Source organism: Lepus europaeus, chromosome X (assembly GCF_033115175.1).
Source record: "Lepus europaeus isolate LE1 chromosome X, mLepTim1.pri, whole genome shotgun sequence".
Taxonomy (NCBI): Eukaryota; Metazoa; Chordata; class Mammalia; order Lagomorpha; family Leporidae; genus Lepus; species Lepus europaeus.
The window spans coordinates 86,151,240-86,727,955 of record NC_084850.1 but is presented as its reverse complement, the minus strand read 5'-3'; the positions used below and the strand labels follow the sequence as shown (position 1 = coordinate 86,727,955).

The 576,716-nt window shown below is 42.2% G+C and overlaps 4 protein-coding genes and 5 pseudogenes across 6 annotated transcripts; 5 read left to right on the top strand and 4 right to left on the bottom strand.

Moving 5' to 3' along the window:
- The first annotated feature begins 31,050 nt into the window (after nt 1-31,050).
- NALF2 (NALCN channel auxiliary factor 2) lies at nt 31,051-57,117 on the top strand. Its single transcript, XM_062183469.1, has 3 exons — nt 31,051-31,911; nt 56,084-56,255; nt 56,645-57,117. Exons 1-3 carry the CDS (start codon nt 31,051-31,053, stop codon nt 57,031-57,033), a joined length of 1,422 nt encoding a protein of 473 aa, XP_062039453.1. The 3' UTR covers nt 57,034-57,117.
- Nucleotides 57,118-142,900: 85,783 nt separating this feature from the next.
- LOC133753588 (cytosolic iron-sulfur assembly component 2B-like) lies at nt 142,901-143,391 on the bottom strand (annotated as a pseudogene).
- A 20,519-nt stretch (nt 143,392-163,910) lies between these two features.
- On the top strand, nt 163,911-523,138 carry EDA (ectodysplasin A). 3 transcript variants are annotated; one of them, XM_062183941.1, is made up of 8 exons: nt 163,911-164,504; nt 448,226-448,331; nt 507,252-507,275; nt 511,436-511,615; nt 513,550-513,584; nt 514,848-514,899; nt 517,459-517,547; nt 519,371-523,138. In XM_062183941.1, the coding sequence occupies exons 1-8, from the start codon at nt 164,118-164,120 to the stop codon at nt 519,620-519,622; spliced, it is 1,125 nt and encodes a 374-aa protein (XP_062039925.1). In that variant the 5' UTR covers nt 163,911-164,117; the 3' UTR covers nt 519,623-523,138. The 3 variants fall into 3 exon arrangements, with proteins under 3 accessions (XP_062039925.1, XP_062039924.1, XP_062039923.1); XM_062183940.1 differs by having other exon boundaries at nt 517,459-517,583; XM_062183939.1 differs by having other exon boundaries at nt 517,459-517,589.
- LOC133753636 (ubiquitin thioesterase OTUB1-like) lies at nt 184,017-311,684 on the top strand (annotated as a pseudogene).
- Nucleotides 280,989-281,160, bottom strand: LOC133753942 (U2 spliceosomal RNA; annotated as a pseudogene).
- LOC133753635 (forkhead box protein H1-like) lies at nt 404,764-405,907 on the bottom strand (annotated as a pseudogene).
- On the top strand, nt 461,578-462,843 carry LOC133753634 (Y-box-binding protein 1-like; annotated as a pseudogene).
- Nucleotides 523,139-525,310: 2,172 nt separating the features above from the next.
- Nucleotides 525,311-535,243, bottom strand: AWAT2 (acyl-CoA wax alcohol acyltransferase 2). Its single transcript, XM_062184410.1, has 7 exons — nt 535,159-535,243; nt 528,746-528,856; nt 528,339-528,409; nt 527,904-528,108; nt 527,500-527,674; nt 525,696-525,895; nt 525,311-525,465 (listed from the first exon to the last, which is right to left on the bottom strand). Exons 1-7 carry the CDS (start codon nt 535,241-535,243, stop codon nt 525,311-525,313), a joined length of 1,002 nt encoding a protein of 333 aa, XP_062040394.1.
- Nucleotides 535,244-554,738: 19,495 nt separating this feature from the next.
- On the top strand, nt 554,739-556,140 carry OTUD6A (OTU deubiquitinase 6A). Its single transcript, XM_062183088.1, has 2 exons — nt 554,739-554,795; nt 555,265-556,140. Exons 1-2 carry the CDS (start codon nt 554,739-554,741, stop codon nt 556,138-556,140), a joined length of 933 nt encoding a protein of 310 aa, XP_062039072.1.
- Nucleotides 556,141-576,716: the final 20,576 nt, after the last annotated feature.

Genomic DNA, 576,716 nt, shown 5'->3' with positions numbered 1-576,716 from the left:
CTGTAAATTGCTTTTGGGAGAATGGACATTTTGATGATATTGATTCTTCCAATCCATGAGCATGGAAGATTTTTCCATTTTTTTGGTATCCTCTTCTATTTCTTTCTTTAAGGTCTTGTAGTTTTCATCATAGAGATCTTTAACGTCCTTGGTTAAGGTTATTCCAAGGTATTTGATTGTTTTTGTAGCTATTGTGAATGGGATTGATCTTAGAAGTTCTTCCTCAGCCATGGCATTGCCTGTGTATACAAAGGCTGTTGATTTTTGTGCATTGATTTTATATCCTGCTACTTTGCCAAACTCTTCAATGAGTTCCAGTAGTCTCTTATTAGAGTTCTTTGGGTCCCCTAAAGAAAGAATCATATCATCTGCAAAGAGGGATAGTTTGAGTTCTTCCTTCCCAATTTGTATCCCTTTAATTTATTTTTCTTGCCTAATAGCTCTGGCTAAAACTTCCAGAACTATATTGAATAGCAGTGGTGAGAGTGGGCATCCCTGTCTGGTACCAGATCTCAGTGGAAATGCTTCCAACTTTTCCCCATTCAATAGGATGTTTGCCATGGGTTTTTCATAAATTGCTTTGATTGTATTGAGGAATGTTCCTTCCATACCCAGTTTGCTTAGAGTTTTCATCATGAAAGGGTGTTGTATTTTATCAAATGCTTTCTCTGCATCTATTGAGATAATCATACGGTTTTTCTTCTGCAGTCTGTTAATGTGGTGTATCACGTTGATTGTTTTGCGAACATTGAACCATCCCTGTATATCAGGGAGAAATCCCACTTGGTCTGGGTGGATGATCTTTCTGATGTGTTGTTGTATTCTATTGGCCAGAATTTTATTGAGGATTTTTGCATCTATGTTCATCAGGGATATTGGTCTGTAATTCTCTTTCAATGCTGCATCTTTTTCCGGCTTAGGAATTAAGGTGATGCTGGCTTCATAGAAAGAATTTGGGAGGATTCCCTCTTTTTCGATTGTTCTGAATAGTTTGAGAAGAATTGGAGTTAGTTCTTCTTTAAATGTCTGGTAGGATTCATCAGTGAATCCATCTGGTCCTGGGCTTTTCCTTGTTGGGAGGGCCTTTATTACTGTTTCAATTTCTGTGTCAGTTATTGGTCTGTTTAGGTTTTCTATGTCTTCCTGGTTCAATTTAGGTAGGTTGCATGTGTCCAGGAATCTATCCATTTCTGATATATTTCCCTGTTTGCTGGCATACAAGTCCTTGTAGTAATTTCTGATGATTCTTTTTATTTCTGTAGTGTCTGTTGTTACGTTTCCTTTTTCATCTCTGATTTTATTTATTTGGGTCTTTCCTTTTTTTTAGTTAGTTGGGCCAATGGGGTGTCAATTTTGTTTATTTTTTCAAAAAACCTGCTCCTCGTTTGGCTGATTTTTTGTAATTTTTTTTTTATTCAATCCTGTTGATTTCTTCTCTGATTTTAATTATTTCTCTTCTCCTACTAGATTTGGGTCTGGTTTGCTGCAGATGTTCTAGATCCTTGAGACGAATTGAAAGCTCATTTATTTGGTGCCTTTCCCATTTCTTGATGTAGGCACCTATTGATATAAACTTTCCTCTTAACACTGCTTTTGCTGTATCCCATAAGTTTTGGTATGTTGTGCTGTTATCCTCATTTACGTCCAGAAAATTTTTGATTTCTCTTTTAATATCTTCTATGACCCAGTGTTCATTCAGGAGCATGTTGTTCAGTCTCCATGTGTTTGCATATGCTCTAGGGATTTCTGAGTTGCTAATTTCCAACTTCATTCCTTTATGGTCTGAGAAGATGCATCGTATGATTCTAATTCTTTTGAATTTGCTGAGACTTGCTTCATGCATAGTATGTGGTCAATCCTAGAATAGGTTCCATGTACTGCTGAGAAGAATGTAAATGCTTTATGTGTAGGATGAAAAGTTCTGTAGATATCTGTTAGGTCCATTTGGGCTATAGTGTCATTTAAATCTACTGTCTCCTTGTTGATCTTCTGTCCTGTTGACCTGTCTATCTCTGAGAGTGGAGTATTGAAGTCCCCCAGTACTATTGTATTGGAGTCTAAGTCTCCCTTTAAGTCCCTTAACAAATCTTTTAAATAAACCGGTGCCCTGTAATTAGGTGCATATACACTGATAATCGTTATATCTTCCTGTTGAATTGATCCCTTAATCATTATATAGTGCCCCTCTTTGTCTCTCTTAAAAGTTTTTGAATTAAAGTTTATGTTGTCCGATATTAAGATGGCTACACCCACTCTTTTTTCAGTTCTGTTAGCATGGTATATCTTTTTCCAGCCTTTCACTTTCAGTCTGTATGCATCTTTGTTGGAAATATGTGTTTCTTGTAGGCCGCAAATAGATGGCTTTTGTTCCTTAACCCAATCAGCCAACCTGTGTCTTTTAACTGGACAGTTCAGGCCATTAACGTTCAATGTGACTATTGATAAGTAGTAAATTTGCCCTACCATTTGCCAAAGATATTTTCTAATATATGCTTTGAGCTTCCTGTGATCTTTTGCTGTGAGGTTTCCTTCCTTTACCTTCTTTCATATTGATGACTGTGCTTCTGTGTTCTTTCAATTTCTGTTTGCTATGAAAGGTCTTTATTTCACCTTCATTCACAAATGAGAGCTTTGCAGGATATAATATTCTGGGCTGGCAGTTTTTCTCTCTTAGTACCTGGGCTATGTCTCGTCATTCCCTTCTAGCTTGTAGGGTTTCTGATGAGAAGTCTGCTGTGAGTCTAATTGGAGATCCTCTGAGAGTAATCTGGCGTTTCTCTCTTGCACATTTTAGAATCTTTTCTTTATGTTTCACTGTGGTGAGTTTGATTACAACGTGTCGTGGTGAGGATCTCTTTTGGTCATGTTTACTAGGGTTTCTATGAGCTTCCTGTACTAGGATGTCTCTGTCCTTCTCCAAACCCAGGAAGTTCTCTGCAAGTATCTCACTAAAAAGGCCTTCTAATCCTTTCTCCCTCTCCATGCCTTCAGGAACTCCTAGAACCCGAATGTTACGTTTTTTAATAGTATCCTGTAGATTCCCAACAATATTTTTTAGATTTCTAATTTCCTCTTCTTTTCTTTGGTTTGACTGTATACTTTCTTGTGCTCTCTCTTCTAAGTCCGATATTCTCTCTTCTGTTTCACTGACTCTGTTTTTAAGGCTCTCTAATGTGTTTGTCATTTGATCTATTGAGTTCTTCATTTCATTTTGATTTCTCTTCACTATCACACTTTCCTGTTCTACTAGTTTCTGCATTTCATTTTGATTCCTCCTTAAGATTTCATTTTCTCGAAGGAGATTTTCTATCCTGTCCAGTAAGGAATTCTGTACCTCAAGCATTTGTTTTTGAAAACTTCAAATTGTTGTTATCATAAATTTTTTGAAATCCATATCTTGCATTTCTTCCATCTCATCATTTTCATAATCTTGGCTTGGGGTGTCTTGTTCATTTGGGGGTGCCATAATGTCTTCCTGTTTCTTGTTTCCTCGGTTTCTGTGTTTGTTGCTTGGCATTGTGGAGATATCTTTGGATTCTTCTTCCCTCGCTGTGGTGTTTTTTCTTGTTATACTCTATTAAGTGGACTGTCTGCTTTTGATGGAGCCTTAGAGGCTTGAGATAGGCGTGGCCTGAGAGCTCTGTTTGGTTCCTCAGGGTTAAGGGTGTGCCAAAAGTGACACTCCCAGGTTAGGCGTGGTAAAACTCTCTCTCTTTCTCTCTTTTTTTTGATTCAGAAGGGAAGTAATTCCACACAGCTGAGAGGAATTGAAGGTAGTTAGCAGGTGAATGATATACCCACAGGTGCCAGAGATTGAAAGCTCTTTCCCAAGGACCACACAGGGAATCTTGTTGCCCTCAGTGTGGGCTCAAATTCTCCTGCAGTCTCCCACTGGGTTGCCAAGGTTACCAAATTGTAGCGTCTCTGGAGAGTACTCACATGAATTCCGTGAGTTCTCTCCCCCACCGTCTCTTTTTTCACAGTCTCAGTTCATTAGCACCACACATTGACTAGGTCCTAATCTCCTGTTATTTCACCCCCCTCAGAGTCAGGATTTTCTGCTTTTCTGAGGGCCGGTGCAGACCTGAGGTCGCCCTGCTTATGACGTACATCCAAAATGGCGCCTGCTCTTTGTCTTGCTTGCCTTTGAGAGGTGAGTGGAGAGAGAGAAACTCATGTCCGTATCGGTCACTTTTATTTTTTTCCTCTCTCTTGTAGTTAGCCTGGTGAACTTTTCCCCACAGGGTTTCAAGCCTCGTTCCCTCTAGTCTCCTCTTTCCACTTTCCCACCGGTGTCTCGGGCTATTGAGATTTGGCTCACCTCGCGTTCCAGTGCTGGTGTGTTGATTCTGCCGCTGGTGTCCTGAACCGTGGGCTCCCATGCTCTCCACGCAGGTCCACTGTGAATCACTAGTTCTGGAAGAGTTTCCTCTGCTGTTTCTTCCCCTACTCTTCCTTGAACCTGCAGTATCTCCACTTTTATTAAACTGTCTCTTCCCAGACTATCAGTGTGCTCCCTTCCTATTCTGCCATCTTGCCCCTCTCTATTGCTTCATTTTTTTAAAGTTTATAGTTCTATTTGGGTATTACATTTCTTCTTCAGTCATTTTTCTTACGTTTTATTTGTCAGGATGTTGTCCATTTTGTTTAAAATTTCAGCTTTATTTGCATATAATAGTTCAAGGTAATTAATTATTTTAATCTCTTTTGCAGTTCTGTGCTCCTAGTTATGAACACTTTTCATTTTTTGCCTTCAATATTGATTATTTTTGTCAAAGGTTTATCTATTTTCAAAGAACTGACCTTTTCAGATGCCAATTTGAGAGTTTGTTAAGTCCTCCCTGTTATAATTCATTTGCTATTTTATTGTTTTCAATTCTTGTCTTTATTGTTTTCTTCCTTCTACTTTTTTGGTTTACTTTATTGTTCCCCTTCTTAGTTCTTCATTTGGGCACTTAATGTATAATGATCACTTTTTTAAATAGCTTTGCCTTTTTTTAAAAAAAAAGATTTATTTATTTATTTATTTATTTGAGTTACAAAAAGAGAGACAGAGAGGGAGAGAGAGAGAGAGAGAGAGAGAGGTCTTCCATCTGCTAGTTCACTCTCCAATTGGCTGCAATGGCCGGAGCTGCGCCGATCCAAAGCCAGCAGCCAGGAGCTTCTTCCAGGTCTCCCACATGGGTGCAGGGGCCCAAGGACCTGGGCCATCTTAATGCTCATACTTTTTATTTCCTAATAACAGTATTTAAGGCTATATATTTCTAAGTACAGTCTTCCCTTTCTTTACCCACAGGTTTTGATGTGAAGTATTTTTAGTAGAATTCTGTTTTAACTGTTTTCTAACTTACATATGGTTCTTTGACCTAAGAGTTAACCGACTGTGTATTTTTAAATTTCTATGTACATTTTAAGTTTCTTTTTTTGCTATTGACTTCTAAATTAACTGCATAGTGACAAAAATATGCTCTTTATATTTTAGACATTTTATAATAACATACAATTGGAATTTTTTTTTAAATCAATTTTTAATTCCAGTATTTTATTTGGTGAGTTTCATCTAATTATATTTGTTTTTTTATCACTGATACACTTTATTTATCCATATTATTTAACTTAACACTTTATCTTCACTCTTATGCTTTTTTCTCTTTCTGTCTTCTGTATAATTAAGTTTTTATTATTCAACTTTTCCTGCTACTAGTTTGTATGCTGTATGAGTGTACTTCAAAAAACTCATGGAAAGGCCGGCGCCACGGCTCACTAGGCTAATCCTCCGCCTTGCGGCGCTGGCACACCGGGTTCTAGTCCCAGTCGGGGCACCGGATTCTGTCCCGGTTGCCCCTCTTCCAGGCCAGCTCTCTGCTGTGGCCAGGGAGTGCAGTGGAGGATGGCCCAAGTCCTTGGGTCCTGCACCCCATGGGAGACCAGGATAAGCCCCTGGCTCCTGCCATCGGATCAGCGCCGTGCGCCGGCCGCAGCGCGCCAGCTGCGGTGGCCATTGGAGGGTGAACCAATGGCAAAAGGAAGACCTTTCTCTCTGTCTCTCTCTCTGTCCACTCTGCCTGTCCAAAAAAAAAAAAAAAAACTCATGGAAAAATGAAATTAAATGATAAGTTTATTTTGGTGTGAAAAAGTTTAAAATTCATGCATAGATTTTTCATGATATGCATTTGCATGAATTTTTGAAGAGCCCCCTCATAGACTTTATTTCTATTCTTTTAGCAGTTGTCTTTAAAATTCACTATACATAGTTAAATACACCAAATATAAAATTAATCGACATGTTTGTCTTCCACTCAAATGATGTGAAGATATTCTAATGCTTTAATGCCAATCATTGCCACTCCTCTTCATCTTCCTCATGATTTTTGTTCAATAATTTAGTTTTACCATTTTTTAGACTCAATTTAGTCAGCATTATATTGTTGTTATGATTTCTTATGTTTATTTAAATTTCACAAATCTCTTTGCTCGTTATTCTTTCTTTCATTCCATTATTCGTTCTGGAAATCCTTTTCAGAATATTTCTTAAGTGAAGATCTGATTTCACATTTCTGAAAATTCCTTATTTAGCTCATTTTAAAATAATAGCTTTTCAAGAGCTAATATCCTAGCTTGACAGACAGTATCTGTTGGCACCTTGACACTATTCCTCTCTTTTCTAACTTTGATCACTGCTCTTGAGATGTCTGCTCTGTGGTGCTGACATCCCATATTAGAGTGCTGGTTTGAGTCCTGGCTGCTCCACTTTCAATCCAGCTTCCTGCTAGTGTGCCTGAGAAAGTAGCAGAAGATGGACCAAGAGCTTGGGCCCCTGGTACCCATATGGGAGACCTAGATGGAGTTCCTGGTTCCTGGCTTTGGCCTGGTCCAAACCCTGGCTATTGTGGCCGTTTGGAGAGTAAACAAACCCATGCTTTAAGATCTGTCTCAATCTCTCTTCTTTCTCTGCCACAGTCCCCTTTAAATGAATCAATAAATCTTCAGGGGAGGGGAGAAGTCTTCTGTCAGTTTAATAATTACTCCTTTGAATGTAACTCATCATTTCTCTCTGGCTCCTTTTCAGATATTCTCTCTTTTTACCACATTTATGCCTATATGAGGCTTTCATTATATTTGCCCTGCCAGGGATTTGTTGTAATTCCTAAATCTAAGGATTGATACCTTTCATTAGTAAAGGAAAATTATCAGCCATTATTCTTTAAATTTTACATATTTCTCATTTGTTGCGTTCTTTTCATAGAAATACAATTAAACTCTCATGCTATCTTCTATATTTTATAGCTCCCCCCACCTCTTTCTCTCTCTCTCCTCTCCAACCTCCTGAATTCTTCAGATCTATACGATCACTAACTCTGTCTTTATTTTTATCTAATGTTAGAAATTTAAAATTTAGTATTTTTTTAATTTCAGAAAGTCTATCTGGTTCTTTCAATAATTTATCTAGACTTCCAGTTCAAGCATGGTATAGACTCATTCATTGTTACTCTGCTAACTGAATGCAACTACAAACAGTACAAGAGGTAGCCAAAGTTTTGCATGGTGGGAAGAAGATGGCCAACTAGTTAGGGACCCAAAAACTTGACGAAAGACATATCAGCAGGCCATCTGTCACCCAACTCAACAGAAGTCATTAACCCAGACTTAACAGTAACTGATCTCAATTTAGAGATGGAAGAGGGCCTGGGTAGGTTCATTTCTCTCCCAGATGGAACAAGAGTCCCAGCAGTAACCTCAGGTGAACTTGACAAGGGGGATCAACATGGATACCCTCTGATAATGAGTGGACAGAGGAAATCTCGGCTTCCACAACAGGCCCAAGGCTCTCTTCTCCCAGGGAGAGACAGTAGGACTAACCAGTATCAGTAGAGCAGGCTGCCTTAACAAGCAAACTGGAACAAGAAACTTCTTTGCCCCCCTAAGTCTGAGACTCAGAAAATCCCATTGAAACAAATTCTCGGGCTGGGGGCACTTTCAGTCTCCCCCAGACAAGAATGTTGCCACAACAGTGCCTGGCTGGGAAGCACTCTCCTTTACCACAGAACCAGAATTTCCTTCTGTGTCAAGCAGTAGGCAGCACTATTAAGCAAGGGGCAAGCCACCACATCAAATGCCTTGGCCCAGGTCCTATGTTAGGCTCTCAACATAAAAGAAATGTTATCTTAGAGCCTAACTTTAAAAGAACAAATGACCACCTCATACTTAATCTCAATTTAAAATTTCTGTTCATCAAAATATACCATGTGGCAGGTGTTTAGCCTAGTGATTAAGATGCAAACTAAGATGCCAGGGTCCCATAATGAAGTATCTCAGTTTGATTCTCAGTTCTGGCTTCTGATTCCAGCTTCCTGAGCCAGTAATCTACTTTTATGTATTTGCCCAGAAGATAGATAAAGAGACTTCTGAGAGAATGCCTGTAACTTTTTGAAGTTAAATATAGATTTTACTGTGTGACCCAGCAATTCCACTCCTAGGTATATGCCCAAGAGAAAAGAAAACATATACCCATACAAACATTTGCATTTATATTCATAGCAGCATTATTCATGCCAAAAGGCATAAACAACCTCAAGTTCATCAACTGATAAACAAAATATGGTATATCTATATGCTGGAATATTATTATTCAGCAGTAAAAGAGAATTAGTACTGATACATGCTACAACATGGATGAACCTTCAAAACATTATGCTAAGTGAAAGCAATCAGTTTCAAAACACCATGTATTATATGATTCCATTTATATGATTCCAAATATCCAGAATTGACAAATCCATAGAGACAGAAGGTAGAGTGGTGGTTGCTTAGGGCTTAGGGACACAAAAAGGGAAGTAGAGGACAGTTGAGGGGTTTCTTTTTTTTTTTTTTGACAGGCAGAGTGGACAGTGAGAGAGAGAGACAGAGAGAAAGGTCTTCCTTTTTGCCGTTGGTTCACCCTCCAATCGCCGCCGCGGTTGGCGCGCTGCGGCCGGCGCACCGCGCTGATCCGATGGCAGGAGCCAGGGGCTTATCCTGGTCTCCCATGGGGTGCAGAGCCCAAGCACTTGGGCCATCCTCCACTGCACTCCCTGGCCACAGCAGAGAGCTGGCCTGGAAGAGGGGCAACCGGGACAGGATCGGTGCCCTGACCGGGACTAGAACCCGGTGTGCCGGCGCCGCAAGGCGGAGGATTAGCCTATTGAGCCGTGGCGCCAGCCAGTTGAGGGGTTTCTTTTGGGGATAATAAAAAGGTTCTAAAATTCACTGTGGTCATGGTTGTACAATTCTGTGAGTATACAAAAAACATTGAATTATACACTTATATGAGTGAGTTGTACAATATATGAATGATCTCAATACAACTATTACCAAAAAAGACAATGACATACCTGTTTTGCAAGCATGTAAAATACAGAGAACAGTATATTACCAAAATAAAAGGTCCCAAAAGGTATGTATTGTGTTATTCTACTCATATGAAATTCTAGATGAGGAATCTATGGTGATGGAAAACATAACCAGGGTGGCTTTGAGGGGCTGACTGAAAGTGTAACTGAAGGAAGGGAACTTTCCAGGGCAATGGCAATGTTGTACAACTTGACTTACAGTGGCAGAATGAGGGTGCATATACTCATAACTCATTGAGCCTCACATAAAGGATATGTACACCTCACCATATGTAAATTTTACTTTGATTAAAAGAGGATATAGGAGACTAGAGATAGGAGAAAGGAGGAGGGGAAACTGACAAGAATAAAGAAAGAGGAGGGATTAGACTTGGGAGATATTTATAAACTAGTTTTGGCACTTGGTTGCACAGAAAAGACCAGAGAAACAAGGAACTTCAATAATAAAATGTGGAAGAGTGAGATACTGTAAAGATCTTGTCTTTAAATCCAGGTAAATACGTAAGAGGTTCCTCCAAACCCAAGCTGTGTGGGACCCCTCACAATCTTCCATGGATTCTTCACATGCAAAGGTTTTCATGAGAATTAATGAAATAATACATGTAAAGTTCCTGTAGGAATGAAATCATGACTCCCAGATTTCTAACTTAGCCCCTGTATAGGTCTTGCACTGCCTCTAGGGTGGGATAGGGGTCTTAGATAGAGAAACAAGTTGTATGAGGGATATCTAATGAAAGGAACAGAAAGTGAGGATGAGCATCAGTTTCCCAGCATGCTGAGGGCTGGATTTGGAGTCCAGGGTGAAAGTTGCTAGATCTATTCTTAGGAAATATATTCCCAAACAGATTATTTTTTATAAAATATTGTTGAAAGAATTTTTTAAAGATTTATTTATTTATTTGAAAGTCAGAGTTACACAGAGAGAGGAGAGGCAGAGAGAGAGAGAGAGAGAGAGAGAGAGAGAGAGAGAGAGGTCTCCCATTCACTGATTTACTCCCCAATTGGCCACAACAGCCAGAGCTGGGATGACTGGAAGCCAGGAGCCAGGAGCTTCCTCTGGGTCTCCCACACGGGTGCAGGGGCCCAAGGACTTGAGCCATCTTCTACTGCTTTCCCAGGCCATAGCAGAGAGCTGGATGGGAAGTAGAGCAGATGGGACTAGAACCGGCACCCATATGTAATTCTGGCACCACAGGTGGCGGCTTTACCTACTATGCCACAGCACTGGGCCCCCCAACCAGATTCTTAAGCTGGGAGATAAGATGCTGATGGTATCCTCACTCCGTCAGCTCATACTCAGGCACATATACTCTCCAAATGTCTCTTCTTATCTCTGCCTGGACCATCAAAATTGACCTTGAATTCCATTTTTTCTGGCTTGGTAGGTGGAATGATTGCTTCTCCCTCTCCCTCTCCCCCTCCCTCTCCCTCTCCCTCGAGTAAAGGGGCATCCCCTTTGGGTCTGTAAGAGATCCCTGTATCATTTGCGTCTGGCTAAGATCCTGCTCCCTCTTCTTTCCATGCCCCGATGCCCAAAGGTGTACAGAGCCCAGAGCAGGAAAGGTGGGTCTGCTGGGCTCTGGGCCACCTCTAACCTGTCAGAGCTACCAGGCAAACAGCAGGAGAAGCTGAGTCGTGTTCCTCAGGCACATTTGGGAAAGGTCATGTGCTCAGATTTTGAGATGGGAGCTTGGGGATGTTAGGGGCTTCAGACTGATGGCTTTGAGTCTGAACACCCTCTCAGAGAAATCATCCTACTTCCAGTGTTTTGTGCATCCTTCTTCCTCTATTCACTTCCCAAATCCCCGAAAGAGATCTGAGGAGTCTGGATGCAGGCCAAAGGGGGCAGCACTGCTCTCAAGTCATGGCCCAAACTTCATCATTGTTAGGACGTGACCGAGAAAGAGCCATGTTCCTGAAAGCACTGCAGAGAGTCTGAAGGTGGCTATGAGGAGCTGGGGAAAGTGGCCAGAAATTTGGAAGATGGACAGCCTTTTTTCAGAAGTCATCTCAGGTGAGGAAAAGTAACCTCAGTTACCATGGGGGGGCAGCAGAGCCCAATCTACAGAACCCTGAGCTTGGACTTGGAAACTCCTGGGTTACAAGGTTTGAGTGTGTGCAGGGAGTCATGTTCAGGGTCATGTCAATCCCAGGCCGGCATCACCTTCCTCCAGGTTAGTACAGACCCGGTCCAGTAGGTTGGTGAGAGTCCAAAGAGCAGCCAGAGAAGTCAAGGGAAAAAAAAAAAAAAAAGAACAGTGGGGCAGCCCTGGGAGCCAAAAATGCCATCATAGAGAAGTCCAAAACATGGTAGTGGAGGAGGCAGTTACGTGCATATCATTTACTACGGTCCTTACTCTGTCTGTGCACAGAAATCTCGCCCTCCCGCCCTCCCTGACACTCACAGATACATTCTTCCCCACTTTTGATCATCTAAGCTGAGCTCTCCCTGCCTGGAAGAATTTCTGCTCAGCTTCTACCCCAAAGCATCCTGTCAATGACTTTTTTCTATGTCCACCATGCTGGCCTCTCTGGCCTCTAAGGGTCACCTTTCTTACTTTTATGGCCCGTGGAATTTAGAGTATCCAGATATTATAAGGGTGCAATTCGGGGATTCTAGGAAGCATTTCCATCCTCCTCCTGGGTATACCAGAAGGGTGAGTCATCAGTGGTTTTTCTGGGGGAAAAGAGTGAGTATGGCAACCAGTGCTGACTTGATTAGTTACTAAACTCAGAAGGCATTGCCCATAGCCAGAGGCTCTCTTGAAAGACAGGCTCTCACAGCCGGAGGTCACGGAGTGGGGGTGGGGGAGGCGAGGCGAGGGGGCAGGGCAGAAGTGAGCTGAGACTTCGGATCAGAAAATGACAATGTGTGAACTGACATATCTGAGCCTCAGTCGCCATCTGCTCTTCAGACCCCATAGCTGACAGAATAAACAGAGCCATACAGGAGTTTAGATCAGCCAGTGAAAGGGCTGGAGTTTCCCTGAGGGATGTCCTGGGGAAGTTGCCTTTGCTTTTCCTCCTGAGCCCCCAGTGTCAGGTTCAGACCGACTCCAATAGGTCCCAGGACTTCCTTGCTCGCAGTCCTAGGGGCCTCAGCCTCCTTTCCTTTCCTCCTCAGAGCTGCTGTTATAGCAGTTGAGCCCTTTGGGCGAGTGTAGCTCTTCTGCTTTGGACTGGCTTGGAGGAAATGAAGTCAGCCTGGCACTTCTGCAAAGATGAATCTACAGACAACTGCCGAGACGAAACAGAACAGAGGCCACAAAAGCGACATATTGCAAATCCTAGGTTTGGTGAATTGCTATGGTGGCATATACGTAAAATGACAAAGGCTGAGGCAGGCATTGTGGTACAGCAGGTTAAGCCACTACTTGGGATGCCTGAAACCCATAACGGAGTAGCTGGTTTGAATCCTAGCTACTCCACTTCTTTTTTTTTTCCTACTAGGAAGTACTTTAATCATTGTTCTTAGAAAAAAAAACTCCCAGACACTAACAGTTCAAAACATTTCAACAAAGGTACTGGTTCAGAGGGGCTTCAGGAGCTAAGTACCAGGAAGAAATGTGGGTATCCTGCTTTATTATGGATGAACGGCACAGGTCATTAATGGGACACTTCTGCCTGCTAAGCCAATATAAACCCCAGTGGAATGGCATTTCCTTCTTCAGGCTGGCTCCCCTATCCCACAGAAACCCCGCGACAGAGCCCCACTGCGGCTAGCGGAAGCTCCAGTCTTGCTACTCCACTTCTGATCCACTTTCCTGATGATTTAATCCTGGAAGGCAGCAGGTGATGGCTCAAGAGGGAGTGTCCATGTCACTCAAGTGGGAGACCTGGACTGAATTCCTGCCTCCTGGCTTTGGCCTGGCCCAGCCCCGGCTCTCTTGCTCGCTCTCTGTCTCTGTCTGTCTCTCTCCCCCCGCCCCCGCTCTGTATTCCCCTTCTGAATGATAAACAAATAAACCTTAAAAAATAACAAAGGTTCCATGTTCCAAAGTTCCCAGGTACTCTGGCACTTGGGCTCTATCCCCTGACCTCCTCCTGAGTTGAACACTGGGTTCTGTTAGGCTTCTTCCCTCTGCTTTCCTTATTCTGAGGGAAGGGATCTCTTCCCCCACACACATTTCTCCCAACCCGTACCTAAAGCAAGGACATGCAGTCTGCCTTTCTCTACATGGGGAATCTGTGTCTCTGAGGATTGTGAACCCCAGAGAGAGGGGAGGAGCACCCCACCCACAAGCCTCTGCTATACATAGAAATCGGCCCCTCTGGGAGTTTCTTCCCAGCAGTGAACCAGACTTAATCACCTGCTACTGAATGTGTCTCTAACAACAGAGTGGAAAGACATCAAGAGAGAAGAAAAAAGGCAGTGCTTACCTTGTCCTACAAAGAACAACTCAGAATGGACTCATGCACCAGGGGTCAGGTAGGAGACATTTTAGAGCTGCCATGACATGGTATCCACACAAGAACCTTATGAACTATCTGTTCCCACCCACCCCCCCTCCTTTTTTTGCTGTGCTCAAAAGTGCTAGGCTGGGATGTTAACCCAGGCCTGCCTGGATCTGAAGTAGATGATGTGCCCACTCCCAATGTGCTACTTTCTGAAGAGAGTTGGAGGGCTCTCAGAGCCACAGACGGGGACGCCACAGGTAACTGTTACAGGCAACTGTGACACCATTAGACCACCACCAAGCCACAGGAGGAGAACTAAAGACCCTCCAGGGAACAGGACAGCCACAGAGCCAAAGTACAGCCTCCCCAGAAAGCAGTGAAGGCGTACAATGAGGGAGAGGCTAACAGAGAAAGTCACTGGGTCCATGCAGCAAAACCTGCCTTTAACTCAAAGTTTCAGGCCACACATGGGACAGTGTCTAAGGAGACTTGGACTCTAGTGCTTGGCCTAGGCCTGCTGTCTTAAGACTTGTAGGTCTGCTTCTTTAAGCTCCCTTCTACACCCAGTTGGGCAAGTGGCAGAGCATGAAGCTGACAATGACTTCGCACTGAGGTGTCCATGATGGAATTCCTTCTGTACCCCGTAGGCTTATCTTTCACCACCATCATGAGACAGCTCCCTCAGGTGCAAAGAGGCAGTGAGCTGCAGAGGGGGTGCTTTCTGGCCTTTACAGGCATTCTGCACCTGATTTCTAACCAGGATCCCTTTGGCTAAGGCCTTGCCATATCTAGGGGGCTGGCTCTGGAGGAGATCTGAAGGGCAGTGTTGGAAAGGCTCCGATCTGTCCACTACCACTACTTCTGCCTTAACAGGTGAGTCTCTTGTTGATGTATGATAAAGTATCCAGTGAAGAAGGAAACCATTTCCCCATGCAAGGAGAAACTCATAGCACTGAAGAGAGACTCCCCATGGGGGGTAGAGACTATGATCAGACTGCAACTTTGTCCCTGTGAATCTCTCCTTTCTCCCTGAAGGCCCTAGGTCTCACTATGATCTTACCCCTGCCACTCTTAACAGAATGTGAAGGTCCCTAGATTGAAGGAAAGATCTTGGGGAGGAGGGCATACTATGGTAAGGCTTTGTCTTTTTCTTCTTTCCCCTTTGGCCACATACCCTGCCCAGGTATGTGTCACTCTTACTGTTTTTTAATACTCTAGCCTGAGAGGGCCACAAAGCTCATCACTAGTTTTTCCTGGGCACAGTAGAGAAAGCAGGAAGCATCACTATCAAGAACTACTTAGAAGTGGCTAGCACTATTGCACAGCGGGTTAAAGCCCCAGCCTGCAGCACTGGCATCCCATGGGGTACCCCAGCGGCTCTGCTTCAGATCCAGCTCCTGGCTATGGCCTGGGAAAGCAGTAGAAGATGGCCAAAGTCTTTGGGCCCCTGCACCCGCATGGGAGACCTGGAAGAAGCTCCTGGCTCCTGGCTTCGGATCAGCTCAGCTCTGGCCTTTGTGGTCATTTGGGAAGTGAACCAGAGGATGGAAGACCTTTCTCTCTCTCTCTCTCTCTCTCTCTCTCTCTCTCTCTAACTCTTTCAAAATAAATAAGATGAATCTTAAAAAAGAGAACCACTTGAAGTACTTTGGGAGGTGCAGAGAGCCATACCAGAAACCCAAAACACCCAGCTTCACATCATGCCTCTCTGATGCAACCGTGGCTGAGTTTTGGGGGGGACTCATATGTTGTTTGTACCACATCTGGACTTCAAAGCAGCAGAGGCCTGATTCCATCTCTTTGTATCCCTGGTCTATACTCACAGGGAGGCACCTCTTACGTTCAACCTCAGGGAGCAAGGATTTGAGGGCTGACATTACTTCCCAGCCAGTACTATAGACACAAGAGTCCCCGGCTTCCTAGAGTCCTCTCACTCAGCCTAGATCCCTCTAAAGGAACTCATGTTTTCCAGGTGAGCCCTGGAACTCGGCTGTGACTGAAACCACTTATAATCCCCTATGTGGCGAGGCAAGTCTGTAACCCTGGCAGGCCCCCAAGTCTAACAACACTTCAGCCTTACAAGACCCTTAATATCCAAATACCAAACATTGCTTTACACACAGGGTAATGAGGAGCTGACTCTGTCACAGGTAACACTGTCATACTCTGTGCTATGAAATTTGGGGACTTGCCCCAAACAATAATTGTTATTAAGACGTTTTTACAGTTGGAGGCTCCACACAGCCTCTTGCCCCATGGGGAGTCTCTCATCAGTGTTATGGGTTTCTTGTCTCAAGGGAAATGGCTTCCTTCTACGCTGGGTCAACAAGAGACCTATTGGTGAAGATAGGGGTAATGGGAGGTATAGCTGGCCCATTGTACTGCCACTCTTGCTATGTGAAGCATGAAGAAATAGCTTGAAATTTAAGCAGGGAAGATGAACATTGGTAACAACATTTACAGTGAATCTTGGAATGAGGAGAGCTTTGGAAATTGAAGAATCTTTACAGTATAGGAATTTTTTAAAAAAAAGATTTATTGCTGGCGCTGTGGCGCAGTGGGTAAAGCCGCTGCCTGCAGTGCCAGCATCCCATATGGGCACTGGTTCGAGTCCTGGTTGCTCCATTTCTGATCCAGCTCTATGCTATGGCCTGGGAAAGCAGTAGAAGATGGCTCAAGTCCTTGGGCCCCTGCACCCATGTGGTAGAACTAGAAGAAGCTCCTGGCTCCTGGCTTCGGATCAACACAGCTCCGGCCATTGCAGCCAATTGGGGAGTGATTCAGCAGATAGAAGACCTCTCTCTCTCTCTTCCTCTCTCTCTCTCTCTGCCTCTCCTTCTCCCTGTGTGTAACTCTGACTTCCAAATAAATAAATAAATAAATTTTTTAAAAAAGATCTATTGTGTTTATTTAAAAGGCAGAGTAGCATAGAGAAAGAGACATACACATGACACACACACACAAACAGAAAGAGAGAGAGAGAGAGAGAGAGAGAGAGAGAGAGAGAAAATCTTCTACTCACTGGTTTACTCCCCAAATGACCACAACAGCCAGGGCTGGGGCAAGCTGAAGCCAGGAGCCTGGAAATCCATCCTGGTCTCTCATGTGGCTGGCAAGGACCCAAGTACTTGGGACATCTTCCACTGCCTTCCCAGATTCATTAACAGGAAGCTGGATCAGAAGCAGAGCAGTAGGGTTCTCTAACTGGAACTCTGATATAGGATGTCAGCATCACAAGTTGCAGCTTAACCTACTGTGCCACAACACCAGCTCCCCTATAGCAATCTTGAATATAGGAAAATGGATGATATTCCAAAATATGGACAGGCAGAGAAACTTCTAGGAAGAGGAGGTAATGAATAAGTTTACTTCAATGGGGCTGGGACCCTAAAGTAATTTCTTCCTGGTTTTCCCATCCCAAAGAGTATCTGAATCTTCTTCACTCAAGCTACCCTCTCTATGCACCAAAATCCTAGAATCATGACTTTGGGTGCCAAAGTCTTATAGGTCATCTAATCCATGTTGTGGCTATATCATAAGTAGTCATTCGACCTATGTTTATGTGCCTGCTCGAAGATACCTTTATTGAGGGCAGTTAATTATCTCTAGATTCAGCCATGAGGCAATGATCTTATTTCACATGTTGTAGTTTATGTTCGGTAGTAAAACACAGACATACTGGCAGATCTGGTAGGGTAAATCCATATCCCTTTGGTGGAGTGGGTATGGTCTCATTTGAAGTGCCTATTCATTAACTCATTCACTTGTTCATTCATTCACTTATTTAATAAATACTGAGAATCTATGTTCTAGGAACTGTGCATGGTGCTAGAGAAACAAAGAGGAACAAAAATAGACATGGTTCCTGTTCTGATGGAGTTTGGAGTGTAGCGGGAGAAACAGTAATTAACCAAGAAATCATACAAATAATGGTGTAACTGCAACTAAGACAGATATTGGAAAAACAAAGACAGTTCTATGAGAAATACAATGAGGGAAATTGGTACAGCCTGGAGGAACTGGTCAAGGAAATCGTCCCTGAAGAAATGATGCTGGAACTGAGATCTGAGTTTTAAGTAAGCTTAGCCAGGCAAAGTGGCTAGAGGTAAGAAGTGGAGAGAGCGTTCTGGGCCGAGGAATTAGCATGTGCAAAGGTCCTACAGCCAGCAACACATGGCATATTTGGAGCTGAAAGACATCTAGTGTGGCTGGAGCATAGAGCATGAGGGAGAAAGTGGTGTGAGCTGAGATTGGAGTGTAGGCAAGACTTTGCAGGACCTTTCAGGCCACGTTAATCATTCTTCCTTGTCAGAGTCATAGCAAATGATTAGAGAGTTTTCTTACGGAAGATGATGACAAGATCATGTTTGATTTTTTTTTGAAAACACTCCGATTTGCTATGTTGAAAATGGATTGCAAGATAGTAGCCCGAGTGTTTAGATACCTGTCCACTGTCATAGATAAAATGAGAGATGTTAGTGATGTGGATAAAGATTGTAGCTGACAGTGTAACTGCAAACATGCTGATGAAGCAAATACTTTTATAAAGTAAAATAAATAGAACTTAGTGATAGACCGGATTTAAGGAAGAGGACATACCAAGGATGACGCCTGGATTTCTGAATTACATAACTGGAGAGTTGTAGATGCCATTCACTAAAAAGGGGAACTCTTAGGGAACCAGGTTTAAAGGAGAAGATCATGGCTTATTTTTGGATGTACTGAATCTGAATTGCGTTTAAGTCATCCAAGCAGACATGTAGATAGGAGACACTTGCCAATGGCATGAATGAAACTTCCTGGGGAGAGAGTACAAGTGAGAAGAGAAGGCAGCCCTGAGGAACTCTAACATTTAAAAGCTGGTTAAAGACAAATGAGTCCCCAAAGGAGACCAATTAAGAAATTCTCAAAGAGGTAGGAGAAAAAACAAAGAAAGGAGGTGAATCGGGGGGGGGGGGTGAGACTGTCTTAATCAAGAGGATGTAGTCGATAACATCTAATGAGGAATCAAGTGAGATAAGTGCTGAAAGCATTCTTTGGGTTCAGTGACATGAAGGTCATTGGTGACCTTGGCTACAACACTTTCAGGTGACAAGGGTGGGCCTAGATGTGAAGACAGACAATTCTTTTGAGGAGTCTATTTGGAAGGAGAGAAGAGAGAATACAAACTGGAGAGCCTGTGGGAATAAGGAAGGCATTATTATAAGATCAGAGAGTGGGCCGGCGCCGTGGCTCACCTGGTTAATCTTCCACCTGCAGTGCCGGCATCCCATATGGGCGCCGGGTTCTAGTCCCGGCTGCTCCTCTTCCAGTCCAGCTCTCTGCTGTGGCCCAGGAAAGCAGTGGAGGATGGCCCAGGTGCTTGGGCCCCTGCACCCACATGGGAGACCAGGAGGAAGCACCTGGTTCCTGGCTTCACATCGGCACAGCACGCCGGCCGTAGTGGCCATTTTGGGGGTAAACGAACGGAAGGAAGACCTTTCTCTCTCTCTCTCTCTCTCTCTCTCTCATTGTCTAACACTGCCTGTCAAATAAAAAAAAAGATGAGAGAGACTATTTCACCTGCTACTGAGAATGGTCCAGTTGGGGGAAGAAAGTCGAATATATAATAGGGAAAAGGGCTACCTGGTAGTGTGAGAAGGCGAGGAAGGCGAAGGGATACCTTCTCCACTGTTACAGGAGGGAAATTCTGTGGAGGATGTAAATGAGGTAATAATTAGATATGGTGCCAGGAAGAGGAGGCCCTGTCTGATGCTTTCATTTTTTCAGTGAAATAGGTAATAAGGTTATGTTCTAAGAGTTAAACGGCGGGCATAAGAGTTGGAGTTTTGAGAAAAGACTGAAGTTGAAATCATTGTCCTTGAGTTATCAGTACTAAAGAGCAACAGGCATTTGGTGAGCAGCTAAAACATTGCTTGTAGAGGAAGGAGGGGAGGAGGGAAGGAGGGAAGGAAGGGAGGAAGGAGTGAGGGAAGGAAGGAAGGAGGGAGGAAGGAAAGTACATTATATTTTTAGAACTGTATGAACTTTATGGACTCTGTTCTCTTTGTATTAATATTATATTAACATGAGAATTGATGAGAATTGTATTGTAATAGTTATCATGCATTTGTTGTGAACCTGAGAATCTAATGTATCAATAAATTTCTTTGACAAAACAAAACAAAAGAAAAACCACAAACCAAACCAAACAAACAAAATAAACACACTGCTTGAGATGCCAGGATCCCATATTAGAGTGCCAGGGTTTGGGTCCTGGTTCTGCTTCAGATTCTAGTTTCCGGCTAAGGCACATCCTGGGAGGCAGAAGGTGATGTCTGTGGTAGTTGGCTCCCTGCCACCCATGCAGGAGACCTGGATTGAGTTCTTGGCTCCTGGCTTCAGCCTAGCCCAGCCCCAGATGTTGCAGGCATTTGGGAAGTAAACAAGCAAATGAGAGAGCTCTATCAGTTTATCTGTCAGTCTCTATCTCTCTGCCTTTTAGAGACATAAATAAGTATACTTAAAAGTATTCAGCACTAGAGGATTGTGAAACAGTGTTGAGGGTTTGATTGAAATTGGTGATTTATAGTGGAGCAGGTGCAGTTTGTTACGCTAGAGGTAGCTGGTTGAAGTAGAGTTGAAGAGACCCAGGAGGCTCAGATGATTGGCTGAATCATCAACTTGTGTAGTGGAGTACACTAGGATGATAGCAGGCCTCGTGGTGGGGAGGAGTGAAGGCAGTGAGACACAGAGCAAAGCCTACATTGAGAAAAAAGATGTATCATTTTGTTTAGCTGCCCCCAACTAATTACCATAAACTGGGTGCCTTAAGACAACAGAAGTTTATTGTCTTATAGCTCTGGAGGACCAAAGACCTAAATCAAACTGTTGACATGGTTGATTCCTTCTGAGGGCTAGGAGGGAGTCTTTTCTACAACTTTCTCCTAGTTTCCGGTGGTTGTCATCCATCCTCGGCTTGTGGCTGCATCACTCCAATCTCTGTCTCTGCTGTCACATGGCTATCTCCAATCTATGTATGTATCTGTGTATGAATTTCCTTTTCTAGGGGCCAGCATCATGGTATAGTGTTTTAAGCAGCCGCCTGCAAAGCTGGCATCCCATAGGGGCGCCAGTTCATGTCCTGGCTGCTCCACTTCTGATCCACTCCCCGCTAATGTGCCCGGGAAAGCAGCAGAGAATGACCCAAGTGCTCGGGTCCCTGTGCCTACGTGGGAGATCTGGATGAAATTCCGGGCTCCTGGTTTTGGCTTGGCCCACTCCTGGCCTATGGCTATTTGAGGAGTGAACCAGCGGATGGAAGGATGGAAGGTATCTCTCCCCCCCATTTCTGTAACTCTACCTTTCAAATAAATAAATAAATCTTTTTTATTAAAAATAGATTTACTGTTCTTATGAGGACACCAGTTACAGGTCTGGGGCCCAGGACAATCCTATTTGATCTCATCTTCACTTAATCACATGACCTCATTTTCACTTGATCACATCTACAAAGACCCTATTTCCCATTAAGATCATTTTCACAGGTACTGAAAGTTAGGATATCAATGTGTCTTTTTGGAGGACACAATTCAATTCGCTGCAGAGGATATGATCAGGAGGTCTACACATGACAGCAATGAGGAGACAGTGATATATCAAAATGATGTAAGATTCAAAAAAGCTATAGGGGGGTTGGCGCTGTGGTGTAGCGGGTAAAGCTGCTGCCTGCAGTGCCGACATCCCATATGGGTGCCGGTTCGAGACCAGGCTGCTCCACTTCCGATCCAGCTCTCTGCTATGGCCTGGGAAAGCAATAGAAGCTGGCCCAAGTCTTTGGGCCCCTGCACCCATGTGGGAAGACCCAGAGGAAGCTGCTGGCTCCTGGCTCCTGGCTTTGGATCAGCGCAGCTCCAGCCCTTGTGGCCAATTGGGGAGTGAACCAGTGGATGGAAGACCTCTCTCTCTGCCTCTGCTTCTTTCTCTGTGTAACAAATAAGTAAATAAATCTTTAAAAATATTTTTTAAAAAGAGCTATAGGTTTTGTAAGTGCAAGGAAAGGACCGGCACCGTGGCTCATTTGGCTAATCCTCCACCTGCGGTGCCGGCACCCTGGGTTCTAGTCCTGGTTGGGGCGCTGGGTTCTAGTCCTGGTTGCTCCTCTTCCAGTCCAGCTCTCTGCTCTGGCCCGGGAAGGCAGTGGAGGATGTCCCAAGTGCTTGGGCCCTGCACTGGCATGGGAGACCAGGAGGAAGCGCCTGGCTCCTGGCTTTGGATCGTCGTAGCGCGCCGGCCATAGCGGCCATTTGTGGGGTGAACCAACAGAAGGAAGACCTTTCTCTCTGTCTCTCTCTCACTGTATAACTCTGTCAAAAAAAAAAGCAAGGAAAGAAAATGTTCTTGAAGTGGTAATGGGGGGAGGCAATAAGACATCTGCCCCACATCTGTATCCTGAAGAACTGTAAAAGACAATAAGCAAGTTTCTCATAAGGAAGCAGCAAGGGAAACAGCTCTCTGGGTAGAGCTAGGCTTCTAGCTTGTATTAGGTGAAAATGGTTGAGAATGTTGATTAGGGAGCAACTAACTGGGCAAGCTTCTTGGACCTGTGAAAGCTTGAAGCAGCACAAAAAAGTTGGAGGCTTTAGCTGGGCGAAGGGAAAAACAGAACAATGTGAGAATCATTGTGAGGGTGGAGATGAGGCTTATAGCTTTAAGAGTTGACTTATGACTATTGAAGAAGTGGGGCAAGGTAGACTGAGACCGAGTATCTTTAAGGAAGTTGGCACTGAGACTAGTGGCCAGGAAACTGGCCCTCTTGGCTGGGGCTGGTGATGGTATAGTTGCAGACTCTCTGCTCACTACAATCTCTTGGGTAGTGGTGACCCAGAGGTAGCCATCTCTATACCTGTGTGGCCTAGAGTAGAACCATTCCTAGAGCGAGGCTGCTCTGTCAATTGCCTTAAGGATGAGGCTGGATTCCTTATATCAGAAACTGGAAGTGAGAGGAAAAGCTGAATGTGGTCCAAAATGTTGATATTTACTTCTCATGGTTTTCACAAAATATGCAGGAAGAATTCCTTGAGTTGAATTGTAAGTTCTAAGATCGGATCCCCCATCTCTCAGTCCCATCTGTCCCAACTACCCGCGACTGCTGAACAACCAAGAAGATGAAGATGTTATTTTGTGTTCAAATCTAGGAAATTTCCCAGAATCATTAATCTTTTTGGAGGAGGTAAGATGAACACAAACTCTGGGATCAGAATGGAACGCATGTGTTCAAATTCTGCCTCAGCCACTTGCTAATTGTGTGACCTTACGCAAGTGACCTAACCTGTCTGCACTTCCACATGTTCATATGGAAAATGGATGTAATAATAGTTCCTAGTCACAGAATTGACATGGATGTTTAAGTGACTTAATACATATAAATGCATAGAACAGTACCTGGTACATATTAAGCATTATGTAAGATTTTATTTTTATTGCTGTTGATTTTCTCTTCTATCCTCCTACGCAATCACTTGATACCACCCTGCTTGCTACAATCTCCCTGGCTCTGAATAATTCACTTCTGATATTTCCCCTGCATGGGATCATCCCTGAGTCTGTTTACCTCCAGACCAAATAAGTCCAGGGCCTTCAACTGTTCCTTATATGACATGGCTTGTGGTACCAACCTAGTGGCTCCCCTTCAGATACCTTCAATTTGGTCATTGTATCCCAACTTAAAGGGGTTGTCCAGAATGGATCACAGTGCTTCAGGTGGGATGTTACAAGTCTATAGAAGGGCAAAACCATCACTTCTCTTGTGCTGGTTCTATACTTCTATTAATGCAGTCTAAAATCTAATTACCTCTTTTGGCAGCATCATCACTCTGTTGGCTCGCATTGACATTATAATCAAATCAAGATCTTTTTCACATGTGTTGTTGTTAAATCAGGCAGGTCTCTTCTGTCTTGTAGTAAAGGAGCAAAGCTTCCTATCCCTGTAGTTTCCAGGAGAAAATCAAGTTCAGCAGTCAAAGCCCAGTATCTGAAGGATTTGGTAAAAAAGGAAAAGTGGTCCACGCAAGCATTTGGTAATTGGGGTTCATGGCAGATGCTACTGGTTGCCTGCCCAATAATGATTTACTTCTTCTTCCTCACTTACAGAATATCAACTATGTTCATAGTACCAATGTGCTCAGCTAAAAGTACTGAATTTCCCAGCTTCTTTTGCAAGTAGGAATGTCCATATGAACAGTTCCAATCCAAGAGATATAGGTGGATGCCACTAGAAATAGTGTTCAAAGACCATCTAAAGGTCCTTTGTCCTCAGCTTTCTTGTCCCTAGCATGTTACCTTTTGTCTAGAATACAGATATGAGGCCCAGAGCAGCAATAGCTGTATTGTGACTATAAGGCGAAAAACCAAGTGAATGACAGTCTTCCTTCAGGATGGTAGAGATGTAAAACAAGGGGATGATGGCATCATTGAACTGTCAAATCAGTCCTAGGGGCTGGCTCTGTGGTGTAGTGGGTTAAGCCGATGCCTGCAGTGCCAGCATCCCATATGGGCACCGGCTGCTCCACTTCCCATTCAGCCCTCTGCTATGTCCTAGGAAAGCATTAGAAGATGGCCCAAATCTTTGGGCCCTTGAACCTGTTCAGGAGACCTGGAAGAAGCTCCCAGCTCCTGGCTTTGGATCAGCACAGCTCTGGCCATTGCAGCCATCTGGGGAGTGAACCAGCAGATGGAAGACCGACCTCTCTCTCTCTCTCTCTCTGCCTCTCCTTCTCTCTCTGTGTAACTCTGACTTAAGATAAATAAATAAATCTTTTTTTTAAAAAAAGCCCTGGATTATGTATCAGGGAATTATTTTTTTAATTTTAAAGACATTTCTTATTTGTTCAAAAGACAGAGTGACAGAGAGAGACAGAGACAGACATGGAGAGAGATCTTTCATCTATCAATTCACTTCCCCAAATGGCTGCAACAGACAGGTCTTGGCCAGGCTAAAGTCAGGAGCCAGGAACTCCATCTGGGTCTCCCACATGGATGGCAGGGGCCCAAGTACTTGGATCATCTTCTGCTACCTACCTAGGTGTGTTAGCAAGAAGCTGGATCAGAAGTTGAGCAGCTAGAATTTGAACCTGCAAACTGATACCCCAGTATAAAAACCACCCCTCGAGGGAATTATTTTAAATTTATAAAAGTGAGAGACAGAGACAGAGAGAGGGAGACAAAAAGAAACAGAGAGAGAGAGCATGCTCTCAACTTCTGGCTCATTCTCCAAAATGCCTGCAATGGCTAGAGCTAGCCTGGGGCCACAGTCAGGAGCCAGGAACACAATCCAAGTCTCTCACAATGACAGGACCCCAATTACTTGAGCCGTAACTTGTTATCTCCCAGGGTCTGCATTGGCAGGGCATTAGAGTAATCAAGCCCAGGTACTCTAAAGTGGAAAGTGAGCATCTTAATGCCAGGCTATAATGCCCACTCCTTATGAAGGGATTTTTTGTCAATTGAGGCAATAGACCTCCATCTGTTTAAGCCACAATTACAGAATTGTCTACTATTTGGAGTCAAAAGCATTCCTAGCAGACATAGGGTTATAACAGAAAAACTGGGGCTGCAAATGGGAAGGCAAGTAGGACTATAGGAATCCAGGGCTGTGGCTTAACAGGCTAATCCTTCGCCTTGCGGCGCCGGCACACCGGGTTCTAGTCCCGGTTGGGGCGCCGGATTCTATCCCGGTTGCCCCTCTTCCAGGCCAGCTCTCTGCTATGGCCCGGGAAGGCAGTGGAGGATGGCCCAAGTCCTTGGGCCCTGCACCTGCATGGGAGACCAGGAGAAGCACCTGGCTCCTGGCTTCGGATCAGCAAGATGCGCCAGCCGCAGCGGCCATTGGAGGGTGAACCAACGGCAAAGGAAGACCTTTCTCTCTGTCTCTCTCTCTCACTATCCACTCTGCCTGTCAAAAAAAAAAAAAAAGGAATCCAGGAGTGGGCACTTAGAAATACAAGTGAGCAGTTAGAATCAAAAGGAGCTGTCCAGTGACTGAGACTCCCTAGGCCTTGGTCACTGGGTTAGGATTTTGGGGGGTCTGGACTCCCTCCCTTGATGGTGATTAAAAGAGCATGACTCGCTCAGGCAAGATGACTGGGGAACTAAGATACAGGACATGAGACAGAAGGCTGGAGATCAGAAGTTGGGGATGAGGTAGAGGCTCTATGAAAACTTGAGATCAGACTCAGACCAGCAGCAAAGGGATGGCTTAATGCAAGCTAGGATTATTTCAATCCTTCCTGTCTCCAGAAAGGTGCAGCCTGCAGGTAGGCTGAAAATTACTCCAACTATGGAGGGAGGAGGGGGCAGGCAGTGAGATCCAGGCAAAGCCTGGCAAGCTTCAGCTCAAGCTGCGCTTTAGCCATCCTGACACTCTTCTCACAGGTTCTTAGATCCACCCTTAATTACAGGCCTGTCTTTCCAGCTTTTGCACAAGACCTTTTAAGACCTGAGCTTAACAAAAAGCTCCCTGTATAACCACATTGGTCTCTCTAAATGACTTCCACTTTGTCTTTTTCCTAATTGTCAGCATTTCACCGAGGAAAATCTTCCCCTCCTCCTTCTGCTCCAAATTGTCTACCCTGCCTCAGCCTCCCCCAACACACACTCTGCCTGGATAGAGGACACTTTTCCCGGGCAGCTGGGTCCCTCAGGAGTGACCCACCTTTATCCTCTAGCTTTCGCCTCTGCTGACAAGGAGGCAGGTGGAGAGGAAAGGCTGGCAAGAGGGCTGGTCAGGGCTCACCAGCTGTGTGGAGCAGTGTACCACTCCATCTCCCTCTCCCCTTTGGTTATTCCGCTTCAGGGGCTGATTAGAGGCCAGTGTCTTCAGTGATCCCCCCTCCCTAATTTCGTGTGTCATCTAGAGTGAGGGAATGAGAGCCTCCTCTGCCTGCCGGTGTGCTACCACCTCTCCTTTGTGTGCAGCGGGCACTGTGTGGGTAAGTTATTGTTATATTGTGCTCCTGTGATAAATGGACCTTTGTGAGACACTTTTCACCCTGTGTGTTCTGGGGGAGAGGGAGGGAGTCTTGCCTGAGTGACTTCTCACAGAAAGCTCCAGAGGTGCTCAGAGCTGATAGCCTAGGCATGGCAGGCTGTACTTTCATTGGCACTCAAGAGTGTCAGTCACCGTGGCCCTGCCAATCAGCTCTAAACTAGGTGTCTGTAAGCGATTAGCCTTCTTTGTTAAACAGAACACTGAACCCTCCAAGGACTAAACAAAGAATGGCTCAGAAAAGACAGTTCCTAGGTGGGCAGGGGCAGTCCTGCCAGTGTCCTGAAATTCTTTGGTTTTACCCTCCTTCTTTGAACCCTGCCTCTCTATTCCTTACATCTAGACAGGGTCTAGGTCCTTTCAATTCTACCTCTTTCATTTCCTATCCCTGTGCATTTCTGCTCTCCGCCCTCACTGCTCCTGCCTTTGCTCGGTTCTCACCTTCTCTCACCAGGGCTGCTAACTAGTCTGCTAACCAGTTCCCCTGCCTCCAGGATCCCCTGTCCCTCCAACCCAGTCTCCAGGCTGCAGCCAAATCAGTCTTCTAAAAATACAAAGCTGATCGTGTCACCTCTCTGCTGCAAACATTTCAACCTCTTCTGTGGCTCCTAGTACCCTTGGGATAAAGTCCAAACTATTTAGCATGGCACTGAGGGCCCTTCATGTTTTGGCTCCTGCCAACTCCTCAGCCTCGGTTTTTGGCAGTGCTCCCACTTCACACCTAGTCACAGTGAACTGCTCTGCAGGTTTCAGAACATGCATTGCCTAGCCTTGCTCCTGGCTGTTACACATGACATTGCGTCTGCCTGGAACATCCTTCACACACCACCTTCTCTGCTATCTGTCTAGTCAGTTCCTCTGCATCCCTTGAAACTTCAACCGAACTATTTCAGCCCAAGACACGTATTTTATTCATGTCTACATCACTGATGTTGAGTACAACATTTGGAACATAACTGATCCTGAACAGATGTTTGAGAAACAAATGCACGAATGTAATGTCCCAACTCAAGTGGCTGTACCCAAAATCATCTCTATGGGAAGCTGGCAGAGCTGATGGATCCTTTCCTCCATGGGAGGGAGACCTCTCCTCAGTGTCACCCATGTTGCACTGGCTTACAATTCCTTCTTTAACATGCCTGCCTCCCTAATTTAACTGTGAGCATCTCAATGGCAGGGCTATGCTCGAGCCACCTCAGTAGCCTTCCTAGCCCCCAGCACAGTGCTCAGAACATAATGAACGCGCTTCCCAAATGGCTGAGAATTTTCTTCCTTATCTCATCTCCATTTAATTTTTCCCCCACAGACTCTCACCATCAGCATAACCAAACTGTCACACTGATGGCTTCAAGAATATACAAGCGGCTACTTGTCCCTAAAAACGTTCACCCACATTTCCACATCCCTCTTATCTGCGGTGTCTTTCCCATCCACCCATCCAAACCCTGCTACTTATTTAGTAACTAACTCCAAGTCTTTCTCTTCTAGAAACCTTTCGTGCACCCATGCACCCAGGCAGCCCATATCCAAGCACTGTAACAAATCTTTCCAATCTCTTAACCCTTGGCATCCACTCATGTTACTTAGGGAAAAAGCAAGACTCAGTACTACAGTTTAGATTTTGAATGTCCCCCCAGAGGCCCATGCATTAAAGGCCTGGTCCCCAAGCTGGTGTTATTGGTGGATGTGGAACTCTCAAGAGGTCCTTAAGTCACTGGGGTGAGCACACTGGGAGGCAGCTCTCTGGTGATTTCTTGAGTTTGGGCCCACTTATTCTCTCTGCTTTCTGGATCCCCATGTGATCCTTCCTCTGAATGTGTTCAGCCATTCCTCACAGACCTGAGCCCCAGCCTGCACCATGCCATTTGGACTTCAAACCTCTACAACTGTGAGCTATATAACCCCATTTCCCTTATGCATTCACTGCCTTGGGTACTTAAATCATCTTAGTAATGAAAAGCTAACTAATACACCCAGAAACAAAAATGCACACCCAAGCCTGTACAGCTTATTCGATGGTTGAACTACCAGCTGATTTCAAGTCTCCAGTCCATGAGTCTTCCCACAATTCAACATATATGTCTTCTCTCTTCTTACAAACTATATGTTCCTTTAAGATAGGAGTGTTTCTTCCATCCCTTCAGCTTTCCAGTGCTTTGTTGGAGTGTTAAGAGAGCTTTAGAACCAGCCTGCCAGGGTTTCGAACTATCTTGGCTGCACTGGTTACTTCGGGCAACTTAATCAGCTTCCCCATATGTAAATATTGATAACTGTAGTCCCTATCTCATAAGGTTGCTGTGAGGATAAGGTGAGCAATGCAAGTGCCGAGGGCAGTACCTTAGCATATATCATGTGCTCATTCAGGGCTCTTTCCTATATCATTATTTTTCACTGTCAAGGGTTGATTAAAAATGAGACTGTGAGAGCAACTGAGAGTCAGAAGCAGTGAGGAGAGGACGTAGACCACAGGACCAGTCCGAGATTTGGTGGAGTCCAAACAAGGTTAGCGGCACCGCGACAGGACGTTTGTATGTCCGAGTTCCTAGTGCCATGTGACTCTGTGAGGGCCCCAAGCACATGGTTCCATGCCGGCGGCGCAGCTTCCCTAACTCTCGCTCAGCTATTCTCAGCAGCCTGTAGGGGGAGCCAGGAAGCCAGGACGGGGGCTGGGGGGAGGCTGCTGGCAATCTTCCTAAGGGTAAAAACGACACCCCAGCTCTACTACCCATCTTTAGTCCACCGCCTTGCCCCCTCCAGGTCGCTCTCCAAGCTCAGTCCTCTTAGGCAGCTAAGCTGGGAGCTGTCCTTCAGCACCAGGGGCCGCCTTGGCCTCGGGCAGGACAGTGAGGGCGACAGCAGAGTTAGGGACACGGGACTGGTCCGTTCCGCAGCCGGCTCCAGCGTCTCCTAGTCACGGGGACGGGGGAGGCGACCCGGGGAGGCAGCGGAGACGGTATGGGTGATATGTCTGCTGCCTCTTGCCTCCGACAATCACCCACAGAAGTCCCTTAGCCCTCGGGAGCAGACAGGAGCGTCCCCGGGGAGGGAGGAGGGCGCCCGGGCTTGTGGGGGAGGGGGAGCGCCCGGGCCTGGGACTCAGCGTGTGGCGTGTGCACGCGGGGAGCGGGCGGATGAACGGAGGCGCTGAAGTGAATGGAGTTGGGGGTGGACTGGAAACATCCCCAAACAGCACAGGCTGCGGCTGGCGGGGGCTGGGGTGGGGTGGGGTGTGTGTGTTGGGGGGGGGGGGCAGAGTCCTGAGGCGCAGGCGCAGTCGGGGCCCCAGTCCCGTTCCCTCCTCCTCTCGGTGCCGCTTTCTCCGCCCCGCTCCCCCCAAACACACTCGCACACGGGCTCTCAAGGTGTTCTCCGCACAGCGGAAGATGGCGACAGACTGAGGGGGTATAGCCAGCGGGAGCCACGGGGCCGTGCCGCTCGGCGGCCGCCACAGCGGTGCGAACCAGAGGCGGAAGCGAGAGGCGCACTAAGTAAAGCCCGGTGTCCGCGTCCGGTGCCTGTGGCGCTGCCGGGAGCCAGGTGGCCCGCCCGAGCCGGAACTCCGGGAGCAGCGGGTGCGGAGCCGGAGCGGAGCCGGTCCGGGACCGACCCCAGCCAACGACCGGAGCGGGAGCGAAGCCCGAAGGGCCGAGCAGCGGACCGGCCCGCCGGCCTAGGAGGGAGCGAGCGAGGCGGGGAGCGGCGCGGAGCGGTCAGCGAGCGGGCGGACGGGCGGGAGGGGAGCGGAGCGGAGCGCCGCGGCGGGGCCCGCACGGCGGCGCTGAGGGGCGCAGAGCTGCGCCGAGCCGAGACGGCCGGAACGGAGTGCGAGCCCGGCGGCCGCCGGCGCGGAGTGAAGTGGCGCGGAGCCCAGGGCAGCTGAGGGGCCCGACACTATGAGGAGTGCGGCGCCGCCGCCGCAGCCGCCACCGCCCCAGTGCCCCGCACCGCCCCCCGCCGGGACGCCGGGCAGCGCCTAGCGGGCCGGGCGGCGGCGCCCGGGCTGCGAGCGAGGGAGCGCGGGAGGGGCGCGGGGACGGCACGAGAGCGCCCTGCGACTCCGGCCTGAGCGGTGCCCCGGGCCGGCCGGCCGGCCTGCCTGCCTGCCTGCCTCACCATGCATCCACCGAGGTAAAGCCTGGACGGCGCCGAGGAGCGCCGAGCGGCGCGCAGCCCGCCCGCCCGAGACGGCCGTCCGGCCTCGCTCCTGCCTACTCCCTCCAGCCCGGACCCCCCTGAAATATGTTCAGGGGCGCTTGGATGTGGCCCGGGAAAGACGCCGCCGCGCTGACTATCTGCTGCTGCTGCTGCTGCTGGGCTCCCAGGCCAAGCGACAAACCTTGCGCCGACTCCGAGCGGGCGCAGCGATGGCGACTGTCCCTGGCGTCCCTGCTCTTCTTCACCGTGCTGCTCGCTGACCATCTGTGGCTGTGCGCGGGGGCCCGGCCCCGGGCCAGGGAGCTGAGCAGCGCCATGCGGCCGCCCTGGGGGGCCGGCCGCGAGCGGCAGTCGGTGCCTCCTCGCGCGGTGCTGCCGTTGCCGCCGCCGTCGCCCGGCGAGGCCAGCGCGTCCCCGGGCACCTGCGGCCCCCGATACAGCAACCTGACCAAAGCCGCCCCCGCCGCCGGCCCCGGGCCGGTCTGCGGCGGCGTCCCAGAGCCCACGGGACTGGACGCAGCTTGCACCAAATTGGAATCTTTGCAGAGACTTTTCGAACCGACGACCCCGGCCCCCCCTCTGCGGCCCCCTGACGCCCCTTCCCGTACCCAGGCCGAGTTCCCCTCCGCCAAAAAAAACTTGCTCAAAGGCCACTTTCGGAACTTCACTCTCTCCTTTTGCGACACCTACACGGTTTGGGACTTGCTGCTGGGCATGGACCGTCCCGACAGCCTGGACTGCAGTCTGGACACCCTGCTGGGGGACCTGCTGGCCGTGGTGGCCAGCCCTGGCTCTGGGGCCTGGGAGGCATGTCGCAACTGTATCGAGGCGTACCAGCGGCTGGACCGACATGCTCAGGAAAAATATGACGAGTTCGACCTCGTGCTGCATAAATACTTACAGGCGGAAGAGTACTCAATCCGGTCGTGCACGAAAGGCTGTAAGGTAGGTCCGGCGTCTGCAGCCCCAACAAACTGCCTTGGGTGGCGGCGGTCGCGGCAGCGGTGGGGACCGCCAGAATAAAAGGAGGTCTTCCTCTGCACCCAGCCCACCACTCACCCAGTGGTTCCCACTCCAGGATCCTCCCCCAGCGCAGGGGGCCTCAGGGATTCGGGTCAGGTAACCACCTGGCCAACTTCTGTTCATTCTGCGTTTGGGGACCTTCCGCCTGGCACTTTGTGGGTGCCCTGCCTCTGCACCAGGAGGGAGGGCTCATGGGCAATGTGGGGGGGGGGGTGGCTTCCAAAGGGGTGGAAGGAGGGATTGTGTTCCCTTAGCCTTCATCCTCAGCCGGCCGGGCCCTCCTCCTTCCCTGGGCTGAAATTGGAAGTCCTGGGACTGGCTGGTGAGGGAGGAAGGCCAAAGGCGGGAGGAAGAATATTTGTTGACTTAATCCTCATCCTTTGGATCCTGCCAATGGGTGAGAGGAGGAGCACGCGCGGGGGGGCGGGGGGGAGTAGGGCCCACCACTCTGTTGACCTCATATGACCGGAGGTGGCCCGCCAGAGCCCAGGCGGGTGGAACCTAGGGGTACCTGGCCTATCCCAAGGAGGGACTGTGCTGGATTGCTCTCCCCTGACAAAAGAAGGAGCTGGGAACAGGAGCTCATCGGAGGGCCACGGAAGGTTGGTACCTTCCCAGCGCCCCAGAATGGCAGCACCCCAGAATGGCAGCCAGGCATCCAGAGGCTGGGTGAGGCAGCTGCAGACCCGCCTGCCTGTGAGAGCAGAGCCTTAGGAAACTTCCTCACCCACAGTAGCACTGTTCTGGACAGCCAGTGGCTGAGGGCTATAAACATTTGGACCTGATGCCACTGCCCCGCTCTTCTGGCCTGGCCAGGTGGCCTGCCTTTGGGAAGAAAGAGAACAGCAAGGTCAAAGGGTCAAGTGACAAGGAAACAAGGTGGGTTGGTGGCCTCACACATCCTGGAGCTAGGGACCAAAAACTGGAGAGGGAGACACTTGCCTAGGCTAGCTCATCTCCTTCCCAGGCTTTGGGGAGGGAAAGAAAGTACCCCTTTCTGCCTGGCATGACCCCCATGGACTTGTGCAAGGCTTCCATGCTCTTGGTGGGCTCCAGAGGGATTTGGGGTAGAGGGCTGAGGAGGAAAGAGGTAGCTCTTTGCTCCTGACTTCACTTTCTCCTTCTCCTTTTTCCTGTTCTCGTAACCTAGCAGTCTCCCTCCCGCCTCCCTCAGCCTCAGCTGACTCACTGCCTCACTCACACTACCAAATGAGATATTCCACTTCTTAAAGGTGTACAGGCAGATAGACACACAGACACACACATGCATGCACACGCGCATGTGCACGCACACACACACAGAGCCAAGTAGCACCACCACCGCCACCGCCACCACCTAGGGAAAGTCATACAGAGAGTGTCCCACTCTGCAGAACCATACAAGTAGCCCTCATGCCACACACACATGCACATCTCCCCACAGTGTCAGAGACACACAGGCAAAGTGGTACCATCTGAAGAAGGACCCATTGTGTCGTATCCAGATACAGATGCCTACACCCCATGGGAGCAGACGGATGTGGGGATGTGGTTCACCAGCAAACAGAGTAAAGGATAGATCCTCCAACCCCATGGGCCCAAGAGCTTTTTGTTTTCCTCTCAATCACCAACATGAATGAAAGCCACGCCACAACTTTCCCATAGGGTTTTCTCCATGTGATAGCTGGCGCCAAGCTCTGACTGATTACAGCCCCTCACATTGATTGCTTGTTTCCCAAGCAGTTGTGATATAGGAGAAAGACAACGGATCTCTCCGATTCAAGAGGCCTTATCACTTCTATGACTTGTTAACAGTGTGACCTTGGGCAAGTCGCTTCACTCCTCTTACACGTTTCATTTCCTCATTTGTCAAACAGGGACAATAATCCTTGCTCTCTTTCTGTGTCCTGGGTCTTCTGTGAGGTCTGAGTGGGAAGAGGTAGCTGATAGTATTTTGTAACAGAAATGTGAACATCTGACATTGATGTAAGGCTTGGGGTCTCCAAGCCCTCTCACGTATATTTTGAGATCACAACTGCCCAGGGAGGTCGGTAATACTAGCACCATCACTCCCATTTTCCAGACAAGGAGACTGAGGTGCAGGGAAGGGGGGAGGTCAGGCAGTTAGCCTTAAGGTCACTCAGTTATGAGAGTAGGAGTGCTGAGGCCCCAAATGGCATGTTCTGATGCTAAGCTCCTGTTTATTGTCACGGCCTTCCGTCAAGTTCCCTATGGCCCTCCCTCCTCTCCTTTGTCTCCTTGCCTCTCTCTCCTGTGAGCAAGCGAACTCCTGCCCTCTTGCTGCCGGCTGTGCTGGCAGAAGGGCAGTGCCAGCTCCATAGCTCTCTTCCGGTCTTTCCTACCTCTCCCAGTACTCTCTCTTTCTTCAACTGAGGCCCCAAGGGCTCTCCAAGCCAGCTGTATTATGGGCACTACAGGGAAAGACAGCCCTGCTCCCAGCCTGTCTCCGCAATCCTTCACGTTACCTCCCTTGTAGGCCCTCTTCGCTCCCACCCAGATTGGGATCCTTGGGAAATGATTCCCACTATCAGAGCTTCTCCTAAGGGGAGACCCAAAGTCCCAGCCCAGAATGAGGAGGCTTCCTTTACTTCAGGAAACCAAGCCTGGAGGCCCTCCCTCACCTCCAGAGCCCTACGGTGAATGGTTCGGTGACATCCTTCCTGGGCGGCCCCAGAAACCCGGCTCTTTCCTTTTGCAATGTCTGCCCCTGTTTCTGGCCACACAGAGCCCCAAGAATCATACCTGTCCTCACTGCTGCCTGTGACACCTCCCGATTTAGTACCAGCTGCAACATTTCCTTAATGTGCGACTGACTTCCTCTCTCTCAGCACAGCGATGTTAACCTAGGCAGGGCCATATGCATCCCAACCCTTGCCTCTCCCAACCCCTGGGGCCATGTCCCACCAAGCCCTTATCTCCCCATACACCCCCCAAGTCTTACTCCCCCTCTGCCCTGCCCCTTCCAAGGGTTACTAGATGACCACCTCATGCCCCACAACTTTCCATCCTCCTAGTTATGCTGTAGACTTGCTTGGTTCTAATGGCCTCTTCCCCCACCTCCACCTCTTTCTTACTCCCGATTCACAGCATTCAGACCGAGAGGAGTGATAGAGATGGGAGCAAATCCCTAGCTTCTGCTCTCGTAGCTCCTGATCCAAGAGGGGCTATGATGATTCAGGGAAGGATGATTCTCAGCATTGGTACTGGCTGCCGGATTGCATTAACTAAGGTTAGTCCCAGGCAGGATGTTGATGGTTGTGTACTACTCTGGCCTGGCCCAAACCCACCTGGCAGACTATGTGTTTGGTTGTGGGTCTCACACTGACCAAGGAAGGAGGGAGCTGGAACCCCAGTTCAATCAGAGAGAGTCAAAGGAACTGTTTCACCTGGAGAAGAGACTCGAGAGTATGGTGTCTCTGTCTCCACACCTCAGGGGAGTTGTCAGGGGTCTAAAGAGGAAGCATGTCCTACTCTGTGCCTTTGTAGGTAGAAATTTCTAGGTTCTAAACCAGCTTTTATTTATTGCCGAGTGACCTTAACCTATGGAGTCCACTCTCTGAGCCTTGTTTTTCTCATGTGTAAAATGGGCTTCCCTATCCTAACAGCCATGTGAGATCATTATTAATGAGAAGTCTGTACAACACCTAGGCCTGACACATCCGCGTTGCTGGGTTGACAGTTTTTTCTTTCCAAAGAAGAGACCAACTGCCTTAACAGGAGGTGAGCTTCTGCTCCCAGGAAATGTCTAAGCCTGATCCAAATGGACCCCTGGGGGAAATGCTGTGGAGGTGGCTCTAACACCAGATGATGGGGAGAGTCGGACCAGGCGACCTGTGTGGTCTCCTTCCGCCTCAAAGTTTAGGCCTGTGAGCAGAGTCTGCTCCCTGAACAGCAGCATTGCATAGGGAGGGCTGGGGAAGGCGGTTGAGCCTAACACCCACACACGGGAAAGGGTGGGGGGCTGCCAGAGCCAGTGCCTAGCCTTCTGCCCGTACCCGCTAGGGGCCTGCTCTTCCTCCACTCCGGCTGGCAGCTGTTTCTGCCTCACTGCCTTCCTCTCTCCTCCCACCTGCCACAGCTTTCCTGCCAAGCAGGACTCCGGGGCTAATGCTGGGTTTGGGGGTTGCTGAGAACTGGGAACTCAGGGTATTGGGCAAAGGTCAGGTGCCCCAAGTTGCCTAGTGCTCTCTGTTGTTACCCAGGCTGGCAAGAAGAGCACAGTACCCTGTAGACAGCTTTCCAGACCCAGGGCTCTTGCAGCCAGAAAGGCTGCCCTGGTCCCTATTTTGAGGGTGGAAGAAGAAGAGACAGTCAATAAGCAGCCACCTGGGAGCCATGACAAAGCCTGCCCTGGGGGAGGGGCCTCCGGAGCCACAGAAGCTCATCTCCTCATCATCAGAGAATGCCAACATGGGGTTCTCAGAAGGGGCAGGAATAGGGAATCCTGGAGCAGGGACAGACAAGAGGTTTATAGTGAGGACAAGAACATAATGAATTAAGGCTGGCAGTGGAAAGGCTGCGAATGGGAAAGCAGCCTCATGTTGCTCACACCCCTCCAGCCCCCCTCACCCCCACAACCCCCATGTTCCTTCCACATTGTAGTCCATCTCTAACACCCCTCATCCACCTACCAACCCCATAACTTCCCAATTGTCTGTTTATCACCCTAGAACCTCCCCAGACCACACTTCGCACCCCAGTGTGTAACCATATCCCTATACCTACTTCTCCGGACAGTTACCTCCCCGTCACATCAACCCTTTCCTCCCCACCCTCACCTAACAGCCAGCTCTCCTATCCCACTCCACTGCCCTTCCTTCCCATCTCCCACATCACAGTCCTCCCAGCCTTTACCCCAGTTCCCAACTCTTTTCTTTTTTTTTTTTTATTTATTTGACAGATAGAGGTTAGACAGTGAGAGAGAGAGAGACAGAGAAAGGTCTTCCTTCTGTTGGTTCACCCCCAAATGGCCACTATGGCTGGCGCTGCACTGATCCGAAGCCAGGAGCCAGGTGCTTCCTCCTGGTCTCCCATGCGGGTGCAGGGCCCAAGCACTTGGGCCATCCTCCACTGCCCTCCGGGGCCACAGCAGAGAGCTGGACTGGAAGAGGAGCAGCTGGGACTAGAACCCGGCGCCCATATGGGATGCCAGCGCTGCAGGCAGAGGATTAACCAAGTGAGTCATGGCACCGGCCCCCCCAATCCTCTTCTGACCTCTGTCCTTCACCCCTCTTGCTCTTCATGCCTCTGTACCCCCTCACCCCTTGTACCCTCCTCACAGTTGACTTCCCAGTGTCCCCCATCCCTCCTCCTCTCCCCGTTTCATTTTCCAGACCTCTCTTGTTCTGCCCCCTTTCCCTTTCCCCCTTTCTACCCTGTTCCTTCCATACTCTCCCTCTGCCTTCCCTTTTCTCCTTCCCATCCAGGGTAGACATGTGTGTGTGCGTCCATGCGTGCTTGTGTGCTTGTGTGCATGTGTGCATGTGCACGTGCATGCACACACACCGAGACACAGACACACACACACACACACCAGACACACATCCCCCAATCTTCATGGCTACTTCCCATCCTTCCCGCAGGCTGGTGCCTGACTACTATAGTCACCATAGCAACGGGAACCTCCAGGAAGGATATACTGGTATCTCCTGAAAGTGGGGGTGGGGGGATTAGAGGGAGGAAAGGGAGCCCAGCAGCCTCCCACCAGTGTCATGGCCTGGCTGGCAAAGTCTGCTGAACACAGTCCAAGTGGGGATACGGGAAGGGAAGACAGTGGGTGTGGCTGACATCCAAAGAAGGTCAAGGATCCTTGAACAAACGCAGCCCAAGCATGAGAGCGTCTAAGCCTTGAGGGTGCATGCCGGTCCCCTCGGCAAACATCAGTACCTCAGGGAAAGGGCACACCCACTCTTTGGTGTGTCGATGGGAAAGTAGGTAATGCCTCAGACTCAGGGGTGGCAGTTTGCCCTAGAACAACTTTTCCCTCGGGGCAATTCTTTTGTGCTGCCACCCCCGGCAGCTGTTTACCTGCTGTGTGCCCATGCAGACTGGGCATCAAACCTGCCCTCCTCTGCTCATCTCCTGAGCCACATGCTGATTGCACATTGCAGCTGTTTGCTGAAAGTGGGGGGTGAGGGTGAGGCTTCTGCTTCTGAGGGCTCTGGATGTACCTGAACCCTTAAAAGCACCATTATCCAATGCTAGCCTGGGAGGTCTCTGGGGAATGGGTATGTTTGGGTTCCTGTGGTTACAGGTACACAGAACTGGGTGTGTGCAGGTGACCAGGGCTGCTGGACCAGCCTTTTCTCTCTGCACATTAAGAGAGAGTTCAGAAAAACCCGAATTTTTGAGTTATTAAACCAGGTAGGTACTTAGAGGGGGAGGCAGCAAAGGCACCAACTAAGCTAAAGCTGGCTCTGGGAAGAGAAGGAGTTACTTTGGAGCGACAGGAGCTGCCATGGCCACAGCTCCAACCAGAATGGAATTTGGAGAATGGAGCCTGAACCTGAGCCACAAATCTCTGGGCCAGAAGATGAGGGCAACCAGTTCCAAAGAAGAAAGGGATGAGAAAAGGAAAGAGACAAAGAAAATGGCAAGCTTTTGAATGCCTAGGAGATGCCAGGGACTTGATATATGTTTATGAACTCATTGAATCCGGACAGTCATTCTAGCAGGCAAATACTATTGTTCCCATTTTACAAATGAGACAACTTTGGCTCAGTGAGAGGAAATGATCTACCCAGGCCACACAGCTGAAAGGTGGGAGGATCCAGACCCAGGTCTGTCTGTTCTTTTTCCAGTGCACACTTGTATAAAGAAAATGCTAATAATCTCCTCCAGCTGTCAGAGGCAGTGCCCAGCTGGCTACTGAACTGCTGGTGTCAGAAGCCGGGCTGACTGGAGAGGAACCCTGGCAGAGCCTTTTGGAAGTTTAGATTGGCTCGGATCCAGAGCAAGGACCCACAAACATCTTTTTTGTTCAACATCCCAGCCTCAGCCTTGAGATCTGGTGGCAGTCACACGTATCCTCTGGGTTGCCAACAGGAGGATGAGAGTAAGGAAGGTGTTTCTTCCCCTCCTCCTCCTTCTGGTTTTACAAAAGAGATGAGAGGAACTGGGCTCCTCTTGCCTAGAGAGAAGGTATATTGCCACTTCAGCAAACTCATGGAAAATGGAACTTAAAATATGTTTGCACCAAAATAAACTCATCTTTTAATTATATTTTCCACAATTTTTTTGAAGTACCCTTGTATCTCTGGCATCTTCTTAGCCTCAATGTGCTGGAGGAATCAACCAGGACAGGAGGAGAGAGGATATCCCAAGCAGGCCTAACGCAAGCCTGAGCCCTGCCAAGCACATGCTGGTAGAGCTGGAAGGGAAAGGGAATACCCCAGAACCTGCTGAGACCTGGGTCAGCCTTTGGCATTGGATACCTATGGTTCTTTTGGAGTTTGAAGGAAGTGCCAACCCACTATGTTCTGTGGTAGTAGTGGGTATTACCCAGTGTTTCTTGTCTTACTTAGGTTTAAGTAGCTAGCATGGTTACCTAGCTGATATGTGAACAGTGAGCATGACTGTTTATTGTTGAACTTAACTAAAGCTTCAATCCCAGCTAATTCTTCAGAATTATTATAGACTCAGAATCTTTTTTATATGTGTAAATGTTTTTACCATTTTAACCATTTTTAAGTGTACAGAGAAGGTGACATTAAGTGCACTTGCAGTGTTGTTCAGCCATCACCACTGTCCACTTCTAAGACATTTTCATCTTCCCAAACAGAAACTGCACCCAGTAGACAATAACTCCCTGCTCTTCTTTCCTTCCAGCCCCTGGTAACTACTTTTCTACTTCCTGTGTCTATGAATTACACTGTTATAGGTACTTCTCATATAAGTGAAGTCATATGCTATTTGTCCATTTGTGTCTGGCTTATTTCACTTATCTTGATATTTTGAAGATTCATCCATATTGTAGCATGTATCAGTACTTCATTTCTTTCTGTGGTTGTATGATATTACATTACATGTACACACCTCATTTTGTTCATCCAGTTATTTCTTGGTGGACATTTGAGTTGTTTACATCTTTTGGCTATTCTGAGTAATGTTGCAGAGAACATTGATGTACAAGAATGTGTCTGAGCCTCTGCTTTCACGTATTTTGGGTGTACACTCAGAAGTGGAATTGCCAGATAATGTGGTAATTCTATGTTTAATTTAAAAAAAAAATTTATGAAGCCAGCATTTGGGCACAGTGGGTTAAGCCGCCTGCAATGCCAGCATCCCATATCGGAGTGCTGGTTCGAATCCCAGCTGCTCTGCTTCCAGTCCAGCTCCCTGCTAATGCACTGGGGAAAGCAGTGGATGATGGCCCAAGTGCTTGGCACCTTTCCTCCCACGTGAGAGGCCTAGATGGAGTTCCTGGCTCCTGGCTTCATCCTGGCCCAGCCCTGGCTTTTGAAGCCATTTGGGGAGTAAATCAATGGTTGGAAAATCTCTCTTTCTCTATCTCTCCCTCTCTCTGTCACTTTGCCTTTCAAATAAATAGAGTAAATCTTTAAGTGTTGCTTGTTTAACTTATTTTAAAGGCAAAGAGATAGGTAGAGAGAGATCTCCCTGATCTACTGGCTCACTCCCCAAATGCCCTCAAAAGCCAGGGCTGGGCCAGGCTGAAGCCAGGAGCCAGGAACTCAATTCAGATCTCCCATATGGGTGGCAAGAACCTAACCACTTGAGCCATCACTCACTGCCTCTCAAGATGTACATTAGCAGGAAATTAGAATCAGAAGAAGAACTGGGACTTGAACCTAGGAATTCAAATATGGAGTTAGGCTCCTTTTAACTGCAGCATCAAACACTTGCCCCTATATTTAGTTTTTTGAGAAAGTACCATCTTGTTTCCAGCAGTGGTTGCATCATTTTACATTATATTACATTTAGCATATATATTGAGGTGCACCAGGATTCTAATTTCTCCACATCCTGGCCAGCACTTACTATTTTCTGTTTTTTTTTTTTTTAATTATAGCCATCCTGATAGGTGTGACTATACATTTTTACATACGTGAAATCATCCAGTTTTTTACCTTGCTATTTTAACTTGTTGTTACATTGAGTATACTTCCATGTAGCTAAGTATTTATAAATATCATTATTGATGAATGTACAATATTCTATCATATGAATATAATATAATTTATTTAATTGGCCTCCTATTGTTAGATATTTACATTACTTCCAACTTTTCGCTATTATAGATAATGCTGTGATGAATACCTTTGTTCATAAATTTATGGCAGATCATATTCTTTTTTACTACTAAATGCTATCACAATCATTTTTTTTTATTTCTCTACTTTGCTGAGGTTTTTAAATCACAAAATAATGCATGTTCATTGTAGCAAATCTAACAATACAGAGGTTTATAAAGAAAACATTAATAATCTTCCTATTCACTCCCCTCCAAGTCCTACTGCCCTGAGGCCACTGATGTTAACAATTTGATATATATTCTTCTACCTCTCTTTGTAGGCTTACATAAACATCTACACACAAAATGACATTTTCTTGCTTTTGCATACAAATGAGAGCATCAACATTAATTCTGCAGGATGAAGTTTTGGAAGTAGGTTTACAGAAGCAAAGAGTATTAACTTTTTAAAGGCTCTTCACATACATTACCAAATTTCTTTCAAATTACTAAATTATTCCCGTTTATATCCTCTCTAAAAGTGTGAGATTAATTTACCACATTTTTCCATACTGAGTATCATGTCTTCAAAGCTTTACTAATTTGGTAGTTGAAAAATGTTCTAACGCTGGCGTTCCATTTGCATTCCTTAGGTCAGACATTTGTTTTTCTTATTTATGGCCTATTTGTTTTTCCTCTTCTGTGAATTTTCTGTTCGCGTTTTCTTTTTAATTTTTTCTTTTTGATTTATATGTTCTCTTTTATATGTATTAATGACATTAACCTTTCTTCAATCACGTTTGTGGCAGAGTTTTTCTTCATTTGTTATTGATGTTTTAAGAGCTAAAAGGAGGGAACAGCAAAGAAGGGATCTTTACAGCACTTCATGTACTTTAGCTTATTTCATTCTTACATCTGTCTTATGAAATACATTCATACTATCTTCATTTTACAGAGGATGAGACAGGCTCAGAGAGGTTAAACGACTAGCTCAAGGTTATCCAGCTGGTAGGAATTGGAGCTGGGATTTGAATTCCGGCAGACAATGAGAGTCCGCAATCTGTGCTGGTGTAATTATGCCATAGGTAAAGCTTTGTGCCAGTTGCTTTACAGATACCATTTACAGAAACATAGGGGAGGTCCTTTTATTCTTTCCATTTTGAAGAAGGAGGAAAGCATGGATCAAGGAAGTCAAGTTTCTTGCCTAAGGTTATATAAATGACAGAGCAGACCTGGGATTGTGACTGCAGGACTGTTTGAGTTTAAAGATATTTGACCATGTCATACGTGCTGCCTCCCCAGTGGCCTTTTTCTTGGATCCAAACAGAGGCCCAGAGAGGAAAAGTGCTTGACTGGCAGTCACATTGCAATAGTGACAGAATTCCTTCTTTACAGCTGACATCCAAATCCACAGAGCTAGTTAGTGGCAGAGTCAGAATCTGAACCTGGATCTGACTAAGGCTCCATCTGACTGGACCAATGACTTCTTGGTGAAGAGCATCGATGGAGTAAGTGAGGGCGGGGGGAAGAATGAGAAATTAGGTAGAGTAAATGGCTTCCCTGAGACTTTAATGAAGGATTAGACTCCAGCATCAGATTCATCCAGAGCAAGGCTGTTCCAGAAGCCCTAATAAAACCTTTGTGCTTGTGATAGCTACCCTCTCTTCAACCAATTGCCAAAGATCAGAGCAGCAATAGTGAGCCTTGGGGTCTGGGTAGGAAGTTAGTAGGTGTGGAAGAAGCAAAGCAGTGTGTGTGTGTGTGTGTGTGTAAAGCGGATAAAGACTGCACTGACAGAGGAATGGAAATGATCATTTGTAGCCCCTATTATGTAAGTGCTCCTTCCCTCACATCTACTCAATACAGAATACCTTACTCATATAGGGAATTAACTGAGTAGATTGATTTTAGAAAAACAGCCCCCCGCCAGTAAACCTAGAAATATTTCCCCACCTTGACCTGAAATTCCATCAAAAAGAGGTTTGTTTGAGTAACAAGCTTCAATTGTGGTAGTACATTGAAGAGGCCATCCCAAGGGCAGGATGGTGTACAGGAACTTGGGCACTGAAGTTCAGGAAACATGACTTCAATTTCCAGTTTGAAATCTGTCTTCTCTTGTAGAACAGTTATTAAGACCTTGAACATATTCTTTAATATCCCTTGGAATCTCACCTTCCTCACCTTTGAAACCAAGGAGCCAGGGTCATTATGAAGCATAAATGATATAACACATGGAAATCTCTTAAGAGCACAGAGCCCACAAGATGAAAGGTGTTCAGCAAATGCTAACCACTGCTATCATTGTTGTTGCTGTTGTTGGCTGTGGATATTAGGAAAGTTATTTAAACTCTTTGACCCTCCCTGTCCTCACCTGTAAAGATGTGTCTCTACATCAAGGGATTTGGGGATTTGTTAAGTTAATAAAGGTCAGGGTCAACTGATCAGGACCGAGCCCAGCATACAGAAAGCACTTACTAAATGGTGGCTATTATTATTCTTGACTTCATTAGATGTATTTAATCCAATTGATTGTTTCATGCTCAAATGAGACTCCAACTGCTGAGGTGGGCTGCTTAGGAGTAGGAAAAGCTGATTTGGGAGCAAGAGGTGAAGTGTCTTAGGTGGAGATGGGGAATTAGGAGCCAGAAGGCAACTAGAGAGATTCTAGTGAGTGAGAATACAGATATGCTTAGATAGGGAAGGGAAGAGGCAGAGGGGGAGATGGAAGGACTCCAAAGTCCTTGATTTACCTCATCACTAGAGACCAAACACAGCCCACGGTCATCTTTGATGAGGTCTTTGTTCTCTGCAGCTGCCCATCTATCCAGCAAGGCACAGCATTTGGAGGAGGAGATATAGGGGCAGAGAGCTGCCTTCACAGTGACCCCTGCAGAAGGCTAGAGATTGCTGCCCAAGCCTGGGCACAAGACTACTTCTGTGTAGCTAACAGGTGTGCCTGGGAGACCAGAGTATGTGCAGAACAAAGGAAGATACGGTGGTCAGTGTCATACTGGCATCATTCCTGTTGTGACCTGCATAGCCATTATGCACAGAAGCTCCCAAAGCTCTCTTCTCTGCATCTCAGTTCCTCGCACTGGCTATGGGACCCCCACCCCCAGCCCCCATTAGCTCAATTGGCTTATTACGCTTGCCTGACCCATGTCTACATCCTAGACAGTCGTGATAGAGTAGATGATCCAGGGCAGGGCAGTGAAGGGCCTGGGGCCATGGGGCAGGACAGTGAGATGGAGTCCAGCAAGGTTTGTCAGGTCATGTCTTGGGGATTTTGTTTTGCTTCTTTGTGAGGTTCATGGTAGTTTATCCGCTTGTTTTTAATTTTTGGTTTTATCAAAGCAATATATTCCATAATTTTACTGATTTACAAGCTACATATCTACACACACATACACACATATATCTCTGAACCTCACTCTTTAAACACTTGAAACACTCTTGGTCATTTTTTCTAATATTTACTTCCACATTTATAAATGACATGCCAATATTGCTATTTCTTGATTTTTCTGTTTTTTTTTTTTTTTTGACAGGCAGAGTGGACAGTGAGAGAGAGACAGAGAGAAAGGTCTTCCTTTGCCATTGGCTCACCCTCCAATGGCCGCCGCGGCTGGCGCGCTGCGGCCGGCGCACCGCGCTGATCCGATGGCAGGAGCCAGGTGCCTATCCTGGTCTCCCATGGGGTGCAGGGCCCAAGCACTTGAGCCATCCTCCACTGCCCTCCGGGGCCACAGCAGAGAGCTGGCCTGGAAGAGGGGCAGCCGGGACAGAACCGGCGCCCTAACCGGGACTAGAACCCGGTGTGCCGGCGCTGCAAGGCGGAGGATTAGCCTAGTGAGCCGCGGCGCCGGCCTGATTTTTCTGTTTTAAATATCTGACCATGTGTATGCGTGTGTATAGATAGACTATACAATATATACACGTTTGTGTATATACATATATATGTCAAACATATGCATCTTGGTAGCTTGTACATATCCTTTAAGATATATTCTTTTTCTTAAAGATTGATTTATTGGGGCTGGCGTTGTGGCACAGTGGGTTAAGCTACCACCTGTGACGTTGGCACTCCCGTATCAGAGCACCAGTTGGAGGCCAGGACTGCTCCACTTCCAATCCAGCTCCCTGCTAATGTGCCTGGGAAAGCAGCAGAAGATGGCCCAAGTAATTGGGCCCCTGCCACACACATGGGAGATCTGGATGGAGTTCCAGGCTCCTGGATTTGATCTTGCCCAACTCCAGCCATTTAGGGAGTGAACCAGCAGATGGAAGACCTCTCTCTCTCTCTCTTTCTCTCTCCTCACCCCCTCAGTCACTCTGCCTTTAAAATAGATAAAATAAGCTGCTTTCTCAGGTATATTAGCAGGAAGCTGGGTGGGAAGCCAGCAGCCAGGACATGAAGTGACATTCTGATATGGGATGCCAGCATTGCAAGCAGTAGCTTAATCCACTGCACCACAACATACCTATGTATGTATTATAAATGATACATATAGATCTCAAGACTTATCACTAAAATAGTAGCCCTCTGCTCTGCCCCTGAGCCTCCTTCTTCAGAGTTAAATACTTCCAATTCTCTTAAGTTACTTCCTCTACATTTATAAGTGGCATACCAATATTTTATTTCCTGATTTTTCTGTTTGAAATATCTCTTCACTTTTTTATTTGATTAGAGGAAGGTTTAGCTCTCTTGCTACCAGTGGCACTCTGCATGTACACATGCTTCCCATCCCCATACACTCTGGATTGGCATATCTCAGTTTCTGGTTTTTAACAGTATTCCATGTTTACATTACTAGGATTATAAATGTTATTTACAGCTGAATAGTGTAGAATTCTGTAATTATATTTCTTTCCTTTGTCAACTTGTTTTCCTGGAGTTAACAATTGCCTCTTTTTTCTATTTGCTTAGTTTTCTATGACTTTTGGCGAAGACATAATCTATTTCTTCATCAGAATTCTAAATTACATGAAAACACATTCATAACCCATTATTTTCTGTTTTCTCCTTGGAACTATCCACATTGCTCCAATATGGGCTAGTTTCTGGAAGCCTGGTTTACAAGGACTTGGCAAGCACCTCCATGTGTGCTTATACCTCACTATATAAGAGTGAGCCAGGTTATGATGTGGTAACAAAACACAAAAATGGTTATTTCTTGCTCCCAGTACACATCCAAAACAGGTCAGTAGGGAGCATTTGTTCATGAAACTCATTAAAAACCCAAGGTAGTAGAGGGTCCAACTCAACACTGCAGCAGCCAAAGGGAATAGAATAGGGCGAATCATACATCAACAATGAACCTTTCTCCACAAAAGTGATCCATGTCAATTCAACTCATACTTCATTGGCCAATGTAAACCATATGTCCATACCTAACTTGTAGCCCCCTAACCCTTGATGGTTTCCAACCCTTTATCCAGACCCTCCTTCTGAGCATAGTATTGTTCAACTGCCTCCTTGACATTTCCTGTTAGCTGACCCACATATACGCATGTACCTCCAAATGAACATAACTCAAAACTGAATTCATCCCCTTCACCTCCAAATCTACACCTCCTCCTGTTTTCCCTTCCTTAATAGATGAAGCTATTATTCATCCAGCCACCAAAGCCAGAAGCCTGGAAGTCATCCCAGATCCCTTTCTGTCCCTAATTCCCCAAACCCTGTTGATTCTGCCTCCTTGATATCTTTCTCACATCCACCCCTCTTCCCCATTTCTCTTTTCTTAAGAATTATTTTTTTATTTTTTATTTATTTGACAGGTAGAGTTATAGACTGAGAGAGAGAGACAGAAAGGTCTTCCTTCCGTTGGTTCACTCCCCAAATGGCCGCCACAGCCGGCGCTGCGCCAATCTGGAGCCAGGAGCCAGGTGCTTTTTCCTGGTCTCCCATGCAGGTGCAAGGGTCCAAGCACTTGGGCCATCCTCCACTGCCCTCCCGGGCCACAGCAGAGAGCTGGACTGGAAGAGGAGCAGCCAGGACTAGAACCCGGCGCCCATATGGGATGCCAGCACCGCGGGCAGAAGATTAACCAAGTGAGCCAGGGTGCCGGCCCCTATTTATTTATTTATTTGTTTGTTTGTTTGTTTGAAAAGCACAGTTATAGAGGCAGAGGGAGAGAGAGAGGAGGAAGAAAGAAAGGTCTCTCACCCACTGGGTCACTCCCCAAATGGCCACTATGGGCAGGGCTGGGCCAGGCCAAGCCAAAGCCAGGAGTTTGGAACTCCATTGAGGTCTTCCCAAGTGTATCAGTAGGGAGCTGTATCTGAAGCAGAGCAGCCAGGACATGAACTGGTACTGGGATGGTAGTGTCACAGGTCGAGGCTTAACCCATCATGCCACACCACCAGCTCCTTCTGTTTCTTAATTCTGCTGCCACTGCCTATGTTGAGATGTTCTTCTCTCAGATTGTTGCAATAGTCTCCTGACTGATCTCCCTACCTCCAGTCTCGATGCCTATATGTCATCATCCACTTTCAGACAGAAATTGGAAAAAGTCATCACAGAGTTGTTTTAAAACCCATTAGAGGCTCTCCATTGCCTATATGTTGAAGCTCAGATCCTCCTCAGCATCCAGAGCATATTATGTTATGGCCATGACCTTCTTCTGTAGCCTCATCCCCATTGTGTCCCCCTTTGCACCCTTTCACTATGCTGAACAACTATATACAGTATCTGAACCCAGCACTATTTCACACATCTCAGCCTTTGTGCCTACTGATACCTTCACAGGCAGTACACTTATTCCCACCCTAGTACAGCTAAATGAACCTGGATTCACTTCTTCCAAGCCCCTGACTCAAGCTTATTCCACGTGGAGGTGTTTTCCTGTCCTTCAGCTCTCAAAACAGTTGATCACTCTTTTCTTCATGCTACCACTGTACCAAGTCCATGATACTTATCACAGTGACTTGTAATGATTGATTCACACAGGTCTTCCCCTACTTCTTGAAAATAGGAATCTTGTCTTACCCATCTCCAGTATCTGTAGCTCACAGCACAGTGCCAGGCACTCGGAAGATGTCCAGGTAGTATTTGCATTAACAAACGAACGAGCAGACCGGTTTCAGAGAAGTCTACTAATACCTACATGGTTAGCAAGTGGTGACCAGAAGGCAACTGTTCTGTAGGACCCCAGAAGACCTAGTAAGAGTCAGGAGTGAAGCCACAGGGAGACATCGTTGCAACTCAAAAGAAGGAAGAACTTCTCGGCCTGCTAGAGCTGTCTAAAGATACGGGCTGCCCCAGGACAGAGTGAGCTCCCTGTGACAAGGTTCACAGTCAGAAGCTGCTTAGCACTTGGCTGTGTTGTTCAAGTGGAAATTCCAGCAGCAGATTAGGGTGTTCGAGTGGTGACTGTCATGATCCTTTGCATTCTGAAGCAGTCATAAACCAAAAGAGTTTACAGAACAACCACCACCACCACCTCTGGCCAAGCCAGACCCACCCAGCTACTGTCACTTGAGGAGATCCTGCCTCCTTAATACATTTCTCACATTCACACCCTCACAGCCACTTTTTGGGAGGCCCTCTGGAGCTGTGCTGGCTCTAGGTTCTCACCTACCTCTCCAGTCACCTCCCCTGCCTTTCCTTAAGGCCAGGCCACTTTGACTCATGACTGCTCATTCTGAGAAGCAGGACAGCTGTTGCTTATTTTTTTTACAACCACTTAAGTAAAGCCCTGTCATCCACCTGGATTTACCCTTTAATGCCGGTAATCCCAGCTGGATTCTGCCAATCCCAAGGAACTACTGCTGTCCCCAGAGTTACGTTCATGATCTCCTTTCCTCTGGTTCAGGAGGCTAAGTTTGGCCTTACTCTGTTCTGATTCAACTCTCTGAAAGTCCAGTTGTGCTGATGGATGCAATGAAAAGAGGCATCAGGTTAGCAGTCAGGGCACCTTCCTTCTAACCCTGGGTCCTAGCTGCTTTCCTGCATGTGTCTGACTTGGCTAAGCCATCCTCCTTCCCTGGGCATCATTTTTCCCTGGAGGGTAGAGTGCTTACCTGCATATTATGGTGTCTGTGGAAAAGCCCAGCCCAGATGACTGCTTTGCTGCCAAACGCCATGGCTGCAGCTCCTGGCCAAGGGTCCCACGGGTGCATTAAGAAGAAAAGCAGCCATGGAGAGAAGGTCTACAGGGAGGATTTGGAAGGAGAAACAGGCCTGAGGGAGGGAAGCGCGTTTGAATACAAGAAGGAAACTGCTTACTTCCTGGTTGGCAAGAACTGAAGCTCTCTTCCCTGGAAGATTTTCTAGCCCCAAAACCAAAGAGCTCAGGAAGGCCTCCTGTTTCTAAAATTTGTGGCCCCAAGTCCCGGATTTGGAGTGCGATAGTGTGCGTTCACGCAGCACTCTGGACAAGTCAGGCACTTCTTGCCAGTGGAGAGTGAGAGATGAGAATGCCCTGGCCAGGGATGCAAGCCAAGGAGCCGGAAGGTTAGGCCCTCCAGGTCCTCTCACTCCTCCCCAAACTGGCAACTGCAGAGCCCAGGAGGAATGGGGATCCCCCTGTATCGCCCTTCCCGTTTCAGGGATGGCTCTGCAGCCCTGCTGGGAGGAGGGGTGGGAATAGCCTTCCCAGGTTCCTTTTTGGGTTAATTGGTGTTCCCTCTAGTTACTCCCTGCTTCCTCCCCCTCCCAGTTCCCATAGCAACTGGGCTGTAGCAGCCAGAACTTGATTGAGCCCAGCAGTGGCCCGACAGAGTCGGGGAAAAGAGGGCAGTGCCAGGTCAAGGCTGCCCACCTCACCCATCCCCTGCTGCTACCTCAAGAGCCTAAAATACCTCAGCTCAGAGGACAGGGACGATGGAGAATCCCGTGCTGCCAGGGCTCAAGTTTGAATATCCTGAAACCCCAAAGCAGGCGTGAATCGCTGTAGCATTCCTCCCCTCAGCCGCGCCTGGTGTCCTGCCCATGAGTTTGGAATGTTCCGTGGCTGGGAGGATTGTTCAGTGGCAAGAACCCTAGAGTCAAAGGCAGGAAGGCAGGTTTCAAGTTCCTCTCTTCCCCTCTGTCACTTTATTATGTGGACAACTTCTCCTCCCCCACCCTCCCCGTTCTGAGCCTTGATTTTCCTGTCTATAAAATGGTGCAGTAGAACTTAGCTGATGGTTCTTAACCTGGCTGTGGACAAAATTGCCTGAGGTGTTTGGTGAGACTGGATGTGTGGGTCCCACGTATGAGGATTCAGATACAGTTAATGTGGGGTGTGAAGCGAGGCAGGCCGGAGTATTTTTCAAAAGCTCTCTGAGTGGTTCCCATCTGGAGGGCAAAATGTCTGCACCGGGCTACCAACTCACTGTTATCTGGGTCTGAGGCATTTCTTCCTTTTCCCTAGATGCCCTACCTCCAGGAAGTCCCACTCCTAAGCCTGGCCTTCCTGGATCTTTCTCATCTTCATAGGTGAAAATTCCAAGGCTCCCTGTGACTACCCAAGCAACCTGGCTCCCTGCTGAGACAGGGCAAACTGCCTAGGCCTGAATAGGGAACAGGACTATAGAGGATAAGGTGGCCTTTTTGTCCACGTGGGAGCACTGAGAGTCAGACCTTTCATCTGAGAAGCACCCCAGGCCACATGTGAAGCATGTGGGTCGGCAGTGGCCTCAGCCAGCTGGCTGGGGCGCCAAGGAGTTGGATTACCTCTGAGCCCGGTGTAGCTCTTCTTCCTCCATTCCCCTCATTAGCTCCTTGCCTGTTCCTGCCTCACCACCCACAGGCCTGGTGTCCTCCCCAGGCAATCTGCTCACCCACTTGTTGCCATGGTAACTCTGGCTGGGGGTGTGGAGACTGAGAGGGGGGTCGTCTAATTAAGGAGAAAGGCCTCACTCCAAACTGTCAGGCCACCCCTCTCCCCTGTCCCCCTCACCCCCCACTGCCCCTCTCTCCTTCCCTCCATCCCCCCAGAAACAGATGAGAGGGGTGCCCAGCCTCCGTCCACTGGGGCCTCCTCACCTAGGGAGCAGGAACATTGAACTGGAAGAGGCTACAGAAAATCACCCAGATACCCCTGAGCCCACCACTGGGCACCAGAGGAAGCGATTCCACACAGTTTGAGCTGACAGTGCAGTGGCTGTGGGCTCAGGAAGCAGAGATGGGAGCGGTGGCTGTGGACAGAGACTCATCTTAGCATTCTGGAGTCCGAAAGATGGAGGGGCACCTCCGAAGTGCTGGAGCCCTTAGTTCTTGTGATTTTATTTTCTTTCTTGCCTTGTTTTCATTTGGCTTCCTTTCTTCTGCTCTTATCCCTCCTTCTTTACTGATCATTCTTTTTAAAAAGAAGATTTATTTATTTATTTGTTTGTTTGTTTATAAGTCAGAGAGGGAGAGAGATCTTCCACTGGTTCATGCTCCAAATGGTCACAATGGCCAGGACTAGGTCAGGCTGAAGCCAGGGACTAGGAAATCCATCCAGGTCTCCCACATGGGTGGGAGGGGCCCAAGTATTTGGGCCATCTTCCGCTGCCTTCACAAGTGGAGCAGCAGAGACACGAACCGGCATTCACATGGGATGCCGGCATCACAAGCAACAGCTTAACCTGCTATGCCACAACGCCAGCTCCAACCTTGCATTCTTATACTCCCATCTTTATCATCCACCCTATTCTTTCTTATCCACCCCCTGCTTGTTCTTACCTTTCTTTTTAAAATTCTAATTTGTTTGTTTTATTTATTTCTTTGAAAGGCAGAAACACAAAGGCAGACAGATCTTTCATTCACTGATTCACTCCCCAAATGCCCACAACAGCCTGGGTTGGAGCAGGCTGAAGCTCACAGCCAGGAATTCAGTCGAGATCTCCCACATGGGTGGCAAAAACCCAAATACTTGGACCATCGCCTGCTGACTCACAGGGGTGCGTATTAGCAAGAAGTTGAACCGTAAGTGGACCTAGGACTTGAACTAGAGCCCAGGGACTCTAATAAGGGATGTATGTATCCCAGGCAGGGAACTAACTGCTGCGCCAGAGTCTGCCCTACACCTGCTCTGTTTTACCCTCTTACTTCACTGACACTGTCTCTTAGCCCTTAATGCCCACTTTTACTGCCATCTTCTGCCCCTCCATCTCTCTCTTACCCTCTCTCTTAACTGTCACCTGTTCTGTTTTACGCTCAGTTCACTCCCTTCTCATTCCTTTGCACATACCTTTTATCCCAGTATTTTCATGCCTAGGAAATTATATAAAAAGACTGGACACAAATGTGAGAGAGGTGTGTGCACAATGACATCCACTAGAGCATTGATCATAGCAGTGATTTGACCTCTCCTGTAGTACAAATCATATACCCTATTTGCTAGTTAGATCTCTTCTGCCCATGAAACTGGAATTCCCGTGGGAGTGAGACATGGCCTCATTTGCTTGTTCTGTTCATTCAGTCAACAGACTTTTTCATGTATGTTGTGCTGAGTGCACAGTTACAACAAACCAATGTCTGCAAATGTGCAACTCACATTTTAGTGGGACTGACAGAAAACAAATATGCAGGCCAAGTAACATTTGTGGTGAGGAAACAATTAAGGGAAAGGGGATAATGAGGGTGGCAGGAGTGGTCAGGGAGGCCCTCTCTGAAGAGCAGCGATTTAAACTGAGTCTGGAAAGATAAGAAAGATCCAGCCATGCCAAGTGGGGAGGGGGGCTGGGGAGCATTCCAGGCCAAGAGAACAGCATTGTCAAGGCCCTGAGGTGGGAAGAAGTAGGGCATGTTCAGGGAAAAGAAAGAAATCCTCTGGAGCATGAGGAGCTTAAGGGGGTGGATAAGAAAATGAGGTTGGAGAGAGAGAGAGAGAGAGAGAGAGAGAGAGAGAGAGAGAGAGAGAGAGAAAGAAAGAAAGAAAGAGAGATGTAGGGGCTTGAAGTCTGCAGTACAAAGTTCAGGTTTTAGTCTAAATACATTGAAGGGTTTGGAGCAAGGGAGTAAGTAATGTGATCTGATTGCAATTTGAGACTTCTCTCACTCCCCTGTGGACAGTGGATTGGAAAGAGCAAGAGCAGAGGTGGTGAGGCCAGATTGGAACCTGTCATCCAGGTAAGAGATGATTGTGGCCTGTCTATAGGGTTCACCCGTGGAGCTACATTTGACGTGGCTGGCTGAAGGACTGGCTGTGGAGATACAGGGAAAGACAGGGATGAAAGCTGACATGTAGGTTTCCTGGCACTTACTCCAACAGGCAAGACTTGAGGCTGAGGGCAGATTAGAGATTTAAAAAAAAATCAAGAACTACATGTCAAAAATTAGAGCATGTTCCATTTGAGATGTCTAAGGGCTACCAGTGTCCCAACCAATGCTTTTTATTCCTTGGGGAATTGATTTGCACCACAAGCCCCTCACCACTGCCACCGCCACCGCTGCTTTGATGACAGCCAGTGTGGCACTGCGTTGCCACAGTCCTTGTTGGCAGCAGTTATTTGTAGTTTAGTGAAAGTGCTTAAAATCAGTGCAGGTGGGGCCAGCACTGTGGCATAGCGGGTAAAACCACCGCCTCCAGTGCCGGCATCCCATATGGGCACCAATTTGAATCCCAGCTGCTCCACTTCCAATCCAGCTCTCTGCTATGGACTGGGAAAGCAGTAGAAGATAGCCCAAGTCCTTGGGTCCCTTTACCCATATGGGAGACCCAGAAGAAGCTCCTGGCTTCAGATCGGCACAGCTCCACCCGTTGCAGCTTGTGGCCATTTGGGGAGTGAACCAGTGGATGGAGGACCTCTCTCTGTACCTCTGCCTCTCTCTCTGAGACTCTGCCTTTCAAATTAATTAATTTTAAATAAAAAATAAAATAAAAAATCAGTGCAGGAATTGTGACAGAGTTCCTCTTTTTTGTTTTTTTAAAGATTTATTTTATTTATTTGAAAGAGTCACACAGAGAGAGAAGGAGAGGGAGAGAGAGAGAGAGAGAGAGAGAGAGAGAGAGAGAGAGAGAGAGGTCTTCCATCCACTGGTTCACTACCCAATTGACCACAATGGCCAGAGCTGCACCGATCCGAAGCCAGGAGCCAGGAGCTTCTTCCGGGTGTCCCATGCTGGTGCAGGGGCCCAAGCACTTGGACCATCTTCTACTGCTTTTCCAGGCCATAGCAGATGGGATGTAGAGCAGCTGGAACTCGAACTGGCACCCATATGGGATGCTGGCACTTTTGGTGGTGGCTTTACCCACTACGCCACAGCGCTGGCCCTGATAGAGTTCTTCTAAGTCTTGGACCTTTGTTCAAAACCACAGATTCCCAAGCCCACCTCAGTCCTCTGGAAGCCAAACTGGAGGGGAGGCATCTGAATATTGAACAAACACCCCAGGGCCTTCTGCGGCACACTGTGAAATGTGACAACCACTGCTGTGGGGAGCAACTCTGAAGCTGTGGGGAACCCCTGAGCCCCAGGGCCGATAGTCACCTGGGCACCCTGTTTAGCACACAAGTGCTGACTTGGCAGACTGAGAGTCTGCATTTCTCACTAGCTTGTAGATGATTGAGACATTACTGGTCCAAGTGCACTTTGAGTAGCAAGGAGCTAGATCAGTGGGTCTCAACAGGAGATGATTTTTGCTCCCCTCCAGGGAACATCTGACAAGAGCTGGAAACATGTTTTGGTTGTCACAATGGGGAACTGGGGAGAATGCTATTGACTTCTAGTAGGTAGAGGCCAGGGATGCTGCCCAGAGCAGAGGACCGCCCCCACAACAAAGAATTATCCAGCCCCAAATGTCAGTAACATCACTGCCAGAAGCACTGGGTTTGATGATGGCCAGGGCATGGAGCAGGACTTGGCCGGGATGGGCTAGGAGAGGGCCAAGAGTAGAGTATACCAGTGACGTGAAACTGCAAAGCAAAGATGCCAGGTGAAATGTGGCAGAGTCCATGATGTCTGCTCCACACCAGAGGCAGAGTTATAGACTGAGAGAGGCAGAGACAGAGAGAAAGGTCTTCCATCTGCTGGTTCACTCCCAAAATGGCCTCAATGGTGGGAGCAGGGCGGTTCTGAAGCCAGGAGCTTCTTCCAGCTCTCCCACGTGGGTGCGGGGGCCCAAACACTTGGGCCATCTTTCAGTGCCTTCCTAGGCTGTTAACAAAGTGCTGGATTGGAAGAGTAGCAGCCAGGTCTTGAACTGGTGCCCACATGGGATGCCGGCATTGCATGCAGAGCCTTAACCCAGTACAGCACAAACCGACCCCTCTGTTTCTATTAAAAACAACCCCTCACATTTGCATTGCACTTTAGAGTTTCCAAAACATTTTCATATGTGCCATATTATTTGCTCCACACAACACCCTAATAAGCTAGAGCATGGATTACTCTCTCCATCTCTTTCTTGACTTTAGAAATCTAACACCATCAACCAAAGAAATATTCATGGGATTGAATGGAATTGAAATTTGCATTATTGTATATATGCATGTATGTATGTGTATATATATATACATATATATGTACAAGTGAAATGTATATATATATATATGGTGAAATATATATATGTATATATGTGTGTATGTGTGTATGTGTGTGTATATATATATATATATATATATATATATACACATATGGTGGGGCAAGTCAGGACATCTCTTTGGACCAAGTGTAAAGTGATAGGGTTGGATGGAACAGTTAGGGAGGTTCCTTCCAGCTCTCACGTAGGAGTAATTTTGTGATTTTTTTCTTTTTTTGCCAATGAGCAACTTCTTAGTTTTGGATGACTGTAGATGGAGGGAGTCCTGGCTATGACATGGGAGATCTTAGGGTAGTGTTTAGGGGCCTTGATGCAAACATTTCTTCCTGTTCACCCCTGGAGAGGATTACAGTTAGGTTAATGAAGCTGCCTGGAGAGACCACAGGACACTCTCCCCTTTGAGATGGGAAGGGACAGGCATATGAGCTGATGCTCTTTCCTCTCCCTACAGGCTGTGTACAAGGCCTGGCTGTGCTCAGAATACTTCAGCGTGACCCAGCAGGAATGCCAGCGCTGGGTGCCCTGCAAGCAATACTGCCTGGAGGTGCAGACCCGGTGCCCTTTTATCCTCCCCGACAATGAAGAAATGGTGTACGGAGGGCTCCCTGGATTTATCTGTACAGGTAAAGGCAGGGCGCTGGGAAAGGGGGAGGAGGCTGGGGACCCAGGGAAGGTGGCAGCTCTGAGGAGTGGGAGCAGGGAGGACAACAGGGCAGACACACTAGCAGCCAGCCCAATGGCTGGAGCAGTGGGACGTGAGGTCCCCAGGTTGGGACAGGCTCAAGTAGACTAGGAAAAAAAAAGTAAAGACCAGAGTGTCCAGCTCTACCCAGAACACACTCAGCCAGAGAAACTGGCTGGGTTCCTCCAGAGAGAAGGGCTGCAAAAGTAACAGTGCTGAGGGCCAGGGGGGAAGAGGCTCAGATAAAGCTTTGAAAAATCTCCTCTTCAGGTAAGGCCTAGCCACCGGCCCCCTGAGCACCCCGTCCACCCCTTCCTTATCCATTGGCAGGGTTGCTGGATACTTCACCAAAGCGGCCGGAAACCAAGTGCTGTGACGTGCAGTGGGTCTCCTGTGAGTCGGAAAAGAAGAAGTTCAAGGAGACTGAGGCCCCCAACACCCACCACCAGCAATTCCATCACTCCTATTTCCACCACTACCACCCACAGTACCACCACTACCACCCCCGCCATGACCCCCCAGGCCGCGTCAGCCACAAGCCCTCCCTGCTGACGGTCTCTGGGGGCTCGCGCCTCAGCCCCAGTAGGATCCGGCTCTGTGTCCTCGTGCTCATGCTCCTCCATACCGTGGTGTCCTTCTCCAGCAACCAGGGTGGTGGTGGGGGACTGGGGCTGGAGACACTGCCTGCCCTGGAGGAGGGCCTCCCACGGGAAGAGTGACAGCATGGAGGGAGGACAGATCTCCACCACCCACTGGCATCAGCTGCAGCCCCCCCCAGGAGGGGGGGAGAGGGGGCTCCTCCCATGGGGGATGTAGGACTAGGTGGGGGAGCGGGGGGCGGGGGGAGAAGGGGGACCACACATCCCTCCCAATCTGCCCCCCTGCCCCAAAAAGCAGCTCCAACAGAACGGCCACAGGGCCCCCCAGGGAGCTGCAAAACTCATCCAGGAGAAAAAGGCAGGAGCAGCAGGTGCCCCCTCCCAGGCCTCCATTGATTGGGGCTTAGCAAAAAAATGGGAGTGGGGAGCAGGGGCTGGAAACGTTCCACCCCTGCCGAGAGCCCTGACCCCAGGGAAGGAGGCTGCTCACCCAGCCTCAGCCCTGCAGGGAATGTTGGAGGGCACAGAGGGGAGAAGCTCTTTCCCCCCCTCCGCGTTCCTTTTGTTGCCAAGATCCTTAATTCCCTCCTGCCCATATCCCTACAGGCGTCGGCAGACAGCGCAACGGCCCTCCTGCCACATCAGCGCACCTCGGCCCACGTGGGGCCGGCACAGGGGAAGCAGCGGGCTGGCTGGGTGATGAGGTACGCCCAGTTGCAGCTAGGTTGGGGGCCCCAGTTAAGCTGTCTCCCAGCACCCTTGGCAACAGGGGGTGGGGGTGGGGTTAGGAATGGGGCCCAGAATGGGTGGCGAAAGAGAATGAAGCTCAGGAAGCGAGAGAAGAAAGGAGAGATGTGGACACGGGGCTGGGAGAGATGGCCAAGTGGGTCATGGCTGGCCTGGCATTGGGGATGTGGACTGAGCAGTGCTGAGGCGTGATCTAAGAACTGCCGGCCAAACGAGAGAGTGGTAAAAGGAGATCTCTGGGGGGAAAGAGCCCAGGAACTGAGTTGTTGGGCCTCAGAAACAGGAGGCTTGAGGGCACGTGGTTCGACTGCCGCTGTCTGAAGGGCCATATCTTACAGAAGGTGCACACACTCCCAAGGGCCGCTCTTGCCCTGGAGATCTTGGCCTTGGGGCCAAAGACCTTTCCATTTCCCATCTCCATGGGGAGGAGGGACTTAAACCCAAGTGGGTCAGGCCTGGCCTGGGTCCTCATACTCCCCCATCTTGTCCTAGCCCAGGCCTCCATGAAGGAGAATCTGGTGGCCCTGTCCCAGAGTTCTCCAGAGATGAGCCTTCCCCCATCCCCATTCCTGTCCCCATCCCCAGCCTACCAAAGAGTATTCATCCCTTCCCATCCTTGATCCCAATTGTGGAACAACCAGACTCCTTCTCACACTGTAGCAGGTCCCTTGCTCCAGTCACCCCACGCCCCTTCCTGGAGAAAAGTCCAAAGACTGGCAAGAGGGCCCTTTGCCTCGAGACAACGCACTGTCATCCCTGGGAGGAGAGACTTGAACCTATTAGCCGGGCTAGAGGGCTGGATTGGAGAAGCAGCGAGAGTCCCTTGGGCGTCACCAGCCTGGCACTGGTCCGCTGGGAGGGAGAGGCCACATTGCCTGGGACATCCAAAAGCCAATGAGAGTCAGTGAGGAAGGGAGCCGGAACTGTGTTCCTGGTACAGGCCCTTCTAGGCCCTTCTAGGATCTGATGCGAGCGAGCAAGTGAGTGAAGGTGAGGGGCAGACTTGGAGCTGCATTAGAATGAGACCAGGAAGGGGACTTGGGGAAGGGGAGAACTGGCCTTGATTGACTTAGCAATGAATGGGAGGCCTCCCTAGTGAAGAGGATGTCACGCAAGGGCCTTGGCTAGGTCCCAAATAGGGTCGGCAAGCCTGGGGAGTCCCTCCCTGCCAGTTTTCCCATTTTCTCACAACCTGCCCTCCCCACCCCCACTCCCGTGCCCTGCCCACACCCTCCCCTATTTAGGCCCTCAGCACTTCGGGCCTGGCCACATACCCCACCCCTAGAGTGCTCTTTTCAGCTGGGGAGGGGAAGAGGTGCTGGCTCCTTTCCAGACATGCTTACGTGTTAAGTGAAGGGGCAGGTGCTTGGGCTCCAGAGAGACCCTAGGTACTGCCTTCTAACTCCTGCATCCTCAGGAGGGGAAAAGGGACTGGGAAGTAAAGGGGGGACCACACGGCCCCAGGGAAATGGACCCTTGGAGACTCCCATCCTCTCGTCCCCTTCACCAAGTGCCCAGGAGACCCCTGGCTCAGACCAGCCCAAGGCCTTGCCCAGTGGCAGGGGAAAGGGGCACCACAATCCACCTCAAAGTCATTTGACTGCCCCCATCCGCCCCACCGCCCTGATCTTCCGCCACCTCTCCGGCTGCCCCTGCCCTCCATCGCAGGCAGCAGAGCCGGGCAGCTTTCTTATGCCATTTTCTACACTGTGCTTCATGAGTAGGACTTTCTTGCACTAGTTCCTATGACTGAGTCTCCAAGCTGGTTTCCTAGTAGTCCCCCGTCCCTTCCTCCCTCACCCAGCTATGATTCAGTTGTCTCTGCCCTTCCCTTCATTCCCTTATCCCTGCCTCTGTGTTTCAGTGAGAGTCTCTGTATGTGTACTGCTTTCCGTTTTGTTGCATTGTGGGGCAGAGGCCTCTCTGCTCTTGTTTAATCCCATAAAGAAATAAATGGTAAGACTTGATGATAACCCTTCCTTGCTGGCTTTGTTCTGTGGCGTTGAGCTGGCTGCCCTAGGAAACAATCTATGTATGGCTTGGAGAACGGGTAGGACCAGAGGATAATGATCCCATCCCTGGCCCTGCTCCTTGGTGGTGGGGGCACGGATAAACTCTGTAGTAGGCTGTTCTTGACAAAGAAACACAAAGCCAACTGCCTGCTGGGATCAGGCAGATAACTGTAGGGACGCGGGTGGGCAGGGCTGGGGGAAAAGGGCAGAGCACATGAAAAGGGGGCAACTCTAGCCCTGGCTGGTCTTGTTTCCAGGCCTTCTCATTCTTCAGGGAAAGTCAGGACCCGGGATGTAGACGGGAAGCCTCCCAACTCTTGATTGCTGGCTCAAGTCTAAAAGCAAACCAACCACCTACCTCCATGTGGGCTAAACGTCTGCCAGCCGCGCATGACCTGGGGAGTGCCAGTCGTGTGCCTTTGCCGCAGCCTTAGGTTCTAGCCTACCAGCCTCCTCTCTCCTCCACAACTATCCCAGGCCCATCTGCCCACCACAAGAGCAAAGGCCTCCAGATAGGGCCCTCCACCACCACCACCTCTTTCACATAAATGGGGGAAACGAGAGCATGCCTAGGGGTCCTGGCCGAGCCACTGCATTGCTTTGCTGCCAGGAAAACACACGTCCCCCAGACACCCCCGAAGAAGCATACCATGGGAGTTAGGGCCTGGTCTCCAGAGTGGATTGTGAGAGTTCAGAGTCTAGCCATCACCTTCCTTTGATAGTTTGTCCTCTCTTTTCTTTCACTCCCTCCTAAAATGCTCACAAAGTTCTGTCTTCCTCTCTCCGTAATATCTGTCAGATCCTTCCCACTTCAGCTCCCATGAAGAGGCTTCAGGCCCTCAGGAGCCTTTGCCTGGACAATTCCAGTAGCCTCACGGCTGTCTCGTCCACTTAGTCCATCTCCAGCCCCTCCTTCACCTCTCACAGCGTCAGGCATTTGGGAGGCACTTGATAGGGATCTTGGCCAAGAACTGCTTCTGTGGTTGTTTCTCAAAGGACACAGCTAATCTTTTCTAATGCAAACACATGGGGGGGGGGGTCTTTGGAAAGTTCACGGAAAATGCACAGTATGAAAAGCTCATCCATGGATTTCAATACTTTTTAAGATTAATTTATGTATTTATTTGAAAGGCAGAGCCAGCAAGTGAGAGAGCGCGAGCTCTTCCATCTGCTAGTTCATCCCCAAATGGTTGCAACAACCAGGTCTAGGTCAGACCAAGGCCAGGAACCTGAAACTCTATCCAGGTCTCCCACGTGGGTGGCTGGAGTCCAGGTACTTGGGCTGCTTTTGCAGGTGTATCAGAAAGAAGCTGGGTTGGAGGCAGAGCAGCTGGGACTCGAACAAGCTCTCTGATATAGGATGCCTGCATTGCAAGCAGCAGCTTAACCCAATATACTGCAACACCAGACATTCATTTTTTTCTTTGTACCAAGACAAACTTACCATTTAATTTTACTTTGCCTGAACTTTTTGAAATAGCCTCTTATTATAACCCTCGAAAATATCACAACAAGAAATCCGAGATCTTAGGTCGCTCTACATTGCCTGTAGAATCAAGTACAACTTGAAAGTATGGCACTCAAGATCCATCGGATCTCCCAGCATAGACACTCCCAATCACAGCCCCACTTCCCTGCTGTTCCTTCGCAGAAAGGGCTCTGCACCTTCTCCTCTTCTGCTCTTGCCCACGTTGGTTCTTCTGTCTGGAATGCGCACTCTCCATGCCCGCTTGCCACTGACATCCCTGGTTGTCACAGTCCAGCTGAAATGCCACCTCTGCTCTGAAGACATCCACATCTCCCCCACTCTCCCAAGCTGGAAGCAACCTCTCGTCTTCTGTACTTCAATTAACACTTCGTACATTAATAGTGATACTCGTTACATCCTGCGTGTGTTTGATTCACGTGCTATTGAGCAATGACTAGATGGCAAGCCCCGTGCAGAATGTAGGCAGTACAGCAGGAATCAGACATAGATGCACCAGATTACATGACCTTATATGTCAGACAGCCATAACAGTATGCTCACTATATCAGCACTTTTGTCTCACTGCATGTCCACAAGCAGGGAGTCAGCCAGGCTCTTGTGGTCTTGCATATAGGAAAGAGAGCTAAAGGATCAGAGATCCCCCTCTAACCCACTACCTACAATGGCAAGAGGGGACAAGCACTCACAGTAATGAGGGAGTGACCGGCGCAATGGCTGGTCCAAGGAAGTAGCTCTAGGAGGCACGGTCACCCTCTGACCCCTGAGCTAAGCCGGCATTCCCTGCAACTGCCTCCTCTGGGTTGCCCCCGTGTGGCCAGGCCCCAGCCCTGGTTCTCTCCATTCAGATTTCCTCCGTCCAGCCCAACCTCAGTCTGGGCAAGGAGAGAGGAAGAGAATGACTCACAGCATCAGAGTCACTTGGAGAGAGTTGGCGCTCCACCAGCAGACAGCGTGACTTAATAAGGCTAGGGTAGGAGTTCTTGCTTCAGTATAATTTAAGCAGCTCCACAAGTGACTCTAACGTGCGGCCAGGCCTCAGGTTCCCTGGGTGAAGAGAAGGCTAGGGCTACATGAAGTCCTAGTGATTGGAGGACAAGTGGTACTAGAATAAGGCCCCTTGCAAGGAATCCACTTGAAATAGGGAGCAACATTTCACAGCAGAGTGAGGAAGAAAGGGGAAAAGGTTTGCTTGGAACTTTATCTCAAGAAGTGACGTTAGAAATGTAGAGAATATTTTACTTGCCATTTAAAGCATGTACATATAGAGAATCTGTCCTAATTCTTAGGATGCACAAACAAGGAATCAAGCATTAGGGGATAATGTAATTTTCCTGCCCAAAGTGCATGAGAGTGTAATATTGACTTTTGCAGTGCAGTCGTAAATGGGGCTTCCCTCTCCCCCCCCCCCACCATGAGAGAGCTTCTTCAATTATCCCAAGGACCTCTTGTGATCCTTTGAGACTTGAATCATTCTCTCTGAAGCCTTGATCCTGTCATTAGCCAGGTCAGTTTTCTCTTCCATCAGTGCTAACGGGGCCATACCTGGCAAATCGCCCTTCACCAAGAACTTCCCACGACACAGGAGATGTTGCACTCTCTCTCTGACTTGGTGACACCTCAAATCTTTTTGACGACCTACAGGTGCACCCTGAGATTTAGTTGCACCGTGTAATACTAACAATTAACAAGAGCCGGGGTAAGATCCCAGCATGGTGAGTGCAGATAAACAGTACTGAGGTGTGAAATGGGAGGAGGGGTTTCTGTGGGATTGAAGACAGTCAATGTTTCAGACTGCTCCAACTCTGCCTTTCTACCCAACTTCACAAAGTCCCTTTTCCTTTTTGGGTTTTTAATCTGCTTGTCTCTACAATGAAGGGATGGGATGAGACGTCAGAAAGATTGCACAAAGGAACTCAAGTGAAAGGTTATATGAGGGGAATCTTCGACAAGATTATGGAAAATGTACATTATGAAAAAAAAAGCATGAATTTCGAAAAACGCTGCAGCCAAATACACCTTAGCTTTTCATTCCATTTTCCCGTGCTCTTTTCGAAGTCCCCTTATGCAGATGTAAAGGCACTGAGCCCTATTGCTAGCATAGGAGAGCAACTCCCTGACCTCCTGCACATCTTCCTTCCCACCCCCAGCACTTGTAGATTCTTCTAGGATACACGGAAGGACAAAGGGAAGGGTGCAGCAGTACAGCTAAAGAAAGTTCCAGAACTTTATGAGCCTGGCCCCAGTTTCTGCCCTACTGCCATTACCTCCTATCACATTCACCAGGGTGCAGTACAGAGATCCATGGAGCCCACACTGAACATGGGTGAGGCTAACCACTTAGGGGTGTAGGATAGTCAAACAGATCACTCAGACGTGGAATCTCTCATCAAGGAACTCCTCAGTTGGTTGGAGAGAAAAGCCATGAAGAAACTACGTCTAGAATCTGCCCATTTCTCCCAGCTTCATTGTCAGCACCTCGTCCAATGACCTGTTCGCTGCCGATGACCTGTTCGCTGGTCTCCTGGCTTCCAGTCTTGCACCTCCATTCACATCCACCAGGAGTAATCTTTTGAAATTGGAAACCAGGTCATGTCTTTGCCTTGCTAATACCCTCTCACAGTTTTTGACTGAAATAAAATCCAAAGTCCTTACCGCGGATGTCCACTTGCCCACCTCTCAACCCTCACCAAGGACCCTCCCTTCACTCTGTTCCAGCCATTTCTTTTCTTTGGATACGCTAAGAAGCTGTTTTTTTTTCTGTCTCAGAACCTTTGTACATGATATTCCTCGGCCTGAAAGGTTCTTCTCCCAGATTTTTTCAAGGTTGACTCCTCTAGGTATAGCAGTAAGCCTTCTCATGCCAGGCCCTCTTACCATACTGTCTTACTTTTTATATAATCTGGTGCTCAGCATCTATTTGAAATGATCTCACATGCGCCTTAGCTTTCTTCCCCTTTGAAGGTAAGCTCTGAGTAGACAGGAATCTTGTCTGTCACGTGCGCTAATTCCCCACTGCCTTAGTCAGCTCATTGAGTGAATGGATGTAGACATGGTAAATGTCTTGTTTGGATGGGAGTGAGTGGTATAGCATATGTGGCATGGGTGGCAAGAGTTGAGCTTGAAAAAGAGCCCAAGGTCAAAGCCTGCGAAGCTTTGAGGGTCAGGCCAGGGACTTGGGCTTTCTAGGGCGATCCATTGGGAGCTGTGGAAAATTGTTGAGCTTGAGAGGAATATTACCAGCTGACCTAGAGTAGGATTCATCTGGTGTCGTGTGACCGGTGGATTGGTGGGTGAAGTGAATGGAGGGTCTGGTTTAAGAACCCAACAACCACTAGGTGCCCTGCCTATGCACTTGCTTTGCTCCAGGCGCTCATCCTATGCCGTTTCCCACCCGGCTCCCCAACGTTTGTCAGGCCAAGGGAGAACCCAGACTGCCTTTCCCCGACACCGACCGCTGGGTGGCGCTGTGGCTCCTCTTACCCGTACTGGAGGCGCCAGGGAGGCGGAGGCGCAGCTGCCCAACTCAGCCGGGCGCGGGGGTCCATCGGCGCTGGCAGAGAGGGCTCTTCCTAGTCTGCGCCTTTCTTGCACATTGCGTGCTTCCCTCGCGTGCAGGCCGGTTGCTGCCCCACCCCACCCCTACCCCTGACTGTCGTCGCTTGCTCACCGTCTCAGACTGTCCTTGGCTTTTGGAGCAGCCAGGCCAAAGGGGACCCAGAGCCTGGGACCTGGGCAGGGCGCAGGAGGGACTGGCCCCGAGTGGCGCCCTCCCATTTCATCCCATTCAGGCCTAGGCTCCTTTCTGGACCCCAGGGAGGAGCCAGAGCTCCCGCAGGCTCCAGCTACAGCCCCTCCAAAGGCCCGAACTCAAAGGAGCTCAGGGCTGCAGGCGCAACCTTTTCATGCAGAGGGCCCCGAGCATTTAAGGGACCAAGTCACCATTTAGAAAAATAGCCCAGCATTTTCTCCTGGCTCCTGGGGCGAGAAGCCAGTCATCTGGGGCTCCTCCTTTGGCCTCTGCCATATGACAGTCTCTCACCATATGACCCAGATAGCCTATCTTCTGTTTCCCTGCACGCGTGTACACACACACACACACACACGAACTGCAAAAACGTCTGTGGAAATGGAATTTAAAAATACGTGTATTGTAGTGCAAAGACTGAAAGCCATGCATAACCAAAGATCTTCAAATAGTTCATGGAAATGTGTGTTATAAAAATTATATATATATATATATGCTATCAAATACATATACACAGTGTATCTATAGTATAAATTGTATACACACACATATACATACACATTGCATCTTAAACGGATGCCTTCATTCTCACAGCTATTGTCAGATCCTCATTCCCTCCCAGCTGGCTTCCCTGTCCCCAGCCTCCTGCCCTTGCAGCCCAGACACCCTTGCACGGGGCTAGGAACCTCCTGGAACTCTGGCCTGGCATCTAGCCCCTGTAATAGCTGCCCTGTTGCTTGGAAAATTCGAAAGCCGGCATTCTTGCCCCCCCTCCCCCACCGGGACAGCCCCATCCTCACCACCCCCAACCCACCTCAGTTGGCTGACTTGCTTCAACTCCCACCCAGAGTGAAAGACCTGCCCCCTGGTGGGTTGCCCTGAGTGGAAGAGCAATGGGAACAGGAACAGCGCCCTGCGGGAGGCGCTGTAAGACTCTGTCCCAGGCTCTGCAGGCACTTTTGAGCAACCTCAACTCCTGAGTGCATTGTCCCAAGACTGGAGAGGTGTGGAGGTTTCGTCTCCTGGAGCACTGAAGCACATTCTTATTTAGTGCTTTGCCCCTCCCTCTTCCCCTCCCCTCTCCTGCCAGCTCTCTCCCTCCCTGTTCCTTCTTTGTGGCTTCATTGCTCCCTCCTGGCTTTCCTGCTGGTACTGGAGGCTTATTTTCAACAAGCACCCACCATCCTGTCACAAAGTGGTTGATGAGATGCGTGACCAGGTTTCTCCATGATGTGAAGTCTCGTTTTCAGCAGTGGGCTTGGTTGGCTGTGTGTGTATGTGTGTTTGTGTGTGTGTTTTAAGATTTATTTATTTGAAAGGCAGAGTTACAGAAAGGCAGAGGCAGAGAGAGAGGGGTGTCTTCCATCTGCTGGTTCACACCCCAAATGGCCACAACAGCCAGAGTTGGGCCCATCTGAAGCCAGGAGCGAGGAGCCAGGAGCTTCTTTCAGGTCTCCCATGCAGGTGAGGGGCCCAGCGACTTGGGCCATCTTCTACTGCTTTCCCAGGCCATAGCAGAGAGCTGGATAGGAAGCGGAGCAGCTGGGACAGGGGATGCTGGTACTGTAGGTGACAGCTTTACCCGATGCCACAGTGCCAGCATCAGTTGGCTGTTTTGTTTTTCTAGAAGAACCCAATACGCGCAAGAGGCTCAGGAACCATAGGCACCTCTTCATAAGGAAAGCACAAAGATTCATGTTGAGCTTAGCCTTATGGAATCCAGCACACAAACCTGTAAAGGAACATAGTAAAGCATACAAGAGAACCAGAAAAACTATTGGCAAATGAAGCCCTAATAGTTGATCAAGATGCACAAGTCCTGGGCCCTTGGACTCCAGGAATCAATTGCTCAGGGTCAGTTTGGTCTCATTCATGGCCTTGGATGTGGCCTGGGTGATGAAAGCGCTAGGAATCACAGAAACGATCCTGGGAAGGGTGAGATGCCAGGAAGACGACAGCTCATTTTCTCTGGCTGCCTCTCAGGGTCCCTGGGAAATAGCAGCTTTCCTGTCCCCTAAACAAGCTCGACTGCTAAGAAAATCCTCTTCCATTTGTCCTGCCTGTGTACACGCAGTGTCCTGCTAATCCTCACCACAGCCCTGGGCAGCAGTAGAGATTATTAGTTTGGGTCTAACAGATGAAAACAGAAAAAAAAAAATAAGAAACTGAGGCTCAGGGAAATCAAATGATCCACCAACCCTAAACAAACAAACAAAATGCAGAGCAGAAGGCCAGGACTAGAAGCCAAGAATTTCAGCTCCAAGGCCAATGCCAACACCTGTCTACAGTTGCATGACCTGGTGAGGATCTAAAGCTAGGCCAGCTGGCCCCAACCTTAGACCCTCACCCTGCTCTCAGAAGCCATGAAAAAAAGGCAGTGTGATTGAAGCCAGGCCAAGGGCTTTCCCCTGGTTCCCAGGGTTGTGCTGACACCTGACCTGGGGCTGAATGATGGCAAGGAAACTCAGTTTGTTTTTGAGGTTTGCAGGCCCACCAGAGCAACAGCCAGCCTCGTGCCAGGCCATCTCTAAAACAGAAGTCTCCACCAAGAAACTTCTAGAAGTGTTTTGCTTGGAGCAGCAGTGTTGATCTATGTGGTGTTTCATTTGAGTTGGATCTCCTCAATAAGAGATTGAATAGCATAGTCATTCAGGGCACTGCCACTGGTTCTGTGTGACTGTAGGGATGTCACTTAAACTCTCTGTGCTCCAGGGGCCGGTGCTATGGTGCAGTGGGTTATCTCCCTGGCCTGAAGCGCCGGCATCCTATATGGGTGCCTGTTCGAGACCCAGCTGCTCCACTTCCAATCCAGCTCTCTGCTATGGCCTGGGAAAGCAGTAGAAAATGGCCCAAGTCCTTGGGCCCCTGCACCTGCCTGGGAGACCCAGAAGAAGCTCCTGGCTCCTGGCATTGGATCGGTGCGGCCAATTGGGGAGTGAACCATCAGATGGAAGACCTCTCTCTCTCTCTCTCTCTCTCTCTCTCTCTCTCTCTGCCTCTCCTCTCTCTGTGTAACTCTGACTTTCGAATAAATAAGTAAATAATTCTTTTTAAAAAAGTAACCTCTCTGTGCTCCATCTCGCTCATGTAAAATGAAGACAAACAATGGTCCTCTACCTCATAGAGTCACAACGCATAGTGAGTTATATTAAGGGGCTTTAAAAGGTTTGTAGAAGGGTAAGCGTTCTGTGCAGCAGCTGTGATGCCACTTGGGATGCCTGCATCCCTTTTTCAGAGCGCCTGGTTCAAGCCCTGGCTCCTCAGCTTCCTGCCAATGCACACGCTGGGAGGCAGCAGATGATGGCTCAGGTGCCAGTAGCCCCGCCGCCCCTGTGGGAGACACGGATTGAGTTCTGGGCCCCTGGCTTCAATTTTGCCCATCCCTGGCCCTTCCAGGCATTTGGAGAGTGAACCAGCAGATGGAAGATAGCTCCCTCCTCTGTCTGCCTTTCAAATAAAATGAAAATCAATAAAGTTAAAATTCAGCAATTTTTCAAAGTCTGTGGGAAAATGAAGTTCAAAGATTACTTGGATGCAAAACAATTTTGAAATCCATGCAAGGGTTTCCCCTCCCTCCCATAGTTTCCACGAACTTTGTGAAGATATTTTCTATGCATCCATTTCAAATTTTGTGGGTTTTTTGCACCAAAACAAACAGTTCCATATTCCATGATTTTTGAAGTGTTCTCATACCTAAAGTTCTTAGGACAATGCCTGACACAGAGTAAGAACTGTGTCGGTGTTGTCATCATCAACATCATCATTAATTATTATTTTTACTATTAACAAACCATGGAGAATTCACATAAAACTCAAATTTCTGGTGCCTCTTGAAATCTTCTGAAGATTTGGCAGTCCTGGGCCCCCACTGAGAGCAGGAATGGAATCTGCCCTCTTTAGGTGGAGGTGTGCTGTCTCCCGATCAGCCCTACCCCCATCCATCCCCATTGGGCCCCTGACACTGCAGCCAGGTGTCACTTGCCTCACCTGCCTCACCTCCAAGACCAGGCTGTCATCGCTGGCTGCTGCTTGGGGGGGGGCAAGTAATGTCACCAGGCAGGAATTATTAGCTAATGGGGACATCCTAAGAGACCCCTACCAAGCCACTCAGGAGCCCTTGTGTGCCTCTTCGTTGATGTTGCACAAGGATACTTAGTTGCACCAGCTTGAAAGTCAAGGAAAACAGCAAAGCTGGTACAGGCGGGCAAAATGAGGCTGGAGCACTTCAGAGCATTGTCTCTGTTAGCCTCCCAGTTGGATTTCAGATCTGGCTCAGGACTCTGTCATAAGCTATACTCACATCGCTGCCAAATTATGTACCTACAAGAATAATTATTTCAGGGCTGGCATTGTGGCACAGCGGGTAAGGCCACCACCTGCGATGCTGGCATCCCATATGAATGCCAGTTGGTGTCCTGGTTGCCCCACTTCTGATCCAGCTCCCTGCTGATGGCCTGGGAAAAACAGTGGAAGAGGACCCAACTGCTTGGTTCCCCTGCTACCTACGTGGGAGACCTGGAAGAAGCTCCTTAGTCAGCCCTGGCCATTGTGGCCATCTGAGCAATGAACCAATGGATGGAAGATCTCTCTCTGTATGTCTCTCCCTCTCTCTCTCTGTACCTCTTATTTTAAAATAAAGAAAGAAATATTTTGTTAAAAAAAGAGTACTTATTGCAGCATCAAAATATCATCAATAGGAGACTGATTAGATAAATTTTGATGCATACATGCAATGGAATATTATGCAGTCATAAAAAAGAACCCAAAGAGTAACATGTGCCTACAAGTGTATATGGTTTTCAAAAATTTTTGCACTGAATTTTTTTTTATTTTTGACAGGCAGAGTGGACAGTGAGAGAGAGAGAGACAGAGAGGAAGGTCTTCCTTTGCCATTGGTTCACCCTCCAATGGCCGCCGCGGCCGGGGCACTGTGGCTGGCGCATCATGCTGATCCAAAGCCAGGAGCCAGGTGCTTCTCCTGGTCTCCCATGCAGGTGCAGGGCCCAAGCACTTGGGCCATCCTCCACTGCCTTCCTGGGCCATAGCAGAGAGCTGGCCTGGAAGAGGGGCAACCGGGATGCAATCCGGCGCCCCAACCGGGACTCGAACCCGGTGTGCCGGTGCTGCTAGGCGGAGGATTAGCCTGTTGAGCCACGGTGCCAGCTTTGCACTGAATTTAATTTAATTTAATTTTCATGAACTTTTAAAAAAATTTTATTTGAAAGGCAGAGTGTTGGGGGTGGAAGGATGAGACAAAAAGAGAGAGAGAGAGATCTTGCATTTGCTGGGTCACTCCCAAAGTGCCACAGCATCCGGGGATGAGCCAGACTTAACCCAGGAACCAAGAATTCTATGTGGGTCTTCCACATGAGTGGCAGGGGCCCAAGTATTCAGGCCATTTTTCACCACATTTCCAGGTGGGTTACCGGGGGGCTGGACTGGAAGCAGAACAGCCAGGACTTGAACCAGTACTCTGATATGGGATGCTGGGTTCACCAACAGCACCATAACCCACTGTTGCCACAATGCTAGCCCCTCCATGAATTTTTTGAAATATCTGGTACTTTCATTTTTGTGAGGAGAGGGAATGGGAACTATAAACACACATCTGCATTTGTGTGTATTTGTACAGAATATCTCTGAGCAAGTACATGAATATCATGTAGACAAAAAAAATCTGTGGACGCATATGTCAAGAAAATGGTAACCATTGCTGCCTCTAGGGGAAGAAATTGTTATAGCTAAGAAAGGAAGACGACATAAATTTTTTTATCATACACATTGGAATTCTTTTGAGTTTTACACCATATGTGTAATTTTGAGAAAGGTCTCATTCTGATAGAGCCTCTCCAATAGCCATCCCAAGATGATCTTCTTTTTTGTTAAAGGTTTATTTATTTATATTCATTTATTTATCATTTATTATATTTATATATACTTTATTTATATTCATTTATTTATCATTTATATCATATGTATATATCACTTATTTATTTATATTCATTTATCATTTATATTACATTTATCATTTATTCATTTATATTCATTTATTTATATTGAAAGGCAGAGATACAAAGAGAGGAAAAAACAGAAAGCAAGAGAAGTCTTACATCCACTGATTCATTCCACAAATGGTCACAATGGCTGAAGCTGGACCAGGCTGAAGCCAGGAGCCAGGAGCTTCTTCTAGGTCTCCCATGTGGGTGCAGGGGCCCAAGGGCTTGGGCCCATCCTCTGCTACTTTCCCAGGCCATCAGCAGGGATGGTGGATTGGAAGAGGAGCAGCCGGGACTTGAACTGGTGTCCATATGGGATGCCGGCACTGCAGGCAGAGGCTTAGCTTTCTATGCCACAGCGCCAGCCCCTACTCTGCTCCTTTTCACCCAAGCCACCTCCTTCACTCTGGTCAACTTTGGCCCACTCAAGTACTGAAAAAGGGCTGGTTTGGCCTGCTTTGTTGGCACCCAAAAGTGAAGACATCCTAGCAATTGCAGCTGTGAAAATGAGTTTGGCAAGAGCAGTACACCCAGCCATGAGAACCTTAAACCCTTCTCCTTCTCCAAAAGTGCTTCTCCCAGTCTTGTGGGGAGGAAGCTCCAAAAGTGGGCAGAGCCATGGCATCTGGGTGTAGGGTAGCTGCCCAGCCAGGATGCACCTGCTTTACCTGCCTGAAGCCCCCCTAATTCAATTCCGCAGACTTCAAAAATCATATCCTATACAAAACTCCAGGCCAGGTGTCCATGTCCCAAGGCACCAGGGACCCCAAGTGAAGGAGACAGAGTGCTTGCCATAAGGTAGACTGAAAAAGTGGGAGTTGAAAGAAATCCAGCGAGGCAACTAAAGATGGCTTCTGCCCAGAGTGCCGTGGTACCCTCCGGCATCCCAGAAGAACTCCAGGGGTTCTGCAAATACGGCTGTGGGGGCTGATTTCAGACAGCAACTGACTGCTACAGCAGTGGCTTCCAAACCACTGGCTTGATCTAAATGACCCCATAACTTGGACTGATTCATTTCATCATGAGCTGGATGGCATGGATTTGAATTCAAGGAGCACATTTCAGGGAAGGAAAGTGCTGCTTCCGTTTACTTTACATAGGCATCTGTGTAAGCTTTCATTACAAAGGGAGAGAGTTGGGCTCTAATAGATCTGCTTCATTTGATGGAGGAGGGGACAGACCCAGAGCCAGGAGAAGCCTGACCCAACGTCACACAGCCTGCTTGCTATAAGTACAGTCTGATCAGAAGCAGGGCTTGCTCCCAAACAGTACACCTCTTAAGCATCAAAGACAAAGTCTGAATGAAGAATTGAGTTGGGGCCGTGCCGGCATAGTGGCCTAATGGGCCACTGCCTGCAACACTCACATCCCCTTTGGGTGCCCTTCGAGCACCAGCTGCTCCCTGCTATTGCACCTGGGAAAAGCATTAGAAGATGGCCCCAGCGCTTGGGTCCCTGCACCCAGGTGGGAGACCTGCAGGAGGCTCCTGGCTCCTGGCTTCTTCAGCCTGGCCCAGTGCTGCCATCTGGGGGAGTGAACCAGCAAATGGAAGCTCTCACTCTCTTTCTCCCTCTCTCTCTCTCTAACTCAGATTTTCAAAATAAATAAATATTTTTTAAAAAGCAATTGAGTTGGGTTAGGGCCTTCCTTTGCCATGGGGTCTTTGCAATGGATGGGGTCTGGAATGGATGCTCCAGGCTACTCAGGAGCTCAAGCAGCCCACCATTTTCTCCATCACGTGGCTTCCTTGTGGGGCCCACTTTCCCTAAGCCCTTGGTCTAGGCTTCTTTCTGGCAGAGGTACCACGCTGCTGCCTGCTGTGGTCTTGGCCCGGCTGGGTGGGGGTGGGGTGGGGAGTGGGTGGGGGGAACGGGGGCTTCCTGGGATTCTTTCAAACCAGGACCTGGGCCAGGAAACCCCAAAGTTAGTGCTTGTTCAACATGGCATGACTCCCAGCGGCTGGGCCTGGGCTCTCAGCCTCTGGCTCACCCTTGCTGGGGGCTCACATCCCTTGTTCCTGCTCAGCCTGAACTCTCCAGTCCAGGCAGCCACACCCTGTAACAGTCCCTTGCTGGCAGACAGCCTTCTGGGCCCTCCCCCCTGAGTCACCCCTCCCCCTGAAACCACTCCTGCCGCCTGAGACCTCCTGCCTTTTATCTCGCCCCAGAAGCCAAGCCCTCTGCTCCCTTAATTGTTCAGGGTGTTCTTTTCTGAACTCCATCCAATGGAGCTCCATAAATTGTAGATAATTGGACTGTCTCGCTCAGATTATGAGCCCCTGGGGCAGTGTCTTCTGGGTCTGGTACAGCCCCTTCCCAGAGAGGGAGGGGGTGGGGTGGAGCTCAGGGGAGCCCAGCTCTGCAGGACCTCTGGGCAGAGGACCAAAGGCAGACAGCAGGCATTTCTACTCCCGTGGGCTTTCCAGTAGGGGTCAAGGCCACCCATTGTGTGAGGGGCCACTCCATCTCTACAAAACAGCACTGGCGGCTGTTGTGTGATTTTCACTCATAATATACTTTTCCAGTGCCGGGCCAGAGAAATTCTAGGATTCTGGATGAAAGACCCTCCTTGGGAGTGGAGGGGCATGTGGTGAGTCACCACTGAAGAGCTAGGGGCTTGGTGGGGGCGACCCTCAGAGAATCCCAGGGAACTTCCGCCTCAGTGAGCTCTGCTTAATTCCACGGAATAACATCTGCCTGCCAAAGTTTATGCTGCCACCCATCTCCGAGGTGTCTAGAGAAGTGGCATTATTATTGCTGCAAGGGGAGGTGTGAGCAGGAGGGGAGGCACACCCTCTCCTCCCACCGCCTCGTGACTTCCCGTAGCCTTGATACTGCCATGGGGCAGGACACCACACCCTGGAGCAACTCTCTTTGGCCGTTCTCCCTGGATGGGGAGATGCTGTCTCCCACCACCACTGAGCTCACTTTTCACAGGCTCATCTGCTTCTTCCTCCTGCTACATTGAAAGTTCCCATCAGCATTGATCAAATCCCTTGAAGGCAGTGGAGCCCACCATCAACTCCTCAAGGCCTGCCACTCAGCCTGGCAAGAAGTAAATGTCTGTTGAGTTACATGGACGACTTGGTGAATGCAGTGATGAAGGCCTGAATTCTTCCATGCTTTTGACTGCTGCAGAATCTATCTCCTCTCAGCCCTTGTAGGTCTAATATCATAGGATTCCCTTTACGGGAAGTGAAAAGGGGAGGTCATATTGCTTACCATCTTGCCTGTGTGTATTCAAATGCTATCAAGCAAGTTTTTAAGACTTCCGGAATACAAAGCTGAAAGCTGAAGGACTGCGCTGTAGTTAAAGGAACACTCCAACTTGGAATCAGAAGACCTGTTAGGAGATGGACTCTGGCACTCATTAGCTGGAATCTACATTGCAAAGGAAGAAATGAAGCTGGCAAGACGAAGAGGCTTTCTAAGTGGCTCCAGAGAGCCTTTTGGCATCCACTGGATGGACAAACCTTTCCTGAATACCCTGTGTCTGGTTCTATCACAAGGGCTTCCCACCATTCTGCCTACTGGGTGGAAGCGATCATTCTGGAGACAAGTCTGGAGGCTGTATCAAGAGCCATGGTGAGAGACAAAGACCTCAGGAAAGGTGGTAGCTATACAGAGAAGTAGCCCCATTGGAGATCAGTTTAAGAAGTACGATTGATAGGACTTGATGTTTAGTTGGATACAAGAGCTGAAAATGAGAGAGAAAGAGAGGCAGCGAGTGCTCATTTTATTATTTTTTAAAATTTTCATTTATTTTCAATTTACTTGAAAAGCAGAGAGAAAGATCTTTTGGTTCACTCTCCAAATGTCTGCAACAGCTGGGACTAAGCCAGGCCTAAGCCAGGAGCCCAGGGGATAAAACTGCCACCTGTAACACTGACATGCCATATGGAGCCAATTCATGTCCCAGCTGCTCCACTTCCAATCCAGCTCTCTGCTAATGTCCTGGGAAAAGCAGAGGAAATGGTCCAAGTCCTTGGACCCCTGTCACCCATGTGGGAGACCTGGATGAAGATCTTGGCTCCTAGCTTTGGCCCAACCCAGCTATGGCCATTGCAGCCATCTAGGGGGTGAGCCAGCAGATGGAAAACCTTCCCCTTCCTCTCTGTCTCTCCCTCTCTCTCTCTCTTTAACTCTGACTTTCAAATAAATGAATAAATCTTGGGAAAAAATTAAGCCAGGAGCACAGAACTCAATCTGAGTCTCTCCTATGGGTGGCAGGGACCCGAGTACTTGAGCCATCATCTGCTGCCTCCCAGGGTGTGCATCAGCAGGATGCTGGATTGGAAGCAAGGCCAAGACCTTCGCCAGCCTCTCTAATATGGGATGCAGGCATCTCAAGTAGTAACCTAACTGCAACACCCAACACTCATCATGAAAGGTGACCTTAGATGAAATAAACCTAGGTTTCTCTTGTGAGATTGAATGGATAATGGTGTCACCAATAAAGATAAGGACTCGCACTACTGCCCATATATGATGCTGGCATCCCAGGCAGCAGCTTAACCTGCTGTACCACAATGCTGGTTCTTTGGCTGCTCTGCTTCTGATCCAGCTCCCTGCTAATGCACCTGAGAAAGCAGCAGAAGATGGCCCAAGTACTAGGGCCCCTGTACCCTTGTGGAAGAACCAGAAGAAGCTCCTGGCCCCTGGCTTCAGATCAACTCAGCTTGGGCTATTGCAACCATTTGGGGAGTGAACCAGTGGATGGAAGATTCTCTCTCTCTCTCTCTCCTTCTGCCTTTCAAAAAAAATCAAAATGCATCCTTTAACAAAAGACTATATGTGTTGCAGCAACAAAGACTTAGACGGAGCAGTCCATCTGGGAGATAGGAGGTGAATCATTGTAGAGGAGAGTCATGAGAACTGAGGTAGGCTTTTAAAAGGCAGAAGTAGTTAGGACAGATGGTGTGGAGAAGAATTCTAACTGCAGTTAGAGGACTGGTGGGAGCTGGGTAGCTGTGAGTTGAGTAAGTGAGAGGTGAGGGAATAGAGACAGTGAATTAGACCACTCTTTCAATAAGCTTAGCTGAGATCAAACAAATGAAGACAGTAGCTGAAGAAGACCACAAGCCCAAGAGAGAATTGTTAGAAGATGGAAGAGACTTGACATGTGTGCATGTGTGTGTGTGTGCGTGCGTGTGTGTATTCTCAGGGGAAGAAACTGGCAGAAGTTGAAGATTCAATAAAGAAGCAGACATGATGATAGGACTCAGAACCCAGAAAGAATAAATCTCCTTACATAAGGAAAGGAACGTTTCTCTCGGAGCCAAAAGAAAGAGAAAAGGACAAGGGATGCAAGCAAGCCTGTGGTTGTGGAAGAAGAGCTTGTATTCCATCGTTTCTATATAAAAGAGGGCAAAGGTATAAAGTAGTGTCTAAGGAAAATGGGAGAGAGAGGGAGAGGGAGGGAGGGGGGGAGAGAGAGGGAGATAGGGAGAGAGAGGGAGATCGAGAGGGAGAGGGTGAGAGAGGGAGAGAGGGAGAAGGAGAGAGGGAGAGGGAGAGATAGAGAGGGAGAGAGAGAGTGAGACAGAGGGAGAGGGAGGGAGAGGGAGATGAGAGAGGGAAGGAGAGGGAGAGGGAAGGAGAGACAGAGGAAGGGAGAGAGAGGGAGATGGAGAGAGAGGGAGAGAGAGAGAGAGAGAGAGATGGAGAGGTAGAGAGAGGGAGAGAGGGAGAAGAAGGGAGAGGTAGAGAGAGGGAGATGGGGGGAGGGAGGGAGAGACAGAAAGAGAGAGGGAGAGGGAGAGGGAGAGGAAGAGGGAGGGAAGGAGAGGGAGAGGGAGGGAGAGACAGAGGGAGGGAGAGACAGAGGGAGGGAGAGAGACGGAGAGAGAGAGGGAGATAGAGATGGAGAGGTAGAGAGAGGGAGAGAGGGAGAGGGAGGGAGAGGTAGAGAGAGGGAGATGGGGGAGGGAGGGAGAGGGAGAGACAGAAAGAGAGAGGGAGAGGGAGAGAGAGAGGAAGAGGGAGGGAGAGAGGGAGAGAGAGAGGGAGGGAGAGGGAGGGAGAGAGGGAGAGAGACGGAGAGAGAGGGAGAGAGAGTTGAATAGAAGTTAAAAGATTAGCAGTATTTAGGAACTAAAATTAGAAACCATGTATTTACAGTGGCACCCATCTGAGTGGCATCCAGTTTTCCCCCTAGAAGTTCTGAAAGAAGGGCAGAGGAGGGAGGTTGTCTATTAATTCAGGGTTTGGTATTTCTAAGGCAAGTGGGCCAGCTAGGCAAAAGAGCTTGGGTGTTGAAGTTAGCAATGAGAATGAGCATTTGTATGATACAGAGTGGCGGGAGAAAGAAGCAAAGATGAGGGACTTCTAATAATTTCGAAGAAAATGGTGGAGTCAATGAGATGGAAGTGGCAGCCTGAGTAGGGAAGTAACTGATGTAGTGTTACTCTTGGGATAGCAGAATTCAGAGGTAATGAGATGCTAGGTCAAGGCATGGTGATGAAGTTCATTTTCAGACATGTAGCAGACATGATAGTTCAGGATGTCAAGGAGCCACGAGACCAGGACCACAGTCCTCCATCCTGGCATGTAATGGGGGTAGCAGGAGAAGTCTTAAAAACTTGCATTGCAAAAAAAAAAAAAAAAAAAAAAAAAAAAAAAAAAAAAAACTTGCATTGCAATCCTGGCATGCTAGAATCACCTGGGGCCTTTCAAAATGTCTATACTTGGGCCACATCCTCAGCGATTCAGATTAAATTGCTATAAGTGGGTCCCAAGCACTAGTACTTTTAATTTAAATTTATTTTTTAATTAACGTATGCTATTTGTACCTACTTAAACATCAGTATGTTTAAAGACTTTGATAAGTGATAACAGGTTGAAAACCACTGGGCTAGAGCTAGGGGTGGAATCATCCACGTGGATGCTGAAATCAGTCAATGTGGCAACAGGAACTGGAATGGAGAAGGAATATAAGTGGGTTCTTCAAAAAGGTTATGAAAATGGGTTTAAAATGTAAGGTTACATTGGTACAAAAAAATTGTAACCATGCATAGTTTTTTTCTCTTTTTTTTTAAGATTTATTTATTTATTTGAAAGTCAGAGTTACACAGAGAGGAGAAGCAGAGAGAGAGAGGTCTTCCATCCTCTGGTTCACTCTCCAAGTGGCCACAACAGCTGGAGCTCCTCCGATCTGAAGCCAGGAGCCAAGAGCTTCTTCTGGGTCTCCTACGTGGGTGCAGGGGCTTTGCATTTCTTAATTCACCTTTGCTCTTGAATTTTTTTCAACTTCCTCAGCCACTGACTTCTTACAATCACCTAGTTGGTCTCAGCTTGAAAGGACCGCGTTGTGACTTGATTTCATCATACCACTTTCCATTCAAAGAATCAGAGAATCAAGAGCTGGCCTTGTGACATAGAGAGCTATACTGCTGCTCGCAACTCCCTCTTCCTGTATCTGAGTGCTGGTTCGAATCCCAGCCTCTTTGCTTCCGATGCAGCTCCCTGCTAATGTGCCTGGGAAAGCAGCAGAGTGTGGGCCCAAATGCTTGGGTCTCTGCCACCCATGTAAGAGACCGGATGGAGTTCCTGGCTTCCGGCTTCAGCCTAGAACAACCCCAGCCATTGCAGCCATTTGGAGAGAGAACCAGAGGATGAACGATTCTCTCTCTCTCGCTCGCTCTCTCGATTGGAGATTATTAATTGTACAATTATTTCCAATATTAAGGAGGGATCCCAGGGCTAAAAGAAGTCACAGCTATAAGAAGTCTCGCCATTGGGCCCCAAGCATTATTTATTAGCAGAATATCCGTGGTAGAATATTGATTTAGGCAACAGGTTGCAAGACAGTGGCCATTTCTTACGTTATCTGGGCCTAGCATAAGCTGCATTCTGAGTTGGCTAATCCACGCTCTATTGTCAAAGAAAAGGCTCATGTAATATCACCCTGTGCCCATTCCGTTCATGCTTCATTTACCCTCAGAACAGTTCGGTCTAAGGTGAACAGTACCCAGCCCTAGCCCTGGGAAGAAATAATGAAATCATAATTTGCTTGGGCCTTGGCAGGTACACATGCAAACATACCTACCCATAGCTCCCTGTAGAATTTTCCAAACCAGCCAATTCCCACTTGGACCAGACCCTAGGGCTAGACAGTCTTTCTTAAACCGAGGGGAGGAATTGTGAATGGAATTTTCATGGCCTGTGATAGGCAGAGTTCTAGGATGATCCTTCCCCCTTAATGATCATACTGTTGTAGAATCTCTCCCCCCCACCCTTGAATGTGGGTAGGACCAGTCAATACGATACACTATCACTCTTATGATTATCCTACTATATGGCAAAAGGAACCTTTCAGATGCCATTACAGTTTATAATTAGTTGACCTTGCAGCAATCAAAAAGGGGATTTTCCTGGGTGGGCCTGATTTAATCAGGTGAGCCTTTAAAACAGGCAAGAAATCTTTTCAATAAATGGTTTTTCTGTGTTTGGATACGCATAGGAAGACAGCTAAAACGTGACCTGAAGTTTGTACCTTAAACAGAAATAATTCAAAGTGGATCACAGACTTAAATATAAAATATGAAATGATGAAACTTTTAGGAGAAAAATGTTTGGAACCTAGGAATAGATTGAAGAATTCTTAGACTTTCTAAGAGAAAGCATGATCCACCAAAGAAAAAACATGACAGATTTGGCTTCATCAAAAGGAAAAACTTTTACTTTGTGAAAGATCCTGTTAGGAGGATGAAAGACAAGCTATAGACTGTGAGAAAACATTTGTAAGCCATGTGCCTGGTAAAGGAACACTTACCTAGAATATATAAAGAACTCTGAGAATTCAACAGTAAAAAGCAGATATACAATCTAATTGGAAAATAAGCAAAAGGCATGAAGAAACACTTCACTGAAGAAACTATACAGATGGCAAGTAAGCACATGAAAAGATGTTGAAGATCATTAGCCATTAGGGGATTGCTAATTAAAACCACCTATCCAAAAGGCTGAAAAGGATAGTGACAGCACCAAATGTTGGTGAGGATGCGAGAAACTGGCTCACTCATTCCTTCTGGTGGGAATGTAAAATAGTACAGCCATTCTGGAGAAAAGCATGACAGTTCTCTGTACGCAATCGAACCCAGCCATTGCACTCTTGGACATTTATTCCAGAGAAATGAAAATCCATGTTGACACAAAATCTGTAGCTGATTGTTCCTAGCAGCTTTATTTGTAATAGCCAGAACTGAAAACAACCAAAATTCCCCTCACTAGGTGGAGAGTAAAACAAACTGTGATACATCTGTACTATGTAAGACTACTCAACATTTAAAAAAAAAAAAGTGAAGGACTGTTGATACACACAAAGGCTTGGGTGGATCTCCAGGGCATTATGTTGAGTGAGGGAGGAAAAAGCTGATCTCAAAAAGGCACAGGCTGTTTCTTGTAGAACATTCTCAAAATGACAAAATGGTAGAGCTGGGTAGCAGAGAAGGCATTGCCAAGCATTCTGGATGGTAAGAAGGAAGGGATGGGGGATGTGTGACCATAATGGGACAGCACACAGGCAACCTATGAGGCTATGAAACACTTGTGAATGTTGCCAGTAGTGGTGGTTTCAGGAATCCACACACGGGATAAAATGACGTGGAATTTCACACAAATTGTGCCAACATCAATTTGCCAGATTTGATATCTATTCAGAAACAGTGGGTGAAGAATACGTAGGCTCTCTCTAAGGTCTTTGCTATTTCCTGTAATTGTACGATTATTTCCAAATAAATGAGACACACAGAGCCCCAGCAGATGCTCTATTTTTGATCTTGCAGAAGCAACCAATCGTGTTGCGAACTGCCTGTGGAATGGGCCATGTGGTAATGACCTCAAGGCCGCCTCCAGGAGCTAAGAGTGATCCCTGGGGAATAACCAGCTAGAAGAGAGGGGGCTTAAATTCTGCGATCACAAAGACCTGAATCCTGCCAGCAATCAGTGAGCTTGGAAGTGGATCCCTAGCTTTAGAGGGGGGTTGCAGCCCTGTGGCCACACTGACACCCTGAGCAGAGGAAGCAGCCAAGTTGTGCCCAGACTCCTGATGCATGGAAACCACGAGATAATAAATTTGTGTTGTTGTTTTAAAGCCATTACATTTATAGTAATTGGCTAGGCGGCAACAGATAAGGAACGAACAGCCCCCGGGGGTGAGAAGGCGTTCAACAACGAGGAGCCATCCTTCTAGGGCCCGCAGTTGGGACCTACACATTCTGACAAAAGAAAGCAGCAACATCAGAGGGAGGAGCCAGCCTCAGAGTTGAAACAGATGCTCAGTGTCTTTCCTCTCTCCTCAAAAAATGATTTTTCAGTTCAGAGTCTTGAACTGCCTCCAAACCGACCAAGCTCTGCTGGCTGCTTGACCCTGCAGTCGGCTGTCACATCCCAAATATGCTGTTCACAATCACAAATGAATTGCACATTGATGGCACTATGCACTTGCTCGGCTTCTTGCTGCACATTTCCAGCTGTAGCTAATTCCCTTTGCAACTTGCTTGGCCTCGCCTGGGGAGGTGGCCTTGCATCCAGGGCCCCAGCTGCTTCAGCAGCCCTACTCGGTTCACAGGCAGCTGCGTCAAGCCAGCCTAAGTATCAGAAACCGGCCCTTCCTCCATTTCTTCTAGGTCCCAGAATCTGGGCCAGCAGGGCACCCAGGCTGGCAGTGAAGGCCAGAAAGGTCAAAGACAGACAATAGAACTGCACGCAAGTAGGCTGAGAGTGCTCGCTTGCTCTCTCTCCCCTTCCTTCCTTCCTTCCTTCCTTCCTTCCTTCCTTCCTTCCTTCCTTCCTTCCTTCCTTCTTGAGAGAGACAGAAGGGGGAGAGAGCTAGCTCCCATCCTCTTATTCACTCCCCCAAAATGCCCACAATGGCCAGGGTTAGGCCAGGCTGAAGCTGGGAGCCAGGAATTCCATCCAGGTCTTCCACATGGGTGGCAGGGGTCCAATTACTTTGAGCTATCCCTGTTGCCTCCCAGGGTTTGTATTAGTAGGGAGCTACAGTCAGGAGTAGAGCCAGGTCTCAAACCCAGACACTCTGATGTGGGATGTGGGCATTTTAAATGGCATCCTAACGCCTACCCTGGGAGCTTTCTTTTCAATCTCAGTTGTTGCTGCTGTTTATCACGGCCACTCTATTAGCCTGCTCAGGCTGCCATAACAAAACACTACATACCGCATGGCTTAAATAACAGAAATTAAGTTTCTCACAGTTGTGGAGGCTGGGGAGTTCAAGATCAAGGTGCCAGATGATTTGGTTCCTGATGAAAGCTTTTTCTGGCTCATAGACTCCTACGTTCTCACTGTCCTCAGAGAGAGAAAGGAAGAGCACTCTGATGTCTCTTTCCCTTCTATATCAGATCCAGGCCCCATGCTTATGATTTCATTTAACTGTTGTTACCAGCTAACAGGCAGCACCTCCAAATACAGTCACCTTGAGGATTAGGCATTCAACATATGGATTTGGGGAAGACACAACATTTGGTCCCCAGCATTCACCCTCTGCTGTGCTGCCAGCACTCCCATATTCCATCCTAGCACATGCAGACAGCATGGTGGCAGGTGGGAGCAAGAGCCACCTGCTCATGCCCTCATAAGCTTGACGGTCTCACTTCCAGTCTTGGAAGGCGGCACAGCCTGGTGGGAAGAGCATGAACTTTGGTTCAGGTACATGTTTCCTCTTACTGGTTGTGAGACCCTGGTTAAGTCATTGAACCTCCATAAACCTCTGTCTCCTTACCTGCCAGTTGGACATATTAGTACATATTTCTCAGCAGTGTGGTGGGAATTTAATGAAATGATGCCCGTGGAAACACCTGTCAGTACCCTGCATGTCATAGGTTTGCACTAAAGGGTAAGTGCCCTTCCGCACTGGCTCTCTCAGCCCCTTCCCCATCTCAGTCACCATCAGCAGATTCAGTGCATGCTTGGGTTACTGTGCACACTGATCTTCACTCTGGGCAGAACACAGCAAAACTCCACATCCTTGACTTGGAGGCTGCGTTAGGCAGAATTTCTAAGACTGGCCCCAGAATTCTACAACTCAATTCCTGGAACCTATAAATGTGGATCTCTCTCTCTCTCTCTCTCTCTCTCTCTCTCTCTCTCTCTCTCATGTGTTCTGTGTTAAATTGCCCTGTTGACCTTACAAAAAAGGGAGAGTCAGTGGAAAATCATTCAATCTTTAAAAGGGAAGAAACCCAGAACCAAGTTACAACATAGATAAACCTTCAAACCATTCTGCTAAGTGTGCAATAAACCAGTTATAAAAACAAATACTGGGGCTGGTGCTGTGGCGTAGTGGGTAAAGCCATTGCCTGCAGTGCCGGCATCCCATATAGGTGCCCATTCAAGTCCTAGCTGCTCTACTTCTGATCCAGCTCTCTGCTATGGCCTGGGAAAGCAGTAGAAGATGGCCCAAGTCCTTGGGACCCTGCCCCTACGTGGGAGACCTGGAAGAAGCTCCTGGCTCCTGGCTTCGGATTGGAACAGCTCTGGCCATTGCAGCCAATTGGGGAGTGAACCATCAGATGGAAGACCTCTCTCTCTCTCTCTCTCTCTCTCTCTTGCTCTCTCTCGCTCTCTGTCGCTATCACTCTCAGTGTGTGTGTGTGTGTGTGTAACTCTGACTTTCAAGTAAATAAATAAATCTTTAAAAAAAAAACAAATACTGTATGATTCCACTTACATGAGTTACCTAGAGTAGCCAAATTCACAGACAGAAAGTGGAATAGTGTGTTCAGGGGCTGAGGGGAGGTGGCATGGGGAGCTCCTGCTTAATGGGTGCAGAGATTGCATTTGGAAGGATGAGAAGGTTCTGGACATGGTTGGTGGAGATGGGTGCACAGCAATGTGAATGTACTTACTGCCACTGAATTTTACACTTTAAAATTATCACTCATTTTATTACAACTTTAAAAATGAGAGAGTTCAGCATTGTAGCGCAGTGGGTTAAGCGGCCACTTGTGATGTTAACATCTCATGTCGGAATGCCAGTTTGAGTCCCAGCTGCTCCACTTCTGATCCAGCTTCCTGCTAATGTGCCTGGGAAAGCAGCAGAAGATGACCCAAGTGCTTGGGCCCCCGCACACATGTGGGAGACCAGGGTGGAGTTCCAGGCTCCTGGCTTTGGCCTGGCTCAGATCAGGCTCTTGTGGCCATTTGGGGAATAAAACAAAGGATAGAAGATTCATATTCTCTCTCTCTCTTTCTCTCTCTCTCTCTCTCTCTCCCTCTCTCCCTCCCTTCCTCCCTTCCTCCCTCTCTCTTTCTCCTTATTTCTATTGTTCTGCCTTTCGAATAAATAAAACTTTTTTTAAAAAAAGGAGAATGTCCAGATGGATTTAATTTAATCACTTGAACCCTTAAAAGTAGTGAACTTTCTCCATCTAATATAGACAAGGAAGACAGAAGTGAAAGGCAGAAAAAATTTGAAGGGCTTTGAGACCCTGTTGCAAGGTTGAAGATGGAGGAAGGTTTGTAAGAAGAAACACAAGTGACTTCTCAGAGCAGTGAGCAACATCTAGCTGAAAGGAAGCCGATCCTGCCAATAACCTAAATGGAGTTGGAAGTGGATTCTTACTCAGAGGGCAGATAAGAGGCCAGATCAGCCCAAAACCTTGGTCTTGGTCTTATGGGACCCTGAAGACAGAACCTGCTGAATCCACCCAGACTTCCGATCTGCAGAACTGTGAACTAATAAATAGTGTTGTTTTGAGCTAAGTTCGTGTTAATGCATCACAATGATCTCAGCAAGTTAATACACACACTGGGAATCATTTAACTGTACACTTTGATTTTTTAAAGGTTTATTTTATTTATTTGAAAGACGGAGTTACAGAGAGAGGTGAAGACAGAAAGAAAGGTCTTCCATCCGCTGGTTCATTCCCCAGATGGCCGCAATGGCTGGAGCTGCGCTGATCTGAAGCCAGGAGCCAGGAGCTTCTTCCCGGTCTCCCACGTGGGTGCAGGGGCCCAAACACTTGAGCCATCTTCCCCTGCTTTCCCAGGCCAAAACAGAGAGCTGGATTGGAAGAGGAGCAGCTGGGATTTGAACCAGCATCCATATGGGATGCCAGCACTGCAGGAGGAAGCTGAGCCTACTGCACCTTAGCCATGGCCCCAGTCACTTGGATATTTCTACATCCATGAATTGAACAGATTGCCTCATATATGTGACAGGGTGCTGGGTCTGGAAGATGTAGTAACAGAGCATACCTAGACGTGTGGAAAGTCCAGGCAGATCCAGGGACTGGATCCCTTCCCTCCAGCCAAAACTGGAGGCTGTGGCCTGTGTGGGCAGCCTGACCTGGCATGCAGAGTATTGGGACCTGTTAGCAGGTGGCACTGTTAGCACATCCTAGCATATGACTGTGTGGTACCCTGCCCTAGTGACTGTGTCAGGAGTGGCAGAGAGGGGACAGTGACAGAAAGGGACAAGCTGGGAAGATTTCTCTGAGGCCCTGAGCTTGGGTACTGCAAACCTGCTCCAGAACATGTAGCTACTCTCTAGGGGTGCTTGCAAGGAGGATTGGGCAAGGCTCTCAAATAGATTGGGGCAGGCTGAGGCCCCAACAACTTAAATGGGAAAGATCTGCTTGGATTCCCGGAAGAACCAGGGGCAGGAGTGGAGGTGAAGCGAGTGTTACCTGGAGTCATTTTCAAGGTTCCAAATGGGGATTTGGAGAGGCCCGTGGTGGCGAATGTGCTTGGAGGGTGTTGGGAGTGTGGTTGGGGATGATGAGAGTTTGGCAAGAGATGGAAGAAGTATACAGAAGAGATGGGCAAGAGCCCAGGCTCAGGAAGCCAGAAGACTTGGAATGGGACCATGGATGGAGAGAGGCCAGGGGGAAGCGGGCAACAATAAAGGGAGAGGCCCCAGCCTGGACCAGCTCAGCAACTGAACGGCTGGGTAGAGTCCAGACTTTGGAGACCCAATTCCCCCTTCCAGGCCTTCCTGGGCACAGCCGGGGCCTAGGCTTTGGGGAAGCACCAGGGGTGGGACCCAGGACAGCTCAGCTCTTGAGCCCCTTAGCAGCTCCTCCTGACTCACTGGCAATCTGTTTCTCTGTTTATCTGCAAGATCGGTTGCTGCTTCAGCGCAGGGGGAGCATGGCCCCGGGGTTCTGAGTTCATCCCCCGTATGGGACAGGTTGCCGGCTCCCTGCCCCATTTGGCTGACTCTCCTCTGCCCTCTCTGTCCCTTGGGCCCCTGCCTGGTGGACAAGGAAGTTTGGGGTTGGGAGGGAGCCTGGTCCTCCAAGGCTGGCCAGGGAAGCAGAGGGCTCCAGCTCCTTACAGGCCCAGACATCTGGGGTGGGGGCAGGGTGGGTCTGGGCAAGAACTCAGGCTCCATAGGAACCCGGAGAAAATCAAATAGAAATCCTGCCCAGGGAAATCTGCCATTGTCCAACACGCGCTTCCCTTTACTACATGTGGCAATGTGTGGTGCTGGTGGTTGTGCTTACTCAGACTGCAGCAGCTGCAGAGGGAGAGGCCCAAAAGAGGGGCAAGGAGACTGGACTGGGGTGGCAGGGGAGGGAGAAGGTGAAGGCAGTGTTGGCAGGGAAGGCCAAGGCCAAGGCCAAGGGAGGGGAAAGAGGTGAAGGACAGGCAGTCGGGGCATAAGAGAGCAAGTCCTGCAGAATGCAGGATTGTGTGTGAATGGATAGGAGAAGGGGAGGGCCAGCACCTGCCAGGGGGTCGAGCTTGACTGGAGTGTATGTGGTGTATGAGCTTGACTGGTGTATGTGAGAGATGCAAGGCCAGGGAGGGAGGGCACGCGAGAGCAACCCTTTTTACTGTTGATGGATATTGTCTGTTCCCATAACTCAGCATGGGAAGTATTTTTTTTTCTACTGCCAGACTGGAGAGATGAAATTCTGGAAGGTCAGCCCCAAGGATAGAAGAGGGGTACCTGAATGAATCATCCGAGAAACCCTGGGGAAGTAGGTGGAATTCAGAACCCGAACTGGGACGGGCCTGATGAATCATTGAGCTGGAGACCTGTCAATCCTCTCGACTCTGCCAATGAACCGAGACCTGGAGGTGTCCCTCAGAGAAGACACTGGAAATCAGCTGTAACAGGGCAGTGGGGAGGAGGAAGGGGGGAGCGAGGTTTGAAGCCGAAAGAAACAGGGAGTCTACTACTGCCCTGTGGAGGGGGCTGACCTGAGTCACAGAACTAGAAAGGCTCTGCTGATCATCTGATCCAACCACTTTATTTTCTACTCAAGGAACTAGAGCTCAGGGAAGGGAAGGTCACTCTGTGACCTTGGACAAAGGCTTCAGAAAAAAGGCTTCAGAAAGAGGCCTTCCAGACTACTAGAGAGAAGTGTCTCCCGTATCAGCCCATACCATATCTGCAAATACCTAGCAAACATAGTGCCACTTCCCAGTCCGGTGGCCCTGGTGAAATCAATACTGATGCCATTTCAAAGTCCTTCTTAATAGAGTATACTAGGCAACCTCCACTGATGGCTCAGCATTTGACACAGGAAATGAAAACTATGTGTATTTCAGACCTAGAATAACAGCTGTCTGTCACAGATGGGTAGAACAACAGATGCTCCTCCACTTACAATGTGGTTATGTCCTGATAAACCCATGGAGAGCTGAAAATATCCTAAGTCAGAAGATGTACTGACTACATCTAATCTATAGCATACTACTAGTCTGGAAAGAGATCAAAATGCAAAGTATTCTTCCTATTTTTTTAAAGATTTATTTATTTATTTATTTGAAAGTCAGAGATAGAGAAAGAAGGAGAGGCAGAGAGAGAGAGAGAGAGAGAGAGAGAGAGAGAGAGAGAAGGTCTTCCATCCACTGGTTCACTCCCCAATTGGCCGCAACTGCTGGAGCTGCACCAATCCGAAGCCAGGAACCAGGAGCTTCTTCCGGGTCTCCTACATGGGTGCAGGGGCCCAAGCACTTGAGCCATCTTCTACTGCTTTCCCAGGCCATAACAGAGAGCTGGATTGGAAGTGAAGCAGCCGGGACTTGAACCGGGACCCATATGGGATGCCGGCACTGCATGTGGTGGCTTTACCCACTACCCCACAGCACCAGCCCCAGTATGCTTCCCATTGAATGCATGTCATGTTCACGCCACCATCAAGTCAAAAAATCCTAAGGCATTGTTAAGTCAGCAGCTATTTGCTCATGTAGTGTCTAATCACTTAGATGCCATTATCTAAGGCTCTTTTGAGTATAAACAACAGAAGGAAGAGTGATCCTCAGTAAGGGAAAGAACCAGGACCACTCGGAAAACCTGAACGGTAGAAGTTGGTGGCCCCTCCTGCTTATTGTGCTACTACTCAATGAGATTCAGCTGCAATGGCTGGCTGCCACACTTTGCGGATCCCCATGCCGGTTCGAAAATCCCTAGAGAGTGAAGTTGATGGGGCCATCCTGGAACAGTAAGTGATAGAGATGGGATAGGGTCAGATTAATATGGGACACATCTGACCACTAGATCTGTGAATCAGGCCATTCCCACTGAGTGCCATTTAAGATGATTTCAGCAACAATTACTAGAGTGTACAGCCAGAAGTGACTCTCGCTGTGAGGTAAATGTATGGTCTTATCAATAAGATGGCCAGGATAAGGGAGTCCTGGGATTGGTTATTTATGCATCATCAAAGACTAAATTTAGCTCCATGTATTGCAAACAAGAGCGAGGGACTAGCTACCAGATACAGAGTCAGGAGAGGCTGCCACAGGTGTGTTGTTGTGAGCAGATCACCACTGGAAGAGGTACCGGCCAGGTAGATTCCAGGAAAACCCAAGAGCCTGAGAGAAACAAGGTAGGGTAAAGGTTGGATTTTCACAGACAAGGGCCACAGAGGCCTGCAAGGTGAGTTTTAGAAACTCCTTCTACTCCTGGCTCCTGGCTTCGGATCAGTGCAGCTCCAGCTGTTGCGGCCATTTGGGGAGTGAACCAGCGGAAGGAAGACCTCTCTCTCTCTGAGTGCCTCTGCCTCTCTGTAACTCTTCCTTTCAAATAAATAAATAAATAAATAAATCACTTAAAAAAATAAACACCTTCTAGGTTCCCTGAAGTGCAAGACTTGCATTGTTGGGGGCTAGGTGGGGAGGTGCTTTTCTTACTCAAGGGATTAAGAATGAAGATGGTTCTCTTAGGAGACAGGAGAGCTCTAAGGAGGAACTGGTGTCTGGCACAGTGGTTAAGACATTGCTTGGGACACCCATGTCCCATCTCAGATACCTGGGTTTGAATCCTGGCTCTATTACAACTTTATGTGTACCATGGGAGGCAGTAGGTGATGGTTCAAGTCGTTGGGTCCTTGCCACCCACATGGGAGACTTGGATGGAATTCCAGGCTCCTGGCTTCATCCTGGCCCTAGCTACTGTGGGCATTTGGGAAGTGAACCAGCAGATGGAAAAAAATCTCTCTCACTTTCATTCTCGCTCTTGCTCTTGCTCTCTCCCTCTCTCACATATCTATATCTCTGCCTTTCAAATAACTCAACGAATGATTTTTTTAAAAAATTTTTTATAGTTTCTTTCTTTAAAGATTTATTTATTTAAAAGCCAGGGTTAAACAGAGAGAGGAGAGTCAGAGAAAGAGAGGTCTTCTATCCACTGGTTCACTTCCCAATTGGCCGCAATGGCTGGAGCTGCACTGATCCAAAGCCACGAGCCAGGAGCTTCTTTCAGGTCTCCCACATGGGTGCAGGGGCCCAAGGACTTGGACCATCTTCTACTGCTTTCCCAGGCCATAGAAGAGCGCTGGATAGGAAGTGGAGCAGCCGGGTCTTGAACTGGCACCCATATGGGTTGCCGGTGCTTCAGGCCAGGGCGTTAACCTGCTGAGCCACAGCGCCAGCCCCAATAAATAATTTTTTTAGAAGAGGAAAAAGAAAAGCTCTTAGGACAAGTGTAGCATTTTCCAGGACCAGGACATAATCTGGCAATGTTCCCCACCTCCCCTTGCCCTCCTCCTGCTGCAAAACAGATTCTAGAAAGGACAGAGAATCCCACCAGCCCTTACGGTGGCACCAACCCAAACTTTCCAGGCAATGAGTCTGACTAGCATGGTTGAGCATCCAACTCAGACAGGACTGAGGCCAAGAAAAGGAATGGGGATTGAGTGCCCTGTAATCTGTGCCAGCCAAGTCCATCAGTGGAAAGATCTGAGATCCATTAGGGAAAAGAATCTGTCTTCTGTAAACTCACTTATTTCTAGAGCTTTCTAATTTAAAAAAAAAGTTTGTGTTCCTCTCAGCTCCTGAGAAAAGTTCTTTTTGAAAATTCCCGTCTCGTTGATTCATGTGAAAGGCATTTGGCCACAGAAGGGTCAAACCAGTGAGGAAGATGATCAGACTCCCAGAGGGGAAGAATGAGGTGGTTATGATGCACCCAATTGAAGTCTGGAGTCAAGAATATGGAGCTGAGTTAGAGAGAGATGTGGCACTTCTACAAGGTTTAAAGACTCCCTGAGGAGCTGGCTCTGTGGCATAGTGGGTAGTCGCTGCCTGCAGTGCCGGCATCCCCTATGGGCACTTGTTCAAGTCCTGGCTGCTCCACTTCCAATCCAGCTCTCTGCTATGGCCTGGGAAAGCAGTAGAAGATGGCCCAAGTCCTTGGGCACCTGGGTCCATGTGGGAGACCCGGAGGAAGCTCTTGGCTCCTGGCTTCAGATCGGCACAGCTCCAGCCATTCGACCAGTTGGGGAGTGAACCATCGGATGGAAGACCTCTCTCTCTCTCTCTCTTTCCCTCTCTCTCTCTCCCTCCTCCCCCTCCTTCTCTCCATCCCTCCCTCCATCTTCTCTCAAATTAAAAAAGGCCAAGGGGCAGGCACTGTGGTGCAGTGGGTTAAAGCCCTGGACTGCAGTGCCAGAATCCCATATGGGCACTGGTTCGAGTCCCGGCTGCTCCACTTCACATCCAGCTCTCTGCTGTGGCCTGGGAAAGAAGTAGAAGATGGCCCAAGTCCTTGGGCTCCTGCACCCACGTGGGATACCCAGAAGAAGCTCCTGGCTCCTGGCTTCAGATAGGCACAGCTCCGGCCGTTGCAGCCAATTGGGAAGTGAAACAGTGGATGGAAGACCTCTCTCTCTCTCTCTCTCTCTCTCTCTAATTCTGCCTTTCAAATAAATTTAAAAAAAAAACTTTTTTTTTAAAAAAAAAAGCTATATTAAAGAAAAAAGAAAGTCATTTCTCATGATAGCAGTAATATTTAGGATGATTTGGTTAGATGAAGGACTACTTTTTTTTAAAAAAAGTGCTTATTTGAAAGAGTGTTACAGAGAGGGGGAGTCCTCCATCCATTGATTCATTCCCTAAATGACTGCTATGGCTAGGGCTGGGTAAGTCTGAAACCAGGAGCCAGGAGCTTCCTCCGGGTCTCCCACATGGATGCAGGGGCCCAAGCTCTTGGACCATCTTCCACTGCTTATCCAGGCACATTAGCAGGGAGCTGGATGGGAAGTGGAGCAGCCAGGACTTGAACCTGCAACCATATAGGGTGCCAGTGTCACAGGCAGCCACTCCACCTGCTATGTCACAACACCGTCCCCAAGATACTATTACTTTTGAACCCTAATTGGAGCAGTGACAATGGGGCTGAAGAGGAAGAGATGGGGTGGAGACTTACTAAGAAGACAGAAACTTTAGGATTTAGCAATGAATTGGATGTGGGTCATGAAGAAAGGGGAGGCATTTAGTATTTGGTGTTTGGGCAACTGGGTAAATTATTGTAACACACCCAGGGAAAGGCAACACAGGAGGAAGAGGAAACATGGTACTGGGCAGGGAGTTGCTGATGAATTCCCTCTCAAACTCTTAGGCTAAAGAGCCTGGGAGATGACCCAAGTCAAAATATTCGCAGGCAGCTCTGAAGGAAATTTGAGCTACAAATGGAAATTTAGAAAATATATCAGTGGTAGTTAAGAAGAAAAGAGGGGAGCCAGCGCTGTGGTGTAGCAGGTAAAGCCGCTGCCTGCAGTGCCGGCATCCCATATGGGTGCCGGTTCAAGGCCCGGCTCTCTGCTATGGCCTGGAAAAGCAGTGGAAGATGGCCCAAGTTCTTGGGCCCCTGCACCCTTGTGGGAGACCCGGGAGAAGTTCCTGGGTCCTGGCTTCGGATCAGTGCAGCTCTGGCTATTGTGGCCAACTGAGGAGTGAACCAGTGGATGGAAGGACCCCCCCCCCGCGCGCCTCTCCTTCTTTTTTTTTTTTTTTGACAGGTAGAGTGGACAGTGAGAGAGAGAGACAGAGAGAAAGGTCTTCCTTTGCCGTTGGTTCACCCTCCAATGGCCGCCGCGGCCTGCGTGCTGCGGCTGGCGCACCGCGCTGATCCGAAGGCAGGAGCCAGGTGCTTTTCCTGGTCTCCCATGGGGTGCAGGGCCCAAGCACTTGGGCCATCCTCCACTGCACTCCCTGGCCATAGCAGAGAGCTGGCCTGGAAGAGGGGCAACCGGGACAGAATCTGGCGCCCCAACCGGGACTAGAACCCGGTGTGCCAGTGCCACAAGGCGGAGGATTACCCTATTGAACCGCAGCGCCAGCCCTGCCTCTCCTTCTTTCTCTGTGTAACTCTTACTTCCAAATAAAATAAATAAATCTTAAAAAAAAAAAGAAGAAGAAGCAAAGAGGAACAGCAACATTTAAAAGGCGAACAGATGTACTTTGGATGATGGTCTCACAGTTCTTCCAAAGGTTACACATAAAGTTAATGTTTGATTCAGCAGTTCTGCTCCTAAGTATATACACTCAAGACCAATGAAAACGCAGGCCTACACAAAAACTTGCACATGAGTGTAAGTATAAGAACACTTCATGATATCCCAAAACCAGAAATAACCCGTATGTCCAGCAATGGATGAATGAACAAAATAATGGTATATCCATACAATGGAATATTATTCAGCCCCAAAAAGGAATGGAATGCTTACACATAGTACAATATGAATGAATCTTGTCAAATTACGCTAGTGAAAGAAGCCAGGCACAAAAAGCCGCATCAAGGCTCTCCGTTCTGTGTTGAGATGGCCACCTTGCCTCTCAGGTGCACTCCCTTCACTAAGCTTCAGCTGCACGCTTACTGCTACTCTCTGTCTCTCTGATGAAATTCTTTACTTGTGCAGCCATCTGTGGTAACAGTAACAGCCTGGAAGTAAGGCTAGACATGTCGAGAGTCTCCCTCACAAATATTTACAAGATAACTCAAGATATTTTACTCTCAGGGGGTCAGTATTGTGGCACAGCAGCGAAAGCTGAAGCCTGAGATGCCAGCATCTTATATGGGTGCCGTTTCATGTCCCAGATTCTCCACTTCTAACCAAGCTCCCTGCTAATGCATCTGGGAAAGCACTGGAGGATGGCTCAAGTGCTTAGATCCCTTGCACCCATGTGGGAGACCCAGAAGAAACTCTTGGCTCCTGTCTTTGGTCTGGCCCAGCCCTGACTGTTATGACCATTTGGGGGAGTGTACCAGTAGATAGAAGATGTCTCTCTCTCCCTCTTCCTCCCCCACCCCCAAATCTGCCTTTCAAAAAAGTAACTATTTTTAAAGTATTTTATTCTCAGGGTGGACGTTGGACAACCTAACTAACTCTACTAACTCTACTATATTTAATGTTAATAATTAATGATGAGTGTGAATGTTAAGGATTAGGTGAAGGTTAAACAAAGCCATGTCTGAGGAAGAAAAAGCCATATAAAGTTTAATCCTATTTATAGGAAGTGACTGGTCTTAGTACTAGGCTGAGCTCAGGCTCACGTCTGATTCTTCTGTTCATGTGCCCTGATGCCTGGACTGAATGAATGGTCAGATGAATGGAGGACTGAATGCAAAGAGATGTATTGAACATGATGGATGGTTTAGGAAAGCATCCAAAGGAAGAAAAAGGCCCTGTGTGTGAGGATGCTTATTGTAGCATTATCTATAATAGTGAAAAATTGGAAATACTTAAGTAAATGATGGTGCCTCCACCCAGTGGAATATTATGTGGCCATTAAAATGATAATTATGAAGACACTGTAGCAATAGAGCAAATGATTATACTACTAAGCAACACAAGTAGAATATGAAATTGCCTTTATGCTATGATTACAAGTGTGTAAAAATGATCTATGCCTATGGCCAAGCCCTGGAGAGGAAGCATACAAAATGAAAACAGATGACTCACTGCAGTGGCAGCACTGTCAGTGCATTAGGTTTCCCTTTCTTTGTATTTATGTTGGTGCTGTTTATGCCATTACAAAGGAAAGAGTAATGTTGATAAGTGAGAAACAAAGTGAACCATGACCTTGAACATTGGACAGAGGATGTGGGTGTTATGGCACAGTGAGTCCATCTGCCACTTTGGAAATGCACATGCCCTACCAGAGTGCAAGTTGGAATCCCAGCTGCTCTGCTTCTGATCCTGCTCTCTGCTAATGCACCTGGAAAAGCAACAAAAGATGGTCCAAGGGCTTGGGTCTCTGCCGCCCATGTGGGAGACCCGGATGGATTTTCAGGCTCCTGGCTTTAGCCTGGCCTAGCCCTGGCTGTTGTGGGTATTCGGGGAGTGAACCAGGATGGAAGACGTCTCTCTCTTTCTCTCTTTGCCTTTCAAGTAAATGGGGGAAAAAAAGAGAGTAAACTGGACAGAGAACGTTGGTGCCAGAGATGACGATCCCACAAAATGGTCTTGCTGAGGTAAAAGAAGGCTGAGCCTGGGGATGTTGGCACGGAAAAGAAGCGGTGAGTTCGGGAGATGTATGTAGCTATCATCTGTGTGCTCCTGCTTCTGCCAATCTATGACCTCAGCAAGTTACACCTGTGCTGCAATTGAGAGTGCAAAGACTTTGAAATCAGAAGACCAAGTTTCTACTACTTACTGTATGTATTGGTCAGCTTTCTGTTACTACAACCAAATACCAGAGAAAACCAACTTATAAAGAGAAAAGAGGGCTGGTACTGTGGCATAGCCGGTGTAGCCACTGCCTGCAGTGCCAGCATCCCATATGGGCACTGGTTCAAGTCCTGGCTGCTCCACTTCCGATGCAGCTCTCTGCTGTGGCCTGGGAAAGCAGCAGAGGATGGCCCAGATCCTTGGGCCCCGGCTCTCATGTGGAAACCCGGAGGAAGCTCCTGGCTCCTGGCTTCAGATCAGCGCAGCTCCGGCCATTGCAGCCAATTGGGGAGTGAGCCATCAGATGGAAGACCTCTCTCTGCCTCCGCCTCTGTAACTCTACCTTTCAAGTAAATAAATAAATAAATCTGAGAAAGAGAGAGAGAGAGAGAGAGAGAGAGAGAGAGAGAGAGAGAGAGAGAGAGAAGAGTTATTTTGGCTCATGGTTTTAGAGGTTCACAGTGCAAGTTTGGGTGGATCCCATCAGTTCAGCTGGCTGATATGGCTGGATGATAATGGCACAGCATGTGCAGAACCAAGATCACATGATGAGCCAGGAAGCAGAGCCAATGGTTGGGCCTGACTCAGACTTTATAACCATTCCTCTTGTGAGAGTTACTTTCCAAAGCCATGCCACAGTGCCCTAAGGTTTGCCCACTAGGCCCACCTCCTAAGCACCATACTTGGATTACATTTCCACACACTCAGCGCCATTCAACCATGACTTTGGGATTTAAACATCCACATGAGTTCATGGACTATATCCTTGTTGAACCATGGGTCATCTGCGTGATCTTTTGGACAAATTTATTACCTTGTCTGCATCTCAGCGTGATAATGTGTTAGTTAGGGTTAACAATTATTACCTCAGAGTTGTTGTGAAGATTAGGGATTGTGAATGAGACCCCTTTGTAAATGACAAAGCTTGTAGAGCAAGGGAGAGTTATTAGTATTGTTATCACCATCACTATAGTTATTTTTATATCCCCCTACATGACCTGAAACTCCATCCATGAAATAGTTATTTCAATAACAAATAAACACCTCTGAAAGAATTCAAAGAAAGTCCTATCAGTCATTCAAGAGTCAGTATAGCCTAGTCCAATGGTCCTCAACTCTGGCTGGTATTAGAATCATTTAGGGGTTTTCTTTTAAAAATTTATTAACCAGCTCTCACTTTTAATCAATAAAAGCAGACTCTCTGGAGCTCCCAATTTGCAACTGGGTTTCATATCCAGTGACAAAAGAGGCCCAGAAACCAACCAACTCTGGCATCAAATTCTAGATCAAATTTTGTAACCTCCATTGACTAAGTATGCGACCTTGGAGTGTACTTATATAATATCACAAAGTCTCATTTCTCTTCGAGATGGAAATAGCCATGGTACCTACATCACAGGGTTGAGGTAAGGATTAAATAAGTTACTACGTGTAGACTACTTTAGCACAATGCCTGGCACACAGCAAGCACTGTGAGGTATTAGCTATTTTGGCATTTACAGACTCTGTTGTAGTCCTAGTCTGAGGGGGATATCCTGACATCAGTGGGCAGAACACAAGGTGTGGCATGGAGTCTGCCTTATTGCCACTCTTGCTTGGACTCTCCAATTATGGTCTCCCAGTAATTGGCCTCTTTTCCCAAATATTTTAACACCTGGGACTTGGTTTCCTTGACACAGGACTTTCACAGCTGGCCCTCACTGAAAATTGACTTGCTCTTAGTATAGCACAGGCTCATTGTTGTCTTTATCAATATCCAGGCCTACCATGTACTGTACACCAGTCTCTATTGCTGCTGGAACCTTGGCTCCAAGACCTGTCAATTGGGCCAGACCTTACCTAGCCACTTTCACTTCAGCCTTGTCCAGTCAAGTCCTACCCAACACAAACCTTGCTTTGGAAGCATTTCTGAAAAGAAAACCGCCCAAATTTTCAGTCCCTGTCTTTCTGGAACAAGAGACAAAAAATAAAACAAGTGATGTGAGATTTCTTACCTAATGGGAGGTGAAAAGGGAGAGAAAGGGGCCAGGCATTTGTCTTCATGGACTATCACCTATGTTGGTGATAGCACCTGCAAAAGCTAATACCTGACTTTGTCTCAGACCCTGAATAGTATTCGTTTCACAAGGCTGCCATGACAAAGTACCACAACTTGGGTGGCTTAACCCGACAGAACTTTATTCTTTCACAGTGCTGGGGCCAGAAGTCTGCCATCACTCACTGGGATGAAACCAAGGTGTCAGCTGCGCTGTGCTTCCTCCAAAGGCTCTAAGGGAGACACTGCTTCTGGTATCTTCCAGCTTCCAGTGGCTGCTGGCATTTCTTGGCTTGTGGTCACATCACTCCCTCTTTTTGTCTCCATGGTCGCATGGCCTCATCTTTTCTGTGTCAAATCTTCTGCTCTCTTATAAGGACACTTGTCATTGCATTTAGGGTCCAGGTAGACTATTCTATGTAAGTTCCCCATCTCAAGATCCTTAATTTGAATCACATCAGCAATGTCCTTTTTCTGGCATACAAAATAGCATTTCCAGGTGCAGAGGATTCTGACAGGGATAACTTTTCAGGGACCATTTTTTCAGCCCACCACACACCCCAAGGTGTTTGCTCCTTTGGTTCCCACTGGGCCCTTTGCCTTGTCTTCTGGCACCTGAGAAATGAGGCCATTCAAGCTCCCTGGCTTTCATTTGTTCCCTTCTGTCTATGTTTATGGTCTGTTCGCTGTCTGTCCTTCCTTTGAATGGCTGTTGCAGGGCCCTAAGCACCAGTGGCCTGAGCGTTTTAGCATTCTTCAGAGAGATTCCCTATCTTTGTCGATTTGGGCCTCCCTGGGGGCAGACCTTGGAGAGGCTGAGTGGTCTGTTTCTCTGGAGATACTGATGGTTCCTGGCCTGGAGCTAATTGCCCCAGCTTGAGTCCCATGCCCTATCTTTTCCATTCAGCTGCTTCCTGTTAGGATCCACTGCTTAGGTATGCTTAGGTATAGCCCACTCTGTGCGATGCACTAAGGCTACTGTGCTGCAAGCAAAAAAAAATATGGGAGCATGAGGGTAATACCAGAGGAGACAGAAAAGCACAATTCCAAGTCAGCAAACTGACTTGGGCCCTGAGTGCAATGACAAGTGTCCTTATAAGAGAGCAGGAGATTTGGCACATGGAGAAGACAGCATACTGAGTTTGAGTCCCAAATCCTAAGATGCTATGAGCCCTCAGAGGAGAGGGCCCTGACCAGGCCGGGAGCTGTGCGTGGGTGCTCAGGAATGCTTAAACAGCTTCTGCTAGAATAGCTGCCTCCCTTGTCTTAATTGCCCCCACCCAAAGATGTCACAGGGCATAGAAGGGGGTATCGCACTTCATGCACGTGGATCAGAGTCCTGACATTCTCATTTGCTTGTCACATGACTTTGCCAGGTTCCTTCACCTTCTGAGCCTCAGTTTCCTCTTCTGCTGAAATCTAGGGGGAGGTACTATAGTCCTATGAGTAAGTTGATGTAAGACTCTGAATAGTCTATGAGAAGGGCCTTATAAAATATGAGACACCATAACCTATTCTAGTTGTTATTCTTAGCTCACCACTCCATTTTTTCCCTACTTGCCCACTCTCCAGCTTCCTGCAGGCTATTTCATGCTAATCTTTTGTTTTAGCTAATTCAATCCTGATTCCTTCATTGTTTCCTGACTCATTTCTTGCTTTACACACACCAGGGAACAATTTGTTTCTCACCTATTGTTCTGCTTCCAGTCATCTCTTGCCAGTTATACATTAACATTTGCAAACAACCGCATTTATAGAGAAGCATTATTTCCAATGGTTTTTTTTTAAAAATCAACTTTCCAAATTTACGCCCAGTCTAGACAAAGCTTCTCTATAGAGTTCCAACCATTCATGTGGTTGACAGATATACCAGGATATTTCAAAAAGTTCATGGAAAATGATATTAAAAGGAAAATTTAGGGGCCATCATTGTGGCATTGCAGGATAAGCCACCACCTGCAATGCTGGCATCCCCTATGGGTGCCGGTTCATGTCCTGGCTGTTCCACTTCTGATTCAGGTCTTTGCTAATACACCTGGGAAAGCAGCAGAGAGTGGCTCAAGTTACTATGGTCCCTACCACCCACATGGGAGACCTGGATGGAGTTCTAGGCTCCTGACTTCAGGCTGGCCCATGCTGGCCATTGCAGCCATTTGGGGAGTAAACCAGGGAATGGAAGATCTCTGTCTCTTTGTCTCTCTCTGTAATTCTGCTTCCAAGTACATAAAAAATAAAATATAAATTTTTAAAAAACTACTCCTAGGGGGGAAAAAGGTAAGTTTAAGGGCAGGCATTTAGCCTAGCAGTTAAGATGCCAGTTAAGACATCTGTACCCTATGTCAGAGTACTTGGGGTTGATACCTGTCTCTAGCCCCTGATTCCAGCTTCCTGCTAATGCAGACCTTGGGAGGCAGTGGCGATGGCACAAGTCATTCAATTCCTGCCACTCATGTGAGAGATCTGAATTGAGCTGCCAGCTCCTAGTTTCAGCCTGGCCCAGTCCGGATCACTGTGGGCATCTGAGGAGTAAAATCAGTGGATGTCAACACTTTCTCTGTCTCTCTGCCTCTCAAATAAATGAACATGTACTCTTTAAAAAATTTGTACTTTTTATAATATGTATCTTCCATGAATTTCCTCCAAGGCCTCTTGTATACAGAGCACGTCCTACGTACGAGGTCTTGCTTTAAGCACTAGGTATTCAAGGGAAAATAAGAGTCCTGGTCTATGGCTTCAGAGAGGTCACCAGTTAGTAGAAGAGTCAGATAAGTAGCCAAATGATTTGAGTTTAGTGCGAAGGGACTGTTGGAAAACAGCTCAGAGTTTGTGGAGGTGAAGCAAGGGGCTCAGGACTCGGACTTGGGGGGGTGGGCGAAGTCAGGAAAGGCCTCACAGAGGCATTATATCTAAGCCATGCATAAGGAAGGAGTCAAAGTTAGGTGAGACTGAGGCAAAGTTCTCCAAGCAGAGGGCATGACACCTATTCTGGAGGAACTGAAAGCAGTTTAGTATGGCAGGAACATGGAGTATGAGGAGGGGGCTGGTGGGTGTTGGGTCATGGAGGGGAAGGCAGGTGAGAGAAGCAGCAGCATAACTGTACAGGTGCATATTATAAGCCACGTGCTTACTTCACTCCCAGGGAAATGGGAAGCCGTTGAAGAGCACTCAAAAAGTACATATCATATCTGCATTTAAAAATTCTTCTCAGGGCCGGCACTGTGGCACAGAGGATTAAAGCCGTGGCCTGAAGCACCGCCATCCCACGTGGATGCCGATTCTAGCCCCAGCTGCTCCTCTTCTGATCCAGTTCTCTGCTATGGCCTGGGAAAGCAGTGGAAGGTGGCCCAAGTCCTTGGGCCCCTGCAACTGTTACCGGAGAAATTGCAGGGTTCTTGTCTTGGCGCAAGAAAGAATTCAGGCGTGAGACAGAGAGTAGTGGGAGGTAAAAGTAGCAAAGTTTATTAGGGTAGGGACATCCGTAAAAACGGATGGGCACCTCTCCAGACAGGACCTGAGAGAGAGTGCCCAGTCTACATTTAGGCTGGGGTTTTTAAAGAAGTGGGTCTTTGTCTTCACATGCTTCCACCTGGAAAGAAAGACTTAATGGATGTAAATGTTAAGAAGCTTCTTCCTGTGGAAGGTCTGAAACAAAGGACTTTATGGATGCAAATGTTGTCAGACAGGAGAAAGGCAGCAGGGTGTTTGAGATGCAGATACTGGGCTGCACCTGGGAGATTGTGGAAGATTTGTCAGGCAGGAAGCAGGAGGGGTGAGGGCCTCCACCTGGCAGGTTATCAGGTAGAAGGGGGCAGGGCAGGCAGGATGCGAATACCAGGCTGCCCCTGAAACATTGTTAGGATGACTTTGAGATGCAGATACATATAGATGTCTTCTCTTTAGGCCTGTCACACACACATAAGCTCCTAACTGACTTCCTACCTAACACAACCATGTGGGAGACCCTGAGGAGGCTCCTGGCTCCTGGCTTCGGATCGGCACAGCTCTAGCCATTGTGGTCAATTGGGGAGTGAACCAATGGATGGAAGACCTCTCTCTCTCTCTACCGCTACCTCTACCTCTACCTCTACCTCTACCTCTCCTCTCTGTGTAACTCTTTCAAATAAATATAAAATAAATCTTTAAAAAAATAAAGTGTTTGCAAAACATCCAAACGGGTATGTAATTATGCAGCGCTGAAGACCAGGTGAGTGAAATGTGTGAGTGTCAACTGAATAGGGCTGGTCATTGAAACCACAAGGATGGACAGGATGGCCCAAGTTTAGTATACAAAAAAGGAAGGAAAGGGACTGCAGATTCTTGAGAAACTCTAGTTTTTAAGGGTTGAGGTAAGGAATAGGAGAACAGAGTCTGCCTTTTGATAAACACAAGAGAAACATTGATGAATGAATGAAAGGAGATTGAGAAAGTTAGACCAGAGGTATTTAACCCTCTTTGGGATGGGGACAAAGGAGAGACAAGCTTTAGAGAAAAGGTTAGGCTTGAGCTAGATAGTGGATGACTAGGCGTTTACCAGGAAGGCAAGAAAAGAAACTAAATCTTTTTTTTATTGTATTTTTATTTATTTATTTGAGAGGTAGAGTTACAGACAGTGAGAGGGAGAGACAGAGAGAAAGGTCTTCCTTCTGCTGGTTCACTCCCCAGATAGCCACAGCGGCCAGAGTTGTGCGGATCCGAAGCCAGGAATCATGTGCTTCTTCCTGGTCTCCCATGCAGATGCAAGGGCCCAAGCACTTGGGCCATCTTCTACCAGGCCACAGCAGAGAGCTGGATAGGAAGTGGAGCAGCTGGGACATGAACTGGCACCCATATGGGATGCTGGTGCCACAGGCAGAGGATTAACTTACTGCACCACAGCACCGGCCCCAAAAATTCATCTCAAGAAGAAAAAAAAAAAGCGGGCTCAAGGATTCAAAAATGTAAGAAGTCATGGCCTCTTGTTAGTCTTAGGAGAATGGCTACTTCCTGCTGAGAGGGTACAGTTAGGGGGGTGGTTCCTCTCCCTCACACTGCTAGAATTGGGATTTCAATAACAGTGGCTGGAATTGGATGCATGTTAGCAGAAAGATGTTGTTGATATGGATTCAAGTGAGATATTCAGCAACTGAAAGAGGCATGGCCTGAGATAAACAAGAAGAAAACTAGTTACAAGGGAGTGAGGAGGGATGTAAGCCAAGGTAGCCAGGAGGACTTTTGGAACCAGTTGTTTCAAGAGCCAGTCATCCACGGTTGCATTCTGGATGCTCTGTCAGCTTGCAAGCAGCATCATGAACAAGACCAGTTTGGTTCACATAAAAGCAACATTTTTTTCTCTAAAGATGAACAGAGACCCTCTTTTTCTGCTGTTAACAGGTCTAACTTTTCTTGATTTTGTAAGGTTATTGCTACCAAGGAATCAATGTGGTCTTTTTTAAAAAAAAAAAAAGATTTGTTTATTTGAAAGGCAAAGTTACAGATGGGGAGAGAGAGAAAGAGAGAGAGAGAGAAAGAGAGAGAGAGAGAGAATCTTCCATCTGCTGATTCATTCCCCAAATGCCTGCAATAGCTGGAGCCGGGCCAATCTGAAGCCAAGAGCCAGGAGCTTCTTCTGGGTCTCCCAGGTGGATGCAGGGGCCCAAGCACTTGTGCTGTCTTCTGTTGCTTTACCCAGGCGTATTAGCAGGGAGCTGGATCAGAAGTGGATCACTCGGATCTCAAGCCTGAGCCCATATAGGACACCACTGTTGCAGGTGGTGGCTTTGCCCACGGCACCACAACGTCAGCCTCTCAACTTGGTCTTGAAACTTAATGAGATCTTGAGATTGGTTTTTTTTTTTTTAAGATGGTTAAGTGGGGTATTAGGGTGGCAGCTCTTTAGTGGCAAATATTTGTAGTTAAAGAAAATGATATAAATTAACATTGGGAGACAGGTAAGAGTGCACACTGTGGCCTAGTTAGTGGGGAGGCAGAGGTAGAAGGGGACCTCCTGTTTTCGTAAGCAAGTTGTTAGATGGAGGGAAAACGAATGTTGAAGTGCATCAGTGTCTCCTGTTGTTCCTGGTTCCTTCTCCCAGACACGGAGAGTGCTTGCTAATGTAGCACCTGTGAGAGGTCACAGAGGCGTTGGCAGTATTAACTTGGCTCGCTCCAGGTGTGTTTATTTTCATAAAGAATAAAATGTTTGTGGGTCTCTCTGAGGAAAAGTGAGAAGGTGAGATTGAGAGTACATCGCAAGGGTTGCGCAGCAAGAAAATCCTGCCTGGGGACTGGACAGGAGGGAGGCAGCATGGAAATCATCTTTGGGTATTAGAGCTCAGGATAAGTAGAGCAGCCTAACCAGGGACAAAGGCACTTAGGAATATACTCAATAAGGTCACCCCGGAGGAAACCCACAGGAAAGGGAAAAGTCCTTATTTGGCTTGGGCACAGGGGTGGGGGCTTGAAGAGAGGTCAGAACAAGATTATGTCAAGGTTTTGTGAGCAGTTGTCCCTTCAGAGTCTTCTGGAATAGCAGAGATGTGGGTATCGCCGTTCGTGATCACCACCTCTTCAGAGCCTCACCCCAGTTGTAATCTTCCTGATTTGGGGTGAGTTTTAACCTGTAATGTCAACAAGGGCCCTGGGCTGTCCCCCTCAATAGGGTGAGCAAAGAGCTTCTTTAGTGAATGGCTGACAGGATTTGTAATTCTGATCTGGGGTTCCTGCGACTCTCCCAGGCAGTTTCACTTCCGGTGGCCAGGTTTCAGCCAGAGTGGGCAGGGCTTCTTTGGAAGCCAGCCTCTGTTGTTCCATGCCCTGGCTTTTTGCATCCAAACCAGATGCTCTCTGGGGATGGACTGTCCTTGTTGGGTCTCCTTGATGGCAGATCACCACGTGAAACAGCTGTTAATCCTTTCAGATAGGATCAAACGTGTCAGTTTGTACCATCTATCTATTTTTTCTTTTTTAAAAAGATTTATTTTATTCATTTGAAAGGCAGAACTAGAAAAACAGAGGGAAAGGCAGAGAGAGAGAGGGAGAGAGAGAGAGGGGGGAGAGAGAGAGAGAGAGAGAGAGAGAGAGAGAGAGAGAGAGAGAGAATGAGAACCTCCCATCCACTGGTTCATTGCCCAAATGGCTGCAATGGCCAGGGCTGGGCCAAACCAAAGCCAGGAGCTGCCTTGGGTCTCTAATATAGGTGCAGGGGCCTAAGCACTTGGGCCATGTTCCACTGCTCTCCCAGGCACATCAGCAGGGAACTGGATCAGAAGTGGAGCAACCGGGTCTCGAATCAGTGCCCCCATGGATGCCAGCATTGCATGTAGCAGCTTTACCCACTATGCTACAAACTGGCCCCTCTGTTTATTACGGTAATGTTTTTTACTCTCAGGGCTGAGGATTGAATTTCTAAGCAGAAAAAGTGGACAAAAAGTGTCTGTGTAACTTTTTTTTTAAAACTGACTTTGGCTGCCTAAAGAGAGGGTAGGGCAGCATTGCTAGCAAGGATGAAAATGTGGTTGGGAAGCTGTAGCCAGTTCCTTGTCCCAGTGCTGACCCGGCTGCAGTCAGAAGCTGGGGATGAGGGAGAGAGCATCCCCATTACCTCTCACCATCATGCAATCAACATAACATCCAGGACAAGCTTTGTCTGGTATACAGCCATGAGGGATGGGTCCACTCTGTAACTGTGTCCCATTAATAAGTTTGGCATCACTTTATAAGCTAACAATGTATTTTATGTGACTTAGATTAACTTGGTTATTATCTCTCCCATTTGAGGGCCTCATCTTTGGAGAGTTCCTGGGATCCAGCTGGAAGCTAACGTTTTAGAGCTTTAAAAGTATTGTCACGGCAAAAGTTAAACCTGAACTTTTTAACCAAAGCTGTGGGCCAGACCTAATCAACATTCACGCCTTTAAGACTCAGATTATTAAAGCAAATAAACCCAATAAAGGCAACAGAAAACTTGAAACTTCCCTGAGGTGCATAAAATTTTGCAATCTAGGTCAGTTTCAAAAACACAGAAAAACGTTGATTGAAAAGGACTAGCGGGGCTGGCACCCTGGCATAGTGGGTAAAGGCGCCACCTGTAGTGCCGGCATTCCATATGGGCACCGGTTTAAGTCCCGGCTGCTCCACTTCTGATCCAGCTCTCTGCTAAGCACTGGGAAAGCAGTAGAACATGGCCCAAGTCCTTGGGCCCTTGCATCCACGTGGGAGACCTGGAAGAAGCTCCTGGCTCCTGGCTTCGGATTGGCGCATCTCCAGGCATTTTGGGGAGTGAAGCAGCAGATGGAAGACCTCTATCTCTCTCGCTGCCTCTCCTTCTCTCTCTGTGTAGCTCTGACTTTCAAATAAATAAATATTTAAAAAAGAAAAAAGAAAGGAAAGGACTAGCAAGGAACATAGAGGTAGAGAATTGAGTAATTCTGCTAACCTGTCTTTTAAGACAGAAGAATTAACTTTAAAATAATTTCTTCCAATGGCACCCATCCTTATCTTGCACAGCACTCAACTTCTACAAACCTTCTACAACATGCTTATTCCTACTGTCTTTTTTTTAAAGATTTATTTATTTGAAAGGCAGAGTTACAGAGGCAGAGGCAAAGAGAGAGAGAGAGAGATCCTCCATCTGCCGGTTAACTCACCAAATGGCCACAATGGCCAGAGCTGTGCCAATGGGAAGCCAGGAGCCTCCTCTGGGTCTCCCATGCAGGTGCAGGGGCCCAACGACTTGGGCCATCCTCTACTGCCCTCCCAGGCCACAAGCAGAGAGCTGGAATGGAAACGGAACAGCTGGGACTCGAACCGGCCTCCATGTGGGATGCCAGCACTGCAGGCAGCAGCCTTACCCACTAGCCGCAGCACTGGCCCCTTTCTACTCTGTTTTAACCTAGCTACCTTGGCCTCTCCCTGGCCTGCTCTTTCAGTCAGAGTCTCTTTGCCACACTCACAAAAGAAGGATATATTACAAGAGAACTAGACCAACTTGCTCTCTCTCAAACTCTTGACATAGGCCCTCCTGATCTTGGCTTCCTGATCTGCAGAAGGTTTGTTCACTACCCCCTCTCCTTTGGGGGTTGGGGTGGGGAACGTGGCATCTGTTCAGCAGCCAAAGCCTAGCACCTGGTCCCAGTCAGCCCTCCCTACTAAATAAAGGATGCCACATGTCTCAGTTTCCCTACTCTTTGGCCACCATTTTGAAAAGCCACGGACAAGAATTGGTCATAACAGGGTTTGTTTTAAATTGGACTCTCTGCAGGGCCATGTTTTCCAATCTCCCTCATAACTTTTCACATTTTCTCAGTTGCTAAATTATAGAAGTTTCTGTGTCCACCTATTTAAGATTCCTCTGCTTTCCAATGACAATATGTGCCTTGTTAAACTACAGAGCTCTCAGATCAATTGCCACTGATATAAAGTATAAAGGTCTATAAAACCCTGCTAAACTTATTAAGATGCTATAAACTGTTGTTATTGTAATCATGACTAGATCAAATCTTTTGTCATCAACAATGTGATTCTCAAAAATATTTAACAAAGCGTTGCTGGTTCTATGCTTAAATGTCTTGTCTTCTAGGTTAAATATTATTGTGAGACTCCTAGGGTTCTCAACACTTTGGTACAGTAATTTGACTTCTCCAACGTTTAAAACCTGCTTTAGGGGCCAGTGCTGTGGCATAGCACTTAAAACCGCTGCCTGCTGTGCCGGCATCCCATGTGGGTGCTGTTTCAAGTTCCGGCTTTTCCACTTCCAATCCAGCTCTCTGTTATGGCCTGGGAAAGCAGTAGAAGATGGCCAAGTCCTTGGACCCCTGCCCCTATGTGGGAGACCCAGAGGGGGCTCTTGGGTCCTGGCTTTGGATCAGCCCAGCAGCCATTTGGAGAGTGAACCAGTGAATGGAAGATCTCTCTCTCTCTCTCTCTCTCTCTTACTGCCTCTGCCTCTCTGTACTCTGCCTTTCAAACAAATAAATAGATCTTTGAAAAAAACAGGCAACATTATTTTTTTTAAAAGAGAGAGAGTAGGCAAGCCTCTGTCTCCATGAAATATTGGCAAAGACAATTTGGCTGCCGCTAGACAAGACAGGGAAAAGGAAAGAAGAATGCTAGGCGTGGAACATTCTTCAAGGCGAAGTTGCTCAGGACATCACTAGTGTTCTTGTGTTTTCTTGGCTGGTTCTGTTAAGTATATTGTGGGAGATGGCGGAAACAGAGGTTTTTTCTTCGTGTAAGAATTTGAATGTGAGACAAGTAGTAGCAGTACGTGAGGTAGCAAGGTGTAATGGGGTATGACATCCGTCAGAGCATATGGGCACCTCTCTGGGTGAGCATCCTCAGAATCTCTGCTCCACCTTAAAATGGGAGAAAAGCCAATCTCTTAACCCTTGGAGTTAGAAAAGCTCAGGTCAGGCCAGAAGGGAGAGTTCATCAGGCTGGGGAGAGACCCTGACCTAGCACTGGGATTTCCAGAGTGAGTATTAAATGTGTCAGGGCCTCCTGCTGGAACTCAAAACACACACACACACACACACACACCCCTCACCTCACTTCCCAAGTTTTCCACCAGTGTGGCATATCAAAGAAGCAATGGAGAGGTGAAGGTTCTCCACGGACTAATCACCTCAAATTTGCCTTCTCCTGGGCTTTGGCACCAAAATGTTGGATTTTAGGATTTTAGAGTTTGAAGAAGGCAAGGAGGCAGCCAGTTAAAGTAGAAAAGGCTTTATTTGGGGGGGGGGCGGAATGGGGCATGATAAAGAGTGGGGAGAAGGGGTTAAGCTCACCCGGACAGAGGATAGGGTCTTTGGAGGCAAGCTTCATTCTATCTGAGCAGAGTCCATTCTTAAGCTGCTTGTTGGGGGAGGAGCAGAAGGCTACATGGACTCTGATAAGATGGGTAGGGGGTGTGCAGAAAGGCTCCTTGACAAAGTTTACAATGCATTGTCTTCGCAGTTTAGAATTTCCAGGTGAGGGACTTTTGCATCTAGTTTCATTGGGCCCCAGGGGTTTTAGACCCCGATGGCCTACCAGGCTCTAACAGCCTCTGCACACAAATTCCTCCAGACTCCACCTGTACTTTTTCCTTTATGATCTGGATATGTATCCTTAATAAATCTAAATATCTTTAAGAAATTCATGAAACATATCTTAGCCATGAGTACCAAGCAAACCCAAAAGTCATGATGGACTCAGAGAAGACTTTCTGATTTACTGTGCAGACAATGTTCTTCTCCTTCTAGACTTGTAGTCATGGCTATCTCCATAATCAAGTTAGCCTCCCTTCAGGATGGTAAATACCTTATCCACTGCACTCTAACTGAATGGTAGAGTTAGCTTGCAGTGACTATTGAGTAGCCTGAGGCTGCACAAGGACTCAGGGGGTAGAGTGTTGTGATTGATTAGCAATGTCTGCCATAGGTGAGGGAAATGAAGTCATAGCACATGTGCCATATGTTTTCCATGCTGGCCTAGGTTTTTCCCTTTCACTTTCCTTTCTCCCTCACCATCTGAACCCTTGGGAGTGAGGATGAGAATTGCTCAGCTATTAACGAATGGGCAACTTTCCATTCCTGAAGGATATGGTCTTCACCAGAGAATGAACATTGGCTGAGAACTTATCCACTAATCAAGATTGCTCCTAGGGGTTCCATACAGAGAACACGATGATCCATTCAGCCACAGGCTTCATTGTGTTGAACCATTAGAGGAAGTCCAAATTTGAGGCTCTGTGTGAAAATAATGCGTTGTCAATGTCCAGATTTAATTCTAATCCACTGTCATGTAATAAGGGTCTGTTTACTGTGATTCGGTTTTATTTTTCAATCTTAGTTTATGCTGTGTTTACAGGCCCAGTGAGCACAAAAAAAAAAAAAAGAGCTGTTTGCTTTTACAAAGACTTGTAAATTATACAAGCATAGTCAGCTCAGTCTGGCACATTTTTTTCACATGGTAACCACTTAAAGCTTGTCTGTGTCTCCCCTCTTTCGACTCTGCAGCCTCCCCCCATCTTTCTATTCTCACATGAACCTCTGGATAGGTTCTACTTCTCACTGTAGGACTTTTCTGGGTATTGTGTGCTGAAGATCTTGTTATATTGTAGACTTGCAGTGAATGATGAAAACGGTTCCCCTGAACCACCCATCATAGATTCCAGGGACCAGTCCAGGGGATTCAAGGGTGGCAATCATTCCTGTCCAGCAAATTGACTATGAACTAGGTAATGGCTGTCGACAAATGCCAGAACTGGAAGTGCGAACCTTTTCAAGGCCTGGGAAATCTGAAACAGCAGAGTGAGGTTTTTAGCAGCTACTGCTTGGACGTGGGGAGGCAGAGTTGAGAGAGACATCCAGAGGATCCCATGAGAAAGCGACAGGTGGGGTGCAGGGCCAGGTGGAGTGAAAGGAAGATCAGGTGCAACTTTCAAATCCCATCCCCTCCTCAGTGTGCCTCTGTTAGCTGGATGCAAAGAGAGCTATTATGGATTGGAGTGTGTTGTGCATACGAAAGGTATGACAGCGGGAGAAATGGAGAGAACCACTGGCCTAAACAGAGTATCTGTTTCAAGGTAGAGGAACTAGGGACTCAGTAAAGACAGTTTCTCACTGCTTTTACAGGGATTGTGGTATTCAAAATTGTAGCATAGAAACCTGACTCTGTGCTGTCACTATTTTCTATAATTGTTTTCTGTTTTCCCTTAGCATTAACTAAAATTCCATTATAGAATGTAAACAATGTTAAGAAAAAAACAGAAAATGAGAGTGTTTTCTCCAGTGTGGGCCCGGGTTTTAAAGGAAAAGCAGGAAAGCCCAGAGGGTTGGGCATCATGCATTCATTTATTTCTTCATTCAATAAAACAGTTGAACATTCAATGTGGTAGGAATTTTGCTTTGTGGTAAAGATTCAAAGAGGAATAAGTCACATCAAGAAATTTAGAGTCTAATAGAGGGAGACATTCATGTACACAAGCAGGTGCATAAATACTTTTTAAAAAAGATTTATTTATTTATTTATTTGAAAGGCAGAGTTAGAGAGATCGAGAGAGCTTTCATCTGCTGATTCACCCCTCAAATGACCTTGGCAGCTGGGTGGGACTGGGCCAGGCTGAAGCTTGCTGCCAGAACCTCTATCCAAGTCTCTCTTTTCGGTGCCAGCACTTGAGCCATCATCTACTTCTGTTGCTTCTCAGGCACATTAATAGGGAGCTAGATCGGCAGTGGAGCAGCTGTGACTAGAATAAGCACTCTGATATGTGGTGTGAGTGTCCCAAGTGGCAGCTTGACCCACTGCACCGTGATGCCTGTCCCCAAAGAAACGTTTTTTCACATTGAGTCTAAAAAAATTTTTTGTACTACAGCTAATAAACCGTAAATAGTTTTTTAAAAAATTGTGGGGCTGAAACAGTATTTTTACACCTTGTGTTTCTGTGTGGGTGCAAACTGATGAAATCTTTACTTAGTATATACTGAATCGATCTTCTGTATATAAAGATAATTGAAAATGAAAAAAAAACTTGGTGTTAAATTGGAAGTTGCATAGAAAATCATTTTTTTAAAAAATATCATGTAGGATCTCTGTCTTTAATGTGCTGTACACTGTTATTTAATGCTATAACTAGTACTCCAACAGTATTTTTTCACTTTGTCTTGCTATGTGGGGGCAAACTGTTGAAATCTTTACTTAATATATACTAAACTGATCTTCTGTATATAAAGAGAATTGAAAATGAATCTTGATGTGAATGGAAGGGGAGAGGGAGCGGGAAAGGGGAGGGTTGTGGGTGGGAGGGAAGTTATGGGGGGGAGCCATTGTAATCCATAAGCTGTACTTTGGAAATTTATATTCATTAAATAAAAGTTTAAAAAAAATTGTGGGGCAGAGACAGAGTGAGAAAGACAGGGAAAGAGACCTTCCATCTGCTGGTTCACTTCCCAAATGCCTGTAAACTGGGAACTCAATCTGGATCTCCCATATGGATGACAGGGACCCAAGCAGCTGAGCCATCATCCGCTGCCTCCCAGGACTAGCAAGAAGCTTGATTGGAAATGGAACAGCCAGGATGGGAACCAGGCACTCTGATGAGTGGCATCTTTTTAAAAAAACTTTTATTTAATAAATATAAATTTCAAAAGTCCAACTTTGGGATTATAGTGTTTTCCCTCATAACCATCCTCCCACCCACAAACCATACCATCTCCTACTCCCTCTTCTATCCCATTCTTCATCAAGTTTCATTTTTAATTATCTTTATATACAGAAGATCAACTTAGTATATACTAAGTAAAGATTTCAACAGTTTGCACCCACACAGACACACGAAGTATAAAGTACTGTTTGAGTAGTAGTTTTACCATTAATTCACATAGTATAACACATTAAGGACAGAGATCCTACATGGGGAGTAAGTGCACAGTGACTCCTGTTGTTGACTTAACAATTGACACTCTTATTTATGATGTCAGTAATTACCTGAGGTTCTTGTCATGAGCTGCCAAGGCTATAGAAGTGTCTTGAGTTTACAAACTCCGATCTTACTTAGACAAGGCCATAATCAAAGTGGAAGTTCTCTCCTCCCTTCAGAGAAAGTTACCTCCTTCTTTGATGGCCCATTCTTTCCACTGGGATCTCACTCACAGAGATCTTTCATGTAGGTCATTTTTTTTGCCACAGTGTCTTAGCTTTCCATGCCTGTGAACCTCTCATGGGCTTTTGAGCCAGATCCGAATGCCTTAAGGGCTGATTCTGAGGCCAGAGTGTTGTTTAGGACGTCTGCCATTCTATGAGTCTGCTGCGTATCCCACTTCCCATGTTGGATCATTCTCTCCTTTTTAATTCTATCAGTTAGTATTAGCAGACACTGGTCCAAGTGACATCTTAACTGCTATACCCAAAGTCAGCCCCTATATAGAGACAGTTTTAGAGTACTTTCAAATATATGTAGGTAGTAGAAGTATCAGTGGAAGAAGCTGGTATGTTTGTTCAAAAATGTCATTTGTGGAGCCTAGTATTCTGGCATAGTGGGTTAAGCTGCCGCCTGTGACACCGGTATCCCAGAGAGCACTGATTTGAGTCCTGGCTTCTCTACTTCCAATCCAGCTTCCTGCTAATGCACCTGGGAAAGCAGTGGAAGATGGCCAAAGTCCCTGGGTCCCTGCCACCATGTGGTAGATGAGGAAGAAGCTCATGGCTTTAGACTTCAGCCTGGCCCAGCCCTGGCTGTTGGGGCTGTGCATAAATAATTTTTAAAATTTATTTATTTTTAAGGTTTGAGTTATGGAGAAGGGAGAGAGAGAGAGAGAGAGAGAGATCTTTCATGAGCTGGTTCACTCCCCAAATGGCCACAATGGCCACAATGGCCACAGTTGGGTGAGGCCACAGCCAAGAGCCAGGAGCTTTTTCCTCATCTTCCACATGGGTGCAGGGGCCCAGGGACTCAGGACATCCTCTGCTGATTTCCCAGGCATATTAGCAGGGAGCTGAATCAGAAGTGGAGCAGCCAGGACAAGAACCAACACTTATACAGGATGCCAGCATTGCTGGTGGTAGTTTAACCTGCTACACCATCATGCCAGCCCTGCATAAATAATTAAAAATTATGGTGAGATATACATGTAATCAGGGTAGAGGATGGTATAATAGGGTAAATAATGCTAGTTAATGTAACAAATGAGCTCTCAACTCTAAGAGGCTTAACACCAAAACATATATTTCTTGCTCACGTCAAGTTTATTGTGGTTGAGCTTAGGAAGGAGAGCTCCACTCCAAAAATTTATTTAGATATTTAGGCCTTTTCCATCTTCCACTAAAGATTTCTAAGAATTGGGCATGGCATTTTGGTCAACTGGTTAAGTCATCATTTGTGACTCCAGCATCCCATATTGGAGTGCTTGTTGGAATCCAGGTTTCTCTACTTCCCGTCCAGCTCTCTGCTAACACACCTAGGAAGGCTGAAGAAGATGGCCCAAGTGCTTAGACTCCTGCCACTCAAGTGGGAGACCTGGATGGAGCTCCAGGCCCCTAGATTCAGCCTGTCCTAGACCTGGCTGTTACAGACAAGTAGGTAGTGAACAAGCTGATGGAAGACTCTCTCTCTCTCTCTCTCTCTCTCTCTCTTTCTCACTCTTACCCTCACTGTTACTCTGCCTTTTAAATAAATAAATATTTTTTGAAGATGACTAAGGGTCACTTAACTGGTATATGGGGAGAAGGAGCCAGGGTGGAGAAGGTACACTCTCATAACTATTTTGGCCCCAAAGCACCACAGCATGTGGCCATTTGGCTCCCTGCAGATGCAATGGACCTGGGAGATATAGCCTAAGGATATGCTGATGACACTAGTTGGCACAGCACTTGGGGAGCACTGTCACTCTGCCACAGATGGAATGATCGGTTCTACCTGGAAAGGGTCGGAGGAGCTTCTCAGAGGAGATGACCTTTGAGTGGGTTATCTAGAGAGAGTAGATGTCAAGTATCAGAGTGAAATCACACCATCAGAAAAGTGAAAATCCAGAGGGTGTTTCTGGGGGTTGTTTACTACAGCCCTTTCTTCCCTGCTCTAGAGTCTGTCTCCAGAGGTCATCTGAGAAAAAATCATTTGACTCTCCTCAACCCCATTCTTTTTTCCTACCCATCCTGAAAGTCTCAGTTGAAAAATAACTTCATCAACTTCTGATCAATTAACCAGAGGACATTCTGCTGGATCCACTGCTTTTCTTGTGATCATTTCAATGTCTGTTTTTCTTATTGTACTGTAAGTGCCATAAGGGTAGTGACCATGCTTGGTTTTACTTATCATTGTGTGTCTAGTGGTTAGCACTGTGTCAGTCACATAGTAGGTTCTGAGTAATTGCTTGTTGAATGAATTTTCCTTTCTTATTTTTTTAAAGATTTATTTATTTGAAAGAGTTGCAGAGAGAGAGAGAGAGAGAGGTAGACAGAGAGAGAGGTAGACAGAGAGAGAGGTCTTCCATCCACTGGTTCACTCCCCCAAATAGCTGCAACAGCCGGAGATGAGCAGATCTGAATCCAGGAGTCAAGAGCTTCTTCCAGGATTCCCATGTGGGTGCAGGGGCCCAAGGACTTGGGCCATCCTCCGCTGCTTTCTCAGGCACATTAGCAAGGACTTGGATTGGAAATGGAGCAGCTGGGACTCAAACTGGCACCCATATGGGATGCCAGTGCTGTAGGTTGGGGATTTAACCTGCTGCACCACAGCGCTGGCCCCATGAATCCTCTTCTCCATAGATTCCTCTCTTATTGCACTTTCCTCAGTCACTCACGTGACTTAACATTTATCAAAGGTCTGTCAACAGATATTTATTTCACATTAAGTTCTGGATATTGTATATACTGAAGTGAATAATGAATAAAGATATCATTGTAATTACCTTGAGAGAAGCATAAAGTAGTGAGTTCTTCCTGGTTTGCCTAGGACTTTCCTGGTTTTTAATTAAAAATTATTGTGCCCCAGGAACCTCTCTTCATCTTCCACTACTAGTCCCCAGTCTTGGGTAATCAAGGACAATTGGTCTCCAAAGAAGAATCTGTTTCTTATTTCTGCCCCAGATACCTAGAATTATAGCATTATTCCTGCCATCATAAGTTTTCAATGAATATTTGTGGAGTATAGGTGAGTAAGATGGTGGAAGGATACGAATGTGGACTTGGATGAATGACTGGTTGGATAAGTGAACAAATAGGTTGGTTTGAAAGCTTTCCAGAATCTGGAGGAGAAGAGAAGAGACACATGGGGACCTCAAAACACTCAGCAGTTGCCTACAGCACAGAGCTTAGAGGGAGTAGGACTGCCTTCCACGAATATAAGATAGTAACACTCTTCTTTGGCCACTACCTTGAATGAGACTGTTTTTGAAGTGTTCTGTAGACCTGGATGATGGATGTCAAGGTGACCTAGCACAGAAAGCTGTCATCCCATTTTGTCAGCCACTGGTATTATTATCTCCTAGTTACATCCTCAGGGGAGATCAGGTATAAATTAATGTTTTCAAGACCTTACTTTGGGGGAACATGCAATACACTTTGAGGTTATTGCATTGAGGAGGGGTGTGGAGGAGAAGTGAGAAAATACTCGGAACTTTACAGTTGCAATGATTTGATAGATATAATACAGTTCAGAAAATTCTGCTCACCTTTTTCCAACTCAGATTCCTGGTGGAGAGGGGTCAAAATTTTCAAATCATTATTTCAAGTGCATTATGGCAGCTGTGTGTTTTAGAAATCCATTCTCTTCTGCCTTCTGGATTGTCCCCCCAGGTCTGGACTCATCCTTACTCCTCAAAGGTGAGTCATTTTAGGCCTTTTTTTTTTTTTTGGCTTCTCCGAGTACTCAGGAGTACCTGGTCATACACTTTCATGGCAAGTATCCTTGAAGATTGCTGACATAATAAGTTCATATGACATCATAACTTCATATCCTTGAAGATTGAGTAATGCCCACTTTGCCCATTAGATGGGCACTGTCTTGAAAGCAGGTATACACGCACATATCTACCTTGCCTCTTTATCAGGAGTCTGCTTTTTCAGTTGGTTACCTAACTTTTCTGAACCTCAGCATCCCCTTCTATGAAAAGATAACATCATCTTGTAGGGTTCTTTCAAAGATTAAATGCGATAACATAGGAATCTCCTAGCCCACTGCCTGGAACACACAGACCTTTGATAAATGTTAAGGGACTGCCCTCTTGCCCTTCTTTGAGCATCGTTTACTTATTTTTCAATCTCCATCACAGAACCTATGTAACATATTAGGACTTAAATGTTTGCCAAGTTGAGTTGTCAAAGAACTATGTTCACTTTGAGTAGCAGTGTTAAGCAAAAGGTTGATTACAATGACAGAGTGTAAAGCATGGGGAACAGTAAGAAAGGCTGGCACAAAAACATTTGCAGAGATAAACATGAGTCTTACCCAACTTACAATTTCTATCACCACTGCTTCAGTGCTAATGACACCAATATCCTACCTCTTTTATTCTTTTGTTCATATTGCACCACTGGCATACTTGTATCCAAGCAATTATCCTATTATACATATCATAATAGAATTAAGTATTTACATTTTGTCTCCACAACTGGATGATAAATTCCTTGAGTAAGACAATGTGCTTTATGTATCTTTGTATCTCTCTATCTAGAATATTTCTTGTAATATACATACTCATTCATAATTTTTTAAAATCCTTGAGCATGCTTCATTTACTTTGACTTATCTACTTTTGGTAAGAAATGCTTCCCTAATATGAATCTTGTCTCTTCCACTCATCTGGAAGTTCTTTTGAGGGCAGAAGCCATGTTTCTCCGGTAAAGCCTCCTATAGGGTCAAGCCCACAGTGGGTGGTATTTGCGTACAATTCCATTGACCAATGCAGGCTCTCTGGAAAAAAGGAGCTGTCATTCCATATTATGATGAATATTTCTGTTGAACTCAACATTTATGAGGTTCTTGCATAGCCCATTAATGTCATGCCATGTCAGATAAAATTTGATTCCAGTACAGCCACTGAATAGAATTTTCTTCCTCATGAAAAAAAAAAAAGAAAATGAGGTTATTGTTTTTCTAGTAACAAAAAGCAACCAATCACCCCAAACTACACCACTGAGAAGTGATCAGTGTTAATGTTTAGTGAACACCGTTTCAGACATTTCCTTACACACATATTCAGAAAAGAGATGAATGGCTAGATAGAAATGACTTCATGAAAATAGGATCATAGTGTGCAGGCAAGTTTTATTAAAAAAGTATTCAATTTAATTTTACTTGATTTAACAGAAGGCTGAAATGAAGCCACAAGAATTGCCAATCTCTGAATAAATATTATTCCATCTCAAGAGATATTGACTCCAAACTATGGAAGATTAGATTATCATGGTTTCACTTCCTTTCACCTCTTCTCCCCCAGTCTCCAGATTTTTATTAGTTAGCTCTGTACTCTGCCAATCCTTCCTTTCTTGGCTGTCATTCACAGTTTAAAGTTTATTTTCCTTGCTTGTTTGTGACTGTTGAATTTTCAGTATGTTTTTTTTTATTTTTTTTTTACATTTTTATGATCATGTATGTGTGTGTGTGTGTTCATTTTGTTAGGTGTGTCACAGTGGTTGTAGGGGGTTGAGTAAGATTAAGCAGGTCTGCTTTATTCTGTCAACTATCTCAGGCAGGTGTTTTCTTTATTTCTTTTTTTATTTTTGACAGGCAGAGTGGACAGTGAGAGAGAGAGACAGAGAGAAAGGTCTTCCTTTGCCATTGGTTCACCCTCCAATGGCCGCTGCGGCTGGCGCACCGAGCCGATCCGATGGCAGGAACCAGGTGCCTATCCTGGTCTCCCATGGGGTGCAGGGCCCAAGGACCTGGGCCATCCTCCACTGCACTCCCGGGCCACAGCAGAGAGCTGGCCTGGAAGAGGGGCAACCGGGACAGAATCCGGTGCCCTGACCGGTACTAGAACCTGGTGTGCCGGTGCTGCTAGGCGGAGGATTAGCCTGTTGAGCCACGGTGCCGGCCTCTTTCTTCTTCTTCTTTTTTTTTTAAAGATTTATTTATTTACTTGAAAGTCAGAGTTACACAGAGATAGAGTCTTAGATCTGTTGGTTCACTCCCCAATTGGCTGCAACGGCCAGCGCTGCGCCGATCCAAAGCCAGGAGCCAAGAGCTTGCAGGGCTCCCACGCGGGTGCAGGGGCCCAAGGACTTGAGCCATCTCCTACTGCTTTCCCACGCCACAGCAGAGAGCTGAATTGGAAGAGGGTTAGCCAAGTCTTGAACTGGCACCCATATGAGATGCCGGTACTGCAAACAGCAGCTTTACCCGCTACGCCACAGCGCTGGCCCCCAGACAGGTGTTTTCTTGACTCTTTTGTGCTGAAGGGGCTGAGGCTGGGCAAGGACAGTCCTTTTTGAAAGGGAAGAAAATGTGACAGAGCTGGGCGGTCACTGACTCTGGACCAGAAAAGAACATAAGCTAGGAAACATTGGCACGGCGCAGCCAAACATGGACCCTCCTGGGACCTCCTAACTACATAGGAACCTTCCTCCCCTTCACTCCCCTTATTCAACTCTTGCAAAGGTCTGTCAGTTTGCCTCCAAATTCTTTTTCACATGAGACTCGTTGCCTTTAGCCAAGCCCTTATTATCTTAACTGGATTTCTACCATAGTCTCCTATTAGGGCTCCATGCCTCTAGTCACTTTCCCTCCTACACGGCCAATTTTCCTAAAATGTCACTTTGACACTTTTAACATTGGGCCAGTTTTCCTAAAATATTACTTGGTATATATTATCTCTTTTTGAAGGCCATCAGAATTCTCCAAGTTGCCTCCGAAAAATTGGCTTCAAACTTCTTAACATGTTTAAAATAATAAGAGTAGCTACATTTATATGTGACTTGCTCAACGCCAGGAGCTTGCTAATTGATTTTACATGTTGAACAATTTAATTCTCAAAACAAAACATTGATTATTGCCACTGTCCTCATTATACAGCTGAGGAGACTAAGGCCATCCCCTGATTTTTACAAGGCACACAGCTAGTCAAATGAAGAAATGGTATTCAAATGCCAGCAGTGTGACTCCAGCGTCCTTATGACATTGCCTCCCTCCAGTGTCCTCCATCATCTGCCATCCTAACCACTTGTGTAGCACTCTTTCATCACCACTCATGAATCTGCACTGTGGCCACATCAAAGCCCTAGCTTTTACCTAAATATGTTTCATAGCTCTATTCCTTCTCGCATGGACATTCTCCCATGATCCATTCCCGCACTCCCTAGTAAACCTGCTTTGTAGACTCCCATGCATCGGTCTTTCCCTCTCCTGCTCCTTTTTGCTAAAGTGAAAATATCATTTTGAAATTCCTAGTTTGCCCTTCAAGTGAAACCTTGAAGAATATACCTAGCTTTCTCAGCACAGTAGATAAGGGCTTGCAAGGTCTAGCCCCTGCTTACCCCGTGTCATATTTTCATCTTTTCCTTCACAGCTCATACTCCATCCCTGCCAAACTACATGAAGTGCCCCAGATAGATCATTCTGCTCCATATCTCCATGATTTTGTCCATATTCTTCTTTCTTCTTAAAGAGTGTTTGTCTATTTATTGGAGGGAAGGAGGGAGGGAGGGAGGGAGGGAGGAAGAGAGAGAGAGAGAGAGAGAGAGAGAGAGAGAGAGAGAGAGAGAGAGATCCTATACTCTGGTTCATATGTGGATACCTGCAGTGGCTGGGGTTGGGCTTGGCTAAAGTCAGACACCAGACCCCATTGCACATCTCCCACATAGGTGGCTGGAACACAGTCACTTGAGCCATCACCACTGTCTCCTGGGGTCTGAACCAACAAGAAGTTGGAGTCAGGAGCAGAGCTGGGCGTTGAACCCAAGCACTCACATATGGGATGCAGACATTTTACCCAGCATCCTAACTGCTAGGCAAAACAGTTGTTCCCATGATCTTCTTTCTGATTGGAATCCCATGCCTACCTGGAAAATACATATACTTCAAGACGAGTGCAATTATCTATTTGATGGTGAAACTTGCCAAGCTCTGCCTTTCCCTACTTTATCCTTTTTTGAGCAAAATTGATTATTTTCTTCTCAGTCTCACTCGTGCATCTTGTACATTAATTTCATTACAGCATTTAGCATACTGTTGCACAATTTTTTACCTGTCTCCTTTATTGATCTTCTTGAGGAAAGTATTTTTATTAAGTTTATTCTAAATAGCTGGCATATAATTGGCACCCCAAATATCTGTGTTGAACGAATAAATCTTAATAGCTCCAGTGCCTAATTCTGTGCTAAGACACAGTAGATGCTCAATGAATGTCAGTTCAGTTAAATACATTCATAACGGTTGGCAGTGTGGCATAACAGGTAAAGCCGCTGTCTGCAGTGCTGGCATCCCATATGGGCGCTGGCTTGAGTCCCGGCTGCTCCACTTCCAATCCAGCTCTCTGCTATAGCCTGGGAAAGCAGTAGAAGATGGCCCAAGTCCTTGGGCCCCTGCACCCATGTGGGAGACCCGGAAGAAACTCCTGGCTCCTGGCTTCGGATTGGCCCAGCTCCAGCCATTGCATCCACTTGGAGAACCAGCAGATGAAAGACCTCTCTCTCTCTCTCTCTCTCTCTCTCTCTCTCTCTCTGTAACTCTGCATTCAAATAAATAAATCTTTCAAACAACACATTCATAAGTCCTTTGTCACTGTTATGTGCTTTGCTTCCATGCAATTTCCTATCTCTTCAAGCAGATTCTTCAATGGGAGCTTCCAGATTACGCATCTATTTTCCAGTGCAAAAGATTTCCTGGAAGGAGATAGCATGATCTTAAGAAACATAGCTGGGGCTGTCGCTGTGGCATAGCCGGTAAAGCCGTCACCTGCAGTGCCAGCATCCCATATGGGCACTGGTTCGAGACCCGGCTGCTCCTCTTCTGAGCCAGCTCTCTGCTATGGCCTGGGAAAGCAGTGGAAGATGGCCCAAGTCCTTGGGCCCCTGCACCCATGTGGGAGACCCGGAAGAAGCTCCTGGCTCCTGGCTTCGGATCAGCGCAGCTCTGGCCATTGCGGCCAATTAGGGAGTGAACCAGAGGATGGAAAACCTCTCTCTCTCTCTCTCTCTCTCTCTCTCTCTCTCTCTCTCTCTCTCTCTGCCTCTCCTCTCTCTGTGTAACTCTGACTTTCAAGTAAAATAAACAAATCTTAAAAAAGAAACATGGCTAGAGAAGCACTAGGTTAAGTTGGAAGAGAAAAAGTAGAATATTTGCCAGTACCCACTAGTTTTGCTTGTGCAAAAGTAGCCCTATACATATGGTTAACTCTTTTTAGGGTGATGATTGCCAAGGCTGAATGGACGTCAGAATTGTAGGAAAAGCATTCTCTATGGTGTCCGCATATCTTCAGAATATATGCACAGAAGGCTTTTGTTCCAGACTATAGTTCCAAGGGTGTTTGTACGTTAAACAGTCTTGGACGATAGAGGTAGATATAGTGTCTCCTTTCACAAGAAATGGCAGGTTTATTTCTGTTCCATATAATAGAGATAATTTTTTTCTAGGGTAAAGATCAGGCAGACTTACTACCTATTACACAAGATACAGGTTTCCACAGCTTGGGGGGGGGGGTCTTCTTTCTATAACGCCACCCACTGCATGCACTTGCATTCCTAGGCCCTCTGCATGTTGCCCCATGAGAATCAGGGCACGAGAAACTGGCACACGTGCTGACAACCTGGCTATTGCTATGGCTGTTTACATTGTTCATAACAATGGTAATGACTATATAATAAAATAATAGTAATGCTTGTCTCTGACCCTGGATTTTCAGGTCTTTTACCTGTATCCATAAAAGTATGACAGGCCAATTTGTTATCTTGCAAGTAGGGTCAAATTTTAGACTTTCACAGCTCTTGACTGTGAAATCACCTGGAATGCTTATTTCAAAGGTATATTCCTTGGTTGTCCTGCAGATCATCATCTGACAGCTCTAGGAGGGAAAGCCCTTAATAATCAGGACTGGGCCAGGCTGAAGCTGGGAGCCAGGAACCAAATCCAGGTTTTCCACGTGGATCTCAGAAACCCAATTACTTGGATCATCACCACTGTTTCTCAAAGTCTACATTAACAGGAGTCGGGAAGGGGCCAGAGCCAGGTATTGAATCCAGGTAGGTATTCTGATCTGGGATGTGGGCATCTTATCTGGCAGCACTAGGCCAACTACCCACATGAGATCACACCTTCTTCAGACATGGAGGGATGTAGTCATAGATTACCACCTGAGTTCTTTGAAAATTGTTCTAGTTCACGATGAGCTGCTAACAGAAAATATCTGCTCACTAAAATCAAAGTAGAAGAGAAAGTTACGTACTGGATGGAGTCAGATGGAAAGAAATAAACATAAGCTCAATCACTTAATGTGTAAATTAAACTTGAGCTTTCCTTTCTATTTGGGGGGAAACATGACAATATCTCTCTTTTTTTAAAAAAGATTTACCTATTTACTTGAAAGGCAGAGCTACAGAGAGACAGAGGCAGAGAGAGGGAGGGGGGGTCTTCCATCCACTAGTTCACTCCCCAATTGGCCACAACAGCTGGAACTGGGCTGATCTGAATCCAGGAGCCAGGAGCTTCTTCGGAGTCTCCCATGCAGGTGCAGGGGCCCAAGCACTTGGGCTATCTTCCGCTGCTTTCCCAGGTGCATTAGCAGAGAGCTGGATAGGAAGTGGAGCAGTGGGACTTGAACCGGTACCCATATGGGACGCCGGCATTGCAAGCGGCGGCCTTACCTGCTACACCACAGCACCGGTCCTGACAATGTCCCTTATATTAGACTGGTTCTTCCACTCTGGTTTTCAACAAATGTTTATTCCATATCTATTATGTGCCGGACATGTGTTCTAGTGCCAGAGATACAGCAATGAATGAGACAAAGTCCCTGCTTGTGTGGCTCTTAGGTTCTAGTGGAGGGACATGGACACCGAATCCATAGACAAAAACTTTAGGTGTTTTCACACTGAACAAAACAAAACAGAGTAATGAGACAAAGAATGACAAGGTGAGCATCCAGTTGCATCTTAAGCTGAAAATTTGAACTGAAACTTAAAGGAAATTTTGTAGCTATCAGTCTCCATTATGATAATTATTATTATAAATATTTAAGTTTATAATAATTATTTAAACAGAAAGCTCAAGTTCAGTTTACTCATGGAACAATTTCCAAAGAGCTCAGGTGGTAATCATGACTACTTCTGTCCTGCCAGAGACTTGCCCATTTATAGTAACTGAATTTCCTTAGCCTTTATGGTCAGCCTCACCCAACTCCTGGCAAACCTAAAAACATACATAGCGTGAAATTTTTTCCACTAGTGGCTGAAGTTCAGAATTAGTCTGATGCCCTAAGCACATGATGTGGCATGTTTAAGGAAAGTTCTAGTCTGAAGACCCAGGCTTCATTCAGCTGACACGCATTGATACAATGCATACCCAAGTCAAGAATCATTCTAGGAACTGGGGCTGGTGTTGTGGTGTAGTGAGTTAAGCTGCTGCCTGTGACACTGGCATCTCATATGGACACCGGTTTCAGCCCCAGCTGCTCCACTTCCAATCCAGCTCCCTGTTAATATGGCCCAGGAAAGTGTCTGGGCCCCTGCCACCCATGTGGGAGACCCAGATGAAGCTCCTGACTCCTGGCTTTGGTCCTGGTTGTTGTGGCCATGTGGAGGAGTGAATCAGCAAATGAGAAATCTCTCTTTGTCTCTCTCCCACCCCATCCCCCATAACTCTGAGTTTCAAATAAATAAATCTTTTTAAAAAATTGTTCTAGGCATTGAGGATATGGCAATGAAAAAGAGAAGCTCCTATTCTCACAGAACTCCTAGTAGTTTCTGTGGCAGATTCTGGTTTGAACTGCATCCCCACCCCAACCCCAATCAGCCTAGACCTGGCCTAAGCTCTCTCCCTAGGTTAAGAGAAGGCCTGGGCCACTTCACGAGTCTTCAGCTATGGGCTTAAATCCTCTTCAAACCGAATGAACCTGCAGAATCCATCAATTTCCACCCAAATGTCCGTGATTAGCACTACTACTCTTCCTGGTCCTCAGACCGTAAGATGGCTTTGGATAAGTGCAAATAAGACTGGAGTTAGCCTCATCCCTTTGAAGCCTGTAACTTGGACTTACGGCCCTCTTTCTCCTTTATGTTGGGCCCCAAGGGGCTCCCTTTCTCCCATTGCTGCCGGCCAGTCTGCTCCATCTTCTCTCCCTGTCAAGGTCCCAGCATGCCTGTTGCTGTGATTATGACAATGCCTCCCAGAACTCCTTCTAACCTGCTTGTTCATTGCCTGATGATCAAAGCTAAACAAAAACAAAGAAGCTAGGGGCAGCAGGGCCTGCATGTGCAGCCCCTTTCCAGTGGAGGGTTCTTTCCAGTCAGGAAGAGGTTGCTCTGGCAACCAACCAGACTTCTCACTTCTAACTTACTCTAATCCCTCTGTTATCAGTTTTCCATCCCAATTGAATGAGTTTCTGTTTGGAGACAAGTTTCACAGCACTTTTTATAACTTGCTTTGTGGCACTCATTAGCATATTCTTTTTAAAAAAAGATTTATTTATTTATTTGAAAGTCAGAGTTAACAGAGAGAGGAGAGGCACAGAGAGAGAGAGAGGTCCTCCATCTGCTGGTTCCCTCCCCAATTGGTCACTGTGTCTGGAGCTGTGCTGATCCGAAGCCATCAGCTTCTTCCAGGTCTCCCGTGTGGGTGCAGGGGCCCAAGGACCTGGGCCATATTCTACTGCTTTCCCAGGCCATAGCAGAGAGCTGGATCGGAAGTGGAGCAGCCGAGACTTGAACCATATGGAATGCCGGCATTGCAGGCGGCGGCTTAACCTGCTATGCCACAGCGCTGGTCCCAGCATATTCTTAAAGGGAACAAATTTTCCATCTTCCTGAAGGCTTTGTGACAATGATTTGAGTGCTTATTATATGTAAGGCAACATGCTGGGCTTTGGCGCTAACTGCAAAGATGAAAATAGAGATACAGCATATAAAGAAGAACACTGGATTTGAAGTCAGAGTACATGGTGTTTTAAAATAAGCTTTTAATTGTCTAGCAAATTATGGCTGAGATCTGCATTATGGAGCAGCAGGTTAAGCCACTGCTTACAATGTCTGCATCCTGTATCAGAGTACAGCTTCAAGTCCCTGCTCCTCTGCTTCCAATCCAGCTTCCTGCTAATGTACTGGGAGGCAACAGATGATGGTCCAAGTATTGGGCCCCTGCTACCCATTTGGGAGACCTGGAAGGAATTTTGGGCTCCTGGCTTCAGTCAGGATGAGCCCCAGCTACTGGGGGAATGAACCAGAAGATGGAAGATCTCATTCTCTTTCTCTTGATCTCTCTCAATCTCTGTTATTCTGCCTTTCAAGTAAATGCATCTTTTTAAAAAAACAAACAAAAAAGAAACAAAATCAAAGCAATAGCTTAAAAATGCCCAAAAACTCAGACAAGGTATAGAATGAAAAATAAAAGTACTCAGCTCTCATTTCCACTTCTCACACATCAGTAATTTTTGGTTTGTATTCCAGTAATTCCCTGTCCATTGATAAACATAGATGTTTTCCTTGTTTTGCCCATGAATGAGATCACTCTTGTACATCTGATTCTGCTGCTTAATTTTTTGCTTACTATTTATTGAACATTTCCTCATCAGCATGTATCTGTCACATCCTTTTTAATGGTTGCATGATATTTATTATATGGATCTACAATCCTCCGCTGACCAGTGTGTGTCTGAAATATATCTGATTTGTTTTTATTCCAATGAATTTGCAACAAAAACCTTGGTACACGTATTTTGGTAGAAGTCATAGTATTTATGTCAGATTAATTCCTAAATGTGAAACTGCTGGGTCATAAGTGTAAAGGTTTAAATATTGAACATATATTGCCAAATTGTTCATCAAAAACAATTGTACCAATCTATCATCTTGATCACAGTATATGAAATTGACATTATTCAAGAAAACCTGGTTTGGGGGAACGAAACAGCATTGTAGCACAGCAGGTTAAGCTACTGCCTGTGATGCTGGCATCCCATATGGGCTGGTTCTTTTTTTGTTTTTGTTCTTTTCTTTTTTTTTTTTTTGACAGGCAGAGTGGACAGTGAGAGAGAGAGACAGAGAGAAAGGTCTTCCTTTGCCGTTGGTTCACCCTCCAATGGCCGCTGCGGCCGGCGCGCTGCAGCTGGCGCACCGCGCTGATCCGAAGCCCGGAGCCAGGTGCTTCTCCTGGTCTCCCATGGGGTGCAGGGCCCAAGCACTTGGGCCATCCTCCACTGCACTCCCGGGCCATAGCAGAGAGCTGGCCTGGAAGAGGGGCAACCGGGACAGAATCTGGCGCCCCAACCGGGACTAGAACCCGCTGTGCCGGTGCCACTAGGCGGAGGATTAGCCTGTTGAGCCACGGCGCTGGCCTCTTTTTTTTTTTTTTTAAAGATTTATTTTATTTATTTGAAAGAGTTACAGAGAGAGGTAGAGACAGAGAGAAACCTCTTCCACCTGCTGATTCACTCTCCAGATGGACGCAATGGCCGGAGCTGAGCTGATCCGAAGCCAGGAGCCAGGAGCTACTTCCAGGTCTCCCATGAGGGTGCAGGGGCCCAAGCACTTGGGCCATCTTCTACTGCTTTCCCAGGCCATAGCAGAGAGCTGGATCAGAAATGAAGCAGCTGGGACTAGAACCAGCGCCCATATGGGATGCCGGCGCTTCAGGCCGGAGCTTTAACCTGCTGCAGCACAGCGCCGGCTCCATTGGCTGGTTCTTGTCCCACCTTTTAACTGTAATGTAAATTTGACATATGTTATCTCAAGAACTAGAAAAGAAAGAAAGAAAGAAAGAAAGAAAGAAAGAAAGAAAGAAAGAAAGAAAGAAAAAAAGAAAGAAAGAAAGAAAGAAAGAAAGAAAGAAAGAAAGAAAGAAAGAAAGGTAGGTAAAAGAAAGGAGGATGGGAGGGAAGGATAGAGAGAAGTAGGGAGTATCATTTTATTCTTAGATTTGTACTTATAAATCATGTTGAATCTGTTAAAATTAATCAAAATAAGCCGGCGCCGCGGCTCACTAGGCTAATCCTCCGCCTTGCGGCGCCGGCACACCGGGTTCTAGTCCCGGTCGGGGCACCGATCCTGTCCCGGTTGCCCCTCTTCCAGGCCAGCTCTCTGCTGTGGCCAGGGAGTGCAGTGGAGGATGGCCCAAGTCCTTGGGCCCTGCACCCCATGGGAGACCAGGAGAAGCACCTGGCTCCTGCCATCGGATCAGCGCGGTGCGCAGGCCACAGCGCGCCTACCGAGGCGGCCATTGGAGGGTGAACCAACGGCAAAAGGAAGACCTTTCTCTCTGTCTCTCTCTCACTGTCCACTCTGCCTGTCAAAAAAAAAATTAATCAAAATAAAAATGAAATTTTAAAAAGTCAGACAAAATGTATGAAACAAGGTTTTTGAAAGACAAGCTATTAGGCAACAAAAACAAATGAGAAGGAAAAGGGAAATGAGAAAAAGGAAATGAGAAACAGAGAAGAATCCTAGTAGGACTGTACAGCTACTTCCATGAGAGAGTTTTGGGACCACACCACAATGAGAGGGAGCCCAAATGGAGCCCAGAACACTACTTGCATTGGAAAGGTGAAGCTGAGAGTGCAGGGATATTAAAGTGACTAGAGTTCATAGGTTAGAGTCCTGAAAAGGAGAGAGTTACATGGAAAGAGATCCCCAAAGATCTGCAGAGGTTCCCCTGCAGGTATTCAGCAGAGTACTGATCAGCATATGTGTACGAGGGAACTCCCTGAGGCTAGGGAAAAAGCTATTTAAAAGGATTAGAAAGAATGCAGCACTCACATGGGGCCAGGAACAGCACGTGTTCTCACCAGGCAGAACTGAATAAGTCCTAATTCACAAGGCATTGGCTAGAGTATTTGGGAAAGCCTTGCCTTAGTAATGGGAAATGATTAGCTCTAGATTAAGTACTATTCCAGATCCACATAAGAAATCATAAAAACAAGAACTCCAAGGGTCAAAATTTTTCCAAGTAGCATAAATGTATTCCAGAACAAGTTTCAAGAAGATTTATAGGAATACGAAAATATCCAGGACACATCAAGGTGAAATTCACAATATCTGGCATACAATCCAAGGTTACCAGGCATGCAAACAAGCAGGAGAACACAACCCATACTGAAAAGACTAATCAATCAATTGAAACCATCCCAGAACTGACACAGATGTTACAATTAGCAGAAGACACATGAAAACATTTATTGTAACTGAATTACATATGTTCAAAGGATTTTATCTAGAGACATAGAAGATATCAAAAAGATCCTAATCAAGATTGTTTGAGATGGAAACCACAATGTATGAGGTGAAAACAATAGACTGAATGGGATTAATATCAAGTCAGACATTGCTGAAGGAAAGATTAGCACACATGAGTGTGTGGCAATAGAAAGGATCCAAAATCAAACACGCGGAGCAAAGAGAGTCTTTAAAAATTAAAACAGCATCAGTTAGCTGTGAGGCAACTCCAAGCAATGTAATTACACATGGAATTAGTGTCTCTGAAAGGGGAGGGAGTAGAGAAATACTGAAGGAATTGTGGCCTAAAATGTCCAAATCTGGTATAAAATATAAACCAGCATATTCCAGAAGCTCAAAGAACCTCAGGAAACAAGAAGAAAACCAAGCCACGGAACAGAAGTAATCAAGTTGCTCAAAACCATTGATAAAGAGAAAATATTAACTGCAACCAAAGGGAAAATAAACACATTAAATGGAGAGGAAAATGTTAATGGCAGCCAGAGGAAAAAAGACATTACAGGCAAAGGAACAAAGAAGGAGAGCAGACTTATTATAAAAATTCAAGCAAGAGGACAGTGAAGCAACATATTTAAAGGCTTAAAAGAAAAAAGGACCATCAATCTAGCAATGTTTGCCCAATGGAAATGTCTTTCAAACATGCAAATGAAAAGGAGACTTTTTAGACATACAAAAGCCAGAGCAAATTCATCACCAGCAGACCTGCACTACAAGAAATATAAAATGAAATCCTTCATGAAGCAGGAAAATAACACCAAATGGAAACATGGAAGAATCAAATAGAATGAAACAAAAGGAAGGAATAGCACTGGAGATGGTAACTACATGGCTAAATATATGATTGTTTTCTTCTTATTATATTCTGTATAAAATATCACCGGGTATTTCAATAAACATACTAACAACGTATTGTGGAGTTTTTAAAACAATTAAGAGCAAAGTGCAGGGCCGGCACTGTGGTATAGCAGGTAAAGCTGCTGCCTGCAGTACCGGCATCCTATATGGGCGCCGGTTTGAGACCCAGCTGTTCCAGCTCTCTGCTATGGCCTGGGAAAGCATCCGAGGATGGCCCAAGTCCTTGGGCCCTTGCTGTACCAGCATGGGAAGACTCGGAGGAAGCTTCTGGATTCTGGCTTCAGACAGGCACAGCTCCAGCCATTGCAGCCAACTGGGGAGTGAACCAGCGGATGGAAGACCTCTCTCTCTGCCTCTCCTCTCTCTGTGTAACTCTGCCTTTGAAGTAAATAAATAAATCTTTTTTAAAAAAAAAGTCTAGGAGGAGGAAATGACAATATACTATGTTAAGGTTCTTATGGTATTCATAAGGTGGTATAATGTCACTTAAAGACAGACGGTGATATGTTAAATATGTGTCCTACAAAGTCTAAAACAACCACTAAAATGACATAACAAAGTTAGAGCTAATATGCTAGCCAAGGAGGTAAAGTGGAATCATAAAAATTACTCAATCCAGTGAAGGCAGGGAAAGGGGAATGAAAACCAGCTGGGACAAATAGAAGACAAGAACCTGAGAGGTTTAATCCTAACTATATTACTAATGACCTTTTTTGTAAATGATCTACCAGGGATGGGGAACATCCTGCCCATGGGCCATATAAGGCCCAGGAAAGCATTTGGTCTGACCTTGCCCTGGCAAGCAAAGGCAGGATTCAGAATTCAATAAATCTATAGCAGGATAATTTTTTAAGATGTATTTATTTGTTTGAAAGGCAGAGTTACACAGAGAGAGGAGAGGCAGAAAGAGAGACAGAGAGAGACAGAGAGACAGAGACAGAGAGTGACAGAGAGAGAGAGAAAGGTCTTCTATCCTCTAGTTCATTCCCCAATTAGCCGCAATAGCCAGAGCTGCACCGATCTGAAGCCAGGAGCCAGGAGCTTCCTCCAGGTCTCCCACAAGGTGCAGGGGCCCAAGGTCCTGGGCCATCTTCCACTTCTCTCCCAGGCCACAGCAGAGAGATGGATCGGAAGTGGAGCAGCTGGGACTCGAACCGGCTCCCATATGGGATGGTGGCAATGCAGGCGGTGGCTTTACCTGCTACACCACAGCACCAGCCCCGAGCAGGCTAATTTTTAACTTGATCATTTTGTATGGCCTGTGAATGATATTATAAATATCTAAATGGCCCTTGGCTGAAAAAAAAAAGATTCCCTACCCATGAAAAAGCCCAATTATATGACAGGAAATGTTCAATTGGATAAAATAGCTAGATTCAACTGTGAGGACTTTTTTTTTCTTCGATGTGCCAACTTGGTTACGTTACATTCCCTAGTTATTCCATCAAACACTGATGTATCTGCTTCAGTGAAGGTATTTTGCAGGTGTCACTGAAGTCCCTAGTCAGTTGCCTTCAAGCAAGAACTTTTATGCTGGATGGAGCTGACTGAATCCATGGGAAGGCTGGAAAAGTTGGGCTGAGATTTCCCCCAGGAAACAAGATAAATACCATCTGTGGACCATTGCTTTGGCCCATGTGTCCCAAGAGTTCCAGCCTATTCATGATCTTTCCTTCCTGCCTGCCTGAAGACAATAGTTTCATCCTATATCCATGGTTCCTAAGCTGCCTGCAATTCTTACTGACAGTCTGCCTGCCTGCCTGCCTGCCTGCCTTATGGATTTTGGATATGCTTGACCAGCCCTTATATAATCTCACAATTGTATAAGCCAATTTCTTTTTTTAAGATTTATGTATTTATTTAAAAGGCAGAGTTACAGAGAGGCAGAGGCAGAGAGAGAGAGAGAGAAAGGTTTTACATCCAATGGTTCACTCCCCAAATGGCCACACTGGTGCAAGGGCCCAAGGACTTGGGCCATCTTCCACTGCTTTCCCAGGCCATAGCAGAGAGCTGGATCGGAAGTGGAGCAGCCGGGACTAGAACCGGTACCCATGTGGGATGCCGGCACTGCAGACTGGGGCTTTAACCTGCTGTGCCACAGCACCGGCCCCGCCAATTTCTTATAAAACTCTATCTCTCTTCTCTGTCTCCCTTTCTACACACACACACACACAATTATCTTCTATTGGTTCCGCTTTTGATGAGGAGCAATCTCATTGTAGCTTTTATCTGTTTAGGTAAGTGACCCTAAGTTTCCCTAAGACTCCCAAGTTATCCTTCTTCTGCAAGTGTATGCATCTCTGTATATTGCATTTTATGATTCAATATCTCTTCTCTCCAGTTGTTTGTTTCTTAAGAATTTATTTGAAAGCCAGAAGTGACAGAGAGAGAGGGAGAGACAGAGAGAGAAAGAGATCTTCCATATGCTGGTTCACTCCCCGAAATGCCTCAATGGCTGGGGCTGGGTCAGGCCCAAGTCAGGAGTATATCACTCCATCCAGGTCTCCGGCCTGGGTGACAGGGGCCCAAGCACTTGGGCCATCTTCCACTGCTTTGTCAGGCCCACTAGCAGGAAGCCGGAGCAGAATCAGGGCAGCTGGGATTTGAATTGATGTTCCAATATGGGATGCCATCATTGCAGGTGGCTAACTCACTGCATCACACACAGGCCCCCACTCCAGAAATTCTGAAATCCTTCTACTATGCTCCCCAGAATTCATGGTCAGAGATCAGCAAATTCCACTATATCCACAGCTGCTTCTCTATACCTTCCTTCATCTTTATGCTTAACTGAAATCCAACTTCTCAAAGGTCTCCACTCTCCCTCTAGCCCTCTTAAATGATCCTCTCTCCCTCACCTCTAGCACCATAGGTCTTGGAAATAGGAGAGGTTGTCTTCCTGACTGCTGCTGTCAGAGCATTCTGCCTCCCTCCTCGGTAACAGCCCTCACCCTGGCATCTCATGTCGTCAGATTATATCACCCACTATCAGGCCTCATGGCCATCCACTGCTAATCCCAGGTCACCCCCCTGCCCTTATTCTGAAGATTTTAGCCCCTGGATCACTGTCACCCTGGCTAATATTATCCCTGTCATAATTCTTTGTTATTTTACTATCCACATAGATTCTATTTTTCTCAGTTCTTTGACTTTCTTTATCTTGTCTTCCACCCTTCTGGAGTCACAACATACAGGGTCATACTATTGACTTTATCATTACTAGAAACTACTATTTCTCTCTGTTCTGAGTTGCACACATCCCACTATTCAGCTATGGCCTCCCTTTTAACTTTCTTTCTTTAAAAAGGATTTTATTTTATTATTTATTTAAGTGGGTATAGTTACGAAGAGAGGGAGAGAGAATGGTTTTCCATCCACTGGTTCACTCCCCAAATGGCTGCAACAGCCAGAGCTTCGCCGATCCAAAGCCAGGAGCTTCTTCCGGGTCTCCCACGCAGGTGCAGGGGCCCAAGGAGTTGGGCCATCCTCCACTGCTTTCCCAGGCCATAGCAGAGAGCTGGATTGGAAATGGAGCAGCCGGGACTCGAATCAGCACCCATATGGGATGCTGGCACTGCAGGCTGCTACTTTACCCGCTACGCCATAGCGTCAGCCCCAGTCCTGCTTCTTGACCCCCACTATTCCCACTCTCCTTCATGTACTCCCTTCTCTCTACCCAGTATAAATTCAATGGTCCATCATTATATTAATTCCTCTGCATATGCTCTCAATTTGCTTGTTCCCTTTCTCTCTCCCCCCCTCTCTCTTTTGACTCAAATGGCCAAACTCCAAGTCTGCTTAAATCTAGGTTTCCACCTATTCTATATCTGCATAATTGAATTTGGCAAGGGAAAAAACACAACCATCCTGAATGGTCTTATTTTATATTCATGGAGAATATTGTTCTGTAGCTTTCTTTCTATGAGACACCTTTGCCTGGATTCATTGTTAGGGTAACACTGGCCTCAGAGAATGAGTTGGGATGTTCTACCCCTCTTCTATTTTTTTGTAAGAAATTACATATAAATGATAATATTTCTTCCTTAGATGTTTGGTGAAATTTGTGAGTGAAACCATCTGGTCTTGGAAGCTTTTAACTACAAATTACATTTTCTTAACAGATATTATTTTTCAGGTTATCTACTCATTTTTGAGTGCGTTTTGACAATTTGTATCTGTCAAAGAACAGGTCCATTACCACTAGGGTATTAAGTTTGTAGACATAAAATTGCTTGTAGTGTTTGTTTATTATAATGTCTGAAGGGACAGCAAATATTAAAACAGCAAAACAAAAAGTTATAGCCAGTAATCTAAAAAAAAAAAGACAAAAGACAATAATAAAAAAGTATTCAAAGAATCCCAAAGAAGGCATAAATAGATGGAAGAGGGAACAAAAATCAGATGGAACAAATAGAAACCAAACAGCAAGATGATAGATTTAAATCTAAGCATATCTAAAATTACATTAAATGAAAATGACCTCAACACTCCAGTGAAAAGACAGAGATTGTCAAATTATATTAAAAAGCAAAACATAACATACTTTCTGTCTACAAGAAGCACACTGTACATGTAAAGATACAAATAAGTTAAACACAAAAAGATGGGGAAATGATAGCTCTTACCATGATATTGATAAATATCGCCATGATAGCTCTTGTCAAAGGGATCTAGAGTGGCTATTAGGATCAAAGTAGATTTCAGAGCAAAGAATATTATTAGGAATAAAGGAAGCCATTTCATAATGACAACAGATTCAATTCATAACCAAAAATTGACATTCTTAAATGTTTATACATTTAATGAGTTTTAAAATACATGAAGCAGGGGCTAGCATTGCGGCAGGGTGTGTAAAGCTGCCGCCTGTGACTCCAGCATCCCATGTAGGTGCTGGTTCATGTCCCAGCTGCTCCACTTCCAATCCAGCTCTCTGCTATGGCCTGGGAAAGCAGTGGAAGATGGCCCAAGTCCTTGGGTCCCTGCACCTGCATGGGAGACCTGGAAGAAGCTCCTGGCTCCTGGCTTCAGTCTGGACCAGCCCTAGACACTGGGGCCACTTGAACAGTGAGCCATCAGATGGAAGATTTCTATCTCCCTCCCCGCCCCGTCTCTCCCTTTCTCTGTGTAACTTTTTAAATAAATAAATAAATCTTTTTTAAAAATAAAAAATAAATAAAATACGTGAAGCAAAAAACAGACATTCTAACTGGAACGTGTTGTTTGTTTTAATATTTACGTATTTATTTGAAAGGCAGAATTGCAGAGAGAGAGAGAGGGAGAGATAGAGAGATACCAAGAGAGAGGGGGGGAGAGAGAATGTGTAAGAGAGAGGAAGAGAGATCTTCCATCCGCTATTTTACTCCCAAATGATACAACAGCTGTGGCTGGGCCAGGCCGAAGCCAGGAGCCAAGAATTCTGTCTGGGTCTCCTACATGAGTGGCAGGGACTCCAGTACTTGAGCCATCATCCTTTGCTCTTCAGGCACATTAGCCAGAAGCTTGATTGGAAGCAGAGTGTTGGGACTTGAACCTGGCACTCTGATATGGGATGCAAGCATTCCAAGTGGTGGTTTAACCTACAGCACCGCAATGCCCATCTTTAAGTGGAGATTTAAATACCCTTCTCGGCATTTGCTAGGACAAGTAAGATATCAGAAAGAATATAGAAGATTTGAACAACATTATTGCTGTGGTCTGAATGTTTGTGTCCCCTTGAAATTCATACATTGAAACTTAACCCGAAATGCGATGGTGTTAAGAGGTGGGGTTTTGGGGAGGAGATTAGGTCATGAGGACTTGTATTGGTCTGTTTTGCGCTGTTATAACAAAATACCTGAGACTGGAGACTTTATAAAGCATGCAGGTTTGGGGCCGGCACTTTGGCATAGTGGGTAAAGCTGCCACCTGCAGGGCTGGCATCCCATATGGGCACTGGTTCGAGTGTGGCTGCTTGTCTTCAAATCCAGCTCTCTGCTATGGCCTGGGAAAGCAGTAGCAGATGGTGCAAGTGCTTGATCCCCTCACCCACTTGAGAGACTTGGAAGAAGCTCCTGGCTCCTGGTTTCAGATTGGCACAGCTTCGGCCGTTGTGGCCAACTGGGGGTGAACCAGCAGATGGGAGATTCTCTCTCTCTCTCTCTCTCTCTCTCTCTCTCTCTCTCTCTCCTTCTCTCTCTGTGTAACTCTAACTTTCAAATAAATAAATCTTTTTGAGGCAGGCATTTGCTTTAGCAGTTAAGATGCCAGTTAGGACATCCAAGTCCCACACTGAATATTTGTGTTCTACTCCTGGCCCCAGCTCCCAATTCTGACTACCTGCTGGTGTGGACTCCAGAAGTCAGTGGTGATGGCTCAAATGGGAGGGTTCCTGTCACCCATGTGAGAGACATGAGTTGAGTTCCTGATTCAGCCACTGCCACTCTTGTAGGCATAGGATCTCTCTCTCTCTCTCCCTCACCTACCTCTCTCAAATAAATCAACTTTTCAAAATTAAAAAAAAGTGTTTATTTATCTAATAGCTTAGGAGGCTGAAAGTTCCAAGTCAGGTAGCTCCATCAATTTGGCCTCAGGTAGATGACATTAAAATGGTAGGAGTGTATGTGGAAGACATCAAATGGCAAAACAGGAAGCCAGAGACTAACTCAGGAGTCAGGATTGTCCTTTTTTTTAATGATTTATTTATTTATTTGAAAGGCAGAGTTACAGAGAGGCAGAGGGAGAGAGAGAGAGAGAGAGAGAGAGAGAAAGAGGTTTTCCATCCTCTGGTTCACTCTTCAGATGGCCGCAACAGCCAGAGCTGTGTCGATCTGAAACCAGGAGCCAGGAGCTTCTTCCAGGTCTCCCACACAGGTGCAGGGGCCCAAGGACTTGGGCCATCCTCCACTGCTTTCCCAGGCCATAACAGAGAGCTGGATCCTAAGTGGAGCAGCTTCTTGACTTGAACCAGCGTCCATAAGGGATGCTGACACCACAGGTGGCGGCTTTACCTGCTAGTCCACAGCACCGGCCCCCAGGCTCGTCCTTTTTATAATAATGCTTTTCGCACAGGCACTAACTGGGATCCCATAAGGGCAGCACTGCCAATGACCTAGCTATCTTGCACTAAGCTCTACCTCTTAAAGAATCCACCACCTCTTAATAATACCATGTTGAGATCCAGCTCCCCACACATGAACCCCTGGGGCCAACCACCTTCCAAACCATAGCAGGGCTCCATCTTCATGACTGAGATTAGTGCCCTTATAAAAGGGACTTGTAGGAGCTCCTTTGCTTTTCTGCCATGGGAGGACCCATAGAATAGCCCACCTATGAGGAAGGGACCCTCATCAGACATTAAATTTGCTGACCCCTTGATCTTTAACTTTCTAACGTCCAGAATTCTGAGAAATAAAAGTCTATCTATAAATTGGTCATAGCAGCCCAAATGTACTAAAACATCTATCAACCAACTTAACCAGATTGATATTTGTGTAACACTCCACTCAATAACAGAACACTCATTCTTTCCAAATGTATGTGGGAGATTCATCTGGAGACAATATATACTCGACAGCAGAAGAAATTTAAGAAAATTAAAACAATCTAAGTTATACAAAGTATGTATTTTCAGCACAATGGAATTGAACAAAGAAAATCAGTAAGAAAAAGATACTTTGAAGTTCTCTAAATATTTGAAAACAAAACAAAATAACACCCTTCCAAATAGCCTGAAAATCAAAGCACTTTAAAGTTCTGTAATCAGAACATATTTTGATTTAAATCAAAATATACTATATTAGAATTTTTAGGATGCTGCTAAAGCAGGAAAAAAGGGAAATTTGTGGGACTAATCTTGTAGCATAGGTGATTAGGTCACCACCTCCAACCTGCATCCCATATGGGCACCAGTTCAAGTCCTGGCTGCTCCACTTCCGATCCAGCTCCCTGACTAAGCACACAGGAAAACAGCAGGAGATGGCCTAAGTGCTTGGAACCCTGCCACCCACATTGGAGACCCGGATGGATCTCTAGGGTACTGGCTTCTGCCTGGCCCAATCCCAGCCACTGTGGCCTTATAGGGAGTAAATCAGCAGATGAAGACACTGTTCTGCTCTCTCTCTCTGACTCTCTCTCTCTCTCTCTAGCTTTACTTTTCAAGTAAATAAATCTTTTTTAATAAGGAAAGGGAAATGTATAGCACTAAAACACCTATATTAGACAAGAAGAAAGGGTCTAAAATCAGAGACTTGAACTTCATCTTAAAAAACTAGAAGTGCAAATTTAATCCAACATAAGTGTAAGAAAGGAAATAATGAATAAACAATAATAAAAATCAGAACGGGGACCGGCATTGTGACATAATTGGCTAAGCCTCCACCTGCGGTGCCAGCATCCCATATGGGTGAAGGTTCGAGTCTCAGTTGCTCTCTTCCAATCCAGCTCTCTGCTATGGCCTGAAAAAGCATCGTGGGAAACCTGGAAGAAGTTCCTGGCTCCTGGCTCCTGGCTTCATTCTGGCTCAGCTCTGGCTGTTGTGACCATTTGGGGAGTGAACCAGCTGATGGAAGATTCTCTCTCTCTCTCTCTGCCTCTCTATAACTCTGCGTTTCAAATAAATTTTAAAAATCTTTAAAAAAAACATTAAGTGCATTTAGCAAGGTTGCAGGATGTTAGATCAATATATAAAAATGAATTCCATTTGTATATGCTCACAATGAAAAATCAACAGTTAATCTTTAGAAAATAGTACGTTTATAATAGCAATAAAATACTTAGGGATAATTAATCCAATAACTAATCCAAAATAGTTAGGGATAAATCTCACAAAAGATGTGAAAACTAAAGAGAAATTGATCTATAGATTCAAATGCAACCCCAATCAAGATCCCTGCAGGTTTCTGAAGAAACTGACCAGCTGAATCTAAAGTTCATATGAAAATGAGGGGAACAGAATAGCTAAAACAGCTTTGAAGAAGAACAAAGTTAGAGGGTTATTTCTACCTGATTTCAAGAAATTTTAAAAAGTAGACAGTGTGGTATGGGTGCAAAGATAGATAAGTAGATCAATGGAACAGAATTGAAAGCCCAGACATATACTTACCTATATATGAGTAGCTGATTTTTGACAAAGTGTAAAAGCAACTCAGTGGACAAAGGATAGTCTTTTCAATAGATGCGAATATGTGAAAATGAAAGAACTTGAATTCATACCTTGCACCTATAAAAATTAACTCAAAATGGATCATAAGCCTAAATATAATACTTTTAGATAGAAGAGCATAGCAATAAATTTAAAACTTACAGAAATACAAGAAAATGCCTTTTGAGCTTGTGTTAGGCAAAAAAAAAAAAGTCTTAGCTATGGCACCAAATACATAATCCATAATAAATCCCTTGGCAAAGTGGACTGTATCAAAGTTTACAGTTTCTGTTCTTCAAGTGACACAGCGAAGAAAATGAGCAGACAAGATATCCCTCAGAATGTGGTAACTATATGTCTGATAAAGGATGTGTTCCTACAATATATAAAGAACTATTGAAATTTATCACTCAGAAAACAACTCAATTTTAAAGCGGGCAAAGAGAAATATGCAGCCCATTAGCATTGTCTCTATTCAGTCTACTATGCAACAGAATCCCAGAACTTCTAAGTCCGATCTAGCTATAATGAAATATCCATTAAGGGGCTGGCTCTGTGGCATAGTGGGTAGTCGCTGCCTGCAGTGCCGGCATCCCATAAGAGCACCGGTTCTAGTCCCTGCTGCTCCACTTCCGATTCAGCTCTCTGCTATGGCCTGGGAAAGCAGTAGAAGATGGCCCAAGTCCTTGGGCTCCTGCACCTATGTGGGAGACCCGCAAGAAGCTCCTGGCTCCTGGCTTCGGATCAGCACAGCTCCAGCCGTTGCGGCCAATTGGGGAGTGAACGAGAGGATGGAAGACCTCTTTCTCTCTCTGCCTCTCCTTCTCTCTGTGTGTAACTCTGACTTTCAAACAGATAAATAAATAAAATAAATATTTTTAAAAAGAAATACCAATTAATTAATCTTTTCCTGTCCCTCCCCAGCCCTTGGTAACCACAATTATACTTTTATCTCCTTAGAGATCACCTTTTTTTCAGACTGCACATGTGAGTGAGATTGTCTATATTTTTCTATTAAAAAGAAAAACTACAAGATAGGAAGCCAGTGTTATGGCACAGCAGATTAAATCGCCACTTATAATGCTGGCATCCCATATAAGAGTGCTAATTCCAGTACTTGGTGCTCTGCTTCTGATCCAGCTCCCTGCTAATGCACCTGGGAAGACAGCAGAGGATGGCACACACAAGTACTTGGTCTCTTGCCACCCATGTAGGAGACCAAGGTGGAGTTGACCAGAGGACAAAACATCTTTCTTTTTCTCTCCCACTCTCACTCCATTTCTCTCTTTCACTCTGCTTTTCAAACAAATAATAAGTCTTTAAAAAAACTAGAAAATAGGATTTTTAAATATTTCATCATAAAAAATGCTAAATCTCTGTGGAGATAGATGTATTTACTCTGATGGACAGTATACAATTAATGTGTATCAAAATATCAAATAACACCACTTAAGTATGTATTCTTTTATGTGTGTTAAAATTTTTTAAAGAAATTTAAAAGAATAAAAATTGGGGGAGGGGCAGGGTAGCAATGTGGTGTAGTGGGTAAAGCTGTGGCCTGCAGTGCCGGCATCCAATACGGGTGCCAGTTGGATCCCAACTGCTCCTCTTCTGATCCAGCTCTCTACTATGGCCTGGGAAAGCAGTGGAAGATAGCCCAAGTCCTCAGGCCCCTGCAGCCTCTTGGGAGACCCAGAAGAAGCTCCAGGCTCCTGGCTTCAGTTCAGCCCAGCTCCAGCTGTTGTGGCCATTTGGGGACTAAACCGGCACATGGAAGATCTCTCTTTCTCTCTGTAACTCTGCCTTTCAAATAAATAAATACATTGTAAAAATAACAAAAATGGGCAAAAGATATGAATAGTCATTTCATCAAATAAGATTAAAGATGGCAAATAAGCACATGAAAATGTGCTCAACCTCATTAGGCATTGGGGAAATGTAAATAAAACTGTAATAGGATACAAACTATCAGAAGAGATAAAATGAAAATGTTGACAATACCAATGGTTAGCAAGGATGTGGTGGATATGGAGCACTCAAACACTGCTTATGAGATTGTAAACAGTACAACCATTTTTGAAAATAGTTTGGCAGGTCCTTAAAAAATTAAGCACCCAGGGGCTGGCACCGTGGCTTAGTGGGCTAAGCCTCTGCCTGCGGCACCAGCATTCCATATGGGTGCTGGTTGGAGTCCTGGTTGCTGCACTTCCAATCCAGCTGTGTGCCATGGCCTGGGAAAGCAGTAGAAGATAGCCCAAGTCCTTGGGCTCCTGCACCTTCGTGGGAGACCCAGAAGAAGCTCCTGGCTCCTGGCTTCGAACCAGCCCAGCTCTGGCCGTTGTGGCTATTTGGTGAGTGAACCAGCAGATGGAAGACCTCTCCCTTTCTGTAACTCTGCCTTTCAAATAAATAAATTAGTAAATCTTTAAAAAATATTAGGCATACATTTGCTATATGATCCATCTGTCTTAGTCTGTGTCACTATGTCACTATAACAGAATTCCTGAGACTAGGTAATTTATAAGGAACAGAGATTTATTTTCTCATAGTTCTACAGGCTGGGGAATCTAAGAACTGGCAGGTTTGTTGTCTGGTGCAGGCTCCTCTCTGCTTCCAGGATGGTATCCTGTTTGCTGCACCTTCTGGAGGTCCAAAAGAATGCGTCCTTATGTGGTAGAAGGCAGAAGGCCAAAATAACAAGCTCCATCAAGCCCTTGTTTAAGAGCAACTAACCCTTTTCATGAGAGCAAGGAATGCTTATGACCTAATCACATTTTTAAAAAAAGATTACTTATTTGTTTATTTATTTGAAGGGCAGAGTTAAAGGGAGGGAGGGAGGGAGGGAAGAAGAGAGAGAAAGAATATCTTCCATCTGCTGGTTCACTCCCCAAATGGCTGTAACAACCAAGACAGAGCCAGGCCAAAGCCAGGAGCCTGGAACTCCATCTGGGTTTCCCAAAAGGGTGCAGGGTCCCAAGTACTTGGGCCATGCTCCACTGCCTTCCCAGGCATTTTAACAGGGAGCTGGATCAGAAGTGGAGCAGCTGGAACTGGAACCAGTGCCTATGTTGTATGGCGGTGCTGCAGGTGGTGGCTTTACCAGCTACACCACAATGCTGGCCTCAGCACTTGAATTTTAGAGATGACACATTGAAGTCATTGTGCCAGCTATATTACTCTTGGTTTTTTTTAAAGATTTATTTATTTATTTGCAAGTCAGAGTTACACAGAGAGCCAGAGGCAGACAGAGAGAGAGAGAGAGAGAGAGGTTTTCCATCCGCTGGTTCACTCCCCAAGTGGCCACCACAGCCGATCTGGAGCTGTGCCGATCTGGAGCTAGGAGCCAGGAGCCAGGAGCTTCTTCAGGTCTCCCACGCGGGTGCAGGGTAGTTTCCAGAGGTTATAGATGGTTAAGGATATGAAGCATGTGTTTGACTCTAAAAGGGTAGGTAGTAAGAGGGAGATCTTTGTGGGGATGGAAGAGCTCTGTATCTTGATTTGATATAAAAGTCTTCACATGAGATAAAACAGCTTAAATTTATAACCACTCATTATACCAATGTAAGTTTCCTGGATTTTTTAACAATTTATTTTATTTATTTTAAAGGCAGAGTTATATAGAGAGAAGAGGTAGAGAGAGAGAGAGAAAGAGAGAGAGAGAGGTCTTCCATCCGATGGTTCACTCCACAATTGGCTGCAATAGCCTGAGCTGTGCTGATCTGAAGCCAGGAGCCAGGAGCTTCTTCTGGGTCTCCCATGCAGGTGCAGGGGCCCAAGGGCTTGGGCCGTCTTCTTCTGTTTTCCCAGGCCCTAGCAGAGAGCTGGATCGGAAGTGGAGCAGCAGGGACTCGAACCGGCGCTCATATGGGATGCCGGCACTGCAGGCAGCGACTGCCACAGTGCCAGCCCCTACTCTTGGGTTTTGACCCAAGAGAAATGTAAGCATATGCCAAGATGAATACTTGTACATGAGTGTCATAACAGGTTTGCTTACACTGGCCAAAAACTGAAAACAATTCAGATATCTCTGAGCTGGAAAATGGATAAACTGTGGTGTGTCTGTACAATAGAATACTGATCAGCCTTAAAAAATTAGAAACTATTGGTGGATTCCAGAACTTGGGTGAATCTTGAAAGAATCAAGCTGAATGAAACAAGCCAGTCAAAATGTTCATATCATATGATTCCATTGATAAGGAATTCAAACTAATGTGTAATGACAGAAAGCAGGTCAACAGTTGTCTTGAGATAGAGCTGTATGGGGAGGGATTACAAAGGGACATGAGGAAACTTTGAGAAAGTTATGTTCAATATCTTTTTTGCTGTGGATGATGGCTTTATTTTTAAAACATTTTGATTAACTTGTAATACTTGTACATTTTTAATGGAGCATGATGCATTATTTCAGCACATGTATACAACATAAATTGATAAAAGTCAAGTCATTAGCATTTCTATTTCCTTATCTATTCAGTGTGCTTAGAGCTTACCATGCCCTCTGTTCATTCTGCATATGTATATAATGCACTATTGTGAACTGTAGCCTCTGCACTGCGCTGTGGAACACTGGAACGTGTTTACTCTACTTAACTGTGCCTTGGTACCTGTTATCCAACTTTCTTCTATTCCATTTCCCAAACTCTAGTCATCACTATTCTATATTCAGGTAAAGTTTTTATTTAATTTTTACTTAAAGATCTATTTTTCATTTATTTGAAAGGCAAAGTGGGGGGACCGGTGCTGTGGCTCACTTGGTTAATCCTCCGCCTGCGGCGCCGGCATCCCATATGGGCTCCGGGTTCTAGTCCCGGCTGCTCCTCTTCCAGTCCAGCTCTCTGCTGTGGCCTGGGAGGGCAACAGAGGATGGCCCGGGTACTTGGGTCCCTGCACCTGCATGGGAGACCAGGAGGAAGTACCTGGCTCCTGACTTCGGATCAGCGCATCACTGGCCATAGCGGCCATTTGGGGGGGTGAACCAACGGAAGGAAGACCTTTATCTCTCTCTCTCTCACTATAACTCTACCTGTCAAAAAAAAAAAAAAAGGCAAAATGGGGCTGGCACTGTGGTGCAGCTAGTTAAAGCCCCAGCCTAAAGTGCCAGCATCCCATATTGGCACCTGTTCAAGTCCCGGCTGCTCCACTTCTTTTTTTTTTTTTTTTACGAATATAAATTAAGAGTTTATTACAAAATGCAAAACATTAGTTTCTCACTGTCAGTAACTGAACAAACGGCTGCGCGCTCTGCATGGAGCTGGGGGCGGACGCTGGCGAGTGGGTAAGTCGGGGCCAGCAGCAAGGCTCAGGAGCGAGCAGACAGGCACTGATTGACAACCTCCAACAGGTGCGTGTTTTCCAGCGCAGCCGCCACCCGCTCCTTACCCGCAAGCTGCTTGTTCACCTCGTGCTCAGAGGCATGGGTCCCTGGAGTAATGTGCACGTCCATCTTGAAACGCTGGGGAAGGGACTGCAGAAGCTTGACCTTGATGGACAGGCCAATAAGGGTGGCCATGCTGCAGTGTGGAATAGTGGGGGTGAAGGCCACAGCCACTGTGCTCTCGGGGTCGCAGACCTGAACCCCGACTTGCTCTACTACATTCAACGCCTCCAGGGTCAGCGGATGCTCCTGATCATTGATGGAGCGTATAAGATCGAAGATCTCGCATGCGTCAATGCTATCTGGAACCCGCTCGTCCTCCTCCCCCGCCATCACTGGCTGCTCCCCTAAGCGCTGGTAGATGAGGGGGTTAGCGTTCTCCAGGAGGCCACCCCCATGCCGCCACCCCCCACCATCGCGGGACTACTGCGCCCCCCGGCTGCTCCACTTCTGATCCAGCTCTCTGCTGTGGCCTGGAAAAGCAGTGGAGTATGGCCCAAATCCTTAGGCCCCTGCACCTGCATGGGAGACCCGGAAGAAGCCATGGCTCCTGGCTTTGGATTGGCCCAGCTCCAGCCATTGCAGCCAATTGGGGAGTGAACCAGTGGATGGAAGACCTCTCTCTCTCTCTCTCTCTCTGCCTATTCTTCTCGGTCTGTGTAACTCTAACTTTCAAGTAAATAAATAAATCTTAAAAAAAAAATTAAACACAAAGAAAGAGAGATCTTCCATCTGCTGGTTCACTCCCCAACAATAGGTGAGATTGAGCTAGCCTGAAGCCAGAAGCCTAGAGCTTCTTTTGGGTCACCCACGTGGGTTCAGGGGCCCAAACATGTGGGTCATCCTCCACACATTTTTCCAGGCACATTAGTAGGGAGCTAGATCAGAAGCGGAGTGCATATGGGATGCTGGCATTGCAGGCAGAGGCTTAATCTGCTATGCCACAATGCCGGCCCCAGTTTTTTTGTTCTTTAATCCCCATAAAGGAGAGTACATGCAGTGTTTGTCTTTCTGTGTCTGATTTATTTCAGTTATCATAATGACCACCAGTTCCATCCATTTTGCTACAAATGTGAAGATTTCATTCTTTTCTTGATTTAATAATATCCCATTGTGTATATATACCACATTTTCTTTATCTATTCATCCATTGATGGATACATTAGCTATTCCATATCTTTGCTATTGTGATGTATAATATGTTAATTGTGATGTTGTATATGTATGGAAAAATCTCAGATTTGAATATGTGCAATTTTGTTGTATGCCAATTATATCTAACAAAGCTGTTATATTAAATGATCCCAGCAAGGTTTTTTTTTTTTTGTAGACATAGAGAAACATTTTCTAAAATCTGTTTGGAAAGGCACAGGACCTAGAATAGCTAAAGCATTCTTGAAAAATAAAAGTAAAGTGGGAGGGATCAGTCTTCCTAATTTTAAGGCCCACTATACAGACATAGTAACCAAAGCAGAGTCATATTGGAAGCATAGACACATAGATCAATAGAACAGAGTAGAAACCCCAAAATAGACCCACACAAATGTACCAAATAGATTTTTCCAAAGTATAGAACTAATTCAATAAATGGTGCTGGAGCAACTGAATATCCAAGAGCTGGAAAATTAACCTCTATCTAAACTTCATACCTAATATTAAGAAAATTGCCTCCGAGCCAGCGTTGTGGCATAGTGGGTAAGGCCACCGCCTGCAGTGCTGGCATCCCATATGGGTGCCAATTCAAGTCCCAGCTGCTCCACTTCTGATCCAGCTCTCTGCTGTGGCCTGGGAAAGCAGTAGAAGATGGTCCAAGTCCTTAGGCCCCTGCACCTGCATGGGAGACCCAGAAGAAGCTCCTGGCTCCTGGCTTCAGATCGGCACAGCTCCAGCTGTTGCAGCCATTTGAGGAGTGAACCAGTGGTTAGAAGATCTCTCTTTCTCTCACTCTGCCTCTCCTGTCTCTCTGTGTAACTCTGACTTTAATGTAAATAAATAAATCTTTTTTAAAAAATAAAATTACCTCATGATCACATGTTTAAATGTAAAACACAAAACTATAAAAATTTTAGAAAAAAAGAGAAAATTTTCGAAATATATTTCCAGGCATAATTCTTAGACTTTACACCAAAAGTATGATCCATAACAGGAAAAATTGATAAATTAGATTTCATCAAAATTTAAAAAGCATTTGATCTGTGAAAGATGACAGGATGAGAAGACAAGCTACAGGGAGAAAATATCTGCAAACCACATATTTGGAAAAGGTCTTGCATCTACTATTCTACAAAGAACTCTGAAAACTCGACAACAAAAAAAAGCAATCCAATTAGAAAATGAGCAAAGGACATGAAGAAACTAACAATATATACAGATGGCAAATAAGTTCACAAAATCATGTCAACATCATTTAGCCACTGGGACAACGAAAATTACCATATGCTTTTGGCACAATGAACTATCACCACATACCTACCAGAACAGTGAAAATAAAAAAGTGACAACACCAAATGCTGGCTAGTATGAGAAGAAAAAAGTATCAATTATGCAGCTGGTAGGTAAATAAAATGGCATAGCCACTCTTTTTTTTTTAAGATTTATTTATTCATTTAAAAGTCAGAATTACAGAAATACAGAGGCAGAGGCAGAGAGATAGAGAGAAAGAGAGGTCTTCCATCTGCTGGTTCACTCCCCAAATTTGCACAAGAGCCAGGGCTGGACTGGGAAAAGAGCCAGGAGCCAGGGACGCAACTCAGGTTTCCCACGTGAGTGGCAGGAACCCAATGATTCGAGCCATCACCACTGCTTCCCAGCCTCTGCATTGGCAAGAAACTAGAGTCAGGAATTAGAGCTGAATCTAGAATCTGCTAGGCTAAACATCTGCTCCTGAGAATTGAAAATTTATGTTGACACAAAATCTTGCAAGAGGGATTTTCAAAAGCTTTATACAAAAATGTGTTTTATGGACAAAACTGCACAGCTTTCAAAAAGCTTTTTGCACCCAAATAAGTTTATCTTGTAATTCCATTTCCGTGAACTTTCTAAAGTACTCTTGGACATAAATGTTTATGTAAGCTTTATTCACAACAATAAAAAACTGGAAACAACCCAGATAATCTAAGGCAGAGGAATGGCTAAAAAACATGCATCCATGCCATGGAACACTCTTAGCAATAAAAAAAAAGCACAAATTACTGATACACACAATGGCTTAGGAAAACCTCCAGGGAAATATGCTAAATGCAAAGCTAACTCCACAAGGTTAACTGTTGTTTCATTTATATAACATTCTTAAAATGATTGAACTATAGAAATGGAGAACAGGTGGTGGTTGCTAGGGCTTAGAGATGAGGTAGAGGAGGGATGAGGGGGAAGATGTTGGGTGTGCTTTTAAAGGAAAAATATGAAATATCTTTGTGGTGATGAAACTTTATATATCTTTTTAATGATTTATTTTATGTATTTATATATCTTTTTTTAAAATGATTTATTTTATTTATTTGAAAGAGTTACAGAGAGAGGTAGAGACACAGAGACAGAGGTCAGTCTTCCATCCACTGGTTCACTCCCCAAATGGCCACAATGGCTAGAGCTGAGCCCATCTGAAGCCAGGAGCCAGGAACTTCTTCCGGGTCTCCCATAAAGGTGCAGGAGCCCAAACACTTGGGCCATCTTTTGCTGCTTTTTCTAGGCCATTATCAGGGATCTGGATCAGAAGTGGAGCAGCCAGGATGTGAACCGGAGCCCATATGTGATGACACGGTTGCAAGCAGCACCTTTACCAGCAACATCACAATGCTGTCCCCTCAAAAGTTTATTTAAATTTTTTTTTTTACTGGGGCTGGCACGGCTAAAGCCCTGGCCTGCAGTGCCAGCATCCCATATGGGCGCTGGTTCGAGACCCGGCTGCTCCTCTTCCTATCCAGCTCTCTGCTATGGCCTGGGAAAGCAGTAGAAGATGGCCCAAGTCCTTGTACCCCTGCACCAGCGTGGGAGACCCAGAAGAAGCTCCTGGCTCCTGGCTTCAGATTGGCACAGCTCCAGCCATTGCAGCCATCTGGGGAGTGAACCAGCAGATGGAAGACTTTTCTCTGTCTCTGCCTCTGACTCTCTGTAACTCTGCCTTTCAAACAAATAAATAAATCTTCAAAAAATTTTTTTTACTTAAAGCACCCTGAAAGAATCAAGTAATTTAATCTGGAATATTTTATATAGTTAATAAGATTCAGAAAAAAATTACTTAACATAGATTTACTGAGAGCCAACTACATGTCGACCATAATTCCAGACTCTGGATTATGTGGTAACAGACAACATATAAACAGTCTCCACCCCATGGAATTTACAATCCAGTAATGGAGACTAACGTTAAACCAGAAATCAAGCAAATAATTGAAATTGCAGGTGTTGTTAAGTGCTCTGGAGGAAATGGACAAGGTGCTAAAATAACTAACAATGTGGATGGGCCTCCTTTCAGTAGAGTGATATGGAGAGGCCTCACTAAGGAGATTATGTTGAGGTTGAGAGCTGAAGGATGAGCAGGAAGAAGTTCTTACTGCTTGGTCTGAGTGCTTGTGTGCTCCCCAGAATTCATAGACTGCAACCTAATCCCTAATGTGGTAGTATTAGGAGGTGGGGTTTTGAGAGGTGCTTAGGTATGATGCAAGGGCGCTTGAAAATATGATTTGTGCCCTTTCAAAAAAGAGGCCAAAGAGGACTGCCTTGCCCTTTCCAATTGTTTTTCGATGTAGCAAGAAGGCACCATCAATGAGAAACAGGCATTCACCAGACACCAAATCTGCCAGGACCTTGACCTTAAACTTCCTAGCCTCCAGAATTTGGAGAAGTCAATTTCTATTGCCTATAAGACACCCAATCTAATGTATTTTGTTTCAGTTATCTGAATGGATCAAGACAGGCCATGATGTGGAGAGAGCCTCTCTCAGGTAGCAAGGGTGGAAGAATGAGGTGGTCTATGCAGAGGTAATGGTAGATGAGACAGCCCTAAAGCAAAAAAGAAGCTGGGCACGCTTGTTGTGGGTGGGGAGGGTGGGACAAAAAAGAAGGCAGTTAAAAGCAGAGCATACCACCAGGGCAAGGAGATGAGCTCAGAAATCCCTCGTAGACAGTGGAAAGAGTTTGGATTTTATTCTAATTGAGATAGAAATCACCGGAGGGGTTTAAACAGGGGAGTATCAAAAGCTGCTTTTTATTGTAAGCAGATGATACACATTGGTGTATGAGCAGAACAATGAAGAAAGTGAAGGGCCAGTTAGAAAGCTGTTGCAGTTATACAGTTAAGAGATGGTGGCTTGGTTTGTCCTAGAGTGAAAGGGGCTCACCTGTTAGTTTGAAGAGTAAAGAAATGGCCAATGCTATGAATATGTTAAGGTTTCATGTTAATGTCTCAGATAAAAGAGCTAGTATTGAATGTGAGGGAGTAGCAAGTCTGGCCGGATGGTAAGTAGTCCCTAGCAGGTGTCTGGAATTCCAGGAGAGGAGCAGAGACTAAAGAGATAGACGTGGGAGTCATTGTCATGGAGGGTATAATTGGATGCACATGAATAGATGACATTACCAAGAGAGCAAGAGAGGAAAGAGAGGAAAACTGAGAGTAACAAGGGTAGAATTGTCATAACATCCAATTTATTTATTTATTTTTCTTTTAAAACTACTTTTTGTTATGAAATTAATATAACTGTATTATAGGACATATGGAAAGTGAAAAAAAAAAGAGTTCACAAAAATCTGACCACCTAAATCAGCCATTATATCATTTAAAAATTATTTATTTGAAAGGCAGAGTTACACACAGAGAGGAGAGGCAGAGAGAGAGACAGAGGGCTTCCATCCACTGGTTCACTCCCCAATTGGCTGTAATGGCTGGAGCTGCGCCAGTCCAAAGCCAGGAGCCAGGAGCTTCTTCCAGGTCTCCCATGCAGGTGCAGGGGCCTAAGGACTTGGGCCATCTTCTACTGCTTTCCCAGGGCTTAGCAGAGAGTGGGATCGGAAGTGGAGCAGCCAGGACTCGAACCGGCACCCATATGGGATGCCGACACTGCAGGCTGTGGCTTTACCTGCTATTCCACAGCGCCAGCCCTTATATCATTTTGAAATATTGCTTCCTCCTAGGTTTTTCATACACATGTTTTAGCAAGTGTGCATATGATCTTAAATCTTACTTCCCCACTGTTTCCAAATTGCCTACACTTTGGAAATGGGGAAAGAGGCCCAAGCAAAGGTAACAGAATTAGTCAGCAGAGGAGAAGTAATTGAAGAGAATAAGTGGCATTAAACTGATACTGGTGACCTTGGAGAGGAAATGACTGGTTTTTAGTTTGGTGGCTAAAGGAAGGGGAAGGATAAAATCATGAAGTGGTGGCTGGATCCAGGGAGGGTTTCTTGGAATGAGATATATTTGAGTACATGTATAGACAGAGGAAGGAAGCAGAAGAGAGGGAGAGATTGAAAATGTTGTTGACAGGTTATAATTAATGGAGCACAGTCTACAGTAGAAGGAGGAGTTGGGATTAAAAGCTTGGAATAGAACAAATTTCTTTCTCCGACATAGGAAAGAAGCAGAAGAGACTGAGTGAGGGAGGAAGTTGAGGTAGTTTATGCTACTTGAGGATGACTTGAGAGTCTCAGTGATGTATGAGGTGAAATCAAGGTCATTTCCTGAGACTGAGGGAGAAGAAAGCAGAGCAGGGGCTTTGGGAAGTGAATAATGTTTGAATTGGTTAAGACAGAAGTCAACAAGATTGCAGAGCAGACCAGTGAGTAAATAGAGGTTGAATTAAAATTACAGAGGACTTTAACATCATCTTGTCCAATACTTCATTTACAGATGAAGGGCTGAGGATAGGAGGAGTGTGCCAACCACACACACAGTAAGGGCTAGAGCTGGGATATACCTAAATGAACCCAGATCTACCTAAACCTCTGGCCTAGAAAAGCAAGTTTAATATTTTTCTTCTGGTCTATGCAATAAGTGGGACTTTCCCCCTGTATACCCAGTGACAGAACAAGGCAAAGCCCAACAGCAGCTTTATTTTGAATGTCAGAACTCTCCAAAACCTGTATGTTGGCTGCCCACTCTGAGAGCCATCTAAATGGATAATGGCTTGTCTAGAATATTGTGAAATCAAGCATGGGCTTTCAAAAAAGGATTGGAAGGCTTTTACCTTAATCAGCTACACAATACTCTTATAAAGAACTCTTTCCTTTTCATCGGAATGAAATGAAAGTATAGCAAAAAATTGGGCACAACTTAGGATGACCAACATCAAGTATATGGTTGAATAAATGATGATCCATCAACAGCATGAATATGCAGTAATTGAAATAACTATGAAGACTGTGGGGATAAAAACATGCTTATGATATAATGGTAAGGGAAAACATAAAATTCAAAATGACATGTAATTGCAAATATATAAAATTCATTCATGCCCATTGACGGTAACACTCAGAGAGGGAAAACTTCCCATAATAGAATTACAGATGTTATGATTTTGAAGTGTTCTTTATTATTGTTATATCGTCTCTTCAAACTAACATTTAAGGAAATAAAAAGTAACTATTATGCCCTCCAGAAAAGAAATATTTATTCTCTCAATCACTGAAAGCAAATATTTTCTACTGTAAAATAAACTTAAATGGAGGCATGGAAGGCACTGTAGCCCATTGGAATGCTCAACCCGTTCAGTACAATCCTTGAGCAGAGGGATTCAGCGACAATGCGTCTTCTGGATGTCACAGGCACATTTTCTTGGGTACTTCTCCTTTAACAACACCCCTTTTTTTCTCCCTTTCTCTCCTCCAGGATTAGAAGCAGATGACAGGAGCTAGTAGATCTGGAAGGTCAGTCCACAGAGAGAAGAGATTCTAATATTGGGCTTCTAGGTCTTAGACCAGCACTTGTTTCACTTATTTATTTGTTTTAAATGTATTTTTAACTTATTTTAGTAGCTGTATCTTATGAAAGAAAAAAAAAATAAAAGGAGAGCAGGTGTTGTGGCACAGTGAGTTAAACCGCCGCCTGTGACGCCAGCATCCCATATCTGAGTGCTAGTTTGAGTCCTGGTTGCTCTGCTTCTAATCCAGCTCCCTTGCTAATGTACCCAGGAAAGCAATAGAACATGGGCCAAATGCTTGGGTCCCTGCCACCCTTGTCAGAGACCAGGATGGAATTCCTGGCTCCTGGCTTCAGCCTGGACCATCCCTAGTCATTGCAACTATTTGGGGAATGAACCAGCAGATGGAGAATCTGTGTGTGTGTGTTTACATGTGTGTGTGAGTACCTAGCTGTCTCTCTCTGTTGCTCTGCCTTTGAAACAAATAAGTCCTTTAGAAAAAGAAAAGCAAAAGGAAATATGTTTATCTGTAATCTTATGAGGAGGCATAATTTTTTATGCATCTCTTGTGATCTTTATCTGGAGATATAATTTTATATAGTTCCAAGGAAAATGTCTACAAAATTGTGTATTCTAATTTCTGTCTCAAATTTATTGATCTTGGGTTCTTGGGCTTTTCTGTGTTTACTGCAATCCTCAGAATTATGATTTTTATTGTCTACATCATATTCTATTTAATGTTTATGTCTTAATTCACTAAACTATGCATTTTGTCGGACATTTGGCAATTACTGATTTTTTGGAGATGAATCTAATGGCATTATAAAATTTTTGTACATATACTTTTATCCTTCTTTTGAGTGGTTTTCTTAATGACAAAATCTCAAAAGTGGAATTAACATGTAAAAGGGTATGAATATCTTTATGACTTATGGTATATATGAGTGTTGCCAAATTACCCTTCCAAAGAATTGTTCTAATTTGTCGTGCTACTGGATCTGTATGGGAGTAGCTTTCCATTCTCTCCCCCTGAGTCAAACCAACATGTGCTTGAAATTTTTTTACTACGTTAATAATAATAAAATGGTATCTCATTATTGCTCTTTAGTACCAGCATAATTGAATGTGCTAAATTACACCATCTAGATATCAGAAGAAATCTTAGATCTGGGATTAGAATTGATGGTTCCTGACTCCTAGTGTGATGCGTTTATTAAAAATTAAAAAAAAACTCTGTGTTTTGTGTGTGTATGAATTGTGTGTTTTACAACTTATCTGCCTACTTAATGGTGTGGGTTGTTGCTAGAGAGCTGGGAAAAAAAGGGGGGATGACTACAAAAGCGCTCAGATTACCCTTAGCCACATGTCACATGTTGCTCTTCCGCAATACATGGGCGATGCCAGGGTGCCAGGTATCACCAAGCTAGTCAATGAGAAGAAGCTGTCAAATGCAGCGGAAGAGTGGAGAAAACCATCAATGGAAAGACTCCAGTGTGCTTTTAGGGTTTGGATTTCTACTGATTTTCAGACATACATAAAACTCAAAGGTGTATAGGCACTTAATAGAAAATCAGTTACACAATACATGAAGTGCTGGAAAAATTGGAATTCACAGTCCTTCCTAATGTGTTCCTGAAATTTCCCAGTGAGCCTGCTCATGGGGATTGTATTTACTTGTACTTTGTTGCCAGGCAAGAATCAAGGTGTTGTATTTCAACCAGATGTCCTGAGCCCAGCTCTGCAAGATAGAGTAGCAAAGGGAGACATGTGTTTTCCTTTACACAAACCTTCTCAAGCCATCACCAGCTGCTTTCAGTCTTAGGGGTGGATCTCTACACTTGTCAGATTTCCTCGCTCCTGAGGCTTTGGAAAAGCCACCCTGGGTTCCTTTAATCCATCACGGGCATTGCTAATTCTCTTTTAGGTGTCAAATTACACTTCCAGCAGTTTTCTTAGTCCAACCCCTGGAGTGTCTCCCTAATCTGGGCCCCAAGGGTTATGGGGGCTGCTGACCTTAAAGCAGTCTGATTGCAATAGCTCTTTCTAAGCGCAAGGCAAATTATGAAAGACTGAATGGTAAAAGAGATTACTGGATGTTCTGATGTGTGCACTCTTCTGGGTTATCTGTGTCTTTCTTTGGCATTGAGGTATTTAACAGTTTCACAAGTTGCAGAAAACTGAGAATAACACAGATGGCTCTTATCCATAGATAAGCATTTGTTGTACTTTTGCTCGTCCATTAACTTAAAGGTAAGGTTCTTAGGCTTTCTGTGCTTTGGTTATGTTTGACTAAGTGGTCTCCAAAGGGCCTTCCAGTTCTGACCTCTTGAATGAGCAACAGAAACTGAGCATGAGAGTGAACTTTGGGGGCTGCAGTGGAACTCTGCTAAACTTGAGGCGCTACACCTGGTTTTCCAGGGACAAGGCCTTTGAACCCAAGGGTCCAAGTTCTAGTGAGTACTAATGTCACCTTAATCATGTAACTTCTCTGGGGTGCCAGCTCCTTCCTCTCAGTGGCTGTCTCCTTTCCCAAGCAATTTGGCACATTTATAAGGGCAGATTCTTTCTCTAAAGTATGAACTCCTGCTTCTTTGGATTCTATTTTCTGTTGCTAGGTAAAGCTTAGCTTCCAGTCTCTTTGCAAAGGAGTTAGTTTGTGGAAGTTTACTCTATAGTGGCTTTTGCTGTAAAGCACATTTCAGTCAAGCAAAGCCTCTATTCCCAGTGTTAATTGAACATAGAGTCGACAGGAAAAACAAAGTCCTTAAAATGATCAAACTGAACTTGTGTGAAAAAAAAATAAGATGGCAGTCAAGATTGCTGTAAGCCTATGGTACTCTGAATTTCGCCTCCTGGGTATTTATTCATTTGTTCACACAGTTCATGGAAGTTGCATGAACTGTGAGTGCCTATTCCCAGAGCTCAAAAACACTTTGAAAAGTGGATGGATAAATTAATGAAGTAATGAGTGGACAAATGAAAGATTCAATACAAGGTCCACTGCAAAATTACTACTGAGGCTGTTCTTTGGTGGTAGCAGACCTCCTTTACCACTAGGCACCCCATCATTTCTCTTTACCTCATGTAATCTGCTGGGTCTGCATTTTCTTCTGCTAGAATTCTTTTATTTAGTTTCCTGATTTTTAAGATCGAATTTGTCTTAGCTACAGTATCTTATCGTCCCACTAGACTCTAAGATCATATTGGGATAAGGAAGGGGTATCCATATCAAATACTGAATAGATTCCAGCTTCAAGGAACAGAAAACTCCCTATTCCTTGGCTTTCTAAGTGTGGAAAGTAAATTGTTCATCATGGTATGATGGAAAGAAGGTGACCTTTTACATCAGGCTAGGTCTGGATTTGAATCTCCATACTACCATTTACTATGTCAGAAACATCACTTCACTTTTCTCTAGGCTTGTTTTTTATTCTAACATGCAGAAAAAAAAACTGTACCTTGCAAGGTTGTCCCTGAAGATCAAATGAGATAAACATAATGTAATTTTTCTTGTTCAACACAATGCCTGACACATAGTAGGTACTCAAGGTAGCTGGTATCTTAGCATTTGTATAATGTTTCACATTTTAACAATCCTCCCATATCTCCTCTTACTCATCCTAATTCTATTATACATACAAGCACACACATGTATATAATGAAAATATGTGTGTACACATGTGTAAAAATATGAGGCACTGATGTCCTTAATATTCAGTTCACCTGAGAGCTTGTCTTTAGGCATTGACTGCTCACCTTAGACCTAGGCTTTCATGATTTCCATCCTTCCAGAAGCCACTGGTACTTTGTAGAATCCTTTCCTGGGCTTTTACTCAGCAATGCTAAGCAGATAAGAAGGTTACTTAAATTCTAACCATAGGCTGTTTACCTAGCATTTCTTAGCCCAGGGCTGTTCGTTTTCAGAGTTGTTTTAAGGAAAGTCTTTGAACTGGCCCAAGCTGTATCTTTTGGTCAATGTTTTGAGACCCTGAAACTTTAAGGACATCGGAATGTGTCTGTGTCTGGTCCAACTCAGAGGAGGAGAGACAAGGCCATTTAAAGGCACTGTGTTGTTATGTGGAATTTGTGAGAACAGAGTTCTTTGTTTTTCAAAAAATCTGTGCTAATTATACATTGCATTAATCCTTCATTTTTGCCCTCTAGTGTATACCCACCACTTTGAGCTATGTCTGACACATAGCAGGTACTCTGTGAATGTCTGCTGAATGGCCATGATGCTTAAAACAACCAAAGTCAATAGTACTCCCTCAAGGTAATCTAGTTGGGAGGGGCTGGGGTGATGTGGGGAAAGCCATTATAACTCCACATTCTTCCAAACCCTATCATAGGTTGCTTATTATAGAACCAAGATCACATTCTGAAGAGTGCCTGACTTCGCAGGGCTCAGATCCTTGGGGTCTGTTTCCTAATTCTCATGATTAAGAAATGCAGATTGTGGGCATAGTCATTAAGCTCTTTAGCCAGATCAACTAAGTAAACATAAGTATGATGGATAAATACGACAGTTTTATCACAAAAAAAAACACCCAAATTAAGAATCGGCGATATTTTCTGTGTGACCTTGGATAAGTCATTCTACCTCTCTGAGCTTCACTTGCTTCTGTAAATGAGGTCAAGTGACCACCGTATCCATCACACTAAGTTGTTTGGAGGATGTGAGAATCTGCAAAAACACTGCCAACGATTTTTCTTAAAGCCCTACTCTTCCCAAACTGAAATCTGTGATCTCGCTATGTGATACACATGGAATATGTGGTATGTGTTTCCAGGCCACTCACTGGCCTGAGTAGAGGGACTCACACATAATTGCAGAGGACACAGATGCAAAAGACTTGCTGCCAGCAACCAAGTCTTCTATTTTTGAATGAAAAATGCCTCTCATGGAGTGAGAGCCTTCCCATATGCTCAGCCACCCGTGAGTAGCCAAAGACCTTGTTGCAAAAATGAATATTCCATGCTAATGTTGTGCCATCTTGCTCCCTTTCAGCAAGAAGAATTTCTCTTTATCACCGCTTCATGGATTTCTGCAAACATTTCTATGCCAGTCATGGCTATAGTTATTTCCTATAGCAAGTAACAGATTTGCTGTTCTTCCCCTTTCCTTCAATGTGTGTTTTGAATTTTTTTTTTTTTGCATACTCCTGGCAGCCTTGCTATATAAATGTGCTCAACATTTTATTTTACTTTGCTTTCCACCTCGAGCAGCTGTCTTCTCTCTGTCAAACTTCTGCCTTCAAACCCCTGCTTAAAATTCATCTCTGCAGTCTTTAATCCATTAACAAGGATTTGGTAAGCATCCGCTTGAGGTAGACCCTGTGGAGGCTAAGACAGACAGGGTCTTGTCCTTTGGGGTGCATTGGCTATAAGCTAGGGAAATGAGAGCGTCACGCAGCATGGAATTAGCGAGTGTGAGTGAAACGCTCTGAGTGTCAGATGAGTTGTACAGGCAAGGTGTCCTGGTGGACAGTACTGTGTGCAGGCAGGGTCGGTGTGGTGTCAGAGGGGGGCGAGGGGAGGAGGGACTTGCACTGGGCCTTGAATGTGCCAATTTCAAATAGGCAAAGAGGAAGGGAAAGGAAATTAAAAAGAAGAAAGGGAGTGATGTCAGCAAAGAGGCAGGAATATCTGTGTTGACTCCTGGACAATGAGAATTGCAGTTCAGAGGCAGGGGTTTGTGGAGGCCTAGCAGCAGCATAGCCATGAACTAGATGGGAGGACCTTGGGCATCAGGCTAAGGAGTTATACTACTGTTCTATCTATAGTCAATGGGAAATTATTCAGGAATCCTGTGCAAGAGAATGAGCTGATAGGACCCAGAATTAAGCACATTCATCTAACCACAGCATTAACAGTGGTCTGGGAGTTGGGGCAAAAAGGTGGTGGTGGCAGCTCCCAGGCAGGAAGGAGAAGAAACCCTGACTTCCAGTTTGTTTAGCACTCTTGCCACTCCAGGAATCTCACCACCTCTGAAGCTGAATTTTGGATCTATTAGCAGCTGAGAGGTAAATCTGAGAACAGAGCATGGCATTTTTGAACCATTCAGACCTGGATTCAAGTTCAGACTCTACTTTAGTTGTTGTGTGAATTTGAGCCAGTCATTTAGTCTCTGTGAATCTCCTCATTGGTGAAACGTGGCTGAAGCTAAACTCACACAGAGATTAGTATGGAAGCTGGCACCCAGGAGATAAATGTTCAACCAGTGTCTCCCTTCCTTCTCTGCTCTCTAGTCGGCTGTGTGATCCTGAGCATCCTTCTCTGGGGGAGTTGCCTCATTCAAAAGGAGAGGAAGAAAAGCCCTCGCCTATCTGGTGACACATCGGAGCAGTTCTCCTGCCTCTCTCCTCCTACTAGGAGAGGAATTCATTCATTCCATCAACAAACATTACTGAAAGCCTTCTTTTTGGTGCCAAGTACTATTCTTGGACCTTTAAATAAAACAGTGAACAAAGCAGACAAAAATATCTGTCCTCACGGCAATGATATTCTGGTTGTGGCTTCAGGGCAGTTGCACAATCAACAAAGAAATATATAACATGTCAGACTGTGCTAGGTGCTAAGAAGAAAAAGTCAGCAAAATAAGGGGAAAGAAAGTGATGGGAAATTGGTCAAGGAAAGGTTCTCTGATGAGGTAACAGTTAAGAAGAAAGCAGCTTAGAAGAAGTAAGCAGGCATAGCATTTCAGACAGAATGACATGCAAGTGAAAAGACCCTTAGACAGGAGCATGCTTTGCAGGTCCAAGGAACAGCTGAGATCCCAGCATGTCTGGAGCAGAGTGAACGAAGAGGAAAGTAGTGATAGGAGAGGAGCCCTGGGAAGTGGCTGGTAGTCAGATCATGTAAGACCTTGTAGGCTAAGGCGAGGACTCCCAGAGTGACAGATAGCCACTGGAGGACTTGGAACAGAGGAATGACAGGCTCTAACAACATTTCAACAGAATGCCTCTGACTGCAGGGTAGGAAACAGACTATAGATGGCAAGGACAAAGACTGAGAGACCTGGCAGAAGTGTGTGGTGATCTAGTAGTTATCCAGGTGAGAGGGCAAGGGGCTTGGACCAGAGTGATAACAGGGAGGTGGTGAGAAACGGTCAAGTTCTGAATCTAGTTTTTTTTTAAATTATTTACTTATTTATTTTATTTGAGAGAGAGAGAGAGAGCGAGAGCGAGCACTTCTATTCTCTGGTTTACTCTCCCAAATGCCTGTAATATCTGGGAACTTTATCTGAGCTTCTCAATTGATGGCAGGGACACAATTACTTGAGCCATCACCTGCTGCCTTCCAAAGTGCACATAAGCAAGAAGCTGAAATCGGGAGTCAGAGTTGGAACTGGAATCCAGGTACTACAAATGGGATGCAGGCATGCCTGGTGGCATCTTAACTGCTAGGGAAAAAACTACCCCCAGATATCTCTAAATGCAGATCTGACAGTGTTTGCTAACAGATTGGCTGTGGGGTGCTCAAGGTATTTCTTCCAAGATCACCTGAAAGTTTTTGCCCTGAGCAATGGGAGGATGGAGTTGTCATTTGCTGAGATGCAGAAGAACAAAGATGTATACATTTGGGGTTGCTTTTGAGTATGTTGAGTGTGAGGCATCTACTCAACATTCAAGTGAAAATGGAGAAGTTGGATATATGAGCCAACCAGTCAAGGGAAGGACTGAGAACATATATAGGTCCTATCTTAATTTAAGAATGACATAAAGGGGGCCAGTATTTGGTGAAGGTAAAGTATATAGGTGCCTTTCTATGTTTCTGCCACATTCTTGAGTACTTCTGCATGTTTATTCTCTTATACCCTTTGATGGAAGTCTTCACAGTGGAGATAATATTCACTGTGCATTTATTATGTGCAAGACATTTTGACATATAGCATCTGAAGAACTCCAGGAGTTGTCACCTCAAAATATGCTGCTTTGGACTTCAAGCTGAGGGCATTTGGGGAACAGCAAATTCAGACAGCAGCTTTCTCTGAACTTCCTTTATCTGGGTAAACAGAAATCCTCCAAAAGGAACACAATTAGGAATCTCATCAACCAGGGAAGATTAAACTCATATCACAGGATAGGAGAGTGGAGGCTCACACCACACCCAGATTAGCTTTGTCACTGTCTGTCACCTATTCTTCTGAGGGCCCATTCATTTTTGCCCAAAATAATCCAGTTGCCTACATCTCCCCTCCCCATCTTCCTGTGAAGATACATAAGCTTCTAGATCTCACTGGGTTTTGGAGTATTCCCTTTCCTTGGATGTGATGTCACCATGTATACAACAAATCTGAGGATCTTTTTCTCCTGGTAATCTGCCACCTGTTGGTTTGTTTCATAGACTCACTCCATTGTTGAACTCTCAGAGGACAGAAGGAAAGTTTTCCCTTTTTTATACATCCTGTTTGAGTACAGTTATTTTACAAACTATATAATTGCCATCTCCATTTTACAGATGAGAAAACTCAGATTCTATATGATGAGTAAAATCAAGAAAATCATTCTTCCTAAGTCACAGCTGGTGAAGGAGCAAGTTGGAATTCAAACCAGGATCTAAGTCTGTAGTTTATGTTCTTCCCAAGTGTCTGCTTTAATACTACATGGGTCAGAGATTCACCTCTCTGATCTCTACGTCAATTATTTGTTCTGTGCATTAACGAGAGCTAAGATGTACTTAAAATCAGTCCCTACCCAAGTTTTTTTTTAAAAAAGATTTATTTATTTATTTGAAAGGCAGAGTTACAGAGAGAGAAAGAGAAGGAGAGAGATATCTTCCATCTATTTCTTCATTTCCCAAATGGTGACAACAGCTGAGGCTGGGACAGGCTGAAGTCAGGACCCTGGAACTCCATCTGGATCTTCCATATGGGTGGCAGGGGTCCAAGCACTTGGGCCATCTTCACTGCTTTCCCAGGCACATTACCAGGGAGCTGGATCAGAAGTAGAGGTGCTGGGACTCAAACTGGTGCTCATTTCAGATAACATTGCAGGTCATGGCTTAAGCTACTGTGCGGCAACACTGGCTCCATCCTACTCAACTTCTTAGCATATTCCACTTAGTTGGTGGGGATTCAGAGATCGACAACTTGTTTTGAATATTTATTATTCAGGGGTTGTCAGCCAGTATTATTTTGATATTAGGCCCTGACAAACAAAAGTAGGGAGAGAAGCTTGAGGGACGAGAAAGGGCAGTGAGATACTATAAAGCGATGATGTTTGAATTTGTGATTTTTTATTTTTCTAGATTATCTGCAACTGTCACAAATAAGAGGTTAATCACACAAATGTCATTTGGTTCTATTTTCTTTGTATCTTTCCATGTGTTATTTAGCTCTGTACTCAGGTAGTACTTCTTTTTTTTAAGAGCTTTTAATTTATTTATTTGAAAGGCAGAATGAGAGAGAGAGAGAGAGAGAGAGAGAGAGAGAGAGAGAGAGAGAGAGAGAAAGTCCTCCATCTGCTGGTTCACTTCTCAAATGACAGCAATATGCCTAAGCCGGGAATCTGGAATTCCACCTGGGTCTCCCACATGTGTATTAGGCTCCCATGTATTTGGGCCATCATCTGCTGTTTTCCCTGGTGCATTAGCAGGGAGCTGGATAGGAAGTGGAACAGATGGACTAGAATCTACATTCCAATATGGAATGCAGACACAGCAAGCGGTTTGTCCAGACACTGGTCCCAGGGTAGTGCTTCTTAACTGTACTGAAAATCATCCCTTGGTCCATTTCCCTTTTAGGAATTCTAGATAGTCTAGTTTACTGTGGCCAACTTCATGTCTTCTTCATTTGACAAACAATACTGGTGCCTACAATGTGGTAGGCGCTATGCTAAGTACTGGGTATACCAAAATGGAACGGGCATAGTTCTTACCATCAAAGAGCTCACAGTTAAGTGGTGAGAAAGCTGTGTGAAACATTCAAAAATAGTAAGTGATATCATTGAAGAATGCTCAGGGTGCACTGAAAGCATTAAAGAAAATCTGTTTGCAGTGGGTTGTGTGACTATATCAGAGAGAACGTGTGAGTTGATTCTTGAAGAACTTATCAGGTTTCAGAGGCAGGGGCAGACCTGGCAAAGAAATCAGCCTGTGTAAAGGCATGGGGATATGAGAAGGATCAGTGGATTTAATAGTGTGGGAGCGTGGCTATCATGTAGGAGGGTAGAAGGTAATGCTGGAGATGCAGCTTATGGGTTATGCCAAGGAGCTGATATCTTGGCTCCTGTAATACATGGAGTTAGACAGGTAAAGTAAATGAGTGACAAGGAAAATACTGGAGACTAGAGGAAAGAGCTAGAGATGGCAGTGTGGAATTCCATTGCTCATGCTTGTCTCAAGGGGGAAGTTCTAACTGAATGTAGCCAAAAGGGGCTGTGAATCCAATGTTAACAGGTCTTCTGATGTTTTCTGAAATAACAATGCAGGAAATCTGGATTTTTTTAAAATGTGAAATCTCCAGACTTCTAAATGCTGGAAACTGATTTTTTTAAAAGCCAAAATTTTAGCCAATCATAGACCAAACACTTCATGGCTGGATGTGGCTGAGCTTCAGGCTGTCATTTTGAAGCCTGAGCTGTAGGGTACAGGGTACTTATGGAAGCATAGAAACAAGCTGAAGGAACACTTTAAAACACTTTAAAATATAACCACATCCATTCCTCACTGGATTGCCCCATTCCAGCATTTCTATTGCATATAAAAGCATATGTTCTTCCTCAGGGGAACCAAAGTGAAGCCTCAGGTCAAATGCAACTCCTGGGGCTTCTGAGGACCATGGTGCAATCCAGGGTCTCAGTCAAGCTGTTAAAGCCTGGTAGAGCATGCTGAGTTGAGGCCAGTATGGCCCCTGAACATCATGACTACCACCAGGAGAGGGCTGGCATTTTATTTCCTTTTCATTTTAGAGGGAGAAGTGTCAGCCTCTTTAAACTATGTGTGCAACAAAATCAACACAGCCAGTGATAACACAGATAAAACACAATGAAATAGCTGTAAAAAGTTCAAATTCCTCATTTTACTGTTGGAGAAAATAAGGCTAAGAAAAAGCAGTGGCTTGCTCAGAGTGACCTAGCAAACTAGTGGGCAGGATGAAGTCTCATGACTCCTGGTCTAACATTCTCCCCAATAATTCTGAGCTGTGATAATTAAGGTAAATCAGCCTGGCAGTTTTCCTAGTATCTAGAATTCCTGGTTTGGACAAGCAGGACTTGAGAGCAGTTGTTAAATTGTCCTCCCCCCCTTGTCTATATGATGATGATATACTTTGCAAACTTTGTACTTCATGCGTAGAAGTTAAAAAAAGATGTTTTTGAAATATGGAAACTGTCCACAAAGAATATGGAAGAAAAATTGTCTGTGAATAATATATTAAAGGCTGGTGGCCTTATTGCTCTTTGGGCTGACTTCTCCACCACATACTTTTGATTTTGTTTTGTTTCTCTTTTCATCTTCTTTTCTATTTCCTTCTGTTTTTCTTTTCTACCATGAACCTAGGTCTTAGGCCTACCCGTGAGTGTTCCTGGTCCTCATGTGTCTCCTTGATGGTACTCAAAATGCCTGCTTCAAGTCAATAAAATTGCTAACTATTCACTTGTCAAAAACACCAAAATGAGAATGCATACTGGCTATGGAACCTATGAGTGTACTTCAAAAAATGTTTGTGGAAGTAGAAGATAAGTTTAGTTTGGTGCAAAAGAATTCTGAAATCCATGCATATAAGGAGTCTTCAAAATGTTCATGGAAAGTGTATACCATGAAAAAATTATTCATGGATTTCAAAGGTTTTTTTTGCACTAAAATAAACATCTTTTAATTCCATTTTCCACCAACACTTGAAAGTACCTTCCAATGTATTTATTTGGCTATGGTCATTTAGCTCTCTAAAATCTGAGACTAGTAATTCCTGTCAATGACTGTCAATGATGGCTTTTGACTTAAGTAATTCATTCCATCCTTCATTTCAGGATCTATTGCTATGATAGTTGCCTTTTTTCTTTTTTTGCTCTGAACCAGTTTCCGATTGGTGCAGCTGTTGAAGATGCTGCAGTTGCAGCAGTGTACATCTGGAACATTTGGCTGACTTGTTGAACTTCCCCCAGGGAGTACTCCAAGGGAAGGCTGGGAGGGGTGGAAAGGCCAGAACAGTTGCCTGCACATAGAGATGCCAATAGTGTCTGGCCATTCCACGGACCATCCTTGTAAAAATCCACCTCCTTTTGGCCCTCGGTTTCCCCATTTTCTCATTGAGGGCATATGTTCTTGCAGCAGTGAAGAGAAAACTATTCTGGCTACGGATTATCTCATACAGCATTTGCTGCGTTGTAAAGGGATCAATATATATTTGCTGAATTAATTAACATATCAGGAAATCCCAGAAGAGTGTTTCACCTTTTGTGGGGCAATGCTACTTCAATTCCACTTGGCGTGGGTCCCTTCTCCATGACTTAGAGCAGGTCCCCAGATTCACTGGAGGAGTGAGGCTGCCTGATTCAAAGTCCCTCTGGCTCCCAGGCTCCTGGGTCTCCTTTTCTTCTGGCGAGCCATTGGATTGCAAACACAGCAGGCATAGTTTCATTCCAAACCCAGAACTGTTTTAATTAGTTTAACGTCTGTTAAACGCTTTGAAGATTGAAAGCAACAGATAAGTACTGGATGATGTTATTAACAACTGCAGTTAATTGCAAACATTTCTATTAATGCTGGTTTCTGCCCCCTTTTCTTTGCTCTACTTTCTTTCCAAGGTTCCCAAATTCTTAGCCTCCCCCTCCTTCCCTCCCCCGGATTGTCGCTAAAGGGTTAAATTGGGGCGGAGTCCGAGACTGAACGACAACGGCAGTCACCAACTGGAACGGGGCAAGCGGGACGAGCTGGGTGGGGCCGTCAGGCTGAGGCAAACCCTCCCATCCCCAGGCCCCGCCCCACGGCTGGAGGCCAGGGCGGAACGGCAGGGGGCGGGGCGCCGAGGCTTGGCGGGCCCTGTGGTTGGGCGTCCCGGCAGCCCCTAGAGGGATGGGGCGGGGTCGGCCGGGCACTCCTCCCTCATTCCCTCGGCGGGCAGAGAGCAGCCCCTCTCTCCCGCCCCTCCTCCTCCCTTTCCCACCCCTCGGAGTGGAGCTGCACATGCGGCTGCTCCCTGCTCCGTCCCGCCCAGCCACCGTCGCGCAGGAACGGGTCCCTGCAGCCCCCAGCCGATGGCAGGACAGTAGCCGCCTGTCAGGGGTCGTGAAGGGCTGAGGCGGACGCAGCGGCTCCCGGGCCTCAGAGAGTAGGTGTCTCCGGAGGCCATGGGCTACCCCGAGGTTGAGCGCAGGGAACCCCTGCCTGCGGCAGCGCCACGGGAGCGAGGGAGCCAGGGCTGCGGCTGTCGCGGGGCCCCTGCCCGGGCAGGCGAAGGGAACAGCTGCCGACTCTTCCTGGGTTTCTTTGGCCTCTCGCTGGCCCTCCACCTGCTGACGTTGTGCTGCTACCTAGAGTTGCGCTCCGAGTTGCGGCGGGAACGCGGAGCCGAGTCCCGCCTGGGCGGCGCGGGCACCTCTGGCACCCTGAGCAACCCCGGTGGCCTCGACCCCGACGCTCCCATCACCCGCCACCTCGGGCAGCCGTCCCCTCAGCAGCAGCCTTTGGAACCCGGAGAAACCACACTCTCCCCCGACTCCCAGGACGGGCACCAGGTGAGTCACCTAGTAGGGGCGGCGGCGGCGGGGGCCCCCTCCCCTTGTGGGAAGGGCGAGGGCCTTCCACCACGGGGCCGGGGGAGGACTTTGCCACCTCGAGCCAAGTGAGAGGGCAGCACTGGGGAGGGGGGCAGGCGAGCTGGGGAGAGGTTGCCCACAGCAGGTTGTCCTCGGTTCCCGGCCCAGCTCACCTACACTCTCTCCGGTCCTCCTTGCCTTGCAAACTCTAGCCTGCACCCACCGCTCCGGGCTCCGGGCTGCCTCGGGCGAAGTTGGCGACGCTCCCGCCCGGGCTGCGGCGAGGAGGTGCCCGCGCTGCCCCCCTGGCCGACTAACGGCGAAGCTTGGCCCTGGTGCTCCTGGGGAAGTTCTCTGCCCGCGGTGCTTGTTTTTTCGTGTCCAGAGCTGATGCCAGCACTAGCAGGCTCTCCTTTGGAGTTGGAGCTGTAAACAGCTGTAATAACTGCTCCACGCCCGTTGAAACAACTTCGGAACAGTCTTTTCAGCGCGGGGTCCTTGTGCGCTGACCAGAACGTGGGCTTGTTCACACTTACCTGCAATTTGAGACTGATTGTACTAGGCGTTCTGGTGAGGATCAGCGCCCCTGAGGAATTCTGGTAGAAATATGCTGTCTTGCTAGACAACGTCTGAACAGCAATTTAAAAAATCTATGGAAATAAAACTCACCCTTTGCTTGCTGGTTCTGACTCTTGAGTGAGGTGTGTATGTGTGTTGACGGGGGTGCTGTGGAAAGGGTAGGTGTGAAGCATTTTCCCTACTGCTTGCTAGAGAACAGGCATCGACCAATGGAAGTAGTAGTAGTCTCCCAAGAGCAGTGTTTTCTGTTTTTTTTTTCTTTCAAGCTTTATGGTGTTTGTGCCTTTATTAGCAAACCATTAGCTTTGGTGTTTGTTTTCTATTTATTATAGAAAGTTTAGTGCATATAATGGGAATATTGTCTTGATTGCCATCTTTTGCCTTATATGTGAACGTTAGGAGAAGGGTCCAAAGATCCTTTTGAGGAGAAGAATGATAGGTACCTCTTGGGGAAGCTGGCAAGTTGTGCAAATAAGTTCCTTGAAGGGAGAGACTCAGGCCTTCTATATTTACCACCACATCCAGAAACACTGCCACTACTCTGTAAACATGATTTGTGCTACTTTGACCTCCCACCCAAAGTTGTACACTTGATAAGAGGCATCACATTCACGATCATTTTGTAATGTTAAGATTGACACTTTTTTTTTACGATGTACATTGCAAAGTTGCCCTGAGCCTTAAAATGTCTTGCTAGCACACTCCAATTTATATAACCTCTTATCAAAGAAGAGAATCAGCAGACGTGCTTCTCATACTTGAAACTTTAAACACTGTAGCTAAACGATAATTAACTAGGATTCTAGCTCCTTTATATAACTATCTTTCAATGCCCAGTAGAAATACTTAGCTGCTGAACATTGATATTATGTGAAAAGATGACAGAATTCAACTTCCTTAGTCAAATGGTGACCAAGACTTTTTGGCATTCAGAATGGACAGAGCTATGTTTATAGACTAAGGATTAGCAGGACAGCTGTACTCTAGGGGTTCTGTGATGGCATGGGACTCTCACAAGTCTGTAGTGGCATTTAGTTGCCTGCCCTTTGCATAGCATTAAAATAGTTCTGTCTGGATTTAAACACAGCTTTCTCTCTTCTGTGCTTTATTCTTTCTGTGTTAGACTTTTTGAGCAGTAGAAACAAGGATACTGGCTCCTCACATTAGTTGACATCAAGTGGGTTTTTTTAGAATTGTGAAGGGTCATATGAGCCCATTTTGTTTGATTCCCTTGGGGAACACATAGGCCTTGAGGGGGAAGTGACTTGCTCAAGGTCACACCACTACAGTCAAAACTAGGATGGAGTTGCTCTCTTGACTCCGAGTTCAGCATTCATTCCTCCGTAGGGCCACTTAGGGGGAAAAAGGATGGAGCGCCATAGTAGAAATTCTACAAAAGAGAGAGCATAGAGCTATATAATTTCATTCTATTCCACCTAGATTTTGAATAGACTAAGTTTAACCATGTGTTCCTCATTCTCCTGACGTTCATTTTCAGGATACTTGCAGTATTCTCTGAAGGAATTTTAATCCAGATTTGACTTAAGTTACTCTTGAGGATATTAGTCTTAGCATGTAACAAATTTAAAAAAAGAAAATAAAAAGTTGACTGGCTACTAGAATTAAATTAATACTGCTACATTTTGGGTAAATTTCTAGTGCCCTGGTGCACCCTCTGCTGGCTTTGTAGGGACATTTAATTGCAGTATCTGCTGACAGTCAAAATTCTAAGTTGTGCTGACAGATTCTGATTCATAAATAAGGAAGTAAACAGCCTTGTGGGATTTGGCCACGTAGGTCATATTTTTATATTTTAGTTTTTCAACACAAACAGCTGCTGTTACAGCAACTCTTGGATGGAGAAAAAGAAAGATAAAAATATGCACCCTTCAATGGGCAGTGCATTCAGGTTTCTCACTAGTTTATCTGAAAGGAGTGAAGGCAAACTGATAAGAAGAAAATGCAGGAAGATTTCATGATCTCACCTAATTGGGCAGAAAAGTCAGAGGCATAAATTGTGTAAGGTCACACAATTAGGCAAAAGTAAACCTATCCATGCTCATGAGATGATAGACTCTGAATTCTCAGTTATGACTCTAGAATGGGACCTTGAAATCAATGTAAATGTATGTGTATCATCTCTCAATTTAAAAGCCTTTTTAAACAGGATACAAAAAAGAAGATAGAGAAGTTGGGATAAATAGCAGAGAGATAAGCAAAGTTCTCCAAGGAAAAAGAAAAGTCTCCCCAGTGGGGACACAGTTGCTGATGATAAAAAGTGAGAGGAGAGGCAGGCATTTGGCCTAGCAGTTAAGACTAGGTAAGATGCCCTTGTCCCATATCAGAGTTACCTTGATTCAATATTCTACCTTTGCCCCTGACTCCAGATCTCTGCCTCCCTAGGAGGCAGCAGAGATGGGTCAAGTAATGGGTTTCTGCCACCACATATGGGAGACCTAAATTGTATTCCTGCCTCCCAGCTTCAGCTATTGTGGGCATTTGGGGAGTAAACCAACAGATAGATAAGATTTCTCTCTCTCTCTCTCTCTCTCTCTCTCTCTCTCTCACTCTCACATTGGACCTTCTAGAATCTAAACTGTCCCCTTCAACTAGAATAGCCAGGTAACTATAGATTTATCTGAATACTTGGTGGAGATAATCTCAAGGGCTAGATTCATTTCATTAGTGTCTGACTTAAGATAATACATACACAATATGATTATTAGAGTAGAATAATTGAAATAAAAATCACTATTGATCATTTTATGGAGAAGTAGATCCAGTTGTGAGTGTGATCTTCAAAGGTTAAGAATATGGTAGGCATCATTAGGAAATATGTCAAAAACAATGGAACAAAACCTTTATCTTCTCCATGTAAAAGATCAAAAGTAGACTTGCATGTACAGTCAGAGAGGAAATTCTGGTAGCTGCTCCTCAAGAAAAACCTAACAGCTGATAAAAGTCCCCAGAAACTCAATTAAATTGATCAAAAGGATTGAGAGATCTTCTAGTTGTTTTTTCAATTTGGAGAAAGTTTGAGGGAGGGATATGATCAAAGTCTACCAAACCATAAGAGAGATGAGTTTTGTGGTCAATATGTTGGTGTAATTTAACAATCCAGCTCAGTAAATCCTTGGAGAAAGCCTGCTGTGCCAGATGCAATGTTAAATATTCGACATCTTTTAATGCTTGAAAAAGTACATCTCATTCAACTCATTGCCCCAAGTGACAGTCTGAGCTATAGATAGATTGCTAAGGGTTTATTCAGAATTGTTGGGAACCTTTGGAATATTTTCATAATTATTTCAGGTGGTATAATCGAAGTCAATATGAATGTTCTACGAAACACTTGTGGCATTACTAGACATACCACTATGTATCTAGATTTGACATTACTTATTATCAATCAAGAAAATAATTAGGAATCACTTAAAGTGATTTAAAGTGAGCGTAATGAATAAACTCACTGGTTTTTGTTTGTTTTGTTTTTAGGAAGGTAGGATACAGATAAAATAGTTTCTACGGGTTTAAGTCCAGACTTTTCAGTGTGACACTCAAAGCTTTTAATCAACTAGCTTCATTATACCCATCTATTTTTTTCTCAGTAACTCTACTCCTACAACTCACCCACCATATCCTCTCAGAATCATTCTCTAGTTGTTATTGCTCTTGTGTTTTTAATAAATCTTATGTCTTTACATTAGAGTTTCTAGCTCCTCAGAAATCTGTCTTCTTTTTTGTCTTTCTCCACAATGCCTGACATGGTGCTGGTTACATTTAGAGTCATCAAATACTTGTGGAGTTGAATATTATTCGGGGATTTCAGAGATGTTTATGTAAAACAAAGACATTTTCTGTTTATGTAATAGACCTGTTTTCCTCAGGTCTTTCAAGGCCTGTGAACTATCAGCTATACTTAGGTAAGTAAATAGGACCACTGGTAATGTTCCATTGATTTCTAAAATAATTAGAAAGTGGAATGGAGAAGATCCTTATGCGATCCATCTCCAAGTTTCATGCTTTACATCAAAGATGGTAGAAAAAGCTTTCTGCAATATATCACTTGATGTTTTGTTTTACTTGCTATTAGATCTCATCATCTCTCTCTTAGATCTTGTGAATGATAATCTGTAATTTATCTATAAATACCTTATAGAGAAAATTTGTTTGTACTGGAGAACTTCTGAAGCCATTTAATTCCCAAGAACACTACCAAGAGAAAAAATGTTTGGCTTGCTTTTAGGACAGCCCTCAAAAAGGGCTGCTGTCTCTGACTCCTCTATAAATATCAAGCATTTAGCTCTTCATTTCTTCCCTTTCTTTAGTTTTCTGTACTTTTTAAATGTTGTATAACACATACAGAAAAATGCACAGATCATAATTATACAATTTGATGAATTACTACAAGCACCCAGTCAAGAAATAAAACATTAGTAGCACCCTGCATCCCCTATTTCCCCCATCCTTATTGCTATATCATTCTTGCTCTCCAAAGTTAATGACTACTCTGACTTCTGTTTTTCTGAATTTTTATTATATATTTGAGAGACAGACAGAAAGAGGAAGAGACAGAGAGAAAGGTCTTCCATCCTCTGGTTCACTTCCCAAATGGCCACAATGGCCGGAGCTGAGCTGATCTGAAGCCAGGAGCCAGGAGCTTCTTCCAGGTCTCCCACATGCATGCAGAGGCCCAAGCACTTGGGTCATCCTCTGCTGCTTTCCCAGGCCATAGCAGAGAGCTGGATTGGAAGAGGAGCAGCTGGGATACGAACCAGTGCCCATATGGTATGCTGGCACTGCAAGTGGCTTAGCCCACTATGCCACAGCACCAGCCCCTAACCTGACTTCTAACATGGCAGATTAGTTTTGCCCACATTGAACTTGATGTAAATGAAATCAATGTAGTCTTTTGGGATTGATGTATTTTGCTTAACACTGTTTGGGATGTCCATTCCTATGGTATGCAACTGTAGTTTTTTTATTTGTACTTATATATATTTATATTTCCAGTGTTTGAATAGATCTTATTTATTTATGTATTTATTTATTTATTTATTCATTTAGTGAAAAATATAAATTATTTCCAGTTTGGAGTTATTATGAATAATGTTGATACCAGTATTATTGTACATGTCTTTTGGTTACATGTATTTGAATTTCTGTTGAGAGTATACCTAGAATTAGAGTTGCTGGGTCATGAGGAATGCAATTTCTTTATTGACAATAATGGTTTTGCTAAGCGATCATACCAATTTACATGCCACCCCAGCCATGTATGAGAATTCCAATTGTTCCACATCCTTACTAACACTCGGTATTGTCAGTCTTTTTCATCGTAACCATGCTGATGGCTAAGTGTGTAATAATATCTCATGATTTTAATGGGCAATTCTGAGAAGACTGGTGAGGTTGTGCTCCTTTCATACGTTTATTATCCATTTTTATATCTTCTATGAAGTTCTGGAACAGGTTTTTTGGCTTATTTTTCTGTCAAGCTATCTGTCCTTTGTTATCAATTTTTAGGAATTCCTTATGTACTCTGGCTGTGAGCCATTTTTGTATTTTTTTTTTTGTTAGAAAACTCTCCCCAGTTGGAGACACAGTTGCTGATGATAAAAAGTAAAAGGAGGGTCAGGCATATGGCCTAGCGGGTAAGACACTAGATAAAATACCCATGTCCCATATCAGAGTACCTGGATTCAATACCCTACTCCTGCTCCTGACTCCAGATCTCTGCTAATGCAGACCCTAGGAAGCAGCAGTAATGACTCAAACAATTCTTTGTCTTATCTTTCTTTATGATATACTTTGGTGAATGAGCATTTTTGATTTTAATGTGTTAGTCTCGTATTTCAGTATTTTATGATTAGTGTTTTATGTTCCATTTAAGAAACATTTTCCTATTTTGAGACCATGTAAATATTCTCTCATATTATCTCCTAGAAGCTTTATATTTTTACCATTCACATTTACATCTGCAGTCCACCTAGAATTGGCTTTTATATATAGTTAGATAGAGAGGCCAAGATCTCTTATTTTCCATATAGATATTCAACAGATCTAATGTTGTTTATCATAAGCCGTATCATTCCTCACACTTCTCTGCAGTGTCACCTTTGTCATAAATCAGGCATCTGAATATGTGCAAGATTGTTTCTGAAGTGTTTGCTCTACTGGTCTATTTGTCATTGCACCATTTATTAATGTATTTTCTGTTGTTATAACAAAATACCTGAGATTGGGTACTTACAAAGAAAAGAGGTTTATTTAGCTCACAGTTTTAGAGATTCAAGAGAATGGTACCAACGTTGGTGTGGCTCTGTTGAGGGCCCTCTTGGATGAGTCACAACGTGGCAGAGAAGCAGAAAGAGAAATGAATGTGCAGAAGAAGATAGGCATGTGGAGTGGCTCTGCTTTATAACAACCCACTTTTGCAAGAACTAACTCACTCTAGGAAGAACCAATGCACTCCATGAGACCAGCATAAATCCTCCTGAGGGCAGCACCCTGAGTGACCCAACTGCCTTGCACTAGGCCCCATCTTTTAAAGGTTCCACTGTCTCAACACCACCACTCTGAGGACCAAGTCTCCAGTATATGAGCTCTTGATGGACAAAACACTTCCAAACAACAGCATACTACTACCACAGAACTAGTCACTAGACTTTAAAATAAGCTTTTTTAAAAAAGATTTATTTATTTATTTACTTGAAAGTCAGAGGTACACAGAGAGACAAGGGGAGAGAGACAGAGAGAGAGAGAGGTCTTTTATCCACTGGTTCACTTCCCAATTGGCCGAAATGGCTGGAGCTGCACTGATCCAAAGCCAGGAACTCGAACTGGTGCCCATATGGGCTGCCGGCACTGCAGGAGGTGGCTTAACCTGCTATACCACAGTTCCGGCCCCTAAAATAAGCTCTTCATATCTCATAAAGCAAGTCTTCTCACCTTATTCCCTTTTAAATATCTTGGATATTCTTTGCCTTTTGCATTACCACGTGTATTTTTCAATCAATATGTCATATTCCACACAAAAAATGTGAAAAGCAAAACTTCTGGGATTATTATTGGGATTGCATTGGCTCTAAAAGTTAAGAACTCATGTCTTTGCAATATTTAGTCTTCCAATCCATGAACATGGTACATCTCTCTACATAATTAGCTCTTCTTTAATTTTTCTTGCTAACTTTTTAAAGTTATCTGTACAGAGTACTATATTTATCTTAAGGAATTTGATATTTTTTGATGCCATGATGATATCTATAGTGGCTTCTGTGATCTTCCACTCAAAACAGCATTTACAAATTGAAGACTTATTCCCTCAAATGCTGGAAGAACTGTTAGAAGACAGATCTCTGCTGAGAGTTCTTTTTTGAACATTCTTTAGTGGAAAAAAAACTGTTTCACCCAAGGAGAAGCCTTCTTCAGGGCAGCCTGCATCCAACCACTGACCAATGGACAGCTATAAAGGCCTTCCCCTTTATTTCAAATTGGGAAAACTTTCATGGGCCATACCAGCTCCAGAGGTCCCTATGAAGTTGGCTAGGGTCATTTTGGACTGTTTATTTCACTTTTCTTGCATATATGTTGATTTTGAAAGAACTTCCTAATAAAATCCCTGTGTGGTAATCTAATCTATGTCTCCCAGACTGCTTCACAGGAAACCAAGCATGGGGGCTGCATAATTTAAAAAAGCTTTTATTTCTTTATTTTTATCCATTTGAGAAAGAGAAAGAGAGAGAGATCCATCCATTTACTTATTCACTTCCCAAATGCCCACAACAGAAAGGGCTGGGCTAGGCTGAAGCCAGGATGCTGGATCTCAGTCCAGTTCTCCCATGTGAGTGCCAGTGACCCAAGTATTTGAACCATCACCTGCTGTCTCCCAGGGTGCATACTAGCAGGAAACTAGAATTGGAAGTGGAGTTGGGACTCAAACCCAGGCAGTTCAATATGGGATACAGGCATCCTAAGCAACATCCTAAACACTGTGTCAGATACCCACCCTGGCTATATAATTTTTTAATCCCATTTTATTTTCTTCTTGGTGATGTTTACAAATTATTGTAGTTTTATGTATTGATTTTGTATCCTGCAATTTGCTGAACTCACTTATTAATTCTAATCATTTATCTGTAGATTATTTGGGATATTTTCACATACTACTATAATACCATTGTGGAAAGTGACAAGTTTTTTTTATGTGTATTTTTAAAAATTCTTATCTTATCTGACTGCACTGGCTAGAACATTTGGAACAATTTGAATTGTAGTAGTGATAGAAAGCATCCTCATCCTATTCCCAGTTTCAGAAAAAAAACTTTAAACATTTCACTGTTAGGCATCATCTTTGTTTTAAGTGGTTTTTGTTTGTTCAGGTTACCTTCACCAGTTTAAAAATTTCTTTCTAGTCCTAGTTTACTAAGATTTTTTTCTGTAATCCTAAGTGGATATGTCATTATAACAGATGGTTTTCTTGTATCTATTGAGATAATCATATGCTTTTTCTACTTTATTCTGTTAATGTGGTATTAAAACAACATTGCACTTCTGGAATAAATTCTAGTCAGTCTTGTTGTATTTTATATATTGCTGGATTTGTTTGGCTAACATTTCATTTAGGATCTTTGCATGGGAATCCATGAATGAGATTAGCCTGTAATTTTTCTTATCTAATTATAAGGTTTGGATATCAACTTATGTTGTCCTTTATAAAGTTAATTAAAAATGTTTCTTCATTATTTTTTCACTATTAACATTTATGTAAATTGGTAATGTGCCTTCCATAGTGTTTGGTAGAATTGATGGAGCCATTTTGCTCTGGGAGGATTTTAAATCTTATTTTTGATGTATTCATAGATGTATAACTTTTAGGAATAAACTGAATAAAAGAAGTGAAACATCTGTACATTGCAAACTTTAAAACATTGATGCAAGAAACTGAAGAAGATGCAAATAAAAAGGAAGATATTCTGTGTTCATGGATTATAAGAATTACTATTGTTAGAACATCTGTACTAACCAAAGTGATATAGCAATTCAATATACTTATCAAAATTCCAATGACAGTATTTACAGAAATAGAAAAAAAAATTCTAAAATTTGTGTGGAACCACAGAAGACTTCAAATGGCCAAAGCAATTTTGAGCAAAAAGAATAACATTGGAGGCATCCTATTACCTAACTTCAAATTATACTACAAAGCTATTGTAACCAAAATAACATGGTACTGGCATAAAAATAAATACATACATTAATTGAGCAGAATAGAGAGCCCAGAAATAAATCTATACATTTATAGTCAGTTGATTTTTGACAAAGGAGCCAAGAACACACGATAGATAGGGAAAAGACAGTCTCTTCAATAAATAGTGCTAGTGAAACTGGATACCCACATGTGGAAGAATGAAATCCTATCCTTATCTTACACTATATACAAAATTCAACTCAAACGTATAAAAAAATCTACATATAAGGTAAGACCTGAAACTATAAAATCATTAGAAGATAGACAAATGGATTTATGGCAAGCAAAAAAACTTCTAAGAAGCAATCAAAAGAGTGAAGGGACTATGTATGTTATATGAAAATATGTTTTCAAATTATACATTTGCATCACCATTAGGGGTTACTACTCAAAATATATAAGAAGCTCTAAGAATTCAATAGCAAGAAAACAAATTTTTTTCAGATTTTTCTTGTGTTAGTAAAGCCCTTTTTTTTTAAAAAGATTTATTTTATTTATTTGGAAGACAGAGTTACAGAGAGAGGTCTTCCATCCGTTGGTTCACTCCCCAGATGACTGCAACGGCCGGAGCTGGGAGCTGTTCCAATCCGAAGCCAGGAGCCAGGAGCTTCTTCTGGGTCTTCCACACGGGTACAGGGGCTCAAGAACTGGGGCCATCTTCTACTGCTTTCCCAGGCCTTAGCAGAGAGCTGAATCAGAAGAGGAGCAACCGGGACTAGAACCGATGCCTGTATAGGATGCCAGCACTTCAGGCCAGGGCTTTAACCTGCTGTGCCACATCGCTGGCCTCTAGAAAACAAATATTTTTAAGGGGCAAACAACCTGTATGATAATTTCTCAGAAGAAGACATAAAATGACAAACAAATATAGGAAAAAATACTGAACATCACTCAACATCAGAGAAATGCAAATTAAAATTACAATGAGATCTCATTTCATACCTATTAGAATGTCTATTCTCAAAAAGACAGAAAGTAACAAATGCTGATGAAGATGTAGAGAAAGAGGAATTCTCATATACTGTTGGTGGAATGTAAATTAGTACAGCCATTATGGAAAAAAGTATGGAGGTTCCATATGTGTGTGTGTGTGTGTGTGTATCTCCAAAGGAAATTAAATCAGTAAGTCCAAGAGATGTCTGCACCCCCATGTTTATTGTGCATTCTTCACAATAACTAAGATATGGAATCAACCTAATTGTTCATCAGCAGATAAATAGATAAAGAAAATATGGTGTACATAGGGTACTTCAAAAAGGTTATGGAAAATGGAATTAAAAGATAAGGTATTTTGGTGCAAAAAGATGGAAATGCATGCATAGTTTTCATAATATGCCTTTTCCATGGTTGACTTGGAGACACCTTCATGTCTGCTGTTGATACTTTTTTTTTTTAAAGTTTTTGTTTGTCTACAAGTATGTCTATTTCACCTTTTTTTCAAAGGGCTTTAATGGGTATGGAATTCTAGGTTAGCAGTTTTTTTTTCTTTTAGAATTTTGAAGATACCATGTCTTTGCATACTGGCTTCCATTTTATCTGCTGGGAAATAAGCTGGAATTTTTGTATTTTAATCTTTGTGCCTTTTTCTCTTTTTTTATATCTTTCTCTTTGTCTTTGGGTTTTAATAATTTTACCATGTTGTGCTTATGCATGGTTTTCTTTATATTTATGATGTACTTATGATTGATTTTCTTTATATTTGTCTTTTCTTTGGAGTTCACAGTATTTGAATCTGTGGCTTGATGCTTATTGGCTGGTTTTGAAAAATCCTCAGCTACTACTTCTTAAATATTGTTCCTGTCCTATCCTCTTTCTAGTCTTTTTAAGATTCAGTTACAATTTTGTCTTAGTCTGTATGGACTGCACTAAAGAAATGCCATAGACTCAGTTACTTATAAACAATAGAAATTTATTGCTCACAGTTCTAGAGGCTGGAAAATACAAGATCAAGAGAGTGGCAGAGTCTATGTCTGATGAGAACTCACTGCCTGATTCATAGAGTGATACCTTCTTGTCTATCCTCTATGGTAGAAGGGACATATGAGCATCCTGGTCCTATTTTATAAGGACACTAATGTTAGGAAAATGGCGCAGTCTTTTCTGTAGTGTGATCTACACCTGATTTACATCCTATGCCCTGGTTCCCGCTACCATTGCTGAAAGCCAGGTAGCCACATGCCCCAAACTACCTGTGCCAAACTCCACCCCCAACCTAATGGGATTGGCTAATTCCTACCTCCCTGCCCGCCCCCTGGAAAAGGTATATTAGACCCCCTTCCCAGACATGCGGCCCTTTTTACCCCTTCACCACCCTACCCCTCCGGTCTGTTGGGTTTTCCCCAATAAACCCTTTCTCTTACTCCGGTGTTTGGTGTGTTTTGTGATGGCCTAATAGAAATAGATAACACACTAATCTCATTTGTGAGGAGCTTGCCCTTATGATTTGATCACCTTCCCAAATCCTCACCTTCTAATACCATCACTTTGATAAATTATGTTTCAACAAATTTTGGGGACACACATTTTCTTAGTACTCATTGTATCTCTTACATATTTTTTTCTCTGTACTTCATTCTAGATATTTTCTTCTGATCTATCTTACAATTCATTAATTTTCTCTAGATTTTTCACATCTCCAGTTAAACTTACCCATTGAGTTCTTAATATCACTTATCACATATTTTTTAAACAGTTTATTTATTTGAAAGGCAGAATGACAGGGAGGAGGAGATGGACAGGGAGATGGAGAGTGTCAGGCCCATGCTAGGAACCCAGAACACCATCTAGGTATCCCACGTGGGTGTCAGGAACCCATGTACTTGGGCTGTCATCCTCTGCTCTATAGGTGCACTATCAGGAAGCTGGATCATAAGCACAGCATAGCTAGAGTGTGAAGCAGGCTCTCCAGCACAGGATTCAGGCATCTCCAGTGGTGGCTCAACATGGCTCAACCTGTTGAGCCACAAGACCTGCCCCCTCCCCCATTATTTTTTTTATTTCTAGAATTTTCAGTTGGTTCCTTTTAAAACAAAAAGATTTATTTTATTTATTTGAAAGAGTTACAGAGAGAGGTAGAAACTACAGAGAGAGGTACAGACAGACAGGTCTTCCATCCTCTGGTTCACTCCCCAAAGGGTTCCAATGACTGGAATTGAGCCAATCCAAAACCAGGAGCCAGGAGCTTCTTCCAGCTCTCCCAAGTGGGTACAGAGGCCCAAGCACTTAGACCATCTTCCACTGTTTTCCCAGGCCATAGCAGAGAGCTGGATTGGAAGTGGAGCAGCCGGGTCTTGAACCCATGCCCATAAAAGATGCTAGCACTGGAGGTTTTAACCTGCTGCACCACAGTGCCCCCTCATTGGCTCCTTTTACAAATAGTATTAAATTCCTTGCCAAAATGCACAATTAAATATTTTATTTTTCAGGACATATTAGTCATAATTGTGTGAAAAATCTTCATTTGATAACTGTATTTTCTCGTTCCTCTAGGGTACAGTTCTATTGTTAATTGTGTATCTTGATTTTCTCTCACTTTGCCTGTTTCCTCAGAGGCCTGGTTATGTTTGATTGAGTGGCAGACATTATATATGAAAATTATAGTAAAAATGCTTTGAGACTGCAGTTTTCATCTTTATCCAACAAGGATTTATGCTCACTTCTGGCAGGTGGTTCTAGGGAATAGAAATCCCACATCCCTTTAATCCAATATGAGATTTGAAGCTGGCGTTCAGTTCAAGTAAAGATTGATTTACTTTCCCTTTTAGTATCTATTTCTTCTAAGTCGGGATCCAAAGCTTAAGAAATTTTCTAGGGTTCTCTCTCCTTAATGGGCCTTTTTTCTTTATGCTTCTTAAAAATTTATCTATTTATTTGAAAGAGTTACAGAGAGAGAAAGAGAGATTGATCTTCCATCCGCTGGTCTACTCCCTGGATAGTCACAACAGACAGAATGGGGCCAGGCCAAAGCCAGGAGTCAAGAGCTTCTTTCAGGTCTCCCACATGGGCAACAGGGGCCCATGGATCATCTTCTGCTGCTTTCCCAGGCCATTTGCAAAGAGATAGATCAGAAGTGGAGCATCTTAATATGAACCAGCACCCATATGGGATGCTGGTGTTGTAGGCAGTGGCTTTATTTGCTACATCACAACATGGGCTCCCTTGATGGGTCTTGAGTTCCAGTTTTTGTTCTCTTAGTACCTTGATTCTGTCAAAACCTCTGCTTTCCTTCAGCTGACTCTTCTGGGATCAGCCAATCACCAGAAGAGACAAAAATATATAAAAAGATCTTGTGAATTTTCTTTTTATCTGATGCCTTCACCTCATAATACTGCATAGCCCTGTTAGATTTCAGATATTTTCAAATATGTATGGGGGTACTTCAAAATGTTTGTGGAAAAATAGAATTAGAACACAAATTTATTTCAGTACAGAAGTTTATTGAAATCCACACATAGTTTATTTGTAATACACATTTTCCATGATTTCTTTTTAATTTGAGAGAGACACAGAGAGAGCAAAGAGAGCTCTCAGCTGCTGGTTCACTCCTCAGATACCCACAATGGCTGGGGCTGGGGCTGGGGCTGGGGCAGGCCAAAGCCAGGGTCTGGAACTCAATGCAGATCTTTCATGCAGGTGACAGGGAACCAAGTACATGAGCCATCACCTGCTGCCTCCCAGGGAATGCATTAATAGGAAGCAGGAAGCTGAGATCAGGAACAGAGCTTGGACTTGAACCTAGGTTTGAAATCCTATGTGAGGTACTGACATCCCAACTGGCTGTTTAACCCTAGGCCAAACTCCTGTCCCTTCCATGAATTTTTGAAAAACTTATGTTATAGCTTGTTCAAAATTTCTTGTGGTTTTGAGTAGGAAATTTAGTCCAAATTGCTTATGTTTCTATTGCTAGAAGAAGAATCAGTCATTTCTTCAACAATATTGATCATCTCCTAAGTGTCATGCACTTTACAAAGCAGTGGAGATACAACTGTTGAATGGGTTAGTGTCAGTTCCTTCCATCATGGAATTTACAGTCAAGTGAACAAGAAGGTACAATACAATTTGATAATACAATGATAAGGTTAATCAAAAGATGATCTGGAGCGCTAAGGAGGAACTTTTGAAATCAAGGAATATTTTCTTGACAAGGCAACTTCTAAGCTTAAGCCAGAAAAAGAAGTAAGAATATCTAGAATAAGACTGTTTTAGGCAAGAGGCCTGGAGATGAGAGAGAATTTGGCATATTCAGGGAATATAAAACCCAGTTTCTGGGACTGGCTTTGTGGTGTAGTAAGCTAAGCTTCCACATTTGGCTCTGGCATCCTGTAAGGGCACCAGTTTGTGTCCCGGCTGCTTGTCCTTTTTTTTTTTTTTTTTTTTTGACAGGCAGAGTGGACAGTGAGAGAGAGACAGAGAGAAAGGTCTTCCTTTGCCATTGGTTCACCCTCCAATGGCTGTTACGGCTGGCGCGCTGCGGCCGCCGCACTGTGCTGATCCAAAGCCAGGAGCCAGGTGCTTCTCCTGGTCTCCCATGCGGGTGCAGGGCCCAAGCACTTGGACCATCCTCCACTGCACTCCCTGGCCACAGCAGAGAGCTGGACAGGAAGAGGGGCAACCGAGACAGAATCCGGCGCCTTGACCAGGACTAGAATCCCGGGTGCCGGCGCTGCAGGCGGAGGATTAGCCTATTGAGCTGTGGCGCAGGCCCCGGCTGCTTGTCTTCTTATCCGCTCTCTGCTATGGCCTGCAAAAGCAGTGGAAGATGGCACAAGTCCTTGGGCCCCTGTACCCACGTTGGAGACCCAGAGGAATCTCCTGGCTCCTGGCTCCTGGCTTTGGATCATCGCAGCTCCAGCCATTGCAGCCAACTGTGGAGTGAACCAGTGGATGGAAGCCACCCCCCCTCCTTCTCTCTGTGTGTAACTCTGCCTCTCAGATGAAAAACAGTTTCTGTAAAGCTACAGTTATCAGAAAATGTGGCACTGGCATAAGGAAGTTATATAGATCAACGGAACAGAATTGAGAGTACAGAAATAAACCCTTACATTGTAATTAATTGATTTTTGACAAAAAATACCAAGATAATTCATTGGAGGAATAATATTTTGTTTAGCATTGGTTCTGGAAAAATAGAATATCTGCATCAAAAAAGATGAACTGGGACACACATTATGTATGTATACATCATACCCCAAAATTAACTCAAAATGGACTATATGCTTAAATGTGTCAAAGCAATAGTACTTTTAGAAGAAAAGGTAGAAGATATTCAAGATCTCAGATTTGGTGAAGATTTCTTAGATTACACCAAAAAAGTCCAAAAAATAGTGAGCTGAAAATAAACGTGATAGACTTGGAGAAAATATTTGCAAAACATAACTCCATTGAAAACTTGTATCCAGAATTTACAAAGAACACCTGAAATGGATTAATAAGAAATAAATCAAACCAAAAATGGGCAAAATATATGAACAAATATTTCACCACAAGGGATACATAAATGCTAAATCTAAATAAATGCATGAAAAGATGCTCAACATGATTATCCATCATGGAAATGCAAATTAAAACCACAATGAGATACCATTTCACACCCACTAGAATAACTATAATGAAAAAGACAATAAGAAGTGTAAATGTGTAGAATGCTCATACATTGCTGGTGAGAATATAAAATGATGCAGCTGTTTTGGAAAACAGTTTGTCAGTTCCTTAATAAGTTAACATAGAGTTACCATATGACCAAGTGATTCCACTCCTAGGCATATACCCAAAAGAATGGAAAGCATATGTTCACAGAAAGCCTCTAACCAAATGTTCATAGCAGAATTATTCATAATAGCCAAAAAATGGAAACAACCCAAATATCTGATGAATAGACAAACAAATGTGGTATAATATTATATACAATAAATATTTTCAGCCTTAAAAAGGAATGAAGTATGTATACATGCTATAACATGGCTGAATATCCAAAATACTATGCTAAGTGAAAGAAGCCTGTTACACGGAAAAACCGCATTGTATGATTCCATTTGTATGAAACGTCCAGAATAGAAAAATAGAGAGAGACAACAGTAAGATTAGTGGATGTCTGAGGGTCAGTGGTAGGAATGAAGATTAGCTGAGTATGGGCATGGTGGCATTTATTGGAGGGATGAAAATATTCTAAAACTGATTTACCACAGGTGATAGAAGTAGAACTTGAAAGAAAAGAGATCCTGCAAAAGATATCATGAAGTCACACAATTCAGTTAAGTTACAAAACATTAAGTTGTACACCTAAAATAAATGAATTCTGTAGTGTGTGAATTATATCTAAGTGAAGCTATTTCTGAAAAGTGTTTGGTACAAAGAAGATGATCAATAATTGTGTAAGAGGTTTTTTATTTTCCTGAGTGATACCTATTTTTATAAAGATTGATTGGTGTGTGTGTGTGTGTGTGAGAGAGAGAGAGAGAGAGAGAAACTCTTATCTACTGGTTTATTTTGAAGTGCCTTCAATGGCTGGGATTGGGCCAAGCTGAAGTGGTAAACTAGGAATGGAATCCAAGACTCCCATTGTTGGGGGTGGGGGTCGCAGGGACCTAATTATATTGAGTCATCAACTGCTGTGTTTCAGGGTGTGCATTAGCAGGAAGCTGGAATCAGGAACAGGGCTGGACATGAGCCCAGGCAGTCTGATACTGGATTCAAAGGTCTTAACTACTAGGTCAAATGTCTGCCCCATATCTATCTTTAGAGGAAAAGACCCTTTAAGACTTCATTCTAGTTACCCCAAACTTACTTTTCTTCTTTTCTTTCCTTCTTTCCTCCCTCCCTCTTTCTTTCTTTCTTTCTTTCTTTCTTTCTTTCTTTCTTTCTTTCTTTCTTTCTCTCTCTCTCTCTCTCTCTCTCTCTCTCTCTCTTTCTTTCTTTCTTTCTTTCAAAGGCAGAGTTACAGAGAGGCAGAGGCAGAGAGAGGGAGCAAGTGAGCTTCCATCAGCTGGTTGACTCCCCAAATGGCCACAATGGCCAGGACTGAGCCAGGCCAAAGGAAGGAGTCAGGAACTTCTTCCAGGTCTCCCACAAGGGTGCAGGGGTCCAAGGACTGTGGCCACCTTTCGTTGCTTTCTCAGGCACATTATCAGGGAGCTGGATTGGAAGTGGAGCAGCCAGGACTTGAACCTGTGCCCATATGGGATGCTGGTGCTGTGGGCAGCAGCTTTACCCACTTATGCCATGGCACCGGCCCCACTCTTGAACTTTCTTACCATAATAGATAAGTCTAGGGCCGAAACTCAGAATCAACTCAATCAGAAGCTTCAGGGATGAGGACCTAGTCATGTGTAATTTGAAATAGATCTACAGGGGATTCTGGACTAAGAATCTGTGAAATATGGAATTGTGACTGGCTTAGAGTTCATATATATGTGTATACACACACACACACACATAGAGAGCATATATATGTAGAGTGCATATATAACCTAGAGTTTATATATACATATAACCTAGTTGTGTATATATATATATATATATGTATATATAAACCTAGAGTTTTATATAGAGATATAGTTTTATATATATGTATATACATACTCATACATTCTATACCTAGAGTTCTTATATATATGTATATATATATGTATTATATATATATATATACAGAGAGGGAGAGAAAGTTTTATATGTATTTAAATACATGCACACACACACATATAGCCGCAATGGCTGGAGCTGCACCGATCCAAAGTCAGGAGCCAGGAGCTTCTTCCAGGTCTCCCACGTGGGTGCAAGGACCCAAGCACTTGGGCCATCTTCTACTACTTTCAGGCCATAGCAGAGTTGGATCAGAAGAGGAGCAGCCGGGACTAGAACTGGTGCCCATATGGGATGCTGGTGCTGCAGGCAGAGGCTTAACCTACTGCACCACAGCACCAGCCCCAAATGCCATTTTCATGGGCTCTGATAGAAGGCTAAGTTCAGCCCCCATTCTCTTTGTCTTGTCTGCTGACTTGACTTCAACCTTTTGCCATGAGATGATGCTGCACAAAGGCGATCACCAGATGCTGGCATCATGCTCTTGGACTTCCAAGCTTTAGAACTGTGAGAAATAAATGCATTTTTCTTTTAAATTTCCTAGTCTGTGGTATTCTGTAGTAACACCCCTAAGAAAGGGCTCAGTGGTTACTTGAACTAGAGTGGGCAGTAATCAAATGTTGTGTCCCAGTGTTCTCTCTCTCTCTCTTCTTCCCTTTCCCTCTCTCTCTCCCTCTCCCTATTCTACCTTTCCCATCTCCTTCCCTGCCTCTCTGTTACTCTCAGCAATTCTCAGAGCCTAGTGAGATTTTTTTTCAGAACTGTAGGGCAGATATCTATGAGGTGGTGCTTAACCAGTGGTGTATATTAGTCTTAGCTGGAGAAGTTTTGAGAAAGACACATGTCCCTGGCCACACCTGTACATATATAATCAAAGTCTGTGGAAGGGTACATGGGCATATATAGTTTGGAAACAAGGCTTTTCAGGTGATACTCATTCCCATTTGAGAATTACTACTCTGAAGAAAGGTATTAAAAAAGAATATAAAGAAGATTCTGTTCCCCATGCCTAACTTCAGCTCCCCTGTTACAATTATTAGGTCCTTATTACCTGTGTTATTGGGACTGTCTTTGAAGACCACTGGACCATGAGCTTGGATGGTAATGAATCCTTAGTAAATATCTCTGTGGAAGGCCATTTGGAAAACCGGTTCATAACTCTGTGTCTTTTGGGAAGAGAGGGATTAGATTTCAGTTGTCAGTTCCTCAGCCAGATCATAGTGCTGTGTACTTGGAATAGCCAAGGGAAGAGGGTGGTCCCCTGTCTTTTGTGGCCTCCTGGGGACTTTCCCTGCTGCTATCTGTTAAAACCACTTTAAAATAATAATCTGCTAAGTAATTTTCTCCATGTACATTCACCTGACAATGGGCCTATACTTCAGAGATGAAGAGTGATTGTATTGGAGTGATGGTGTATAGCAGGGGTTGAAACCAAAACAGCCACAATGAAATTGATTTTCAAAAGGAGATTACTTCTGAATTTTGTTTTGTGGTTTGTGGATCATTATTCTTATTTCATCCTGCCACATCTGTGGCCTACAAGGGCAATGAAAGCTTGAACACTAGTCAGGGTTTTGGATCAATTCACCAGGCTCTGTGCTTAGAAGTATTGCATATTTCTAAAGCACTCTTGCCATGTAGTCTAAACGCCTGTTAGGGAAATTCTGAGGGTTTCTCATGTAAGAAAGAATATTAGCACCTGTCACATTGAGTCAGATTGAAGAAAAGAAGGGAGGGAGGCAGATTTCATAAATTCCTTCAACTCAATCATCACTTCATGGAGTCTTAGGTGGGGGTTCTGTTTCTCAAGACTGATTTCAGTAACAGTCAACCAAGGAGTGTAAACCTACTTTGTTCTCGGTGACATTAGACAAATCCTTTTGGTGCAGTTTGTTTCTGCTTGGATTTCCAGCTGACATCTCAAATTTGGTAAATTAAGCTGAACTCATCTCCATTCTTCTCATCTACCATATATGCCAAATTTTACAAAATTAAACCCCAGTTTCATTCCTTCAATCACTCAGGCATAAAACCTTTGAGACATTTTTTTCTTTAACTTCACACTCTCCCTTGTTACTCATATTTAGCAATCAATTGTGAATTAATTCATACTATGTGACGTTGATTTATATTGTTCATGATGTTTCTTTCTAATCCCACTGCTACCCTTCTGGCTGTGTTTGACTTAGATAATCTTCAAGGTCCCTCCCAAGCAAGAAAATCTGTGATTCTTTCTCAGCCCCCATTAACTCATTAGGGCAGTAGTTATGCAGCTGAGAGTTGCTTTTGTCCTCGACCTCAGCTAGATTATTTTTATTCAAGTGCCACTTTGTCAAGTCACCCCCTCCCCAGAAAACTTTGATGTCTGTCCACTGCTTATAAAGCTCAAACTTCTTTTTTTTTTTTTTTTGGACAGGCAGAGTTAGACGGTGAGAGAGAGAGAGAGAAAGAGAGAGAGAGAAGGGTCTTCCTTCCGTTGGTTCACCCCCGCAAATGGCCGCTAAGGCTGGTGCACTGTGCTGATCCGAAGCCAGGGGCCAGGTGCTTCCCCCTAGTCTCCCATGCGGGTGCAGGGCCCAAGGACTATGGGCCATCCTCCACTGCCTTCCCGGGCCACAGCAGAGAGCTGGACTGGAAGAGGAGCAACCGGGACAGAATCCAGCACCCCGACCGGGACTAGAACCCGGGGTACTGGCACTGCATGCAGAGGATTAGCCTAGTGAGCTGCAGCGCCGGCCAAGCTCAAACTTCTTAACCTGGCATTCCGAACCCCTCTGCAATCAGACTTGAAGTGCTTTGCCACTCTTTGTTACACTCTGTCTGGATCCTGTTTCATCTCGATGGGTCCACTGACAGGCCTCTTGTGTTCTGGCCTTTGTCCACCTATTTCCTGGAGTAAAATGTCCTTTCCTCTTGGAGGCCTCCAGGTCCTTCACAACTCAACTTAAACCTTGCTTCTGCAAGTTTCTAACTGATTGGCTAGGTCTTGGGAGCCTCCATGCCCATATTTCTTTTCAAGTCATAAAGCCCTGCCTACCCCCTTAACTTTATTTATAGTCTTTTTTGTTTGTTTGTTTGTTTTGGACAGGCAGAGTGGACAGTGAGAGAGAGAGAGAGAAAGGTCTTCCTTTTGCTGTTGGTTCACCCTCCAATGGCCGCTGCGGCCGGCGCGCTGTGGCCAGCACACCGCGCTGATCCGAAGGCAGGAGCCAGGTGCTTCTCCTGGTCTCCCATGCGGGTGCAGGGCCCAAGGACTTGGGCCATCCTCCACTGCACTTCCGGGCCATAGCAGAGAGCTGGCCTGGAAGAGGGGCAACCGGGACAGAATCTGGCGCCCCGACCGGGACTAGAACCCGGTGTGCCGGCGCCGCAAGGCGGAGGATTAGCCTGTTGAGCCAAGGCGCTGGCCTGTTTATAGTCTTTAACAGCATCTTTAACAGTGTATAAATATGGGTATGCCCTTATAGCCGAGACACTCTATGTCTCGTATAACACAAAAATATGCCAATGTTCCAAATACTGATGACCTAGTGAAAAGCCAGAGTTGTGGTTATGTGTGTGTGTGTGTGCATGTGTGCATACATGTGTGGTGTGTTTGTATGTCTCTGTGGGAGAGTGGGGGAAGGAGAGGAAGAGAGAATGGAGAATGTATGTATTTGCATTTAAGTATTAAATACTAGAATTCTTTGCATTGTGATATTATATCTCACAGCAGTGTAGATAATATAATTTTGCCTTTGACATCTTCCGAGTAAGCACTTCTAGCATTTTCCCTATGTCTAGAAAGACTTAATAAGCACATGATTTGTGACCTGGGATGATGACTTTGGAAAGGTTCATTTACCAATAACAGTTATGGGTTGAAATTTTCACCACTAAATTATTAAGTCCAACAAATAATTTACACTGTTCCTACTACGTACCAAGCATTTCTGGGGAAAATGTGAATTAAAAACAAAAGACTAAGTAGTACTACTATTTCATAAACTGCCTTCTCACATTTCCAGCTAGCCCATTTTCTTCTCACCTCCTGCCTTTGCCTACTCATTCACAAAGTCTGGCTCCCATCTGTCAAACTAGAGTGTCTCAGGCTTGTTGTAATCTATTCTGGAGATTTGCATTGTCCTGGAGGTTGTGGGGAGAGTACTGGAATGAGTGCTCACTCTTAACTAATTAGCACATTTCCATGTCCTGATTTATTTATTTTTTGTTTATTTTAAAGATTTATTTATTTGGAAGTCAGAGTTACTCAGAGAGAGAAGGAGAGGCAAAGAGAGAGAAAGGTCCTCCATCCGCTGGTTCACTCCCCAATTGACCGCGATGGCCAGAGCTGCGTCAATGCGAAGCCAGGAGTCAGGAGCTTCTTCCAGGTCTCCCACGTGGGTGCAGGGGTCCAAGGACTTGGGCCATCTTCCACTGCTTTCCCAGGCCATGGCAGAGAGCTGGATTGGAAGTGCAGCAGCTGGGTCTTGAAATGATGCCCACATGGGATGCCAGCACTGCAGGTGGCAGCTTTACCTGCTATGCCACAGCATCAGCCCCTCATTGTCCTTATTTATAAAATGGGAAAGATAATATCTTCTCTGTCTCCTTCAGTGCTTTTATGAGGATCAAATACAAATGTACATGAAAAAGTCAAAGTTGTATATTAAATTTTAGAGTGATCACTGATAAATCCTTTCCTTAACTGTGTAAAACTTTATTCTAATTGCTACCTTGCATTGTCCATATAGTTGCTCTGCTAATTGATATAAATTCACAGTGATTGACGATGATACTGTATTTCTTCAAGTTGCATACCTTTATGTTTTGCTTTTTTGAGTTTTATGTTTTCTTTCAGCCTGGCCATATGACAATTTCTTTGTATGTGTGGTACAAAGAGAACTAGACTGGAAATTGGGAGACAGCAGTTCTGGCCCAGGCCTGAGATTAGTTATTCTCCCTACTTAAGTTGTAGAACTTAGAGAGGCCACTGGACCTTTCTGGCTGTCAGTCTCCTCATCTGTAAAATGTTGAAGATTGAAGTTGGTAACCTCTAAGGTCTTACACTACCAATTTATTGCTGAAGCTAAATAGAAGCTTCATTACTTTTTGCTCATTTTTTTCCTGTTCTCTCCTTGAGAATCCCTGATCTAATAAATATAGCCAAACCCACATCAGTGTTGGTTTTCCAAGATTATGTACTGTTTCTAAAAGAAATCCCATATATATATGCCGGGCTCTGCACCCACATGGGAGACCAGGAAGAAGCACCAGGCTCCTGGCTTCAGATCTGCGCAGCTTTCTTCCACTGATTCACTCCCCAAGTGACCACAAAATCAGGGCTGGGCCAGGCTGAAGCCAGGAGCCAGGAACTCCATCCAGGTCTCCCATGGATGGTAGGAAGTCTATCCAGGTCTCCCATGGATGGTAGGTGGTAGGAACTCAAGTGCTAGAGTCATCTACTACTCTCTTCTCAGGGTGCACATTAGCGGGAAGCTGGATCAGAAGTGTAGTAGCCAGTACTGAGACCAGGCAATCCCATATGGAACACTGGTGCCCCAAGTGGCGTCTTAACTGCTACACTAAACATCCATTCCAATATTCCTCATTTTTAAGGACAAACTTAGATGTCATACTTTCCTGTGAAACATTTCCTGATTATTTAGCCTTTAGTGCTTTTTTTTTCTATTTCTGCCTTTATGACATACCAGACACTGTACCTGGCATTGTAAGACAGAAAGATGAAATAAGTTCCTGACGTTAAAGACAGGTTGAAACTGGGAAAAATATTTTAGAACCCATGGTCCTTACTTATTGGTTCTATAACTATCATCTTACGACAGTTCTTGTGACAGTATGTTGTCATATAATATAAAATTATGATGCATCTGCTATTTGCTGGCTACCCAACTTCCATTTCCTTTTCCTAATATTACTACAGCTTCATTTTGGTGTAGTCTTGTTCCATTATTGGATATAGTGTTGGTGCATGGGAAATCTAGGTGCCTATATCCCATAAGAAAATCCGAAGGGGTTAAGTCCTTCTTCTTACTACCCCAATAAAATTAAGAATCAGTGTCCATGTAGTACAATGTCAGATAGCTTATATTCTTTTTTAGGATTGTCTTGATTTTTCACCTTACCAATCTAGTTCCTTTGATCCATTGCCCCAACTGACCTTTTTAAATTACCATCAAGTCTCCTGATTCCTTGTCTACAGGTCCCCCTGCATTAACCAAACCCTAGCCCAGGTTCTACCATTTGGCTTTACCAATTTTATATGAAAGACTGTTGAGTAGGACTAGAGAGAATCACAAATTGGAGCTGCTGCAAATTTAGGTTCCAACTTCTGCTGGGTGGCTAATTACTAGCAAGTAATTTCTGTTTCTGTGGATATAAGTAGCTCAGTCTTCTGATTTCAGCAGCAATTCCATACTTTCACTTTGATCCTCAAACCTCCCGCTCCAAGTCATACCCACTCCATTTTCAACTGTTAAACTTGATTCCTACTTTATTGGAAAAAAAAAATCAAGATGGGGCCTGCACTGTGGTATAGCGGGTAAAGCCACCGCTTGCAGGGCTGACATCCCATATGGGTGCCGGTTCGAGTCCCGGCTGCTCCACTTCCGATCCAGCTCTCTGCTATGGCCTGGAAAATCAGTAGAAGATGGCCCAAGTGCTTGGGCTCCTGCACCTGCACTCACATGGGATACCCAGAAGAAGCTTCTGGCTCCTGGCTTTGGATCAACGCAGCTCCCACCGTTGTGGCCATTTGGGGAGTGAACCAGCGGATGGAAGACCCCTCTCTCTTTCTCTCTCTCTGCCTCTCCTTCTCTCTCTGTAAAACTCTTTCAAATAAATAAATAAATCTTTAAAAAAAAGGAGTCTCACTAAATTTTGTAATATGGAAGTCATTAGTGACTGGAAGTTGGTGGAAGATCCCCTCCCCCTAATTGAATGTGAATATAACTTTTATTTGCTAAGAAGAAAAAGACATTTGTGAGACCAAAGATATAGGAAGAAAATGACTAAGAGAAAGGACCATGAAAAAGAGAGGGGACAGAATCCAAAACTAAGTAAAAGGACTAGTCTTTAGGCCAAAAGAATATACTTCCACTATGGAAACTAGAGCTCAAAAGTGAGTGCAAATGGAATTCAATCTGTAGGTGTTATAGTGAATGAGGGAGAATGGATCTGTAGGTGATCTCAGTGATGATCTTGATTTCTTTTAAAGATTTATTTATTTATTTGAAAGTGGAGCAGCCAGGTCTCGAACTGGTGTCCATATGGGATGCTGGCGCTGCAGGTGGCCCCTGAGACTCTTTTATTATCATCATATTTCACTTCTCTGTCATGTTTAATATTGTTCACTTCCTTATTATTTTTTCAATTTTTAAAAATTTTGAAGCTACACAGAATAATAAGTGTTCTAATGATAAATTTATTTCAGTTATTGGTTATAATCACGGTTTCTTTTTTTAAAATGTTATTTATTTGAAAGGCAGAAAGAAAGAGATAGAAAGACAGACAAAGATCTCCCATTCACTGGTTCATTCCCTAAATGCCTATAGCAGTCAGGCCTGGCCAGACCAAAGCCAGAAGCTAGGAACTCCATCTGGGTCTCCCATCTAGGTGGTAGGAACCCAACTATTACTTGAGCCATCATCTACTGACTCTCTGGGACCACATTAATACAAAGCTGGAATTGAGAGCAGAACCAGAACTTGAACCGAGGCATTTCCTTATGGGATGTGGACATCTCAAGTTGTGTCTTAACCGCTGTGTCTAGTGCCTACCCCCTTTTTACTATTAGTGTTACTCCATAAATATCTATTGAACACAAAGTTTAAATTGTATTTTGTTTTAAAATATTATAACCATAAAATCTATCCTTTTAAAAGCGTACAATGCATTGGGTTTTAGTATATTCACAGTTGTGTAACTATCACTACTGTCTAATTCAAGAATATTTAAATTACCCTAAAAAGAAATATTCCACTCATTGGCTGTTACTCCCCAGTTCTCTTTTCCCCCACCACCCTCTATCAACCACCAGTCTACTCTTTTTTTTTTTTATTTGACAGGTAGAGTTACAGACAGTGAGAGAGAGAGACAGAGAGAAAGGTCTTCCTTCTGTTGGTTCAGTCCCCAAATGGCCACCACGGCCGGTGCTGCACCGATCTGAAGCCAGGAACCAGGTGCCTCCTCCTGGTCTCCCACGTGGGTGCAGGGGCCCAAGCACTTGGGCCATCTTCCACTGCTTTCCCAAACCACAGCAGACATCTGGATCAGAAGAGGAGCAACTGGGACCAGAACCCAGCGCCCATATGGGATGCCGGCGCCGAAGGCAGGGGATTAACCAAGTGAGCCAAGGCGCCAGCCCCCAATCTACTCTTAACCACTAATGTGCTCTCTCTATTGATTTACCTATTCTGAACATTTCATATAAATGAAATCATAAAATACATGGCTTGTTGTCTCTGCTTTCATTTAGCATAATAGTTTCAAGCTTCACCATGTTTAACATGAATCAGTACTTTATTTCTTTTTATGGCTAAATAATACTCCATTTTATGTATATACTATATTTTGTTTATCCGTTTATCTATATATGGGCATTTGGATTGTTTCCACCTTTATTGTGAGTAATGCTGCTGTGAATACGAGTGTATAACTTTTTGTTTAAACATCTGTTTTCAATTTTGGGGGGTATATACCTAGGAGTGGAATGCTGAGTCATATGGTAATTATGTGTTTAAATTCTTAGGGAATTGCATGGTTGCTGAACCATTTTACATTCTCATCAGCCATCCATGAGTATTCTAATTTTTCCTCATCCTTACCAATAGTTGGATGTCTTTTTTGATTATAGCCATCCTACTGAGTGTAAAAGTGGAATCTAATTCTTTTGATTTGCATTTCCCTAAAGCCTAATGACACTGAGCATCTTTTTTATGTGCTTATTGTCCACTTGTGTATCCTCTTTTGAAAAATGTCTACTCATCCTTTCCCCATTTCTGAATTACATTATGGGTCTTTTTATTGTTGAATTGTAAGAGTTCATAACATCTTTTGCACACTAAACCTTTATTCTCTTATTAGAGAGGTGAAGTACAAATATTACCTCCAATTTTGTATGTTGCAGTCCTTTGGGAGTATTCTTTAAACTCTCCCCTTTTGGTTTCTATGGAAATCGGCTTTCTTGTTTTACCCCTAGTTCTCCAGCTGTTCCTTCTTGGTTCTTTTAGAAGGTGCTTTTCTGCTCCTCTCTTAAGTGTTGGTGTTTCCTGTGTCTACACTCTGGACTTTTCTCTTGTTCTGTACATTCTTTCAGCATGACCTATTTTAAACTCACAGCTTTAACTTTCATCTATGTGGAAGTGACTTTGAAGTTACCACCTGTTCCTGTGCTCCTTACCCACTGAGCTCCAGTACAGTTTACATTGGAAATTTCTTGGGTGTTTCTGGTAAGCTTAAAATCAATTTCTCCTATATTAGATTTATCTCATTTCTACCCCAAACCTGATCCTCTTCCCCTGTTCATTTGAATGTGTAGCACTGTCATCAGTATAGTTATCCAAGCCAGAACTGTGGGAGTTGTTCTAGAGTACTCCTCATGCGTTCCCTGTCTCAATTTGGATACCAAGTCCTATCAATTCAATTTCTTTAATGTTTCTTCACTCTTTCATCTCATATAGATACCTACTACCTCAAATGCCACCACCATCTCAGCTTAGTTTAACTTTTACTTTTTCCCTGAAGCTTATTTCAAGTGTCACCCACTCCAAAAATCTTTCCTTGACTACTCTCTGCCCAATCTGAAATAGGCATTCTTTGATGTTCCTATAGAATTATATGTTTATTCCTGTTATTGCACTTAACTATAATACACTGTACTCTATGGATGTTATTTAATGTGTCTATCTTCTGTATTTAACTAATTAAGTCTAAACTCTGTCTTTTATGACAAACACTTCAGTGCCTAGAATGATTTCTTTATTCAGTACATGCTCAAACTTTTTGTGTTTTTTTTTCTTGTGCTCAAACCCTTTTGAGGGTAAGAATTATAGTATTATACTTAAATAGAAATCCATAGGCAGGCCGGCGCCGCGGCTCAGTAAGCTAATCCTCCGCCTTGTGGCGCCGGCACACCGGGTTCTAGTCCTGGTCGGGGCACCGGATTCTGTCCCGGTTGCCCCTCTTCCAGGCCAGCTCTCTGCTGTGGCCAGGGAGTGCAGTGGAGGATGGCCCAAGTGCTTGGGCCCTGCACCCGCATGGGAGACCAGGAGAAGCACCTGGCTCCTGCCATCGGATCAGCGCCGTGCGCCGGCCGCAGTGCGCCAGCCACGGCGGCCATTGGAGGGTGAACCAACGGCAAAGGAAGACCTTTCTCTCTCTCTCTCTCACTGTCCACTCTGCCTGTCAAAAAAAAAAAAGAAAAAAGAAAAAAGAAATCCATAGGCAGAATAATACTCAGGGAGATTGTTCTTTCTTGGTACTGTTGCTTTTGGTTATTGTAGTTGTCCATTTATTGAAAGGATTCTGTTCTTGGTGGGATCTGGAATTGTGTGAGGTAAAAAAAGGAAGATTAATTATGCTCTGTCAGACATGTCATTTAACTTTCTCCATCATGCTTCAGGGGGTTGTTCCAAAGTTGTGGCATTGTCATGAGTGGGACAAGTATTTGAAAGACAAGACAAACTGACTTTCTTTTTTTGTTGTTTTAGATTTTATTTATTTATTTGAGAGGTAGAGTTACAGATAGTGAGAGGGAGAGACAGAGAGAAAGGTCTTCCTTCCGTTGGTTCACTCATCAGATGGCTGCAATGGCCGGAGCTGCGCCAATCCGAAGACAGGAGCCAGGTGCTTCTTCCCAGTCTCCCACACTGGTGCAGGGGCCCAAGGACTGGGCCATCTTCTACTGCTTTCCCAAGCCACAGCAGAGAGCTGGATTGGAAGAGGAGCAGCCAGGACTCTAACCAGCGCCCATATGGGATGCTGGTGCCGCAGGCCGAGGATTAACCTACTGCTTCACGGCACCGGTCCCAAACTGACTTTTAAAGCAGCATTTTTAAAAACATTTCCTTGGGAACTCACACAATAGTTGAACTGGAAAGAAATTCAAGAGAATGTCTTGTCCAGGCCCTCTGCCTTCAAGCAGGTGAATTTAAACATTCATGGCAACTGGTAACTCAGAAGCCCCTAATAATATCACAGAAAAGAATACTTAGTATGGATGGGAAGAATTAGTATAAATAGTATATGTAAAAGTTCAAAAAATGTGTATGCCAAGTAATCCACACAGGTGTATTTCTCAATATTAAGAAGATGCATTAGGAAATGACTAAGGTACAAATCTTTATATGGAATTTTGTTACCTCATTGCCTTCCATTAAGAATTGGAAAACGTTAGTCTTTAGAGATTTGAACACTTTATCTGGTCTGGAATCAAAAGGAATTAGAGAGCAAGGAAAGACTCTTAAGTTGTTCCGAGGTTCTGAGCTAAAAGAACGATCCAGCCAGTCTAAGCAGCAACTCTTAGCATCTATGCTAATGTAGGTAAAACTATGGGCTGAAGTGTCACAGACCTGCTTTTTTGTTGATTTCTTTATTGTGGTAAAATATGTGTAATATAAAATTTACCATTTTAACCATTTTCCAGTATACAATTCAGTGGCATTAAGTACCTTTACAATGTTGTACGACCATTGCGACCATCTGTTTCTAGAACTTTTTCATCTTCCCAAATTAAAACTTTCTGCCCATAAAAGAATTCACTATTCTCTCTTCCCTTCAGCCATTATTAACCATTAATCTACTCTCTGTCTCTATGATTTTGACTACTCTATGTACCTCATATAAGTGAAATCATACGGTATTTGTTCTTTTGTGACTGGATTACTTAACATAGCTTAATATTTTCCAGGATCACATGTTATAGAATGTATCAGAATTTTATTGCTTTTTTAAACTTTTATTTAATGCATATAAATTTCCAAAGTACAGCTTATGGATTACAATGGCTCCCCCCCATAACTTCCCTCCCACCCACAACCCTCCCCTTTCCCACTCCCTCTCCCCTTCCATTCACATCAAGATTCATTTCCAATTCTCTTTATATACAGAAGATTGATTTAGTATATATTAAGTAAAGATTTAAACATTTTGCACCCACATAGAAACACAAAGTGAAAAATACTGTTTGAGTACTAGTTATAGTGTTAAATCACAATGTACAGCACATTAAGGACAGAGATCCTGCATGAGGAGTAAGTGCACAGTGACTCCTGTTGTTGACTTAACAAATTGACATTCTTGTTTATGGTATCAGTAATCACCCTAGGCTGTCGTCATGAGTTGCCAAAGCTATGGAAGCCTTTTGAGTTCCCGACTCTTATCATATTTAGACAAGGTCATAGTCAAAATGGAAGTTCTCTCCTCCCTTCAGAGAAAGGTACCTCCTTTGATGACCTGTTCTTTCTACTGGGATCTCACTCGCAGAGATCTTTCATTTAGATCTTTTTTTTTTTTTTTTTTTTGCCAGAGTGTCTTGGCTTTCCATGCCTGAAATACTCTCATGGGCTTTTCAGCTGGATCTGAATGCCTTAAGGACTGATTCTGAGGCCAGAGTGCTGTTTAGGACATCCACCATTCTATGAGTCTGCTGTGTATCCTGCTTCCCATGTTGGATCGTTCTCTCCCTATTTTGTTATATCGGTTAGTATTTTCAGACACTAGTCTTGTTTATGTGTTCCCTTTGATTCTTAGTCCTATCATTATGATCAATTGTGAACAGAAATTGATCAAATGGACTAGTGAGATGGCATTGGTACATGAAACCTTGATGGGATTGAAGTGGAATCCCCTCGTATGTTTCTAACTCTACCGTTTGGAGCAAGTCAGCTTGAGCATGTCCCAAATTGTACATCTCTTCCCTCTCTTATTCCCACTCTTATATTTAACAGGGATCACTTTTCAGTTAAGTTTCAACACTTAAGAATAACTGCGTATTATTTATAGAATTCAACCAATAGTATTAAGTAGAACAGACAAAAAAATACTAAGAGGTATAACGTATTAAGTTGTTCATCAACAGTCAGGGCAAGGGCTGATCAAGTCACTGTTTCTATCATAGTGTCCATTTCACTGTAACAGGTTTCCTTTTTGGTGCTCGGTTAGTTGTCACTGATCAGGGAGAACATATGATATTTGTCCCTTTAGGACTGGCTTATTTCACTCAGCATAATGTTTTTGAGATTCCTCCATTTTGTTGCAAATGACCGGATTTCATTGTTTTTTACTGCTATATAGTATTCTATAGAGTACGTGTCCCATAATTTCTTTATCCAGTCTACTGTTGATGGGCATTTAGGTTGATTCCAGGTCTTAGCTATTGTGAATTGAGCTGCAATAAACATTAAGGTGCAGACCGCTTTTTTGTTTGCCAATTTAATTTCCTTTGGGTAAATTCCAAGGAGTGGGATGGCTGGGTTGTATGGTACGGTTATTTTCAGGTTTCTGAGGAATCTCCAGACTGACTTCCATAGTGGCTTAACCAGTTTGCATTCCCACCAACAGTGGGTTAGTGTCCCTTTTTCCCCACATCCTCGCCAGCATCTGTTGTTGGTGGATTTCTGAATGTGAGCCATTCTGACCGGGGTGAGGTGAAACCTCATTGTGGTTTTGATTTGCATTTCCCTGATTGCTAGTGATCCTGAACATTTTTTCATGTGCCTGTTGGCCATTTGGATTTCCTCTTTTGAAAAATGTCTATTGAGGTCCTTGGCCCATCTCTTAAGTGGGTTGTTTGTTTTGATGTTGTGGAGTTTCTTGATCTCTTTGTAGATTCTGGTTATTAATCCTTTATCTGTAGCATAGTTTGCAAATATTTTTTCCCATTCTGTCGGTTGCCTCTTAACTCTCCTGACTGTTTTTTTTGCAGTACAGAAACTTCTCAATTTGATGCAATCCCAATAGTTAATTTTGGCTTTGACTGCCTGCGCCTCCAGGGCCTTTTCCAGGAAGTCTTTGCCGGTGCCAATATCTTGCAGGGTTTCTCCAATGCTCTCTAATAATTTGATGGTGTCAGGTCGTAGATTTAGGTCTTTAATCCATGTTGAGTGGATTTTTGTGTAAGGTGTAAGGTAGGGGTCTTGCTTCATGCTTCTGCACATGGAAATCCAGTTTTCCCAGCACCATTTATTGAATAGACTGTCCTTGTTCCAGGAATTGGTTTTAGATCCTTGATCAAATATAAGCTGGCTGTAGATGTTTGGGTTGATTTCTGGTGTTTCTATTTTGTTCCATTGGTCTATCCATCTGTTTCTGTACCAGTACCATGCTGTTTTGATTACAACTGCCCTGTAGTATGTCCTGAAATCTGGTATTGTGATGCCTCCAGCTTTGTTTTTGTTGTACAAAATTGCTTTAGCTATTTGAGGTCTCCTGTGTCTCCATATGAATTTCAGCATCATTTTTTCTAGATCTGAGAAGAATGTGTTTGGTATTTTGATTGGTATCGCATTGCATCTATAAATTGCTTTTGGGAGAATGGACATTTTGATGATATTGATTCTTCCAATCCATGAGCATGGAAGATTTTTCCATTTTTTGGTATCCTCTTCTATTTCTTTCTTTAAGATTTTGTAATTCTCATCGTAGAGATCTTTAATATCTTTGGTTAAGTTTATTCCAAGGTATTTGATTGTTTTTGTAGCTATTGTGAATGGGATTGATCTTGGAAGTTCTTTCTCAACTGTGACATTGCCTGTGTATACAAAGGCTGTTGATTTTTGTGCATTGATTTTATATCCTGCTACTTTGCCAAACTCTTCGATGAGTTCCAGCAGTCTCTTAGTAGAGTTCTTTGGATCCCCTAAATAAAGAATCATGTCGTCTGCAAAGAGGGATAGTTTGAGTTCTTCCTTCCCAATTTGTATCCCTTTAATTTCTTTTTCTTGACTGATGGCTTTGGCTAAAACTTCCAGAACTATGTTGAATAGCAGTGTTGAGAATGGGCATCCCTGTGTGGTACCAGATGTCAGTGGAAATGCTTCCAACTTTTCCCCATTCAATAGGATGTTGGCCATGGGTTTTTCATAAATTGCTTTGATTATATTAAGGAATGTTCCTTTATACCCATTTTGCTTAGGGTTTTCATCATGAAAGGGTGTTGCATTTTATCGAATGCTTTCTCTGCCTCTATTGAGATAATCATATGGTTTTTCTTCTGCAGTTTGTTAATGTAGTGTATCACATTGATTGATTTGCGAACATTGAACCATCCCTGCATACCAGGGATAAATCCCACTTGGTCTGGGTGGATGATCTTTCTGATGTGTTGTTGTATTCTATTGGTGAGAATTTTATTGAGGATTTTTGCGTCTATGTTCATCAGGGATATTGGTCTGTAATTTTCTTTCAATGCTGCAGCTTTCTCTGGCTTAGGAATTAAGTTGAAGCTGGCTTCATAAAAAGAATTTTGGAGGATTCCACCTTTTTTGATTGTTCTGAATGGTTTGAGAAGAAATGGAGTTAGTTCTTCTTTAAATGTCTGGTAGGATTCAGCAGTGAATCCATCTGGTCCTGGGCTTTTCTTTGTTGGGAGGGCCTTTATTACTGTTTCAATTTCTGTCTCAGTTATGGGTATGTTTAGGTTTTCTATGTCTTCATGGTTCAATTTAGGTAGGTTGCGTGTGCCCAGGAATCTATCCAATTCTGATAGATTTACCTGTTTGCTGGCATACAAGTCCTTGTAGTAATTTCTGATGATTCTTTTTATTTCTGTGGTGTCTGTTGTTACATTTCCTTTTTCATCTCTGATTTTATTGATTTGGATCTTTTCTCTTCTTTTTTTAGTTAGTTGAACCAGTGGTGTGTCGATTTTATTCATTTTTTCAAAAAACCAGCTCTTCTCTTGGCTGATTTTTTGTAATTTTTTTTTTTTGGATTCAATCCTGTTGATTTCTTCTCTGATTTTAATTATTTCTCTTCTCCTACTAGATTTGGGTCTGGTTTGCTGCAGTTTTGCTAGATCCTTGAGATGCATTGAAAGTTCATTTATTTGTTGCCTTTCCAATTTCTTGATATAGGCACCTATTGCTATAAACTTTCCTCTCAACACTGCTTTTGCCGTATCCCATAAGTTTTGATATGCTGTGTTGTTATCCTCATTTACTTCCAGAAAGTTTTTGATTTCTCTTTTGATTTCTTCTATGACCCAGTGTTCATTCAGGAGCATGTTGTTCAATCTCCATGTGTTTGCATATGCTCTAGGGATTCCTGAGTTGCTAATTTCCAACTTCATTCCTTTATGGTCTGAGAAGCTGCATGGTATGATTCTAATTCTTTTAAATTTGCTGAGACTTGCTTTATGGCCTAGTATGTGGTCAATCCTAGAGAAGGTTCCATGCACTGCTGAGAAGAATGTAAAATCTTTAGATGTAGGATTGAAAGTTTTGTAGATATCTGTTAGATCCATTTGTGCAATAGTGTTGATTAAATCTGCTGTTTCCTTGTTGATCTTCTGTCCGGATGATCTGTCTATTTCTGAGAGTGGAGTATTGAAGTCCCCCAGTACTATTGTATTGGAATATAAGTCTCCCTTTAAGTCTCTTAACATATCTTTTAAATAAACCAGTGCCCCGTAATTAGGTGCATATACATTTTAATAGTTACATCTTCCTGTTGAATTGAACCCTTAATCATTATATATTGTCCCTCTTTGTCTCTCTTAACAGTTTTTATGTTAAAGTTTATTTTGTCTGATATTAATATGGCTACACCTGCTTTTTTTTGTTTCTGTTGGCATGGAATATCTTTTTCCAGCCTTTCACTTTCAGTCTGTATGCATCTTTGTTGGAAATATGTGTTTCTTGTAGGCAGCAAATAGATGGGTTTTGTTCCTTAATCCATTCAGCCATTCTGTGCCTTTTAACTGGAGAGTCAAGTCCATTAACGTTCAATGTGACTATTGATAACTAGTGACTTTGCCCTGCCATTTTCCCAAAGATATTTTCTAGTAAATGCTTTGAGCTTCCTATGATCTTTTACCAGTAGGTTTTCTTCCTTTACCTTCTTTCATATTGATGACCATGTTTCTGTGTTTCTGTGTGTAACACATCTTTAAGCTGGACGAGTGGCGACAAATTCTTTCAATTTCTGTTTGATATGAAAGGTCTTTATTTCACCTTCATTCACGAATGAGAGCTTTGTAGGATATAATATTCTGGGCTGACAGTTTTTCTCTCTTAGTACCTGGGCTATGTCTCCCCATTCCCTCCTAGCCTGTAGGGTTTCTACTGAGAAGTCTGCTGTGAGTCTAATTGGAGATCCTCTGAGAGTAATCTGACGTTTCTCTCTTGCACATTTTAGGATCTTTTCTTTATGTTTCACTGTGTTGAGTTTGATTACAATGTGTCGTGGTGAGGATCTGTTTTGTTCATGTTTATTGGGGGTTCTATAAGCTTCCTGTACTTGGATATCTGTTCTGTTGTAACCATTCCACTAACATGAAGTGGAATTTAATTGTTGTTTTGATTTGCATTTCACTAAAAACTAATGATGGTGAACATATTTTCATATACTTATTGTCTGTTTTCATATCTTCTTTGGATAAATGTCCACTGAAGTCCTAAGTTTGTTTTTTTAATCAGGTGGTTTGTTTTTCTGTTGTTGAATTGTAGGAATTCTTTATATATTTGGGATCTAAACCTCTTATCAGATATATGATTTTCAAATAATTTCTTCCATTCTGTGGGCTACCATTTCACTCTATTGTTAATGTCTTTTGATGCATAAGTTTTAAATTTTAATGTAGTCCATTTTATCTATTTTTTATTGCCTGTGCTTTGCTGTCTTGTCAAAAATCATTGCAAAATTCAATTTCATGAAGCTTTTCTCCTGTTTTCCTTGAAAAGTTTTATAGTTTTAAGTCTTATATTTAGTTTTTGTATATGACATAAGTATTCAAAAACATTCTTTTACACGTGGATATCCAGTTTTCTGAATACTGAAAAAAAGTCCCTATGCAGTGCTTTTGATGTAGATACTAGAAATAAACCTAGTCTCCTACATTCTCTCAGTCTTTCTCCCTTAGCTTAGTTTCTTTGCAAATCAAACTCTTAATAAAATTAACTCACTAAATTGAGGGAGTGGTTCTGCTGTCCCCGCAGGTTCCCTGACTGCAAGAATTAATGAGGTCATTTATCTTCTCTGTAGTGGCATCTGGATGTTTGGTCTTGTCTTGAGGGCTTTTTCAAGAACCTTAGACCTTGAGCAAAGTAACTATCACCTGACTGACTAAAGCCCACTTTACCATCATCAAAATCCCCTAAAGAACACAGTATTACTAACCCATCAGAGACCACAACCATTGTTGACCAACCAGAGACCCACACAGGAGCTGAACATGCACCTCTCCACCTCAACTTAAATCTATAAGGTTCCTTAACCCTTAACCCCTTGAGGAGCCTGGGAATTAGATGATAGCTGCCAGTTCCTTGCTCTGTGCCTTACAAATAAATACATACTTCCTTTTAACTACCCTGATGTCAGTGATTGGCTTGCTGTACATTGGGTGGGTGACCCAGTTTTTGGAGGTTATACAGCATACCATCTGTTGAAAGGAATGTCTAGCTCCTAATGAATGGTCTTGGTCCCATTGTCAAAAATTGATTGACCATACTCATATGTGAAGGTTTAGTTCTGGACTTTCTGTTTTATTCACAGACTTGCCTTTGAATCTTTTTTTTTCAAGATTCATTTTATTTATTTGAAAGGTAGAGTTACAGAGAGAGGGGAGAGAGAGAGAGAGAGAGAGAGAGAGAGAGAGAGCTTTCCATCTGCTGTTTCACTTCCCAATGGCCACAATGGCTGGGGCTGGGCCAAGTTGAAACCAGTAGCCAAGAACTTCATCTGGGTCTCCCACACAGGTGCAGGGGCCCAAGCACTTGGGCTATCTTCTGCTGCTTTTTCAGGTGCATAGCAGGAATCTGGATAGGACGTGGAGCAGCTTGAACTCAAACTGATACTCATATGGGATGTTGGCTTTGCAGGCTGTGGCTTAACCGGCTATGCTGCAATGCTGGCCCCCATTGAATCTTGATTTTGTTACTTACTGGGTGAGTAACCGTGGGTTACTCAACCTCTTTCATTATATCTCTCCATGAGGGCAGACATTTTTGTCTTTCTGTTTGCAATTATATTCCTAAGATTAGTAAGAGCAATAAATCAATATTTGATTATAAACAGTAATTTTCACTGTTGAATGAATGGGCAATAATCTATCTCATAAGGTTATTGTAAGAATTAAGTGAAACTATATATGTAAAGCATTTGGCACACTGCCTGGCACATGGTAAGTATATTACAAATGATAGCTGTTTAAATAGCTATTGATAGCTATTGTGTAACTCCTGTGAATAAAGTAAATGGTGGATATTAGACTGGTACTATTTAAGGTAGGTTTTTCTTCAGATGCGAGGACAGGTTGGTCTGAGTGTGAAGTTCCTTTAAATCGAGTGACCCACCATTGGGGGCACACAAGAACCCAGCACAACCATCTTATCTTCCCCCTCATAAATTTCTGAGACTGCCTCACTTGTTTCTGGCACCCTAGAGACAAAGATTGGATGAATACTATTGTTGACATGCCAAAGGAGAAAGTAAGAACTGTAAGATAAGGTGGGAAAAGGAGAGCTTGCATTTGGCAGGCAGCTCTTTAGGTCTGAAAGGAGCAAAATCTATATCACCATGATTCACTAACACCAAGCCTGGGAGGGTTATTAGAGGCATTTGTATTGTTGAAGACATACCATGTGCCAAGGCACAATCATTAAACTTAGAGATCTATGTATTTTCTAATTCAGTTTTCATAATTTCCCCACAAAGTAGTTATTAGCCCCATTTTACAGATGAAGAATCATGCTCGGAGAGATTAAATAGCAGATGGTCAGTAGCAGAACTGAGACTTAAACTCTGGATTATCTTGACTCCAAGGCCTGTGTTCTGAAACAACATAGGCTCTATTTAGTTTTCTTATCAATTCCAAACATTTTTAGTAAGTGTGAGAACACCTCATGCAAGTTTTTGGACTCATGCAATGTTTTCTTTTGTTGTTTTTCTGATACATAACTACTAAACCTTCATGTTATCACAATGTTCTGTTCTGTTGTTTTAACTGGCAAATTGGAGATTCCAAAGCTGCTAACAGTTTTACTGAGAAATGTAAAATTTTCTAAATTATAAGCCTATGCCATTTTATAATTCACAGTAGCAATTACGAAATGCAATAACAATTATGCTATTTGTGGTTTGTTGCATTTAGCAAGCTGTGTGGTGGGGTAGGTGGTTGGGAGAGATGTCAGGGTGTGTATGTGTATGTATATAAATACAACGTGTGTATATACAAACACACATGACAATAATGGAAAACATCTGAGTCAGAAAAATGGACAAGCCTATTGAGGAAGATGGTTTTAAAAGTTCCCAATTAAAATCACGTAATTCTGGTGCTGTTAGACCAGTTTGATTCATTCTGCTTCCAAGCCAGGCCAGTTATTTTTATAAACTTACACTAGTGTTTGCAAGGTAGGAAGGGCAAAAAATGTATCTGGTTCATCAAAAAGTCATTATCATATTTAAGTTGGCATGGAGGGGTATCTGGGCCATTGGTACCACCCTCACAGAAGAAGGATAGGATTGGATGTATGTATATGGATAGTTGCTTGGATGTATGTATATGGATAGTTGCTTGGATGTATGCACATGCATATATAATGGTGCAGCAAAAATTATTCCAGGGCCCCCATGGGTGTTTCTATCTAGACTGTAAGAAGATGAGAGCTCAGATTAAACAGCTGAACTGCATGGCTTTGAATCCTTGTTCTGACACTATCTTTGTGACCTTGAACAAGTTACACATGGAAACTGAGGCTCAGAATTTATATGAAGAGTGGGACTAATAAAAATGGTATGTGGAAGTGAAAGGGTAGTTATGAGCAATACACAAAGCATCTAGAAAACTCTGTGACTCAAATAAAATGTCCAGTAAATGTTGCATTTTTATTGTGGTTATTATTACTGTTAGTAGTGGTAGTAGTGGTGTAGGTGTGTCACAGACTAAAAATGGATGGGGAGGCAATGCCATGTCAGCACAAGTTTGGAGGCTGAAAGGCCTGGGTTTGATTACTGTGTTGCTGTTTACCAGCTGTGTGACTTAAAAACGTACCTTGTTGTTCATTCATTTGTAACGTGAATAAAATAATACTGCTAATGTTTACATTACAGTGTTATCCTGAAGACCAAATTGAAATTGCATGTGTAAAAATATTGGAACTATATGTGATGTGTGTATATTGCTATTTGCCAGTTCTCTTATGAAGAACTCAGAGAGTTGAGAATGACTTATAAAAATGGCAAAGCATTGCTGTTGCCAAAATTGGTATAATATAAAAGATAAACCAAAAGTAGAAAGCTTTGAATTATTATTATACCATTTGTTGAGTATTTTCATTGTGCTAAGTACAGTATTATACACTTTATAAATCTTGCTTCATTTGTTCCTTACAACAGCTCTGTTAGCAAGAGGGTGAGGAAAGAACATCTCACAGAGTGAGAACAGCATGTGTGAAAGCCCTGGTGCAGGAGGGAGATGGCACATTTAAGTAGGGTTAAAGATAAAATAGTTAGATACACAGTTTAATTTGAATTTCATATAAGTAGTGAATAATTTCATAGTGTAAGTATATCTCATGTAATGTTTGAGACATAATTATAACTTGTGCTACAGTGCCCACCCCAGGCAAAAGAAATTGTTGATTATCTGAAATTCAAAGTTAATAGGGTGTTCTGTATTTTATTTGCTGAATCTGGCAACCTTGATTTAAGAGACTGTAGTTATTTCCAACCTGGAGTGGCTGGATTATGGAAAGTAAGGGAAAATATGATATAAGAACAGGTCAGAAAGGTAGGCACACCGGAGACCATGCAAGACCTTTGGAAGCCTTGGGGAGGACTTTGGTCTTCATTTTAAGGGTAATGGGAAACTATTGAAGGGCATTCAGTGGGAAACTACTGAAGGGTAGGACAGAAACTTGTTCAGATTTGGCGTTTCAAATATGACTGTGGCTAGAGTGTAAAGACCTCACAGAAGAAGATTCTAAAGTGCAGAGGGGTCAACTTTCCAGTGTTCACAAAGCCAATAAATGACATTAACGAAGAACAGAATCTAGCCGTAATTCCAAAGCCACTTCTCTTAAGTGAAATTGGAAGATGGCAATGGAAGGTGAAAAGATTTTGAGAAAAATACCGTAACAGATGAGTGGAAGCTAGGCATGTACAAAACTATTGTGACGATCTCTCTAATACATGTAATTTCTCCTTCTATTTTCAATCTTAGTAAAGTACTTTGGAGGACAATCTAAAATCTAGTAAACAACCTGTGGGAGGCCTGGAATGTAAGTCCCAAAGAGAGCAAGGCCTATTTCTTCTATACCATAATATCTCCTATGTTTGGGCCCTCAACAAGTAATAGCTATCACTTCTATGTATAAAATGCATCCAAACATATATGGCAACACAAAGAGATAGCCATACTTTGAGATTCTTATGAAACAGAATATTTGGTAATGTATATTAGATAGTCCTTGAAATGATTTCAGTGAATGTTGAGTGCATATAAATGTGAACCATGGTAAATAATAGCCTGGTCTATTTAATTTCCAATTGTCAGAATGAACAGGAGAATGGTAACTCTATTAGATATTAATTTGTGTAAACTATACAATTGTGGTGGTTATCTGGGGACTAGATACTGGAACCTACTGACTGGTTTACAGGTAGGGCTATTATTTCTTTGCTTTTATTATCTGATGGCAAGCTTCCTAGTAGAATTATGTTACACACTAGGTAATAAGCAAATTGACTACTCAAACTTGTTTCCTTTGTGTCCTTGCAGTGTGTGAAATGGTCTTTTTTTTTAGGCTAAGAAAAGAAGTAGTGCTTATCTCAGAGAAATTCTTTAAACTGAAGACTTAGAGTTGTTGCTACTACATCTTAATAGAAAATGTGAATTAATGAGTTAAGAACACTTAGTTTTGGTGAGGTTACATAATATTGGAGCATAGGATTGGGAGTAAGAAGACTTTGGTGCTAGAACTTACTGTGTGTCCTTGAGAAAACTCTTGAAACTGTATACCCATAATATGAGATAACAACATCTTCCTCATCTCATAGGATACTGGGAAAATAAAAAGGAAATGATGGATGTTTGTTCATTCATTGCTTCCAAAGATACATTTTAAATTACTACTTAATACCAGATATTGTGTATTAGATACTGGTTTTATTATAGCAGTAAACAAAATAGTGTCCTTGACCCTGATGTAATTTATAGTCTAATAGAAGAGACAGTTAGGATATAAGTAAATATGTGTTTACAAATGACCATAAAGGGTGCTATAAGAGAGTAACAGGGAAGGACATGCTTTATTAGAATGTACAGGGAAGGCCTCTGTGAAGAGGTCGCATACATTGAGAAATGTGATGTGAAGGGATTTGAGGGAGAGGCCCCATACTAGGTAGGAAAGTGTGTGTGAATGTCCTGAAGCAAGGAAGGTCTTGGGATGTTAGAGGAACTAAAAAAGCATGGTGTTGGATGGAAAATTATGAGTGAGAGAGAAAGTTACACAAGATGAGATTGTAAAGGCAGGAGAATCCTTTTCTAGGACAGTTTGGATTCTGTTTTAAGTGCAAAGTTCTAAGACAGGAAATAATTTGGCATGCTTAAGGTATGAGAGGATGAAAGTGTGACTAGTGCCTAGTATGAGTGAAGAGGTGGTTGGTGGAGACAAGGAATTTGGATTTTGATATAAGAAAAATGGGAAGCCATTAGAGGGTTTTAAGCATAGATGTAATTAGAACAAATGTGAATTGTTTAAAAGATTACTCTAGCTGATTTGTGGAGAAGGAAGAATCAAGAATAGAAACTAGAAGAGCAGTTGGAGGATATTTTTTTCCAGGCAAATGACGGTGACATTGGATTAATGTAGTAATGACAGGGAAAATACATGAAGGCATTTGAGGTATATCTTAGATACAGAGCTGAAATGACAGACTTTTGCTTTGGACATGAGGTATATAATCTTCCATCTACTGACATGGGGAAATTGGAGAATTGAAGAAGAGGCTTGGGGACTGGTGGGAATATAGAAGTCAAGATTTCAGTTTTGGCTAAATTTGCTTCTGAGAAGTACAATAAAATGAGGAGCAAAGGGTATCCATTGATTTTTTTTTTTTTTTGGAAGTTACCCACCTCTGATGATACCCTTCTCAATGGGGCCAGATTGTCTGGATAGACGGCAGAGGAGAATTGAGTGAGAGGTTCAAGGAGAGATATATAATAGTTGTCCTGGAAAGCAACCTTCATAGAGAAAAGTAGTAGATTTCAAACAGACAGCGCTTAGTACTTGTTCAAGATCTGTGATCAGTAGATTTACCCATAGTTTGTCAGCAAGATTGTGTGATTTCCTGTAGCAACATTCAGCTGCTTAGGTACAAGTTCAGAGCAGTAAGAAAATTGTTGAATTTACCCAGGGTTGTGTATTTGCCAGATTAAGTTCACAGACAGGGACAAAGAGGCAAGGAAGATGAGACAGTGATTATAATTGTGAAACATTGAATATGCTGGATAAGGAGGGAGGCGGTTTAAGGATAGTGAGAAAGTGCCAGACTTAGTGTATTGGAATCTTGATAAGTTTTGTTCATTTACTCATTCAACAAAGAATTTGAAGGGTTGATACATACAATATGAATATAAAATTTGTAATCATTATTAACATTAAATATATAATTAAATGTAAATCTATAAATATAGAAGACTGATACATCAGAAATTAAAATGGATGACTGGGGATAACAGATGAGAAGGAAAGGTGAAGAGATCATTAGGGACAGCAGGAACATGCTTTTTGGTGCAACTAAAAAAAGGCTTTAACATTTTTCCGCCCCAATATATTTTATTTGTGACTACACGATCCTTCACGTTCCCCTTTTTAGTGGGTTTCCAGCTAAAATACTCCCACCAGAAAGTAGCTTCACTGTTTTAAAAGTTCACTATTCTTGTCTTTGACCTTTTGCCTCTGGCCTCCATGGAATTGGTCCAGGAAATAATTTTAGAATTAACTGCTTAAACTTTCCGACTGTCCCGTTGAGCTGCTGCCAGTCCATAAATATCTTATAAGAAAGAAATAAGACATAGTGCTCAAAATATGTACCAGAATATTAAAGAATTTTATCTTGCTAAAGTCATAGAAACAGCATTCTTTCATTTCATGTGAATTATTAAGAAGAAAATTTTGTATAGCACTCTCCAGTATAAAAGTACATTCCCATATTCATTCATTTAACAAATGTTCATAAGCTTGTGCTTAAATGCTAGAGATAAGTAGAAAGCAACAAGACATCTTACATTCCTATGCACAGACCTTATGATTGTTCAGGGAAGGTGCCATTACCTTCCTTTACAGATGACAGAAATGAAGCTCAACTCACCAAGATTGGACTTCATCTACATCTTCAGATCCCTAGTTTTGTCCTTCTGTACTACAGTATTTCCTTATTAACATGATAATACCTGCCTTTAGTGAGACTTTTGGGTAAATTTGAAGGATTTCTGACCATGTATTTTCCCCTTGTGTCTAAATTCATTCTATTTTTGTGTGGTGGGACCTGGGCTGGGAGAATAACAGCATTATATATGTTGAACTTTTTGTGGTGCAAAAGGTAAGGGAAGTGAAGAGAGACAAGCCTAAACACACACAATAAAACACTTATTCCCCCATCCCATGGTTCATGGCTCCTGTACTGATCCTGCCCTAGGAGCTCATTTTTACTCTCCACCTCACTCTCACTTAAGTGATCATTTACTCCATTATCCATCGATCTTGCCTACTGCCAATGTAGGCAAAAATATTCTTGTTTTCCTCCAGGAAATATCATACACACACACACATATATGTGTGTGTGTGTATGCCTTGTCTGTATGTAGAAGGTAGCTTAGCACTACTTGAGCAAATATGAGTCTATAGTTGACCTGTCCAATCCCACTTGTACACTACTCTGCACATCAAGTGTTCAATTATGACCTGACTAAAGCCTATCAGCCTCTCATACTGCTTAGCCAATCCTATCAATCTGATGTTCACGGAATCTCTCAGTCTTACTCTTTTTCTATTCCTACTGCCACCACACAAAGTCAGGCCCCTTGCATGTGTATACCTGCAGCTCCCTTCTCCCCTTCACTTCTTTTTATTCAATTGGCAAATTCTCAATTCTGGTGAATGTCTGCCTCCTTGGTGTTTGTACCAATACAGAAAACCACATGACCACATTGCCCTAGTTTCACTTTAAATTCATGACCACAAAACTTAAGTTACATGCTTACGCTGCCTTCTCAGTCCGTTTATTCCCACCCTTTTCTAAGATTTTGCCATACTTTGTCTTGAAATCTGAGCACGCCCCATCCTCACTCTTAGTGAGAATTTTGCTTCCTTTATTTGCATATAAGTAATTAAGCATTTACAAAGTACTTTTGCATGCCCTGTCTGATTTAATCCCTCCCTCTCATGCCCTGGGGGAAATTGCTAGTTTGAACAATTTTCTTTAGATCAAGTGACTCTTGATTCTTCAGGTTCTTCAGTTGGTCCTAGCATCTAGTTTGTTTGTTTGTGGCTCCTAATTCCTTACCATTTAAGCTGCACAAGTCAACTTGTGGTTGTATTTCTTACTCTGAAAAAAGGAAGATCCTTACACCTGCCATTTTCACTCACTCACAGGAACATTGTGTGTGAGCATTTGTCTGTACTCTGATCCTTTTAAGTCTGAATACAAATAAACTGACTTGCCATCCACATTCACAGCCCTGCAAAAGGTATCTTCCTTTGACTAGAGCTTCAGTGATTACCAGAGTGTCTGATCTGTAGTTTGAAAATAAAAAAAGTACCATTCCTGTTATAGCCTAGACTAGATTGTATTTAGATATTAGTTACCCTGTTTTAATATCTCTATGTATTAATTGGAAGTTTCCAGAGAATATAAGAGTGAGCTTTAATTTTCTAAAGCTGTTTATTCTTCACTAAAGAGTTCCTTTTGGGTTGAGCAGGTTCTTGGTAGATTTTAAATGAGTGGACTGAGAAAAATTCAGTTTGTGTCACTTTTTAGGAGTGTACATTTTGTGAAAAGTGAGCTACACTTGTATAGGAAAGCTCTTACTTTTCATTATACTGGTGTTCCTGAAAACCATTTCATAAGCCAAATCATATTTTCCCATGGGAATAATATTATAATTGAAGATTGTGTTCCTGAAGAAATACTTAGTATCAAGTAAATCATAAATACAATCAACAATGTCACCTAAAATCAATGATACGGGAACTATAAATTTCAAATCATTTAAAGTAGGTAAAATTATGCTTTAAGTCATATATAATGGATATAAATGTAGTATGAAGGTACTTCAGAACCTCATGGGAAAATGGAATGAAAAAGACAAGTTTAGAGGTGGATATTTGGCATAGCAGTTAAAATACTGCTTGGGATATTTGCATCCCCATATTGGAGTGCCTGGGTTCCTGTCCCAGCTCTGCTCCTCATTCCAACTTCTTGTCCATGGGGGCAACAGATGGCTCAAGTAGTTGCATTCCTACCATCCATGTGAGACCTGGATTGAATTCCTGGCTCCCAACTTCAGCCTGGCCCAGCTCCAGCTGTTGCAGGCATTTGAGGAATGAACCAGCAGATGGGAGATCTCTGTGTCCCTCTCTGTCTGTCTCTTTTTTCTCTCTGTCTCTCAAATAAATGATTTTTAAAATAGAACTTTATTTTGGCATAAAAATTTTTAAATACATGCATAATTTTTTGTGGTCATTTTCTGTGAACTTTTGGAAGGCCCCTTGTATGTATGGAGTTCAAAAAATTTTGCAACAAAATAGACTTATTTTTAAATTATGTTTTCCACAAATTTTAAAAATACTCTCATATATGTAATCTTTATGCAAGTGGCAGCAATGTATTCTCAAGTGTACATAAAGCATTTAAAATACAACCCCGTTTTCTAGCAAATTTTACTAAAAAATAACCTCTAGACATAAGAAATCTATTTTTAACAATCAATTAGTAATTTATTTTGCTATCCTGTAATACAGAAATTCTTGTGGATTCATGAGGCAATGCATGATCTAACTTTGGTTCTCAAACCAGGCAGTGCATTCAGAGTCATATGAAGAACTTTAAAGATGCTGATTTTGGGGCTTAACCCCCAGAGATTCTGACTAAGTAGGCTGGAGAGTACTTTTAAAAAATCCATTGTTGGGGCTGGTGCTGTGGCATAGTGGGCTAAGCTTCTGCCTGCGGCACCGGCATCCCATATGGGTGCAGGTTCATGTCTTGGTGCTCCTCTTCCAATCTAGCTCTCTGCTAATGGACTGGGAAAGCAGAAGATGGCCCAAGTGCTTGGGCCCCTGCACCCACATGGGAGACCTGGAAGAAGTCGTGGCTTCGGATTGGCCCAGCTCCTGCCATTGCAGCCATTCAAGGTGATGGAAGATCTTTCTCTGTTTCTCTCTCTGTGTGTGTGTAACTCTGTCTCTCAAATTAATAAAAAAACGTTTCTTAAAAATCCACTGGGGCAGGTATTGTAGTGCAGTGGGTTAAGCTGCCACTTGGGTTGCCTGCAGCCCGTAATGGAGTATTTGAGGTTAAATCCCTTCTCTGCTTCCCATCTAATTTCCTGCTAATGTTCATTCTGGGAGGCAGCAGATGATGCCTTAAGTTACCTGGGACCCTGCCACGCACATGGGAGACCCAGATGTAGTTCCTGGCTCCTGGCTTCATCCTGGCACAGCTCTGGTTATTGCAGGTATTTGGGGATTGAAGGAGCAGATGGAAGACATAACTTTCATGCGCTCTCTCTCTCTCTCTCTCTCTCTCTCTCTCTCTGAAAGAAAGGAAGAAAGGAAAGAAAGAAAGAACACAAACTTAAAAAATTCCCTGGGTGATTTTGATCATGCCAAGTATAGAATCCTGAGCATATATACATTAGTACCTATTTTTCTTTTTGAAGAAACTGATGAATTCAGAATAACTCTACTGACTATAAAATTTGTGCAGGTGATAGATTCAATAACTGTGTCTAAGGTATTTCTTCCATTGAAAAACATTGTGAAAAGTTAAAGCTGTCTTGAAATTTGAAAAACAGTTTAATAAGTCAGGACTAACTTCACATTTCTCTACTCATCCACTCCTGTCTGTAACTTTGAATAGTCTCATACCCTAGGAAGTGACACTTTTTGACAACCATCAGAGTTCCTCACAGTTGATTGGGAAACCATCGGAATTGCTAGGTAAACTAGTCTTGTTGAAAAAGAAAAAAGAATTTGTGTTTATTTAAAGTATGAAACATGATGTTATTGGACACATGCAGTCAGTAACAAGGATACTATAGTGAAGTAAGTTAACATCTCCATCATCTCACACAGTTACCTAATTTTTTTGGCAAGGCCAGCTAAAATCTACTTTTTTGTATGAATCCTGAATATAGTACAATTTTATTACCTCATGTCCTCATGTCATATATTACATCTCTAGACTTGGTCATCCTGCATATCTTCTACTTGTATTCTCTCACCTACATCTTCACATTTCCTCTTTCAACTGCTTCCCTGTAGTAGCCTGTTTGGTTTTGTGTCTCTGTAGATTTGCTACTTTTGAGAGATTTCACATACAAGCGAGATCATGCAATATTTGTCTTTTTGTCTCTGGCTTATTTCACTTAGCCTATGTCCTGCAGACTCATCCATGTTGTGTTAAATGGCAAGAGTTCATCCTTTTTAAGGGATGAATAATATTCCCTTGTTTATATATACCACACTTTATTGATTCATCTGTTGGTGCACACTTATGATGTTTCCAGATCTTGCTATGTGAATAATGCTGTAATGAACATGGGATTGGAGGTATCTTTACAGGATGGTGATTTCATTTTCTTTGGGTATATGCCCAAAAGAGAGATTTCATGGTCAGATGGTAGTTCTATCTTTAGTTTCTTTGAAATTTCCATATTGTTTTCCATGAAGGCTGAATCAATCTACATTCCACCAGCAGTATACAAGAATTTCTTTTTCTCTGCATCCTCACTGACACTTGTTATCTTTTGACTTTTTGAAAAAAAGGATTTATTTGAAAGAGTGACAAAGAGAGAAGGGGAGACAGAGAGAAAGAGATCTTCATTCTGCTGGTTCACACCCGAAATGGCTACAACAACTGGGGCTGGGACTGCCTGAAACCAGGTTTCCCACATGGGTGGCAGGGTCCCAGGTACTTGGGCCATCTTCCATTGCTTTCCCAGGCAGGCAGGTGGATTGGAAGCAGAGCAGCTGGGACTCAAACCAGCTCGCCAATATGGGATGCTGGTGTTCCAGGCAATGGTTTAACTCGATGCACCACAATGCTGGTCCCTTTACTTTTTGATTATAGTCATCCTATCGGATGTGAAGCAGTATCTCATAGTGGTTTTGATTTGCACTTTCCTGATGATTAATGATGTTGAACACATTTTCATAGGTGTATTAACCATTTTTGTGTCTTTGGAGAACTGTATCTTCAGGACTTTTGCTCATTTTAAAATCAGTTTGTTTTTCTACTATTGAGTTGTATGAGTTCTTTATAAATTTTGGATATTAACCCAGATATACAGCTTGCACATACTTTCTCCCAACTGTACCTTTGCTGTAGAGGAGCTTTTGTTTGATGTTGTCCCAGTTAATTATTTTTGCTTCTGTGGCCTGAGTTTTTGGTGTTATATGCAAAAATATGTTGGCAAAGCCAATGCCCAGGAGCTATTCCTCTATGTTTTCATGTGTGCTTTTTAATAACTATTTATTTTATTTATTTGAAAGACAGAGTTACAGAGAGAGAGAGAGAGAGAGAGAGAGAGAGAGAGAGAGAGAGAAAGTCTTCCATCCACTGGTTCACTCCCCAAATGGCTGCAACGGTCGGAGTTGGGCCTTCCAATCTGAAACCAGGAGCCAGGAGCCAGGGGCTTCTTCTAGGTCTCCCACAGGAGTGCAGGGGTCAAAGCACTTGGGGCATCTTTTGCTGTTTTTCCAAGGCACAAGAGCAGGGAGCTGGATCAGAAGTGGAGACTCAAACTAGTGCCCATATGGGATGCCAGCACTGCAAGCTGGGGCTTTCACCTGCTGTGCCACAGCACCGACCCCTCACCTAGGAGTTTTATAGTTTCTGGTTTTAACATTTAGGTCTTTTCCCCATTTCGAGTATGGTGTAAGATAAGTTTTTTTTTTTTTAAGAAGGCTTTTATTTATTGAATACAAATTTCATAGATATAGCTTTAAGAATATAGCAGTTCTTCTCCCCTTACCCACCCTCCCACCCCCACTCTCATCCCACCTCCTACTCCCTCTCCCATCCCATTCTTCATTAAGATTCATTTTTAATGAAATTTATTTGCAGAAGACCAACTCTATACTAAGTAAAGATTTCAATTTGCACCCACTCACACACACAAAGTATAAAATACTGTTTGAGAAGAAGTTTTTTTTTTTTTGACAGGCAGAGTGGACAGTGAGAGAGAGAGACAGAAAGAAAGGTCTTCCTTTTCCATTGGTTCACCCCCCCCAATGGCCGCTGTGGCTGGCGCGCTGCGGCCGGTGCATGGCGCTGATCAGAAGGCAGGAGCCAGGTGCTTCTCCTGGTCTCCTATGCAGGTGCAGGGCCCAAGGACTTGGGCCATCCTCCACTGCACTCCTGGGCCACAGCAGAGTTGGACTGGAAGAGGAGCAACCGGGACAGAATCCGGCACCCCAACCGGGACTAGAACCCGGTGTACCGGCGCCGCAGGCGGAGGATTAGCCTATTGAGCTGCGGCGCCGGCCAGAAGTTTTACAGTTAATTCTTATAGTACAAATCATTAAGGACAGAGGTCCTACATGGAGAGTAACTGCACAGTGACTCCTGTTGTTAATTTAACAATTAAACACTCTTATTTTTGACGTCAGTGACCACCTGAGGCTCTTGTCATAGCTGCCAAGGCTATGGAAACCTTTTGAGTCCACAATCTCCGTCAGTATTTAGACAGGGCCATAAGCAAAGTGGAAATTCTCTCCTCCTTTCAGAGAAAAGTACATCCTTTGATGGCCCCTTCTTTCCACTGGGATCTCACTCACCGAGATCCTTCATGTAGGACATATTTTTGCCACAGTGTCTTGGCTTTCCATGCCTGAAATGCTCTCATGGGCTTTTCAGCCAGATCCGAATGCCTTAAGGGCTGATTCTGAGTGCTGTTTAGGGCGTTTGTCATTCTATGAATCGCTGTGTGGACTGCATCCCATGTTGGAACCTTCTCTCCTTTTTAATTCTATTGTTATTACCAGACACTTGTTCTTATTTATATGATCCCTTTGACTCTTAATACTATCTATATGATCAATTACGCACTTAATATGATCACTTTAACACGTGGGATGGCATTAGTACCACCCAGCTTAATGGGATTTGGAGTCCCATGGAAAGTTTTTAGCTTTTACCCTTAAGGGTAAGTCCATGGGAATGTGTACTGTACAGCTCCTCCCTCTCTTATTCCCACTCTTATTTTTACTGGGATCTATTTTCAATTGGATTAAGCAACTATGATTAATTCTGTTTTAAGTAGAGTTCAACCAATGGTATTAAGTGGAAAAAATTAATTAAAAATAAAATAAAATAATAAACTGTTCCTCGACAGTCAATACAAGGGCTGTTCAAATCATTGCTTCTCATAGTGTCTATTTCACTTCTACAGGTTTCCTTTTAGGTGTTCTGTTAGTTATCAAAGATCAGGGAGAACATTCTTTTTTATGTGGAAATCCATGTTTCCCAGCACTGTATATTGAAGAGACCCTCCTTTCCCCATTGTGTCCTTCTGATTAAAAATTAAGCGATGTTGTGATTTATTTCTGGGTTCTCTAGTCTCTTGCACTAGTCTATATCTGTTTTCATGCATGTATCATAATGCTTTGATTCCTATATCTTTTTAATATAATTTCTCAGAATTGTTTTGGCTACTCAGGATCTTCTATGTTTGTACATGTGTTTTTGGATTATTTTTGCTTTTTCTGTAAAGAATGCCATGGGGATTGTCACAGGGATTGCATTGCATCCATTTATTGCTTTAGGTAGTACAAATATTCTAACAAATAAATTCTTTCAATCCGTGAGCATGGGATGTTTTTCCATTTATTTGTTTCTTACCCCATTTTTCTCATTAATGTTTTACAATTTTCAGTGTAGAAATTTTTCAACTCTTATATTTAGCAGGGATCACTTTTCAGTTAAAATTTAAACACCTAAGAATAATTGTGTGTTAATTACAGAGTTCAACCAATAGTACTAGAACAAGAAAAAAAATACTAAAATGGATAAAGTATTACATTGTTCATCAACAGTCAGGACAGAGCTGATCAAGTCACTGTTTCTCATAGGGTCCATTTCACTTCAACAGGTTTTCCCTTTGGTGCCCAGTTAGTTGTTGCCGATCAGGGAGAACATATGATATTTGTCCCTTTGGGACTGGCTTAATTCATTCAGCATAATGTTTTCCGGATTCCTCCATCTTGTTGCAAATGACCGAATTTCATTGTTTTTGACTGCTGTATAGTATTCATTAAAGTACATGTCCCATAATTTCTTTATCCAGTCTACGTTGATGGGCATTTGGGTTGATTCCAGGTCTTAGCTATTGTGAATTGAGCTGCATTAAACATTAAGGTGCAGACCGCTTTTTTGTTTGCCAATTTAATTTCCTTTGGGTAAATTCCAAGGAGTGGGATGGCTGGGTTGTATGGTAGGGTTATATTCAGGTTTCTGAGGAATCTCCAGACTGACTTCCATAGTGGCTTTACCAGTTTGCATTCCCACCAACAGTGGGTTAGTGTCCCTTTTTCCCCACATCCTCGCCAGCATCTGTTGTTGGTGGATTTCTGAATGTGTGCCATTCTAACCGGGGTGAGGTGAAACCTCATTGTGGTTTTGATTTGCATTTCCCTGATTGCTAGTGATCCTGAACATTTTTTCATGTGCCTGTTGGCCATTTGGATTTCCTCTTTTGAAAAATGTCTATTGAGGTCCTTGGCCCATCTCTTAAGTGGGTTGTTTGTTTTGATGTCGCGGATCACTGAAAAGTGATCTCTGTTAAGTATGAGAGTGGGAATAAGAGAGGGAGGAGATGTACAATTTGGGACATGCTCAATCGGACTTGCCCCAAATGGTGGAATTAGAAACGTGTCAGGGGACTCCAATACAATCCCATCAAAGTGGCATGTACCAATGCCATCTCACTAGTCCAAGTGATGAACTTCAGTTCACAATTGATCACACTGATAGGTCTAAGAGTCACAGGAATCACACAAACAAGACTAGTGTCTGCTAATACTAATTGATAGAATCAAAAAGGGAGAGAACGATCCAACATGGGAAGCAGGATACACAGCAGACTCACAGAATGGCAGATGTCCTAAATAGCACTCTGGCCTCAGAATCAGCCCTGAAGGCATTTGGATCTGGCTGAAGAGCCCATGAGAGTATTTTAGGCATGGAAAGCCAAGACACTCTGGGAAAAAAAAAAAAGAAGACCTAAATGAAAGATCTCTGCAAGTGAGATCCCAGTAGAAAGAACAGGCCATCAAAGAAGGAGGTACCCTTTTCTGAAGGGAGGAGAGAACTTCCACTTTGACTATGACCCTGTCTAAATAAGATTGAAGTCGGCCAACTCAAGAGGCTTCCATAGCCTTGGCAACTCATGACTAGAGCCTAGGGAGACTTCTGATGCCATAAACAAGAGTGTCAATTGTTAAGTCAACAACAGGAGTCACTGTGTACTTACTTCTCATGTGTGATCTGTCCTTAATGTGTTGTCCAATGTGAAGTAATGCTATAACTAGTACTGAAACAGCATTTTACACTTTATGTTCTGTGTGGGTGCAAACTGATGAAATCTTTACTTAATATATACTAAATCGATCTTCTGTATATATATAATTGCAAATGAATCTTGAGGTGAATGGAATGGGAGAGGGAGCGGGAGATGGGAGGGGTGCAAGTGGGAGGGAAATTATGGGGGGGGGCATTGTAATCCATAAACTGTACTTTGGAAATTTATATTTACTAAATAAAAAAAAAAGTTAAAAAAACAGATTTTTCAACTCCTAATACTCCTAAGTATTTTATTTATTTGTTTTGATGCTAGCAGAACTGTATTTTTTTTCTATATTTCTTTTTCAGTCATGTTGTTATTTGTGTATAAAAATGTCACTGATGTTTGTATGTCTATTTGTATCCTACAACTTTGCTGAATCTTTTTATTAGTTTTAACAGTTATTCGTGAAGTATTTGGGGTTTTTACATATACAATCATATCATAGATAAATAGATATAATTGCATTTTTTCCCTTTTTCTTGTTTGATTATTCTTGCTACTACTTCCAGTTCCTTGTTTAATAGAAGTGGTGACAGTGGGTATCCTTGCCTTGTGGTGGGTTTAGTGAAAAAATTCAGTTTTCCTCCATTAATGTAATGTTAGATTTGAGTTTTTCATAAATGGCCTTTATTGTATTGAGGAACTTTCCTCTTATACATAAACTGTTAAGAGCTTCTGTCAGGAAAAGATGTTGGATTTTGTTAAACACCTTTCTGGGTCAGTTGATGATCATATGGTTTTCATCTTTCATTTTGTTAATGTTTTATTTATTTGAATATCATACTGAATTATCAACATACATTAAACTGTACTTGCATGTCATGCCAGGGATAAATCTCATCTGGTCATGAAGTATAATCTTTCTGGTGAGTTATTGGATTTAGTTTCCTATTATTTTATTGAGGATTTTTACATCAATGTTCATCAGAGAGACTGGCCTATGATTTTCTTGTGACCTCTTTGTCTGGCTTAGGTATCAGGTTGATACTAGATAAAATGCATTTGAAAATATTCCCTCTAACTTTATTTTTTTTGGAAGAGTATAAGAAATATTAGCATAAACTAGTTTTTCAGTGTTTGGTAGAATTCAGTCATGAATCCAATTGATCCTGGCATTTTGTTTGTTGGGAGTTTTTTTTTTTTTTTTTTTTTTTTTTTTTTACTGCTTCTTTAGTCTCCTTTTTTTTTAATCAGTTCATGTTTGCTCTTTTATCCTTATTCAATCTTGGTAGGTTGTACTTTTCTAGCAATTTGTTCATTTCCTCTAGGCTATTCAGTTTGTTGGCCTACATTTGTTTATAATAGTACTGTATGATCCTTTTTATTTATGAGGTGTCTGTTGTAATGCCTTCCCTTTAAGTTTTGATTTTATTTGAATATTCTCTTTTCTTGGATTAATTAAGGACTTGTCAATCTTTATTGATTCTTTCTATAGTTTTTCTTTTCTCTATTTGATTTATTTCTATTCTGATTTTTATTTCTTCTCTTCTGCTAATTTTGGGTTTTGTATTTTTTTTCTAGATCCTTGAGGCATAATGTTGGACTATTTATTTGGGATCTTTCTTTGTTAATGTAGGAATTTAATGCTATAAACTTACTTCTTAGAATTTTGTTGAACCCCTTAAATTTTCAGATATTATATTTCTATTGTTGTTTGTTTCAAGATTTTTTTAATCTTTATTTACTTATTTGAAAGACAAAGAGAGAAGAGAGAGCTCTTATCCACTGGTTCACTCCCCCAAAATGCCTGCAAAGCCCTGGGCTGGGCTGAGCAGGGTGGAAGCTAAGAGCAAGAACTCAATCAAGGTCTCCTACATGGGTGGCAGGAATCTAATTACTTGAGCCATCACCTCTGCCTTCCAGGGTCTACATTTGCAGGAAGTAAATTTGCAGGACCTGGAATCTGATGTGGGATGTAGATATCTTAACCAATAGGCTAATCACTCACTCCTCAAAATATTTTTAAATTTCCTTTTTGATTTCTTCTGTAACCCATTAGTTGTTCAATGGCATGTTGTTCCATTTCCACATAATTGTGAATTTTCCAAGATTCCTCCTGTTACTGATTTCTAGTTTCATACCACTGTAGTCTGAAACAATAAGAGGTATGATTTTAATCTTAAATTTGTTAAAATTTGTTTTGTGGCCTAATATATGGTCTATCTTGAAGAATGTTCCATGTGCATTAGAGAAACGTGTATTCTGCTGCTGTTGGATGAAAAATTCAGTATGTGTCTGTTAAGTCCATTCAGTTCAAGTCCAGTAGTTATTAATTTTCCATATGATTGATCTTTCCATTGTGGAAAGTGAGGTATTAAAGTCTCCTACTATTATTATATTGCTATCTATTTCTTCCTTCATATCCATTAATATTTGCTTTATACATTTAGGTGCTCCATTATTGGATGCATATAGACATATTTACAATTGTTGTGTCCTTTTGATTAATTGACTCCTTTATCATTAAATAATGACCTGTTTTTCTCTTGTGACACCTTTTTTTAACTTTTAAAAATTTTTTTTTGGTTTATTTTGAGAGGTAGAATTACAGACAGAGGGAGAGAGGTCTTCCAACTTGCTGGTTCACTCTCCCAGTGGCTGTAATGGCCAGATCTGAGCTGATCTGAAGCCAGGAGCCTGGAGCTTCTTCTGGGTCTCCTGCATGGGTGCAGGGGCGTAAGTACTTGGGTCATCTTCTGCTGCTTTCCCAGGCCACAGCAGAGAGCTGGATAAGAAGAGGAGCAGCTGAGGCTCGAACTGGCACCCATATGAGATGCTAGAGCCACAGGAGGAAGCTTTAGCTCACTACACCATAACGCTAGCCCCTTGTGACACCTTTTGACTTGAAGTCTATTTTATCAGACATAAGCATAGCCACCCTTGCTCTTTTTGGTTAATATTTACATGAATTATCTTTTCATCCTGTCATGTTCAACTAATGTGTATCTTTAGAGCTGAAGGGGGTCTCTGTAGGCACCATATAGTTGGATCTTGTTTTATTTTTTTAAATACATTTAGCCACTTTGTCTTTTGATTGACAAACTTAATTCATTTACATGCATTAATATTATCAATAGGCAAGGACTTACTGCTGCCATTGTGTTATTTTTTTTTCTGGTTGATTTGTAGCTCTTTGTTCCTTTCTCCTTCTTTTGTTGCTTGTTTTGGTGATGTTATAATTTTCTGTAATGGTAAACTATAATTCCTTTCTCTTTAATATATGTAGTTTTCTGTTTTGTGGACACCATGAAGCTTATATAAAACATCTTATAGTCTGGGCCAGTGCTGTGGCGCAGTGGGTTAATCCTCCGCCTGTGGCGCTGGCATCCCATATGGGCGCCGGTTCTAGTCCCGGCTGCTCCTCTTCTGATCCAGCTCTCTGCTGTGGCCCGGGAAAGCAGTGGAAGATGGCCCAAGTGCTTGGGCCCCTAAGCCCGCATAGGGGACTAGGAAGAAGCACCTGGCTCCTGGCTTCGGATCGGCACAGCTCCGGCCATTGCGGCCATTTGGGGAGTGAACCAACAGAAGGAAAACCTTTCTCTCTGTTTCTCCCTCTCATCGTCTGTAACTCTACCTCTCAAATAAATAAATAAAATCTAAAAAAAAATTACAAATATTTTAAGCAGATAGCAACTTCCGTAAAACTCTAGACATTGATTGCCCCCCCCCCAGTTTATGTTTTAATGTCAATTTATATCTTTTATATTATTTATGCCTTAATGACTTATTGTAAATTTAGTTATTTTGGGGGCTGGCGCTGTGGCATAGAAAGTTAAGCCTCTGCCTGCAGTCTTGGCATCCCATATGGGTGCTGGTTTGAGTCCTGGCTGCTCCACTTCTGATCCTACTCCCTGCTAATGTGCCTAGGAAAAGCAGTGGAAGATAGCCCAAGTACTTGGGCCACTGTCACCCATGTGGGAGACCAGAAGAAGTTACTGGCTCTGGCTTCTGCCTGGCCCAGCCCCAGCCATTGCAGCCATATGGGAAGTGAACCAGCATATGGAAGATCTCTCTCTCTCTCTCTCTCTCTCTCTCTCACACACACACCCTCTCTCCCTCTCCTTGTTATCTGTATCTCTGCCTTTCAAATAAATAATTCATTTAAAATAATTAGCTATTTTTTATTGTTTTCACCTTCAACCTTCATACTAAAGATATGTATGATTTAAATACCATCATTGCAACATGCAGAATTCTGGATTTAACTGCGTATTTACCTATATGAATTAATTTTATATTATATATTTATAATAGTAATTAATGCCCTTTTGTTTCTGCTTGAAGATTTCCCTTAAGCATTTTTTAATGGGGGCAGGTCTAGTGGTGATGAATTCCTTGAGCTTGTTTTTTTGGGAAAGACTTTATTTCTCCTTCATTTCTGAAGGATAGTTTTGCTGATTGCAGTGTTCTTGGCTGGTTTTTCTTTCAACACTTTGAACATATCATCCCTTCCTCTCCTACACATTTTCTGCTGATAAATCTACTGATGGTCTAATGGGAATTCCCTTACATGTGACTTAACAGTTTTCTCTTGCTGCTTTTAAGGTTTATTCTTTGTCTTTTATTTGCCAGTTTGATTATAATGTGCTTTGGAGAGGAACTTTCTTTTTTTTTAAGATTTATTTATTTGAAAAGCAGACATACAGAGAAAAAAGGAGGAGAGAGAGAGAGAGAGAGAGAGAGAGAGAGAGAGAGAGAGAGAGAGAGATCCTTCTGCTGGTTTACTCCCCTAGTGGCTGCAACAGTCAGGGTTGGGCCAGGCTGAAGCCAGGAGCCAGGAGCTTCTTCCAGGTATCCCACATGGGTGGAGGAACCCAAGTACTTGGGCCATCCTTTGCTGCTTAGGCCATCTTCCATTGCTTTCCCAGCAGCATTAGCAGGGAGCTGGATCGGAAGTGGAGCAACTGGGACTCGAACTGGTGCCCATATGGGATGCTGGCACTACAGGCAGAGGCTTTACTCACTGTGCCATGGTGCCGGCTCCTGGAGAGGAACCCTTTAGATTGTATCTGTTTGGGGACTTTCTAGCTTCATGGATATGTATGTTCGTATCTCTTCCAAGACTTGGGACATTTCAGCAATCGTTTTATTAAATAAGTTTTTTTTTTTTTTGGCCTTTAACACTCGTCTTTTATTTTCCTTTTTTTCCCCCCCAAAGGAACCATTTATTTAATGAGTACAAGTTTCATAGGTACAGCTTTAGGAATATAGTGATTCTTTCCACCTACCCTCCCACCCCCACTCCCTCCCGACCTCCTCCTCCATCTCCCATTCTCAGTCCCATTTAATAACTACAAGGTGGTTTCTTCCTTTTCCATTGTGGCTGTCCTGGATTTCAGTGGTCTACAGCAGTTTTGCTTCTTCTTTGCTGTTCTCCAGAACTCTCCTTTGGTTATTTTGGTTAGAATGTAGTTGTTTATTTGTTGTTGTTTTTACAGAGAAAGCAGTCCTAGGAGCATCTAGTCAGCTATCTTGCTGATGCCATTCTTTTTTCTCTCAAGCACTATTGTTTTTCAAAGGCTCTTCAACTGTTGCCTATTAAATCACTGTATAAAGTCTGCTTTCCCCTAGTAGATTAAAAGCTCACTGAAGGTAAAGACCAGATCTTACACAGCCCCTATTTTCCCCATATATCCTAACACTTGGAATGAACTCAGCAAATATTTACTAAAGAATAATATCACCTCCTCCAATTGGTAAGACAGACATAAGATTATATTTCTTGGATTCTGCTTTTTTGCTTCTGAGAAAATCCTTTTCTGGACAGGTTGTGTTCATAGGTATGTGAATGTAAATTTTATTACCATATAAATTGGAACTGGAGATGGGACACTTAGATAATGTGATATACACTGATCGCTTTTTAGATGAGAAAATGGAGACTTTATTCAAAGTTACTATGCCGAGAGTTTTGTTCCTTTTCATGTTTTCTCTCCTTTTCATCCATTTATCATGTATTTGAGTACCTGCTATGTGCCAGCCCCATGGAACTAATGGTCTGTTTCCTCTTTGAAAAAAGAGGCAAGGTCATTTGCTGAAAAGGGTGGAGCCTTTGAATAGTGCCCTGAAGCTTTGGAGGAAATTTGAAAAATTGGTGGTGGAAGGTGAAAAGGGAAAACACAGCAAGATCAGTGAGCATTGTTCAGGGCCCTCCTGCAGGTAGTGATTTTGATATTATGTGTTGAAACCAATCCACCTGTTGTGTGACTGTTCACCATGCCTGACTACTGGATACAGGTACAGAGAACATCGACAGGAGGAATGATCAATGGTTTTATTAGGTTAGATGAGTACCAAAAACATCATGATCATCATCAATAGCAACAACGTCATAGTGAGGCAAGAGACTTTGTGGAGGCTGGCACTGTGGCACAGTGGGTTAAGCAGCCATCTGCAGCACCGGCATCCCATATGGATACCCATTCAAGTCCTGGCTGCCCAACTTCTGATCCCGCTCTCTGCTAATGTGCCTGAGAAAGCAATGGGAGATGGCCCAAATACTTGGGCCCCTGTGCGAGACCTATGCGGGAGACCTGGATGAAGCTCTTGGCTCCTGACTTTGGCCTGGCTGTTTTGGCCATTTGAGGAGTGAACCAGTGGGTGGAGGACCTCTCTCTTTCTCTCTCTCTCTTTCTATCTCTTTCCCTCTCTCTCTGTAACTCTGGACTTTCAAATAAATAAATCGTTAAGGAGAGAGACATTTTGCAGTTTTGGCAAGATTGCTACAGCAGTGATATACTATGAAACCCAAGCTGGATAAGCAGGGAAGTAAAGAAAATTCTGGTAAGTAGAGAGAAAGTAGAGGAGGAGAGTGGTATTGAGAGTTGTTGAACCAGCAACCTGGAAGATTGTGGTCAGAGAGTATCATGTTTGAATTCCTGATTTTGGAGACAGTGTGGTAAAGAGTAATGGAAACTTCCCAGATATAGGAAGGGGAGGGGAGGCCGACCAGAAATGGAAGGAGAGGGTGTTAAGGAACTGAGGATTCAGCATGTTAGATATGCTACACCACACTTTCATCAGTTTAACTTTCTTTTAAATCCTGTGTAGGGAACAGCCTACCCATGGGCTGTTTAAGGCCCACAAAATCATGTGGTCAGGCCCTGCCAAGGCAACTGCAGGTGGGGCTCAAAATTCAATAGCAGACTAATTTTTAAGTTGATAATTATAACATCACACAATGTGATGGCCCTTGGCAGCAAAAAGTTTCCCCACTTTTATTTTAAAAGATAGTAAATACACACAGGCAATTTTTACTCTATTCTAAAAAAATCATTTAAAAGCAAAAGTATTAGGGTGAGGTGAATACATTCTGTAGTCTGAGGCAATTCATGAGAACCAATAATGTTCAGTAACCATTTTCTCCATGATCAGTAGTTTTACTATGAAGTTTATTGTCTGAATCAAACTTTTTCTTAGGTGGAGGACAGGATCTTTATTAGTGTTCACGAGAGACATGTTTATTTATTTATTTTTATCATAAACACTATTATTTAGTAAATATAATTTTTGAAAGTACAGTTTATGGATTACAATGGCTTCCCCCCCCATAACTTCCCTCCCCACCCGTACCCCTCCCATCTCTCACTCCCTCTCCCATTCGGTTCACATCAAGATTCATTTACAATTATCTTTATATACAGAAGATCAATTTAGCATATATTAAGTAAAGACTTCATCAGTTTGCACCCACACAGAACATAAAGTGTAAAATGCTGTTTCAGTACTAGTTATAGCATTAATTCACATGGGACAACACATTAAGGACAGAGATCCCACATGAGGAGTAAGTACACAGTGACTCCTGTTGTTGACTTAACAATTGACACTCTTGTATATGGCGTCAAAAGTCTCCCTAGGCTCTAGTCATGAGTTGCCAAGGCTATGGAAGCCTCTTGAGTTGGCCGACTTCAATCTTATTTAGACAGGGTCATAGTCAAAGTGGAAGTTCTCTCCTCCCTTCAGAGAAGGGTACCTCCTTCTTTGATGGCCTGTTCTTTCTACTGGGATCTCACTTGCAGAGATCTTTCATTTAGGTCTTATTTTTTTTTCTTTTTCCAGAGTGTCTTGGCTTTCCATGCCTAAAATACTCTCATGGGCTCTTCAGCCAGATCCGAATGCCTTAAGGGCTGATTCTGAGGCCAGAGTGCTGTTTGGGCATCTGCCATTCTATGAGTTTGCTGTGTATCCCGCTTCCCATGATGGATCGTTCTCTCCCTTTTTGATTCTATCAATTAGTATTAGCAGACACTAGTCTTGTTTGTGTGATCCCTGTGACTCTTAGACCTATCAGAGTGATCAATTGTGAACAGAAATTGATCACTTGGACGAGTGAGATGGCATTGGTACATGCCACTTTGATGGGATTGTATTGGAATCCCCTGGCACATTTCTAACTCCACGATTTGGGGCAAGTCCGATTGAGCATGTTCCAAATTGTACATCTCCTCCCTCTATTATTTCCACTCTTATAACTGAAAAGTGAACCCTGTTAAATTCTTTTTTTTCTGTTTTTTTTAACTTTTATTTTTTAACTTTTATTTAATGAATATAAATTTCCAAAGTACAGTTTATGGATTACAATGGCTTCCCCCTCCCATAACTTCCCTCCCACCTGCAACCCTCCCCTCTCCCGCTCCCTCTCCCATTCCATTCACATCAAGATTCATTTTCAATTCTCTCTATATTCAGAAGATCAATTTAGTATATATTAAGTAAAGATTTCAACAGTTTGCACCCACATAGAAACATAAAGTGAAACATACTGTTTACTAGTTATAGCTAAATCAAAATGTACAGCACATTAAGGACAGAAATCCCACATGAGAAGCAAGTGCACAGTGACTCCTGTTGTTGACCCAACAAATTGACATTCTAGTTTATGGTGCCAGTAACCACCCTAGGCTGTCGTCATGAGTTGCCAAGGCTATGGAAGCCTTCCAAGTTCGCCGACTCTGATCATATTTAGACAAGGTCATAAAAGACAGGGTGAGGGTAGTAACCAATGATCCTAAAAGTGGCATTAACCAGGTCGGAACAATTATACAGCATTAAGTGGGGAAGAGGACCATCAGTACACACAGGTTGGGAGTAGAGCCATTGGTGGTAGAGGAGAGGTTATGATGACAAAGGAATGAGGCCCAAGTGTGCTAGACAGGGTCTAGAACAAAGGACAGAGTCATTATTAGAGGAGCTAAGAAAGGTGCTGTCTAAGCTACAATTAAGTTTTCTGATTGAGAGGCAAATAGAACCTGACAGAAGGGGCTTGATAATAATCTGGTGGGCTTTAGGCCTTGTAAGTTAAGAGGCCCAGACCTATCTATCTCTTCACATGGGGTACATCCTAGGGGAGGTGTGAACCTCCTAGGGGAAGGCACTCTGTTGACTTTCATTACTTAGCTGGCCTGGGAGGAGAGCTGGCCAGGTAAAGGCAGGTGGCATCTCTAACAAGAAATTTACAGTTCTGCCTTCAATGTTGCTGACCCTACGTGGCCGTCCCCTCAGCTGCAGTGGTCACTTTGGAAGTTGGGCTGAGTGAAGGGCTTTTCAGCTTAGAGCCAATAAGATCTGTGGCTCTGACCTGGGCATCCTTCGACTCCAGGGCAGGTCCATTTCCAGTGATCCAACTCTTGGCAGAGCTGCCAGGGCTCTTCACATGTTAACTTCTGCTGAAGCCCAGGCTTACCACATTGAAAGCCACTGCAGTGGACTGGCCTGTTGGGTCTCCTTGAGGGCAGATCACTGTACAGATCAGCCAGTAATAGGCCTGCCACCCATTGCTTCTGATGCCTAGCTTTCTTTTCCTCCTGGTTTGTGTTAAAGCAGACCAGAGGATGCAAGTCAAGGGAGTGCCCAAGTCCCATCTCTAATCTTCGGTGGCCTGAACTACAAGTCTATAGTCACAGGCATGTTCTGTAGTAGTTTTTCTAAGGTAGACAATGCCCCTGAGGAAAATTATATTCTCACTTAAAAACTTTCTTTCCCTTTGGTCTGAAAGGGAGGTTTTTTCTACTTACTGTTTACTTCGCTGATGGTGAAGTAAATCTAGCTATGAGATTATTATTTAAGCTCTTATTTTGGCTATGCTATTAAAGAAAAATATTAGCCATCTCTTTTATAAGGTCTAAAGATTAAATTGTGCGTCCTACAGATTCCTTCATAATAGAATTAGTTCCCTACCTTGAGGAGAATATAGAAATGAAAGAACAAGTTGAGCTTAGAATAGAGAAATGAGGGAGCAAGTCCTAGATCACTTGCTGACAATAGCAATATTACATAAATACTTAGCAAACAGTTTCAATCATTAGATAACAACTTAAGAAATCATTTACCAGAAGGTCCAATGCGTTCTATAAATATTAAGAATCATGTATTTGGAAACACCTCTTAAATATCGAACATGGTGTAGTTTGTTTAACCAGTAAACTTAAGCACAACCATATAAAATGTTTTTAGTTTCTTTCTACCAAGAAGTATAAAACATATGATGCAGAGATTCAGGTCACACGAATTAAAATGTATCTTTGATTAATTTTAGTAGCTTAAATTTATGGACAATCTTATCTATAAGCCAATTAAAATAAAACTCTTAATAAAATTTTCCTATGTGGACATACAATATGTACACACATATAACATAACATAATACACCAATATAGCAATTTTAATAATAGCTTTTAAAATCTTTAACTCTTTTTGTAGATTGCTAATTGATTTGAATTGCTTTTTGTTTTTAGTAACCTCAGTTAACCATACTTTCTCTCAGTTGGTACTGTTAATACATTATTGGCTTCATCTGTTTACAGAGCCATCCCAAAGTACTGAATACAATAGAAGTGGCTGGAAAAAGTCCATAGGAACCTATAGGAGGACAGCTAAACACAGAACCAACAACGCTTTAGTTTTATGAGCAGCAAATCATATATGACTGTGGATGACAAAAGACTTTAAGTTGCCATGTTTAAAATTATAAACTCATCAACCAACAAGAGGCACTTGCTTACTTCACAGTATTTTTGAAAGCACCTGTAGGATTTTACAAGTATTTAACCCTTTAGGCCTCTGGGGCTTTCTCATTAAGATAACTATCATGTCTAGTAACACAAGATCATTAGACTTTTTAATTCGCAAACATTTGTATTAATAGCATTTTCCATTATAGAAACTTAAAATTTAGTACCACGTCACATCTTGACAGTACTTCTAATATAATCCAAATAGCCTGATTAGTTGGTGTCTCTATAAGATGAGAGACATAGGGCCTTCGATTTTTTCAGTTGGGCCCAAAGTGGAAAAACCACAGTCCAAGATTTACTGGAAATTTTAGAGTCCAGATTGTTTGAAACTTTGATTTTTGAATGCCTGTCAAGAATGCCAAGAAGGCTCAAAATGCAAAATATCTGGTTGAAATAAGATTCCTTAAAAACATGACATAACATAGACCAAATTTGATCATTGTTACAAGGTGATTATTCAAATCTTTGAAAATAAGCACATATTTAAATAACCCATAGGTCTTAATAAAAATTCAGCTGTTTTTGAACAATTAAGAATTTAACAGACATCAAGAGAACATAATAGATTACCTTAACACATTGCTTTAACAGAGAATCAGATTTTAATTCTATGTCAAAGAGAAATTGAGCTTCCTGTGATCTTTTGCTGTGAGGTTTCCTTCCTTTACCTTCTTTCATATTGATGACCATGTTTCTGTGTTTCTGTGTGTAACACATCTTTAAGCATCTTTTGCAGGGCAGGACGAGTGGCAACAAATTCTTTCAATTTCTGTTTGCTATGAAAAGTCTTTATTTCACCTTCATTCACAAATGAGAGCTTTGCAGGATATAGTATTCTGGGCTGGCAGTTTTTCTCTCTTAGTACCTGGGCTATGTCTCGCCATTCCCTTCTAACTTGTAGGGTTTCTGATGAGAAGTCTGCTGTGAGTCTAATTGGAGAACCTCTGAGAGTAATCTGACGTTTCTCTCTTGCACATTTTAGAATCTTTATGTTTCACTGTGTTGAGTTTGATTACAATGTGTTGTGGTGAGGATCTGTTTTGTTCATGTTTATTAGGGGTTCTATAAGCTTCCTGTACTAAGATGTCTCTGTCCTTCTCCAAACCTGGGAAATTTTCTGCTAGTATCTCACTAAAAAGGCCTTTTAATCCTTTCTCCCTCTCCATGCCTTCAGGAACTCCTAGAACCCGAATGTTGGGTTTTTTAATAGTATCCTGTAGATTCCCGACAATATTTTTTAGATTTCTAATTTCTTCTTCTTTTCTTTGGTTTGCCTGTTTCCTTTCCTGTTTTCTGTCTTCTAAGTCTGATATTCTCTCTTCTGCTTCGCCCATTCTGTTTTTAAGGCTCTCTAATGTGTTTGTCATTTGATCTATTGAATTCTTCATTTCATTATGATTTCTCATCACTATCACAGTTTCTTGTTCTACTAGTTGTTTCATTTCATTTTGATTCCTCCTTAATATTTCATTTTCACGAGAGAGATTTTCTATCTTGTCCATTAAGGATTTCTGTAGTTCAAGACACTCCCAGGTTAGATGTGGTAAATCTCTCTTTCTTTCATTCTTTTTTTTTTTTTTGATTCAAAAGGGAAGTAATTCCGCACAGCTGAATGGAATTGGAGGTAGTTAGCAGGCGAATGATATACCCACAGAAGCCAGAGATTGGAAACCCTTTCCCAAGGACCACACAGGGAATCTGTGCTGCCCTTGGTGTGGGCTCCAATTCTCCTGCAGTCTCCCACTGGGTTGCCAAGTTAGATCCTAATCTCCTGTTATTTCACCCCTCCCCCCAGAGTCAGGTTTTTCTGCTAGGCTCAGGGCCGGTGCAGACCTGAGGTCGCCCTGCTTATGACGTATGTCCAAAATGGCACCTGCTCTTTGTCTTGCTCGCCTTTGAAAGGTGAGCGGAGAGAGAGAAACTCGTGTCCGTATCAGTCACTTTTTTTTTTCCTCTCTCTCTTCTAGTTAGCCTGGTGAAATTTTCCCCACGGGTTTTCAAGCCTCATTCCCTCTAGTCTCCTCTTTCTGCTTTTTCACTGGTGTCTCGGGGTTTTGAGGTTCGGCTCACCTCGCGTTCCAGTGCTGGTGTGTTGATTCTGCCACTGGTGTCCTGAACTTGGGCTCCCACGCTCTCCACGCAGGTCCACTGTAAATCACTAGTTCTGGAAGAGTTTCCTCTGCTGTTTCTTCCCCTACTCTTCCTTGAACCTGCGGTATCTCCACTTTTATTAAACTGTCTCTTCCCGGACTATCAGTGTGCTCCCTTCCTATTCCGCCATCTTGCCCGAGAGACATGTTTAAATGTCAACTCTAGGACAGCTATTCTAGGCTATTCAAAGTCCATTCTCCAAAGAATTTGAAGAGCCCTCAGAATGCATATATTAAATTATCTGTTGCAGTAGAAAAGTGAGTGAATTTTCAGTCTCTGCCTCTCTGCTATCCCCTTCGGCTTTGGACATGCTCAGATTTCTTCTTCTAAAAGACTTTTTTTTTTTATACCATGCTGCCCCCTCAACCTACCCTCTCAACTCTCTTCTTCCTTTCATTGCTACAAATATTTATTTTTTTCTTTGTTTATTGGAGACACTAAATTTTTACTGGAAAGCATTGGTGAGAAAAGATACATAATACTACAATCACAATATGCAGTTTTGTCATTCAGGTTTATACTTTCCATTTGTATACATACAAGAATACTTCAAAAAGTTCATGGAAAATGTGTATTATGAAAAACCTATGCTGGATTTCAAATTATTTATGCCAAAATAAACTTATATTTTAATTCACTTTCATGAATTTTTGAAGTATCCTCACATGTATATTTTTTCATAGTTTGAAGCCCAAACTGTAAATTATATGAGGGCACAAGACTGTTTTGCCTGCCACTGTTTATCTAGTATGTGCCTATCACAGTAAGAGGGTTGTATATTTAAATGAAACTAATTAAGAGTGTATAATTTAAATTAATATTGTGATTTTTTTCTCTTAATCATATCAATAATTTCTTTTTCTCTTTATGTTTTTTATAATGTTCAAAAAGTATTTTATTGTTTCAGTATATCATATATTACTAAACCTTTTCCTATAGTAGGACATTACAAGCATTTTGCAAATTTTTATTATTACTTACAGCCATACAGTGTATGAAGAGTCTTCAAAAAGTTCATAGAAAATGTATATTATGAAAAAACTGCACAGATTTAAGAAATTCTTTGCATCAAAATAGACTTGCCTTTTAATTCTATTTTCCACAAACTTTTTGAAGCACACTGATATCCCTCTATATTTATTCATTTGTTTGCTATTATTTTTTGCTGAACCATTTTTAAGATAAATTGCAAAGAGTGGGAATACTAAGCAAAAGGGCATGAACATTTCCATCTTGATTAGCTTATTGAAAGAATTGTGTGTGTTCTATCTTCATGTCCTGATTCCTTCCTGCATGCCATGGAATTTGTCTCGTGCTCTACCATTTCAATGAAACACCTCTTTCAAAGGTCACCAATGGCTTCCTATTTGCCAAATCAATCTCCTTTTTCTGTGTTTTATGAACCTTTTGACTTCTCTTGCAACATTTAATACTAATGTACCACCACCTTCTTGAAATTATCCTTTCTTGGCTTCATGACATGGCATTGTTTTGGTTCTCTTTCTACCTCCCTGACTTTTATTCTTCCTTGAACCCCCTAAATGTAGCCTTTCCCATCATCTTTAAAAAAGATTTATTTATTTTATTTGAAAGGCAGAGTTACAGAGAGGCAGAGGCAGAGAGAGAGATGTCTTCCATCCACTGGTTCACTCCCCAAATGGCCGCAATGGCTGGAGCTGCACCGATACAAAGCCAGGAGCCAGGAGCCTCCTCCATGTCTCCCACCCGGGTTTAAGGGCCCAAGGACTTGGGCCATCTTCCACTGCTTTCCCAGGCCATAACAGAGAGTTGGACAGGAATTGTAGCAGCCAGGACTCGAACTGGTGCCCATATGGGATGCCGACACTGCAGTCGGCAGCTTTATTCCCTATACCACAGCACTGGCCCCTCCCATCATTCTATCCTATTCCTTCCAACACCATTACCTCTGGATTAATATCTCAGAACTGTTATCTCTGGTCCTGACCTCTTTTGTTAAGCTCCAGACTTGATCTATTATTAGTTCCCCATATGTTATACTCTTCCTGTCTAAAAATGAATTAATTTCCATCCTCCAATTCAGTTACCAACAACTATTCTATTTCTGATGATGCTACTTCCATTGCTAGAATCTGGACCTCATGGAGACATGTTAATCCACTCTCCTTCCTTGTACCATCTAGCTTGTCAGTTGCCCTCCCTGTTAATTCATTGTACCAATGTTTTTTACATTGTTTCTTCTGCATTAATTTATTCATTCATTCAGCAAATGTTTATTGAGAACTACCATGTGCCAGAAACTATTTTTGACACCAATGATAGAGTGAAAACAGCAGATGAAAATTCTGGCCATTGTGGAGCTGATATTCTAGTGTAGGAAGATACATAAGCATATAGGTAAGATATATAAAATGTCAGATGAAAATTTTTATAGAGAAAAATTAGTGAAGTTGGAGTAGAAAGGTGGGGACAAGTGTGTATGTGTTCACAGTTTTAAATGGGATAGTACAGGGAAGCTAATTGAGAAAATGACATTTGAGCAAAGATTTGAAAGTCAGGAGAGAGCCAGGCAGATATGGAAGGGTATGAGGGAACATTTTAGGCAGAATAATTAGAAAGTATAAAGGCCTTAATATGGAGGAGAACGTAAGTGTTCCAGAAGGAAGGAAGTGGCTAGTGTGACTAAAGCAGAGTGAGTGAAAGGAAGAAGAGCAGGAGGTGAGGTCAGAGAGGTAAAAGGCAAGGAAGGACCAGATCATATAGGGCTTTGTAGATCACCGCAATTATTTTGCCTTCATGCTATGAGTTTAATGGGAAGCCAGTCACAAATTTTAGGCTAAAGAATGACCTGATTTGACTTATTTTGTTAGCATGATAACTCTGGCTGCTGAGAACTAGGCTGTAACAGGGCAAGGGGAGAAACAGGGAGTAAATGAGCGAATTATTGTAGTAAGCGAGACAAGTGTTGATGATGGCTTGAACAAGGATAATGGTAGTGAAAGTAATGAAAGATTGTTGGAATTTGAATTTGCATTTGCTGGACATGTGATGTGAGAGGAAACAGAGGAATTAAGGATAACTTCAAGGTTTTAACCTGAACTGGATGAGTTTTTCTGTTACTGTGTGTGTGTGTGTGTGTACGGATGTAAAATCTGTCATTTCTTTCTTTTTTTAAAATTTATTTGACAGAGTTATAGACAGTGTGAGAGAGAGACAGAGAGAAAGGTCTTCCTTCCATTGGTTCACTCCCCAAATGGCCGCCACAGCCGGCACTGCACCGATCCGAAGCCAGGAGCCAGATGCTTCCTCCCGGTCTTCCATGTGGGCGCAGGGGCCTAAGCACTTGGGCCATCCTCCACTGCCCTCCTGGGCCACAGCAGAGAGCTGGACTGGAAGAGGAGCAACCGGGACTAGAACCCAGCGTCCACTGCAAGGCGGAGGATTAACCAAGTGAGCCATGGCACCAGCCCCTAAAATCTGTCATTTCTTAAAACTCTGATAATACTTGTTCTTTCTATTCTATTCTGTTCTATTGTATTCCTTAATTACTTTTTACCTGGGCTGTGTCACTAGTCCTGACAAATGTTCAGTAGTGAATCCAACCTCCTCTTTAAACCTCTCTTGAGATGGAGGAGAACATAAGTGTTCCAGAAATAGCAAAGTGGTTGGTGTGACTGAAGCAGGGTGAGTAAAAGGAAGAATAGTAAGAGATGGGGTGTGCAAGTTCATCCTTTATGAAGTGAGGCACTAACCGCACCTCTCTCAAATCTTCAGTGGTTTCAACTGTACTTAATTCAGTAGGCAGACTCCTTTGTCTTACATTCAAGGCCCTCCATAATATGAACCCAACCTATTTCTTCAACTGTATCCTTCGCTCTTCCCTTACATATTCCAGATGAAGTGGCATGCTGCTCCTTGGGTTCAGTGTTTATCAGCGTCTATCATATGCTTATTTGACACTGCATAATGATTTAAGAACATAGACTCTGTAGCTGGACACTCCAGATTTGAATCATGGCTCCGTTTTTTATTGCTCCATTGGCTAGTCAATTTTCTATCTGTGAAGTGATAGTAATCTACGTCATAGGGATGTTTTAAGAATTAAATGGCTTTAGATGTCAACTGCTCAAACAGTGCCTGACATATCTTAAGTGCTAAAATGTGTTAGCTGTTAGTGTGTTATAGTGTAACCACTATAATATCAGGACCATGAGGCAAGGATTTTTGTCTGTTTTATTTGCTGCTGTATCCCCAGTGCCTACAATGGTGCCTGGCATACATAAAAATAAACAGTAAGTATTGTGGAATGAATGAATGATTACAGTTTTCTGAGCCCAAGATGACTAATGCTGTTGCCTCTTCCTCTTACTTTCTTCTTTTAAAAACTTGACCAACCTACAAGGCTCATCTTGAATGCCATTTATTCTATGGAATGCTTTGTGATTTCCTGATCTTTCTTTCCAAACTAAGTTTAATCTCTCATTTCTTTGAACTCCTATAATATCTTGTTTATGCTCTTCTTACATTTCTTTGCCTTTCATCTTAGTCATTTGTATCTAATCTTGCTCACTAGATTTAAGTTCTTAAAGCACGGACTGTGTCTTACTCATATTTATATCCCTTGTGGTGCTACTATAATGTCATGAACTTGGTAGATGCTCAATAAACATTTGCTGATTGAATTGAATTGAATTTGTTCTATTTATGTACTTAGTTTTACATGAATTTTCAGATTTTTAAGTCATGCTTCCAAAGTATTAAATCTCTTTGTAGTTTATTTTATTTTGGTATCCCAAGTGTTCAAGCTTAGAAGCACTTACAGAAGAAGCAAATTTATCTCGCCAAACCTTGTTTCAACTGCCTAAGGACTTTATACTAGGTCATAAAGTTGTTCTGGGTATTTGATCATATAGGGGAAAGTTTAAAATATATGGTAATATGCAGCTGGAATTCAGTAGTCGGGTAACCTCACCTAAGAACCCGGACAAAGAGAGAATACTTTGTGTAGATAAAATGTGTATCACAAAATCTGTGCACTTAAGCTCATGCACTTCATAGGGTAAGCCCCTCAAATCCTCACGCATAATTTATTTACTCATCATTATGCTTAAATCATGATTGTTGGATTTCCTACCCAACAGCTGTGCAGAAGCAATTTACAAAAGGTTAAAAAGGCTCATAAAATAGAGTAGAAGGGAGGAACAGCTGACTTTAAAGAAGGAGAAAGAAAAGCTAAAAAACAGGCCAAGGACTCGCAGCAGTGTGGGACTAATAGCTTTATATTGCTTAAATAGGCCTTGAGGGCATCAATGTGTTATAACATAACACAGTAATTGATGTTCATAATAATGACCCAAATTCATCAAAAATGATTAAATTGTGATCACACACCATATTCTACTTCTGAAGATAAGCAATGGGTATTAAATGTTTAGATTTCTATCCAAAAGTTTAAATTAAAAATGGTTTTTTGTATAAAGTAGTAAATCCTTAATGAGCTGGGCAATTGAGTAAACTCATTTCTGAGTTATAATCAAAGATTTCTTGTATTAAATATATACCTTTATGTCCAGTCCTTCTAACTAGAACTGAAATGTAATGGTAAAGTAACATGAGACAGTAAATCCATAAAATGAATTTTTCACTCAGACCACATTTATAACATAGGAAATATGATTATGGAACAGATGTTGACTGATTGAAATGCTGTATGCTCAATCATGTTAGTGTTTATTTGATAAGGAATGGAGTTTGTTTAGCTTTGCTCATTTATTCAGTGACTGTGGCCTGGAATTTTATTAGATGCTTTATAGGTGTATATCACTGCCCACCACAGTGCTGCAAGAATCTTAGCTTGAATAGATTGGATAAGAAGTTGGCACCTTTTGGCATTGAGAGTAAAGATGGGAAGACTTTGCTTTTGAAGATTTTCCATTTTAAACATCTTTATTTTATTGTATTTCATTTCTATATAGGTGCTATAATACAGAGGTGACTAATAGTCCAATAGTATTCATATTAAAATTTCATTTTTAAAGTATGGTAGTGCTAAACAGGTCTTATATTTTAAAAACATTATTCAGTTTTTTGTTCTCCGTTGGAGCTGATTAGCAAATACAAATTTTGTGTTGTAGCAAGATTACATCAAATGATTTCATGGGAACATTTATTTAGATGTTGTATTTGATTTCATCAGTTGATATCTGAGTCTTTATGATATAGAAACTAGTATGATAAATATTTGAATGAATAGATTTAGAGACTAGATAATTTGGAAGAATCATTTCAAAATTTGTATTAACTATGACATCTAGAACTAGCATCTTAGGTCATTTTGTAACATTGTACAATTCACATTACAGTGAAATGGACTTAAAAAATTAAGATCTTGGGAGCCGGCGCTGTGACATAGTGGGTAAAGCCCACTATCTAGTCTCTAAATCTATTCTCCTGGCACTTGGGCCATCCTCCACTGAACTCCTGGGCCATAGCAGAGAGCTGGCCTGGAAGAGGGGCAACCGGGACAGAATCCGGCACCCTGACCGGGACTAGAACCTGGTGTGCTGGCGCCACTTGGCGGAGGATTAGCCTGTTGAGCACGGCCAAACTCTGCCTTTCAAATAAGTATAAAATCTTGTATACATTTTACCTTTTTGATAAAGGCAGAAGATGACTTCTAATTGCTGCCAAATGCAAATCAAGAGTTGTTAATCTCTGGGGACAAGCATTTGGTGCAGTGGTTAAGTCATTGCTTGGGATGCTTGCATCCTGTATCTGAGTGCCTGGGATCAAGTCCCATCTCGACTTCCAAGCCTGCTTTCCTGCTAATATGCACCCTGGTAGAAATCAGATGATGCCTCAAGTACTTGGGTTCCTGTTGCCAATGTGGGAGACCTGGATTGAGTTCCTGGCTCCTGGCTTTAGCTTGGCCCAGCAGTGGCTGTTGTGGGCATGTGGGGAGTGAACAACCAGTGGATGGAAGATTCTCTCTCTCTCTCCCTCTCTCTCTCTGTCTCTCTCTCTCCCTGTGTGTGTGTGTGTGTGTGTCCTTGCCTGTCAAATACAATGCAAGTAAATATAAGCTACAACAGCCAAACTGAAGTCTGTTCAGAAGGAGGTGATATTTTACATAAATGTGTGTATTATGCAGCATTACAAGGCTCTTGAAATACCTCTTCATGCAGCCCCATTCATTGTTTGCTTCATTTTTCTCTTATTGGGCTCAAAAATATGCCTCTTGAATTTTCACTTAGTAATCCTTCTTCTGAGCTCAGGGCCAACACAAATAAGAATATTATGATTTTATTTGAAATTTTCTTTAAATATTTATTGAAACATAAATAATCAATGTAAGACAATTGTGACTACATCTATATTAATATCAATACCAACAACAATATAAATAGATTTTCAAATATTTACTATTTTGAAATAGGAGTAATTTCAGTACAGGCTTTGCATTTTTTGGGTGTTTTCACTCCTAAGTAGTTTATTTTATTTTTGATGCAATTGTAAATTGAACAGTTTCTAAATTTCATTTTCCAGTTGTCCATTGTAAAATGTAAAGATTAATTACATTTTAATTAATATTAATTTTAGATCCTAAAAGCTTACTGAACTTGTTTATTAGCTTTAGTAGTTTTTTTGGGGGGGGCATTGAGGATGGAGGGAATAATCCTTTAGACTTTTTTATATAATGCATGTCATCTGCAAAATAGAGATAATTTTACTTCTTCTAGTCTGATATGGATAAATTTTATTTCTTTTTACTGCATATTTCATATCTAGATCTTCTGGTAACAATGTGATTCACAGAAGAACAGAAATCCTTGTCCTGTTAAAGAGAGGTAGAGTTATAGACAGAAAGAGGGAGAGACAGAGAGAAAGGTCTTCCATCCACTGGTTCACTTCCCAAATGGCCACAATGGCCAGAGCTGGGCCCATTCGAATCCAGGAGCCAGGAGCTTCTTCCAGATCTCCCATGTGGGTGACAGAGGCCCAAGCACTTGGGCCATCTTTTGCTGCCTTCCCAGGCACATTTACAGGGAGCTGGATCAGAAGTGGAGCAGCTGGGACTCACTGGTACTCTGACATGTGATGCTGGCATTGCAGGCAAAAGTTTAATTCACTGCAGCATAATGCTGTCCCAGAGTGTTCAATTTTGTCAACATTTTTGTTGTGTTTATTGAGATATTCATGTGTTTTTTCCCTTTCTTCATATGATGTATTACATTACTTGATTGTCTGATATTAAACCAACCTTGCATTTCTGGGATAAATTCTACATGGTTATGGTGAATAAAAATGTTACTGAATTCAATTTGCCAGTATTTCATTGAGAAGTTTTATGACGATAATTATAGGACACACTGGCCTGTAATTTTCTTTTTGTGTTTATGTCTGTCTGGTTTTGGTGTCATGGTAGTACTTCATAGAATGAGTTGTGAAGTATTCCCTACTCTTGTATTTCTTAGTTTGTGAAGGATGAATGTTAATTTTCTTTAAATGTTTACTAGAATTCACCAATGCAGCATTTGGGCCTAGACTTTTCTTTGTGAATAATTTCCTGATTACTAATTCAATTTCTTTATTTGTTTTAGATCTATACATATTTTCTGTTTTTTTCTGAATCAGTTTTGGTAGTTTTTATATTTCTCAGACTTTTTCTATTTCATTTAATTTATAAAATTCTTCATAATATTTCTTTATAATCCCTGTTATATCTGTATGATCAGTAGTAGTGTCCCCTCCTTTATTCCAAATTTTAGTAATTTGAGTCTTTAATTTTTGCTTTCTCGGTCTAGCTAAGGGTTTGCCAATTTTGTTGATCTTTTCAAAGAATAAAAAAAAGTCTTTTGAAAAGGGAAATAGCAAACGAATCATTTGAAGATGGCTATGCAACTGGCATATAATCACCTCACTGGCAGAGTATTCAGTGTTCTCATACGTATGTTTCTTAACATTTTGGAACCTCAGTTATTTCATCTATAAAATGGGACAAGGGACAGGAATTTGGTATAATGATTAAAGCACGGCTTGGTATGCCTGCAATCCCATATCAGAGAGCCTGGATTCAAGTCCTGGCTTTGCTCCAGATTCTAGCTTCCTGCTAATACACACCCTGGGAGGCAGCAGGAACAGTTGAGTCCTAGTCAAGTAATTGGTTCCCTGCCACCCACATGAGAGACCTGGATTGATTTTCAGATTCCTGGCTTTGACCTGGCTTACCCCTGGGTGTTGCAGGCATTTGAGTAGTGAACCAGTATAATGCATCTCTCTCTCTCTCTCTAATAAATAAATTTTTAAAAACTTTTATTTAATAAATATAAATTTCCAAAGTACAACTTTTGAATTATAGTGGCTTTTCCTCCCATAACCTCCTTCCCACCCGCAACCATCCCATCTCCTACTCTCTCTCCCATCCTATTCTTCATCATGATTCATTTTCAATTATCTTTATATACAGAAGATCAACTTAGTATATGCAAAGTAAAGATTTCAACAGACTGCACCCACAAAGACACACAATGTATAGAGTACTGTTTGGGTAGTAGTTTTACTGTAAACTTTTAAAGCGGTGTGATCAGTCTTGGTTCATAGATTTGAGTTTAAGATTAGATGACATGATTTGTAAAATCTCCATCACAATTAACTATTAATGAAAATATTGTAACTTTCCATAAATGCTCAAATATTTTTCTTCCACACCATTATGCTGATCTCAATTTTACTGTATATTATTATTTGGTTACCAATTCTAATTTAATAAACATTAGAAATGACTTCTTTTAAAGTCTGAATATACATTTTTCTGTTTTGTCTATCTACAACATTACCAAGATGATAATCATTTTTACTAAGAAATACAACCAATTTCCGCATGTAATCAGATCAGTGATAGTTTAATATTAATCTTAGATGAGTGCAAAAATGTCAAAATCATCGTGATCTATATTGTTTTCATTTTTTCTTATTTCAATAATAATTTCATTGTCCTATAAAATATTCATAGTTAAAGTTCTTCCTCCTTGAAGGGAAGCATCATCAGATAATTTTAACATTTCTGAAAGACAACTCTGGCCTTTTAATGGACTTTTATGAACTTTGTGTTAATTTAGTAGTGTTGTAAATGATGAACAAGAAGCTGTACAGAGTTGTCAGAACTCCTTTCAAATTGTGGTATTCAGTTCACTCAGGTAAAGAAAGGTGTCTCTGAGCCATTTTTTACTTTGTATTAGATTTCTAAGCCCTGTTATTAGGATTGGAATTCTTTCTTAAGCATTTTTTGACCTAACTTCATCCATAGGTATATACCTTTATTATTTTCCAATAATTTGAGGAAATAAAAATTTTTTGCAAGCTTTGACTTAATGAAAAGTGACTCCTCTTTGGAAACAGGACTTGAGTAGTATTGTCTCATATATGAAACCAGTATTTGTCCCAGATCTTTTTCATTTTTTGAGATGAGGAAGATTTGATGGTGTTTCACTTCAGAAGTGACTGACAAGCAATTGTAACGTGTATCTCCATAAGCACCATCCCTGGCTTCATCTTATGGATCACATGTATGTTGGAATAATTGAATTGCAAAGCAGGATTATGATTAGGTTATGGTAGGGCTTCTGTAACCCAGACTGACACAAGATCACAAAAATATCATGGTTATAACAATGATGATAGGAAAGCCCTCTATTCCCTAGGGCCCATATCAGTAGAGTTCCATGGCAGCCAGTTGTCTCAATAGATCCCCAGATCCAACTAGAAGACACTTTTTTTTTTTTTACCATGGGATACAGACAGTGAAAACTCCTAAATGGTTACGGATTCATTCTCAACAGACCTTGTTTAGCAAGCTCATGCACTTTATTAGCAATATGACCTTAAAGAAACTATTCAACTTCTCTGGGCTTCCATTTCCATGTGTATAAGATGTGGGTGGTGATAATAGAGCTCTTGTGAAAATCTAATAAGATAATTTATGTAACACACTTAATACAGTGCCCAGCTCATTGTAAAGAATCATTGTCAAAGTAATTTCTCTTCTGTGACACATTTGGGTGTTGTTACAGGTCCTTTAAAGTTTTTTTGGACTGCATTTGCAATTTCTGATTTTGGATTATTAGACCTTACATCTGTTTTAATATTTTTTATAGCTGTATGAACTCATTTACTACTGATAGCAAGTCATGTTTGTTTATCATGTTATTATGGATTAACTGCCATTGCTGGGCTCTCTTGTTTGGTTTCTGCCCAGTCCGTGCCTGTGCTAACTTACATATTATTACCAGCACCTATAATCCTGCTACAACCCAGCTAGTATTTCTCACTTTGCTGGGATGGAAAAGGCCCCCAACTCAACTAAGCAAAATAGTATCTTACAAGGAAAAGAAGACCTGGTTGACTGACACTGTGTTAGGATGGCAGGTAGATCCCAACAGAGGAAGAGACTCTTGGATTATAACAGGCAGGATATGTGCTTCTACTTTGGTTATAGTACCAAAGCATGTTTATGGACCCAGAAACTTTCAGATACTTTAAAGTTTATCTTGTCCCCTTAAATAATAGTGATAGCAGACATTTATTGTGTTTTCATTATATGATAGGCATAGTGATAAGTGCTTACCTGCACCATTTCATTTAATACTCACAACTACCCCTAATTCTTACCTGCATTTTTATGTATGAGGAAACAGACTCAGAGAGGTTCATTTACCTAGGTTTACATGGCTGGTAATTGAAAGATTCAAGTTTCAAAACTAGTGTGATTCCAGGTCTGCATTTCTCAAAACACTGCACTCATATGGTGACTCTCATGTACTTTCTAGACTATTCCTGAGAAAAATTGTTCTGTGTTCTAATTGAATATCTTTAAGCATGGTAGCGCTTTCCATTATTTGACAAATTTAGTGGCTGATGCAAAAGATGGTGAGCTAAAATCTGATTGTTAGAATAGGAGGGACTTAGAGACTGTCTAATTTATTCTGTCTTCATTTTAGAGATGAGAAATTTTGAAGAAATGAAGGCAGCTGAATAAGATTGTATAGGACTTGGAGAAATTTTGCCCTCTAGAGCTTGACAGAATAACTTTGTTCTGCATTCTCCAGATCTGTGCTTTTAATAATTGATAGCTTTTATGGTTCCTCTTAATTTTTCCTCCATGCCAAACATCACCAATTTTTTCATTCTGGAAACTCTTCCTAGAACCTGCTCTTCTTGGTTGTTTACTTCCTCCTTTGAAATGTAGCACACAAAACAGGACCCAATACTGTAGAGATTATTTGTCCAGCCAAGCCTTTCTTTAATTCAGTGATCAGACTTCTATCAGTACAGACTAAGATTACTTTTCAGTGGCTATTTCATGATGGTATGGTTGGATCAAAGGAACCATTTTAGATACAAGAAGCATATCTGGAATTGTAGTTCTGAATACTGATTCAGGAATTGTTTTCTTTTTTTGTTTTTATTTTTTTGACAGGCAGAGTGGACAGTGAGAGAGAGACAGAGAGAAAGGTCTTCCTTTTTGCCGGTGATTCACCCTCCAATGGCCGCCGCGGTAGGCGCACTGCAGCCAGCGCACTGCGCTGATCTGATGGCAGGAGCCAGGTGCTTATCCTCGTCTCCCATGGGGTGCAGGGCCCAAGCACTTGGGCCATCTTCCACTGCACTCTCTGGCCACAGCAGAGAGCTGGCCTGGAAGAGGGGCAACCGGGACAGGATCGGTGCCCCGACCGGGACTAGAACCCGGTGTGCCGGCGCCGCAAGGCGGAGGATTAGCCTAGTGAGCCGAGGCACCGGCCAGGAATTGTTTTCTTTAGCTTTGAATATTCACATGCTGGTTTGGGCAGTAATCTGTTTGCTTAAAGACTGTTTTGTTGTAGCTGGTGTGGTGCAGAGTTAAGCCACCACCTGTAACACCGATGTTGTATATCGGAGTGTAGGGTCAAGTCCTGGCTGCTCCACTGCTGATCCAGCTCCCTGTTATTGTGTCTGGGAAGGTAGCAAATGATGATTCAAATACTTGGACCCCTGTCACCAGTGAGAGACCCGGACAGAGTTCTGGGCCTGGCCCAGCCCTGGTTGTTGCAGCCATCTGGGCGTGATCTAGCAGATGAAAGATCTCTTTCTCTCTGTATCTCTCCCTCTCTCTATCACTCTGCCTTTCAAATAAATAAAATAAATATTTAAACAAACAAAAATGCTGATTTACTGGAAAAATGAAATGGTATTGGTAATTTTATGTTCGATATTTTATTCTTTTTTGTTAAAGATGTATTTGTTTATTTGAAAGTCAGTTACACATGGAGAGAAGGAGAGGCAGAGAGAGAGAGACAGAGATCTTCCATCCGCTGGTTCACTTCCCAGTTGACCACAACAGCTGGAGCTGCACCGATCTGAAGCCAGGAGCTTCTTCCAGGTTTCCCACGCAGGTGCAGGGGCCCACGGATTTGGACCATCTTCTACTGCTTTCCCAGGCCATAGCAGAGAGCTGGATTGGAAGTGGAGCAGCCGGGACTTGAACCGGTGCCCATGTGGGATGCTGGCACTGCAGGCTGCGTCTTTACCTGCTACGCCACAGTACTAGCCCCTAGATATTTTATTCTTATAACCATCCTCCTAGATTTCACTGGTTAATTCATAAGCACTAACATTTTCCACATGTGCTGTTCAAATATGTTTTAGGTGAACTATCTTATAGACCATTGACTACAATGGAATTGTGAAGCTAATCTTGATCTGAAGCCTAAGTGGTGAAAGATTTTCTTTCCCTATCAAAACTAATGATATTCCTGAGTTAAATGAAAGTGGCCTCACCTGTACCCTGTTTCTTCCTCAGTGCTGCCCTTTCTTTTCCCTCTAAGAGGAAGGGAGAGGGCATCATGGCAAAAGGCTGCAGGAGTCAGAGTAGCCAACCTACTGCTGATCTGAATGATATTGTTCAAAGACAAAGAAATTGCAGAATAAAAAGACGATCAGTTTTTTTAACTGAAAGTTTATTTACACCTTTTAAAATATTTAATTTGTATGTTTAAAAAAGCTTTTAATTAATAAATATAAATTTCATAGGTACAGCTTTTGGAATATAACGGTAACGATCAGTGTTTATTGGAATTTAGATACACTTACTTATCCTTGGATTATTCAGGGCAGACATTTAAAGGAGAAATCTTAAAAAAAAAATCAGAGAGAAACACTAAGGATTCAAGCTCTTTTTGCCACATTTTAGATGATATCAGAGTTGTTATATTAATGTTTTAAGATGTAAATCCTTAGTCGTTGAAATATTTGAAAGGAATGTAATTTGTAAATACTTAAGGTTGGGGCCAGCGCCATACTCACTTGGTTAATCCTCCGCCTGCGGTGCCAGCATCCCATATGGGCGCCGGTTCTAGTCTCGGTTGCTCCTCTTCCAGTCCAGATCTCTGCTGTGGCCCGGGAGGGCAGTGGAGGATGGCCCAAGTGCTTGGGCCCCTTCGCCCGCCTGGAAGACCAGGAAGAAGCACCTGGGTCCTGGTTTCGGATCGGCATAGCTCCGGCCGCAGCGGCCATTTGGGGACTCAATCAACGGAAGAAAGACCTTTCTCTCTCTCTCTCACACTGTCTATAACTCTACCTGTCAAATAAAAAAATACTTAAGGTATTTTTGCTTTTAAAAAATCTGTTTCCTAGACTGTACTCTCTATACCTTGATTATCTATAAAATGAAGAAAATAAGAGTACATAGGATGCTCCCGAGCTTCCTAGTGTCCCCATACAGAAAGTCTTCTGTCTCCCATGTTTCCTTTCTAGTGCTTCAAACTACTGGTAGGATCTCATGTCCTGATTTGTGTAAATTGTGATGACATGTGTATGTCCCCCACAATAGTATAATCTTTTTGAAGTCAGGGACTGAGTTTTCATCTTTTATATCATCATAGTTCCTGTTGTAGCAGAATTATTTATTTATTTGAGAAGTAGAGTTACAGAGAGAGGGAGAAACAGAGAAAGGTCTTCCATCCTCTGGTTCACTCCCCAAATGGCCACAACAGCTGGAGCTGGGCTGATCTGAAGCCAGGAGCCAGGAGCTTCATCCTGGTCTCCCCTATGGGTGCAGGGGCTCAAGCACTTGGGCCATCTTCCACTGCTTTCCCAGGCTACAGCAGAGAGCTGGATCTGAAGAGGAGCAGCTGGGACACGAACCAGATGTTTGAACTTGACCAAATTACTTAATTTTGTTTAGCTTAAGTCTCCCCTTCTGGAAAGTGAATTTTATAGTACCTAACACAGAGGATTATTATAAAGATCAGATGAGGACGTATATGTCATTGTAGTGGTGCAAGCATTCAATAACTAGTTACTGCTAGTTTTATGTTTGTGAAGTTTGTTTACAATGGGGAAGTGAAAAAGGTGTGATAGAATAGGAGTGTATGATCATAGGTACTGTTTCAAAGAGCTGAGTAACATGGAAAAGAGTGAAGTTTGGCTAGGAGAAATTAGGTGGGAATGTTATTGTTATTGTTAATGAGAGTATTGTGTAGTACTCAATTTAAAAAGCGTTTGCCAGTACAGTATGTCATTTGGTCCAGACTTTACTAAACCATCTTCTAGAGATCTGATTGATTTTGACATGTGCCATGAAAGAGTTGTCATTTAGTCAGGCTGGTGAAGCAGATAAAGAAACAGAATAGTGATTGTCAATGCTGTCACCTTCTCCCCCACCCCTCTCCCCACCTTGGTCTTCCTAATCTTTTTAGTTGGAAGGGGTTGACCTTTGTCAATATGCTTACCAGAGGATGTGACAAACAAAAGTCACCTTTTCCTCCTCTCCTATTTTTGACACCCACATGCAACCTTTTGAGCATCACTCAAATGGAGCAATGTTTCAAAATATATGTGTTGAGTATAGTCTTTGAGGTTTGGATTAGAAACTTCAATGAAACCACAAGAAAGTAGTTAGGAGCATAATTGAGCAGGTGGAACAAATTTGTTAAATCTGTTTGGGTAAAACAATAACTTGTAATAAATCAGCCTCAGATTTACTGTTCTGTAATCAGTGTGGGGACAAGGAGTGGGAGAATGCATAGGTTTTTGCAGAAATCTGAAAATGCAAGTCCTACCTGTAATACGGCTGATTTTAATGGGAGAATGGAGTAACCTCTTCCTAATCACATCCAGAAAAACTGGGAAGCTTGTTTATTACCTTTACTGTCATGCAGGTGTGACTTCAAAGAATCAATTCGTTCATCTTAGGTATGTTGTGGTAGATAGCAGTATTTGAGTTTATTACACAAGAAGAAATTTGAGGTATGAGATTAAATACTAACGTGTTTTACGCAGAGAGGCATAATTTCTATTAAGTATTGATCCTTAAGACAAAGATAGGCATATATTTAGCATAAAATACTTATTTGAAAAGATTGCTTTTCTCCTCTCTCTCTCTCTCTCTCTCTCTCTCTCTCTCTCTCTCTCGTTCTGTCTCCCTAAAGTAGAAACTAAAATTGTCAGAGAATCTCTGGATTAGAATGGACATAAAGGCATGCAGCTTAAATTCTCATCTCCTTTGTGAACCACCTGTATAATATCTCTAAAAGTTGTCATCCTAGGCTTGAAATGTGTCAGTAATGGAGAACCTGCCCTCATCACAGATAGATCATGCCATTTGAAGGCTGATCTACTTGTTACTGAAGTCTTTAATATTTCGGTCATAAATTCTCTTCCACAAAACAGCCATTCAAATGGGAAACAGATCACTATATCCTCCTGAATTGTCTCCAAACCCCTACCTTCAGACTAAAAATGTTCTTTCAACTGCTCCTTTGTTACTTTGTGATAGTTCCCACACTGTGTATTGTGGTCATAATTTTGTAGCTGTATTTTTACACATTATCTAATTGTGAGCTCCTTGAAGGCATGAGGCACAACTTAAATTTTGAATGTGTCTGGTATATAAAAAGTGTTTGAATGAGAAAAACATGCTATTGAATCTCTTCACTATCTAGGCTACTCTTATTTGTATGTTCTTTGGTTTATCCTTCTTTAAGCAAATATTTACTGAATGCCTTCTGTGTGTCAGACACTGTGCCAACAATTAGAAATGCAGCAGTGAAAAAGAGACAGGCAGGCATAGTCTCTGACTTCATGGTACTTAAAATCTATTGTGAAATAAAAGCAAGAAAATGGGCAGTACAAAACAAGGCTATAAGGCTACAATTAAGGAGAGATAATGTACATGGTTTCCAACCAAGGCTTTGGGATCAGAAAAGGCTTTTTCCAAGAATGAAAAAGAAAAAGAAAAACAATGAAAGAATGAATGGAGTAAAGAAAACTAAGAGAAGTGTTCCTCAACTGTCTATACAGGGCTGATCCATGTTGTTGCTTCTTGAAGGTGATTTTGCTTTTTTCCCCCTTCCTCTTTCCCTTCCTTCCTCCGCCTTCTTTCCTTTTAGCAACTTGATTATCTTTGAAGAAGAATCCAAGGATGATACATCTTTTGTGAGCTCTTAGACATAACTATTACTTATGAGACATGTTCTATTTATGAGATATGTACAAATTAAAAATAAATAAAAAAGCCTTTTTTTCTCTATTTTCTTGTTAAAATGGAAGAAATATTCTAGGTGTCATCTGACCATCCTGTTGATCACATTTTTCATCTAGATATATGTCTGTAACTTTAGGTGATATTTGCCTTTTTAGAATACTACCTTATTAGTGATTCATTCATTAGTAAGTATTTATTGAGCACTGAGTAGGTATGAGGAGCTGTGCCAGGAAGTGGGGCTATAACAGTGATTATAGATAAATTAACTGTAAAGCGAATGAAGTTTGAGTTTCAAGGTCCCTCACTTTCGGGGACTCTTCCAAGGCCCTATAGCTATTTTTTCACTTGTAATTCTATATTCTTTTTCTTAAAGAGAACCCTGTAGTTTGTATGTATTTCAAGTCCAGCAAATCATGCATCTGCCTCTTGGCTATTAAGAAAACAAATGCTTTGGCTATTAAGAAAACAAAACTATTGCTTGCTCTAATTTTGATAGGAGCAGGGGTGGGAGAAGATAGACAACAAATTAATTAATAATTGAGCTAGAATATTTCCAGTGGAAGTAAATACAGAAGAAAATAAGCAAGGAAAGAGATGTAGAAAGTGGCTGTTGTAAGGAGGTGAGTTCCTGTTTTGCTTCTGTGGTCTGGAAGCTTCTGCCTGATAAAGTGAGACCTAGACCAAATGAAAGAGAAAGCCATGCAGATAATTGCGATAACAAACTAGGTAGACAAAACAGCATGTGCAAAGGTCCTGAGTCTAGAATGTGTTCAGAGTGTGCAAGGAATAGCAAAGATGGCAATGTTAGCTGAAGCAGTGGTAAGAAATGAAGTCTGTGATCATGATGATTCATTGAGCTTTCTGTCAACTTAAAAGTCTTTTACATATGCTGCTATGTTTATTGAGTTGTAATTTTGGACCTTTGTAAAGCATTTCATTTGTTCCTGTCGGATTTTGTTGTATTATATTACAGCCAGTGTGGTCTGTTAATTCCTGATTGTGACCACCCAAATATCAGCTACTCCTCTGCCCTTCAGGCCATCTGCAGATTCAATCAACGTGCTTTCTATTTGCTATTCAAGCTATCAATGGAAATCCTGAAGGGGATGGGGCCTTTTAGCTAGGCCTTTTGGCTAGGGACTGTTGATTGACACTTAATGTGTAAATCAGTATTCAGAATATGGTCTTTAAAATGGTTGCCAGTTTTCTCAGCTCGAATGTGATACATTAATTTTGACTCTTTCTATGAGGCTGTTGTGAGGCACCATCAAATACTTTCTTGGAATCAGAATATAAAACAGTTATACCATTGACCTGTAACTTTTATAGAAGGAAAGTAAAAAGGGAGGAAGGGAGGGAAGAAGGAAGGAAGGGATTTTTTTCTTAATGAACCCATACTAGCTCCTAATAGTCACTGCTTTCTTTTCTTGAAACAGACCTCAGTATTTTAAAATTAAATTTTTAAAGATTTTTTTTGACAGGCAGAGTTAGACAGTGAGAGAGAGAGAAAGACAGAGAGAAAGGTCTTCCTTCCGTTGGTTCACTCCCCTAATGGCCGCCACGGCCGGTGCTGTGCGCTGATCTGAAGCCAGGAGCCGGGTGCTTCCTCCTGGTCTCCATGCGGGTGCAGGGACCCAAGCACTTGGGCCATCCTCTACTGCCTTCCTGGGCCACAGCAGAGAGCTGGACTGCAAGACGAGCAACTGGGACTAGTACCCGGTGCCCCAACCGGGACTAGAACCCGAGGTGCTGGTGCCACAGGCGGAGGATTAGCCAAGTGAGCCACGGTGCTGGCCTAAAATTTTTACTGAGATCATTATATATTCACATGCAAACTCCCTTGTACACTTACCCAGTTTTTCTCAATGGTAACATTTTACAAAAAGTATAGTATAACCAAAATATTGACATGGATGCAATCTATCCATCTTATTCAGATTTCTTCAGATTTGCTTGTGTATGTGTGTGTGTGTGTGTGTAAACACATGTGTATTTAGAGCCATTCCCTTATATCATCTATGTAGGTTTGTATATCCACTGCCAGTTGGGATACAGACTAGTTTCAACACTGCAAGGATTCCTTGTGCTGTCCTGTACCTACTTCTCTCTTGTGCACCCTCTCTTTCACCCCATCTCTGACCTCTGGCAATTACTAATTTATTTCTAAAATTTTGTCATTTTTTTTCATTTATTAAACTTTTATTTAATGAATATAAATTTCCAAAGTACAGCTTATGGGTTACAATGGCTTCCCCCCTCCCATAACTTCCCTCCCGCCCGTAACCCTCCCCTTTCCCGCTCCCTCTCCCCTTCCATTCACATCAAGATTCATTTTCAATTCTCTTTATATACAGAAGATCAGTTTAGTATATATTAGGTAAAGATTTCAACAGTTTGCCCCATATAGCAACATAAAGTGAAAAAACTACCATTGGAGTACTAATTATAGCATTAAATAACAAGGTACAGCACATTAAAGACAGAGATCCTACATAATATTTTTTTTAAATTAATTAATTTTCTATGCCATTTCCAATTTAACACCAGGTTGTTTTTTTTTTTCATTTCCAATTCTCTTTATATACAGAAGATCAATTAAGTATATAATTAGTAAAGACCTCATCAGTTTGTACCCACACAGAAACACAAAGTATAAAAATACTGTTTCAGTACTAGTTATAGCATCACTTCACATTAGACAACACATTAAGGACAGATCCCACATGGGGTGTAAGTACACAGTGACTCCTGTTGCTGACTTAACACTTTGACACTCCTGTTCATGGCGTCAGTAATCTCCCTAGGCTCTAGTCATGAGTTGCCAGGGCTATGGAAGCCTTTAGAGTTTGCTGACTTTGATCTTGTTCCGATAGGGTCATAGTCAAAGCGGAAGTTCTCTCCTCCCTTCGGAGAAAGGAAAATTTTGTCATTTCTAATAAGATGGATAGGTTATATCCATGTCAATCTCCATGTCATGGAGATCCACCCAAGTTGTTGTATGTGTTAATAGTTTGTGCCTTTGTATTGCTCAATACTATTCTGTAAGGTAGATGAAACATAGATTATTTAGGTAGTTGCCTCTTGAATGATATCAGGACTATTTCTAGTTTTTGGCAATTACAATTAAAGCTGCTGTGAACATCCATGTATGTTATTTTGGGCGAAGGTAAATTTTCATTTCTCTGAGACAAATGCCCAAGAAACAGTTATTGGGTCATGTGAATTGCATAGTAAGTTTTATTTTTTCAAAAAAAGCTGCCAAACTGTTTTCCAGAATTGGCTGTACTATTTTACACCCCCACCAACAATGTAAGGGTGATACTGTTTGTCCACATTCTTGCCAGTATTTGACGCTGCCACTATTTTTAATTTTAGCCATTTGGATTGGTATGTAGTGATTCCTAATTGTGGTTTTCATTTTAATTTCCCTAACGGCTAATGATATTAAATATCTTTTCATGTACTTATCTGCCATCTCTAAATCCTCTTCAGTTAAATGTTTCTTAATGTCTATTTTCTAGTTTGATTGCTTGTTTTAAAAAACTTATTGAGTTTTGAGAGTTCTTTATATATTCTAGATATATGTAATTTTTCAAACACGTGGTTTACCTTTTTATTCTATTCACATAGGCTTTCACAGAGCAAATGTTTACAATTTTGGTGAGGCTCAATTTGTCAAAATTTTCTTTTACAGATCATGTTGCTCATTTCAATCTAAGAACTGTACCTAGCCCTATGTCCCAAATCTTTTTTTCCTAAAAGTTAGTAATTTTATTTTAAAGGATTTACTTATTTATTTATTTAAAAGGTAGACTGAGAGGGAGAGAGGGAAGAGAGAGAGAGAGAGAGATCAATCTTCCATTTACTGATTCACTCACTTTAAATGCCTGCCACCAGCCAGGGCTTGGCCAAGATGAAGCTAGGAGCCCAGAACTTCTTCTGGGTCTCTCATGTGGATGTCAGGGACCCAAGTACTTGGTCCATAATTTGCTGCCTTCTCAGACACATTAGCAGGAATTTGGATCAGAAATGGAGTAGTAGTGGGACTTGAACCAGCACTCCAATATGAAATGCTGGTGTACCAAGAGGCGGTTTAACCTGTTGTCTCACAATGCTCTTCCTTATAATTTTATTGTTATATATAAACCTATGATCCAGTTTTGATTAGCTTTCCTGTTAGGTGTGACGATTAGGTCGAGTTTACTTTTCTCACCTATGGATATCCAATTACTCCAGCACCATTTGTTGAAAAGGTGATGAGTTTTCCATTTAATTGGATTTGAACCTTTGTCAAAAATAAGTTAAGCATATTTATGTGGGCCTATTTCTGAATTCCCTCTTCTGTTACATTCCTCCAGTAATACTACACTATTTAGATTACACTAGCTATATACTAAGCATTAATATGTGGTAGAATAATTTCTCTTACTTTCTTGTCCTTTTCCCAAATTTGTTCTGGCTATTCCAGGGCCTGTGCCTTTCCATATAACTTTTAGAATAAGCCTGTCTATGTCTACAAAATCTGCTGGGATTTTTATAGGAGTTATAATAAGTCTGTGGATAAATATGGGAGAATCATTTTTTGCAACATAGTCTTTTAATCTATGAATGCAGCATATCTCCATTTAGGTCTTTTATTTCTTTCAGTAACATTTTATAACTTTTAGCATACCCATCCTGTACATGTTTGTGAAGTATTTAATTGGGAGGGCAATTTTTTAAAAAGTTTTTTTATTTGAAAGGCAGAGCTACAGAGAGATAGAGGCAGAGAAAGAGAGAGAGAGAGAGAGAGAGAGAGAGGTCTTCCATTTACTGGTTCACTCCCCAAATGGCTGCAATGGCCAGAGCTGCGCCCATCTGAAGCCAGGAGCCAGGAGCTTCTTCTGGGTCTCCCAAATGGGTACAGGGGCCCAAAGACTTGGACCATCTTCCACTGTTTTCCCAGGCCATAGCAGAGAGCTGGATCAGAAGAGCAGCAGCTGGGACTAGTACCGGCGCCCATATGGGATGCTGGCACTGCAGGTAGCAGCTTTACCTGTTGCACTGGTCCCCGCTGTGACACTTTTGAAGATGCTTTTTATTAAGTTGCAGCAATTTCCCTTTATTCTAAATTGCTGAGAGTCTTGTTTTTATAAATGAATGTTGGACTTCATCAGTTGTCTTTTCTTTCTCAATTGAAAGGATAATATGGTTTTACTTCTTCAGTTTGTTGATTATGGTGGATTTCATTGATTTAATTTTTTAAATTTATGTTATTTATCTGGAAGGAGGAGGGGGGAGAGAGAGAGAGAGAGCGAGCAAGCTCCCATCTACTGGTTCTCTTTCTCTGCCCACAGCATCTGGGACTGGGCCAGGCTGAATCTAGGAGCTAAGAACTCAATCCAGGTCTCCCCCAAGTGGATAGTAGGGACCCATGTGCTTGAGCCATCGCCTGATATGTCCCAGGATGTGCAATAGCAGGAAGCTGGAATTTGGAGCAGATCCAGGACTTGAACCCAGGCACTAATGTAGGCATCTCAAGTAGCATCTTAACTGGTGTGTTTAACACCTGCCTCCACATTAATTGATTTTTGTATGTTAAATAAGCTCTCTGCATGCCTGAAATAAATATAATTTGGTCATATATATATATATATACTTTTTTAAAATATTGTATTTAATTTGCAAATATTTCAATGAAGATTTGATGTCCAAGTTTATGAGTAAAATAGTATTCTTTTTGTGTTGTTTTGTCTAGCCCTGGCATTAAGGTAATACTGGCCTCCTAAAATGAGTTGAGAAGTATTATTACCTCCTTTATTTTTTCTGGGAGATATTTAGCAAAGTTTATACTATTCTTTTTTTAAATTTTGATGAAATCCAATATATATTTTCTTTAGCTGTGTGTGCTTTTGTCACATATAAGACAATATTGCCAAATCTGAGGTCATACATATTTACTCCTATCTTTGATTTTTTTAAAGATTAATTTATTTATTTGAAAGTCAAAGTTACACAGAGAGAGGAGAGGCAGAGAGAGAAAGTCTTACATCTGCTGGTTCACTCCCCAGTTGGCCACAAGGGCCAGAGTTGTGCCAGTCTGAAGCCAGGAGCCAGGAGCTTCCTCTGGATCTTCCCACGGCTGTACAGGGGCCCAAGGACTTGGGCCATGTTCTACTGCTTTCCCAAACCATAGCAGAGAGCTGGATAAGAAGTGGAGCAGCCAGGACTCGAATCCGTGCCCACATGGGATGCTGGCACTTCAGGCAGCAGCTTTACCTGCTATGCCACAGCACCGGCCCCTGATTTTTGAGACTTTTATAGTTTTGGCTCTGACATTTAGTTCTTTGATACTTTTTGAGTTAGCTTTTTAAAAAAGTCATTTATATAAAGAATAATTTTCATTTATTTCATATATACCAATTTAGGAGCATTCTTTGGTAGAATCTGGCCAATGAATCCAGTTGAACTTGAAGATTTTTCTCAAAAGCTTTTAAGTTACAATTTGAATGTTTTTCATGGTAATGGGACTATTCATATTATCTATTTCATCTTGATTGAGCATCGTAATTTGTGTTTTTTGAGGAATTTGTCCACTTTTCAGTTATTCAATTTATGAGCATAAGTTATACTTAGTATTTTTATTATCTTTTTAATGGCTTTAGGATCTATAGGTACACTGTTTCATTCATGATATTCATTTAATGATTTTTTTCAGTCTCACTAGAGTTTTGTCAAATTTACTGCTTTTTCCAAAGAGCTGGTTTTTATTTTATTGCTTTTTTGTTTTTCTATTTTCAAGATTATTTATTTTTGCTATTATCTTTATTTCCTTCCTTCTGCTTGGTCCAAGTCTATTTTGCTCTTTTTCCTCTTCTTTCTTGAGCTAAGAACTTAGGTTATTTGAGACTTTTTATTATTTCTGATGACAGTATTGAATACTTGACCTGTCAGCACTTAGTACTTTTGCTGTTTTGTCTTCCTTTTCATTAAATTCTGTTTTTTAATTTCCTTTGATACTTCCTATGTGACTCATGAATCATTTAGAAGTGTGTTATTTTTTATTTTTCTATGCTTAGAAATTTGTTGTTGTCTATTATTGATTTCTAGTTTTGTTACATTATGATCAGATAACATATTCTGTTTGATTTCAGCTCCTTCTATTTTTTCTTTTTTTTTAAAAAAAGATTTTATTTATTTATTTGAGAGGTAGAGTTATAGACAATAATAGGAGAGACAGAGAGAAAGGTCTTCCATCTGCTGGTTCACTCCTGAAATGGTTGCAATGGCTAGAGCCAGGATCCAGGAGCTTCTTCCGGGTCTCCCATGCAGATGCAGGGGCCCAAGCGCTTGGGCCACCTTCTACTGCTTTCCCAGGCCATAGCAGAGAGCTGGATCAGAAGAGCAGCAGCCGGGACTAGAACTGGTGCCCATATGAGATGCCAGCACCACAGGCAAAGGATTAACTTATTGCGCCACAGCGATGGCCCTCTATTTTTACTATTCATTTGTTCATTCAAGGAGAGAGAGAAAGAGAAACAATTGCTCCTATCTACTAGTTCACTCCCCAAATGCTGGGAGTGGCCCCAGGTACTCAAATGTGGGATGCAGGCATCTTAACCTGGCATCTTAACTACTTAGCTAAATGTCTGCCCCTCAAATCTTTTAACTTTATTGAGGTTTGTTTTATGTGCCGGGACATGGCTTGTCTTACTGACTATTCTATTAACACTTGAAAAAAAATGTGTATTCTTTTATTAATCAGAGTATACTATGTATGACAGATCCTTTTGTTTTGAGTTTCTATATCCTTGTTAATTTTCCGACCTTTTGTTTTATTATTTCTGAAGACAGAGTATCGAAGTCCCAAACTGTAATTATGGAGTTGTTTATTTCTACATTCAGTTCTATCAGTTTTGTTTCATGTGTGTTGAGGCTTAGTTGTTTGCTGTATACACATTTAGGTGGAATGATCCTTTATCTTTATATAATGACCCTGTTTGTGGTATTTTCTTTGCTCTGACATCTTCTTTAATATCGATACAGTCACTATTTCTTTTTTTTAGAATAGTGTTTATATGGTATCTTTTTCAATCATTTTACTTTCAGCTTCCTTATATTGTTGAGTAAGAAGTATATTTCTTATAATGAGCATATGCTTGGGTTGTTTATTTTTATCTACTGTCCCAATCTCTGTCTTTTGTTTGGTATCCCTAGACCATTTGCAATTAAGTTAATTGCATATCAGCACACATGCACAGACACACATGTGCAAAAACTTCAAAAAGTTCATGGAAAGTGGAATTAAGAGAGAATTATTTTGGTGCAATATATTTTTGAAATCCATATATACAAGGGGTGCTTAAAAAAAGTTCATGAAAATGTATATTATGAAAATCTGTTTTTTAAAAGATTTATTTGAAAGGATGGAGAGAGAGATAGAGAAACAAAAAAAGAGATATTCCATCAGATGGCTCACTTCCCAAATGGCCTCAGTAGCCAGGACTTGGCCATGCTGAAGCCAGGAGCCAGGAACTCCACTTGGATACGTTAGCAGGGAGCTGGATCAAAAGCAGAGTAGCACTGGATTCGAACCTGCATTCTGATTTTGTGGGATGCTGACTTCACAAGCAGTGGCTCTTTTTCTCACTTCTAACTACCAATATATTGAGTATCAAATGGTGTTACAATGTTGTTAAAGTTATCAAATAAGATTTCATGAGAAAACAGGATAGTGTATTGTATGTACCAGTATTTCTGCGGTTTTCTTGTTTGATTCTTTTTACATCCTGATGCTCCAAGATTCCTTTCTTTATCATTACCTATTGTTTAAAAAAGATTTTTTTTTATTTGAGAGAGAGAGAAAAGGAAGGGAAGAAGGGATATCTTCCTTCTACTGGCTTACTTCCAAAATGGCCGCAAAGGCCAAGACAGGGCCAGGCTGAAGCCAGAGGCCAGGCATTCCATCTGGGTCTCCCCCGTGGGTAGCAGGGGCCCAAGCGCTTGAGCCATCTTTCATGCTTTTCCAGGCCCTTGAACCCTTGCTCATATGAGATACTGACATTGCAGGTGGCAGCTTAACCCATTGCACTACAATGCCAGCCCCTTTCATTAACTTTGTGTTTGAAGCAACATCCCTTACCCAGGTTTTTAGGGGTAGATCTTCTATAAAATAAATTCCTTTAGTTTTCTTTCATCTGAAAATGTGTTTCTTCCCTTTCACTCCCGACAAAGTTTTACCAGATGTAGAATCCATGGTTGACAGTTGTTTTCTTTCAGTACTTGAAAAACGTTTTGTCACTTTATACCATACTTCACACGGTTCCAGAATAGAATTCCCTAGGCTTTTGAATCTGTGCTCTCCTGCAGCAATGTCCATTTCTTCCAAGAGGTTTTTTTTTTTTTTTGTTTTAGTTTTTCTAATTTTAATTATAATGTGTCCTAGCACATATTTCTTTAAGTTTTTTCTTGTTTGGATATCACTCAGTTTTCTGTATGTTTCTTTTACCAAATTTGGGGAGATTTCAACCAGTGTTTCTTTGAATACTCTTTCAGTCTCACATCCTTTCAATATCTCTTTCTGGGATTCCAATGGTATGAATATTGGATCTTTTATTATTGTCTCATAGTTACCTGAGGCTCTGTTCATGATTTTTTTCAGTCTATGCTTTCTCTGTTGTTCAGATTGGGTGAAATCTACTGTTTTGTTCATAAGTAAACTAACTGTATCATTTGTCATCTCCATTATACTACTGAGTCTTCTAGCAACCTTTTTTTTTGAAAAATTTCTGTTATTATATTTTTCAGTTTTGTAGCTTTCATTTGGTTCTTTTTTATCACTTCTATTTCTTTGCTGAGGTTCTTATTTTTCATTTGTTTCAAGAGATTTATAGTTGATGTTGAAGCATTTTGAATATCATAGCTGTTGTAAAATCTTGTTAAATAATTCCAATATCTGATTCATCAAAATGTTGGCCTCATTTAATTGTCTTTTTACTTTCAAGTTGTTATTTTCTTATTTCTTGGCATGCTGGGTGATTTTTTAAAATTTTATCATGGAGTTTTGTCTATCATGTTAAGAGACTCTAGATCTTACTTATCTTTTGTTTTGGCAGACAGTGACCTTGTTTAAGTTTAGCATGTAAGTTGTGGTCTACATTTGTGGATTGTGGTTCCAATGGCAATTTAATTTTCATAGGCTTTGCGGTGCTTTTTTAATTTGCTCAGCTTGTCTGGTGCTGCTGGTGCTCCCAACTGGTTCTGTACATGGTGCCTAACAGTGCAGAAGGAAATATACTTAGCTTCTTTGAGAAGAAGGAAATATACTCCTTCTTCCCTGGAAGATAGAGGGGCATGGTGGCATTCTCCACTAGTGTTCCTACACTGTTCAGCCCAGTGTTTCTAGGTAGGGGAGGAGAGTCTTGGATCTCTGAGAAGCTTCCAAGAACCAGGCTGCTTCTTCTGACTCAAGTCCCATCTCTGGTTCCATCTTCCTTCCCAGTATCTTTGGGTGGAAGTGAAGAGTTTTGAGTCCATGGGGACAAAGAGGCTTCCCAGACCAGGCTGCTTGCTATAGCTAGGTGTCTCCTATAAGCTCTGACGTGCGAGCCTCAGTATCTCTGGGTGGTTAACAGAAGTTTCAGACATGGTGGAGAAAGAGTACTTCCCATGGCTGCTATTTCAGACTGGGCTTCCAATTGATCCTCTGTTATGGTAACTCCCAGGGAGCTCACCCAATGTATTCAGAGGACTTGCAAATGATTAAGAAGAGAAATGGACAAACCTGGGCTTACTTTTGTTGCTAAGGGTGGGAGATTCCAAAACAGCAAGTCTTGTATGATATTTCTCTGTACAGTGGATGGATGTAAGGTATCTTGTTACTCTGCTGTTCTTCCAGTCCCAGATCAGCTCATCTTTTTCTTATCATCCTACACTGTTTTCCTTTGGTTGTCTCTTGTGTCATTTCAGGTTTTATGGTTGTGTTTAGCTAGGAAAAGCATAGAAAAACAGCATCCTGCTCAGACCAGAAGTCTTTTTAATAATGTGTTCTATAATACTTGCCTGGAATTGAGATTCCCTTCACCAGCTAACAGACATGACTTTCTTCTTTTTGAAAGTCTGGAGTGCCTTTTCCTTTCTTCATACTCCTGCCTGTGTCTCTTTGTCATAGTTCTGATTAGAGAGTAGTTGAGAAATCTTTGTCCTAGGTCTTTCCAGCTCCCTAGAATTTATTCTAGGATAAGTGTTTCTTGATCTCTCCTTGAGTCTCTGCTTTAAATTTCCTTATACTGTTCTTTGTTGTGTATTTTTTTGTTCTTCTAATTTTTCCTAAGAGAGGACACATGGAAATAAAGTAGGAATTGGAATTTTTTTCTTTTTCTTCATCACTGAACATTACATTTTTGTTATTGATTGCAATTTGAAATTCTTTTGCTATCCTCAGAATATATCTGTTTCTAAGACTCAGGTTATTCTGAACATTGGCCTCTTTGCTATTTTGCAGGGACATGCCACCCTTTTGTAGCCATCATTGCTTATGTCTACTTCACTACATCAGTAGAGCTATATATACTAACATGAGAGTCAGTCTTACATTTGAATCTCATCTCTACTTCTAGGTGTGTGGTTACTTAACCTCTGAGATTCCATTTCTTCATCTGTAAAATGGAAAAACAATACTAGTACTAATAGGACCAACTTCATAGGGTTGTTAGGAGGACTAAATGAGATATTTTACATTAAGCATGAGGCATGATTTTTTTACACAGAATATGCACTTAATAAGTGCCATTACTGTTGTTTGATGTTTTCAAATTCTGAGGTTATAGAAAAATTTTCACAGTAGTCTCTTTTGATACCTGTCTTTTTCTCCTTTGTGATTGTATAGTGAAAAGTTCATTTTTGAGAGCCTTCCAGTCAGCTTATGTAAATTAAAGTTCTCAGGGAAGGAGATTGCATATCTTTTAAATTGTGAAATTTCACCTAATTTAATTGCAACTGACTTTCTTAATGCAGTGCTGGTGATGGTCCTCTTACTGAGTAGTAAATGCAAATATTTCACAGCTCTGTCTCCATGCAATTGATGTGTAGGTGTTAAATTAGCCTTTCTGGTTAACCATCCATAAATATTTCAAAATACATGCCTTGTGTGGGTACCCAGCTTGCTTCTACATGCAACAAAATTTTTGCTTGTTAGACATTTCACATTATCATATGTCTTACTTGTATTTATTGCTCTATTTTAAACTAACTCTGTGATTGTAGTACATCAGCATACTTCTCTGGTGAAAAATGAAGTTTTTCAGACATTAATCTTGAACACTCTGAACAGGAATCATATGTAATTTTGTGTTTTGTACAGTGCCCAACCCACTGTCATTCAGGTGTTTATCACTAATTATTGTGCCTAAAATGATGTAGCAATTGTATGAGGGTAAGCAAATTGACATCATTATGAGTATATTCTAACTAACCTGTTTCTTCCAGTATGTTTTTCCTCTAAGTTTGAGTTGGTAATCTTTTTAATCTTGGTAAATTCTTTAGGTTTCATGTTTGATAGCTATAATTCTGGATCCTCCCAAAACTATCTTAATTAGAGGCATGTTGGAATGTGTTTGAAATTTTTCTGCTGTAGTTCAGTTTCTTCTGGGAAGTATTATGTAATCTTAAGGATGCATGTTTTCTTCAGAGATTTAACCTTTCCTGCTATTTTCCAACCCTTTTTTTCTATTCTCCAGTTTTTTTAAGCTCTCTACTTAAGCTGAGGACAGGAATACAAATCCGAATTATTGTTATTTTGAGATATTTAGAACTAAGATATTGTTAACTCTAACCTTCCAGTGTTATAGATTGTTTTTGAGGATCAGCTCTGTTGTTATGGCCATATTATAGCTCGGATAATTTAGATTCCTTTATCAGAAATCTACTTGAATTGGCACAGTGTAGTGTTTTCCTTCTTGGTGATGTGATATGGTAGTGTTCGGTGGTATGCACTGGCTAGGTACTTTGCTTTCTCTATGCTGTTTCATTGGTGCATTGATTTCTAGATATACTTTGCTTGTATGCTTGTAAAGTGTTCTGAGTCCTCTGGAAAAATAAAGGATTGGTCAGCAGTGGTTACATGTACTTTAAGCTCCACTATAGAAGTGTAACCTCCTAACAGAAATACAGATAAAAGAGACTGAATACTTGAGCCTGAATCCTTGGCTCTTCTGTAAGCTTTCCTGGCCAACTGCTATTTCCTTGTCTCTTCCTTTCCCAATCCACAACTTTGCGTTTTTTTTTTTTTTTTTTCCTGGTTTCCCTTTTGGAGGACCCTCTTCCTTAGACTGCTTCCAGATTTCACCATGTGTCTGGAATGCCCTCTCCTTTGTCTGCCAAACCTTTTCCTTCTGCTGTCAGCTTGATAAAGCTAAAAATCTCACCTCCTCATTAAACTCTGCTGACCCGAGTGTCACAGAAGTGACAGCTCCCTGAGGCATAGATCATGTAAACACTTCTCCCTGTCAGTTTATGTAGATGTTCATTGTTTTATCCTGCTGTCTCAGTATCTTTGTGGGATGGTTGTCTGTGTTGTCTGGCATCATAGATTTTTTAAGTGTACAAAAGGGATAAATCCCATCAGACATACTGGATATTCAGTTTTACAAGTAAGTAGCCATTGAATAGATTGCTCTTTGATGGCAGTGTCATTACAGGAAGCATGGACAAATTACCTTTGTGAAAAATTAAAACTCTTGCTGTGTGTTGAACTTTCTAACTCAGATACTCAATACTTCAATTATTGGCCACACCGTGTCCACTAGTGTTTAAAAGTTTGATTTCCCTCTCCTATAAACTAGTCAGAAGAATAAAAGTCTTGATTTCATCACTTAGTAATCTGCATGATAATGCTGCCTTTGAGTTTACAAGCCATCAGCTGGAAAAGTCTTAAATTGTTGTTGAATTCTCCACAAATATGACCAAACCAAATGTTGGACTTTTACCTCTGGGAATGCCGTTATTCATTAACTACTTGACCAAAAACTATTAGGACAAAACCATCCACAATCAGAACTCTGCCTGTATTTTCTCCTTTCTAAAATTTTCTTATAGATTTATTTATTTGAAAGGCAGAATAAGAGAGAGAGAGAGAGAGAGAGAGAAATCTTCCATTTTTTTGTTCTCTCCTCAAATGCCTACAACAGCCAAGGCTAGGCCAGGCTGAAACCAAGAGCCAGGAACTCCATCTAGATCTCCCACATGCATGACAGGAACCCAAGTACTAGGCCATCATTCACTGCCTTCCTAGGTACATTAGCAGGAAGCCAAATTGAAAGCAGTGTAGCCAGGACTCAAACCGGCATATTCCAATATGAGATGCAGGCATCCCAAGCAGCAGCTTTAACCCATTGTTTCACAATAGCTGCCCTCCATTTCCTCCTTTATGTCCTACCACACCTATTACTCATCAATCTCCAGCAGTACCAAACTAATAGTAATTCCCCATGTTGACTGCTACCCCTTTACACACAAAATGTTATCCCCTCTTGAAGTACATATTTCTTGAACACCTTATTCATCTGGCATATTTTCTTCTGTGAGCACTTTTTTACCCTTGCATCAGACGAAGATAGTTATTTCTGTTTCTATTCTCTTATGTGACTTCTCTAGTTATATCTCTAGTTTTAAATACATAAGCATTGTATTTTCACCATTTATGTTGTGGTTCCACCCCCACCCATTCCACTGTGAATTTTTTAAAGACAGAAACTGGTTTTTCTCAGCATCTCGTAGAGTTATTAATATATACCATCTGTTTAGTATATGTTGGAATGATTGAATGAACTAAGGATGGGAATGTCAATGGGATTAGAAGCCATGGGTGTGAGGACTTATGCACCTGACTTTGCCAGACTAACTGGTATCACACCAACCATCCCCCAGGAAGAACTAGGAAACCTGAATAAAATTACAAAATATCTGCTCAAAAGCATCATGGAGTTATCACAGCAACAAGGAATCAAAATCCCAGAGAGAAAGGAGATGTAAGGGGTATTGGGAAAGAGACTGAGAAGCTGAATTGAAAGTGGTAACTAAGGGACTGAGAATATAAGCAAAGTTGTTAGCATTCCTTCAGTGCTAAAGAGACAAATACTGAAGTTCATAAGTACTCTAATAATATGAATTTGAGAGTCCACAATGCCAGAAAAAGAAAATACAATGAATTGGGTGTCATACATTTTACAGTATTTTCCCTTGGGACATTTGCTGATTTATTTAAGTGGTACAGGACAGAGAAGTTGAGAAGTTAAGCAGAAAGTGGTAGACACAAAGCTCAGTAGCTAGGCAGACCTCTCAGCAATTTCACAATGCTGTAGAGACAGAAATTAGAGTTCAGAGCCTGCCAAAGAGGAGGGACCCTGGTAATTACCACAGGTTTTCAGTTGGGATCCCCAAAGGGCTAAACTCTAGGAGTAAAGATGAACCAGAAAAATACCTTTCCTCACAAAGACTAAAGCACAGCTTTGAATCAGCTCAATCTTAGGCAGGATTAAGGTGATCTGTCCTTCACCACCTGCCAGAAGCAAATGTAAATCTTCTCTGGAGGAAGATGATATCATCCAGGGCTCCTCTGACTTTTATTATACAATGTCTGGCATTCTATCAAAAATTACTATGCTTACCAAGTGTATTAGCTTGTGAAGGCTACTTTAACAAAGTACCACAGACTGGGTGGCTTAAACAACAATTGTTCTAGAGGATGAAAAGTCTGAGATCAAGGCAGCAGCAGATTTGGAATTTGGCTTACTTAACAATTCATAGATGATCATCCTCCTGCTGTACCTCATGTGGCAGAAGGGAAAAAGGAGATGTCTGGAGTTTGTTTTATAAGGGCACTAGTTCCATTCATGTGGACTCTGCCCTATGACCTATTTATTTCCCCCAAGGTCCTCACCTCCTAATATCATCACATGGAGGTTTGGATTGCAACATAATATGAATTTTGGGAGGACACAAGCATTCAGTCTATAGAAAGATGAAAGAAAGCAAATTATGGAACTGAAAATTAAAACAACTAACATTAAACATGATAGATGAGCTTAACAGCAGATTGTATCTACAGCTCAAGAGAAGATTGCACTTCAGGGATCAAATGTGGCATGGCAAAAATATCTGGATGTGGGACAAGAGGAGGGGATGGAAGGACTGATTCAATTGTCAAAGTTTCCAAGAAGAGGGATAATAATGAGAGTTTTTAAACAGGGAAATTGTATAAATTAACTATTGACAGATAGTTGGCAGCTGGAAGAACAGACTGGAGAGAGATGAGAGGAAAGAGAAAAGTCAGGAGGCTGGTGCAATAGCCTGAGAGAGAAATGATCTATGGCAGTAGCAGTGGGATGTATGCAAGAGACATAACAGAAGTAGTAGATAGAACACATGTCTACCCCTCAGTGTAGAGGTTTCCACACGTAAATAAATGGATTGTTTGTATCCATTATTTTCTTCTTAGTAAATTGCACAAATGGAGTGCCCCCACTGAGTGGGGTGACGATTTAATAAGGGAAGAGCATCTAAGAACTTGTATAAACCAAGCAAAATGAATCCAGCTGGGTGCAAATTGATGCAGAGGTGCTTGGAATTTGGTGAAGTGATTAACTGAATCTAGATGACTATTTCATGGCCTTTCTTCTTAAGTCTCCATCACACTTCTTTGTCTTTTTTTTTTTTTAAGATTTCCTTATTTGAAAGGTAGAGTTACAGACAGAGAGAGGGAGACACAGAGAAAGAGAGGTCTTCCATACACTGGTTCACTCCCCAAATGGCCACAATGGCCGGAGCTGAGCCAATCTGAAGCCAGGAGCCAAGAACTTCTTCTGGGTCTCCCACAGAGGTGCAGGGGCCAAGCACTTGAGCCATCTTCCCCTGCTTTCCCAGGCCATCAGCCAAGAGCTGTAGTGGAAGAGGGGCAACCGGGACATGAACTGGTCCCCATATGGGATGCCAGTGCTGCAGGCAAAGGCTTAGTCTGATGCACCACAGAACCGGCCCCCACATTTCCTTCTTTTTACTCCCACTTCCATGTTTCTTTTTCACTGAGAAAAGAGGAATCAGTAGTGAAACTTCAAAAGGTCCTACTCCCATACCTACTTACCTACCTGCATCTATCTCTATTTCCATAATTATACACGAACTGGCTGTACTTTTATCCAAAGCCAGTATTTCCTCCTGTGTACTAGATTCCATCCCCTGTCACCTATAAGAGGACATTCCTCTAGAAAATATAGCCTGGTTCTTTTTTTTCCTCCCTCTCTTTTTTAAGAGATTTATTTTATTTATTTGAAAGATAGAGTTACAGAGAGAGGTAGAGACAGAGAGAGGTCTTCCTTCTGCTGGTTCACTCCCCAGATGGCCGCAACAGCCAGAGCTGCCAATCCGAAGCCAGGAGCCAGGCACTTCTTCCAGGTCTCCCACATGGGTGCAGAGTCTCAAGGACTTGGGCCATCTTCTACCGCTTTCTCAGGCCATAGCAGAGAGCTGGATGGGAAGAGGAGCAGCCGGGACCAGAACTGGCACCCATATGGGATGCTGGCACTTCAGGACAAGGCTTTAACTCGCTGTGCCACAGTGCTGGCCCCTCTTTTCTTTCTCTAACACTCCACAGCCAATCCCTTAGCAGTTCTATCAGCTCAGCATTGTAAATCTGTTCACACCGCTTTCTTTGTCTTCACTCTAATATAAGCCACCATCATCTCTGAACCAGATTATTTCAGTATTCTTCTAACTGGTTTCTCTGCTTCCACTCTTATCCCTTATTTCATTGTAATCTCCACAAAGCCACCATAAAGATCCATTTTTAAAGCATAAGTCAAACGACATCCCTTTTTGCTCCCATTGGCTTCTTTGTATTACTGAAAATAAAAGCAAAAGTCTTTAAAATAGCCTACAAACAGCTACCTCTCTGACAACATTTTTTCCATCCATGCATTACTGTTAGTGTCAGCCAAACATGCCAAGCATGTTCTAGACTTGGGATTTTTGCACTTTCTGATCCCTCTGTATAGTGTCACCCTCCCCTCTCCAAAGATAGGCAGCATATGGTTTGCTTCCTCACTTCTTTTGGTTCTCTCCTTAAGTCACAAATATCCTCCCCAGACCCACCCTTTGTAGCATATAAAACTCTCTTGCCCACCATCTGTTTAATTTTTTATCCTGCTTTATTTTTGCTCCTATCATTTATCACTGCTTTACATATGTTCCATTTATGTATTTGTTTATTGTATGTTCCCTCCTTAGAATGAAAAAGCTCTTTGAGATTGAGAATTTTATTTTGTTATATCTACAGTACCTAGATGTGTTAGATGCTCAATACATATTTCTAGATGAACAAACAAGTTAATCCATCAGTGGATCCATCCTGGAGGAGATATGTCTTGAAGAAGGTTTTAAGGGCTGTGACTTGGTGGAAAAGAGGAAGAAAGGGCATCGCAGACAGAAGAAGTGTCATTATCAAGACAGGAATGTAAGAATGAGCTCTTGAGATTTGAGGGCAATAAGCGTGTTGTCTTACTCCTATGAAATAGCAACCCAGATATGAATGAAAGTGGCAGCATTATCTTCTGCCTGGATTGAGTTTTGGGATCCTGGCTTTGGCCTGGCCCAGAACTGGCTCTTGCAGCCATTTGGAAAGGGAATCAGTGGACAGAAGATTTCTCTGCGTCATTAAAGCCAGGATTCCAGAATTCAATCTGGGTCTCAACATCGGTGGCAGGGAGCAAACTACTTAAACCATTACCTGCTGCTTCCCAAGGTGTGCATCAATAGTAAGCTAGAATTGGGAGCAGAGCTGGGACTCAGACTCAGGTACTTTGATATGGGAGTCTGGCATCCCGACTCTTTTTTTTTTTATTTGACAGAGCTATAGACAGTGAGAGAGCAAGAGACAGAGAGAAAGGTCTTCCCTCCACTGGCTCACTCCCCACGTGGCTGCTATGGCCGGCGCTGCGCTGATCCGAAGCCAGGAGCCAGGTGCTTCTTCCTGGTCTCCCACATAGATACAGGGTCCCAAGCACTTGGGCCATATTCCACTGCTTTCCCATGCCATCAGCAGGGAGCTGGATCGCAAGTGGAGTAGCCGGTACATGAACAACACCTACTAAGCCACAGCGCTGGCCCCTATCTATTTCTTTTTGAATGAGTTTTGTTGGTTTATATCTTTCAACGAATGATGTATTTAATGTAAATGTCAAATTTATGTGAATAGAGTTCATAGAATTCCACTTTTGTCTTTTTAATGTCTATAGGACATGTTGTGTTAGTCCCACTTTCATTCTTGATATTCATAATTTGTGTCTTCTTTTTTTTGTCTTTATGATGAAAAATTTATCAATTGCATTGATCTTTTCAAATAACCAGCTTTGGACTTCATTTATGCCTCTTAATTAAAAATAGCCTTTCCTTTTGTTTTCTTAAAGCTTAATTTACTATTCTTTTCTAGATTCATTAATCTTTATGATAGATTACTGAATTGAGACCTTCTTTTCTACTATAAGCATTTAATGCTGTAAATTCCCCCTAAGAACTGCAGCTGTTGAATAGGAGTGTGACAATGTACAACGTTGTTTTGTTCTTGATCTTAGAGGAAAACCATTAAATCTTTCACCATTAAGTATCATGTGAACTGTAGATCTTTCCATAGATACTCTTCGTGGGATTGAAGAAGTTTCCTTCTATTCCTAGTTTGTTGAAAGTGTTTGTCAAGGCTATATGTTGAATTTTGCCAAGTGTTTTTTTTTAAGGAATTAACTTATTTATTTTGAAAGAAGGAGTTACAGAGAGAGAGAGAGAGAGAGAGAGAGAGAGAGAGAGAGCTTCCATTCCGCTGGTTCACTCCCCAAATGACCACAACAACCAGAGCTGAGCTGATCCGAAGCCAGGAGCCAGGAGCTTCTTCCAGTTCTCCCATGTGGATTCAGGGGCCCAAAGAGTTGGGCCATCTTCTACCACTTTCTCAGGCCACAGCAGAGAGCTGGATCAGAAGTGGAGCAGCCACGACTAGAATCAGAGCCCCTATGCGATGCTAGCGCTGCAGGCTGGGGCTTTAACCCGCTGCACCACAGCGCCAGCCCCTGCCATGTGCTTTTATTGTACTTGTTGAAATAATCATCTGCTTTCCCTTCTTTATTATATTGATATGATGAATTACATTGATTCATTTTGAATATTTTATTGAAGTTTTTTTTATCATATTGGTCTTTAATTTTATTTCTTGAAATGTTTCATTTATTTGAGTGGCAGAAAGAGAGAAAGACAGTGAGATAGAGCACTCCCATCTGCTGGTTCACTCCCCAAGTTCCCACATTGATGAGGGGAAGTAGGGTAAACCTTGGGGGTGGGGGCAGGAGGCAGGAGGGCAAAGCTGGAAGATAGGAATCAGGATCCTGGAGTTCAGTCCAAGTCTCCCATGTGGGTAGCAGAAATCCAATTACTTGAGCCATTACCACTGCCTCTCAGGATCTACACTGAGCAGGAAGATGGAGTCAGGGGTTGAAGCCAGGCATCAAACCCAGGCACTTCAATGTGCGAAGCAAGCATTTTAACTAGCAGCTTAGCTGCTTTTATAATGTTTTGTTTGGATTTGTTATCTTGGTAACACTTATTCTGTTTTGTTATCAGGGTAAAACTTATATATAAAAATTGTACAGGTGAGCATTGGTGCAGCAGTTAAGATATGACTTGAAACACCTACAGTCCATATTGGAGTGCCTGGGTTTGAGTCCTGGCTCTGCTCCTGATTCCAGTTTCCTTTTAATGGCACCGTTGAGGACTGTACATGATGGCTCAGATGCTGGGTCCCTGACCCCATATGAGAGAGGTAGATTAAGTTCCTAGCTCCGGGCTTCGGCTTGACTCAGCCCCAGCTGTTGCAGCCATTTGGGGGAGTGAACCAGCAAGTGCAAGGTCTCAGTCTCTCTTCTTTTCACTTTCTGTTTCTCTCTCTCTTTCTCAATGATGAATTCATTAAATGTTAAGTGTGCAATTCTTCCTCCCTTTGTACATCCTGGACATTTATGAAAAATTGGTTTTATTTCTTCAAAAGTTTGGTAGAATTTACCAAAGAATTCATCTAGATTTGGAGTCTTGTTGGAAGGTTTTCAACAACAAATGCAGGCACAGAACTATTCAGATTATCCATTTCTTCTTCATCGAGCTTTGGTAGCTTTTGTCTTGCAAGGAATTTATATATTTTGCTAAGCTGCCAAATTTATGGGCACAGAGAGGGTTGTTTAACTTAGATGGCTGCCTCCCATATCTGAGTACCTGATTTCAATTCCAGGTTTGTGCTCCTGGTTCCATCTTCCTCCTAATGTAGATTCTGGGAAGCAGTGGTGATAGCTCAAGTAATTGAGTTCCTACCATCCATGTGGGAGATCTGGATTGTGTTCCCAGCTCCCAGCTTCAGCCCTAGCCCCAGCACAGCCCTGGGGACATTGTGGGCATTTGGGAAGTGAACCGGCAGCGGGGAGTGTTCTCTCTCAGTCTCTGTCTCTGTCTCTCTCTCTATTAAATAAATAAAATATATTTTTAATATTCACTTATAATTTTTTAATTCCTGTGTGGTTAAGAATGATGCTTCTCATTTATTTCAAATATTCATAATTTATGTCTTCTTTCCTACTTCTGTGATCCATGTGGCTATAGTCTTATCAGTTTTATTGATCTTTTAATAGGAACAGCTTTTGGTTAATTAAAAACAGGCAAATAACAGACACAAACAATTTCATTGATTTCTGCTTTTATCTATTTCATTTTTCTCCTCATTTTAGGTTTAATTTGCTCTTCTTCCTCTACTGTTTTAAATTGGGAGCTGAGATTATTAATTTTGGTCTGTTATTTTCTTCTAATGTAAACATTTGATGCTGTCATTTTCCCTGTCAACACTGCCTTAACTACATCCCAGAAATTTTAGTATGTTGAATTTTCATCTTTATTCGGTTCAAAATATTTTACAGTTTTCTTTGAGAATTCTTTTCCAGACTCATGGATTATTTTAGGAGCGTTTTTAATTTCAAAGGATTTGTGAATTTTGAGAAAAGTTTATGTTATTAATTTCTAGTTTAATTCCATTATAGCTAGAACATTTGTTTGTATGATTTCAATTCTTAAAAACCTTTGTCACATCCATTAGGATGGCTATTATTTTTTCTTTTTTTTTTTTTAGACAGGCAGAGTGGACAGTGAGAGAGAGAGAGACAGAGAGAAAGGTCTTCCTTTGCCGTTGGTTCACTCTCCAATGGCCGCCGCGGCTAGCGCGCTGCGGCCAGCGCACCACGCTGATCCGATGGCAGGAGCCAGGTGCTTCTCCTGGTCTCCCATGGGGTGCAGGGCCCAAGTACTTGGGCCATCCTCCACTGCACTCCCGGGCCACAGCAGAGAGCTGGCCTGGAAGAGGGGCAACCGGGACAGAATCCGGAGTCCCGACCGGGACTAGAACCCGGTGTGCCGGTGCCGCAAGGCGGAGGATTAGCCTGTTGAGCCACGGCGCCGGCTAGGATGGCTATTATTAAAATAACCACAAAAAATAGCATATTGGTGAGGATGTAGATAAATAGGAACCCTTATACACTGTTGGTGGAATGGTGAAATTATACAACCCATATGGAAAACAAAATGGAGATTCCTCAAAAAATTAAATTTTTTTTTCTTTTTTTTTAAATTGTTTTGACAGGCAGAGTGGACAGTGAGAGAGAGAGAGACAGAGAGAAAGGTCTTCCTTTGCCGTTGGTTCACCCTCCAATGGCCGCTGCAGCCAGTGCACTGCGCTGATCTAAAGGCAGGAGCCACGTGCTTCTCCTGGTCTCCCATGCGGGTGCAGGGCCCAAGCACTTGGGCCATCCTCCACTGCACTCCCTGGCCACAGCAGAGAGCTGGCCTGGAAGAGGAGCAACTGGGACAGAATCCGGTGCCCTGACCAGGACTAGAACCAGGTGTGCCAGCGCCGCAGGTGGAGGATTAGCCTATTGAGCCACTGCGCCTGCCAAAAAATTAAAAATTGATCTACCATGTGGTCTAGCAATTCTACTTCTGGGTATATGTCCAAAAGTATTGAAAGCAGGGTTCAAAGATATATTGCCCACCCATGTTCATATTTGCAATAGCCAAGCACTAGAAACTTCCCAAATGTCCATTGACAGATGAGTAGATGAATAATATAGTGCATATGCATATAATGGAATATTATACAGCCCTAACAATGACAAAAAGCTGTCACATGCTATAACATAGATGAGCCTTGAAAATATTATGCTAAGCAAGAGAATCCAATCATAAAATGTCAAAGATTGTATGATTTCATTTACATGAATTATTTAAAGTAGCCAGAGTCATAAAAACCAAAAGCAGATGGCTTTTTCCAGGGACTAGGGAGAGAGAGAAAAGGAGAATTATTTAGTGAGTGGTGTTTTAGATTTTCAAGATGAGAAAGTTCTGGAGTTATATTTTACAGCAATAGGAATATATCTAACACTGCTGAACTGTACACTAAAAATGATTATGATGGTAAATTTTATGTGTTTTTAACTGCAATCAAATAAAAATGTATTTGAGTTTAACCAGAACATAGTCTAACTTGGTGGGCATTCCTTGAGTACTTGTGAAGACTGTAGAATGTTCTGTAAATGCCAATTAAGTGAAGTTGGTTAATAGTGTTGTGTGGTTCTGTACCTTTACTAATCTTTTCTGTCTACTTATTTTACTGAAGAGAAGAGTGTTAAAATCTCCAGCTATAACTGTCAGTTTCCCTATTTATCCTTTTCAGTCCTATCAGTTTTACTATATGTATTCTGAAGCTCTGTTGTCAGTTGCATACATAGTCAACGTTGCTATGACTTCTTGATGAATTTATTCTTTTATATGTAATTATCTATATTTATCCCTGATACTATTCCTTGTTCTGAAGTTTACTGTATCTTATATTAATATGTTCACTTTGGCTTTATTTGGATTAGAGTTTGCATGGTATATAGCTTTCTTTATTTTGAGTTCATCTTGATTTTCTTATTTAATGTGAGTTTCTTATAAGCAACATGTAGTTTTTATCATTTTGATCATTTATGTATTGTATTAGGAATGTTTAACATTTTACATTCATTGTAATTATTGATATGGTTGAATTTTGTTCTAACATTTTATTATTTATTTTCTTATTATTTCCTTTAGCCTTTGGTCCTGTTTCTTAATTTTTGGTTTCTTTTTGTAATATCAGCTTGTAATGGCCCATTTCAACTTATATATTTGTGTTTTTGCCATATGTTATGTTTGTTTCTTGTCAGCTGCTCTTTGGATTACAATCCATATACCTAATATTGTATAATCTGTTTTGAGTTAATATTGTACCACTTCAGTAAAATGTAGAAGCCTTGCAACCATATGGATCCTTTTATTCTGCTCCATTTACCTTTCTAATTCTTGCAAGTGTTAAATTGACATGCATGGAAAATTCTACATACAGTATCATAAGTTTTTCTTCTAACAGTCACCCATTTTAAAAAACTTGAACATACTTTTTCCATATTTTCTAGATTTTTACTCTTTCTGTTGCTCTTCTGTCACTCCTAACAATTTGTTTCCTTCTGATGTCATTTTTCTTCACCTAGAAGAATTTGTTTAGAGAATATCAGCTGGTGCTAAATTCTGTTAATTTTCCTTCACATGAAAATGTCTTTATTTCATCTTAATTTCTGAAGGCAATTTCACTGTATATAAAACTCTTGGATGACAGATTTTATGCTTTACTACTGCCTTTTGACTCCCATCCGCTGGTTTATTCCCCAAATGGCAGCAATAGCCGGAGCTGCGCCGATCTGAAGCCAGGAGCCAGGAGCCTCCTCTGATTCTCCCATGCAGGTGCAGGGTCCCAAGGACTTGGGCCATCTTCTACTGCTTTCCCAGGCCATAGCAGAGAGCTAGATTGGAAGCAGAACAGCCGGGACTCGAACCGGCGCCCGTATGGGATACCAGCACTGCAGGTGGTGGCTTTACCCTTTTGCCACAGCACCAGTCCCTCCATGGCTTCTTATGAAAAATGGTTCTCTGATTGTTACCTTGTATGTAATATGTGATTTTTAAAAGCCACTAAAAGATGAAAAAAAAAAAAGCAAAACTTTGGTTTTCAGATTTTTGCTTATGATGTGCCTGGCTATAGTTTTCTTTGAGTTTATCATTTTTGAGGTTAGCTGAGTTTCTTGAACATGTAAACATGTCTCTCATCAAATTTAAAAACTTTTCAATCATTATACCTTCAAATATGAGGGCACTTCAAAAAGATCATGGAAAAATGGAATTAAAATATTGGTTTATTTTGGTACAAAAAGTTTGAAAAATCCATGCATGGTTTTGTTCATAATGCACATTTTCTGTGAACACTTTGAAAATCCTTTGTGTATTTTTTTCTACAATCATTTCTTTTTCTTCCCTCTCCTTGCCATGTCATTTTTGAAATTTAGAATATTGGATACAGGTCCACAGGTCTTTGAGTATTTTTAAATTTGTGTTCCTTTCTGTTATTCTTACTGGATAATGTCTATGCATCTATTTTAAGTTCAGTGACTTTGTTATATCATTTCCATTTTACTGCTCAGCCCATTGAGCAATTTTCTATACTTTCAGACTGTACATTTTTCAAGTTTCAAGTTTGAATTCATTTCTTTTATATAGTTTCAATTTTTCTACTGAAACTACAGTCTTTGCATTCATTTTAAGTATGTTTACCTTTATGACCTGAAGCATAATTCTAATATCTGTTAGTTTTCTGTCGCTGCATAACAAATTGCATATACTGAACAGTTTAAAACAAAACATGTTTTTTACCTCCCAATTCCATGAATCAGGAGTCTAGTGGTGGCCTACCTATTCAGGGTCCCATAAGGCTTTAATCAAGGTGTTCCCTGGGTTGCATGTTTCATGTGGAGTTGGGATTCTCTTCCAAGTTTACAAGGTTTTTGGAAGGATTCAGCTCCTTGCAACTGAAGGACTGAGATCCTCAGCTGCTAGAAGCTGCCTGCATTTCCCTGCCACATGTCCATCTCCAAAAGCAGTTCATGTCATAGCAACTTGCTCCTTCCAAGTCGGCAAATAATCTCTCGTTCACTCTCCAATCTGCTAAAACAGAGTCTTCTTTAGCTTTAAATATTTTATTATTTTTGACAATCGACAAACAAAATATGAATGTATCATATTCAGCAGGGTGTTTTGAACAAAGTCTTAATAGAACAATCACTGGAGTGACACCCCATTATCTTTGCAACACAAGGGGAGTAACATTCTATCATCTTTGCTATATTCTATTGTTAAGAAACAAGTCAGGTCCTGCCTGCACTCAAAAAGAGAGATTACACAAAGCTATGACTACTATGTGGCAAGAAATCATTGATAAGTCAACATAGTCTGTTTTCAGGTATTTGATAATTCCAACAATAATATGCTGCTTTCAGGTGTTTTATAATTCCAACATCTGGGTCATATATGGTATGGTATCTGCTGACTGTCTTTTCCCTCAAAGCTTTTCTGGTTCTCAACATTTTCCTGGTTTTTCACATGTTGAGTAATTTTGATTGTATCCTGGGAATTGTGATTGTTAATGCTATGTAAACTGTGGGTCACACTGTAATTCTCTAAATTTTTATAAGTCAATCGACCAAGTTAGATTCAGACCACAAGTTCTGTCTTGCCATCTGAGTTGGGGTTCTATTTTCAGTTCAGTTTTCCAAATTGTTAGTTTTCTGCTTGCTTTCTTTCTTTCTTTCTTTCTTTCTTTCTTTCTTTCTTTTTTGACAGGCAGAGTGGACAGTGAGAGAGAGAGAGAGACAGAGAGAAAGGTCTTCCTTTGCCGTTGGTTCACCCTCCAATGGCCACCGTGGCCGGCACACTGCAGCCGGTGCACCGCGCTGATCCGAAGCGAGGAGCCAGGTGCTTCTCCTGGTCTCCTATGCAAGTGCAGGGCCCAAGCACTTGGGCCATCCTCCACTGCACTCCCTGGCCACAGCAGAGAGCTGGCCTGGAAGAGGAGCAACCGGGACAGAATCTGGCGCCCCGACCGGGACTAGAACCAGGTGTGCTGGCGCCGCTAGGCGGAGGATTAGCCTATTGAGCCGCGGCGCTGGCCTGCTTTATTTCTGTTCTGTGCATATTGCATTTAGTTTTTGTCTAATTATTGGATAGTAGTTTGAATCTTACTTCTTTTACTCAGGCTTTTGTAACGATCCTTTGGATCGGTTTTGTGTATGCACATCTTAGCTATGAGTGTAGGACTCGTGTAGATTCATACACAGAATAAGGAATCGCAGTCTCTAGCACTTTGCTCTCCAGAATTTTCTTTGTGAGCCCACTCTAGAGGCCACAGTGCCCTCTTTCCTAGTTTCTCTAGCCAGAAACACAGCGTGTCCCTTGGACTTTTAATTACTCATGTTGCCATCATTGTCATATAATTCCATGACTAGTGCTAACTCCTTGGGCAAAGCAACTAGAGAAAATGGAAAAAAAAGACAAAAACAAAACAGGGTTACTCCACACACTCTGGCTCACAGGAGGCTCTTGCTTACCTAAATTTTCATCAGTCATGCCACTCCTCTCCCACACAGCTCTACAATTGATGTCCGTCTCACAGAAAACCTGCAAGAGGAAAAAAATGGAACCCTCACTTTCCCTAAATTTAACTCTCCTTCACAATCTACTTGCTTTGGTTACTTTTCAGTGTCTTCCAATAATTGACTTTCATATTTTGTCCAGAATTTGTAGTTGTATCAACAGGAGATATAGGATATAGGAGTAAACAGTGAGTTTACTCCATCTTGATGAGACTTGGAACTCATTTTAGTTGTAAACTGTGTATTTATGTTTAAAGTGGACTTCTTATAGACAGTATATAGTTGACTTGTTTTTCTTCTTTATCCAATCAAACAATCTTTGGCTTTTAATCTCCATGTTAGACAAATTTCACTTATTATAATTCTTGTTATGTTTAAATTTAAGTCCAGTTTTGCTATTTTTATTTTGTTTGTTCATCTGCAATCCAGGTCTTTGTTTCTCTTTTCTTCCCTCCTTTTGGAGGAATGAAACTATTTTATGATTTTAAATGATCTCCACTATTATTATTATTATCTACTCTTCCTTTTTGTATGTGGTTATGTCAGGTAGCACTTAACACAATCTACCTTAAAATATTATATATTACTTCACATGTAGTATAAAAACCATACTGTGATATACTTTCATTTTGTCTCTCCATTCCTTTGTGCTAGTGTCATAAATTTAACTTCTACATATGCTAAAAGCCTTCACTATATTGTTATTAGTTTTGCTTTAAAGAGTTGTTTGCTCATCTTTTAAGGATAGTTTACCAATCATGGAATATTTTATTATTTTTTAAAGATTTATTATCTATTTATTTAAAAGGCAAGTATCAGAGAGAGAGAGAGAGAGAGAGATCTTCTATCCACTGGTTCACTCCCTAAATGACTGCAACTGCCTGGGCTGAAGCCAGGAGCCTGGAACTCCATTTGTACCTACCTCCCACATGGATGGCAGAGGCCCAAGCACTTGAGCCATCCTCCACTGCTTTCCCAGGCCCATTGGCAGAGAGCTAGATTGGAAGCAGAGCAGCTGGGACTGGAACGGGAGCTCAGATGGGATACAGCATCAAAGGCAGGCTTTAATTTATTTGAGAGAGAGAGTGTGTGTGCTCCCTTCCAAGGGTTCACTTACAAAATGTCTATAATGGCCAGGGCTGGAGCTATGAGCTTTTGTTTACCTGAAAAATTCTTTATTTAGCAGTCAATTTTGAAAGGCAGTTTCACTAGGTGAAGTATTCCAGACAGATTTGTCTTTCTGCACATCAAAGAGATCGCACCAATGTCTTCTGCATAGTGTGGTTTCTGATCATAGGGCTGTAATCATTCTTACCTTTGTTCCTGTAAATAATATGCCTTTAATGTGGGCGCTTTTAGCATTTTCTCCTTATCATTAGTTTAAAGGAATTAAATTATGGTGTGGTTTAATATGGTTTTGTTTGTCTTTATGTTACTTGAGGTTTGTTGACTTTCTTGAATTATCAGGCTTATCATTTTCAATAAATTGGTACATTTAGGCTCTCTCTCTCTCTCTCTCCTTCTTGGAGGCCAGTGCTTGGTTTATTCTTTTATTTTTAAATTTATTCTCCTTGGGTTTCATTTTAGATGATTTCTACTGCTTAACTTCAAGTTTACTGATGTCTTTCTGCAGTATCTAATCTTGTTAATTTCATTCAGTACTCTTTTTTAGATATAATATTTTAAATCTCAGCATTCCATTTTTTATTTCTATAGCCAGTAGTGATATTCCTATTACTTTCTTGATTTCAGTAATTTGATTCTCTATCTGTTGTGCTTGCCCAGTTTGGTTAAATATTTCTCAATTTTGTAGATCTTTTCATAAACGTAAATTTGAATTTTTTGGATTTTTTTCTTTTCTTTTTCTGTTTTTTATTTCATTAACCTGTGTTAGAATCTTTACTGTTTCCTTTCTTCTGCTTACTTTGGGTTTAATTTACACTTTTTCTAGTATATTAAGATAGAAAGTTGCTGATATGAAACGTTCTTTTTTTTTAAGATTTGTTTTCTTTATTTGAAAGACAGAGTTACAGAGAAAGGTAGAGACACAGAGAGAGAGGTTTTCCATCTGCTGGTTCACTCCCCAGATAGCGGCTTTAGCCGGAGCTGCGCTGATCCAAAGCCAGGAGCCAGGAGATTCTTCTGGGTCTCCCATGCAGGTGCAGGGGCCCAAGCACTTGGGCCATTTTCTACTGCTTTCCCAGGCCATAGCAGAGAGCTGGATCAGAAGAGGAGCAGCCAGGACTCGAACCAGCGCCCACATGGGATGTTGGTGCTTCAGGCCAGGGCTTCAACCCGGTGCACCACAGTGCCGGCCCCTGAAATGTTCTGTTTTAATGGATACATCTAACGGTATAAATTTCCCTCTAAACACTATTTTAGCTGAATCCTATAAATCTTGATATGTCATGCCTTCATTTTTATTCATCTCAAAATATCCTTTAATTTCTATTGTGTTTTCTTCATTGACCCATTGATCACTTCAGAATATGTTTAATTTCCACAGTGTTTAAAATATTTATTTTCTTAGAAAGTCAGAGTTAGAGAGAGAAAGGGAGAGACACAGAGAGAGGTCTTCCATTTACTGGTTCACTTCCCAAATTGCCACAATAGCTGGAGTTGGTCTGAAGTCTCTTCCAGGTCTCCTAGATGGCTGCAGGAGCCCAAGCACTTGGACCATCCTCTGCTGCTTTCTCAGGCACATTAGCAGGGAGCTGGATTGGAAGTGGAGCAACCAGGACTTGAATCAGCACCCATATGGAATGTCAGCACTACAAGCAGTGGCTTAACCCACTAAGCCACAGCATCGGCCCCATAATTTTTTAATTCCACAATTTATTTCTGTTACTGATTGTTAATTCCTTTCCATGCAATGAAAAAATAAACTTAGTGTAATTTGTTCACTTATAAATTTGTTGAGGCTTGTCTTACTGCTTAGCATATCTAATCTAGAAAATGTTTCATGTGTGCTTGTTGCTTGATGGCATGTAATATCAATGTCAGTTGGGTCTATTTGGTTTACACATTTTTTTTAAAGATTTACTTATTCATTTGAAAGGCAGAGATACAAAGAGAGAGAGAGAGAGATCGCGAGATCGCTTCTTGGCCTTTTGGCTAAGATCGAGAGAGAGAGAGAGAGAGAGAGATCCTCCATCCATTGGTTTACTCCTCAAATGGCCACAATGGCCAGAGCTGGGCCAATCCGAAGCCAGGAGCCAGGAGCTTCTTCGGGATCTCCCATGTGGGTGCGTGGGTGCATGGGTGCAGGGGCGCATGCACTTGGGCCGTCTTCCATTGCTTTCCCAGGCATATTAAGCAGGGAGCTGGATGGGAAGTGGAGCAGCAGGGACTCGAACCGGCACCCATATGGCATGCAGATGCCACAGACTGAGGCTTAACCTCAGTTTATAGTTTTGTTCAAGTCTTCTGTATCCTTGTTAGTCTTCTGCCTACTTGTTTTATTCATCATTAAAAGTAATATAATGAGGCCGGCGCAGTGGCTCAATAGGCTAATCCTCCGCCTGTGTCGCCGGCACACCGGGTTCTAGTCCCGGTCGGGGTGCCAGATTCTGTCCTGGTTGCTCCTCTTCCAGTCCAGCTCTCTGCTGTGGCCCAGGAGTGCAGTGGAGGATGGCCCAAGTGCTTGGGCCCTGCACCCGCATGGGAGACCAGGAGAAGCACCTGGCTCCTCGCTTCAGATCAGCACGGTGCGCCGGCCACAGCACGCCGGCCGCAGCACACCGGCCGCAGTGGCCACTGGGGGGGTGAACCAACGGAAAAAGGAAGACCTTTCTCTCTGTCTCTCTCTCTCACTGTCCACTCTGCCTGTCAAAAAAAAAAGTAATATAATGATATCTCCAGCTACTGTTGAGTTGTCTATTTTCCTCTTCAGTTCTGTTGGATTTTGTTTCATGTATTTTGTGGTCTGTTTTTCATACATGCTATATCTTACAGATGGATTGATCCTTTTATCATTGTACAATGCCCCTGTTTATCTCTAATAATTTTTTGCTTTAAATTCTATTTTGTTTGTTATTAGTATTGCCACTCCAACCTGCATATGGTTGTTGTTTACATAACTTTTCCCATTCTTTTGCTTTCAACCAATTTGTATTACATCTGAAGTCTATATCATATAGACAGTATATAGTTGAATCTTATTGTTATTATAGCCTGAAAATATGAGACTTCTGACTGGATTATTTAATTTTGGCATATTTAATATTATTATTAGTATAGTTGGTTTTACATCTTCAACTTTGTGATTTTCTATCTCTTTTGCCTTTTTTATTTATCTATTTGTCCTGATTCATTTTGAATTAAGTGAATGTTTTATAGTATAACATTTTAGTTCCTTATATATATTTTTCACTATATATTTTAGGTATTTTCCTAGTGGTTGATGTAGGGCTTACTATATACATCTTTTTTTTTTTTTTTGACAGGCAGAGTGGATAGTGAGAGAGAGAGACAGAGAGAAAGGTCTTCCTTTTTGCCGTTGGTTCACCCTCCAATGGCCGCTGTGGCCGGTGCATCATGCTGATCCGAAGCCAGGAGCCAGGTGCTTCTCCTGGTCTCCCATGCAGGTGCAGGGCCCAAGGACTTGGGCCATCCTCCACTGCCTTCCCGGGCCATAGCAGAGAGCTGGCCTGGAAGAGGGGCAACCGGGATAGAATCCAGTGACCTGACCGGGACTAGAACCCGGTGTGCTGGCGCCGCAAGGCGGAGGATTAGCCTGTTAAGCCACGGCGCCAGCCTTACTATATACATCTTAATTTGTCATAATCAAGTTCATGATTTTAATAGTGTAATACCATGAAATATAGGCAGTTTACTCCTAGATAGCTCTATTTCCACTTTTCTTTTTTATCTATTATTGTTATACATATTGCATCTATATTAAACTGATAAGAACAGATACTACATTGGATCTTAGCCAAAAGGCCGAGAAGCGATCATATCGCATCTATATATATTACAGACCCAGCAATAAAGTATTATGCTTATTACCTTAGATATTTTATATATTTTAGAGAAGCTGAGAGAATGAAGAACAAGTATATATTTATAGAGTTCATTATATTAACCTTCCTTTTGCCATTCCTGGTTCTCTTCAAATTTTTTCCTGTATATTTAAGTTACCATCTGGTGTCACTTCCTTACCTCAATATAGCTTGTTCTCACCCACCTCCCTGGTGCTGTTTTGCCAAATAAATGTATTTCTATATATTGTATGCCCAGAAATTAAATTATATACATATTTTTCATACAATTAAGTTATTCCAAAGCAGAAAGGAGAAAAAATATGTTTCACAATATTTTATAATTGTATAATTACCTTTACAAGTGATCTGTTATTTTCTTGTATACAAGGGATCAAATTATCATCAAGGATCACTTTCAGCATGAAGAATTTTCTTTAACATTTCTTAATAATGCAGGTGTGCTACCAACACATTCTCTGTCTTTATCTCAGAATGTCTTTATTTCACATTCATATTTGAAACATAAGTTTTATAGAGAAAAGATTCTTAGTTGGCTGATGGTGTTTGTTTCCATTTCATAACTTTGAAGACATCAGCTTACTCTATTTTGACTTCCAGTGTCTCTGATGGGAAATCAGCTGTTAAACTCTTTGTGTTCCCTTGTATGTGATGAGTATTATCTCTTGGCTGATTTCAAGATTTTTAACTCTGTCTTTCAACATTTTTGCTATGATGTGTCTGGGTATAGATCTCATTACCTTTGTCTTGGAGTTCTGCTGGCTCACTACCTAAATGGCTGTAATGGCCAGGGCTGGGCCAGGCTGAAGCCAGGAGCCAGGAGCTTCATCTGAGTCTCCCATGTGGGTGCAATGCCCCAAGCATTTGGACCATCCTCTGCTGCTTTCCCAGGGGCATTAGCGGGGACCTGGATTGCAAGTGGAGCAGCCAGGACTTGAACTGGCACCCATATGGGATGCCAGCATCATGGATGGCAGCTTAACCCGCTGTGCTACATTGCTGACCCCTGAGCTTTTTTTTATGTGTAAGTTTTACACCAAATTTGGAAAGTTGTCAGCCCATTATTTCTTTTAATGTTTGTTTATTCCCATTTCTCTATCCTTCTGTTTCTCCATTATGTGTATATTGGCATGTTTAAAGAAATCATGCATTGTTCAGAGACTTTGTTAATTTTTCTTATTGCTCAACCCTCATTCTTTGTATCACATAATCTGCTAATCTTTCTTCAAGTTGGTTAATACTTTCTTCTGTCTGTCAAATCTACTGTTGAGTCTAATGATTTTTTTTTCATTTTAGTTATTTGTTATTGTGTTTCTCCACTCTGGGATATATATTATACACACACACACACACACACACACACATATATATATATATATTCTCTTTATTGAGATTCTGTATTGATGAGGCATTAATCATGGTTTCTTTTAAATCTTTTAAAAATAGATTTATTTATTTATTTGAAAGGCAGAGTTAGAGAGAGAGAGAGAGAAAGAGAGAGAGATCTACTACCCACTGCTTCACACTCCAAATGCCTGCAACAGCTTGGGCTGGGCCAGGACATAGCCAGGATCCTAGAACTCCATCTGGGTCTGTCATATAGGTGGTAGGGACCCACCTTCTCAGGAGCATTAGCAGGGAACTGGATTAGAAGTGGAGTATCTGGGACTTGAACTGGTGCTCATATGGGGTGCCAGTGTTGTAGGGAGCAGCTTAATCTGTTGTACCACAATGCCAGCTGCAGTTTCCTTTAATTTTTGGGATACATTTATAATATCTGCTCTGAAGACTTTGTTTGCTAAATCTAATAACAGCTTTCTCACAGATAGTTTATCTTGCCTACTTCTTAAAAGCCGCGTGTGTGTCACACTTTACTGAATCTTTGCCTGTATTATAATTTTTGTTGAAAATTGGATATTTTAGATAATATATTATAACAAGCTAGACACTGATTAACAAAACCAGCCCCTCCCCAGTCCAATTTATTGTTATTGTTGTTTGTTGTTTGTTTGGTGACTTAGATGTACTCTCAGTGAAGTCTGTTTTTCCCACAGTGTAAAACCTCTGATGTTTCCTCAGAAGGCATAAGGTTTGGCACATACACAGTCACATTTAAATGGTAGTGGTTTTGACTCTCTCTTTTCTCTGATCTATTAAGTTGTATTTTTCTATTGGTATCATGCATGGTCAGCTGTCAGCCACCATGGGTTGCCAACTTCTTTCTTTCTTTCTTTCTTTCTTTCTTTCTTTCTTTCTTTCTTTCTTTCTCTCTCTCTCTCTCTCTCTCTCTCTCTCTCTCTCTCTCTCTCTCTCTCTTTCTTTCTTTCTTTCTTTCTTTCTTTCATTTTTTGCCAGGCAGAGTTAGACAGTGAGAGACAGAGAGAGAGTTATAGACAGTGAGAGAGAGAGACAGAGAGAAAAGTCTTCCTTCCGTTGGTTCACTCCCCAATGGCAACTACGGCCGGCGCTGCGCCAATCTGAAGCCAGGAGCCAGGTGCTTTCTCCTGGTCTCCCATGCAGGTGCAGGGACCCAAGCACTTGGGCCATCCTCCACTGCCTTCCTGGGCCACAGCAGAGAGCTGGACTGGAAGAGGAACAGCCGGGACTAGTACCTGGCGCCCCAACCGGGACTAGAACCCAGTGTGCCAGCACTGCAGGCGGAGGATTATCCAAGTGAGCTACGGTGCTGGCTGCCAACTACTTCTTATATTGTTTTTTAGCAGTATTTGGGGGCATAAATCACTCCATCTGACCCAATTAAATTTAGTCCTCTTTGCACAGGTATCTTTTTAAAAGATTCATGCAATCATTCATAAGGCAGAGCATCAAAGAGAGCTTCCATCCTCCAGTTCACTCCCTAAATGGCCACAACAGCCAAGGCTGGACCAGGCCAAAACCAGGAGCCGGGAACTCCATCTGGATCTCCCGCATGAGTATCCAGGGCCATCATCTGCTGCCTTCCCAAGTGCATTTGCAGGAAGCTGGATTGGAAGCAGAGCAACTGGGACTTGAATTGGCATTCTGATATGGGATGTCTGTGACTTAACCCACTGCATCACAAAGCCAGCCCTATCCACAGGTATTCTGAGACCTGTATTTGAGATTTTTCTGACCCTAGAAGGTCTCCTCTTAGATATATTTTCCTTTGGTTCTCTTCTGTTATGTATTTTGCTGATGTATGGGTTAGCTTATTGCTGTCATGGAGCAACTAGCCCCTTCTTAAGTATTCATCACCAAAATCTCCATTGTTTTCCATAGCACTCTAGCCTTTGTTTTTAAAGATTTATTTATTTATTTATTTGAAAGTCAGAGTCACACAGAGAGAAGGAGAGGCAGAGAGAGATAGAGAGAGGTCTTCCATCTGCTGGTTCACTCCCCAGATGACCATAATGACTAGAGCTGTGCTGATCCAGAGCCAGGAGCCAGGAGCCAGGAGCCTCTTCCAGGTCTCCCACATGGGTGCAGGAGCTGAAGGACTTGGACCATCTTCTACTATTTTCCCAGGCCATAGCAGAGAGCTGAATTGGAAGTGGAGCAGCCGGGTCTTGAACCGGTGCCCATATGGGATGCCGGCACTTCAGGCCGGGGCGTTAACCTGCTGTGCCACAGTGCTGGCCCCAACACTCTAGTCTTAAACTTTCTCATGCTCTGTTCTAAATAAAATCAGTTTCCTAGGGGAGAATTATGGAGTCTTCCATTCTTTTTTTAAAAAATATTTATTTATTTATTTGAAAGGCAAAGTGACAGAAAAAGAAAGACAGATCCTCCATCCTCTGGTTCACTCCCCAAATGACCATGACAGTCATGTCTGGGTCAGACCAAAACCAGGAGCCAGGAACTCCATCCATGTCTTCTGCATGGGTGGCAGGGGCCCAGGCACTTGGTCTGTCTTCTCTTACCTTCCAGGTACATTAGCAAGGAGCTGGATAAGAAGCAGAGCAGCTGGGACTTGAATCTGCACTTATGGGATGTCGGTGTCGCAAGCAGCAGCTTAATTTGTTGCACCACAATGCTATCCCCCGGGTCCTCTGTGCTTGTGATCTTCCTGCCTTTGTGGGTGAAAGAGCTGCATGACTCCTCCAGAGCTGGAGATGGTTATACCCTTGCAGTTATACCCTTGATTTATTGGTAAGATGGCAGCTTCTGGACTTTCTGACTTTCCTCTCCTAGTATGGAACTTTGCCTTATGAGTGAGCTCAGGTGATGGTGTTGGAAGCCCGGCATTCTTGGCCATCCATTCCCAGGGTAGAGTTTCTGCCATGTAAGTGGTAGCTTTCTAGCTTAGGTCACCAAAGATTAGGGATGGGACTTTGGTCTACTTTAACAGAGACCAGGAGGAAGAGGAGGAAGCTAGGCAGCAGGAGCATTGTAAAGATAGGTGGCAGGTCAATTAATGGCTGCTTTACACAGTGATCTGCCATCAAGGAGACCCAGCAGGCCAGTTCACCTCAAATGGCATTGGTTTTCCATGTGGAAAGCCAGGGCTTCAGATGGACACAGAAGTCAGCTTTTGAAGAGCCCTAGCAGCTCTGCCAGCCAAGAGCTGGGTCACTGGAAATGGAACTGCCTTGGTGGTTGAAGGACTCCTGGGTCAGAGCTGCAGACCCTATTGGCTCTAAGCTGAAAAAGCCTTTCACTTGGCCCAGCTTCCAAAGTAACCACTGCTGTTGCGGAGACGGCCAAGTACGGTCAGCAACATTGCAGGCAGAACTGTAAATTTCCTTTAGAGATGCTACCTGCTTTCTCTTCAGGCCAGCTCTCCTTGCAGGCCAGCTAGAAAGTGGAAGTGAACTGGGTGCCTTCCCTAAGGAAGTTCACACCTCCCCTATGATGTCTCTTCCATTACCCCATTTGAAGAGGTAGATAAGTCTGGGCCTCATACCTGTCCATGCCTTAATGCCCACCTGATTATTATCAGGCCCCTTCTATCAGTTTCTATTTGCCTCTCAATGGGAAAACTTCCTCATGGTTTAGATAGCATCTTTATTAGGTCCTCTAATAATGACTCAGCCCTTTGTTTTAAAGCCCTGTGTATTTAATTATCTTTTAAGATTTGTTTTCTCTAGACTTGAAACAGTGAAATTCTAGATGGTCATGCACATGAAACCTCAGATGGAAGCAGTTTCTGCAAGCTGGCTCTGCCGTACCCCTCTAGAGGCCACCTCCTGCTGGAACCCTGACTTGACTGCAGCTTCCTACTCAGCTTGAAGAAGCCAGAGCGGTCATTGTCCAATATCCCCTAAGAGTCCATTCTTCTGGGGGAGGGAATGTGAGGAGTCAGATGGGTTGGTTAATAGGCAATCAGGTTAGTCCCAGTGGAAACTTAGGGTGCCAAATGCTTGCTTTCCCCAAAAGTTACCTTTAGCAAGGTCAAAAGTGCCTTTCCATTTCTTAGGAATTTCCAATTATATCATGAGAATGGCAAGGGAGTGGTGATTCCACCCTTCTGAGCTCCTAGTTTGCTGTAAAACAAATTAGGTATCCCACCCTTGGATGGCTCTTTGGTTTTATCTTGAGCAAGCCAGACAAAGTCTAAAGATTGCAAATCAGGTCTTTTGATGGGTTTGTCTTATCCTTGTAACTGAATGTCAAGCTGTTAAGTTTTTTTTCTTCCCCAAAATTGTGATTAAAAACCCTATTGCCACCAGCCCCTTCAGGTTTTGTGTCTCTTGGAGCCCCCCTCTAGGCCACTCTGGCTGGAGGTCTCAGACTCTAATAAATCTTGTTTTAAAATAATATTAATAATAAAAAACTCAAGTGGTAGCTGGATAGAGGGAGGGGGTCCCAGACCTCAGAGCCATGCCTAACTGGATTAGAGCTTCTAAAACACAGGATTAGGGCTGGGTGAGAAATGTTGGCATTCTGCCCTACTCCACATGACACCATAATCCTAGGCTGCAAACTGGAGGGAGAGGTAGCTTTGTGTTCCTTGATACAATTACCCAGAGTAGAGTTTCTGTCACATTGAGCTGGGAAAATGGGGTGGGAGTGGGCAGCAGAGAATGAATCACGTCTTAAATGCCACAGACTATTACTCTTACCAAAATCTAGTAGTCTTTTTTGAAGAAATGCTTCTTCACTTGATCTATGCCCTTAGCACAATTTCCAGAAACTTTTTTAGAGATTTATACTTTTCTATTATTTTCATCAATTGTGATGGTTTAGCTGAGTTGAGTCTCTCCAGTGCCTTATACCATTATCCTGCAAGTCATTCCCCTTATTCCCTTTCTGATAGTCTTTTTTTTTAACCTCAGCTCTGAGTAGTTCTGTGTCATGAATATTCAGATTGGGTAATCAGCCAAAGACTCAGAGGGATCCCCTTTGTAGATGTCTGGAGCACCTACTCTCTCTGCAGCTTCATTGTCTCCTGTACTCTCCTCCACAATTTAAAAACAGATTGGTCTATCTTGTCTCTGCCTCTTCAGCTCCATGACATCACTGGGCTCTTTCTGAGTTCTCTCTCCTTGTACTGTGACTTAGAAACTTCCTCCATGCAGTAAACTAGAGCAATAATTGGGCTTACCTTGTTGGGTTCTTTTTCCTTGGGGTCACAGTCTTGTGCTACCTGTTGTCTAATATCTGAGAGGAATGTTTGGTTTTTTTTTTTTTCCTGTCATTCCAGGTGTTTAAGGAAGGCAAGTAAATCTGATCCTTTTTTTTTTTTTTGCTAGAAAGTGAGAGTTCCAGTCCAGAGCCCATCTCCTTTCTTTTTATTGATTAATAACTAAAGCTCCAAACTTAAATCTAGTTCTCCAGTGGTTAAGGCAAGTTACTTAATTTATCTGTGCTTTATGTTTCTGATTTACAAATTCTGGTGTTATGAGGATAAAATGAGTTAGTGTTTCTTAAGTGTTTATAACAGGATATGGCTAATAGAAAGCTGAAATAAGCTTTAGCCGATACTATTACCACTATCACCCTGCCACCACTCTTATTATTGCTGCTGCTGCTGCTGCTACTGCTACTATCTTCATTTCCCATACACCCTAGGGATATATGGCTACAGATATAGAAGAATATTAGATCATAATATCTAGTAGTTTCTACTAAGTTTTAGACCTACAGCAGTTGTATTTTTGTGTGAATGAATTCTTGTTCATTTGTATTAATATGCAAACTTAAGACAGTAGACTTTTAGAGCTGAAAGCAATCACCTATTTCAATTTACTTACTTTGCATATGAGCAAATTAGGCCCATAGAGCTGATTCTCTGGGGTGAGATTACATAACAAGTCCATCTTTGTCTTCCATTAAGTATTCTTGGCATCACATTATTATACCACTTGGCTTTTCTGTGCCTAATGCCCTCTTCTACCAATTTCCAAGCGAAAACTTTGTGATTAATTATAATTGTGTGATTCAAAATTGATATAAAACCAAAGATAATGTTAAGAGTCTATATGAAGACTCAGGGTAGTTCAACCTAGGTAGGTGGATGTGTTCAATACCCAGGCGTTAGCAGAATATCTATGGCCTGTTTCTGTTTTATAAAGAACTGGAAACAGTTAAGGTGACTAATTTTGGAAATGTGTTGCATTTCCATCTGGTCTGAATCAATGAACTTAAACTTCATGCTACATGAGATGGAGACATTTTATAAGACACCCAATTTAGAGATTATTATATAATGTTCCTAGAATCTGCTTTTGGTGTTATACGAGGAATTTAATTATTTATCTGGACAAAAGTTATCTATAATATCAGTAATGTCTAATAAAGCAAGTAGATGCCACTTATTGACTTGAATACACTGCATTGAGCCCTCAAGCTTTCTTTCTGTGATGTTCTCTGTCAGAGCAGTGCATTGGTGGTTTGCTGTTATATTCTTCAGCAGAGGAAGAAGATGTAATAAAACTGACAACCTCTTATTGGACATCTATGTGCCAGACATTAAATGCTAAACACTTTATATATATCACTTCATTTAATCCTCACAGAAGCATTTTGAAGAAGGTGTTATATTTTAAATTTATAGAAAAGGAAACTTGGACACAAAAAGGTGAAATATGTCATCCACGATTACATAGCAAACCAGGGGAAGATTTGGAATTCTGACCCAGGGTGTCTGACTCTGAAACCTCATGCTTCCCGTGAGATTTATCATAGGAATTAGTGCTTGATTCTTTGGTCATAGCACTGCTATTTAATGAACAGCTCTGTGGCACAAATTCTTAAAGGCAATGTTATAAAGGTAATGTAGTATATTTTTGCCCATAAGATTAAGAAGGAAAACAAGTAATTAAGCATTGTATGTTATATAAGACTTGGGTGAAAGAAGGCAAGATGCTATAGAAGTAATATGATAGACTCCTGAATGGTATCCACCCATTGGTTTTACCAGCCAGTGGATAGTCTTTGAGAAAACAGGATATTTTGGCTAAGCAAAAAAAAAACCTGTGCTTTAGAGTAGTAAGGTTGATGGGGGTGAATACAGTGCTACCTCTAGTCAGATCCTCACAATGGTGCTTTAAAGTAGATAGTATCATCTCTCATTTTCAGATAAACAACTTGAAACTTAATAACTTGCCTAAAGGCACAAGCTGTTACATTATTGTAGAATTTGCAGCCACTCCCTCCTCCCAACCAGGTCTGCCTTCTCGAGAGCGAGAGCCCATGTTATTTCTGTTCTCACCCTCTTCTTCTCTCTCTCCTTCTTCCCCTCCTTCTTTCCATCTCCCCCTCTCCCTGAAGCAGGACCCAGGTAGCAGTATTCCTTCTACTAGTTTTTTTTTTAAATCTCTGCTTTCTATTTGGGATTATTTTTCAATAGAATAGAATAGAGAGAAGTTGTATTTTCTTCATCACCTAAAGTTTTTTCACTGGAGTCAGTGAAGGGGCAGGAGTGGAGAACTTAAGTAGTTCTCATGTACTAATTAATATTTCCAGTTTCTATTTGTTACCTTGGGATTCTATCAGTTCATGATAACACTCATTATCTTATGCTGAGCACAAGCTCTTTTTTTGAAAAACAAAAATGTTTGTTTATTTGAAACACAGAGTTACAGAGAGGCAGAACTCCATCCAGGTCTACTATATAGGTGTCAGGGGCCCAAGGCCATAGGCCATCTTCCATCGCTTTCCCAGGTGCATTAGCAAGAAGCTGGATCAGAAGTGGAACACCCAGGACTCAGACTAGTGCTCATAAGGGATGTCAGCATTCCAGGTGGCAACTTACTGCACCACAACCTGACCACAACTTCTGATGAGTAGCTATACATATGTTTTGATAGATAAAAATCTAAAGAATGGTTAATTAGTACACACTATTTGCTTAGGAGCTTAACCCTTCAAAAAATGGGACTCTTGAGAAAATAGAGGAAAAAAAAAAAAAACCTTTGTTGAAAATAGAGTTCTGGTTGATACTCTTTGTGATTGGTGATCTTGCCAGCTAATGATGCTGTGTCCTGTCTTTCATTAACTAACCTTTAATCACAGCTATCACAAAGGACAATATAAACACATGGTGCTTTGTTGCACTGACTATAATACATTACTACAAATAGCTTTGACCTCTAAAATCTTTTGCTTTGGCTCTTCTGTGCTCTGGAGCATCAAAGCAGTTTTTTCTTTGCTCATTAAAAAGGAAGAGACCCTACAAATAAAATACTAAAAGCCTCACTAATGGGATTGATTTATCTCATCAGTGTTCTAAAATATTGAGTGCCCCAGAAACAGTCATAAAAGCTAAATTATGAAAATCAAGATCTGCCTTTGGACTCCTGTCCCTTTCTCCTTCCTATCTTAGTTTCTCTAGTTCTCTTGTTTTCATTCTGTCTCTTTTGTTCTCTCATTTTTTCTTTCTCATTCTCTCTCTCTCTCTGTTTGCATTGTAGTTGCTTCTCCTTTATCTGAACACTAAGCAGTAATCATGTTTGCTCCAGGTTGCCATGGAAATGTTGCAAGTAGGCCTTTTAAGGAATCTGGTGTGTTCTGTTATTGAAATCACACCCAGATCTTCTAAGCATGGTGATTTAGGGAAAGTTTTCACAAAGAGATTAGTGCTCAAAACTCTGAAGTCCAGGCACCCCTCCTAACTGCAGCTTCTGTTCTCCTGTACATAGTGTTTTCTTCCATTATATCTGCTTATATATACCTGGATGTGATTTTTATTAAGAAAAAGGGTGGATTTCTTTAGATTTACATTACTCTTTGATTTCTTTCTTTTTTTTTTTTAAGCCCACAGAACAGTGACTTCCAACATTCTGTTTTTCAGAGCAGAGGGACTCAAGTCTTGAGCACATAAAACCTGGCGTAGGTGGAAGCGGAAGTGTTTTGGAGTGAGGAGAGAGACGTTTTCACCCCTGCCAGGGGGCCTGCTCATAGGAAATGATGTAGGTTCTCTCTGGTGAAAGGGATGTGTTTCCTCATTGGTGCACCAAAATAAAAAAAGGTTGAAGAGAGGTGCCAGTGTCTAGGTGGTGGGAAGAGAAGTGGGTCATATTTCCCAGGCCTCTAAGAACGGAACAAAGGAAGCACTTGGTACTGCTGCAGCCCCAATGAAAAGGGATTTAATGCTCAATACAGCAATAAAGAGGAGCAAATTCAGGATGGTATAAGCTTCATTAAGAGGTCTAAACCCCTCTAATTTTTGGGTTAGTTTGTTACCCTTTGTTGAATCTCCATTTTTTGCATCTATAAAATAAGGCTAAAAGAACCTCTCTCATAAAGTTGCTTTGGTGATGAAATGTGTTCTGCCGGCGTCATGGCTCAACAGGCTAATCCTCTGTCTAGCGGCGCCAGCACACCGGGTTCTAGTCCCGGTCGGGACTCCGGATTCTGTCCCAGTTGCCCCTCTTCCAGGCCAGCTCTCTGCTATGGCCCAGGAGTGCAGTGGAGGATGGCCCAAGTGCTTGGGCCCTGCACCCGCATGGGAGACCAGGAGAAGCACCTGGCTCCTGGCTTCAGATCAGCGCGGTGCGCCGGCCGCGGTGGCCATTGGAGGCTGAACCAACGGCAAAGGAAGACCTTTCTCTCTGTCTCTCTCTCTCTCTCACTGTCCACTCTGCCTGTCAAAAAAAAAAAAAAAGAAAAAAAAGAAATGTGTTCTTATTTACAAAGCGCTTAAATCAGTACCCATGTTAGTGTGCATTAAATAAGATAAAATAAAGAAGTATTTTGATAAGAGGCTAATCAAACAACTCTAAGGCTGACTCGGAATATATGGTCTTTGGGTAGAGTAAGTGGGATTGAGAAAACTGGCTGGGAGTTGAGACACCGGTTTTGAGTAGCCAGAATTGGCTCTGAAGTAGTAAATGGGAGCTTGTTATGAATTAATGAGTTTCTTCCTGGCTTCAGGACAGGAGCTGATATAAACCTCTTGTGGTCCAGCGATAGGTGAAGAATCCCTAGATTCTCTTGGAACACTAAACTATATGCAAGTAGTATGGGTAACTAACTCCTTGTTGACATACAGTCTAGTACAATACCATACAGGTCCCCAGAAAGCACTGTGTTTACAATGCTAAATATGACTGACTCCAAATGTATCCTTTTAGAAACTGTTTGTCTCACCTAGATTTCTTTATCTTTTCCATCACAGGGTGGAGGAAGGGGGACTTTCACTTCTGTCAGAAGAATTTTGAAGGTTTTTTTTTTTTTTTTAATCCTTTATCTTAGTTTATCTTTCTCCTGAATAGGTGGCTTTGAACTCTTTAGTACATACATATAATGTGCGTTTTCCCTGTTAATTGGGACGTTTCCTCCCACTTCCTATTTTGTCCCTAGTATTCCAATCCAAAGGATTTATGATTGCATTCATTATATATTAAAGGAACTACCAAGTAGTTCTTTCTGAGCATTAAACAGCAAAAGTCAGCTTCCATGAATGGATCGGGTTAGTAATTATAAGAGGCACGATTGGAAGGGGAGAGGGAGTGGGAAAGGGGAGGGTTGTGGGTGGGAGGGAAATTTTGGGAGGGGGAAGCCATTGTAACCCATAAGCTGTACTTTGGAAATTTATATTCATTAAATAAAAGTTTAATAATAAAAAAATAAAGATAATTGGAAATGGAATAAAAAAAAGAGGCACATTTAGCTTATTCCATCTGCAGAGTACAGCAGAACAGGGTCCTTTTTAGTTATAGGGCTGCATAGGTTTGGAGAGGTCTAATCCATCTTCTTTCCTCTAGGCTCAACTCTACCTAAACCTTTTTGGAAAGATGAATAACTTAATTTTAAAGGGCCTTTGGGAATTAAATTCAATAACCTCCTTTTAAGTCATTCCTGTGTTTAGGACTTTCACTATCAGGACATTTTTTTTCCCTTTTATTCAAGTAAAATCCCATTACAGAAAACAAAGATATTTCTACCCATTCTTAGATGCTGCTTTGTCGCACTGACTACAGTGCATTAGTACAAATAAACCTATAGAAGAAAATGTGTTTTTCTGGCCCCAATTCCATCCCAGCTGGTTTACACTACAAATATTTGGTTTTATATCTGTTTTATGGAGCAAAGAGAGGAAAAACTGGGAGAAAGGTGTGAGAGGTTTGCTTTTTATAACCTTTCCTTTTTAGTGCTAGGTTGTGATCATTTGTCTATTTACCTTTGGCAATGTGTTTGTCTTTTGTTTCCCTACCTATGAGTTAGGAATGTTATTTCTACCAATATACTAGTCATAAAGTCCTACTCCAATCAAAGAAATGGGAGTAGACTCAAACCAAAGAAATGGAGAGTAGGTTGAGGAGAGATCAATCCTAGATGCATTTAACATGAATTCCTTTTCCTTTCCCCAATATTTGCTAGCCCTTTAGTCTTTCTATTCTTTTTTTTTTTTAATATATCCCATGAGAAAGTCCTAAAAGATGCTATTGAGTTGAGAAAAAAAAACTGGTTAAAATATGTCTCTTTGGTAGTTAAAGAAAATAGTACAAATAATTTAGTAATCAAATGAGAAGCTTACCCACCATGGTTGATCAAGTGTGATAGTTCACAGTTAATATTTGGTTAACCAACTTAATTATAAGGTTGAGCATTAGTAGAAATACTTCTTTTGAATAATATTGATTGCATGATCCTGAGTGTTCCACATTAAATCAGCTTAAACCAATGTATTTGCTTTTTAGAGGTAAAACATTGTCATCTGTTGCACATTACGGACCTAATGTAGTCCATATCTGCTTCTTCATAACTAAAAAGATATTCTAACTTCATCCCAGCAGATAGTTTGTCAGCTGCTTAGCAGCAACATGTTTACAAGAAAAAAATCTTACACACTTAATTCTGCCCAGAGGGATACTATAAAGCATTGTGAACAGAGAGCTGAACTTTCATAATGAAGCCATTGTGGATATTGTGTCAAGATGTCATTTTAATAATCCAAATTTTAATCATCTTGATTTCATCTGTCAGGTCATATTTTACTTTGTATTAGCCACACACCTCTGAAAAGAGGCAGTGGTGATAGAATCTACACCTGTTCTAATTTGTTTGCACTGCCAGGTATCAATGGGAGAATAGGTTTAACATAGTTTACACAAAGGTCTCCATATGGGCTCAATTCCTGTATGAAAGTACTCTCTATGTGGCTACAGATAAGAACAAGATATTTTGGCTATGGAGTCATAATTCTCAAGCAATTTGTCTACATTTTATTATGTATTATTAGAGTTTGTACTTAAATGCATTTTGGATGAAGGCCCTGCTAAAATAATTTATGCCCGTATTCTTCCAATTCTACTACTACACGTGTTCTTCCTCAGACTGTTCCTTTAAAACTACTTGCAAACATCAAGTACAGACTTTGGAAGGTGTATTTCTTCATTTTTATACATAAAGAGCAAGGATTAAGCATTATGATTCATTCTGGTAATTGAGTATAAGCCAGAAGTTCCAGTGGAGTAAAGGGTAAGACTACTCCCATGAGGTGGGAGAAACAGGCATGTTGGATGAAATGCTCTGGTGATATGGAGTAAATTATACTAGACAAAGAAGATTGAATGTCAAGGTATTACCTCTTTAAATCCTTAGAAAGAGCAGTTTTACAATAAGAATTTATGAATTACACTAGTATGCTTGCTTCTCTCTTCTTTTGCCTTTATTTGGGCTTTTTCATTGTTACTTGGTTCTGGAAACAGTATTCATATTCAGCAAATGTATTTTGAATAATAACAAATGCTTAAGTACAATTTAAAGTGATAAGTTTGTTAGAAAGAAAAAGGCAACAAACAAAAACAAAAACAAAAACAGAGACCATATCTACTTCTTTCCGTATGGATACTTATGAAACCAGTTGTTGAGGCTGGGGATTTTGGATCATATCTGACTCCTGGTTCCACAAAAGAACGTATACACTGGGTCGGGCATTGTGGTACAGCATGTTAAGCTGACCCTTGGGACCCTTGGGACATCCACAACCCATATTGGAGTGAGTCTCAGCTGCTTCACTTCCAATGCAGCTCGCTGCTAATGTGCCTGGGAAGGCAGTGGATGATGACCCTAGTACTTAGGTCCCTGACACCCATGTAAGTGTCCCGGATGGAATTCCTGACTCCTGGCTTCAGCCTGGCCCAGCCCCAGCTGTTGCAGGCATTTGGAGAGTGACCAGCAGATAGAAGCCCTGTTTCTCTGTTGCTCCCTCTATGTCATACTAGTTTTTAAAATAAATAAATAAATAAATCTTTTAAATTATGAATTTATATGCTGTCTGATCTGTTTATCCTCTAATGCATTTTATCTTATAAGTTCCACGGTTATTAAATATCTGCATTAATTGAAGAATGGGATTTATTATTTAATAACTGTGTATCTTAAGATTCCTTTCTCTTGTTTGTTCTGGGGAAATCAATGCTTTCATTTTACAAAAAAAAAAAAAAAAAAGCATTGTTCCCCTGATACAGCATTGTAACTGAAGATAGATGGGATATACTCAATTCTAAGTGGACCAATGTCACTTTTATGTACCGCAGGAGTGAATAAGATCATCTGTAGATTAGCCAAATGGAAAATAGCTTTGTGTTTTACCTTTGTAGCAGCCTCTTGAAGGGTATTTAATTTGATACTGTTATCTGTAAGAAATAGAATAAAGCAGGATGAAGCATGTACATTCAGATCTGCAAGCCAACAACACTCTGGAAAGCAGAAAGTGTGAATTTTTTGCTTTTAAAAAAAATCTGGAAGAAGGCCCCAAATAATTCAGGGGAAGAAAAATGATGCCGAAGTGAAGTCACCTGACTCAGTGAATAATTCCAGTGAAACCCAGGAAGAACCGCATTAGTGATAGTCTGTAAGTGTACACAGTGCTTTACAATAGGTTGATTGCACTAAACAAAGAAGAAAATCCTTTCTCTAAGGAGTTCACAATCTAATGATACAAGTTGGTGCCATACAATATGGAATGAGAACAGTAAGTGAGCCCCATGGTGGGTGGTCTTCATAGCTGAAATGCTTCAAAAACAAGTGCCTTCTTGGAAAGGTGGAGGTTGGAAAGTGAGTAGCCCAGGCGTGCAAAGAAGGAGAAGACCATTCTTTTGGGACTGGAGAACGTGGATAAGGAAGGGAGGGATTGATAATATGTCTGAAAAGAGGTGCAACTTAAAAATAAAACTGACATTGGCATGGTAGAGCTTGGTGATTTAGAGAACAAGAAAAATGCCAGCAGATGAAGGCTGAGAGAGGAGCAAACAACCTGCCCGAAGTCGCTGTGTTCTACCAAATATCACATCTTTAAAGACCCAGATCTGGAGAATGCTGCTTGCAACAGCTTCTTGCCAGAGGAAAGAACCGTCCAGTATGATTGGAACAATCTAATAATATTCTGTATTTGACAAGGCCTTGTAGTATTATGCTCTTAAAACTGTATATATGAAATACATTAAATAAATAAAATCAGTTCCTTTATGTAAATAAAAAGAGCCTTATAATCAGCAAAGCAGTACAAATGTACATCATCCTTGTATTTTGCTTAGCTTTGACTTCATTAACTTAGTGATTGATAAAATATTTTAAGAGAAAAATTTAACATTAGAACTTCCTATTTCAGGCATGTTGTCACGGACAGATTTGATATTATGAACGTCTCATTACAAGGTCTCCTGGTAAATTGCCCCCCAAAGGGCTCCCTACTTCCTTTGCAATTGAACTAATACTGATCTTCACATTAGTGAAGATCCTCATTCTCATCCTCATTCCTGTCTCCTCTCTTCCTACCTAGCCTTTTTCTCGTTTGTGTTCATATTGTCATATAGTTTCTTTTTACTCTGCTTCATTCTAACAAGGATTTGGGTTGGCTTACTGAGAAGTATATTCAATAAAAGGGTTAACAAATTGACAGAGAGATGAGTGTGAAGGGGAAAGAAATATAAGAAACAAAACAGGCCAGAATAAGGTTATTAGACCATGTATGAGGCCCTGGGGACTCTATGGTTGTGCCATAAGTTTGGCTCTGAGCTTGTTAGATGATAGATTCGGTAGGGAAATATTAGGTATGAGAAATGAACTAATTTCTCAGAAGAAACATACCTTTTCTTGGGCCCTGTGAGAAATTCCTCCCATGAGTTTATATGAATGCCAATTCAGTGAGTTTAGTTTTTATCCTGAGAGCACTGGGAAAGCAATGAAAGCTTTTGATCCAGGGGATGACATACACAAAGCTGTATTTAAAGCAGTGTAGGAAGGAGTGAATGAATAGGGGGAAACTAGATGCAGGAGAACCAGTTAGAGAGGAAGTTGTAAGGGTCTGGACAAGGATGTTATGAGAGGAATTTGCAAAGGAAGGAAAGCTATGAGAGAGGATACGAACATGTACAAGGTCACTGTTTGGTTTTTGAATGGAAAAGGAAGAATCAAGGTTGCCTGTAAGATACGGGTGTAGATAGAGTGATGGTACTATAATACTTTACAAATAAAAGAGGAGGAGCTTTGTGTTAAAGTAGAAAGCCAAGAAGGTGATGAAAAGGCTGAGGTAACCACTGTGGGGTTTTATAGTCTAGTCACATTTTGGAAGAAGTGGAGCAAAGAAAATGGAGAGTGGCCATTCATTTAGGATTTTATATTTTATGAAGTGCTTTTACATAAAGTATCTTATTTTGTCCTCTTTATAATCTTGAAGGGAAGTAGTAGTCTCCACATTTTACAGATAAAAAATGTGAGGCTAATGATTAATGGGTTCATCTAAAGCCATATAGCCGTGAGTGCCTTATATTTTTCTCCGATTGTGTCACACTGCCTCAGCTTGGAGCTGTTAGTGTAATATTACCACATGACAAAATCTGGACAAGATTAGAGTTTTGTCATCACAATGACCATTAATTTTTTCTTTCCTTTATACAATTGTCCCACTGGGGATATTTGATATGAGTAGGACTGCTTGCCCCTAAACTAAATGTCCCCACACCGCTATGCTTTTAAAATTTCATACCTGCTTTTTATAGTTCTTTAATCTCTTCCACTGCTGTCAGCTGTTACTGCTTGATGTATCTGGCAGCTCCCTTACTTCTAATCAGTTGTGCCCCTGGAAACCAGATAAATAAGCTTGTTACTTTTAGACACAATCTTAAGAGTGAGTGTGCATTGAGTTAGGACATAGGGAGTCATCTTATGAGAACCCTAATTCTAGTGCTATATTTTTGTGAGTAAAGAGCATGAGTCTTAGTGCTTGAGCATTCTTGGAGCTGTTTTTGCTGTTTTCTAGATTCTTGGCTAATTCTGTACAGTTGAAGGTGCTGGATAAGTTACCTAGAAAGGTGAGATGTCAGTTTGTATATTTAGTATATAACCTCTGACCGATTTTAAAAATAGATGTGGATTGGTTGTGACAGGGCATGTGACCATGCTTTAGAAACAGAAGGTTGTGAAATTTTAGTGAATAGTAGTCTAGTTGCCAGAGGTTTGAAGTGACTGCCCAGTCTTTATTTCAGAATGATTTGTGACTGCTTCTTTCAGTCCCCAATCCACTCTGCTGGAAAAGTTGCAGACATTCCCTTTTGTTTCCAGTAAGTCTTCTCTCCCTAAACGGTCACAGATACTTCCCGCCAGCCCTCCCCAGATTCACTTGTCTTTCCCATTTTCCTTCTGTGAAGAAGGCTTTTCATAAAGATTTATTGACTCTCTACAGGGACGTTGTTTCTATAGGAAGCACTGCACTCCTCAGTGTGAAATGTGTGTCTCCAGGTGGCTGAATAAAGCACTTTAAGACAGTTGGTACAGCATGTGCATAATTCCGATATGTGGACTATAGACAGCTTAGCACCGTGAGCACCCAATGTATGTCCAAACAGAAATGGTATTTTTTTGCAAATTTACTTTTCAAATTAATTTTTAAGATGATGGATAATTAGTGACTAATCAATACATTCATTAGGCTACCTGAACTGGGTGGAAATGAGAAAAAAGGCAGAAGAAAGGTGATTTCCCTTCACAGTCTGATGAGTATGAAATTAATAATAGTTAATGTCATTAGAGCTCAGCAAGTTCAATAACTAAAACTTTTAGCCTTCCGAATGTCCCTTGGTAAAGTTATATTCTTCATAGGGATGTTATGGGAAGGTGTTTATTTCTTTGCACAGATGAGTTGGAACAAAGAAACTACTCTTACTGTTAGTTAGAAATACACACATGTCACCTTGTGCTCTGAAAAATGGGAATGAGTTTGAATTAGCTGTTGTCTTTGAAAAATACAACTCTGATAATACCATCTTATGACTTTGAATTGAGCTTTGGAAGAAAGTTTCTGGTGTGATGCTATTTGGAACCCATGATTGATGATAAGATTTGCGAAGATGATTGAAAGGACACAACTCCTGATGCCCTTGCATGAATGTGTTTAAGGCATGAAAGTATTTTCTAGAAACAGATGCAACATCTGGGCTTTGACGGTAGTGAGGGAGATTTTTGGCTTTAGTAGTTGTCCTGTTTTACATGTGACCATATCAGTGATGACTTTTCAGAGGGAGAAAATTTTGCTTTCCATTTTTTTTTGCTTTTGTATATAAGTGTTTATTACAGGAACATACATTTGGTAGGCATTCAGATGCTTCCAATGAAATGTTTATTGCTGAATGAAAAATATTTTTCTGATGGAAGCAAGTGGTATGCTCTCTAAAGATAATCGGATTTATCTGTTTGAAAATATGGCAATGCAACTGAAGTATCCAGACTGAATGGTAAGCTATGAATTATGCCTACAGAATATTGCAGCTGCTCCCTTATGTGACAACTTTGGCAGTATAGTGAAGGTAAATTATTAAACATTTAAATAGCCTAACTTGCTGAATAAAAACAATCAGTGGCTTGATGTGTTATGTTTGGACCTAGCACTAGAAACACTTCACTCATTATAGTCCTTCTGAGCTCTGTGGCCAGCCCCTCAAATTTGAGAAACATAATGCAAATTTCCCAGCAGCATGGTTTCAAGTCCTCTGTCTGATGCATCAGTTAGCGTAAGTGCTCTGTGGCTAAAAAGGATATGGTGATAGGTGAGTATCAAGTGTAAGATTTAAAATCAACCAATAAAATTTGAGGCTTTAGACTTTAATTGCTTTTTATCTTTCAACTGTGTTGAACTTACTTTTAGAAAACCAGACTAACATTGGCTGGCCAGAGTCTGTGAGGAGCCTCCGATATAATAAATCTTAATTAGGTATCAATAGATATATTAGGGACAAGAGATGAACTATCCAGAAAGAGAAAGGTGAGCAGAACTTTTTGATTTGAGAAGAGGATAATGAAATTAGAGCAAAAGAATGTTTATATACCTCCTGATTCTTCCTCTCTACCACTACTTTGGTCCAAGCACCTAGTCTTGCTTGCAGATCTCTTATCTTTCTTTATTTTAGCTGTCTTATACCATTATTACTACTCTTTTCATTCCTTATTTTCGAGTCCCTCTGTCCAATTGAAATTCTCTATCGAGGTATTATGTAATAGAAGAAATACACAAAGGAAAACTGCTAATCATTTTTCTGTGTGTTGTATTTTTGAAAACCACTTCCTACTCTACCCTCTTACCTTTCTTTATTAATGCTACTCAAATAAAATCTTTACCAGATAATTTCACCCACATTTTTAGAAAGGGACTCTATTATAAAAGACTGAAAATAAGATAGTTTTGTTTATCAAAGGAACAACATTCTCTGGGTGGTATCTCAATCACTCTGGCACATTATTATCTATGGTAGCATCCCAATGTACCTTTTTTTAAACTTTTATTTAATAAATATAAATTTCCAAAGTACAGTTTATGAATTACAATGGCTTTTTCACCCCATAACTTCCCTCCCACCCACAACCCTCCCATCTCCCGCTCCCTCTCCCATTCCATTCACATCAAGATTCATTTTCAATTCTCTTTATATACAGAAGATCAATTTAGTATAAATTAAGTAAGGATTTCAACAGTTTGCACCCACACCGAAACACAAAGTGTAAAATACTGTTTCAATACTAGTTATAGCATTAATTCGCATAGTACAATACATTAAGGACAGAGATCCTACATGGGGAGTAAGTGCACAGTGACTCCTGTTGTTGACTTAACAATTGACACTGTTGTTTGTGGGGTCAGTAATCACCCTAGGCTCTTGTCATGAGTTGCCAAGGCTATGGAAGCATTTTGAGTTCACTGACTCTGATTTTATTTAGACAAGGTCATAGTCAAAGTGGAAGTTCTCTCCTCCCTTCAGAGAAAGCTACCTCCTTCTTTGATGGCCCCTTCTTTCTACTGGGATCTCACTCGCAGAGATCTTTCATTTAGGTTGTGTTTTTTTTTTTTTTTTTTTTTTTTTTTTTTTTTGCCAGAGTGTCTTGGCTTTCCATGCCTGAAATACTCTTCATGGGCTTTTTAGCCAGATCCAAATGCCTTAAGGGCTGATTCTGAGGCCAGGGTGCTGTTTGGGCATCTGCCATTCTATGAGTCTGCTGTGTATCCTGCTTCCCACGTTGGATCATTCTCTCGTTCTTAATTCTGTCAGATAGTATTAGCAGACACTAGTCTTGCTTATGTGATCCCTTTGACTCTTAGACCTATCAGTGTGATCAATTGTGAACTGAAATTGATCACTTGGACTAGTGAGATGGCACTGGTACATGCCAGCTTGATGGGATAGAATTGGAATCCCCTGGCACGTTTCTAACTCTACCTTTGGGGGCAAGTCAGCTTGAGCATGTCCCAAATTGTATATCTCCTCCCTCTCTTATTCCCACTCTTAGACTTAACAGAGATCACTTTTCAGTTAAATTAAAACACCTACGAATAATTGTGTGTTAATTACAGAGTTCAACCAATAGTATTAAGTAGGACAAAAATACTAAAAGGGATAAAGTATTAAGTTGTTCATCAACAGTCAGGACAAGGGCTGATCAAGTCACTGTTTCTTTTTTTTTTTTTCTTTTTGACAGGCAGAGTGGATAGTGAGAGAGAGAGAGACAGAGAGAAAGGTCTTCCTTTTTGCCGTTGGTTCACCCTCCAATGGCCGCCGCGGTAGCGCGCTGCGGCCGGCGCACCGCGCTGATCCGATGGCAGGAGCCAGGTGCTTCTCCTTGTCTCCCATGGGGTGCAGTGCCCAAGGACTTGGGCCATCCTCCACTGCACTCCCTGGCCACAGCAGAGAGCTGGCCTGGAAGAGGGGCAACCGGGACAGGATCGGTGCCCCGACCGGGACTAGAACCCGGTGTGCCGGCGCCGCAAGGCGGAGGATTAGCCTAGTGAGCCGCGGCGCCGGCCTAAGTCACTGTTTCTTATAGTGTCCATTTCACTTCAACAGGTTTCCTTTTTGGTGCTCAGTTAGTTGTCACCAATCAGGGAGAACATATGATATTTGTCCCTTTGGGACTGGCTTATTTCACTCAGCATGATGTGTTCCAGATTCCTCCATCTTGTTGCAAAGGACCGGATTTCATTGTTTTTGACTGCTGTATAGTATTCTATAGAGTACATGTCCCATAATTTCTTTATCCAGTCTACTGTTGATAGGCATTTAGGTTGATTCCAGGTCTTAGCTATTGTGAATTGAGCTGCAATAAACGTTAAGGTGCAGACCACTTTTTTGTTTGCCAATATAATTTCCTTTGGGTAAATTCCAAGGAGTGGGATGGCTGGGTTGTATGGTACGGTTATATTCAGGTTTCTGAGGAATCTCCAGACTGATTTCCATAGTGGCTTTACCAGTTTGCATTCCCACCAACAGTGGGTTAGTGTCCCTTTTTCCCCACATCCTCGCCAGCATCTGTTGTTGGTGGATTTCTGAATGTGAGCCATTCTAACCGGGGTGAGGTGAAACCTCATTGTGGTTTTGATTTGCATTTCCCTGATTGCTAGTGATCCTGAACATTTTTTCATGTGCCTGTTGGCCATTTGGATTTCCTCTTTTGAAAAATGTCTATTGAGGTCCTTGGCCCATCTCTTAAGTGGGTTGCTTGTTTTGTTGTGGAGTTTCTTGATCCCAATGTACTTCTGATCTTCTCAATGGTTAGCATGAAATTCTCAAACCAAATTAATTTGAAATCACTTTAACTTAAAATGATTTAGATAAGATCCTGAAATCAAATTGTTATAGGCATAGCGCTATCTAGCAATTCGAAATCAGTGCTTTATAAAAATGGTTTTTAAAATATTTGATTTCTGGGTCCGGCGCTGTGGCTCACTTGGTTAATCCTCCACCTGTGGTGCCTACATCCCATATGGGCACCAGGTTCTAGTCCCAGCTGCTCCTCTTCCAGTCCAGCTCTCTGGCCCAGGAGGGCAGTGGAGGATGGCCCGAGTGTTTGGGCCCCTAAACCCGCCTGGGAGACCAGGAAGAAGCATCTCGCTCCTGGCTTCGGATCTGCACAGTGCCGGCCATAGCGGCCATCTGGGGAGTGAACCAATGGAAGGAAGACCTTTCCCTCTGTCTCTCTTTCACTGTCTATAACTCTACCCGTCAAATAAATAAATAAAAATATTTCATTTCTGGAGGAAATAATATTCTAATAACACTCCACCCTAAGAGGAACAATCATTTATCACTAAGAGCCAAATTCTGGTCTCAACCAGCATCATCCCTCAAAAAGTTTTTAAAGGATGGGAGAGAAACATAACAAAAGTGACATAGATAAGAAAAGATCTGGTTTATTCATACATTCATTCAACCAATATATAATGAAGTCCTACTACATGCCAGCATTGTTTTATGTAGATTCTATCTACCTTGTTATAGAAAAGATAACATCTCCTAGTTCAAAAGCTCCAGTTCTGGAGTGGTGAGTAATTTAGGATTGAATTAGAATAACCCTTAGTTCCATTTCTCTTTGATAGCTGATGATTCAGTAGTGCTGTGGTATGAGTGTGTTGGAAACCTAAATTCCACTAAAGTCCAAATTCATATTTTAATAGTGTATGGAGGTGGGGCCTTTAGGTGGTGATTAGGATTGGATGAGCCCATGGAAGTAAAGCATCATGATGGCTGGTAGCTGTCTAAGCAGAGGAAGAAACCTGAGCTAGAATGTCTGCTCTGTCTCTCAATGGCATGTCTTCTGTTGCTACTTGGCAGCAAGAAGAACCTCACCAGACCCCCAAGCAGATGCCTTCAACATGCTGTTGGATTTCCCAGCCTCCAGACCTATGACTTGAGTAAACCTCTGTTGTTTATAAGTTACCCAGTCTCAGGTGTTTTGTTATAGCAACAAGAAATAGACTGAGGGGCCGGTGCTGTGGTGTAGCGGGTAAAGCCTGCAGTGCTGGCATTCCATATGGGGCTGGTTCGAGTCCCAGCTGCTCGACTTCCAATCCCGCTCTCTGCTATGTCCTGGAAAAACAGTAGAAGATGACCCAAGTCCTTGGGCCGCTGACCCTTGTGGGAAGACCCAGAGGAAGTTCCTGGCTCCTGGCTTTGGATCGGCGCAGCTCCGGCTAATAGAGAATGAACCAGCAGATGGAAGACCTCTCTCTCTCTCTCTCTCTTTGCCTCTCCTCTCTCTGTGTAACTTTGACTTCCAAATAAATAAAATAAATCTTAAAAAAAAAAGAAACAGTCTGAGACAAGTACTATGTAGTTTGGATCAGTATCAGTATAGTACCTTTGTTCTCTCTGGGATTTTTTTCTCTAGCCTGAGGTATCTTACCCATCATTCATTATCATCATTTATATTTGTTGTTTCCATTGCTTTGATTTTCTTTTCTTTGTTTTTTAACCTTTTATTTTAAAACAGCTTTAAGTAAGCTTTCCAAAAAATGATGTGATGCTTCAAAAATAGTACAGAAAATCTAGTGTACTCTTCATTCAGCTTCTCCTAATGATTACATTTTATATAACTAGAATGTAATATCAAAACCAGGAAATTTGGGGCCAGTGTTGTGGCTTCACAGGTTAAGCCGCTGCCTGTGACACCAGCATCCCATCTTAGCACCGGTTTGAGTCTCGGTTGCTCCACTTCCAATCCAGCTAGCTCCCTGCTAATGCTCCTAGGAAAGCAGTGGAAGCCCCTGCATCCATATGGAATACCCGGATGAAGTGCCTGGCTCTTGACTTGGTCCTGACCTAGCCCTGGCCATTGCAGCCATTTGGGAGGTGAACCATCACATGGAAGATCTATTTCTCTCCCTCTCTCTAACTCTGCCTTTCAAATAAATAAAATAAATCTTTAAAAAATCCAGGAAACTCACATTGGTACAATGTGTGGTTATAAATTTATGCTGTTTTATCACATGTCAAGGTTTTTATATCAAATCAAGATACAGAACTCTTTCATCACCACAAAGATCTCCCTCTTACTACCTACCCCTTTAGAGTCAAATGCATGCTTCATATCTTTAACCATCTATAACTTCTGGAAACTACCAGTCTGTTTTCCATCACTAAAACTTTCTCATTTCTAGGATATTGTACAAAAGATATCATGCAGTACATGACCTTTTGGGGATTCTTTGTTTTTCCATTGAGCATAATACCCTTGAGATCGATCTGAGTTTTTACTTATATCATTGTTTTTTGTTGCTGAGTAGTATGCCATGGTGTGGCTCTATCAAACTTTGATTAATCATTAGTCCATTTTATTGTTTTATGTTCAGGTTCACCAATTCTTCTTTCCGTTCTGCTATTAATCTCATCTGTTGAGTTTTCAATTTGTCAAATTTATCTTTCAGTTTTAAAATTTCCATTTGGGGCTTCTTTATATCTTCTTTCACTTCTCTGAGACATTTAATATTTTTTCATTTGTTTCAATTGTACCCATAATTTCTTCTTGAAAAATTTAATGAAGCTGATTTAAAATCCTAATCAGATAATTCTAATCTGAGTCATCTCAGTATTGGTGTCTGTTGACTTTTTTCTCCAAGGTTGAGGTTTTCCTGGTTCTTGGTATGATGGTTGATTTTTTTTAACTTTTATTTAATGAATATAATATTCTATGTACTCCATAGAATACTATACAGCAGTAAGAAACAACGAAACCCAGTCATTCGCAACAAGATGGAGCAATCTGGAAAACATCATGCTGAGTGAATTAAGCCAGTCCCAGAGACAAATATCATTTGTTTTCCCTGATCGGTGACAACTGAGCACCAAAGGGGAAACCTGTGAAGTGAAATGGACACTATAAGAAACAGTGACCTGATCAGCTCTTGTCCTGACTTTAGATGTACAATGTAATACTTTATCCTTTTAGTATTTGTTGTTGTTGTGGTTGTTCTAGTACTAGTGGTTGAACTCTGTAATTAACACACAATTATTCTTAGGTGTTTAAATTTTAACTGAAAAGTGATCCCTGTTAAATATAAGAGTAGGAATAAGAGAGGGAGGAGATGTACAATTTGGGACATGCTCAATCGGACTTGCCCCAAATGGTGGAGTTAGAAATGTGCCAGGGGATTCCAATACAACTCCATCAAGGTGGCATGTACCAATGCCATCGCACTAGTCCAAGTGATCAATTTCAGCTCACAATTGATGGCTCTGATGGGTCTAAGAATCAAAGGGATCACACAAACAAGACAAGTGTCTGCTAATACTAACTGATAGAATCAAAAAGGGAAAAAATGATCCAACATGGGAAGCAGGATACACAGCAGACTCATAGAATGGCAGATGTCCTAAACAACACTCTGGCCTCAGAATCAGCCCTGAAGGCATTTGGATTTGGCTGAAGAGCCCATGAGAGTATAGTAGGCATGGAAAGCCAAGATATCATGGAAAAAAAAAGACCTAAATGAATGATCTTTGTGAGTGAGATCCCAGTGGAAAGAACGGGGCCATCAAAGAAGGAGGTACCTTTCTCCAAAGGGAGGAGAGAACTTCCACTTTGACTATGACCCTATCGGAATAAGATCAAAGTCAGCGAACTCTAAAGGCTTCCATAGCCCTGGCAACTCATGACTAGAGCCTTGGGAGATTACTGACGCCATGAACAGGAGTGTCAAATTGTTAAGTCAGCAACAGGAGTCACTGTGTACTTATGTCTCATGTGGGATCTGTCCTTAATGTGTTGTCTAATGTGAAGTGATGCTATAACTAGTACTGAAACAGTATTTTTACACTTTGTGTTTCTGTGTGGGTACAAACTGATGAGGTCTTTACTAATTATATACTGAATTGATCTTCTGTATATAAAGAGAATTGGAAATGAAAAAAAAAAAACCAACCTGGTGTTAAATTGGAAATGGCATAGAAAATTAATTAATTTTAAAAAATATTATGTAGGATCTCTGTCTTTAATGTGCTGTACATTGTTATTTAATGCTATAATTAGTACTCCAATGGTAGTTTTTTCACTTTATGTTGCTAGATGGGCAAACTGTTGAAATCTTTACCTAATATATACTAAACTGATCTTCTGTATATAAAGAGAATTGAAAATGAATCTTGATGTGAATGGAAGGGGAGAGGGAGCGGGAAAGGGGAGGGTTGCGGGCGGGAGGGAAGTTATGGGAGGGGGGAAGCCATTGTAACCCATAAGCTGTACTTTGGAAATTTACATTCATTAAATAAAAGTTTAAAAAATTTCCAAAGTACAGTTTATGGATTACAATGGCTTCCCCCCCACCATAACTTCCCTCCCACCTGCAACCCTCCCCTTTCCCGCTCCCTCTCCCCTTCCATTCACATCAAGATTCATTTTCAATTCTCTTTATATACAGAAGATCAGTTTAGTATATATTAAGTAAAGATTTCAACAGTTTGTCCCCACATAGCAACACAAAGTGAAAAAAATACTGTTGGAGTACTAGTTATAGCATTAAATAACAATGTACAGCATATTAAGTACAGAGATCCTACATGATATTTTTTAAAAAATTGATTAATTTTCTATGCAATTTCCAATTTAACACCAAGTTTTTTTTTTCATTTTCAATTGTCTTTATATACAGAAGATCAACTCAGTATATACTAAGAAAAGATGTCATCAGTTTGCACCCACACAGAAACACAAAGTGTAAAAATACTGTTTTAGTACTAGTTATAGCATTTCTTCACATTGGACAACACATTAAGGACAGATCCCACATGAGACATAAGTACACAGTGACTCCTGTTGTTGATTTAACAATTTGAAACTCTTGTTTATGGCGTCAGTATTCTCCCTAGGCTCTAGTCATGAGTTGCCAAGGCTGTGGAAGCCTTTAGGGTTTGCCGACTTCGATCTTATTCCAACAGGGTCATAGTCAAAGTGGAAGTTCTCTCCTCCCTTCAGAGAAAGCTACCTCCTTCTTTAATGGCCCCATTCTTTACACTGGGATCTCACTCACAGAGATTTTTTTTTTCCATGATATCTTGGCTTTCCATGCCTACTATACTCTCATGGGCTCTTCAGCCAGATCCAAATGCCTTCAGGGCTGATTCTGAGGCCAGAGTGCTATTTAGGACATCTGCCATTCTATGAGTCTGCTGTGTATCCTGCTTCCCATGTTGGATCATTTTTTCCCTTTTTGATTCTATCAGTTAGTATTAGCAGACACTAGTCTTGTTTGTGTGATCCCTTTGATTCTTAGACCTATCAGTGTGATCAATTGTGAACTGAAATTGATCACTTGAACTAGTGAGATGGCATTGGTACATGCCACCTTGATGGAGTTGTATTGGAATCCCCTGGCACATTTCTAACTCCACCATTTGGGGCAAGTCCGATTGAGCATGTCCCAAATTGTACATCTCCTCCCTCTCTTATTCCACTCTTAGATTTAACAGGGATCACTTTTCAGTTAAAATTTAAACACCTAAGAATAATTGTGTGTTAATTACAGAGTTCAACCACTAGTACTAGAACAAAAAAAATACTAAAAAGGATAAAGTATTACATTGTACATCTAAAGTCAGGACAAGAGCTGATCAGGTCACTGTTTCTTATAGTGTCCATTTCACTTCAACAGGTTTCCCCTTTGGTGCTCAGTTAGTTGTCGCCGATCAGGGAAAACAAATGATATTTGTCTCTGGGACTGGCTTAATTCACTCAGCATGATGTTTTCCAGATTCCTCCATCTTGTTGCAAAGGACCGGATTTCATTGTTTTTGACTGCTGTATAGTATTCTATAGAGTACATGTCCCATAATTTCTTTATCCAGTCTACTGTTGATGGGCATTTGGGTTGGTTCCAGGTCTTAGCTATTGTGAATTGAGCTGCAATAAACATTAAGGTGCAGACCGGTTTTTGTTTGCCAATTTAATTTCCTTTGGGTAAATTCCAAGGAGTGGGATGGCTGGGTTGTATGGTAGGGTCATATTCAGGTTTCTGAGGAATCTCCAGACTGACTTCCATAGTGACTTAGATGGTTGATTTTTTTAAAAGATTTATTTATTTATTTGAAAGGCAGAGTTACAGAGACAGACACAGGGTGGGGGGAGGGAGAGAGGGAGAGAGAGGTCTTCCATCTGCTGGTTCACTCCCCAAATGGCCACCACATCTTGAGCTGCGCCGATCCGAAGCCAGAAGCCAGGAGATTCTTCCGGGTCTCCACACGGGTGCAGAGGCACAAGGACTTGGACCATCTTCTACTGCTTTCCCAGGCCATAGCAGAGAGCTGTATCAGAAGCGGAGCAGTGAGGACTCAACCTGTGCCTATATGGGATGCTGGCACTGTAGGCAGCAGCTTTACCTGCTATGCCACAGTGCCGGCCCCGATGGTTGATTTTTAATTGAATCCCAAACATTTTGGGTATTATACTAGCATATGAATCACTTAAACTTACCTTTTATTCATCAGGGCTTCTCTAGCATTGCTTCTGAATGGGAAAGAGGTTTTCTGTCTGATTTCTGTCATGTAGAAATAAATGTGTAGGTTTCCCATTTAATTTTCCTTGACACTCTGATCAAGCAGAGGATAAATTATTGCTAGGTGGGGCTGGTGCTGTGGCTCACTTGTTTAATCCTCCACCTGCAGCGCCAGCATCCTATATGGGCACTTGGTTCTAGTCCCGGTTGCTCCTGTTCCAGTCCAGCTCTCTGCTGTGGCCCAGGAAGGCAGTGGAGGATGGCCCAGGTGCTTGGGCCCTGCACCCACATGGGAGACCAGGAGGAGGCACCTGGCTCCTGGCTTCGTATCAGCACAGTGCCGGCTTTGGCAGCCATTTGGTGGGTGAACCAACGGAAGGAAGACCGTTCTCTCTGTCTCTTTATCTGTCTATAACTCTACCTGTCACATAAATAATAAAAAATTTTAAAAAATTGAAAAAAAAAAAGTTATTGCTAGGCAACAGGGGCAGGATTTCAGGCTCTCCACTAAGCCTCTACTGAAATCACTTTGATAGGGGGGCCAGGAGTGAGTCTTTCCTATTGGGTAGAGGTGTTATTTCTGGCCCTCCAAATGATCTCCGCTGACAACAAGGCAGGGAGACCTCCTTACTATAAGGTGAGAATGAAGATCCAAGCTCCTTGTTCAGTCTTCTCTGATACTACCTAACGTGGACGGTGGAAAGAGTGCCTTCTTACAGCTGAGTCAGGGCAGAGTCTAGATGACAAGATCTACCGACAGAAGATCAAGGACCTCCACAAAAGTACTCCTACATCCAGAAGACCAGGCCTAATAGGAACTGCTTCTATCATGCTTTTGGATTTTCCCACTTGGAGGCGCTGCTGGATGACAACAAGGAATTGCAGCGGTTCAAAGCTGTGTCTGCCAAGAGAAAAGAGGACCTGGTGTCCCAAGGTTTCACTGAATTCACGATTGAGGATTTCCACGACACGTTTATGGACCTGACCCAGCAGGTGGAGAAGCAGATCTCTGTAGCAGGTCTGCTAGCCTCCTTCAATGACCAGAGCGCCTTGGACTACCTCATGGTCTGCCTGCGGCTGCTTACCTCAGGCTACCTGTAGCACAACAGCAAGTTTCTCAAGCACTTGATCAAGGTGGGGCGGACTGTTAAGGAGTTCTTCCAGCAGGAGGTGAAGCCCATTTGCAAGGAGAGCGACCACATGCACATCATCACGCTGGCCAAGGCTCTTAGCATCTCTATCCAGGTGGATACATGGACCGTGGTGAGGGTGGCACTACCAATCTTCACGTCTTCCCCCAGGGCTCTGAGCCCAAAGTCTACCTTCTCTACCGGTCTAGACACTACAATATCCTCTACAAATAGCGCTACCCCTAGCCTGCCACTGCCCTGCATGCCCTCCCCTCTGCCAGGTGCTAGACATGTACGGGTTTTTTGGTGTGGGTGTGTGTGGTTGTAAATGGTCATATTTCATCCACCTCCACCACACACACAAGTGCAACTTTCCTTATCATTTCGCTAGAAAGTGTATCCCTTTTCTTGGGATGATGTTAATCACTTAGAAGTCTTTAAAAGTGGTACTGTAGGCCGGCGCTGCAGCTCACTAGGCTAATCCTCCACCTTGCAGTGCCGGCACACTGGGTTCTAGTCCCGGTCGGGGCGCCGGATTCTGTCCCGGTTGCCCCTCTTCCAGGCCAGCTCTCTGCTGTGGCCAGGGAGTGCAGTGGAGGATGGCCCAAGTGCTTGGGCCCTGCACCCCATGGGAGACCAGGAGAAGCACCTGGCTCCTGCCATCGGATCAGCGCAGTGCGCCGGCCGCAGCGCGCTAGCCGCAGTGGCCATTGGAGGGTGAACCAACGGCAAAGGAAGACCTTTCTCTCTGTCTCTCTCTCTCTCTGTCCACTCTGTCAAAAAAAAAAAAAAGAAAGAAAGAAAGAAAAAATAAAAGTGGTACTGTAGTGATTAATACGGTTGCAGTTGTGTTAATAATGCCATGATTTCCCTTTGTTTTTAATACATAATTTATAGAGATATATAACCGATACTTAATAAAGCACATTTAATCTTTGCAATTTAATGTACACACACATCACCACAATCTAAATAATAAATCTATCATCTGCAAAAATTTCTTTGTGCCCTTCTGTATTCCCTCTATTCCTTCCCCATTCTCTTCCTCTCCTCCCAGGAAACTACTGATTGCTTTTCTGTCACTACAGATTAGTTTGCATGTTTTAGAATTTTCTATAAATGGATTCATACAGAATGAACTTTTTATCTGGCTTCTTCCATTCAGCATAATTATTTTCATATTCATCCATGCTATTGTATGTATAAACAGCTCATTCCTCTTTTATTGTTGACTAGTAGTATATTGGTGTAGATATGACACTTGTTTTTCTTTTCAACTGTTAATAAATACTTCCCATTTTTGACTATTTCAAATAAATACTATGAACATCTGTGCACAAGTATTTCTTTTTGCATATGCTTTTATTTATCTTAGATAAGTGGATTGTGGAATGTCAAGGACATATGATAGGTGTATGTTTGTGTTTTGCGAAATTGCTAAACTGTTCCAAAAAGTTTGTACTACCACTGACAATGTATGAGAGTTCCAGTTGTTCCACCTCTTGCTGGACTTGGTACAGGGAGTCTTTTTAATTATAGCCATTCTTAGTGGGTGTATAACAATTTATCTTATACGAAGTAGATTTTTTAAAAGATTTATTTATTTATTTGAAAGAGTTACACAGAGAGAGGAGAAGCAGAAAGAGAGAGAGAGAAGTCTTCTATCCAATGGTTCACTCCCCAGTTGGCACAACGGCCGGAGCTGTGCCGATCTGAAGCCAGAAGCCAGGAGCTTCTTCCGAGTCTCCCACGCAGGTGGGACTTGGGCCATTCTCCACTGCTTTCCCAGGCCATAGCAGAGAGCTGGATCAGAAGTGGAGCAGCCGGATCTTGAACCAGCACCCATATAGGATGCCAGTGCATCAGGCCAGGGCATTAACCTGCTGCTCCACAGCGCCAGCCCCCAACTGAGTAGTTTTAATCTGCATTTCCCTGATCGTTAATAATGTCATTTATCTTTTCATGTGCTTCTAAATAAATTCTTTGTTGAAGGGTTTGATCAAGTATCTTGTTCATTTTTATTAAGTTCTTTGCATTGAGTTGTAAGAGTTCCTTATGTGAAGGGTCTTCAAAAAGTTCATGGAAATGTGGATTATGAAAAAAACTATGCATCAATTGCCATATTTTTGCACCAAAAATAATTTATCTTTTAATTCAGTTTTCCACAAACTTTTGAAGTACCTCTGTATATTCTAGATATAAATCTTTTGTCAGATATATGTTTTGCAAATATTTTCTCATCTGTGGCTTGGCTTTATACTTTCACAATGATGTCTTCTGAAGGGAAAATGCTTTTAATGTTTATGAAATCCAATTTAAGATTTTACCCTCTATATTTTGTGGCTGTGTGCAACATTTAAGGAATCTTTGACAAAGATTAGTATATTAAGGCTTTCTTCATTTTTTTCTTCTATAAGTTTTAGTTTTATATTTAAGTTTATGATTCATATTGATGCAGGGTTTTTGTACAGCATATGGTAAGGATGAAGGTGTATTTACTTATTTGCATATGAATATCCACTTGTTTCAGCACCATTTGTTGAATAGACTGTTATTTTACCAATGTGTTGCCTTGGCACTTTTGTTAAAAATCAATTGACAATATAAGCAGGCCTATTTCTGGGTTCTCTTTAGTTTCATTGATCTATTTGTATCTATACAATATTATACTCTCATGATTACTTTAGCTTTGTTTTAACTCCTGAACAAAGTAGTGTAAGTCTTCTAGTATTATTCTTTTTCAACATTGTTCTGATTAGTTTATGTGCTTTATTTTTGCTTGAACAATTTAGAATCAAATTGTTGTTCTCTACAATCATTTCTAATAATTTTGGATTTATTCTTTTACTGCTTCATATGGGAAGCTGAGGTCATTTAGAACTTTTGTATTTTTCTAAGATAGATATTTAATGCTATAAAATTTCCCCTAATTAATGATTATATTCATCATCATTTAGTTCAAAATCTTTTCTGATTTTGCTTTTGATTTCCTCTTTGACTCATTGATTAATTAGAAGCGTTATTTAATTTCCAAATACTTGAATGACTTTTCAAAGATCTCGCCTTCTGATTTAATTTCATTGTGATGAAAGAACATACTTTTGTGTGACTTTAGTTCTTTTAAATTTATTGAGATTTGTTTCAGGCCCAAAACATGGTCTATCTTGGTAACTGTTCCATGGACAGTTGAAAAAAAATGTGTATTCTCTGATGCTGAGTTGAGTTTTCTATAAATATCAATTAGTTCAGTTTGGTTGATAATGTTCACCAAGTCTTCTGTCTCCTTACCAATTTTCTGTTACTCCATCAATTTTTGAAGAAAGAATATTGAAATCTCTGAGTATAATCATGTGTTTTTCTATCCTTGCAGTTCTATAGTTTTTTTTCTTTATATCTTGTGGAACTCTGTCATTAAATGAAGAAACATTTAGATTTGTTATGTCCATGTTATGAAAATTGATCCCTTTATCACCATGAAATGACCTTTTTTGGGCCTGGTTGTATTTTTTTGCTCTAAAATCCACTTTATATTGTCAATATAAACACTCCAGCTTTCTTTTGATTAGTATTAGCACGGTATATCTTCGTGTCTTTATATTTAAGATATGTTTCTTGTTGGCTTTTTAAAATCCAATCTGACAGTTTCTACTTTTTAATTGAGGTATTTTGACCACCTATATTGAATGTGATAAGTGATGCTGTCCAGTTTAGTATATCTTCCTATCATTTATTTTCTGTTTCTTTTATCTTCATTCACTTTTCCTTCTCTTCCTGCCTTCTTTTGGATTATACAATAATTGTTATGATTCTTCTGCAATTTCTTCTGCCCTTTGTTGACTTAACTTTACCTCTGTCTTATTATTTTAGTGCTGTTTAGAGTTTACATAATAAGAAAAAATTACATATAATTACCATTTCCAGTGTTTTTTGTTCCTTTGTATAGATTTGTATATCAGTCTTCTGTCATTTTACTTTTTCCTAAAGGTTTTGTTGTAATATTTTTCATATTTTGAGTTTGCTGGTAATGAATATTTTTAAGCTTCAAATAATGGTAGGTTGGTATACTTGTATAATAAATAATGCAGAGACCCTTTGTCTTATTTCCCCCAATGGTAACATCTTGTGATACTGTAGTATAATAACTAGAATGTTGACATTGATGCAGTCAAGATACAGAAAAGTCCCATTACCATGAGAATCCCTGTTGTTGCCTTTTATACTACACCTACCACCTCTACCCCCTACCTCATTCATGGCAACCATTAATCTGTTCTCCATTTCTGTAATTTCCTCACTTCTAGATTGTTACATAAAAGGATTCATATATTATATGTCCATTGAAATTCGTTCTTTTTATTCAACACAATGCCCTGGACATTCATTTAAATTGTTGTATATCAACAATCCATTCCTTTTATTTTTTTATAATTTATTTAACCTTTAACATGTGGAAGCAGATTTGGTTTGTTTGCAGTTTGGGCTATACCTAAAGCTGTTATGAATGTTTGTATATAGGTTTTTGAATAAACACAATTCAGTTTCTCTGGGCCATTTCTCAAGAGTGTAATTTTGAGGTTGTATGGTAGTTCAATGTTTAATTTTATAGAAACTCAAACCTTGCTACCCAGAACAGCTGTACCACTTTCCAATCCCATTAGCAATGTATGAGTGATCCAGTTTCTCTACATCCTTGCCAACATTTGGGATTGTCACTAATTTTTATTTTGAACATTCAGATAGATATGTTTGTGATCATTTCAAACAGTTTGTGGCGGGGCAGGTGTTTGGCCTAGCAGTTAAACCACCAGATGTGTTACTCACTTTACATATTGGAGTTTGAGTGCCAACTCTGCTCCCAGTTCTGGCTTTCTGCTATTGCACACCCTGGGAGGCAGCAGATGATGGCTTAAATGACTGAGTCCCTTCCACCCCATATGGGAGACCTGGATTTAGTACCTGACTCCTAACTTTGGCCTATCCCAGTTTCAGCCATTGTGGACATTAGGAGAATGGAGATGCAATGGCAACTCTCTGTCTCACTGCCTCTCAAATAAAATAAAATTAATAATTACTTTTTAAAGTTTATGGAAAATAGGATTTAAAGATAAATTCATTTTGGTGGAAAAAATTTTAAGATCCATGCATAGAAAGTATCTTCAAAACGTTAATGAACATATATATTATCAAAAAAAAAAAACTCTGCATGGATTTCAAAATTGTTTTGTGTCAAAATACACTTATCTTCTATTTTTTCCACGAACTTTTTGAAGTACCTTCATAATGATACCTCATTGTGGTTTGAGGTTGCATTTTTCTAATGGCTAATGGCAAGGAATATCTTTTCATGTGCTTATTTTACATCTGTATATCCTTTAGTGATATATCTCTTTATATCTCTTTCCCATTTTCTAATTGGATTTTTGCAGCTATTGAGTCTTGATAGCTCTTTTTTTAAACTTTTATTTAATAAATATAAATTTCCAAAGTACAGTTTATGGATTACAATGGCTTTTTCACCCCATAACTTCCCTCCCGCCCACAACCCTCCCATCTCCCGCTCCCTCTCCCATTCCATTCACATCAAGATTCATTTTCAATTCTCTTTATATACAGAAGATCAATTTAGTATATATTAAGTAAGGATTTCAACAGTTTGCACCTACACCGAAGCACAAAGTGTAAAGTACTGTTTGAGTACTAGTTTTACCATTAATTCGCATAGTACAACACATTAAGGACAGAGATCCTACATGGGGAGTAAGTGCACAGTGACTCCTGTTGTTGACTTAACAATTGACACTGTTGTTTGTGGGGTCAGTAATCACCCTAGGCTCTTGTCATGAGTTGCCAAGGCTATGGAAGCATTTTGAGTTCGCTGACTCTGATCTTATTTAGACAAGTGGAAGTTCTCTCCTCCTTTCAGAGAAAGCTACCTCCTTCTTTGATGGCCCGTTCTTTCCACTGGGATCTCACTCGCAGAGATCTTTCATTTAGATCTTTTTTTTTTTTTTTTTGCCAGAGTGTCTTGGCTTTCCATGCCTAAAATATTCTTATGGGCTCTTCAGTCAGATCCGAATGCCTTAAGGGCTGATTCTGAGGCCAGAGTGCTGTTTGGACATCTGCCATTCTATGAGTCTGCTGTGTATCCTGCTTCCCATGTTGGATTGTTCTCTCCTTTTTAATTCTATCAGTTAGTATTTTCAGACACTAGTCTTCTTTATGTGATCCCTTTGACTCTTAATCCTATCATTATGATCAGTTGTGAACTGAAACTGATCACTTTGGCTAGTGAGATGGCACTGGTACATGCCACCTTGATGAGTTTTGATAGCTCTTTATGTATTCAACATACACATTGTTCTATATATGTCATTTGTAAGTGGGTCTTTTCAAGAGTAAAAGATTTAATTTCTTTGAGTTCCAAGTTATCATATTTTAATTTTTTTAAAAAAGTTCTTTACTTATTTGAAAGGCAGAGATACAGGCTAGGACTGGGCCAGGTCAAAGCCAGGAGCCTGGAACTCAATCTGGGTCTCTCATGTAGGTGGCAGGGACCCAACTACATTTCTATCTTCCACTGCTTTCCTAGGCACATTAGCAGGGAGTTGGATCAGAAGTGAATATCTGGGACTCGTATCTGTGCTTTGATATGGGATGCTGGTGTTGCAAGCAGTTGGTTAACCCAATGTGCCACAGTGGCACATGGCATTTTTAATAGATTATTCTTTTAGTGCCATAATTAAGAATGCTGCTTGGTTCTGTATTCTGAAGATGACTCCATTTTTTTTCTCCAAGTTTTGTAGTTTTACAGATTACATCTAAATCTATAATCCATGCTTAATTTGGTGCAAAATGAAGGTTAAGCATTGTTTCTTTTTTGTCTATAGAGGATCAACCACTCCAGCATCACTTGAATTCGTTTTGCTCCTTTGTCAAAAATCAGTTAAACCAGGGCTGGCCTTGTGGCATGGCAGGTTAAACCACTGCCTGTGACTCCAGCATCCCATATGGGTACCATTTCAAATTCCAGCTGCTCCATTTCCAATCCAGCTCCCTGCTAATTGCCTGGGAAAAGCAGCAGAAGATGGCCCAAGTATTGGGCCCCTGCACCCATGTGGGAGACCCAGATACGTCTCCTGGCTCCTGGCTCTGGCCTGGCCCAGCCCCAGCTCTTGTGGCCATGTTGGGGAATGAACCAGCAGATACAAGATCTCTCTCTCTTTCTCTCTCTCTCTGTGTGTGTGTGTGTTCCCATTCTGTGTCACTCTGCCTTTCAAATAAATAAATAAATAAATAAGTAAGTAAATGTTTCCAAAAATCAGTTAAACCATAAATAATGAAACACTTTGAAGTATTTATACAAGCTGTATTCTAGATGAACCTTAATAAACATGCTAAGTTAAAGGAGCTAAATGCAGATGGCCACATTCTGTATGATTCAATTTATATTAAATGTTCAGAATATGAAAATCCATAAAGTAAAAATGTATATTAGTGATTGCAGTGGTTGAGACTACTAACAGACATGAGGCTTCCTTCTAGAGGTTATGGAAATGTTCCAAAATTAGATACTGGTGATGATTGTACAGCTATGCAAATATGCTAAATTTCACTGAATTATAGGCCTAAAAGGGTGAATTTTATGGTGTATGAGTCATGTTTGTGTTACTATGATAAAATACCTGTGGCAGACTAACTTTATAAAGTAAAGTGATTTCTTTGGCTCACAGTTTTCTTTTTTCTCCCCCCCCCCCAAGAAACCATTTATTTAATGAGTACAAATTTCCTAAGTACAACTTTAAGAGTATAGTGATTCTTTCCACCATACCTGCTCTCCCATCCCCATTCCCACCCCACCTCTTGCTTCTCCCATTCCCAGTCGCATTATCCATTAAGACAAAAAAAAAAAAGCCCTGTTTCTTGACAGTCAAGACAAGCACTGTTCAAGTCGTTGCTTCTCAAAGTGTCAATTTCACTTCTACAGGTTTTCTTTTAGGTGCTCAGTTAGTTGTCACAGATCAGGAGAACATATGGTATTTATCCCTTTGGGACTGGCTTATTTCACTAAGCATGATGTTTTCCAGATTCATCCATTTTGTTGCAAATGATTGTATTTCATTTTTTTTTACTGCTGTGTAGTATTCTATAGAGTACATATCCCATAATTTCTTTATCCAGTCTTCAGTTGATGGGCATTTTGGTTGATTCCATGTCTTAGCTATTGTGAATTGTGGCTCACAGTTTTCGAGGATGAAATTCCAAACAGCATGGCACAGGTTGATTTGGGCGTTCCCCTTGACTGTGTTACCTCCTGGCAGGTTGTTCATGAAAATGATTACATTACTAAGCTGGAAACCAGAGAAAGACTTGTTTTGGCCAGATTCTGGCTTTTATAACAATCGTTTCTAAAGAACTAGCCAAGATCTCATGAGAAATAGCTTAATCCTTTTTGAGGGTATGTCCCCCAGTTGACCAAGGGATCAACCACATGGCCCCAACCTCTTGAAAGGTTCCACCTGCCAACATCACCATGCTGAAGAACAAATTCCCAACAAATGGACTCCTGGGGTACAAAACACATACAAACCATAGCGTATACTATGTGAATTATAGTTCTGTAAAGCTATTATTTAAAAATAATTAAATTTGTATGTGAGGAATCCATTATTGGGTTTATATACACAGTATGATGTTAGCTATAGGATCTTTGTAGGTACTCTTTATCAGTTTGAAGAACTTTCTCTGTATTCCTATCTACTGAGAATATTTTCATGACTGGTGTTGGATTTTTTCCAAATGATTTTTATGTGTCAGTTGATATGATCATATGATGTTCTTGTTTATCCTGTTGATATGGTAGATTACATTAATTGATTTTCAAATGTTGAACCAGCATTGCATACCTGAAATAACACCCATATGGGCCTTATTATGATTCCTTTTTTACAATGTTAACTTCAGCGTGCCAATTTTTTATTGAGGTGAAAGTCACATAACATTAAATGAACCATTTTAATCATTTTAAAGTGTACCATGAAGTGGTTTTTAGTATATTCACAATGTTATGCAACCATCACTGCTATCTAATTTCACAGAATTTTCAGCACGCCCTAAAAAACATGTACCTATTAAACAGTAGCTACCCTATATCACACTCTCCATTAATATACTTTCTAGCTCTACAGATTTTTCAGTTATGGACATTTCATACAATAAGTGATCCTTTGTGGCTTCTTTCACTTATTATAATGTTTTCATGATTTATCCATGTTGTAAGATATGTCAGAATTTTATTCCTTCCTAAGAATAAGTAATGTTCTATTGTATGAAAATACTACACTTTTCTTATCCATCCTGTTGATGGACATTTTGATTTTTTTCACTATTTTGCTATTGTGAGTAATTCTGCCAAGGACCTGAGTCCTTGCTTTCAATTCTTTCAGTTATAGATATACTGAGAAGTGAAATTACTGGATCACATAATTTTATGTTTAACTTTTTGAGAAATCCACCACCTACAGCAGAAGCATCATTTTACATTCCCGTGAACCATGTTTAAGGGTTCAAATTTCTCCACATCCTCAACAACACTTATTTTCTGTGTTTTTTTTTTTTTCAATAACTATCCTATTGAGTAGGAATTGGCATCTTATTGTGGTTTTGATTTGCATCTCCCTAATGAATAGTGATGTTGAACGTCTTTTCATGTGTTTATTGGCTATTTGTGTATCTTCTTTAAATAAATGTCTACTGAACTCCTTTGCCATTTTTCTTTTTAATAGTTTGTTTTTTTTTTTAATGTGCTGAGTTATAAGGATTCTTTATTGTGGAGTTAAAGCCTTATTTGAGATATGATTTGCAAATAATTCCTCCCATTCTGTAGGTTCTCTTTTCATTCTCTCTCTCTTTTAAATGATTTATTTATTTAATTGAAGGACAGACTTTTTTTTTACAGAGAGAGAAGGAGACAGAGAAAGAAAGAATCTTTCATCCTCTGGTTCACTCCTCAAGTGCCAGAGCTGGGCCAATCCGAAGCCAGGAGCCAGAATCTTCTTCCAGATCTCCGACGTGGGTGCAGGGGCCCAAGCACTTGGGCCATCCTCTGCTACTTTCCTAGGCACATTAGCAGGGAGCAGGATCGGAAGTGGAGCAGCCAGGACTTATGAGACGTCGGCACTGCAGGTGGAAGCTTTCTCTATGCCACAACGCCGGGCTCTCTGTTCATTTTCTTGACAATGTCCTTTGGTAATGAAAAGTTTTTAGTTCTGTCAGACCTGGATATTTTTGTATTCCATAAATAATCTTTAGCTCTGTACTGGGATGAAGTTAAGTTACCAGAAAACAGTATAATCCTTTTGAGTATTGTTTTTAAGGTTATTTAGATGGGTACAGAGCAGAGCTCAGTCTAGTGATAATTATTCCTCATAACGAAGGCAACACTCTGTTGGGTGCTCTATTCAATGCCTTGTGAGTTATGATTTCTGTTTTGCCTGGCACAAAATATGTTATTGCTGGACCCTGTGTGATCCCTGGATACTGTTTTCTTTAATCCTTTTGGATATTTTTTCCTCTCTAGCCTTGGGTAATTTCCTCACCTGCATGTACTGATTAGTATTCTGCTAAACACCCAAGTGGAAACATTTACAAATCTCCAGGATTGTCTTTTTGTGCTACCCTCTTGTCGCCAGTACTCTGTCCTGTGAACTTTAAATATCCTTGGCCTTACCAGTCTCTCAACTCTGACTTCTCAACTCAGAGTCTGCCAACTTCAATCTGAGTTCTTCCTTTCTACCCTGCAGCCTGGAAGCTTTCTGAACAGTAAGCTGGGATACTAATTGGACTTGGATACTTTGTTTCTTATCTCTCAGAGATCATTCTCCTTTGTTGGTTGGGATTAAAAATATTGAAAACTTTTGTATTATATGTTTTGTTATTTAAGAAAATATTTCAGGTTTGTTTTGGTTGTTTCAGGCTGTTACTCCATCTTGATCAGAAGTGTTTAATAAATTATAAATTTCTAGTAGTAGCTTAGAGAAATTTCTGACTCCAGAGATTTCTCTAAATTTGTACAGCTTCAAACTCTTCAACCATATCACATTTGAAAGGTAAATATTGAAATGCCATAGAGAAACAAACATAATCATTCTTGGTTATTCTCTTTGTCCAATTACCTGGTTAACTAAGTGGAAACTATTGTTTCTCTGGAAGGCACCACTCAAATTATTATTCTACATTGAACAGAAGCATTGAGGGATGTATTGTAGAATGGCACAATTGTTCCTGCTATCCCCAGCCTCCCATATTTAGGATAAGCTTTTATTTTAACATTCATTCATTTATTTATTTATTTATTTGAAAGTCAGTTACAGTGAGAGAGGGAGAGACAGAGAGAGAACCATCCACTGATTCACTCCCAGCGACAGTGGCCAGGGCTGGGCCAGGCTGAGCCAGGAGCCAGGAGCCACGAGCTTCTTCCAGGTCTCTCATGTGGATGCAGGGATCCAAGCACTTGGGCCACCCTCTTCTGCTTTACCAGGTGCATTAGCAGGAAGCTGGATCAGAAGTGGAGAAGCCAGGACCGGAACCCGTGCCCATATGCGATGCCAGTGCTGCAGATGGCAGCTTAATCCACTATGCCATAGCGCTGGCCCCAAAGATAAGCTTTATGCATCCTACTTGTCTCAGTGAAATATTAGGGATCAATTGTTCACGAACCTAACCTTCAATAATCATTTATATATGTATTCTGAAACATCTTTTGAGAATGTACTAAGTTTATTTCCCATCATGAAAAGTATCCTGTCTTTTTTATTAGTCTTTCCTGAACTGGAATTTCTGAAATTTCAGGCAGCCCTTCTCTTCTTCCAATTTTTTTCGGTGAATCTTCTTGCTGTCCTTGTACTAATCTGACTTTGATAATTTCCATGTCAGCCATCATCTTTCAAAACTAAAGAGATCTTACTCATCTTTTTATTTATTTTTTATTGTTTGTGATATTTCACATGAGCTGTTTTCTTTTTCTTTTTTAAAGACTTATTATTTATTTGAAAGTCAGAGTTACACACAGAGAGAAGGAGAGGCAGAGGCAGAGAGAGGTCTTCCATCCGCTGGTTTACTCCCCAGTTGGCTGCAACAGCTGGAGCTGCATCGATCCGAAGCCAGGAGCCAGGAGCCAGGAGCTTCTTCCTGGTCTCCCATGTGGGTGCAGGGGCCCAAGGACTTGGACTATCTTCCACTGCTCTCCCAGGCCATAGCAAAGAGCTGGATCAGAAGTGGGGCAGCCAGGACTCAAACCGGCTCCAATGTGGGATGCCAGCACTGCAGGCGGTGGCTTTACCTGCTACGCCACAGCACCAGCCCCATGACCTATTTTCAAATCCAGATATTCTGTTTTTAGTGATATATACTTTAAAAAATTTTTAAACTTCATCTTTTTAATCTATTTTTATCATATAACAAACCTTACCTTATGTACCCATAAGTAATTCCTTCAGTTATTTCTGTATTTCCTTCTATAGCCCCCAGAGCTATATACAATATTCCATGTTTTATCTCAAGTATTTATATAATGGTATGACTGAGAAGAATAATATCGTTTGGCCTTTTGTAAAAACTTCTCTAGAAAAGCAACAAATACATTTGAGGTCTTAGAATATTCCCATGTACCTTTTAAGTATAAACAATTAACTCAGAGCATATCACATTGTGAGCTATTTGTATCATTGCTCACCAAATTCACCTCATTATCTCTGTAACACTTACCTAATTGGTATAATTTATTTTATACGTCCAATTTTCATCATTCGTTATAAACTTATAAAATTTAAATAAGATTGCTTTAATGAACACCAAAATTTGAAGTAAGGAGATTACAGATGATAGTTGTATCTGTGTCAACATCTATTATATTGCTGTGTTTTGGTTTTGATGCATAATATGGAGAAAAATCTTGATTCATGTGGATAGATGTAAATGGCAGCAAATTTTAATAGCTCATCTTATAATCACATATCATTATTTAATTAACTCATCCTGAAGCTTTAGTGTAGTAAGAAAATTTTATTTTGTTGAATCATTAAATTTTGATATGTATTCATATTCTTTAAAATATATATATGAGAAACATCCCAAACTCACAAGTACATAAACAACAATGCAATATATTAACATCGTGACTTGTTATTTTCAGCTCATTCTTATAACATGATAGAGGCATAGTTGAACATATGTGCATAAGCTGAATTTGTTGCCAAGCAAAGCTTAGGCACATATGCCATAGTATTGTACTTGATGTAAAATTATTTATGAGCAGAAATGCATAGCTGATTAAAAGAGGAGCACTGTAAGCTTCCTACACATCAGCCTATCCAGAATAATTTAATTATGTGCACAGAAATAGCAAGAGCATACTCATTCCACTAGTTGACCTGCTAAAACAAGTTAATGAGTAAATGGTATTCAACATTATATACTTAGTATATAACATAGGTGGGGGTGTCGGTGTTGATAGCTCTTAATTATTATTATAGCTTTGAAAATAAAAATATTTTAAATGATTTTCCTTATTTTAATATATTTGAAAGACAGCAGTACACACAGAGAGACAGAGCACCAGAGACAGGGAGATAATGAGACATATTTTATCTGCTGGTTCACTCCTCAAATGCCCACAACAGCCAGGACTGGCTGGGTCAGACCAAAGCCAGGAGCCTGGAATTCAATCCAGATGTTCCACATGTGTGGCAGGGGCCCAAATGCTAGAGCCATCACTGCTGTCTTCAAGGGTGCACATCAGTAGGAAACTGGAATTGGCAGCAGAGCTGGGACTGCAACCTAGGCATTCTAATATGGGATACAGGTGTCCCTAGTTGTGTCTTAACCGCTGTGTCAAACACCCACTCCTGAAATGATTTTCAAATTAAGTATTAGTAGAACCTCTAAAGAACCTCTGTTTCCTAGAGTTCTCTGAATATTTATTAGGATCTTCTGGCTAGCTTATTTCCCCAGGTATATTGCTTTCCATAAAAAAATTAAAATGCTTTTAGTCAGGGATTATTTTTCTTTACAAAAACTATGTGCCTCTCCCCAATAGATTATGGCAATGATTTCTGTTGATTCTGTTTTAATTTTTAAGACAGGTTTCATAAGACTTGCCAGTATGTAATTTAAACTTGTGAAGATCTCTAATAAATGTTGGGAATAAAAGGGTAAATATTTTGTTAACAGTCTCTCAAGTTTGGTGGCCATAAATTGTCGCAAGATGCACTTTTATTAAGGGTACTTTTGATTTCTTACCTGTGTTTTTTTATGTAAAATTCTCGAGTGAACAGACCCAAAATTAATGTAATTTAGGGGTTAGGTGTTAGCACCAGAGGATTTAGAACATCTAACGTATACTTCATAAGTCACCTTGGGAATAAAAGACTATCTAATATCCTCTAGTAAGTACTGACTCACAGAATTTCTTTGTTTAATCTCTTTGACAATCCCTTTTCATCTCTGACTAAATCCTTTTCACTGTGATCTTCAAGTGGCCTGGTCACTTTCTTGTATACCATGTTGTGTAGCCAGAGCCATGAACAAAGTGAGACTACATTATTTTACTTGTGATGCTATGTGAGTTTATGGGGAGAGGGAAGTTTTGCGAAATTGTATCTCAAATTATTAAAATTGTAAATTTAAGTATAAATTATAAAAATATAAATTAAATATAGAACAAAATAGTTTTATAACATTTTAGGTAAATTATCACTTCAGAAAAAGTTTTGCTATAAATGCATCTGTGTTGAATATGTAGTATATGAAAACAAGCATATATTTTTTCTTATTTAGTGAATAAAATTTTTAAAAGATTTATTTATTTCTTTGAAAGTCAGAGTTGCACAGAGAGGGAAGGAGGGGCACAGAGAAATAGAATGGTCTTCCATCGCTGGCTCGCTCCTCAAATGGCTGCAACAACTGGAGCTGCACTGATCTGAAGCCAGGAGCCAGGAGCTGCTTCTGGGTCTCCCACGTGGGTGCAGGGGCCCAAGCACTTGGGCCACCTTCCACTGCTTTCCCAGGCCATAGCAGAGAGTGGGATTGGAAGAGGAGCAGCCAGGACTAGAACCGGCACCCATATGGGATGCCAGCACTGCAGGTGGTGGCTCTACCAGATATGCCACAGCGCTGGCCCCTAGTGAATAAATTTTACATGCACCTCCAGTCAATAAGCATTCTTAGAGATAGATTCCTCTTCATATGATTTATGATTCCTGTCATAAGAAACACTACTGGGTTTTTGTAGCAAAGTCTAAATTCCTATACATGTCAAATGTCCATGTTTAGTTGAACTCCTGAGGTTTATCTTTTAATTCAAACCTTTTGTACAATTTTGAATGTACATGTTGTTTCCAGTGGAATTTTCGTTTGATTATAGCAGTGTAATAGAAAAGTCAGTGTTAATGTGCTGAGATTTTAGAAATTCTGACATGGAGTGGCTTCCTAAATGTAGTTGAGACTTCATTAAGCATTTGAATTCAAACTGGTGAACCAAAGCAAGAATCTTGATAGCTACAGATAAATGAAGTATGATTTTGATGTAGATCTCTAATATTATGGATGAGGAAAAAAGTAACTGTAGGCAAAAGATGAGCCAGATTCCTGAATAGTGATAAATAGTGATCTAAGACTCTTACCAGTCTGAATGCCAGGAAGTATTTGTTAAATGTCTGTTCCATAATCTATTTAAACACTTCTGGCTTTTGAATGTTCCTTCGTTTTCCTTTCTTGAAGCATTTCCTAAATGAACCTTCTAAAACTTCTTGTGGTAAACCATGATTATATACTATAGTTTTTTACAATTTTTTTAAAGATTTTATTTATTTATTTGACAGATAGAGTTACAGACAGTGAGAGGAAGAGACAGAAAGGTCTTCCCTCCGTTGGTTCACTCCCCAACTGGCCACAACGGCCAGAGCTGCGCTGATCCGAGGCCAGGAGCCAGGAGCTTCTTCCTGGTCTCTCACACGGGTGCAAGGGCCCAAGCACTCAGGCCATCCTCCACTACTTTCCCAGGCCATAGCAGAGAGCTGAATTGGAAGAGGAGCAGCCGGGACTAGAACCAGTGACCATAAGGGATGCCAGCGCCCACAGGTGGAGGATTAACCTATTGCGCCACAGTGCCGGCCCCCTGACAATTGAAGAGTTCATTGGATTTTTATGCTGGGTGTTAAATACAATAGTCATTGGTTCATACACAGTATGAGAGGTTGATATTTATCTGCCTTTGCTTTTGCATTGCAGTTAGGGAAACTTCTATTTGAGTTTGAATCTTGCTGAAATTGAGCAAATCAGAACATTTAGAATGATGAAGTAAAAAAATGCTTTCTGAAATTTTGTGGGAAGGGCTAGAGTTTAATAGTTTGGACTTTGTGGGACATAGGTTTCTTTCACAGCTATTTAATACTGTTGATACAGTGGTAAGTAACGACAGGCAGTATGGAAATAAGTGAAATAGGTCTGTTCTAGTAAAACTGTATTTACAAAAATAGACAGCAGTGTTTCTCCAAAGAACATATACAAATGCCCAACAAACACAGGAAAAGATATTCAGCATCATTAGCCATTGGGGAAATGCAAATAGAAATCAATTATATTCCATTGGAATGTCTCTAATTTGAGAAAAATAGGAAGTAACAAGTGATGGGAGGGTTCAGAGAAATTGGAACCCTTGTAGACTGCTGGTTGGAATGTAAAATATTACCGCCACTATAGAAAACAGTTTGGCAGGTCCTCAAAAAGTTAAACATAGAATCAACATATAACCATGCAATTCTACTTTGGGATATATAACTAAAAGAACTGCAACCAGATATTCAAATACCTACATACAAATATTCATAGCACTGTTATTCTCAATAGCCAAAAGGTGGAAACAACTCAAATGTCCATCACCAAATGAATGAATAATCAAATTGTGGTATATCCGTACAAAGGGATATTAGTGTCAGAAAGGAATGAAGTACTGAAAAGTGCTGCAATGTGGATGAATTTTGAAAATTTGCCAAGTGAAAGAAGTTAGACACAAAAGGCCACATATTGTAAGCTTCCATTTATATGAAATATCCAGAATAATTCAATCCATAGAAAAAACAGAGTATTCTGTTTCTGGTGACTAGGAGATGTAGGACTGAGGAATGACAGCTTAATGGATATGGGGTCTCCTTTGGGAAGAATGAAAATGGTTTGGATCTAGATGGAGGTGATAGTTGCATAACATTGTGAATGCAAAAAATGCTAAAAATTGTCCAGTTTAAAATGGCAAATTTAGTTTTACATGAATTTCACCTAAAAAAAAGAGAGCTACCCTGATCAGCTATAGTTTTCTAACCTCTTCTATTCCTAATGTATGAATGGATACCTTCCATCTTCTACCTCCATGAATTGTTTTTTTTTTTTACAGATAGAAATAGACAATGAGAGAGAGAGAGAGACAGAGAGAAAGGTCTTCCTTTTTCCGTTGGTTCACCCCCCCCCCCAAATTGCTACGGTCAGCACTGTGCCAATCCGAAGCCAGGAGCCAGGTGCTTCTTCCTGGTCTCCCACGCGGGTGCAGGGTCCCAAGCACTTGGGCCATCCTCCACTGCCTTCCCAGGCCACAGCAGAGAGCTGGACTGGAAGAGGAGCAACCGAGACTAGAACCCGGCGCCCATATGGGATGCCGGCGCCACAGGCGGAGGATTAGCCAAGTGAGCCATGCGCTGGCCCATCTGTGAATTTTTAGTCTCTGTTGTCATTTTGGTTACTTGAGAATATGTTGTGAAGAAGTACAAAAGGCTTATCTGACCATGCTGCAACTTGACTATCAAGGACTGATGAAACAGAACACTCAATTTATTCCTGAGACTTTTGTCAGTCACTTCAGTATTCATAAGGCAGAAAGAAAAGTAGTTATATCTTAGTAAAAAAATTTACTAAGCTATCTATTTACATATCTATTTACATGAATGTATAAATACATTGCTTAAAAATAAATCGGTACCTAACCTTTACCCCTATAATATTTACTATGAAAGTCAACATTAACAAAGGTGAAATCCTGTGTGTGTGTGTGTGTGTGTGTTTATTATACTCCCTATATGTACAGACTATAAGTAATATCTTCAAGAGCCCTTATACCTAGATCCTGTAGTAAAAGTTCTCAGGCCAAATCTAAACCATTGCTTGTTTTTGTAGGTAAATATTTTATTAATGGCAGGTTTCTTGAGATATAATTAATACAGCATACAATTTACCCACTTAAATTGTACAAGTCAACATTTTTAACAGAGTTGTACAACCACTGCCACAATCAATTTTAGAATATTTTCATAGCTGCAACAGGAAACCCCATACCCATTAGCAATCACTCCTCATTTTCTCCTAATGCCTCCAGTCTCCAGAGCTACTACTAATCTATTTTCTACCTCTCTAATTTTTTTAGTGGTGGACATTTCATATAAGTGGAATCATACAATATGCAGTCCTCTGTGATTGACTTCTTTTGCTTAACATGTTCATAAAGTTTGTTCATGTTGTGGCATGCATCAGTACTTCATTTCTTTCTTAAAAATAGTCCATTATATGCAAATACCACATTTTATTTATACACCCCTCAGTTGATAGGCAGTTGAGTTGTTTTTGTCTTCTGGATATTGCTAATAATGCTTCTGTGAATATTTTACATACAAGTTTTTGTGTGAACATATGTATTCATTTCTCTTGTGAATATACCAGGAGTAGAATTACTGTGTCATATAATAACTGTATTTAATATTTTGAGGAACTGCCAGATTTTTATTCAAGGTGTCTGCATCATTTTACATTACCACCAGAAATTCATGAAAATTCTAGTTTCTTTGTAACATCACCAACATTTGTTATTGTTATAATCTATCTGTAAGTAAGGTTTTGTTGGAATACTACCACACACATTTGCTTACATATTGTCTATGACTGTTTTTGCAGCACAACTAGAATTGAATAGTTTCAATAAAGACTATATGATTCACAAAGCCCAGATATTTACTAGTTGGATATTTACAGTAAAGTTTGTCAATATGGAAGTATTCTTTTTTAAAAAAATCTTCTTTATTTTATTTTTTATTTGAAAGGCAGAGACAGAGAGAGCTCTTGTATCCACTGGTTCACTCCCCAATGCCTGCAATAGGCAGAGCTGAACCAGGCTGAAACCAGGATCTGGGAACTCAATCTCTGGCTCCCACATGTGTGGCAGGGACCTAAGTACTTAAGCCATCACCTGATGACTTCCAGGATGCACATTAGCAGGGAGATAGATTCAGAAGCAGAGGCAGGGTTCTAGCACAGGCACTCTGAGGTGGGATATAGGCATCTCAAATAGCATCTTAACCATTGCACCAAATCCCTACTCTTGGAAGTATTCTTAGAAAGTTTATGCTAATCACATTTTGATTGTATTATCAAAGGCTACAAATTAGGGAATTCTCTGGTATACACTGTATTCCTTTGTATGGCTCTCCCAAGTGGCCTCTACAGAAATCTATAGTCACTTAAAACAGAGTATCCTATGTGGCCCGCATAGTAGATATACAATTAGAACTGTTAGAAATTCCATGGTTAACAAAGAGAAGACAATTCATTGTCATAGCATATCACGAAAAGCTTCACAACAAATAATAAAAATATTGGGAAAGTATTAATAATAAAATATTAAGACCCAGTAACAGGATGCCCCAGAACATGCAAAAAAATATATACATATATATGTGTGTGTATATATATATATATATATATATATATATATATATATCTTGGAGTGTCATGGCATGGAGATGTGGAAGATGTAGCTTGTAAGTCAAGAATGGTGTGGGAGAGAGTTTGAGGAGAAAAGACATGCTGGGAAGACTTTTAAGGATAAGGCAGGTGCTAAATCCTGGAAGAATATACAGTGCTCACTTTGTTCCCAGAAGCAGCTACAGCCAAGTCCACTCCTGGGTTGTGTTCCACTAAAGGAGCCAAATAAGGACTGGGGTAACCAGAGATATGGAAAGCTGGAATCTGGACCTCTCCCTTTTGATAAGGAAAAAGAACTATACATAAGGAGTACTGCCAAGGTGGGGATGGGGTGAAAGAGTAGAAAGTCAAATACAAAGCTCAAGTTTTTGGCCATGAGCAGTTTTGCTTGCCATCAATTGTGTGTAGACAAATAGCATTAAATGTTCTATCTAGGCGACTTGGACAAGAGAGAAGAAGGGGTTAAGGAGCCTTGCCTAGAAGTTATTTTGGTCTTGCGTGGCCACACAAAAGTGTAGCTTAGCAACTGTATTCAACTACAAGGCACATTAGTGCTGCTTTGTGTGAGTATATAGTGGTACGTGTTTTAAACATGGTCATTTTCATTATAGAGGAGCTTTATTCCTGGGGGATTTGTTAATTGAGGTGTTCCAGTGATAGAATTCTGCGGTATGCATACTGAAAGAAGTCACAGGCTGAGGCCAGTATGCAGGTCATGAAAGCATATGGTGGCTGGCTTCTGTGTTGTGAATTAACCACTGAAAATATCTTTGAAGTCTACCAAGGACTGGGAGACAGAATAACTTGACAACTCATCTAAAATATATCTTGCCTAAACTCTCAAACTGTTACTAGAGTAAAACATTCATATACACACTCAAAATGAAAAGAGGCTTGTGTGATTTACATGGGATATTTTCTCCTTTCCTCACTTATACTCCCAGATTACTTCTTGTCTAGAATCAGTTGAGGCCACATCAACAAATTATTTTCTATGGGTCATAGACCACATCACAGAAATAGTCATATTCTTCAGAATGCGACACTTCAATTGGTAAGTATGAAGTATAAGTATATATGTAGATCAATATATAATTACAGAGTTAAGAATTAACATTAGGGGCTGTTGTTGTGACACAGAAGGTTAAGCCACCGCTTACTGTGCAAGCATCCCATATCAGAGCACTGGTGTGAGTCCTGGCCACTATTTCTGATCCAGCTCCCTGCTAATGTGCCTGGGAAAGCAGCAGAGGATTACCCAAGTGCTTGGGCCCCTGCACCCACTTGGCAGACCCAGAAGAAGCTCCTGACTCTTGCCTTCAGCCTGGCCCAGTCCTGGCCATTGTGGCCATTTGGGGAGTGAACTACTGGATGGAAGATTCTCTCTCTCTCTCTTCTTTCTCTCTCCATTTCCCTTTCCCTCTCTCTCTCTCTCTCCCCCTTCCCTCCCTCCCACTGTCACTCTGCCTGTCAAATCAATCAATCAAGCAATCAAAAATTAACATCAGTGTATGTAAGAAATAACTTCCATTAAAATTAAATAGAGTGGGGCTAGAGTTGAATTTACTGTCATTGGTATAAAAAATTGAATCAAGAGTATGTTCATCACAGAAGTTAGGATGCCTACATCCCATATCCGAGTGCTGGGATTTTCGTCCTGTCTCTACTCCCAATTCTAGCTCTCTGCTAATGAACACCTTGGGAGGCAGCTCAAGTCTTGGGTCTGTGCCACCCACATAGGAGACATGAACTGATATCTCAGGTCCTGGTTTCAGCTTGGCCCAGCCCCGGCCTTTGGGGTTGTCTGGGGAGTAAATCAGTAGATGGGATCTCTCTCTCTCTCTCTCTCTCTCTCTTCCTCTCTCTCTCTCTCTCCCTCGTTCAAATACATACATTATTCTAATTTAAATATATTTTTAAGTTTAAGTAAAGCAAAAAATTTTCATTGAATTAAATAGATCTTGTTTCCTAGAGAGGTTGGAAATTGTGGAAGTTTGAGTGACAGAAGAGATGTTAGGTGAGCCAGAGTGGGGAACACAATCTGCTCTTGTTTCTTAGCCAAAACAGAGAGGTAGCAGCAGGATAACCAAACAAAAGGATTTAAGAAATCAGCAGAGATATTGGGTGTTGATTTCATCTCATATTCCTTGGGGTAAACTTTAAAAAAATACTCTGGACCACTCTATTTTTGTTTCTTCCCTATCCACTATCACAATTCTATTAAGACCACTGTCAAATTACAGGCTAAATTCCTAAAACCAAAGGCTTTTACTAAGTATTATCATGCATTTGATGTACCTTCTCAGAACTGTTCTTTTATATTTACTCTCTTTTAAGACTATCTATTTTTCAGACTGTAGCTGTATACTCTCTTGTCATAGCCTTAGAAAGCACGCAGCTGATCTAGTAATATAGTTTAACATCCTAAGGGGCTTATGGCCAATCTCTCCTGAATGAAGGGAGAAAAATCTAGGAAGAGAAGCACTTTGCAATTTAGAGCTGAAATGATGTATTAATGTTGAATCTAATGTTTCAATCTAATGAAGTTAGGTTTCTGATTCCTTATCCTGTTTTAAAACCCTTTAGAAGATGTTTTTCAGGGTTTTTTTAAAATAATTATAAGGATTTTATTTTCTTTTTTTTATTAAACTTTTATTTAATGAATATAAATTTCCAAAGTACAGCTTATGGGTTACAATGGCTTCCCCCTCCCAAAACTTCCCTCCCACCCACAACCCTCCCCTTTCCCGCTCCCTCTCCCCTTCCAATCACATCATGATTCATTTTCAATTCTCTTTATATACAGAAGATCAGTTTAGTATTTATTAGGTAACGATTTCACCAGTTTGCCCCCATATAGCAACACAAAGTGAAAAAAAATACTGTTGGAGTACTAGTTATAGCATTAAATAAGAGTGTACAGCACATTAAAGACAGAGATCCTACATAATATTTTTTTAAAAAATTAATTAATTTTCTATGCCATTTCCAATTTAACACCAGGTTTTTTTTTTTTTTTTCTTCTAGTCAGCACAACTTGAGTCCTTTTGGCTTATCAGCGTGGTAGCTTTGTAATTAAATTATGCAATCCTTAACAAACCCTAATAGCTCATATTTGTGACAGTTCCTAGAAATCAGATAAATGAAAATATATAAAGGAGACCTATAAAGTCAATAAGACTGTGCCATGAAAATAAATCTTAAGTTCTCTTTTTGTCAAAATCTGTATGCTTGTGTCCATGTGTGGGAGAAAGAGTGGGGGGGAAGGGAGAAAGAGAATGTGTTCAGATCCTACTTTTATCCGTGAAGTTGATTGGCTACTTAGTTTATCTAATCCTAGTTTAGTTAATATCACATTAATAAAAAAAAAATCCAGTGCATGACCAAGTCAGTAACTGAAATAGCCTGCTGCCAAAAGTCCCTCAATATATGTAGCATACCTTGTATATTTAGTAAGACTATTTGGGCCCAAAAGTATAACATATCAGAGGATGAGTCATCTGGCAACCAATTTTTGTTGTCATTATTCTTAACTTCATGTGCTTTTACAGAATAATATATTTCACATGAACCAGTGCCTGGCTATCTTCTTGGAGTAAGTACAGCAAAACTTTTAGATGGTCTGCTCTTCACCATCATATTTAAACATACTGCTGGTGCTGGCTGTTCACCAACAGTCTACGGTGCCTCATACAATTTCTTGGATGAATTGTAAATGTTGGCAGCCAGTAATTTTCTCATGACCTGCTTTTTGTTTATTTAACAAGTACTCTAAATTTCTGTAATCTTTTTACACATGCACATCTACCCCAAACAGGCAATTGAAGTAGTTATGATAAGTGAAATATAGTGCTTTACTGTTCATTTGAACAAAATATTTCCATTTGAAGGTCATATGTGCTTATACTTATGACAGGAAATATGTGCCTCAATTAAACTTTTATTTTTACTTTTTATTATGGAAAATTCAAGAATATATACATGTGGATTAGTATTTAATGGACTCCTCATGTAGGTACACACTACCCAGCTTCAACAAGTATCCTCTCATGATCATTTTTTAAGCAAAATTTGAATTTACAAAGATAGAAAATGAATTACATCTAATAACTTGATAGAATTTAGAGATAATTTGGGAAGACCTGGAGATAAGAATGTTATAACAAAATAATAACAAAAATATTTATATATTTGTGCCAAATCTTTTATGAAGTGATTTACTTCCACTAATCACTTTTTAATTGCTTGTTATTATTACAGTCATACAAATAAGAGATCATCTGAAGCACAGAGACATAAAGTAACATATCTAAGATACACAGCTTATAAGTGACAGAGTTCAAATTTGATCCCAGGAAGCCTGGCTCCAAAAATTTGTATTCTTAATCACCATAAGAGGGAGAAGATAGAGATAATACTGGTAATATCCAATTGGAGGGCAATCAAATTAAAGTTTATTTTATGAGATTATAATCTATGCCAATAGGCAAATGCTAATTTTGTAGAAATTTGAGTAACATAAAATTTCATAGCTGTATCTGTTTCACAGAGTAAAGGCACTGGCAGATTAAAGGAAAATCCAATTAAGATGGCAGTAATTCTCTAATATGAATTTTATTTTGTAATCTGCCTTCCATCACACTAAATATATCATCATCAATTAAGATCTTTTGGACTTCAAGTAATGGAAAACCCAATTTAAAGTGGCTTTAATGGCAATGTTTTATTATACATCAGTTTTAGGATTGGAAAACTTCAAGGTGGAGTGATGGTATCCAAGATCCAGGTGCTTTTTGTCTCTCTCTCTCTCTCTCTCTCTCTCTCTCTCTCTCTCTGACAGGCAGAGTTATACAGTGAGAGAGAGACAGAGAGAAAGGTCTTCCTTCCGCTAGTTCATCCCCCCAAATGGCCACCACGGCCAGCACTCTGCACAGATCCGAAACCAGAAGCCAGGTGCTTCCTCCTGGTCTCCCATGCAGGTGCAGGGCCCAAGGACTTGGGCCATCCTCCACTGCCTTCCCGGGCCACAGCAGAGAGCTGGCCTGGAAGAGGAGCAACTGGGACAGAATCCAGGGCCCCAACCGGGACTGGAACCTGGGGTGCTGTCGCTGCAGGCGGAGGATTAGCCAATTGAGCCACGGCGCCGGTCTTTTGTCTTTCTCTTTTACCTTCTCTTGCATGTTGGCTTTTGCCTTTAAGCTGATCCACTAATAATTGAAATTTTTGCTGCACCTTCAGGCATCATGTCCTTACACAATTGTGTCCACAGGAAGTGTGTTGAAACACTTTCTATACTCTTTGAGTGGAGGGAGGTTAAATAGGTAGATCCATAGTGGAGAACCATGTAGCAATATCTACTATAGTTAAAGATGTGTATAACATGTGATCCGGCACTTTTACTATTAGGTGAATTCTAAGACATGCACATGAATATATTTTAAAAAGCACATTGTTTGGGGCCGGCGCTGTGGCATAGCGGGTAAAGCTGCCACCTGCAGTGATGGCATCCCATATGGGCGCTGGTTTGAGTCCCGGCTGCTCCATTTCCAATCCAGCTCTCTGCTGGGATACCTGGGAAAGCAGTAGAAGATGACCCAAGTCCGCACCCATGTGGGAGACCTGGAAGAAGCTCCTGGCTCCCAGCTTTGGATCGGCACAGCTCTGGCTGTTGTGGCCAATTGGGGAGTGAACAAGCAGATAGAAGACCTCTCTGTCTCTTTCTCTCTCCCCCCTCTCTCTCTGCATCTCCTTCTCTCTCTGTGTAACTCTTACTTTCAAATAAATAAATAATTTTTTTAAAAAAGCACATTGTTTATAATAGCAAGGTATAAATTCCACAAGCAGGGGAATGGGTTAATATATTATGGTTTATTTATATAGTGGATTAATATACAGTAGAGGAAAATGAATAGTTAAGACTTATGTGAATAAATATAGATGAATAGTACAAACAGTGCTCAACAAAATGAAGCAAGTTGTAAAAGAATGTATGTATATAATATAATGGTTTATATAAAGTTTTGAATTCTATATATTTCTGGTTTTTTTAAAGATGTATTTACTTGCAAGGCACAGTTACAGAGAGAAGAGAGACAGACCTTCCATCCTCTGGTTCACTCCCTAAATGGCCACAATGGCAAGGGCTAGGTCAGGTCAAAGCCAAGAGCCAGAAGCTTTATCCATGTCTCCCATATGGGTGCAGGGCCCCAAGTACTTGGGCCATCCTCCGCTGTTTTCCCAGGCACATTAACAAGGAACTGGATCAGAAGTGGAGCAGGGGTCAGCACTGTGGCATAGCTGGTGGGGATGCTGGCACCACAGGTGGGTGGCATCAGTGCCAGCATTCGATATCGGTGGGCACTGGTTTAAGTCCCGGCTGCTCCACTTCTGGTCCAACTCTCTGCTGTGACCTGGGAGAGCAGTGCAGGATGGCCCAAGTCCTTGGGCCGCTGCGCACGTGTGGGAATACCTAGAGGAGGCTCCTGGCTTCTGGCTTTTGGCTTCAGCTTGGCGCGGCTCTGGCCCTTGCGGCCAATTGGGGAGTGAACCAGCAGATGGAGGACCTCTCTTTTTCTCTCTCTGCCTCTCCTTCTCTCTCTGTGTAACTCTGACTTTCAAATACATAAATAAATCTTTAAAAAAAAAATGGAGCAGCCAGTACTCGAATCAGCACCCATATGGGATACTGGCGTTGCAGGCGGTAGCTTAACCCCACTACACCACAATGCTGGCCCCAGAATTCTGTCTGTATATTGTATAGCCTACAAGTACATATAAAAATGCATGAAAATTATAAACATGAAGTTCAAGGTGGTGTTTTTACTGTTAGGCAAGAAAGAGCAAAATAATCAACAAAGAGGTACCTGATAAGAATGTCACTGTAGTGACAATATTTTATTTCTTAGGTAATAGGTACATATAAATATTCATTGTATTTTAATTTGTATTTTTATAAGCACAAATTAAACATTAAAAATGTTTCTGAAAAGTACTGGATTGGATTTAGAGTCAGGAGGAGATTCTAGCTTGCTACTAGCCAACTCCATGTCCTTAGGCAAATTACTGCTCCAGAAAAGACTGAAACAGTTTTTATGATTGCAAAGTTAAGCTTATTTAAAATCATCATCAGGCTAACATGCACTGGCAGTGTTGTCTGTTATTTTTCTCAGTTTCACCTAAATTCATTAAAATCACAAGAAAATTATATGTAAAGACCACAAAACACTAAAGTAAACCTTTGCAAAGCCAGAAACCTTGCCTTTGGTCAAGTACATGCCTGACAACATTGTGCTGAAATTGTTTTGAGTTCTTCGTTCAATGTCTGGTTACCATAATATCTTCAAAAAATAAAGATTTACCTATTTCTTTATTTGAAAGGCAGAATGAGAGGGAGACATCCCTACCCACAGAAAGAAAGAAAGAAAGAAAGAAAGAAAGAAAGAAACTCAATCAAGTTTGCAACATGAAGGCAGGGGCCTGAGACCTTCCTAGGCACATTAACAGGAAGGCAGATGAGAAGTCCAGTAGCTGAGACTCGAACCAGCACTCTGACGTGGATGTATAATACCCATGTCTTAAACAGCTGTGCCACAATGCCTGCCCCCCCCCCACCATGATATCTTGCAGGCAGATGCTAGGCCTACAGGTAGAAAGTTTATGTGATTGAGAACCAGCCACCTGTACTTAAAAATCTGAAGCAAGCAAACCTAAATGATTAAAGGGAAGATTCAATAATTGCTGTTTTCCCCCTTTGGTATATGAAGATTTATGTAGATAGCTTAAATAATTATGTATAGCTGATACTGATACTAAGATGTTCTGAGAAGCATCCCATACCAACCCTTCTGTGAATATCCTCTGTATTAGAACACATCTTGTCTTCTCAGCCTCTGAGAAAGATGATTCTGGGGATGGTAGTTTTTCAAAAGTTGCTTTAGAAAAATGGTTCACATACCATGATACCTAACATCACTGATTTTCCATTGTAATCACCACTATTCTAATTTATAGTAGAGAAAGGATATGATTTACTTTCTAATATTTCTTTGATAGGAGGAAGATAGATTTTGATTGTTCTTTTGAGATATACAGCTCAAAGGGTCATAGATTTCTGTTGGAAACAGTTATTCAGGCTACTGAGAAGGCTTAGGTAATTCCATTGCAAGGATGTCCTCTCGAGGACAAAGCTGAAAGAAACAGATTTAGACTACATTGCAAGCATTAGGTTACATGTAAGGAAGAAATGCTCAATAATAAGGTCCATTCAGTATTAGATCAGTCAAATAAGTGAAATAGCTGGGTTTACTCCTGGAAAAAAAAAAAAACAAACTTAGAAATAGGGTAGACAGTCATCTAACATGATTGGCTAGTGGAAACGATCTTCATGTAACTAAATGACCCCTCAGGACTCCTTCCAAACCTGAACTCCCTTAAGATAATTTAATTAAAGCATGTTGCCAAAATAAATATGTAGTCATTAATACTATGTAGAGTTGTTTAATAAGTTTACAAAAAATGTCAACCAAATTGGCATAGAAATCTACAATACCTTGGAGAATTATTAAAATATTGTCATAGAGTCTTTGTTAATGCTGCTGTTATGTTTTTTAAGCTCAAATAATAATCTAACAGATGTGGAAGCTGAGGTTCAGGAGTTAAGTAACTTGCCCAAGATCAAAAAGTGGCTCTTTCAAGACTAGAACATAGCTCTTTATTTATACTGCTGGTTCAGAAGTTTTTATTTTACCACCCTCATGATCTTGGGCTTTTTTTCTGGGGCTGCTTTTAGGTGAGACTTCTTTTAATGAGCACCACCTGAAACCTCTAAATCCCCCCTGAGAAATGTCCTAGACCAATTTACTTGATGTCAAAGTCGGTTCTGTCTCAAATAGAGCTACAAGAAGTGTAGGAGAAGCTTCAGCAACCTTGAAATTAAGGGATGTTCTGGTTTTCTCTGTCTCTGGAGGGGCAGAGATGTGTAATAGTTATGTGCAGCTCTGTATTGTCAGTCTCTTCCACGAAAGTCAAAGGAACATGTCTGCTTTTGCTCACAACTGAAATTACACTGCTTGACACAGAGAAAGTACTCAAATACTGATAAATGAGTGAATAGATATGAATGCAACTAGCTTTCTTTATTTTATTATCAGTCAGACACAAATTGTTACACTATGACACCAGCTATTTGTAAAGCTGGATATGTCTTGTTTTTTGAAAGACCTTTCCAAGCTAAGTCTTTTTTTAATGTATTTTTTTTTTACTTTTACCCTTTCTTCTTAGAAAAGTGAGACGAAATAAAACTAAAGTAAAAAATATTGTCACTATTTCCCAGGTAGGAGCTTCCATGTTGGTTTGCCTCTTCTGGTACAGTCAAACTTACTGCAGCAATTAACAACACATTGTGCTATTAAATCAGCACTAATACAAAGTGCTTTAATTAAGCAACCACGTGCCCAAGATGCTGATTGAAATTAAACAGCTGTGGTTTCTGCTTGTTGTCTAACTCAGACAATACCATCAGGACATGCTGTATGTGTGAAAGGACCGAAAGCTATTACAAATAACAGATAGTAAATTATTCACAAGCATGCATTTGACTTAGTATATAATAGTTCTGGCACAGTAAGATCCAATATTCCAAATTTTCAGTATTAAGATGAACAAACTGAGGTTCAGATAATAGTATGTCTTCCATTTATTGACTATCTATTAAGTTCCAGGCATTATACTGAAGATCTCTATGTTTTTTCCTAATTCTCACAGAAATTCTATGTGATTGGCATTAGTGTTAATATACAGACGGGGGCTACTGTTGTGGCACAGTAGGTTAGGCTATTGTCTGCAATGCTGGCACCGCATATAATCACCAATTTGAGCCCTGGCTGCTCCATTTCTCATCTAGGTTCCTGCCAATACACCTGGTAAAGTAGCATAGGATGGACCAAATACTTGGACCCCTGCCACTCATGCGGGAGACCTGGATGGAGTTCCTGACTCCTGGCTTTGATCTGACTCAGCTGCTACTATTGCAGCCATGTGGGTAGTGAACCAGGAAATGGAAGATCTCTCTCTCTCTCTCTCTCTGCGTTTCAAATAAATAAATCTTTAAAAAAAAAGTCAGAGTTACACAGAGAGAGAAGGAGAGGCAGGGGCAGCTTCTGCTACTTTACCAGGCCACATCAGAGAGCTGGATTGGAAGAAGAGCAGTCAGGTCTTAAACCAACACCCATATGGGATGCTGGCACTGCAGGCGGCGGCTTACCCGCTACGCCAAAGTGCTGACACCGCAAATAAATAAATCTTTAAAAAGGAAATAAGCTTGGAGAAGTTGAGTAATTACCCATTACACATTGTAAATGGAACAAAACTCAAGGCCAGGTTACGTAAATTGATAATTTATGATTTTTCTAGGATACCATCCTATCATTTGTAATATAGTAAAAGGAACACTAGGTAAAAAATATGAATATATCTGTGAGTATAGATCACAATAATGTATTATACACTATATAAAGAACTGGAGGAGAGGAGCCAATAGGCTCTGAACATGCAGGAATGGTTGGGAGGCTGGGAGGCTAATTGCATGATTTAATCCGTTTTATACTATATGCATATATTGAAATATTTTACTGTGCTCCATAAAAGTATACAAATATTACATATTAATCAAAAATAAAAGAAATCCTGAAAATAAAGCTGAAATCCAGTGGAATCCCCAGGTATAATTGAAGCCCCATGAAGATTTGACAGTTGTGTCATCTCATGAGGAATTACAATTTAGAACCTACTTTGTAGAAGCACAAAATCCAACCAAAACACCTTTTACCTTTCTATTGCATAAATTGTTTTAGTAAACTTTGTATTTCCAGTTGGAGTAAAATCACTTTTGTTTTTGTTTTTGTTTCCTACTCTACGTCAGGCTTTTCATTTTGTTTTTTTGTGAGTTTTGGACATACTTCTCATAGAGGCAGTCATCTCTACTCTGCTCAAATTTTTAAGTTTCTTCCTTCAGAGAGTCTAAATTCAGAATCATCAAGGCTACGGATCTCCCTATGGTGATTGTTGCTTTATTAGGTTTGAAAACCCTGGGCTTAAATTGGGTTTGATTTAATCCCTTGACGTGTTGACAAGCCGTGTCACTCAGTTGAACCCATAGTCTTTGTCACTTCTTTCTACAGTTGTCCAGTTGGGAAATGGATTTCCGTGGCTATTTAAAAGGGGAGCTAAAGCAATTAGGACTGCTTTTTATAAGGGCCTGTGCTACTGGTTACCATGGATGTCTCTTCATAATTCTTAGGGTCAGGATTCTTTTTGGTGAGACATAGGTAGTAACAAAAGCATTTCACAGGGTCCTAATGAACGGTATGGTTTTCTTGAATGTGGATTTCAGCATGCTACTTGCTGATTACTCTCCTTGATGTAACAAACCACCCAAATGGGTCCAAATATTGTGCAGTGTTTCCCCTGACAACTGTATAAAATGGGGACCAAGACCTCATTGGGGAATACAACTAGCAGTTATAGGATAAGAGTCAAACACCTGAGCATAGCATGAATCATATCTTACACTAGAATCGAGACACAGGATTCAATTTGAAAGTCATATACTTCTGGGGGCTGGCGCTGTGGTGTAGCGGGTGAAGCTGCCTCCTGCAGGGTCAGCATCCCATATGGGCACCGGTTCAAGTCCCGGCTGCTCTACTGCCGATCCAGCTGTCTGCTATGGTTTGGGAAAGCAGTAGAAGATGGCCCAAGTCCTTGGGCCCCTGCACCCACGTGGGAGACTCGGAAAAAGCTCCTGACTCCTGGCTTCAGATCAGCCCAGCTGCAGCAGTTGCAGCCATTTGGGGAGTGAATCAGTGGATGGAAGACCTCTCTCTCTGCCTCTCCTTCTCTCTCTGTGTAACTCTGACTTTCAAGTAAATAAATAAATCTTTTCTTTTTTTAAAAAAAGAAAGTCATATGCTTCTGGAACAATGTATACAACCCAGGAATACTTTTAAGTGCTCCAACCTCATATTCCTATCCCTCAATATGGAAAGTTCTGAATTAGATAGGTTAAATCTACAACAGAGGCTTGGCGGCTTTGTAGGAGTTGGCAAATGCAGTACAGCTCAGAACAACTCAGTGCAAGCTAACCAGCAGGCAGCAGCACAGTTCAAAATCATCCAGGCCAGAAGACAACACAGAGTCAGTTAGTAAGCCAAAAGAAAGAGAAGAAAAGACCTCCGGGTAATGATGATTATCACCTCTACATCCTACTTGCAGTGCCAGCTGTCTTGTGGTTGCCATGTAAAGAGAGTGTTCAGCCTCTCGACCCAAAATGTGGTTTGGATGTTGAGATCAATGATGCCACACATGCACTAAAAAGGTTCAAAAACGTTTCTTACTGATATGATGAGTGGCTCCCATGATAGTCTGAAATGACTTGAGTAAAAGGAAAGGTGAATTGCTTTGTTTTTGTTCTTTTTTTGTTTTGTTTTCTTTTGGTTTTGTTTTTTGTGGTTAGGTGGTAGGGCCAACGTGAGATCTCCTATGCTAACTATGATTTGCATGCTTTGGGTTTGAGCTTCCAGCCAGCACCATGGGAGGGAGTGCCCAGGTCTTATCAGCTTGCCCTGGTGTAGGACAAAAAGGAGAAGGGAGTGAGATAAGGCTTGAAAGCTATCATATCACCAGTTATAGATTTTAAAATGTAATTAAGCTGTTTTTTAAATTTTAATCTCAAAAAATACATTCCAGTATCACTAGTGGAAGGCAATGTAGTTTACTAGTTGAGCAAGAAGGCCAAAATGAAAAGGTAAACATGTTCAATTCTTTAAAAAAGTAGTAGTTTTGAAGTATCAACATTAACAATCTCAGATTTCTTACTAAATTTCTCAACCTTTCTTTTGCTGATATAACTGAAGGTTAAGCTGTAGTGGTAATAACCATTTCCCATCCACTATGTAATTCTATTTTCAGGAGTCCAATGTGGTTTTAATGTTATGAAGTATTTTGAAAATAATATAGTTTTATTTCTAAATATTTCTTATCTGTCTTAGAATAAAGTCAAACATGACTTTACAGAAGCCAAGACCTCCAGTCTATATGAATGAACTTACATTCTATACCGCCAATTAATTGTGCTACCTTGGGAAAACCATTTACTCTGTGGATCAGATTCTTCGTGTCTGTAAATTTAATCATCCAACAAAAGATTTTTGAGTCGCTTCTATGAGATAGACATTGAATGAAATGCTGAGAGTACAAAGCTAAGAAAGGCATGCTCCCTGCTGTTAAAGAGCTCAAAGTCTGATGAGGGGTCATTGGAGGTTACTTCAAAAAGTTCATGGAGAAATGGAATTAAAAGACAGGTTCATTTTGCTGGAAGAGCTTTTGAAATCCATCACAGTTTTTTTAGAATATGCATTCTTCATAAGCTTTTGGAAAAGCCCTCATGTATGTCTGTAATTAGAGTAAGGTGTGGTAATTGCCATGATAGAAATGTGCATATGGCTCTGTATGGATAACCCCTTTACTATCTTCCCCATAGAATGGGAATAAATAGAGAACAACCATGTTAAAGTAATTGGAGCTGTACAAAGAACAAAATCACAAAGAAATACTCTGCTTCCTTTCACCCAATTTATTCATTTTGAGCTTAAATACTTAGAGCTTTTGGTAATCTTATTTTTGGAATTTTGAATTACTTTGGGTCTGTATTTGATATATTTCTAAGGTTCATTTTTAGTTTCTAAATAGTCATATTCTCCAGATTAGGGAACTGTGTGTTCCTCTTAGCACAGTGTCTGAGTGCTACTAGAGCAAATGACACAACTGTATCTGTATGGATTGCTAATACTATAAAATTATGGTTTCCACGTTATCAATTATGCCCTTAGAGTCCCATTTTGCTATCCTTTTGTGTATTCTTACTATTTCTCCTCTCATGGTGATGGCAGCTGCCACTGGGAACCTTTCACCACTTTTCCCATGACCATTGCTCTATGTATTCTCCTTGATATAACCCCTGCCAGTTTCATTAGTCTTACCTCCTTATCATTCTCTGAGACACAGTTGTGCATCTGTAACTATTGAATGAGAATGTTACATTAGGGCTCTATACCTTTGCATATTCTATTTCTGTGACTGGAATCCACCATCCCACACTAAAATAACTTCTTCTTTTCTCAAGTCTCAACTCACACATACCCATTCTGTGAGGACTTTGGCAGCCCAAGCATAGTTAGCCATTCCTTCCTTTGACATGCTGTATTGTACTTGTTTACTTTCATAACTATCTCCTCCAATAAACTGTGAAACCCTAAAGAGGAGAGACTACCTAAGTTATCTTTGACTCCCCAGTACGTATATAATATATAATATATAGTACAAACATAAATATTTATTGAGACATGAAAGAGAAGGAAGCAAAATAAATACTGGAAGTATACAGCTCCTTTGAGAACACGAAACCACATTCTTATTACTTTTAAACTTGTAAGATAATTTTCACTGACATACCCATTTCCTTTTTCTCTCAACCTTTAGGGAAATTTCTTTCCATTTAATAGATGGATGCTGAAAAATTTTTAAAAAGAACTTCAACAAAGACAGCTGTCTGGCAGCTGTACACCATCTGTGCTTTCAGGCCTGGGTAAAAACATCTGGCTACTTGAGAATAGAAGCTCTGTACTAAAGGAGTTTCCCAGGCTGATGGTGATTAGTATTCTACAAATATGTCTTGCATTGTCCTGCTTTGACATGATAATATATACAGCTTGTCTATCTCAATTATAAAGTTTCTTTTTGCTTGTGTACCTCAATGAAGTAAAAAATGATGTGTTAGCATGTTATTACATTTAGGCCATGAAAATTTCTTTTACAATAAAAAAATCACAAAAAGTTGGAACAATTAGTCCAGAGGAATGTGTACATGTCTATGCACACATTTATGCTGCTAGGCAACGATCAATACTGCATATGAATTTCTCTTCAAACAAAATAATCAAGCTAAATTTCAAATACCTTTTTCCCTTATTACCTTGATTTGGAACTACCACAGGAACTGTTTCCATTTTAAAAAGACTTGGAACAAATGCAGTAATAAAAGACCTCATTCCCTGTGTCAGAATACCTGCAGTACTGCCTAGTTGTGCTTTAACCTTCCTTGATCAGCTTCCTCTAACTTAAGTGTATAGACCAATTGAAAAAAAATCTTAATTATCATGAATGGCCACACATACACAGAGTCTATTTTAAATGCTCTGCTTTTATTAAAATTTTATTAAAGCCAAGAGTAGCTAAAATAATGATAGCATTTAAATTTCCAAAAGCATGTTCCATATATCAGATTTTAAAACTATCATCTTTTAAAAAAAAATTATTTATACAAAGGCAACAAATGTCATGCATTTCATATATACAGTTTTAAGAGCACTATCATCTTAAACAGTCTCACTAATAATAGTTTTGAAGTATCTGAATGTATGAGTTTGGTAATTGCTCTGGTTTGAACATGACCTCCAATGAGCATGTGCTGTAAACTTAATCCCCAGAGTAACATTATTAGGAGGTGGGGCCTAGTGGAAAGTGTTGTGATCATGAGAGCTCCAAACTCATGGATGGATTAATGAGGGTTGTAAAAGGATGAAGGCTGCAAATTTGATCTCTCATTCCTTCACGTGCTTTCTTGCCCTTCTACCTTCTATCTTGGGATGATGCAGCAAGAAAGCAAAGCCGTCACCAGATGCCAGCTCCCCTATCTTGTACTTCTCAGCCTCCAGGACCATGAGAAATATATTTATTTTCCTTAAATACTACCCAGTCTGTGCTTTTCTGTTACAGTAATTCAAAACAGACTAAGGTGGTAATTAACCTTTATTAACTTAATTTTAATATTAGCATAGAATTGACAGTAGTTCAAATTGCAATGCCAATATACTGATGTGTGATTATATATAAAGATAAAGCATATAGATGGAAGTTTGATAGGCTAGGAAGTGGTTCATAAAATTGAGGTTGCATGGCAGTGGTGCCTAGGCCATTTTCAACACATTTACTCATCTGGTGCTCATTGGATTTTTTCTGTGGTAAAATGCACATGACAAAATTTACTGTCAGCCATTCAAAGTGTATAGGTCAGTGTTATTGAATACATACACAATGCTGTGCAACCATCAACACTATTTATTTCCATGACTCTTTTTTTCTGTAAAGCAAACCACTTGAACATACTTGGTGAGTATGCCATAGCTCTGTTATTAGAAATTAAGGCCCTTAGAGGCTAGCATTGTGGTACAACAGATTAAACTGCTATCTGCAATGCTGGCATCCTGTTTCAGTGCAGATTTGAGTCCCAGATGCTCCACTTTCAACCCAGCTCCCTGCTAAAACACCTGAGAAAGCAGTGGAAGATGGCCCAAATTCTTGGGCCCCTGCCACCCACATGGGAGACCCGGAAGGAGTTGCAGGTTTCTGGCTTCGATCTGGTCCAGCCCTGACCATTGTGGGGAGTGAGCCAGTGGATAGAAAATCAATCTCTCTGTCTCTCTGTCTCTGCCTTTCAAAAAATAAAGCAACTCTTTACCTTCAGAACTTTGCAAGTATGTCCAGAAGTAATGTGGTTTTATAGTAACTTACTAAGAAATTATAGTATGTCCAAAGGAAGCCTTAATTCTAGATGGTCTGGAAGCTATAAATAATGGTTGAAGAATCTGGCTTTTAGAGCAGAGTATTGAGGGAGCAATATATACTGTGTTTGAAAGCTCAAAGCTAGTCTTTGATGGGGACTGCCAAAAATTCAATTGCAGGTCAATATAAGAAACTTTGTAGCATGTGAGTCACCTCACTGCAGAGTGGAATGCTTTAAACACTGAAGGTGTTTAAGCATTAGAGTGATGACTATCTCTGTAGAGTATATTGTGTGGGAGATTAGTTCCAACATCATTCTGTGATTCTATTTAAGATGGGAAAGGTATTAAATGGTAGTCATGTATCATATTTTTCATTTGCCCATCAATGAAACAATCTTCCTCATCTTTGTAGACTGTTAGACCATTTTGTCCAGTGACAGATAATATAGCCTGTATCTCTTTCTGTGTGCTCTGCCTATACTCTTCTTTCTCTAGATCTTCAAATACCAGTTCCGTTTTTGTCACTGATATCTCAGCACAAATGTAGCACTTCAGAAAGGCTTTCCCTGACCATCCTATTGAAAATAGTCCTCCAAAACCCTCCATCACCATCCCCATTACTCCTTATCATATCATCTTGCTTATTTCCTTCAGATAAATGATTCTATAATTTGTTTGCCTTGTTACATTTCCCCCCACTTAAATGTAAGCCCCAGAAGAGCATGAACCTTGTGTGTCTTGTTTATAGGTAAATACCTTGTTCCCAGCACAGGATTGAACATAAAGTAGGAACATGGTAAACACTTGTTAAATTAGTGGATAAAGATCCTCTCTGCACCAGTTTGGATTTATGTTATGCTGCAGAAATGTCCTTGCTTAGAGACATTTTGCACTTTTCTACCACTCAAAATCAGATATTTAGATGTTCAAGGTTGATCATTTTTCCATTTTTTAAAAATTTATTTATTTATTTGAAAGTCAGAGTTACACAGACAGAGGAGAGCCAGAGAGAGAGGGGGGGGGGGACTTCCATCCGCTGGTTCACTCCTCAATTGGCCACAATGGCCGGAGCTGCACCGAACCGAAGCCAGGAGCCAGGAGCTTCTTCCAGGTCTCCCACACAGGTGCAGGGGCCCAAGCACTTGGGCCATCTTCTACTTCTTTCCCAGGCCATAGCAGAGAGCTGGATCTCAAATGGCTGCCTATATGGGATGCTGTCACTGCAGGTGGTGGCTTTACCCACTACACCACAGCTCCGGTCCCCATTTTTCCATTTTTAATAGATGTCACAAAATGGTCAATTTGCCATCCCTGCTTTCAGGGATGATAGGTTTTCTAAAATATAAAGACAACAACTGGAGCATTCATGAGGAAAATGTTGTTATAATTAAAATGTTGTGGCTATATTTAAGAATAAATGATGACCATCACAGATGGTATTTTGCAGATATATGTGAGTGGTTACTTGGGCTGCATCCAGTGACTTGCAACAACTTAATTAGCTAACTGATAGAATCAGAAATGGAAACACCTGAGATATTTTGCTAGCACCTGCTTCCGAAAACATTATAAAAGTGATCCTTGTGGCATTTTTTCCTCCCGGGATCTAGTGAAACTATCCACCTGCTTGTGTGGGCTAGTCATTACTTCAGTGATCACTAACATGTTTCTTTCTCTCCCCTCCCAACGTTAATGACTTTTAAAAATAATTTCATCAGTTATTCGTAGTGATATTAACATCAAACCACATTTCTCTTCTCATAAATTCCTTAAAAGCACATCTTTGTAGCAAAACGTTTTAGTTTGCAGTGACCCTGTGTTGTAGTTTGCCATTACTTTATTTTCTATATTCAACAGTACTGCCTAATGCATTTTGGGTGAGCTTTTTGATCAGGTTTGTTGTTTTTTTTTTTTTACCAACAATAACAGAAACTATTTCCATTAGTCTCAGTTTTTCTGCTCCTTTTATCCGTGTATTCTTTCTTCCAGTCTTCTCATCCTGTCCCTTCCCAGTGCATTTTTCTGTGTTTCTTAAAAGTATTTTTCTTGTGTGATGTTACATAAATTGACATTGAAAAAATGTTTTTAATCAATAAATGAGTTCCTGAATTTACTGCAAGTTTTAATTGAATTGTTCAAAGCCAGAATAACTCCTTGTTTCCTCCCAAAGACAAAAATCTGTTTATGTCCACCGCTGCCAATCTGAGCTTTGGATTCTTATCCTTTGAAAGCCACAAAGCAATAGTCAGCATTTTTTTCAAACTGCCAGAATACTGGCTGGTGCTGAGGTAATGATTTATTAGGAAAGTTAGCTACCAATTGTATATGTTATCATCATGTCTGTTAAAGTTCCAAGTCAAAGAAATCCTTAAAAGCTGGGGAGAAAAAAGCAATCATGAATAAATATCAAAATATTAAACAATCTTAAAATTATTTGCATAGGTGCCATTTAAGATTGCCTTTAAAAGTATAAAAGAGGGGCCAGTGTTGTGGCATAGCAGGTAAAGCCACTGCCTGTGATGCCAGTATCCCATATGGATGTCAGCCAGTTCATGTCCTGGCTGCTCCACTTCTAATCCACCTCCCTGCTGGTGAGCCAGGGAAAGCAGTGGAGGATGGCCCAAATGCTTGGGCCCCTGTACCCATGTGGGAGACCCAGAGGAAGCTCCCCGCTCCTGGCTTCAGACGGGCCCAGCTCCGGCTGTTGTGGCCATTTGGGGAGTGAACCAGCAGATGGAAGATCAAAGATTCTCTCTCTCTCTCTCTCTCTCTCTCTCTGTAATTCTACTTTTCAAAGAAATAAATACATCTTTAAAAAAGTAAAAAAGAAAAAATCCTTAAAAAAGTAATGCTCATAAAAACATAAATGACTTGTAACTTTTCAAAAAATGGAGAGTATAAAAACTAATAGAGTGTCTTTTAGGTATCATGGAAAGGCTTGAAATGGTGATAGTTCTGCTAGATATGTGATGAATATCTAGGATTGTGCTAGATATGCATAAACTTGCAGAAATGATCCAGTGGATAACTGGATATTTGGTGAAATAATATTTCCTGAATGTCAGCCTCTGATTGGATATTCTGAGATCTTGAATATCTTTGTAGAGCAGCTTTTTCCAAGTTTGTAAATCTGAACCATAGGGTAACAGCAGATAGAAATAGAAGCTCAGGAAATATCACATACTGTATTCTTCCCTTAGATCCTTATAATTCATATTTACATATTGAAGGCAATAAAAAAAGCCTGTTTATTTTACCCATTCCATTGGGGTCAGCTGTTAGTATCTTATAAGAGAGTTTTGTTTTTGTTTGTTTTAGAGAACAGTTTGGAAAATTGTTTTAGAATGCCCTCCAAAATCTAGATGAATAAACCATTCTCTTAATGCTCTAATTGGAAACCTGCCTTATCTTTAGAAGGTTTAGTAATGTGTCTTGTCTACCTCAGTGGAAAACTGGAAAAATGAAGTCTAAATAAGTCTAAAGATGTGTACACAATTGAATCAAGCCCACAGAGTTATGCCCTAGTCCAAGTCCTAGTGCATTCCTTCCTTATCTCTACAATCAGTTTGTGGTGGTGTCATATAACCCCTGTGCCACTGCCACAAAACCTATCTTCTGGCATTTGTTTTGGATTCCTTCGTTTTAATTTCTTATTGTATTAAACTAGTTGAATTTCCTGGCATTTCTTAAGAGACTTATGAACCCTAAGTCTCAAAGAAATAGTTTTAAGAATGGAGTTGTAACCATTTTCTATAATTATTGCACAGCTTTAAAAAAAAAAACTACGATTCTATTCTCTAAGGCACGTGTGAATATGTCTGTTTCTACTCACTTTATAACATACTATATACAAAGTTGTCTGTGTGACAAGTAGCTCAATTGAAAGTCAATACTGACAATTCAAAGTGTCTGCCCTAGTGATTTATGGATAGTCATGAATTTCCTGTTCACCAGGAAATTCAAATATTTTAAAGCAAAGGGGTCATCCAAGGGAATTAGTTGTATATGGGGAATTAATTGTCCCCTTTAACATACCCTGTTGAAATGTGCTATAGTAAGATCTAGTGCTACATGAATTCCAGATGTTCTTTGAGTTAGCTCTCAGGGGGACCTGAGGACTCAGGAACTGATCCCAATATGATCTTACCATTTCATCTTTAGGCTGACCTTTCCATGTTAGAGCTTGACAATGATGACACATTTCAGACACGATAAAGATGTTGGATTCCTTTGGGGCTCCTCTTTGAAATCACTGTTTGTTTTCTCTGCCACAATATTTCAACGCTGTAACAGAATCTCTAACTTTTGGCAGCCACCTTTCATGCTGAACTTGAGTCTACTCTGTAGTAAAGAACAGGCCCTTCCCTTTCAGTAAGCACATGGCTTCTCAGTGGAACTGTTTCGTCTATTCTAAGAGAGGATATTGCCTTGCTCTTTGGATGATCAGCCACTTCTAAGGTTAAGCACCAGGCTTAATTTCCTTTGAAAGACCACATGCCTTTGCAGTCAATTACTAAATGATCTTTACATCATATACCTCTTTCCTTTAAGCTCAAAACTACCTATTTTTCATGTTTGGTCCTTAAGTGATTATTCCTTCAGACCGACTTTTAGATTCTCAAAATTCTCCTTTGTGTTTAGCTTTTGCCAATCCGTATTTGTTCATTGTCAAAATGGCGTTTTGTTACTCTAATTCCTTGAGTGTCCACAAAAAGAGTAAGCTCAATAATGTCAATGTTTAGAAACACCTCCTATCCAGATATACACATATAGAAAATGTAAAATTATGAACCAGACTAATATTTAAAGTGAAGTACATTCAAACATATATCTTAACTCAGACTATCCCGATTTTGTTGAATTTCCATCCAGCTGTTTTCAATAGTATGGCAACAAACAATCAGAAAATTTCTTTTGTTTACAGAGATTAGGCCCAAACTGCTTCAAAGCCATTCACCAGGCCACTTCAGACATACTTATTTCCCTTTTGTTTCTAGTCATCATCTATCCTCTCCTTTTAGATGAAAGCATTTATTTATCCTCTTCATCTTTTTAACCTATACCCATGTCAGGACCTTTGCAAAATCTTTATCTTGGGCTTAGAACTTCCTATGCCAAATCCTCCAGTCTGTTCCCTTCATTCAACCAGGAATCTCTTGAAATCTTATATGCTTATTTCATCACATGACACTACCTAAGAGAAAGATCTTGCATCCTTTACCTCATGCAGTCTCGAAGTACTAAAAGTATTGTCACACCACAGCATGTACTTATTCATCTGCCAAGTCAGAAGAGTAATATGTTATTCCCTTTTGAAAATATTGTTAGATACTGAGTTGCTGTATGTTCCTGACAACCATCCGTATATGTTTTCCCCTTACTTTTTAGAGAGGGAATCAAACATGCTCTGTTCAGTATTCCACAAATGTATACTACTGAAGTCTTGTATATGATAGAGGGTGAAGGTGGAAAGAGGAAGACGACTCTAATCAGCAAGAGGTGACAAATGATGTATTAGTTGAAAATGGAATTATCTGCTAGGGCTAGAGGGCAGCAGGTGATCAAATTGGAGTCCAAAACTATTTCAGACTTAGAATTGGTCAACTCTGTATATGAATCTTGCCCAAATCCTACTGCAGTACGTTAACAAGTGTTATGAAAAAGAAGGGAAATGTGATGGTACTTAACCCACTGCGCTGACTTATTGCTTCATTGACTAAAACTTTTCAATAGCCACTCTCTGCAGTTAGAATGATTTCCAACTTCTCTTGCATTAGCTACAAGATCCTGCTTACCTCTCGTGCTATGCTTCTGTGAACTCAACTGCACTCCAGACATACTGACCTTTTCTTTCTTTTCCTCAAACTCAGCAAGCTTGTTCTGAAATCAAGCTTCTCACATGCTTTTCTTTCTGCTTGGAAAACTCAAGTTTATGCATGGCCAGAGAAAGAGATCACTCCTCTTTCGTATTTCTGGTCAAATGGTACCTCCTCGGAAAGGTTGCCAGATCCATTCTTTTCACTGTGCATTTCCTTTGTAGAAATTACCATGTTTAACTTATTTTATTCTCTACTGTCTGTCAATCATCCCCCCACTAGAATGAAAGCAAGGTCCTTGCTTATCTTATTTACTTTTCAGTTCCCAGAACATAGAACAGTATTTGGCATACTGACGGGAGTCTAGTACATATTTATTAAATAAATTAATCAAATGAGTAAAATATCGTTGAAAAATAATAGGAAATAACCTAAATGTACAACAATAAAAATTTGATCATGTAAATTGTTTTACTAAATTCAATGTAATATTCTCATTTATTATAAATAACAGGAATATTAGGCAGAAACTTAAATATCTTTGTTAAGAAAACTGAAAAATAAAGAATACAGTTTTCTTGGGCCCTTTGTGCTGCTATAACAAAATACTGTAGACCAGATAATAAATTTGTAAAGAACCGAAATTTATTTTCTCACTGTTCTAGGAAATCTAAGATCAGTGCACCAGCAGGTTCAGATGTCTGTTGAGGGCTGCTTGCTACTTCGAAGATAGTACCTTGTTGCTGCATCCTACAGAGGGGAGGAGTGTTGTGTCCTCACATGGTAAAAGGAATAAAGGCAAGAGACTTGAATGCTATGTGAAGCCTTTTTAAAAATATGGTCTTTAATATCATTCGCAAGGGAGAAGCCCTCATGGCCTAATGGCCTCTTAAAAGCCCCACTTCTTAATTGTATTGGCCACTAAGTTTCAATATCTGAATTTTACAACTGGACATAGTTATGCCATAGCAACAATATTATCTGTGTGCTATGGTGAACTATGTATGTGTATGGACAATGAAAAGGAAATTACCATGGGCTCAATGTTTTCTCCTGATTTTTTTGAAGATTTATTTATTTGAGAAGCAGAGTTAGAGAGAAAGGGAGAGACAAAGAGAAAGAGAGAGATGTTCAAAACACTGATTCACTCTCCAAATGGGCACAATGGACAGAGCTGGGCCAATCCGGAGCCAGGAGCTTTTTCCAGGTCCCTTACATGGGTGCAAGAGCCCAAGCACTTGGGCCATCTTCCACTGCTTTCCCAGGCCATAAGCAGAGAGCTGAATCAGAAGAGGAGCAGGCGGGACATGAACCGGAGCCAATATGGGATGCCATTGCCACCACAGGCAGAGGCTTAACAAACTAAGCCAGAGTGCAGGCCCCTCTCCTGAATTTTAACATTTGTATTCTTCCCATAGTAAAAACAATCAAATAGTGTATTTAGGAGTTAGGTTTACCAAAAGAAATATCAATGAATTAGCATTGTTACCATGGAGAATAGTACAGGAAAACAGCAAGAGGAATTTCAAAAATCCTTGTTACAATGCCAAGAATTGTGCTCCAAATTTTGTCTTGAGGGATATGGAGAGCTTGGGAAAATTTGGGAGAGTTGGTGAAACACTGAGGAAATTAATTTTCTTCTCCAGGCAGAATAATTATATTTTATCATCTCCATTGAAAGCTGAATACACAGTAGGGGATCTAAATTATGGTAAATTACAGAATTGTAGAAACAAACTTTTTGAGATGGGTATCTTAAAAGCAGAAAGGCTTGTGGCATCTCTACCTAGGAGAGTTCTTAGTAACAAGGGATCTAGATGATAGTCTGTCTTGACAGGGTTAGGTGTTAACTGAAGGTAAAGAAAGGATAATTTTCCATAGAGTTCTTTCAGTCTTGTCATTCTGTTTCTCTGACTTGAGACTACAGAAAGATATTTTTACTGTCAATTGAGTAGACTGCATTCATTTCTTTAAGCAACTTGTCTATGGCACTACCTTGTGCAATTCTAAAGAGGGTAGGTAAGGGATGCAAAAGGTACATATATATGATGTGGAAAATGCCTCTTGTGGATAAGTAAGCTACATTTGATAAAAATGAGTGAAGGTATATAATTTCCACTAAAAATAAAGTGAAACCTCCTCACACTGTGGTAACAATTGTTCAGCACTCCAAATTTTCTAATTTTATTCTTTCATAAAGATTTGAATTTTAACAAGTTGTCTTTTTATATTTTAAAGTGTACTTTTTATTTTTAATATCTTTTATTTGTTTACAACATGATGCTATGGAAGATAGATAGATAGAGAAATGGTTACTATAGTAAGCAGTTCAACATATCTGTCATCTCACATAGTTCCATTTTTGTGATAGGAGCTGCTAAAATCTGCTTGCTTAACAAAAATAATCAAGACAGTATGGTACTGGAATAAATAACAGATTGTCTTTCTTGTCTTCCATCTGACTACTTACCTCTAGTGATAGTCGCTATACATTTAATTTCAGCATACAAAATATCTTTGAGTCAGTGCAGTACAGAGAATACCATTAGATTTGTAGTGAATAGCTCAGTGTTTCCATTCGGCCTTTTCTCTGCATTACCTGTGTAAGTTGCATTCTCTGTGAAACAGGGATGATAAGATTTGCCCTGCTTACCCTCATATGAGACAGAAACTTTGTAAGCTGTAAAGTGCTAATATACATGCTACTTACATCTCATGTGTATATATGAGGTGGGATTACAAAGAACTCATTGAAGCTGAGTATATAAATGAGATAATCTCCTTTAAGAAAAAAAGGAGGAAGAGGTGAGCAAGTAAAATATAATGAGAAAGACCTACAGACTACAGTGAAATTTTAACCTAGCTTTTTATGGTTCTTAGGCATTGAGAACAGATCTCTAACCTGATTTTGATCCAGTTGTGATGGAAAATTTGGAGAGAGAATGAAAAAAATCTCAAATACTCTTATATCCTTATATTGAAATATGGGCTCTGAAAAAACTTATTGATCGGTATCACTATTTTCTTAGTTCTGAAAAAATCCAAATGGACTTTTAATTAACCCATTTTATAGAAGCAGTGGGAAATCAAGGAGCTTTCCTAAGGCTATTGTTGTATTGATCTTCTAGTAGAAATCAAGCACTTTGATTTTCTGGCGCTATTATTCTCCCAAGCATGGTGAGGTTTTGCTGCCTTGGCAGAGCCACCAAGTACTCTTAGACATTGTGTGCCTATCCCTTAAACCTCAACTTTGAGAAGCATTGGAAAAAATGTATCAGCCTAGCAGATTGTCAGAAGCCTTCTGGTCCTAGCAGAACAAATGTGGCAATGCAGAGCCCCATCCTTCTACACTTTTAGGTTGGATTTCTGCAAACTTTGGCCACCACTTGCATATGTTCTCCCTCTGCAGACATTTGTTTAGAACACTCCACATCTGCTTTTGTCTCTAAAATCCCACTAGCACAATTTATTCAATCCTATATAAAAATGGCATGAAATGAGGATGATGAAACCTGCTGTAATGATGACCAACAATTTCTTTCCCACCGCCACCTGACATAATTGGCATCAGCTACAGCCCAGTTCCACTCATTGTTTCCCAGGAGTGACCTCAGCATAAGTGCATTTCTCCTCTTCAGGCTTAAATTTGATTCTCGTGGAATGTGTAATTAAAGTCTTGATGAGTTGAGAAGAAGGAAATGAGGGAAAGGAAAATAAGTAATTATCACCAGTTGGTAACCTCATAAACTTAGCTTTTCATGGGACTCATAAAATAGCATGCAGAGTGTATTCAACTGTAGTTACTCTCTTAGAAACTCCAGACGAATGCAAGTATGTTCGTATATTCAGGTAGCTGTAGTTAAAACATAGTTGAATAGGGAAAAACATTTTCAGTTTATATCTTTAATTTGAAACAGAGATGTTCCTTATATGATAGTTTAATTGTGGATTACCTTTCAGATTTCATGTTGCTACAGTCAGTTTTAGTGTTAGTCTTTTTAACACAGAGACCTGTCTGATTTGGGGATACATTTTTCATACATTTGGCTAATTAGTGAAATTGGTATCTTCATTTGTGGATTTTTAAGATGCTTATTCTTCTCTTTCATGTACCTTTGTCTCCAACTGCCTAATTATAGCTTCAGCCTTACTTGTGAAATATTAATCTGTCAAATATTTGGCATTCTAATGAAGAAAGACAATTAACAACCTTACATATAACTTTTGTGTTACCTTTCTTTTGCCAGGGTTAATAGATTAGCCTTTGGCTTTCATCAAATCTATTTACTCAAGAAGTCATAAAGCTCTTTCCTTAGTTTGGGGTATTGATAGCCAGCCCCCCAAATGGTCTCTATTTATCCCCATATCCTGGTATTACCACCCTTGCTGCTCCCTCCCAGAATGAATACGGCTGATCTGTGTAACCAATTGGGCATTGTGGGCATGCTGGAGTATGATTTACAAGGCTAGATCATACACAAACACTGAGACTTTCTCTCTTGGACTCTTGTTCTGGGGGAAGCCAGTTAGTACATCAGGAAGGCACTCCAGCAGCCTGTAGAAAAGCTCTATAATTGAGGTCTCCTATCCACGTCGAACACATAGCTGAGGCTTTCTGCTCCAAACGTGTGAGTGAACTATCTTAGAAGAAAATTCTCCAGCCCCAGTTATCTTCATATGGCTGCAGCTCTGGCCAACATTTTGATTACAACCTTATGAGAGACCCCCAAGGCCAGAACTCCTTAGCTAAGCTGTTCCTGAATCTCTGACCCCAAAAACTATGTGAGATAATAAATGTTTGTTGTTGCTGTAGGACACTAAGTTTTGGGGTCATTGGTTAAGCAAGATTAGACAACTAACACAGAAGTAAAGGTTTATGAAGTTCAAACATGGTCTGTTTTACCAATGGCCAGGCACAAGGAAAATATTTTCAAATAGCTTTTAAATAAAACAGTTATCCTTGAAAGCAGAAGGCTAAAGAGAAATATAATTCGTGAAAGTTGTATTTGTTCTTCATATCATTATTTGTGTTAACTTTATCAGTTGCCAAAAAGAAAAAGAAAAAAAAAAGCTGAGAAGGGATTGCCTGTGTTAGAACACAACAAAACAAAAATGTGTCCCCGCCCCAGTCTTGACTTTTTAGTATTGAGAAGGACTGTGTTTCTTCCCATGTTACCAAATAAACAACTCCCAGGAATATTTGAAGGATTCTGGCATATGGGCAATTCTCAGCAACATTCATTTAATTGATTCCTTGGATGTACTAAAAGGAAATCTTGGTCTCTTCAGATTCCAGAAAACATAGAGCTTTGGAATCCCTACTGATAGAAGTTCCAAACTTGCTCCCTCACTCTAACCTAATAATCTCATCTACCAGATTGAAGAAGGAGGGGGAAAAAATTGAATAGGTGAGTGACAGTAAAGAATTGGGTACTTTTTGACCGATTGATTGATAACAGAATCACTCTGGGGAATGAGGCTTGTGTATGGAGCTTAGAAAAATGAAGTGGAACCCAGGGTTGTGATAAAGGATATTGGTGTTCATTGAGAGGTCCAAAACAGAATTCAAGTACTTTTCTAGAATCACTGAAAAAGTTCTTAAAGATATCTGCCCCTCAGTGGCCTATGCTAGACATACCAGACATTTGGACACTGGAGGGGCTGGTGCCGTGGCTCACTTGGTTAATCTTCCACCTGCGGTGCCCCGGCATCCCATATAGGCGCCGGGTTCTAGTCCCGGTTGCTCCTCTTCCAGTCCGGCTCTCTGCTGTGGCCCGGGAGGGCAGTGGAGGATGGCCCAAGTGCTTGGGGGCCTACACCCGTGTGGGAGACCAGGAAAAAGCTCCTTGCTCCTGGCTTCGGATTGGCATAGTTCTGGCCATCTTGGGGGTGAACCAACGGAAAGAAGACCTTTCTCTCTGTCTCTCTCTCTCACTGTCTAACTCTATCTGTCAAAAAAAAAAAATACTGGGGAGACTGATTAATAAATGCCTACTTCTGAATTTTTAGATTAATATACACTAAAATGTACTCATTGTGGGGAAGTTTACCATTCAATGAATATTTCTATATGTATAAATTCATTTAATTACCACTGCAATCAGAATATGCAATAGTTCCAACACCAAAAAAATGTAAAAAAAAAAAAACCTTGATACTACCTATTTGTAGTCATACCCTCCTCTCTCCTTTCACCTGAAGAGACCACTGATCCATTTGCTTTTAAGATTATTATATAAATATGTATTGGGCCAGCGTTGTGGCCAAATGGCCTAAGCCACTGCTTGCAACACTAGCATCCCATGAGTGCCGTTTTGGGTCCCAGCTGCTTCACTTCTGATCTAGCTCCTTCTTAATGTGCATGAGAAAGCAGCGGAAGATGGCCCATGTGCTTGGGCCCCTGCACTCACATGGGAGACCCTAAAGAAAGTTCTGGCTCCTGGCTTTGGCCTGGCCCAGGCTCGGCCATTGCAGTCATTTGGGGAGTGAACTAGCAGATGGAAGACCTCCTTCTCCCTCTCTTTCTCCCTCTCCCTCTTCCGTCTGTCTCCCTCTTCCTTTTCCCTCCCCTTCCCCCTCTCCTTCTCTTGTAAGTCTACCCTTCAAATAAGTAAATCTTTTAAAAAAGTATAAGTTTATAAATATAACATGCAACAATTGACACTTGCTTATTTCAGTCAGCATGATGCCTTTGAGATGTATTTGCCCTGTTGGATGTATCAACAGCTGATTCCATTTTTTAAGAGTAATATCCCTTGATATAGATATACCACGGTTTATCTACTCACACACTGAAGAACTTAATGAATTAGACTTTGTGGTGATGGGTGCCAAGAATCTGCATTTTAACAACTGTCCCATCTATGACCCCTAGACACAACTGAATATGAGAACTCCTGAAAGTAGCTGAGGTCCTACCTTAGTGAATCTATCGTGTGTGACTCCTGGTTCATGGTGATTTCACCTTCCTCTAAAGGGCCATCAAATCTCTCTTCCTATTTGAAATTATCAGTAGCACTCATATTGACATTTTATTACATTGTGACTTAAATATTAAGTGTGATTGAGTTAATAAACCACCAAAGGATAGAGATTCTCTTCATGCTCTATTTAACATGTAGCATAATATAATGCTCACAAAATCGTGATAGACATTTAAATTTTAGCATATTATTTCCATTCTGTTTGGTATTGGAGTTCTGAGATTCAAGGAGAACAACAATTGTTTCTAATCATTTTTCAAAGGCATAGTTACTCTGTGAACAATGATGATGTAAAGCTTTGGGAATCTTGCCTTTGATTTGAGATATTTCCTACTCCCAATGCTAAATTGATTTAAGCTTTTTAATATCTTATTGGCTGTTTAAAATATCTTAAATATTTGTGATATGAAGGGATGATAGTGTCTCATTGTTCCTGTAGTGTGTTGACTAGCCAAACATGATTGTCCCTGAAACATACCATGTTCATTCTGCTTTCTCCTCCGTACTTTATTCATGCCATCAAGATTTTATATACTATCCTCTCTTCCTGCCCAACTTTTCCCATTATTCAAGTCCCACAGAAATTCTCTGCTTCTTCATTAAAATTGTTATCACTTCAGCTCGTAATGATTTCTTTCTCCAGTGAACTCCTAGTATAAGGGTATTCAAGAAGTTCATGGAATAATGGAATTAAAAGCTAATTTGGTGCAAAAATGTTTGAAATCAATACATAAACCTTTCATAATAAGTGCTTTCCGTGGGGGCCGGGGCTGTGGCGTACTGGGTAAAGCCACCGCCTGCAGTGACAGTATCCCATATGGGTGCCGGTTCAAGTCCTGGCTGCTCCACTTCCGATCCAGCTCTCTGCTATGGCCTGGGAAAGCAGTGGAAGATGGCCCAAGGCCTTGGGTCCCCTGCACTCACATGGGAGACCCAGAAGAAGGTCCTGGCTCCTGGCTTCGGATCGGCACAGCTCCGGCCATTGCAGCCAATTGGGAAGTGACCAAAGGATGGAGTACCTCTCTCTCTTTCTCTGCCTCTGCTTCTCTTTGTGTAACTCTGACTTTCAAATAAATAAATAAATCTTTAAAAAAATAAGCACTTTCCATGAACTTTTTGAAGTACTCTCATACTGCCTATCTATGGTTCTCATTTGACACCTTCTATGTGGAGTGTCTTTAACATAGTGTTGGTTTGGTGTTTCATTCTTTAACTTCCTATGGATAAATGTCATGCATTGTGAGCTAGCTAATGTTCTTTGCTATTAAGGACCTTTTAAGAAAATACTTTTCTGGCATTGAATAAATGAATGAATGAAGAATTAGGTAGTTCTAGCAATACATTAACCTTTATAGAGACAACTTTTGGTGGTGAGAGCTGGCAGAGGATGCTGCAATGTTAGTTTCTTAAAGAGGCAATCAATGTAAAAATGGATACTATACATAGATACATCTATTAGGACATGATTTACACACAAACAGTGTGTGTTTTTCACTCCATGCTTATAACTCTATGCGTGATTTGCAGTAGATAATTACTAATGATGTGAGGGTATGATTGAGGCCATATCTATACTTGACCTGCATACTGATCCATGCCAGGCATGGCCAAACTGCTCATTTTTGCCATCTTGGTAATCAATATTAATTGCTCTGCTGAATCTATTATATGGTAAGTCCCATTGGTTGTTAAGACAATCCTGAAAAACAGATGGTTGCTGCCTTGGTCTGTTGATTCCACACATACGGATATGGCCTTATATTCTGAAGGACAGAGTAACAGTGTACAGCACCTCTGTGGCTTGTTAGGAGAGTTAATGTGCTTCAGAGGATACCCAGAAAACTGGAATTATTCCCTTTTACAAGGTCCAGAGGAATCGGAATAACTTAGACCCCTGTCATCTTCTCAAATCTCTTTGGTTCAGAGGCTACTGATTTCCAACCCAGAATTCTAAAAATCATCTTTAGCCCTTTTCTTTCTCAGACTCTTAATTCAATTGGAAACCAAATCCTTTGTAGATTTACCCTCATAAAATCTCTCTTTAAAAAACATATTTGTTTGTTTTACTTGCAAGACAGAGCCAGCTACAGAGAGAGAGAGAGAAGGACAGAGAGAGAGAGGCGACTTTCCATCTGCTGTTCATTCCCAAATGCCCATTACAACGGGGGAACTCCAGCCAGGTCTTGTAAATGGGTTGCAGAGGTACAAGCACTCGATCCATTATCTGCTGCCTCTCAGGATGCATTAGCAGGAAGCTATATCAAAAGCAGAGGAGCAGGGCCTGTCAGTTTGTGTCCAGGTTGTTCCACCTCCGATTCAGCTTCCTGCTAATGGCCAGGGAAAAACAGTGGAGGACAACCTAAGTGCCTGGGCCCCAGAACCCACATGGGAGATCTGGAAGAAGCTCCTGGCTCCTGGCTTCAGTCTGGCTCAGCCCTGGCTGTTGTGGCTATGTGGGGAGTGAACCAGCGGATGGAAGATCTCTCTCTCTCTCTCTCTCTCTTTCTTTCTCTCTCTCTCTCTGTCTCTTCCTCTGTCTCTGTAATTCTGGCTTTCAAATAAATAAATAAATCTTTAAAAAAAAAAAAGCAGAGGAGCTGGGACTTGAACCAACACTGTGATATGAAATGTGGCCGTCCCTAGAAGCAACTTAACTCGCTGCACCACAGTGCCCACCCCTCAAAACATGTCTTGAGTCTCCTGTCTGTTCCCATCCTTACTGCTGCTGCCTTATTGCAGTTTCCTATTTCACCTAAATTAACTGTTTCCCTGCCTACAGTCTCATCTGCCTCCAATGCATATTCCATACTGTCATTGGGAGGGACCATGCTATTCATCCTTAGAATACTTCCAGTAAAAATAAAATCTAGCTTTATTTTTTAAAAAGATTTTATTTATTGGTTTGAGAGAGAGAGAGTTACAGAGAAAGGGAGAGACACAGAGAAAGGTGTCCCATCCGCTAGTTCACTACCCAAATGGCCACAACAGCCGGAGCTGGGCCAATCCAAAACCATGAGCCAGGAGCTTCTTCCGGGTCTCACATGTGGGTACTGGGGCCCAGGCACCTAGGCCATCTTCTACTGCTTTCCCAGGCCATAGCAGAGAGCTGGATTGGAAGAGAAACAGCTGGGACACAAACCTGCACCCATATGAGATGCCAGCACTTCAGGCAAAGGCTTAGCCCAGTACACTACAGCGCTAGCCCCAAAATCTAGTCTTTAGGATGTAATTGCCAGCCCTCCATTATCTGACTGCTGACTAACTTTCCAAACTCATCTCTAGGAAATACCAGTTGTGTTTTCTAGCCATACTGAATTAGAGTTTCCTGGATGTGCCATGCTGTTTCATGCCCCCGTGTCTGCTCATGCTGCTCTTTATGTATGGAATGCCCCTTTTCACCTTTTCATCCTGCCTCATAAAGGCTCCGAGGACATACTGTGACCTCTTTGAAGCTTTTCCTGAAAAATCCTCTGTCATCTGTGCTGCCACTGTTTCCTTTACACACTTCCATTTTGGCACCCGTAAAAACCTTAACTGAATTATTTGTTTATCTGCTTGACTTCCCCAAATAGGTGACAAACTTCTTTTTTGATACAAAGCTAAATATTTGTTTTGAATAGTAAAACAAATGACAACAAATTATGAATTTTAAAAGCTTATACCAAAACATTGCAACATCTAGAACAATTTATGTATTTATACACATATAAAATATTTTATAATATTTTACTATCTATTTTGGCTGTATATTTTTATTGTGCCTTCATATGTCAATAATTCTGTAATATATATTTGCTGTAATCAAATGCTATATATATTTGCCATGAACAAATGCTGCATTTTATGCTCCTACTTTAACATAGTACCAGGTTCTATAGTAAGCACCCAATAGCTGTGTTATGATTGAATGAATGCTTGACATTCTTCTGTAGTAAGTTTGGTTTATAATTTTTGTAACATTTTTCCTGAAGCAGGTAGGAAAGCTTTCAATCATTGTCATTCTCAGATGGAAGTAAGTGCTGAACAGGTCTCCTCACCCTGCTCAGTTTCTTCCCTACAACTGTTTCTTCTCACATAACTCTTGTTACATATGCATTTGAAGTTTTCTGTATCTTATTGATATGCTCTAGCTTAGTAACCAGCTCCTAGTGAAAGAACAATGAAACAAAACCAATTTAATCACCTATGTTATAACTATTACCAGAAATGTTTGGATGTGTTCACCTTTATATGCAACGGTTCCTTTTCAGCTCTCGTTTGTTAATCACATTTAAGGCCCCACTGCCTTGTACACGTTACCATCACATCCCACTTGGAAGAGCAAATCCTTAGTGGATATAATGATGTAAATCTTGTAAATCTACCTAATGAATAGGATTCACTAACGTTTTTCACTTATTTGGTTATTTCTGGAAACTTTTATTTTTTTTCCCTTTTATGCAACCAAAAATGGAAGTAAAGGATGAATGAACCAAGTTCCTATAATCCAATACTATGGTCCTTGCTCCAATGATATCCCTATCATCTGCAAACTTGTTAGAAATGTAAATTCTTGCCCACACTCCAAAGCTACTGAATAAGACAATCTAGAGTGAGGAGGAGGAGATTTTAACAAGCACTCCAAATGATTTGGACGCCTACTAAGGTTTGAGAAGCCCTGGAGCTGAGAGGTTCTGGTATGCCATTGATTGACCGCCTACTCCTTGTTCTGGAATGTATCTGGGGTTTTGTGTATCCTACAGGAAATTGTTTAGTGGCATTTTATCATTATGCAGAACTTAATATTTATTAAGGGAGAAAGGAGTTTAGCATTTTAACAGATTACAAATTTATAGACACTCTCTCAGTCCAGATGAAATACAGGAAAAAAAAACCACCTTTTTAGGTACATAATTGAATTGGCTCAAAAATAAAGAAATTTCTGAAAGCCAGAAACAACAAGATATCACAAACACAGAGCAGCAAACTAGAGGTTAGTGAGCTACTGTGCTGGCATTTGCCTGGGGTTCTCTGCTGCTCTCTGGTGGTCTTGAGCTAAATTTAAATGGGCTACTCAAGTTTGGGAGGAAAAGCAGGAGGTAAAGCCTAAGAACTGAGAAGGGTGCTGGATAAGATAGGCTATCCCCGGCTGGCGCCGCGACTCACTTGGCTAATCCACCACCTGCGGCGCTGGCACCCCGGGTTCTAGTCCCGGTTGGGGCTCCAGATTTTGTCCCGGTTGCTCCTCTTCCAGTCCAGCTCTCTGCTGTGGTCCAGGAGGGTAGCAACCATTTGGGGAGTGAACCAACGGAAGGAAGACCTTTCTGTCTCTCTCTCACTGTCTAACTCTGCCTGTCCAAAAAAAAAAAAAAAAAAAATAGGCTATCCCCAAATAAAACCAAGGTTTCCAAATAGTAACAGGCTGATTTAATGAACTAGGGGAAAGATAGGAAATATTTGCCTATTTTAGCCTATCTTGGCTCTGATTGCGGTAAGAAAAAAATTTCCACAGAAAGTTCTTAATCATAAGCCCACCATAGAAAATGACTGGGGCTAGAATTCCTACTACTTTGGGCTGAAGAACCCTAACCCAAAGCTTTAAAAATGTCCCACATTGGTGGTACTTAAACTCCTGATGATTTTATAATACAAATCATTTTTAAGGAATTCATTTAAACACAGGCTTCAAAGAATTCACACTCATAAACTTCTGAATTCACAATAAAAATCACAAAATTTATGGAGAAATAAGCCATTGTAAGTGACTAAGCAGAAATAGGAAACTAAAGGAGAGGACCTATGAAGTCAACAGAAATGATAAGATAGAGACCACAAAATAAATTTGCTTAATGCAGTCAAAAAAAAAAAAAAAGAAGGCCTTTAGGATATGATAAAGGTATAGGAAACTACCAAATGTGACCAGAAAAAATATCTGAGAAAAAAAAACACATTATATCTAGAAATGAAAAATATTACCATTGAAGGTTGACACTCAATATATTAAATGTATTAGACACAGATGAAAAGTGAATAAGGGACTGGATTAAATTATACAGAATGTAACACAGAAAACAAATAGGTGGAAAGCATCTATTTGTTAAAGAGGTTAGGAAACATAGAGGAAATAGTAAGAAGGTCTACCATATATTTACTAGAGTTCTAGAAGAAAGAGATGATGGAAAGGTAATATTTAAAAAACAGTAGCTGAGAATTTCCCAGAACTGAAAAAAACAGGTCCAATTTAGGATGCTCAATGAGTTCCAAGTAAAATTAAATTAAAAATCATAATCCAAACTTAGATATACTGTTGTTAAAGTGTGAGAACCCTAAAGAAAATCCAGGCAGAAAAGACATACTTATAATGACAAATAAACACAATAAAATGACAATGGAATGACAGCAATATGGAAGTGAGAAGTATCTTCAAAACTCTATAACAGCAATCAGTAAATGTCTTCATTAAAGGGACAGAGATTAATTGTTTCAGGCATTACAGACCACATACAATCTGCATACTATCATTTGGTTTTTTCCACAATGTTTTCAAACTTAAAAACTATTCTTAACTTAAGAAGCATACAAAAACAAGCTACTTGCCATTGTTGCCTACCCTTGGTCTGTGAGATAGCAACTGGCAAATGAAAATTTATATACACTGAAAACTGTGAATGAAATACAGGTTTTTAGGCAAATAACTGCAAGTTTATGACTTAGAGAGCCTGGTTAAAGAAACTTCCAAAAGATATGCTTCAAAAATGAAGAAAATTATCCCAGAAGGAAAATCTCAGGTGTAAGACAAAATAGGAAGCAAAGAATATTCAAACACATGGGTAAATCTAGACAAACATTGACCATATATAAATAATGTCTACTTTGTGAATTAAAGAAAGGCTATAAAGACTAAAAATACCAGATAGCAATAGGACATAAATCTGGGAGAAGAACTATGTTCAGGAATAGATTACTCAGGAATAAATTAACTTTAAATCTTATATCAAATATACATGATGAACATTCTAGGGTATACAAGAAAAATAAATAGAATAGATAGCTCTCAAAGTTGTAGAGGGAACAAGAAATGGAAAAAGAAATCCTCAAATCACAACATTAGGGTATAAATGGAGTATGAAAAGAAATAGAGAAAAAATAATGGGACAAATACAAAATATTATATGGTAAGGCTATAATCACAACAAATGTAAATGAACTAAATTCTCTGGTTAAAAGAAAAAGTTGTCAGACTTGAAAAGAATAAATTCAGAAATATTCTCTTTATAAGATACCCATAAAAAGCATAAAGACACAGAAAGTTTAAAGAAAAATAAAGGAAAACAATTACTGGAAAAATAGACCTGGGATACTATATTGCAATCAGAAAAAATAAAAATTAAGGCAAAAAAAAAGAGGTTAAGTTTCTGGTTAAGCATGGTGGATGGACCACATGTTTCTATCATTTAATATAAGTTTAGGGACAGGTATTGTGGTATAACAGGTTAAGCCACCTCTTGTGATGCCTACATCCCATGGTAGAGTTCTGGTTCAAATCCTGGCTACTGCACTTCTGATCCAACTCCCTGCAAATACACCTGGAAAGCAGCAGTTGATGGCTCAAGTCCTTGAGTCCCTGCCACCTAGGTGGGAGACCTGGCTGGAGTTCTGGCTCCTGCCTTCAGTCTTGTCCAGCCCCATCTGTTGTGGCCATTTGGGGAGTGAACCACTGGAAGAGGACCTCCTCACAGGTGCCTTTGAAATAAATAAGTAAATCTTCAAAAAAAAAATGAGTTTGTGAGATACAGAAGATAAAAGAGATAAGACTCCATAAGAACAAAGAGAACCAGAGAAGAAACATAAATTCATGACAGTTCAACTCATTTTGAAGAGACTATAAAGAAGATAGATGGGCTGGTACCGCGGCTCAATAGGCTAATCCTCCGCCTGCAGCGCCGGCACACCGGGTTCTAGTCCCGGTCAGGGCGCCGGATTCTGTCCCGGTTGCCCCTCTTCCAGGCCAGCTCTCTGCTGTGGCCAGGGAGTACAGTGGAGGATGGCTCAAGTCCTTGACTCCTGCACCTGGATGGGAGACCAGGAGAAGCACCTGGCTCCTGGCTTCGGATCAGCGCGGTGCACCAGCTGCAGCGAGCTGGCTGCGGCAGCCATTGGAGGGTGAACCAATGGCAAAAGGAAGACCTTTCTCTCTGTCTCTCTCTCTCACTGTCCACTCTGCCTGTCAAAAAAATTTTTAAAAAAAGAAGACAGATGATAGCAAGTATTAGCTATCTATTGCTGTATAACAAATTACTCCAAAATTTCATGGCTTACAAGAACAGAGTCTTATATTTTCTGAGATGCTAGTTAAGAGGTTTCAGTCAAGAAAGCTGCAATTATCTAAAGACTAAAGACTTGAATGGGACTGGAGAATCTGCTTCCAAGATGGCTTGCTCACATGGCAGTTTATGGAGGCCTCAGTCCACCACCACATAAGTCTGCCACATTCTTCCTGAGGGGCCTTATGACATAACATCTGGCTTCCTCCAGAGCAAATGGTTTAAGAAACAAAGCAAGGATGATGTTGTAGTACCTTTTATGATTTAGTCTCCAAAATTATACACCATCATTTTTTGCTTTATTCTGTTCAATAGAAGCAAGTCATTAAGTCTAGCTTACATTCAAGAGGAAAATTAGATTTTTTTCTATTGAAGGAAAGAATATTAAAACAAATTTCAACCTATTTTAAAGCCACCACAGAGTGGCAACTGAGTTAGAAAAATAGAGTAATTACAATATAAATGGGTGAACAATCCTGTGCTCACTAGAAAGAGCCAATTTGCCCTTTATAACTCCCGAGAGATGTGTGACTTTCAAGCACTAAATCCTCCAAGAAGTCGGGTGATATGCCACTGAAAATATGGGGGCTGAAAATAATAGCATTCATTGAAAGTCGATATATGAGGCCAGCGCCATGACTCACTAGGCTAATCCTCCGCCTGTGGCACCGGCACCCCGGGTTCTAGTCCCAGTTGGGGCGCCAGATTCTGTCCTGGTTGCTCCTCTTCCAGTCCAGCTCTCTGCTGTGGCCCAGGAAAGCAGTGGAGGGAGGGAGAGGGTCCTTGGGCCCTGCACTCATGTGGGAGACCAGGAGGAAGCACCTGGCTCCTGGCTTCAGATCGGCGCAGCGCACTGGCTATAGTGGCCATTTGGGAGGTGAACCCACGGAAGGAAGACCTTTCTCTCTCTCACTCTCTCTCTCTCACTGTTTAACTCTGCCTGTCAAAAAAAAAAGTCCAAAGTCCATATATGAAAGGTTCATTCAATAGGCTTATGGAAAATGAATACTATGAAAAAAACTATACATGGATTTCAAAAATGTTTGTACCACAATCTTTTGATTCCATTTTCTGTGAACTTTTTGAAGTACCCTTATATTGAACAGCTAAACTCTCAGGCTCCTTACCCTAACACACACTATACCACAAGCAGCAGCACCAGAAAGAAGAGTAGATATTTATTCTCCAAAGAAATGTAAGTCTCTATGCTGAGAGAGAGCAAACTAAAGATACTTTTCTGCCCTGAAATTGGCATCCAGTGAATTGTGTGCCTCCGTCCTCTCTCTTAGCATTCCTGCAAAGGAGGGAAATATAGGATTCTTAAGAAATTCAGTGGCTGGAGAAAAGATCTCCAGATACCTGTATTTGCATCCCCACTTCAACAACTAAACAGCCAATTGGCCTCCAATGACCCTACAATATGATCTATGCATTGACAAGCCCCAACCATGCACACATAACTTTCAATCGGCTTTTTATTGATTCACTTTTTAACATTAATATATAGCAGTGATAACGAGCTAGTTGAGGAAAGGCTAAACAACAGCCAAACAAAGCACAAAAGAAGAACATGAAAAAATAGACAATGAAGAAATACAGATATGCACATGGATGTATATCGGTATGTGTGTGTGTGTGTGTGTATTTATGAGGGCACTTCACAAAGCTTTTAGGAAATGAGACTAAAAGATAAATTTGTTTTGATAGAAAATTTTGGAATCCATCTATAGTTTTTTCATGAACTTTTTGAAGATCCTTAATATGCATATGGATTACAAAATAGTTTTATACCTCAATGAACTTATCTTTTTTAAAAAGATTTCTTTATTTATTTGAAAGTCAAAGTTACACAGAGAGAAGAGAGGCAGAGAGAGAGAGAGAGGTCTTCCATCCGATGGTTCACTCCCCAATTGGCCTCAACAGCCAGAGCCGTGCCAATCAGGAGCCAGCAGTTTCTTCCAGGTCTCCCACATGGGTGCAGAGGCCCAAGGACTTGGGCCATCTTCTACTGCTTTCCCAGGCCATAGCTGAGAGCTGGATCGGAAGTGGAGCAGCTGGGACTAGTACCGGCGCCCATATGGGATGCCGGCACTTCAGGCCAGGGTGTTAACACACTGCGCCACAGCGCCGGCCCCTGAACTTATCTTTTAATTTCATTATCTATGAACTTTTTGAAGAACTCACTATTTGTGTCTGTGTATATATGTATTCTGAACAAAGTAAGAAAGAGGAAATAATTATGTACCAGCTTAAATATTACACTATTATTTATTTTGAGGAGGTTGAAATGGAACTAACTCCTAAAACTTGAAACAATCTCATACACATGCAAGAACTGAGAACTCCATGCATGTGGCATCAAATTGGTCTTTTACTTGATTATCCTAAACTACTAATGAATTCACCTAGCTTCCCTTTCCTTCATTTTCGTTATTTTAAAATTTTTATTTATTTTTTTATTTATTTTTACACACTAATGTTGGGGGTTGGTGCTGCAGAGTAGCTAGCTTAATTAATCATCTTTGCTCTTTTCCCTCTATCTTCCTCTGTCTGGTGATTTTTCTTAGAAGTAGGCTCTATTGAGATATAAGTTACATAAAGAAATTGTTGCCTTTTTAAATTATATAATTCTGGGAGTTTGGGCAACCACATACAGCCATGCAACCAATACTTCAATCATTATGTAAAACCATTCCATCACTCCCAAATTATTCCTTGATACTCTTTTGTAGTTAACTCTTCTCCCTATTCACAGCCTTTCTTAACTGCTGATATGTTTTTTCTTGTGTAGATTGTCCTAAAAGTGCAATAATAGAATACATAGCTTTTTGCATCTGATTTCTTTTAATTTAGCATAATGCACTGGAGGTTCATTTATATTGTAATATTAGCTTTTCATCCCTTTTTATTGATGAATAATATTAAATTTTATGGACATGATGCAATGTGTTTATCCATTCACCAACTGAAAAGAATTTAGATTGTTTACAATTTGTGATGATTGTGACTAAAGCTGCTATAAACATACAAATATAGGTTTTATGTAAACTTATCATTTCTCTTTGGAAATACATGCTAGTACTACTTGGGTTCTATGGGACAAAAGTAAGTTTAACTTTAGAAGAAAATGTTGAGCCGGCGCTGCCATAGCTCAATAGGCTAATCCTCCGCCTGCGGCACTGGCACACCGGGTTCTAGTCCCGGTCGGGGCGCCGGATTCTGTCCCGGTTGCCCCTCTTCCAGGCCAGCTCTCTGCTGTGGCCAGGTAGTGCAGTGGAGGATGGCTCAAGTGCTTGGGCCCTGCACCCCATGGGAAACCAGGAGAAGCACCTGGCTCCTGCCATTGGATCAGCGCGGTGCGGCGGCCACAGCGCACCAGCCGCGGCGGCCTGGAAAAAAAAATGTTGAACTGCTTTCCTAAAGGACTCTGCCATTTTGCATACCCATGAGCAATTGTGAGAATTTCTGTTGCTCTCTGCATCGTATTGTAAAGCTTAAAAAATAGTTTAGCTATCTAATAAGTCCATGATACAATCCCACCAAAATTTGCATTTCTTTAATGACTATTGAAATCAAGCATCACTTTATTTTATTTATTTATTTTATATTTCACTTAAAAGGCAGATAGAAAGAGAGAGTCTTCCATCCACTAGCAGATTCCCCCAATGCATATAACAGCTGGGGCTGATCCAGGGCAAACTCAAGAGCTGGGGACTCAATCTGGGTCTTCCCCGTGGGTAGAAAGGGACCCAAGTACTTGACCCATCACCTGCTGCCTCCCAGGATGTGCATTAGCACAAAGCTGTATCAGAAATAGGGAGCCCATCCTCAAACCAGACATTTTGATATGAGATGCAGGCATCCTAAGTAGCATCTTAACTGCTGCACCAAGCACCCATCCTACCATCTTTTTTTTAATATGGTGAAGTGTCAGTTTAAATCTGTCTATTTTTAATTGCTTTTTTGTTTTATTTTCTTACTGATTTGTGGCAGTCCTTTATATTTTCTAGGTGGCAGTCCTTTACAAGAAATGCAGTTTGTAAATATTTTCTCTCAGTCTATGATTTGTCTTATGATTTTCTTAACAGTGTCTTTCACACAGCAGAAATTTTGTTGAAATCCAATTTATTCCACTTGCCCTCTTATGGATTGTGCTTTTGATGATAGACTCAAGGTTATAAAGACTTTCTCCTATGTTTTCTTCTGGAAGTTGAATAGTTTTTACAATTAGGTCTTCGATTCATTTTGAGTTAATGTTTGCATATGGTACAAAGTATTATTTGAGGTTCATCTTTTTCCTTTTTTAAAAGATTTATTTATGTATTTGAAAGTCAGAGTCAGAGAGACAGAGAGAGAGAGAGAGAGAGAGAGAGAGATCTTCCATCTACTGGTTCACTTTCCAGATGTTTGCAATGGCTAGAGCTGGGTCAGGCTAAAGCCAGGAACTTCTACCAGGTCTCCCAAGAACTTGGGCCATCTTCTGCCTTTCACAGGCCATTAACAGGGACCTGGATCAGAAGTGGAGTAGCTAGAACTACGAACCAGCTCCCATATGAAATGCAGGCATCACAGGCAGTAGCTTTACCCACTACACCACAACACCAGCCCAAGGTCCATTCATTTTTTCACATATAGCTATCAGTTGTTCAATCACCATTTCTATATTGAAATACCTGGACACCTTTGTCAAGAAGCAACTGACTGTGTGTTTGTAGATTTATTTCAGGATCCTATCTTTGTTCCTTCGATCTATGTCTTCATTGTGCTGCCAATAACACAGACTTGATACTCTATAGAAAGTCTTGAAATCATATACTGTAAGTCCTCTAGCTTTGTTCTTTTTCAAAAACTTTGGCCATTCTAGTTGTCTGATTTTTCATTTTCAAAGATTCCATAGAAGTGTTCAGATCTTTTCCACATCTGAGCCACTTAGTGGCTAGTCCGGAATGTGCGTAGTCTTCTACTGTTGGGTTCAGTTCTCAAAGTCTTTCATATGCTGTTTAGGATCTGATTCATACATGTATGGCTTGGGGATGAACCCAGAGATTTGTAAGCAACTTTAGTGAATTGTTCTCTTGATCTTCTACCTCTCCACAGTCTGTCAGTCCTTTCCTATTCCCTGTGGTGCCTTTTTTTGATTATCCAATCATAATGATAAGGATTTAATTACCTCTTTCTGCCACATACTCCTCCTTACTTCATCTGCATCTAGGCTCAAGTGGATGTAACACAGGAAAAGAAAAACAAACATTATGATGGTCAGTTTAGCCTTTTGGAACCTCAGTTCTTCCAAGTGAAGGGAAAATTCTGTCTCCTTCAGAGACAGTGCTGTTGCTGCCACCTCTGCTTGCAATGCTTATAGCTAGGTCATGAGAGTATGAAAAACAGTGAAGCAAAATAGTACATCAACTTCTTCTGAGTGCTAAGAATTCCCTTTACTGTTATTCAAAACAGAACAAAAAGTATTACTGTGAGGCCAGTGTTTTGGTCTAGTGGGTAAGCCTATGATGCCAGTATCCCAATTGTGTACTAGTTAGAGTCCTGGCTGCTCCACTTCCAATCCAGTTCCCTCCTAATGGCCTGGGAAAAGCAGCAGATGGTGGCCCAATTGTCTAAGCCTCTGCCACCCACATTACAGCATTACTGTTACTCTAAGAATAAAAGGAAAAAGACTGTTTAGCACCACAGGGGAACAATGCTTCCCTAGAGTCTTCAGGTCCTGGAGATTCTGGATAAATTGCACTTGTAGCTCCAGACATTTTTCACTAGTAGGAACTCATGTATGTGTGTATTGTGGGTTGGAGGGGATGGTGGAAAATCTATGCCCAAAAGGAGCCAATGTGGGCAGCCAGGCCCTAATGGATCAGTGACTGTTCCTACCTGCCCAAAGCTCTGAGCATGTCCCAGAGCCACTGCTCCCTGTACTGTTTGTCCTCAAGGCTTCCTAGCTGACTTTCCTTCCCATTTTTTACAGTGATGGTGTCATACACAAAACTACTATTCCCTCCTCTCCCCTTAATTTACTCCTGGTTCTTGTCCCACCCTCAACCCTCTCCAGCATAAAAGTTAGTGACCTAAAAGAGTTGTCTGCTGAAAAAGCTTAAGAGGCTAGGAGGGTAACTAGCAAGTCAGAAAAAAGCTGGTAGTCCTGAGCTGGAAAACTACCTCCTCAACTTACCAAGTGCGTCCAGCCATATGGCTTTCTGATCTTTTGCCTGTGTGGCCTCCATCCTCAACTGGCCCTAGGGTCCATATTACACCCTCCTCTCTCCTCTCAAATTTCACTATAAGACACAAACTGAAAAACCTAGTCAGCTGTCCTCAAGTGTTGCATTCAAAGCTTTCTTGACACATGAACTCTCTTCTCCATATGATAGTAGGAAATGCAATTTGTTCTGAACAAAAGGAAAAAATGACGTTATAGCACTTGTATTATAAAAAAGACAAAAAACCATACAGATGCACATTGTATTGGTTATTTTGGGGGATTGATTGTTGTTGTTATATTGAGGAGGATGGTACCAGTGAAGATATTGAGAGAAAATATGGGTTTATAGGAAATTCTGAATGGAAGGAGCTTGTTCTGCAGCACCCAGAAGAGTAGCATAACTGTATGTCATTTTGAGTGACCACCCAGGCTGACAAGGAAGCATACTTGAATTTCCATTCATCCTTTCAGCTACCAAAGAATGTTCCTACCGATTTCTTGACTTAATCATCCTGCAGCTCTCCAACACATGAGATGAGCCAACCAAGCCAGGCAATAATCAGGAGACAGCTCATCACAGAGAAGGAGATGATTAACAAAAAGAAATCCAAAATACTTGTTTCCTCTAGTGCCAGAGATTTTCAACTTAGATAGCCATGTGACTTCCTGGTGGCTTAGAAAAACAAAACGGCTGATGAAATAGACACCACATTTCCAGTAGTAAACAAAATGAGAAAAGTGAACTTCACTTCCAACTGACAGAAGAACCCCAAAATGTGGCCTCTCGGGATCAGGAAAAGAAAATTCAATGTAAGGATGCCGTTTGAAACAGTAGGTTAAATTGCCTCTTGGGATCTCAAAACCCAGCTACTCTGCTTCTGATCCAGCTTCCTGCTAATGCACTCTGAGAGGCAGCAGAGGATGGCTCAAGTAATTGGGTCCTTGCTGTACCCATGGGAGATGCAAATTGAGTTCTGGGCTCCTGTTTTTGGCCCAGTTCAAGCTGTTTGTAGAGCAAACTAGTGGATAGAAGATCTCCATTCACATAATGTGGAAATAATAAACTTTCAAAAGAAAAATCTGTGTATTCTCTTGCTCCAAACCTTGGAATGGAAAAAGTTGGAATGGAATACCTTATTAGAAATCAGTTCCATGAAGATCTCCCAGCAGCTCCACAGCAGCAGGCTTAGGACTCAATACATGGGGCTGCAGTGAATAGGAGAATGCAATTTGTTGGTGTTAAAGCATTCCAGGGAAAGTAGACTGAAATAAAAGGTCTAGAATTACCTTCTCCATTGGACATAGACTTGTTTCAGATAGAATTTAGAGCATGTTCTCCCTAGTACACACTCTGCCTCCTACCATGGTGTATTCACATGACGTACTCCCATGAAGGCTCTTGGTTCCTCCTTTCTTGCTTGAAAAGTCAATGATGTTTGGAGTTAACTCTTCTCATGCCCAGTTTTCATTTGAGTTCAGCAGTTTACATAAACAGAAACTTCTCATTCCATATGTGTTGGAAAAGTAAGAATTATTCCTACCAGAAAAAGAGTTTTTACATCTGGGAAAAGAGGGAAGAGCAGGCTGTCATTCCGCTTTTGTCCTTCCAGTCCCACATTTCAGTGGAACTAGAGAGAACTAACCACAAGGGATGGTGGCTGGCGGCTTAGTCCAATGACATTGGGAACAAGAAATATTTGCTTCTAGTTTGATGTGTATATATATATATATATATATATATATATATATATATATATATAAATTTGTTGAGACTTGCTTTATGCCTAGCATACGGTCTATCCTAGAGAAACTGCCATGTGCTGACAAAAAGAATGTGTATTCAGGGGCCAGCACTGTCGCGTAGCCAATAAAGCTGCTGCCTGCAGTACCAGCATCCTATATGGGTGCTGGTTCGAATCCTGGCTGCTCTACTTCCAATCCAGCTCTATGCTGCAGCCTGGGAAAGCAGTAGAAGATGGCCCAAGCCCTTGGTCCCCTGCACCTGTGTAGGAAACTCCGAGGAAGTACCTGGATCCTGGCTTTGGATCGGGGAAGATCCAGCCATTGCAGCCAATTAGGCAGTGAACCAGGGAATGGAAGACCTCTCTCTGCCTCTCCTTCTCTCTGTGTGTAACTCTGACTTTCAAAGTAAATAAATAAATCTTAAAAAAAAGAATGTGTATTCTGCAGCTGTAAGATAAAACTTCTGTATATATCAATTACATCCATTTGGTCCAGAGTGTAGATTAGCCCTGTTGTTTCTTTGTTGCTTTTCTGTCTGGTTGATCTGTCTGTCCATTGATGAAAGTGGGGTGTTGAAGTCCTCCAGTATTATTGTATTGGAGTCCATGCTTTTCTTTAGATCCACTAACATTTGTTTTAAATAGCCAGGCACCCTGACATTGGGTTGCATGTACATTTACTATAGTCACATCTTCTTGTTGAATTGATCATTACATAGTGCCCTTCTTCATTGCTTTTAGCAGTTTTTGTGTTAAAGTCTATTTTGTCTGATTTTAGAATGGCTACCCCTGCTCTTTTTTGCTTTCCGTTAGAATGGAATTCCTTTTTCCATCCTTTGATTTTCAGTTTGTGTGTATCTTTGTTGATGAGGTGTGTTTTTTATAGGCAGCAAATAGATGGGTCTTTTTTTTAAATCTATTCAGCCAATCTGTAGGTAGAAATATTTTAGCTAAGAATTATATATATTTCTTTATTTCGTAAGCCAAGTCTGTTATCATAATTAATATTTGTATCTTTTATTTTAATTTTTAAAATTTTGTGTCATCTTTATGAGAATTCATTCTTGAAATGTGTTGTGAGATGGTGATGAGCTCATAGACCATAAAATTCATACATGAATACAATTCTTTTAGAAAAATGTTTTCTAGTTTGAAAATTAAACTAGTATAATTTTAATTATTTAAAGATTTATTTATTTATTTATTTGAACGGCAAAGTTACAGAGAGACAGAGGCTGAGAGAGAGAGGGGTCTTCCATCTGTTGGTTCACTCCACTAATGGCCACAATGGCCAGAGCTGGGCCAATCTGAAGCTAGGAGCCAGGGGCTTTTTCCAGGTCTCCCACGCAGGTGCAGGGGCCCAAGGACTTGGGCTTTCTTCTATTGCTTTCCCAGGCCATGGCAAAGAGCTGGATCAGAGGTGGAGCAGCTGGGACTTGAACCTGCACCCATCTGGGATGCCAGGACTGCAGGCAGCAGCTTTTCCCACTATGCCAACAGCACCGGCTCCTTATTATTTTCTTTTAAAATTAAAATAAAATTTTAACAGACATATAAAAATTATATGTACTTATTGAATGCCATGTGATATTTCAATACACACATACTTTTATGTTATGTAAAAGATAAAATATTTCTCCTCCAAGTGAGCAAGCATGATCTTTCTTTCTTAAAAATAAGTGCTTTCATGGCAGCCTAGTAAAACATTTCAAAGGAGCTTGACCTTCTTCTGCATCTCTTCCAAGCCTATGTGCCTCCTGTGTTACATCCAAGCCACCTCTTCCATTTTGATATTTCAAGTAAATTTCCATTCCATCAAAGTGAGATATCCCATCAATATTGTCTCTACTGTCAGAGCCACATAAGGGCTAGAGTTTCTCAGATTGGGAGCTTGCCACTCCTTACAACCAAATTGCCTTTGTCAAGTAGTTGCCACAATTGCATCACTACCATTGCCTCAAAGTGACAAATAGGTTTCAGAAACTCTGGGGAGCTAGAATAACTGGGCACTGCATCTGGATTACCCATGTAGGGAACAGGCATTTGTCTCTGATGTTCTTGCTTTTGCAGTCTCCAGGGCTCTGGGAAAATCCTGTTGATGGTTGAGGTTGATTGCCAGTGACTCCTAGTCTTCCCCATAATAAATTAATAGGTATCAAATTGAGATATTTTGCTTTTGTTTTCTTGGAGTCTTTTTCATGGTGGGTTGATTTTGTTTGTGAACAGAAAAAAGAGAAGGAGGAAACCATGGCCTTTCCAGAAGCTTGTAGAGTTTTGAGCTATGTTTTAATCACAGGCATGCATTCTGGGAAGCCTTTTATCAACTAGGCAGGCATTTTTTCTTAAATATTTATTTATTTGAAAGAAGGTGTTACAGAGAGAGAGAGAGAGAGAGAGAGAGAGAGAGTCTTTTATCCATTGATTCACTCCCCAGATTGCTGCAACAGCCAGTCTTAAACATTTTTATCAACTCCTATTGCAGGTGACTGAATGCAAAATAATAGATTTCTCCTTTGTATTCAAAATAGTAAGTAGGTTTCCTAAACAGCAGTGATATTAAGAGTTGACATATTTCCTCAAATAGCAACCAAGAAACTTGCTGCAGTATTTGCTTGTAGATCAACTTAAAAAGGAAAGAATGAACCTTTACTTCATATATTTCTATTTTACTTACCAAACTTGCTGTTATTAAAAAAATTTCAGTGCTGTGAACAAAATTTCTTTTGTTGTTTTTCTTCTATTCCTCCCACAATCACTTTTCCAGTGCCCTCATCATCTTCAAGGATCCTGAGGTTTCCATTAGTGGTTATTTATGGGGATGCAGTGCAGTCATCACAGTAGCACCTACAAGAGGTCTGCTGTCCTTACTGTCTCCTAAGCCTCCTATTTCAGAGCAGGTGAAATATTTTTCAGTGTTCCTCTTCATGAGCTCCAGATCAAGTCCCAGGCCAGACCTTGCATTAAAAGCTTATCAGTCTGTTAAGAATGTCTCAAAACAGATGAGCCATTTCTTTTGGGGGGCAATATATTTACAGATGGGTATATATGATTGCATATGTATGTACGTGAGTGTGCTCATCTGTGTGTATTTCACTTCTGTAAAAACTTACAGCCTAGGCTGCTGGGAACCACGTGTTCCTGAATATTCTTAGAAGTAAACAAGTGACAAGTGAGCTTCTCAAATCAGTTTTGCAGCAAGCCAGCTCTGGGAATGAGCCCCATTTTTCAATCAGAGAGAAAAGTAACAGCAGAAAAGACATAGATGGAACAAAAATACTATAATCTACCCAACACAAAATAATGCAACCTGCATTGAATTTATTTCATGCTTTACTTTATTATATTATTATTATTATTATTATTATTATTATTATTTTGTCTATTTCTTTAATCTTTGTCCATTGTACTTTTAAGATATTAGTTTTATGTGGATGGGTTATATGTGTTTTTTATTTTTTTACTTTTTCAAGTGCAATTTTTTATGCCAAATATTTAGTTTTTATTTATATAAGGTGAACATCTTTCATGTATCTCATATATACAGATTTAGGAGCATAGTGATACTTCCCATGTTACCCTCCCTCATCCTTCCTTTCTTATTCTTTCTTTTAATTTTTACAATGACATACTTTCAGTTTATTTTATAATCCTAAGACTAACATTCAGCTAAGTAAAGTATTCAACAATTAGTAACAAGAAGAAAACACTCTTCCTCAATAGTAGAGACAAGGGGCATAAACAATAATCAATTCTCAAAATATCTATTTCACTCATATACGTTTCATTTATTTTGTATGCTATTTGTTACAACAGATCAGGGAAACATATGATATTTTTCCTCTGGGATTGGCTTATTTCACTAAGTATAGTTGTCTCCAGTTTCATGTATTTTGTTGCAAAAGACAGGATTTCATTTTCTTGTAGATTTGTTTATTTATTTGAAATGCAGAGTTACAGAGAGGTAGAGGCAGAGAGAGAGATCTTCCTTCCACTGGTTCTTTCCCTAGATGGCCACAATGGCTGGAGCTGCCCCGATCCAAAGCCAGGAGCCAGGAGCTTCTTCTGGGTCTCCCACACAGGTGTAGGGTCCCAAGGACTTGGACCATCTGCTGCTACTTTCCATGACCATCACAGAGAGCTGGGTCGGAAGTGGAGCAGCCGGGACTTGAACCGGCACCCATAAGGGATGCTGGCACTGCAAGTGGTGGCTTTACCTGCAATGCCACAGTGCAGGCCCCTTCATTTTTTTTATGGCTGAGTAGTATAAAAACACATTTTCTTTAGTCATCAGTTGGTGGACATCTGGGTTGATTCCATATCTTAGCTATTGTGAATTGAGCTGCAATGAACATGGGGGCACAGATAGCTCTTTAATATGCTGATTGCATTTAATTTGGGAAAATTCCCAGGAATCTTGACACTGGTCACAAAGCTCAGCTGTGAAATGAAATTTATAGAATTTTTGAACATGAATGTTAATTTCAAATGTATTTAAAGCAGTTACTCCATGAGAGAGATTTGTACACCCTCAGGATAAACTCCTCTACATAAGAAGTGACCTTCTTTGGATAAAACGACAATGGGATCACAAAGTAGCCCAATTCTTGGGGTACCATGGAAAACACAAATAAGATCTTTAAGTATAATTCTTTTCTAATTTGGGGAGGAAAAGACTCAGTTTTAGCCATTTTTATATGTAAAATACAATCCCTTACCTTAAAAAAAAAAAAAAAGAACAAAATGGCTGATTTTGAAGCTTTTTATTTTGGGCTGCCCAGAATTCAGGCAGGGTAATACAAGAGGAAAATCAGGAAATTCAATTCACTTCCATTTTGGTGGAATTCTAATCTTCCCAGTCTTTCTGACATTGTTTACTTTTTGCAATCTTGAAATAGGTCTGCCCCATATATTTGTCTAGTGTTTATGGCTGTGTTTACTGAAAAAGACAGAATGGAGTATAGTTACTTCATCTTATCTGAAACCAAGAACACGCCTAGGTTTGTTTTAGACAGTTGATGATATTTTATAGCATTTTAAAATAAGAAAAAATACGTCCTTCATTTTTCCGTTTCCAGAGAGATTCATTTCTTCATATCGATAGTAAGTTTCCATCTGAGTGTATTCCTTCTACCCAAAAGAAAATTGCTTTCACATAGTGCAGGTCTATTGGTGTGAGATCTCTCAGCTTTTGTGCTTGTTTTTTTTTTTTTTTTTTGAAAAAAGTCATTATTCCACTTTAATTTTGAAAGATAGTTTTGTAGTGTATAAATTCTAGGTGACAGGATTTTGTTTTTTCTTTCAGTCGGTTTAAAGATGTTGTTTTCAAGCTTACATAGTTTGTAATGATAAATCTCCTGTAATTACTATCTTTATTTTTCTTTAGTATTGCATTTTTTCTCTGACTGCCCTCAGCATTTTCTTTTTTTTAAGATTTATTTATTTATTTGAAAGTCAGAGTTACACAGAGAGAGAGGAAAGGTAGAGAGAGAGAGTCTTCCAGTTGGTTTACTCCCCAGTTGGCTGCAGTGGCCGGAGCTGCACCCATCTGAAGCAAGGAGCCAGGAGCTTCCTCCAGGTCTCCCACGTGGGTGCAGGGGCCCAAGGACTTGGGCCATCTTCTATTGCTTTCCCAGGCCAAAAGCAGGGAGCTGGATTGGATGTGGAGCAGCCAGGTCTTGAACCAGCGCCCATATGGGATGCCGGCATCGTAGGCGGCAACTTTACCCGCTTTGCCACAGTGCCGGCCCCAAGCATTTTCTCTTTATCTGTGATTTTGAATATCACTATCTATATGTTTTTAAATGGTATTTTTCCTACTTAGCGTTTTCCAAACTTCTTGGATATGTGGTTTAATATTTTTTATTAGTTTTTCTAAAATCTCAGGTTTTACCACTTTAAATATTTTTTGTCTCAATTCTCTCCTTTTATTCTTCTGTGATTTTTCTTATATATGGGTTAGACATTTTGATATTATCCTTTATCTCTTGGATGATCTTTTATAGTCATTTTTTCTCTTTATATTTCAGTTTGTGTAACTTGTATTATATTCAAGTTCACAGATGAGAGGATGAGAGAGTTAAAAGCATTCTTCATATCTATATACATTTTATTCTTAGTTGCTATCCACCTTTTCTTTTAAAGCTCGTAACATATTAATCCATAGTTGTTTTAAATTCCCTATATGCTGTTTACCACATCAAATCCCAATTCTATTTATTATTTTGTCTCTTAATGTTATATTTTCTTCTGTCTATGTGTTTGTATCTTACAATGTTTGGTTGATTACAGCTATTACATGTAGATCAGTAGAGATTAACATAGCATAAATAATCATTGTCCTAAAGAGAGCAATCACCCATATGTTTACTATTGCATTATTGCTAAATTATACATATACTGAAAAATTGTAATTATGTGCTGTGCTTGGCTAATCTTAAAGAATTATGAACTTTTGGTATTAATTTTAATGAAGTATAAATTGACCACAGAATTTACAGTGTTAAAATAAATCTTTGAGATGTGATAATAAAAATGATTTGAGTTATAATGAAGAGGAACTAAATGTAAAGTTATATCTCAGCTAAGATAATTGCGTGGCCTTAACTGGTACAGTTATCCTTTGGAAAATAATACATAAATACTTGCTAAGTTGAGACATACATATGATATAGTTCCACCTTTTTCATTTTTTAAAAATTGAGATTTAATTCACTTACTATATAATTCACCCATTTAAAGTATGTAGTTCATTGGTTTTTAGTATATCCACTGAGTTGTGCAACCATCACCACAGTCTAACTCTAAACCATTTTCAGCACCCAACAAGAAACTCTATGACTATTAGCAGTCATTTCATATTCCTACCCTTTCCCCCTAACTGTAGACAACCATTAATGTATTTTTTATCTCTGCAGATTTACCTATTTAGGATATTTTAAATAATTGTAATAATATAAAATGTGTTCTTTTATGATTGGCATTTCACACGTAGCATACCATTTTCTTTATTTAAATAAACATGTATTTACTTATTTATATGAAAGCCAGAATTACAGAGAGGGAGAGATTTTCCATTCACTGGTTCTCTCCCCAGGTGGCCACAATGGCCAGGGCTGGACCAGGCTGAAGCCAGGAGCCTAGAGCTTCAGGCAGGTCTCCTCACATAGGTGGCAGGGACCCAAACACTTCAGTCATCTCCTGCTGCTTTTCCCAGGCCATCAGCAAGGAGCTGGATCAGAAGTGTGATGCTGGTATTGCAAGTGGCAACTTAACCCACTATGCCACAATGCCAGCCCTAGCATAAAATTTTCAAGGTTTATCTAGGTTGTAGCATTATCAGTACCTCATTCTGTTTTATTACTAAATAATATCCAATTACATTGATGCTTCATCTTTTGTTTATTTGTAAGTTGATGGACATTTGAGTTGTGTCCACCTTTTGGCTGTTGGAAAGAGTGCACTATGAAAAAAAATTTGGAAATTTGTTTGAATAACCATTTTCAATTTTCTCATAATCCTAGCAGTAGAATTTCTGGATTAGATGGTTACTGTGTTTAACTTTTAGAGTAACTGCTAAACTGCTTTACAAAGTGGCTACAATAGCTTACATTCCTACCAGCAACATCTGAGCATTTCCATTTCTCCACGTCATCACCAACATTTATTATTGTATCTGTTTTCTATTATAGCTACCCTAGTGGATATGAGGTAGTATCCTATTGCAGTTTTCACTTGCATTTTCCTAATGACAAATGATGTTAAGCATCTTTTCATGTGATTATTTGCCATTCGTATATCTTCTTTATATAACTATCTATTCAAATCCTTTGCTTCGTTTTAACTGATTTGTGTTTTTATTATGATAAAATAAAAAACCAAAATGTACCATTTTAACTCTTTAAGTATACACTTCTGTGGCATTCAGGACATTTCCATTGTTGTGGAACCATTTACCACTCTCCATCTTCAAAATTTTTTCAACTTCCCAAACTGAAACTGTAGCCATTAAGTACAAATTCCCCATTCCTCCTCCCCCTAGTCTCTGGCAACCACCAGTCTATTTTCTGTCTCTGTGAACTTAACTACTCTAGTTACCTCAAGGAAATGGAATGTTGAAATATTTGTCCTTTTGTGACTGGCTTATTTTACTTAGCATAGTATCTTCAAAATTCATCCAAATTGTATCATGGACCAGAATTTTATTCTTTGTGTGCATGTGTTTTCTTCTTTGATATGTATTTTATTTAAGTTATACAAGTTTCATATATTTCCTTTATACCATTATAGGAGCATAGTGGCACTTCCCCCACCCTCCCTCCCACCCATGCTCCAATCCTTCCTCCCTCTCCCTCTCATATTACTACTCTTAATTTTTACAATGATCTTTTTATAGTCGACTTAATGCTCATATAGTAAACGCTATCCTAAGTAAAGAAACTATGGTAAATATACACTATGGAGTACTACTCAGCTGTAAAAAAAAAAAATGAAGTTCTGGGGCTAGTGCTGTGGCGTAGCAGGTAAAACCGCCGCCTGCAGTGCCAGCAACCCATATGGGCGCCAGTTCAAGTCCTGGCTGCTCCATTTCCGATCCAGCTCTCTGCTACTACCTGGGAAAGCAGTGAAAGATGGCCAAAGCCCTTGGGCCCCTGCACCTGCGTGGGAGATCCAGAAGAAGCCCCTGGCTTCAGATTGGTGCAGCTCTGGCCATTGTGACCATCTGGGGAGTGAACCAGCAGATGGAAGACTCTCTGCCTCTGCTTCTCTCTCTGTGTAACTCTTTCAAATAAATAAATAAATATTTTTAAAAATTAAAAATATTAAAGTTTTGTCTTTTGTGACAAGATGGTAGAAATTAGAAACCATTATGCTTAGTGAAATAAGCTAGTCCCAAAAAGACAGATATCATATGTGTTCCCTGATCAGAGGTAACGAATAGAGTACTTGAAATATAATGTATTGAAGTGAAAGACATTTTATTCTTTTTTAAAAGATTTATTTATTTATTTAAACGACAGAACAACAGAGAGCAAGGAAAAAGGGATAGTCCATCCACTAGTTCACTCCCCAAATGGCTGCAATATCCAAGTCTGGGCCAGGCTGAAGGCAGGAACCAGGAACTCCATCCTGGTTCCCAGCAGGGTAGCAGGGACCCATCATTCACTGCCTTCTCAGATGTTTAAGCAGGAAGCAGAATTGGAAGTGGAGTAGCCAGGACTTGAACGGGCACTATGATATGGGATACTGGCATTTCAAGTGGTATTTTAATCCTTTCACAATGCCAGTCCCAGAATTTTATTCTTTTTCAAGACTGAATAGGAGAATGAGGTCAGCAAGTTGGCAGAGTAGGACATTTCCCACTTATATTTCCCCATAACAACAATAATTTTGCAGCCTTCCATGGGCACAATATCGTTATGAGACCCTTGAGTTTCAGATAGGAGTTTATTAAACTACTATAGAGCCCAAGACCTAAGAAGGTTATTTTGAAAGTGTTAACCCACACCTAGATGGCAGACTTAATGCCTTTTGTCCAAATTCCAGACAGAGAAATGGCCCCATCTCTCTATAGTCTCAGCACAAGCCCCATGTGGCCATGGTCCTACTACTTTCAATCCAACTCCCTGCCACTGTGCACCCTGGGAAGCAGCAAATTATGGTTCAGGTAGTTGGGTCCTGCCACCCACGTGGGAGACCTGGCCTGAGCTTTGGACTCCTGGCTTTGGTCTGGCCAAACCCTGACTGTTATGGGCATTTGGGGAGTGAATCAATGGATAGAGGATCTCTCTCTCTCTCTCTCTCTTTCTCTCTCTCCTCTCTCAGATTTTCAAATAAAATTTGTTCAATTTTATTTGAACAAAATGAAATTGGAACATAATGCATGAACAAAATGAGTTTATTATTTTTTAATAATTTCAGTTTATTTTTATTTGAAAAGCAGAGAGACAGACCCAGATCGCTCATCTGCTGATTCACTCTCCAAATATTGGCAACAGCCCAGTCTGGGCCACATTGAAACCAGGAGCCAGAAATTCAATCCAAGTCTCTCATATGGATGACAGAAACCCAACAAATTCAGCCACCACCCACCGCATACCAGGGTTCACATGAGCAGGAAGCTGGAATTCGAACAGAGCTCAAACTTGAACTAGAGGCTCCAATATAGGATGCAAGTATTTCAAGTGGTGTCTTAACTACTATGCCAAATGTCCACCCCAAGAATTGTAATAATGGAATACAAATCATAAAAAAGAACCAAACAGAAATTTTGAAGCTGGTGAGATTCTCAAGCACACTCGATCATGCAGGGGAAAAAAAAAAAGAATTAGCACACTTGAAGAGACAGAAAGGGATAGAAAGTTTATTTAAGGGGACCGGCGCTATGACATGGCGGGCAAAGATATCGCCTGCAGTGCTGGCATCCCATATGGGCAGCAGTTCAAGTCCCGGCTGCTCCACTTCCCACCCAGCTCTCTACTATGGCCTGGGAAAGCAGTGGAGGATGGCCCAACTCTTTGGGCCCCTGCACCCACTTGGGAGAAGAAGCTCCTAGCTCCTGGCTTCGGATCAGCACAGCTCTAGCCATTGCTGCCATCTGAGGAGTGAACAAGTGGATGGAAAACTTCTCTCTCTCTCTCTGCCTCTGCCTCTCTGTAACTCTGCCTTTCAAATAAATAAATAAATCTTTAAATAGCAAAGATAGTTTATTTAAGGAAATACTGTCTGAAAACTTCCCAAATCAAGGAAGGAATATGGACACCCAGATTTATGAAGCTTAAAGGATCCCAAGAAAGATGAACCCAAAGAAGAATGTTCTAGGCACCTTGTGATCAAATTGTCAAAATGCAAAGAAATAAAGCTACAAGAGACCCATCAGAATAATGGAACTCTCATAAGTTTATCAGCAAACTTTTAAACAGAAAACTTCAAAGTCAGGATTGGAGTGGAAGAACATATGCAAAACGCTGAAAGAAGAAAAAGTGCCAGCTAAGAATAATATAACTGGAAAAGCTGTCCTCTGGAAATTAAGGAAAGATGAAGGCATTCCCAAACAAAAACTGAGGGTGTTTATCACCACTAGATGGACCTGCAAGAAATGTTAAAAGTAGTTTTTAAAAGAAAAAGAAAAAACAGCCATTCCTCTTCCAATCCAGCTCTCTGCTGTAGCCTTGAAAAGCAGTAGAATATGGCCCAAGGCCTTGGGCCCCTGCACCCACGTGGGAGACCCGGAAGAAACTCCTGGCTCCTGGCTTCAAATCGACCCAGCTCTGGCCATTGCGGCCATTTGGGGAGTGAACCAGTGGATGGAAGACCTCTTTCTCTCTGTCTCTACCTCTCTCCTTCTGTAACCCTGCCTCTCAAGTAAATAAATAAATCTTCTAAAAAATAATAACTATAGGAGTGAGTGTTTGGCACAATGGTTAAGATGGCACTTGAGATGCCAGCATCCTTATTGGAGTGACTGGGTTTGAGTCCTGGCTATGCTGATTATGTTTTCCTGCTAATGTGCACTGTGGGAGGCAGCAGATAATAGTTCAAATACTTAGATCCCTACCACTCACATAGGAAACTACAACTGACTTCTGGGCTGCTGGCTTCAGCCTGGTTCAACCCCTGCAGTTTTGGGTACTTGGGGGAGTGAACTAGCAGATGGAAGATCTCTCTGTCTCTGTCTCTCCCCCTCTCTGCCTTTCAAACAAAAATGAAGATTTTTAAACTATAGTTATAATATACATAATAGTTATATATTCATATATAAAATATATATTATATAGATATATAATATATAAATATATAATTCATATATTTATATAAATTAATATATTATATGAATTATATAATTTATATATTTATATAATATATAGAAATATATAAATAGTTATGATTTATAATTTAAAAACTATAGTTATAATAATTTGTTAAAGGATATATACTATAAAAGGGCATAAATTGTGACATCAAAAATATGAAATATTGGGGAGGAGAAGACAAAAGCTTTTGGACACAATTGATGTTATCAGCTTAAAATAACCTTTTTAAAAATGTAAGATGTTCTATGTATCTTCATGGTACAACAAAGCAAAAATCTATAGCAAAATGCACAATAGAGAAAAGGGGTCAAAACATACCATTATAGAAAATTATCTAATCACAAAAGAAGAGCCAAAGAAAGGAACAGAGGGTCTACAAAATGACTAGAAAATAACTAATAAAATATCATGAATAAGTCCTTAACTATCAATAACTACCTTGAATATAAATGGAGTAAATTCTCCAGTTAAAAGACGTGGAGTGGCTGGCGCCGTGGCTTAACAGGCTAATCCTCCGCCTTGCGGCGCCGGCACACCGGGTTCTAGTCCTGGTCGGGGCACCGATCCTGTCCCGGTTGCCCCTCTTCCAGGCCAGCTCTCTGCTGTGGCCAGGGAGTGCAGTGGAGGATGGCCCAAGTGCTTGGGCCCTGCACCCCATGGGAGACCAGGAGAAGCACCTGGCTCCTGCCATCAGAACAGCGCAGTGCGCTGGCCGCAGCGCGCCTACCGCGGTGGCCATTGGAGGGTGAACCAATGGCAAAAAGGAAGACCTTTCTCTCTGTCTCCCTCTATGGTCCACTCTACCTGTCAAAAAAAAAAAAAAAAAAAAAAAAGACGTGGAGTAACTGAATAGATTAAAAAAAAAAAAAAGACCTAGTGATATTCTACCCACAAGGGTTTTAAGGACACACATAGACTGGATGTGAATGGATGGAAAAACAATTTTCCAGGCAAGTGAAAAGCAAAAGAAAACAGTAGTAGCTGTGTTTTTATCAGAAAAGAATAGACTTTACAGTATCATTCTTCACAATAGCCAAAATACGGAATCAATCAAGGTGTCCATTATCAAATGAATGGATAAAGAAAATGTAGTATATAAACACAATGGAATATTATTCAGCTATGAAAAAGAATGAAATCCTGTCATTTGCAGTAAAATGGAACTGGAGGACATCATGTTGAGTGATGTAAGTCAGACACAGAAAGACAAACACTGCATGTTGTCCCTTATATGTGGGAGCTAAAATTGTTTAAAAATCAACTCAATCTGAACACAAAATGTTGATGACTTGAGACTTGGAGGGATGGAAGGGATAAAAGGTTTTTGAATTTAAAAAAAAATAGGGGAAGTTGGGTGTGGTTCATTAATTGTGACAAAGAAACTAACAGAAAATGTTAATGAGGAAATGAGAACTCTGTATTATTATCTCAAAATTTTTATTTTTTAAATGTAAAACTATTCTGAAATAAAATGTTACAAATTTTAAATCAATTAAAAAAGAAAATAGATTTTAGGTGAAAAACTAAAAACAGACAAAGAAAGTCAGTGATAATGGTGTCAGTTCATCAAGAGAATATAACAATTGTAAATATACAAGTGTAAGACTAAATAATGTTCCACTGTATACACAAAACACATTTTGATTATTATTATACTTGGCTTACTCCCATCTTTTGGCTGTAGTAAATAATGTTGCTAGAAATATGCATATACAAATATCTATTCAAGTTTCTGCTTTCTATTCTTTTGGGTGTATATCCAGAAGTGGAATTGTTGGATCATTTGCTAATTCTACATTTTTCCACAGCAACTGCACCATTTTATTATTTCCACCAGAAATATATAAGGGTCCCCGTTTCTCCACATTTTCATCATACTCGTTGCTTTCTGATATTTTTAATAGTCTTCTATTTGTTGTATTGCTTCATTATAGTTTTGATTTGCATTTCCCTAATGGTTAATGAGGTTAAGCATCTTTTCATGTGCTTATTGACTGTTCATGTATCTTCTTTGGAGAAACATCTTCAGTCCTTTAGGTAATTTTAAGTTTTCTTAGCAGTTGATTACGAATTTATAAAAGTTCTTTATGTATTTTGAATATGGATGCACTATCAAATATATGACTATAATTATTTTCTCCCATTCTGTAAATTTTCTTTTCACTTTCTTATGGTGTTTTTTGAAGAACAACAAATGTCACCCTTGAAGACACCAAATTAGTTTATCACTTGTTCATTGTGCTATTGGTGTCATATCTAAATATCTATCACCTAATCCAAGGTCATGGGGCTTTATTTCTGTTTCCATCTAGAAATTATATAATTTTAGCTCTTTCAGTTAGGTCTCTGTGATCTACTCTCAGTTATTTTTGTGTATAATGTGAAGTAGAGGTCCAGCTTCATTCATTTGCGTGTGCATAGTCAGTTGTTCCAGCAACTAATGTTGAAAAAACTATTCATTCCTCATCGATCACCTCTGTAACCTCTTCCCTTTTCTTAAACTTGGAATACACAAGTGCATGGATTATTAGAACAGGAGAAGGGAGAAATTGTTTTATGTGGTGGTCTTTAGAAACTTGGCTTTAAGTCTGTCAAGCTTTCATGTTTCTTGCAAGTACAATATGATAATGAATTTGTTAAGTTACTGCCTGGCTACAAAGTATTGGGGGGATACATACTGCAGTTTCAGAAAGCACTTAACTTCATATCTGTAATTATTAGACACATATATAATTCTTGGATAAATTCTTGCATATGTGAGTATGCAGAAAGTTAACTGGATCTTTTAATGCCTTGTCTGCTCAACAGCGTATTTCCAGATGTAAATGCCTTTTGGTAGATGTGAACGAATACTACATTCATTCTCTTTCAACTGCTTTTTCATACCCAATAAGGCTTTTAGTAAATCGAAAGGATTCAGAGAGAGAGGAGAGAAAGAGCATACTTCCTAAGGTTTATTTTAATAAGAAACATTTCTGATGTGTCAATTTTTTTAATTCCAGATAAGAAGTGAACTAACAAAAATGATACACTTATGCTGTGCCACAGCTTCTGTTGTCCCAACAGCTACAGACCAACAAATCGTCCAGTTCTAAAAATAGAAGATTAGAGCCATAGAGAACATTAGAGATCATGTAATATTTAGCCCACAAATTTATGTTATTTAACATGTAGTGTTTTAAAAATGAAAATTAGTGCTTCTTCGTTTTTCTAGATGGAAGGGTTTCAAATGAAAAGTTGGACTTTAAATTTTTATTGAAGACCCAAAGCCCTGGAAATTCTGGGTCTCTATTCACAAATGGTAACCTAAGAGGTATTCTTCATTGCTCATTGTTTCCTCTCTGACACTAAGATGCATGCTTCATTTCCATTGATCATTATCAGTTCTGCTCCTGTTTCTTATGTTGTAGCCCATTTTAATCATTTATGTTTCCTGCCTGGCCCTTCACATCTTATCCAGTTCTCTCTCTCCCTCCGTGTATTAGTTTCCCAAGGCTGTTGTAACAAATCACTACAAACTTAGTAGCTTAAAAAAAGAAAGATTTATCTCACACTTTTAGAGGCCAGAAGTCCAAAATCAAGGTGTGGGCAAGTTTGGTTCCTTCGGGAGGCTCTGAGGGAAAATCTGTTCTATGCCTCCTCTAATAGCTTCTGGTGGCTGCTGGAAATCCTTGTAGGCCCAGTACTCCAATCTGCCCTTTTATCTTCATATCAACTTCTCATCTCTCTGTGTGTCTTTTTTAAAGATTTATTTATTTATTTGAAAGAGTTGCATGGAGAGACAGAGAGATCTTCCATCTGCTGGTTCACTCCCCAGATGGCCACAACAGAGCCAGGAGCTTCTTCAGTGTCTCCCACATGGGTGCAGGGGCCAAGGACTTGGGCTATCTTCTGCTGCTTTTCCCAGTTGCATTAGCAGGGAGCTGGATCAGAAGTAGAGCAGGCAGGACTCAAATCAGTGCCAATATGGGATGCCAGCATTGCAGGCAGTAGCTTATCCTGCTATGCCAGATTGCCAGTCCTCTCTCTATGTACCTTAAACTTTCCTATGCCTCTTTCTTATAAGAATGCCTGTTTTTTGGGTTTAGGTCTCATCCTAAATCCAGGATAGCCTAATCTTTTTTATTTAAAGATTTAAGTTTTATTTATTTGAAAGAGAGTTACAGAGAGAGGTAGAGACAAAAAGAGAGAGGTCTTCCATCCAGCAGTTCACTCCCCTGATGGCCACAACAGCTGGAGCTGCGCCGATCCAAAGTCAGGAGCCAGGAGCTTCTTCTGGGTCTCCCATGTGAGCGCAGGGGCCCAAGGACCTGCGCCGACTTCCACTGCCTTCCTAGGCCATAGCAGAGAGCCGGAACGGAAGTGGAGCAGCCAGATCTAGAAACGGTGCCCATATGGGATGCCGGCGCTTCAGGCTAGGGCTTTAACCCACTGTGCTACAGTGCCGGCCCCCAGGATGACCTAATCTTGAAATATTAACTTAATTACATATGTGAAGACCTCTTTTCCAAACAAGGTCACATTTATAGGTTCTGGAGTTAGTACATGGACAGATCTTTTTTCTTTTCTTTCTTTTTTTTTTTTTTTTGTGGACACTATTCAAACCACTACAATCACATTTTACAAATAAGAAAACCGAATCCAAGATAGTTACTCATCCAAAATCATATAACTTAGTTTTGTGATAAAGTTACTTCAAGAACCTTAATCTTTTTTTAAAAAAATATTTATTTTATTTATTTGAAAGACAGAGTTACAGAGAGAGGTAGAGACAGAGAGACAGGTCTTCCATCCACTGGTTCACTCCCCAGGTGGCTGCAACTGCCAGAGCTGTGCTGATCCGAAGCCAGGAGCCAGGAGCTTCTTCCGGGTCTCCCACATGGGTGCAGGGGCCCAAGGACTTGGGCCATCTTCTACTGCTTTCCCAGGCCATAGCAGAGAGCTGGATCGGGAAGAGGAGCAGCTGGAACTAGAACCGGTACCCATACGGGATGCTGGCACTTCAGGCCAGGGCTTTAACACACAGTGCCACAGTGCCAGACCCAAGAACCTTAGTCTTATGACTCCAAGATGAGTTTCTTTTCTGCCATCTTATGCTATTTTGTTTCTGATCATTTTATGTTCCAGATAAATTATAAGAGAAAAAAACATAAACAGTAAAAATTTACCTCTAGATCTACTGTTTTGCAATTTTGTTTATTATTTTGGCTAATGGAAACTCTTAAAAGATATAAGCCCTTTGAAAGTTTCTATGATTCTCTGTCAAATCATCAGTAATTAGGAAATAAGCCAGTTGCCTGTTCATTTAAAGCTGCTGAAAAAAATATTTTTAGTTCAAATCCTAGTTTTCCCCTTTTGCCTTGGGCAGGCCCCATCGTCTGGCTGGGTTTCACTTTGTCCGTTGTAAAATAAAGGAGGAATGGGTATTGTACCACTACTTGGGGTGCCACTTTCTTATCATAGTGTCAGTTCCAAGTCCTGGCTCCTCTGCTTCCAACCCAGTTCCCTGCTAATACACCTAGGAAGGCAACAAATGATGGCTTCAGTGCTTGTGCTCCTACCACCCAAGTGGAAGACCTGAATAGAATTGCTCACTCCTGGATCTAGTGTGGCCCAGGTCCAGCTACTGCAGGCATTTGGAAAGTAATATCTCTCTTTCTGTCTTTCTCTCTCCTTCCCTCCCTCTCTCTCCCCTTCTCCCCTCTTTTATTCTGCCTTTTAAATAAATGTCCTTTTTAAAAATCAAACATTAAGGAATAATTTTTCAAGATTTATTTATTTACTTGTGAGACCTGATTACAGAGAGAGAGAGGTCTTCCATCTACTGGTTCACTCCGCAAATAGCCACCAACGAAGCCAGGACCCAGGAGCTTCTTCCGGGTCTCCCACGTGGGTGCAGGGGCCCAAGGACTTGGGCCATCTTCTACTGTTTTCCCAGGCCAGAGCAGAGATCTGGATCAGACGTGGAGCAGATGGGACTCAAACCAGTGCCCACCCATATGGGATGCTGGTGCCACAAATGGATGCTTAAACTACTACACCACAGCACCAGCCTCAGGAATAATTTTTAAATAAAATAAAACCAAGGAGATGGACTAGATAACTTGTAATATCTCCTCCATCTCCAACTTTCTGGAATCCTGTGTTTGCAGAATTATTCTGAATGTCATAAAATCAGCCGATTTAAGATAATATTGTTCAGCTATGCTGCCAAGAATGGATGTTTCCAGAAGAGAAAAGCTATTCCACCACCACCCCTATTTTAGTGAGAGAAATTTAAGTTTAGTTTCCAGTGGTGAGAGTGAATTTGTATTAAGCCATCTATATACTTCCTCTTTCTTCCACTCTTTCTTTGCAGCCTTCCTTTAATTCTGTATATATACATATATTCACACACACACACACCCTTATCATGATCTGATTCCAGTCTACAGCCATTGAAAACCAACTGAGCAGATAGATCAGCACATTGAACTCTGATTTTAAACTCATTAACAGCATCCCGAAACCAAAAATAACACTATTTTGACTATAAATAAGTAAGAGGGTATAATGAAAGATCCCAGTTTATGAAAATTTTGTTTTGATAAACTGTTTTCACCCAGGTATCTCTTCATTTTAGCCTAAATCTAAGTTCAAATTCCCTTGCCACTTGACTGTATAGTCTACAACTTCCCACAATAACAGTTATCATTTGTTCTGTAGTTACTTCAGGAAGCCCATGCTCCTCATTGAGGAGCCAGGAATTTGAGCTTCCAGAAAAATCACCCTGGGCACAGTTCATTAGATAAAATATAAAAGTCTATTCCCTTTTAAATAAAGTGTGTTCTTACTGAAATGATTCACTGTGTTAGTTTGCTAGGGCTGCAATTAAAAAATAACACAAACCCGGTGGCTTAAACAACAGACATTTATTTTTCACTGTCTAGAAACTGGAAGTCTGAGATCAAGGCATCAGCAGGTTGATGTTTTCTGAGGCTTCTCTCCTTGGCTTGCAAATAGCTACCTTCTTGCTGCCTGTTGACATGGTCATCCCTCTGTGGGTACACTTTCCTGATGCCTCTCGGTGTATCCTAATCTCTTCTAATAAGGGCACCAGTCAGATTGAACTCGGAGCTACTCTGAAAAAAAAAATCTCATTGTAACTTAATTATCTCTCAAGGAATACAGTCACACTGTCAGGTGGTAGGAGTTAGAACTTCAATGTATGAGGTTTTTTTTTGGGGGGGAGGGGACACAATTCAGCCCATATTGTGTACCAAACTATTTCACACTTTATGAAATATCAAAGTTAGAAAGACTTGGATATTGTTCAATATAATTCCCCCATTTTGGAGAAGATGGAGACTAAGGCACAGAGAGGTTAAGATGTTTGCCTAAGCCAAGCCACATGGAAATTGTGACAAAGGCAAAGCTGGAAATCAGTTCTTTCAGCTCTGAGTTCCCTGCCCTTTCCAGCATCCCTTGCTGCTACTTTAATTCATTTGATTTATTCACACCTTTAACCTCTCCCTCCCACTCATACTTTCTCTCCTGACTGAGATAAACTTGGAAAAATAGAAAATTGACTGTTTTTCAAATGGTATTTCCTTTTATTTTCCTATACTTACTGTTTTCTACAACTGATATTTTGAAAGTAAAAAATATTTTCTACTTCATTAATTATCCATTTTCCATTTTATGTATATATTTTTCATTCTTGCTTTGAAATAATGGGATTTTTTTGAAAGTAAGTGAATTTGTCTTTACCGGGACAGACAATGAATTAAAATCAAAGGAACCTCAGCTTTTTGTTGCCTTCTTAGGATCTGAGGTGGAAGAAAGAGGATTAGCACAAACCTGTGTCTCTCTAACTTTCACCTGTCCTTCTCTTTCCCAGCATAGGAATTCAAGGCTTCTAGAAACCTTGATATACACCTCTACCCCCGTCCTCCCCTACCCAAACAAAAATACCGGAATTGAGCTGGTGCCATAAAAACTGAGTTTTCTTTCTTTAGCCGGAGTTATTTAAGCCCAAACCTTGGAACCTGAAAGGAAAAGAAAGTCTAAATGTAAATGTACCTTTTCTTCACTTGTAAATCTCCACTCTGCCTTTTTAGAGTGAAATATCAAGAGAGAAATGGGAAGAATTTTGAGTTATAAAGTGAAGGATCTGAACGTTCCAAAGATTTATGAAAATTAGGTGTACTCTTCCAGTTAGTCCTTGAGGGTTTTGCTTTTCCTTAAACTACTGGCAGAAGCTATTTATTCTCAACAGCCAGTTACCTCAGTGGACTAGGCATCACTTGCCTCTGTCTAAATCCCGAGTTGTCTGCTTCTTGAGAGGTAGATGTTTAATGACAAAAGCCTTTCTTCAAAAGGGTCCCTTTGGGTAACACAGCCCCCATGCTGCCCCTCTCTTACCCTGCAGATCTCTAAGGGATCCATCTGGTGAAGTCATCCTCTGTGCAGACAAGAGGGGGGCAAGGATTCTTCTCCCATCGCCTCTGGTACAATGTGTCAGAGCTTGATCCTACTGCCCACTTACTCAGTACAGACAGAAACGCTGGGAGGCACTGAAATATAGATGCCTGTGCCATTGAGGTACAAAAGGCAATTAAAACGTATCTGTCAAGAAGATCTGTATGGTACCCTAGTCATAACGATTTTTGTTTTCTCAGAGATAGAATATAGATTAAATTTGACATGATTTCAGACTGAACACGAACATTGGAGTGAAAATAATTACAGAATCATATTATTTAATAAACAATTTGAATAGCATGAGCTGATAAAACAGTGGTTTCTTTTTCAAACTGTATGCTAAGAAGCTCTAGAAATTCCTGATTTGGGGGAGGAATCTGGCTACGGGACTGTGATTCTCCCCTTACCCAAGTAATTTCAATTGAAAGATGCACACACACACACTTGACAATTCACCTGTATCCTCAGCTTCTTTGCCATCCTTGTTTTCAGCAGTTCAGAATAGCAAATGCCATTATGTTGTCTGATGCATCTAGAGCCAACTTCTGATAGGGAAAGACTTCTCTTGTTTTTCTCCTCTTTGCAGTGACTAAGAGTTTCAGCTGACTTTTGCACCCCTGCAACTTCATGACTACAACTCTAAGGATGATTTTTTGAGTGTTTTTTTCTATTATGAATATAGTCCTAAAGAGGAGCTACTGTATAGTGGGAATAGAACTGCTGAGCTCTAGTGGATGGTTCTTTTAGTGTGAGATCCTACCATCCAATAAGCTTCAGAGAACTATATTAAAAGGACATCTTTTAGAGTCAGTTCCATTCTTTTCCAACACTACTGCTCATCAAGGGACAGAACTAGTTCTGTGAAAGACACACAATAAGGGTACACCTGGTTGGCTAGATTTACTGTGAGGTGCATATTGAATGGTCCTTGTTCATCATAGCAACCAGCAACTGCTTTACCATTGTTCAGGTTGCCATTTCCAGCAGTCTTTGATTGTTTGGTAATGACTGTCTCTAGCCTAACTGCTGTTTACCAAACCTGAGACATTATCAGCAATATGCTAATCCTCGTAGCATAATCCAACATTCTAAAAAACCATGTGGCAAATAGGAGGGAGGTCATAGTTCCTGTTTGAGGATTTAAAATTCCAACTGTTACATTACAGGTGTATAGATAGTATGTATGTATATATGTTTATATACAGTAGTTATTACTATGTGTGTGTATAGTTAAGACGTATATAATTTCTTAACTGTTTCTAACCACAGTATTCATTAATTTCATACAATTATATGCCACTTCACAGTCTTCACAATACTTCCGCTTACATTCTTGTTTAATCCTCACACTAGCTCCGTTTAAAAAAAAATTCTCTATTGTATAGATAGAAAGTGATGCTAGAAAAGTCAATATATCTTGGAAGATTTCAGAGCTAGAAAATAGTTTGACCTAAATCATTTTTCTAAGCTCCTAGCCTACTACTTTTTCTTGCTATACCCAAGCTATCTTTGTTACAGAGGCAGTATGTTAAAAAGGAGCCAAACTGTCTGGATTTCATTCACAGATCTTTACTTCCTGGTGGTATGACCTTTCACAAATTAAAATCTGTGTCAGAGTTTTCTCATCTGAAAAATGGGGATAATAATAGTATGTACCCCATAGGGGTTTTCTGAGGATTATATGAGTTGCTGCATAGAAGATACTGCAGCGTTATGTTAATGTTCACTGCTATTATTACCTGTGTTACAATCATTCTTGTCATTATTAGCAGCAGCATTATTGAATGATGTTTAAAATCTCAGTCATAATGTGCAGACTGTCTGCACTTAAATCCAGACTCTCCCACTTACTAGCTGTTTGACCTTAGACAAGCTACTTTGGCTCTCTTTACATCAGTTTCATCTCTCTCACACACACACACACACACACACAGGCACACCACACAATGCTGGTCACACAAGGCTACTGTGACTATTAAATGAGTTAGTTCTTTTTTTTTTTCCTCTTTTTTTTTATTTTTATTTTTTTTTTATTTTTGACAGGCAGAGTGGACAGTGAGAGAGAGAGAGACAGAGAGAAAGGTCTTCCTTTGCCGTTGGTTCACCCTCTAATGGCCGCCGCGGTAGCGCGCTGCGGCCGGCGCACCGCGCTGTTCCGATGGCAGGAGCCAGGTGCTTATCCTGGTCTCCCATGGGGTGCAGGGCCCAAGCACTTGGGCCATCCTCCACTGCACTCCCTGGCCACAGCAGAGAGCTGGCCTGGAAGAGGGGCAACCGGGACAGGATCGGTGCCCCGACCGGGACTAGAACCCGGTGTGCTGGCGCCGCAAGGCGGAGGATTAGCCTGTTGAGCCACGGCGCCGGCTAAATGAGTTAGTTCTGTATCACACTGAGAGCAATGCTTAAGCCATCGAACCGCCCCCCCCCCCCCCACTTGCCTTATTTCTAGTATTTTGGCTGCAAACTAAGACCCACGTGGTATCTGTATAGCAGTTGTGTATTCTAGATGACATATGTAATTCATCAGTCCTCTATAGTCTAATCACACAAGCCAGTGGTTTAGTTGTCATGGTAGTTCTTTGGTAGGAATGTATTTTTCATATAAAAGTTATTTTGGTCAATCAATGTGGTGTAGTGAAGTGAACATTCACTGGAGTTCCAGTTCCATTAGTGAATGGCCTTACAAGTGAAAATCTTGGAGCCTGGAGAAATCACTTTAGCAAGACTAAGAAATAAGAAGTTTCCTAGTCACCCTCTTTCTTCTCTGTCTGCTTGTACTATGATGCTATACTTTGCAGCCTATAAATGAGGTGGGCCTACAATGGTAAGATGCTGTGATGTCATTATATTTAGGAACATAAGTTGTTTCAAGTTTGAAACATTTTTCAGTATTGATAGTCAAGCGGAAAATGAGATATCCTTAGCAGTTAGTTTAGAAACACCTTTGTGAGGCAGCATTGTGGCATAGCAAGTAAAGCTGCCACCTGCAACATCGGCATCCCATATGGGTGCTGGTTTGAGTCCTGGCTGCTTCACTTCCCATTCAGCTCCCTGATAATGTGCCTGGGAAAGCAGCAGAAGATGGCCCAAGTGCCTAGGCCCTGGCCACCCATGTGGGAGACCCAGAAGAAGCTCCTGGCTCCTGGCTTCAGACTGGCTCTGCCCTGGCCATTGTGGCTGTCTGAGGATTGAAAACAGAAGATGGAAGATTTTCTCTCTCTCTCTCTCTCTCTCTGACTCTGACTTTCAAATAAATAAATGAAGAAAGAAAGAAAGAAAGAAAGAAAGAAAGGAAGAAAGAAAGAAAGAAAGAAAGAAAGAAAGAAAGAAAGAAAGAAAGACACACCTGTGCTAGGCCCAATTCACTAAGTACTAAAAAGAATTCTGTGGACAGACTCATAGACACTGTCAGTTTATGGGATAGCTTTGCTCCAAAAGATCAGTTCTAGGTTGAGTGTTTGGCATGTGCATATTTTCCTGTAGAATTATATAATTGTGGTTAGGAAGTTTCCAGATTATCCTACAGCCTGTGATAGGACTGAAATGCTGTACATGCAGTTAATAAATGCTTCCTTGGTACTGGTAATTAAAGCAAAAATATAATTGAATAAGAAATGTCACTTTGAATGCTAAAGCATGAGAATAGTGGACTTAATTACAGGTTGAGAAGATGGATGGGGGCTTTCGGAGACTCTTTCTGAAGAACACTTTTGGGTACTTTGCATAGACATTAGAAGTTGATGGCATGCGTTTTATGTCTCATTTCACTTCAGAAAGGATGATTTTCCTTTTCCTTTATACAGGTATCTCATTAACAGTGCTATTGTAACTATCAGTCAGGATTATGGCCATTATGGGGTTCACAAGTAGAACAAAGAGACAGAGAAAGGTTATCCTGAAGTAAGTGGGCAAGGGAAAATGGAAGTAAGGACAACTTAAAAGGGAAGTATGGATGTGTGTGAGGGTACATGATTACTTAAGGTGGAGTCCAGCACAGTAAGTGATGAAAGAAGACAAGTGGAAAGTGAAGCTAGTGCACAGGATGCCAGGGGACAGAAAGACAGTGAGAAACTTTCCTTCATACCCCAGCACCATTTTTACTTATTTTTATTCACACAGTATTATACCCAACTTCTTTCTGTATGGCCTCTCTCACCTAGTTGAATTGCTTTTGGAAACCAGAAATGGTTTCCTATTCATCCAATAATAATAGCACTTAGTAGCTGATGAAGCTACTCATTTAAATGAGGTCAGATAAGATCTCATAGGGGAATCTTGCTTTTTATCTGACCAGGGCATTAAAAAGCTGTAAAATTATGCCTTCACCTAGCATGTGTTTGTTGAGATTTCACAAATAGAGAACTGAGAACTCACGTATGAGTTGTCTGTTGGGTTACATATGCTCTTCTCCCCATTTCATGAGTAATACCTTCCCACATTTCATGGGCCACAGCCCTTCGTTTTCCATATTTCTACCTTGAAGCAGGATCTGGTCAAAACAGTTTTGTAAACATTCTGACATGGAGCTTTGGGGGCTCCCTCAATGACAATGCTCTATGGAGCTTTTATAGCTTCTCTCTGGAACACATAGCAACATGCTGGTTCCAAAGAGATGGTGTAGGGTTTGGCTATTTATTTTCTGTCTTCCTCACTTGCTTTTGTTCTATTTGACCCCTTCCCTGATGCATTCCTGCTGAAGACAAAGCCACATGCTGAACCATGGGGAACAGTCTGTAATGAAACAACAAGCTGCTCCCAATTTTAAATATTGCATGTTGGGGCAAAGGCAGAGTTCCTTTTCCTCTAAAGCTATAACATTAAAAAAAATTCTGTTTGATATTCAGAGTTATTTGATCTGGCAGTTTAACAACTGTTGATGTTTTAATTGCTTCTTTAAAGGATTTCATCTACATTTCTAGGTTTATTTTTATTTTACTCTGAAGGAATGTCAATATTAGCCATCACTTTGCCCAGTAAGTTACCATTGCAGGATCTTGGAGTAAAATCCAGTAATTACTGGAGCTGGTAACTTAAGACTCTGCTGAGAAACTTGTCAGATTCCTTTTTCCCGAGGAGGCATCTCTTCATGTGGAGGTAGCAATCATTTATTGTTTTAATCAATTGTAAGCGAATGTTATACCTTCATGATCAGTTTTCTATATTCCTTTGGAAGAGATTGAAGTCATTCTATTCTAGGTGAAAAGGAAATCTCAAGTCACTCCTTAACTCTGACAAATGTACAATTATAATATGTGTTGGCAAAGACTTAGCATATAATTCGCTAGGGTCTTCCTCCATTTTTATTTGTCTATTCGTAAGTTTACTTCCAGGACAAAAATAGAATACTTTGTTGGCATGCTACTTACGTGTATGCAGCTAGCCATTTTAATTCTTCAAATGAAACTAGTTACAGTCAAAGCACTTTAGAGATGAAAGGGTCCTCTGAGATCATTTAGTCCAGCCCCCTCTAAATGCTTTAACTTGTATTCATTAATAAAAGGAGGGCTGGTTCAACTCACATATTTGCTCTTTTGTTATATATCCTTTGAATTATTCCCATCAAGAAATGTTTATTAAATGCTCACATGCTGAACCCAGTCTGAAGCAATTTGCCTCAGAAAGCATGGTTCTTGGAGTTTTGGAATCTACATGCTAAATCCAATGATACTGACATACCGCATATTGAATCTCAGATTTTCTCTTCTGAAGTTGTTTTTCACTCTTTCTCCTCCACCACACACACACACACACACACACATTTTGAGAAGATGAAAACAAATCTAAACATTTACTTTTCTGCTTTGAAGCAGCACTGCCAGAAAAGGCTTCCTTTTGCAGGACATGCTTTATCCTTGTCAGGAATAATCAAAGGTTAGATGCAAGCACAGTCAATTGATTGACAAGGGGAGCACTGACTAGGATACTTGGGGAGAAGTGGACTTAAGCACAGAGTGTATTTTTCTGCTTCCTGTAATCTTTTCCTGTCTTTACCTGATCTCAACACTGGACATATAAAACTTTATGCTTACAGACTTTAGAACTATCTACAAGTACTTTACATTTACACAATGCTATCAATAACCTTTCTGGGACATGGAACCAATTACTAGTTCAGCTATTTGGTTTCTCCTCTGACAATTTTTTAAAAGTGCTTAAAAGCAAGTAACTTTCAAATGATTCTCCTGACTTTTTCTACTGGTTGTTTCTTGTATCACTTCACTACCATTAAAAGGTCATCCGTTTCTTTGGGCTATGACTTTAAGATTGTAACCCTTAACTATCTTCTTCTTGGCTTCCTTTCTCAATAGATAGCACACAGTCATTGAAAATGTCAAAGATTTCTACTCTGTGAGAGATTTTGGAATACAAAATATAGCAGTTAGAAAATCACATGTACACGGTATAATGTTAGAATCTGTTCTTGCCTGGATCACTTTTCCTGAGTCTGTCTATTTCTGTTAATGCTGACCTAGCCTAGCCCTTCCCAGCCTCAGATTTTTATTTTTGCTTTTGTTTTTACTCGATTTCACTAGACTATAACCTCAATGAGTGGCAAGACTATCTTTTCTGTCTTAGCCACTTGCTATAAATCTGTGTATTCCCAGTACAATACTTGGTATTTAATAAATATTTATTAATGAATTAAACAGTTGATTGTGTTACACTAGTTCCTGTATATGGTGCTACCAAACCCTAGATAGAGCCCACTGACTAAACTTTAATTTAAAAAAAAAAACAGTTTATTTATTTGAGAAGCAGAGAGACAAAAAGAATTCTCATCCACTGTTTCATTCCCCAAACATCAGCAATGGCTCCCGGCTGATGGTAAAGCTGGGAGCGGGAACTCAATCTAAGTCTCTCATGTGGATGACAAGAATTATGTGAGCCAACACTGCTGGCTGCCAGGGTCTGCATTGGCAAGAAGCTAGACTAAGGTGTGGAGGCAGGCGTCTAACCCAGGTGCTACAATAAAGGATGTGGATGTTTTAACTGGTATCTTAACTGCTAGGCCAAGTGCCTGCCCCCTCTGCTTGGTTTTAGTTGAAACCTTTGTGGCCTTCTGTTTATCTTTGAGTAAATCTACACCAGAGCTACTCCCAATTACTTTTTTCTTTTTTGCTATAAAATTCCTTTACTGTCCCCTGCCCCCACCACGGAGGTTCCAGTGTTTATTCCCTACCTGCTGTTCCCAAAAAGGTGCTCCCCTTTCCAGATAGGGTCCAGCACTGGATTCTCCCTTCCCCAACCCGAGGCCAGTGTGGGCAGTGGGATGGTTGGGTTGGGCAAGGGTGGGGGAAGATGGGACCAGGAATGGCTGTGGAGGCGAGCCCTGCCCTCCCAGCCTTGCCCTGGGTGCGAGGGAGAAAGAGGAAGGTCTGACCAGCCGCCAGGGTGTGCCCAGCTGGGGGCACAGCCCTTTGAGGTGCAGCCTAATAAACACGATCGATCAGCTCAGCAAGGTCGGTGCCTCCTGTCTCCAGGCTGCTGTGGCGGGAGACACTCTCATAGCTTTGGTTTTGGGCCCTGGAGCTGGTGGGGGCGGGCGAGCGGGAGAGGCAGCCCCGGCCCCCAGGAGCCTCACAAGCTGTACCAGGACAGAAGCCAGCCCGGGGCGGTACCAGCCAGGTCCCGAGGGTGGCTTGACCCACACGTCGTAGATACTCTTGTTGGGCGGTACCCCCTGGAAGAGAGCGTCCAGGTCCCAGAGCAGCCCCGGGGGCCCCTGGGATTCAAGAGCCACACCCCAGTAAGCTGGGCTGGTCGAGGGTGGGCACTGGGGACAGGAGGTGGGTGGCAGTGAGCCCAAGGGCATGACCACGTTGGGAGTGTAAATGGGCAGGTAGGAGGTGGGCAGCTGCCCCCACAGTGAGGCCCTGTGTCCCCCCATGGGCAGCCCCATGGGATCTGGGGTACTAGGCAGTAAGTGGACTGGCCAGGGCCTGGGCTCTGGGGTAGTGAGGGGATAGGGGTGGATGTCTGTGCCCTGAGAGACCGCCCCCTCCACTCTTGTGGGCTTCGGGAGGGGATGGTGGGGCCACAGGGGCCTCTCAGAGGAGGGCAGGGGTGGGGTGGGCACTGCCTCCCCCTCACTGCCCCTCGAGCCTGCAGGAGTCGGGCTGCCCTGTCCAGGGCTTCTGGGCTGCTGCGGCCAGGGCAGCCCCTCCCCGGGGTTCCCCAGCAGGGACTTGATGCTGAAGCCTTCGCTGGCCGGCGGCGGCGGGCTGGGAGGCCGGTAGGGCCGGCCGTGAAGCACATAGGGGCCCAGGTCCTTGGCGAAGGCTCTGTGCGCACCCCTGTTCTGCCAGCACCGGCACAGGGCCGTGTTCTGCAGCCGCAACACGTCGGCCGGGATCAGGCTCACGTCGACTGCCTAGAAGTTGCCCTTGGCCTGGGGCTTCGCAAGGTCCTTGGGCACCTTGCGGAAGCACGGGTTGGAGGAAAAGTTCTGGCGGATGGAGTCCTTCCAGCCCTCATAGTCGTCCCTGAAGAAGGGGAACACGGCCTGCACTTGGTGGATGATCTGGGCCAGCTTAAGCCGGCGGATGGGTGCAGCCTGGATAACCAAGGTGATCATGGCCAAGTAGGTGTAGGGGGGCTTGTCATGCCGCAGGTACCTCTTCTTCCTCCTCTTGGGGCGCTCGGAGGGCGACTATGCCTGGGAGTCCCTGCAGGGTCCCATGGGTGGGAGGGCGAGGGCGTGGGTCCAGGCCGGGCTCGGCATGGAGGGATGGAGTGGCGAAGGTGGGCTGGGGCCTGGGGCCGGCCCCAATTACCTTTCTATATCTAGTAGTAATATTTCTCTGCTCACCCACTCTTGGAATTCTTCGAGTGACCCATTCTCACAGCAGATTTCTCTTGTAACTTCATTCCTGACTCATTCTTACCTTTATTTATTGTTTGATGCTTTCTTTCAAAAGTATCTGGGTTCAAAATATGTCATGCAGTATACCATCCTCAATGTACCATTCTTGCTGTCAGTCTCATGCTTAATCTGTAGAGCGCAAAGTCACATCTACATTTTTATTCGCATAATAAGGACCAATTCCTTTCTACTCCCCAAAGGGCAACCCAAAACACAAACAGTAGGAAGGATCTTTTGAGCACAAGGACAAAAGGAAGCAAGACAATTCTGTTTTTTTTTTTAAAGCAATTTTTAAAATATCACGTTGAGGTGATAGTGTGAAAGTGCTTTCCTGAAGTTAAATTTGCAAGTGTCTGCCTTCTTCTTCTCTCCTTTGGATATCACACTGACACATAAGCCATTCGAAATGGATTTTGTGAAGCTTTTGAATCGGGAGTGGTGACACGGAATGCTACGGCTTTGGAATGTCTTTGTATTGTTTCCTCCTGAGAGTGAGGATGATGGGATATATTACAGTGGTGCTGTCTGTATTCTCAGTCATCAGTGCAAATTGACAGCAGTACCATGAAGTCAGGTTTATTGGTAAAAACCCATACACAGAACTTGTTAGAGTACAAGTTCTACAGTATTTATGTATTCATGTATAAGAAAAAAGAATACTTTTATCTACTGATAATGTCATTTCTTTTCTGTATCTCCACTCATAGCTACGAACATAGAAGATATTCAAGTAAGTACATGGCAAAGTTAAAATTGTTGCCTTGATGACAATTTCATTTCTCAAAATGTAGACTAATTCAAACAAGGAATTGCTACTACTCTGGTCATAATTCTGGATAGGAAGGAAGAATTGCTTGGTGAGATAGTGATGATAGGAACCTTGGGAGAAAATAAGTGTGTCATATTAAAGCTTATAAAAATAAAGGAAAGAAGTGTCATTGATGGCCCCACAACTATTATAGACTTTACAAAAAGCCTATGTAAAAAATTAAGGGACTGAAAGACAGATGTGTTCCTCTTGTCCATTTTTTAAATGATGAGAGAGTGTTGTGGAATAGTGGCTAAGCCACCATTTGCAATACCAGCATCTCATATCGGAATTTCAGTTCAAGTCCTGGCTGCTGTGTTTCCAATCCAGCTTCCTGCTGATGCACCTGGGAAGGCAATGGAAGATGGCCCAAGTGGTTGGGTCCATGCTACCCACGTGGGAGGTCAGGGTGGAGTTCCTGGCTTTGGCCTGGACCATTTAGGGAATGAGCCAGTGCATGAAAGCGCTCACTCTCTTTCTCTCTCTCTAGCTCTCTCTCTCTCTCTCTCTCTCTCTCTCTCTCTGTTACTCACTTACCCTTTGACTGGGCCTTTTGAATAAATCCTTAAAAATTAAAGTGATGAGAGACTGTCAAAATTGAATGCTCCTAGTTTCTAGGCAATAGAGAAAGAAAGTGAGTATCTAAAACAATCATGCTCAACCTTTCTTATGCCCCAACACATACCAGAAGGGGTTTGACACATTTCTTTAAAAAAAAAAAAGCCAGGAGGGCAGGTGCTTCTTCCCAGTTTCCCATGCGGGTGCAAGGGCCCAAGCACTTGGGCCACCTTCTACTGCTTTCTCAGGCCACAGCAGAGAGCTGGATTGGAAGAGGGGCAGCTAGGACTAGGCGCCCATATGGGATGCTGGCACCACAGGCAGAGGATTAACATACTGTGCCCACGATGCCCGGCCCTGGGGTTTGACACATTTCTAGTAGTAGTGCTCACTCCAGAAGGTACAAGAGCACACAATTTGTAGAGAAGCATGTGTAATTTGAAACCCCATCCAAAGGGGAATTCTCCCTTTCCTAGTCCCCATGCACACTAGTATTGTGCTTAGGTATGACATACCTCTGCTTAGGTATGACACAATAAAAAAAAAACACACATAAAACCAACTGTACATTCTAGATAAGGACATAATCCTCAGAATAGTGTCAGAAAGATCAGAGCTTTGTAAAGGTAAATGCTTAGGGCCACTAAATGTGTACTTATACACATGTAGCTGTTTAAATTTGTATTTATACACAGTTAGCTGTTTAGAGAAAAACGAGGATGAGTTAGGCCTGTTTAGCGTCTTGTCCAAAGTGATAGCTCAAAGAACCATTCACTTAAACTTCACTGTCTGGGAGTGATGTTCAAATAGGAAGTCTAAACAGAACATGATTAAGAATCAAGTTGAAGCTCAATGTAGATGGGGAATTAGGAAAGATGTGTCCATTGCCTTAGAGTTTTGACGATCAGAAGAATTAAGGTCACTGAAAGAAGCTAAAGAGGCAAAATGCTCCAAAACCCATAATTTTTGAGCACTGACATGATAATATACATGGAAAATTTCATGCTTGACCTCATGTGATAAGTTGCAGTCACAACATAGATGCACTAAATAAATTGCATAAAATTACTTTCAGGCTCTGTGTAAAAGATATATAAGAAACAAACAAATTTCATGTTTATATTTGGGCACCACTCCAAGATATCTCAATATATGGGAATATTCCAAAATAAAAAAAAAAAATCTGAACCATGAAACACCTCTGTTCACAAGCATTCTGGGTGAGGGATACTCTGTACTCTCAGTTTTTCATATAGTGTAAAGGACAAGTTCCAGAAGATAAGAGATGGACAAATGCCTTGGTTTTCTTTAAAAAAAGGCAGGACAAGAGTGATTTGCTAGAGCCCGCGCTGTGATGTAGCAGGTAAAGCCACTGCCTGCAGTGCCAGCATCCCATATGGGTGCTGGTTTGAGTCCTGGCTGCTCCACTTCCAATCCAGCTCTCTGCTGTGGCCTGGGAAAGCAGTAGATGACCCAAGTGCTTGGGCCCCTGTATCCACGTGGGAGACCTGGAAGAAGCTCCTGGCTTCAGATTGGCGCAGCTCCGGCCTTTGCAGCCATCTGGGCATTGAACAAGTGGATGGAAGACCTTTCTCTCTCTCTCCTCTCTCTCTCTCCCTCTCTCTCTCTCTCTCAGCCTCTCTGTATCTCTGCCTTTCAAATAAAATAAATAAATCTTTAAAAAAGAGTGACTTGCTGAAACTAGGGATCTGTAAATGTAACAGATAATCCCAGTATAATTCAGAAATATGTTTTCAACAAGATAGTTTATAGACATGCCTTAAAGAAAATAATGGTCACCAGGACCTTTTAGCTGGTTCTCTAAAAATAAGTCAAGTCACTAAGAAAAGAATACTTATAGAATTACTAAATCGCATTTTAAATGAAATACATCATAAAATAAGTAACACAGTGAGATGATCTTGTACCTTGTGATATCCTTATTGAAAAGACCACATAAAAAACTTTTAGCAGTTAGGGGGATTTACAGTTAGCTGAACTCTGTGTATTCATTTCAACCTAGAGAATTATCAGCTAATTTCCTATAGAGCTGTTTCCTGGTCAACATTTTTGTCAATATCTTGGACAAAGATTGTAAAGGTACATATGTTAAAATGTTTGGATAATACAAATATGGAAAGAATAGCTACTATACAAGGAGACATACAATGTTCATGGAAAATTAAAAGATAAGTTTATTTCTGTGCAAAGGTAAAAAGCAAAAAGTATTGAAATCTATGCAGTTTTTTCATAATAATACATTTTCCACAAAGTTTTTGAAAACCCCTCATAAGCATGGATTTCAAAAGTTTTTGCACCAAATAAATGTATCTATGTTTTAAGATTTCTTTCTTTATTTTTTTAAAAGATTTTTTTAAGATTTTATTTATTTATTTGAGAGGTAGAGTTACAGACAGTGAAAGGGAGAGACAGAGAGAAAGGTCTTCCTTCTGTGGGTTCACTCCCCAGATGGCTGCAACGGCCGGAGCTACGCTGATCTGAAGCCAGGAGCCAGGAGCTTCTTCCGGGTCTCCCATGCGGGTGCAGGGCCCAAGGACTTGGGCCATCCACTGCTTTCCCAGGCCACAGCAGAGAGCTGGATTGGAAGGGGGCAGCCAAGACTAGAACCGGCGCCCATATGGGATGCTGACACCGCAAGCGGAGGACTAACGTACTGCTCCAAGGCACCGGCTCCTCAAAGATTTATTTGAAAGGCAGATTTGTTTGAAAGGCAGAGTTACAGAGAGAGAGAGAGAGAGAGAGAGAGAGAGATCTTCCATTCACCCTGTGTCTACAAGGGCCAGGGCTGGTCCAGGCCAAAGCCAGGAGCTTGAAACTCCGTCTGGGTCTTCCACGTGAATGACAGGGGCCCAAGCGCTTGGGCTGGCTTCTGCTGTTTTCCCAGGCAGATTAGCATGGAGATGGATCAACATTGGAGCAATTGAGACTGGGGACTGGAACCAATGTTCATATGGGATGCTGAAGTCGCAGGCTGTGGCTTAACCTATTGTGCCACAATGCTGGCCTTCATAAAATTATCTTTTAATTACATTTCCACAAATGTTTTGACATACTATTATATGCATGATAAAATAGGATTCAGGAAGACTTGAATATAGCCAAGAAGACTGAAATCACAGTTATCATATACTATATACTAGCTAGTCTGGTATCAAGCAAAACTGGGTGCATTCTTCAAGAATCACTGGAAAATATTGCATCTGGAGGAAGATTTAATTAGAGCCTGGAAACCATGTATGAAGAAGAATGAGGCTGTTTATCCTGACAGATAAAGTACTTTAGTGGAGCATGGTAATGATCTTTAAATATTTGAAAAACTAGGGGGCCAGCATTGTGGTGCAGCAGGTTAAGCCACTGCCTGTGACACCAGCATCCCATATGAGCACCAATTGCAGTCCCAAATGCTCCACTTCAAGTCTAACTCCCTGCTAATGCACCTGGGAAAGCAGCAGAAGATGCCATCCATGTTGGGACACCTGAATGGAGGTTCAGGCTTCAGCCTGACCCAGCCCTGGCCATTGTGGCCAATTGGGGAGTGAACTAGCGGATAGAAAATATGAAAGATTCTCTCTCTCTCTTTCTCTCTCTCTCTCTCTCTCTCTCTCTCTCTCTCTCTCTCTCTCTGTGTGTGTGTGTGTGTGTATCCCTCTCTCTGTAACTCTGCCTTGCAAATAAATAAAATAAATCTTTGAAATAAATAAATATTTGAAAACCTGCTTTAGGGATGGACATTTGGCCTAGCAGTTAAGATTCTGCTTCGGTGGCCGGCGCCGTAGCTTAACAGGCTAATCCTCCGCCTTGCGGCGCCGGCACACCGGGTTCTAGTCCCGGTTGGGGCACAGGATTCTATCCCGGTTGCCCCTCTTCCAGGCCAGCTCTCTGCTATGGCCCGGGAAGGCAGTGGAGGATGGCCCAAGTGCTTGGGCCCTGCACCTGCATGGGAGACCAGGAGAAGCACCTGGCTCCTGGCTTCGGATCAGCGCCATGCACCGGCCGCAGCGGCCATTGGAGGGTGAACCAACGGCAAAGGAAGACCTTTCTCTCTGCCTCTCTCTCTCACTATCCACTCCGCCTGTCAAAAAAAAAAAAAAAAAGATTCTGCTTCGGATGCTTGCATCCCATGTTGGAATGTCGGGGTTCAAGTCCTGACACTGCTTCCAATTCCAGCTTCCTGTTAATGCAGACTCTGAGAGACAGCAGTAATGGCAATGGCTCAAGTAGTTGGCTACCTGCCACACACAGGGGAGACCTGCATTGAGTTCCTGGCTCCTGACTTAGCTCTATCCCAGCCCTGGCTGTTTCAGGGCATTTGAGAGGTAAACCAGCAGATGAGAGCTCCTTCTCCCTCTCCCTCCTTCTCTCCCTCCCCCTGCCCCTGCTGCTTTTCTTTATTTTTATTTTTATAAGATTTATTTTTTTGGAAAGTCAGAGTTACAGAGAGAGAGACACACACACACAGGGAGTTTTTCCATCCACTGATTGACTCCTCAGATGGCCTCAATGGCCAGGGCTGGGCCAGGCCCCAAGCCAGGAGTCAGGAGCCAAGAGCTTCATCCCAGTCTCCCACATGGGTGCTGAGACCCAAAAACTTGCACCATCCTCCATTGCTTTCCCAGGCACATTAGCAAATAGTTGGATCAGAATTGGAGCACTCAGGACATGAACTGATGCCCATATGGGATGCCAGCACCCCAGGCTGTGGCTTAACCTGCTATGCCACAATGCCAGCACCCCACACCCCCCCTTTTTTTTAAAAAAAAAGGAATAAAAATATGAATATATAGGAAAAATTAAAAGCATGAGGGAATGATTAGGACCAAGTGGAAGAAGTATAGGACAGAAGATTTTAGCTTAATTTATGACAGATTTTCTAATAATTTTAGCTGTTTAACCCTGTAAGGGTGGGTGCTTTGGCACAGCAAATTAATCTGCCACTTGGGATGCCCACATTCCATATCAGAGTGCCTGGTTTGAGTCTTCATTTCTCCACTTCTGATCCAGCTCCCTGTTGAGATGCCAGGGAAGACAGAAGAAGATGGCTCAAGCGATTGGGTTTCTCCCACCCATGTGGGAGTCCTGGATGGAGTTTTTCTCTCTCTCTCTATCTCTCTCTCCCCCCTCTCCCTCCCCCCCCTCCCTCATCCTTACCTCTCCCTCTCCTTCTCCCTCTTCCTCTGTGTATCTGACTCTACTTTCTGTCACTCAACATTTCAAATAAACTAATAAAACTTAAACAAAAACCATTGCAATGGTCTAATAAGATAGTGAGCCTCTTCCCTGTAAATAAAGCAATTCAAGTAGTAACTAATTGACCATATTTTGTGTTTTTTTCCATTGGAAGAAAATTTACACTGGATGAGTTCTAAATTCCCTTCCAACTCTGAGATTCTTTGATAGTGTTTTATTTGTCAACAACTGCTTTTATCATAATTTTCAAGAGGAAACTCAGTATTTCTGAAAGTCACATCAGAGACATCCTATCTATAAAGCTTTTTCCCCAAATATTTTTCCCTCCTCTGGCGTTTTTCTCCTTTTCTTTCCTCCCCAAATACTCATTTAAAGGTATATTAAGTTAGTAATGTACCCATAGTGGTAATCAGAGCCATATTTGTTTATACCTTGTACCAAAGACTATTTGTGCCACCAGAACAAACTACAAATGTGCTTTTTACTCTTTTATGTGTATGTATCTGGAGAAAAGAAATCATAACCACATTTTTAAAGGAGTAAGTCAATATTTGCTTTGTAAAACTGGTTGTATCTCTGCCATCCATCCAGTGAAATAATCTGTCTTACAGACCCATGAAGTGCTGTTTTATAATTTGTGATGTCACCTGAATAGATTACAGATATAGTCCAAGCATTCTATTATTCCCCATTAAATGATGATGGATTTATTTCATATCTCTAAATATATATAACTTCTCTTAAAACTTTTTCTTTTCTCTTTCCAGTCTAAATCATTTCTAAGTATAATGATGATAACAAATCCACAAACCTTGGATAAAACACTAAGTATTTTTTTTGGCACAAGTGTTTAGAATTGCTGCGTATCTTTTTTTTTGGGGGGGGGGGAGACAGGCAGAGTTAGAGAGAGACAGAGAGAAAGGTCTTCCTTTTTCCTTTGGTTCACCCCCCAAATGGCTGCTGCGGCCGGCGCACTGCGCCGATCCGAAGCCAGGAGCCAGGTGCTTCTCCTGGTCTCCCATGCGGGTGCAGGGCCCAAGCACTTGGGCCATCCTCCACTGCCTTCCCGGGCCACAGCAGAGAGCTGAACTGGAAGAGGAGCAACCGGGACAGAATCCAGCGCCCCAACCAGGACTAGAACCTGGGGTGCTGGCGCCGCAGGCGGAGGATTAGCCAAGTGAGCTGCAGCGCTGGCCACATATCTCTTTCAAGTGAGTAATTCAACAGTTGTTGTGTCTCTACCATGTACTGAGTAGTTTTGTATCAACTATCTTTGTTCCTTTATGAAAGTGCTTGTGAAGTAGATGGTATTACTCATTTTTTAACTTTGGTTTTCAGCAGGTTATCTGTGATATGGCTTGGTAAGGGTGTGTGTGTGTGTGTGTGTATCAGTCTTGCTAAGGGTTTACTGTACTTCTTGAATCTGTAATCTATAAATTTATATTTTTGACCAAAATTTGGGGAAATTTTAGCCATTTCTTCAAATATTTTTCTGCCCACTTTTCTTTTTCCTCTCTTCCTAATATTCTACTTATGTATATGTTGACCTTTTGATCTCATCTCTAAGGTGCCTAATGGTTCTACTTACTGTTTCCTATCTTTTTTTTTCTCTGTTGTCTAGATTGGACAATTCCCATTATCAGGTTCACTGGCTATTTTGTTATTTCCTTTCTGCTGTTAAGTCCATAGAATGAATTTTTATTTCAGGTACTGGATTTTTCTGTTTTGATTTTCTTCTTTTTTATAGTTATTATATCTTTGTTGGAACTCTCCATGTTTTCATTCATGGAAAGATATATTTTCCTTTATATCCCTGAACACAGTTAGAATAACTCCCTTAAACTCTTGTCTGCTAATTTCAACGTGTGTATCATTTCCGAATTGCTCTCTGTTGATTCTTTTCTCTTAAGAATGGGTTACAATTTGCAGTTTATGTTGAATATGAAAAAAAAAAACAGTGTATACTGGATTGTAAATGGGGTGCTATAAAAGATTATGTTATAAACATTCTGGATTCTATTATGTTCCTCTGAAAGAATATTCTTTTTAAAGCAAGCATTTAACTTGACTGCACTAAAATTGTAAACCCTCTCCTACAGTTGGCGGCAACTCAGATCTTAGTTCGGTACTTTCAGGTTTGCTGCACTTGCATGATTCAAGAGTCAGACAGATTCAGACAGAATTTATATACAAAATTTTCCCATCTGGCTCCCTCCTTTCTGGGATTTACTCACCCCCTTTCAATAACTTTGGTCACCATTCTGTCTTCTAATTCTTGAAGCCAGTGAGAACGTGGATTTCTATCTGAGTTCTAGACATCCTATAAGGTACTACTAAAAGCCATTTTTAAAAATGACAAATGTAGCCGGCGCCGTGGCTCAACAGGCTAATCCTCCACCTTGCGGCCCCGGCACACCGGGTTCTAGTCCCGGTCAGGGCGCCGGATTCTGTCCCAGTTGCCCCTCTTCCAGGCCAGCTCTCTGCTATGGCCTGGGAAGGTAATGGAGGATGGCCCAAGTGCTTGGGCCCTGCACCCGCATGGGAGACCAAGAGAAGCACCTGGCTCCTGCCTTCGGCTCAGCGCGGTGCGCCGGCCGCAGCACGCCGGCCGCGGCGGCCATTGGAGGGTAAACCAATGGCAAAGGAAGACCTTTCTCTCTCTCTCTCTCTCTCTCACTGTCCACTCTGCCTGTCAAAAATAAAAAAAAAATGACAAATGTACCCAGTTTCCTTTCTTTTAAAAGTCAACCCCCTTTCATGTGTTCCATCTACCTGCATTTGTTTATTCTTCAGGGCCTTCAGGTAGCTTTTCTTATGTTTTATCTAGAGTGTACAGTTGGTATTTGCAAGAGTTGGTGTGAAAAGAGTTTATTTAGCCATGACCAGAAGCAGAAGTATCCTGCTGTGAATTTACTCCCCCATTTTAAAAGAGAATACTGAGGCTCAGAAAGATTAAATGACCTTCGCAATGTAACACGGCTAAAAAAGTAACAGTTACAGTTTAAGTATAGGTTTTCTGGCTCCAAATCCAGAGCATCTCTATATGTTACTTTTAAATATCAGTAATACACTTCTTTAGGCATTCATCTCCCACAAGGATGAGTTCTGACTTTGTTGTCTCTCTCATATAATACCCATTCCTCTCATCACCTTAATTACTCATGTAGACACCCACTAAACATTTTGCAGTTAATCTTTTTAGGGGACCAGTGTTTTTCAACAGAGCGTTTTCATTACATAAGGGGATATTGTCCTTTGCCTTTTTTTTCCCTTTCTGAATGATGCCCCAGCAATGTCTTAATGGAAGCGTTTATGGTGCTCTGAGATACCATTTCTGTGTATAAAAGTAGAATCTAAAACACTATAATGTTACATAAGTCAGATTATTTTCTTCCTGAATACGTTACCTTATCCATCCTCATAGGTAATTTTACTTTTTCTACCCTCTTATAAATCTCACTAGGCCTTTCTTTTTTGTGTCCCTGTTGTTGCAGCAGCATATGTGGAGAAAATTTGTATCATCTGCAATCTTAAGCCCATATTATTCAAGGCTACTCTCAAAAATATTAAGAAAGATTGGGTAGTATAGCGAATTTTTTAAAAGCATCATGACAGATGTACATGTATGCAAAAAACTATTTCCAGAATTCCTACTCTGCACTAGTCACTTTGCTAGATGATGAAGATGTAATAATGAGTAAAAGAGACAATCCTTGCTCTCATAGATTTTTTTTGGTCCAATAGAAAAGTCAGACAAATAAATAGGCAACACTGGAATGAAAAATAAGTGTGGACATCATAAGTGCAGGATGCTATGGGATCTCATAACACTAGCAGCTAACGTCTCTGAGGGGTGGAAAGGGATAGGGACACAGAAGATACTCCTGATGAAGACAGTCTGATCCAAGTTCTTCTGCTAACTTATGTGGTTCCTTTATCACTGTTCTTCTCTTGGCCTCAATTCTGTCACAAGTAAAATGAATTGGTCAAGATATCCTACAGGGCCAGTGCTGTGGTATAGCTGATAAAGCCACCACCTGCAGTGCCGACATCCCATATGAGCACCGGTTCAAGTCCAGGCTGCTCCACTTCCAATCTAGCTCTCTGCTATGGCCTGGGAAAGCAGTAGAAGATGGCCCAAGTCCTCAGGCTCCTGCACCTGCATAGAAAGACCTGGAGGAAGCTCCTGGCTCCTGGCGTCGGATTCGCACAGCTCCGGCCATTGCAGCTAATTGGGGAGTGAACCAGCAGATGGAAGACCTCTCTCTCTCTGTCTCTCTCTGCCTCTCCTTCTCTCTCTGTGTAACTCTAACTTTCACATAAATAAATCTTTAAAAATAAAAGGTATTCTACAACTTCACTTCCAATTAATTCATTCTTCAATATCAAGAGTGATATGTGGTACCATAAGTACAGATTTTGAATGCAGATATATTTAATTTTTTAAAAAGATTTATTTATTTTATTTGAAAGGCAGAGTTACAAAGAGGCAGAGGTAGAGAGGTCTTCAATCCGCTGGTTTACTCCCCAAATGGCCACAACAGCTGTAGCTGTGCCAATCCAAAGCCAGGAGCTTCTCCTGGTCTTCCATGTGGGTGCAGGGGTCCAAGGACTTGGGCCATCTTCTACTGCTTTCCCAAGCCATAGCAGAGAGCTGGATGGGAAGTGGAGCAGCCGGGACTTGAACCAGTGCCCATTTGTGATGCCAGCACTGCAGGTGGCGGCGGCTTTAGCCTCTATGCTACAGCGCCAGCCCCCACTTGATTTTGATACTCTTTCTAGGACCCAACTTCCACATCTACAAAAGAGAAATAATAGCTATTTCAGGTACTGGTCTAAAAATTAAATAAAATCAGATATGGAAGCCAGGGGTTTACAGAGAGGCCACAGAATAAACATGAACCATTTTCCTTTTTTGCCTATTTCAATGTCAATTGATTGAAATAATTATTTTTTTTAAATCGAACATATTTGTTATAGGAGCTGGCATTTAGCTTAGTGGTTAAGACACCAGTGTCCCATATTGCAGTACTTGGGTTCAATTCCCAAGTCCTAATTCAATTCCCAATCAAAATTCCTGCCAGTGCAGACCCTTGGAGTCAGCAGATGATGACTCAAGTCCCACCCATCTGGGAGACCTGGGTTGTATTCCTGGCTCCCAACTTCAGCACCAGGCCAGCCCTGGCCATTTTGGGTATTTGAGGAGTAAACCAGAGGGCAGGAGCTAGCTTGCATTCTCTCTCTCTCTCTCTCTCTCTCTCTCTATATATATATATATATATATATATATATATATATCCCTCCCTCCCTCCCTCTCCCTCTTCATCTCCCTCTACCTCTCCCTCTCCTTCTGTACCTCCCTATCTCTCTGCCTGAAAGTAATAAAAAATACTTAAAAACATACTTGTTATTACTGTGTACATAATGTTGTATTTATGAGATGCATACAAATTAAAAAACAGGATGCAAATTTACGTGAATTTTTTAAAGATTTTATTTATTTGAGGTAGAGTTACAGAGAGTGAGACAGAGAGAGAGGTCTTCCATCCGCTGATTCACTCCCCAATTGGCCACAATGGCCAGAGCTGTGCCGATCCGAATCCAGGAGCCAGTAGCTTCTTCCAGGTCTCCTAGGTGGGTGCAGGGGCCCAAGGCCTTGGGCCATCTTCTGTTGCTTCCCTAGGCCATGGCAGAGAGCTGGATTGGAGGAGGAACAGCCAGGATGAGAACTAGCGACTAGAACTAGAACTAGCTGGGATTGCCAGCACTGCAGGCAGAGGATTAACCTACTGTGCCACAGTGCCAGCCCCTGTGAATTTTTTTAAACTAAAGAAAGTTTTTACTTTAATATATGTGTTCAGATGTTCACAGCATTAGTGTCTTCTGTTTTTATGTGTGAAAGTACCTAGTTTGTTGCCTGATGAGTACTAGGACCCCAATAGATGATAGTCATCAGTATCAACACAAATCTGGGAAGTGCTCATCATTTGCACTTTTTGATTTAGCTATCCTTAAAATTTTCTCCTGTTCTCACAACTTCTGTACTAACTCATTTTTTAAATCAGTCTTTGACGTGTGACTTAAAAACTTCTTGAAAACCCAAATACATTGCATCCATTAGTTTCCCATTGTCCACACCTTTATTTATTTCCTCAAAGAATTCCTGCAAATGGACCAACGAACGATTTGTACTTGGAGAAAATGTGTTGCCTCTCTGCTGAATGGTGTTTCCATTTACATATTAGACTGCATGTAAGATTAAGGCATTTGAACTCCAAACTAAGAGAGTATTTCCAAACTGCATTAAGCTTATGAGGTCCAAATCCTTGTGTTTGTAGATAAAGGAATGTCATGGATAAATATTATCCACAAATAAAACTCAAACCTTCCTTTATCTGCTACTTGAACACATTTCTTCATCACAAACTTCGTACCTGAGGAGGGAAAACTGATCAATTTTAGTTTTTATCTCATCCATCAAGTCATCCCACATTAACTTCATCTTATGATAATTGTACCTTTATTTTGAATTGCCACGTGAGTTTTTCAGTTTTTTAACAATAACAGTTTCTAAATAATGTGTTTAAGTTAGTCTCAACTTTTCATATACCTTGTGTTTTACTTTCCCTAAAAGATCCAAACCCCTATGTAAGCATGAAATATACTTTGAAGTTCCTTTCTTGTATATATCTTATTCTTTAATGTCTGGCAATTTACAAAGTTCTATACAATATAGACACTTAGTAACCATTTGTTAACTAATTGTATACTGTCTCATGGTGTAATTACATTGAAGAAAGTAAAGAAATATCATCAAGGAGGAAATAGAAGGGAATTAATGATGTTAAATAGTCATAGGGATGAATTGTCCCCAAACTGAATTATTTCCCCAAATTAGCAGTAGACTAATCCAATCTTTTCTGCTAAAGGAAGCTGAATTCTTATTGAAAGTGAATGGTAACTTGAACCCTCTGCGAAAAAAAAAAAATCATTATTCTGAAATATTCTGTCTTACTGTGAAGTGATAGTTTTCTAAGAAATGCTTTTTCCTTACAAAGAGAACCTTTACTCCTTTAGCAGTCAAGTGAGTTAATTTCCTTTCAGTTTTGTCAAAACCATTTCTAAACTCCATCTTAGCTTCTCCTGTAAAGCAGTCGACTCTGGTGGTATCTGTATACACAGGCTACCTTGAAAACCTCTCTGGGAGAGTTAAACATAAGGTTCTTTTGAAAGCAACTGGTTGGATTCAACCTAAATAAATTTATTTTGGGAAGATACTGGAAGTATTTGTGACTGGTTAACAGCAGGAACTATACTAGGTTTTGTAGGCTGGCAAGAACTGAAACTTCAGAACTGACCATTGATGAAGAAAACTCATAGCTCCTTGATAATTAACCATTTGGAATAGGACAAAATGAGGCAGAAAAGCCACTGTTAATTTATTGTATTTTTTGCTTCCATTAGAAAAGACCCTTGAGTGCATTTATGAACACATAGACACCAAACATAACTAGGATCACACCTGGGCTATTCAGATTCTCTCGACACTCATTAACTGAAAAGATATAGATTAATTGGAGGGAGTTCAGAGAAGAGTAACAAAAATGATTAAGGGGCCAGAGGGATTGATTTATGAGCAAAGATTAAAAGAATTTTGTCTATACAATTTAGCTAAGTGATGACTAAGGGGGAAGGGGGTGGGGACGCAACTGTCTGAAGGGTGTAAACACCAAGGAGAGAGGAGAATAATTTACTATGCAACATGAGAATATAACTAGGGCTAATAAGCTATAATTACCCAAAGGAATAACAGAATAAATATTTCAGGGAAACTCAGAACTATGAGACTGCCAACTTGTTTCTCAAGGAGATACTGGCAGATACTTAGAATCTTAGTCTCATCCATATTAACAAGTATGTGGTGTGAAATAATCATTTGAAGCCATTGAGCTGCCTCCCCTCCCACCCGCTCCAACGGTCCTGCCTTTTGCATTATTATGATATAGTTCAAGTCTAGCCTAGTACATGAGTCTACATACTTTGGTCTTTATTAGTGCTGGTGAGTCTTTCAAAATTTAATTCCAATAGTGACCGTAAATGAGCCCTTCCTTTTGGGTTCACTGTGAATTTAATTGTAAAGCACCAGAAAAAGGGATCAAGTCTTAAGGTGAGAAAAACTTGGATTTTGCTTAGGATGGGAAACAAATCAGAAATCATAGTGTTTGTGTTTGGAATCTCCAATAATATTCTTTCCAATTGTATTTCATGTCTAGAAAAGTTCAATTTTCGCATTATTGGAAAGGGGAAAAGACACTAAAAATAAATCTTTGTAAGCTTCATGATTTGTGTAAACTTTGGAATGTGGTTCTTCAGAAAACAAATTAGTGTGTGGGTGACTGCAGGCTAAATTATTTGGCTAATTCCTATTGTGCTATCATGACATTCCAGAGCATTGCTATTTAACCTCGCCAGATAAGATTGTGCATGTCACTGCAGTGAAAGCAGCTTCTTTTGTATGCATACTTTTCTCCTTCTTTTCCTTTGTGTTGGAAATCTTTAAAGGGTGATCCCATTCTGGAAATTCGTTTTATGGATTTTTTTTGTTTTTTGTTTTTGTTTTCTTTCATTTTTGCTGTGATATTTTTCTTGGGCTTTTACCTTGGATTATATACTTGTCGATTTTTTTCTAGGTAAATAATATTTTAGGTAAGCTTGAAATAATATTTTAAATAAACTTTTTGACTTAGAGTAGTTTTAGATGTACAGAAAAGTTGTAGAAGTAGTACAGAGTTCCCATATACTCCTTGTTCAGTGTCTCCTATTATGTTACTCTTCTATGTTTGTCACATCAAATGAACACTGATATGGCATTATTCACTAAAATTCATATTTTATTCACATTTCCTTAATTTTTTTTACTTCATGTCTTTATTCTGTTGCAAGGTCCCATCCAGGATGCCATAAAATACATTTATGGCAGGTCTCCTCTGTCTCCTTTTGACTGTGACAATTTCTCAGATTTTCCTTGTTTTTAATAACCTTAACAGTTTTAATGTGTACTGGTCAGGTATTTTGTAGAATGGCCCTCAGGTGAAACTTGTCTGATGTTTGTCTTGTATGCACACTGGGTTTATGGGCTTTTGGAAATAAGACCACAGAGGTAAAATGTTGTTCTAAGAACATCATATCAAGAGTACTTACAGATACTATCAACATGACTTACGCTATCAATGTTAACCTTGGTCACCTGCCAACGTGATATTTGTCAGGTTTCTCTATGGTAAACATATTATTATGTTCCCCTTTTTTTGTATTGCGTGCTTTGCACAGAAGCCATGATGCATAGAATGAACTTAATGAATAGAAAATTATACTCTATCTCCTTAAGGAGTGAAATACCTACAGAGTTTATTCGGAATTCTTCTGTACAAGGAATTTGTCTTACTCATTTGTTTATTTAATAATTTATAGAAGTATGGACTCATGAATATATATTTTATACTTAGGGTTATAATCCAGTACTATTTTATTTCGTTGTTCAAATTGTGCCAGCTTTGGGCATTGAGAGGTCTTTCAGTTGGCTACTGTGTCCCTTTTATATACCCCATCCATGTGGGCTTTTATTGATAATGTCTTAACTTGTAGCATTTTGTAGCACTACAGGCTCAAATGTTTATTTCCTATAGTCAATCATTTCTACAAGTATCCCTGGTTCCTTTTATGGTTAAAATAAACAAGTATTAAAATAAGATCTGAGGGGCGGCACTGTGGTGTAGAGAGTTAAAACCACTATCTACAACACTGGCATCCCATATAGGTGCTGGTTCGAATCCCGGCTACTCCACTTCCTATCCAGCTCCCTGCTAATGTGCCTGGGAAAGCAGTGGGAAATGACGTAAGTCCTTGAGCCCCTGAACCCATGTGAGAGACCCGGAAGAAGCTCCTGGCTCCTGGCTTCAGATCGGCACAGCTCCAGCCACTGCAGCCATTTGGGGAGTGAACCAGCATGTGAAAGACCTCTCTCTTCTCTGTCTCTCCATCTCTTTCTCTTTCTCTCTCTCTCTCCCTCTCTCTCTCTCTCTGTAACACTGCTTTTCAAATAAATAAATAAATCTTTAATAAAGCATAAGATCTGAGTGTGCTGGTTGCTGCAGAATGTCATTACTTCTAGGCCTTATCAACTGACAGAGAAAGAAAATGCCTGTGTGTTTTGTGGCAAATGGATGAGTATATATAAACATACCTATTTCTTTTATATGTAACCATCTGTAGCTTAACTGTATCTCATATTAAGCTAAACATTGCATTCATACTGATATCTCCAACTCTAATGTATTATCATATGGATTATTCTGGCCTTTCCCCTTGGCTTGTCTATAATCTCCTATTGTTTTCCACCATCTATTCCCTTGACCATTCAGTTCCAATACATATGTATAGTGATTTCATAATTGTTAACTCATACCTCTATGGGAACAGTTTTATCAGATAAAGTACATGCTTATCTACGGTTCTTTTTCATCCTTAGGCTTTAACTCCACTCATTTCCAAAATTACTTAGGCTACCTCCCACTTCCTTCAGTAAAGTTGCTTCATACATATATATTCTTGTGTTAAATTCTGAATTCCATCCTAAAATCAATCCCCTGATAACTTCTTAAATGATTTTTTAAATCTCACATGCACTTAAGATTCACTCTTTGAGCTTTAAGGTTCTCTGGAGTGTGAAAAATGCATAGTGTCACATATCCACCATTACAGTAACTTAGAGAATAGTTTCACCTTAAAAATCCTCTGTGCACACACCTGTTCAACCTTCACTTCACCTCGTCAAACCTCTGGCAACCACTGATTATCTGTTCACCATCTATACAGATTTGCCTCTTTCAAAATGCTACATAAATGGAACAGTGAAGTCTATAGACTTTTCAACTGGTTTCTTTCTCTTAATAATGCATGTTTTTGACTCATCTGCCTATGTGTGACTTGATAGTGCCTTACTTTCTAATTGTGGAATAATATTCCATTATGTAGATGGATGATGTACTATACTTTGTTTACCCATTCTCTTGTTAAATGACTTTTGGTTGCTTCTAGTTTTTGGTGATTATGAATAAAGCTGCTATAAAAATTTGTATATAGGTTTTTATGTGGTCATAATTTTCAGATTGGTTGGATAAACACCCAGGAATGTAATTGTTAGATCATATAGTAGCATATGTTTAGTGTTTTAAGAAACTGCCTGTCTTCCAAAGTGACTTAGCTTTTTATGCAACTTCCATAAATGAATAAGAGTCTCTGTTGCTATGCATCCTTGCTAACAACTGATATTGTCAGTTTTTTTATTTTATCCTTTCTAATGTGTGTGTAATGATATCCCATTCTCTTCATTTGCATTTCACTAATGACAACCTTGCTCATTTTATTACAGTATATTAATATTTTAAAAAATAGTTTTAGTTTTACTAATTTCTATGTTGGAATTGGAGGAACAAATAAGTGTTTAAAATTCAGGCTACTGCCTTTTATAAATGTGTGTATTTTGTGCTTCTGTATTAATTAGCTATAACATAGGCAAAGCAAGCATCTGCTAAAGTGAATGCTAAGTCACTGGTGGCAGAGAATCAATCCTATGTGATTGTTGTGCAGAAATTGGAAGCAGTATAACTTTAAGATAATTGTTTTTCTGAACGTATCCTGGGATTCACTTTATTCTTCCCTTCACAACCATCACTACACACACACACACACACACAGAGAGACACGCCTTTCTGTCCTTTAGGATCAGCTCACCACAGTGACTAATTCTTTTTCCTAAAACGATGTGACCAGCAGATGTATAATTTCTTCCAAAACTGTTAGTTGCATCTGACTTTGGCTGCCTTCTAAGACTACCTTAGGTCCTCCGTCTCTGATTGTATTCAGTGCTGCCACATTGCCCCTTTCCTCTAAGCTACAAACTTGCCTTTCTCCTGTCAATCTCAATTGAATATTATCCATTCCAAAAGCCATTCCTTCAGGGTCACACTAGGTGAAAAAAAAGTTATTTGGTTAAACTAATTTTACTTGTTATTGAGGAACAATACAACTAACTTTGATTTAATATCTACAATGCACTAGGCACTTTTCATAACTGCCTACATTTATTCTTATAACATCCCCCATGAGATGATTGTTATTCCCATTTTATAGGTGAGAAAATTTTTTAAAGATTTATTTGAAAGGTGGAGTTATAGGTTTGGGGGGAGAGATAGAAAGAGAGAGAGAGACCTTCCATCTACTGGTTCACTCCTCAAATGGCCTTAATGGCCAGGGCTGGGCCAGGCTGAAGCCAGGAGCCAGGAGCTTCATCTGGGTCTCCCACATGGGTGCAGGGATCCAAGGACTTGGACCATCTTCCACTGCTTTCCCAGGCACAATAGCAGGGAGCTAGACCTGAAGCAGAGCAGCTGGGACTCGAATTAGCGCCCATATGGGACGCTGGCATTGGAGGCAGCAACTAAACCTGTTAGGCCACAATGCAGGCCCCAGATGAGAAAATTTAAAAGTAAATGGCATGTTCTAATACTTTTGTATGTACTATTCCCTCCGCCTAGTATGTCCCTTTGGTTCCATCTCTAGCAAATTAGTTCACTTCCAGAAGCTACTCAGTTCATTTCCCTAGTTGGTGGTCTCAGCACTGCCCATTTCAATTTTGAAAAGATTCTCCAAGTAATTTTGGTGCTTGACCCTGGTTAATAGTCATCGTACAAACTCTAACTATGTAGAGGTCATATCTTATTGATATACAGATTCCTACTGCAATACATAGTATTTCACAGTAGTTTATCAGTGTTTAGTGAATAAATGATTTATGGGTTATGGAAATGCATGTATTTTTTCTGTGTTTTGGGTGGGTGATTTAAAACTATTTGAGTAAATTTATTCAGATAAATGCTAAATTTCTAGCAAGCAGTAAAAGTAAAAGGTGGTAATAACTATGATTGGAACACATACAGACACTGAGGCAATGATATTTAGAATGAAAAAAGTGCTTATCATATTTTCATTGTTTTTGAAAAATGGAAAAGAAACTAACGTTTTAATAATGCAAACTACAAAAAGTAAAATTTGATAAAGTCTCTTTGGCTGGCATAGATACATAGCAGGTAGCTGTAAATTTGGGAAACAGGTTGCCATCAAAAAAGGGGAGCGCATGAAGTGTTCAACATCTGTCAAAGTGAGCATGAGTTAAAATATTTAATAGTTCGGCCGGCGCCGCAGCTCACTAGGCTAATCCTCCGCCTTGCGGCGCCGGCACACCAGGTTCTAGTCCCGGTTGGGGCATCGATCCTGTCCCGGTTGCCCCTCTTCCAGGCCAGCTCTCTGCTGTGGCCAGGGAGTGCAGTGGAGGATGGCCCAAGTCCTTGGGCCCTGCACCCCATGGGAGACCAGGATAAGCACCTGGCTCCTGCCATTGGATCAGCGCGATGCGCCGGCCGCAGTGCGCTACCGCGGCGGCCATTGGAGGGTGAACCAACGGCAAAAAGGAAGACCTTTCTCTCTGTCTCTCTCTCACTGTCCACTCTGCCTGTCAAAAATTAAAAAAAAAATATTTAATAGTTCAAAAACACAGAAGTAAGAATGCATAGAAAAGTTTTGGTAGCCTAATAGCCTTTACAAACAACCAACTCCTCAGTGATTTAAATTCTTTGGTTGCCTTAAGCTCTATTGTATTGAATGTTGCTAGAAATAAATTAGAAATGTATTCATTGTACAGAAGTTTCCACTGTGTGTTAAAGATATTTGGTGTAACAGAATTTGACCTTTATTGGCAAGAAATAATGCCAAACACTTCTAATCAATTCTCAGGCAGGATATGGCAGCACTTTCCACACAACTAGGTACCAGCTGATAAGAGATAAGGTCTCTGATTACTATTCCAACAGTTACCATTAGTACAAGTCAAAATGAAAACTGTGACTGGCAAGTGCCCAAGAATTTCAGTACTAACATACTTATTTATGGCTTAGAACTGGGCTTTGCGTGGTCCCAGTTCAATCTCAATTCAAGACCCCAGCAAGATACTGTACAGCTGACTTCTGCCAGAGAAATTTGAAAACTTGTTTAAAGCTATTAAAAGCATTCTTGCTGGTTTTTGGCAGTGCTAGGTAGAACTTGGCTCATCATGGAGCTGGGGTAATCAGAGAGTGAGCAAATGATAATTTAGGTCCTTAGGCAAACATTACAAGCTTTGAAGCCAGAGTATTTCTAATTGCATGCCTAGTGCCTGATTGACATGATTCTGAGGTTCGAGAACTGTACCAAGAAGCTACTCATAGTTGCTGATTCTTTACCATGACCCTCCATTTCTTCACACAGAGCTGTACTTCACAGATTTGCAGTGGTCTCCTAGGGCCCAGGATACAGTTTCTTGTTTTTTGGAGTATGGATTCTACTCAGGATTAAAAGAAACACTTCACACACACACACACACACACACACACGAACGCACGTGCAAAGGCTTATGGAAAATTTACACTATGAAAAAAATACTATGGGCCGGCGCCGCGGCTCACTAGGCTAATCCTCCGCCTTGCGGCGCCGGCACACCAGGTTCTAGTCCCGGTCGGGGCACCAATCCTGTCCCGGTTGCTCCTCTTCCAGGCCAGCTCTCTGCTGTGGCCTGGGAGTGCAGTGGAGGATGGTCCAATTCCTTGGGCCCTGCACCCCATGGGAGACCAGGAGAAGCACCTGGCTCCTGCCATCGGATCAGCGCGGTGCGCTGGCCGCGGCGCGCCTACCGCGGCGGCCATTGGAGGGTGAACCAACGGCAAAAGGAAGACCTTTCTCTCTGTCTCTCTCTCACTGTCCACTTTGCCTGTCAAAAAAAAAAAACTATGAATTTAAAACATATTTTGCACCCCAAAATGAACATTTTTTAGTTCCACTTTTCCATAAACTTTTTGAAGTACATGTATGTGTGTGTGTGTGTGTGTGTTGCAGAATTTCTCTAAAATGGGAGACATTTTAAAAACTGTAACACTTAAGACTGTCCCTTACCCTCCTTAAAAAGCAGTGCTCTAAGTTACAGAAATGTTTCTGGAATGCCGTTCTCTCTCACCTCTGCTCAAAAGTCTCTTGCTTACTTTACAACAACAAGACCAAAAGTCATCCTCCTCAACTTTGCTACCCCAAGAAGAAGCACTCTCTCCTCTGTGGCTCCACTGACTTTTCTCAGTGACTTTATTATGATATGCATCCCATTGATGGAATTCTCTGTTTATCTCCTTATTAGATAGATTGTGAGCTACAGAGAAACAGATACAAGGGTCTTTATAGCCCCGGTGTCTTTCACAGTGTTTGAATAGAATGAGCACCTTGCAGAAGGTGAGTATTTGGATGGATGAATGGATGATATCACAGACAGCAACATGTCCATTCATCTATGTCCATTCACCTGAACAAGATTCATAGCTCCCTTTTCTGATGGTCTAGTTGAGGCCTGTGACTACAGAAATAGTGTTCACTGGATTATTCTCAACTTGTATGTCAGTTGTACCCTTTTTAATGAGGAAAATCAATGTAACTTATTCTACTAGAAGTTCAGAAAGAAAATTATATGATCATGTCAGCTGATAAAATGTTGAACAAAATGTAACACCAACTCATGATTTTTAAAACTCTCAGACAATTAGAAGGAGCTTCCTCAATCTTTTGTAGGTAAAGAGAATCTACATAATTTCTACAGTTAATATCACACTTTCTAGTGAAACACTCAATACTTTCCTTCTAAAATCAAGAACAAAGCAATGACACCTGCTGTCATCACTTCTAGTCAGTATTGTGCTGGAGCTTCTAGCCAGTGCCATAAGGAAATAAATGAATAAATAAATAAAAGACAACCATTTTATGCTGTATATGCAGACAAGATGATAATCTTTGTAGAAAGTCATGAAATCTACAAAACAACTAATAAAACTGGTAAGGGAATATAGCACATTCATAGAACACAGTATTGCTATTAAAATTCCAACTATAAACATTCTGACCTCAGAATCAGCCCTTGAGGCTTCCTGTTCTGACTGAAAAGTCCATGAGAGCATTTCCAGCATGGAAAGCCAAGACACTGTGGCAAACAATGATCTACATGAAGGATCTCTGTGAGTGAGACCCCAGTGGAAAGAAGTGGCCATCAAAGGATGTACTTTTCTCTAAAGGGAAGAGAGAACTTGCACTTTGCTTATGGCCTTGTCCAAATATCGACAGAGTTTGTGGACTCAAAAGTCCTGGGCAGCTCATGTCAAGAGCCTCAGATGGTCACCAATGTCATACGTAAGTGTTTATTGTTAACAACAGGAGGCTGGCGCCACGGCTCACTAGGCTAATCCTCCACCTGTGGCGCCGGCACCCCGGGTCCTAGTCCAGGTTGGGGCGCCAGATTCTGTCCCGGTTGCTTCCCTTCCAGTCCAGCTCTCTGCTGTGGCCTGGGAAGGCAGTGGAAGATGGCCCAAGTGCTTGGACCCTGCACCCGCATGGGAAACCAGGAGGAAGCACCTGGCTCCTGGCTTCAGATCGGCGCAGCACGCAAGATGTGGCGGCCATTTGGGGGGTGAACCAACGGAAAAGGAAGACCTTTCTTTCTGTCTCTCTCTCTCTCACTTCTGTCTGTCAAAAAAAAAATTAACAACAAGAGTCACTGTGCACTAACTCCCCATGCAGGACCTCTGTCCTCAATGAGTTCTATTATGAGAATTAACTGTAAAACTTCTTCTGAAACAGTTGTGTGTGTGTGTGTGTGTGTGTAAATTGTTGAAATTTTTACTTAGTATAGAGCTGGTCTTCTGTATACAAAGTTAATTGAAATTGAATCTTAATGGAGAATGGGACTGGCAAGAGGAGAGGGAGGAGGAGGAGGGTGGGAGTGTGAGTAGGAGGGTGGATATGATGGGAAGAATAACTATATTCCTAAAGTTGTACTTATGAAATTTGCATTCCTTAGAAAATAAATTAAAAAATTATAACTGTTGAATGTTCACACTACAAAGAAATCTTGAATATATGAAGTGATAAATGCCAGTTAGACTAATTCGATCATTAAAATGTATGCATATATCAAAACATTCCCTTGTACTCCATAAATATGTATAATTATTGTATGTCAATAAAAACAAATAATTAAAAAATTCAACTATATTCCTATATGTTATCAACTGATAATCAGAAATTAAAAATTTTGAGACTACCATTTTAATAGCTGAAAAATATGAAATATTGTTAATATGTTAGTTTTCCCAAACTTGATTTCCAGATCAGTGCAATCCTAATTTTTTTTGCAGAAATGGACAAACTGATTCCAAAATTTTAGTGGAAAGGTAAAGGACCTACAATACCCAAAACAACTTTGAAAAACAAGAACAAAGTTGGAGGAGTTATGATACCTAATTTCAAATCCTGTTAGAAAGCTATAGTAATCAAGATATTGTGTTTTTAACATAAAGGTAGACAGTTTGTGAAGGAGCAGAATGGTGAACCAAGAAATAGACAGACATATATGAAGATACTTCAAAAATTTCATGAAAAATTAAATAAAAAGAAGATTATTTCTTTTCAGAAAACTTTAAAAATCTGCATATTTGAGAGGTCTTCAAAAAATTTTCATATTTTGGAAAAACTGCATGGAATTTAAATTTTTTACACCAAGATATACTTACCTTTTAATCCCATTTTTCCAAGAAACTTATTGAGGTATCCTCAGATATAGACAGTTGACCTTTGATAGAAGTGTCGAGCAATTCAATGGAGAAAGCATATTCTTTTTAATAAAAATCATGCTGAAACATTTGGAGATATATATATATATATATATTAGAGATTTATTTGTTTGAAAGGCAGAGTGACAGAAAGAGAGGGGGAGATAAAGAGATCTTTTAAAAAAAGATTTATTTATTTATTTATTTGAAAGTCAGAGTTACACAGAGAGAAGGAGAGACAGAGAGAGAGAGAGAACAGAGAGAGATCGTCCATCCATCTACTGGCTCACTTCCCAATTGCCTGCAATGGTCGCAGCTGCACTGATCCAAAGCCAGGAGCCAGGAGCTTCTGGGTCTCCCATGTGGATACAGGGGCCTAAGCACTTGGGCCATCTTCTGCTTTCCCAGGCCATAGCAGAGAGCTGGATCGGAAGTGGAGCAGCTGGGACTCCAACTGGCGCCTATATGGGATGCCAACACTGCAGACAGTGGCTTTACCTGATACATCACAGCGCCAGCCCTGATAAAGAGAGATCTTCCATCCACTGATTCACTCCCCAAATGGCCACAATAGCCAGAATTGGGTCAAGCCGAAGCCAAGAGACAGGAACTCCAACCAGATCTCCCATGTGGCTGGCAGGGGCCCAAGTTCTTAGACTGCTTTCCAGGAACATTAGCAAGAAGCTGGATTAGAATTGGAGCAGCCAGAACTCTGTCTAACTGGTGCTCATAAGGGATGCTGGCATCACAGGCAGTGGCTTAACCTGTGCACCACAATGCCAGACCCTGGATATAGATGTTTTAAAATCCTGATTAATACCTCACACTATATACAAAAAGTAACTCGAAATGTATCTAAGACCTAGTTGTAAATTCTAAAACTATCAGTCAAACTTTTTTTGGATATGACACCAACAACAATGTATGATCCATAAAGGAAAATTTTAACAAACTGAATTTCATCAAATTTAAGGACTCTGTTCCTCATAAGACACTTAGAAGAAAATACTTCTTATCATATATCTGATAAAAGACTTATATCCTCATAATGAACCCCTAGAATCTCCATAATAAGGATCATTAGCCATCTGGGAAATGCAAATAAAAACCACAATAAGGCTTCACCTCACCCCAGTTAGAATGGCTATCATCCAAAAATCAGAAAATAACGAATGATGGCAAGGGTATAGAGAAAAAGGTACTGTAGCACACTATTTGTGGGAATGTAAACTAGTACAAGTGTTACAGAAGACAGTATGGAGATTCCTCTAAAATCTAAAGATAGATCTACCATATGACCCAGCCATCTCACTCCTGGGAATTCACCAAAAGGAAGTAAAATCAGCATATGAAAGTTATCTGTACCTCCATGTTTATAGCAGCTCAATTCACAGTAGCTAAGATGTGGAATCAGCACAGGTGTTCATCAACTGAATGATTGGATAGAGGGAATGTGATTATATATATATATATATATATACATATATTCATATATATGTATTCATATATATGTATATATATGTGTATATCTATACATATATATGTATATATATATATATATGAAGGAATACTACTCAGCCATATAAAAGAATGAAATCCTTTCACAACAAAATGGATGTAACCCGAGACCATTATACTTAGTGAAGTAAGCCAGACCCAAAAAGATAAATATCATATATTTTCTCTGATTTGTAGTAGCTAATATAGAGTACCAAAAAATGTAGTGTATATGAGTAAAATTGATATATTGAGAGTTGATTATTGTTTAAAGCCCTCGTCTATACTCCTGCTGGACAGTGGTCTTTCTACTTGTTGAATTCTTTATTTAGTGAAGGAGTAAACCTGTGACTTTAAAGTAAGTTCAAAGTATGTTATAGCAAAAATTAAAAGAAAAAAAGAGAAATGAAGGAGGAGGGAAGGAGGGAAGTATCATTATGGGCTTAAAGTGTATATACAAAATACATGAAATCATTCTCTTTATATAAATTTTAAAAATAAAATAAACAGAAACAAGCAATATTGTAAAATGAATGAAATACTTGGATAGGTCCTTCACCAAAGATGATGCTCAACATCACCAGACATTAGACAAATGCAAAAGAAAGCCACAATGTGAAACCACTACACAGCTATTAGAGAATCTAAACTGAAAAACACTGATCATACTAAGGTTTGATGAGAATATGAGAAACTGAAAATCTCACACACTGATGATGGGAATGTAAACTGGAATGTTCACTTGAGAAAACAGTTTGGTAGTTTCTTGTAACATGTACTTACCATATATTATCCAACAGTTCCACTTCTAGGTATCTCCTATGAGAAATGAAAGCATATGTCCACACAAAGACTTGTATGCCAACATCCATAGCAGTTTTATTTGTAGTGACTAAAAATTGGAAACAACTAATTATGTCCGTCAACAAGTGAATGGATAAACTCTGTTACCTCCATACAACAGAATACCACTCACTCATAAAACAGAACAAACTATAGACACAGGTTCTAACATAGACGAATCTCCACATAACTATACTAAATGAGAAGCTAAAACCAAAAAAGAGTACATTGTGTGATCTTATTTATATAAAGTTCTAGAAAATGAGAATGAATCTATAGTGACAGAAGTTAGATCAGTAGTTTACTGGGAATGCAGAGGGCATTTGATAACTGGTTGAGTAGAAGGAATTGCAGAGGGGTATGAGAAAACTTTTGGTGGCAGTGGATATCTGATTGTTCTGATAGTTGCACAGGTTTATGTATGGGGGGAGGTCTTTAAAAAGTTCATGGAAGGCCGGCGCCGTGGCTTAACAGGCTAATCCTCCACCTTGCGGCCCCGGCACACCGGGTTCTAGTCCCGGTTGGGGCGCCAGATTCTATCCCGGTTGCCCCTCTTCCAGGCCAGCTCTCTGCTATGGCCCAGGAAGGCAGTGGAGGATGGCCCAAGTGCTTGGGCCCTGCACCTGCATGGGAGACCAGGAGAAGCACCTGGCTCCTGGCTTCGGATCAGCGAGATGCGCTGGCCGCAGCGGCCATTGGAGGGTGAACCAACGGCAAAAGGAAGACCTTTCTCTCTGTCTCTCTCTCTCACTATCCACTCTGCCTGTCAAATAAATAAATAAATAAATAAATAAATAAATAAAATTTTAAAAAATTTAAAAAATAAAAAGTTCATGGAAATGCATATTATAAAAAACTATGTGGGGCCAGCGTAGCATCCCATATGGGCGCCAGGTTGAATCCCGGCTGCTCTACTTCCAATCCAGCCCCCTGCTAATGGCCTGAGAAAGCAATAGAAAACGGCCCAAGTGCTTGGGCCCCTGTACCCGCTTGGGAGACCTGGAAGAAGCTCCTGGTTCCTGGCTTCGGATTGGTACAGCTCCTGCCATTGTTGCTATCTGGGAAGTGAACCAGCAGATGGAAGACCTCTCTCTTTCGCTCTCTCTCTCTGCCTCCGCTTCTTTGTAACTCTACCTTTTAAATAAAATCCTAAAAAAAATGCATGGATTTCAAAGTTTTTGACACCAAAATAAACTTATATTTCAATTCAATTTTCCACGAACCTTCTGGAGAGTTGTCATATATGTTAAATATGTGTCAAAACTCAACAAGTTGAACAAGTAAATATGTTAAAATTATTGTATGTCTACAAGGCCATAAAATTATCTCTGTGACTGAGAATTGTTATAACTTGGTCCATAGTTTATGTTAAGTGTCAATGGTTGGCCAGCGCCGCGGCTCACTAGGCTAATCCTCCGCCTTGCGGCACCGGCACACCAGGTTCTAGTCCAGGTCGGGGCACCGATCCTGTCCTGGTTTCCCCTCTTCCAGGCCAGCTCTCTGCTGTGGCCCGGGAATGCAGTGGAGGATGGTCCAAGTCCTTGGGCCCTGCACCCCATGGGAGACCAGGATAAGCACCTGGCTCCTGACATTGGATCAGCGCGGTGCGCCGGCCGCAGCGCGCTACCGCGGCGGCCATTGGAGGGTGAACCAACGGCAAAAGGAAGACCTTTCTCTCTGTCTCTCTCTCACTGTCCAATCTGCCTGTCAAAAAAAAAAGTGTCAATGGTTGTGAGAGAAAGGGCCTAAGCTTTGAGGTAAGGGTTGAGGGAAAGATGCTGCGTATATAATAGAGACAGGAGCTATTCATAGATGGCTGCTGGCCAGTACTCAGTTTCTGGTAAAGGTTTCCACAGGCTGGTTTGAGTTTAGTAGCAGCAAAAGAAGATTTCTGTTTCATGGTTCCTGGCTGGTTTTGAAATCGCCATATGATTATGTTTATATCATATGGAGTAATATGTGCACGTGGTTTTTTTAAAAAATATGAGCTATGTACATAAAAGCTTATAATGTAAGAAATATTCCAATATTTCAAACCCTTCCAGTCCTAGTACTCTTGGATTACTACATTTAACTCTATTACCTATTTTTGTTTAATTTTTCTCCCGTGTATACTGCTGTTTTTTAATTTATCTACTTTAGATAATATTAACTTTGTCAGGTGATAAATGAGAACATATCCTACTTACACCACCTCTCATCACAATGTATTTATAGTAATGAAATCCTCTGTTTGTTTGAGGAATATAATTAGACCTTCATTTTCCTGCTCCAGAAGTTTGTTGTTGTATCTCAACTCTGTAAGAAGAGGACATTGGATCCCTGCTCTTCCCTTTATTTCTCACACTTTCTACCTACCAATTCTTGCCCTTTATACTTTTACTTTGTACATTGCTAAGAGGAATAACATTTATGTTTTGTTCTACATCTCTAATTAAGTATATCTTAGGTTTTGTATATTGGTTATTTCTGAAAGTTGAAAATCAACATACAGTGTTTATACTGTTGTTAACTATTTACAATGTTGCTTCTTTCAAGTATTGTGATAATATTACATTTCTTAATTTATATAACCTTTGCTGGGTGCTCTAATTACTTTTATTATTTTTCTTGAATTGTCTGCAATATCTAGAAGTTTCTCCAGTTAATTAAAGAACAAGAAAATTGTGAGCTCCTCTCTCCTTCTTTTTGCTTGAGTTTCTCCCACTTGGAGCCGTCCTTATTTCCTTTAAAACTGAATGCTCGGCCGGCACCGCGGCTCAGTAGGCTAATCCTCTGCCTGCGGCGCCGGCACACCGGCACACCAGGTCCTAGTCCCGGTCGGGGTGCCGAATTCTGTCCCGGTTGCTCCTCTTCCAGTCCAGCTCTCTGCTGTGGCCCGGGAGTGCAGTGGAGGATGGCCCAAGTGCTTGGGCCCTGCACCCGCATAGGAGACCAGGAGAAGCACCTGGCTCCTGGCTTTGGATCAGTGCGATGTGCCGGCTGCAGCAGCCACTGGGAGGTGAACCAACGGAAAAGGAAGACCTTTCTCTCTGTCTCTCTCACTGTCCACTCTGCCTGTCCAAAAAAAAACCTGAATGCTCTATATGCTTACCATACACCTATCATCTTTGAACTTAAATTTCTTAGTCTGTAGTTTTGGTCCACTTTTTCCAGAATCTAGATATGTTTCTTTACTGTCTCAATTCTGCTGGAAGACATCTTTAAGTAACTTTGTAGGGAAGGAGTATGAGAGGTGAAGTTTGTGTCTTTGCAATCTGAAAATGTGTTTCTTTTGCTGTTAGATGTGATTAATAGTTGGTTAGGAACAAAATTATAAACTAACTGTCCCTCAGATCTTTGAAGGCATATCTCCACTGTTCTGTCAGTGTTGTTAATGACATGACCAATCCATTTCTGATTTTTGTTCTTTTAACTATTAAAAATTTTCCTCCCTGGGAGCTTTTAGGGTCTTCTATTTGTCACTGATGTTCTGAAATTTTATGTTTCTAGGAGTTGAGCAAAATGGCTAGCTACCCCAAAGATGAGACCAGATAGACAAATAAGCTCATACATGTACCTAGAACCATTTTGCTAGGGGACCTCTAAATTCCAGAACTTAGAGGTCTTTGCTCTAAAGGCATTAATTCCCATAATAGCTATATGAATTCCTCTTAGATAATTTATTCAATCTTTTTAGAGAATTACCTTCAGTTTTCTTTTATCTGGTTTTTATTTTTCCTTGGGAATAATAGCCTAAATACTATGGATTCTATCTACAGAGGAAGGAGATTATTATTCAGTATGCAGATTTTCAGTGGCTTCTTCACATTTCATTCTCACAGACTCCCTTACTTGGCATTTTCAATTTTCAAACTTCTCTATGGCCCTGTAGAGCAGACCAACATCCTCCCAAAGCTACAAGCCCTTCTGTCACTTTCTCTGCCCATCTCTATCAGTCAGCATCCAATCTACTTTCTTTCAGAAATATATTGAAACCTCTTTTCTGCTGATTCTTTTTACTATTAATTGTATTTTTCTTTAATGTTATTTTAATGGAATCTTGAGAGAGGAGCTAAAATTGTTTGATTAGTCAGATGTCTATATACTTGTTAAGTTTTGAAGTTTATCAGCTTTCTGGAAAATATTTGCATCTAGTTGCAGTTAACTATGCACTGGAGACTACATTGTTTACCCATTAACAGAAATTAGAGGATCCTCTGGGGTTAAAGTTCTGTGAAAGAGATTAGTAGACAGCCATGAAGTCTAATTCTCTATTGTCACATGAAAAGGTGGCCTTAGCCCCTAAAACCTGCAATTGAACAATGGGTATGCATTACAATTGACTAGTGAATATTATTTTCCTATACTTCATTTCACTGGTTTATATTTTACCCTAATTTTTTTTTGAGTGGGAAACTCTGTTGAGATAAAGATTCATGAGACAATACCCAGCACAGGCTTTCTTTACTCACTGTCATAGTCATAAGCAAAAATAAGGAATTTTCCTCTGAGAAAATAACATTTCCATAGAAACACTCTAATGCTGATCCTAATCAACAGCCATATTGAAAAACATTTTCTCTCAGTTGTGCAGCTCCTGAACCAATATTGGTCTGCCATTATGTTAAATAGCCATGATTTTGTGTTTACCACAAGGGAGGCCCTGGACACAGTTGGTCATGAGAGATACTAAAAGCCAAATTAAATGAAGACAGCATCTCAACTGTAGATTTGTGTAATCTCATAGTGAAATGCTCTTCCTGGGCTTGAAATTTTCTTGCCAGTCCTTTTATGCCCTCTGGTGATTCTAGTTTTACAGTGCTTCAAATTCTGTGCTTCTGTCCCAAGACTCTTTACAGTTTTTCCCAATTTCTCACATTTGTTCATTTATTGTGGAGTGAATCTCTGATGATTATATCACCACTGATTAACCTGCCTGCCCCTAATAGTACTAATATCTTAGACTCTTCTTTGAATCCAATGTAATATACTTACATGCTTTGCTGCCCTTCCAACTTACAGATTGTTTTCTGAGATTTGTTTTCTTTTTTAAAATATTTATTTATTTATTTATAAGGCAGAGAGAGATCTTCCACTCATTGGTTCACTCCCTAAATGGGCACAACAGCCAACACTGAACCAGACTGAAGCCAAGAGCCAGAAACTCCATCCAGGTCTCCCATGTGGATGGCAAAAACCCAAGTACTTGGACCCTCATTTGCTGCCTCCTAAAATGCTGAATGGGAAGTGTGAAGTAGCCAGGACTCAAATCAGGCACTCTGACATTGGCTGCATCCCAAGTAGCATCATAACCCACTTCATCATAACACCCATTCCTGAGATTCACTTTCTATACTCACATTCCTATGGATCAATCTTGGATTAACAATCCACTGGCCTGACATCTAGATTCATATCCTTGTTTATCCACCCAATCCTGTGGATTGGTTTGGACCATTGTTTCTAGCCTTTCTTTCATCCTTTGAACCCCAGTGATAACAGCTGGACTCTAGTCTACAACTTATTTCAAAATCAACTTAAACGAATATGACTCATCTTTCTCTAAAATTCTTCCCACTGCTTAATTTCTCTACAGTGCTTGGAACATTTTGCCTGCTAAGAATTGATAGTCATCTGTTTCTTAATTTGTTTCTTACCTGTATCCTAGTCTCCTCCCCTATGTTCTGACTATTGCAACTCTCTTTTCACTAGCCACCTTACTTTTATCCTGCCTCCATACTTGATCTTGAATGTTCTGCTCAAGTAGGGCTTAAAAGTACTTTATGTGGTTTAGGTCTCCATTTGGAAAAAAAGAATGGACTTCATAGCATGCTATTGATAGTGAAATTTTAAACAAGGGAAAAATTCTGGTTTAAATTAAGTGAATTGCAGAGGCAATCTCATTTTAGTCATAATGCTACTTTAACTTGCCTTAGTCTAGCTTTGTAAAAATAAACTGCAGCATTGTTATAAAATGAAGAGCCATTTACGATTTCATAATTAAAAGGATCTATTTGAGCTAGTAGTTTTCTGAATCCAGATCTCATCTAATTTATAAGAAGTATCTATTCACAAATGATAGTCTTTAATGATTTCCAGGTACTGCAAGTAGACGTGTATGTGTTTTTCCTTATGTGCCAAAGTGCCTTTTTTTAAGAGTATGATCATTTACAAATTGGATAGACAGATATTCCCAGGGGAAGGCATTGACATCCAGTATATATTGTTACCCTTCTTCTTATTCAAAGATGCTGTTACTGGTTTCATCCACACCCAAGGGGAGCCAAGACTAAATCTTGAACCAAAAGTCCTTTCTGTATGACATGCATAGAAACTGCATTGGTATTTGTGGCCACAGCTGCTATTTGTAGAGCCTGTCACTGTTTTGTATTTCTGTGTTCAACTTGTGGTCAGTTGAAGCCTTTGCTCAAAAAGAGTTTCTAAATTCCATATCGTTGCATTCCAAGCTGGTCTTTGCTGCTGTGTTTTTTTTTTTTTTTTTCGCAGCAGCCCACAGCTATGTCACGTTATTTGAAGCTATGCTTTAGTGCACCCTTTAGAGTATTTCTTGTGCCACCCCTGCTTGTGGTTTATGCCATAAAGATCACCATACCAAAGATGCTTCGGTATCTTTATGTCATTGCATCTCTGCAGATGTCAGCAATGAACATTGCTTTAATGCTGATATACCAGCTGACTTCCAGAATCTCAGTCGTGGTGGTCTTCTCTTGCCATTTCACATTAAGCATGACTCTGACTCTAATGATAAAACAGTTAAGCAAGGTGGTTGTGACATCTGTGGTGGGTGTGAATTTCAAAGTCATACAAAAGCTGGACACAACTTGTATGTCCATTGATGAAAAGCAATTCAGCAAGCTTTTATTTTTCAATCTCTGTCCTGAATGTTATAAATAGAGCTTAGCCTAGGAAACAGAAAGTTTGCAAAAGGGTCCATTGCCCACCCCTGCCCCCACCTTTGCATTAGTAATTGTGCGTTTATAACAACTCATCTTTCCCCTTGATGTGCATCTTAAGCAGATTTCACCCTGTCCAGAAGACAAGTTTATACTGGTTGCGAACCTACAAATATACCTACCTTTGAGGATCTAGATGGGCAAGAAAAAATAATACCAAGATGTATGTGACATTATTTGATAAATGTTAGGTGGTCTGTTCTGTACATCCAAAAATGGAGGTAAGAAAATCCAGAGATTGAACTGGTCTGTAGTACAACTTCACACTAATGCCACATTATGGTAATCTTTCCAAAGATACTGTTCTTTTTTACTTTGCTTTCTGCTTTGCAGTAACTTGCATTGTTGGGCAGTGACTTTTAAGTCAATCTGCCTAAGAAAAGAACTCAGTGCCTGCTTTTAGCTTTATATGTGATGAAAAATCTTGGTTGTGTTTAGCTTCCATGTTTAACCTTATTGCGGTAATTTCAGTCATCTTCCAGCATATCTACAACAGGGGATAAGCAATCCCTGGCACTCACATTGGAGATGTCCAAGGTGCCAATTTCATTTGGCATTTGGGCTGATTGCTGCCATCTCCACCCCCAGCCCGCTGCTGGCAGCTCCCATGGGATGCTATGATCAACGTTGAATGTTCTTGTTTGCTCACTCCCAGGAGCTGGCACACACTGTTCAGCAACCAGTACATACTGTGCTTCCCTTCTCATCACACTGCTTTTGAAACCTTTCTACCTCCTGTTATGTAGTGTTATCATTGCACTACAAAGAAACTGTACGATTTGCATTTTGTTTGTCTGCATATGTTAAATATAATGTCTAGCTCCGAGTCCTCCATGTGGTATATATGCAGTATTTGTTCAGCAGACAACACAATACCCTGAATGACTCTCTCCAGACCTCTCATTGATAATCAGAGCATGTTGAGTTAAGGGTTCTTAAATTAAGGTTTAAGATTAGGAGAGTGTTCAGTGCCACCTTTTATATTCATTTTATTTCTGTGACATATCCATTAAGCTAGTTTGAGCAGCCATACTTCATTCATTGGTATGGGGATGTTCATATCTTTACATGGTGGAATCAGGGATTTGTTGAATATTTCAGAGCATAAATGTGTTTTAATTTATTTAAGAGCTGGTCCCAGCTGATTGCTGATGAACAGTGGTAGTGATGGCAGTGGTGATGGTAGTAGTTGGAATAAAAATGATTATTATTTGAAAGAAAAAAATTTTTTGAAAAATAGATGATTTTTCTGATTTTAGAAAACCTGATATTTACCTGTCTCCTGTTGAGAGAGATGAAGTACCAATTTCTCTAAGCAGATGAACTCTAGAAAAGACAGAGGAAAAGGTGAAAAACACTAGCTAGCAAGAGCCCTATCTTACCAGGCAAAAGAGAACTTAACTATTTAAGTCTACAGACAATTAACTGGTTAAAATATGAACAATACAGCACTTTCTCAAAGTATGGTTCAAGGACTACCAGCATCAGAATTCCTTAGTTGAAAAGTCAGATTCTAGGGTCCAGGTGGAAGGTCTATGTTTCTGCATTTTAATATTCATCTCTAGTGATTCTGATGTATATCGAAGTTTCAGAACCACCTACCTATAGGTCTTCTCACTCTTGGGATGCTTTTGATTTAATTCTTGCCAATAGTAGATTGAGTCCTTAATCTACCTCTTCATAGTTGATCTAAAAAAACTGGTCCAGTTAAGGTACCATTAAGTTCTAGCTTTGAGGAATGGGTTGGTAATAACCAATGCTACAGTTTGGGTCACCAAACTACCCCCACCTTGGGTTTTTTTTTTTAAGATTTATTTATTTATTTGAAAGAGTTATACAGAGAGAGGAGAGTCAGAGAGACAGAGAGAGAAAGAGATGTCTTCCATCTACTGGTTCACTCCCCAGTTGGCCACAACGGCTGGAGCTGTGCCAATCTGAAACCAGGAGCCAGGAGCTTCTTCTGGGTCTCCCACGTGGGTGTGCAGGGGCCCAAGGACTTGGGCCATCTTCTACTGCTCTCCCAGGCCATAGCAGAGAGCTGGATTGGAAGTGGAGCAGCCTGGACTTGAACCAGAGTCCATATGGGATGTTGGCACTACAGGCGGCAGCTTTACCCACTACTCCACAGCACTGCCCCCCCTTCAGGTTTTGCCAGTGTTATGATACTAAAAGACAAGGCCTGTCAGAGGTGATTAGGCCATGAGGGCTCCTCCTTCAGAGATGGGATCAGCATTCGGCTCCCTTGCTATTTTGCCTTCCACCATGTGAAGACACAACATCCCTTCTCTCTGGAGGATGCAGCAACAAGGCACTATCTTGGAAGCAGAAAGCACCCTCACTAGAAAACCAAAACTGTTAGTACATTGATCTTGGACTTCCCAGACTCCAGAACTGTGAGAAAATGAGTATCTATTATTTCTGGATTACCCAGTCTTAGATATTTTGTTATAGTAACACAAACGGACTAAGATAATCCAATTATTTTTCCAACAGAAAGCCATTTATTTTGGCCTACTGTGTGTCAGACCCAGGGCTAGGCACAAGGTATAGAAAAATGGATAAGGTGTGGCCCCTTCCCTTAACAGGCTTATGAGTCATTTCCTATGAATCACTTAGTACAATCAAGTACATTAGCCATGAAAAAGAAAATGAATTAAATTTATTCTATGTCATGGTGAAAACAAGTACCCAATAATTTTGTGGGTTTAAATATTAGAAAAAATATGTTTGTAGCAGTATCTGGAGAGCCACTAGCAATAATGGATGTATCCCTCATGTCTCACTGTTAACAAATTGTTTCCAGCTGAGATCCCTGTAATCTGCAGGTGCTGTTTACCATGTAATTTTACCATAGGAAACAAGGGTGTAATCACTTAATAAAGTGTAAAGAATTAGATTTTTTTCCCCTTGAGCAAAATGCCTGGTTGTGGCCAACATTCCTGATGCCTCCTCCCTTGTGCAATATTCTAAAAGAAAAGGCTGTTTTGTTCATATTCCTCAGTGTGCCTCTGGAGGCCATGTTAATGAATGCAAAACTCAAGCTAGAATTTCAGACTTTTTGTATGAGCAGCTACTGATTTTTGTCTTTACCATTATACTATGTAGAGGATAGTTTTCCCTCCTAACTCTAATTGAGACTCAAATATGGGCACTGTGAATAGGGAATCTCTTCCATCTTAAGCAGCATTTTGTGTTGTTTTCCTGTGGTTTTATTGAGAAAATAAACTATGTTTAAAGCATTTTCATACACAGGCAGCCCCCTTCTAATGAACATGTAACTTATAAATGTCCCGTACACAACAGCAGCCTCTCTTGAGGGACTTTGAGCTACTCCTACTACCCATGGAAGTTGGAGTTGTTTCTGCTTTCTGCAGAAGTTTGTCCATCAGCCTTGCGCTTTCAACAGCTTGAGTTCTCCACACCAGACCCTTTGGAATAATTAATATGTGAGTACCTTCTCTACTGCCACCACTAGGTCACAAGAAGTACTAGAGTTGCTGCTAAAACTCTCAGGAACTGAGCTCATTAAGAGCAGAAAGAAAATGCAGAAAACTCTGCAATAGTAATTGGTGATAGTGGGAGGGTTCCCCCTTGGCATTTTAAAATCACTTTTCCCGGCCAGCGCCGAGGCTCAATAAGCTGATCCTCCACCTGCGGCGCCGGCACACCGACACACCGGGTCCTAGTCCCGGTCGGGGTGCCGAATTCTGTCCCGGTTGCTCCTCTTCCAGTCCAGCTCTCTGCTGTGGCCCAGGAGTGCAGTGGAGGATGGCCCAAGTGCTTGGGCCCTGCACCCGCATGGGAGACTGGGGAAGCACCTGGCTCCTGGCTTCGGATCAGTGCAGTGTGCCGGCCACAGCAGCCATTGGGGGGTGAACCAACGGCAAAGGAAGACCTTTCTCTCTGCCTCTCTCTCTCATTGTCCACTCTCTGCCTGTCAAAAAAAAATCAATTTTCCCTAGAATTAGCCCTGTACTGTCATAACTTATCTATGTATAACATGGTTCTGTGACAAATCCAGCTATCCAAACCACAACAGGAATTAAGCAGTAAAAAAAAAAAAAAAAAAAGACTCTAAACTGCCAACGAATCTGCATCTTACTTATTAGAAAAACCATTCAAAATAGCACTCCTGCCAGTTTGTGTGACTCTAATTAGTTTAACTAGATATCAGGCAGATATAGCAGATTATAAGCAGCAAATCTGAAGGAACAAGAAAAGGTGTTAAAAGTAGATCATGTGAAATCTTATACTTGAAAGCAAACTAACTTGAGAGCAAACTAACATTGAAAAGTACTTTAAGAACTAAAACACTGGGGTTGGCATTGTGGCTTAGCAGGTTAAACCGCTAGCTGTGAAGCCATCATCCTATATGGGCACCAGTGTGAGTCCTAACTGCTCCCCTTCCAACCCAGCTCCTTCCTGGGAAGGCAGTGGAGGATAGCCTCCAGGCTCTTAGCTTCGGCCTGGCTCAGCTGACCACTGTGGCCACTTGAGAGTGAACCAGCAGGTGGAGAGTTCTCTCTCTCTCTCTCTCTCTCCCTCTCTCTCTCTCTCTCTCTCTAACTCTGCCCTTCACATAAATAAATAAATTTAAAAAAAAACACAATGAAGCACTTATTCACATCCACCAGAATAGCTAAAATTAAAAATACAATACCAAGTGTTGATGAAGACGCAGAGCACTGGGACTCTCAAACGTTGCTGGTGAGCATATAAAATGCTACAGTCACTCTGGAAAACAGTTTGGCACTTTTTTAGAACAAATGCATACCATATAACCCAGGGATTCCATTCCTAGTTGTTTAGCTAAGAAAAAACGAAAATGCATGTCCACACAAAGATATGTACATGAATTTTCATATCAGCTTTATTCATAATAGCCCCAAAAGGAAAATAACCCAAATGTTCATCAACAAGTGAATGTATATTTTAAAAACGTGTTAGAGCCATATAAGGAAATTCTACCCAGCACTAAAAAATAGTGAACTACTTATACATGCAACAACATGGTTGAATCTCAGACATTATGTTGAACAAAAAATCATATGATTTTAGTTTATAATGGGAAAACTAAGCTTTGGTGACAGAAATCAGAATTGTAGTTTCCTGGCCGGCGCCGTGGCTCAACAGGCTAATCCTCCCCCTTGCGGCGCCGGCACACCAGGTTCTAGTCCCGGTTGGGGCGCCAGATTCTATCCCGGTTGCCCCTCTTCCAGGCCAGCTCTCTGCTATGGCCCGGGAAGGCAGTGGAGGATGGCCCAAGTGCTTGGGCCCTGCACCCGCATGGGAGACCAAGAGAAGCACCTGGCTCCTGGCTTTGGATCAGCGCGATGCGCCGGCCGCAGCGGCCATTGGAGGGTGAACCAACGGCAAAAGGAAGACCTTTCTCTCTGTCTCTCACTATCCACTCAGCCTGTCAAAAAATAAATAAATAAATAAATAAATTTAAAAAAAAGATTCTATTAAAAAAAAAAGAAGAATTGTAGTTTCCTTGGAGGAGGAGTCTCTGGAGAATGACTGAAATTGGCACGTGGGAAAATTCTGGGGTGATGGAAATGTCCTGAATTGGGCAGTGATTGCAAAAGTGTGTACATTTGTTAAATCTATTCAAACTCTATGCTTTAAATTGGTGTATTTTCTTGTATGTAAATTTTATCTCAAAATTTCATCAAGTCCAAAACTTTAGAAAGGGAAAGAATCCTTTGGCGGATCCCCACTGTAGGATCAATTCTAAATTCCATAACATCCCTTGGCTCATTTCTCTCTATTCCTCCCCACCTCCTACAACTTATTCTAAGCTACTTACAGTTCCCACACTGCTGTTCTCTCCCTTTCCTCTAAACCTTTGAACATAATGTTCCCTTTCCCTTGAATTCCCTTTCCGTTTCCCATTTATCACTAAATCCCTAACATCCTTCAGGACTCACTTCCTCTAAGAAGCTTTGTCTACTCCCAGTGTGGATTAGGTCCTTCCCCTCTTGCTTTCTTAAGCTCCTCACTAGCAAAGCATATATTAGTCCATAATTGTTATAATACAAAAATCCCTTCAAAATCATAGTAGACAGAGGTCATTTAACATATGGGCCAATGGTCTTCTTACACATTCAGTAAGCCCTGAATTAAATTGTACTTGTTTCTATTCGAAATAGCTGAAATAAGTTGCAGCACTCAAAATTGTCACGAAAACTCTTCTATCAAGAATGACTTAAAGAGTTGCAAATGACTGAGATTTTATTATAAAAATAGTAGTTTGGTTTCATATTATTACTAGTACTTAGCTTATTTATATTGTGGGTTAAGTAGCTTTCTGTGTGCTTACGAGGAAACCTTACCAGACTTACTATATTGCTTCCGTGGGAAAATGCATTTTACATTCTAATCAAGTGGCTCAAATATACTGCGCTTGTTGAACAATGTGAAATTCCTGATAGTCAATCATTTTAAATATAAAAATTGCATTTTTATATCATTAAACCTTAGTTTTGAAATGCAACCTTACTGACAAGCTGGAGACACTAATTCTGAAACTGTTGGCTACAATTGTTTCATAAAAACAGTAAATCACAGGGCTTTGAAGAAAGTTTGTGTAAAAGGTTAGGACTTCCTTGGGTACAACCTATTTTTTTTCTTATTAATAAGAAAATCTTATTAATCTTATTAATAAGATATGCAGCAGACATGAAGACTTGAATTATTGTTTGAACAAACACTAGAATGAAAATGCAGGTGCATTTATGCTTTTTTTTTTTTTTTGACAGGCCGGCAGAGTGGACAGTGAGAGAGACAGAGAGAAAGGGCATTTATGCTTTTTTTTTTTCATTTATTAAACTTTTATTTAATGAATATAAATTTCCAAAGTACAGCTTATGGGTTACAATGGCTTCCCCCCTCCCATAACTTCCCTCCCACCCGCATCCCTCCCCTTTCCCGCTCCCTCTCCCCTTCCATTCACATCAAGATTCATTTTCAATTCTCTTTATATACATAAGATTAGTTTAGTATATATCAGGTAAAGATTTCATCAGTTTGCCCCCATATAGCAACACAAAGTGAAAAAAATACTGTTGGAGTACTAGTTATAGCATTAAATAACAGTGTACAGCACATTAGAGACAGAGATCCTACATAATATTTTTTTAAAAAATTAATTAATTTTCTATGCCATTTCCAATTTAACACCAGGTGTTTTTTTTTTTTTTTTTATGGACACTATAAGAAGCATTTATGCTTTTTTAAAGCTCCAAACTTTCTTTTTTTTTTTTTTTTTTTTGACAGGCAGAGTGGACAGTGAGAGAGAGACAGAGAGAAAGGTCTTCCTTTTTGCCGGTGGTTCACCCTCCAATGGCCGCCGCGGTAGCGCGCTGCGGCCAGCGCACTGCGCTGATCCGATGGCAGGAGCCAGGTGCTTCTCCTGGTCTCCCATGGGGTGCAGGGCCCAAGCACTTGGGCCATGCTCCACTGCACTCCCTGGCCACAGCAGAGAGCTGGCCTGGAAGAGGGGCAACTGGGACAGGATCGGTGCCCCGACCAGGACTAGAACCCGGTGTGCCGGCGCCGCAAGGTGGAGGATTAGCCTAGTGAGCCGCGGCGCCGGCAAAGCTCCAAACTTTCTAACCAGTTCATTTTTAAGGTTAATTTTAATAGTAATAGTAATAGCCACGATTTATTGAGTGCATATTACATGCTTGGTATTGAGCTAACCCTACAGCTGATTTATTAATAAAGTACTATTATCCCCATTTACAGATGAGAAAATTAAAACTTAAGTGACTTGTCCAAGGTTACACATCTAGTAAGTGGCACAGTCCAGGATTAGACTCACTCTTAATCCTACTACTCTGTCCACTCTTCTACCTCAAGCACATTGGTTTACCACAATGATACATTCACAGTAACCACAAATATATTTCTAAGCTATGATTATCATTAGTGAAACCAAACTCATTCAAATATGAAACATGCTGTACTATTATAAAAGATCATTAAAAGATCGTAGAGGACCAAGTAATCAAAATGAGTCTTGTAAACCATAAGTACTGTAAGATTCAAGGAAAGGGAGGGAATAATCGTGTATTTTGTTACACCTAGCTCGCAGGAGACCGCTGACATATGTGGTACCTCAGTTGGATGCAAAATGTCGGGAACAAACCAAAAGTACAGCATAAATACGAATGCTGCAAAAATCATGGGTATATAATGAGAAGTCCAAGGAGGGGTAGCAAATTTAAGGCTAATTCTGGGCAAGTATCATTAGTATGTGAGAAAAGTTAGAAATTTATTCCTAGGCTCTCTGAATCCCAGAAATACATGGAGAAATGTGGCCTGATGAATTACTTATTAGAAATTCAGGGAAGAAGAGAGGAGATTCGGAGATTAACCAAAATCTCATGCCTACGTGAATGAAATAACAAAGTAAAAAAAAAATAGAAGTTTTTGTACAGTGGAGGGGAAGATGGGCTCAGAAGTTAGAGATGTTAAATTTAAGGTAAAGGTGGATTATCTGTAAAGAGTTAATTTTTTATGTTGGCAATGGCTGATGTGGGTTAACTTTTGACTTGTCTTGTTTCTACAGATGGCCCTATTGAATTTCTTCTTCCCTGATGAAAAGTCATACTCTGGAGAGGAAAGTAGGCGTGTTCGCCGCAATAAAAGAAGCAAAAGCAGTGAAGGAGCAGATGGTAAGTCTACTCAAATGATCCTTTATGACTTCTGAGTTTTCTGTTAATAGAGTCCCTTTCTAAGAACTACCTTCTCAAGTGTGCTTCATCATCTCACATATTGTCTACAGACTCAAAGTCACAGAAGAAGATTTCTCCAGCCTAGGCAACCAATCAGTCCTTTAATATAGAACTGACTATACAAAGATCCTCCCTCCTCCAACTCTAGATACATTCAGTTCTCTCTCAATATGTCTGAGAGCCATGGCAGCATTTGTATCTCCCAAGATCACCCTGTGTAAGGACCTCCTCTTTCCTGGGCACATCTCCCATTTACTAAGGCCACCAAGAGGATTTGGTCCTATTTTTTCATTTGACTGAGTGTTGTACCATGCTGGCACTTAGATGATGTGTTAAGTCCCGTGATAATCATATCAATGTTGGTATCTCTTACCATGCCCAAATCTGAACTAGGGTTTCTAGAACTAGTCAGTAAATTTCTTGAGGACAGCGATTTGTTTTCCTTTGGATAACACCACAATCTAGCCAGTATCTTGCACATCATTGGTGTTTGTCATATAAGTTCATAACGATGACTGCCCTGTCAGCTAGGCAATGATGTGCCGATGGAAACTACTCCTATTGTGGGTGTAATAGCTTTAAGTTAAGTAGGTAGGCATTCTGTGGGGGCATAACAAAATGTTGAGCTTGCTCTGGGCAGGGTCTTTGAACCACTCTGCCATTTCAGCATCACTCAGTCAGTTGACAGAATGCTACCCCTTTGGCACAGGAGTGTGTAAAATGCATAGCTCTGGGCTGCTGCAAAGCCATCTGGATTCAAATACAGCATGTGTCTGGCTACATCTGCCAATGATATGTGTCTGGAGGGTTACAAAGCAATATGACTCTTAAAAGATGAAAATGAGATTTTTTTAAGCTGACATTAGTCAATGTGAGTAAAGGCCAGTGATGGAAACAGTTCCAGAAGATGGAAACTGTTGAAGGGATGGGGCCAGGACTTTTTCTGTAGGGGCAAAAAGAAGCAAAACTGGATAAAGTCTGAAAAGGAGCTCAGAAAAAGGACCTTGTAATGGGTTAAAAGAGAGCCAGAGCAATAACTAAGCTACACAGAGTTTTCTGATTCAGTCCTGAACCTTTGAATGGAGAATTGGACCAGTGGCACCATCTTTGGCTCTTCTCCTGAGATCACTCCAAGTACCACAGAAGCTTTCATAATCTCTGGTTGCTAAGGAGGGAAGGAGGAAGGTTATAAGAGCCATATCACTTTCTATAATAGGCATGGTCTTCCTTCCGTCTCCAAGTGGGAAGGATAATAATGGCTTCCATGGTTTACCACTTCATCTAACCTCCCAAGTTTTCTCTTAAAGAAGACAATTTCCTCCTCTTCCCTAAACCACTTTATCTGGATCTGGCTACCAGCATCTCTGATATTGATCTTCCTTACAGTATCTATTCTGTCTTGTTACAAAACCTTTTTCTCTTTGGTCAAGAGCAAAACCTCTTTTATTAGTTTTTAGCATTTCTTATCTACTCTCCTCCTGATCAGATACTCTATTCAGTTACTAGAATCTAGACACTTTGTGCCACTGCCAAGTTTCCCATACAGTCCAGATATTTTTATTTACTCAGTAAATCTTGGAGGAATTGAAGAGCCCCTAAGAGTTAGGGGTATAGAATGCCTGGGAAGTCCTGGGATTTGATTGGATTTTGAGCCTTTCACCTGGGAAGCTATTGAACCGTTTCTCTAGATGCAGTGAGTGCTCCAGTGAGTTAAAGGGCAATGAGAAAATCCAAATATTCTTTTCTTTTGAACCATTCTTGTTCTGCTTTTGAATATATGCTATATTTATTATTAAATTAAAAGATCCATCAAATATTTACTGAGTAAATATAGAAATTTATATAATACTAGAATAGAAATACCATAAGAATATTTGTGTTTGTTTTGTTTGCTTTTATATCCTCATTGCCTAGAAAAGGACCCAGCACATGATAGTCCTTAAATAAAAGATTCCTTCTTCTGCCAAAGAGCTTTACTTCCAGCATAAAGAGACAGACAGTAATGTTAATGTTGCTAAGTGCTTTGAAGAAAAATATGACAGAGCAAGAAGTTGAGAGTGATGGGCTACACTATAAGGTGACCAAGGGAATATTTGAGAAATAACCTTAATAAAATGAATGTGTGAGCCCTGTAACTGTTTGAGCCATGCAAATGTTTGGGAAAATAAGAAACAGAAAATGCAAAGGCTCTGAAGCAGAATAATGTTTAGCATGCCCAGAAAGACCAGTATGACTGAGAACAGAGAAAGCAAGATAGAAAGGGAAAGGGGTGAGTTCAGAGAGAAAAATCCAATCTAGAACCTTGTGGGCCAAAGTGAGGACTCTGGCTTTTATTCTGTATGAGAGAGGAAGTCATGGGAACATTTTGAGAGGAAGAGTGATAGGATCTGACTTGTATTTTAACAAAATCCCCCTGGCTGCTGTATTGGAAATAGATGCATTAAAAAAAAGAATGGAAGCAGGGAGACACATTAGGGAGACAATCCAACTAAAAGATGATGGTGGGGGCCAGCGCTATAGTGTAGCAGGTAAAACCGCCACCTTCAGTGCCACCATCCCATATGGGCACCAGTTCTAGTCTCAGCTGCTCCACTTCCTGTCCAGCTCTCTGCTGTGGCCTGGGAAAGCAGTAGGAGATGGCCCAAGTCCTTGGGCCCCTGCATCCATGTGGGAGACCCGGAAGAAGCTCCTGGCTCCTGGCTTTGGATTGGCACAGCTCCAGCCACTGTGGCCATTTGTGGAGTGAACCAGCAGATGGAAGACCCCCCCCCCCGGCCGCCTCTCTGTAACTCTGCTTTTCAAATAAATAAACAAATAAATCTTTAAAAAGAAAAAGATGATGGTGGCATAGACCAGGATGGAGGTAGTAGTGTGAGTGGTAGGAAATGGTCAGGTTCTGGAGATATTTTGAACAAAAGTCTTAACAGAGCTCTCAGTTTAATTAGAAAAAGGATATGAGAGAAAGAGAAGAGCCATGAATGGCCCAAAGGCTTTGGATTTAAGGAAAGAAATGAAGAGATGCAGTGTAGAGGAATATAGGGAAGGAATCCAGAATTCAGTTAGGTTTGTTAAAATGGAGGTGACTCCATTTTAATGAATTTAGTGAATTTATGACTACATTGAACATCACTGTCTCAAGACAGTGAGCTGACTCTGTTTTGTATCAACAAAGGACTTCTCACTGAAGAAGTGTCACTCTATAAACTCCTCAAAACAGAGTAAGAGGTAGAATGACATAGGTAAATCAGATTGGGGTGAGTTAATGCCCCCCCCAAAAAAAAGCTATACAAAGAAGAAAAAAAATCTATCAGATTCTGATTCTAAATCCGTAAGTTACTTGATATAATAGAAATGTAACTATCCAGATCAGATGTGCATCACAAATGTCAAAGAAAAAGCCATTTACCCTGAACAGTTAAGAACATGACAGAGATTTCAGGAAGAAAACATTTTTTTTTTGACAGGCAGAGTGGACAGTGAGAGAGAGAGAGAGAGACAGAGAGAAAGGTCTTCCTTTGCCGTTGGTTCACCCTCCAATGGCCGCCGCGGTAGCGCGCTGCGGCCGGCGCACCGCGCTGTTCCGATGGCAGGAGCCAGGTGCTTCTCCTGGTCTCCCATGGGGTGCAGGGCCCAAGGACTTGGGCCATCCTCCACTGCACTCCCTGGCCACAGCAGAGAGCTGGCCTGGAAGAGGGGCAACCGGGACAGGATCGGTGCCCCGACCGGGACTAGAACCCGGTGTGCCGGCGCCGCAAGGCGGAGGATTAGCCTGTTGAGCCACGGCACCGGCCAGAAAACATTTTTTTGAAAGGTTTAAAAGAGAGTAGGAAAAATCATTTCTACTTCCTTACAAATCTTTCTAGTCTTTTACTATCCTTTAATTTCATGCCATTTCCCAAGTTTTATTTTATTGTTGTTTAACAAAACTTCTAAGTATTACTAGAAGTAATGCAAAGATAAATGTGGTCCTCAGAGAAGCTTACAGCTTACTGAAGGAACAGATACATTTATAGGCAACCTTTAAAACTGAATCAAAGGTAAGTTGATGAGATGGCTCCTGCAGTTTTACCTAGCACAACACCAGAACAATGAAGATGCTCAAACATTTGTTAAGTGAATGGCCAAGAAAATAAATGCGGTTGGGGTGCAGATTTTCTATCTAGGAACTATACATATTAAGCTTAGTGATATCCACTAATGCTTGTGGAAGGAAAAAAAAATAACAAATGGTTCATTAACATTTAGGGAAAAGGGAGACAGGAGTTTTGTGCAGCAGTTTAGTGACTGCTTGGGATGCCCACATCCCATAACAAAGTGCCTGGGTTAGAGCTCCAGCTACTCTGCTTCCAGTCCAGCTTCCTGTTAATGCACATCCTGGGAGACAGCAGGTGATAGCTCAAGTATTTGGATCCCTGCTATGACGTAGGGGACCCAGATTGAATCTTGGGCTCATGGCCTTGGCCTGGCCCAGCCCTTGCTATTGCAGACATTTGAGGAGTGAACCTGCAGATGGAGGATCTCTCTTTCTCTCTCTCTCTCTCTCAAATGAAAATGGGGGAAAACCACATAGGAAAAGAAAGGGATGTGGTGATCCTTAGGAGCCTGCAGATAAATTGGGCTGGGGCCGGCATTGTGGTAGATCAGGTTAAACCAACACCTGTGCTGTCGGTATCCCATATGTGCACCGGTTGGGGTTCTTGCTGCTCTGCTTCCTATCCAGTTCCCTGCTAATGTGCCTGGAAAAGTAGAGGGAGATGGCCCATGGGAGATGTGGATGGAGTTCCAGGCTCCTGGCTTTGGCCTGGCCCAGACCTGGCAGTTGCAGGCATTTGGGGGATAAAACAGCAAATGGAAGATCTCTCTTTGTCTCTCCCTTGCTCTCTATAACTCTGCCTTTCAAATAAACAAAAAAAATCTTTAAAAAGAACCAATCAGTTTACAGAAGCCCATTTTCCTCTTTTTTTTCATCAAACTTAGTAAACTAAGGATTAGAAGCATAGCCTAGGCATAGTCTTTCTTAACTTAAAGTCAGTGACTATATCTAGGGCATATCCAATCTTTCTGACCCACCATTCAAGGATTACCACATTTATCTTAATATCTCCATTCAAATTTAGTCTATAAATGAAAGCATTGACTAGCTATGTAGAAGTCCCCAAAACAAGGTAAGTTTCCCTCCAGTCAACATCGTAGCACTTTATAACTTCAGCTCTTACAAAACAAGTGAATTTATTTTTCTTTTCTGCATCTCTACCTCAAATTCATGCTTCCTGTCTTGTGATTATTATATAAGACCCTTAGGTTGTTGCTGTTCTACAAGGAAAGCATGAGCACTTCATTGTAGATGTTGAGTCTCGACACTTCCAGAAATCTGTGGCTGCATTTTCTGCTGAGGTACACCCACATGATGTGTTGTTGAAGTAGTGATAAACCTTGATGGCTCACTTGGTCATCTCTTGTGGGATACTCTGGAAATCTGCAGAACTTTCTTTTTTAGTTATAGAATATATTAAGGGGTCATGAGGTCTTAGAATCAGATCATGTGAATCTAAAATTCCCAAGGGGATAGTTTCCATATTTTACAAATATTATTATAAAAACATCTTTCTGTAGGGGCATTTTCAGGAGTCAATCAAAATCTCAGTATCTCTTCATATCCACCTGTTTATTTCCTAGCAAGAGAACAAAAGTGCCGCATGATGTAATAGGAAAAGTATTAGGCTGAGTTGTAATTTCTGTATCTAATTCTGATGTCACTTCCACCTTGCCTGCCACATGGCCTTAGAGTAATTATATTCCTCGGAGCCTCAGGTTTCTTGTCTGTAAAATGGGGATAATTAGCCTGGCTTGCCTCATGCAGTTATTATATTGATAAAAAGTACTTCAAAAATTATTAAGTGCAATTCTTTCTGGAACGTGAACATATTAGTATGATCCCCCTGGGCATTTGAGGCATTGATATGCATTAACTTATTTTTAAGAGATTTATTTATTTACTTGAACGCAGAGAGAGAGAGAGAGGTGTTCCATCCACTGGTTCACTCTCCAGTTGGCTGCATCGCCCGGAGCTGTGCCGATCTGAAGCCAGGAGCCAGGAGATTCTTCCAGGTCTCCCATGGGTGTGCAGGGATCCAAGGACTTGGGCCATCCTCTACTTGCTTTCCCAGGCCATAGCAGAGAGCTGGATGGGAAGTGGAGCAGCCAGGAGTCAAACCGGCACCCATAAGGGATGCCAGCACTGCAGGTGGCGGCTTTACCTGCTATGCCACAGCACCGCCCTGATATGCATTAATTTATGGACAACCATTATCATTTCTGCAATGATGCTCTTTAAGCTAAAATGCCTTTTTTTGTTGTTCTCACTGATATTATTCACACTCATAGGAAGACCGCAATTCTCAAACTATGGCCCACCTCAACAATGAGAACAAATGATCATGTCTGCACATTTCTCTGTGTCACTCTTTCACTCAGCTTGGCTCACTGTATACATGTGTTCCATTCTGTCAATATCTCTTGGAAATTTTTCTGTGTAGTTTTCATTAATTTTTTACCCATCAAAAAAGTGGATATTCTTTTCTTCTACTATAAAATAGTAATGGGAATAAACAAGTAAGATTAAAATATATATTTTGTCCCCTATTTCCAAAAAATAACCATGGAATACAGCACAACTACTATTAAATTGATACAGATAAACATGAAAGGTATGGCATCAAAGAAAACAGACTATCTGCACAAATGTTGGTTAGAATTAAGAATTGTCCTCAGTCTAGTACTGCTTTTGTATTTATTGCTTTTCAATAAGCCATCAGTGTGCTGTTATAAAATGAGGGAGACTAAAGTCATTTTGAGAGATGATAGAGTTTCAGGGGCTTGATCACATTACAAAATTAAAGCTTTTGAAAGCATATCATGTGTGTGGACTTGAAGAGGATTGTTGATTTCAGATGTAGAATCCCCAAGGTTGCCTGCTGGTTGTGGATGCCAACAGCTTAAGTGCCCACAATGGAACACTCTGGAGAGTGGCTTTATATCAAATAAAACATTAAGTAAGCCAAAATATCTTAGCTTGCTCATACCCCAATACTCTTTAAAGCTGTGCTTTCATTGACAAAACTAGCCCTGCAGTAAATGATCTCAACAGGCTATCACCACTGACAGTTGGTTAACAAGCGTTTTTAGAATACCAACTACTTTAGAATACTGGTAAGACATTATATCAGGCTCTGCAGTTTGTATTGCTACTATACTCCTGTCCTTAGTTCCTAAGGCCTACATTGAACTGGCACAGAGGTTAATTAAAATGTAAACTGTTTGAAAATATTAATAGGATTTTTTAAATGATAAAAATAATACCTACTCATTGTAACAAATATAAGCAGTACAGGATGAAGTGAGATTAAATGTAAACAATCCTCCCAGCACCACCCTGTAAGTGCTATAAAAGTAAGACATCTTTAAGGAATATCTTACTTGCCTAAAGGAGGTGACAGGCCTAAATAACCTGAGGGTCTCTAAAGAATCTCCCAATCTGTCTCATTCTCTTAAATTCCTTTTGGCTATTCCTTTCTCAGCATTAGGGAAAATGGTGAACTCAAAGCCAGGAGACTTGGATTCTAATCCCAGCTCTGCTAATGTTACATTAGCTGTATGATCTTGGGCAATTCTTACTTCTCTTCTCTGATCCTATTTATTTATTTATTTATTTATTTTAAAGGGCTAGAATAGAATTAGTGATTCTCAGCTAGGGTGTAAGAGATTCAAAATCAGCAAAGGAATTTCTTCAAAGAATACACATCCCTAGAAATTTTGATCACTCTACACTCCATTGAGAAAACTATAGTAAGGTAGGTACTATTGCTGATGAGAGTATATTAAGTCCTACAAATTTATTAGGAGATGAGAAAGATGTTGCCGGGTGGGCATTGTGGTACAGCTGGTTAAGCCATTACTTAAGATGCCCGCATCCCGTATCAGAATGTCAGCTCAAATCACAGATACTCTGCACTACTCCCAGATGGAGTTACTGGCCCCTGGATATGGCCTGACCCAGCCCTGGCTGTAGTGGGTATTTGGAGAGTAAACCAGCAGATGGAATCTCTCTCTCTCTCTCTCTCTCCCTCTCTCTCTCTCTCTCTCTCTCTCCTGTCACTCTGCCCTCTGCCTTGCAAGTAAATAATTCAAAAAAAAAATTTGGGGGGGGCCGGCACCTCGATGCAGTAGGTTAATCCTCTGCCTGCGGCACCTGCATTCCATATGGGCACTGGTTCTAGTCCCGGCTGCTCCTCTTCTGATCCAGCTCTCTGCTGTGGCCTGGGAAAGCAGTAGAAGATGGCCCAAGTGCTTAGGCCCTTGCACCTGCATGGGAGACCAGGAAGAAGCACCTGGCTCCTGGCTTTGGATCGGCACAGCTCTGGCTGTTGCAGGCATTTTGGGAGTGAACCAAAGGAAGGAAGACCTTTCTCTCTGTCTCTCCCTCTCACTATCTGTAACTCTACCTCTCAAATAAATAAATAAATAAAATCTTTTTTTAAAAAAAAGAAAAAATGATTTTGAATACTTAAATAGATGGTCTAATTGTTTCCTTCGAATTCTGATATAATTTGCTCCTGACTATTCCTGATTTCTGCAAAATAATGATAATGGTTAGGCTGAATTTAGCCAATCAGATGATGTTTGAGTGATTAAATACTTCAGGTTTCAATTTGGATAGTCAATGAGCTTCTTCATTAGCATCTGTGAGAAGTCTCAGTAAGGATTAAGAGCATGCAAATGGCTTCAAGAAATGAAGGCTAAGAAGGTTAATCTGTTGGCTAAGTGGTGAACTGTTAGTTCCCTTCAGTATGGTTCCTCAAAATATTATAGTTAGACATTGATGTGTAGGCAGAAGGCACCTGTTGGCTCTTTAGTGTCTTAGGTATTATGTGACCCTGCCTTATTCTAGAGTCTTCTCCTTGACCTGAAGGGCCTCTTTTGGTCTCAAAGATAAGAAACTACTACAGCTTCTTTTGCTTTATTTCATTTTCATTCACACAATAAATGTCTACTATTCTGGACTTTAGGGACACAGTGGTCGAACAAGACCACACTCATCAAATTCACAGTGGGAGGGGCCACTGCTGTGGCATAGCAGGTAAAGCTGCCACCTGAAGTGCCGGCATCCCAGTGCTGGTTCGAATCCCCGCTGCTCTACTTCTGATTCAGCTCTCTGCTTATGGGCTGAGAAAGCATTAGAGGATGACCCAAGTGCTTGGGCCCCTGCACCCATGTGGGAGACTGAGAAGAAGCTCCTGGCTTCATATCAGCTTAGCGCCAGCTGATGCAGCCATTCAGGGAGTGAACCACTGATGGAAGACTTTGTCTCTCCCTCTCTCTCTCTAGCTCTACCTCTCAAGTAAATAAACAAAATATTTTTTTAAAAAATTCACAGTAGGTGATTCTAATACAGTGTAGTGAGTGATGTAATGGGGTAATACAGGGTACTGTGGGGTAACACATTGGGAGGTCTGCGAAGGTCTCTTAATGGGGTAACATTTGAGTTGCAACATGACAAATATTAGACTTAGCTGAAAAAAGAATTGAGGAAAGAGTGCACTAGGCAGAGAGAATATATGTGTTAGTGTAAGGGTGAGGAATGTCCAGCCTGCAAGTTATACAAGACCCATGAAATCATTTGGTCTGCCCTTCCAAAGAAACCACAGATATAACTCGAAATTCAATAATCCTATAGCAGGCTAATTTTTTAAAAAGATTTATTTATTTATTTGAAAGTCAGAATTACGCAGAGAGAGGAGAGGCAGAGAGAGATATCTTCCATCCACTGGTTCACTCCCCAGTTGGCTACAACAGCCGGAGCTGCGCTGATCTGAAGCCAGGAGCTTCTTCCAGGTCTCAAACGCAGGTGCAGGGGCCCAAGGACTTGGGCCATCTTCTACTGCTTTCCCAAGCCATGGCAGAGAGCTAGACCAAAAGTGGAGCAGCCGGGACTAGAACAAGAACCCATATGGGATGCTGGCACTGCAGGCAATGGCTTTATCTGCTAAGCCACAGCGCTAGCCCCATCTCAATACATTTTCAAAAATATAGATCATATCATGTACCTTCTCATACCAGGAATGAATAAAACTAGAAATCAACAAAAAGAATGGAAAATTTACAAATACATGGAACTTGAGTAAAATGCTCTGACCAACCATTGGATATTGAGTAAGTTCAATAAAAACAAATAATCAAAAAAAAAAAAAAAAGAAAGAAAGAAAACAAAAACAAAAACAAAACAAAACGAAAAAGAACTCAAAGAAATTTCTTGAAACCAATGAAAATGAAAACAAAGTATTTCAAAACCTGTAGGATACAGCAAAAGCAGTATTAGGAGGGGAATTTTATACCAATAAATGCTTACATTTAAAAAAGAGAATGATCTCAAATGCATCTCAAGGATTTAGAAAAACAAGAACAACCCAAACCCTAAATTATCAGGAGGCAAGAAATGATAAAAAAAAAATGGAGCAAAAATAATTTCGAGTAAAACTATAGTAATTAAAACAGCATGGTGGGGACCGCCAGCATTGTGGCATAGCAGGTAAAGCCACGGCTGCAATGCTGATATACCATATGAGTGCCAGTTTGCATGCTGGATGCTCCACTTCCTATCCAGCTCCTTGCTAATGCACGTGGGAAAGCAGCAGAAGATGGTCCAAGTGCTTGGGCTCCAGGACCCATGTGGGAGACCTGAAAGAAGCTCCAAGCTCCTGGCTTCAGCCTGGCCCAGCCCTGGCCATGGTGGCCATTTGTGGAGTGCACCAGCAGATGGAAGATCTCTCTCTCTCTCTCTCTCTCTCTCTCTCTCTCTCTCTCTCTCTTTCGCTCTCTCCCCCTTTCCCCCTCCCTTCCTATCCATAACTCTGACTTTCAAATAAATAAATACAACTTTAAAGACAACAGTGTGATACTGGCATAAAAACTGACACAGATCAGTGGAACAGAATAGAGAGTCCAGAAATTAATCTATGTACGTACAGCCAACTCATTTTTGACAAAGGTGCCAAGAACAAACATTGGAAAAAAGGATAGTCTTTTCAATTAATGGTCCTGGCAAAACTAGCTATACATGTGTAGAAGAATGACATTAGATCCCTGACTCTCATCATATATAAAAATGAACTCAAGATGGACCAAAGACCTAAATATAAGACCTGAAACTGTGAAACTGCTAGAAGAAAATATTAAGGAAACACTTTAAAACATTGGTGTGGGCAATGATTTTTTTGGATAAGACCCCAAAAACTCCAGCAACAGAAGTAAAACTAAATTATATCAAACTCGGAAGTTTCTGTATAAATGAAAGAAATAGTCAATACGATGAAGACATCCAACAAAATGGGAGAAAATATTTGCAAGCTACTTATCTGGCAAAGAATTAATATGGAGAAAAATGTTAAGAACTCAAGAAACTCAGCAACCTAAAAACAACTAATCCAGTAAAGACATGGGTAAAGGACCTGAATAGACAATGCTCAAAAGAATAAATACAAATGCTTAATAAATATATGAAGAAGTGGATCATTAGACACCAGGGAAATGCAAATCAAAACCACAACAAGATACCACCTCACTTCTGTCAGCATGGCTATTATCCAAACAATAGAAAGAAGCAAGTGCTGTTGAGACTGTGGAGAAGGGGGAACTCTTATACACTGTTGGTGGGAATGTAAATTAGTGCAGCCACTGGAAAACAGTATGGAGATTTCATTAAAAAAAAAAAACTAAAAAACAGCTAGAAATGGAATTGCAATATGATTCAGCAATCTCACTAATGCATATATGTCTAAAACAGCTGGGTCCAGGTCAGGCTGAAGCCAGGAGCCAGGCACTGCATCCTGATGGGTGGCAGGGTCCCAAGCATTTGGTGCATCCTCTGTTGCCTTCCCAGGCACATTAGCAGGGAGCAGTTTTGGAAGCAGAGCAGCCAGAACTCTGACTGACACTCCGGTATGGGATGCCAGTGTTACAGAGGCAGCTTAACCTCCTGTATCACAATGTCAGCCCCTATAGCATTGTGTTAGTGGCAAAAAGATAGATAACCCCAAGAATCTATGAACAAGGAGATGATCGAATAAATTATAATGTAGCAGCATTAAAAGGAATGAGAGTTCTATGTATGGATCTGCAGAAATAGTCACGTCTACTGCTAAGTTAAAAAAGCAAAGCAGGTTTCAGAATAATGTGTATAATATGACCTGATTTTCATAAAAATAAATTTTTTAAATCCCTACTATATGTATTTGAACATAGGAATAGATGTGAGAACAGGAAGCATCAAACTGTAAATATTGATTACTTCAAATACAAAGGGGTTGAGGAGGAAGTGGTTCTTTATGTACCTCTATATTGTTTGACTTGTTACAATAAGCTTTTATTACTGTAGTTTATACAAATGTAACTTAAAAAGTGGATAACATGGAGAAAATGCACTAGAGGGGTCATGAGGGAGACAAGGAAGGCAGCCCAGAGGCTGCTGCAATAATACACACAAGGAATGTTGGTGACTAAATTAGTGCATCTGCAGTGGAGACAGAAATACACAGATTTAGTTACTAGGTAGAAAAAAAATAGGACTTGTTGATTTGATTGAAAGGAGAAAAAGAGGAATCAAGGAAACCACCCAGGATTCTGGCAAGGTGCTCTGATGTTCCCTGAGATAATGATCAGAGGAGGAAAATGTGTGGTTTTGGACAGGTTGAGTTTCAGGTACTTGTGGGAAATTCAAGAGGAGAAAACCTGTAAGCAGTCAGAGATATGCATCTGAAGCTCAGGAAAGAGATCTAGAAATTTAGATATGGAGATCATTTGCTACTTTCGGACTCTCAGTTACAAGTGACAGATAGCCAGTGTAAATGGGCTTAAGATTAAAAAAAAAAGGTGGGGCAAAGTGGGGGTGGGGCACAGGGGAAGATTTATTGGCTCATGTAACTGCAAAGTACCTGATGAAACTGGCTTAAAACATGGCTTAACCTTGGGGCTCAAATGATGTCATCAAGACTTTCTCAACTCTGCTTCGCTCTGTATTGGCCTCATTCTTCAGACAGGTTCTCCCTATGAGGTGGCAAAAATAGCTACTAGCAGCCCTAGGCTTATAGCTTAGCAATTTAGCAAGCTCAACGAAAGACTGTCTCATCCACCCATGGAATTCAATGATAAAGATGGTGTTGGCAGTGTTGGTGAGAACAGTTTTAGTAGAGTAGTAAGTGCTTATATGGAGGTTTGATAAGATTGCCATGGGAGCATAGAGGAAGGAGCCACAGAATGACCAATCAAATACAATAAATACATCCCTGAGGAGAAATGCACAATGACTGGCACATATTAAGCATGCACGCGTGGGACCCCAGAGAGCCCTGAGCAGCCCCACTGCCACCGCCGGCCTCGTTACCATCACACCCCGGGAGGAGCCGCAGCTGGCGCAGCTGGCCCCAGTCACCATCACAGCAACCAGGAGCAGCGAGGCCGAGACCCAGCAGCTGCCCGCCGACCCCGCCCTCAGTGCCGCCAAAACCAAGCCCGGCACCACGGGCAGCGGCGCAGGGAGCGGTGGCCCGGGCGTCCTCACATCGGCGGCGCCCGCCGGCGGGGACAAGAAGGTCATTGCAAAGAAGGTTATGGGAACAGTAAAATGGTTCAATGTAAGGAACGGATATGGTTTCATCAACAGGAATGACACCAAGGAAGACGTACACCGGACTGCCATAAAGAAGAATAACCCCAGGAAGTACCTTCGCAGTGTAGGAGATGGAGAGACTGTGGGGTTTGATGTTGTTGAAGGAGAAAAGGGTGCGGAGGCAGCAAATGTTACAGGTCCTGGTGGAGTTCCAGTGCAAGGCAGTAAATATGCAGCAGACCGTAACCATTATAAACGCTACCCATGTCGTAGGGGTCCTCCACGCAATGACCAGCAGAATTACCAGAACAGTGAGAGTGGGGAAAAGAATGAGGGGTCGGAGAGCGCTCCCGAAGGCCAGGCCCAACAACGCCGGCCCTACCGCAGACGAAGGTTCCCACCTTACTACATGCGGAGACCCTATGGGCCTCGACCACAGTATTCCAACCCTCCTGTGCAGGGAGAAGTGATGGAAGGTGCTGACAACCAGGGTGCAGAAGAACAAGGTAGACCAGTAAGACAGAATATGTATCGGGGTTATAGACCACGATTCCGCAGAGGTCCTCCTCGCCAAAGATAGCCTAGAGAGGATGGCAATGAAGAAGATAAGGAAAACCAAGGAGATGAGACCCAGGTCAGCAGCCACCTCAGCGTCGGTACTGCCGCAACTTCAATTGCCGACGCAGATGCCCAGATAACCCTAAACCACAAGATGGCAAAGAGACAAAAGCAGCCGATCCATCAGCTGAGAATTCGTTGCCTCCTGAGGCTGAGCAGGGCAGGGCTGAGTAAATGCCGGCTTAACATCTCTACCATCATCCGGTTTAGTCATCCAAGAAGAAGAAATGAATATGAAATTTCAGCAATAAGAAATGAACAAAAGCTTGGAGCTAAAGACCTTAAGTGCTTGCTTTTTGCCCGTTGACCAGATTACTAGAACTATCTGCATTATCTATGCAGCATGGGGTTTTTATTATTTTTACCTAAAGATGTCTCTTTTTGGTAACAACAAACGTGTTTTTTTAAAAAGCCTGGTTTTTCTCAATACACCTTTAAAGGTTTTTAAATTGTTTCATATCTGGTCAAGTTGAGATTTTTAAGAACTTCATTTTTAATTTGTAATAAAAGTTTACAACTTGATTTTTTCAAAAAAGTCAACAAACTGCAAGCACCTGCTAATAAAGGTCTTAAATAATTAAAAAAAAAAAAGCATGCACGCATGGATGAATGAGGTAACATTTGAATTGGATTTTGGAGGATGAATGGGACTCTGATGAGGAAAAATAGAAAGTTCCTTTCTAACAAAGGAAATAGCAAGTCCAAAGACTAACCAGTCCCTTAGATTTGCTGACTTTCCTCTGGCATAGGAGGCTTGGAATAAGGACTAGGGAAGCCAGAATGTTGGGCAGAGAAAATGTGACCAGAGTCCAGAACAGCCTAAGGGGGCCTTAAGATGTCCACTTAGGTACTTAATAAATGGCATTTTAATCCTAAATTATCTTGGCATCTTCCCCACCTCACTAAATCTCTCCTTTACCATACACTTGAGAAAAAAGAATATTATGGAGGCAAGCACCATTCTTCCTTGTTACTAAATACAACATAGAAACTATGTATAATGATTCTTAACGTTGGTAGGTAGCAGTGTTACTTCCTCAACTTTCTACTTAGCACTCTGCAAGGTAGTGAAGTACATTTTACATGTTGACCTTTGATGTAATTTAGAAGAAATGACTTCTCTCTCCTACTTTATTTCTTGTTCAGGATTCTGAGCTGACTTAGAAGACACAAATCCTATGTCATTCACATGTTCACAAATGTAGACAGAGCTATTTTTGAAATGATAAAGTACCACGGATGCTCTGCTGTAGGCTTGTGAATCTTGGCTGGATACACTGGATACAGTCCCTTTAATGAACCTGATAATGTGACGCATTAGGTCAGTTGTTTAGGCTCCAGTCACACTGAATTCTATATACTCCAAGCCAAGAGTCTAACCAATCTATGCTATTTGTCACGTGGTATACTGGAAAGAAGGTGGCTTTGTGCATATCTGTGCTCCCTGTAGCAAAAAACAAGTCATGAGCCTGGCCTGCGGCCAGAAAGTTAGTAGTGTCATCTTTATAGATGAAATTCAGCACATCATTATCTTACATTGTGCCAGAAGGCCGGGGAGAAGATTGACTTGGTAATTCGCTATATTTCGATCCTAATCTGTTTAGAAATATGATTTCTTTAAAAGGAAATGGAAAAAGAATGTATTTCTCATGATACTTTCACAGTATCTCCTGAGAGGATGTTCAGTTATTGTAAATACAGCAATTTGATTCTCTCCTTGAATTTCAGATACATTTCATCTCTTTAAAAAATACTACTTTGAAACGATCAGATTTTAAAGTATGAAATGCATGTTTTCAAAAATGGAATTTCATATTTCCAGTCACACATTTAACTCTCTATTTTGTTCAAAAGGGGGAAAAAAGCTTCTCACGTGAGTTGTAAAGACATTGGTTTTCATAATACTTTATTTTTATAAGTCATCTCCAAAGCACTTTGAAAACATATGTTTACATTGTAATCTATTTAAAGGAGAGGGATGCATTTGTGGTGCAATATTTTATCTCAGAGGTTGTTTTCAAGTTTCAGTTTGGCCTTTTAAATCTAACCTGTTCTCCTCACCCCCTAACATAGTGTGCAAAATTCAGAAGCAATCAGGAACAAGGTCCAAATTTAGCGCAATAAATCTCCCAAATACATGGATGAAATACACATACAAGAAGGAAAAAATTCAGTAATATCAACAAGCAACTTTCCGACTTTCAGTTGCTCTCTGAGACAACTTGAGGTAAGAAATGAGCATAGAATTTAACATCATACAGATCTGATTTCAAATCCTCCCTCTACTACTATTAGATTTTTGGCTTTAGCCAAATCAGGGAATCTCTTTCAGCTTAAGTTTTCTCAGTATATAAAAATGGTAATTATACTTCCTTTGATAAGATATTAGAAAGATTAGAGAAAATTTAAAATGCTAAATCTAATGCTGGCACATAACATGTCCTTAATAATTAATGATCATTAGTTTCAAGTGTAAAATACTTCTCAGGTTATCGTTGGAATGAATGAAAATGCTTTTTTTCAAACATCACGATTTCTTAGCCATGTTATAGTTGAGAAAATAAGCTATTTCAAGGGACTATGATGACCAAAACAGATTAAAAAGTCTAAAACACTTGGAAAAATATAAAGTTCTGTTCAAGATCAAGGTAGGATCTTTTTTTTTTTTTTGAAAGGCAGATTTAGACAGAGAGAGAGAGACAGAGAGAGAGAGAGAGAAAGGTCTTCCTTCCATTGGTTCACTCCCCAAATGACCGCTACGGCCGGTGCACTGCACCAATCCGAAGCCAGGAGCCAGGTGCTTCCTCCTGGTCTCCCATGTGCATGCAGGGACCCAAGCACTTGGGCCATCCGCCACTGCCTTTCCGGGCCACAGCAGAGCTGGACTGGAAGAGGAGCAACCGGGACAGAATCCAGCACCCCAACCAGGACTAGAACCCGGGGTGCCGGTGCCGCAGGCAGAGGATTAGCCAAGTGAGCCGCGGCACTGGCCCAAGGTAGGATCTTTTAAGTAAAACTTGTCTTAAGAGTTCTTTCTTTTCCCAGTTATGAATTAAGAATTAAAGAGTAAAAATTGGCTATCACAAACTGCCATGCTCATTGATAACTATTACACCTGATTTTGTCCATCATGCAGAAATATATGGAACATGAATTTTGCAAACAAAACATCATTACTCTTGACATACCTCCATTATTCAGAAGTCTTTTATTTGACAACCTCATATATCCCAAACACAGCCTAGAATCCTAAAAACTGGGAGAATGGAGACTCTACGATCTGAGAACAAAATCTCAATCCACTCTATGCTACCCCAATAAGAGAATAACACCTGAACTTAATTGTCTGACAAACAGTTGGGATGGGAGAAAGTGTCTTCTAGCTGTGAGAAAGCTGAAGAACCCTAAGAAGCCACATTTGGTAGTGTGAGTTAACAGAGGAATTGTAAAAATAGAATAACTAGAAAGGTGAGTCACTTGGGACCATTAATATAGGGATTCAAACTTCTCTATATAACTTGGTAAGACAGTAAGTATTTCACTGTAAGGTCCAATACGGGATTTGCATGGTGATTCTTAGTCCTCAGTAGACAGCTGTATCTGGCATGATGAGACAAAAAAGACTCAGGACATTTTAGAAAGATTCTAAGTTGGTGGAGTAAGCTTTAGTTGCCCAGAAAACTCATTTCTATGAACCTCTTATGTGCTGTTAAGTCAGTGAAGTGTTAAATTGTGCATAAATATGCTAGGAGAGGGCTAATAACAAACAAATATGCTAAACATGAAAATGACCCAGGGCGCAACTTAATAATTCCTGATGCCAGATGTATATCAGAATCTTAGAAAATATTTAGAATGTAATTTATGAGTATAAATTATTGGTCAAAACTGTACATATATATGTTGAAGGTTGGACTGAACCTGATCTGGGTACAGGTCCTGAGCTCACGCACTTCCTATTCCTTTTAGAGCTAGTCAGCCTCTGTGTCTCACAGATTGCTGCAAGGGTCAAATGCAATGATGTCTGTGCAAATGCTATGTAAACTATAAAGTGATACACACATGTGAAGTGTCACTTCTCATAAGAGTGTGATACATGGGAAAAATATAGTTTGTAAGAGTGTATTAGTTTGGGAATTTCAAAGAAATAGGGAATTACAAGAAAATCACAAGCCTAGTTATGTTTAACATATCACACAACATCGCCATGGGGTGGCAACCTTAGCAGCAAAGTAAGTGGTCTCACCTTTTCCAGCAGATCTCGCTAGGTATCCCTCCTGCTTTTACTGAAGCCAGCCTCCCCTCCTGGACTGCCTTCTTACTACCTCACTTCTGATCCTCAACCATCCTTCCAAGATCCAACTCCAGGTTTCATGGCCCTTAAGAGGCCTTAACGAAACTCTATCCAGAGAGCTCATCTTCTTAGTTTACATTCTTCTATGTGTGTGACTAAGACACTTATATTTCTGTGTCCTTTTCATGTAGTTCCCTCATCCTCTCAGCTGCATGACAAGCCACAAGAAGTTAGAGATTCCTTCTACCTCAGTGTAGAAGCTAGCATAATGTAGCAAATAGTCAAGTAGTTAATGAATATTTGTAGTTGAAAGAAAACATGTTACAGGTATATCCCTCTTTTAATGCGGGAAACTGTATTTGAAAGATCTTAAGAATTAGACAATACACATGTCTATAAAGCCATCAGGAGTTGCATATAATGGCAAATAGTTGATAACTCATTGAGGGATTGAGGGAAGAAGTTGTTATAAATATTTGTTCATGAGGGAGCAACCATAGGCCCTTCCCAGTTCTATTCTTGTACCGCAGTAACAATGCTGTCCACAATCAGCTTCTTCAAAGGACAATACTGTACAACATATATAATGTTCCATTTTCACATTTAAACACAAAGGAAAATTATTTTGTAATTTGTCCTCACATATTTATTATCTCCCCGTCGTTCCCTATATTTGATTACTTCTATGACTGTTAAGGTATTGTGTGGTACTCTTGACCTTTTATTGGCATAATGCATGGTTTGGAAAACATTCACATGCAGAACACCCTTCCTTGGGTCCCTAGGGTTCTGTACATTTTTTCTGGCATGCTCACTATAACTAGGTCCCTTTTTTCCCTGCTCAAGAAAACCTATCAGAATGCAAATGAGAGTGACACTATTATAGAAATAACATTACATCTGTTCCAGTTTTTATTTAACTAAATCATTAGTGACCTTCAGTACTCTGATAATAAAAAAATATTTGCAACACACTTCAGTCCACAGTTGTGGGTGACTTGGGCAGCAAAATGGACATTGGTTTTATCTTTAGGACGTAGGTTCAAGTTTCAGGTCTGCCACTTACTTGCTTTGAAGCTTTTAACAAATTTATTGATCCCAGTTCTAATAAAATGGCAATCATGGTAATACCTGTTTTGCTGGGTTGCTTTGAGGGATTCTATACAATGTTATTTGAAGAGTAGTTCTCAAAATGTAAAACCCTGTGAAAATCTGAGTTCTATATCCCCATATGCACCTGTGTAATTCTCCTTTCTCTCTTTGCCTTGCCCTTGGTTCAGGTCTTGAACTACCTACTGCTTTGTCCCTTTGCTACCCTTATATAAATTCCTCAGCCCCCTTTCCTTTAGAATCATTCCTTTGTAATTAATCCAGCTAACAGTATCAGATTCACGTACTTTCCCATTGGAAGCAGCTATGCTAAGCCCTAACTCATAAAGCCTGTTCTTACTGTGGTCAAAGTGATGGACTTTAATGCAGTCTGGGACAGAAAAAAAGAACTCCTTACTTATTTTGGAATTTTCGCTCTTTCCCCCACCGTAGAAAATGCCTTTTTTTTTTTTTTGACAGGTAGAGTTATAGACAGTGAGAGAGAGAGACAGAAAAGTCTTCCTTCCGTTGGTTCACTCCCCAAATGGCAGCTACGGCTGGCGCTGCACCGATCCGAAGCCAGGAGCCAGGTGATTTCCCCTGGTCGCCCATGTGGGTGCAGGGGCCCAAGCACTTGGGCCATCCTCCACTGCCTTCCTGGGCCACAGCAGAGGTGGACTGGAAGAGGAGCAGCCGGGACTAGCACCCGGCACCCATATGGGATGCCGGCGCCGCAGGCAGAGGATTAACCAAGTGAGCCACGGCGCCGGCCCCAAAAATCCTTTCATTTACACTGAAATCCAGCTCTTCTTTTGCCCTCCCATAGCCCAATGCAGAAAGACAACTTGAGGAATACAGTGGAAAGGGGCTGACTACAAACAAGATAAGGATGTAGGATCTAAGGAAGACAGGACTGGAATTCTCTAGGTAGTTGAGTAACTTAACCTGGGATGTGGTGACAGTCTCAAAATTTGTATGGGAACCTGCAGCCATAGGGCCTAGCATACCCACTGCTACTCGCTCAAACTCTAACCTCACATGTTACTACCAAGTAGAATAAAAAAGAGCTGGGGGGCCAGTGCTGTGGCGTAGTAGGTAAAGCCACTGCCTGCAGTGCCGGCATCCCATATGGGCACTGGTTCAAGTCCCGACTACTCCACTTCTGATCTAGCTCTCTGCTATGGCCTGGGAAAGCAGTAGAAGATGACCCAAGTCCTTGGACCCCTGCACCCACGTGGGAGACCCAGAAGAAGCTCCTAGCTCCTGGCTTCAGATTGGCACAGCTCCGGCCATTACGGCCAATTGTGGAGTGAACCAGTGGATGGAAGACCTCACTCTGCCTCTCCTTCTCTCTCTAACTCTGACTTTCAAATAAATAAATAAATCTTTTAAAAAAAAAAAGAGTTGGAAAACTAGAATCCTCACTCACAACGTTTCTTGGGCCTACACAAGCAGCCCTACACCTTACCAGTTGCTCCTCCTACTGGTTCTGACCCATGTTGAAACTCCCTCTTGCTTACTCACATTGCCTTCTCTCTCATCCACTGATAAGCTGTGAATTCCTTGGTCTCTACGAAAAAGAAACGCCTTCAAGTATACCATGGGAGACTTATACAAGAATATACAGTAGCAAAATCTAACAACTCTACCCATCAACAGGATAATGTATGGATAGACTATAATATGCTTATGCTATAGAATATTAAACAGCAGTCAAACCAGTGAACTGCAGCAGCATTTAGTGATATGGATGATTCTTGCTAGTATAATTTTGAGCTTATAAAGAGTAAGTCCCTATGTTGAAGTAGTCACTTACACACAAACTATATATGTATTAAATTAAGAAACAAGTCACCTTAATAAAGAGAGATCTAATTTAATACTTAAAAAAGTAATTCTCCAAATATTAAATATAGCATAATAGCCTTTGTATAGTTAAAAACTAGGTTTATTTTTAACAAATCAAGGTTCTTAAAGTTATTATTTATTTTATTTATTTGAGTGGCATAGATACAGAGATCCTCCATCTGCTGGTTCACTCCCCAAATGTAATGGCTGGGGCTAGACCAGGCCAAAGCTAGGAGCCAGGGACTCAATCCAGATCTATCCATGTGGATGGAAAGAACCCAAGTACCTGAGCCATCATTTGCTGCCTCCAAGAACATGTACTAGCAGAAAGTTAGAATTGGAGGTGGAGTCAGAACTTGAACCCAGGCACTCTGATATGGGAAGTGCGTGTTCCAAACAGCATCATAACTGCCATGCCAGATCCTGCCCCAACTAAGTTCTTTTGTTTTTAAAATCTTTCTGAGAATTATATGAAAAAGAAATTGAGGGAACAGTGAACACAGGGTGTTTATCTTGAGTGAGGAAGAGGTAGGGAAATGAAAGTGAAAGGGAACCATATGGTTGGATATAAGTTTTTGATGGTTTTACCTTTTATTTTGAGTGATGGTTCCCAGGTTCTTATTACATTGCTTTTCAAAATAAAGAAATGGAAGTGGAATGCACTTAGACCAATGTGAATTGAGATAAGCTGTAAATGTAAAATTTTTCATAAAAGATTTCAAAGACTTAGTACCCAAGAAAATGTAAAATATATAATATTGATTACATGTAGAAATTAAAAATATTTTGGATATATTTGATTAAATAAAATGCTAAAATTATTTTTACATGCTTTCTACTTTTTTAATATAACTAATAGAAATTTTAAAATTACATATGTGGCTCAAATTTGTGGCTTACATTATATTTCTATTGGACAGTGATTGTATAACAACTCTTTAAATGTGTAACCAGCTATTTTCAGGCTTAAAGCTCTTTAGTTTTTCTTTTCAAGCTTAATAATTCTATTTTATTTTATTTGGGGACTTCTGAAACCTTAATTGGAAGTTTTATTGAATACAAAGGTAATGTGTGCACCTTCTAAAACAAAATAAAGCACTAGAGAAATTTATGATATAACACAAGGAAAGTAACATTGCAATCTCAGTTCCCAGACATAGAAACTATTAACAATTCAGTGGATTTTCTAGGTATATGTGTTTGTAAGATATTAGAATCCAAGCATCAAAGTTATCCCAGTTTCTTTCTCACTTTCTCTGATACCAGAGAAGCAATGGAAAGCTATGGCTCAATATTTGTGCCAAGAAGAGAGCTAAAGTAATGTTTCCCACTGTTGGCAGTTACAGTAGTCTATTGTCGAGCTGGAGTTTGGATTTCTTTTCCTGGCCAAACTTCCTTCCCTACCCTTCCCCAAAGAAGGACCATTTGGCATATATTTATACTAATATATAAAGTAAACTGAAATTAATGTTCCCGAATTTCCTAACACACCTTAGGGGGAAAAAATTCAGAGCCCCAGTGGCATATTGTAAAACCAGAACCAAGAATCACTGTTTCAGTGTATTGATCTCCAACAAAGTACATGATCATTTCTCCCAGTGGGTATGAAGCAGACTTCTGCAGGAGTGTAGCGATTTGGAGGAAACAAGATGCACCCATTTCTCTTCAGTCATAGGTTTCTCTCTATTCTTAGGAAGTAGCTTAATAGAGGTAGCTGTAAGGGGGAAGAAAGAATACAAAGGTCAAATTTGGATTATGTTCTAGATCTTGAAAATGTTTCTTTCCAAACTGCCTGGGGCCCTATATAAAAATCATTAATAGAGAAATAGCTGCAGTGTATTTTTTTTTAAGCGTTGGGCCAAGTGCCATGGAGATTACAAAAGCTGTTTTCTTTGTTCACATTATTGATTGACAAGTTCAAAGATACTGGGTACACTTCTTGGAACAAACACCAAACAGTTTGACATTTTTCCTTCTTTTTTATTCAATGAAATGCATTCTTCATTCAATATCATATTCTTAGGAAGCATACCAATGACTTTTTAACTCAGTTCCTGTATAATCCTAGTCCCTGCAGGAAAAAAATAAATGCAAACTGCTCTCTTACTACTAGTCTGATTAGAATCTCTTTCCTCCCCCTTCTTCAAGGAAATGACATTCATGAATTAGGCATTCCAACCAAGTCTTTCTTGAAACTCTTTTTTTTTTTTTTTTTATTTTGTAATGCAGAGGCCACATCGTGGCCCCAACCCCACTTCCCACCCTGAGCTTCTTAAATGTTCATCACTCTAGGAGACCCAGCAATCCCCTTCATGATCTTTTGAAGATCATTGAACTGGAAAATTTCTTTTTAAGTCATTGTTTAAAACCAGCCTGTTACCTTCAAGTCCATTATCATTTTTCTTCTAACCTAACCCTCTTAACTACTCAATTCCAATTTATTTGTCTGTTTCTTTATTGGTCACATGTTTGTTTGTCTAGTCTCCTCCTAGTAGCCTGGCATTTCCTTGAGGCAAGAAACCATAATCTAGTTCTAATTCAAAATTCCAAAGTAATACATTTTATATATTCAGAATATACTTATTAATGGAATTATTACCAAGGATCCATTTGTCCCAGATCCTGCTTAGGTTTATTTTATGCTATTCATGTTTTTTTAAAAAGTGCACATAACATAGTGAATGTGTTCAGAGATCACCAAAAAAAGCTAAATTTGGAGCTAGAAACATAGCTGTAAGAGTTTTAGATATTAATGCTTATTTATGCATTTTTAATGTTTTTAGTTTGCTTTTGTCATACAAGAATGTGTCCTGCTTATGGAGCACAGATCTTATCTAATAAACAGAATGGTTTGGGTGGAAATAGATCTGAGATTCAGATCAACATCAGCCACTAACTAGCTTTGTGACTTAGGTAGTGTAAACCTACTTAAGTTCTTGGGCAGGGGAAGGAGATGGCCTAATGTGCTTCCTGATAACCACAAAAGTATCAACAAGTTCAATACATCAAAAAGTGCTTTGCAAATTAAACACCATATAGATATGAGGTTCTTCAGATATGATTACATTTGAAGTTCCAGCATTCAGAAGAACATTCATTTCCTGTAGCTTCCATTGTAGTTTGAGAATGTAGCCACAAGGTACTTTGGCCTTTGTCACTAGAGACAAAAATGTCAGCCTTTAGACACAGATGTATTTTATTTAAGAAAATTATATTTGTTCAATTTTATCTTATAAAAAATGAAAACAGAACATTTTGTTAAAATAGCTAAACATAGTAATATAAATTTTATATTAAATATGAGACACAGCAGAATTCCAAAGCACCTAAATAATACTTTGCTCACTAATCATGAGAACTGTTGTAATCCTCATTATTTTCCTTTTTTAACTTTTTATCTTTAATTGACAAATAACAATTATGTATATTTGTGAAGTACAGTGTGATATTTTAATCTATATATCCATATGGATATTTATATATCTACATGTATATCTACATATAAGCATTATAGAAAGATTTAGTCAAGCTGATTAACATACCCATCAGCTCACAAATTTTTATATGGAAAGAATGTTAAAAATCTATTTTAGCAATTTTGAAGTCTGTAATAATTATGAACTGTGGCCATCATGCAATAAAATAGATCACTAAAACTTCATATACTTTGATTAACATCTTCCTTTTCTCATTCCACTCCTCCATCCACCCAGCCTCTAGTAACTACCTTCTATCTTTTTCTATGAGTTCGACCTTTTCAGATTCCACATATAAATGAGGTCATATAATATTTGTCTTTCTATACCTGGTTTACCTCACTTAACCTGGTGTCTTCCAGGTTCACCATGGTGTCATAAATGACAGAATTTCCTTTTTTTAAAGATTTATTTATTTATTTATTTTAAAAGCAAAGTTACAGAGCGGGGTGAGGAGAGAGAAAGATCTTCCATCCACTGGTTCACTCCCCAGATGGCCACAACCGCTGGAGCTGGTCTGATCTGAAACCAAGAGCCAGGAGCTTCTTCCAGGTCTCCCACGTGGATGCAGGGGCCTAAGCACTTGGGCCATTTTCTGCTGCTTCCCCAAGTGCATTGGCAGGGAGCTGAATCAGAAGTGGAGTAGCGGGGACGTGAACTGATACCCATATGGGATGCCAGCACTGCAGACCGCAGTTTTACTTGCCATGCCACAGCACTGGCCCCAGAATTTCCTTCCTTTCAAGGCTAGATAGTATTCCATTGTGTACATATAATACATGTTCCTTTGTTCCTTATCCATTCATCTGTTGATGGGCACTTAGATTGCTTCTATATCTTGTCAATTGTGGATAATGTTGAGATGAATATAGGAGCGCAGATAAGTAGTCTACTTACTGATTTCAGTTCCTTTGGATATATTTCCAGAAGTGGTATTCCTAGATCATATGTATAGTTCTATTTTTAGGTTTTTAAGGAACCTCCATAGTATTCTTCCAAATAACTATACTAATTTACATTCCAACTAACAACATACAATGATTCCCTTTTCTCCACATCCTCACCAATACTTATCATTCTTTTGATAATAGCCATTCTGAAAGGTTTGAAATACATGCTCATTTCCTTTACTTATTATTTAATTGGACTATTTTCTTACTAGTTAGTTGTTTGAATTCCTTTTATAGTTTGGAAATTAGTCCCTTATCAGACACATGAATTGCAAAAATTCTTTCCCAATCCAACGGTTGTGTCTTCACTTATTGTTTTCCTTTGATGTACAGAAGCCTTTTACTGTGGTGTAATGCCATTATCTAGTTTTGCTTTTGTTGCCTCTGCTTTTGGAGTTGTATCTAATACAATAATTGCCCTTAAAATAACTTTATAGAAATACTTGTATTCTATACACCTCACCCATTTAACATGTAAAACTCACTGGGTTTTAGAACATTCTGAATTGTGTAAGAACCTCCACAATCAATTCTAGAACATTTTCATCACCTCAAAAAGAAACCCATTAGCTATCATCCTCCAAATCCCCCATTATGTCCCTAGGCAACCATCAATCTACTTTTTTAAGGGTTATCTGTTTATTTAAAGGAGTGACAGGGAGAGCAGAAGAGGTGGGAAGTGGGGAGAGAGGGAGAAACAGAGCGAGGTCTTCCATCCACTGGTTCACTACCCAAATGGTTGCAATGGCCAGGGCAAGCCTAAGCCAGGAGCCTGGGACTCCATCTAGGTCTCCCACATAGATGGCAGAGGTCCAATTATTTGGACCATCTTCTGCTTTCCCAGGCAAATGAGTAGAGAGCTGGATTGGAAGTGTAGCAGCCAGGATTCAAACAGGCACTCATATGGGATGCCGGCACTGCAGGCAATAGCTTAAACCCACTGCACCACAGTCCCCAGTTTACTTTCTATCTCAATAACCTTACCTGTTCTGGACATTCTACATATATACTATTGTGGTCTTTTGTACCTGGATTCTATCTCTTAGAATAATGTATTCAAAATTCACCCATGTTATAGTATGTATAAAAACTTAATTCCATTTTTATTGAAGTGAAACATAAAACAGAATTTATCACTTTAACCATTTAAAGTATACAGTTCAGAGGCATAAGTAATCCATCATGTTTTGTAACCAACACCACTATCCATTTCCAGAACTTACGTTATCCTCCCACATAGAAACTCTGTGTCCATCAAATAACTCCCCATGCCTCTGTCCTCTGAGTCCCTGGTAACCTCTATTCTACTTTCTGTCTCTATGACTTTGCCTATTCCAGGTACCCCATAGAAGCAAAATCATAAATATTTATCTTTTTGTGTCTGGCTTATTTCACTTAGCATAATATCGCCAAAGTTCATCCATTTTATAACATGTGCATTCCTTTTTATGGGTAAATAATATTATAATATTATAGATATACCTTATTTTACCAATTTGGCAGTTGATGGGCACTTGCATTGTATCTACTTTTGGCTATTATGAGTAATGCTACTATGAACATCTGTGCACAAGTTTTTTTATGGAAGTATGTTTTTATTTCTCTTAGATATATACCCGAGAGTAAAATTGCTGGGTCAAATGTTAACTTTTTGAGGAATTGCCACACTATTTTCAAAACAGCTGCAGGGGTGGCACTGTGGCACAGTGGGTAAAGCCGCCACCAGCAGTGCCGCCATCCCATATGGACTCCGGTTCGAGTCCCGGCTGCTCCACTTCCAATCCAGCTCTCTGCTAATGTGCCTGGGAAAGCAGTAAAAGATGGCCCGAGTTCTTGGGCCCCTGCACCAACGAGGGAGACCCAGAGGAAGCTCCTGGTTCCTAGCTTCGGATCTGCCCAGCTCTGGCCGTTGCAGCCATCTGGGGAGTAAACCCGTGGATAGAAGACCTCTCTCTCCTTCTCTCCCTCTCTCCCTTTCTCCCTCTCTCCCTCTTTCTCTCTCCCCCTCTGCTTCTCTGTAACTCTGCCTTTCCAATAAATAAATAAATCTTAAAAAAAAAACAGCTGCACCATTTTATAACCCAGCAAGTATTAGATGAATATTTCCGTTTCTGTATCTCCTTACCAGCACTTGTTATTATCTGCCTTTTTATGATAGCCATCTTTGTAGGTGTGAAGTGGTACCTCATTACAGTTATGATTTACATTTCCGTAATGATTAATGGTGTTAAACATCTTTTTCATGTGCTTATTGGCCGTTTGTATGTTGTCTTTAGAGGCACGTCTATTCATATCCTTTGCCCAGTTTTCAAGTGAGTTATTTGACTTTATACTATTGAGTTATTTTTATATTCTGAATCCAATATCTTTTAAAGATATTTGATTTGTAGATATTTTCTCCCATTATATAGGTAGTCTTTTCACTTTCTTGTTGGTATCATTTGCAGCACAAAAGGTTTTAATGCTGATGAAATCTAACTTATCTATGATATTCTTTTGTCACTTATGGTCATCTTTTTAAAGATTTATTTTATTTATATGAAAGACAGTTACAGAGAGAGAGAGAGAGAGAGAGGGAGGGAGGGAGGGAGGGAGGGAGAGGGAGAGGGGGAGAGAGAGAGAGAGAGAGAGGTCTTCTGTCCTCTGGTTCACTCTCCAAATGGCTGCAACGTCTGGAGCTATACCCTATGATCCGAAGCCAGGAACCAGAAGCTTCTTCCAGGTCTCCCATGTGTGTGCAGGAGCCCAAGTACTTGGGCCAACCTCTGATGCTTTGCCAGTCTCATTTGCAGGGACCTGGATTGGAAGTGGAACAGCCAGGACTTGAACTGGCGTCCATATGGGATGTCAATGCTGTAGGCTGGGGCTTTAGCCCACTGCACTACAGCACTGGCCTCAGTCATCTTTTTTTTAAATTTTTTTCTGTTATGACTAGGAAAGTCTAGGTATGATTTTTACTCCACATGTGATTTGATGTTCACTCACAGCTCAGGTGGTTCTGTGATTTTACTATGATTTCAGGTTCCAGTGGTAATATAGTTTTGCCATCTTAGTTTCCCTCATATTTGATGTCAGGTAGACCTAGGTGGTCTAAACTGAGAGACAAGGGTTCAATATTTCTTCTTCCTCACCCTTCTGTAAAGACCATTCCTTCCTAATTTGCAATCGGCAGAGATGGAGCAAGATTATGGTCATACAGGTATATCTGTGCCTTAACATCAAACAAACCTGCATGTGGTCTCTTCAATCATTGATACAACTTTGCCCATGGAGACCTACTATAGTAAGTATTCTGTGGCACTTAACTATGATGTTAGCTGTCCTGCTCTAGCAACCTACTTTTTCTGAATAGCGTAGTTACAAGAATACTTCAGCAAAAGAATTGATCTCAGTTGATTAAAATAGGAGGTCAAATTTCTGCCAGAAAAAACTTAAATCAATAACTTTAGGTGACCTCTAAGGTTCCTTTCAGGTGTGAAATGTTATTGATTTTAAGCAGAGTTAAAATTACTCCATAGTAATTATTTAGTATATCTAGTTTGTTTATTTGTGCTTAAATAAGCCAAGGACTATAATAAGGTCCTCATGCCATGTTCTAAAAATAAATACCATGAATTGTATCCTGCTATGTTCCATGCACTGTGGTAGGCACTCTAATCCTCATTAACATCTCTGCACATGAAATGAAGGTTATTCTCATTTCACATGTAGACGCAGACAACAACCTGAGATGTTAAGTCATTTGGACAGAGGTACAAGTGGTGATAAAAAAAAATAAGAACAAATATAATGTTTCCTTTCTCTTATTTTGCCCCTCTGGGCAGGTATTCATTTTGCCTTTTTCTTGTTTTCAGACTCATCAGTCTGAGTTTTGGGCAGACTGAGCTTTCTTTAGAACTGCTTGGCTGGAAGTATGCTTATGGCTAGTTTCGCTAGCCATGAGGGCATCAGCTCACTTTACTGTCTCTTGGTGGAAACAGCTTAAAGTGGATTTTTAAAGTGATTCTTAGTAAACCCATAAAATATAGACCCACTCCCAAATCACTCTTGGTGGTGTCCATCTCTCTTTGCTAGTAGATCCTTTTAGGTCAATAGGATAGAACCTTGGGTGTTACTGCCAATGGTATATAGTATCATTATAGAGTGACTCAATTTCCCCATTCCTACAACAGAAAAATAATCTTGTACTATAGAAACACCTTGTACTATTGAATTGAAGAGAATTGAGTGGGAAATATTTATTTTGCCTTGCAAACATTTTTAGTATTTGTATTTTTCTTGGTTTGAGCATCATGCTTTTTTATTATGGGACTAAATATAGTAAGTAATTCTAAATATCAAGATGACATGACCGTATTGTTCTTTTTCTGTTCCAAGTGAATGATGGCTCTTTCTCCCATAAGCTGTAATATACATAAGTACAGGGATTTAATTGATGGTAAGAGAGAAACAGAAAATATTAGTTGAATGCCGACATAATTATTAGAGGTCAGTCACATATTCTGAAACCTTTTCCAGACTTCTTGAGCACAAACTCAGTACCTTTGCTTTATGTCATTGAGTCTCATAAAAATCTTGTGAAATCAGTATTGTTCTCATTTTACAAATGAAGAAATATGGTTCAGAAAAATTGAATAATTCACTCCCAACTCATGCAACTAGTCTGTGGTAGATGCAGAGATTGATCCAAGGTCTTTGTAACTCTAAGGCTCTTTCAACTACACTGCCTCCAAATGACTTAACGTAATCAGATTCTGGCTTTCTTCCTTGTGGTATCCTGGTGGTAGTAATGCAACAATAGTAACAGCATCTGAAGCATACAGGTTTGAGGAGGTTTAAGGAGCACAGCATAGCACCTAAGACAAGGGTTTTTAAGTGAAGATATGGACCTCGTTCCTGAAACCATGAATTCCAAATTGTGTGCTTTACACCAAGAATCTCACCAGTACTGAGAGTTGAGAGTGTGAGTGGGGGGAGTTGCTGTTGTATTTTTGAAATTTAGAATAACAGCTATTACAACTCCCAGGGGACCCTGCCCTCACAGTCCTACTTTTATTTTTAAAGTAAAAAAAGAGGTTTGCGTTGTGGTGTAACTGGTTAAGCCACTGCCTAGCAGTGCTGGCATCCCATATGGGCCCTGCTTTGAGACCCAGCTGCTCCACTTCCCACCCAGCTCTCTGCTATGGCCTGAGAAAGCAGTAGAAGATGGACCAAGTCCTTCGGCCCCTGTACCCACGTGAAACCCGAATGAAGCTACTGGCTCCTGGCTTCAGCCTGGCCCTGCCCTGGTCCTTCCATCCATCTGAGGAGTGAACCAGCCAATAGACTGACTCTCTCTCTCTCTCTCTTTCTCCCTCTCTCTCTCTTTCTCTGCCTTTTAAATAAATAAAATAAATATATTTTAAAAAATGAATGCCAAATCTTGTTTTAGGCACAAGGAGCCAAAATTTCCCTGCAATTTACAACATTTCCCTATAAAACATGAAGAACTTTACAAACTAAAAAAGTGCATTGCAAAAAAAAAGTGCATTGCATGGAAACAGAACCTGGGTCATACCAGGAGTGATTGGTTTAACATTCCACAAAGTTCCAGTGAAATTAAGAAAAGCATCTTGCATGCCTTTCCAAAAACCTAGTAAACCTGCATCTCTTCAAGTTCTCCTAAACTCTCATTCCTGATAGTCTATTCTTCGAATCCTTGCTATCAGAAATCCCCTTAGATAGCAGAAACAAATACATTTTTAAAGATTTATGTTATATATTTATTTGAAAGGCAGAGTTGCAGAGAGAGGTAGATCTAGAGAGAGAGAGAGAGAGAGAGAGAGAGAGAGAGAGAGAAAGAGAGGTCTTCCATCCTCTGGTTCACTCCCCAAATGACCTCAACTGCCAGAGCTGAGCTGATCCAAAGCCAGGAGCCAGGAGCTTCCTCCAGGTCTCCCACACAGGTGCAGGGGCCCAAGCACTTGGGCCATCTTCTACTCCTTTCCCAGGCCATAGCAGAGAGCTGGATTGGAAGTGGAGCCGCTGGGACTCGAACCTGAGCCCACATGGGATGCCAGTGCTGCAGGCCGCGGCTTTAACCCGCTGTGCCACAGCGCCGGCCCCAGAAACAAATACATTTTTAAAGATGTTATGTGGTTTGATAATTTTTCCTTAAAAAATTAACAAAGGATTTCCATTTCTACCAAGAGGAGATGCCATGCTCCTTCTAGATCCTCCCTCATGCAACTAAAATACGGTGTATATAATACAACAACGAAACCTCTGAAAAGTAGAAAGAAGGAAAACTGCCTAGGAATTTAAGAAACAATGCAATGATGGGCTGCCTGATTTTTCTTTTTGCCTTCGTGTATCCCAGACAGAGCACTACAGAAATCTCCAGCCCAACCCTTAACTGTCAATAGACACAGGCCAAAGAAAGCTCTAAGAAAAGCCTTGTCCCCATCCTAAGGAAAAAGAAAGGGTTAGCTGTCAATGGAGAACTTTCACGCAATATTTACCCTATTCCTACCAGACACCAACAGAAAAGTGTGCACTCTCCACTGCCCTTAAGCTTCAGTGGGGCCTAGCCAGGGATTAATCTTCTACTTGACCCCCACACCACCACCACCACCCACACACACACACACACACACACCCCACACACACACAAAAGCAGACAACTTGCTCTAATCCACTACTGGGGTAGTGTTGACAGGACAGAGCATGCAGCTGATCCCATCAGGCAGAAGCAGATGGTGCTCCTACTCTCCTGCCAGGGTAGTGTCAGTCCCAAGTAGTGGCAAGCTAAACTGACACACCCACCAAGCAGCAAAGATTCAATAAGGCAGGGTTAGTTGCCGCTAAGCTTCACCACCTATCTCCATGTCTGTGAGATCCAATGGCAGGAGAGTTTCCACCCGCACCCGCCATCAAAAAGATTGAACAAAGGATGAGTGTCAGAGCTAAATAAACACTCTACTCCCTACCACCATCCATGTCAGATCCCGTAGGAAACTGAACTTCCACACCAGTCTGGCAGCAATGAGACTGAAACAGGCAACATGAAGCAGGGCTAGTCAGCACCCTATCCCCCTGTCCTAGTTGTCAGCAAGGCCCAGTAGCAAACTGAATCTCCATCCCCAGTCAGCATCAGTGAGGCTTAACAAGATGGTAGAAGGTGGACACAGAAAGGTGCTCCTCCCACTCCCATCCCCTAGTGTCACTAGGGCCCAGTAGGAGCTGTACTTACACCTCCATCAAAGCCAACAGAAGCCTTATGGGTCCTTACCCCACTTTCAGTTAGAATAGTGTCTTCAGGGCAAAGGAGATTGATGAACTTTCACTCCACCCATTTGCAAGAAGAAAGTGTAAATCAGTACACCCACTGTTGCCCAGGTAATGTCATCCAGGCACAGCAAGAATCTGAACATACCAGACCATAATATTATACCTCAGACAGGGACCGCCTACTTTAAAAAGATTAAGACCTAGAGTCTCTTAACATAGTATCCAAAAGTTCAAGATTGCAATTGAAAATCACTCTTGCATCAGAAAAAACAATTGACAACACTGAAATGAATGAGATTTTCCCTGACAAGGATTATAAAATAATAAAAATGATCTAACATGCAATTAAAATTCTCTTGAAACAAAGAGATAGGCAAAATCTCAGCAAAGAGATAAAAATTATAAAAATAAACAAATGGTGTGGGCATTATGATATATATAAACTGCTTCTTGGGACACCCGCATCCCATATTGGAGTGCCAGTTCAAATCTTAGCTACTCCACTTTAGATCCAGCTTCCTGCTAATATACTTCAGAAGGAAGTAGTTGATGGTTCAAGAACTGGGGTCCCTACCACTCACATGGTACAGTGATTCTATCAAAAGATAGAAGCAGTGAACTTGAGGATAGATCAATAGAGTTTACTCAGCCTGAACAATGCAAAGAACATTTATGGGGGAAAATGAAGAGATTATTGGGGAACCTGTGCGACAATAACAAAATATCCAGCATTCATATCATCAGTGTCCAAAAGGTGAGAGAAAGAAGTACTGAACAAAGACTTGAAAACATAATGGCTGACTTAAAAAATAAAGAAATTCTGACAGATGCAACATGGGTAAACCTTAAGGACATTACACTAAGTGAAATCAGCCAGTGACAAAGACAAATACTGTATGATTCTGGGCCAGTGTAGTGGCACCGTGGGTTAAGCCTCTGCCTGAGATGCTGGCATCTGATATGAGTGCCAGTTCAAGTCCTGGCTGCTCCACTTCCAATCCAGCCCCCTGCTAATGTGCCTGGAAAAGCAGTGGAAGATAGCTCAAGTGCATGGGCCCCTGTACCCACATGGGAGACCTGCATGAAGTCCAGGCTCCTGGATTTGGACTGGCCCAACCCCAGCCATTGTGGCCATATTGGGAGTGAACCAACAGATGGAAGATCTTTCTGTCTCTCCCTTTCTTTGTAACTCTGCCTTACAAATCTCTGCCTTACAAATAAATAATAAATAAATCTTTCCAAAATGCATGATTCCACTTTTGTAAGATACCTAGAGTAGTCATATTCATAGAGAAAGTATACTGATGGTTGCCAGGGGCTAAGGATAGAAGGGAATGGAGGGTTCTTTAATGGTATAGAGTTTCAGTTTTGCAAGATGAAAAGCTTAGGAGATTGGATGCACAATAGCATGAATTTACTTAGCACTACTGAATTATATACTTAAACATAGTTAGAGTGGTGAATTTTATGTATAATTTTGTTACAATTGCATTTATTTAACTTTAAAAGAAAAAATGGCTGAAAACTTTCTAGACTGGGTGAAATACACATACCTACAGATTCAAGAAGCCAAATCAGACCCAAATATAATAAACCCAAATAAATCCATTCCAAGGCACCTCATAATTAAACTTCTGAAAACTAAAGATAATGAAAAAAATCTTCAGAGCAGCCAGAGGAAAAAATGATGCATTGCTGATAGGGGAACACCAATTCAGCTGTCAACATATTTCTTATCTGAAAGCATAGAGGCCAGAAAGAAATAGTACATTTTTCATGTGATGAAAGAAAACAACTGTCAACTGCAGAGCCTATATCCAAAGAATCCCTTCAGAAATTAAGGGGAAATAAAGGAATTCTCATGTGAAGAGTGCTAATATTACTTGTTATTAGGAAGCCTATACTTAAAGATTGTCTAAAAGAATTTCTATAAACAGAAATTGTAAAACAAAGCTCAGAACTTCAGAAAGAAGCACACCACTATGATGAAGATAGGGGTACCTATAATAGATTATTCTAGTTCTCATGAATTTTTTAAATCATTTTTGGTGGTTGAAACAAAAACTACAACACTCTCTGGTGAGGTATCCAAATGTGTGTTGACAAAATATTAATTTTACACTTCCACTCCCAAGTATATATACCCAAACGAATTGAAACAGGTATTCAAATACCTACAAACAAATGTTCATAGCAGTATTATTTACAATAGCCAAAACGTGAGAACAACCCAAGTATTATCAACTGATGAATGGAGAAATAAAATTGGTACATCTGTACAATGTAATGTTATTCTTCAATAATACCCATATGTGCTGCAAATAGGGATGTACCTTGACAAGATTATAGTAAGGGAAAGAAACTACTAACATGTTGTGTGATTCTAGTGATATGAAATTCCAGAATAAGCAAAACCATAGAGACAGAGAGTAGATTAGTGGTTTCTTTTAGGGGTCAGAGTAGGGGTTAGAGGGAAATGAGGAACTGGACAGACATGGCATGAAATTCCTTTTTTAAAAAAAGATTTTATTTAAGAGGTAGAGTTACAGACAGAGAGAGGGAGAGACAGAGAGAGACACAGAGAGAGAGATCTTCCATCTGCCGGTTCACTCCCCAAATGGCCGCAATGGCTGGAATTGAGCCGATCCAAAGCCAGGAGCCAGAAGCCAGGAGGTTCTTCCAGGTCTCCCACATGGGTGCAGGGGCCCAAAGACTTGGGCCATCTTCTACTACTTTCCCAGGCCATAGCAGAGAGCTGGATCAGACGTGGAGCAGCTGGGACTAGAACCAGTGCCCATATAGGGTGTCGGTGCTGCAGGTGGAGGCTTAGCCTACTACATCATGGTGCTGGCCCCTGGAATTTCTTTTTGAGAGCCAAGATGGCACTGAGTAAGGGACTCCAGCGACAACCTCTCCACAGAGACACCAACGTGGACAGTTATCCACACACTAAGGCACCTTCACAGGAGTTACAGAAGCCAGGTTAGACCACAGTACCTCATTTTGTTATAAGAAAAAACTCGCACTGAAAAAAGCAAGAAGGAAACAGTTGCCTCCGTCACCCCTCCCCCAGCTCCAAGGAACACAGCATAGAGAGTCGCCTCCTGCTTGGGAGAGGGGGAGAGAGCCGAATCCTGGTGCCAGGTCCTCTGTAGAAAAACTTGAGTCAGGCTGAGGCACCAGCCCCTGCCCCCTTAACCACGGAGTGAAGATTTGGAGCTTCCACAGGTAGGAGGCCTATGCAACCCCTCTTACAACTTCAAGCAGAAAACAAAACTCCAGCTGTGTGGAAAGGCCAGGAAAGGGGGAGGTTAGGGACCCCATCTCTGTACTCAAAGCCAGGCCTACCATGCCCAGACCCAGCATCAGATAGAGCCCAAAGGCCTATACCACCAAGCCATTGCTCACAGACTGAGCCTCTAGGTTTGACTAGAGCCAGCCAGATACCTGTGTTCTGGTGAATTGGATTCATTTTGGTGTGTGTCACTGCCAACATTGGGTGGCCTGGAGGACACCCCCAGGACTTTGTGGGATTTAGGCCTCTGCCACCCACGTGGGAGTCCTGGATGGAGTTGCAGGCTCCTGGCTTCAACCTGGCTCAGTGCCAGCCATTGCAGCCATTTGAGGAGATCTCTTTCTCGCTCTCTCTCTCGCCCTCTTCCTGTCACTCTATCACTCTGCATTTAGAATAAATTAATTTTTGTATATAAAAAGAACCCTCAGGGAACCATGATCTCACCTAAAGAGAAAAATAGATGCCAGAAACAACCCATCTAAGAATTGAAATTTCCATTAGCTCAGATGAAATTTCAAAATAGCTATTTTAAAGAACCTAGACAAAATTCAGGAAAACACAGAATAATTCAATATTCTAACAGAAATTTGATAAAGAGATAGAAGTAATTAAATAAAATAAAGCAGAAAGTAATCCTGAAAAATATACTAAGCAAAAGTAAAAACATGATAGAAGGCATCACTAGCAGAATAGATCAAACAGAAGAAAGAATCTGTGAACTTGAAGACAGACTGTTTGAAACTATACTGTTGGAGGAGAAAAGAAAAGAATCAAGAAGAATGAAGAAAGCTTAGGGGAAATATGGGATAGTATGAAAAGAGCAAATATTTGGGTTACTGGGATTCAAGTGGGCCTTGAGAATGCCAAAGTGGTAGAAAGCAAATTCAAAGAGATAATGACAGAAAACTTCCTAAACCTAGGGAAAGATGGAACTATCCAAGTGCATAAAGGTCAAAGGTCACCAATCAGATTCAATCCAACCAAGTCAACCCCAAGACATATTATAATCAAGCTGTCCAAGATTAAAGATAAAGAGAATTTTCAAAGCTGCAAGAGAAAAGAAGCAAATCACAAATAAAGCAGTCCCAATTCACCTGTATGCAGAATTCTTAAGAGAAACCTAATAGGCCAGGAGGGAGTGGGAAACAAATGCCTACCAAGAATACCATGCCCACCAAAGCTATGAGGGGGAAAAAAGACATTCCCAAACAAAAGCTGAAAGAACTTACCACCAGACCCATGTTACAGGAAATGTTAAACGAAATTCTTCTGAAGGAAAGAGATGATAACAAGTAGGAAGAAAATATCAGAAGGGTTCAGGTGTTGTGGCACAACAGGTAAAGCTGCTGCTTGGGATGCCCACATCCCATATTAGAGTGTCAGTTTAGAGTCCTATCTGTTCTGCTTCCAATCCAGCTCTTCACTAATGCATCTGGGAAGCAGTGGATGGTGACTCAATTACTTGAGTTCCTGCAATCCATTTAGGTGATCCAGATGGAGTTCTTGGCTCTTGGATTCAGCCTGGCCCAGCCCAGCTGATCCAGCCATTTGGGGAGTAAACCAGCAGATGAAAATTCCTCTCTCTCTTGCTCTCGCTCTCTCTCTCTCTCTCTCTCCTTCAAATAAATAAATATTTTTTAAAAATTTATCGGATCCAGTGTTGTGGCACAACAGGTGAAGCTGCCATTTGTGATGCCAGCATCCCAAATTGGAGGGCCAGTTTGAGTCCCAGTTACTTTGCTTCCAATCCAGCTTCCTGCTAACGTGCCCAGGAAGATAAGAGGATGGATCAAGTGCTTGGCCTCTGCTAACCACCTGGGATACCACTTTGGAATTATTGACTCCTGCTTTCAGCCTGACCCAGACCTGGCTGTTATGGCCATTTGGGGGAAAATGTCTTTATTTTTTAAAGATTTATTTATTTATTCATTTATTTGAAGGGCAGAGTTATAGGAAGAGAGAGAGAGAGAGAGAGAGAGAGAGAGAGAGAGAGAGAAATCTTCTGTTCTCTGGTTCACTCCTGAAATAGCCACAACAGTCAGGACTGGACCAGGCTAAAGCCAGGAACCTGGAGCTCCATCTGGACCTCCTACATGAGTGAAAAGGGCCCAAGCATTCAGGCCATCTTCTTCTGCTTTCCCAGGCTCATTAACAGGGAGCTAGATCAGAAGTGGGGCAGCTAGGACTCAAACTGGCACTCATATGGGATGCCTGCATTACAGGCAGCAGCTTAACCAGCCTCGTAAATTTATGATAAATGGCATCATATGTCTTTACGTTTCTTCAATTTACTTCTTTTCACATAATACCATTTTTGAGATCCATTCAGTTTTGTAAACATACATATATGAGCATATTACAAAAATTCATGGAAAATGGAATTTAAAATAAAATTTATTATGGTGCAAATAATTTAAAATCCCAATAGTTTTGCCATAATATGAATTGTTCAAGAACTTTTTGAAGGGCTCTCATATAGTTCATTCATTTTAAATAATGTAGAGTTTGCTGTTATATGAATATGCCACAAGTTATTCTTTCTCCTGTTGGTGGGCATGAAGTTTCCATTCCCCTCTCTCTATTACAAAAAAATTACAGTAAATATCCTTATACATGTCTCCTTATGCCCATATGAGAGAATTTATCTGGGTCTGTATCCAGAGTGGGATTGCTGGTCCATAAGATACACACAGCAGCAACTTTATCAGATATTGCCAAACTGTTACTCAAAATTATGCCAATTTATATTCTCACCAACAATGCATGAGATGTTTCATTTTGTCATCTCTGCACTAAAATGTGTATTGATGTAGTCTACTTTATTCTGTTTGTCCTTAATTGGTTTACCTCTATGCCTTATTTGATAAATCTTTGCCCACACTAAAGTCTTAAATATATTCTTTGGAGCTTGCTTCTCAAACTTTTGAAATACTTTCTTCCAAATTAGGTGTCTAGTATATATCTGTAATTTATTTTTGTGTGTAATCTGATAAATGTTCTACTTTTTCTGTTTAGTCAATTGTCCCAACACCATTAATTGAACAGTTCTTTCTTTCCCCCATTAAGTCATATTTCACTTTCTGTTATATGCTCAGATTAACCCTATAGTTTAAAAATAAGCCCCAAAATGAGGTTAATGCAAATATTGAGCTTCAAGTGAGAAACTTTTTTTTTTGGGGGGGGGGGGCAAGGGCAGGCAGAGTTAGTGAGAGAGAGAGAGACAGAGAGTTATAGACGGTGAGAGAGAGACAGAGAGAAAGGTCTTCCTTCTGTTGGTTCACTCCCCTAATGGCCGATACGGCCGGCGCGCTGCACAGATCCAAAGCCAGGAGCCAGACACTTCCTCCCGGTCTCCCATGCGGGTGCAGGGACCCAAGCTGGACTGGAAGAGGAGCAAACGGGACTAGAACTCGGGGTGCCGCTGCAGGCGGAGGATTAGCCAAGTGAGCCACGGCACCGGCCAAGTGAGAAACTTTTTATTGCAGGTCCCTCAAATGAAACCTTAGCCTTAAACCAATCTTCTGCTTGTAAAGTTGCTTTGGCCATCAGGGGTAGAGGTTAAAACCGATTAAGTATGTATTAACCTTGATTAAACACCTAGGATATGTCAGGTACTGCTAGAAAATTTACTACTAGGGTCATTTAACTTATCCATTACAGCATCTTTAAGAAAAAGATGTTACTTCCATTTTACAGATATGAGTACTAAAACTTTGAAAGGTTAGATTGTCTAGGGCCACACAGTAGGTCAGAGCTCAAACCCAGGTCTATCTAACTTAAATTGCATGTTTTTGTCACATACTACATTATCTTCCAAGGAAAGGTGGCAGCCCTAAACTGAGGAAAATATGACCTGCCCATTCAGAGTAGAGTATATGCAGCAAGTAGTATGGTGCTTTACATGGCCAAGTGTTCTCGGAATGACTGCTTTGCATGATTGCACTCCTGAATGGTACAAAATATCAGCCTAAGATGAGTTCCCGCTTCCCCTTCCAGCCCCTTCCACTTTATTTATATCTCTATCCTCTGCCCTTCACTCACTTGGGGCATATAATGTCGTTGTCAAAGAGCCTCCTGCTAAGCGTTAGGTAGTGTAGGGGAAAAAAGTAAAAAGGGGGTGGTTAAAGGCTAAATTGCTTATTCTTGTTAGCTTTTTTGTACAGGAATGGATTTCCTATATTAAAGGCACCAAACGTAATGCTGGTATATCAGCCCTTGCATGATTTTATCATATTGCCACAGCTGGATATCAACTTTTTATTGAGCTATCATTTTTCCCTCCTTTGAACCCAATGTTCATTATTCTCCAAGATTGTTGTGAAGAATTTGTAATAAGTGGCAGAACCAAGAGATTTAACATCAGATAATCTAAGTTTGAGCCCCTGACTCTTCCTTTGGCTGAGGCATCCTGGGCAAGTGATCTTCTTTTCTTCTCTGTAAAATAGACATCAACGTAGAGTTAATGTGAACATTAAATAAAATAATAATTGCACATTCAGGTTGTAAACTGCTTTTCAAAGAGATATGGCACTGTTCTTACTCATCTTCTGTTCTCTATAATCACCTCTGTTCTTGAAATACATGTACCACCAGCACTCTGCTAGATGACCCTAATGCAGCAACCCTAATACCATTATTCTCAAGTTCATAAGGATACCCTAAGACTTGTTTCATAAATACAGATTTCCTGGCTCTACCCTCAGGTTTTATTTAGTAGGTTTGAGATAAGGCCCAGAAATCTGAATTTTGTAAACTCTTTTCAGATAGTTCTTTAAACACAGACAAATAGAGGACCCACTTTCCCTGAAACACTTAGCACCACATACACAAGAATTTCTTGGCCATGAGTGGGATTCTGGGTCAAAACAGGTTACAATAAGAGGTTGCAAACCAGCCTTCCCTAATGTTCCAAATTCCTACTCCTCCTAGGTCAAAGGGGACCTAGCCACATGATCTCCTAACATTCCCTTCCACTTTTGTGATTCCAGCTGCATGCTGAGCCCTTAAAAGCAAACCCTGGTAAATTAAATCAGCAATTATTTCCTTTCAGAATTCTAGTGATTTTAAGGATTTTCTTTAAAAGTCTTTGTCAATAAGAGAAGAAGACTATGAATAACACCAGAATATTTAGCTGTCTATTGAAACTTCTTTACTGTATCAAATAAAATGGGAACAGATGCAACTAGACCAGAGCTTGGTTAGTAGGTAACAGATTTATTGGACTTGCTCATTTTTAAAATTAAGGTTATAAACAACATATGTCAAAAATCCTATAAAACTGCTCTGGAAATCATCTTCCTGGAAAGCCCAAATCCCTGCTAATGTTCTGAATTTGCTTTTCAGAACTGAAAGATGACATCGTATACATCTGCAGCCCTGTTTGAAACAATGCTTCCTTGAAGCAGAGCTTGCTCTGCGTGGGTGTGCATTCAGTAGCTATCCCAAAGTTTCAAACACCTGGTCTCTTCCAAGAATGTAATCCATCCAATCCCTTGAGAGAAGACAGTGTTTCTATTTACAAATACAGGTGGTGTTGCTATGAGTTACAGTTTTCTGGAAGTTTTCATACATAGCTCATGATTTTAAAGTGAAAGGGAGTCATATGAGAGTGAAATCACTAGGTCTTCAGTCTATCCTGAAGGCTTGAAGAGAATCTCAGCTGGCTCTTTTTCTTTTCACTGTCACATATGCAAGTCTCCTGTTGAATCTCTCTGGTCCACTGTTCCCTCTAATGAAGTCATGTTCTGTGCTCAGGGCAGTAATATCCTCAGAAGCAGATGTCTCCCATAAAGCATGACCTCATTCCTTGGAACGGGAAGAGCCCGCAGTAGACTGTTGGGGTAGCGTGGGGGAAGGGCTTTGTTTAAAAATAGTTTTCTTAAATAATGTGTTCAACTTTTTATACATTTCTATAAAAAGACCAATCTAGCTTGTTGCTGCTTTTTGTTAACCTCAATCCTTACTTCCAGAAGGGGCAGCCGCTAAACCATAAGGAACAGTCCTCACAGAGCACACACACTTCCATCCAGTTGTTTGTATAGATGAATAAAACGTGGGGTTTTTCTGGATGCTGAAACTAAGCTCGGTATTAGACCCCACTGAATTACAGCCTAGATTTCAGCCAGACTTTTTATAACAGCTCTAGAGCTTAGAAGAAATAAACTGAAGCGCCCAAAGAAGGCCACTGACCCAGATGCTCACAGCAAGTTGGACAAGTGAGAACATTGCTAGACAAGGAAAAGTTCGAGAGAAAGAGTGGACCAATTAGCAGGATGCAGTTTGAAGCCCATCCAAACTTTTTCAGGAGGATAGGCTTTCCACATTATCACCGTTCCTTTAAAAAAAAATTAGATATAGGTTAGTTCCTCAACACTGACTTCTCAAATTATTAGGAAGAACTAAGCTTCAGGACATCCTACACTTGCAGACACCATATCACCAGGCCTTTCAGTCACAACCCACACATTCTACTGTTCTTCTCACTTCCACTTGTGTCAATGCAGAAAGTGAGCACTGTGCAAGAAAGAAAAAAAAACAAGAACCAATTTCCTAAAGACAGAAAGCAAAGACTTTTCCATAAACAGAATCATAAGGAAATATAATAAGGTACTTACCATCTGAGCTCAGTACCTGCAATTTGTAAATTTAATCACTGCATTCCCATAAGAGGTCTGTTTCAGTTACAGCTGTGCATTAAAAATGAAGACATGCCAATAATTCTGTAAATATTAATTGGTAGTGATAAATACTGAAATTATATTTCCTTCCCCAACTCCTACATTAGTCACCCCAGTCAGCTCTTTAAACTTCATCCTCACCATAAAAGCTTCCTGGAGCCAACCTCCCAGGTCTTGTTTCTTATCTCTTTGAACCTGTTCATCATCTCCCCTTCTTCCACACCCTCATCTTTCATCCTTCCCACTTCTGATATGTCTGGAGGCAATGACATTGATGCCTGAAATGAAAATACATGGAAAACAAATAAGAAGATAAATATTAGCAAGGCAGGCTGAATTATTAAGAGAGAGAGAGAGAGAGAGAGAGAGAGAGAGAGAGAGAGAGAGAGAAAACTGAGGTCATATATCAGTTTTCCCTCAAGAAGTTTTCTCAAACTAAAAGTAGCAGTATTATTTTTAAAGGAAGGCTACTAAACATTTTTTTCTACCAAGGAGAAAAACATCCACTGATACTCTAGAAAAGAAGGGAGTTAAGCCCCAATCAAAATATTATGGAACAGGGCAGAATTTGTGGTGCAGGGGTTTAAGTCACTGTTTGGGACACTTGCATTCTATATACCAGTGCCTGAGAATGAATCCTGGCTCCTCCACTTTTTAAAAGATGTATTCTATGTATGTGAAAGGGAGATTGACCCAGAAAGAGAGGGAGAGACACAGAGATCGTCTGTCCTCTGATTCACTTCCCAAATGGCTGCAACCCAAAGCTGAACCAGGTTGAAGCCAGGAAGCAGGAACTTCATCCGGGTCTTCCACGTAGATGACAGGGACTCGAGTACTTGGGTTGTCTTCCACTGCTTTCCCAAACCCATCAACAGGGAGCTGGATGGGAAGCAGGGCACTTGGGACTCGAACTGGCCCTCCGATATGGGATGCCAGGCAGCGGCTTAATCCACTGAGCCATGAAGCTGACCTTGCTCCTTCATTCTAATCCAGTTTCCTGCTAATATGCATGGGAGGCAGTAAATGATGACCCAAGTACTTGCCTTCCTGCCATCCACGTGGGAGACCCAGATGGAGTTCCTGGCTCCTAACTTTGCCCTGGCCCAGCCCCAACAATTGTTGCAGACATTTGGGGAAGTGAACCAGGAAATGGAAGATCTCTCTCTCTCTCTCTCTCTCTTTCTGCATTTCAAATAAATAAATCTTTGAAAAAGGGATATTATAGAACAAAAAGTACCCATGTTCTACAAACTGTTAACAAAACATAGGAAGGGAAAATGCTTCCCATTTTATTTTATGAAATTAACATACCATTGATAACAAACCCTTCCAAAAATATCACCAAAAAAAAATTGAAGATGTCTCACACAAACTACTAATAAATCAGACCCTGCAATATATTTAAAATACAATGCATCATGACCAAGTAGGGTGTGTCCTAGGAATGCAAAGATGGTTCAATAACAAGAAATCTCTTAATGTTACATTGCATAAAGATATTTGACAAAGATTCAATACCTTTTTCTGATAATTCTTAGTAAATTAGGAATAAGAGGACAATCTTTCATATGGTAAAGAACATCTTGGCCTTATAAAAGCATACTTACTTAATGGTAAATATATCAGAGATATTCCTGACAAAACTGCAAATAAGACAAAGATGATCATTATAGCTGATGATGTTCAACATTATTATTGAAGTTCTCAATAATATTCAATAATATTGAAGTTCACGATACAATGAGGCTAGAAACTGGAATAGGTATTAACCACTGGGTAATTTATTGGGTAGTTCTATAGACTATCATTATTTACAGATGTGACTCTATAGCTAGAAAACCCAGGAGGACTAATTAAAAAGATATTATAAATAGAGATCACCAAAGTAGTCAGGTCTTATATTGTCTATTTCCCATAGTACAGATGTAGTACTAGGATATCTTTGATCCAAATAGCACTTATGTGTTGAATATATTGAATATAATTGAAAAAATTAACTGAAAACTAAACTTTCTACAGGCAGTTAAATTCTTCAGGGCTATTTCAGAATCTTTCTGTGCCTTGGGATCATCATTCTGAAATAATAATTCATATTAGACAAAAAAAGAGTCTTGGCTACTTCACCTTTCTGTTTGCCTAGGTTTGGGATGAAATAAGTTTGTATAGTTATGGAATTTCACGAAGGATGACCTTGTATTTATAGAGTGCCTAGAGAATATCTTATACATGCTTTCAGGTTATTTTGGATAATCCTTTTACCAACTCTGTGAGGTAGGTAATAGAATCCCCATCTTACAAGCAAGGATGCATTGACACAGAGAGATGAAGCAATTTGCCCAGAGTCATACAGCACATAGTAAGTGGTGCAGCTGCGATTTGAATCCAATTCTGTGACTTCAAAGACCATGCCTTTTCCACTGGTGGCTTCCAATTATGTGTCCAGTCTCCCCACCAGGGGAAAGGTATTTACTGGAATGAAGTTCTGCTGAGTACAATGTGTAGAGGATGGCCAACACACAGTTACTAAAACAGATACTGCATGGAGAATGGAGTGGCAATACTAAAAATAGAAAAGGCAAGATAAACACTAAATATATTGAATGATAACCTCAGATGAATACAAGTAAGTATGCCCTTCTTGGAAAAAAATAATTGGATTGGCTCTTTCTAAACCAAAGTGTTGAGCAGCACCTCCATCCTAGGGTAGACACAAATGGAAATGACTGGAGTGTACACAAACTGCATGTCAGAAATCCTCAGTTTATCCCATCATAAGAAGAACCCGGTGTGCCTCAGGATAAGTCTCATCTCTGTTCAAAGGCATACAGCATGCGTAACAACACAACAGCTGGCCATCTTGAACTGCTCTGAGGCCCAGTCTAGAGCCATGTTACATACGTGTGGCTCTCAGTGTAACCACAGTTTGGTTTGGCTAGCCAGCTGCCATGGCTGCACTCCTTCCCAATAAAGGGGAGCCAGAGGACCCACCCACCCTTTGCAAAGGTGGCAGAATTACTTCTGGGAACAGCACATGATGTCAGCCCTCTGAGCTCCTTCAACCTGTTGATGGAGTTAACCTGCTCACAGAAAGATAAGGTGGCTCTGATGATTTATATGATGTCTCAAAAGTAGAGTCTTTCTGACTCTTGTGCTCTGCTGGACAAGAATTGCCTTTGTAACCTTTAACATGTTTAATGACTTAACACATCTCAACTATGAAAGCAAAACCTACTTGATTGATGTGCATACTGTGTAAAATAATTCCTTGAATTTTCTTAGCAATTCGTGCTTTCCAAAACTGTTTTTGTTTCTACTGTCTCGTTGAGCCTCCACATCTGAAGATTGAATACCTCAGATTTTGAACCAAGAAAAGGGAATGGTGCTACCAGCAACAAAAATGAAGGAGTTATCTCTCAGGACTTGAGCTAAAGCAGTGGTTCTCAGTCTTGGTGGCAAATTAGAATCACCTGGGGACATTTTAAAACTTCTTATGCCCAAGCCCTATCCCAGACCAACTGTATCAGAAGCCCCAAGAGTAGGGTGCAGGTATTGAAAGTCGGTGAAGTTCCCCAGGTGATTCCAATGTATAGCCAGATTTGAGAACCATTAACTTTGAAGATGAAATCAATCTGAGGCATGTTGAGTTCCAGGTATCAGAATGCATTTAATTGGCAATGTCACAGTAGTTGGAGATATAGACTGTGACTTAAGGAATATCATTCTCCATAGGCTTTGAAGTCCTGCAATGAAATGTACTCAGGAGAGAGTGTATGGATAGAGAAAAGCAAGGGCCTGAAAACTAACCTTTGATATTCATAGCGTTAAGATTTCTATCTCTGTTAACCTAGTGTTTTTTAAGGCCACATGATTTCATAATAAAAAAAATGACTAATCAGAGGCCTTTGTGGAAGGAATTGTGCATGTATCTAAAGGGATCAATGGATGTAATTTATTTAGACTTTCAAAAAACCTCTAACTGATGTTCAATGGCAATAATGGTTATTATGCTTTAAGCTGTGTCTTCATTCACTCTGGAATTAGAGGGGCCATCCTAGAAAGAGAGCTTGAAGGCAGGGATAAAGCATAGTGCTAAATGCTCATCTCACCAGACTGGAAAGCATAAAACAGTAGTTTCTATAATAATTGTTTCTGGTGTTATTTAACATTGCATTGACATCTCTAAGTTTGGAAATGATGAATCATTTAGTCCAAATATCCAATCAAAGCTCTGCCACTTACTAGCTGTGTGACCCCTGACAAGTTACTTAACCTATCTTGTCCTGTTTTCTCAACTGTAAAATAATGGAATCGGACATAAGCATCTCAGCTAGAAATTGTATAGATTAGCTTAGCTTAGCTCATCTCCCCTCTCAGTGTCTACAATGAAAACAACACATAATCAAGTTCTTTAGTTGATTAGAGCAATGTTAGAGAGTGACGATTACAGGGTCAAGGACCAGGGAAAGCAATTGTTATCCAGAATTATTCACTATACGGAGTTCATTGTAACCAGATTGGCAAAACACTGTTTCTGCCAGCCATCTGCTGGAACATAAAAATAGCTTTGTTGTACAGGACTGTCCTTTATAATTGGATTTAACCTATACTTCTGATTTCTTCAACAATATATTTATAAATCTCTTATATAGCATTTTAGATTTTAGGTTCATAAAATATTAGAGTTAAGAGGTCACCTAGTCCATACCTGTATTTGGTAGGAGGAGAGAAGAAATGCAGACAGGTGAAGTGATTTGCCCAAAGTCAGACAGCAAATAAGTTACAAAGCTCTATCACTGGACAACTAGTCCATGCCTCTTCTCCCTACACTCAGTTCCCAATACAATCAGAAATACGGCCGTGGGGGTCCTCAGGCCAGACCTATTTTGAAGCTATATTGGCATCCCTGTCAATTGGGTGTGTGGCTTGATAATTATGCTGATGAAAATGAATGTGATGATTGTAGCTACTATCTACTGAGTGCCTATATGTGCTCAACATTGGGTTAAGTACTGTGCATTATCTTGCTTAATCTTCCTGACATCCATTTGGAGGTAGATATTATTGTCTCAATTTTCATTAATGAAGAAACAGATTCATCAAGGTAAAGTAACCTGTCACACAACTATTGAACATTAGAACTAGAGTTCAAATCAAATTCTGAAGGAATAACAAAATCCATGTTCTTACCACAACCACAATATTTCCCAAGCAATGTATCACAGAATATTAATTCAACAAAAGATAGGTATTTCTTTTTTAAATATCTTTTATTTATTTGAAAGGCAGAGTGACATAGAGAGAGAGAGAGGGAGAGACAGAGAAATCTTCCATCCACTGGTTGACTCCCCAAATGACAACAATAGGCTGGGCTGAGCCAGGCCAAAATTAGGAGCCTGGAACTCACGTGGGTGGTAGGGGCCTAAGTACTTGGGCCATCTTCCATTGCTTTCCCAGCTGCATTAACAGAGAGCTGGATGGGAAGCAGAACAGCCAGAACTTGAACCAGCACTCCAGTGTGGGATGCCAGCGTCGCAGGCAGCAGCTTAACCCACTACACCACAACACTGGCCCCAGGAGACAGGTATTTCTTAGAAAAGGTTATATGATCAAGTAAGTTTGCATAATGCTGCAATTCATGGTCCCTTCTTGAAGAGTCATAGTTCCCATCAGCGTATTAAAAGATCTGAGAAGTCTTCAATGAAGAAATCTAATTTTCCTTAACCTTGTGTTTTCCAAACTTGTTGACCAAGGAACACTTTTTTCCACGAGCATCCATTAATATCAGGCAGGACCCTGGTAGTTCTTAGAATATGGTGTGAAAATGCTGCACTAGACCACTTGACCTCCCATTCATCTTTATGATACTTTTCACCCTAATCACTGTAAGTGACCAAAGAAATCAGTGCTGCAGAATATTTCCTTAGCCACAACACATGCTTGTCATCTCAGGAACATTAACAACCTGAAGAGACCTTTACTTCTTGGAACTTTGATGGACCAGTAAGCTTCTGAAATGCCAGCAGTTGGTAAGATAGTTTTAGTACTGTCTTAACCACAGTAATATTTTTAAGTCTTTCCCAGAACAAGCCAGAACTGAGCCAGAAAATATTCACAGCAGATCATAGCTTAAGTCATAATTGTGGACCTAAAGGCCTCAGTATGGGCCCCTGCTGCAAGAACTAGAGAGGAAATCATTGGATGAAGACTGTGAACCTTCTCTCATCCAAAATGCTGGAGATTGGGCTAGGATTGGGTACAGTGGTGACTAACTTGCGCATCCCTACCTTTTCTTGCCTTTTTGTCATGCGTAGAGCAGATGTTGGAACTGTAATCTGAGTTCTGAACATGGGCATTCCATGTGGTTCTCATTCAAGATTCTCACTCTTCTTTGAAGCTAATGGCTTCCATCTTCTTCAAATGTATGAGCTTGCCACACGTATTTGCACATAGTCTATGTTTATAGTTCTAACAATGTGAGATAGAACATGAAATAAACTTTTCTGATGCCAAGATTTGAGGATACAGGCTATGTTCAAGGTTATTTTTCCTTTTTCTAAATAAAAATTTATTGTCCTTTACCTCTCCTTCTGCCAGCCATTGCCTTTACTTGCCTCTGTATTCTTTTACTGACTAGTACTACAGAAATGTTGGCTGTGTTCAGTTCTCTGATGTTGCTTTCTACCTAAAGGGAGAGAGGCACAAATTGCAAAAAGAAGGAAGCAAGAGAGGGAGGGCAGGTTAAGCCACCTCCTGCAATGCTGGCATCCCATATGGGCACCAGTTCGAGTCCCACTCCACTTCCAATCCAGCTCCCTGCTAATGGCCTTGGAAAGCAGCAGAAGAAGGCCCAAGTCCTTGGGCCCCTGCACCCACATGGGAGACCCTGAAGAAGCTCCACCTCCTGGCTCCTAGCTTCAGACTGGCCCAGCTCTGGCTTTTGCAGCCATTTGCTGTTGCAGTGGACCAGCAGATGGAAGACCTCTCTCTCTGTCTCTGTCTCTCCCTTTCTCTGTGTGTAACTCTGCCTTTCAAATAAATAAAAAATTTAAAAGAATAAATTAACATTTCTTGAGTACCTACTTTATGCACATCAATTTAACTTATTTAGGCGGTAAAACAGCCCCATAAGTTGATAGAATTATGCCCATTTTACAAATCTGTGGGTTGTGAGACCATTATTAATATTCTTATCATGTTTATGATTCAGTAGAAGGTACAATGAGTTTGCAGTCAGAAGAATCTTCATTTACATCCCAGGTTTAACGCTTCCTTTAGTCTTTAATTTGTTCATTCAACAGACACTGTTGAGTACTTCCTATAAAAGAAATGCTTTAGGAGCTGGAGATACAGAGATGAATAATGCATGACCCTTGCCCTCAAGGAGTTAAAAACTAATAGGTAGAAAAATCACATAATCAGAAAATTACAATTTGCTAAGTGCAACAGTATACTGTGGAACACAGAGGAATTGGAGTATGAGATTAGTCTTAAAGGATGAGTAGGCAGTGAGAGAAAGTGGGATGGGGAAAGGGCAATACAGGCAGAAGGAATGACATGAAAGGTACAGAGGCAAGTGGCATTGTGAAATGGGGTGCAGTGCACATGGATCCAGGCCTTAGAGAGCCTTGAACTGCATGCAGTACAGTATTGCTTTTAAATTGGTGGCTGTTTTATAAATTCATTTTTGTAATTATAGGCTATTTTTTAGAGCAGTTTTGGTTTACAGGAAAATTGAGCAGAAATAGAGAGTTCCCGTATACTCCTTCTCTTCCCACCCTTGGCAACCACTGATCTTTTTACAGTCTCTAAAGTTTTGCCTCTTCCAGAATGTCATATGTTTGGAATTACACAGTATATAGTCATTTCAGACTAGTTTCTTTCACTTAGCAATATGCACTTAAGGTTCCTCAGTATCTTTTTGTGGCTTGGTAGTTCATTTCTTCATATTGCTGAATAATATTCCATTGTAGGACTGTACCACAGTGTGTTTATCTATTCACCTATTAAATGACATCTTTGTTGTTTCTGATTTTTGGCAATTATGCTATAGACATTTGTATGCAAGTATTCGTGTGGATATAAGTTTTCAGCAAATTTTAGTAAACACTTCTGAGTGTAATTTCCGGATTGTGTGGTAAGACCACGTTTCAGCTTTGTAAGAAACCACCAAACTGTCTTTCCAAAGTGACTGTACCATTTTGCATGCCCATTAGCAATAAATATGTTTCTGTTGTTCCGTATCCACTTCAGTATTTAGTATTGTCAGTGTTTTAGATTTTAGCCATTCTAATAGGTGCATAGTGCCAACTCCTTGTTTAAAATTGCAGTTCCCTCATGACAAATGGTAAGGAGCATCTTCTCATATGCTTATTTGCTATCTACACATCTTGTTTTGTGAGATATCTTTTCAGATCTTTTGGCCATTGTTTTCACTGAGATATCCCCCCACACACAGAATTTTCTCTTCAGATCCTTACCCATCTATTATTTGGATTATTTGTTTTCTTGTTATTGAGTTTTAAGAGTTCTTTATGTAATTTTTATAAAAGTCCTTTATCAAATATATGTTTTGAAAATACTTTGCCCTGTCTGTGGCTTGCCTTTTCATTCACTAAACAGTGCCTTTCTCAGAATAGAAGTTTTTCATTTTAATGAAGTCCAGCTTATCAATTTTTGTTTCATGAATTGTGCTTTTGGTGTTCTATTTAAAAACTCATCAATGGGGTGAGCATTGTGGCACAGCAGGTTAAGCCACTGCTTGGCACACCCACATTCCATGTCAAGGTGTCAGTTTGAGTCTGAACTACTCCACCTCCAACCCAGCTTCCTGCTAATGCATTTCAAGAAGAAGCAGAGGATGTTTCAAGTGCTTGGGCCTCTGCCACCCACATGGGAGACTCAAATAGAGTTCCCAGCTTCTGGCTTCAGCCTGGCCCAGCTGTGCCTGTAGCAAGCATTTGGGGAGTGAACCAGCCAAATCTTTCTCTTGTCTCTATATAGCTCTGCCTTTCAAGTATCAGAAAAATAAACACTTAAAAATTCATTGCCAAACCCAAGGTCACCTAGAGTTCTCCTGTGTTAACTTCTAGGAGTTTTATAATTTTATGTTTTTCATTTAAGTCTATGATTCATGTTGAGTTAATTATTGTGAAAGGTACAGTAAGATCTGTGTCTAGATTTGTTTGTTTGTTTTTGCATATGACTATCCAGTCATTTCAGCACCATCTGTTGGAAAAAAAAAAAACTACCCTTTCTCTATTGAGTTGCTTTTGTTCCTATACCAACGATCTGTTGACTCTGTATAGGTCTATTTCAAGGCACTGTATTCTGTTCCGTTAATCTGTGTCTATTATTTTGCCAAACCCACACTGTCTTGATTACTATACCTTAATAGTAAGTCTTAAATCAATCAGTGTCAGTACTCCAACTTTGTCCTTGTTCATCAATACTGTGCTACCTATTCTGTTTTTTTTCCCCCTTGGGGGTGGGGGGGAGCTTTGTTTATAAACTTTAGAATCAGTTTATTGATATCCACAATATCCACAAAGTAACTTGCTGAGATTTTGACTGAAATTGCATTAAATATATAGACCAAGTTGAGAAGAAACGACATCCTAATACTGAGTTTTCCTATCCATGAACATGGAATATTCTTCCAATTATTTAGATCTTTATTTTCTTTCATCAAAGTTATATAGTCATGTTTTTTTATTTTAATTGTTCATTGCTGGTATATAGGAAATCAATTGAATGCTATATTTAAGTTGATACTATAATTCTTTTTTTAAATTTTATTTATTTATTTGAGAAGCAGAGTTAGAGAGAGAGAAAGAAAGAGAGGTCTTCCATCCGCTGGTTCACTCCCCAAATGGCCACAATAGCTGGAGCTGAGCCAATCTGAAACCAGGAGCCAGGAGCCTCTTCCGGTCAACCACGTGGGTGCAGGAGCCCAAGCACTTGGGACATCTTCTAGAGCTGGATTGGAAGAGCAGCAGCCAGGACATGAACAAATGCCCACATGGGATGCCATCGCCGCAGGAGGAAGCTTAGCCTACTACACCACAGCACTGGCCCCCTGATACCATAGTTCTTACTTAGTTCCAGGAATTTTTTTGTCAATTCTTTGAGATTTTCTACATAGACAATTGTGTTAGTCAGTTTTGCCTTACTGTAATAAAATTCTTGAGGCAGGCTAACTTTATAAGGAAAAGATGTCTATTTAGCTTATAGTTTTGAAGGCTCAAAATACAAACAGTATAACACAGGCTCTTACAGGAGCCACCTTTGGTTGCATCACCTCGTGGCATATGCCAATGGCAAAACCGCATGTCTGTCTGTGTCTGGTCCCTCTGTCCATCTTCTTATGAAGCCACCAGATTTCAATCATGGAGCCTACATCATAATCACCTTGTCTAAGCTGAATCACTGTCTAAAGGCCCCACCTCATTTCACTTGCATTAAGTTTCCACCCTCTTACTACCATTAACATATAACTTTGGGCATTAAACTCCTTTGTGGGTTTGGAGACACAAACCATATTCAGACCATAGCAATGACCATGTCATCTGTAAAAAACAGTTTTATGTCTTCCTTTACAACATTTATTTCTTTTTTTGCCTATGGCATTAGCTAGGACTTCTGGTAAGGTATGGAATAGGAAGAGTGAAAGGAGATACCTTTGTCTTGTTTCCAACCCTTGAGGAAAACATCTAATTTCTCATCTAATGATGTTAGCTGTAGGCTCTTTTTCAGACATTCTTTGTCAGATTGAGGAAGTGTCCTTTGGTTTCTAATTTGATGAAAGTTTTTCTTAAGTTTATTTATTTGAAAGAGTTACAGTGAGAGAGGGCGAAAAAGAGAAAGAGAAATCATTCATCTGCTGATTCACTCCCCATATAGCCACACAATGGCCAGGAATGGACCAGGCCAAAACCAGGAGCCAGGAGATTCATCCAGATCTCCCATGTGGGTGTAAGGGCCCAAGGATTTGGGCCATCCTCCATTGCTCTAGCAGGAGCATTAGCAGAGAGCTGCATTGGAAGTGCAACAGCTGGGACACAAACCAGCGCCCATATAGGATTCCAGCGTTGCAAGTGGAGGCTTAACCCATTATGCAATAATGCTGGCACCTGTTTCTTTTCTTTGCTTCCATTCTTTTTCTGCCTTCTGTAGTTCTAATGAATATTTTATATTATTCTGTTTGCTCTTTCTTTTTTAAGACTATTTATTTGAGAGGCAGAATTACATAGAGAGAAGGACAAAGAGACAAAGAGAGAGAGAGAGAGAGAGAGAGAGAGAGAGAGATCTTCCATCCACTGGTTCACTCCCCAAATTGCCATAGCAAATGGCCGAAGCCAGGCGCAGGAGTTCATCCAGGTCTCCCACATGGATGCAGAGGCCCAAGCACTTGGGCCATCCTACTGTGCTTTCCCAGGCTCGTTAGCAGGGAGCTGGATCGGAAGTGGAGCAACTGGGACCTGAACTGGTGCTCATTTGGGATGCCAGTGCTGCAGGTAGCAGCTTTAACCTGCTGAACCACAGTGTTGGTCTCTCTGCTCTCTTAACATATCAATTATACACTTTTAAAATTTTGTAAGTATAAAAAAATTAACTATTTTTTTAAAAATAGTGTAAGTATACATTTACAACAAGTCAGAGTCCACATCCAGATAAGACTACACCACCTCAGGTAGTGCAGGTAAGTTATAGCAGAGTATTCCCAGTTCATCCCTCCTATCCCTTATAAAATTGCTGTCACTGGCTTCACGTATTTATAAGCTATAATCACTGCTATTATTGTTTTGAATAAAAGATTCTCTTAAATCAATTAAGAATAAATAAAATATTCTCCATTTATTCATTCTCTAACACGCTTCCTTTCTTTATGTAGATTCAAGTTTCTGATCTATATCATTTTCCTTGTCTTTGAAGAACTTCTGCTAGCATTTCTTGCATGGCAGGACTATTAACAACATATTTCATCAATTTCCGTATGTCTAAGAAAGTCTTTATTTCTCTTCATTTTTGAAGGATAATTTCACTGGACACAGATTTCTAGCTGGTTTTGTATCACTGATCTTCATCAGAGCCCTCGACTTTGAATAGAGACAAATTATATAATGTTCCATAACGTAGCAGATAAGGAATCAGAAGAAAAGTCACTTGCCTTATGGTCATTTTGTGGTTGAGTCAGGACTAGAATCTGACTAGGCCTGCTGCTGGCTATGGGGTCCTGATTCTATTGCAAGACTCCTTTTCTAGTGTCATTTAGGTAAACTGCCTACTTGAATTCATTAAGACCTGTTCAGTATCAATTTTACTTCTATCAAAGCAGTCCTAGTTACTGCACAGCTATCTGTCCCACTCTGATGCATTTGTGACTTTTGCCTGCAGAAATCATAATTACAAATAGGGAGGATTAGAGTGACATAGAAATGTAGCTTGTTGGGGTTGGCACTGTGGTATAGCGGGTAAAACCACTGTCTGTGGTGCCAGCATCCCATATGGGCACCAGTTCAAATTCCAGCTGCTCCACTCCAATCCAGCTCTGTGCTAATGCTCCTGGGAAAGTACTGGAAGATGATCCAAGTACTTGGGCCACTGCGCCCTCGTGGGAGACCCAGAAGAAGCTCCAGTCTGGCCCAGGTCTGGTCATTGCAGCCATTTGGGGATTGAATCAGCAGATGGAAGATCTCCCTCTCTCTCTGTAACTCTGTCTTTATAATAAATAAATAAATCTTTAAAATAAAGAAATGTAACTTGTTACTGTAGAAACAGATATGTGTCTGAGTAGGTATGAATAACGTTCTAAAACATAGAGAAAATAAATCAATATATCTTAAAGGTTATAGATCTCGACGGGAGCGCCTGTTCTTGTGAGGATACATCTAGTGCAGAATAGCTCTGGTTCCCTGGCATTTTCTCTCTAGAAGCTGGCAGCCACAATGGCCTCAAGCAAAGCAATGGGCATTACAGATATAGAGCCAGGGCTTAGCAGCCCATGTTGAAAATTATAAGAATAATTTACTGGCCATAGTGAGCTCTGTTAGAACAATGACAAAACTCCTATACTGCTGAGATGATGTATACTCATTAGCACTTGTGGGAAATGCAATGCAGTCTAATGACAATCTTGTATAAATTTTTGCATCCTCATTTTTTTTCAAAGACTATGCCAAAGGTCTACTAAACAGAAGCTCTCTGATCTATGACCCAAGATGAAATAGATGAAAGAACTCTGACCCCCTGTTTCTTCCAGCCATGGCCATCTGGGGGTGGAGGGAAGCAAAAACTGAGGTAGCTCCTTACCTCACACTGCATACCAAAATATTTACCAAATAATGAACTCAAACATAAAAATGAAACCACCAAAAACTAGAAGAAATATAAATAGTCACCTATATAACAATACATTACGGTGAGCCTAACTAAGCATCTCAGTGAAGGCAGTCAGCATATGAGAAACGATTATTAGGTTTAACCACATCTAAGGAAAACTTTTCACACCCTTAGACCCAACAGTACCATCGCTAGTGATACATCCTTAAAAAGTCTTTGGACAAGTGTATAAAATGCATATATGTAAAAGCATAACTAGAGAATTTTAATAAAAATAATGAAAAATTGGAAACAACTTAAACATCCATCAAGAATGATTAACTAAATGCTAGTGCATCCATATTAACAATGATAGTGTAGAAATACAGTTCTCGTTTGAAAAGGGTATCAAACAACATCTTTCATTTGATCCCATTTTGTGATTATATGCCTAGAAAATGTTTTACATATCCATAAATATGTTACTAGTGGATATTGGTTGGTACTGTAATTTACTCCTCTTTTATGCATGTATGCATGCCATGCATTTATGTATGTGAAATCAGTAGGTATATGTGGTATAAAAATTATAGAAGTGTCCAAAATTAAATATATATACATATATTTCCCTCTTTTCACTTGTGGATTTAACTCAAATTTTCTCCAGGAAGTTTTATTTTTCCTCAACTAGCCAGTATAATTCCTGAAAAACCCCATATAGTATTTTTCTGTCCAAAGAACTGCAAGTTCTTTGAGCACAGAGTTGCATTTCGTTATTTACTACCTTCCATGAGAGTGTTCAATAAAGATCACTTCGCTGGTGAAGGTCTGATTTCCCCAAAGCTTGCTTTGAAGTCTATTTCAACTCTTAATCAGTTGAAATAGTCAACAACTTGGCCAGGGCTAGCACACCTTGGCTATGAGGGCAGAGTGACTGCAACAGCTGTTATCTTAGTACTCTCTCAGCCTAAGGTGGATGACCAGTAGCTGACCAAAGGGGCTGGGCACTTCCTGTGTAAATCCTTCCCCAAACAGCTTTCTTGTTCAAGGTGGGTGGCCTTCTCAGGTTGAGCTGCTGTCCCATAGCCAATAGTATCTGTGTAGATTTACCTCCATGCCAGAACCTTCTTGTACATTCTCAAGAACTCTCAATGTTGTTCAAAAACATATAGGATGGGTAGTAAAGAAAGATGACAAGGCCTTGCAGGAGAAAAAAAGAGAAAAAAAGGGAGGAGAGAAGAGAGGAGAGGAGAATGGAGATTTATGACCTTAAGTGCAACAAGTTGCTCAACCCAGCCTAAAACATCCCCTGTGCATAATAATATGTATTGTGGCTCATGAAATGGTTTTGCTAAGGAAGTCTACACAGACATTGGTTTCTCAAGGGACCTATATGAAAGCTTTGATGGCCACACTGGCAGCCCTCCAGTTTAGAGACTTGACTGACCTCAAATAGGGCCCTCCCTCATAGGTGGACATCATCCCAGGCTTTTTGCAAGGATCAAATGAAATAATAGATTGAAATAAGTTGTATAAACTATAAAATCATATACAACTGCTCAGTATTCTTTCTGTAACATACTGAAGGCACTCACAGGGGTTTAATGTTGTTCAACAGTTGTCTTCAGGGGAGTATGGAACAGATTGTATATAAAGAAAGTCAAATCCATCTACAGAATGAAGAGGATTGAGGAGGGGGAAATAACCATCTGGGAGAGGCCTAAATCGTGTGTGTCTGGGAAGTGGTTATCTCCTAACTATGTTAGAAAAGCTTTGGATTTTCAGAATGCCCTCAACTGATTAGAGTTGTTTTCCTTAGAAGTAATTCCCAAGAAAATGTGTGTGATTTCACTGCCAGTTAAATCATTAACACTCCTTTTAAAGTGTCCATGAACGTATGGTAAATTACAGTGGCAGTGCATGTGGCCCCCACATGAGTGTATTATGATCACACTGTTTTAATAACTAACAAACTATGATAAGGAAGTGACTAAAAACTAAACTGCTACTGCACTGTTCCTCCCATGAAAACAACCTTTTCTTCCTTCCAGCTTCAACACATGGACCTGCATCTCCAAGTCTCACCTGAATGTGTGACTCTTCAACCTCAGGACTTGCAGAACTAAGAGAGTGCCGTCCTAAGGTTGTTGAGTTGTGCATTTCAGGGCGTTTCATCTCTATGGAGAAGTACTCATTCCCTCACTCAGAAAACAGACCAGTGGAATTGACAGTTGGGAGTTATCTTGCCCCAAACTGGACTCTTGACCCTTTGCAGTGCTTGGGGGCTTCCTCCTAGTGATATGTTATAGAATAAACATTTTCTGTTCATTTCCAGTGACTTAATTTTCCATTTTCTTTTTCTAATAGGTCCAGTTAAAAACAAGAAAAAAGGTAAGTTAAGCCCCTGATTTTATAAAATTGCTCTCACAAGGGACCTGTGTCACATCTTTTCTAAAATCAGAAGAAAACATCAAGGGAGTAGGATATTTGCACTATGTGCTTCAACATTGGTTGTCCATTATTTTATTCGATCGCATGGGGCCTACTTGAATATTTAGGTTTATGAAGAACAAGAAATCCTTCTCCAGTGATGATCCATAAAAGATGGCAACAAATAAAAGTTGTTGGTTTTTTTTTTGTTTGTTTCTCATTCTTGCTCCCTCTTCTATACAATTCAATTCATATCTCTTTTCTTCATTCTTACTCTTTCCACGGCCCTTGGTTTGTTTTTTTTTTTTTCCTCCTTTTTTCCCCTCCTTTGTCAAATCAGTAATTAGATGTAAATGAAGACCTGAGGCAGCCTGTGGTTACTAGCTATTGAAAGATGTCAGTACCTTATTTCTTGGCCTAAAAGCAATCCCTGTTTAACTTCAGATAGTCAGGGAAGGTATTCTTGCTTTGCCAATTCAATATCATTTTCTCCGTGATGGACAAACTAGACTACAGCATTACCCTGATCTTTTTAGGCTTTTCAAAGAAGCAGCTTCTAGTTGGGCAGCTCCATTATGCCGTTGTTAGGTCAATAAGTCCCCATTGTACTTGCAATGGGACTGGCCTGAGGTTTTTATGAATGCTTGCTTACTTTAACAGGAGAATACAAAGATAGAACAGGCTGCAAGGACAAAATAAGAAATATGATCTGATCCTTAGAACCAAAAGGACCAGTTTTTAGTTGGTTCCAGAGAAAAGCAGTTTATATACCTATTTGTTTCTGTGTTCTGAGGAAGAAAGAGTAAAACTAATGATTTTTTTATTCATTGAAATGTCTTAAGTGAAATGATACTGCCTGTTAAGATTTATGGAGCGTTATAATATAAATTATCAACACCTGACAAGGCCCAAAAGACTGGCATTGGCCAAAGTATGTCTCTTGTCTGAACACTTACTGGAGTACCCTAGTGTCATGAGGTATCATTGTCCACAAGGAAAACTTGTGTCCCTGTTGTAAAGAACCTGAGGAATGGGCTGGTCTCCTGAGGGCCTGAGTTGATCAAAGTTAGAAAAGAGGGAGAGAGCCAGAACCAGTAAGAAAACATTTCTCTGTGGAGCCTAGGCATCCACCACCAAGATATTCTGTCTTTTAAGGATGTAAATCTGGTTTTCAGGCATGTAATCCTTAATTCTTTTCACATCCCTTTAAGACAGAAAGTATGACTCGGATCATTGCACGGCATTACTACCTTCTGTGCAGGATATTATTGGAAAGAGAGGGCACATAGGCCTTCAACATTCACTTTGGCCAAAAGTGATTTAGAAGCCATTTAATACAGATTTCCTTGGATACATTGAATATGCACATGCCTGATGCGGTAAATTGAATTGTTCACTTAATTTTCACCCTTTAATGGAATTTTCCTCCTCCAACAACCCTCCTCTCTCCCCCACTAGCTTTTGGGTTGTGCTTTCAACATTTTTGGGCTTAGCTAAAAGGTTAGGGAAGTGTCCGCTTGATGAAGTTTAGCTCTGGAAGGATTGTGTGTATTCTTTCATCTAAGAATACACAGCATAACTCTCTAAGCACCAGTGTCTCTGGGCTTTTGCATCATGAAGTGCTCTGTTAAAATAAGGAAATCTAGAGAAAGAATTCAATTCACTAAAGTTATCTTGTTGGTCCAGGGATCATTCCGACATGCTGTTCTCTGGGCCCAGCTCTCTGTGACTGTGCATGTCAGAGAGGCATACTCACCTAAACCTGACTGCCGACAAGCAAAGACAACCAGCTGCAGAACTGGAGCACAGCAAGAGGTTTCTCTCAAATGCCTTCTAACATTTTCATGAGTGAACATTCTCTGTTTACACTGAAACCATTATTCTTTTAGGCTGGAGGAGTTTCTGGCTGTAATTCTTCCAAAATTACATTAAGCAATTACAGAAGACGCACATTCTTGAAGCTGAAGTTCGTGTTACCCACAGAATACCCTCTAGCTGGAAAAATCACTGTTAGGCCTGGAAATGCTGGGGTACAGGACAGCCTAATAGGCACCATCCTTTGTGTCTGCGCCACTAAGAAAATAAGGAGGGAGCAGCAAGCTTCGCAAGCAGGCTAGGGAAGCTTCCTGCCTGCCAGGAATAGGCCAGTCCTCCTTACGGAGCCTCAGTCTCCGGGGGGAACAGAAATCATCAAGGCCAAGCTCCTCCTCTCACAGATGGAGAAACGAAGGCTCAAAGAGAGGAAGGGATTTGCCCAAAGTGTGTCTGTGGCAGAGCTGGGGCTTACATCCTTATCTCCTGAGTACAGATTCATGTTCTTTCCACTACACTAGCTGGAACTGAAACTTGGGCGCTGAATAAGCCCGAGTTGGAAGCTGGCCAAATCTGAAGGGAGATGGTTTTCCTGTTCAGCATCTTGAAATTGGCTAGATCTAGAATCTGGGGAGATCTAATCTTATCTGCGGAGTGTAGGGAAAACTCTGAAGCTTGAGTGTCTGAGTCTGCAAGGCTCCAGGGACTCTTCCCGGGAGAGATGGTCTCTGGACCTTCCTTCCTTTCTCTCCTCTCCAGGGAAGTGGCCGCTCAACGACCCGGCTGTTTCATTCCAAATGCAGATGTGGTTAGACATGGACAACTGGCCTCTTGAGTGGACTTGTCGTGAGCATTTGGTTGCTTGGACGTGAAGGCGCATTTTTGAAAGGAGGACCTGATAGAATAGCATTCTCCTGCCTAAGAGTCTAGTGGAGAGAGACTAGAGAGGATTGTGTTCAAAACTAAGAAACAGCCTCAGGTGAGGGTATTATGATGAATTCTGGTAAAAAGGCGTCTATTCCTGGGATTTCCACAACACTGGGAGGCAGCAGTGAAGGGAGGAAGGGAACACCTACCTGTGATCACCTTGCAGACCTTGAGCGGGGAGGCAGAGGCCAGGAAGCCAACAGGAGGAGCTGCAGGTTGGCTCCAGAGCACAGTCGTGAGTCCCTTAACACAACTGCATTCTGGTGGGAAAGGCAGAGGGACTGGAATATGACATAGGAAGGCTGAAATTGTTCTGGAAGGCTAGAGAAGAGGAAAAGGGGATGAGCTGGTGGACGTGATTAACCACACTTTTGAGAATAGGGCCTCTGAGGAAAGATTCTGGGAAGCCTTTGAAAACGTGACGGGTGGCTTAATGTCTTGTAGTGTATGAGGGCTACGGTGGATCTGACGGTAACTATTCTTTTCTATCTACACAAAGAAGAGAATAAGAGTTGAAACCGCCACAGGAGGGATTTCAGTTAAATATACCAAAGAACTTCCTAACAGGGAGCCATGAGGGGTGATAAACATTGCAACATGTTACCCAGGGAGCTTGCAGAATTTCCTTTCCCAGAGATTGTTAAAAATAGGGTTTGGAGAGGTCAGCTGAAAAAGCCAAACCTGCTGCCTCCTCCTTAGGGTTCTATCTTCTCTGCATCCCCTTCTTTCCTGTTTCTCCATTTCTCTCTCCCTCTCTCCCTCCCTCCGGCTCCTCCCTCCCTCCCCATCTCCCCATCTCCAAAACACCAAAACCCTTCCCAGTTCCTCATTCCCCACTCCTACTGCCCCACTCCAACCTTTATTCCATGTGTATCCTAAATCCTGCAGCAACCTTCCTGGAGCTGATGTTGTTTCTAAGGTCAGGCTGTCTGGCTTCCTCTTGTTAGCTACATCAAGTCCACCGAACTGGACAGTAAACATGAAAGTCCCACACTCTTCAACAATAGCCCAATTCTAAAAAGAATCACAGAGTGACCCCTAGGTTGAATTGCTTGGGAGTTCTCATCCTTTGCACACAGCTGAAATGTAACCTTCGTTTTGAAGTCTTCACTGGCCTCTTCAGCATTTGGTCTCTGCCAGTAATGTAGCACTTCCACGATCCTTCCTCCCTAGACTGAGCTCTCTGAGAGCCATTTGTTTCTATACCCTCAGACGGAGCTCTACAACTGCATATTCACAAAAGGATGTGGGGACAGGGGAGCAGGGGTGGGGGTGATAAAGTGTCTAGCCCACTAGCAGGAATCCCCAGAGGTATGACTGTGTTGTTGGAAGTCTGTTGCCAACAAATAATTACAAATGTAACATTGACTCTTGTTTTTCAGGAAAGAAGGCAGGGCCACCTGGGCCCAATGGCCCTCCAGGACCACCGGGACCTCCAGGACCCCAGGGACCCCCAGGAATTCCAGGAATTCCTGGGATTCCAGGGACAACTGTTATGGGACCACCCGGTCCTCCAGGTCCTCCTGGTCCTCAAGGACCCCCTGGTGTCCAGGGACCCTCTGGTGAGTTCTTCTTTTTTTTTTTATTATTTTTGACAGGCAGAGTGGACAGTGAGAGAGAGAGAGAGAGAAAGGTCTTTCTTTTGCCGTTGGTTCACCCTCCAATGGCCGCCGCGGTAGCGCGCTGCGGCCGGCGCACCGCGCTGTTCCAATGGCAGGAGCCAGGTGCTTATCCTGGTCTCCCATGGGGTGCAGAGCCTCCACTCCCTAGGCACCTTACTTTAGGAGAGCAAGAGTGGGCAATCCTGAAAGCAGTTGCAAACAGTGGTAAAAGGGTTGGCATGCCATAAGAAAAGCAGGTCTCCTAGCTCAATGTGGAGCTAGCAATTGGACAAACCAGAAGGGCCTGGCTTGCTCTAACTTCTTATTTGTATCAGTCTGTCAAGGACAGCCCACGTGTTATTGCCCTATCTCAACCCTCCCCTCACAAGCCCTTCCTGACTATAGGCCTCCCTCTAGTGAGCCAGAGACAGAGGTCCTCATGGTTCCTGCAGGGGATAGATTTGGTCTGTTCTGATTCCCAGCATCTAGCCACACATGCTGATGTTTTCATGGAAATAGGCTATGGGGAGGAATTTGAGAACTGGAAAAAAATGACAAACCCTAGGATAGTTTCAGCCCATGAGCTCTGAAATGACTTTCCTCTTGAGGTAGACCAGTGGTTCCTGACATGTGGATGATGCAAATCCAGGCACCAAGGCTATCGCCTCCAGGAACCAAGTGCTTCTTGCATTGCATCCTTAGCCCCCCACCATACTGCCCTTCAAGTATGATTTTATCCCTTTATATCTTTCTCCTTGGGCCCAGAAGGGCATCCAAAACATGTAGATACAGATCCAGAAATGCCTAATTGGAGCTGACAAGAATCAGACTGTATGTACTTAGGTGACTTATTATTCTCTTTCTCTGGCTGCTGTCCTCTATCTTATGGCCTTAAAGAAATGGACCCAATTTCTAAGATTTAGTTATTTATTTTTAAAGTCAAAGTGAGAGAGAGAGAGAGATAAATTGGTTCCACTGGTTCACTCCCCAGATGGCTGCTAGGCCAGGCTGAAGCCAGGAGCCAGGAGCTTCATATGGATCTGCCTCATGGGTGGCAGGGCCCCAAGTACTTAGGCCCATCTGCTGCTTTCCCAGGCCATTATCAGGGAGCTGGATCAGAAGTGGAGCAGCCTGGACTCGAACTGGCACCCATATGGGATGATGGCATTGCAGGCTGCGGCTTTACCTGCTACGCCACAGCACATCTGGAGCCATTTCCAGCTCCAGAAATGGACTCTACAGCTGATTTCTTGAGGTCCAAGAATTCTGCAGCAGGATTCAGATTCTTTCACTGGTAATTCAAACAGTGCCAAGTGTTACCATGGCCACAGGAAACAAGAGTTTCGGGATTTTTTTTTAATCCAATCATTCCACAAATATTAATTGAGCACTTTCTGTGTACAAAGAGCTCTATTGATAAGCAGTCTCTGTTCTCATAGAGCATATATCCTAGAGGAGGAGAGAGACCATGAAAGAAACGAGATAGTCACAAATGGCAGCAGACTCTATGAAGAAAATTAAGAGCATGGAAACAAAAGGCTAGAGAAACAAGTGCTGTTTTCCCAGGGGCACACGGTGATAGGAATGCCCTCTTATTACTCTCCATGAGAGCTCAGTGGAGTTTGCATGGGGCAGGTATTGGCAAGAGGCCAGTTTCCTTGCTGGATGCTGGGTCCATTAAAGATGAAGGTCAAGGACAGGAAAGAGAAGGAAGGGTCTCCTCTCCCATCCCAGGGCCCTGCACTGCACTCCAACTCTCCCTCCAGCTCTAAACCCTGGAAAATGAAGCTCAGACAGGGCTGGCTGCAGACAGCAGGGCTCACTACCATGACTGCTGAGCTGGGGAGAAAAGAAAGTAGAAAGCCGCCCTCTGATTGGTCTGTCCTCTTTTGCAGGTGCTGCTGATAAAGCTGGAACTCGAGAAAACCAGGTTGGCTGGGGATTGCTATCTTTGGGAGGAGGGAAGGCCACAGGCTAGAGCTACTATTTTTAAGATTTATGTTAGTTATTTGAAAGGCAGAATTACAGAGAGAGAGAGTGATCTGCCATCTGCTGGTTCACTCCCCAAGTGGCCTCAATGGCTGGATCTGGGCCAAGCTGAAGCCAGGAGCCAGGAGCCAGGAGCTTTCTCCAGATCTCCTAAGTGGGTGCAGGGGCCCAAACAGTTGGGCCATCCTCTGCTGCTTTTTTTACCCCAGGACATCAGCAGGGAGCTGGATTGGAAGTAGAGTAGCTTGGCATTGTAGGCTGCAGCTTAACTCACTGCACCACTAAGCACTGCAACTCTGGCACCTACAGCCACTTTTAAATTATGTCCCTATTAAGTTTCCCGAGGCTTTTTATTTTGTTGGGACACTAGGGAGGTTCTGAGGTTTTTCGCTCACAGCCCCCCTCTCCTCTCCCTGTGAATAGAAAAACTTCACCCCTGGGTTTGCTGGTTAGCTAAGGGGACCCAGTCTTGCCAGGACCATTTATTTTATTCTCATTCCATAGGAAACCGAGGTTCAACACAGCCCAGCTCAGCAATTTCAGCTGAAAGGAGCTGCCAGTCAGGCCCATTCACCTGTACCTGAGACGCCCCAAGCACCCCCAGACACCTTGTCAGGCACTCAGACAGCCTGCGATCTGGAGCTCAGAGGTTTAAGAGGATGTCCTTGAGAAACAGCCAACCACAGCTCCAGGCCAAGGCCAGCCTGGGCTTCTGCCTGAATGGCCTGAAGGGCTCCTCCCTAGTCCCTGAGCTTCCTTATCTGTCTCTCTTGGCAGATTCTGCTGCCTGGCCTGTCTCCTCTCAGCCTTCCCTCACTTACAGCTGCTTGGCCACAGTGAGAAATCCACACAGCTGCACAGCGCTGGATGGCTGGCACGGCAATCTCACACCCATCACCTCATTTGATCTGCAGACAGCCCTGTGAGGGAGGCCAGACAGAGATTGTCATAATCCCCATCTTACAGTGAGGGAAACGAGGCTCAGAGGCATTCTATGAGGTCACGGAGCTAGGGAGTGGCAGAGCTACAAAATAATATTACCCTCGAGTAGGAATGGAGTTCCTGACACCCCAAGGGAGGGGAGAGGGATAAGCCTTGGGATACGAAAGGAGACTAGAGACCGGGGGTGGACACTTGGGAACCTGTGGTTGAGCAAGCTGCCAGCACTCATGGTCACTATTCTCTGTCCTTCTCATCCTCCCAGCCAGCTGTGGTGCATCTACAGGGCCAGGGGTCGGCAATCCAAGTCAAGAATGGTAAGAATCAAAGTAGGCTCTCCTTAAATGGAGCTCCCCCTACCCCAACCCCACCCCCTACCCCAGCCTCCGAATGCTCAGCCAGCCTAGTTCCTCCCAGGCCCCTGAGGTACCCTTGGCACAGAGGAGCATTCTTTACTCCATCATGCCCTCTACTGGCAGTCCTGAGTAATTGTTTCCACCAAGAACAGTTGCTCCAGTTGAGACTCACTGATGAGGACTCTGAAAGGGATTTGAGACATCACCAACCCCGGGGGATTCTTGTGGGATGGAGCTTATGTCAGAGTCACCATGGAGATGTGTGTAGTTGGATAAACAGCCTCAACACAAATTAGATAAGGTAAAACTACATAAACTTACATTCTTCTTGTCTGATGGAACTACACAGAAAATGGGTGGGTAGGGTGTCTTTCTCAGGGAAGGGGGGAGGGAGCAAGTTAGAAGCTCCAAGGAGTATGAGATGCTAGTTGTCTAACAGAGGGGAGAATGTGTTCAATGAGATGGAGCAACACTGATAATTTAGTTGCTGCATTTAAAAGATGGGGAAACTGAGACCCTAAGAGATTAGATGGTACCAGGGTCAATCATGCTGCCTTCTCTCTGTGTGTGGCACTGGAGAGTTGCCAGCATGCTTTTCTTGCCCTTGATTTCATTCAGCCCTCACAACCTTACCTACGAGGTAGGTAAGATACAGAGACAGAAACTGGACCTCAGAGAGGCTAGCGAACTGGCCTACAATTCATAGTTAAGTTCAAAATCATCTTTCTGATTCTTTCCTCTGCTCTGTGCTACTTCAGCCACGTGTATGGACACTCCGCTGAAGGATTGAGTTCACTTTCTTCCCCAAAGGGACATGAACATTCATTACAGAACAGGGCTTTGAAATAATGTCCAGTCCCCAGGGTGCACAGAGCCTAAAATGCATGAACCCCAGGAACCTTGGGAAGTGGCATGCTAGCCAAGATGCCAGATGCTTGCAGAGCTGGGAGGGAAAGGGAGAGGAACTGTAACTGTGGAAATGGTACATGGAGGCTAAGAAACCTGCTAGAGGAATTCAGCCTCTAAGAACCCAGTCAGCCCTGGACTGGTTATGCCGTGTTTCCTCGCCTAGCCACTCCCCCTGACTGCCACCTGCATGGCTGACTTAACAGCCTTCAAAGTGGAAATAGGAACAGAACCAAAACCCAAGAAGCAAGTCCCGCTGGGGACCAGGTGCCACAGGCCCCAGGGCCCTGGATGGGCCCTGATCACCATCTGTCCAGAGAGGCCTGGGATAGGCAGGAAATAGGTTTGTTTGGGCGTCGGGATGGGTGGCCTCAGTGTTTATTCTTGAGGCAGCAACTACTGATTTTGCTCCCCACTCCCCCACAGCAAGCGCACGTGCAGCCCCTGTGGGCCAGTCGCCAGTGGTAGTGTGTGCTGACCTTTAGTTCCAGCAGAAGCAGCAGCGAGGGGAGGCAAGGGGAGGAGGAAGGCCTGCAGAGCAGCTCTTTGAAGCGCCACAGTCCAGGCATCTCCTCCTCGCTCCTATGCCATCTACTGACCACCTCGAGGAGAGATGCCCACTGTGTCTAGAAACCCCTATTTCCTCACACCTCGGAGAGACAGGCCTCCTGGAGCTAGCCAAGGATACATATGCCAAATGTAATTTCTTGGGCAAAGAAAGGATGGTTTAGAGGGCTTGGACTCCTTCCTCGTGTAATGAAAAGGAACATCCCTCTTTCTGCAGGACAAAAAGAAAAGTTCGTCTCCATCCTTGTGTCCTTGCTTCCACTGTCAAACCAAAGCAGTGTGACTGTCCCCCCCCACCCCCTGACTGGGGTGGTGCTTTGCCAAGGGTGCCTCGGCTCCCAGACACCCTCCACTATCCTTTTGGTGTGTCCTAGTGCAGCCTGGTGATCCATCCCATGCCCTCATAAAGAGCCCTCTCATCTAAGGGATATTGTTAGTGATGATCACTAGCTCTGGCTGCCATGGAGTCTGAATTACCCCTGTTCCCGAAGGTTCTCCAGACGGTTCATTGGGCTGAATGATTTTACTGGGGAAAGCCCGTGGAGGCTTCCCAGAAAGGAACAGGTGAAGGAGCCATAACAAGGAATCCCTTAAGGAAAAGGAGAAAAACCATGAAACTTTGAGACAGAAGAGGGATTAAGGAGCTATGGCTGGGAAAGTAAAATTGAATAGTAAGACTTAGCCTGCCACTCAGTGTCTGAATTTTGCCTGTGCAAGCCCCATAATAAGAAAGAAAATAGGGCAGTGGTACCCATGCTCCTCTCACATACCTGCCACCCCAACAAATTCCAGCTAGAAGTGTTGGTTAAAAATCCTTGCAGATGGAGGGATCAAGAAAGGAGGGATGAAGACGATACCAGGAGCCCTGAAGCAGGCCCAGCAGCCACTTTACCTCACCTGCTTCCAAGTTCCCTTCTTAAAGCTTGGCCTTCTGGGCTATCCTGGTTGTATGGGATAGGGGTGGGGGTTGGGTACTGCTTGGTGATTATTTCTGTTGCCCAACTTATTCTGACATATACTGAGTGACTGCCTTTCTCTCATACTGAGATCTTTCAGGTGGAGTGCTCAATGACTGGTCTCGCATCACTATGAACCCCAAGGTGTTTAAGCTACATCCCCGCAGCGGGGAGCTGGAGGTACTGGTGGACGGCACCTACTTCATCTATAGTCAGGTAGAAGTGAGTACGGTCTTAGGCCTAACTCTTCTTATATCCAGAATGCAGATCCGGTGCAGGCCACATAGGGGCAGTGTGGAGCCAGCCAAGACCAGCCAATGGCTAACTTCCTGCATTGATGGGTGGGGGGCTGAGGTCACTGGGAGATGTGTGAAAGAGAGGGGAGGTGGGAGGGCTTTGGGTTGTTTTTTTTTTTTTTTTTTCATAGCCAAATATCATTGAAAAATGGAAAACTGAAAACATCACCCCCACCAGGCACAGGGCCCCAGGCCCTTATTTCCCCTCTTAGCTGTTTGTTTCTACAGCCATGCTTGAACTTGGCTTCAGCGTATTCCTTGAAAGTCAGTTTCAGCACTACTGAGTCCCCCTTCCCCCAACTCTGCTAGCTTGGGGCACCATAATGAAATAGTACTCTTGTGAAATTTCTCTCCACCTCAAAATGATTTCTGACTGTCTTTCCTTTCTCTTTCTCCCATTTATTTCTCTGTCTTTGTTTCTCTCGCATTCCTGCCTCCTTCCTGCTGTCCTTCTCCCAGCCCTTGCTCCCTCCACTTTTGTTCTTTCCCGGCCCTGGGCCCACTCCCCAGGTCTGCCAGTGTCTGTCCACTTCCATCCCCCAATGTTTGCCTCCAACTGGGGTGGCTCCTCAGAGCTAGATGTAGATGAGCCTTGAGGTAGGGGCTTCTGTACGGTGGGCAGCAAGCAGGTGCATTGGACAGAAGGACCATGAAGCCAACAGATGGGTCTCACAGGACAGTGGCCAGAGATAGGTGGGTTAACAAACATTTGCTGGGCACACGGAGCATGCTGGCATTGCTGGGGTCCTGAATCAAGAGGTTCAGTGGCCCCTTGAATACATTGCTCTCACCTGAAGAGAACACTGAGGGAGTGACCTTTCATAAAGTGAGGAATGATGGTCCCCACCCCCATGGGGCACAAGATATCACCCCAACATCCTATAAGCTAAGCTCCATTTGGTGATGGAGGCCATCAGAGGCTAGAGTGGGGTGTGGTGGATAAGGGTAGGCAAAGATGGAACAATTAAATTTCTGGGACTGGGAAAACTCGCTCACTATGCCAGGCCCCATTGGGCATAGGTTAGTGCTTCCTTTGGGTCGCAAAGCACAGTCAGGGGCCTTGGTTCTGCCCTTTCAAATTCTCTGTCTCATTCATAGCGGCTAGGTCTCCACCTCTCTGGATGTGTTTCCCCAAGCATCAGACAAGAGGGGCGAGGGGCCCCGAGCCTCTGAGAGAGAATCTCGGTGCCCGCGGAGGGGCTCTGCAGGCTGAGTGAGACCCCAAAGTTACAGAGCTGAGGAAATGGGCACCTGTTGCCGTGGCCCCTTTGGGGGAATCGATGACTTCTGTGTTGATCCCCAGCTAGTCTTCGGGGCTTGAAATGGGAAGTTAGTTTGCATCTGGAGCACTGATTGAGTGCCTACTGTATGCCGAGCACTGTGCTTCATGCCAGAGCTGGGGCAAGAGGAGGGGAGGTAACGGGGTGAAGAAGGCATGGTTCTTGTCCCCACAGGGTTTGTGACAGGGGTGCTGTCGTAAGAAAGATCTGCTGAGCCACCTGAGCCCCATGGAGTGTGGGAAGGGATGGCACATAAAGCTGTCACCCTGCCATGGCTGTCGGCCAACTAGCACGCCTTCAGGTGGCACCGCCCCCTCCACGAGGTATTCTGGCGGATCATCGCAGAAGGTTCTGACTGCTCGCCACAAGGGAGGGCCCCACCCTCTTTCCTCTCTTCCCCAATCCCTTCTCGTTGCCTCTCACCCAGGTATACTACATCAACTTCACTGACTTTGCCAGCTATGAGGTGGTGGTGGACGAGAAGCCCTTCCTGCAGTGCACCCGTAGCATCGAGACAGGCAAGACCAACTACAACACTTGCTATACGGCGGGCGTCTGCCTCCTCAAGGCCCGGCAGAAGATTGCCGTGAAGATGGTGCACGCCGACATCTCTATCAATATGAGCAAGCACACCACCTTCTTTGGGGCCATCAGGCTGGGCGAAGCCCCTGCCTCGTAGATTGCCCCCCCCCATCTTGCCCCTGCCCGTGCCCCTGGCCCAGGTTTGGGAGCCGGGACTCCCAGAACCTCTAAGTGCTGCTGTGGTGTTGCAGCCGCAGAGAGAAGTGCCCCAGTGCTATTTATTCCCCCAGTGACTCCAGGATGACAAGGCCTGCTTGACTTTCCAGAATGACCTTGAGCTAACGGGTCGGTGGTCGGAGCCCCAGGGTTCCCAGGAAGCAGAACCTTCTTCTTTGGCTCCATGTTCAATGGCTTGTATGGCACGACTCTTCCGCCCTAAGGTCCCTGTTGTCAGATTTGTCGTTTGTTGCACTAAAATGAGGATTGCGGGCAGCAGGCCAGAGAAAGCAAATGCATGCTCCAGACTCTGTCCGGAGTGACCATCTGACCCTAAAGGGGCTCATGCTCCTCCCCTGGCAGGGGGTGGGGGTGGGGTGGCATGGGAAGCCAGTGCTGTAGCCTAAGGGAGAGGGCCTGGGAGGGGGAAGGCAGGTGCTTGTGGCAGAGATCGAGGGAGAAGCCTGCCAAGGGGACATCTTCCATAGTGGGAGCATTTTTTGCTGCTCCACTTCGTGGCCTGCAAGAGAGCCAAAGAACGCTAACCCCTCAGGCTGAGAGCCACACTGTGACAGCCTTGATGGGCTCTGGAGACCAGAGGTCTCCCCTGCCTTGGGGCACTTGCCGGGAATGGCTACAAACCTGTCTGCCTGAGCGCCCGAGCGCCCGAGTCGGTACTGGGGGCCATGTGTCTCTCACTTTGTTTACAGCTGGGCACCACACTCAGAAAACTCCATGGGGTCCCCTCCCCAGCCTCACTAGAACTCCTGTCTTTCTCCACAGAGCCTACCTCTGTCTGAGACAGGTGCCTAATCCAGGACCTGTGCTCACATGAGTCTGGGATAGTCTTTAGCTTCCCTGGGCACAAAGCGAATTTTCCATTTACTAAGCAGTACAAATATTCATCGAATCCTATTAGAATTGTGTCTGCTGGTGGAGGAAGGGTTGGACAGGAGGGCAACCCCCACCCCCCGCCGCCGCCGCCGCCACCGCGGCCACCTCCCAACATCCCCTTCGAGTTCTGATATCTGTGAGTCTTAACAAGCGCTTGCCATGAGAGCCTTCTAAACTCCCAAGCCTCAGACTGAGCATCAGCAAGGAGAAGCCTAGAAAAGGGCAAAGGGTTTTGTTCCAGTTTGCCGCAGCCCAAATGGTTATTAAACCGGGTCTTATCTGAAAGGACAGCAGCAGATGCCCTGCTGCCCCAGTCTTTTCTTCACTCTAGCTTGGGAGAAGCAGGGCTCTCTGCCCTTTCGTTGAGGTCCAGAGGCACCAGCGCTGGGCTCCCTGCTGGGATACTATGGTAGGGTCAGTCAAGGGCCTGTATTTCTAACTGTCAGGGCCCAGCCTGGCTTCTGGGTGTTAGGTCCAGCCCCAAGCTTAGAAGGCCAGCCTTGTCTACTTCACTCGGCTTTGCCCCCTGAAACATATTTCCTTTTGAGATGTGTGTCCTTTTAAAGTGATGAGGAGGAAGTTCCTTCGGGCAGCTGAAACCCACCAAGAATAGCAGGGACTTCTTTCTCAGCTGTGCCTTCCCTTTCTAAGCAACCACAATGCTTGGCCCTTGGCCCTTGGAGGGTCGGGAAAAAGGGGTCGGGGCATCGTGGGGCTGGACCCCTGCTGTATTTTGGGTGCCAGTGTGAGTCTTGGAACCCAAAGCGAGGCAGATTTTAGGCATGTGTGGGACTCCCCCCCAACTCCGAAATAGGTTGCCTAGGACACTCTGCAGTTGTCACAGGAACCAACCGAGAACCTCTGGCTTAAAGTCGGAAAAGTACTTTCCCTTTTATTATCTGCTTTGAGGAAGACAGGGCAGCTGATATGACACAGGCCATGTTTAGGTCGAGGCTCAGAGAGGGGAAGTGCTTTGGCCAACAGCTCGCCCAGGTTCAGTCACAGCAGGGCGTGGCATTTGAGATCCACAGAGAACCAGTAAAAGTGATCAAAGGGAAAGTGAAATTCTTGAGGGTCCCAGAGAGGAACCCAGAGACGCTCGTTTTCATTCGAGGGGAATGTTCCGGGGTGCCCACAGAACTGGTAGGCCTCACGTTCTTTCATGCAGCTGATGAGCCAAGCAGCCATCCTGTGCGAGCCCCAACTATGGGCAAGGCCCCCCTTTCATTACCGGAGCTGGCCACCTCCACCAGCTGCTAAATGTTAAATAAGCTAAATGCTTGTCCCTGCCTACTCTGCCAGGGTCTCCCGGGGTTGGAGGGAAGGCCTGAGAGAGGGCTTTGGCTGTAACTGCCCCAGACATGCAGGTGATCCCAGAGGAGAAACCGGTTCCCGCCAGGCCCCTCATCAACTCCCACCCCTGGAGGAAGAAGGCTGGATGGTAAGGAAAGCGAACCGTAGCTGGGGAACTGTCTTGCCGCAAAGTCGTTGCCCAAGTGGGTGAAGCAATTTACTGCTAGGCGTGTGTGGGAGTAGATTTACTGCTTGGAATTAGGCTGATGTGGGTTTACCAGAGGGCCACGCTAGTGTGGAGAATAGGCCGAGGACATCTGTGGGCAAGCAGATTGACAGGTCTGTAGGCGAATTGCAAGGCAGGGGCCTCTGCCAGCTGCCTGGGCGCCAATAGCCAGGCGGGCACAAACAGCAGCTGTCAGAGGCTGCTGGGCTCCTGGCTGCCTGGAAAATGCACTCTGTGCCTTCTTTTCCCCTTCATCCATCCTGAGCCAAATGTCTTTTGTTGAACAGGAAAGGGCTGGGAACCCTCGAGGGAAACAAAGACTTCTATCCGTGTGTGTTTTACATAACTTCTGGTGGATGCAAATAGATTCAGAGAAATTGAGAGCCAAGAGCCCTTCAGCGAGAATCTGGTCCAACCTCAATTCCACCCTGTATTACTCTGGTGGAAACTGAGGCCCACTGAGGGCAGGTGACCCTGCCCAAGTTGGGGTGACCAAGGCCTGACCTCCAGACTCAGCAGAGTGAGGGATAGAGCAATCCCTATCCCACAGGGTCCCCTTCTTTCTTCCACCCGCAGACTCAAGGCTGGGAGCACTCTGGCCCCTGTAGGAGCCTGGCCAGACAGGAAGAGAGAAACTGCAGCCTTCATCGGAACTCTTCCTCCCCTCAGGGCACTCGCCCAGCTCCTGCCTCTGGCCTGCAAGGCTCCAGAATGGCCCCATCCCTGCCTCAGGCCTCCTTAGGCCACGCAAGCACAAAGAAGGAACCTGATTTTTTTTTTCTTTTAGTCCATTTCAGGGCTCTCTCCAGGAGGGGTTGCGGTGTGTCCTTTCTTTATCCAGAAAGCTTCCTGCTGGGATTGGGGGTGGGGAGATGGAGAGTGGGCCTTGTTGTGAGAATGGCCTGGAGCAGGGCCAATGCTGCTTTTGGGGGTCAGCATCCAGTGTGAGATACTGTGTATATAAACTATATATAATGTATATAAACTGGGATGTAAGTTTGTGTAAATTAATGGTTTATTCTTTGCAAATAAAAGCGCTTTTTCCCTCCCTTGTTCTTGAAACTGGCTTAAGTACTTGCTGCATGTTAGGTGCTTTTTGGCACATTGTGATCATTGATATCTAGCTTTCATGTTGGGACAGTCACATCTCTTTTTAAGAAAAAAAAAAGCAGTGTATATGTGTGTGTATGCAACCTCTAAGTTTGAAGTGAATGTGGCAACATGTTAGATATTGTTGACATTTTATAGCTGAAAAAACGGGCCGGCACTGTGCTGTAGCGGGTAAAGCTGTCACCTGCAGTGTCGGCATCCCATATAGGCACCGGTTCGAGTCCCAGATGCTCCACTTTCAATCCAGCTCTCTGCTATGGCCAGAGAAAGCAGTAGGAGATGGCCCAAGTCCTTGGGCCCCTGCACCCGCGTGGGAGACCCAGAGGAAGCTCCTGGCTTCGGATCGGCACAGCTCCAGCCATTGCAGCCAACTGGGGAGTAAACCAGTGGATGGAAGACCCTTTTGTGTCTCTCTCTGCCTCTCCTTCTCCCTGTGTAAATCTGACTTTCAAATAAATAAGTAAATAAATCTTTCCAAAAAACCCTAAAAAAAAAAAAAAACTCCAAACTTGTAAAAGAAATGAAAAAAAAAAAACTTAAGTAGCTCTCATTCAAGGTCACCCAACTCATAGATGTGTCCACCCGGTCTGATTCCCAGGCTGGACACCGGACGTCCTACCCTGCTGCTTCCATGCCTGGGCCCCAAGCTGAGTGGAGAAGTCTCACGGAGGCAGCACTAAGGAAGATGCACGCTCTCAGGAAGAAGCCCTCAGAGTAGCTCAAGAGAGTTCTGGGCACTTTACCCAGCAGCCTTTGCCCCTGAGTATAAGTTGGAGGATGCGACACGTCAGTAACAGAGTGCACACACAGTGGCCCTTGACAAATCTGTAGCAGCTACGGGTGCATGGGCTGAATGTTGGACCCAGGCTCGTCCTCTGGCTGCTTTAGTGGGTTTATTTATTTTTTTATTTTTAAGGAAACCAATCACAAGACACCTGGAATCTGTTTCCAAATCCCTTATGGGAGCTCAGGGGAAATGTGATCTCTGGCAGAAGAGACCGCAGGAAAGTGGAAGCACGGCTCTGCCCACCCTGTGTACAAACCTTCCCATGAAAAGCTACCCAGGGCAGAGGCAGCAGAACGTGCTGTAATAAACACACAAGCTGTTCTAGATCAAGCTGACAGACTGGACGCCGGGAAATCATTGGACTCAAATGGCACTGACCCAAGAGAGATGGAACAAGGGGGCTGTGGGCCAAATCATGTAACCTGTCACTGCAACAACCATTATGCCAAGAGCCGGAGAGGCTTGCTATTCCAAAGAAGAGTCCTCTCTCACGGCTGATCGCCAGGCACCTCGCTTCCCTCCCAAGGCAACTGGCTGACTCTCAAATGAAGGGCAGAGGTAGAGGGCCCGGCAAGTAGAGGCAAGTTGCTGGAGGAAAGATGGGAGAAATCAGGCCCAAGGCTGACCCATTTCGTTACAGCTTTAGGAGGCAGAAACAGAGCATGGACTACAGGGTAGCAATCACTGAAACTTTCAACACAAAATTCTCCACTGTCAAAACTTTCTCTTAGGCATTGAGAGGCCATGAGAGTCGGGGCAGTGTTTGCTCAATGGGTGATATGCTTGAAGGAGCAAAATTGTACGGAGCTCCCCAACTGACAAACTTGCCATCACATCCCGTGTCATTCAATCTTCCCAAAGGCCTCTGAGGTGAACAGGGAGGGGTTGTCAGTTCTATGTGGCCAGATGCGGAAGGGGTCTCGAGGCCAGGAGATGGGCTGTGTGAGAGCTGCAGGAGAGACATACACAGGCAATCCTAGAGCCCTCAAAACACACCAGCCGGAGCACATCAGAATCGGGAGACAGTCTTTTTATTCTATCCCTTGTTTGCCTCAACACTGCTCCTATGGGAGCCCTTACAATCACCTCTCCCCTAGGTCTTTCCTGCCTCCTTTCTGCTTCCCTGTAGCCCCCAAGGAAAAGGCAGAGAAAAGCTGAGAAGAGAAAGAGATGGTGTTGAGAAGAGGGGCACAGCAAACAGCCACCTAGCCCCGCCACATAATCACAACTGGCCAAGTTAGGTGTGGCAGCTCCACAGGTGCCTTTGTCCTCTTGGGGTTTTTTTGGATACCAGGCTGAGAGGCTGCTGGGGCTGTCTTTCAAATTATCACCAGCTCCTGAGTCTCTGAAATGCCGAAGTTGGTTTTATGCTGGTCAAATAGTTTGCGGAGGGCATCGACATAGAGTGCGTGGTATTGAGCCACAGTCTCCTGGCTTGGATTCTCGATCTTGGGCACTGGGAGAGGTTCCCCGACTGCCAGCGGAGATGATAGGGAAGGAAAAAAAAGACAGACTTCAGAAGAGCTTGCTCCACGGCATGTGCCCCCAACCTCAAGCAAGCCCAGGTTCTTTCTGCTCGCTTCGCCAACCCGCCACTCATCCTAACTGGTCTCCCTGCCTCTGAGCACAGCCAGCATCAAGCTCCTGTCTCAGAACTGGATCCGGGATCCTAGCCTGAAGCTGCCAGCAGAAGGATCCACTCACCAATCGTGGTTACAGGCCGAGTATAGGGCAGAAGGCCCAGGGAGTTCTTGGTGAAGCCACGCCCGTAGAAAGCACAAGGGTAGACGTGGACCATGCGCTGGAACCACTTCTGGAAGCGGTTGACCAAGCCCCCTGGCTTGAAAATATGCTGATCGTAGAGGTCATTCTCCCCAAAGGAATAGGCAGGGACTAGAGCCACCCTGCAGAGGAAAAGCAGGTCCTTGGATGCCTAGAAATGCTGGCTGCCTGTGGTCCCTGGGTCTTGCCTACCAGCTCCCCAACCCTAAGTCCAACTCCATGCCTGACTCCTATAGGAGCAGACCAGCAGCAAACGAAAGTAAGCCCACCCCACTGCGACCCCCACCCCAATCCGGGAAGCTCCAGGTCTAAGCCACTGGAAGATAAGACCCAAGAGCCATTTCACTTGGCTTCCTTCCCTTCAATCTACATGCTAAGCTCTGAGCCGGGGTTGCATCCAGTCCCCATTTATAAGAGGGGGTGGCCCACATAAGAGGTTAGCACGGAGGTGGACTGGGTCAAGGTAGGCCCTCTACCCTTTGTTCACAAGCAGAAATGCTCTAGCAGGGGGCCGGCACTGTGGCTTAGCAGGTAAAGCCTTTGTCTGCAGTGCCGACATCCCATATGGGCACTGGTTCTAGTCCCGGCTGCTCCAGTTCCAATCCAGCTCTCTGTTATGGCCTGGGAAAGCAGTGGAGGATGGCCCAAGTCCTTGGGCCCCTGAACCTGTATGAGATACCCGGTGGAAGCTCCTGGCTCCTGGCTTTGGATCAGCCCAGCTCCGGCCATTGCGGCCAATTGGGGATGGAAGAGCTCTCTCTCTCTGCCTTTCCTTCTCTCTCTGTGTAACTCTGACTTTCAAGTAAATAAATAAATCTTTTTAAAAAATGTTTAAATAAAAGAGAACTGCTCTAGCACTCAGTCACAGCTCTGTGCCAGGGACGGCTTTCCATTTCCTCTTTTTTTTTTTTTTCTTTTCTTTATTTTCCAAGTAAAGTAAAAACTGTATGGGGCTGGTGCTGTGGCACAACAGGTTAAGCTGCTGGCATTCCATATGGGCTTTGGTCTGAGTCCCAGCTGCTCCACTTCTGATCCAGCTCCCTGCTAATGGGCCTGAGAAAGCAGCAGAGGATGGTCCAAGTGCTTGTGCCCTTGCACCCCCATGGGAGACCTGGAAAGAGTTTCTGGCTCCTGGCTTCAGCCTTGGCCCAGTCCCAGGTGTTGCTGCCATTTGGGAATTGAACAAGCAGACAAAAGATATTCTCTCTCTCTCTCTCTCTCTCTCTCACTTTTTTTTTTTCTTTTTTTTTTTTTTTTTTTTTTTTGACAGGCAGAGTGGATAGTGAGAAAGAGAGACAGAGAGAAAGGTCTTCCTTTTGCCGTTGGTTCACCCTCCAATGGCCGCCGCGGCTGGCGCTGCGACCTGTGCATCGCGCTGATCCGATGGCAGGAGCCAGGTGCTTCTCCTGGTCTCCCATGGGGTGCAGGGCCCAAGCACTTGGGCCATCCTCCACTGCACTCCCTGGCCATGCAGAGAGCTGGCCTGGAAGAGGGGCAACCGGGACAGGATCTCTCTCTCTCTCGTTCTGTTTGTCACTCCAGCTTTCAAATAAATAAGTCAATTTTTTAAAAAAATTAGTATCTAGTTATGATGACTGTAGTTAATGGCAACCAATCATATACTTCTTCCTCCCTCTTTAGATACGACTTCCTCAAAAGCCCTTCCTCCTTGCCTGCTGGGCCTTTGGGTCCCCTCCCCTGAGGCCAAACCAGAGCACTTGCTTACCCGTGCCGCAGGGCCGTGCGCACAAAGCCATGCCGTTTCTTCAAGAACAGGGTGCAGGAGCCCGGCAGGCTGTATCTGCACTCAGCCAGGCCGCCAGCCACCACAATGAGCATGTTGCCTTTGCCTTTCTGGGTAAGCAGGAAGTCCATGGAGGATTGGCTCACAGAGCAGGCCCCTGGTGGGCAGAGAAAGCCGAGGGTCACTGGCCACTTCCCACACCCCCAAACTTTCCTCCTTTCCTCTTCAAAGCAGGTGGAGAACCACCAACACCCCCTATCTGGCTTGGGAGCCTAGAAAAGCTGTCCAGGACCAAAGTTGGCCATGCTGCCACCTGTTCCTGTCCCCCGCAACCTGTCCCTTGGGGAGCCATTGTTTTCTCTGGCTTCCTGTGCTAGCCAACTCACCTGTGGACATTACGTAGTCTCTGAGGAAGGGAACCCAGAAAAAGGCTCCCAGTGTGAGTATGTATGGGGTGATGCCAGGGAAGACTTTGGAGAAGCCCGAAGTCTCCGTGGCAAAGTGGCCGAAGCACGAATGGGACATGAGCCCGTGAGGGTGGCAGACAACGATGTAGTTGTGGCTGGGGGAGAGATCGTGAGTCTTCAAAATCTGGAGAGGAAAGGCGGAGTCAGCAGGGCTCTAGGCAAGGGCAGAGGACTCAGGCAAAGGGCTGCTGGGGCCGCCCAGGCAGGTTGGCAAGACGTCCAACTCCGGCACGTGTCACTGCCACAGGCCGCCAAGTGGATGGCTGCCATGCCCTCTGCCCCCTCCCTGGCCCAGCTGCTGGCACGGGAGGCAGGGCTGGGCTGGGGCCTGGGGTGGCATCTGAGGCTGCTCACCTTGAGAGGGAAGTAGTCGCAGTAGTGTTTCCACAAGCGCCATTGCCTCACACAGGTAAGCCGGCGGCCACCTGAAAGCAGACGCACCAGAGCCAACCTTTGTCCACTGCCTCTGTCCTCTCCCGTCACCCCCTGCTGTTCTCTCCCATCACCCCCTGCTGCTCTCTGGCCTCTTAAGTGACAACCCAGGCGGGCTTGTGGGGCCATTAACTTAGAACTGGCTAGCTCTGTGTCACCAGCTGCCCTTCCCCCTAAGCCACTCCAGCTGTGACCAGGATCTTCCCATCACTTGCCCAGGACCCCTCCCTCAGCCTCTCCAGCCGTGGGGAATTGGCCAGAGCCTCTCAGGATGACAAGGAAAGAAGAGAGAAGGGCCTGTGGCACCGCAGTGCCAGCAGGGTGCTCACCTCGCTCGGGGGTCTTCCAGTCGAAAGCCAGCCAGGTGAGAATGAGCACAGTGACAGGCCAGTAGGGCGTAAACACCACCAGGTAGAGGTTGACGAGGATCACCGTGCTTACTGGAGAGGGCCCAGGCCGGAGTTACCGAATTGTGAATGCATTCTCACGCCCTCACACTCACCCTCCCTCCCCGACTTCTGTCATGCGCACTCCCACCCAGGCCCCAAGTGTGCCCATGCCTGCAGACCCGGCTCTCCTGTCTGGCCTTGGCTCTAGCACGCAGATGTTTGCCTCTGCAGCTCTGCTTCACACTGGAAAGCCCTTTCTCCCGGGCCCCGCCCCAGCGCCGCGCTCTATCTGCAATGTGTTCAGTGGCAGAGAGCCAGGGATGGGCCACCAGAGGTCAACGCATCCTGGCACAGTTTTCCCCACAAGCCGTGCTTTCCTCTCCATGCCACCACAGCTGCAAGGCATTGGCAGGGAGACCGTCAGGCAGAGCGAAGACCCAGCTTCAGCCAGGTTGCAAGCCCACAAGACGGCAAACAAGAAAAGAAGCAAGTGACAAGACTGCCCCCACCGCCACCACGCAAAGTTCCCAGAAGACAGGGCCACTACCGGTGAGAGTATCAGAAAGGGTTACTGTGGATGAGTCACACGGGGAGCCACGCGGACTTCAAATTATTACTGGACTGTTTTTAAAACGGCCATGATTAAGACTGTGTGGGAAAGTGGGTCAAAACAAAGGTTAAGGAAGACAGAGAACATTTGGAATTGAACATAGCAGATTAAGTACAAGTTTCTGTCTCAACAGCTTGCTGGAGCCCCATAAAAAGTATTGCTAAATGTGTTTTTTTTTTAAGATAGTCTCTCTGTCTCTCTGTCTCTCTCTATATATATATTTGAAAGGCAGAGTTAGAGAGAGAGAGAGAAACTGAAAGAGAACTGGAGAGATGCCTACAGTGGGTGACTTATCAGCAAACATCTGATGCTGGAAAGAAGATGGAGGAGGAGGAGGAGACTGAGAGCGAAGAGAGCCGGGATTTAGTTACCTGCAAGGGTGGTGCCTCCAAGACGCAAGCCTGTTTGCACAGGAGAATCTAGAGATTTGTAGGCACCAGGTGTCACAAAAGGCAAGGATGAAGCTCAGAGCTCAAAACCCAGGGGACTTCTTGGATGTTTGCCAAGAAACCAATTAGCACTCCAAGTCTCTCCCCTTCAGTACACAACCGGAAGATGGGAAGATTTTTCTCTGATAAAACTTGAACCAAACAGACTCTAGACTCAAATACAAACAGTCCCTAACCTATGACAGTTCAGCATGATTCCTTTTGACTTTACAATGGTGCAAAAGCCATACACATTCAATAGAAACTGTACTTGAAGTTCTGAATTTGGATCTTTTCCCAGGCTAGGAATATGCCAGCCCGATCCTCTCCCACGATGCTGGGCGGCAGCGGCAGCCACAACTCCCAAACAGCCCTGTGATCACAAGGGAGAAACAACCAACACTGTACCCTGTGCTGTGTTGCTAAGCTCTGACATCCCACAAGTTAAGTGTAGTAAATGCGTTTTCAACATGAGATATTTTCAACTTGCAATAGTTTTATTGGGGTGTAACCGCATCAGGGATTGAGGAACGTCTGTACTTACACAAGACACAGATAAGATATTCAATGTGCAGCCAAACTAATCAAATATGAAGACAGAATAAAAAACTAATGCAGATTATTTTGATTAGATTATTAGAATATTGGTTATTTCTGATTCATTTCAGATTATTTGTCCTGCATGTCTCTTTCTCAGAAAACTACTGGGGGATGTACTTCACCAAAATAAGATAGTAATCTAAGAAAGAAGTCATGGGATCCAGGAAGAAAGGACTCCAACAAAGGAGAGAAAGGAACAACAAGACCAGGACTGGGAAGAGCTGAGCACGGCACCTAGGACACAAAATCTAAGGAGGCATTCACTCTCAGGGACATGAGAGTGAGCACCTTCTTGAATTTTGCTTGCTTCTTCAAGCATCCTGGAGGTGACAGCTTACAGATTCCTGGTGTGCTCGCACATATTGAGAGACTAATATGTCTTTGGAGCCTTTGCAGATGAATTCATGATAGCTAATAGATACCTAATAGGTAACCAAAGAAATTCAAAATGAAGCAATTATTAACTCCCGGGAACACAAAACGTTGTGTGATGAAGGAACTATCCTCTTGGTACACTAAATAGCTCAATTGTGAATAATGTTTCCTAGTCAAGTGTTTAACCAAACCTGTATAATGATTTGGATAAGATGAGAGAAGGGGAAATTGGAGTGATAGCATATGCAGTCACACACTCATCTTCCATACAGGGAAGCCAATAGACAGTATCTACAATGGTTGCATCAGAAAATAGTAACATTTAGAAATTCCAAATAGTAACATTTGGAAATGTGGAAGCCAAGACTAGAAGAAGGAGCTAACAAGGTTACAAATGTCTGTCTCTGGGAAGGGTGGAGCACAGGCCAGCCATTTCAGGCTTTTTGATAAGCATCAGACAAAACTCTTGCCTTCTCCAACAACTCAAGAAAGGCATGCATCTTGTCCAGAAGACACCAGTCAGTCCCTCTTGGGCTTTGCACAAACCCAGGCGGTGGTGGGGACATTTTGAGAATGTGGCCTCAGGTAGAGTTCCCTGTGTGGGATGAATCCTAAATCTGCCATTTACCATGTATGATCAAAGTTACCCCTGCAACTCAGCCCCCTGAGCCTCAGTTCCTCTTTGCAAAATGGGCACCTGCCCTATCCTCCTCACAGGCTTACTGCAAGGGTCTTCTAGCTCTCTGTACACCCAAAGCCAAACTCAAATTACGGGCCCTCTGGGGTATGGCTGTTGTGGCACAACAAGTTAAGCTGCCACCGTCCCATATCAGAGTACCGGGTTCAAGTCCCAGCTACTCCACAGCTGGTCAATGTATGCGGGAAGCAGATGATGGCTCAAGTGCTTGGGCTTCGGTCCGTGTCACCCATATGGGAGAGCTGGACTTTGTTCTGGGCTCCTGGCTTCAGCCTGGCCCAGCCCCAGATGTTACAGGCATTTGGGGAGTGAAACAGCAGATGGAAGATCGCTCGCTCGCTCGCTCGCTCACTCGCTCTCTATAAACACACACACAGCCTTTCAACTAAACAAATCTTTTCGAAAAAGAGTCCTTGGTAGTCATTCCACTTTCAGCCACTCTCCTCCCCACACTTTGTTCTGCTCCCCCTGCCCTGCTGGCAGCTCACACTGGCACCTGACCCTTCAGCCTCGCTTCAGTCTCTCGCACACATCTTCTCATCATCATATCCTATTAACTCTATCCCAAATGAATCTCTCCTCTTTTTCTCTCTCCTCTCCAACCCCATTGCCACTAGCCTGGTCCAATTCACCAGCAAGTCTCACTTGGATTCATTCCACAGCCTCCTACATGGCATGGGCACTTCCACCCCTATCTTCCTATAGCAGATTTGCTACACGGGAGCTAGAGTGGTCTCTCTCAAACTCACAAATGTGATGATGCTGCCCGTGCCACACCCTAACATGACCCTGAGGAAGAAGTTCAAATTCCTTGCCCTTGGTTTGCAATGCCCTATGAATATGTACCCAGCTTGCTTCCCCAGAATGCTCTTTGACTCTGCACCCATTCATTCACTCATCCATTCCTCCACTCCCATTCATTCACTCATCCATCCTTCAGTCAATGTGTGTCAAGCGCCAAGTCTACGCCTCTCACCTCCTCCCACTTAAACCACTGGCAGCTCTTCAAATGCGCCATGCTTTCCTTCCCAGCCTAGCCTTTTCCTAGTTGCCCACTCTTTATCCTAAATGCTCCTCCCTTCTTCACCCATTTCAAATTTGTCCTTCAAGAGTCAACTCAATTGTGAGGGAAGAATGGGCAATGATCTTGTGTGGGTAGTCAGCAGAAAGAGAAAAATATTAATTGCTCAGACACATATGAAAAAGAAACTCGACCTCACTCGTAATTAAGGGAGTTGGAAATAAAGCAATGACTCGTTGTTTACCTATCACTGCTGCTTGGAGGTAGTAAGGCCGACATATGAGTTCTGTATTTGCTTTCCTCTCATGCTGTGATAACCCCGACGCCACATTTTGCACTAACACAATATGACGGTGCCTCCATCAGCCTAAACATTAGTGTCCACAGCAGGCAGACTCCTACCAACCTATGTTGGACGTTTAACATGAACAAGAAATAAACATTTGTTAGGGCCGGCTCTGTGGCACAGTGGGTAAAGCCGCTGACTGCAGTGCCGGCATCCCATATGGGCGCTGGTTCGAGTCCCAGCTGCTCCTCTTCCGATCCAGCTCTCTGCTATGGCCTAGGAAAGCATCAGAAGATGGCTCAAGTGATTGGACTCCTGCACCAGTGTGGGAGACCTGAAAGAAGTTCTGGGCTCCTGCCTTCAGTCTGCACCAGCCCTGGCCGTTTTACCCATTTGGGGAGTAAACCAGCAGATGGGAGACTTCTCTCTGCCTCTCTCTCTCTGTAACTCTGCCTTTCAAATTAATAAATAAATCTTTAAAAAAAAAACCATAAAGAGGCCGGCGCCACGGCTCAATAGGCTAATCCTCTGCCTTGCGGCGTCGGCACACCGGGTTCTAGTCCCGCTCGGGGCGCCGGATTCTGGCCCAGTTGCCCCTCTTCCAGGCCAGCTCTCTGCTGTGGCCCGGGAGTGCAGTGGAGGATGGCCCAAGTGCTTCGGCCCTGCACCCCATGGGAGACCAGGAGAAGCACCTGGCTCCTGCCAGATCAGCATGGTGTGCCGGCCGCAGCGGCCATTGGAGGGTGAACCAACGGCAAAAGGAAGACCTTTCTCCCTGTCTCTCTGTCTCACTGTCCACTCTGCCTGTCAAAAAAAAAAAAAAAACATAAAGAAACATTTACTTGCACTAAGCCACTGCAATTTCAGGATGAACTGTTACCACAGCATTCTTAGATTACCCTGGTTAACACACCCTAAGTGCACACATTTTACAAATGAGGAAAACAAGACTCAGAGAGGATAGGTAACTTATCAAATGTTGCAGATAGTAGTAGGGCTGGAATTTGAACACAGTCCATCTGGCTCCAGACTGTATGTTTAAAAGCTACAACATACCACCTCTCGGCTGTGTGTGTGTGTATGGTATGGGTACGTGCATGCATACATGAGTGCGTGGGGAGATATGCATATGTGCATGTGTGTGTACATGTGTGTGTGTGTAAATCTCCATCATGTCTGCCTATGTGACCAAAACACTATTAACCACGATTACCTCTGAGGGGTGAGCTTGGGGATTACACTGAGGACGGAGAGGTGCCAGCCTAGAGGCTCCAACCTCCTTTATGAAAGGGCCTGGCCCAGGGCAACCTTTAGTAAATGGTCATTTTTCTCCTCCAGTGCAGTGTCAGTTTCTAGGGCTCAGAGACCCTGTTCTCACGTGGGAACAGAGTTTTAGTGCTGGCAAGGCAGAGGTTCGTAACAAGCCAATTGTGTGGGGATAGAACAAGAATTCAAGTTGAGCATCCCTAATCTGAGATGCTGCGATCTGAAATGTTCCAAAATCCAAAACCTTCTGAGTACTGACATAACCGGACAAGTGGAAAATTCCACACGAGACCTCATGGGACACCGGCACACTAAAATACTGTATCAACTTGCTCTCAGGCTGTGTGTGTCAAGTGGATATGAAACATAAATGAATTTTGTGTTTAGACTGGGGTGCCATTCTCAAGGTATCTCATTATGTGTTTGCAAATACTCTGAAATCGGAAAAACATCTGAAATCTGTAACACTTCTGATCCCATGGTTTCTGATAAGGGCTACTCACCCTGTAGAACAGAACCCAGTGTTCTAAAGCTTCTGGGTCAGAGCAGGATCTCTAGGCAGGGACTCATCACAGGTGCCACAAGACCGCGGACCTAAGTTTCTGCAAACCCAGAAGCCAAGGCCAAAGCAGATTCTTCCTTTTTAAAGATGTATTCATTTATTTGAAATGCAGAGTGACAGAAAGAGGGGGGAGGAGAAACTTCCATCTGCCACTTCACACTTCATGACCACAACAGTCAGGGCTGGCCCAGGCTGAAGCCAGGAGCCCAGCACTCCATCCAGGCATCCCATGTGAGGAGCAGGGGCCCAAGCACGTGTGGCATCCTCTACTGCTTTCCCAGACACGTTAGCAGGGAAGCTGGATCGGAAGTGGAGCAGCTGGCACTGGAACCGGTCACTCACTACATTAATCCTCCAGATGCCACGCCCAAAGGCCAGGGGCACCAACTGTCCTGGTTTGCTTGGGGACAACCTCCATGGTGAGCATTACGTGTCCTGCAACCCCCAAACCCTTGAGTCTCAAGCAAGCCAGGATGGTTGGTCACCCTAGCAAGGGCTGAAGACTCACCGATAAGCAAGGCGCTGAGAGCCCACTGGAAGAGAGCGAAGACCTCCAGGGCAGTCTTGAGGTCCTTCTTGGAGGGCAGCAGCATGATGCCCGAGGTCCCAGCGGCTGCAGGCGAGTGCTGCTCGGCTGTCCTGACCCTACTGTTCCCGGGCCTGTGAGGTTTCCTCTCTTCAGGCTTCCCTCTCCAGCCCCTGGCTAGTCTCCACCCTCCCACCCCCACCCCCACCCCCCACCCTACACCCCGCTGCTGCAGAATTACAGGATCTCACGCCGCCTCTGCTCGGCCAGCTCCTTCCAGCCGCCTGCCTACCTGCACTTTTGCCCACTTGGGCTGGACCTGGGCTGAGATTGTGACAGCCCCTTGCACACCTGGAGCCAAAAAGCACGGAGGAAGGACTGGTGTGGGAAGTGAGTGGGTGGGGATGGGGCTGAGGAGAAGCCTCCGGGGCTGGCCTGGAATGGGGGGGTAGGAACCTGGGGCTCACATGGGCCACAAGGTCCACCTGACTCAGCCAGAACACGACTGGAAGACGTCCCTGCCCAGATGGGAAAAGATTGTTGGCCTTCTGGGCAGTCTGGGCGAACTCACTACTTGTGGTGAAGAAGCATCATGGGTCTGGGAGCACGTAGTAGGTGCTGAACAAACTTACTGAATTTACAGCATTGTTAGTATGTATTCTATTATTCCGTGTACATGAAGTTCTAGAACAAGCCTAACTACAAACCTCTAGTGGAAGCAAATCAAAGCCGCATTGGCCTCTGCTGGGGACTGACTGGGAAGGGGCAGGATGGCAGTTTCTGGGCATGACAGGGATGATCACAAGTGTTGATAGGACCTGGAGGGGCACACATCCAAAATTCCTTCATCCAAACTCCGCGAGTACACACTTAAGATCTAGATGCGCACTTGACCGGAGGAAAATTTTCCCTCTAAAGGAAACAAGTGCTGAATTCTCATTAATGCTGAAGTGTCCAGGGGTTAAACTGTGTGAATGTCTGCAGTTTATCTTGAAGTGCAAATAAAGTCTATTGGAGGATCGATGGCTGGGGTGACGGACGGACAGACACGTGTGTGACGACGGCAACAAAACATTCTCTGTGGAACCCAGATGGTGGGTGTTCACTGTATGATTCCTTCAACTCTTCTGTAGCCTTGACTTTTTTCATAAGAGAATTTTTCACACACACACACACACACACACAGAAAAATCTCCCTCCAGATCATCGTAAAAGCAAGTTGTCCGGGATGGTGTTGTGGCACAGCAGGTTAAAGCCACTGCCAGAAATGCCAGCATCCCATATCAGAGCCACCAGTTCCAGTCCCGGCTGCTCCACTTCTAATCCAGCTCCCTGCTAATGCACCTGGGAAAGCAGTGGAAGATGGCCCAGGTGCTTGGGCCTCTGCACCCACGTGGGAGATTTGAATGAAGTTTCTGGCTCCTGGCTTTGGCCTGGCCTAGCTGCAGCCATTACAGCCACTTGTGGAGTGGACCAGCAGCTGGAAAGTTCCTCTCTCTCTGTCTCTCCCTCCCTCTCTGTGTTACTCTGCTTTTCAAAGAAATAAAATAAATTTTATTTCTTTGAAATAAAATTTTAAAATAAATAAATTTGGGGGCTGGCACTGTGGTGTAGCTGGTAAAGCCGCCGCTGCCATGTTGGTATCCCATATGGCATCCGTTCTAGTCCCGGCTGCTCCTCTTGCCATCCAGCTCTCTGCTATGGCCTGGGAAAGAAGTAAAAGATGGCCCAGATCCTTAGGCCCCTGCACCCATGTGGGAGTCCTGGAAGAAGCTCCTGGCTCCTGGCTTCGGATCGGTGCAGCTCCAGCCATTATGGCCAATTGGGGAATGAACCAGCGGATGAAAGACCTCTCTCTCTCTCTCTCTCTCTCTCTCTCTCTCTATCTCTCTCTCTTCCCCTCCTTCTTTCTCTCCTTCTTTCTCTGTGTAACTCTGACTTTCAAATAAATAAACAAATCTTTAAAAATAAATAAATAAATTTTAAAAACATGATTTATTTGTGTATGCCCACATACACACACGTGGCTCTTGCATGTGTGTATACACACCTACAAAGGTAAACAAGTATCCAGTTGTCAATGAATGTATACATTGCAGTCTGTAGGTGGTATGTCCAAATTTGTGCTTCAGGCAACAGGATGTGAGAATGTGAAAGCTTCTAAGCCCAGCCAGGTGTGTGCTGCAGGCGAAATGCCCGGATGAGTGAACAGCCAGAAGCAACACGTCATGATTGAGGGCATGGTGTGTGCCAGGCAACTGGGTCACATCAGTGCCCAAAGCAAACCACGACACACCCGTCCTTGAGAGCTTTTTACATTCCGGTGGGGGAAGACAGACGACAAGAACTGAACTAGCTAATACAGTACGCAGACCGTGGTGTTACAAAGTGTGAGCAGAGTCAGGAGGTTCCAAGTGCCAGATGGTGGTGGCCAGGGACCAGGTGGGGAGAGCAGGTCAAGGGAGGTCAGCCTGAGAAGGTGGCATCTTGAAGGAGGGGGGAATGCCAGCCATTAGGCCGTGACACCCAGCAAGTCCCAGGAGGCAGGGGGCGGGGACCAGTCAGGGTATAGCCCTGAAACTGAGCCGTGCCTGGCAGGTTTCGAGGACAGCAAGAAGACTTGAGCAAAGTGAGACGAACCAAATGAGGGCAGAGAGATGGCTAGGAGCTAGACCAAGGGGCGCCATGTAGGCCAATGTAAGGACTTGGCCTTTCACTCTCTCAAAAGGACAGCCACTGTGGGAGACCCAGAAGAAGCTCCTGGCTCCTGACTTTAGCCTGGCCTAGCCCGGTTTGTTGTTGCCATTTGGGGAGTGAACCAGCAGATAGAAAACCTGTCTTTCTCTCTCTCTCTCTCTGCCCCCATTCTCTCTCTGTCACTCTGCCTTGCATGACTTGCAGTCTGTCATGGCAGACTGACAGATCAAGAGATGGAGAGACAAATAGGGATCTTCCATCCTCTGGTTCACCCCATAAAGAGGTTGCAACAGCCAGCTGGGCCAGGCTGAAGCCAGGAGCTGGGATTCCATCTGGGTCTCCCACGTGGGTCATCTTCCACTGCTATCCCAGGCACATTAGCAGGAAGCTGGATAGAGAATACAGCAGCCGGGACTTACAGGTCGTGGCTGAACCACTGCACTACAACATCTGCCCCAATTTATGTTTTTAAAGGGGCAAGGATGAAAGAGGAGACCTTTGTGGGGCTATGGCAAATAACCTGCTGTGAAGGTCAACGGCTGCTCAGGCCAGGTTGGTGGTAGTGAAGAAAGTGGAGAGTGATGGGATTCTACATAACAGGTGATGTCTCCTGCAAAGCAGAGGCTTCATTGGGACCGCCTCCTTTCTGAGGCTCAGATGCCTCCAGAGGGGAAGCCGTCCACGGGCCCTGCCCTGGACTGGGTCCCTTCTTGTCCCTCTCCACAGCACAGGAAACAAAGTGGAGGGTGTTGAGTGCAATTCACCGGCATAGCTGCAATGGTAGGAAGTGACACTGAGAAAGGCAGCAGGGCTCACCAAGTAAACACACTGGACCACGGGATGAGGAGTTTGGCCTTAACCGTGTGGGCACTGAGGAGGTGAGTTCAGCTGCTGAGCAGAGGTGGTGACTTGTGCCAAATGCCACGTATGGGCAGCTTTCAGGCAGAGGGCGGCTGTCACAGGCTCCCCCTTTTCTCCTAACACCTACTTTCGTGACCAACTCCACCTCCCTGCAGAGTACATGGCTCACGGGGACTTTCACAGGCACAGAAAGGCCTGCTGGCCCAGATCTGTCTCCCCATTAGACTGACTTTGTTTCCAGGAGGGCTAGCCCAGTTCTCATGAGGTTCCTGGCTCCTATTGACGTGGGATATGGTTAGGGAAGCGGAAGTGGCTCAGGGCCTGCCCCTGGCCCCACCCCACCCCACCCTATTTGCCAGTGCAAATGCAAAAGTGACATGTCTCTCAGCACTGGAGAAGTCTGGGCCATGGTCAGCGAGGCCTCACCTGGAAGGGAGCCAAGCTGAAAGCCCCTACTCCTTACCTGTCAATCAAAATGTCTGCCTTCCCACAATGCACCTTACATCAAAGACCTGTGCACAGAGGCTATAACTGTAAGGTCTCAGGTTTCGGCACCAATGTAAGGCCACCACAAAACACACCAAACACCGGAGTAAGGGAAAGGGTTTATTGGGGAAAACCCAGCAGACCGGAGGGAAAGGGCGAGGAAGGAAAAAGAGAGAGAAGGAGAGCGTAAGAGAGACAGCAAAGAGAGGAGCTAGAGAGGAGAGAAGAGAGAGACGAGAGAGCAGTCAGGAGAGAGGAGCGAGAGGAACCAAGAGAGGGGAACAAGCTAAGAGAGAGAACGAGCAGGAGAGAAGAGAGAGCCACGTGTTCAGGAACAGGTCCTTTTAAAACTTTGCCGGAGGGCGGGCAGGGAAGTAGGAGCAGTGAATCCTATTAGGATTAGGGTGGAGCTTGACACCGATGGTTGGGCCATATGGCCACCTGGCTTCCAGCAATGGCGGTGGGGGCTAGAGCCTAGGATGGTGTCAGGGTGTAGATCGCGCCATAGATAAAACTGCGCCATTTTCCTAACAATAACAGGAGTGGAAGGCAGGTGGGCAGTCTCTTCTTGCCGTGGACCTCATGACAAGCCACCATACCTGTCTCTTCAGCACTAGTATTCTTTTTTTTCTTTCGGCACAAGAACTTCAGTCCACGAATGGAAGGGTTTCAAAACTCCCCTGCCAAAAAACAAACAAACAAACAAAAAACTCCCCTGCCTCCCTCTTGCAGGTACTGTTTTCAGTTTCCCTTTGCTCCTTAGTTTGTGGGTCATTCTTTGGCCCATTCAGTTGGATTTCTTTGTGTAGGGCGGTCCATACTTGCACGTAAATGTATGTTTGTTCCCTCACTGCCAAATAAACTGCTCTGGTTTGCACAAAACACCGATCTTGGCTTAGCATTTCTATCTTTGTGGGAGACAAGAGCCTGGTTTAAATTTTAATAGGGGACCAGCATTGTGGTGTAGTGGGTAAAGCTGCTGCCTGTGTCACTGACATCCCATATGGGCACTGGTTGGTGTCCTGGTTGTTCCACTTCTGATCCAGTTCCCTGCTAATGCACTAGAAAGTAGTGTAGGATGGCCCAAATCTTGGGCCCCTGCCACCCATGAGGGAGACCCCAATGAAGCTCCTGGCTTTGGCCTGGCCCAGACTTGATCATTGCAGCCATCTGGGGAGTGAACCAGCAGATGGAAGAGCTCTCTGTCTCTCCCTCTCTCCCTCTCCCTCTCTCTCTCCCTCTGTAACTCTGACTTTCAAAATAGATAAATCTTTTTTTAAATAAAATTTAATTAGTTCATTGCCCACATCATACTGGCAAGCCAGCCAGGAGTGTGTAACTTCAAAATGGAAGTGTGCGAATAAACCTTGGTTGCAGTGTTTTTCATGTTTTGGGGAAAATCACTTGATCAATTTAAAGGTTTTATTTTCCCCTCTCTGTCCTTAGAGTCTCCAGGGAACTTTTTAAATGCAAGTGTTTATGCTTTTTTAAAAAGATGTATTTATTTACTTTGAAAGTCAGAGTTACACAGAGAGAGAAGGAGAGGCAGAGAGAAAGAGAGAGAGAGAGAGAGAGGTCTTCCATCTGCTGGGTCACTCCCCAAATGGCTGCAATGGCCGAAGCTGTGCCGATCAGAAGCCAGGAGCCAGAAGCTTCCTCGGGTCTCCCACGTGGGTGCAGTGGCCCAAGGGCTTGGACCATCCTCTACTGCCTTCCCAGGCCACAGTAGAGAACTGGATCGGAAGTGGAGCAGTCAGGACTTGAACCGGCGCCCATATGGGATGCTGGCATTGCAGGCAGCGGCTTTACCTGCTATGCCACAGGGCAGGCCCCTGTTTATGCTTTTTTTAAAAAAATATTTTATCTATTTGAAAGGCAGAGAGAGAGAGAGAGAGAGATTGATTTTCCATTCCTCAAATAGCCGCAACAGCCAGAGCTGAGCTCATATGAAGCCAGGAGCTAGGAGCTTTTTCCAGGTCTCCCATGTGGGTGCAGGGGCCCAAGGACTTGGGCCATCTTCTACTGCTTTCCTAGGCCATAGCAGAGAACTGGATGGGAAGTAGAGCAGCCAGGACTCAGGCCGATGCCTACATGGGATGCCGGTGCTGCAGGCAGTGGCCCTTTCTGCTACGCCACAGCACCTGCCCCCTATGCTTTTGGTTTTTGCCTTGGTAATTGTTGGGGGTCAGCCGCAGGCTCAGGCTGGAAACATTGTTATAAGACTGTTCCTTGCCAGACATGGGCTGAGAACATTGTACTGAAGTGTACACCTTTTGGAGGCAATGTATTTTTAGAGCTAGTGCCTTGTGTGGAACAGGTCGGTTTTTAGCATTGGGCCATCACTGCTGGATAACAGGGATCTGACCTGGCTTTGTCCTCCATATTGTCTTCTGCTCACTGCATGGCTCTCCACCCCTACCCTTTGCTTACTGGAAGGAGGGAGGGCAAAGAGCCACTTCCTGTTATCTAGTTGTTACACCCAGCACAGACAGGGTGGGGCTTGCTTCCAAAGAAGTGGAGCCCTCCCTTTCAACGAACAGTGGGCCAGTGCTAGCCAGGTTTGAGTGGCAGCCAGCCTACTTACAGTTTAGTTAGGGCTTGGGCATAGCCATTGCAACTTCCCTGTTCTAGGACAACTAGTAGCCACAATGAAAGCAGATTTAAAATACAGCTGGCTTTCGGTTCCTGGCATATGAATGTGGTTTCTGCTAACCTAATGGGATCTAATAGCTCATGCATAGTTAAGCCCTCCTTCGCTGCAGGGGTTAGCTTCAGGAAATATGAATGTTGGGATTTCTCAGTTCCAACATCTGAAGATGACTGGATGCCGACACTACCCTGGAGCCCTTATCCCAGGTGTGGGATTTAAAGCACCCTAGATGTTAAATACCCAGGCATGGCAATGCAAGCCCCCCAAGAATTCTTGGGGGCCCTGGGGCTTCAGGTTTTGAGAAAAAAAAACTCTGATGGCTGGTATTAGCTTTATGCTGGTTTCTATAACCCAGGACCTTAGCCTCTAGGCACGAAGTACAGTGCCCCCTATTGGTGGTGGTGACAGCCCCCAAGCTCATTTAGGTTACTGTAAAAATGCCCCTATCATCTGTAATTTTGTCCTCCGATGTACTGGCATCTTAGTGATGGTGACTGTCCCCTAGTGGTCAGTTACCCTAAGTGCGATGGTTAGAAAAATTCGAGGGGCACTGAGGGAAGATAATACCCCAGATTTAAATCAACCTTCAAGGGAGCCCCCAAGCGGGCTGGAACAGGGAACCCCACCTGTTAGGGGGCAAAAGATCCTGCAACACCAGATCTCACCTAACACAAGAGATTTATGTCACACGCTTAAGCATAGCAAGGCACGTGGAGAGCCATAGCTACTTTCATCTTTCCAAGTTCTACAGAGACCTTTCAGTACATAGCTTTGCATGCATTCCTATGGACTGACTCCCAATGGTACAGTTTCAGAAATGGCCATGGGACCTACCATGAGCTTGATGGCAAAAAAAAATAGCATTTCAAGTGTTTAATAATAACATAGATGGGGAGCTGATGGTAAACCTTGTTCTAGAAAATTCTCCTTGCCTTTGATTTGTCAAATAGAAGATGTTCTTATCTCGCACTGGTTCTTGGTGATGTCTGAATGTCCAACTCCTTTGCTTGAAAGATTTGCTATCTTCCCTCAAGATAATTGTTCCTATGTTTAACTCAGATTAAAGAATGGAGCAATTCTATATATGTAGAATATATTCTCATTCGCAGTCCCTCCAAGGACTCAGATGGAGATATACTCCAGATATTAAACTTTTAGAAAATGAGGGTACAGAGTTTTCCCAACCAAAACTCAGGTTTCTAGACAAGAGGTAAAATACTAAGGATAGTTTCTGACTCCAGGAAAGCGTGTTTTTCACTGAAGATAAAGGAGCCTATATTATGTACAGGGCCGCCACAGAGAAGGAAAACAGTTAAGGACATTCCTCGGAAGGGCGGGCTTTTGTAGAATATGGATTGCAGGATTCGGGTTACAGCTAAACCTTTATATGAGGCTTTAAAGGATCCTGATACAGACCACTTGACTGGACAGGAGAGCAGGAAGAAGCCTTCCAGAGGATTAAAGAGCTATTATCAGAAACTCCAGCGCTAGGAACCCATGACTCGGACAAGTCATTCACTGTGTTTATAGCAGAAGTACAAATTCATCTTTTCAAAAAGTTTTGTTTATTTTCCTCTTATTTGAAAGAGAGATAGAGAGGTAGAGATAGGGATATAGAGATAGATAGGTGATAGATGATAGATAGATAGATAGATAGATAGATATCCTTCACCTGCTGGTTCACTCCTCAAATACCCACAACAGCCAGAGCTGGGGAAGGCCAAAGCCAGGAGTCAGGAACTCCACCCTGGTCTCCCACATGGGTGGCAGGTGCCCAAGTACTGGAGCCATCATGTGCTGCCTCCCAGGGTGCACACGAGTAGGAAGCTGGAACAGAAGCAGAGGAGCCAGGACTCAGACCAGGTCCTCAGGTATGAGATGCAGGCATCTTAACCACTGTGCCAAATGCTTGCTCGAGCCCTATATCTTTATTTGCTAAATTTGTTTCCTTTTTTAAAGATTTTTTATTTATTTATTTGAGAGATAGAGTTATAGACAGTGAGAGGGAGAGACAGAGAGAAAGGTCTTCTGTCCTTGGTTCACTCCCCAGTTGGCCACAATGGCCGGAGCTGCGCTGATCCGAAGCCAGGAGCCAGGTGCTTCTCCTGGTCTCCCATGCGGGTGCAGGGGCCCAAGCACTTGGGCCATCCTCCACTGCCTTCCTGGGCCACAGCAGAGAGTTGGATTGGAAGTGGAGCAGCCAAGATTAGAACCAGCGCCCGTATGGGATGCCAGCACCATAAGCAGATGATTAACCTACTGTGCCATGGTGCTGGCCCCCTATTTGCTAAATTTGACAATGCTATGACCCAGGATCCCATGGTCAAAGCAGTTGGCACACTATGGCGGGGCAACCAGACCTTATCTTTCACATCCAGATAGCAGACCCCACTCAGAGGCAGAGGAGATCTGTACGTCACCCCCAATTTCTGAGCCACACCAGAAATCAGGCTTGCCCCAATCCCTTACACTAAATGGTTTACTCAAACTCTTCCAGCTGTGCTGGGGAATGTTTCCTGCATGCCTGTCACCCAACCCTCTCCACTCCTCTCTTCTGAAGGAAGGAGGCCTGCTACTCAGGGTGTCTAGCTATTCTAGATAGTGTCAGTGTTGTAGAAGTAGTGGCAGGAGGAGTCTGCAGCTCCAGCCACTCAGGTCTTGGGGGTCTCATCCCCAAGAGATGTGACAGCTTCTCTTCCCAGGATGCTTCAGGAGCAGCATCGCTCCCATATTAGAGCTCTCTGTGCTACAGTCTCTCTTCTGCTGTTAAGTCAGGGCTTCTCTCTGCTGGGTTTATCGAGCATTGCCATCTTTTGTGCTACAGCTTTTCTCTGCCAGATCCCTCAATGAGTGCTGCTGCCTTCCGGGTTACAGTGTCTCTTCTCGGCCAGGTTCTATGTCTCACAACCACGATGAATGAGGTACACAGACAAGGAAAAAACGTGCAAAGTGAAGGGCATTTATTGAAGAAGGCAGAAAAAGCACTCCCAGCAGCCAAAAGGGATGCCCTGAAGGCACTGCCCCGAAGGGCTACCCGCCCTGGAAGGATGTGTGCCCCAAAAAGCTTATGCTCAATATTGCCTGGCTTGGATTAATATGCATTTCTAAAGGATGGAGTTTGTCTGCTTGGTCTGGGTTTGGGCTAATGAGGTCATCTTCCCGAATTAATCAGGAGGCTGCCATCAGAGTAATCTGGCACAGAAGGTTGCAGAGTACACAATCAGTTCCTTTCTGCGGACTCAACATCTGAAGATTAAATTGTATTTGTTTCTCCCATCTCACCTCCCTCTGGACTCCATCATGGGATCCATCATGGAGGGTCCAATCATGTATTTTTTTTTCTTTCCAGAGGCCCCTGGAGTCCCTATTATCAGTTTTCCCTTTCTCACATTTGGCAAACTAAGGCAAGATCAAGAGGCCTAAGAAACTAAAAGAGGAGATTAGTGATGAGGGAAGAAAGGCTGAACATGACTCAGTGCAAAGGTGCCAGGGTGGGGCATCAGTGACTCAGATGACTGAAAATGGGCACTCTTCTGCCCTGCTGGGCAATGTGGACCTCTCCTGTTCCCAAAGAGCTCGTGGGATCTGTGGCCTTCCCACAGCCATTTCTTCCACCCTTTTCTCCCACCTCATGCCACTGGTGACAGTAATGAGTCTCGTGGATGCTCATGTGATTCTTTAGTAGTTGTGGAAGGGACAGGAGAAGCTGAGCACATAGATCATGAGTAAGGAAGAAAAGGAGAAAAGGAGTCAGGAGTTATGATCAAGACTGTGCCAAGTCAATTGCTGGATGATGTGTCATGTGGGCAGGAGGGGACTGCATGGACATGTCCAGGAACCTCTTCTGCCCACTGCTCTACTTGCCCCCAAAACCAGTACCTCCCAAGGCCCCTCCAGAGATAGATGGGCTTGTGACTTCTGTCTCCTTGGTCCCTTTAGGGGAAGCTGTGGACCTTGTCTCCAGAGAACAACCCCACGACGACTAGAGTTTTTAATTCATTTTCAAGGGGTTCACAGGTGCAAGCATGGACACTCCAATTGCTTATGATCTCTGAGTAAAAGTCCCTGAAGTGGAGAAAACTGGGAACAGGAACCCACAACAAAAGGGAGGTTACAGGAACCAGCATTTGGTGGGGGTTAAGACACCGCTTGGGATGCCCACATTCCATGTCAGAGCACCTGAGTCCGGGTCCTGGCTCCACTTCCAAGTTCAGCTTCCTGCTGAGTCTACTCTGGGTGATAGTGGGTAGTGGCTGAAATGGCTGGGCCCCTGCCACCCACATGGATGAGAGACTTGGATTGGGTTCCTCAATTTCTGGCTTTGGCCTGTCCCAGCCCTGGCTACTGTGGGCTTTTGGAGAGTAAACTAGCACATGTAAAATTTTTCTCTGCCTTTCAAACTTACATTTTAAAAAAAGGTGTCTTGGAGGCCAGTACTATGGCTTAGCAGGTAACAGCGTTGGCATCCCATATGGGTGCTGGTTTGAGTCCAGACTGCTCCACTTACAATCTAGCTCCCTGTTAAAGCACCTAGGAAAGCAGCAAAAGATGCCCAAGTCCTTGGGTCCCTGTGCTCATGTGGAAGACCTGAATGAAGCTCCTGGCTCCTGGTTTTTGCCTGGCCCAGTCCTGGCCATTATGGCCATCTGGGGAGTTAACCAACAAATGGAAGACCTCTCTCTCTGTAACTCTGCCTTCCAAATAAATAAATAAATTGTACAAAAAAATTAAGACAATCTTTTTTTAAAATATTTATTTTATTTATTTGAAAGACAGAGTTAGAGAGAGGGAGAGAGAGAGAAAAAGAGAGGTTTTCTATCTGCTGGATCGTTCTCCAAATGGTCACAACAGGCAGGACTGCGCCAGGCTGAAGGCAGGAGCCAGGAGCTTCCTCTGGGTCTCCCACGTGGGTGCAGGGCCCCAAGCACTTAGGCCATCTTCTGCTGCTCTTCCAGGCACATTAGTAAGGCGCTGAATTGGAAGTGGAGTAGCTGGGACTTGAAGTGGCACCCATATGGGATGTCAGCACTGCAAGCAGTGGGTTAACCCACTATGGCACAGCAGGGGCCTCAGACTGAACCTTTTGACCAATTCTTCATTTTAATATGTAGTTTTTTTTTTAAATCTTTCTCTATTTGGCTCTAAGCTCTTTAAAAAAAGATTTACTTGAGAGAGCACAAGAGAGAGGGAGAGACTCAGAGATTTTGCAACTGCTGGTTCACTCACCAAACAGCCTCAGCAGCCAGAGCTGGACCAGGCCAAACCCAGGAGCCAGGAGCTCCATCCTGGTCAAATGTTAGGTTTACCATATTGGTCCAAAGAAAGCAGAAAAAATATATTTATTTTTAGAAAGGACAGCATAGTAAAGCAGGATTTTAGCCTGCCTGGACAACAGGTGGCGGAGGGGGTTCTGAAGTAAGGCTTCAGCCCAGGAGGCCAGCAGGTGGGGGGCCTTTTAAGCTACTGGCCTGCAGGAGGTGTTGTGGTGGGGGTGGGCGGCCAGACAGGAAGAGAAACCTTATCAACAACTGTCTGTGGATCATAATAGGGAGAGCAGGGGGTACAGGAAGACAAGTTGCAGGGAAAGAAGAGAGCAGACATCAGTACTCATGTACAATGTATTGGTCTGGGGGTTGTGATGTTCTTGGCAGGGCACTTGTAGAAGTTACTGCTGAGGCCGCGTCTCTTCCCAGGTGTGTGGTTAACTATGTATGCACCGCAGTCTGGCAGATCCTGACAAACCCAGCATCCTAATACACATATATAGAGAGAAAACTTTTGGTGTTCTGTCAAAGGCGTTTTAGTGGGGGGAGCAGGGAAGGTGGGGAAGAGGGGGTGTGAAGATGGGCTCAAGGGCTGCTTCCTGCTGAGAGTGGCATAGTCAGGGAGGCGTTTCCCTCTCCCTGGGTACCAGGACTGAAGTGGTTGGGTCAGCGGCTGGTCCTGGACGTCCCTCAGCAGGAGGATGTTGTTGACATGGGTTTGACTGAGGTTTTTGACCACTGAGTGAACCAAGTCCTTCAGCAACTGAAGGAGGCATGATCCTAGAGATAGAAGAAGAAAACTTGCTATGTGGGGGGAGTGAGAAGGGCCACAAGCCAAGGTAGCCAGGAAGATTTGTCAAATAAGCTCCTCCAAGGGTCAGGCATTCATTGTTGAATTTTGGATGTAGCATCTGCCGGCTTGTGAGAGGCATCATGGATGAAACCAGATTGGTTGACACCAAGCACTTGGGCCGTCTTCCGCTGCCTTCCCAGACACGTTAGCAAGGAGCTGGTTCGGAAGCAGAGCAGCCGGAAGGCAGCTTAACCCACCGTGTCACAACAGCAGCCCAGCTCCAAGGTCCTTGTGGTTAGGGGTCTCTGGTGTGTTCAGTTTCATCTTCAGTGCCTGGAACCATGCCTGGTACCATGTAGGGATAATAAATAGCGGTTGAATGAATGAGCAAAGCAGGTCAGGGGCAGGAGTAGGGCCCAGAAGAAGGCTGAGGTCAGTATGGAAACCAGGTGCGAGCAGAGCAGGAGAACTCTTGTGGCTTAGAACCTAAAGGTAAGGGAGGGAGAATGAGGAAAGAGCAGCTCCTCACTGACTTACTCAAAAGCCTTTGCTGAAACTGCTGCCTGTTGCCCAACCTACTACGCCCCCTTTCCTCCCGTTTGCAGGGCTGCAGCAGGGTAATAAAGTCCCTGCTCGGTGAGTTCTGGGAAGACAGTGACTCCAGACACACAGGAACTGTGAGTCTGGGACAGAGTGTGATGATTTCCTCACATCCCCTCTCTTGAGGCACCAATGACACTGTGTGTGGTTGTGTCTAATTAGGATGACTTGGATATAATGGCTTATGTATGACGATTTCTCAACAGCCCTGGAGCTCACTGGAAACTTCCCTCCAAGGTAGACCAGAAAGCCAGTCTAGATCAACACCTAGGGACCTTTAAATTCTCAATTAACCAGGGTGCTGATTACCATGGAAACTGCCATCTCTGGTGGCCTCTGAAAGGGAGCAAGAATGGGGGTGACGAAGTAGAAAAGGGCCCAATGTGAGGGTATGGAATTGGGAGCAGGAGCCGGGAGGCAGGCCTGGGATACAGCAAAGGGAGGAAACTGCCATTAATTACTGGCTTCCTTGGGGCCAGGCGCTGAGCAGAGCACAGCCCTGTGCAAGAGCTGTGGTCATTCTCTCGCCCCTCCCACCTCACCAACTGCGGAAGCATAACCTGGCACCAACAAGATGGTCTGTTGTTAATTAACAAGATGACCGGTCATCATTTCCAGGGCTTCCTATTGGCAAAGGCAACCCTGAACGCCCTGTCATGTAATTCTTATCCAAAGCTCAGCTATGAGAGATGGCTGCAGAGCAGGTATCTCATCCAAGTCAAGGCCCATGCTCTGGCGGTTGGCTCATAGCCTGCAGGTGGGTGAGTGTGTGTTGGGGGTGGAGGCTTCAGTGCAGAGCTGGAAAAGGCACAGTTGATATTAGAATAACTACGGTTTCCCTAACAGACTGCAGACAGTAAAACTCAACATTTGCCAAACTGGTTTTTCTGCACTTCAGGCCACAGAAACAAACCCACGCAATGGGGCTTGACATTCCAAAGAACCTGCAGAATCTGCAAAAGCAACGTTGATTGCAACAGACTCTGTGTGACCATTGCTATTACACTGTCACAGTCCAAAAGATGTCTCCTTCAGGAGCAGCCTAATGATTTCCTAAAATCCCCATTGCTTTCATTCACTTTACGTTCTAGCACTGAATTTCTTTGAAACATGTAAATGACAGCAAGGCAGGGTAAGAAGTCTTTCTATTTATTCAAAATAAGATAGGAGGAGATGGAAGAGACATACTTTGCCCTATTCCTCTTTTGCTATTGCCACGAAAAACCCTGCTTACTCTATACAAAACAAACACAAGACGACTCTGACAGGTGAAAGAAGGCAGACACCTAGGGTCCTTCAGACGAGAGGGCTGACTTGAATGTTCCTCTTGCTTTCTGTATCCCAGAACTAGAACTGAAGAAGCTGGCAACCAAAGCAACACTAACAGGCACAGAGCAACGGACTAGGAAAGGATTTGTCCAGCAAGACAAAACATGGGTAGACAATAACCACTCTGGTCCAGCCAAAACCAGATAAAAACTGTGGCCCTAGGCCCACTATCAGAGACTGAGCCGGGAGCTAGATTTCTACTCTCATGCGGTTGTAAGGACATGGCTCAATACTCCCTAGTCCCCTGCTGGGGTGATGTCAGAGAAAGTCAAATAGGGAACAGGGACTGTCACCCTACTACTCCTGGCAGACAATAAGATCCACAAGTACACACTATGTCTGTGGGGACAGTGTGGGAGGCCTGGAACCCCACCTCTACCTGGAAGTAATGAGATAGCCCCTTTCTCCGCTGAGCCAATGTTAGAGAAGACACAGTGGAAAAGTCAGGACTTTCCCCACTGCCCAAGGGTAAAGCTGCCCATCTCTCACCCTGTAAGTGTCAGAGGAAGCAGGAACTAGGCACCCCTCCCCCTCCCAGGCAGTGGAACCCTAAAAAAAGTTTATCCCCATGGAGTTTCAGGCTCCTGGCTATATGGGGAATGAACCAGTAGATGGAAGATTCTCTCTCTCTCTCTCTCTCTCTCTCTCTCTCTCTCTCCCCCACAAACTCTGCCTTTCAAATAAATAAATTTTAAAAAAAGAAATCAAAGTAGATATTGATTAAAGAAAGATAATGGGCACCTCGGCTCAATAGGCTAATCCTCTGCCTGCGGCGCCAGCACCCCGGGTTCTAGTCCCGGTCAGGGCACCGGATTCTATCCTGGTTGCTCCTCTTCCAGTCCAGCTCTCTGCTGTGGCCCAGGAGTGCAGTGGAGGATGGTCCAAGTGCTTGGGTCCTGCACCAACATGGGAGACCAGGAGAGGCACCTGGCTCCTGGCTTCGGATTGACGTGGTGCGCCGGCCGCAGCAGCCATTGCTGGTGAACCAATGGAAAAAGGAAGACCTTTCTCTCTGTCTCTCTCTCACTGTCCACTCTGCCTGTCAAAAAAAAAAAAAAAAAAAAGAAAGGTAATGGGAAAATAGGCAAACCCTTAGAAGCTAATAATGAACTTCTAAATGATCCAGAGGTCAAAGAGTTTCAATGAAAACAAACAAGACACATTGAGATGAATGAAAATGAACATATGACTGTATTAGTCCATGTTCTGTTGCTCTAACAAAATATCCAAGCCTGGGTACTTTATAAAACCAGAAGTGTCTTTAGCTCACAATTTTGGAGGCTGCAAATCCAAGATCTAGCAACCCTAACTATTTAGCCTCACATAGCAAAACCAAAAGCCAGAGAGAGCTTCAGGGGGCAGGTTTGCTCTTTCTTACAACAATTCATTCACTCTGTAACATCAGCATTAATACTTTCTTTGAGTCCCACCTTCTTAGGAAAATACCCCATGATCTGATTCAATTCCACTAGGCCCCACCTTTTTTAAAATATTTATTTATTTTATTTAAAAGTTGGAGTTACACAGAGAGAAGGAGAGGCAGAGAGAGAGAGATTGAGAGAGGGAGAGAGAGAGAGAGAGAGAGAGAGAGAGAGAGAGGTCTTCCATCTGCTGGTTCACTCCCCAATTGGTTTCAATGGCTGGAGCTGGGCCAATCCGAAGCCAGGAGCCAGGAGCTTTTTCCGGGTTTCCCACGCATGAGCAGGGGCCCAAGCACTTGGGCCATCTTCTAATGCTTTCCAGGCCATTGCAGAGAGCTGGATCGGAAGTGGAGCAGTTGGGACTTGAACTAGTGCCTATATGGGATGCCAGCACTGCAGGTGGCAGCTTTAACTGCTACGCCATAGCACCGGTTCCTAGGCCCCACCTCTTAAAAGTTTCACTGTTCAGCAGATGAGCCCTCAGCAGGCAAACCACATCCAAACCATAGCAACAACATAGCCAAACTTCATGAGATACAGTTAAAAGAGTACTAGGAAGGAAATTTATAGCACCAAAAGTGTGCCTTATAAAGCAGAACAGGCTGACATCAACGATCTAAGCTCCTATCTCGAGACCTCAAGAAGAGCGAATTAAGCCCACAGCAAGAAGGAAGGAAATCATAAAGAGCAGAAATCAATAAGTGAAAACAGAAAAGCAGGGACCAGTGCTGCGGCGTTTCATATGAGTGCCAGTTTGAGTCCCAGATGCTCTATTTCCTATCCATCTCCCTGCTAATGCACTTGGGAAAGCAGTGGCAGATGGCCCAAGTGCTTGGGCCCCTGCACCCGTGTGAGAGACCCAGAGGAAGCTCCTGGCTCCTGGCTCCTGGTTAGGGACCCGCCCGGCTCCAGCCATGGCTGTTTGGGGAATGAACTAGCAGATGGAAGATCTTTTCTATCTGTCTCTCTCTCTGTAACTCTGCCTTTGAAATAAATAAACAACCTTTATTTTAAAAAAGAAAAGAGAAAAGTAATAAGGAAAGTCAATGAAACAATAGGCTCCTTCTTTGAAAAGCTCTATAAATGGGAAAATCTCTAGCAAGACTGACAAAGAACAAAGAACTGAAGAGGGAAGACACAAAGTACCATTATCCGCAATAAAGCAGGGACTATCACTACAGATCCTCCAAATATTGAATAATCATAATGGAATGCTACAAACAACTCCACACAGACAAATTCTATTTCTTAGAAGAAATGGACCAGTTCTTCAGAAACACAAGCTACCAAAATTCACTCAATATGAAATACATCATTTTGTTAGCCCTGTTTAAAAAATAATTTGATTTAGTAATTTTAAAACTCCAAAACAAACAAATGAAAAATGCAATCTCTCTGTCCAGATGGTTTCACTGGAGAATCCTACCAAATATTTCAAGAAGAGTTAATACTGAGATTACACAATCTCTTCCCAAAAACATAGAAGAGAAGAGAACACTTTCAAATTACTCTTATGAAGTTATTAATATTGCCCTGATACTAAAAATAAGCAAGATAGTACCAAAAATACAGATATTCCTCATGAATACCGATTTTTAAATCCTTAACAAAATATTAGCCAATAAACATCAGCAATACATAAAAAGAATAATAAACCATGACGAAATGAGGTTTACTCCAGGAATGTGAGACTGATTCACCACTCAACAATCAATCAACATAAACTATAATCTCAACAGGCTAAAAATGAAAAATCACATGAACATATCAATTAATGCAGAAAAATAACAAAAATTAATGTCAAAACCCCTCAGAAAAATAGGAGTAGATGGGTAAGCCCTCAGTTTATTAAAGAGCATCTACAATGCGCCTTGCTCCTGGCTGGCTCTCTGCTTGGTATGGACCCAACTTAACTTCTAGACCTCTCTTTCTCCCCTAAACAATGCCCTCACCTTAGTACACATTTCTCTCACTGAATAAAAAGCTTAAAGCCAACAACAATAACAACAAAAATAAAGAGCATCTACAAAAACCCTACAGCTAATATCGTACTTATGGTGAAAAACAAACTCTTTCTCCCAAGATCATGAACAAAACAAGGTTGTCTGCTCTCAACTCTCTTACCTAATGTGGTGCTGAAAGTTTTAACCAGCACAATGAGGCAAGAAACCAAAACAAAAGGCATACTGACTAACAAGAATAAAATAAAACTGAATATTTATGTAGACATGATTGCCTACATAAAAAATTCCAAGGAATCTACCCTCCCTCCTAAAAAAACCTGCTAGGATTAATAAGTTAGTTATGAAGGTCATAGACCAAAAACAAACATGTAGAAGTCCACTGTATTTATATATACTCACTATGAGCACATGAACGTTGAAATTTACAATTTACAATCACTCTAGTAAAAAGAAACACATGGGGCCTGCACCATAGCTTGGCCAGTAAAGCCATTGTCTGCCCTGATGGCATCCCATATAGGCACCAGTTTGAGTCTCGGCTGTTCCATTTCCAATCCAGCTCCCTGCTAATGTACCTGGGAAAGCAGTGGAAGATGGTCCAAGTTTTGGGGCCCATGCACCCATGTGGGAGACCTGGAAGAAGCTCCTCGCTCTGGATTGGCCCAGCTCCGGCTGCTGTGACCATTTGGAGAGTGAGCCAGTGTATGAAAGACCTCTCTCTCTGTCTCTCTCTCTGTCTCTCTCTCTCTCTCTCTCTCTCCCTCTCTCTCTCTCTCTGCCTCTGTGAAACTCTGAGTTTCAAATAAATAAATAAATCTTTTAAAAAAAAGAAATGCATGCTTATGTGTAAATCTAACAAAAATACTCACAAAGTTAACATGCCAAAACTATAAAATTGTTACTAAGGTAAATCAAGAAGAGTAAATAAACAGAGATACAAACTCTGGTCTTCATGGATTGGAAGGCAGGGTGGGGCAGCATAAGAAAATATTTGAAATATTGGGGCTTTTTCTTTTTTAAGATTTATTTTATTTATTTGAAAAGCAAAGTGACAGAATGAGAAAAAGGGATCTTCTATCCGGGGGTTCATTCCCCAAATAGTTCCAACGGCCGGAGCTGGCCCAGGCCAAAGCCAGGGGCCAGAACTCAATCCGAGTTTCCCAGTAGGTGAGAAGGACTCGAATACTTCAGCTATCTTCTGCTGCCTTCCCCGTGCTTTAGCAGGAAGCTGACTCGGAAGCGGAGCAGCTCAACTCCAAGCAGGGTTCTGACAGGGGGCAGTGGAATCCTGTTCATCACAGAGCAGGGTGGGGGACAGGGCGGGGAGGGAGGAGGGGGTGCTTTTCCTTTTAATCAGAACTTCTAGAGATTCAAAATAATCAGAACTAAGTAATCACAGTAAATTCTTCAGAAATTTTAGAGACTCACAGTAATCAGAAAAAATACTCAATACTAATAAATAATAAGTGGTTTGATGAACACTGGCTGTGGTCCTTCATGGACATCACAGGGAACCCAGTTTTGGGAGGAAAGGGCCGAGAACGCGAATTTAGGGTAGGCGCATCCTGTGGGCACAAGCCGAGAGGTCAGCTTATTTGTAACGAAGGGACGCCAATTCTGGCTTCAGAACACATTCAGTTGATGGTTTAGTACCAGTGTGTGTCAAGGTTATCAAACATGGCGGCGCCTGTGTTGTGTACAGATTTGGAACCAAAGCAGGCAGTAAGAGCCAATGAAAACTTGTCCACGCCCAGTAACTAGGGTACACGTCACGGAAAGGCAAAAGCCCACGGCGATATTTGAATTCCACGAACGGAAGCACGAGTTGAGGGGGGTGGGGAATGTAACTGGGGGCATCCCTAGGACCTCCCAACCGCCAATCCTTGTGCCAGGTGTATCAGGGTGTGGCCATAGAGAAACAGAGCCCAATGGCAGAGAGGGACATGAAAGGGGTGCGGGCACCCGGCAAGTGAGACGAACAGAGCGCTTCGGCTGGCCAGGGTGAAGACCTGTACCCTGGTAGGCGGCGCCAACTGCCACCCAACGCGACTCCCACTTACCGTTAAACATCATGGAGCGCAACAAGCAGCAGATCCTTCGGCGCCAGCGCCGCGAGGAGAGAGAGCTCCAGGCCCGCATCCAGGCCATGAAGCACACAGTCCCAAAGAATGATAAAAAGAGAAGAAAGCAGCTTCTCCAAGAAATGGCCCACCTCGAGGCCAAGATGGAGGAGAAGCACCAGCAGGAGCTGGAGCTGTACTTCGAGAGGCGCTCCCGCAGCAGCAACGTCGATTCTGTCACTGATGGGCTGGCCAGGATGGCTCTCGAGAACCAGTCACTGTGCCTCTCGAGAGCACAGCGAAGGCTCAAAAGAAAGGCAGCCCTCCGGCAGGAGCATGAGGAGAGGATGGAGGTGCTGGAGATGGAGGATCTGGCCAGCTACCGCCGCGAGGAGGAGGAGAAGCTGGCTGCCATCCTGCGCGCCAAGAATCTGGAGATGAAGAATATCCCGGCCGACGGGCACTGCATGTACCGCGCCATCCAAGACCAGCTGACGTCCTTTGTGGCTGTGGACAGCCTTCGTCACTGCGCCTCCGAGTACATGCAGAAGCACGTCGACGACTTCCTGCCGTTCTTCAGCAACCCCGACATCTGCGACGGCTGCGCACACGCCGACTTCCTGAAATACTGCCAGGACATCGTGAGACGCGCCTCGTGGGGCACCCAGCTCGAGCTGAGGGCCCTGTCGCACATCCTGCAGACCCCCATCGAGGTGATCCGGGCCGATTCGCCCGCCCTCAGTATCGGGGAGGACTACAACACCAAGCCGCTCACCCTCGTCTACCTGCGCCACGCCTGCGTCGCCGGCGAGCACTACAATTCCGTGAAGCTGGTCTAGGCGGCGGGCCCCGAGGTTACGGGCGCCTCGGCCGCCATGACACCGCGCCACTTCTAGACGCCACCGCACCGGCCACGGCCGCCGCAGCTGTTTACTCCGAAACCGAAGCCGCTGCCGCATCCTCTCAGTAGGCTCCATGGTATTGTTTTTCCTCCTTTGTTTTTTACCTTGTGTGTGTGTGTGGTTGTTTTTCTTAATTTGACAAATTTGCCGACCACCCCCACCCCCACCCCAACTTTCCCCGCCCCTACCCTTTCCTCCTCTCTTGTTCACTCCTTGGGCTTCGCTGCTTTCCAGCCACACGGCCCTTGACATTGACTCTGAGGAAAGCTGCCACCATGTGCTGCTCCCTGAGAGCCATTGATTTGAGCACCATTTCACCTCTTCCTCCAGGATCTTTGCTCCCCTCTCCCCCTGACAATGGGTCCTGTTGCAGATAATGGGTAAATTCGGAAACTTCGGGTTGGATGCATTTTGAATTTCGGGGAAAAATAATTCACTAGGCTAACCCAATGTCTAAAGATGTTCCCGTTTGTATGGAATGACTTCGAGAAACTCGAAGTCTGTGAGATCAAAGTGCTTTGTAAATGCCTTTTGTTGAGGTTTGCTTTTTCTTTGTTTCTTTTTAGAGTGGGAGCCATTCTTTGATTTGCTTTTTGTATATTGACGTCTGTTGCTTGTTTGCTTCTGCCGGGCTGCTCAGGAGATGTGGCAAGTTCTGAACAAAAACTTCGCTACTATTTGGTTTCGTTATCAAAATTTGTGTGGTTTTGAGTTAATTTTGTTGTTTAGATGTTTGCTAAGTTCTAAACCCATTGCATTTGGTAAGTTTAGATGGCAGCTGTTAAGGGTTAAGTATAGAAAGCGAATTGATGTAAACATGGGTTAGGTGATGTGGGAAATACGGAAAAGATCTCATCTTAATTTCTTTTATGCTAGTGTGAAGCAGAGACAAACTGATAGGCAGTTTAACTTACTGAAAGTGGTCAAGATATAAATTGATTGTTTCCTTTTAGAAGTGTAAAAGGCTATGACTTTATTCAGTTAATTGATCCGGTTCATGTTACCTGATATGAGTAAAACAGTTAACCTTAATAACTTCTGTAATTCTTGGAAGTGTGTTGAAAGGGGGAATTTTAAAAAGTAAATGGTTCATCCATCTTAATGTATCAACAGCTGGCATGAAGTGAAAACAGTGAATAATATACTTTTATTGATATTTTAGACTTGTTGAAGTCTTGAGTTTTTCAAAAGAATAGTAAAAACTATTTGCAGTGAACAGGTTTTTCAAAAATTAATCTTCAGTTTCTGTATTTCTGTGAGGTCACTTAAATTCTTTTTTTTTAAATCTTTGTACCTTCCAAATGTTCTACAGATAAAAATGTGTAAGCACGTTAAGTGCAAGCCAAAAAAAAATGCAAGTTGTTTACGAAAATAAAAGAAATTCAGAAAATACCTAGTTTTCTGGTTTTGCGTAGTTGACTGGGTTCCTACAGCGTTTATACCTCAGAATCCAATTCAGCACAGGACTCTGGAGGGCCTAGGGAGCTGGGAGTGTTCACTGAGGCTTTGCGGGGCAGGAGAAATGGGCCTGCAGTCTTGGTGGTGGCCTGGAGTCTGGAGTATTTCCCTGGGAAAGAATTAGGAAGGAACTCTTTATCTTGGTGCTCTCCTTAGTTGAAAGGATGCTCTTTGCTCAGTGAAAAACATCCCGGATAGTCTCCATGCTGTGTATGAAAAGAAAACCCCTCCTCTCAAAACCTAACCAGGCTAGGACTGTGGTGCCAGAAGAAAGGCAGTGTTGCCGTGTTTTCTTTTGGGGTGTTCCCAAAATACGGATAAGGAAATCCTGCCAAACAGCTCACTGTGTACAGGTGTGTATCAGAGTAAGTTTCAACTGGCTGGCCGGCTAGCTAAGCAGAGGGTAACCTGAAGAAAACCTGGTTTGGGGGTGCACTGTAAGAGAGCCTTTTATGAGGATGGGAACAAGTGTACTGGTTGGGATGGAACAGGAACAGGCTCTCTGGGGGCCAGGGGGCAGGGTGCACAGGCAGGAGAAGGGAGTTGAACTCGAGAGGAGCCTGGCTGAGAAGGAAGGGGACAGAAACAGCCCAAGGCGGCTGAATGGAGCAGAGCAGGGGCACGTGGGACAGGCTGAGGAAGGGAGCTGGCTGGGGAACAGGGCAGCGATGAAGAGAGCTTGGCTAGAGCAGGGGACCAGCATGGGGTCTCAGGCCGAGGCCATTGAGTAGGGCTTGAATGGGGGCAGGGCAAAGGCTGGGGGAGGGCTGTGGAGCTGGGAAAGGTGGGGCACCCAGAGTGGGAGTGGGTGGAGAACTGGGCAGACACCAGCTGCAGAAGGCTCGTCGTAAAGGTGCAATTCACAGGGGCACGAGGTCAGTTTGGAAGAATACAGTCGATGATTCAGGGGTCCGTGGCTGTTGACTGAGGACGTGGCTGGAGCAAGCTGCCTACCTGGACAAAAGGCACTTGCTGGGGGAAGGTGTCTGGAAAAAGAAGGGACCTGCCAAGGGACCAGCACCGTGGCACAGTAGGTTAATCTGCCTGCAGCGCTGGCATCCCATATGGGCACCAGTTCGAGTCCCGGCTGCTCCACTTCTGATCCATCTCTCCACTATGGACTGGGAAAGCAGTTGAAGATGGCCCAGGTCCTTAGGCCCCTGCACCCACATGGGAGACCGGGAGGAGGTGCCTGGCTCCTGGCTCCTGGCTTCGGATTGGCACAGCTCCAGCCTTTGTGGCCATTTGGGGAGTGAGCCAACAGAAGGAAGACCTATCTCTCCCTCTCACTGTCTGTAACTCTCTCTCTCAAATAAAAATAAATAAAATCTTTTTAAAAAGAGAGAGAGGGGGCTGGCGCCGCGGCTCAATAGGCTAATCCTCCGCCTTGCGGCACCGGCACACCGGGTTCTAGTCCCGGTAGGGGCACCAATCCTGTCCCAGTTGCCCCTCTTCCAGGCCAGCTCTCTGCTGTGGCCAGGGAGTGCAGTGGAGGATGGCCCAAGTGCTTGGGCCCTGCACCCCATGGGAGACCAGGATAAGCACCTGGCTCCTGCCATCGGATCAGCGTGGTGCGCCGGCAGCAGCGCGCCTACCACAGTGGCCATTGGAGGGTGAACCAACGGCAAAAAGGAAGACCTTTCTCTCTGTCTCTCTCTCTCTCTCTCACTGTCCACTCTGCCTGTCAAAAAAAAAAAAAAAAAAAAGAGAGGGGCCGGCACCGTGGCTCACTTGGTTAATCCTCTACCTGCGGCACCCGCATCCCATATAGGCACCGGGTTCTAGTCCCGGTGGCTCCTCTTCCAGTCCAGCTCTCTGCTGTGGCCCGAGAAGGCAGTGGAGGATGTCCCAGGTGCTTGGGATCCTGCACCCACATGGGAGACCAGGAGGAAGCACCTGGCTCCTGGCTTCGGATCACACAGCGTGCCGGCCGTAGCTGCCATTTGGGGGGTGAACCAACAGAAGGAAGACCTTTCTCTCTGTCTGTCTCTCTCTCTCACTGTCCACTCTGCCTGTCAAAAAAAAAAAAAGAGAGAGAGAGAGAGAGAGAGAGGGGCCGGCACCGTGGCTCACTTGGTTAATCCTCTGCCTGCGGCGCCCGCATCCCATATAGGCACCGGGTTCTAGTCCCGGTGGCTCCTCTTCCAGTCCAGCTCTCTGCTGTGGCCCGAGAAGGCAGTGGAGGATGTCCCAGGTGCTTGGGATCCTGCACCCGCATGGGAGACCAGGAGGAAGCACCTGGCTCCTGGCTTCGGATCACACAGCGTGCCGGCCGTAGCTGCCATTTGGGGGGTGAACCAACAGAAGGAAGACCTTTCTCTCTGTCTCTCTCTCTCTCTCTCTCTCACTGTCTAACTCTACCTGTCAAAAAAAAAAAAGCTAAATGTTATTAAAAAAAACGAGAGAGAGGGAGAGAGAAGGGGACCTCCCCAGGAGGTCCTCCTCTCTCTGGGGAGAGAGACATTGGTTTGAGAGTAGAGTCTGTCTGGGGGAGGAGGACTGGATGAAAGCGGGGGGGCGGGCGGCTATGACTAGTTAAGGAGCCCCCAGGCTTGAAAGGTTGGAAGATGCTGGGAAAAGAAACCTGGCCCAGTAGGGGGCTGTGGGCAGCAAAGATGGTCGGTCCCAGATGGGAAAGGGGGCCTAGCTGGCCAGGGGACATAGGCTGGAGGAGGGCCATCTGATGTAGATGGAGTAATGGAAGGAGGAAGCCAGGGGATGGTTGAGGGGTGGACCTGGCTACACGGTGGCCAGGGACGCTGGCTGCGGAAGGTGGCCTGGCTGAAGACACAGGCTTAGGTGGGCAAAGGGGCCAGATGGGGGTGATGGCCTTGGCAGGCCACAGGGAAAGATCTTAGGGAAAGAGAGAATAGGCTAGGGAAGGGGACCTAGTTGGGTAGAAAGGCACAGGCAGAGGAAGGGACATGACTGGGCAAGGGCACCTGCCTGTGGACCAGGACATGGAGTAGGGAAGGAGGCCTAACCACCAAGAGGGTGATAGGGTGGGAGCTTGTTATAGAAGGAGGAAATGGCTAGCTAAAGGAAGATGGCCCACAGAGTTAGGGGCCAAAAGGGTAAGGAAAGTGTTCCTTGGTGTTAAAGGAAGGAGAAGCTTGGGGAAGGACACCTGGCTGGAGGGGGAGACACAGGTAAGCCACTGCCTGCAGTGCCAGCATCCCATATGGGGCTGGTTTGAGTCCTGGCTGCTTCACTTCCGATCCAGCTCTCTGCTATGGCCTGGGAAAGCATTGGAAGATGCCCCAAGTCCTTGGGCCCCTGCACCCACGTTGGAGACCCAGGAGAAATTCCTAGCTCCTGGCTTCAGATCAGTGCAGTTCTGGCTCACTTGGTCGTTGTGGCCATTTGGGGAGTGAACCAGCAGATGGAAGACCTCTCTCTGTCTCTCTGCCTCTCCCTTTCTGTAACTCTGCCTTTCAAATAAATAAATAAATCTTTAAAAAAAAAAGAAAGAAAGAAACCCAGGCCAGGGGAGCAGGGCACCAGACCAAGTCAGGAGATCTGGCAAGAAAGCAGGCTTAAGTTGACAAGAGGACATGGGCAGGTGAAGAAGGCAGGCACCCTGATAGGAGTATCTTATAAAGTAGGGTTGGAGAACCTTGTTTTTGGCCAAGGGCCATTTGGCATGTGGGCCATACAAAATTATCAACTTAAAAATGAATCTGCTATGGACCAGCACTGTTGGTGCAGCAGGTAAAGCCACGGCCTGCAGTGCTGGCATCCCACATGGGCACTGGTTCAAGTCCCAGTCGCTCCACTTCCTATTCAGCTCCCTGCTAATGCACCTTGGAAAGCAGCAGAAAATGGCCCAAGTCTGGGGCCCTGCCATCCACATTGGAGACCTGGAAGAAGCTCTTGGTCCTGGCTTCAGCCTGGCTCAGCCTTGGTCGTTGTGGCATTTGGGGAGTGAACCAGTAGATAGAAGACATCTCTCTCTCTCTCTCTCCCTCTCTCTCTCTTCGTGTGTGTATGTGTGCGTGTGTGTGTGTGTGTCTCATCCTCTCTAACTCTGCCTTTCAAATAAATAAGTAAATCTGTAAAAAAATTAATCTGCTGTAGGGACTAGCATTGTGGCATAGCAGATAAAGCCACTGCCTCCAACACTGACATAAGCATTTCATATGAGCTCCATTTTGAGTCCTAGCTGCTCCACTTCTGATACAGCTACCTGCTGATAACCTGGGAAAATCAGTGGAAGATGGCCCGAGTGTTTAGGTCCTTGATTACCCATGTGGGAGAACTGAAAGAAGCTCATGGCTTCAGCCTGGCCCAGTACTGGCCATTACAGCCATTTTTTAAAATTTATTTTAGAGGTAGAGTTACAGACAGTGAGAGGGAGAGACAGAGAGAAAGGTCTTCCTTCCTTTGGTTCACTCCCCAAATGGCCACCACAGCTGAAGCTGTACCGATCTGAAGCCAGGAGCCAAGTGCTTCTTCATGGTCTCCCATGTGGGTGCAGGGTCCAAAAGACTTGGGCCATCTTCTACTGCTTTCCCAGGCCACAGCAGAGAGCTGTAGCAGAAGAGGAGCAGCCGGGACTAGAACCAGTGCCCGTATGGGATGCTGGCGCCTCAGGCAGAGGATTAACCTACTGCGCCATGGTGCCGGCCCCCATTGCAGCCATTTGGAGAGTGAATCAGTGATTGGACACCAGAATGAACTTAGCTTTCAATTATATTTTCCACAAACTTGTGAAGTAGCCTCATATTTGAAGCTCAATTCATCCACCCACTGTAGCTTTATGATCTTAGATAAATCAGTCTTTCTGGGCCTCAGTTTCTTCATTGATAAGCTGCAACAGTTAATTCTTGTCTTAGAGATATCATTTGAGAATGTTAGAAGGTATAAATGAAAATACATACAGGGGCTGGTGTTGAGAGCTCAGCAGGTTAAGCCTCTACCTGCAACAACAGCACCCCATATCAGAGTGCTGGTTCCAGGCCCGGCTATTCTGCTTCTGATCCAGCTCCCTGCCTAGGTGCCTGAGAAAATAGAAGGTGGCCCAAGTACTTGGGTCCCTGCCACACATGTGGGAGACCCGGATGGAGTTCAGGCTCCTGGCTTCAGTCTGGCCCAGCCCCAGCTGTTGTGGTCCTTTGGGGAGTGAACCAGCAGATTCTGTCAATCTGCCTTTCAAATAAATAAAATGAATCTTAAAATTTTTTTAAAAAAACATAGAAAGTACCCAATAAGTACTTTTATTTTTAAAAAAATAAGTGTTCAGTAAACATTAAGAACATAACATTATCAATTCTGGCAATCACCACTCCTTGATTTTGTCTGCAGTGACTTGGAAACACTTGACCTCTTCCCACGGGTCCTACAGTGGAAGCAAAATCTCTCCCAGTCCTGACTGCCCCACTGAGGCCCAACCAAGTGCCCTCCTGGGGATAGGGTGGCCTGCAAGCTGGGACTCAGGCCAGTGACAGTATCTTCCTGCCAGGCTTTTTCTACAAAACTGCATATTAGACTCACATGTTCTCAGAAACAAGATTGGCCTGGTTCTATTGCTTTCCTAAAAACTTAATATTTTAAGCATCTCCCTGTGTCCTCAGTTTGCAATATAATGATTTTAATGCCTGCATTCTGGCCTATGAATGTGCCATAATGTATTTATCCAATTAGGCATTTTGATTGCTTTCAGTTTCTCACTACTATAAATATGCCACTGCGATATCCTTGTAGTGAATCTTTGCCTCTATTTCTGATTATTTCCTTTCATTAAGATTTCTAGAAATGATCTATGGCAAAAGGAGAGACGTTTACTTTGTCCTGAGAAATTGCCCTCCAGAGAGATTGTGCCAGTTTACAACCCCTGGATATGAGAGTGTTATTTTCCACATAGTTGCCAAAACTGAAAATTATCATCTTTGCTAATTTGTCAGTAAAAAAATGCACTTCATTGATTACTATTGATGGTGATTAATTCTCAAAATATGTCTGTTTCATTCATGCAGGAACAAATATTTTGTTAGTTTTTTTTTTTTTTGCCTGCTGTTGAACTTTTCTTGATTTTTTTTTCTACAAAAGTTTGTATTTTCTTTATCAATTAAATTTTTTTTTAAATATTTACTTGAGAGGCAGAGAGAGAGAAGGAGCACTCTCATCCACTGGTTCAAACAGCTGGAGCTGGGCAGAGCAGAAGCTGGGAGCCAGTAATCAATGCAGGTGTCCCACATAGGTATCAGTAATCCAGTTACTTGAGCCATTACTGCTGCCCAGAATCTGAATTAACAGGAAGCTGGAGTCAGGAGCAGAAGCCAAATGATATGGAATGTGGGCATCTTAACTGCTACACTAAACACTTTCCCCCTTCTAAGGATTATTAAGGTCCTCTGTGGTAAAGAATCTGACCACTCGTCATTTGGATATTTTTTTAAAAATAGTTGTCTCCATGTATTATTAGCCTTTCAGTTTTGTTCCTGAGTTTTTTAATATGCTGAAGTTTAAAATTATGATAGGATCTATCAGTCTTTTTCTCTGTCTTGGTGTCAGGCTTAGAAAGGGCCTCCTCAGTCCACACAGCAGACTCATAGAAGGACAATTGCTTTAAGAAGCACTCTGACCTCGGATTCAGCCCTTAAGGCATTCTGGTCTGGCTGAAAAGCCAACGGGAGCATTTCAGGCATGGAAAGCCAAGACACTGTGACAAAAAATGTCCTACATGAAGGACCTCAGTGGGTGAGACCCCAGTGGAAAGAAGTGGTCATCAAAGAAGGAGGTATTTTTTTTCCTGAGGGAAGGAGAGAACTTCCACTCTGCTTATGGCCTTGTCTAAATACGGACAGAGTCTGTGGATTCAAAAGGCTTCCATAGCCTAGGCCGCTCATGTCAAGAGCTCCGGGTGATCACTGATGTCATACATAAGAGCGTTAATCATTAAATTAACAACAGGAGTCACTGTGCACTAACTCCCCATGCAGGACTTCTGTCCTCAAAGAGTTTGATTATAATTATGTCTAAGTGCTCACAAAAGATGTATCATTCTTGGATGCTTCTTTAAAGTTAATTAAGTTTCTAAAAAAAAAGTGAAAATAACTTCAAGATGCAGTGATTTTGAACAGCCCTTGTCTGACTGTTGAGGAACAGTTTTTTTGTGTGCAAATTGTTGAACTCTTTACTTACTTAGAGTTAGTCTTCTGTGTATAAAGTTAATAAAAATGGATCTTAGTATAGACTGGGACTGGGAATGGGAGAGGGAGGAGAAGGAGGGGTGGGAATGTGGGTGGGAATGCGGATATGATGGAAAGAATCACTATATTCCTAAAGTTGTACTTATGAAATGCATGAAGTTTGCCTTCCTTAAATAAAGATTTCTTTGAGAAAAGAAAAAGAAATATTGTAGCGTTGTAGATTGATCTGTAGAAAGGCCACTTTCCTGTGAAAGCCTTTCTGACTGTGAAGATAGTGAACCTATCCATTATGTAGGTGTCATTAATATTTTCTAATATGTTTTTAATTTTATCCACAAAAGCCTTGCACATCTTTTGTGAGTTTTATTCCTACTTACCTTACAGATGTATTTTCACAATGTAAAAGTTTACATTTTCTGTGTCTTAGTATGTTTTTATATATTGATCTTGTATTCAGTTGCTCTGAAAAACTTTCAATATAATAAATTATATGTGCATCATAAAACAAAAGAAATGAAAGGGCTTCCTTATCCTGAGACTGCATCAAGACCAAAGAGAGAGAGAAATTTCTTTTGATGCAGAAAATTTGAAGTGCATGAATAGTTTTTTCCTGATACATATTTTTTGGGGTGAAGTTTTGGAAGACCTCTCATATGGATGGATTTTGGAATTTTTTTGCACTGAAATAAACTTATCTTTTAATTCTGCTTTTCCACAAATATTTTGAGGTACCCTTGTATCTGTTCCCTTTTTAAATATCTTCTCTTTGTTTTTAACATGTCTGCTTGGAAATTATTTGGGTGTAAGTTAAGAACATAAACTGGTTTTCTAAAATTATGATAGCTGACCAGTTAACCCAATACTGTTTTTTTGGATAATCCACCATTTCACCACCGATCTGATTTGCCATCTTCCACATTTATTACATTATTTTATAAACTTATTTTTAATTCCATTTTCTATGAACTTTTAAATTTATCTATTTATTTATTTGAAAAGCAGAGAAATCTCCCATCTGCTAGTTCACACCCGATTTGCCAACAACATGAGAGGCTGGGCCAGGCCTGGACCAGGAAGCAGGAACTCAATCTGAGTCTCCCATGTGGGTTTCAGGGACTCAAGTGCTTGAGCCATCACCTTCTGCCTCCTAGAGTATGCATTAGGAGGAAGTTGGAAATTAGGATCTGAGCTGAGACTTGAACCCAAGCACTCCACTATGGGAAGCAGGTATCCCAATTGGGGTCTTATCCGCTAGGCCAAATGCCTGCCACCACGTGTATTCCATCTTATAGTGAATCTCTTCGGTCATTCATGCAGAACGGCTGCAGTTCAGTGACCTCAGTCTAAACTGCCAGCTGTCCACTCATCTGTTCTTTGTGTATTTACTGAAGAGAACAGTGATACGTAATCACTTTGCGAGAGAAGAGATCCAGTCCCAGTGCTCACTGTCTAGCAAAGGTGGCAGACAGGAAAATATAGAAACAGAAAGCAACAGGAGCCATGCCATGACGGCAACAGGGAGGAAGGCCGCTCATGAGATTGGTGAGAAAGAAATGGGGAGGCTTTTCAGCAGCTCGCAGCCAGCAGCCAGAGCATAGGCAGGAAAGAGTGAAAGGCACAGGGCGACCCCCTGCTCAGTCTAGCTGGAGGGTGGAGGTGGGAAGGAGGCAGGGGAGGTTTCCCAGTTTAAGTCAAACAGTGATTTTACTCAGAACAATGCAGATTAAATACGCACAAATTAAATGAGGCACTATTTTGCAGTGATCAGATTATAAAAATGACAACTGATTGCTTTTGTGGATGGGAACCAGGAAAGGATGGAAGGAGGCTTTCCACTGTGTGATTTATTGAACCTCTGATATATTTTGAACTATATAGTTTTCTCAAGGTTTATTAATTTATTTGAAAGGTAGAGCATCAGAGATCTTCCATCCACTGCTTCACTCCCCAAATGGCCTCAACAGCCAGCTCTAGGTTAGGTAGAAGCCAGGAGCCTGGAACTCTATCTGGGCCTCCCACATGGGCCTTAGGGTTCCAAGCACTTGGCCATCCTCTGGTGCCTTCCCACGCATATTAGAAGGAAACTGGATCAGAAAAAGAGCAGCCAGGACTTGAACCGGCATTCTTATACCAGATGCTATTGTCACAAGTGGCAGCTTAACCTGCTGTACCACAATGCCAGCCCCAACTGTATAATTTAATAAGTAAATATGTTTTTTTTATTTAATGAATATAAATTTCAAAAGTACAGCTTATGGATTACAAAGGCTTCCCCCCCCATAACTTCCCCCCTACCCGCAACCCTCCCCTTTCCCACTCGCTCTCCCCTTCCATTCCCATCAAGATTCATTTTCAATTCTCTTTAAATACAGAAAATCAGTTTAGTATATATAAAGATTTCAACAGTTTGCCCTCACATAGCAACACAAAGTGAAAAAATACTGTTGGAGTACTAGTTATAGCATTAAATAACAGTGTACATCACATTAATGACAGAGATCCTGCATGATATTTTTTAAAAAAGATTGATTACTTTTCTATGTAATTTCCAATTTAATACCAAGGTTTTGTTTTTTTTTCATTTTCAATTATCTTTATATACAAAAGATCGCTTCAGTATATACTAAGTAAAGATTTCATCAGTTTGCACCCACACATAACCACAAAGTGTAAAAATACTGTTTCAGTACTAGCTATATCATTACTTCACCTTGGACAACCTATTAAGGACAGATCCCACATGGGACGTAAGTACACAGTGACTCCTGATGTTGATTTAACAATTTAACACTCTTGTTTATGGCGTCAGTAATCTCCCTAGGCTCTAGCCATGAGTTGCCAAGGCTATGGAAGCCTTTAGGGTTAATAAGTAAATGTGTTTAAACCTAACCTTGAACAAAATGCATATAGTGTTTGATCTAGCAATATATCACAGATAATACATAGTATGCAACATTTCAAGGATAGTCTTAAGTGTTGTTTGTCAAAGAAAACGTCTAGGTACAACCTAAATGAATGAAGACTAATTAAATAAATGTTGGTACATTCATATGAGTTGTTACCTCTAGGGAGAGAGGTAGAAATGTGTGACTCTGGGGCAAGCATTTGGCATAGCAAATAAGACCCCACTTAGGACATTTGCATCCCATCAGGTTGCTGGTTCAAGTCCCAGCTGCTCTGCTTCTGATCCAGCTTCCTGCTAATGTGCACCCTGGAAGGCTGCAAATAATAACTCATGTTCTCAGGTCCCTGCTGCCCACATGTGAGATCCAGGTTGAGTTCCAGGCTCCTGGGTTTGGCCTGGTCCAGCCCTGGCTGTTGCAGGTATTTAAGTTGTGAATCTGTATATGGAAGATCTCTCTCTGGCTTTCAGAAAAAATGAGAAAAAGGAAGGAAATGGGTGACTGAAAGGAGGAAAATTTTATACTATATAGACTTTTGAATTGCTGCATTGTGTTGAAATATATATAACATAAAATTTACCTGTATTTCAGTGGCATTAAGTACATTTATGCTTTCTAGCCATCACCTCCAGTCATCTCCAGAACTTTCGTATATACCAAAAAGGAAACACATTCCCCATTATCTTCCCCCCAGCCACTGGCAATAAAGATTCTGCTTTCTGTCTTTGTGAATTTGACTATCCTGGGTACCTCATACAAGTGATTCATACAGTATTTATCTTTCTGTACTTGGCTTGTTTAAGCATAATATGCCCATGGTTCATCTGTGTTGTAGCATGTATCAGGATTTCCTTTTTTATTTTTAAAGATATATTTATTTATTTGAAAGAGTTACAGAGAGAGAGAGAGAGAGAGAGAGAGAGAGAGGTCTTCCATCCACTGGTTCACTCCCTAAATGGCAACAATGGCTAGAGCTGGGCTGATCCAAAGCCAGGAGCTTCTTCCTGGTCTCCCATGTGGGTGCAGGAGCCCAAACACTTGGGCCATCTTCTACTGCTTTCCCAGGCCATAGCAGAGAGCGGGATTGGAAGAGGAGCAGGTGGGACTCAAACCGGCACCTATATGGGATGCTGGCACTGCAGGCAGCGGCTTTACCACTATGCCAGAGCACCAGCCCCAGAAGTTCTTTTTTTTTTTTAAATCATTTATTATTTTGAGAGGTAGAGTTACACACAGAGAGGGAGAGACAAAGAGAAAGATCTTCCATCTGCTGGTTCACTCCGCAATGGCTAGAGATGAGCTAATATGAAGTCAGGAGCCAGGAGCTTCCTCCCGGTCTCCCATGTGGATGCAGGGACCCAAGCACTTGGGCCATCCTCCACTGCTTTCCCAGGCACAATTAGGAGGGAGCTAGATCAGAAGAGAAGCAGCCAGGACACAAACCAGCGCCCATATGGGATGCTGGTGCCATAGGCAGAGGCTTAGCCTACTGTGTCACAGCACCAGTCCCCCAGAATTTCATTTTTAAAATTTTTATTTATTTTATTTTATTTTATTTTATTGAGGGTCAGAGGTCACACACACAAACACACACACACACACGAGAGAGAGAGAGAGAGAGAGAAAGTGAGAGAGAGCTCCTATCCATTGGCTCTCTCCTCCAAATACCCACAAAGCCAGGACTGGACCAGGCTAACACCAGGAGCCAGAAACTCAGTCCAGTTCTTCCACATGTGTAGCAGGGACCCTACCACTTGAGCAATCACTTACTGCCTCCCAGGTTATGCCTTAGCAGGAAGGTAGAATTAGGAACGGAGCCAGGACTCAAACCCAGGCACTCAGATATGCCCACCTCTCCTTTTTTAAGGCTTAATATTATTCCATTCTGTGTATGTACTGCTGCATTTTGCTTAGCCATTATATTTTTTAATTTTTTTTTTTTAATTTTTGACAGGCAGAGTGGACAGTGAGAGAGAGACAGAGAGAAAGGTCTTCCTTTTGCCGTTGGTTCACCCTCCAATGGCCGCCGCGGTAGCGCGCTGCGGCCGGCGCACTGCGCTGTTCCGATGGCAGGAGCCAGGTGCTTCTCCTGGTCTCCCATGGGGTGCAGGGCCCAAACACTTGGGCCATCCTCCACTGCACTCCCTGGCCACAGCAGAGAGCTGGCCTGGAAGAGGGGCAACCGGGACAGGATCGGTGCCCCGACCGGGACTAGAACCCGGTGTGCCGGCGCCGCAAGGCGGAGGATTAGCCTGTTGAGCCACGGCGCCGGCCTATATTTTTTAATTTTAAAATTTTATATATGTATTATCTAAAAATAGGAAAAAGGTTTTATTTTTATAAAACTATTTGTATAACAGAGTGACAGGAAGAGGAAGAGAGAAAGAGATGGAAAGATAGACAGACAGAGAGAATCTTCCATTTGCTGGTTCACTCCCCAAATGACCACACCAGCTAAGTCTGGGCCAGGCTAAAGCCAGGAGCCAGGAATTTCATCCTGGTCTCTGATATGGATGTCAGGGGCTCAACTATTTTGGCTATCTTCCACTGTTTTCTCAGGGACATTAACAGGAAACTGGATCAGAAGCAGAGTAGCTGGGACCCAGCCCAGTGTTGAGACCGGGCTGGGTTGAATCTGAGATGTACATCAGAAGCCTGAAGAACACTTCAGGGAACAGGGGCAGAAGTCACCGTGCATCATGTACTAGTCTGAGAATGTTCCTTGGCCAGATTACCGTAACCTCCCTTTCTCATGCAGCTGCAGGCTGTCTCTGTCCTTGAAGGCAAATATTTTGGCCACCTTTTAATACTGATTATTCCTTCAGATTATATGAAATATGAATATTATCTCCTTTGATAAAGAACATATTTCCTTAAACTAATCTTGTACTAACTAAAGAAGCATGCTGTGATTTTGCTAATATAAAAGCCCTTGTAGAAGTAGTAAAACTTGACCATTGCTCGGACAGTAGTCCCTGCCCATCCTTCGACTCGCGGTTGCAAACCTCGCTGGAACACAGCACAAGTGGCGCCCGAACAGGGACCTGAAGAGGACCCCTTATCAGAGGTTTGCAGGACAGACTTCATGAGAAAGCTGGTGAGTCCCCACAGAAGGAGGTAAGTGGGACAGTGATGGGTCAGAAAAGCTCACGAGCTTTGGTATTCATAGATTTAGTCTCTCACTGTTTGAAAGGCATTGGTGCTTAAGTTTCAATCTCTGTTACAAAAATGCACAGAGACAGTTTGTGAATATAATCCTTGGTTTCCTGATGAGGGAACTTTGGATTTGGAAGTTTTGGAACGTGTAAAAAATAATGTACATATATCGCCGGCGCCGTGGCTCAACAGGCTAATCCTCCGCCTTGCGGCGCCGGCACACCGGGTTCTAGTCCCGGTCGGGGCACCGATCCTGTCCCGGTTGCCCCTCTTCCAGGCCAGCTCTCTGCTGTGGCCAGGGAGTGCAGTGGAGGATGGCCCAAGTGCTTGGGCCCTGCACCCCATGGGAGACCAGGAGAAGCACCTGGCTCCTGCCATCGGAACAGCGCGGTGCGCCGGCCGCAGCGCGCTACCGCGGCGGCCATTGGAGGGTGAACCAACGGCAAAAGGAAGACCTTTCTCTCTGTCTCTCTCTCACTGTCCACTCTGCCTGTCAAAAATAAAAAAAAAATAATAATGTACATAAAGCATATAGATGAGGGGAAACCTATACCTGTGTCCTTGTGGCCAATTTGGGCTATAATTAAGGTAGTGATTTACCCTTTGCAAGGCAGTACCTCAGAAGCGGATCCTCAAGATATTGTGGCTTCTTTGTGACATGAATAAGAGCGAGATGATGAAATGGATTCTAAAGTACAGCAAAGGGCAAAGGAATTGTTGCCTGAATCTAAACCTAAAGAACCCCCGCCTGAGCCAATTACAAAATGTGCAGCGCCTATAACTGCCAGTTGGCCAGGAATAGAGATGAAGTCCAGGGGTGTTGTCTTGCCTTCTGCTCCTCCCCTGTACCCCGATTTAACTGACACAGATGAGGAGGAGGACTGGGACAAGTTGGATAGATAAGCAGAGGATGTCTTTCCAGTCCCCCCGGTACAAGCCTCCGTCTGATAATTTAAGAAGTGCTTTAAAAAAAAAATTGAAAGTAAAAGCAAAACCTTTTCGACAACCCATGATTAAGCACCTGTCTGGCAGTAGGCCACATGAATTGCGACTGGTATTTCCCGTTTCTTAGAGTATGGCCGGCGATGATTATGAAGCATTAACCTTAGAGACCACAAAAGAATTGCAAAAGGTTTGTTCTGCCTATGGACCCACTTCCCTGTATCGTATAAAATTACTAAAGGGATAGTCTTAGGAGGCTAATTGGATACCTTTGATTTTTGCTTAGCAGCTCACATGGTTCTTACAAGCAGACAGATTTGCAATGGCAGATGTGGCTGAGTGATACTACTCATACAAAAATTAAATCAGAGACAACAAAATAGTGCCATTACTTATGATTATAGAAATAAATCAATGAGCCACTAAAAATAACAGTTTAGTAACATACCACAAAAAGCTACAAAAGCAATTAGGGAGGTGGTACTCAAAACATAAAAATAATTGATAGTGGTACAAGCCACTCATATAGTTATTCAAAGATCACACAAAAGCCAAAGAAACCTTATTCTGATTTTATTAATCGTCTCCAGGATTCTATATCTAAACAGGTCAGATTCTCAGGTCCAGTCTATGTTACTTCAACAGTTGGCTTATGATAATGCTAATAAAAGTTGTCAGACTTTAATCAGTCCCATTAAAGACTCAAACAACGTTTTGGATTATATAAAGACATACAAAAATGTCGGTTCGTTTAAGTATCAAGCCACACAGTGCAAAAACAACAATCACAAAAATACTTTAACCAAAACACTTTAAAACACAATGTTGTTTGCCTATAACTAACCCAACAAAATTAAAAAAGAGGGAGCCTTGGTTATGCCGCCAGTGTTAAAAAAAAACTAGATCAAAAAATAAAAATCAAAATATGATAAAAATGGTTGACTATTAACTGCTGTAATACAATGGTGTTCCCCCAGCCCCATCAAACTAAGAAAGACAATTATGTTTACACATCCTAAATCTAAAAGTTCTAATCTAAAGAGACCCAATATCATAAAATTAAAGATGGAGACTTCTAAAAGTACAGCTAGTGATCTAATATGCCCCTAAGATGTTACTGTTAACCCTTGCCAATATGCATTTAAACTTATATTAAGATACCGGGGTCCTATAAAACCCAACACTGTGGGTCTCATATTTAAAAAAAAGAACAACTTATCCCTAAAAGGACTTATGGTTCATACTGGGGTCATAGATAAAAATTATAAAAAAAAAATAGCTATGATACTCTCAGTGCCGGTTTCATGGGCCCTTAAAAAAAGACAAAAAAAAATAGCCCAGATACTAGTACTTCCTTATATAAAACCTAAAACACAGGGCAAAAAACGTCAAGGGGGTTTTGGTAACACAAATAAAATAATAACATTAACATCCGTATTAAAAAAAAACAGACCACTTTTAAATCTAAAAATTCAATAAAAAAACTTTTACTAACATGTTAGATTTGGAGGCCAGTGTCAGTATAATCTCTTTAAAAGAGTGGCCTCCGTCTTGGCCTCTTCAGGCTACCAACACCACATTTGCTGGATTAAAAACCAAAAACGCCAATAAAGTATATCAAAGTATAAGTCAATTACTTTATAAAGGCCCAAAAGGGTTCAAAACAGTCATACAACCTTTTGTAATCTCAATCCTTATAAATCTTTGGGGACAAGAAAGATTTCCTTCAACAAGTTGAAGCCACTGTTCATATACCTATACAGACTAAACTTAATTACTCTAAAACTACTCAGTACATGATAAAAAATAAGATATACAGTAGGACAAAGATTTTTAAAAGATACACAAAAAATAACAGAGCCTATTAAAATTCAAGGTAATAGGTCCAAAAAAATTGTGTTTTTCTTGGGAGCCATTGAGAAAACATTCTCCTATTCCACCAGTAAAAATGTCATAAAAAACTTCTAAGCCTATATAGACTTTCCAATGGTACCTAACAAAAAAAGATTACAAACTTTACATAATTTGGTACAAAAACAACTACAAAATATTTATATTAAAAAATCTTTCTCCCCCCAAAACTCCCATGTATTTGTTATCAGAAAAAGTCTAATAAATTAAGATTATTAATGAATTTACATAATATTAATACAACCATGTGGCCTCTGGGCACTTTGCAACCTGGCCTTCCTACACCTCCTACTATCCCCCAAGATTGGGCTTTGTTTGTTATAAAGAATTGTTTTTATACAATTCCTATTCATCCAGAGGACAGAACTCATTTTACATTCTCGTTCCATCTCTAAATCAACAACTGTTAAAATGGTATCAATAAAAAGTCTTGCCACAAAGGATGACTAATTCTCCTACTGTGTGTCAATTTTATGTTGATAAAGCCTTACAATCATTAAAAAACAAGTTTGTCACAGCCTATATTATCCATTACATGGATGATGTCTTAATTCATACCTTATTTATAAAACATATCCACTCTCACTCTAACCTTCTAAGACCAATGACTTCCAATTAATGCTCTTGCTGATACACTTACAACTCCAATTTTTTCATCTACTCAAAACAAAAATACACATCTACATACTAATACTAGCAGATTACATGTACAATATCATATTTCACTATCTCTAGCCAAAAAAATTATCCACTCATAAAATCTACACCCTTCTTCATTTTCAGTCTATTCCCAGGGGGGTTAATCTACAATGGGTTTCCTCTAACCTCTAATCAGTTATGACAAATTAATGTTACTCATGTCTCTTTGTTCCCATGTCAGCCTTACTGCTTGTAGTAATAAATACTTATCCTGTCTTTCTTCAGACAATACCTCAATACTCCAACTCTACAAAAACTGTAAACTCCTCTTTATTACAAACGTTTACTATTGTAAAAATTCCAACAAGTATTAAAACTAATAATGGCCCAAAATATACTAACAAAACATTTCAGTGTTTCTATACAAACTAAAATATCCATCATGTCATCAGTATAGCACATAACCCTCAAGGGCAAACTATAATAAATATGTCTTCCCCATGGTGGAAGGATGGCCCAGCCTTCTCATTGGAAGAAGAGAAACTGTTAATGTTTCTTTAGGCTATAAACATTTGCCCTTTTACGTCGGTCATCCCCCTTACATTCTTATTATAAGACAAGTATGGGCCCATATTTTACCTCCTAAAAAGGATTCATGTACTCTCATGGGGTTCCTTACTGTGCATTCATTACATTTTACTAAAATTAATATAACTAATGATGAGGAGAAAACAGATAAAACAGTTTGTAAACAGATCTCTTATAAACATTCTGTGTATCCACCCACTCACTGGACAAAGTGTAAAGGTCTTATAAAAATTCTTATTGTTCATAATCATACTTTTGTTGACTGGGGCCCTCATAAAAATTTTCTTGTTAATTGTTCAAAAGATATTAATACTACTCTATGTGATTATATTACTAAAAAGGTTTAAAATAGTTCCCACCATCATGCTGAGGATAGTCACAAAAAACTTATAACATGACAACAATAAAAACATCCCCTCTCCCGACCAAAACTGTATGTTCCCAAAAAACAGGCCTGGGGGCCAAAACAATAACATCTTTAAAAACTTCCCACAATATTGGCCAGACTGGCTTAGTAAAAAAAAAAATTCTCTAACACTTCTCAATCTATGGCCCATTATTCATTTGACTATAATACTATCTTCTATAGTCAAGCTTATATAAAATTACTGTATGTGTTAGATGTGGGTTCCTTATAATTTGATAAGGGTAATCAAACAATTGATTGTTATGATTGTAAATTGTGTACATGTCTTAATCACTCGGCTCCTTTTAACAAAAGTATACATTCTATTCTAATATTAAAGACTAAAACACATCTTTAACTTCCGGTTAACCTTACACAATCTGAAAAAAAAAAATCTTGTGCCATAAAGACTTTTTCTCAGGTATTCTGACATTTATTACATCAAACAAAAAATAATAGGGTAGATTATCCTAACTATCATAGGTTTGATTATAATTATGACTACTACAGCTGTACCAAAAAAAAAAAAAAAAAACAACTTTACAAGTATCTATCCAAACCCATAATTTTGTAACCAAATGACAACAAAACTCTAAAAAGTTGTGGGCTCAACAGACCCACATTAAATAGTAAGTTAAAGGCCGGTGCCGTGGCTCAATAGGCTAATCCTCCGCCTGCGGTGCTGGCACACCGGGTTCTAGTCCCGCTTGGGGCGCTGGATTCTGTCCCGGTTGCTCCTCTTCCAGTCCATCTCTCTGCTGTGGCCCGGGACTGCAGTGCACCAGCCGCATCGGCCATTGGGGGGTGAACCAATGGAAAAAGGAAGAACTTTCTCTCTGTCTCTCTCACTGTCCACTCTGCCTGTCAAAAAATAAAATAATAAGTTAAAAAAAAATTTAAATTACAACAAGCCACTCAATGGTTAAAAGATCAATTTCTAGCTTTATAACAACAGATAATGTTACGCTGTGATTAAAATGTTACTCAATTTTGTATAACTCCTGTCCATTATAACCAAACCAAATATCAATAAAATCTTAAGAAACATATAAAGGAACTAATAGCTAATCTATCTTTAAATGTACATGCTCTTCAACAAGAGGTCTTAGATACCTTCTGAGACGAATTACATAGTATTTCTTATAAAAGATTAACTACTAAAATTACTAAGACATTCCAAAAAATAAACCCTCATCTTAGTTTCAGAGTATAATACATTCTTCCCTTTCTGGACTCATTACATTTACTGTTTGTTTTATTGTCTTATGCTCAGGGTATGTCTATCTGCAAAACCCCATCATCAAACACCAAATAAAATCGACAGCCACTGCCTTAACAGTTTTACACTTAAAACATAAA

Excerpts from the sequence above, each read along its gene's own strand:
- NALF2 (XM_062183469.1), top strand. The coding sequence starts at position 31,051 with ATGTTCAGGGGCGCTTGGATGTGGCCCGGGAAAGACGCCGCCGCGCTG. Across the intron at positions 31,912-56,083 it reads CGTGCACGAAAGGCTGTAAG|GCTGTGTACAAGGCCTGGCT; the intron begins GTAGGTCCGGCG and ends CTCTCCCTACAG. Across the intron at positions 56,256-56,644 it reads CCCTGGATTTATCTGTACAG|GGTTGCTGGATACTTCACCA; the intron begins GTAAAGGCAGGG and ends ATCCATTGGCAG.
- EDA (XM_062183939.1), top strand. The coding sequence starts at position 164,118 with ATGGGCTACCCCGAGGTTGAGCGCAGGGAACCCCTGCCTGCGGCAGCG. Across the intron at positions 164,505-448,225 it reads ACTCCCAGGACGGGCACCAG|ATGGCCCTATTGAATTTCTT; the intron begins GTGAGTCACCTA and ends TTGTTTCTACAG. Across the intron at positions 513,585-514,847 it reads CTGGAACTCGAGAAAACCAG|CCAGCTGTGGTGCATCTACA; the intron begins GTTGGCTGGGGA and ends TCATCCTCCCAG.
- AWAT2 (XM_062184410.1), bottom strand. The coding sequence starts at position 535,243 with ATGCTGCTGCCCTCCAAGAAGGACCTCAAGACTGCCCTGGAGGTCTTC. Across the intron at positions 528,410-528,745 it reads CTGGAAGACCCCCGAGCGAG|GTGGCCGCCGGCTTACCTGT; the intron begins GTGAGCACCCTG and ends GTCTGCTTTCAG. Across the intron at positions 528,109-528,338 it reads GCGACTACTTCCCTCTCAAG|ATTTTGAAGACTCACGATCT; the intron begins GTGAGCAGCCTC and ends TTTCCTCTCCAG.
- OTUD6A (XM_062183088.1), top strand. The coding sequence starts at position 554,739 with ATGGACATCACAGGGAACCCAGTTTTGGGAGGAAAGGGCCGAGAACGC. Across the intron at positions 554,796-555,264 it reads GCCGAGAACGCGAATTTAGG|GCGGCGCCAACTGCCACCCA; the intron begins GTAGGCGCATCC and ends GTACCCTGGTAG.